A 576716-nucleotide genomic window follows, 5' to 3' on the forward strand; every position below is an offset into this window, starting at 1 on the left:
CTTCACTTGAGGCGCACCACCTAGAGTTGAGTCTAGACTCTGGAGTTCTGTGTGTGTGTGTGTGTGTGTGTGTGTGTGTGTGTGTGTGTGTGTGTCTGTCTGTCTGTCTCCCCCCTCCCCGCCCGCCCCGGGACACGTGGCTTAAGTTGTCCTCGAACTCCTGATCATTCTGCCGCTACTCTATGATACATGTCATTATAGATCAGTCTGGAGGCACAGAGTGTACCACAGCAAGGTTGAGCCTCCGTGCACACTATGGTCTTTGTGGGTGACAAAGACGTGCCTTGTGTCTGAGTAAGTTTATCGGCTGTAACGAGTGTACTGTATGGGGGATGGTGGGAAGGAGGGAAACTGAGGGTGTGGGAATCCAGGAGAGCATCTGTACACTTCCACTTAGGACTCGAGATTGGCCGGGAGGTAGAACATTTCGCCAGCATGGGTGAGGCGTGTCTCTGGCAGAGTAAAAAACAAATACATAAATAAGTGAATATAGTCTCCTCGTATTCCAGCTAATTGAGGGTTAGGAGAAGGCCACCATCCCTAGAAGTCCAGAAAGAAAATGTGTTTATGGAGTCCCATACCCGATCATTTGTAGAGAGGTAATTTAGCCAAGTAGTGGGGGAGCTGGCTCTGAAGTCAGAGGCTGTAATTTGAAGCACTTAACTGTGGGGCCTACCCCGTGACCACTGCTCCAAAGCTGGAAAGAGCAGAGTAACAAAAGTCGTTGTGTGCACCTATAACACACATCTAAGGCTCTGTCGGTGCGCATGCGTAATTTCACACGGAGGGCAGATTCTGGAATGTCACAGAAAGATACCGGAACCCGTAGGAGAGGGCTGCGTGGGATGAACAGGCCTTTACTGGCAGTCTCCTGCTCTCTTACTGAGAACTTGTGAGAGTTCCCAACGTGCAGCATGCTAGAAAAAGAAAGGGAGAGAGGGGTCAGCGGAGGCAGAAATGCCGGCGCCGTTGCTTTGCCTCTGCAGTTGTGACTGTTGCCGCCTGAGAACAGTATTTCTGGTTTTATGCAGATAAGAACAAAATTCAGTATTAAGAAATTGAGGTCATATCCACATGTTAAAAGCACTGTTGCTGGGCAAGCCGTTAAACAAGTGGATGCTTGGATAGCTGAAAATTGAAACGGGGTGATAGTATTCGGAACTCTGAGTTGTCCTAAGTGTTAGGGCTCACTTTGAGTAGAAGACATTGGCCTTCAGGAAGGAGGAATAATTTGGAGGCCCCTCCCTGACAGCAGCTTGGCTCTTGGGGTTAGTCTAGTATTTCCAGACCTTTAGTTTGAGGATCCCTAAAAATTTCCCTGTGTCTCCTATGCAATTGGAGCTGGGAGATCCACACCCTCTTAGGGGTGCATACTTATGCTCACATATAGCAAACAATATTTCTAACTACTATGTGCCAAGGACCACACCAAATGATCCCTTGGAGATACCAAAGAAAGAAAGACATGCATGGTTACTGTCAGGAACTGTTGTAGAGCTTTTCGTATATATGTTTGCCATTTTAAATGAACAAAATATATGCTTTGTCCTCCAATAAGATAGAAGGTTGTTTGTAGAAGGCTGTCCTTGAATTCACATCCATTTGTTGCCATTTTGATCAGAGCAGCACACAAGCAACCCTCAGATGGGGCCTCTTGGCATTTCCCCAGAAAGAGGGGTGGGGTGGGTCACTGGACTCTGACCTGAGCTTCTGGGCACTCATGCCTACACTCCCCTCCCCCATGTAACTCTGCCACGGCTGCACATGATCTCAGGAACCACATATAGGAAGTAGACAATGAACACACGGGCAGAAGGGCTCCATCAATGCAGCTGTGGAGAAGTTGTCATACATCCTGGAGGAAGGTTTTCTCTTGATACAGCTGCTTGGGAACACTCGTAAGTCACTCTATGCCCATGCTCCTGCAAGTAAGTATGATAAACTGATTGGCTCTCTAAGCTACACTTGGGTAGAATCGTTCCTATGGTCCGTCTCTGATGTCTTATCTAAGCAGAGTAGATGTCTGTTCTTGTCTCCCCAGGAAAAGTTAATGCAACAAAGACCTACCCAGTTCACCGCAAATTAAAGCAAAAGTTAGGAAGTTCTGCCATAAAGATACAGTCAGAGACAAGGATGGTGGGCTCATTCAGCGGAGGAGAAATTGTTTTTATTGACTGGATATCCCTGCATAAAAGAATAAATTTGACCCCTACCTCATATCGTCTAACTCAACATGGATTATAGAGTTTTGTGTAAGATGCCCAGTACCAGGCACGATTTCCCTCTTTTTGAGAGGGCTTTAAGTCCCCAGAACTGTTGATTACCATGAAGGCATGTGTGCTATTATTGGAGATTTATGGTTATTGTGCCTTGCTGGTCATTATTGTAGGTCATTGGTGTCACACTGGTAGGACTCCTGGTCACTTTCCTTCTTTGGAAGCTTGCATAGTGCCTTTTGGTACCATGGGAATTAGTCCTCAGGTCCTCAGGGAGGAGCTTTTCAGGTCAGATCCTGCTCTGCCCTGTGCGCTCTTGGATTTTGGAGAACTGTCTTAGGGTTTCTATGGCAGCAGCAAAAACAAAACGCCATTGACCAGAAAGCAAGTTGGGGAGGAGGCTTCCATCACTGGAGGAAGTCAGAACAGGAACTCAAGCAGGAATGGAACCTGGAGGCAGGAGGAGAGCTGCCTACTGGCTTGTTTCCCCTAGCTTGCGCAGTCCACCCTTTCATAAAACACAGGACCAGCAGCCCAGGGATGGCACCACTGATCATTAAATGGCCCCCACTCATCATTAATGGGAGAACACCTTACAGCTGGGTCTCACTGATGCGTTTTCTCGACTGACGCTCCTACCTCGGATGACTCAATCTTAGTTCATGTTAAGACACAAAACCAGCCAGTACCACTGACCCCTTCTCACCTTGACACATAAGTGCATTACTATGAAGTCACAACCCTTCCTTTCTCATTCATCCCCCAAGATCTCATATGAAGATTGTAAATAATTTTAAAAGTCCCGCAGTGTTTACAAATTCAAACACTTTGAAATCTGAGTCTCTTTAAAATATCCAGTCTCCTTTAAAAGTTCAAGTGGGCTCCTTTAAAAATCAAAATTAAGTTAAACGCCTCCTTAAGATGGAAGAGCCAGGGCACTGTCACGATCTGAACCAAGCAGAAACAAACTCCAACAGCGTAAATAACTCAGTGTCCAGTGGTCTGGGATTCACTCACGATCTCCCTGCAAAGGTCTTGGGTCACTTCTCCAGCTCTGCCCTCTGTAGCACACACAGCTTGTCTTCTAAGCTCCAGCCAGCTCTACTCCACTGCTGATGCTGTCCTTGGTAGTCTTCCCATGGTACTGGCAACTCCAAAATTCTGGAGTCCCTTGCTGCAGCTGGGTTGCACCTTGCCCAATAGCCTCGCATAGGCTCTCTTCATGGTGATAAGCCTCGACTTCTTTGCCTGATCCTTTCAGTCCTGGGCCTTCAACTGACACTGGGTCTGCACCTTTGCCAATGGTCTCTGCTGGCTTCTCCCAGTGCCAAGCCTTAGCTGCTTTCCATGCCCCCTTCATGTCTTCAAAACCAGAACCACTTTTATATTACCAAGTCCTGCTGCCGACATGAGGTATAACATGGCTGCCTCTGGAACACAGCTTCTCTGTGCCCTCAGGAAACACTTCCCAGATTTCACCTCAGTGATGCTGGTCTCTTTTTAATCACCTTCATTTCTTAGCTCCAGCCGACCAGCACCAATTGTCCCAGTGACATAAAGGTTTCACTTCAGTAGTTCTGGGATCTTGTTAATCACTGCTGATTCTTCAGGCCCAGATAACCAGAACCACAAAATAGAGTCTTTAAGCTTCCCTCTGAAATTTCACAAGCCAGACCTCCGTCTTCTGCCTGCCTCTCAACATTCTTATCTTCCAAGCTCCCACAGAACATCCCACTGAGGTCTCAAGCCTCAATGGCTTTTCTTGCCCAAAGTTCCAAAGTCCTTCCATAGTACTCCCAAATATATGGTCAGGTCTGTCACAGCAATAGCTCACTATGCTGGTACCAACCTGTCTTTGCTAGGATTTCTGTTGACCACAGTGACTCTTATAAAGAAAAACATTTCATTGAGGTGGCAACTTATAGTTTCAGAGGTTTGGTCCATTATCATCATGGTGGAACATGGTGACTTGCAGGCAGACGTGGTACTGGAGAGGTAGCTGAGAGTTTTACATCTTTCAGGTAACAGGAAGTTGTGACACTGGAAGCAGCTTGAGCATAGGAAACCTCCAACCCCACGCCCACCAAAGCCCATGCCCACAGTGGCACACTTCCTCCAACAAGACCACACCCACTCCATCAAAGCCACGCCTCCTAATAGTGCCACTCCCTTTGGGGGGCATTTTCTATTAAACCCACCATAAGAACCTACAAGACTAAATTTTACTAACTTTACTAAACCAGCACAATCCCTAACTACATCCTAAATATTTATCATTGTGCGCACAGATAAGGGTAGTTCTCTATGGCACATGGTACCCGTCTGCACTCTATGCGCTACCACACAGTTCGTGAACCGGGCAAGGGGCTGGAGATTGAAACACGCAAAGACTCACAGAGACAGAGAGACAGAGAGACCGGTCATCCTTGAAACAAGAACGTCCCCTTTATTGTGTCCAGTGGCAGCTTATATAGGGATAGCCATGCCCCAGCCAAACGCACCAGAAACCACTCTCCTGCCATCAGGAACTCCTGAAGGTCTCATGCTCAGAGCAGCTGTGGGCACTCAGATCAGGGGAAACCAAGTTGTTTACAAGAAATTCAGGATCTGGGAGTTCACTGCTCCCAACAGTTCTCACCTCTCATCAAGGAAACTTCTCTTTGCGATAGATGGAGACCATTACAGAAAATCTCAACTGATTAAAATGCAGAACTGTAGAATCCCATCCCAAATGATACATGCATGATACAACTCTTGCACCTAAGACTCGGGGATCATTGTGGAAATGGGGACGGAAAGATTGTGATAGCCCGAGGAGTTTGCTGTGAGACTGTGCCTCCTAGGAATACCGGAAGTTACACCCATAAAACCTCACCAGTGTGAATGTCTAGACATGAACAAGGACGGCACAAGGGGATATGTTGTGGACAGGGGATGCTCACAAGGCCTCAAGTCAAGACAATGAACTACAGGCAACTGAGGAACAGTGAGATTGGAAGAGAAGCACACCAGCTGGTTAACCAATACCACAAGGTCAGCCCCAAAACACATACAAATATGCAAACTGAGTAGGGTGTCTTTATGTGTTTAGGAATGTGTGTGAGTGTGTGTGTGTGTGTGTGTGTGTGTGTGTGTGTAACAATAACAAAAGAAACCATGAATCTGAAAGATAGCAAGGGGGTAAACTTGGGAAAGTTTGGGGGGAGAAAAGTAAAAGGGCAAATGATGTAATTATATTAAAATCTCAAAAATAAAGCTAAGTTATTTTTTTTAAAAAAAACTACATGCAAAAACTAGAATTTTAAAACATGTCCAAGAAAACATAATATTGCTGGACCCGGTAAAATATACCTTTAATTCCAACACTTGGAGGCAGAGGCGGGGAGATCTTTATGACTTAGAGATTAACTTAGTCTACACAGCAAGTTCCATGCAAGTTAGGGCTATATAGGGAGATCTTGTCTCAAAAAAGAAAAATAAAAGATAGAAAAAATAAAATGCAGTATGCAATATCCATGACCTTAGGTTTGGAGAGATTGCTTGGTGGTTAAGAACATTTGATGTTGGGCAGTGGTGGCGCACGCCTTTAATCCCAGCACTCGGGAGGCAGAGGCAGGCGGATCTCTGGGAGTTCGAGGCCAGCCTGGTCTACAAGAGCTAGTTCCAGGACAGGCACCAAAGCTACAGAGAAACCCTGTCTCGAAACCCCCCTCCCCCCCCAAAAAAAGAACATTTGATGTTCTTGCAGAGGACCTGGGTTCAATTCTTAGCACCCACAGGGAGGCTTACAACTGTCTATAATTCCAGCTCCAGGGGTTCTGATAACCTCTTCTTTGAGTACCAGGTATTCATGTGTTACACAAATATACGTGCAGGCAAAACACCCACACACATAAAATAAAAACAAATTTTTAAAAATGAAGTCCTTTTTTTTTCTTCTAGGGGCTGTGCCTGGAAGTGCTTCGAACGGCTCATCATTTGATGTGCTGTTGTGGGCTTTCCAGCACATGACCTCTAGTGTAAACAGAACCTCTGGTAATAGGATTGTTTTCCTTTATACCAGGAGGGTTGGGAAATCACCCAAATCCCCATGTGGTATGTGCCCAGGCTGACTTTGAGGGGTTCTTTCTATGAGATCCAAAAATCCTTATGAGAGTTTCAAAGCTGTGAATATGAGAACAAATCTCACATTAGCCTGGTCTGTTGGGCTGCATACGCACTGAATGTGTGGTGACAGCATCAAGCATGCTTTCCCTACTGAAGAGCAGGAGACTGGGAACGTGTGGAAGGCATGAGCCCAGGGTCAGGAAGCTTCATAACATTATGAAGTTAGGATTTTGTTTGGTTTGTAGTCCCAGCACTCAGGGCAGAGGCAAGAGGATGGCAAGTTCAAGGCCAGCCAGGGATATATAGCAAGGCACGATTAAAAGAGGAAAGAAGAACAAGAAAGGGGAGGAGAGGGAGGGAGAGAGACAGAGAGAGAGAGAGACAGAGAAGAAGGGAGAGAAAGACAGACGAGCAAGTGAGAAAGCACAAACAGATGCTTACTTTAATGTGTTTATTTACATGTAAATAAAAAATTATATGACATACTTCTACTACTGCTAATTTATTTCTAAAAATCCTCATGTAAATGGATGATACGCTGTCCCACACATGCCTGGGACCTGTAAAATGACATATCCGGTTTGGAGAAGAGTTTGACAGTTCCTCAAAAAGTTAAACTTAGAGCTAACACTCAACATAGCAATTATCACTTTCAGTGACTATCTGAGAGATACAGTCGATTGTAATTATAGCCCATCACAATCTTGTACATAAATGCCCTTAGTGGCTTTTTCTTAATACCTTAAAAGTAGGTAAAACTAAACACTCATCAGTTGGTGAGTAGATAACCAAAATGTGGCACATAGAGAATTATTCGGCCATAAGAAAAATTGAAGAATGGATACATACATGTTACCTCATATATGAGCCTGGGAGACATTATACTAAGTTAAAGAGGCCGGAGACAAAGATTTTTACACGTGATCCTATTTACATTACATGCCCAGAATAGGTGGTCTACAGAGACAAAATACAGCTTAGTGGTTACCAGGGGCAGGCAGGAGTGGAGATGTGTTGGTTACTGTGATGAGGGACAAGAAGCAATGTAAAAGAAGTCCTATTCTGGCTCATGATTTTAGGGTCCATTCCAAGGTGGAAGCTCACGGTAGAGGAAGCAGGGAGCCGGGACTCTCCCATCTCCACAGACTGTTCAGGAGAGAGCAGAGATTCTCACACTCACTCGGCTGGCTCTTCCCTTCCTGCCAGAGTGTGTTGTCCACATCCTAAGTGGATTTTCCTTCCGCAGTTATACTTCTCTGAAAATGCCTGTGCAGACATGACCGATGTGCCTCTAAGTCCAGTCAGGTTGACAGTGAGCAGACTCAGCGTGGGGAGTGTTAACGTGAGGCATGAATGTTAAATGTCCCTATAGGCTTATGCGTCTAAACACCTGGTTACCAGGTCACGACGGCACTGTCAGGGGAGGTGTTGGAGCCCTTGAGACATAGCTCTGGTGATGTGGGTCACTAGGGGAAAACCCTGAAAGTCATAATGACCCCACTTCTAGTAAGCTGTCTGTTTCTGGCCCACCAAGATATTTTATTTCTAAAATAGATTAATTTTATGGTATGTTAAATATACTGAAAGACAAATTTCTTGGCATATAAATTGTATATTTCAATAAAGCTGTTTAAAATAAGAGATAACCACCCTACCACAAAAGGAAAGAAAACAGAGACAAAAAAAATCAAGTAGGAATTACAAACAATAGCATTTCAATTATATGAAAGAAAACCAAAAGTGTGGTCAACTACCTACCTGTGATGGCCGTCTTGGTTGTCAGTTACATCTGGAATGAACTAAAACCCAAAAGGCTGGGTATACCTGTGAGGGATATCTTCTCTTCATTAAATCATTTGAAGTGGGAAGACCCACTTGTACTCAGGTCTCTTGAGGTGGGAAGATCCACCTTCTGCTGGCAGCCTATAGAAAGGACATGGAACAAAAAATGAAGCTTGCTCTTCTCACTCTCACAGGTAAGCCCTTGTACATTTGATAAAACAAAACAAAAAAAAAACTAAGTTTGGAAGAGAGAGTCCAGCGTGGCTCCCTGGTGCAGTTTCCTGGGCAGGTTCAGCAGACAGCCTGCCTGTGGGCTGGAGCCAGGCACCAATGCCAGGCACCAGCACCATCCACAAATGAGCACACTGGAGGCTGGCATAGCATTTGAGATTTGTCTCACGTGATCAGGGACCACTGCAGATGCTTAGATTAAGACACAGAAAACCTCTAAAAGGTACAATATGCTTAAGCATGTGCTTAGATGCTGAAAAAAGAAAAAAAATGGGAATAGACAGTCAAAGAAAAAATAAATAGTTTAAAAATAATAAAGTTCACCTGGTCTTGACTTGATTTTGGTATTTGGTAACTATCCAGAAAACTGTTCATTTTCTTTACATTTTCCAATTTTGTGGAGTACAGATTTTTGTAGTATGACCCAATGATTCTCTGGATTTCCTCAGTTTCTGTTGTTATATCCCCCCTTATCGTTTCTGATTTTGCTAATTTGAATGTTCTCTCCCTGCCTTTTGATTAGTTTGGATAGGGGTTTGTCTATCTTGTTGATTTTCTCAAGGAACCAGCTCTTTGTTTCATTAATTCTTTGTTTCTGTTTTATTGATTTCAGTCCTCAATTTGATTATTTCCTATTGTAGCTGTAAAGCAAAGGATAAGGAGCCTATAGTACATGATCCTAGAAAAGCTAAGTAACAAGGTGGAACCCTAAGAAAAACATACATAGATCCACCTGGAAGGGGAAATAGACAAGATCGCCTGACAAAATTGGGAGCTTGGGGGTGTGGGGAGAAGGGGGGTAGAAGGAGAAGAGGAGGGGAGAAGGGGAGGGGGAGGAGAACTTGAAAGAATAGGATGATCAAGATGGAGGAAGGACAGAGATGAGAGCAAGGAAAAAGATATTTTGATTGAGGGAGCCATTCTGGGATTATCAAGAAACCTAGCTCTAGAGAAATTCCCAGGAATCCACAAGGATGACCCCAAATAAGACCCTAAGCAATAGAGGAGAGGGGGCCTGAACTGACCTTGCCCTGTAGTCAGATTGATGAATATCTTAAGTGTCACCATAGACCCTTCGTCTAGCAACTGATGGAAACAGAGGCAGAGACCCACAGCAATCACTAGGGAGTGGCACCATTGGAAAGGATTGGGATGTAAGCCCTTGTTGGAATAGGTGTGGCTTTGTTGGAGGAAGTGTATTACTGGGGGTGGGCTTCGAGGTTTCAAGAAGCCCATTCTAAGCCCACTCTCTCTTTCTTCCTATGTCTGCAGGTCCTGATAGAGAATTCTCAGCTACTTTTTCCAGCACTACATCTGCCTGTGTGTTACCATGCACCAACCATGATAACAGACTGAAACTCTGAAACTGTAAGCAAGCCCCAATTAAATGCTTTCTTTTATAAGAGTTGCTGAGATCATGGTGTGTGATCACAGCAATAGAACAGTGACTAAGACATCATAATAGGGAGCATGTTAGCAGGCTGACAGGCATAGTACTAGAACAGTAGCTGAGAGCTCACATCTCAATCCACAAGCACTTGGAAGAGAGAGAAAGAGAAAGAGAAAGAGAGAGAGAGAGAGAGAGAGAGAGAGAGAGAGAGAACATGAGTCTATGGGAGCCATTCTCATTCAAACCATCACAGGGAGGAACTGTTCATTTTAGCTTATGGTTTCAGAGAATCTCAATCTACCATAGTCAAAGGCTATTCACATGATGGCAGGAGAGAAAGACTCGGGGTCAGGAGCCAGGTATTACAGGCCCATTGTAATGATTTAAGTGGCAGAAGGTACCTTGGCAGGTTGGAGCCAAGGGGCACCACAAACCCACACCAGGCAAAAGATCTGAGGGTGGGGTCAGAGGCTGCTTCTGAGCAAGGGTGGGAGGGGAAAAGGAACAGGGAGAAAAGGAACTGGCTTTTTATGAGGGGATTTAGCACATGCAGGTAGAGAGAATGCGTGACTCATAGAGACAGTAGGAATGTGTCGTATCTTGGGGGCTGAAGACGCTCACCCCTGAGGGCAGGCCGGTGGAGTGCCTGATTGCTAACACCCTTGCTTACCGACATATTAGCCAGGCCACCTCCAAAACTCTACTTATGCTTAGTTGGCCCAATGCTTTCTTGGTGGGCAGGAAGCCCTGAGTTTGATTCCTAGAACGACAGAAACTAGGCATGGTAGTATGGTAGTACATGAAAAGTTTCTGCACCCCAATAAACCTCTTCGCCGATGCGATGCAATAATCCAAATCAGACCAAATGAAACCGAATTAGAAAAAGCCCAGACTTAATGGATACGATTGCTCCTGGATAGCTTTCCAATCCCCCAAAGAAGAGACAGAATTGGGTGGGAATGGGGGGGGGGGGCGCCAAGGAAGACCTGAATACCATGTTTTGTTCTCTGGAGGGCAATTTAAATACCCTGTGGGAGTGGTCTTGAGCATCTCTGGGGAGGGGTCATCATTTGGCAGGCTTTCTCAGGGTTGGAGTCTGGACTGAGGCTCCATGGAAAGGAGCTTGGGGTGGAACTTCTACTTGAACATTCCAGACTCTTTGGATAGATGGATGCCAGGGTGAGGCTTCCATCCGAACAGTGCATACCTGAAATCCCAGCATTTAGGAGGATCAGAAGTTTAAGGTCATCCTAAGCTACACATCCAATTCAGGGCCAACGTGGGATATGTGAGACCCTGACTCAAAAATATAAATAAACAGTAATTAAAAAAGCAAAACCAGACATACACACACTGAGGAGTGGGGGAGGCAGTAGCAATACAGTAAACCGAGATAGCTCTCGTTTCTGTTAGCCTAGAACACCGCATTTCACTTCTGGGTATTTTCCCACAGCAGATTAATGCAAAACACTCCCCGCTTCTTATGCCTCCCTCCATATTAACTTTCCAAAGTTCTTTTCCATACCTTCCATCAAGATATGGTTTCCACAAAGTTGAGCAAGTCTGCTTTGGCCATTAGAATACCGCAGAAACGGTGATACAAGAGTTCAAGCCAGACCTTACGAGGCCTTGCTTGCTTCAACTTGTCCTCTTGGAAGCTCTTTGCCAAGGTGAGTCTATTGGTAAATTAGACACTGTAGGAAGAAAAGACTCCCTGTCACAGTAGAGGCATCAAGACCAGCCCACAGCCAGTTGACTCTCAAGCATGACAGACAACACAGGACAACATCAGTGGAAATGTTTCTAGGGCCAACAAAGGACCACAGACACCTGAGAGACACAGCTCAGGTTACAGCTAAACCAGCTGGCCAGCTAACTCACAGGCAGCAAGAGGAGCTGCGTTTTGCGTCCTTGAGGTTTTGTGGTTGTTTGTTACGCAGACTTGACTGTGTTTGGATTCTCCGGGAACTAATCAACTAATCGGTTGTTTGAGCAGGAGAGCAACGGGGTTGGTAGAGAAGAAAGGCTGCAATAAGGAACAAAGGAGCATTCTCATCACTCTGTCTACCTGACAGGGCCTCCGCTAGTCCAGCTGGAAGGTCTAGAACAGACAGCCACACTCCTCTCTAAGCACACAAAGCCAGGACCTTGAGTATCTGCTTGGCTCTGCTGGCTGAGTTGTCCCAACGCCTGAGGCACTCACAGCTTCAGGCTGAAGGCCTCCAGCACCCTGTGTGCCTGTGAAAATGGCATTTCTTTTCAAGTCAATGTCCTCATTTTGTTTTGTTGAGATAAGGTTTTATCATGAAGCTCAGGCTGGCCTTTAACTTGCTATATAGCCTATGCTAGAAACAACACATTTCACTGGGCTTAGTGGCACACTCCTTTAGTCCCAGCACTCAGGGGGCAGAGGCAGGTGGGTCTCTGAATTCTAAGATAACCTGATCTACAGAGGGAGTTCCAGGACAGCCAGGGCTATGCAGAGAAACCCTCTGGGAAACAAACAAACAAACTCATGGTTCTCAGACTCCAGTGTGCAGGGAATACAGGCAGATGCTTCCATGCATAGCTCCATTTTTATTTGCCTTTTGACACTAAGTATTGAATCCAGGACCTCATGTGTGCTAGGCTCCACCCCAGAACAATGCATTTTTACTTAAGGAATTTCACATGTAATTCTCTCTATGGCCCACCAAGGTCATTTTAGTTCATCTAAAACTCGAGACACGATTTGTCTTAACGATTGCCCTTTTCAAATGAAGGAACCCTAGATTCACAGTTGTTCACAGCCTTACATAGTATATGATAACACCCGGATAATGAAGATGATCATCCATAAATCAAGAAAGTTCTGGAGTCAGCCTACTTCAGTTCCCAAAATACAAACTGCCTGGTCATTAGCAACCCAGAAGGGATGCAATGCAAATTAGCTAGACAAAGCCGATTTGTGAGGCTCTACACATCTAGGCATGGACTATGAAAACCTGAAATACAACTCCAATCTTGTACTGGATGAAATAGCTAGTAGAAAATCATACATGGCGTCCACTGTGTTTGTACTGGAGTGCCCAGTCAGGCAACGGGCAGAAAACCAGTGGTGGTTTTGCTATAACTTGGCTCTTTTGAAAAGTCTTGCTGTGTAACCTGGGATGACCTTGAACTCTTGGTAATCTCCCTGCCTCAACCTTGCAAGAGCTGGAGTCACAGGTGTGTGCCATTATGCCTGCCTTCTGTAGCCATTCAATAAAGGATTCATAAAATGTTCCCAATAGGCTAATCACTAGAAAGGTAGGCAGAAACCTAGTGGGTATTTTTTTTTTCATGGTGATGTCCATAACAATTGACCAAGCAAGTCCTTTCCTGAGGGGACAGCTGAATGGCACAGTTGTCTGTCAAGCCATTTATTGTACGAGGCAAATCCATTTTCCGACGTGACTAGGGGACATGACTTAGAGTGTGCTTTCTCCTTTCTTCACCCTCAATTCCTTTGTCCTCAGCTCTCTCATCCGCTAGTCATAGCAGCTTACCAGGGTGTGACTCATTCATAACTGGGTTTTCATAGCCTTGTGGACACATCCTTCTTGGGCTGAGTTGCTTTGCTTGCCTCTTCATAGTTACAACTCATCAAAGGAAAGCAGGGAAACAAGAAGCCCTGGATGGATCTTCTCAAGTTCTAGTCTTAATCTTCCCAGGAACATTGTGTCAAAGCAGCCTCACTTCTCACTGACGACTGCCCTAAGAACATAACTCTGCTCACCTGCTGCTCCCTGACTACAAGAATTCAAATGACCAGGTGGCAGATTAGTTTTAATTTGGCTGAACCCTTTTGTATCCATTGATGAGAATATACACTTCTGTTGACCAAAGAATCTCTAACTGTATGTGGGCCACAAAACTAAAAGTCCCACTGGAAGTGTTTCCTCCCCTCCTTCACCCCAAGAACCATGCATACTTCTGATTGATGATACCGAGCCATCTGAACGTCTCTGCGTTCCAGAAGAATGAGCCTCATCATCTCTGTGTATTACCTCTGACTTCGCACTTCAGCTGTGTTGTATATGTGCGCCTCTTCTGTATGTATATACACACATGCATATCACAAATATATACATATGTGTGTATATATACACACACGCATATCACAAATATATACATATGTGTATATATACATGCATACACACATATACATGTGTGTATATGTATATATGACACTAGATGTGTAATAGAAAACTTTTAAAGGACAAGTGTTAGCTCCTCCATCAGAAGCAAATCTATAGAGCACATGAGCATAAAATCCAAACCTTGCAGAATGAAACTCATGGAACAAGTGATCATTCCTAGGCCTTCTCTTCAAATAAAAATGAGGCTTATCTTAAAAAACCAAGACCAGGGCTCTTAGGAACTGTAGCTTTAGGTTTAAAATATAACAAAATTTCTTTGAGTGTCAAAAATGGAGGAGCTTTCCTGAGAGAAGGTCATTTTTATTCAAAACCTTCATATGTCTGAAAATGAAAATGTTCCCCTCCTTCGTTCCTTCAGTTGTCTCCAATCTCTTTCTCCTTACTTTTCCTCATTATGCTGGCTTTCCTAACTACTGCACTTCCAGCTTTGCTATCTGTAAAATGGGAGGACATCCAAAGTCTCACGAGGAGATGCTGAGATGAAAAGGAGTGAATGTGTTGTGGGAGATTGCCATGGTTGCTAGCCCTATTGCACCCTTAGTGACTTGCACAACAGAAATTTACGGCCTCACAAAGTGTGAAGGCTGGGCGTCTGAGATAATGACAGAGGGAAGGTTGGCCGCCTCAGAAAGCTCCAGGGTTTTCTCATAGTTCCTTGACTACAAACTAGATTTGGCCTGTTCCCTCTGTGAGTGTCTCTATGACCAGATGTCTCTTTTCTGAAAGACACCAGCCATATTGAATTAGGAGCCCACCCTACTCCAGAATACCCTCATATAGAAACTCTAATCCCAAAGTCACACTGTATGGTACTAAGATGCTAACAGGAATTTTAAGGAGCCTCAACTCAACATATTCCATATGTAAAACGCCCAGAACAACTCTTGGCATAGAGGAGGCACTCTGCACATCTCTATTCTTTATTGAGTATGTACTGCTATAGTTTGGATCGTCTATATACCGGAAGTCTCTTGGTCCCTGGATTGTCATGCTGTGTAGGTGGGGCTTACTGGAGATTAGGTCATGTGGGGTGTACCACTAAGGGCATCCTGGGTCTCCAGCCACTCCTGCTCTCTTTCTCATTTTACTCTCTGGCCACCTTAAGATGGGTATCTCTCTCACACATTCCTACCAGGATGTGCTGTGCCATCATAGGCCCATGGCAAGAAAACCAGCTGATTAGAAACTGAAACGTCCGAGACTTTGGACTAAAACAAAACCCTCATCTTATATTTATTTTCTAGAATATTTGTAGCAGTGAACCAGACATGGGTCTATTCTCCATTAAGTCATGATAATAGAGGATGATCAAAGGTCCCACCTTTCTCGGGACTAGTAATGTGTGGGGATAAGAGATGTTGGGATACGGGATTTTCAGTAACCACAGAGAAGACCCAGTAAAATAGGACTAGTCCTTTTCCCTCAAGATGAACAAGATTGAACAAAAAGGTCCTAAGGAAACACCAGGGAAGCAATGTAGCAAAGACTGCTATATCTTCCTGTGCCTGTTTTCTCCTCTTTGCTTATTGTTCATGAATAATCAGGCATGATGGTACATGTCTCTCATCTCAGCCCTTAGCAGGCTGACTCAGAAGGATTACAAGTTTACAGTAGGGTATATAATAAGAACCTGATGTAAATAAATAAACAAAATTTCCAGCACCCTATGATATCACCTATAGCCACATGACTACGCTCTGGCCAATAGGAAATGGCGCAAGATTTTAGAGAATCATTTAGAAAAATCAAATGGAAGAAACATACTCCCACTCATCCATTTCCTCCCTTGACTCGTACTTGTATGTAATGAAGTCAGAGTTTGAGGAATTAAAAGAAGCCTGGACCCTTCATCATCATGAGGAAGAAGCAGAGATCTCACCCTTCTACACAGCATTGCTTTTTGTAAGAAGAAACTTCTACTTTTGCAAATCAAACTAAAACATTACGGTTTACCTTAAAGGGTCAAGATAGGTGTTACGTGGGAAAGGAAAATTCTGAACAACAACAACAACAAAAATGGTACACGATACTGCTTCGACTTCTTTTGAGGCATAGCTTCTGATTTCAGTAGAGTAGATAAATTATTATAAAAGATCCCTAATAAGTTAAAGGAATTCTCCAACGGGTAGAAATGAATAAGGAACTACAACCAGAGTGTAAAAATAGTTGACACACAATGCTGCCGCTGCAAATGTTTTACACAGCTCACAATCGGTGTACGGGATAGATACTCTCTGTCCCTTCAGTTTACAGGAAGGCAAACTGACTCAAAGACTGCAGAAGATAAAAATGACAACATAGAATGGATAGCCAGCCAGAATTCTAGACGGGACAAGAGAAAAAGGTTAAGGCAAAGAGGCCCATGAGAAGATAAGTGTGATGGTAAAGCATTTGCTTAGAGTGCATGAAGGCCCGGGGGTTTATCCCCAGCAGAGAGAGAGGACAATGGTGGGAAATTACCTAAGATAATACAAATCATGGACTTTCAGATTAGTGAGGTAACAAATATCAATTTGATTTCTAAAATACTGATACAAAATAGTAGTTAAACATACATAAGAGTTGGCACTGTCCTAAGTACATTCTATAAATTATATTTTGAATCTCTGTCTCTGTCTCTGTCTCTGTCTCTGTCTCTCTCTCTCTCTCTCTCTCTCTCTCTCTCTCTCTGTGTGTTTGTGTGTGTGTGTGTACATAGAGGTCAGAGGACAACTCCTAAGAATCCATTCTCTCCTTCCACCTTATGGGTCCTGGTGCTCTAACTCAGGTGGACTTGATGATAGGTGCCTTTACCTGCTGAGCTAAATCACTGGTCCCAGATTATTCATCCTTTTCACTTTTCAGCAACTCTAAGGAACACTGCCCTGCCTCTGCTCCCACTTTGTAATAGATAAGGAGACAGAAGAGTCCAATGACCATCCTCAGGTCACACATAAGCAGTGAATCCAGGGTTTAAAGACAGACATTTGATTTAAAAAGTTGTACTACTTTCCAATCACTTCTTTGAAAACTCTTTGGTGCAAAGCCATGAGCTAAGGATATTTGGGTAGGAATGGCAGTTGAAGACACAGGCCTCCTCATGATCCAACAGAGCTTTCTGTGGTGATGGCGCTGTTGTTCTGTGTCTACACTGTCTGGCAGTCACAGGACACACGCGTGAAATGTGACTAACGCAACTGAAGAACTAAACTTCACACTTTATCTACTTCTAATAAATTTGAACTTAAATTTAAGTTCCTACAAGTGATTGATGGCTACCGTACCATATAGCATGAGTTCAATGAATACAAGTGAACTCCCCTGTCCTCACGCCTTTACACGGAGATAGCTGGGAGACTCCCAGTTTTAAATAAGGAAAACCAGTAAAGTGAAGCTGCTTCTTAAGCCCGGCATAATCAAAATGGCCACTAATTAGCTTTTAAATGCCAATAAAGAGCTGTATATACTTCTTATTTAAACTATTATGCAGGATAATATGTGTGCAATGAATATAGGGATGTCTAGAGTTAAGAAACAGGAAAAGGAACTACAAAGTTCTGAGAAGATGGAAGTGAACCGAGCAAGGCAGATGTCCATCCTGCCTCTCGAGGAGCGCGTTACAATGGTCCTGTCAGATGCTGCCCACAGTCTTCTGAAAGGAATGACCGAAGGAAAGGGATTGCCTACGTTATTTAAATGTTATTTCCTCCTGGACACTTAGTGGAAAACAGCTTAATTAAATGCATATTCTAAATATAGGTGTTTATACAAAAATTTGTAAACTTTCTGGCAGTATAAAATTATAATAGTTTTTAAAGATATATTTTTAAAAATATTTTGTATTATATTAATTTTAAATATGTCTAAAATGAATATTTATATATTAAATTTTTCTTTGTCTTTGTTTTTTAAGACAGGTTTCTTTGTGTAGCACTGTGTGGTAGTTTCAATGTAATTGCCTCTTATAAGTTCATGGGGTGTGGCACCATTGGGAGGTGTGGCTTGTTGGAGTAGATATGGCCTTGCTGGAGGAAGTGTGTCACTAATGGAGGTGGGCTTTGAGGTGTCATATATACCTGAACCATGCCCAGTGTCTCAGACCACTTCCTATTGCTTGTGAGTCAAGATGTGGGACTCCCAGCTACTTCTCTAGCAATATGTCTGCCTGCACATCACCATGACACACCATGATGATCACGGACTATACCTCTGAGAACATAAGCCAGCCAATGGAAAGCTTTTTCTTTATGAGAGTTGCCGTGGTTGTGGTGTCTCTTTGCAGCTATAGAAACCCTAACTAAGACGCTCTGACTGTCCTGGAACTAGCCCTGTAGTCCAGGCTGGCCTTGAACTCACAGAGATCCGTCTGCCTCTGAGAGTACTGAGATTAAAGGCATGTACCACCACTGCCTGGATTGAAAATTTTTAACTATGTGTCTCTGTGTGGCTATGTGCAGGTGTGTGCAGGTGGCTGCAAAGGCCAAAGGTGTCAGATCCTCTTGGAGTTGGAGCTACAGGTGGTTGTGAGCTGCCTGATGTGGGGGGAGGAACTGAATTTGAGTCTATTGCAAGAGCAGCATGCATTCATAACTGTTGAATCATCTCTGCAACTCTTATACTAGTTTTCTATTGTGCATAACGAATTACTATAAACCTAGCAAATTAAACAACAGCCATTAGCTCATAATTCTCTATGTAAAAGCCCAGGCTACAAGTTCCAGTCCAGCCAGAACTGCAGATCAATTCTGAATTTTTGTTTTTAAAAGGCCCTTCTGAATTAACTATTTACAAGGCTGATATTCAAGTGTTGCCAAGCCAGGCTCTCTGGAGAGGAGCCTGTTTGCACTGGTACCAGAATCTGTTTCTTTGAAGTTGTAGGGCTGGAGCTGACATTTTCCTTGTCATTCTGTCAGCTCCTAAAAGCTGTTCCATGGTCCTTTCCACCTGCTCCCTTCTGTTTATTCTTCAAGCCAGTACTGAAATCTGGAAGCCTTCTTGGGCTTTGAGTCTCTGGCTTTTTTTTTGCAAACAGCCAGAGAAAACTCTGCTCTTAGATGCTTCGTGCCATGGCTGCCACTATGTTAGGTCCAGGCAGAATAACCTTCACCTAACAGCGATCACAGCAATGGGATTCATTACACTCACAGACTTCATCCATACTGAGAAGGGTGAGGGTCACGGCATAATTCAGAATTCTGTCTACTGTGGACATCATTTCATCTCCCTTCAAAGTGGCAGAAGAGAAGAATGCTCATTGGTTGAAAAAGTTACTCAAGCTAAAAACTTTTGCCAATAGAGTGAGTGCTTTATAAACCAGCAATGTCTTGAAAGTCAGTAAAATAAGATTGTGCAAAATTTGTATTTAAAATTCAGCCAGGGCTGGGGCTATCACTTGCTGGAACGCGTGTTTATTGTATTAGACACAAGACCCTTAGTTCAATCCCCAATGCCAAACACTCCTCTAGTTCACCTAAATCTCGAAAAACTTGGGTTACAGAGTGCAGTTACAAGTGCATCACCAGGTCTTGTGATCCAGCTACTAGGGAGGTTGATGCAGAAAGATTGTCTGAGGCCAGAGTTCAGGGCCAGGTAGGGAAAGAGTGAGACTCAATTTCAAAAACAAATTTGCAAAGATTTGGCCCACATGTGTTGAGCGTTTGTCATGGAACAGACACCATCTAACCTGCAGCCAAGGCTCCTCCCTACTCTCTTTTCTCTCTCTTTGCCTTTGGTTTCTACTTCAATCAGACTACAGCCTACATGACTTCCAAGACTTGGGAGACAAAACGGAGAGTAGCAGTTAGCAGTCAGCTATCAAAGGCAGCAGCCACTCCGAGGTGCTTTCACAGGGACTCCAGTGACTGAAGGGAACCAAGAGAGAACCCAACCAAAGTTAACCAAAAGTACTCACAGGGCCAGTGAAAAGAACTCTGTTAACAAATATCTTGTTAAAAGCAAAAGTCCAGAAAAGTCAGGCTAGAGAAAGACAGAAAAACAGCAAATTGGTAAGAAGTTGGGAAATAATAGGATCGGTGAATAGTTGGAGGAGCTGAAACACAGAGAGCCCTGGACTGGTCACAGAGCTCTTAGCCAGAAGCCACGGTACGGTCTGCACGCTGTGTATTCACAGGAAATCAGTGTAAGTCAGACAAACAGCGGACACACACACACACACACACACACACACACACACACACACGGTGGTGGTGGTGGGGTTGGTCCATTCTTAGGAATGCTGGGGCTGTTCTTGCTAGGGGGCTCTTTCATCAGACAATGTTTTCCCATAAACCTCCTCTCCAGTGTTGCTTTTCCTGCTTCCCAGGAGAGCAGTTCAACAGAGCCATTCATTGGTCTCTGGATGGACCTGCATTGACCTATGAAAGGCCATTACCCATGCTAGTCAGCAGTACTATTCTGCCTCACTCCAAGAAGAGATACCTTCCATGATCCCTGCCTTCCGTAGAGAGATTTTCTTGAACTTCTTAACACAAGCCTAGGTGCTGTTTCCTTCTATTTAGTTCCATTGCCGACTTTTACTTCTCCTTGTGGGAATTAACATTTATCATTAGAACTGTGTGTAAAGGCATCTCATTCATCCTTGTATTGTTCCAATCAAAAAAGGCTTGATCTTATTTTGCATCTTGCATTAAATACTATATCTTAAAACCTCTCTCTCTCTCTCTCCCTCCCTCCCTCCCTCCAAAATCCAGCATCTTAATATTGTGCCGTATTGTCTTCGCTTCAGAGTGGTCCATGGGCCAAGAGGATCAGCATCCAGTGAGAGCAAATATGGCAATTTATTAAAAACAGGACATCAGTTCCACCATGGATTATGGAATCAGATTATGGAATTTAATAAGAACCCCGCATGATTCACATGCAGAGGAAAGTTTGAGAGGCCCTGTTGCATGTGCTCACCCTGTGAGGACCTCTTGAAATATGTTAATAGAAATACCTTATTTCAGCTGGGAGGTGGTGGCATGTGCCTTTAATCTCAGCACTTGGGAGGCAGAAGTAGGTGATCTCCATGAATTCAAGGCCAGCTTGGTCTACAAAGCGAGTTCCAGAACAGCCAGGGCTGTTACACAAAAAAACCCTGTCTTGATAAACAAAACAAAACAAAAATCTAATTTTCATCCTTTGATGTAATTGTAGTTTGCCTGTAGTTTTGTGATATTATTAGTTGGACTGTAAAGTATATTGCGACTACATTGTTAATTATATTCTTAGTGTCTGACACCAATTTGGGCATGTATTATGTCATCAGTAAAAACTGGTAAAACGTGTAAATAAATATTGGCAGAAAGCATTTAGGTTTTCATTAAGGGAACAAGAAATGGAGTATTGAAATGACCTCTTTAGGGTTGCAACTGTAACATTTTTAAGCATATCAGATTAGCTGGGTATTGGTAATTTTTCTCCAATTGCGCTTAATTAAAACTGAATGCTGATGCTTTTTTCCTGTTGTATTAAAATCAATGCTAAATGTATTTTTAAAAAGAACTAGGCAGAGAGTTAGAGGCCACCTTGGGCTATATAGTGAAATCACATCTCAAAAAATGAAATTAAAATCTAAGCAGAAATTAATCCTGCACTCCCACCCTAGAATAGCACACAACTTCTAGCTCCATTAAATTCAGAGTACGTGATACTTTCAAAGGCATAATAAGACCAAAGATGAAATTTATATTTATTTTTATTTATCCAAGACAGAGAAGGCTTAGGATGGAGAAAAGAAAATTGCCACGTAGAAACAGTCCAACCTTCCCAGAGAGATGGACTTTCAGGACTTGGTTGCGGCTGGGGAGATGGCTCAGTAGGTGGAGTGTCTGCGCACAAGCCTGAAGGTCCAGGTTCACATCCCCAGGGCTGGGAGGATGGAGATGGGTAGAGCTCTGGATCTTGCTGGCCAGCCAGCTTGGCTGAATGGGTGATCTCCGTGTTTAGTGTGAGAGAGAGAGATGCTGTTTCAGAAAACACAATGTAGAATGATTGAAGAGGCCACATGATTGATGTTCATCTCTTACCTCCACATGCACACACAACACAAACACAAACACAGAGGTTTTGACTCTTGGTTCTTTTTTTTTTTTTTGGTTTTTTTCGAGACAGGGTTTCTCTGTGGCTTTGGAGCCTATCCTGGAACTTGCTCTGTAGACCAGGCTGGTCTGGAACTCACAGAGATCCACCTGCCTCTGCCTCCCGAGTGCTGGGATTAAAGGCGTGCGCCACCATCACCTGTGACTCTTGTTTGTTGAGGTAGGGTCTCACGTAGCCCGGGCTGGCCTTGAACTCGTTAGGTAGCTGAGGAAGTCTTAGAACTCCTGATCTGCCTGCCCTTACTTCCCAAGCGCTAGTTAGGAGCATATGACACCTTGCCTAGCTTTTCTGTCAACTTCAGTTTTATTTCCTGAAGTCTCAATTTGAATTGGTGTTTATCCAAAGAACTTGCCAATTAAGAAGTCTTGAGTTACTGCACCTCTTCCTAGTTTTGCATACGGGAAACAGACGCTTTTGCTTATTTTTTTGCTTCGTAGTCTCTCTCCATAGCGGTTGCCAGAACCCACCACACTGACCTTAGCAAGACCAACAATGTCTCACACAGAGCAAGCCTTATTCCAGTCGCTCCAAGGAGAATGTTCAGCTTCAGCAGTTCTTGGGGTTTAAATACCACAGGCAGAGCAGGACAAGCGACACATTTTACCAACGTCAGTACTTGGAGTCCTTAGACAGTTTGGCTGTCACCAGCGTCCGCTGCCTCCTGCTCCCCTCTCCTGCACTCCAGGCATGCTCAAGTTGTCATTGTCCCCCCAAACACCCTTCTCCTTAATGTCTTTGCCTGGGAACATGGTGCTGTCTCTGCCTGGATCACAGGACCAACAGCAGTGAAAGAGAAGATGGGTTTGGAGGAAATCAGATTTCCTCATCCTGTGATTTTTTTTTCTAGCATACAAATTCATTTTCTGTTGATTGATTAGAAAATTAAGAGCAATTGGTAGCATTTAAAGTTGTTGGACAACTTAAGGAAAATTATAATAACAAACATTTGACAAACACTTATAACGTTTCATACCTATACTGAGGAGCTTATGTGATGACTTGATTCTTTTTTTCAACAAACACCTACCCTTCTAGTAACCCTTTATGAAAGGATAGAGTTGGGGGTTAGCTTTGAGACAGGGTCTCACTATGTAGCTGCCCTGGCTCTGACCTTGTTGGATACTTGAGGATGACCTTGAACTCCTGACCATTCCATCTTCACCTCTCAAATGTTGGGATCACAGCCATGTGACACCACAGTGAGGAAAAAAAATACATCGCTGTCTTATACACTAAATTGTTAGCTTCTTCAAAAGGAATCATAATGTTACTGAACCAGGCCTGTAAAGGAAGCGCCCAATGCATGAATACTTCACCGATTGACACTGTAATGGCGGTATGTGCTTTGGACAACATCTGCACTGTCACCTTGCCTCCCAAATCTCAGGGGTTCATCTAGTACAAATACTTACCAGGAAGAATTATTGTGAAGATCAGATAATAATGTTCCATCCAGAGACACAGAGTCAATGCAATGCACACTGCTTAGTTAAAGAAGTCAGTATGGACAGGAACATACGATAGGATTCAATTATATGATACTAAAAAATGCAAATCATGGAGACTATAAAAAGATCAGTTTTTATCCAAGATCTATACCTGAAGGAATCTAAATTAGAATGTCTTAGAGCTGTTTACACGTCCATATTTATTGCTGAACCACTCACAATGGCCAAGATAGTGAGGAAGTTAGATGCCTGTCGACAGACAGTAGATAAAGAAACACACACACACTGGAGTTTTTCAAAGTCTTTAAATTGTTGTTGTTGTTATTATTATTATTGCATGTGTAGATGGTATATGTTTGGGGCACATGTGTCATGGTGTGTGTGTCAATGTCAGAGGACAACTTTGGGCCATCTGTTCTCACCTTCTACCTTTACGTGAGTTCTGAGGGTTGAACTCAGGTCACACTAGGCTTATGTATCATGCACTTTACCCACAGAGCCACAAACAGTGGAGTCTGATTCAGCAGTAAGAAGCATGAAACTATTTTATTTGAGGCAACACGGATGGAACTTGGGATTGATATAGTTGGTGAAATAAACCAGGTTCAGAAAGACACATTCTCCCATCTTGCCTTGTGTGTGGAATAGGTACATAAAAACAGAAGGGGGAATATTTGGGGGACAGAAAGGGACCAGTGAAAAGGGGGGAAGATGGGTGAGGGAGGGCAGAGGGAGAGAGACTCTCAGCAAAGTGCAATGATACAGATGTACGAGAATGCCATAGACACACTTTGTGTCCACGAGAAATTAGTTTAGAAATCAGTGTTTTGCAGGGATTACCGGTATGGGGAGGGAATGCAGGAAGACGAGCAAGTGGAGTCCAGGGATTTTAGGGCAATAAACATGTTCTGCACCATACACATGTAACGTCAAAATCCAGAGGATGCAGAGCACACAGAGGGATCCCTAAAGTGAAGAGAGACTTAATACTGGCACAGGAGCGCCAGCTTTGTCAAAAGCAATCCCCTCAATAATGCAAACTATTAGTAGTGGGGGAAGCTGGGAGTGAGGAGAAGGTGTATACCGAAACTCCCTGCTTAACTGTTCTGTAATGTAAAATTGCTCCTTTGTGAATAAAAATGTTTGGGTATATGTGTGTTATGTGTGTGTCTGAGTGAGGATTTGTACACATGAACGGTGCCCAATGAGGGCAGAAGTGTGTGACCCCCCCCTGGAATTTCAGTTACAAGCTGTTGTGAGCCATCCCATGTGAGTGCTGGGAATTAAACCTCAAGGGCCAGCCGGTTCATGCTCCTAACTGCTCAGCCATTTCTCCAGCTCCTAAAAATGCTGTTAAAAAATAAAATCCATTGATTATTTTTTTCCCTTAAAATTTCAGTAGTGCCTCCAGTTGGGTATAAGGCCTACAGCATATGAGCCTTTGGAGGCTATTCCCAGTCTAAAGTAAAAGCTGTCACAAGATGCATTGTCTCAGTTGAGGCAAAGGCAACAAGAGTACAGGCTGGAGTCTAGCCTGGGCAATTTAGTGAGATTGTTTTAAAAAAAATCAGTGGTAGATTCCATAATGTAAGACCCGAGTCATTCTACAACAAAACAAAACAAATAATAATAATTTTTTAAAAATGGAAAGAGAGATCTAAATTATCATAAGCTATTATAAAAATTCAACAGCAAACACAAACCTGGCCGTGTATGGAAAAACCAGGAAGGCACTTTCCAACAGGATCACAAAACCTAGGCTGACTCTGAGCTTCTCTGAGCTCGAACCGCTTCTGGGCAAATCAGCTGATGTGGTGACCGGGAAGAACTGAGACGCAGAAAGGGCGACAGGAAGGGAGCTTGGGATGTCTGCAAGACTATGGGGTGGAAGCCCCGGAAGCCCATGAGAAGGCAGAGAGAGGATACGAAGTACATCAGCTTCCACTAGGCTTCTCTGACCGCTCCACGGCCAGACTTTAAACACTAGGTATGCAGCGCTTGGCATCTTAGTGATTACCCACCTTGGCGCATCCTTTCTCTTGCGTCACACTTCTCTTGGAACCTACTGCTCCCTGCACCCAGACACAGCTAGAACACTGCTAGCCCGAGAATCCACTTCACCAGCTCGATCTTTTTTTCCTCCCTGTAATTCATACCTTCTGCTTTGGTTTCCCTATTTTAAGTATTTGCGTTTTTTGTCTTCCTTCTGGCTGTATGGTTTGGCTGGGTCTAGAGTTCTAGACTGGAAATTATTTCCTTCAGAAAATTGGAGTCCACACTTCTCTCTCTCTCTCTCTCTCTCTCTCTCTCTCTCTCTCTCTCTCATACACACACACACACACACACACACACACACACACTTTGGGTTGTTTTCAAAATGTCTGATGCCATTCTGATCGTTACCCTTAGTGTGTGCCTTTTCCTTCTGGAAGTTTTAAGGGCACTCTTTAAAATATCGCGGTAATACGTAGTAAGCAGGTCTCTGCGTTCGCTGACTGCATAGTTGGCAGCCAATCTGGCCAGCTATAGCCTTCCATCAACGTCCATACTAGAGAATTTCCTCTGCCCTTCGCTAACCCTACCTGTCTGCTCACATTTAAGAATCACCTAATGAAAAGCAGAGTGGAGGGAGACAGGTTGACAATGAACGTCACTGTGAGGTGACAGGCAGCCTTTCCCATTTCACCACGCTGTCACTGTGTGTCACAGGGATGTGCCCCCCTCTTTGTCTGCTTGTGTCCCTTGGAGAAGTCTCTCCCAGTCTTCTGCTTGAAGGGTCAGGCTTTACTTCCAGTCTTTGGGGAAATGGCAGGAGTTAGAGTGCCTACATCGTTAATGCCAGTTCTCTCTTTAGAAGTCGTGGGCCCCTCTCCATCTTCCCGTCATATCGAGAAGATGTGACACCGTTATTAACTGAACACTTGCTTTTTTTCAGACAGGTAAGGTCCTTCATCATATTCTCAAGCCTCCATGGAGGTTTCGATCGTTGCCCCCCCCCCCCCCAGCCCTTCCTAAAGTTTTAGTGGTATTCTACAGGGAGCCAAATTAGGTGCATTTGTTCAATCCATCATCTCTACCTGGAATCAACTGTCAAACTTTCTTAAGATCCCGAGGCTCATTTATCTGATAAATACTGAGTGTCTGTGATGTTTCTGGCACTTTGATGAATGCTAGAGATGTACTATGATTTGTCTTCCATAGCGATGACCCACACTCTTGAGGTAGTCTTCGCAAAGAAAAAATGTCCTTAACCTACCACAGCTTTGAAGTCAGAATTTTATTTTGTGGTGGTTCTTACATGCTAGGGTCGCCAGGGGCAAGGGCAGCTTCGTAATGATGCTGACTTGGAGCCACATCTAAAAGGGCTGAATCATTTATGATGCTGCCCTCCTGTTCTGATGGAGGAAGGTCATTGGCTAATAAAGGCACTGCCCTGGCCCGTTTAATTGGTTAGAGGATAGGTGGGAGGAGAAAACAGGACAGAACGCTGGGAGGAAGAGGAAGTGAGGTCAGAGACTTGACAGCTCTCCTCTAGGGAGCAGACGCCTGAGAGAGACGCCATGCCCCGCTCCCGGCATGAAGCTCCGACCCAGGATGGACTAGGCTAGAATCTTCGCGGTAAGACCGGTTCTCACAGATTATTAGAGATGGGTTGATTGGGATGTGAGAATTAGCCTGTAAGTGCTAGAGCTAAAGGGCCAAGCAGTGCTTAAAAGAATACAGTGTCTGTGTAATTATTTTGGGGCATAAGCTAGCCATGTGGGCGGCCGGGTGTGGGGGACGCAGCCCTGCCACCCCATATTACTACATTTGGCGCCCAGACGTGTGAACAACTAAACCCACTTAAAAAAACCTGAGAAGGCTTAAAAATAAGGGAGAGAGAGTTTAACACAGATTTTTGCTGTTTGTTGGTGGCGTGCTGTTGAGAGATTTCCTGATTCGGCAACAGTAGCAGAAAAAACACTGTGTCATTTTAAAGCGCGACTTCCTGGGGCTGTGCCGCCATTGCGATCTCTGTCTGGCTCCTGCGGGAGACAGAGCTTTTGAATAGAGCATTTGGAGTAAAGTGCTACGATTTGTTTGATGGCAACTAGACTCGCTGTGTTCTCGGGTCTACTCTGCTTGCCAGAGGCAAGCAAGCGCCTCATCTAAGAGAGGCTTCCCGACTCAGCTTTAGCTGCAAAGTCTGCAGCTCATTAAGAGGTCCTGCCACGAAACACTTAAACGGTGTTGATGAAAAGCTGAACGCATGCTTTTCGGTTTTCAGCCGTAGCAGGAAAAAAGCTGCACCGTTTAAAAATGCCGGCTTTCTGGGCCATCCTGCCAGGGCAAACTCTGACTGTTTGAGGCAGGAGGGCCGGCTACCAAGAGAGGACGGGAGTGTTGTCTGTTGTAGCTCACTTGCTGGCAGGGACCTTGAAATGCCATACAGTTGTTGCAGTAAACATGGCTACAGCCTGTATATCCGCCATGAGGCTGGAAAGCTAAGGAATGGACTGGATCTAGCTGGCAAAGCCACGCCTTTAGTCCTACTGATATTGCTTGGTAAATTAAAGACTCATGTGGTCAGAAAAAGAGAGATATACAGTAAAGAGAGATTCAGAGACAAAGAAAATTTTTAAATGGTTTACAGTGTGTTAAAAATATATGCAGACTAAAAGTTGAAGTTCTTAAAGTAAAAAACATAAAAAAAGGAAGAGAGTTGTTGTGTGTGGTAGCACACGCCTTTAATCCCAGTGCCTAGAAGGCAGAGGCAAACAGATCTCTGTGAGTTCAAGGTGTACTAGTTTACACCTTTAATCCCAATGCCTGGGAGGCAGAGACAGGCGGATCTCTGAGAGTTCAAAGACAGCCTGGTCTACAGAGTTACTTCAGATCAAAGATACAGAGAACCTGTCTCAAAAAGCAAAGAGTTAAAAGTAAAAATAAACAAAATAGAGGTTAAAACAAAGCTGCACAAAGATGGAAAATACACAGAGAATCTTGATACTGTATGCTATTATGCTCTCTTTAAATTATTTAAACGCTGAGGAAGGAGCAACAGATGCTAAAAGATATTTATTTATAAATGCTGCTGAACTAATCCAACATAGATATTTTGAAAATGCCTTGAATTTGAAATTTGGATCTAAGGACATGATGCTTTGGAAAGGAGTTTCTTATTTTGTTTTCACAGAGGATGAGACGCTGTTCATTTCTTCTATTCCGATTTGGTATGATGGACCACGCCCTCCTGAAGGGTTGGTGTAAACATCTTCAGAAAATTGCTTCGCTCAACTGCCAACTGAGAAGAAACTAGCACATAGGTTATACCATGAAAGACCTAATTAACGACGCCCCCATTCAGCAGGAAGCAGTTTGGAGAGAAGAAACTGTGCCCATGTTCCCAAATATGGTTTATAAACGTTCTTTTACATTTAAAGGGGGATATGATATAGATATGAATAATTTACATTAGTATAGATTTTGCTTTATTGATAGAGATTTAAGGTCAATTTTGTTATATGTATAAGTGTTTCTGATTTTGATTAAGGTATTGTGATTGTGTAGTTCATTTAAATATGTACTGTATAATTAAGAAATATAGGTTGTTAATGGATAATCATCGATAATAGTAAAGCTTGTAGTCATGTTAGTTAGATTTTCTAGATATATAGAGATATATTTTAGATAGACATTCTTCATGTCTTTCAAAGATTACAGAATAGGACATTTGATGTTTTAATAACTGAGGACTTTTCATGACAATGAGACACTCTGCTCCTGGCAGCACCAATCTACTTCAAGAGGAAGATGGGCATCAAAGAGGCACCTGATGGAGTTTGATAGCCATTTGGGCAAGAAACTGCTCTTGCCTGGACTATTGCATAAACTGGACACAGAGAACCCGCAGAGAGAGGACTACTGAACTAGCCTAAGGTGAGATGATCTTTCGGGGTTCCTGATTCATGAAAGAGTCTGCGAGACATTCTGCAGGACACAACAGATAGTGACTGAACTGACTTTGAATTTTCCTGCTTTATGGAAATGTCTGCTGGATACCATGGGCCTGAAGGCTGAAGATGGATGCCCCAACGGTACAAAAGAACTTTGGGTGACTGTCCAGGCAGCGAGATGTCTCTGTCATTTCTAGAGTTTTAAAAGTTGCTTTTTTCTTGTTTGCTTAGGTAGTATTGTATCTTTCTGGAGTCTTTGATGGAGTTAAGAATAGTTAGTTATAGTTTTCCTTAGTTATGACAAAGATTATTGTAACTTTTACTTGATAACTGTTTTGTTATATGTAATTTTGCTATGTTAAAGCTTTTTTTTTTTTGTTTAAACCGAAAAAGGGGAAATGATGGAGGAAGGTCATTGGCTAATAAAGGCACTGCCCTGGCCTGTTTAATTGGTTAGAGGATAGGTGGGAGGAGAAAACAGGACAGAACGCTGGGAGGAAGAGGAAGTGAGGTCAGAGACTTGACAGCTCTCCTCTAGGGAGCAGACGCCTGAGAGAGACGCCATGCCCCGCTCCCGGCATGAAGCTCCGACCCAGGATGGACTAGGCTAGAATCTTCGCGGTAAGACCGGTTCTCACAGATTATTAGAGATGGGTTGATTGGGATGTGAGAATTAGCCTGTAAGTGCTAGAGCTAAAGGGCCAAGCAGTGCTTAAAAGAATACAGTGTCTGTGTAATTATTTTGGGGCATAAGCTAGCCATGTGGGCGGCCGGGTGTGGGGGACGCAGCCCTGCCACCCCATATTACTACACTGTTCCTTTAGACTGGTTGTCTTTCTGAGTATTTGTAGGTTGACTGGCTTGATACTGAATTCTAAGTCTGTGTTCTGTCAGTACTGATACGTGTTTATGCAAGGGGTAAATTTTAAGATCCTACAGGAGATACCTAAAACCATGAACAGTAACAAATCCTGTGTTTTCTTTTACACATACATAACTGTGATCAAGTCTAATTTCTGTATCGGGCACAATAAGGGAGTAACAACAACAATAAAACTAAACAATTATAATAGACCGTAATAGATATTATCTGGATATGATCTCTCTGTAAAGGCATCTTGATGCACTGTATCACCCTTTTTGGGACAATGTGGTGTGATATAGTGCCGAAGGGATGAGATGAAGTGGGGTGGATGACATAGGTACCGTGTTGGTGTACTACTTATGAGTTACCTGAACACAGGAGCTGTGATGCTGCTATAATTGATCTGATAACTGAAATGACCATTGAGTAGCAGCTGGGTAGTGTGTCCAGTAGAGACACCGTGGACAAAGAAGTGGTTCATGCTCCAGGCGGGACATGGCAGGACAGCTCAAGATTTCATCACGATACTCAGAATACCGTGAAACCAACCAACCACAACCAACACACGAAACAAAGAGCAAACGAAATATTTATTGTCTGAAATTTTCTATTTCTTATTTTTGGATCAAAAGTTTTAATAGTGAACTGGAACCGCAGAGACGAGGGGGCACTATTGTGTGTGTAAGTACAGATCACTTGCACTGGCGGCTAGGTGGGTGTGCAATACTTTCAACAAACCCCTTGCATACCCCTACTGTCTCTAAATCTCATGATATTTTATTCTAGATCTTATCCCCTCTCATTTTTTTTTTTCGATTCTGAGACAGGGTCTCGTATAGCTGAAGCTGAGCTGAAATTTGCTGTGCAGCCCAAGCTGGCCCTGAACTTGGGATCCTGCTCCCTCTGCCTCCCAGGTGCAAGGATTATAGATATGTCCTATCATGCCTAGTTATTCTAGGTCTTGACTTTCAGGTTTAGCAGCCTTGACGATAACCATGATAGAAGATGTGTATGCTATCTAACTGCTTACTGTGAGCTAGGCAACAGCCTTGGTACTTATCACTTAGTAACTCGTTTCGCTTAATTTTATTCCATAATAAACTCGTAAGCACAGAAAAAACTCTCCTGGAACAAAGCACCTGCTTCAAGCACTCCTCCCCCTTTCCAGTCTTCTCACACAGAGTTCGTACTCTTGGTCTGTAACTCTGTATTCTGTTTTATAAAATTCCATTAAACTGTGCATGTTTACATAGATCTCACATGTATGAAAGTGTGCTCTCAGGGTATGTTGATAACCTGACTCCACTTTGCAGCTTCCTTTCCCAGAACCGCAGAAGCTAGCTGCAGAATTCCAGTTGCCTTGACAGCCGATTTGGGGGTATCTGTACAACAGAAACGGGCGAGGCAGGCTCTAGTCAGACTCTCCCAGGAGCTCCATAGATAGCTGCCAATTTTTTCCAGTTGTAGCACAAGTGTTCACTGACCATAAGATTTTACTTTGAGAAACTGTTTTTCGACTCCCAAACTTACAGGTTTTAAAAGGGTTAGTTTATTTTTTTTGTGTGTGTGTGTATGAATGTTTGCCTGCATGTATGTATGTGCACCATATGTAAGTCTGATGCCCAGGGAGATCAGAAGAGGATGTTGGATCCCCAGAGCTAGAGTTATAAACAGTTGTGAGTCACTGTATGAGTGTTGGGAATGCAACCTGGTTTCTCTGTAAGAACAACAAGTATTCCTAACCATTGAGCTCTCTCGCCAGCCCTGGCTTCCAAACTTTTAACTGACTTTGGAAAAACATATAACCTTGTTTGACTATTCTGTTTCATTTTCAATTTCTGATCCTCACTGTTGAACAGAGTCTGTGATGGGAAAGATAAGATTGTCTCTGCTTGCTGTAAATGACCTTGAATTGGCAAGGAACTGAAAAGCTGTTGGAGTCTTTGTCTCCTACTGACTCAAAGTGGGGGAGAACACTTGTTTGGGACAGCAATAATGGATAATGTTAAAACGTTTTTTTTTTTCATAGCACTCAGAAGTTATAAAACATTGTCAAACCTTATTAATTCTCCCTCCCCCACCAGACAGTGTTTCTCTGTGTAAACCAGGCTGCCCTCGAGGTCACAGAGATCTGCCTGTCTCTGCCTCATGAGTGCTGGGATTAGAGGTTAATCATCTGGAACTAGGCCATTTGATGAATAACTGTGTGATTCAAAGACTATGCCATAAATCTATTTGTGATAAATATTTGTCAACTGGCAATTTTCCAATATCCATTTTAAAATATGGTTTATATTGAAAAATTCTACTCCAATAATAGCACATGAAATAAAAACAACAGGAGAACAAATAACTATGGCAAATAAAGTGTTTGTCCCTTGGTATATTGAATCATAGTGAGTTAACAAATACTGAGGGCCCAACAAATACTGAGCTACCTACATTTCTTTCCACATTCAAACATCCTCCTTCAGGAAGATTTGAATCGTCAGAGGGCAGCTTACAGCAGGGGGAATAGTGGGCAGTGGATAAGGAATTAGAGGAGAAGATGGGAAGTAGGAGCTGCTTAGGGGAAGAGAAAGAGGAGTTTATTTACCCAATAGTCTTTGATCTTTCCTCATCAGGGACCAAGCACAGATGGTTATGGGGATATACAAGACCACACAAGACCCTGCTTTCTGGGAGCTTATAGCCTAGCGTAGAAAGGAATTCTCACGTTATTCACCAGGGCATGCTAGTTGGTCACTTTGTGAGTCTTGAGAAGTGTATTCATAAAAGCAGTTGAGATGAATCTGCATACCGGTACTTCGAAGGAAGCATACAGCTCACAGGCAAAGAGTACAGCTTGTTTAGAGCAGAATTAGATCCTTAGTTTAGACGGTTGACAGGATCGTCATAGACAAAATATGTAAGGAGTTTTTGATTCCTGATCTTACTCCAAGGAGAGACCCCAAGATAGGTAGGTTGCTGAGGATCCCCAGTTGTGGGACAGCCTCACACCAGGGTGGCCCACACCTGGACTGCCCACCACTGTGGCTGTTGAGAGGGACAGGTAGCAACACTCTCAGTGATGACCTTCTGTGTGGTCATAGCTGCTGCAGATGCATCCTGTGAAGTATTCCTGGACACCCAGTAGACTTAACTACTCTCTCCACTCTCCCCGCCTTAACTGAGGGCATATCACTCTTAGAACCTAACTATACCACATAGTATTTTGTGTGTGTGTGTGTGTGTGTGTGTGTGTGTGTGTGTATAGTGCTAGGAGTTGAATTCAAGTCGCTGGCATGCTAAGCACATGCCCTACCACAGAACTAAACCCCAGTCCTTCTATGATACTTCTTGTGGTTGGTTCACTTACCTGTCCCTATCACATAGGATGGCAAAGGGAAGGTCTTGACATTTTTGTGTTCTCAGTGCCTCTGTACAGTGTCTGATGCTCCACAGACCCAAGTCCACACTTAAGTGACAGAAGGAGTGAATGGATGCATGGATAAATGGGTTGAAAAATTGAAAGGGCAAAAATTAAAATGAGGTCAACACTATACCTGGGGAATCATGGCAAAAATAAGTTGTCTAACACATTTTTTTTTTGGAATGAGCTGATTGAAAATGGTTTAATAACAGAGCTAGGCCAGTGTTTCTTGTAGCACATGCCCCCAGACTATAGTGTCTCTTAGTGGATGTGATGTGGATGTGAAGAAGAGATGTGTTCCCTCTACCATTAGGGAGCACACACTGAGAAAGAAAGCTGTGCTGTAGCACAGATGGTGGTAAGGCCAGACAGATGGACACCTCCATGGAGTCCTGAAGTGAACAGGCAGGTGCATGAGTACAAGATTAAATGAGTCACTTCTGGTGGGGACAACATAAATCGTTGAAGGGTAGACCTTCAGGCAGAGGGCAGGACACTAGTGAGGGAGGAGAAGCAGAGCTGCATAACCCAAGTAGGAGGCAGAGAATATTTCCCCATGGCTCGAGAAAACCAGGAGGCAGAGGGAGAGGCAGCATAGAGTTAAGGCCAGGCTAGGCCAGACCGTGCAGGGTGTTTCTCAGGTAAGGGTGGTTACATTCCATTCAGGAGGAGTTTGGAACGTGTGGAGACCTGCGACGTACTTGGGTAGGGCTAATTGCTGTGGGCTCTGAGCACTGTCAGCCAAAGCCCTGGATAAAAAAGGCAAGGTAAACACTTTTGACAGGCTTACCTTAGCTTTTGACATTTCTTTTGGTCTATAATTAAGAGTCAAATGCTGAGATCATTTCTGAGGTTTTCACATAGGAACTGGTTCTTCTCACTCTGCCTTTCATGGCCCTACATGCTGTTATTATGTTGCGTAGCGTGATGCTAAGGCAGACCTCAACTGAGACAGATAACCATAGCCTGGGAGTCCTGTGGAGTCTCCCCCCCAGTCATGGCATCCTTGATCATGGACTCGCAAACCCTCCGGCTAGGGATTGCGGGCGTCTTTGGATTGAGTTAGCAGTACCTGGCAAATACTAAACTTCATTTGCTATCAGCATGTGTATAGTCATATTCAACTGCGAGGAAATGATTTCATCTTGGAACAGGTCCCAGGCGTGTTTCTCAGAATTCCATTGGTTCTAAGTGGCACCCCAAACCACCTTATTAGATTTACTAAGCAGAAACGAAAGCCACTCACAGAACAGAACTAAGAATGGTTCTGAGCATCTAGGGATTAACCCGGTCTTGAAGCTGCCCAGACTTTCCCTTCACCCTCCCATCTATCCCCCTTGCTGGTGGGAACATCATTCCTGACAGTTTCAAACTCACAATGTTTCTGCGTTGTGACTTAAGAAAACAAGAATGGGCCTCTTCTCTTTAGTAGACAATTTTGGAAAAAGCCTTTCTGCAACTTGGTTTGACTTTCATGGGTGCATCCCGAGCCTCACGTGGGAATGGGTGGCTGATGGGGATGGGGACTGAGCACCATGATGGGGCATGGTCAGTGTCAGGAGGTCAGGGGACCCTTGCCGGAAGGAGTGGACTAGAGAGGAAAGAGCAGATAAAGATAGCAGCTATGACTGGAGAGCAAATATTCCATGAAGATTCTCTGCTGACTTTGGCTAGGGCTCGCAGAGTTTTCTGATTCAAGCTCCAAAGTCTTTCTTTCATTTGTGATTGGGTTCCAGTCTACTGGGTCTGAATTTACTCTGTTCCTACACTCCAGTGTACCTTAATTATGTCTTAATTACTTCTGGGTCACTGACACATGGTTTAAGTTCTTCAGAGGATTTCATTCAAAAGGTGTTCCTTTTTTTTTTTTATCTCCAATCTCTGTTTAAAGGAGACATTTGTCTTTTAACTTCCTCAGCTCAGAAAAGGAGTTCTCAGCATTAGGAAGTCACAGCTTTTATGAGTTTTTCTCTGCTCCTGGGGACCTGGGGGTGACTTGGTCATGGCTTACCATCTGCTGGCCTGTAGTAATCTCTCCAGTGTCTGGACCTGGATTTGGAGCGTTGCTGTCAGCCCCTCTGGGTCAGGGTAGAAGGCAAAAGGGAGGAGAGGCCTCTAGCAAGATAGTCAAGGTGAGGCTCATTTCTTGGCGTGTATATATGTATGTACGCGGTGCTTAGGATGGAGCCCAGGGCTCCATACATGCTAGGCAAGTGCTCTACCCGAGTTAAGCAAATGCAGGCAATGTTCAGTTTTTTTTTTTTATTTTAAACATTCTTATCATTTAGGTGTGGTGCACATGCCATGGTGCATGAGTTGAGGTCAGGACTCCTTGGCTGGGACTCTGAACACGTCTCTGCTTTTTTCGGTGGGGGTTGCGTGTCTTTAATCCTTTGCTAGCTTTGTGTTCCAGCTACGTGGTCTTGACATCTTTACTCCCCTGTGCCCAGTCCATGCTTCTACCCTTCCTGGGTTCACTGGAATCTATTCTAGATCTTCTCCAATGGTCAGCTCAAGAAATAACTCAACCCAGATCATCCCCTAATGGATTAAAATTGAACTCCTCCGAAGTTATGCTGTTCTTGATGTGGATGGGGTCTGGAGTGCCTTGGCTTGAGCAGCCCTGCTGCCTGAACTTCCCGAGTACTGGGACTACAGATAAGTGCAACTACACCAAACTTCCAGGGTCTAAATGCACTTCCGGGAAGCATTTTAAGGAAGGGCTCCTTTAAAGAGCAGTAATAGGGTAGTATTTCAAGCTTGCCTTGGGCAAGAGTAAACCCTGAGTGAGAGGGACTTTCATGCCTCAGCTATGATGCAACAAAACTCTGGAGCCACCAAAGAAATCCTGCTGGGCTTTCCAACAACTTTTTAATTTACTTTTTATTGTAGTGTGTGTGTTCACATGTATGTACATGTGTGCACACATGTAGATGAGAGGTTGATGACGGTCATACTCTGTCTTATATACCAAGGCAGGGTTTCTCACTTGAAACCAGACTTCCCTGATTCGACCAGTCTCTCTAGCAGCTTGCACTGAGGACCCCGTGTCTCTACCTCCTAGGCACGGAGATTACAGATGGGCTTTCATGCTCACTCAACATTATGCACTGAGGCTCTGGACTCCGTTCTCATGCACAGCAAGGACTTTGTCCACTGAGAATTTCCCCAGCTGTGATAATTTCTTTCTTCACCTGGCTTTGGTTCTCTCAGTATAGTAGAAAGAAAACAAGAAACTAAAATGTAGAATTTATGGTTAAAAAAGAAAAAAAAAAGCCCAAACCAACAAAAGTCCTGGGTTCCATGGGGAGATGGTTGTGACTGCAGGACTTGGTAGAAGAGCCCCTTTCTGTAACCAGAGCTGGAGTTTCTGTCCTGATCATCCAGTCCTAAATAACAGACTCAGAGGCTGGATAGGAATTATAAACTCTAGGCCAATTGCTCAGGCTTTTTACTAGCTAACTCTTACATTTAAATTAACCTATACTTTTACCTCTGCTTTGCAATATGGCCTGGTACCTTTTCTCAGTATGGTGTGCCCATCTTGCTCTCTCTGCCTCTGCCAGCGACTCTCAACTCTGCCCTTCTCCTTCCCAGCATCTCAGTCTGTCTCCCCTGCCTAACCTTGTTCTGTTCAGCTATTGGCCAGTCAGCTTGCTTATTAGACCAGTCACAGCGACAAATCTTCATAGTGTACAAAGGGATTATTCCACAGCACCTTTCTTCTTAACTTTTCTTACCTCTAAAACAGGATTAATGATTTTTATTTTAAAAGGTTGTTATAAGGGCTAACTAAATAAACAGGATAGTAACACTTGCTCAAATTTACTGAAAGCCACCAATTATGTACCACACTTTTGTCTTGTCTTATTTTTTTTTTTGTTTTTTTGTTTTTTGAGACAGGGCTTCTCTGTGCAGCCTTGACTGTCCTGGAAATCACTCTGTAGACCAGGCTGGCCTTGAACTCACAGAGTTCTGCCTGCCTCTGCCTCCTGAGTACTGGGATTAAAGGCATGTGCTACCACTGCTTGGCTTCATCTTGCAATATTTTTAAGTACTTAGCACTGAATCTGTGACGCTAGCAAGGCAAGTAGGAGAGGCAACAGCTCTTGGGAGCCCTTGTCTTCCTTATACAAATGTCTTAAGCAAAAGCTTAGTATATCAATGTTACTTGATTAAGAAGGACAAATTACAACAAAGGTTTATTCAGTACTAAAATACTCTGCTTATGCTGTATGTACTTCACATTTCTTGCAATGAACTAACTCTCACTTGGGAATGTTTGTTTCTAGTGAATTCTTCACTGATAGTACTTTTTAGTGCATTGTGACCATGCCAATATTTAAAGACTTTATATTAAAATAATTCACTCAAAATTACTTTGTATCATTGAGTGCCAACAAGGGACTATTTCTGCCTCCATAGGACATTTGACAATGTCTAGAGACATTTTCAATCATCATGACAGGACAGCCCCTTGTAACAAAGAGTTGCCCAGTCCAAAATATTGAGAATACTGGGGTTAAGGTACCCTGGACATGATGACATGCTTTCTTACATATAAGGGGCATGCAAAAATACAATCATCATACATGCAAAGTGGAAGTGAACATACAGCAGAAAGGGACTTTCCCCAGGAAAGTGCTGATGGGAACTGGAGGAAGGGCGTGAACTGTGTCTGGGAAGAGTCTGTGTATAAGGCTGGAGACGGTCAGGATATCAGGTTTCTGACTAAGTCAGCCAACTTTCCGATCCATTTGCCAGAGAGCAGCCCAGTTCTGCCTGAGCCAAGTGGCCCATCTGTGAGCTGTGGCGACGGGAGACAAAAGTCCTGCTATCTCTTGCTAGAACTGCGCACCACTGCAGGGTGAGGCACACTGGCGTGCTTGTTCGGAGCTGGCAAACCCACAGTGAGCGCAATTGTTTGAGAAGTGTGCAAGTGCACTTTTGCTTCATGTTGTTAAAGTCTGCAGTGTGCCCCGAATGAAAGGGTGGCTGGGGGAAGGGAGGCGCATACATTTTAATTATGCAAATACATGCAGAATTTTGTAGCCTGAAAGCCTATTTCGAAGGCTCCTTCCTGCATCGACACAATGTGTTAGATACTACTTGGGTTCTTGGGATAACTCTTTTGGTTTGAGGTGTGAATTTTTAAAAAGGCTCATCAGTTCTTTGGGGCTACCAGGTGATCATTTGGCCAATCCTATTACAGGGAGGAAAAAGAAAAGAAGAACGATCAGAAAAGACACAAACTTGAATGGCAAAGGTTCTCTCTCTCTCTCTCTCTCTCTCTCTCTCTCTCTCTCTCTCTCTCTTCTTTCCATTGCTGCAGCTGTGAGACACTCTTGCATTCTAAGTCCAACATTTTAATGCGATGCTGTTATTGCTGCTTTTTCTCTTCATTTTTCTTTTTTTTTGGGGGGGGGGAGGAGGTAGGCAAGATATTCAAGGTTCTGATACCAAAAGACACTCAGTGACAAATTAAATTCTTATACTTCCTAATGGAAATACTAACTAGAGGTTCTGAGAGGCAGCTCAGCGGTAGAATACATGCTTAGTACACACGAGGTGCCGGGTTTAATCTCCAGCACACAAAATAGATATTACCGAGGCCAGGACCCCAAAGCACCATTTTGTTCTGAGCTTACAGGTCAAGGATTTGGAGTGGAAAGTAGAATGCTACACAGTTTTATGTGTTCCAGCCACCCAATAGTTAAGGAGTAATCGACTCATGGCCACTTCCGTTAGACACTACGAGATCTGTAAACGTGCACACAGAGAGGAATCGTGCCGGATGCCTTTGCTTTGGTGGATTACAGGCAGCATCTGTGGTGGAGGAGTGTTGTGGCCAGGACCAAATCAACTGTCTCCAGGCAGTTGGTTATAAGAGCTTCAGATGTCAACAATATCATAATTTGGTTAGGGAGACAAATTACATTGATAATAGAGAATTAATGGGGTCAGGTGGTTTGGTCTTAATTAGGAGTATGATGTGAGCTGCTAAAAGGAAAACCAGATTGAATTTAATGACTGGTTTACTTTGTGAAGTATTCAGAAATAAGATGGCATAAATAATTTATATTATGAAGACCTAGCCAAGCTAAGAAAAGTCAAACTGAACACGTGTGTGCATACATACACGTGTGTGTGCTCTCTCTCTCTCACACACACATGCTCTCACATACATGTGCACATGTACACATGCACACACATTCTATCTCTCTCTCTCACACACAGATACACACATATGCACAGGCGTGTTCTCTCTCTCACACACGTACAGATGTGCACATGTGTGTTCTATCTCTCACACACACATAAATGTGTACACATGTGTATGTCCTCTCTCTCACACACACATACACACGTGCACATGCGTGTTCTCTCTCTTGCATACACACATAAATGTGCACACATGTGTGCACTCTCTCACACACACACATACACACACACAAGTAACTCCTTTGAGCAGGGACTGATGATCAACCAAATGCGGTAATATGTGGTGCACACTGGCATGTGCTGGGAACATCACGACGACCTGTATACGGCTCTTGTTCCTTCAGAGCTCACCGGGAGGCATTTCATCAGGTTAGCTACAGTGCACAGGTGAGACAGGATAGGTAGTGTTTGGTACTAAAGAAACTGGTTATGAGGGTGGGCAGGGAGATGATGAGGCCTGTGCTTCTGAGGGGCTTGTCATACCAGGACTCATGAGACTGACAGATACTGAAACGGTTGGAGACCAAGAAAAGGAGAAAGAAAGGGAAGCAACAACGAGGGCAGGACATGGATTGGTTTTAACCCCGAAGGACAGTCGATTGACAGTGCAAAGATTGTGGAATTGGAGAAGATACGGAACACGAGCTTGTGGCAAGACATGCACACCGAAGTAAATATTAGAAAGATGGAACCGTGGAGCTTATTCAAGATACATGAAAATGGACGAATTCCTCAGGCATTGCTAAAGACTGAAGCCAGAGCCTTAGGGGAGGGATTCTCAGAGTCAGGAGCCGGAAGAAGAGAAGAAGGGGTCCAGAGCAGCCCACAGGGCCAGGAAGAAGTGGGGAAATGCATTGCCGCTGAGACTAAGGAGGAAGGAATTCCCAGCAGTGGGTTGTCAGGGTGGTTAAATGCCATGGAGAGGCTGGGGCAAAGGGAAACCACGATAAAGCTGCTCATTGTATAAAGTTATACTCATTGGAGCCGGCTGTGGGTGTCTTGTTTTAAAACTAAATGAAAAGTATAAGTTATTAATAAGCCTTGGAATAAAGCTTCTAGACAAGCGAACATCAGAGATACCGTGGCTCCCTGGTAGAGATAACCACAGCGTACAGTCACATGCAGTGTTTCTGTTTTCAAAGAAACTCAGGGGACATTATTCAAACTCATCTTTGTAACAGTCATGGGAAGATTACAGCCTAAAAAGCGCCAGAAAAACCTGTTTCCATTGCTCTCTTGCTTTGTATAACCACTGATACTAACGGTAGATGATTTCCCAGGAACTTTGCGAAAGATGATGATAATGATGACGAGGACACCCTTAGGAAAATCCAACGCTGCTCTAGCGTGAAATGATTTCATGTGAGTTATTTAATTTTACCTTCCACAACTCTGTGAAATATCTTATCTCCATTTTATGTATGTGGGCAGCTTATAAGAATCCCGGTTATAAATAGACACACCGTACAGGACTGAAATAGTCCCAATTAGCAGGACTTTGCGTCTGATTTTCTTGAGCTCTGCCTAGAATGATAGAGGAAATTTTTATCATGGAACAAAAGCAAAGAGAATATCAGGATATCAATCCTCTTTGGTGTGTAGACCCAGCTGGAAGGCATATAAACTTTGTGTTGCAAATGACAAAGTCCATATCAAACTCACTTAGAAAAAGAAATGGTAAAGGGGGGATAGTTGACTTGAGAATGGCAAAGTCTGAGGGTAGATGTTTAGTCTGAAGGCTCAGCCCTGACTGAATCCAAGGGCAACAAAAGCAAAGTTGTACCTCGGATGCACTGTGCGTGTATACGGGCAGGGGTGGGCACGCTTGTACTGAGCCAGGGTAGGGAAGCAAGGATGAGGCTCACGTATCTCAGGTGAAGGACTCAGGTAGGGAACCAGCAGTTTCACATGGAAAAATCAGTTGCTTTTTAGAAGAAAGGATGGTTAGCAGGCGGCAAACCAGCAGATCTCTAACACCAGTCCTGCCTTAGAGAAGCGCTTCACCAACTTCCCAGAAATTCTTACTCTTAGAACTATTTCTTTCATACGTGAACCTCAGAGATTTCCTTCAGTGCCACAGATCCTCTGAGGCAGTGGTGGCATAGCAGAGTCATGTGGGTACCCAGCAAATTCTTTTGAGAATGTGGATGTCCCATCTTACCACCCTATATGAAGCCCAATGGGCTGGCAATATAGCATCAATAGTACAGCCTTTGCCTAACTTTCATGAGCTCATGGGTCCATATCCAGTACTGAAAAAGCAAGCAAGCAAACACAGACCCATCAGGTGGAGTCCAGACAGTGTCCCCACTGCAGGAGTTTGAAGGAACAACGCACTGTGCAGTTACTAGCAGACTTCCCATGCCTTCCTTCTCCTCCCCCTCTCCCTTCTTGCTGTCTGCTTCTGTGGCTATATAGTAGCTGCCTCAGGAACACTGACAGAACTGTTTATAACTGCTTGGAGAGAATATATTGCACTATATACTACCTTGTTCCCGAATTTTGTATGCTAGATTTTTTACTGCTTGTTTGGGACTCCAAGGTACGAAAAATGATGGATAAAGTGAGGGAACCTTCCAGCCCTGTGAGGGGGCATTACTGCTTAGAGTTGGGGAAGCACGTGGAAGGCAACCAAACCCACTGGAATCCCAAGAACTCCAAGTCTTAAGGGCTCTTGTTTAGCGTGCAGAAACTCCCATCAGGAAGAACAAACTCTGCTTGTTTGAGTACTTGCTTCATTATGGCTAACGCGAAGGACCCAAGGAAGGGCAGAGCGAGGGCAGAAACTGCAGCTGGATAGGTGTTTGTTTGTTGTTTGTTCGAGTTAAACTGTCAAGACACTAAAGCAGTGTTTTTTTTCTCCCCAGGGAAAATATCACATAGTCTATCATTTTGAGCTTGTACATTTTCAATTTGTGAGTTGAAGAAAACAGTCACTGTTTTAAATAGGATTTTAAAATCAGCCAGGAAAGCGGCTTCTCCGAGGGCTCGGGGCTGCAGTACCATCCACGGCCACAGGGATGCAGTGCAGCTCAGCGGACAATAGGAACCGTGTTGAGAGGCGGGCTCCAGAGAAACCCTTCCCAAGCAATGAAAACTGATCTCCGGGAAGCAGGGGGAAGGTATCCATCTCGCCCCCCAGCTCTACTGTAATTTCCGTGGAGCGCCACCTGTTTATTAAATGACAGTTTCTACAGGCTTATTACACGTTCTCAACTCCAGTAAGTGATCTTGCCTTATTTAAAAAAAAAAAAAATTGAAATAATGGAAATGTCTAATGACAAAAGACTGGCAAAATGACTTGTTAAATGCTCATACAAAGAAACACGGTGCAGCTACGCATGAGTGTTCCAGACATTACTTAAAGGAAGAGAAAATGATAAAAAAGAATAAGTTAAGTGAAGAAAGCAAACCTGGTGTGGCGGCACGTTTGTAACCCCTTACTCGGGGGACTAAGACAGGAGGATTGCAAGACAGGGGCTAACTTGCAATAAGAATGTGTGTGTGTGTGTGTGTGTGTGTGTGTGTGCGCGCGCGCGCGCGCGCGCGTGCCTGGGAGTTGGAAAGATGTCTTAAGTGCTTGCTGCAAGGATGGGGACCAAGGTTTTGACCCCTAGCACCTAGGTAAAAAGTAGAATGCTGAGATCCCAGACCTGCAGAGGCAGACAGCGGGATCCCAGGACACTGTGATCCCAGAGATGCAGGACAGACAGCGGGATCCCAGGACACCGTGATCCCAGACCTGCAGAGGCAGACAGCGGGGGTCCCAGGACACCGTGATCCCAGACCTGCAGAGGCAGACAGCGGGGGTCCCAGGACACGGTGATCCCAGACCTGCAGAGGCAGACAGCGGGGGTCCCAGGACACCGTGATCCCAGACCTGCAGAGGCAGACAGCGGGATCCCAGGACACGGTGATCCCAGACCTGCAGGGGCAAACAGTGGGATCCCTGCTATTTGTTGCTCAGCAATCTAGGTCAACTCTAACTTCAGCAAGACTGTCTCAAAAACTAAGGTGTCAGGCAACTGAGGAAAGACATTTCCTGTAGACCTCCAACTTCATGCATACGCACTGTGTGAACACAAATACCAACCCCTCCATCAAACTGCGACAACAAAAGCAAAACCCAGTTACCCAAACGATTTGAGATTCTAGTGTTATTGAAGTGTTTAGATGGCACATACTCACATACAATAAAATCTCTAAGTGATAGACTCGTTTTCTTCTTTATAGTGCTTTATAATTTTATAAAATAGGGAACAGAAATGCTTTTATATTTAGGAGAAAAGTAATGAAGGGAATGCTCAAACAGGTGACGATCCAGTCTATCACACGAAGAAGACAGGTCTCAGTGGAAGCTGTTCATGCTTACGGGACTGTTCCATGTTTGCTTATTGCTAGGTGTTGTGGAATATTTGTTTCACTATGCAAAGATGTGTTGCATTTGCTTAACTATGTAAAGATGGGTTGCTGTTTTGTCTTGCCTGCCAAAGGCACCTGATTGGTTTAATAAAAAGCTGAATGGCCAATAATAGTGAGGGAGATGATGTTGGCAGGACTCCTGGGCAGGGAGAGTAAGTAGGAGGAGGAAGTTAGGCTTGAAAAAAAGAAAGAAAAAGAGATGCCAGGGAGACACTAGGGGCTGGCCAGATGCAGGGGAAGCTGGAAGGTAGGACATACAGAATGAAAGGCAAAAAAACCCTGAGGCAAAATGCAGATGAATAGAAACAAACTAAATTAGGTTAAAAAAAAAAAAACTAGTGGGACAAGCCTAAGCTAAGGCTGAGCATTCATAATTCGTAAGTTTCCATGCCTTTATTTGGGAGCTAGTTGGTGACCCAAAGAAAATGCCAAATACAGATAGGTTCTTCCCCTAATATTGACCAGGGATTGAGAAGCCAACTCACAAGACCTTGAATGACCACTTCAACAAATCAGTAATTAGTTATAATTATATATCGTCATTAATTTTCTTCTGTATTTTTAATTTTTTAATGTAGGAAGCACACACAATTTATTTAAAATACTTAAGAATAGAGGTGTTTACATCAATATTGGCTATTGAATTGTCATTTATATTTTTTCTTTAGCCTAGAGTAGTCTTTGAATTTTTCTTTTTCTTTTCTTTCCTTATTATTATTATTATTATTTTGGTCTTTTGAGACTGTGTTTCTCTGCAGCTTTGGAACCTGTCCCGGAACTTGCTCTTGTAGACACATTCTTTATCCTCAGCGTTGCCTCTATGAAGAGATCATGTGAGACATCTTAGGGTGCCCTGCCCTCTAAATTTGCCTGATTATTTCTTGAGGTGCCCTTAAATCTGTTCTACACCAGAGGCATTTCCTGGAAACAGGAAGTCAATCCTTAGGCAGGTACAAATTCAGTTCACAGGCTTTTTTTGGCAGCCGTGAGTGCTGGGAAATGCTGCAGACATCACATTTGTGCTATCAGGAGGCACATCAGGTTGCCTCCAGTTCAGGGTCAGTCCAGGGTCACTTGGCCCCATGCCAGAAGACACTCGTCACCTCCTGGTGGACAGTAAGCAGAAAGACAGACACATTTTAAAAATTACTTTTTTTTAATTTTTGAGATTATAATTTATCATTTCCCCTTCCCTTTTCTTTCCTCTAAACCCTCCCGTATATCCCTCCTTGCTCTTTTTCAAATCCATGGCCCCTTTTTTCTGTATTTTTGCTCTATGCATATATGAGTACACACCTGTATTCCTAAACACCACCCCGTTCAGTCTGTATAATGGTACCTGTATGTGTGTTGCCATTTGGTGTAGGAGAAGCAATTGATGTGCTCTTCCCCAGGGAAGCCTCATCTCTCCCACACTCAGCATCCTTGGTTGCCTACAGTTCTCTGTGTAGGGCTGAGGCCTGATGGTCTTTCTCTTGTCTGTGGTCCTTGTTCAGCTCACATTTGGGCAGCCATGTTGGTGAGGTTTTATGGGCGTAAAATGTGACATCACTAAGAGACACAAGCTCAGGGAATCCTTGACCCTCTGGCTCTTACAATCTGAAATGTATTCCCCACAGCTGGCATCTTGAGTCCTAATTGTTAATAAGAGGCGGGATACTTGTTATGTTGGTGAATCGATGTTGAGATATGATTACTAAAGGCCCGGTTTCCTTGGGGCTCCCTCTTTGTGTGGTACACTCTGTGAGTTTTGACAAATGGTGTAACCGCGTGTTCCTACCGTTATAGTATCTTACTAACAAATGGTCAGATAGATCTGATTTATCAAACAATCTGTAGTATTGATTTTTGTATATTGATCTTACATCCGAAAACCCCGTTAAACCCATTTGTTAATTCTAGTGGCTTTCTTACGAACTCTACTCCGTTTTCTGCAGAGATGAGCACACTGTCTGCAGGTTTCCTCCGTTTCCGAATCTTCTAGCACGGCGGTTCTCAGCCTTCCTAATGCTGCGACCCTTCAACATAGTTCCTCAGGCTGTGGTGCCCCCCAACCATAAAATTATTTTGCTGATGTAATTTCATTATGGTAACTCAATAACTGTAACCTTGATAGTTCTGTAAATGTCTGATGTGTAAAATGGTAACTCATAACTGTAACCTTGATAGTTCAAGTAAATGTCTGATGTGTAAAATGTCTGGTATGTGACCCTTCAAAGGGGTCATGACCTACAGGTTGAGAACCACTGATCCAGTATCATGTTAAAAGAAATGTTGGCATTAATGCTTTGTTTATGATTTTTAGAGGGATACATTCACTATTTCATATTTTTAAATGTGTTTTGAAACAGGGTCTTACTATGTAGCTCAGGTTAGCCTTCAGCTTGTGACCCTGTCTCTGTGTCCTGAGTGCTAAGATTATAGGTCTTCACATACACACCCAGTTTAGTGATTTATAGTTAACTGTGTTAGGTGCGGATAAGCATAGATGACCTTTACTACTTGGAGGAAGTTCCTTAGTTTTTAAAATGATGTTGTTGAATTTTGTCAATTACCTTTTGTCAAGATGGTGAACTATATTGACTGATTTGCTCATATGACACTGGAGCTGGATTCCTGAAGCTAACTCTGCTTGGCCATGATGTATTATCGTTTCTGAACTTCAGTCTTTTGGTAAATGAAGGGGTACATTCCAAGGCCCCCAAAGATGCCCGAAACCACGCATACCACTAAACACTACTGGCTTGGTCCCTGTGTGGATAATCCTGGCTGTCCATTTGGTTAACTGAAGGAGGAACGTCTTTCCTAGGGTTGAAAGCATCTTTGGCCTTTGCCTGCCTTTGCTGCTTGTTGATGATCATATATAATATGTAACCTGCTGCTGCTTTGTCTTTCCTTGGCATCAGAACTCAGTTTCTCTGTCATCCAATGTGGAGTAAAGGCTAGTGGTTCAACACAGACTGAAGATCAGCAACTCTCCAGAAATCCTCAAGCCTTTAGTGCCAGATGGGGTTCCAAACTCTTCAGTGTGCATTGTTGGACTGCCCAAGCTATATCGTATAAGACGATCTAATAAATTAATATATACATACATCCATATAAGTGTAACCTGTATATAAATACATACTTATATATAGATATATAAATCCATATATATTCATTCTAGCCATTTATTCCTCTAGGAGACTCTGATGAATATTGATTGTGGTGCTTTCTGCACTCAAGCACCTACGGATTCATGAGGTGTGATCTGTGATCACATGACTGCTTTAATGCTGGTTCTGTACTGAAGCACCACCCAGAGCTGGACAGCCACAACATCCCAGCTTCTTTCTGGGACCACCCTGAAGACAGCAGTGAAGGGAAGCCTTCACAGTGGGCAGAGAGTCCTGTATTGCTCACAGCTGTGGCTTTGCTTAGAAGGAAAAACGGACAGATTTGACTCCGTTCTAATTCCTGGGCTGTAGTCAGTTTGGCTGGATGGTTGGCAGATTGGAAGAAGCGTGATTGTGAAATTGCTGAACAAGGTATCTGGGGAAGGGATATGTGAAAAAATTTCCTCCCAGTGGAGGTGAGATGGGTGTGTCTGGATTGCAGGAGGTATTTTAGGGCATTTGTTGGTCCTACTATGTCCTGTGGTTGAAGTCAATGTAACACTATAATAACTCAATCCAGGTAGGATGATAAATAGCCCTGACTCTTCTAACATAAGTATATGAATAATCCCTCCAGATAGAAAGAACTTGCTGATGGCAGAGGGAATATGGAATGAGCAGGAGGTTGCAGTGCTCCATTTTGTTAAGGAAATGTTTATCTATGCTTTTTCTAGCAATATTTGTTTGTTTGTATAGCTCTGGCTAGCCTGAAACTTCTGTGTGACCACGTTGGGCCTCAGACTTGCAATACTTTTCCTGTCTCTGCCTTCCCAGCCCTGGGATTATGTGTGAGTGCCACCACGTCTGGTTTCAAAAGTTATTAATACATATTTGGCAGATGCTATACATTGAAGAGCAATAGATTCAGGAAGACGATGGTTCTGAAATTATTGATAAGTCCTCACTACCCAGCTTGACAAAACACTAATTTGTAAAACTCTGTGCAATTGTCAAGTATTCCTGTTGCTCTCTGTGTTGTGCCTTAGGTTTACGCTGCATTCTGTCACACGAGATTTACAGGAGACACAGTAATTAGACTGGAAGAGATGACATTATAAAATGCGTAATTTTTGTGGCTTGATGAGTTATTCTTAACAAGATAAATTTTTTTAGTGTAATGATGAGTCACATGAATATCCAGGATGAGAGTTTTTAAACTTTCACAATAAGATTATTTCCAAAAATTTATTCTGAAGAAAACTCTCTTCTAAAGTCTTGACTTTATCTAAGACTTCAGAAAATGCTTAAATAAAAGAAAAGCTAACAAAATTTTTTGTCAGTTAGTGAACATTTAGAGCCAAATTTTAAAAAGCAGCAAATGGAAAACCATCTCTTCCCTTGGTTCAGAGGGAATATGCTCTAATGCACTCTGCAGTCTATCAAACTCAATTACCTTGCAAATGATAAAATAATTATGTTTTCAAAAATGATGACAGAAATTGCAGTAGGTGCTTCTGGAACACTAAACTCTGTTCTGTTTTTTTTTAACACAGGTAAAAACTTAGTGAATGTTTTATCAAGTTATTTCTTAATTTTTTTCCCATCTAGGATGAATAGTTTATTTTATTTGTTCTTTTCGTTTGGTGCTGGGTGCTAAACCACGGTCACGTGCATCTGAACACTCTGCCACTGCTGAGCTACTCTCCAAGCCCCAGTGATGGATTTGTTTAAAAAATGCATTGTATGAACGGGAACAAGAATAGACATCAGACAGTGGGAAGACAGAGAAAGGCTGCCTGGACGAAGAACATCCCTCTCCAGAGACATGCATTTCCTTATGCTGCCACGGTGGGGCAGTATAACGACAAAGCCACCCCGCAGTCATAAAGAAACAACACCCAACTCTTCAAACACCAGGTAATGATCCCTAAGCCTCGAGAGGTAAATGAAAAACTGTTCCTGGGAGAAGTCTGTTCTCTTAACGGTGAACGGGGAAATGAAACTGACCCTCGGATAAGAGCAGGTGCAATTCATAGATTAGAAAGCAAGTCGTCATAAACAAATCCCTTCAAGCGCGGAGCACCTCAGATCCTGAATCAAACCCTGCTCTGTATTTTGAGTCATCCTGTTTTGATTTCTGCAGTTACCGCAGCCCATCAAACACAGGGACCGCGAGCAGGATGAATTGGACACCTGGCAGCTTTCTAGTTAGGCAGGTTTTACAGCCACCTTTACGGAAACTATCAGGACATTTCTACTTAAAAGAACGACTTCAAGGTTGAAATTTCCCATAAGGAAAAATAATTACTTACTACTGTATCAATTTAGAGATATGCCTGGGTTTAACGAAAACAAGCAAGGTCTGCTTCCCTCATGGGAAATGCATTATGCCACACAGAGTCCAAACCAGCCTTCTACTCCTTTCAAATAAATACATCCAAACACAGCCATGAGTACGCTGGGCACAGCTAATTGCCTTCTTGGAGGGAAACTTTCATACACTTCGTTCACAAAACAATCTCAAAAGCTTTGATATGTGCTACAACACAGATGAAACGTGGGGACATTCTGCTAAGTGAAATAAACCAGTCACACAAGGATAAATATTATGCGGTTGAATCTACACTGGAGTCTTAGAGTAGTTACATTCATAGAGACAGGGTAGCATGGTGACAGCCAAGATCTGAGGGGAGGAGGAGATGAAGGGTTAGTGATCCAGAGATACAGAATTTCAACTGAGGAAAAAGGAAAAGGTCTAGATTTGTAGGTGGTAACATTGTTAACAAAGCTCACAGAATGGTATACAGAAAGCTTAAATGAGGGGCAGGAAGATGATTCAGTGAGCAACATATTGTCCCTAAAGTGTGAGAACCCGGGTTCACATCCACAGAATGAACTTATGAGCCAAGCACGGAGATAATATCTGTTATCTCCGTGTTCCCATGGGAAGATGGGAAGTAGAGACAGAAGAATCTAGAAGCTCCTGAACCAATGAGTCCTGTGTTTGCAGCAGCAAACAGTGTGGGAGGCCTTCATGAGACGAGGTTGTCCTCTAATGTCCACATGAGCACCATGACATACGTACACACTTGTGCACGCGTGTACATACACATATACACACACACCACATACATAAAAGATCAAAAGAAGATTAATTGGTTAATTTTTTGTTATATATACTTAACCACATTAAAAGCAGACAAAAAAATCATAGTGGCTACTATTCCCTTTTTTCGTTATAAAATCAATATATATTTTCATTGTAAAATGTATAATGGAAAAGGAACTGGAAGTACCATAGAGATTGCTGCTGCAGTTTTTATTCATTTTGTCATATGTAGTCTGGGAGAGAGACAATTTAGTTTACACCATGGCCTCTGAGACGAGGGAACTCCGTGCGAGTGAGAATATTGCTGATTAGTTTGACATTTCTCACGCCGCATTTCACCAGAGGACAAGCTAGCTGTCTCCAGGAAGGAAAGATAGTTCAGTTTCAAAGAATATAAGTGTGTAGTGAGAAAGTTATAGCTATTTTTTCCCACTTGACCCAAGTGGACAATGGTAACCAAATGATCTGATGAGAACCAAGAGCTTGACTTAAAAACTTCAGAACGTTGGACATGGGAATAGGACAGTAGGTAGAAGCATACACACAAACCAAATATAGTTTCTAAAGAAAAACATCTATCGTTCTGAGACTGTCACGTTAACCTTGTACTTGCCATGTCGCTGAGGCTGACTCTGAGGTTTTAATCCTCCAGCCTCCTCTTCTCAGGTGCTAGGATTAGAGGTTATGGGCCACACGCCCGGTTTACAAAGTGCTGGGATTGAACCCCAATCCTTGTGCATGCCAGGCAAGCGCTTGACCAACCAAACTGCACCCTGTGTTTTCAGCCACTACCTGGTAAGCAGAAACAGCAATGTGAGTGGTTGATTTACCTACTAGAATTCCTTTAATTCAGAAGAAATGTTCTGGATACGGGAGAATATTGAAATAAGTGTTAAATATTTACAATTCCTATCAATAAGAATAGACCAAAAGGTATAATGTCAAGTGAGCTACAGATTTTAACAATGTTTGCTTGACAAAATACTTACACGGTCCAAGTCCAGGCCTACTGCTCCTCCTCCTTCTAGAGGCAGTGTGATGGTCAGTTTTCACCGTCATCTCCGTGGGATGTAGAATCGCCATGGAAACACACATCTTGATGTCAGTATGAGGAGGTTTCCAGAAATGTTTAACAGAGGATGGAAGACCAGCTCACAATGTAGGCAACACCATTCTATGGGCTGAGACAGAATACAAAGAGAACCATTTGCCTCTCTCTGCTTGTCTGCAGAAGCAGTGTGGCTGGCTGCCTGACACTACCAAAGCCGTGCCTTCCCCACCATGATGGACTGTGTCCTCTCAAACCGTGAGCCAAACCAAATCTTTCCTTAAGATGCTTTTGCCAGATATTTGGTCTACTGAAATGAGAAAAGTAGCTAATACAGTCAGTCTCTTTGATGTCCATGAGTTTGCTGTGTGTCCTTTCAACAATTATTTCTGATATCTAACCTGGAGATAATTTTGTCACGGGGGGGGGGGTGCTATTCATGTCTATTGGGTAGAAGTCAAGAATGCTGCTAAACATCCCACAAAGAGCCCCATACCAAAGAGTTATCTAAAAATCATCTGACCTCAGATGTCAATAGCACCAAGGTTCAAAATCTCTGATCATAACTAGTGACTCTTCAATGATCATGACCACCAGCTGCACTGAGTTTTTAAGTTTTGGTTGCAAAATTGTGTCAATACATAGGATTATTAAAAGACTAAGATTGGACTTTAATCCCAGCATTTGGGAGGCAGGGGCAGGTGTATTTTTATGAGTTCAAGGCCAGCCTAAGCTAGATAGGGAGACCCTGTCTCAAAAAAAAAAAAAGTCTAAGGTAGTCTGAGAAAGTTTAGGCTTTGGACCTACGGCTCTTCATATTTACCCTTGAAGTTCTGACAATACAGGTGTAGCTTGTTGACATTTTAACATATTTATATTTAATATTAGAATAAAAACACATAATCTTTGTTGAGTTGCTCAAGAGGAACAAAGGGAAGGTGTTCAAGGGGGAAAGGGAGAGAAAGGAACTTAAGACCCCCGGTAGAGAGCTCACATACGGACCCCCCCCCCCCAATGTGGCCACCCATTAAAGGTAAGCAAGAAGAAAAGACAGACAAGGGAATGGATGATTTGAGACAGTGTAGGCCTTTATAGGGTGGTGGTAGGGCCCTGCAGAGGAGGTCTACAAAAACAGAAGCCCTGATTTTAAGTTTTGGTTGCTACATTGTATTTATTTTGGTTTTAGTTTTGTTTGTTTGTTTTTGGAGGCTGAAGCTAATGGGCCAAGCAGTGTTTAAAAGAATACAGTTTCCATGTAATTATTTTGGGTAAAGCTAGCCGCTGGTGGCGGGGAGCTGGGGGTCAGGACTCAGCCTGCCACTGCCGCTGCTCCTTCCACAATCAACAAGAACATCAACAGATGAAGGCGGCCTGCCGCTTTAATCAACTACTGCTTTCTGAATCCTTAATTTCTAAACCACGGCACCTGAGAAGTAGGCTCAGCAGAGTGTTAAGAGACACTGACAATCGCAATGTCTGCTGTCCTGCACTGGTCAGTAAGAAGGGCCCAGTTCTTCTCGACGACAGTGAATAACAATGCTTCAAACGTTGGATGGATTGTGCCCCCCCCCCCACATCCTCCTGACCTTCTAAGTGATGAATACATGCTCCAGTATCTCAACAACTTTTTGCAGGGACCATGCTTCCAGAACCATCAGGATGCAGACTTTTCTAGAGTTCACTGAATCCTGAAGCACAGATTTTTTTTTTTTTTTACTCTACAGGATAAATTTAATTATCTGTCAAAAATGTGTTGGTTTTAATGGCTCTCTTTTTGATTAATAAGTGTGTTTGAGGTAAGTTAAAATGATTTAAAATCCATGCTCAAAAAATTCAATTCCTTTCCACCAGCCTAATATATTTATTATAATTTATCATTCTATTATAAGGAGGAGTTCCATTTATTTTTTATGTATATGAACTCATGCATTTCTGGTTTTTATCTCCCCTCTCCTTTTTTGGAGGCAGGGTCTTGTTATATTGTCCAGGGTCTTGAGAGCCAGGGCTTTAATGATACCTCTGCCCCATTATATACATGCACTACAGTGCCTAGATTTTTATTCTGCTGTTATAAAAACATTTTTTAATGTTCAAGTTTATCCAGTGGTTAACCCTTTCAAGGTGGCTTCTGTTTCTTCTCGGTAGGCGTCTCAGTTTCTTTTCCTGTTGCTATGATAAAAAAATACCCTGAAAAGAAGCAACTGAAGGGAGAAAAGGTTCATTTTAGTTTGTGGTGTGGGATGGTAGGGAAGTGAAGGCATCAGCAGCTAGTCATATGATATCCACTGTCAGAGGAAGACAGCAGTCAATGCAGGCACGCTACTGCCAAGCTTGCTTTCCCCATTCGCATACAGTCCAGAATCTTCTGCCCATAAAACATCTTAGAATAGCAGACCTTTCTACCTCAACTAGTGTAATCCAAACAATCTTCTGCAGGCATGCTCAGTGAGCTATCTCCTGGATGGTTATAGCCTTTGTCAAGGTGATAATCAACTCATATAAACAATCTTCCACAGGCATGCTCTGTGAGCTATCTCCTGGATGGCTCTGGATTTTGTCAAGGTGATAATCAACTCTGACCATCACGGCACATTTCTATTATTTTGAATATTTCCTAAATTTTTGGATTGGAGGTATTTGGATCGAGTAGTCCAGGTTTATTTTGGACCTTCCAAATGCCAGTCCAAACGCATTCATTTCCCTAGCAAACTCTAAGTTCTTTTAAGTGGTGGGCATTACTTAGAACCCAAGATCGTGAGACCTGGGTTCCTCATTGTCACTGTGTATGAGAGAAGACCATTATATTATGTTTCTAGTTTCCTTAATGGATAGTAGTGAATGCATATGTGCATGTATGTTCATGTCTGTAACTATCTTTCAAATATGTTTACACATGTATAAAAACATGAGTTGATATCTCATTCCTACAACTCTTAATACCTTGGGCTACTTTCTGGTGTTTGCTCCTTCCATTTTGGTTGATGCTTTCTCCAATGTCTTTGTTTATTCTTTCATTGTTTTGCTTATTGGTTCAATGTACCCAATCCTTAGCACACAGTGTATGCCCTGTGCCTTACCAGATCCATTTGCTGCAACAACCTTGTCTTGCATTCTTGTTGATATGACTTTGCATGGCTCTTCTTCCTCTTTACGTCGTGGTGTCCTCACGTTTATGGATGATGCTTCTGAACGGGGGAGCTGTTGGTATTTCAGATAGTTCCATTTTCTGTTATATAGAAATCTGCTGTACACTGCAGGAGATTTCACACCCCTGTTCCCCACCACTAGTTGCCAAGACTGTTCCCAGTCACGGTGACAATTAAAATTACTCCTACCCATTTCTGAATTCTACCTTAGTATTGAAAATGGACCAGCAGCTTCAGTGACATCTGGGAACTTGTTAGACATTTGAAGGGTAGGCTCCCCCCAAACTTAGAGAACCAGAAACTACGTTTTAACAAGATCTCAGGCATTTTATGAATACACTAACGTTTGAGACACAAGGATGGGCTCTCTGTTGAAAATCATTTCCCAGGAGAAACCTTTCATTTCTGGAGGCATGTACAAAAATGTTCATGTTGGAGACCTTGATCTTTGCAATGCAGATCCTCTTGTGATTGAAAATCATTAACTTTGAGCATTGAAGCAAAATGAAGCTGGCAGCCACCGTACACAGCCAATTGAGAGAGAACAAGTCAAGAAGATCACTTGGATCCCTCAAGGCATTCTTGCCTGTGGCCAGTTACATATACGGGTGTCAATAAGTTTGCCTTTTTTTTATTTGTTTGTTTAAACAGGTTTGTGTAGCATATCACTTGTATGTAATCCAAAGAACCTGAGAAGGCAGAGTTGGCCTGGACTAGTTTTACAAATGAGGCTGAAGAACGTGAACAGATATGACCAAGTCGAGGTCTGTGAATGGATGGCCCATCTTCCAGGAGGATGACACTTTTAACCTTTTTTGACAAGTTTATGGAGTTAGAGAAGGTCAGAGACTCCAGTTTTTCACCTTTAGTATTGAATAACTTTGCCTATTTTCCTAATGTGCTAGCGGTAACATTCTAGATGAGAAAAAAAGGGAATTACTGCTGTCAGCAAAGGGAAAATTTTGACACACATACACATGTATATATGTATATGTTTGCTTATACAGTATATGTATATATGTGTGTATGTTTGTTCACATAATATATGTGACTTTTAGATTGAAGCAAAGCAGACAGACTTGCCACCATAATGATTTTCTTCCTTTTAGATTTATAATCCAGGTCCCTTGTAAACCAGGCTGGTCTCAAACTTGCTATGCAGCTGAAAATGACCTTGATCTTCCTGATCTTGCTTCCCTTCTTGGGGAGGACTCAGTCCATTGTGGGTGGCGCCATCTGGTCCTGGGTTCTATAAGAAAGCAGGCTGAAGAAGCCATGGGGAGCAAGTCAGTAAGCAGGGTCCCCCCACGTCCTCTGTATCAGCTCCTGACTCCAGGTTCGTGTCCTGTTTGAGTTCCTGTCATGACTCCCTTCGATGATGAACAGTGCTGTGGAAGTGTAGCCCAAATAAACCCTTTCCTCCCCAGCCTGCTTTCTGATCATATTCATTTCGTCAGAGCAATAATAAAACCCTAACTCAGCGGCTCTTGCCACACTGCCTCCTTTGCTATCATGGACTGTATCTCTTCTTAAAGTAGGAGTCCCACCACCCCCTCCACCAAATCCTTTCTTCCTGGAGTTGTTCTGCTTGGCACTTTGTCATGGCAGTGGGAAGTTTCTACTGCAAGAAGAAAGGTTTGGTTTTGATGATGCTTTTAGGGATACCACCTAACTTGATGATGGAAACATGAAGCTGTAGGTTACACTGTATCTACGTCCAGGAAGCAGAGAAATGGAAGCTGTTGCTGATGGAAATGGTGGGTTATACTGCATCTATGCCCAGGAATCAGAGAAACGAATGCTGTTGCTCAGCTTGCTTTAGCCTCTTTTCCTCTCCATCCAGTCCCGGACCATGGCCCATGGGATAGTGATGCCCATATTCATGGTGGGTCTTTCCTCTTTAGCTAAGCCTTCCTGGAAACCTCTTCAAAGTCTTAGATGATTCCGAATGCAGTTAGGTTGCCATCACAGCTCTCTTACCTCCTCATCTTCCATCATGGGATACCGCAGGAAGAAGACGAGAGAAGATGCTGGGTTTGGGACTCGGATTTCCTTGCCTCCAAGATCTTGAGTAAAATAAATATCTGTTCCTTTTAAGTTACTCAACTCAAGAGCTCTGTTTTAGCAGCACAAAATAAGAATAGGACTGGTGATGATATTTTTTAAAAAATCTAAATACCTCTCGTGTTTTTTCTACAGTGACAATATCATTATATATGTAATGGATTCTTCAGTTTTTTTCTACTTTCTTACTAGCCTTTGTTATTTTCTGGGATCTTTTTTGTCCTAGTGAGTGAGATGTGATATCTCATTACTGTTCTGATTTGGATTTTTCTTACTGATAATATAATAATAATTTTATATCTTTGGAGAATTAAATACTTTGTCAATGTCATAATATTGCTGCTGAGTTATAGCAACTTTAAATTTTCTACCTTGTTAAAAAAGTAGCACATCATTTTTATCTGCAGAAAGTTTTTATTGTGTGCATTAGGCCCCCATGTTATACAATAATACTTTCAACCATGTGTTATTTTTCACTCTGTTAAATGTATTTTGTGGTAAAAGGTTTTAATTTTGATGTAGCCCAATTTGTTTATATTAACGTGTTGGAGGTGTGTGTGGAGGTTTGAAAGAAAATGGCCCCCAAAGGGAGTGGCACTATTAAGAGGTGAGGCTTTGTTGGAGTGGGTGTGGTCTTGTTGGAGGAAGTGTGTCACTGTGGGGTGGGCTTTGAGGTTCCAAATATGCTCAAGATACCCATCCAGTGTCTCAGACCACTACCTGTTGCCTGTGGGATAAGATGTAGGACTCTCAGCTCCTACATCTTGGATCCTAGTCCCAAGTTATATTTATATATAATATTTTAAACATACACACATACCCCAAACATGAAATACTAGAAAATACTTTGGATCCCAGGCACTTTTGACAATGGATACACAATTTGTGTTATCATCTGTGGTGGCCCCAAAGGGAGTGGCACTATTAGGAGGCGTGGCTTTGTTGGAGTGGGTGTGGCCTTGGTAGATGAAGTGTGTCACTGTGGGGGCGGGCTGTGAGGATTCCTATGCTCAGGATGCTACCCAGTGTCTCAGTTGTCTTTCTGTTGCCTGCAAGATGTAGGACTCTCAATTACTCCTGCCATGCCTCTGCCATGACGATAGCGGACTGAACCTCTGAAGCTTTAAGGGAACCCCCTCAATTAAGTTTTTTTTTTTTTTTAAAACAAGAGTTGCCATGGTCATGGTGTCTCTTCACAGCCATAAAGCCCCTAACTTGTGGGTATTTGTACATTGTGTGAAGATGTTTGTCTATGACTGGTGTAATAAAGAACTGAAGGGTCAATAGCTAGGCAGGAAGGATAGGTGGGATTTCCAGGGAGAGAGAGGAAGAGGAGGAGGAATCTAGGCATGCTGACTATGCCAGCCAGATGCCAGGGAGACTTTGAAGAGGTCAGACATACGGTACAGAGTCAAGGTTGAAGCGTGATCCTAGTTAGTCCTAACAATATAAACCCGGAGTCAGATATTAGGGGGTGAAAGCTAAATCTCACACTGAACGAGGGCAATCCTGTCTCTATGAATCCTCAGACTGAATGGGCCCAGATCCTATCTCTAAATCCTCAGGCAGAATGGGTGCCAGATCCTGTCTTCACCTGCCTTATATTCCTGTCTCTGCCTCTGTAGTGCTGGGATTAAAGGTGTGAGCCTCCCATGTTCTGGTATTAAAGACATGATCCTCCCAAGTACTGGGATTAAAGGTGTGAGCCTGCACTGCCTGACTCTGTTTCTCTTTTAGGTTGGTTCAATCTTGTATAGCCCAGGGTGGCCTTGAACTCCTGATCTTTCTGCTTCTTCCTCCCAAGTGCTGGGATTAAAGATGTGTGTTACCACCGCCTGGCTTTTATGGTTAACTAGTGACTAGCTCCACCCTCTGATCTCCAGGCAAGCTTTATTTGCCAGAATACAAACAAAATATCATACAAGAGGTAACTGAGACACATGGAAGAACATAGATTAATAAAAGCAAGTTAATTTAAATCATAAGAGCTAGTGGGATAAGCCTAAGCAAATAGCCAAGCTTTCATAATTAATAATGAGTCTCACTGCTGGCTGGCGGTCCCAACAAAAACGTACTGCTACACTAAGACATCATCTTTAGTTTTGAAGCCAGGTTTTCTCAGGTATCTTTTGTTATTTCTTATTGATTTTTTCATCACCTCCTAAAACCCAATTGTTATTTGATAGATGATTGCTTGTTTCATGCATATTTCTTTTAGAAGAGGTTTAAGCTTCATATTTGCTTTTATTTTCAACCGAGTGAGAAGTCCCCACTGAATGATTGCCAGTGTGGTTCTATAGATTTGTTTTAATATGAATCGCCATCACCCTTCATATGGGTGCAACTGATCGACATTCCTCTCTAAACTGCAACAGCGACTTTCTGAGTAGTGTCGCCGTTCCAAGTGTTGGCTGAGACTATGAGTTATGGAATTGGGAATGGCTGAGGAAGTAAAGCCCATGACATAGAAGGAAGTCAGTTTTATTAGGATAACCCATGGATTTGAACTATCCATGCCATCTTATCGTATGAGTAATCAAGAATTCACTGTGGCTAATTTTTTTTTTGTTGAAATTTCTCCTTCAAAAGTTTTTACACAGCTGCTTAATTTTAATCTCTCACTGTCTTCTTAGTAGAACCTCTTGAAACTAGCTGTAGGTTTCCTAGGTATCTGAGTTGAAAGTTTGGCAGTGTGGCAGGATACAAGATTAGCCAGTGTGGCAGTGTAGCAGGATACAAGATTAGCCAGTGTGTCCGTGTGTGTGTCAGGATACAAGATTAGCCAGTGTGGCAGTGTGTCAGGATACGAGATTAGCCAGTGTGGATGTGTGTTAGGAGAGACAAAGAAGACTCAGTCTGTGAGAACTTCAAAGACTCCTGGTAAGCCTTCTTAGGACTCTGACAGGAGATAAAGCAAGACATCAAAGGAGGGGTCGATTAATGGTTTATCACTAACCATTACAATGGCACCACCTGTGAAGAGAGAAGGCAAACCAAACCAAAGAGCTAGGCGTGGCTGCATGTGCCAATCACACTATCTATTCATGGGCTGAGGCAGGAGGATTCCTTGAGACCAAGATACCTGCCTGGACAACATAGCAAGATTTTGCCTGAAGAGGAAAACAATCTCAGATACTATAACATCCTGAAAGAAAATGTTTAAATAAACAATTGAAAAACAGAGCAGCTCCTATAGGAGGAGCTAAGAGAGAGCTGGGAACCTAGACGTTTGCGTCCACGGAGCAGAACAACCAAGAATGCCGTGGCACAGGAATAAAGCGGACCAGGAAAGTGTAAGTGCAGACCCTTTTGTGACGGAGGGGGAAATAATCTGCCTTGGTATTTTACGGTAATAGGTTCATCTTGAAAGCTTAGGAAGATAATTTAATTAGCCCCAGCCATTATTCAATCACTAGGAAATGTGCAAGTCTGCTTAGCTTTCTAAAGAGAAAATTGAGTCGGACTAACTTAAACCTTTTCCTTGATAATAGCAGGATGATTAGGGGAAAGAAATATCTACACGTTCATTTAAGGCACTGGGTTTCTTCTTTTTTTCTGTGGAGATTACATCCTTTAGTTGACTGAAGAAAGGGTCTTGAAGACATCATCTGGGATAATGAATCAAATATTCATAAGGCTGTACTGCAAGTGAGAAAGAGGACCCGGGGCTTAGCAATTGTCATGCTACTAAGCTTGACACCACTGTTGATAGTATCTTTTCACAGGATATGCTTTCTTTTTTAAGATTTAAAAACTATTTATTATTATTACTGTTAGTGTGTGTGTGTATATGTGTGTGCGTGTGTGTGTGCGCACGCACACACGCGCGTGCATGTGTTTAAGAGATGGAAGTCAGGTCACCAGGTTTGCAAGGTTGGTGCTTGTACCTTCTGAGTTATCTTGCCTGTTCTTTATTAATCTTGATCTGTTAAAAAGCTCCTTAAATTGGGCAGGGTTGTGAATGCCAGCACTTGGGAGACAGAGGTAGGAGAATCTCTGATTTTGAGGTCAGCCTAGTCTACATATCGAGTTCCAGGATAGCTAGGGCTACATAGAGAGACCCTGTTTCAAACCCAAACACAACCAAACAAACAAACAAACACATCAAGAACCAAAACAACAATAGCTAAAATTAATCCATCAAAATCTTGTTTAAATAACATTCTATTAGATCTTCCTGGGTTTATCCCTGGCTAACTTTACTTCCCCTTTAAAAATTCCTTATAACTCAAATTTATTTCACTTTTTTTTTGTATAAAGTGATTAAATAAAGACAGACATTTTATTTTCCTTACTGGATTATGTTGGTGAAGATAGTTTTATGTTCATTTTATGGCTTTCTATAGGCCTAATTCAATGTTTAGGACTTGGTTGCTTCTTGACACGTATATAAAATATCAGAACACAGAAAGAAAGGAAACAATAAAGAAAGAAGGAAGAGAACAGATGCACGCATGTGCACATACACAGGCAAACTCCGATTCTTTAGGCATGGATGTATTTATATGAGTGTACATACATGGAAGTTTTTATGCATTGAAGTAGACTGAGACAGTGAGCTAAGAACAACTTCCTTTCCGAAACCAACAATGGTGGGCATTCAAAGAAGAACATTTCCATAACATCTGGAATTAGATACGTGGTGGAGAGGAGGTGTGAGAAGAGAGCTCAGAGAGAAGAAGGCTTTGCTTCATTTTAGATGCTGGCAAGGGAAAATCATGATCAATATAATCCTTCACCTGAAGAATAAAAATAAAATATATGTTTCAAACAAAGAGAAGAAAATTTGATCTGTCAAACATCAGGAAACAAAGAAAATATAGCAAAAATAAAATTTGAAAATGATGGCACGGATACCTCAATACAGCAAAAGTTATAGTATATATAAATAGATTAAATTTATAAATCACAAGAATGAGAATCTCAGGCTGTATTTTTAAAAATTAAATCGAGCAACATATTATTTGCACAAAAGGAATAAAATATAAAGAAATAGAAAAGTAGAAAATGCTGACCTGGAACTTATTGTAAAGGCTTGTAACCTCAATAGTTGGGAAGCTGAGGTTGGGTCATAAATTCAAGGACTGCCTGGACTACAAAGTGAGTTCAAAACCAGTCTGGGCAACTCAGTGAAATCTGTCTCAGAATAAACATCAAAAAGAGGCTTAGGAATATAGCTTGGTATGGTAGAATGCTTGCCTAGCATGAGAGGGGTCTGGGCTCAAAGTCTAGTAACACACACACACACACACACACACGAGTTAAAATGGCAAGATATAAAGATGAAGTAATTCATTTTAAGAATCAACTTGGAGTGTGTTCTAGTTTCATTTATGTTGCCATGATAAAAATACCCTGAGAGAAGCAATACAGAGGAGAAAGGGCTTACCTGGTTCACAGGTCTAGGTTCCAGATCACCATGGGACTGGAAATCACGGTGGCAGGAACTTGAAGCAGCTAGTCACATCCACAGTCAAGAGCAGAGCTCAGTGCCTCTCCATACGTACAGAGGCCAGGACCAAAACCTGAGAATAGTTCTGCCTATGAGTGGGTCCTTCAATGAACAAGACCAAGACAATCTCCCACAGACATGGCCACAGGTCAACGCGATCAAGGCAATTCCTCATTGAAATTCTCTTCTGAGGTTATTCTAGACTACATCAAGTTGACAAGTAAAACTAACCACTGTAGGGTGTATATATTGGATGAGATTAAAACTGAAATTAGCAAGGTCCAGGTGGAGAAGATGACCCTAATGTAGGCAGGCATCTTCTAATCAAGTCCTGTAAAAATCAAAAAGACCAGATTCTGCAGGACTGTCTCAACATCAGTTCCTCTAGGTATTTGGCCCTGTGGTCTGATACCAATTATTCAGATTTGACATATCTCATAATATGGTTCTGTTTCCCTATAAAGGACGTATGAAGTAGACGACGTCATAATAGTAAAGAACAATAGTTGATGTGTAGAACCGACCTAGGCCCTCTGCATGGGTGTGACAGTTGTGTAGCTTGGTCTGTTTGTAAGGCTCCTGGCAGTGAGGTCAGGATCTGTCCCTGGTGCTTAGCTGGCTTTTAGAACCCTGTTGCCCATGCTGGGCTACCTTGCCTAGCCTTAGTGCAGGGGGGCAGGGGGAGGAGCTTGGTCCTACCTGGACTTGAAGGGCCCTGCTTTGTTCAAGCCCTTGGGAGGCCTGCCTCTTTCTGGATGGAGCTGGAGGGGAAGTGAACAGGGAAGGGGGTAGATCAGAATAGGTGGGGGAGAAAATGGGAAGAGAGGAGGGAGGGGAAACTGTGGTCGGTATGTAAAATAAATGAAAAATGTTAATTAAATAACATAATTTTTTTTTTTTTAAAAAAGAACAATAGACGAGCTGGATGTGGGTGCTCATGCCTTTAATCCTAGCATTGAGGAGACTGAGTGGCAGCTCTGGTTGAGGCCAGCCTGGCCTACAGATCAAGTTACGCCAGAGCTATATAATAGAGAGAAAAGAACAATAGATGAAAATATATATTTTATTTTAAAGATTTATTTATTATGTATACAACATTCTGCCTCCATGTATGCCTGCACACCAGAACAGGGCAACAGATCTCATTACAGATGGTTGTGAGCCACCATGTGGTTGCTGGGAATTGAACTCAGGACCTCTGGAAGAGCAGCCAGTGCTCTTAACCACTGAGCCATCTCTCCAGGCCCCCCCACCCCAATATATTTTAAGCATATATGTTTTGGTGGTTTGAATATGAATGCATCCCATAGGCTCATATGGGTATGGCTTTGCTAGAGTAGATATGATATTGTTAGACGAAGTGCATCGCTGGGGGTGGGCGTTGAGGTTTCAAAAGACCATGCCAGCCCAGTCTCTCTCTCCCTCTGCCTTCAGATCAGGATGTAGCTCTCAGCTATTCTTCCAGCACCTGCCTGCCTGCTGCCATGCTCCCTGCCGTGATGACAATGGACTAAACCTCTGAAACTGTAAGCAAGACCCCAATTAAATGCTTTCTTTTATAATAGCTGCCTTGGTCATGGTGTCTCGTCACAGCAATGTCTAAGGCGTATGTTACCAGGAAATGAAGAGGTATGACTTAAACAATACACATTCAAAATAGGGACTACATCAGTATGTACAGTAAGTAATGGGTTTAAAGGTTAAAAAAATCAAGAAAACAGTAAATCTAATATGATATCTTTACAAATGTTTATTAAGGCAGATAAGAAATAAGTAAGCAAAAGTAGTCGAAGATTAATGAACTTTGCCTACTGTCTTTCAAAATACCTAACTTTGCCTAGAAAACAATTACCACTCGATAGAGTACTCAGGGAACATTTGCATCATTTATGTGGTGGGTCACAAAAGACACCTCAAAAAATTTCAAACATTGAACTGGAGAGATGGCTCAGTGGCTAAGAGGATTGGTTGCTCTTCCAGAGGACCAGAGTCCAATTTCCAGCACCCACATGGCAGCTCACAGATGTCTGTAACTCCAGTTCCAGGAAAACCAACAGCTTCACACAGACATACATGCAGGCAAAACACCAATGCATATAAAATAAAAATAAACAAAATTGAAAAAAAATTCGAAAATTAGGATTACTCAGATTATATTCTTTGGGAAAAGCACCAATTAACAATAAAGGTAAAATTTAAAATATCTATCAATAAAAAAATCACTAAAGTACCTAGGATTGAAAAGAAATCAAAAGAGAAGTTACGATAATTTTCTTTGATTATGTCTCTGTGGCAATTCCATAAAACTTGGGTTAAAGGTGTTTTCTTTAAGTTAGTTCTGGCTGGGAACCCAGAAGCAAAAATCAACCCAGGCCTTCTATAATCTAGTATTTATGGTATTTTTGGACCACACAGTGTCAATCTTGGCTTGAAGTCAAGTGTGGAGTCAGGGGATTTATTTACTTATTTATTTAACATTTTAATCCTTCTACCTAGAGCCATGGTTCAGTTCAAAAAGGCGCTTACTTTCAATGCCATTCTACCGTGGCTTGGATAAAATCATGTGTTAGAGACTGGTCTTCGGTGGGAGAGTATCAGAACCATTTAGACCTGGACAGTAGTGGGAGGAAATTAGATCACAGGGGCACTGACCTTTGAAGGAAGTACTGTGGGTTTGTTGGGTAAATTCTTTCAAGAATGCTTTGTTACTGGTTGAGAAGCCAGCTGAGTCGGTAAAGCGCTTGCTGCATCAGAACCAGGACTTGAATGCAGACATCCAGAGTCCACTTAAAAAGCTTGGTGTGGCTGTGATGCACCGCTGCAGGCAACCTCTTTACAACTAGGAAGGACAGCTGAAGACTGATTGGGTGCAAAAAGCAAAAAAAATATATCTACTAATATTTAAAACAGAGAAGGGAAGGGATCAGTCGATGCTTTCAAAAGCTAACTAACAATTATAATTTTAAAAAGAGTTCACCCGGACATTCAGATAACTTATCAGCATAAATAAGTTGTATTTCTCTATATTAGAAAATGGTTGGGCATGGTGGCCCACACTTTTAATTCTTGGAGGCAAAGGCAGGGGATTCTCTCTGTGAGTTCCATTCCAGGCCAGCCAAAGCTACATAGCAAGACCTTATCTAAAAGAGAAAGGTGTGTGTGTGTGTGGGGGGGGGGGAGCACAAAACTGGAAAATGGGGTTTTAATGTCAAGAAAAAAAATCATACAATATCCAGAAATTTAGTAAAGAATTAAGAAGTAGGGAGTTGGTGATCCAGCTCAGGGCTAGTGTGTTGGCAGAGGAGGCCCAGGACCTAGGGTTTCATTTCCAGTACTCCCACACCCACCAAGGTGTGTTTCTATTAAAGGACATTAAAAAACAGCCAAAAAATTAAGGCAAAAATACCACCACACTAACAGATGGGATGATTTAGATTTAAAATATTTAAATCCTATAAAATTAATTTACAGATCCAGTATAAGTCAAATAAAAAATTTGAGAGATTTTTGGAGCGAAACCAATGGAATGAACCTGAATTGTATCTGGCAAATATTTCAGGGTAATTTTAGACAACAAAACAAAGCAATTGAAGTTTTTAAGCAAAGGAACAAAGTACAGAGCTAAACAGACCTGTGAATCCACGGGACTTCGTTATTAGAGGCAGGATGCCACAAATCAGTGAAGGAACAATGAATTATTTAGAACTTGATATTAGAAATAAGGAGAAAGATACAGCAGATTCCTTTGTCTTCTTATATAAGATAGGCTCTGAATATATTAAATATAAATGTCAAATATACAAGAAAAGAAGAAAATACAGGACACCAGGAATTTTTTTTTTTTCAAATAAATGTTGTAGTCTGGGTTTTCGGGAAGACAAACTCAAAGACAGAGATTCACATCAGGATGGAACTTAACAGATCCTGGAATACAGACATATGGAGGTTAAAGGAAGTAAGATTGGTGGTAGAGTCTTCACAGAGGATTCAGTCGATCCCCCAAAGGGATCTGGAGCTGGGACAGCCCTAGCAGTGGGTGGGCAGGACTTTTATTACTGACATTGACCTGTGTTTGGAAGCAAGCTACCCAGAGGAAGAGGCCCAGCAGATCAGGTGCAATGCTGGAACTGCTAGCTTTATCCTGTTGATAATTACGAATATGCGTTATGGATCTGGGAGTACTTATATCTCTATGAGACGCTATTTTTAAACCTTTGGATACACACCCAGAATGAGATTATTGGATCATATAGTACTCTATTTTTAATATTGCGAAGAACTGCTACATGGTTTTACGCAGAGCAATACTGTCTTACACGCTCACTAACACTGATGGTTATGAGGGAATATCTCAGTGTTGTTATTCCTTTAACTTATTTCAAAAGTAAAATTAATGACAGGCATGGTGGCCCACACCTTTGAACCCGGCCCTTAGGAGGTGAGTTCAAGGGCAGCATGACCTATATAGTAGAGTTCAGTCAGAGAGAGAGGGACTTTGACCAGAATAAAACTGATTATCTTATTATAAAAGCAATACACATTCATTATAGAAGGCGAGGAAAGAAAGAAGAGTGTAACGAAGGAAACAAATATCTCTTGCACTCCCGCTATTTTCAAGATGACTGCGGTTCACATTTCAGCTTGGAGCTCTTCAGAGTTTTTTTCTGACCATATACACCCAAGGCTAATGATACAATTTGACAAAAGGTCCCCTATTTCTTTATGAATATACCATGTACTGGGTTCCACCTGCCCCTGAGGGAAGGCACTTTGAACAACTTACATAACTATATTGCATTCTAAATGTACTTAAACATCATAAACCTGAGAGCATACTATTTGTTTAGAACAAAACTTACTTAGTTCCTATTGGATAGTTGTTTATACAGTTTTTATATGATCAAAGCCTGCTAATAACAATTTACCTAAAATTTCCTGTGTATTTACCACGATTCCTTTTGATAAATTTCTAGAAATTGCCTTGGAAATGAAATGTTTAATGACTGCTTATTATACAGTCTGAACTGTGTTTAGAAATGAAATACGCAGTCACGATGCAGGGAAAACTTGAATAGACAGCCTGGGCTATGGGGAATCACTTTCAAGCACAGGACAGGCGGATGAAGAAGAGTCTGAGAATAAATCTACCTTGCACCACCGGTGACAGGGAGCATGACCACTTGATCGTTTCCGTAGGAGATAAAGTCATTCCAAAGCAACCTTCCTTGAGTCAGAAAGCAATTTCTTGACAGGACGATGACTATTCTAATAGGATATAGAGCATTTGCGACTGAGCTCAATTCTAGAAGATAATTTAAATGTACATTTAATGGGTGATAATGTTTTCATGTCACGTTTGGTTCAATTTCAAGGCACCCAAGGCCACGCTTCTCTGTGCCACATTTTAGATGCCTTACACAGACAGAGGCGATGACCTTTGTTACCTCTTCTTATGGACGTTTAGGTCTATAATGCAATGAGCACTTTGAATAAGAATGTATGAAAGTGTGTGTTAGTGGAGGAATGTTACTTCTCTATTTTTACATTTAATTCGAGATTTCTAGTATTTAAAATAGAACAAATTTAGAAACACACGATACAACTTTAAGCACATTTACAAATGGGAGTAAAAGCAGAGAGTGAGGAATGATGCCTGACTTCTTCATTAAAGAAGTTTAATTTCAGTGTCTTAAGCACAATATGTAATACAGCCGAAGAGAGTATACAGGAATAAAACTGGGAAAGGAGAAATCCACTTTAAAAGGCTGACATTGTACTAATTGTGTTACTTGGTCTTTTATTACTGTAACAAAATGCCTAGCTAGATCAACTTAAAAAGAGTGAAGGGTTTATTTTGGCGCACAGTTGGTTACCAAATTGTTGTTGTGGCCCTGTGGCCGCATAGCACCCCGTCATGGACACTACCACATGTGAGAAATTGCTTACTTCATGATTTCTGAGACTGTAATGCTTTTGTTCCCCAACCCCTCAGAGAGTGCTTGGAATGCAAAAATTATCCGATAGTTATTCGTTGAGTAAAGGAATGATCTGTACACATTCCAAGGGCAGAGCAGGCCTGTGACCTGCTGTGCAGAAAATCCTGGTCTCTGCTTTTAATTTCTATTCTACTACCTTGGCCTTCCTCAGCTTATATTTACAAGCTTCTTCTATATTCTTCCTCTTCCTCTTCTCCACCTTCTCATGCCTCCTTTCTTTGCCTTCCTCATTTTATACTGAAGAGCCTCTTCTTTCTCCTCCTCCTTTTTTTATTTTGTTTTGTTTTTGAGACAGAGTTTCTCTGTGTAGCTCTGGCTGTCCTGGAACTTGCTTTGTAGACCAGGCTAGCCTTGAACTCAAAGATCTGCCTGTCTCTGCCTCTAGAGTCCTAGAATTAAAGGCATAATGGTGTGGGTGTTCTTCTTTATATGTATTGTTTTTATTGGTTGATAAATAAAACTTTTTCAGCCAATGGCTTAGCAGAGTAAAACCAGGCAGGAAATTCTAACATCTATCTATCTATCTATCTATCTATCTATCTATCTATCTATCTATCTAGAGAGGAGGCACAGTCAGGGAGATGCCATCTAGCCGCCTAAGAAGTAAGAGGTAACAAACCACGAACCTCATGATAAAATACAAAATAATAGAAATGGGTTAGTTGACGATATAAGAGTTAGTTAGAAACAATGCCTGAGCTGTTGGCCAGAGCAGCTTTATTCAGTAACCCAGAAAAGCAACACATATACAGAAGGACATCCTGCATCAGCATCGACCCCACCGCCCAGCGAGGAGCCACTTATTAACCACAGGTGACAGAAAGTAGAAGCTGGTGATTTGGGCACAGTGGCGGTGGTGGCGAACAGGTAGGAGAGTGAGCATTAAGTTTACATTATCCAGTTGCTATGGGTGAAAGGAAATCTTGAAAATCCAATCTATCCGATTTTGGTTATCTCCGGATGCCATTCACTTAGAACAAAGGAAGACACTTCCTCGGAATCGGGATTTGGTGAGGCGCCAGGAGGATGCTGCGGTGGAACACCTCCACATCCGTTTTTGCTGACTGTGGTGTAGCCCCATCCGCTGGCAGGAAGGCTCACTTCAAGTTTCAGCCACACTGACCACAGGGCAATGCAATTGTCAGGTTGCTGCTAACCAAGATCCAGATTCCTCCTCTGGGATTTAAAGTCCAGAAAGCAGAGCCCGGACTAGCCAGCCAGTCCAAGCACGCAGGGGCGTGGGGACTGAAGGGGAGAGCTGGCGTGGCGTGCTGCGCCCGGTCCTTAGGCAAAGGTCGCCCCGGGTCGAGGGCTGGGCCCTGGCAGAGCATAAGGTACCACGCAGTGCCAAAGGGCCACCGCCTCCCTTCTGCTCTCCATTCCTCTGGGGAGTTCTGAGTTGCCAACTTGCATCCTTGCCACAAGACTGTCCACATTAAACAGTCCTCTTTGTTTTTTCTTTCTTTGGCTGGAAGTGGGGTGGCAATGGGGACAGTTGGTAGTGAATGAGCGATACACACCTGTGCAATACTCTCCAGGTCCCTATGGCTAAAATTACGCGTAAAGAAACTTAACTGCTAGTTCCAGGACAGGCTCCAAAACCACAGAGAAACCTTGTCTCGAAAAACCAAAAAAAAAAAAAAAAAAAAAAAAAGAAACTTAACTGCAAAAACCCAGCTACTCCTGCCCCCTTGCTGGGACCAAACGGCTTCCTGCTCATGCCAGCGGGTTTTCCAGTTGACTAACAGGCGACCATGTTCATCTTTCGACTCAGCTCTCCTGGGACTGTCATGCTAAGGTTCAAATATCTAAGGAAAAAGGAGAACAAACGAAGGCAATCCGGGTGGGGCAGGCGCGCCCGGATCCGCACTCTGAAAGTGGGAAATCCACGACGACCGCGCGTCGCGGTCTGCGGTTTCCTTTCGTTACGAAACCCTAGACATCCGACGTGGGTGCCTGCCTGCTAGTCAGGCGTGGCGTGGGTGGGGAGCCGAGCCGCCAAGGGCGAGGTGTCCTCCGCTGCGTCCCAGTTCAAGTTTCGGTGGAAACTTTCTCTCGGCGGCTCCGCCTCCTTCACCTAGGAAACCCGTGCGCACCGTGGGCCCCGCAACCCGAGTCCCGGGAGCACCTGGCAGGGGCGGGGCGGGACTGAGGGGGCGTGGCCTGCTGGGGGCGTGACAGAGCGGTAGAGGCCTTGGGGGCGGGGCCTGCTGCTGCTCCCCGGAGTCGCCGGGCAGGTTGTGCTCGGCCCCTGCCAGCGCGCCCCGCCCAGGCTCCTCGGAGGGTGCGGGTTGTGGGGCGGGATCGAGCCCGAGACCTGGCCGGCTTCGCCAAGGGCTGACGCGCCGGAGAAAAGTTGTGCCTTGACCTTCTCTCGCCTGGTGATTTGTCCCCCGGTCCCCAGGCTGAGTGGAAGCCAGGACTGGAGGTCACCGCGTCCAGACGCCTGAGGGCAACTGCCCGGGCGTCCGGAGTTGGGTGTTGGGCCCGGTTGAAGCCGACTCTGCCCCCGCGGTTAGTGCCCTGAGCCCTGGCAGCTCGGTTGTCCCCGGGATCTCCGCACAAACTTTCTGACTGTCGAGGGGACACGGCGTGGAGGGAGGATTCGTGGCCGCCCATAGGTAAGAGATCTGCGCTTGAAATATTGCTTTTATTTTATTTTAGGATGTTGGAAAGGCGTCCTGAGAGCCTCCTTCCTGCATCCTGCTGGGCGACAGGAGCAGGTTTTTTTTTTGGGGGGGGGGGCAGGAAGGCTGGGACCTTCCCAGCTCAAAGCCCTGTTACTGCTTGGGACGCTGCCTCTTGCACGCAACGTAACTCATGACTGACCTGGGCAGAGAGGGCCAGCTTGTTTTGACGGAGGAAGATGTCATCAGGTTTTTCTCACTCCCTCGGGCCGCAGTGCCTGGGTCTCCCAGGAGTAACTGGCAAAGGCGATGAGATCTGGATCTGTCTTCCTCGCCAAACCTCCTGGCGTTCACGAAATCGGAGGCGGTGCTTGCAGCGCTTTCCTGGTGTGAACCATTTACTGTTGGGTGACTGTTGCTTAATTTCATAAATTCTCTGGTGAAACTGGACTCGAGCTGTGGTTCTCAGTGATTGTGTGGGTTCCCTGGCTTCAACAAAGCTCTCTTGTTAATAACACTCCTATGAGGTAGTAGACTAGCTATTGTTTTATTTCAAGCTTGGGTAGATGAGGTATTGGTGGCGACAGCTGCTATGTTTGCTTGGAACTTTGGGAACCACGTGTGTGGGTCTGGAGAATTAAGTCTAGGTTGGCTTTAGCCTCCTGTGCTTGACTGATCAGCTGGCAACCATTCCACAGGTGCTGCAGCCCTAGCCATCCAGGTGCAGGGAATACCACCCTCTCCTGGAGGGAAAGAACCCCAAACTGAAGAAAAACAGCTCTCAGGAGGAGGAAGGGTGGGAAATACGGCAGACCAATTGCGCTTCCTTTACATTGGACCAATTACTCTGTTGGCTGCTCTGGGAGGGTCCTGCTGTCAAGTTCATCTCATTAAGAAGTCAGCTGCTTTCAGCTAATAGCCATAGCAACTCTGGTGAAATTATATAGGCCATTGGAAAATAATTCCTGCTTAATCACCTTTATCCTGTCGATTAACAAGGGGGAAAAATATCCCCTCCTTAATGTACATGCCTGACCTGCAGTTCAGTTGTACACCTGGCACTAGATAGGATACCTCTGAAGCTATCTGGAGCCTATGGACCCCAGCCAGTGTCCCCATCTGGGAAACGTCAGTGGTCTTCTTGGGACAGAAACTGAGTGAGAGGTTCAGTCCAATATAGCCGACAGGTTGGCTTAACTTTTCAGATACTTAAAGACTGATCTTTTTGAGCACCAATGAATTCTTTCTCATGGCACTGCTAACAATTTTATACTGTGGTCCCACTTATCATTTGTCTTATAGGGATATGATTAAATTATCTGGGAAGAAGGGCAAGAGGACTAGGCATTGCTGACGTGGATTTAGAATAGTGAGAGCAGTTTAATAATTCAGGCTCGACTATCCAGCTAGTTTTTTCTTGCTTCCAACAAGAGGCACTATGGGGCATCCTACTTTAGATGTAGGCCTTTTGAGACTAGAAATGACAAGGGTGTACTGTTTTGTTTTGTTTTTTTTTTCTGTCAGAGTAATACAGCGCTGGACAGTTCTTAACCTCCCAGGTTTAGTTCAGAACTTTTCCTGCAAACTTCTTTGTGTAGCAGGACGCTAATAGACAATGGCTGTAGCAAACAGATGTATGGAGATATGTGGCAAGGTGGGGTTACATAGAAGATGCTGGGGAGTAAAACTGAGCCTGTGTTACTTTTTTCTTTCAGTACCACGGGTTGAAATCAATGCCTCAGGCACGCTAGCTAGGCAAACACTTTACTATGGTCTGACATCCTCAGTCCTCTTGGTTACTTTAAAAAGGAGAATCTGGTGAAAATATTACAGAATGGCCATCTCTGATCTCCGCTTAAGGAACTCGATCTCCATTCTGTGTGCAGTTGTCTGTGGTAGCTCACAGGCCTATTCAAAAGGGGGACCCTTGGACTCCGGCTTTGAAGCACAGTTTGTAGCGACTTCATCTTCAATTCCCTGACTTCCAAGCACTAGTGAACCACCTATATGGAGAACAGTGCTCAAGAGTGACCAGAACCCCAAGGATTCTGTTTATGGATCTCCTGGATAAAACAGTAACAGAAACAAACCTTTCTACAGCGCTGTGATTGACAAGTGCTTTCAGGTGTGCCAGATTAAGGCCGTGTGCTTAGACCATACAGGAGGAGGACAGATGACGTTCAGGGCTGCAAAGAGACTTGTTTAGGACATACCCAGCTTCTGGGAGTAGTGGACTCAGACTTCAATATAAGATTGTTGACTCATGGGCCATACTTTTAATTTTTCCCATTACAATTCATGAAGTTTTTGGATGTAAAATGGGGTTTTTGTTTTTATTTAAAAGTCTCCCCCCCCCCACCGCCGTCCCTCTCTACCCCTCTCCCTCTCTCTCCCTCCTCCTTCCCTCCCTCCCCCCTCCATGTGTGTGCACATGTTTTGGAAGCCAGAAGTCAATGTTGATGTTTTTCTCAATATCTCTCCACTTTACCTTTTGAGACAGGATCTTACTGAACCAGTAGTCCTGAGGGGTTTTGCTGTCTCCACCTCTGGCCACCCCCGTCCTGGGATTGCGAAGCTTAACTTTGCAGCTTCCTTTTATTCTGGGACGCTGTTACTGGAACAGACACCAGAGAGGCTTCTGAGTTAAGTTCTAAGAGCAAGGATGCCACTGCCTTCTGAAAGAGAAGTTGAGCTATTTTTGATGAATTGTAAAGATTTTTCTTCTCTTTATAAATAAGATTTTTACCTGCTTCTGATTATATCACTAACATAAAATGATTATATTCATGATCATGTATGCTATATATCATTCAAAATAAAAAACTAGGCATTAATGAAGTATAATGTCGAAAAAAATACGCCATATTTTGAAAAATATATATTTTGAAAAGCCTGATGTAAGTACATGTATTTTTTTCTGTTAAACTTTTCCTTGTAAATATGACAGCTGATACTGAAACTCTAGATCAAAAAATTATTTTCCTTATGTAAAGTGTATATTTACTGTTGTTAGTAACAACTGGAGTTATACTATACAACTTTCAAGTTGTCTTACTCAGTCATTCGTTTATTTTGCTGAGTTGAGAATGCCACCCCGAGCCTCAGGCGTGGCAGGTAGATGTTCCTTCCCCTCCGCTACCATCCTAGCTGTTGCTTTTTATTTTTAACGTGACGGTGTATCTTGAAAGGGTTTCCGTGATCGTGCACGCAGATGATCCTTGTGTCTTTTTAAGTTGCTGTACAGTATTGTATTGAGCAGCTGTCTCATGGCCTCTAGAAATCACCCTTGGAATTTTTTAAGGCACACGCATGTGCTTTCTGCAGGACAGGCTTGTGGAAGAGGTACCGATAGGAAAACGTCAACTTTCTCTGATTTGTGTTTCCTCTAATAGTGTCCTTTCAGTGTTAGAAGACAGTAACACTTTCTTTCTGGGTGTATAAGGTTGAGGACAGGTGACTGGGGAGGCCACCGCAATGCAAAGCTCTAAGGTGGGGTTCACCTCATTTCCTTACATTTCAGGTTCTTTTTGGTTTTAGTGTTTTCCCCAAAGAGGAGGAAGTAATTGATAACAGTTATAAAATTACTCTGCCGTTGTTGGACGATTTGCTAATTAGATTTGTAAAGCATAGTTTTTTCTTTTAACATTTTCTTCAGAACATTATTTTAGTACATGCTGTTAAGGAGTTCAGAAAATCCAGAGTAGCCAGGAACGTATTTTGGCTCCTCTCTTTGTGTTGTTAGAGTTTGCCTCTTTGTCATGGATCAATTATAGGGTCTTTGGTCTTGTGGAAAGTTTCAGGAATCGATCATCCTTTTGATGTGTGTGCATGCTTGTCTGTAGAGCTCAGAGGACAACCTTGGATGCCATCCTTAGTGATGTCTACTCCTCCTTCAAGACGGGGTGTGTCGTTGGCCTGCAGCTCACAGGCCAACCAGTGAGCCTCATGTGTCTTCCTGTCTCTGCCTCCCAGGTGCTGGGATCAGATGTGTGTGCTAACATGTGCGGCTCTTTTCTGTGTGTTTTGAGGATCCCACCCATGTCCTCCTGCTTTCAGGGAAGCGCTTAGCCTACTGAGCCTGGTGTTCCTAGCCCCTGATTTTCTACGTGAAAAAATTTCATACTAAAATAAGAATTTCTTAGACGTGGACTTCATTTGTATATCTTGTTTTGATTTATTTTTGTTGGGGGAAAATACACATCTAATAAGTTATTTTTGATTATTGTCTATAACACTAGCATTTTTTGAGATGTTGAATATTTGAAATTATATATATATATATATATATATATCACAAGGTATTTGCATTTTTGTCAGATTTTAAAGCCATGATGTATTAGTTTAAATGCTTATGAGAACTCAAACAATAGGGTTTTTATTAACCTTTATTTGCCTGAGGAAACATGAAAGTATTTGATGTTTACCTATCGATCGTAATAAAAAACCTCAGCCAGCTGTGGCAGCCATATCTATAATCCCTCACAGGAGCATTTATAGAAAGATAATTGCTGCAAGTTTGATATCAGCCTGGGCTACATAGTGAGCTAGCCTGGGCTACATAGTGAGCTAACCTGGGCCATAATGGGAGACACCCCCCCCCCATCTCCTTCCCACCTCAAGCCAAAACACCTGAAATCAAAACCCAAACTTAACAGCTAATGCTTATTTCCTGTCAGCTTGATGAGTTTTCCTCCAAAGTTCCTCCTTGTGCTCCTTTGACGTTTGACTGCTTAGGACTTGGTGTGTCGTTTTGAAAAGTTGTTATGGACAGTAAAACTCAGCTTGTAACAGCTGAGAAATGGTTGGCCCATCCCCTTTTTGTTCAATGCAGTCCTCCCTCTTGACTATGTTTTAGGATTGGGTTGTCACCAAGGAGTGGTCATTCCTTCACAGTGAATCATAAGATGATTAGGGTTGGCAGTGTTTGCTGCCTGAGTTTGCTGACTCAGCCTGACTGACTTCCTCTAGGTTCTGTCATGCCAGGAGTCAGCCCTCTACTAGTTAATTCCTAAATTTACATCTTTATTGCTGACCTTTGGAACCCTCGACTTTCATTTCCAGTTTCTTCCTTATAGGTCTACAGGTAGATCCTGATAACAAGCAAGTTAAACTACGGAAAACCTGAAGGTGTTAATGTATACCTGTAATCCTGGTATTTTAAGATTGAGGCAGGAGGATTCACAGTTCAAGGCCAGATTGGCTGCACAAGAAGACCCTATCTCAAAATATATGTTATACAATGTAATACATGTCAATATAATATAATTCAATACTGTACAGTATACCATGCAATGTAACACAGCATGAATAATAACCCACACCTTAATCTCCTATCAGAGTTACTTATATTGAGGGGAATCACGTGCTATTGATTGTCTCTTTTTGCACAGATAATTATACTTTTCATCTTGCTTCTGCTTTGCTTTTCTTCTCCTCTTTGACCATTTCCACGTCAAGGTCATTTTAATTGCTATTGTCTCTCTTTGCTCATGTTTCACGGCCCTTATTGCCTGCTGGGAAGTGACTCAACCCAAGGTGTAAAGGTTTGTTTGATGGGTCAACTTTGTTAGGCAACAGCAAGGTGTTGGTACTCATCCTGGGTGTGCCTGTCAGAGTGTTTCTGGATGGGATTCAACTTGGAGTTTGTAGATTTAGTAATGCAGATTGCTCTCCTCAATGTGGGCAGGGCTTATCCACTTGATTGAAAGTCTCAGAAGAACAAAAAGGTTGATGCAGCATGGGCTTGTTCCCTCTTACTGTGGGGTCTGGTGATTACTAGGTTCTTCTTCCCTGCCTAATCGAGTTAGGGTTTTGGTCTTTGCTTGAAGGTTTGGACCCAAATGGAAACATTGCTTCTTGGATTTCAACTTTCCAACAGCAGACCTTGGAATTTCTTAGCATATATAATCACATGTATTAATTCCTTATAATAATTCTGTTTATAAGGACTGATCTCTCTCCCTCCCTCCTTGTCTGCCTCCCTCCTCTTTCCTTCCCCCTCTCTCCCACCCCCTCCCCTGTCCTTTCCCCTATCCATCATCTCCATCATCTCCATTTCCCAGCTCTATCATCTTTATCTCCCATATATCTCCCAACTCCCTTCTATCTCCTGTCATCTCCATCATCTCTTCTCCTGGCTGTGTTACTCTGAATAACCCTGACTCACAGGGGCCTCTGTGACCTGACGCTCTGGGCAGATGCTCTGTTTGGAGGCTGAGCTTGCCCTGTTCCTCATTCCTGAACTCACCCTACCTCTTCCTTCCTCCTCCCAACTCTTCTGTTTCAGGAATGCACATTATCGAAACCTAGTTCAGCACCCTTGCTCTGCATTCGTTCCTCCTTGGCTGTCTTTCCCGAAACGATGTCTCGACATCTCATTTCTCTCTGCACTGCCATTTTAGGAGCTTGGCCTTTTGATGGCCTCTAATGTTATCTTTGAAATGTTTGTCCTTTTCTCCAGTGTTGCTATAAACTGGTTAGGATATACTTACAGATCCTCCACCATTATGGGCCTGCCTTTATTTATTTATTTAGTAGATGAACAGTGTGTATTTACTTACTATTATTATTTTAAAAGTACTAAGCTCTACTGAGGGAAGAAAAACCAAATGAAGACCTTTGCCCTCCCAATCTTGAGAAAATGGCAGAAATGTCTAATTCATTCTTAGAGGGACCCAACCCTTTCCATGTTTTGTGTCTGCCTGTAGACGGAAGTTTCTGTCGTGCTGAGTCCCACAGCCATTCTGTCCCCCCAAAAACACACACAGAGGCTTCTATTAATTATAAACTGTTTGGCCTATTGCTCAGGCTTATTACTGACTACCTCTTACAACTTAAATTAACCCATGAATCTTATTATGTATAGCCATGTGGCTTGTTACCTTTTCTTATCTTACTTCCTCTGCATCTGGCTGGTGACTGTGTCTCTGCCTTTCCTCTTCCCATAATTCTTAGTCTGGTCACCCCATCTATACTTCCTGCCTAGCTACTGCCCAATCAGCGTTTTATCAAACTAATACTAGGGACCGATCTTTGCAGTGTGCAAGAGCATTGTCCCACAGCACTTGCCAGTTCTTTGAAGTTGTTTCAAGAAAGGGAATGTACATATTATTCTTAACTTGGAGTCAACCTTTATTAAAGAAAAAAACTGACTAGTGTTTAAAGTCTGGTTGAATGGTCTATGAGATGGCTCAGCAGAGGACACAGGTTCAGTTCTCAGTGCCCATGGAATTGAAACTCTAGGGGGATCTAACACCTCTGGCCTCCACGGGCACTGGCACTCATGTGTACACTCCCTTCCCACGTATACATAACTAAAAATGCAGTAAATCTTTGAAGTTCTGTTGAGCCTGTCTTCCCCAAGGTATTGGTTTGAAGCTATTTGGTGCCATCTGGTCCTCTGGATTCTCTTATAATTACCTTTGCTCTGCTTCTCCCCAAGTCGTTCTCCATTTTCCTAAATTTGCTAGATAACACTTGAGGCAAGTAACTTTGAACACATGTAAAGAAGAAATATGGAAAGTGAGCTGTGAGCTCCTAGGAACTTTGTGTATGTCTAATTTTATGCCAATTTCATCCCAGCACAGTGTGACATTCATTAGTTTTCCTGCAGTGGGATTTAGTTTTAGAGAGTCACCATTGGAAATTGGATCTCATTCTTATCCTTGGCTGATATTTAAATTTAAAACATCGCTCAGCCTCTGTGCTTTTCATCTCCATTGCTCTGTTCTCTTGTGCTCGCTTTAAACCTAGCACAGTTTACTTAGTTATGTCTTTTGTTTACCAGTTCTCTCCAAATAAGAATGTAAATCTCTGTCCTCTATGAAGGGCAGCTATCACTCTCTATTAGCTTTGGCTGACTTGGCTTTATATCTCATGTCATAGACCAGTGGCCCAGCACTCTGGAAATGTTTATTATTTGAAAGAAGGGGATGTGCTAACACATCCTTTCTATCTAGACTTAACCTCTGTGCATCTCTGTGTCTTAAGCTTCCTGTTGCATCCTCTGGAATGTCTTTCCTTTTTTTCCTTCTTTGCTCAAGGCTGCTTATTATGGTTTGAATGTGAAATATCTGAACAGATGAATACATTGATATGTTGGCACCATCTCAGGCCTCTGTTTTGGGAGGTGGTGGAAACTTTAGGACATAAGGAAGCAGGTCATTAGGGGTGACTTTGAAAAGGTATACCTGGTCCTTGGCTCCTTCCTCATCTCCTCTTCCTAATTACCACAAGGGGAAGAAGTTCCTCTGTCATGAGCTTCTGCTACCATTATGTTGTGACCAAACTCATGGGCCAAGTCACCATGAACACAAACATTTGTAGCAATGGGCCAACTCAAATCCTCCCTTGAGATGTTTATGTTAGGTAATTAATCATAGGGACCAGTAAAGCCAGCTAACACATCCTTTCTATCTAGACTTATGTTGTGTGTGACACACATGTACGCACACACATGCTCACATGCTTCTCCTGCTATTGTAGTAATAGCCACGCTGAGAACCAAGTTAGTTTACGTTTTTCTGGAAATTCCTGGCTCGTCTTTGCACATATCATCTTACCTGAGATATTATTGCAACAGTGATGATGATCTTTATGCCTATCATCAAAGTCTCCAGGGTAGCAGATGCTTGCCATCAGGAGATTCCTTCACCTGTACCATGTAGGGGTTCTGCTGTAACATAGTTCATGCAGGAGTATGCCATTCTCTGGCCTTCAAGGAGCAGGCAGCATACTCCTTGGAAGAGTTTAGCATATAAGTAGGAAGGTCCTTAAGTAAAATGAGAAAGAAGGGAAAAAGTATCCGACCACGGACAGACACTTATGGGATATTTCTTATGGACGTCCCTTGACTTGATGCTGTAGAAGGTCAGCATCAGGACATTTGGTTACCATGAACCTCCCCCTGGCCTACTGAGCTACGAGCAGAACTCCAAGAAGGGATCCGAAGAGACCATGCTGAAGGACAGGACTGAATGGGGCTGAGAGCTCGTGACTTTCAGGTTCTTTGTCAGTAAATGACCATTCCTGACTTTCTTGCCCTTCTTGGTAAGCTCCGAAGAGGAACCTATTTTCTCTTCCTAAAGGCTTCCTCTTCTTGCCTCCAAGCCAAGGGAGTGCTCAGCAACGATTAGCGTGTAATGATGGCACAGGGATATTCCTCTGAGCAACTGGAGAGCTGTAGGCGTGTCACACACTGACAGGTGCAACAAATCTCTCTTTGCTGTTTTGAAATATCACTGCCAGGGGAGTTGTATACAACTTGTTCTGACAGAGTGGTCTTAAATATTCATTCCTTTTACCCATTGCTTTAAGAGAAGCGCCAGCATTCAGTCTTCAGTTTGCCAGCAGCAATTTTGAAGAAATTGTATTATAACTTTTTCAAGAGACCTATTTTCACATAGCTTATTTATTTAGGTATTAAATAAATAATATTAATTTTTTAATAATATTTTTAGTGATATAAGAAGATATACTTTGGGGTCAGTGGAAATCATCATGCTAGGTGGTTATCTTTGACCAGTTATACCTTCTGGTAAGTTAATAAACAATATTTAGTATTGTGTGAGGCTGTGAGGGTGTAATGGAAAGGATGCTGTTTAAATGTGAATATGGTTCAAATCCTTGATATATTTATAAACTAGTAAATGCATGGTATATTAATTGGTAAACGACCAAGTTGCTTTTCTTTGATGACTCTTTGCTTATTCATCTATAGAATGGAGAGTCATCTATACGATGTAATGGCATACACCTTTAAGCCTAGCTATTAACAGGCTGAGGCGGGAAGATCATGAGTGGAATGCTTGCCTGACATGGGCCAGGCACTGAGTTTGAACCCTAGTACCACAGGAAGGGGATAGGAGAAAGAGGAGGTAATAATGGCCCTCTCAGGAAGTTTCTATGAGGTTTGAATAACATAGCATATATATGTAAATTGCTTAATATTAAGTAATGATTGGTATGTTCTGTTGTTACTTACGTGCTAGAGATCTAGGTCGCACCCTTCCAAGGGCTCTAAAGGTGGTTCAACAGATGAATTAGCAATGTCTGAAGAACAGCCGAAGATGGTGACAAGTACATATCTAAGACATAGAAAATCAGACAAAAGGCAGCGAAGTATTATGTATACAGACGGGAAGTTCAAGAAAGCAGAAAAATGGTCACAGTCTTCAAGATTCATTGTGGGAGCTGTAATAGGGCTCCTTTCATCTCATATTGTAGAAGTGGGAGGGGCTAACTGGTTACCTGGCCAAAGTGTGGGAGAGGTGAGATGGGTCTCAGGGAAGCCCAAACTGGACAGTATAGTGTGAATTCTAATTGGTCTTAAAAATAAAAACCTGGAGTCAGATATTTGGGGTGAAAGCTGAAAGATCAGAGAAGCAGCGTAGCAGCCACTAGCTCTTCCCTCTATGAAATCCTCAGATCAAATCAGGTATCCTGTCTCTACAAGTCCTCAAGACTGAATGTCATGCATTCCTATCTTCTCCTGCCTCATATTCCTCTCTCCATCCAGCTGTATCCCTTCCTGTCTTTTGTGCTGGGATTAAAGACATGTGACTCCCAAGGACTGGGATTAAAGGTGTGAGTCATCATTGCCTGGCTCTGTTTCTCTTTTAGACTGGATCAATCTCGTTTAGCCCAGGGTGGCTTTGAACTCACAGAGATCCATCTGCTTTTGCCTCCCTAGGGCTGGGATTAAAGGTGTGTACCACAACTGCCTGGCCCCTATGGCTAACTAGTGGCTTAGCTCTGCACTCGGATCTTCAGGCGAGCTTTGTTTGTGAGACCACAAACACAATCTCTCCACAGGACAGTTTGTACTGCCTCTACTCTGTCTCATATCTGCCTCTCTTAACACCCGTTTTCTTCACCTGGCTCAGGGCGTGGTTGTAGCAAACCAAAGAGAACTCAGGAAGAGGATCTGCCCTTCCCAGTTCTCAGTCATCTCAGGAATGGTTCTGGTCAGTGTTAATTAGTGTTAATGCTTTTCCTTGTGCTCGGGGCCAGAGATTATCAGACTTCTTTGGAATTCTCCTGGATTAGGGAAGAGGAACCATTTTTAAAGAAGGGTTGTACAATCTTAGGAGAAAAGAGGGATGCTGGACAGCAAGAGCCAGAGGTGTGTTTACTCCTAAGGGGGACATGGAGCTTGAGCGGGTAGATATGTAGGATGTTGAGCCAAGGGCATGGGTGCAGAAGAAAAAGGTGACTTGTGTTAGTCAAACAGGATGGAGCAGGCAGAGGGTGGATGATTTCAAGTGGTTGGTTGAACAGTTCCCCCAACTTGATACCTGTCATATTGGATCCTGGCTTTTGTTGTTTAATATGGGTTTCATTTTGTAGGCCAACTACTTGATTTAGTAACTAGAGGATTATTTCAAAAGTGTGTTGAGAAATTGTGCTCACTTACTGTAGATAAAGTAGTCTTTTTAAAGGGAGATACACATCCTGGTAATGTCTTAGATGCTAAATACTGTGAGGATGTAAGCTTGGTGCCATCTTCCCTTCCCTGTAAAGAAGCAAACAGAGAACACAAAATAACAGAAACCCCACCTGGATATGACAGCTCACTTGGGAAGCGGAGGCAGGAGGATTGCCAAAAGTTTTAGGCCAGCCTGGGCTACAGAATGAGACCTTGCCCCAATCTAACACACAGACACACACACACACACACACACACACACACACACACACACTTAAACCCCCTAAACAAAAGAAAAACCCAATACTGTATTTCCCAGTAACTAGAAAGATGAGTCAGATACAATCTTGTTTTGAGAGGAATTCTAACCAATAAGATCTGTAAAAGGTTAGGACTTTGTTACCCCTGAAGAAAGAGCAGATGTGGGGATGGCTACTAGTAACTGCTAAAATCATAAATCCCACAATCCAGTCCCCTTTTTCCTCCCACGGCAAGGGAAGCAACTAGGCCACTGGCTCATGGGGAGCTTTGAAGTGTTAAGTCAGTCAAAAACCTTGGGTTCACTGATCAATCTTATAATCCCCAAAAGAGAAAAAAGTGAATGTTATATGTTTCCTGATTTAATAGGAAATAGAGGTATCTATAAAGTTTCTTGCCAAAGCACCTAATATGATTCTGATCAAGATTTTTAGATTTAACTACTTTTTATTTATTTATTTTTTTTCTTTTTTTTGATGGGTATTTTATTAAATTAGATTCTAAATAAATGTGTGTGTGGTAAGGGTCTTGTAGGAAGATCCTTGGTGGTAAGAAGCAGTATTCTTTTCTCGTGGCGCCTTTAAGGATCACATTTAGAGTGAGATGCTGCAGGGCTTCCCTCCTATTCTGTCCCAGCAGATTCTGCAGAATCCACATTGTCAACAGTAGTTAAATAAATTACCACACCCTGTTTTACACTGACCACTGACTTTTTCTACTAGACCAGTAAACCCAACAAATAAGAAGACAGAGAATTCACAATGGCTTCTTAAAATGCTGCTGTAGAACCGAACCACTGAGTGGTACCATTTGTCTAAGTTCATTGTCTTCTTGTAGAATTTACCTGGAAGTTATCTCTGATGTCTCATCCTAACTCTCCCATATCACCCACTAGTGAGCATTCACGAATGAAGACCAGTCTTAAGACTTACATCTTGGGGTCCCGGGAATGGGAGTGAGATTTGAAGACTGGACCTCCACTGTGGTTGCTTCTGTTCCTCCACACTCCAATCTTCATGCATTCTTGTCAGATTTAGAATGCACAGCTAAAAATCTCGAGACAGGGTATTATGTTGCCCAGGGTGTCTTCACACTCGCTCCATAGGTAAAAATGGCTCTAAGTTCCTCTGCCTCCTGCCTTTACTTTGCAAGAGGTGGGGGTTAAAGGCATGCCACCACACCTGACTTAAGTCAATTGTTGATCGTTTAGCACGTTAATTGTTTCTTCTCACACAGTTGCCATGACCGCTATGCTATGTGATGCTCTGTCTGCAGGGTTCTGAATTTCTGTTAATATATTTCTATGAAAATTCCAGAGAGAGAGGGGGAGGGGAAGGAGAAAGGGAGGGAGGGAGGGAGGGAGAGAGAGAGAGAGAGAGAGTGAGAGAGAGAGAGAGAGAGAGATTTTTATTTATTTTTTAAGAACAGGAAAAATCTTAAACAAACTTAAGATTTACATTTTTAATCTTTAAAAACTCTTTATATGTTTGAGCGCTTTGCCTACATGTATGTCTGTAGCATGTGTGTACTCGGTGCCTGCAGGGGACAGGAGAGGGTGACGGATCCCCTAGAACTGGTTACAGATGGTCTATCATGAGCCGTTTTGTGGATGCTGGAAATTGAGCCCAATCCTCTGGAAGAGGAACCAGTGCTCCTAACCATCTCTCCAGCCCAAGTGAAGATTTAATTAGTTCAACCAGAATGTGGAAGTCTCCAATGGACACATTCCTCAGTTCGTTTTAGTGGAGGAAGAGAGAAGAGACCAGAGATGGATAGGAGACACAGCAACTACGTTTGGCTCTTGGTTTGAAGAGAGTAACTATGAAGTCATTAAAAATAATATTATAAGGCAATTTGGAAAATTCAGGCTCTGACTAGATAGCGGATAAGTTAATGAACTATATTTTATTCAGGGAATTATAACAATATTATGAAATGGAGGTACAGAAAGTTGTGTAAGGGTAAGGAGTGGGGATGGAAGATTACTGTGGGCTGACCAAGGCTAGGCAGCACGCTGTTAACTCTGGGAGCTGGGTGGTGGTCTTCCTGGTGTTATTTTCTATAGCTGGTATATGCTTGATTTTTCCTATTTATAAAAAGCAGGGATGAGAATTCTAGAGTCTTTGTTAACCCTCCAAGTTCTTGGCAGTGTTTTGGAAATCGTGTGTGTGTGTGTGTGTGTGTGTGTGTGTGTGTGTGAAAATCAAAACTGCTGAGAGTTTTGCAATTTTGTTTTCTCACCCCTGTTGATTTCAAGATTTCAAGGTACAATTTGAATATAATCACACTGCATAGACTGCCTCCAAGAGGGATTGTGGCAGATCAGAATTTATTATTTTTTGAAGTAGCACTGTATGCTTAAATGCAGGCTTAAACATACATGTTATTATCATGATAATGGACCAAATGGTGTGGCTAAACACTGACTTATTTCACACATGCTTCAGTAGTTTTGAGAAGGGAAAGAAACCAGAAATTCATATATAGAATTTCTTTAAATAATGCCTAGATCGTGACTTAGATTACTAAAAGTAGCCTATTTAAAAGTGCATGTTGCCTTTAGAAGTTATACTATTGACTTGCTATGGTCTTATATGCTTTTCTTGATAATTTTCATATTGAATTTCTTTCAAATAAAAGAACCCTACATTTTGGGGGTATCATAAACCATAGTTGGAAAATCTCAAAATCACACTATCCTTTTTGTTATTCCCAGAATTAGAACATAGATGGTCTGTTTGCTGTTTTATGAGAGCAGCAAAGCTCCAGTCTCCCTTCTTCACGCCGAGCCGCTGCACAGATTGCCTTGTATAAGTTTATGCCATCTAAGAGAATCATTCTGAGATATCCCACATTTAATTATAAGATCTAAAGCATGAGAGGAGACAGGATAGGGAACTGAGTCAGCTAATATTGTGGGGGCCGTTCTTGGATATATGCTGAAACCCTCCTGTAAATACCAACAGTCAACCCTGCATCTTGTTACATCTAAACTATCCATACTATTGACCTCAGCCAGTCTAGAGGTACCAGGACTACTTAAGCATTGTCATCAAGCCCCACCCCCACCGTCTTCGACTCACGTTACCCTGACTTTCCTATGTGTAGCCGGTGTACATTCAATGTTGTATATGTTTTCCCTTTTCAGATTCTGATTATAAAACTACTGTTTGCTTTTAGATATGTTGCACTTGTTTCCAGTTGCTATCTAATCTATTTTTCTCCCCCTGAGACAGGGTTTCTTTATGCTGTCCAGGAACTTAGGCTGTAGATTGCATAGAGATTTACCTGCCTCTGCCTCCTGAGTGCTGGGATTAAAGGTGTGGGCCACCCCTGACTGACTTAATGTGTGGCAGCCTTCTATGTATGTATGTATGTATTTATTTTTAGATTTATGTGTATGAGTATTTTGCATGCATGTACCATATGGGTGCAGTACCACTGGAGGCCAGAAGAGGGTGTTTTATACCCCGGAACTAGAGTTATAGACAGTATTGAGCTACCATGTAGGTGCTGGGATTCAAACCTGGGTCTTCTGCAAGAGCAGCCAGTGCTGTTAACCACTGGGCCATCTCTCCAGCTCTGCTATCTAGTCTTGCTCCTGTTTTCTCAATAAACTCCTTTGTCAGGAGTCTTGGTTTAAATTGTATGGTTGATTACATTTTGAATTTAGTGTATTCTGTCAAAGGATAAAATTGTAGTAATTTCAGTTAATGATCTTAATTGGTTGGATTTGTTTTCATCTAATTAATTAGCGAATTAATTAGAGACAGGGGCTTGGTATGTAGCCCAGGCTAGACTCTAACTCAAAATCTTTCTACCTCAGCTTTCCAAGTTCTGGGAATAGATGAATATATACAGTGTGAACCAATCATATCAAGGTATTTAGCATTTTCATCTCAAACATTTCTCAATCATGTTTTTGTGTAAAGGAGTGTTTGAACTTTTTTCTAGTTCTTTATAAAAGATATAATGAGCCGTTTAGACTCTAATCACCACCCTGCATTGCTGTAGAAGCCTACTTATTCCTCTTAGTTAACTGTATTTTGGTACCAAATATTTGTCTCTGTCCATGTTGTCCTGCCCTTCCGAGCCTCTGGTAATCACAGTTCTGCTGTCTTCTGTGAGACCAACCTTTAATTAATTTATTTTTGCCTTCCCATATGAATGACAATGTGATATTCATCATCCTTAAATCAGCTTTATTTTCAGTTCCAAATTTGGGCAGCTCATCATTCTTCATTCTATAAAATAGAATGTGTTTGATATTCTAAGGAAGGGAGATTGGTTTTAGAGACAGAAAAGAATTTACTAAAGGAGAAACAATGAAGAAGTGAACTGTTCATGTCAAGGTTTGTCTTGTTTTGTTTTGTTTTACCTAATGCAGAGGCAAAGCAGAGAACTGGTCAGCTCACATCAGGTTATTTCGGGTTACTTCTTTTGCATAAGGATTAAAACGGAAGGAAATTGATTATCATGCCATTTGAAACTGGTCCATTTGGGAAATTTGGCTCTTAATCTCCAGTCCTGTTTGGCTGAAAGGTTAGCCAAACTGCTTTAGCTAGGCTTGGTGGTGGGACCTGCGATGTAAGTGACTCCATTTTGCTTTTTGGCTTAGTCTGTTCAAGAGCTTAATTCGAAATAATGACTTCCTGTAGTTTTTATTTAACAATTGCTGCTGACATTGTAACATCGTGATCCAGAGTTACAGTGAAGCCAGATTTATGGAAAGGCTGTATTTTCTGAGGGTATGAACTGAAGATGACGTATCAAAGGAATATAGATGTAAAAATGATTTTCTGTATAGTCGCAGGCTTTGTGGGTATTGTAGTTGCTTACTAGATGGTTTATCGTGAAACTGCGCGGTGATTATTAGATTTCTACTAGCCCATCCTTTTCAGAATTATAAAATCATCCAGCAAAACAAGAGAAATGAAATATGTAAATAGAGTGGTTCTGTTTTACTTGAGGAATAGTATCATGGTAATTTGTTTTGCACTTTTAATAAATGCTTTTGAGCAAGGGAGAAATATACATTCCGTAGTGTTTCTGAAGGCATGCATTGTTTCATTACCAAAGTGTAGCCCAACTTCTCAGGATTAGTGTTTACATAAAATGAGATGCTGAGTTTTGTTTATTCCTTTTCTGATTTTTCCTTGTTATCTAAAATACGCTACAGAAATACCATAAATATGATGCAGAAAGTTGATTGAAAAAAATTACCTTAAAATTTGTATGATTTTATTTTTTGGTTTTTAATTAAGACGTTGTTAGAACACTCATGATGTTCTCCCTTCCCAAACTCTTTTTTTCCATTGGAGTCTGTTTGGAGATTCTCATTGCTTAGTGTTTGCAAGCCTCTGGTGCTTATCTTTCAAGGCTTGTCTCATACTTCTGTGTCAGTAACTCAGTACTCAGGATCTCCATCTCTCTTCCAGCCCTTTTGAGATGTCGTACTGAACGTTGGTGCACGCTGATCATGTTTTCCTCCGCCCCGATTAGCACACACCTCATTTTAGTTCTGTGTGTCTCGTTAACTACAATTTAGCATCTGCTCAACTTTATTTCCTTACACTATAATAATGGGATCTTACAGCTATATTGAATTTACTGGTTATAATTTATATTTTTGTGTAAATCGTTTTTTTTTGTTTTTTTTTTTTTTTTTACCTGACTAGAAATTTCATGACAACAGATGGTGGACCTGTGTTTGCTCACTATTATTTTATCTATAGCACTTGCCACATATTAAGTGTATATTATAGTAAATCCTCGCCTCATGAATGTATGACATGAAAGAATGAGTAGGACTGGCTGACGTCTAGTTGGTTAAGAGCCCACATGTTGTCAGTACAAAGGTGTTATAAAAAGAGAAGTGTAGGCTTTCAAGGAAATCATGAGATTGTCTCCTCATTCCATATCTGCAGTTCCTAGGAGTTTTGGAATATTTATGGAGAATTAAATTACAGTCATTCTTCAGTTCCAGAACCCCTTAAAGATGCCCAGGTCTGGAGCTGCTCCATCTCCTATATGAAATGGTATAGGATTTGCATATAATACTGCACATATTCTGCACATGCTCCTACATATGCTAACTTGCTTCTGGATTATTCATAATAGCAAATCCAATGTACACTAGATAAGTAGTTGAGCTGTTTCTGGGGAGGGAAATCTGTACTTGTTCTGAATATTTTTTTCCTTAAATGCTTTGACTATGTGGTTATTTTGTCCAAAACCTAAAGACACAGAGAACCAGCTGTGGTTTATAAGCTACTTTAAAAAGCAATATACTTTTTATAAAAAAATAATAACCAGCTAGGAGATTCTCCTTATTTCTAAAAGTATGTCTAGCCTACAGATATCAAACTCCACATTCAAAGGACCAAATTTGCCGCAGTTGAGAATTTAAAAGAATGTTTTAAGCATGAAGGCAGTCCTAGAAGAGTTGCTTCTAAAATGTTTCGAGCACTGGCAGGTATTTTTGTAATAAGAATGTAGCCTTTGAAGAGAATAATTCTCTTATGGATGTGTGATTTATTTATTTATATTTATTCACTTTTCTGTTTCTGTTAAAATTACAGAGTCGTTCTTCATGCTGAAGGAAATTTCAGTTTTGCTGCTGGCCATGAGGTGGAGGGAGGGTTGTGTCTTATTTAAGTTATTCACTTCATCCTGGTACTTTTTGTTCTTCATGGGGAAAATCTTGCAGACTGTGTTTTTTTTTTTTTTTTTTTTTTAACTAGAAAGGCATGCAATAGGGGATTACGTTAATTATAAAGAACTTTAAACCTCACAGATGTTGAAGCCTATGTTCAGGACAGTTCCCTCTTAGTGTGAACTATTATAGAACACGTGGCACATTCTTTAGTTGAAAAGAACAGGGGTTCCTTGCCAAGTTATATTACTCAGGGTTATTGATTCAGCTCTTCTGTTGACTTAGCTATGAGAGCTTTGCCTTATTTGTGCAAGGCACTGCTCCTCTACCAGCTGATTTTGGGGAGAAAATTACTATGCATGCTTCTTTCCTCCAGGAGCTCAAACCAGTGCTGTTTTTAAGGAGGGATAGCTGTGTGTATCTTAAATAACACATACTTATGTTTTCAGTTTTGTCCTTGGGAACCTGTAAAGATAGCTATTGGAGATTATCTTCAAGTGGTACTCCCATCAGCACAGTTTAGATGCTGTCAACAGGAGTGCACAGCTGCCTAAGCTGCCATTTGGGTGGGAAGCCTTAGTTCCCTGTTCAGGAACAAGTGTTCTTTTGACCTTTCCTTCTGGTGTCCTTATTTGCACCTGAGCCGCAGAGACTCAGTGTGCATTTGCTCTTTGTTTCCTTTCCGATTCGCCAATAAAAGCTTACATCTTCCTGCTGCTTTGGTTTTGACATGATTTCCTTCTGCAAATATATTCTTTGTACCTAGCAATAATGCCGAGATTTGCGAGAGGGTTTCTGCTCTTTTGAATTTGGTCTGTTGAAGAATGGTTCTTTGCTAGAAACCAGTTTGAGCAGGCTCTTATGCTTTGGTCAATAAGACTGGCGGGAAACACCCTTGACGTGTTGAGAGGACTTGCTTTGTTCTTTGCCTACCTGTGTGGATTTCAGCAAGCCCTTCAGTGGTTGAGTTGCTACCTCCTAGTACCTGGCTGACCTTCATCTGTGTGAGCCCTGGCCAGATACTCCCTGCCCCCAGATGGAATTGTCCCTGGGGGAATTTAAATGATGTCACATGTGTTTTGAAGGGAATGCACCAAACATTTTCATTTAGTACCTTATTATTGTTTCTTTAATCTTCCATTGGTAAGCTGTGCTCATGTTATTACGTGATGTATTTGACAGGCACAGGTCATGTGCTCATGTGCATATCGCTTACCTGAGTGCCCTGCTATTTCCTGTGCGGGGCATTTACTCTTTCTTGGTGACATAGTGCCATCTAGGGAAATTATTTTGTGTTGGCTCCAGGAAGTCTCAAGATGGCAGTAACATGCTGAAGTCGCTGTGCCTACTAGATGCATACCGAAGTGCTATGAGGTCATGAAAAGTTAATGGCGAATTAATGCTTTGTAAACATAATTCCCTACCGCTTCGAATAATGACCTACTCAAGTTCAGACAATGTATTTTATAATCATTCTGACGCGAGCTGAACAATTTAAAACGGGTAAGGAAGGGGCAGGAAAGGATTCGGGTCTGTGTGAAGCCAGTCAGCTGCCTTGCACGACAGCTCTACTCATCTTTGAGGGAGGGAGAAGAGGTGGAAAGACTTTAAGGTGATGCCGGTGACAGAGCTGGTGCCTGAACCCAGATCTCTGACGCCACAGCTTGTGAGCCTGATTGCTCTTCATGGTCACCTTTCCTTGGGCCGGGAGATGTTATAAGAAATAAGACAGAATCCTGGTCTGGCCATGTAGCCCAGCAGAGAGTTAGCTTTTCATTCTCAGCAACTACAACACAAAACCAGAATCTCTACTGAAAGGAGCAGATAAATGCAGAGTTAGAAGATAAATTAGTAAAGCGCTTGAGCTTTGGTTGAGCCAATATGATCGTAAAACAGTGATTCTGTTGTTGAGGAAATAAGAAAATGGTTTATTCTGACTCAAGACACGAGTGACAAGGGTTCAGGAACACAGACGCAAGTTCCTATGAACTCGTGTTCCACTGAGGAAGAGATTACATGAGCTTCTGTAGCCACAGAACAAAAGAAAGCTGTAAGTCAATGCAGTCACCCGTGGGAGCATCTGTAGGTGGGATGTAGCACAGCAGGGCACCTTCTACAGGCTTCAGATGTTCTCCTAATCCCGCAGGGCTCTCAGCTTAGGCTGGTGCACCTAGCGGCATGCCAGGTAAGTGATCTATTCTGAAGGTTGCCTATTAGCCACTAGAATGTCAGGCTAGACATAATGATTAAGGTAACTGGCCTGTGAAAGGCTGAATCAAGTCAGGTCTAGTGGTATGGACGGTAACCCTACTGTTCTTGGGGCAGGAGAATTACAAGTTCAAGGCCTGCTTGGGCTGTAGAGTGAGTCTAACACCTATTTCAGCAGTACAGTAAAATCTCCATCTCAAGATAAAAAGTAAGAAGAGGACTGGGGTTATGGTTCAAAGGTAGAACACTAGCCTGTCCCTGAGTTTGATATCCATCACTGGGGGTGGAGCAGGTGTTATTAAAAAATGTTCAAGAGAATTTTGGCTCTTGACCCACAATATTTTGTCTGCCCATGTCCCATATCATAGTCAGCCACGATCAAGTACCCCACAGCATCCTTCATATAGATGCACATTCAGAGAACTGCCTATCCGCATTCTGGTCTTATAGAGATTTATTGAAGGCTTAGTATGTGCCAAGCACTGTGTGAGATGCTAGCGATGATGCCAAGACTATCAGCTGTCAGGACTTATGAGGTCTATAAAAATAACTTCTATAGGAGGGAGGATTCATTCACTCTGGTGGACATTTATGTCATGCCTGTGCGTGCCAGGAATGGATTAGACACCATTCATTAATTCGTCCTGAACCTTTGATCGTCTGCTAGGTGCCAGATGATGTTCTAGGTGCCAAGGTTGTAACTGAACAAAGCTGGCACAGCCTGTGCACTCATTGTGTAAGTATATCTGTATGAAGGAGAGAAACAGTAAATAGATAAGCAAGAGAAGACCCGTACAAGGAAGCTAGGTGGGCTGTGAACTGTGACTAGGTGGTAATGTTAGATGACAAAGATATTTAATGTTTTTGTCCTGGCCCTGGAGGAGGCAGATGTGTGGACTGCAAACTACTGTATGATTCTCACATTCAGAAAGACTGAAGTGTGAACTTTGTGCTGTGGGGAAAGTCTACTGTGGAAAGCCTGGCTATCCTCACGAAGATACTGAGGATGAGTGTGTTGACAGGACTGGATGCCTGTGGGGTAGTAACCGAGAGGCAGTCTGAAAACTGGGCTATCCAGGACAGAGACAGAAAGATATGATGTTTACACTCTGGAGGGAGAACACTGGTCCAGGGGAGGGGGGCTGGAGAAAAGAAGTAATTATTTCTTCACAGGAGAGAACCAAGGGATTCTTGTTAGGTCTGGTGCATTTAAACTTGTCCGTTAAGTTGCAGAGACGGAAGTGGGGCAGAGATCCCGCAGAGGTATTACCACGAGCAAAAGCAAATAGAAAGAGACAGCTTATTTTGAGAGAAGCGGACTTACTGACAGGAGATGGCTCAGGTTGAGAGAAGGATAAAAACAACTGGGGTGGGGTGGGGGTGTTGGCCTCAAATAGCAGCTTGCTTCGGGAGTGCAGAAGGAGCTCCAGTATACATTAGGGGAGGCTGAGATAGTCATAGCTTTAGGAATTTACTCTGGTAGCATCTTGGAGATATATTGGAATAGAAGACAGAAGTGGCCAAGGGAAATTGTGGAGGCTTTTGTCATGATCCTGAGGGGCCGGAGCTCTGCTCTGGGATACGGAGGATGATGACCTTGGATAAAGATGGACTACAGTAGGGTTGTTGAGGAAGTAGAAGTAAAGCAGTGTTCTGCTCAGGCTTGGAAAGAAAGGAGAGGAAGGAAGAGGAGACAAGGCCTCCTCACCTCCCCAGACAGTACATGAAACAGCTTTGTGCCCCTGTTTACTTGTCCAGATGCCATTGGAAGCTTTCAGTTTCATCTTCTGGTGTCACCTCCTAGAACAGCTTGCTCACAGTAAGCATCCCTTGAAGGGTACAAACGCTTGTTCCTGATGGAGCATCATAAGTCATTGTGTTTACATTTTCCTCCTGGCTTCCTAGGAAGCATAGGTCCAAATCCTTTCTTGCGCTGTAATTATGTGGGTGCAGAACCTTATGGTCTCTATATTTGAATTCTATTCCAATTTTTCATATTCTGCCAGAGTCTCCTTTCTACTCTAATCGATACTCTCCTTGATCACAGATTTTAATTTTCTTCTGAATACACACGTTTCTCGTAAGCTGCCTCAAGTCCGTTGTAGAATAGTGGGGGCTAAATAAATACGATGCTTTCTATGAGATGCTCTGAGAATGTTACTATGGTGGTTTGAACGAGGACTGTCCCCTGTAGTCTTGGGCGTTTGAAAACTTGGTCCCCAGTTGGTGGTGCTGTTTGGGGAGGTTTATGAAATGTAACCTTCTGGGAGAGGAAGGATGTCACTGGGGGTGGGCTTTGTGATGAAAAGGTTAAAGCTACTTCCAGTTTTCTTGCTCTGTGCTCTGTTTATGGTTAAAGATGTGAGCTCTCAGCTTCCTGCTCTTTGCTGCCATACTTCCCCACCGTGATGGACACTCACCCCTCTGGAACCATACACATAGATAAACTCTCTTCCTTACAGTGCTTTGAGCATGGTGTTTTGTCATGGATCAGTATGTAAACACAGGACTCATAGTTAAATTGTGTGTCTTCCTCCCTCCCTCCCTTCCTCCCTCCCTCCCTCCTTCCCTCCCTCCCTCTCCTCCCTCCCTCCCTCTTTCTTTCTCTCTCTTTCTCTCCTCTCTCCTCTCTCCTCTCTCCTCTCTCCTCTCTCTCTCTCTCTCTCTCTCTCTCTCTCTCTCTTTCTTTCTGTAACAATTCTGGTTGTCCTGGAATTCACTTTGGAGACCAGGCTGGCCTCAAACTCACAGAGATCCTCCTGTCTCTACCTTCCAAGTGCTAGGATTAAAGGTGTGTATAGCCAGGTGGTGGTGGAACCTGCCTTTAATCTAAGCACCCGGAAGTCAGAAGCAGGTGAATCTCTTGTGAGTTTGAGGTCAGCCTGTTCTACAAGTGCTACTTCCAGGACAGGCTCCAAAGCTACAGAGAAACCCTGTCTCAAAAAAGCAAACAAACAAACAAAAAGGTATGTGTCACCACCACCTGGTTTCATTGGTTATTTTCATGGATAGTTTTTTTTGAGAAAGCAGTATATATAACACCAGACTGTAAAACTAAATAAAAGATGATACAACTTGATGGCCAAGTTCATGGGTATATATTTGCACACTGACCCAATCTACTCTCTCTCTTGGTCACTCAGTCCTAGGTATGATTCTTGTAATAAGAACTGAAAGAAAAAGAGAAGATGAAGGAAAACAAAGGCCGTTCACTCACAAGTGTTAGTAATGCCTCCATTTGGAAACTTAAAGTTCGTGTCATTAATGGTCTGGAGTGAATCCTTAGAGTTGAGTTAACTCAATTTGATATTACTTTTATTTCTAATCAACTTATGCTGTGTAGCATGTTGGGATTGATTATTCCTGGGTGTTTAGTAGCTGCTGAATAGGTAAAGAAAGCCATTTTTTTGCTCTCCAGATTCTGTTGTATAAAGGGAGATCTGTTTTTGCTTTGTGAAGGCCAAACACTTTTTTCCTCAGTGGTCAGATGCCATTTTGATAACACTATTTTTAATTAAGATAGACAAGTAGGTATACAGTTAAATACTTAAACATATTAAATACTTAATATCCAAATGAATAGTTGTGATGGCTAGATTTATTCTGTTTAGTCTCCTATAATTTCTTTATTACCTCAAGCCCATCTTTCAGTTTCTTCATTTTTGTTTTGTTCTGAAGCAGGGTTTCTCTGTGTAGTCTTGACTGTCTGGCACTTGCTCTGTAGACCAAGTTGGTCTCAAACTTTGAGATCTACCTGCCTCTGCCTCTCAAGTGCTGGAATTAAAGATGTGCACCACCACCCCACCACCCCCCAGCTCTTCCGTTTCTATAAAGTGGATGAACCTGGATTGTAGAGATGGCTCAGCAGTTATGAGCACCGATTGCTCTTCCAGAGGGTCCAGATTCAATTCACAGTACCCACATGGCAGCTTACCATTTATTTTATGAAAATAAAAATTCCTCAAGAATGCACTTTGATTTAGACTGGTGACTTATTTTCTGTTTCTATGCCAGGTCACGATGTGTTTGTGATTTAATTTATGCGAGAAGGAAATGAGTCCCGCTCAACAACACGGTGGCGTTTTCAGACGCTGGCTGAGTTTGGTTGCAGCTGGAGAGATGCAGTTGTTTGAGAGGAGTCAGCAGTGCTGCAGTGGCTTTTTCACGGATGGCCCAGGCGGGGAGCTGAATGTTCTTCTGATTGTGTGCACCTTAAATGACCTGTTGTTTTTTAATTTATTTTTTTTTTAAAAGTACCGGAACTGTTCATCTCCATGAAAACTGATCACTGTTTATTGTGGAAAACGTATCTGTAGGATTTTTATTACATTAAACAGAATCTTCTACTAAGAAGCCCAGATAAATTTCTTTCTGATCTCGTTATCAAAAATAGTTGCTCTTTCCTTAGGCCAACCGGTTTATTTTTACCCTGTGGACACGGAATATTCTTAGAGCAGATCACATTTCTGTTTTCATGCAGACGGCAGCAAAGCCCGGAGATCCTCCCCTTTGTGCTTCATTCCTACCGCGGTTTGTGGTGGTGTTTCTTCCTGGCTCTCACTTCTCCTGGTTGCAGTTAGTGTTGCACCTGCTTCCCCTCCGTCGTTAAAGTCTGCCTGCAGACAGTGCTTCCACCATTGCTGTTCTTTGAAATGCTTTGCGTGTATTTGACACCTTGGCTGAATGAGCATCAGTAACTTAAGAACAGTTCCTTGGCTGGGGATTTAGCAACACTGCCCAAAAAGTTTCTCCCAGTGAAGCTTTTGAATATGCCGAGGGCCACGGATTTATGTTGGTGAGAACACGGTGCAGGGCTGGGGATGTAGCCAGTTGGTAGAGTGCTCGTGTCGCATGTATGAAGAAGCCCTGGGTCTGGTCCCTAGCACTGCAGAAGCTAGTGTGAGGCTCACGCTTGTGGTCTCGGCATGTGGACGGTAGAAGCAGGGGGATCAGAAGTTCCTTGTCATCCTCAGCCTCATAAGGAGTTAGAAGCTAGTGTGGGCTACAGACCTTGGCTCATACCACGCTTGTCTCCCCCCCCCCCCCCCCCAGTAATAAACATCTCCAAAACACAGAAACAAAACAACACTGTTAAAAGTGTTGACTACAACAGCTAAATTCAAGCACTGACAATGGAGTTGGCCTTGGGTGGGGGGTGATTGTAGGGATGATTTGGGTAGCTACATGATTCCAGCTGCAGACACAGTTGCTAGGACTTTCTTATACATGATAGAGCTGTCTGTGATCGCGCTATACAAGATGGAGCTGTCTTCTCTGTTAGAACCTCAAGAGCTATAACAGAGAGGCAACTGGAATCTATTCCAAATTACCAGAACTTATTAATAAACTCTTCCTGTATCATAGTAATTCCACTGGAGATTCTGTGTGGCTTCCACGTTCAAGCTCTACAGCCAGTGTTCATGTGGTGGAAGCTTCCAGAGCCTTTCAGCTGTGTCTCACATCAGCCCCTCATGCTGGGGTCCTGCCCAGGCCAGGGCCTCCTCATGGTTCCTTGATCCTACTTCTCTCTCATTCACTGTGCCGTGGTTCTATCCTCTACCTCAGACCCATCCTTCTCACTTAACGAAGCAAAATTTTCATGCCTCACCTGCCTGAAGCCTTCAGGTCCTGCCTGTACTTCCAAACGCTCCATGATTCTTGACTGTCTCATTATTTGTAATATTATTATATCATGAATCATAGCTGAGATGAAACCCGATAAATTGTGCCACAAAACTGACCTGATGCAAGTGTCTTTCTACTGTGTCGGAAAGTTTCAAGAGGCTTAGAAAATTCCGAGATCAAGTCCTTCCAACTTCTGGGAGCTATTAAAATATCCTCTTAAACATAATTGTTAAACGATCTAACAGTAGTAATGGCTTCAAATGAGTCATCTCTGCTTGGAAAGATAGGGGATGGGCTACTCAGCTGATGAAGTATATACATACATTTCAGGGTCCCTCTCCCCCCAGCCTCCCAGCTTGGCATCAGCAGCTTTCTTTATCAGCTTGGCACACTTGGGAAGAGGAACCTCACCTGAAGAATCGCCTCTGTCGGATTAGCCTGTCTGTGAGATATTTCTTAATTTCTAAGTGGTGTAGGAAGGCCCAGTCCGCTGTGGGCAGGTCCATCCTTGGACAAGTGGCCCAAGTTGTGTAAGAGAGGTAGCTGAAAAACCCCGGAGAAGCAAGCCTACAGTCAGGCTTCCTCCTTTGGTTTCTGTTTCAAGCTCCTACCCTGAGCTTCCTGTCTTGGCTTCCCTCCATAATGAAGCCAGTAAGGCACAGAAACCCTTCTTCCCTTTCCCAAGTCGCTCTTGGTGGTCGTCTTATCACAGCATCAGGGAAGCAGACTAGCTCACCCACCAGTCTCTGTATATTTAAAGCAATTCCCTGCTCTGTGAGGCCAGAGACCGAGAGTCCTGATGGCAGCCAGTCCCAGGAGCATACACTTCCATGTCTTTCAGGGTCTACTAGATATTGACTCAAGATTCTTGGGCTATGGTTTGAATGTGCTTACCCAGAAGGAGATGAATGAATGTAACCTTTCCCGTATGCAAAAGAGTCACCTTCCAGGTATGCAAAAGAGTTCCTTCCCTTTCCTGAACTTCAAAGAATATATTTTTTCCCTTGTTCAGTGCAGATTAATCTAGACAGTGGCATCCTGTGCCCTTTATAAGTAAATCAGATTTATGCAGGTCACCAGGAGAGAAATTTGCACAGCTTTCTTACTTCTCAGCTGATTAAAGAACTCTGGGCAAACAGAGGACACTAATTTACTCTTTCTCTTTCTAAAGCCCAAGTTATTTGTTCTCCTGCTCCCTATTGTAAGGCAGGTTAACATTCTCCTTTTTCTAATTGTTCCACAATTTCACGTTCTCATTGAACAGTTCATCAAACTCTCTGCATATTTACTGCTGGATTTTGACATGCTAATTATTAGGAGTGTTTGATCACATAATTCTAATGATGTTCACCACCACCACACAGCTCACGTTTGTACAAAACGCTGTCAGAGTGACAGGCAGCAGGAGCCAAGACGGTGCACTCTCTGCACAGCTGCTGAGTGGAGGCTTTCCAGGAGGTGTGTGATGGTTGTGTGTTGTGGAGTTACCTGTGCCACTGGTGAGGGTCGTTCTTTTTTTCCTTCTCCCTGTTATAGGTTTCTATTGGTCGCCATTCATAATTAAACCTGAAGCATTAGGGCTGGGGTGTGTGTGGCGCAATCAGTATAATGCGTGTTGTGCAAACAGAAGGACTTGGGTTTGAGTCTCAGCCCTCATGTGAAAAGCCAGGCATGTGTGCTCACTTGTAATCCCAGCTCCAGGAGACAGAGATGGCTGGCTTCCTAGGAAGATGCATTATCAAAGTTGATTTCTGACTCTCTCTCTCTCTCTCTCTCTCTCTCTCTCTCTCTCTCTCACACACACACACACACACACACACACACACACCCCACACACACTCTTCCTCTACTTTACCTTCTTTTTCTTGTTTTTCCTCCTGCTGTACCCTGTAAGTTATAGGGATTGAACTCAGCCTCAGTAGCAAGTACCTTTACCCACAGAACCACCTTGCCAGCCCCATTTTAGTTTTTAAACTGAGAATCACACATATAAATACACACAAATATGTTGGTGTATGCCTACTATCCTGGCACCCGGGAGGCAGAGGCAGAGGCAGAGGGATTGCTGTGAGTTCAAGGACAGCAGGGATATAGTGAACCCTGCTGCAAAAGATCCCTAGACCAACCAAAGCACCATCAAACCCTACAAATAAAGGTACATGTCTAACTTAGAGAAAATTAGTAAAATGAACACAGCCCCTATCCATACAACCTAGGAAATGGAGCTGTGTATTATCCAGGCGTTCTTGTGTTTCCTCTCATGGTTATCTGTCACTTATCTGTGTACCTCTGTGATTGCGATCATCCTTTTAAAGTCATTCTCGGGACGAAGATGGATTTGCCTCTTGTGTGTTCGCTTCCAGACACATAATGTTTACTTCTAGCTGCTTTTTCTCTCTTTACAAATGGTCTCACATAGCACAGTCCACTTCTCGACTATGCTGTTTTGCTTAAGGTTATATTTTTGAAGTTCATCCATTTATTCATGAAGCTGTGTTTTATCTACTTTTGCTACTGTTTACTATTGCACTGTAAGCAGTTACCTGTGCTGCAAGTTTTTAAAATTTATTTTTTTGAGAATTTCATATATGAGTGTTGTTTATACATCGTTCTCCACTTCCCATTCCTCCTTCATCCCTCCCGTTTCTTTTCAAATCCATGGCTTCTTATTCTTCAATTATAATTGTTACAGATATGTATATAATTTTATAAATGAAACCTGCTGAGATCATTTAGCATTGGTCTTTTGTGTTCAGGGCTGACCTCTTGGGACTGGCTAACCTATCAGGGAGCTCATCCCTTGAGAGGACTCAGTTCTAGCAACCAAATAAAGATGCTGACAGATAAGATTGCATGTGTCTATGAGCTAAGGAGATGCCTCATTTGGTAAAATGCTTGCTGTACACATGTGAGGACCTGAGTTTGATCCCTAGAACCTGTATAAAAATATGCTGTCTATTGTGGCAGGTAGACCTATGAATTCCAGCTCTCGGGAGGAAGGAACAGGCAGATCCCTGAAGCCCCTTAGGCAGCCAGAGGCTCTGTCTCTCCCCTCCCCCAAATGTGGTGGAGACAGTGTCTGAGGGATGATTCCTGAGGCTGCCTCTGGTTTCCACACACATGCACACCTATCATAAACATACACCTGCATGAACATATAACATGTGTGAAAGCTTGTATGTATTTATATGTACAGCTTGATGTTTTGAAGTTCATGCATAGTGTAGTTTGGATGAATCTTGATGGTTTTCATGGGCATTACCTCAAATACATGTCTATGAGGATGGCCTCTCCTAGTGTGTTCCCTTTCATTTCTCCTCTTGCAGTGCTGGGTGAGGAACCAGTGCTATTACCTATTGTCACCATATTATACAATAGAGCTCCCGAACTTAGCCATTGCCATTGAAAATTTTATCCTTTGACCAAAATCTTCTCAGTGATTTTTTAAAAAGAGGATGAATTTCCTCCCATAGGTACACCAAATGATGCAACCGAGTTCTTTAGTTCTGGGTATATGCCCTATAGTGTAACACAGTTGCAGGCCACACGGGTTGATGGCTCAGTCTCACACGATGCTGTCCACTTCAAACGCTAGTTGTGAGTAGTGGGCCCCCAGGTTACCGACAACTTCTGTCCAAGCTGGCTATAATCAGGGTTCCACGAACACCTCCCGGGGTTCCCAGGGAAAGTGGACAGTTGCTAACTTTTTACAAGTCGTGTGTAAAGTGCACACACCATATCCAGGTGACGCAGGTGCAGTCCGGAGGGGTCTGAGCTTGGGGGCCACCTCCCTATGCTGGGAGAGGTCAGGCTTCCCCCTATTCTCCAGCGTTTCTGAGCTTGGGGCCACCTCCCTGTGCTGGGAGAGTTCAGGCTTCTCCCTATTCTCCAGCATTTCTAAGCTTGGGGGCCACCTCCCTATGCTGGGAGAGTTCAGGTTTCTCCCTATTCCCCAGCATTTGGATCTGTTCTTGTTCACTTGAGAGGAAACTACAATGGACTGTGCCTCCCTACATCAGTTAGGAACCAAGAAAATGAGGCAGGAAAGATGGTTCAGAGGTTAAGAGCACTGACTGCTCTTCCAGAGGACCAGGGTTCAATTCCCAGCACCCACATGGCAGCTCATAACTATGTATGGCTGTAGTTATAGAGGATCTGATGTTCCCTTCTGGCTTCTGTGCACGCAAGTCACACATGTGGTGCCCAGACGTACATCTAGGCAAAGCACCTATCCGTATATCCCCATGGGCTATCTGATGGTGGAAATTCTTCACCTGGTTTTCTCTCTTCCTGGTTGTGTCCAGGTGACTGCAAAACTAACCAGGATACTTGTGAGTATAAAATAATTCTTTAGTGCATGTTTTTGAATTTGAGATATAATTTTTCTGTAGTAAAATCTACTCTTTGTCACTTTAATTTTCATTTTCCTACTTGTTAAAGGTTCAGAATATGCTTGCATGTAACTCTTAACATTTCTTCTTTTTCTTTCTTGAAATTTTGCCATGTATTCCCATTTGGCTTTCCATACACATTCTTAGTGTTATAGATTTTAGTTTGGGTATGCAAGATCCATTGCATCAGGGGGAAAAGTAGTGCTTATATCCAATAGTTGGCTTTCTGCAAATGTGAACATGGCACCCTTCTGTTTCTTTTTTTCTGGTGGTTAATCTTAGAAAATAAGTTTTGGCAATGTTAAAACTGAAATCTTTTTTTCTCTTACTCCCTTCCCCCTGCCTCCAGTCTTCTATTCCCTGTGTGAAGCAATTCTAGATGAGAAAGTGTCTTTGATATTTAGTAACTCATGTCTTCTTTCTTGGCATGTGTATCTTGGGAGTGTGGTACAGATTTATTTTTATTATTTTTAAGTTTCTGTGTAGGCCAGAGGTGTCAGATCTCCCAGAGCTGGAGTTACACATGGCTGTGAGCCACCTTACTTGGGTGCTGGGAACTGAACTTGGGTTCTCTGGAGGAGTAGTATGTACTCTTAATCTCCAAGTCACTCTCATGACTATATTTCAAAGAAGGTTCCTCGGGTACAGGCGTGAGGTTTGGGCAGATGAAGTCACTTGCTTGGGTTTAAGTAAGTTAATTAATAATGGTGGTGACAGCTTAAAATAGATTTATTTTTATTGTGTGTGTGTGTAAGCATGTGTATTAGTTATTTTCATATATTTCTTGGCTAATTGGATATTATATTTGTAGCACTTGCCCACTTTCCTTTGCTGTTTCTTATTGTTATTGACTTGTAAGTGCTCTTTTAATTTGTTTTTATTTTGGGGGTGCCCAAGGCCTTTCATGTACTAGGCCAATGCTCTCCTTCCCTGACTCTGTTAGCTGTCTTTCCTCCAACCCCTGAGACAGGGTTTCTCTGTGTAGCTTTGGAGCCTGTCCTGGAACTCACTCTGTAGACCAGAGCTAGCCTCGAACTCACAGAGGAGATCCCCCTGCCTCTGCCTGCCAAGTGCTGGGATTAAAAGCGTGCTCCACCACCATCCAGCCCCATATCATGATTTTTTTTTTAAAAGAAACAAGCCAGATTCTCTTTCAGTTTTATTTTTGCTTTAACTTTTAAAAATACGTATGTGTTCACGTATGTGTGCACATGTCTATGCAGATGCACATGTGTACGTGTAAGCACATGCCTAGTGAGGTCAGAAGGCAATCTCATGTTGTTGTCTATCAGAGGCTTTCTGCCTTTCGTGGGAGACCGTCTCTCGTTGGATAAGCCCAGCTGACCTTCAGGCTCCTGGGAACGGTGGCTGTCACTGAGATTACACTGTGAGGTGTGCACGGGTGTGCACACGGACCTGGCTTGTATGTGGGACTCTGGGGACACAAACTGGGGCTCTTAGACAAATGCATTTCTGGATGGATCCACTCCCCGGCCCCTCACTTTTGTGCAGTGAGATGCAGCAATCTTTTATCTCACGGACCTGGGGATTTCAGCTCACCTGTGTTTCTCCTAGTGTTCTTATGACGCTTTCCTAACATTTGAATTTGAGTAGCGAGGAAAATTCATAAGAAATGCTTGGACATTTGAATTATAATTTTAAATAGGAGGTTGAAGCTAATGAAGCCACTGTTCTTTCTGGCTTTTTGGTCTTTGCTACAATAGTCTCCTTTTCGAGAATGTTGTACTTCCCTGCAGTTTTGCAGAAAGGACACATGAAGATGATGGAGCCAAGTGGGTAGCTTCTTCCTGCTGATGGGCTGACCGACATCTAAGCAGTAGCTTCTTCCTGCTGATGGGCTGACCGTCCTCCATCGCTGGCTGGTCATTTTTTTTCTTCTGATGTTATCAGGGCAGCATATGTATTTAAAACTTTAATTTCAGTAAGCCTCAAGTACATTAGATGACATTTTTCTAATAAAGTCATTTTCTTTCCAGTGAGATGCCTTTTCAAGTCAAACCTCACAGGGGTTCTTTCATTACTGAGCTTTGTGGAAATCAGTGTATGGATCTGGTTAACAGAATTCTTCAGGGAGATTTTATTAAATGTGAAACTTGAAGATGTTGCCTTATGTCAACGCTCATTTGAGCAACGTCTCAGTTTTCAGTGCGGATGCTGCCAGACCAGCATGTATGAGTCTGCAAAGTACGAGCATATTAATGAGAGGAGATATGGGCACATGACTTGCGGGACTTAAACAAGCTTTTCAGTTTTCAAACACATTTTTTTCCTGGTTATAAAAGTCATATATACATTCAAGAGCATCTTGAATATTTAGGAAGTGTAAAAAAACACCACTATACTTTTATCAACTAGAGAAAGTACTGTACATTTCTTTGTAGTGTTTATTTTTCTTCTGTGCCTGCAGGCAGACACCAGAACACATAGATGCACACGGGTATGCATTGCTATTTTATAAAATCTGGATGTAATTGGAAGTTTTCATCTGCTGTTATGGTATCAGCATTTTTCCATGCCACTAAATATTGTTATACATAAATCTACAACGTAGCTGTGCAACTTCTGAGACTCACTCAACCTCCCGGTGCCTTACCGCAGCCATTTGTAGCCAGGACAGTAATACTAATGATGCCTACCTTAGATATTTGTGACCATGAAATTAATGTAATGCGTACAATGCATTTGTTAATGTCTTTAAAATAGTCAGTACAGTCTTGACATATTTTGAGTGCTGAGGATCCTCCCTTCTTTCCTTTCTTTGGTCTGTGGTAAGGCCTTGGCTATGCAGCCCACGTTGGTCTAACAATCCTGCTGGTGTTACAGGTGTGTGTGTCACCATGGCCAGCAGTTAGCGTTGTCCTTATTTAATAACATGGTGTATAATTGTTCTATAGTATTTGATCATGTGACTCCACGGTATTATACTTAGCATCTTATTTATTGGACACCCTTTAAAGTCTTATGTTCACTGTTACATCCAGAGCTGAGGCGAGATGCTTTGTAGTAAATCTAGAAATGCATTTCTAGAGAATGATGAACTGGGATCCTCGCTCTCGGGCATAATGGAGTTCCCTTTTGATTTTGTTGTGGGAGGGTGATAAAATTTGGGTTTTTAATTGTTACTAGTCAAGCTGGCAGTTCCCAGAGGGTTTACTGTGGCATTAGGTTGCCCCTTGATTCAGGCGTAAGGCTCTTCAGGAGTTACTGGAATTACGGATAGAGAAGACTGCCATTTCCCGCCTCCTCTCTGCTCAGGACTTTGTGGTGACAGTGGGCCTGCGGGTGTCCTGCAGGACCCAGAAGGTGGGAACGTGGGTCCTGCAGACTGCAGCAGCTTCTCTGAGATGGAGGAGGCTGGCTGATTGCCTTTCTTCCCCGTGTTACATTGCTGTGTGTTTGTGACTGTGTTTGTTTTAAACATTCATGGACTTGAAAATTACAGTCTAGGGAAGGAAACAAAACAATATTTAGGCAAATCAGGTCTCAGGAATCTGAAGCAGAGTTTATAGTCAAACACAAAGAAATCTGTGAGGCACACAGGTGCTCCCCTGAGGACATTTTTGAAATCACAAGAGATTGACCTTGACGTTGCATGACAAGTGTTTGAAGTTGAATTAGGAATACTTATGAATATACCTCAGCTTTTTAGCTTGTAGTGAACATGAAAAGACTACATGGGTTTTTATTTCTTTTTCTCACTTGTATGATTTACCCTCACCCGAACACTAATTCTTCAGGCTGAAACTGGCAAACCACAAATCTTCCTTTTCTGTGCTTTGGAACAGAAAAAGTTGCTGAGTGTCACTGGGAGGTCAAATCCCAGTCACCCCCGACTCCTCCCACCAGGCACTCCAAACACCAAATTGTACAGATGACAATCTGACTTTTAAGCCATTGCGTTTCCTAATTAGAAGTTCACCGTGTTAAGAAAACAACAGCAGTAGCATCACAGGATCTAGTAAAATTAATTTAACACACACAACTCATATTTTCCTTTATGTAATTTGTATGCCAACTGGTTTGAGGTTTCACAGAAATATAATTAGAGCTATTGAAGCCAAAGATGTTTCCCCTGTTATTAGCCAGTCTTCAGCATCATTGTGATAATAACATCTTGTCTGAGAGGATTGGAAGCCCTGCCATGCTTCATGGGTGCCAGGAACTGAGACAGCTACCACTGTCATTAAAGGAGGACAGGTGCAGGTCGTCCCACGGCAGGGTTAGCCACTCCAGCCCTGCGGTGTTGGCTGGCTTCACTCTCTCTGGAACAGTAAAACTAGGTGTTCCAGTTTCATTTCTGTTACTGTGATAAAGTATCCTGACCCCCCCCCCCCCAAAAAAAATCAACCAAGGGGAGAAAGGTTTCTTTTATTTAGCTCATAATTTCTGTTTATGGTCTACCATTGTGGGGAAGTCACCCAGAAGGTGCTTGAGACAGCTGGTTACCTTGTGTCCACAGTCAGAGGTGAAGGGGGATGAATGCATGAAAGCCCACTCAGCCTGCTTGCTTGTGCTAAATCCGACTTTTCTACTCTTTAAACTTCAGGGCGCCCCTGCCTAGGGAATGGTCCCACCTGCAGTGGACTGGTTCTTTCCACATCAGTTAAATCAGTCCTTCAGGGCTGGAGAGATGGCTCAGAGGATAAGAGCACTGGCTGCTCTTCCAGAGATTCCAAGTTCAATTCCTAGAACCCACATGGTGGCTCACATCCATCTATAATGAGGTTTGGTGCCCTCTTATGACTTGTAGGTATATATGCTAGAATACTGTATATATAATAAATAAATAAATCTTCAAAAAAAATCAGTCCTTCAGAGACATGCCTATCGGCCAACCCAACATAGATAATCCTTCACACTAGGTTGTGTCAATCAAAGCTAGCCATCACACAGACATTGCTTGTCTGTACCAGGAACAATGGAGGGAGCACATGGATTACGTCATTGTCATAACATGCCACGCTCCCAGATCCATGAGTCTTCATAGAGCTAGTCAAGAAGGAAGTGTGTTCTCTTCCCAGGCTATCGTGTGTTCTGTGGGACACATCCATGCGCCTGACTTTACTCAGGGGGACACATTGCAACTTTGTTATTGTATAGAATATAGCATTGCTTCTAAAAGCAGAGCAACAGAGGGCTGAGCTGACTGTACTGTTCACTAATTTACTGGTGAGTTGTTTTGTTTATGTTTAACAAATAGACATCTCGGTTCTACTGTGTGTTGAAAGCTAAGTTCTGTGGAGATGGGTTAAACAAACAGAAAGCAATTCCTGTTGAAAGCAGCCTGCAAGTCTAGACAGAAGCGTTAGGCACTGATGGCCCACCTGACCACTGTCTGACACGAAGCTTGGTTTTGGGGAATGTAGGAACTGTCTTGGTCATGAAACCCCTCAGAAGAGGAAGCAGGGCAAGCAGAGAAAGATTACCAGATAGACAGCTACTTTTAGCTCATGTATTTTCAGCTCCTTTCTTCTTAATGGACACCCGGGAAATGTGCCCTGGTTCTGTACATCATTGTTTATAATGCACCAATAAACATTTCTCATCTCATGAAGAAGTTACTACTTCCATAGAGCAAAGGACACAAAAGAAAGCCGGGCCCAGTGCTGCAGGCCTATACTCCAACAACAGGGGAAGCTGAGACTGGAGGATCGCAAGTCTAAACCCTTTCTCTGATTACTGGGCAACATAATGTCACCGTTGTCAATATTAAAAAGTAAAATTGCAAAAGAGGACTGAGGTTGGAGTTCAGAGGTGGAGTGTTTGAGGCTTTAGGTCTAATCCCAGTACTGCCCAAATCAATAGATTAATAAGTAAACCACTTTTAGCTTGGCTACGAAATAACCAACATTTTGCCCTTTCTGATTTTTAGAATTTGAAAGTGAATGGCTTGTTTATATATTTTTTACTATGATGCTGGGGTGGGAAGCCAGGGACTTGTGGTGGTCGGGCTGGCAGTTTATCACCGAGTTTCACCTCCAGCACTAGATAATTCCACTTTAAAGAGATTGAGTCCAGGGCTCAGGAGATGGTTCTTGCCACACAAACTTGAGTTTGGATCCCTAGAATCCACAGAAAAGTTGGTCCTGGTCGTGTTGGCTTCCATAATCCTCGTGTACCCCTACCAGAAGATGGGATGTAGAAAAAGGAAAATGGGAAGCAGAAATAGAAAGGAAGGACAAACACTTAAGGTTATCCTCCGATCTCCATACATGTGCTACACACACACACACACACACGCACACACGCGCACACACGCACACACACACGCACACATGCACACACACACATGCACGCACACACACACACACACATACACACACGCACACACCCACACGTATGCACGCATGCACGCACACATGTACGCACGCACACCCACACAGAGAAGAGGGGGGAGGGAATGCTTATAATGAATAGACTTTTGAGACATGATAGAAGAGATGGAGAAAAATTTCCTCCCTTTTTGGTTTTCTTTGTGATTGTCTCACTATTTATATTTCAGGCTGCCTTTGTCTCCCAAGTGCTGGGATTATAGGTGTACACCGTCATTTCTGATATAAAATAGAGATTTTGCTCTAATAAAGGAAGTTAATCATGTGGATAAATGTCTGCAATAGGAAAGTATCTTGATAGGTTTGCCAAACATGTAACTTTTGTGTGCTTTTGGATCCTTTTTAAGAAATGACAAATATTAAGATACATTTATATATGTTCTTTTCTTTTGTTTGTTTATTGAGACAGTGTTTTTCTGTGTAGCCCTGGTTGTCCTGGAACCTGTTCCATAGATCAGGCTGGCCTCAGACTCAGGGATCTGCCTGTCTCTGCCTCCTGAGCGATTGGATTAAAGGAGTGCGCCCCCCAGAGAAGGAGACATCTTGGAACACTCAGTCCTAGATGGGATGTTTCCATCTATAGATCTATATCTTTATACACCCTATAGGCCCTTTGCAATGTCATGGCTTCCATTTTAGGTTTTTTTTTTTTTTATTAGACTTCTGAGTGTGGGAATGAGTGGGTTTCTGTGCCTGTATCTGTTTCTTGTGCCTTTTCTTGGGCTCTTTTCCTTTTGCTTGCTTGTCTTTTCTATTCTGATGTATTAGTTTTTGTTTTATTTTTATTTATGTGTTGTTTATTTATTAAGACAGGGTTTCTCTGTGTAACAGCTCTGGCTGTCCTGGAACTTGTTCTATAGACCAGGCTGGGCTTGGAACTCATAGAAATCCTTCTGCTTCTGCCTCCTGAGTGCTGAGTGCTGGGATTAAAGATGTGCACCACCACAGCCCGACTTTTTTGTTTCATCTTATTGCATCTTGTTTTATTATTATCCCTTAGAAGCCTGTTTTCTAATGAGAGACAGAAAAGAGGTAGATACTGATGGGAGGGGAGGTGGGGGCTGGGAGGAGTAGAAAAGAGAAAACTATAATCAAGATATAGTACATGAGAATAAAAATTATTTTTAATAAAAGGAAAAATGTGAACATGGTATAAACATTTAAAGAAATTAAAAAAAATATTAAAAAGAAGAAACGTGCCCTTTCTTACTTGTTTTGTTTCTTCACCATTAATGGAAATCTGTACAGGCTAAATTAGTAAGAATAGACATATATTAAGTACCAGGAAACTTAGCTTCCCGGCACAGGCAAAGCTATTGAGTTTAACCCCTTGACCGTCTGCAGGTGTGCTGAACAGGGCGTTCCCTGTGCAGCGGGTGGAAAATGAGAGGCAGAGGTGGGAAAATTGTTGGGCAGCCAGCCGGGTAGAAAGACCAATGAATCATCTCAACCGTCTGTGTTGGGGAAGAAACAGTATCCCGACCAGGTCTGATGGGGAGGTCAAGTTCTGGAAAGTTCTTCAGCAGCGGCTTTGGGAGGCAATTTCCTTGGTAGGTGGGGAGGAAAGAAGCAATAGTTCATGCACCAGGGAGAAGAGGTGTGTGGGTGTGAGCAGCGCAAAGGAGTGGAAAACTCAGACCAAATTGGTTTTGAAGCAGTTTAGACTGTTGCTTTTGGCAGATGCGAACAAGGTTTCTCTTGGTCCCTTAACTGAGGATGAGGGACTACCTAGAGCTGGAGAATAACGATCTAAACTGTGTGTGGGCTCTGAGAGTTAATACAGGGCTTCCTGTTACAGTAAACTTTAAAACTAAATGAAGCTTTAGTCTGGTGCAGGGCCTGACTTTTGTCTGGTCCGTCTCCTTGGCACCCACACCACGCAGCCAAGTCACCTTTCTGGGGCATAGTGGATCTCTATCAGGAGCTGGCATTTCCCATGCAATTCAGGAGTGAGAGCCCAGGAAGAACGTTTCCTCTCCAACCTTCAGTTGTTGGACTCGGCAGCACCTTTGAAACTTTCTGCTGTTAATGTCGCACCTTTAACAAATCCGTGGCTGGCTGACTTGGGTATTGAAGGTCTCAAAGCCTCTCTGTCCCAGGGACGTCAACACGAGGAAATGGAGAGAAAAGTCAGACTGCTGCCCACAGCTGCATGGGAACAAGAACCCTGCTAGGAGACAGCCGCCTCTGTGAGAGCCCGCTTCACAAACCTTACAGAGTTTAAAAAGAACAAGTTGTCCACAAACACATATACACACACGCGCACACACACAGACACACACCTCTTTCTTGACTTAAAAAGAAGAGTGATTCACTCCAAAAGCATATGAGAAAGTAAAACTGATGGACTTTGCTTTCTACTCTCCACAGGCTTTAACATAAGCAAGGAGAAGGGAGGGAAAAACTTGGTGGCAAGAAATCTAATACTGCTAGAAGGAACTGCTGAGGGTGGGGACAGACATAGAAAATGAGCGGCTCCAGGAAAGCCCTTCTGTTGATTGTTTTATTGGTTTGACCGATCACTTTCTTAGAAGCCACAAGACGAACTGGTCCAGTTTGTTTTCAGAGCTGAAAGTAAATGCTTCTGTAGCCAGCTCCCGGCTCGGCAGCGTTTCCACCTGGAATATCGTTTAAGAATTTGGCTAAATCTCAGTGATTTATGTTTAGCAAATAAGATTATCTTCAGCTTCCTATTGTGAGGGAGCAAATGGTTTGGGGTTTAGTTGCTGCTTTTCAGCCTTTTTTAATTGCTTCTTCGAGGTAGCACTGTGTTAATCTCCCTGATTTATCTCCAGTGTCGACTTGCAGCCGTGGTTTCTAATGCACCAAGTAGAACAACGTTGAAGCAGGATGGCTTACAGTATTAATACCTTTGTTGTGGAGTGATCCCAAGCTACAGCTGTGCACTAATGCTGCTGGGGAGGAGTGAGGAAGATTTTTCATACACTTGGAGTTAGCATCTTACATCTTTTGCATATTGAGTCGGCTTCTTATTTATTTTATGGATACTGTGAAATAAAGGGAATCTTAAGATAGCTATTTTAAACTCATAATTTTCATATTTTAAGAATTTAATTTTCTTTCAATATAGGGGAATATTTATTTTTGAAATTATATCTACCAAAAATACATTTCTTTTGAAAGTTGAGGGTATATTATTATGGCAATATGATTACTGACATTATTGAAATGTAGGTACATTTGAAAATATGTTCTACACTTGTATAGTTTGTAGAGGTCCTAGGGTAAAGATCTTTTTAGGTTTAAGTTTGTGAGAAATAAACATGTTAGCAAAGAAAGGGTTATTCTCCAAAGTTGAAAAAAAAATTTTCGAAACATACAATGTAGGAATACTGTATATCATATATTTGGTAATCTGGGAGATAAAATAGTTACTCACATTTAGTTAGTAAATCTTTGCTCCACTACCAACCATGGCCACCTCTTACTACATGTTGTTGGCAACCTCTTCCTAAACTAGCACAGATTTTACATTACACACCTATTGCACACCTGGTGTACAGTATCTGCCAAACAAAAGATAAAGTATCGAGGTCATTCTGTCAGCTCTAGCCGCTATTTTGAATGCAGTTGAATCTCAAACTGCTGATGATACCCTGGCAGCCAGCCATACAGTTGTCATCTTGTCTTATTAGTTAATCTCGTCCTGTCAAGATCAGGTTTTCTAGTCCTTTTTTAATTGCCTGCTCAACAGTTTCAGAATCTGCTGAAGAACTTAAGATGGTGATAGGTGTGGACCAAGGACACGTGCAGTAAAAGTTGTGAAGAGCTAGGCACTCACTGAGGGAACAAATGAAGAGATGATGATTCCAAGGCCGTGGGGAGGAATGGAAGAGTTCTGAAGCATTTGTAGCCAAGCAAACGGGACAGTGCTTAGACCGTATAGTTAAATGAGAATATGTTGAAGGTTATGTGACTGGCATAAGCATTTTTCTTTGTGTGTTTTTGTATTTAAACATGCTGTATCTTCCAGGAAATAGAGGCCAAGTCTTAGAATGCTGGAAGGCTGAATAAAACCAGATGGAGGTGGGATATGGGGAAAGACACAAAGTAGGGTACTCACTTAACTGAAAATGATGGTGACATGGTGACGGACAGACAGTGTTTGTAGGTTAGGGCACCTTCATGAGTAGATAATTCCAATGTACCAGGAAAATAAGTAAGTCCTCCTAGAAGGTCCCACCCCTTCCTTTGCCCACCACAGATGGTTTTGAGGGCTAGCATTATGGGTGACTTATATATTCAATCTCTTAATATGCCCATCTGCCTCCCGATTCCTCCTCATTTTTCCTTCCAACTGTGATGGTGTTGTGGGTCAAAGTAATGATTCTGGTGCTTTATATTCTCTGTAGCCAGTAGTTCACAAGTGCATGCTATAAAGCAAAGGTTTAGCTGGGCCGTGAGTGACATTATTAGCATCAGTTGATGACAGTAAGCACCAGTATGTGGCATCTTCTTTTGGACACAGTATCACATGAAATTGCGAAGACCTTGGTTTCTAAAGGGATCTGTACTACTGGACAAGATTAAGTAAAGTTAATTACCCCTGCAGCAGGTCTGTTCTTAAAATACCCTTACAGAGGGACTCAGTGGCTGCCTTTGGTGGATTTGGAAGTTCCTGGGAATGAGGTCTAGACACTAACATGATTTAACTGGTTGTCACTCATGTTCATGCTTTCTGTATCTCTCTGGGAGCCTCCTGGGCTAGTTTGTAATTTTTTTTTTGTAATGGCTTATCAAATCTTTGTTTGTTGGGTTCATTTTCTATTTCTGCTAGAATTCTTGAGGAATTTCAACTTAGAGGAGGGAACATTTAGTTTTGCTCCTAGTTTCAGAGATTCCAGTCATTAGTTTCTTAGATGTATTTTTTTTAGTAGTGGCAGTGAGGTGTCATGGTGGGGAAGGGTATGGTGGAGCAAAGTTGCTTTGCCTCATGGAAGCCAGGGAGGAGAAAGGGTCAGGACAAGATATAATCCCCAGTGAAATGCCCCACAGTAACCCCTTTCCTTTAGGGTTCTGCTGCCCAAATTTTTATCACCTCCCAATCTATCACTAAGTTAGGAACATATCTGTGGATTCAGATATGTGCAACCTGAAGCCCATCAGTTGCATGCGGCAAAGGATGGATGTAGACCTTAATGTAAAATCGTAAACTTACTTATAGCATTATGAAATTTTTGTATGTGTGTTTTTTTTTTAAAGAAAAAAACTCGACGGTGTGTTTTTCAACCATGAGCTTGATGGATGATAATACCTTGTCACAGTGTCAAGAAGATGTGGTAAGAGCCCTCGTGATCCAGGGATTTCTACAAAGTTCTCTACTTATGATCATTGTTGGGTTATTGAACAACCTTCCAACATACAAGTCTTTGGGGGGCACATTTCAAATCTAAACCATACTAGCTGCCGTATAGTAGAATCAGAAATAGAAGGGTCCGGGTATAATTAAATTCAGTGGTTGGTTAAAAACCTCTTATTATTCCTACAAAAGAATGGCAGTATTATCAGTAAAAATGTAAATAATTTATGCCAGTATGTTAGCTGGAGAAAAGCTGGACTTCTGGTTCAGAGAGGAGCAGAGATGAAAAGTTAAAGCCGCCATCATTTCTTTACTTCCCTCCTACCCACAACCCTTGAGGTATCTGGCATTCTGTGGAGCTCAATTTGCAAACCACAGCTCATGCAGCCAGGAAAGGGATTTCTAAGTGGTTGAGTAAATCCTCAGAACATCAATTTGCTGAATATTGTTTCCTGGGGGTGAAAATTTATACAAAACCACTCCAATTCCTTCCTCTGTATCTGTCCGTGGTGAGTTTCCAACAGCTATTGCCAGTTATCAGGAAACTCACTGTGTGCCTTGAATATTAAGGCATAGCATGTACAGTGGGCGCCACCAGTGAGGGACTGGTTTGGATGACAGAATGGTACCGCCCGCCTTTTAAGTTTGCTTTGGTCTCTGGATGGGGGTGTGAAAGCGCTTAAGAGGTTGAGATATTCTAAGTGAGTCGAACTCCAATTATATAGGTTGGTGTAATGGCTAAAGTTAATTGTCAGCTTCTCAGGATCTGGTTCTGGCTGTTGTGGGATATTAGTTAAAGATGTGTTACATTCTTTTAAGCTGTGGGATATTTGTTTACTGATACAAAGATGTGTTTGTATTCTTTTATGTTGCATTTGGTTAACTCTGTTGTGAGGCTATGTTACCTTGCCTTCCTAAAGCACCTGATTGGTATAATAAAGAGCTGAATGGCCAATAACTAGTCGGGAGAGGGATAGGTTGGGCTTCCAGGTAGAGAATAAACAGAATGAAAAAAAGAGAAAAAAGAGCAAGAAAAGGAGGAGAAAGACTCTAGGGGCCAGCCACCCCGCAACACAAGCAGCCGCCGAATAAGAAGTAAAAAATGAAATATAGAACAGAGAAAGGTAAAAGCCTAGAGGCAAAAGGTAGATAGAATAATTTAGGAAGAGCTGGTTAGAAATAAGCCAAGCTAAGTCCTGGCATTTATAAGTAGTAATAAGTCTCTGTGTGATTATTTGGGGGCTGGATGGGGGGCCCTCAAAGAGTAGAGTAAAAAACAAACAAAGTTGCCGCGGGCCTCTGGTCATGCCTTTGGGGATTGTCTAGAAAGGTCTGGTCTTGATTGGGTTGATGACTTGGGAGGATGCCTCTTAACCATGGATGGGCCCACTTCCTTAGAGGGAATTTAGGACTATATAGAGTGGAGAAGTTCCCTTGTGCCCTGGGATTTATCTTTCTATGCTCTCTGACTATGGATTTGATGTCACCATCTGCCTCAGGCTCCCTCTGTCTTGAATCCCTGCCATGATAAACTTTACCTTGAACTGTGAGCTGAAATAAACCCTTCTATGAGTTGCATTTGTTGGGATTCTTTACTGCAGCAACAAAAACAAAGGCATGGAAAAGGAAAAGAAAGCATGACCTTTGGTGACTCTCAGAGTTGGATCTGGGAATACAAACCTGTCACAGTCCATGTTCCCAGAACTGCTGAATCAGAGTCTTCTTGGGTAGAGCCAAAGCCTAGAAATTCACATTTAATAAACTGGGTGTTTCTGTTGCAAAAGCTTGAGAAGATATAGTTTCAGTGAGTGATGCTGCTAAGGGCTGGCCTGGGTGCCTCATCCTGTTTCTCTTCCTTTGACATGCTTCTTGGGTTTCTGTGGAAATTCAGTATTTAAAAAGTTATGTTCAGGATCAAGCAACTCTATATTCAGTACACATCCTCTAGCCCAGGCCTCTGGCTTAATGGTTAGCTGCACCCTGTTCTGAAGAGAATCTGAAACAGGCTACTGGTTGTGTATAAACATATGTTCCTAGATGATGCTTTAATTGGGGAGCCTGCTTTTCAAAGAAAGCGACTTTTCTGATATATGAAGACCTGATTTGTTTGAAAACTGCCTAGAATCCCTAGGATTTTCAACTTTGTTTCTCTAGCAGGGTCTGATGGGGGGTTTTCTCAGCACAGAACCTGTGAGACCTCAATCATCTTAGCCAGGACACTTTTTTTATAAGCCTATTCTTTTGTATTCTGTGTTTATGGTTACTTAGATAGCCACTCAGTAGGCTGTAACTGAGAATTCCTAGCTTGTGGTCACAAGGCCCACCCCTGATAACAGAAAAATAAGCTTTAGGGCTGGGGGTGTAGCTCAGTGGTGGAGCATATCGTATCTGGGATGTATTTGATCCTCATCACCATACAAACAGAAAAGCTTGAGCATATGGGTGCATGTGTGTGTGCGTGTGTGCATGCCTGTGTATGTGCGTACCTGTGTGTATGTGTGCATGCCTGTGTATGTGCACATCTGTGTGTGTGTGTATGTGTGCATGCCTGTGTATGTGCGCACCTGTGTGTGTATGTGTGCATGCCTGTGTATGTGCACACCTGCATGTGTATGTGTGCATGCCTGTGTATGTGCACACCTGTGTGTGTGTGTGTGTGCATGCCTGTGTATGTGCGTACCTGTGTGTATGTGTGCATGCCTATGTATGTGCACATCTGTGTGTGTGTATGTGTGCATGCCTGTGTATGTGCGCACCTGTGTGTGTATGTGTGCATGCCTGTGTATGTGCACACCTGCATGTGTATGTGTGCATGCCTGTGTATGTGCACACCTGTGTGTGTGTGTGTGCATGCCTGTGTATGTGTGCACCTGTGTGTGTGTGTGCATGCCTGTGTATGTGCACACCTGCATGTGTGTGTGTGTGCATGCCTGTGTATGTTCACATCTGTGTGTGTGTGTGCATGCCTGTGTATGTGCGTACCTGTGTGTATGTGTGCATGCCTATGTATGTGCACATCTGTGTGTGTGTGTATGTGTGCATGCCTGTGTATGTGCGCACCTGTGTGTGTATGTGTGCATGCCTGTGTATGTGCACACCTGCATGTGTATGTGTGCATGCCTGTGTATGTGCACACCTGTGTGTGTGTGTGTGTGCATGCCTGTGTATGTGTGCACCTGTGTGTGTGTGTGCATGCCTGTGTATGTGCGCACCTGTGTGTGTATGTCTGCATGCCTGTGTATGTGTGCACCTGTGTGTGTATGTGTGCCTGCCTGTATATGTGCACACCTGCATGTATGTGTGTGCATGCCTGTGTATGTTCACATCTGTGTGTGTATGTGTGCATGCCTGTGTATGTGCGTACCTGTGTGTGTGTGTGCATGCCTTTGTATGTGCGCACCTGTGTGTGTGTGCATGCCTGTGCATGTGCACACCTGCAGGTATGTGTGTGCATGCCTGTGTATGTTCACATCTGTGTGTGTGTGTATGTGTGCATGCCTGTGTATGTGCGCACCTGTGTGTGTGTGTGCATGCCTGTGCATGTGCACACCTGCATGTATGTGTGTGCATGCCTGTGTATGTTCACATCTGTGTGTGTGTGCATGCCTGTGTATGTGCGCACCTGTGTGTGTGCATGCCTGTGCATGTGCGCACCTGTGTGTGTGCATGCCTGTGCATGTGCACACCTACATGTATGTGTGTGCATGCCTATGTATGTGCACACCTGAGTGTGTGTATGTGTGCATGCCTGTGTATGTGCACACCTGAGTGTGTGTATGTGTGCATGCCTGTGTATGTGCACACCTGAGTGTGTTTATGTGTGCACCTGTGTATGTGTGCCCGTGCATGTAAAATGGTCTAGAATTTTCAGCAGGTTCTGGAAAGGATCTACTCTCTGCACTCACTACATCACTTCCCCCACCCAAAAAAGCAGATTAACTATTTTTATAGGATCAAGTTTTCCAAGCCCCTTGGTGCAGAGGCGGCAGCCCTGTTTCTGTCCTAGCTGTATACATGAAGTTGAGCAATACTGTCTCAGCACTGGTGCGATCTCGCTTTTGTGCTGTTGAATTTGGGAAGAGCGCACAGGTGTTGCTGTCGTCTTCAGTAATGCACATGTAGTCATTTATGCTAAGGTTTTAGAACATTTTGGAATTTCATAGATGAATGTGTTTACATCATTCCTATACCGTCCTCTTCTCCCTCCAACTTCTCCTCTGTCCTGCCTCGCTCCCTCTGGAGTTCATGACTTCTATAATTGTTGTTACTCATATGTAAAACCTACTGAGATCATTTAGTGTTTTCCACTTGTACTTGTGTTTTAGGTTAACAGTCTGGGATTTGATAACCTATCTGGAACTTGTTCCCGAAGAATGTGAGTTCGCCTTCTCTTAACAGCCACTGACAATCTGTAACTCTTCATCAAGAAATGGAGCCTTTTGGAATTTCCCCCATCCAATGGACATGGCCATTTTGCAGGTCCTGTTTAGGCGGCCATGTTGTTGAGGTTTAATGGCTGTAGCATCCCTGTCGTGTCTAGGAGGTACTATAGGAGTCCTGTTCCTGTAGCTCTTACGGTCTTTCCATTTCTCTTGCATGATGTTCCCTGAGCCTTACCTGTAGGGGTGGTATTGTAGATGCGCCAGCTGGGAGTGGGTGCTCCATGCTTGTTTATTCTCTGTGTTTGACCAGATGTAGATCTCTGTAGTAACCTCCATGTATTGTAAAAACAAGCTTTTCTGATGAGGTCTGAGAGCTACTTATCTGTGGGTATAAGGGTAAGTACTTAGTATACACCTGGAACAGTGGGTAGTGGACTAGGTTTAGAAAAAGTGGTTTTTCTTGTTTTCAGACAGGCTCTCTCTGTATCTCTGGCTGTCATGGAACTCATTATCACTATGTAGACCAGGCTATCCTGGAACTCAGAGACCCATCTGCTTTTGCCTCCCAAGCAATTGGGATTAAAGGCCTGGGTCACCGCATTGGCCTAAAGTTTATTTTTATGGTTTATTTTATGTGTATGGGTGTTTTGCCTGCATGCATGTATGTGAACCACGTGTGTACCTGGTGTCTGCAGAGGCACCCCTAGAAATTGAGTTTCACAGGTGTTTGTGAGCTGCTGTGTGGGTGCCGGGAATCAAACCTGGTCCTCTGGAATAGCAGCAAGGGCTCTTAATCTCTACTCCTTCTATCCAGTCCCCAGAGTTTATTTTTAAAGTTCAGTCTTGTGAGGTATACAGAGCAGACAAGATCACTCCTATTTATAGTGGTGCTCTGAGGCCAGTAGTGAGAGGGAAACAGCGTGACTACGTTTGCTTACTGTGTAAAAGCTTGGATGAGCCCACTGGGCTCGTGCTCTAGTTTCTAACTGGTCTAAGCTGACGGGGGTGGGGGAGGGGAGCTCAGCCTTAGAGCATGGCATACGCAAGGTCCTGTGCTCCACAGCTGGTACAGGAGCAGAAGGAAAGGGTAGAAGAAAGAGAAGTCTCCAAATTCACTGTCCCTGAGCCTGCTTGTCAGCATGGCTATGATCTAGCTCTATAGCGGTTCTCAACCTGTGAGGCATGACCCTTTGTGGGGTCGGTAGACCCTGTCATAGAGTCACCTGAGACCCTTGGAGAACACAGATATTTACATTGCAATTCACAGTAATAGCAAAATTACAGTCATGAAGTAGCAACAAAATAATTTTATAGGTAGGGTCACAACAACGTGTGGAACTGTATTAAAAGGTAGCAGAATTAGGAATCATGTTAAAATGTGCATTTCTTTCTGCTATTTCTTATTTAATGTTTCTTGAGAGAGCAAAATTCTATAGATTTAATTTCCTTGTTCTAAGTCTAGTAAAAGCTGGCCCCAGCCCCTCTTTTTCTGTTCTCTAACAAAATCCCGCCGACCTGTTTTTCAGCATGTTAGGTCAGGAGAGGGCAAACCCCTGGCAGCTGGTAGCATCACCTCATCCTCACTGTTCTTCGGGTTTCAGAGACCAGTGCTCTCGTGATGTACATTACCTAGCTTTAAAATTGCACATAAAAGTTTGCCATGGAAGAGCAGCGAATGTAAGATAAATTGGGAAGGTTAAGGGGGAAATGTTCTGAGAGCATCTCATAAATGAATTCTCATCATAAAAGCGCAGTGCTTTCTCCGAGTGACAAATTAACTGGAGTCTTGTGCTCTGCAATTCTAAATAATGTTCAGCAGGGTAATTCCATCTGTGCTCAAGCCAGAGGTCAAAGCCTCTGCTTCTTCCGCTTGTGCATTTTGCTTAACAGTGTAGGAAATGGGGCTCTTGGTAGGTAGGCATTTCATGTGCTCTGATTTTGTGAATTTGGGCTGGTGTCTGTGATGAGGCTTGGGCTAGTGCATTTTCCAGCAGAATACTGTACTTAGTTGTCTTGGCAAGAGTCTCCTCTGGCTTGAATTAGCTTTAGTTCCCCGTTAGCTGGTGGGTAGGAAATGCATTTGTGGGTGGTGGTCTCTCGCAAGCTGTTAAGGGGTTTGATAACTCTGAGGTAGATAGCTTTATCAAGAATGTGCATATTAATGTCATGTGGGCATTTTTTTTCTGTAGCTGGATATAGAATATCTATTAGTTTTAGGGTTTTCACTGTGGTTTGTGGTACGTATTGCAGGTGAGAAGGGTTTCCTGCCCTGCCTTCTCGCGGTCCTCTAGTCCCAACCAGGTGGTCCGTGTGAGAGCTGTGTTTGTCTGGTCACTGGTGTTCGTGTTATGAATTTAGGCTGGGGAATTGATGGTAATATCTCTGCTCTTTGCATTCCTCTAAGGTTTTGCTTTCCTTCGTTTGGCCTGTGGCCACACTGTGTTTCTGCTCCATGAGTTTACTCTACGGCAAAGAGACAGTGGGCATGATGTTAGTCCATGGCCCGAGCAGACTTGGCCTTTCTGAGTTGGCGCATGATGACAAAGATCACAGTTGCACTTGAATGAGGCTCTTTTGTTTTTGTCTGGGAGGGTAGGGGTGTAGTGTGTGGGGATCTGAGAGTGAATATACAGAAAGGTCACTGAGGAAGGGCGAGGCTTGAGGTCAGGGCTAGAGAGCTTGATGCTAGCCAATCTCCCAGCCTGTGGTGGGAATCTTTGTTTCTAGGGAGCAGGATCTGATAATCAGAGATTATTTTAGGAGGGAGCCTGAAGTAAAACTGGCTCTGGATTTCCCTCAAGTTTTCTTTTCTGAACTGGGATTCACTTATGTATCCCAGGTTAGCTTCAAAAGGCAGCCAAACTCAGCAATTCTCCTGCCTCTACTTCCCAATTTATGGGATTACAGTTGTGAGTTACTCTGACAACCTCTGAAGTTCCTATAACTCTGGATTTTTTCTGGTGACCACCATTTTTTTTTCTTTAAAATTTTTAATTTAATTTTTTTCCCAATAAGAAAACAAAACCAAAACAGCCCCCTAAATCTCTGCTTTTGGTAGTGGAAGCTGGCATGACAGAATGAATTTGCATCTAAATAGAACAGGTAAATCCAATTACTCAAGAGCTTATGATGGGAGGAGCTAGGCCTGGTTGTTTTTTATCAGCTGACATAAACTAGAGTCATCTGAGAGGAGGAAACAGCAACTGAGAAAATTTTCCTATCAGACTGGTCTGTGGTCAGATCTGTGGGGCGTTTTCTTGATTCATAATGAAGATGGGAAGGCCCAGCCCTGCTGTGGACAATGCCAGCCCTGGGTGGGTGGTCCTGGGTTGTGTAAGAAAGGCAAGAGCAAGCCAGGAGGAGCAATCTGCCACGACCCCTGCTTCAGTTCCTTCCTTTAGTTTCCTGCCTTGAGCTGCTGTTCTGATGTCTCTGACTGTCACAGAGGAAACAGACCTCTCCTCCCCAAGTGTTTTGGTCATGGCATTCATCACAGCAACAGAAAGCAAACCAAGACAATCTGGGCTTTTCTTTAGATTTATTTATTCACGTGTATATGTGTCCATATGAGTACATGTCATATGTAGGCTACAAGAGGGTGTCAGATCTCCTGAAGTGGGAGTTACAGTCAGTTGTAAGCTAAGTCCTCTAGAAGAGCAGGGAGTTGTTAACCACGGAACCATCTTTCCAACATCTGGTTTGTGTTTTTGATCTTTCATTTGTTGTGATAATTTCATACATGAATTCTGTATTTATACCACTTCCATTCCTCCCTCTCCCCCTTTCAGCTCTTTGGGACTCCCTTCCTTTATACCCTCTCATGTTCATGACCTGTTTCTGTTTTGTTTTGCAGTGCCTTGTTTTCTCATTTCAATGTTTGTGTGTGTGTGTGTGTGTGTGTGTGTGTGTGTGTTAGAGATTGCATAGAAAAGTTGGGACGTTGTCAGCCACTTACAGCTGTGAACATTTCCTGCTTCCATGATTGAAAAGCACCAGTGGATGTGGTGATGTTGTTAGTGTGTTTGTTGGGACGACAGAACAGCACATTCATAGGTTGACATGAATAAGCCACTTTTGAAAGTTGGAGTGATTCTGCCAAGCCTATTCTTCCTGCGAGTCTGTGTATATGTTGGGGACTGTGGAGCCCCAGACCCTGAATTTCCTGTAAACAACTTGTTTTCTATGCTTGCAGCTGCTCTGAGCAAAACAGCTTGTTTTTCTGTATTTGCAGCTGCTCTGAGCACAAGGCAGGGGAGTGAGTGGTTTCTGGTGGGTTTTCAACTGAAAATCCTGAGTGCTAGGGTGTGGCCATTGGTCAGGGAAGGCACTATATAAGTTTTCCTGGAGCACAATAAAAGTTGGCATTCTTGGGGAATTCAAGGATGATCTGTCTATCTCTCTGTTGGTGTATTTCAGTCTCCAGCCCCTTACCCGGCTCAGGAACCGTTCCCGTAGTGCAAGCCGGTGCTGCAAGGCCTACTACCATAGCAGAGTGCAGAACAGGCATAGTGCACTACATGTACAGGCGGACTTTTCTTTCCCACCTGCCAGTTCCCCAATAACTGACACAGAGACTTAATATTAACTATAAATGCTTGGCTAATAGCTCAGATTTATTACTAAGTAACTCTTACAACTTAAGTTAACCCATTTCTATTAATCCACATTCTACCACATGGCATTACCTCTCTTTCATCTTGCATCTCCTATTTTCTGTCTGTGTCTGGCTGATGACTCCCCTAATTCTGCCCTTCTTCCCAGTGTCTGGTTCTCCCTCCTAACCTTATCCTGTCCAGTTACTGACCAGTCAACTTCTTTATTAAACCAATCCCAGCAACATATATTTACACAGTAAAGAAATATTCCACATCTGTGCATGCGTGACCATAGCACAATAACTCCAAGTATGTTCAATTGCATGTGCTTCCATTCTTATATGATTTACCTCTTTCCCCTCCAAAGAGCCCAAGCCAAAGAAAAAGTACACTTCCTATTTCCTTTTCTTAGAAGTTTCTTGAAACAGAGATCCCCTCTGTTTTTCTCATTGCTAAAACCTCTTCCCTATTTGTAAATGATAATAATGGTCCTTTTTCCTCTGATAATCATAAACAAGAGATGAACTGGATGATATTTATAATCTCTAGAACCCTTAGATAAAGGGCAAAATGATAGTATTAATCAAGATGGATAAACTACTTTGCTGCATTAAGTTCTGTCTTTTCCCCTTCCGTCTCTCTCCCCTCCCCTACTTATCCCTCCCATATCCTAATCTCTCTTCAAGGTCTCATGTAGCCTAGGCTGCCACTGAACCCTGCGTAGAGCTGAAGATGACTGTGAGCTCCTGATTCTCCTGCCTCTTTATCTTCTGAGTGTTGGGATTACATGTGTGTACTTCTATGTCTGGTATATGTGGGTCTGGGGATCAAACTTAGGGCTGTAATACAAGCTAGGCAAGTGCTCTACCATCTGACCTACACTGCCAGAGTCATAAGCTGTGTTTCTTGAAGGTGAGTTTTTCTCAATTGCTTACTTTTTTTTTTAAATTTAAGACTAGACTTTATTTAAAAAAATAGCAAATGCTGTTTAGATTCACTGCTTCCCAATTCTAAGGCATTTCTGAATTGGCGTAATTGTCATAGCCCCTAACTTAATGAAGTATGACATTTTTTAAAATATTACTTTAAAAGTTCTTTGGCCCATTATGTGTGAAAAATGACTTTAGTTCACTTCAATAACCTATTAAAATTTTTGAAACATTTGAGTCAAGTGCTAGACTATGGTTTTCACAGTGAAATTTAAAACCTTAGTTTTCTGTTGTCACTCTGTATGCAGACTTAAGGACAAGCACACCTGGTGGCACTTCACAGTTACACAGAAAGACCCGGCACTTCACAGTTACACAGAAAGACCCCTTTCTTCCTCGTCACCTCGATGGCTGAGAAAGCCAACGAGTCAGTCCACAGAGTGGCATGAGAGGCTGGAGAGTTGCTGGAAGCCCTGAAATCTGCTCCTCCCCATCTATGGCTCACAGGATGTAAAAGGCTAAGGGGCAGGGGTCTATTCCGCCTTTGACCAAGGTGAGAGTTTGAGGTGGAAACATCAAGCTGTGCAAAGGCAGTGTTTTGTCATGTAACTGGGCCTCAGTTTTGCTACCTGTCATTGGAGTTGAAGATTAACTGAAGGTCATGTAATCTCACAGCTCATAACGCAGCTCTGAAACGGGTTTTCTTTTGGTTGATGCATTTTAAGTAATTGCATATATTTCCCATTAGTTTTACTACTTTCCATTTACCTTTGAATAGATGCCAGTAAGGAGAAACTATTAGGAAAGTCTTTTTGTGGCTTTTCTCAAGTAAGTGCTAGCAGAAAACTACTATAATTTGATAGTGAAATGTTGGACAATGATTTATTTACTGTTTAGAAATACCACAAGTGAGCTATGCCTCTTCAATCCAGACGTTCAGACATTCAGCTGTGTCTCGCTGGCTCACTCTGTGCCCATTCTGTTTTATTTACATTGATGGAATTAAAAGTGACATGTTGCCATATTGCATCAACCCTGAAGTTCCTTAAATATGAGGTTTGATTAAACTCTGAAAACAAATTAAAGATGCTACTCAATATCATGAATGGATATTTGTGTAGTTTTAGCCTAACGTTACTTTGAGGAAAGAAACGTAAGAAAAACAAGACAAGCAAACCTGTGAGTAGTACCTAACTCTGACTTGACTGTTGAAACCAAAACAGATTCAACTTTGATGAAAGTTAGTAGCCTTCCTTGTCATCATTGGCAATAACGTAGCTAGATAAGTCTCCTGGGAGGTAGACTTTCTAGTACGCATTTCACCAAAATGCTGGTCACCTGGTCCTAAAATATCGAGTTTTATCTCTTGGCTCTTTAAGGACATGCACAGATACTCTGAGCATTATGCTATGCTGCTTGCTCAGAGGATCATGGGTGCTGGGAAGAGAGCTAACTTAGCACGGTGCCTGTAATTTCCAAGAGGTCTTTGGGCAACATCTACAGATGCTTTTCCCTCACTCATACGTAATCTGTGCCCGGCTTCGCACCGACTGTTGGTGACGCTTTAGTAGTTCTAAGATTGTGTGGCCGTTTTCTGTGACCTAAAACCACGCGTCATTTGTTTTAATGGTTAAAGAAATGGAAAGTTAGATTAAAGCCGCAGTTGCAGCTTTGCCGCTGTGGGATTTTACTTAGCAGGTTCTCTAAGCTTCAGGATTTTCATTTGTTCTTTTCCATTGGCACATGTAATGAATACTAAGATGTTTGAAAGTGTTGGGCCTGTTCTTCAAGCTGGGAAGCTAGAGCAAGGAGCAGAGCGAGTAAAATGTGTCTGTTCTTGGGCCGTCTTCCTGCTGGGCACACCGTCTTCTGGCAATATATATAGTCCACCTGGTAGAAGGTGACGTGGCTGGAGACAAAAATAAACCAGTCAGGGCAGAACGTACCTCGACCCGAAGGCATTTATGTGGGGCAGGCAGGAAAGGCCTAGGTGATGAGGTCACATATGAACAGAAAAACGAAGAGGAATGGTGTCGGGACATCTGGGGACAGACAGTCAGGCAACAGTATGTATGGCTGGTGCGGCTTATTCTCTGAGCCAAGAACAACCTTGGCACACGAGGAGGCCAGTATGGCTGGCGTAGAGTGACTGGGGGCAGGGCATGCAGGGTGAGAGGACCCGGTCTAGAGGGCTGCTTAGAAAACTGGGTGAAGTAACACTTTAAGCATGTACTTTGTATGCTTAAAAGGAATAAAACACCATAGCAAATGAGGTCTAAGAATGTAAGAGTAATACCATAAAATTTATTAATGACATTATCTTATTTATTATAAATAGAAAACTGATTATTTTTTACAGTAGAGGCATTTGATAAAGTTCAATATTTATTACTGATTTTGTTTTTAAAATAACCTAAAAACATAATAAGAAACTAATCAGTAATGTAAGTTATGTTCATTTTAACCCCTAAACCTTTTCAAACTCATAAAGAAGTTTGAAAACATTGCTATTAAGTTCAGGACCATATAAGGATAATCCAGTATCTTTACCATTTGCTAGTAGTATTTTAGAATCACAAGCCAATTCTTCTGGACAAGGAAAAAAACAGAAAGGCATACAAACCAGAAAAAGATTAATAATTGCTGTTGGCAAATAATGGGATATAAAATCCTAACAGAATCAAGTGAAAAAACTAATTATAAAGAATAAGAGCTTCAACTTCAGGAAAACACCAAATGGCCAATGATGTCAGTACAGGGGAGTGCCCAGAAGACTGGGGGGCCCAGGATTGGGAGGCTGCAGCTGCTTCAGCAGAGATTGGGCAGTGGTTTTAGGGGCCACAGTTTTGGTCCAGACCACAGGACTCAGGTAGGTAAAGTCAAAGACAGGAGTGGATCCCTGTCACCAAGCCTGGCCACCTGGTTAAGGACATGAAGGTCAAGTCCCTGGAGGAGATCTGCCTGTTCTCTCTGCCATCAAGGAATCTGACATTATCGACTTTTTCCTAAAGGATGAGATTCTAAAGATCCTGCCAGTGCAGAAGCAGACTCAGGCTGGCCAGAGGTTCCAGGTTCAAGGCTTTTGTTGCTGTTGGGGACTACAATGGTCATGTTAGTTTGGGTGTTAAGTGCCCCAAGGAAGTAGCCACTGCCACCTGAGAGACCATCATCTTGGCCAAGTTTTCCATTGTCCCTGTGTGGAGAGGCTACTAGGAAAGCAAGATTGGCGAGCCCCACACTGCTCCAAGCAAAGTGACAGGCCATTGTGGCTCTGTGTTGGTCTCATCCCTGCCCCCAGAGGCACTGGCATAGTCTGTGCTCCTGCTGCTGATGGCCGGTATTGGTGACTGCTACACATCAGCCAGGGGCTGCACTGCCAGCCTGGGCAACTTTGCAAAGGTCACATTTGATGCCATCTCCAAGAGCAACAGCAGTTGCCTGACCCCTGGCCTCTGGAAAGAAGCTGTGTTCACCAGGTCTCTTCATCAGGAATTCACTGGCCATCTGTGAAAACCTGCACCAGACTCTCTGTTCACAGGACCCAGACTCCAGCTGTGGTCACCACATAAGGGTTTTTATGCAAGAAAAATAAAGTGAATTAAATCTGAAAAAAAAGTAAGATAATAAAAGTACCCTGCTGGCAAATGTGTCAACACTCATAACTTCTAAATATACTAACAACAGTCAGTTAGAAGATTGAAGAAAGACAGTCCATTATCATTAAAAGGAATAAAATGCTCAAGATTAAATTTAAGGGGACCATTGAGATGGCCCACCAGGTTAGGGTGCTTGCCCTGGAAACCTGTCCACCTGAGTTCCATATCTGGGACCCACATAAGGAAGGAGAAAGTCGACTCCACAAAGTTGCCTTCTGACCTCCACATATATGTTGTGGTATGTGCAGTCATACAGACACATACACACCCATTAAAAATTAAAGAATAAGCAAGCAATATGTACGCTTACATGAAGGTGTTAGTAATGTACCTGAGAGGTGAAAAGTTAGGAAAGTTGTCATATTCTTGGTTATGGAGATGTCAGTTTTCCTTAAGAAGCTATGTGTTTCGTGTTAGTTTAATAAAAACAAAACAAAAAACCAAAATTAACCAAACAAAAAACAGCAAGAAGGTTTATTTGGGGTGACCGACATCTGATTCTATGTTCACTTGGGAAGATAAGCACAAATAGCTAGAACAGTCTGAGCAATTAGAATCTAGGTTTCGGGTTATAATAATAGAAACGCCGATATCACCACATGCTTTATCTGACATCACGCCTTTAGGTGGCGTGACACATTTTTGAGAGAATGATGTTTTGGTGAATAAATTGAAGGAGGATTATCATGCTACTGTCTGGGGGAAAATTCGTGTTTGGAGCAGTAACCTCAAACATGAAGCCCAAATCAATCTATATTCAATAGAAAATTGAAAAATTAACTAGGATTGAGAAGAAGATTGGGAAATTATTTTATAACCTTAGCGTATATATGGTATTTTCATAAAAATGAGACATGGAAGAGGTTTGTAACTTTGATTATTGTTATAAAAACCCACCACAATAAACCCTGAACCAGTTCTGCAGTTTCTATCAGGAATAAGAAAGCTAGAGATAATATTTGCTTTTCACTTCTTATCTGAAGGAACCAGTTTTAGTAATAAGAGCTCCTACAGGTGTATAAGAAAAGTACAAAAGTCTGGTGGGAGAATGGCCAGAGGACAGAAAAGTCGTCTACAGGAAGGGAAACCAGTTTCAAACACATGGAGGGATGAATAACTTTACTCATTCTAGGAGATGTGCATGTCATGATTTTATGGAGGAACTACTCATTGGAGTTAGATGAACAGTCATTAAAGTTTTGTAATATTTTCAGAGAGAATGAAAATGCAAACCGGTAACATCTTTTTAGTGGTCAAATTTTACAATATGAAAAGAACCATACTTATTTGACCAGGGGCTTCCATTTTAGAAATTCATTTTTGATACAAATTGTCCTAGATATGCCTACATTAATATAGTCTGTCAAAAATCATTCACATATTTCCATATTACATGCATGAGAAAATGATTTATTTAAGAAAATACACATTATAGTAGTGTTGACAGTCGCTAAAGATTGAAAAGAACTCAAGTGTTCAACTGTGGGATACTCAACAAATTCTTTATATTATGGATGAACATTAGAAAATGCAGAATCATAAAATACCACTGAACATCTTTAGCTAGTAACTTGTAAGCACTGCTAATACATGCTGTTTGGTGAAAATGTGAGGTATGTGTATAGTATTTTTATTTGTGTAAAAATATAAGATTTGTTTGACAAATATGGATAATTATTAACCTGTAATTCTTAATAACCTATATAGTTTAGAGACTAAAGTTTCACATTATAAAAATAGGTGATCTGTAACAGATATACAGTATAAGGACAATGACCTCAAAATTGTGACAATGTGCAAAAATGTCTTAATCAAAGGTAGAAATGTGTAGTACAATATGGCAAAAATATCCTTAATTTACATCAATATGCAAAATATCCTAAGCAGAAGTAGGACTGTACATACAGAATGACAAAAGTAATCTAAGAATGTACAAACATATTTTAAACAGGGATTGCTGGTCATGGGAGGAGGGAAAGGAACTCGACAGGTACATGGCAGAGGAATCCTAACCTTGTCAGTGTGGGAGGTCAAAGATCCCAACCTGTCTTTGTCATTCCCCATCCGCTTACATCTGAATGTTTGAACAGGCCACTTAGCCGCCCCGGCTTCAGCTTTATCACGGGTAAATTCAGGGACTGCATTTTGGAGACCACTGTGGACTCTATTTAAGACTTGAGGGTATCATTGGGGCGTGGAAGATTGTCTGTGTAGGTTTCTGCCCATGAATATCATCTATCGCCTGCCCCAGTGCAGCCATTCTGGGGAAAGAAATTATTCAATAATTAGCTCATAGTCAGCTTCAGGTAATGGGAACTTGTTGAATTTTTTTTTTTTTTGACCATTTTCTCTGTGTTGGTTGGTTTCTTAATCACCCTTTGGGGAAGCACGTGTTTCTGTAGCAGGTCTCTTGAGACAGTGCTGCAGATGAACCCACGTCTCCTGAGTAAACACCCTGTCCAGTTTCTCTCGTAAAGTGTGATGTGGGTTAACCAGCACTGGTGTTCACTTGACGATTTTCTTGTCTTTTTGTGAATCCTGCCTATCAGCAGAATCCTAAACAGCACGGTTGAGGTCTCAATTCACGGGATTTACGCCATCTGGAAATGAGCTTTAAATTTTGTTCCTGTGTTGAAATTAGGGGTGTGACACAGCCATTACAAGGGACGCTGTGAGCCTGAATTTGATTCTGTTATGTGGATGCAGGATGCTTTGTTAGAGGGAAAGTGCTTGCCTGGGGAGAGATCTGAGTGGGACTGAACTGCTAACTGCCCTCTTCCTCCCTTTCCGAGCAGGAGACATATTTTGTTTTTCAATGAGATGACAAGTGAGAGAATTATCAAGACTCGGTGAATTTTAAGAGTCTCCTTTCAATTTCCTCAAGTCCCATTTAACCTCGCTTCCCGATATCATCCTGTGCATTACCGTCAAAAGACCAGCTGCCTTTGAAGTCGGGAAGCCCCGCTACTGGCAGAGTCACGATGGTAAAATATAAGCAGTCTCTCAATAGAGTCCTTGCTGATACACAGCAACGCCTTATTATGTATGTAAAAGCAACATGCATAGGGCGGATATATGATAATGGACACCGAGAGGAAGAATTGGTCTCATGAATTAGGGATGCCCTTTCATAATTCATGAGCCGCAGGCCGAGGAAAGACTTGAAATCACCTGGAAAGCATCTGGAAGCAGTCTGTAATTTAAGAGGCAGCCAAAGAGCCTGTGTTTCTCCAGTCCGTGATGATAAAATTGCTTGTGTGGGATTGTGGAGGGAGTTACTTGTTACTAGCAAAACTTCTCACCATTGAATGCTCCAAAATTGGATCATGAGGTGTTGCTGTCCTGGGTACTTAGTAAGAGATTGGTTGATTTAAGTGAAGAAGGTGGGTTAGGGTTTATTTCTTTGCCCGTGAAACATCTGTTCACTCCAGTCTTCACACAGGAGTGTTACTGGTTACTACCAGAGTGTGTCCAGATTTGAAGACTAAAGCTTCTTTCTCTATAGTATGGATGACATTTACTCATCTTATTATAAACTCGGGAGAGTACTAATAGCTGACAGAATGATGTGAAATGAATTATTGTAGTAGCAAATTTAGTTGACTATCACTAAGCATTTAAATGTGTTCCATTATTAAAAGTACTTCCTATTTTCTTGATTTTTTCCCTTGTACATTTTCTCCAGCTTTTCATCCATTGTGATGTTGAGTAACAGTTTGTGATTTTGCCTGGTATTTACACTGGCCTTTGCCTTTCATGCCTCTAAGCACTGGGGGTTCGTCATTTTCGATATTCTTATTTCTGTCTGTAGATCTCCATCTTGTTGTGTTGTACAGTAGGGGTAGTCATGTGTCTGTTGTAAAACTCACCTTTCTGTTAGGCCCAATGATAGTAAACACATGTCTAAGAACAAGGTAGACTTTGGGCAGGGGAGAGCAAAAAATAAGCTTTTTGTTTTTCATGTCTAAATAAGTACTAGGGGATGTTTATTAGGGTTGCTTCCTTGAGTGTGGCCCTGTCATGTTTAGGAGACAGCATTTTACAGCGCTTCTCTACATCCTCAGGTACTCACAGTCTCTTTGCATCCTCTTCCAAGATGTTCCCCGAGGCTCGGATGGGGGTGAAACACATATCTCGTTTAGGGTGAAGCACTCAACAGTTAATCTCAGCTGTTTTGCAGTTATGAGTCTCTGCATTAGCCATCGACCACTACAAAAATAAGCTGCTCTGACCTACAGATATTGTAATGGTTAATCTTAGTTATCAACTTGCTCTAGAAACATCTGAGAGATACCTCTGTGGGCGTTATTTTGACAGGGTTAATTGAACTGGAAGGCCCACCCACTGTGGATAGCATCATTACTTGGGCTGGAGATTCTATTGCGATTCTAGAGTCTCTGAAGAGAGCCAGCTGAGCTGAAGTAATCATTGCTTTCTGCTGCTCAGCTATGGATGCAGTGTGACTAGTTGGCCCCTTGGTGCTGCTCTGTTTCTTCCTTGCCATGATAGACTGGGTCCTGGAACACTGAGCCAAAATAAACTCTTCTTCCCTATGTTACTTTTGTCAGGGTGTATTATCATAGCAACAAGGAAAGTAAGAAAGACAGGTATAAACATACACATTTGAAGATCATTGACAACGTGTCTATTTAGTAAAACAACAATAGTATGTTCCCCTACTAAACTTATTACCTCCCCAGTCATGGGCTTTTGGCTGGGTTTACAGTACCAGGCATCATCTTCCTACTATAGAGTGGGCCTCTAATCCAATTAGAAAGCAGATGGCTAACCTCAGACTATCACAGCACTATTGTACTGCTGGGCACATCTTATTGGCAGGTCAGTATTGTAGTGCCTAGGATCTTCCACAGGGTAAGACTACCAGTTTTACCTCGGTGGTCTACACAGCATCTCCTGGTTCTATAAAAGCCAACAGGGGCTTGCTGCTTAGTTCCAGCTTAATTTCCTCATGCCCCACAATCAAAGTGCATGGTGTCTTCAGTAATAGGGTCTTCCCATCTAGTTCAGGTGGGCCACCAAGAATAATGGCAATGCCTCTGAGACTTGCCCATATTTTTTATAATAAAGACAAATGTGGTCTGAGGATAATTCACCCAGTATATAAAGGGGAGGAACGTAGGTTGGGATTTGTAGTTTATTAGTGCTGCTGAGGGATTGTTCATTTCTTTTTACAGATTTTGAGTCTTTTGGGGATTTTCTGTCAGAGCCAAATGTTAGAGACATCCTTTGCATTCCTCTGGAAGGTGAAGTGAGTACACACAACCCAAGAGTGTGCAGTGAAGACAACATTCACACAGGTGATGTCCTCACTGCGCTTGTTAGTTTGTGTCAGTCGGGAATCACCTGGGAGAAGGGCGCCTCAACCGAGGAATTGCTTTAATAAAACCAGACTGTTAATGCTTGATGTGACAAGGTCCAGCCTACTGTGGGTGGTGCCATCCCTCATAGGTGATCTCCCATTGTATATATGTATCTACATGTATACATACATACATACATACATACATACATACATAAAAAACAAGCCAGGCAATAGACCATTAGGTAATGTTTTCTGTGGTTTTTGCCTGAGCTTTCCTCAGTTGATGGATTATAAAGTATGAGATGAAATAAAACCTCTCCTCCCCATGTGACTTTTTGGTCATGGTTTTTATCATAACAGCAGAAAGCAAACTATGATATTCATGTATTGCTATTGGTATATATCCAGTAATATTTAACAAACCATTTTTAAAATCAAGTCTACTTGAACATCTGCATATCTAGCTGAACATTTTCTTGTTCAAAACAGAGTTTTGGAGAATTTATATTCAATTTTCTACTCAAAAGTATTTACAAAATATTCTTTTTGGAATTGTCTCCCAGACCCCTCAGTGGCATTGGTTTAAGTATCTTGTTTTCTGCAGGGGGCACCTGTCAGCACTGTGACATTGTATTTGAGAGAGTAGGATGGTAAGAGGAAACACTTCCTTTGACTGAAACCAAAAAGAAGAAATAATATATTGTAGCTATCTTTCCTTTTTGTTGTCTCTGTGTGTGTGGTTGACTCCTAAGAAGGGAGTGTGTCTTTAAACAAGATGGTATTGTTAAAGTCAGTGGTTAGACTTTGTAGTTTATAGAGAAACATTATTTATTTGGCTTATAAATATTGTTGTTCCTTCTTATTAAGATCAATCAATCTGTCATGATTCTAGGAATGCTCCTGTACTAATCAGGTTAAACAGTGATACCCAAACTCTCTTGCACTGTGTGCCTCTTAGGCTTCTTAATTTGCCTCTTATAAATGACTCCCTGCAGGTGTTTTGGAATGTTTCTCCAAGTGTTATCAGAGTGCTTGTTAAAATACACATTAAAAGTTTCAAATTACAGGGCTGAGGTGCCGCGGAGAACATGCTTAGCATGAACTAGGCCCCGGTTCAATCCTTCACACACTCAACAATTCAGATTACTAGCTTCCTGTCATGCCAGTATCAGAATGGTACAGGACAGGGCTGGGAGTCTGCCTTTTGTGAGTGTCACCAAAGATCGACACCCTTTGAAGAATAAAACCAAACTTCAACTCAACATTTGTATGTATGTCTGCATATGTATGTGAGTATATATACATGTATGTACACCCCCGCATGCATATACCCACACATGTCTGTAGTTATTTACTTGCTTTTTGTTTGGAATGCAGTACTTTCTTGTACTATTTTGACAAAGAATTGTATTTCCAAGTAGCTTATAAGATCAAATTGAAACTATAATAGGATAAAATTAAATAAAATATTTAGATTTTATAGCTACATTTGTTTTTCTTCAGATGTGAATGGTTAAATCTAGTTTTCCTCATCTAGATGACACACAATAAGTTGTATTCGCATCTGCTTTTCAAATGTCCCAGTAAATCAAGGGCAAAGAATAACAGGGAGCCAGTAGAGGCACCTGGAATCACGCTGCCCACCCGGCACTGAGCATCCGGTGCAGGCTTTCTCAGGAAGCATCCTGCGGAGGGTTGTGCTATGCTTATTTCTTTCTGTTGTCCTGAGATCTTGGGGATTCTTCAAGCCCTGCAAATGAAAGTAACCACCAGCATGAAATGAAGCTGCCGCTTTGGTGGGTGGCTATTGTCGTTACACTCCTGTAACCTAGGTTCCATTGTCCTCTGATATTTTAGGAAGCACTAGTCCAGGGCCAACGTGGATTCAGCATTGTCGTGGTAAAAGATGGCCACTAAGGAATCCTGCCAAAGCTCTGTGGCTGTTCACCTATATGGAAGCTGTTTGACTGGTTCTCGCCTCTTAGCATCAGTGGGTAGTGTTTGTTGAGAGAATAATTGAATAATTCTTAACAGTGTTTTTGTTTTGTTTTTTAACAGTCACACCCTAAATATTGTACTATTTAAAATGAAGTGTTTTGTTTGTTTGTGTTTTGTTTATTTTGTTTTTGTGTCAAGGGCAGGAGGGAGGGGCAAGGAGAAATGAGATCAAATATTATACCAAATATACATACATAAGGCTAAGTAAGGTCTGAGTAGGGAGACTAAAGTCAGAGGGAGCAGGGTGTGGGATAGGAGTGACTTGGGTGATGAGGAAGGAAAAGATAACAGACACTGAAGGGGCACAGCAGGAGCCACAAGTGGTAAATGGGTTTGAAAATGGACTTTAAAGCCTCTGAGGCAGTGTGGCACAGAGCACACATGATCGTCCCAAGGAGATGCTGTTGGCGGAATTCATCTGTTATGAATTCTGGGTGTTCTCGGAACAGTAAGACAAATAGCAAGCAGACAGAGGCAATTACAGATATTCCGAGCCGTTGAGAGAGAACCATATATTTGAATATACTGTTTCAGGGTTAAGAGCTGTCGACATGAGATGGTAGTGGTTACAGTAGCATCAGAGTGCAGCCTTGGTAACGGGATGCTGGGAATGAGAGGCACGCAGAGCGGCCTGGTGATGAAGATTCCTCTGCAGCCTTGCAGTCACCGCAGGCCCTGTGTGGAACCAGTGGGAGGCCCTTTTAAAAGATGGTTTTGAACACAAATATGTCCTCGAGAGTTGTTTGGGACAAGGTTTTCTAAGTGAATGACACTAAAGGGGTCTTCTCAAATAGCTACATAAATACTGAAAGTTAAAAGTTTCTAATTTTTTATTTGTATATACCTTTTCATAATCTCGCAGTTTTCAATCTACAGCTGCTTTCTCTTGTGTCTGTAGTGTTTTTTTTTTTTTTGCCACTTTTGTCTCTTCACATAGTTCATGGCTTTTATAATTTCATTCCATTGTTGTTCGGTTTGTTTCCAGCTTTTTATGTCTCCTCTAATAGACTTGAATGGCTTAGGATATTTATGTTTGATCACATGTCCTGTTACTTTTCTGATCTATGTTTGTTTGAGACACTGTCTTACTCAGTAGGTCAGGGAAGCCTTGAACTCATGGAAGTCCTCTTGTGTCAGCCTCCCGGGTACTGGGATTGCAGGTGTGAGCTACCGTGCATGGTGTTTGAAATACTTTATCTTTTTTTTGTGTTTAAGTGGTCAGGGCACACTCAGAAAATGACGCTAACAAACAACTCCACTCAAGGAGTTCTTTCAGTGTGGGCCTCAGACCAGCTCTGTCAGTCACCCTTACCTGGAATTTGTTAAAAACGCGTGCGTTCAGTTTAAATCAGAACCCAGAAGTTTGTGTTTAAGAAGCTGCCCTGTAAATTTCCAGGCCAGTTGTAGCCTGACAACTCCTCCAGATGGTTATGGCTACTGTTGAATCCACTCTTGCTCCATTGCCCATGGTACCCTGAGCAGGTAGATTAGGTGTTCTTACCCTTTCTGAACTTGTTTGCAAACTTAACGAAATCACCCCTCTAACAGAAGCAAAACATCAAAACCAGCAAACAAAACAAAAACAGGAACTTGCCCTCACACAGCCTCAAGGGTCAATAACCTCTGACCACAGGCTCTGCCAGTGGTTTGGCTGGTTTTAGATGACCCAGTTATCTGCAGTTCGGTCAGCTCTCCAAAATAGTTCTCATAGCTGTGGTCCAAAGGAGATGAATATCTACCCTTCTTCTCCAGCTCCAAAGCCACAGTGGTTTAAATGGCTTCTTTGGGCTTGGTAACCAAAACCCTGAGGCCAGAGCTTTCTTTGCAAACTGTAATTTGGATTATTTTTCATGAAAGCCAAATGTGTTCCGATTTCTACCCTTGAAAAGTCTGGATTTGATTTTTTTCCTTATCTATCTTACTCTGTTTTTCTCTGAGACTCATCCTCTGTGGTAAGACAGATCACTACAAAAAGAACCTTTTAACTCTCATAAACTTAGAGTTTCCTGAGCAGTTGTGGGTAGTTCATACAAAGACTGGATTTAAACAATGCTTCTAGGGAAGGCCGCTCCTCACCACCCCAGCTCTCTGTGTGGAGTTTCTACAACAGTTTCCCATGATTGATACTTCATCCCAATATTATTCACCTAATATTTCTTTAGTTTTACAGTACACCTTTAGGATCAATGTTTTCTTGTCCTTCTCTTGACTTCTCAGTTCTTTCCTGCAGTCCATCCCTTGACTAGAGGGATTTTCCTAGTTCTCTCTCTCTCTCTCTCTCTCTCTCTCTCTCTCTCTCTCTTTTTATTTGAGTCAGGGTTTCTCTGTGTAGCCCTGTCTGTTCTGGAACTAGCTCTGTAGACTAGGCCGGCCTTGAACTGGGTCCTCCTCACGTCAGTCATTAATAAAGAAAATGCCCTACAGGCTTGTCTGCAGCCCAATCTTATGAAGGCATTTGGGTTTTTTGTTTTTTTGTTTTTTAAATCTCAGTTGAAGTTTCCGCCTCCCAGCTGACTATAGCTTGTGTCAAGGTGACATAAAACTAGCACAGGTGACAAGGCCAGCATCCAGGATTACTCTTTACCCTTCTCATTCCTGTTTGTCTGGTTGAGCCATTTGACTTCACCATCTCAGCATTCGCCATCTCTGCATTCCATTGTGAGGATTCTAGATTGGGTATCTATTATCTCTCCTCTTAGTACTATAATTAATGGCTCTTCACATTCATACCCCACCCTCTTTTTAAATAGTCAGAATGTTGTTCTTTCTAGTACTAAATGTGATCTGAACATTTTTTTTTTTTAAAAACCAGCCCAGATCTTATAAATCAATTACTCATCAGGTAACCCTTTTCAGAGTCTACCTCATGGTTGAGAAAGCCCTACCAATTCTGGGGACTAGTATGCTTCAGACAGTTAAGAACCACACCATAAGGCAGAAAGCTGCAAGAGAGTCAGTCACACCTTAGTGATACCTGATACTTTGAGAAGTAGAGAATTAAAAAGAAATGATGAGTTTTGATTAGTCTTTGCCTATTTTAATCCTCAATTTCTTATTATAGTGAAGTCATAATAAAGAGATTTATTATCTAGTCTAGCTGAGAAAATATAGTTTATACTTTTTGTGGGTCCCCAGAAAAGGATGCTCCATTTCACTCCCCTGTGATGCTGTGTTTCTTTGCCTTCCTGAAGTACATCACCCTCCCTTTCCTCCCTCTGAAGCTTTGCGTGTATATTTTCGTTTTGTGGATGCTCCTCTGTCAGGAGACTGCTACACAACACTGTCTTATTGCTCAGGTTCCAAATTAAATCTCCCATCACTTGGGAAGGCTTCTCAGACCCTGTTGACTTCTTCACATTTGGGTGAGCCTTTCTTTTCTGACACGCTGCCAGAGGACCCCATTCCTTCCCTGTTCCTAGGGCTTGTTCAACTTTGCTTTGTTGTCTACTTGTCTCTTTTGGACTTGGTGCTGGCCTTATTTATTTCTGTGTTTCTGTCACCCAGTACAGGTATTGATTGTATGGAAGAGTCAGGGAGTATTTAAATGAGCTAAATAGTGACTTTCACTTACATATGCTTTTATCTTACTAAAATACCTGGTAGGTGATATGTAGAATAGGATTAGGTTCGTCTTTAAGTAACTGTCAGAATCAATGACCAAACAAATTAAGGGACTGTTTTTCTTCTAAGTAAAATAAATATGGACCCAGACTCTCCATGGAGCCAAGCACCATGACTATCGGGCTCCACTGCCTCCAGCCCTCTGCTTTACTGTGCTTGGATGTGATTCTTGTCCTCATACTGTGTTCTGGAGAGAGAGCAGAACTCTGGCTGGCTGTAGACCCCCCTTCTAGTAAAAAAGGGAAAGGCCAAAATGCTAGGTTGCCAGACTTCTGTCTTGGGACATTCCTCAAAGGCCTTTCAGAAGACCTGTCATGGTATCACTTGTAACTGCCAGAGGGACCAGGAGACCGAGATTTTGCCTGACCTTTTCTGCTTGTGATTTGATTGGTATTGTGTTAATAGGGTTGAAAAGACTTGTTATATAGGTTAATATGAGTTCCTCTTACATGATCATAGGCAGCTTTAGTGAGTAATGTGTAGAGCTCACCTCCCCCCCCTTTTCCACCTGCTCCTCCCCTTTTCCTTTCCTCCCCTGTATATGGAAGTTTCTGTCCTACCCAGCCCTGCAGCCATTCAGTCTCAGAGAGGCTTATATTAATTATAAACTGTTTGGCCCATTGTTAGGGCTAATTACTAACTAGTTTTTATAACTTAAATTAACCCATAATTCTTATCTATGTTTAACCACGTGGTTTGGTACCTTTTCTCAGTAAGGCATTCTCATCTTGCTTCCTCTGTGTCTGGCTTGTGGCTGTCTCTGCCTTTCCTCTTCCCAGAATTCTCCTAGACTGGTTGCCCTACTGGCCAATCAGCATTCCTCCCCCCACCCTCTAGACAAGTTTCTATGTAGCTTTGGAGCGTGTCCTGGGACTAGCTCTAGTAGACCAGGCTGGCCTTGAACTCACAGAGATTCAGGTACCTCTGCCTCCTGAGTGCTGGGATTAAAGGCCTGCACCACCACTGCCCAGCCCATCAGCATTTTATTAATCCAATATAAAGGTGCAAGAGCTTTGTCCCACAGCATCCACCCCTTTCTTCCCCTTCCCTCAGGTCTACCCCCTCCCTTTCTTCCCTTCCTTTTGTAATACAGGGGATTGAACAGGCCTTTTTCTTGGCGGGCAAGCATTCTCCCACAGAGCCACACCTCTTTCTTCTTTCAATGCCTACACCCTTTTTGTAATGATCAGCCTTGGTAATTGGTATATCTATCATCTCAGACATTGTAATGGCTGTTCTTGATTGTCAGCTTGACTACATCTGGAATTAACTAAAGCCCAAGTGGCTGGGTATACCTGTGAAAGTTTTTTTTTTTTCAGCTAAATAATTTGAAGTGGAAGACCCACTTTTAATTTGGGTCTTTTTGAGGTAGTTAGACACACCTTTAATCCAGATCTTTAGAGGTGTGAAGATCCATCTTTAGCCTGGGCCACTCTTGCTGTCAGCCTACATAAAAGACATGGAAAAGGGAATTCTTTCTTTGCCTGCTTGCCCCTCCTCTGGCTGGCAAGTCCCCTCCTTTACTATCATTAGCGCCTACTCCAGGATTCTGTCAGATACTGAAGACCAGAGGAGACATCCAGCCCTGTGAACTGAACAGCTACTGGATTCTCAGACCTTTCCTTGGTAGACAGCCATTGCTGGAATAGCTGGACTCAAGCCTTTAAGCCGTTCTACTTTTAAAATCCTTTTAGATGTATTTTTATTATCTTATGTGTAGGAGCGTTTTGCTGCATGTATATCTGTGTACTGCATTCACGCTTGGTGCCTGAGGAGGTGGGTGCTGGGAATTGAACCCAGGTCCTCTGCAGCAACAAGAAGTATTGTTAACCACTGAGCCAACTCTCAGCCCCTATAAACCATTCTAATATATCCCCCCCTCTTCATTTTATAGGCTCTGCTCCTCTAGAGAACCCTGACTAATACAGACTTGTATCATTTTATTAGGTTGAGAAAAAAACCTCTCGGCTAGCTAGAAATAATTCAGCGAGTTGTTTGTCAGCCACAGTAATCCCACTGTGCTTCATCCAGAACACATCCTCCCTCCTCTCCAGTGCCCAGGTGCCTCCTCTCTCCACCCCTTTCTTCATACACTTTCAGTGTCTGGTAAATAATATTCTATTCTCTACTTCTCTGAGGTCACCTTTTAGTTTGGTCTTTAACCTCTTTATATAAAATTAAGTATAAGCACATACAAAATCTAAATGATAAAATCACTCTTATCAATGTTCCCCCCCCCCCCCCAGGATTTTCCACTTGTTGGTTTCATCACATGCCTTCTCAAGATTTTGTTGAAATGTTCCCTAAACCACTCTGGTAGAAGGATATTGATAAGACACTAGCAAGAAGATTAGACAATAGATATTAAGAAATAAGCCATCTATAGCCTCTCCCATTTATTCTTTTTATCTACAAAACCATCATGAGAAGTCAGAAACCCAAGGAAAATTATAGTCATTTCTTGAAGTGTATTCTGGTAGTCACAAACTGGAGCAAACTCACAGTTCAATAGTGAGAGGAGGGACCGTGGAGGAGAAACACTAAAAGCTGATTATCTTTTGTTGGGGGTACCGCTTAATGACTTAGAATAATGCATAGGATATAGTATTGGTTGGAATATATAAGAATCAAAATGGAGTGGGTATACAAACATATGTTATGCACCTGATTTAAAAACTGGTGCACTTATTAGAAAGCACACTAGGGACTGCAGAGAATTATCGTAACCTTAAACTGGAAAGAAGTATGAAACTTTAAAAGCAGTTAGTCTTTTGTGGTGATGGGTGGTTTTTATTATGTTATATACTCTCTCTGCTTTCTTCTGCTGTGGCTACTGTTGATCACTTTAAAATTAATTCAGGTAAAATAATGTTTACTATTTTGCTGATCAGCCGCTGCTTTCTTTTTTATGTGAAAGTTTTTGTTTGTTTTTGAGACAGAACTGTCTTCTGTCACTCAGGCTAATGAAAAGCTCATCATCTAGCTCAGGGTTACAGTGTGCATCTTGCCTCAGCCTGCCTAATACTTGGAACTGCAGGTAGGAGCTCTTAGGTGGGTGCACACAGCTTTAATCCTGGCAGTTGGGAGGGAGAGGAAAGTGGATCTCTCTGAGTCTGAGACTGGTCTGCTCTACAGAGGTCTAGGCCAACCAGGCCTACATAGTGAGATATATATATTCTTCCTCTCTTTCTCTCTCTGTCTCTCTCTCATACACACAGAAAGAGAGGGAGTGATGTGTAGAGAGGGGGAGAAGGGGGAGAGGTAGAGATTGAGAGATAGAGAGAGGGGGAGACAGAGGGGAAGAGGTAGAGATTGAGAGATGGAGGGAAGGGGAGAGAGAATGAGATTGAGGATCCAGCTCTTGTGTTGCTCAGTCTTGAACTGAAGTATTCTTGTCTTCCTGCCTCAGCCTCCTGAGTAATTGGGACTACAGACATGAGACTTTGTATTGAAATATTATATTGATATTTTAATCAAAGAAGAGTCCATGCATGGCAGAAAGGTCTGTATGGTTTGTGATTTATATATTAGACATCCCCTCCCCACACACACCTGTATTTTCAAAGAGACCTTTTTCTCTTAGTCATTTAGATGTCCCCTTATGGAACCCAGTAACTTGAAATAAAAAAAATGTCTAGTACCTTTTTTACTTTGTTGTTGAGGTATTTCTTGAAGCTGTTGGACATAAATACACTGTGAAGTTTAAAATTTCACATTCAGTAGTGGTGTTTTGTGTGTCCTTTACCAGGCTTACCATGTCATAATTTCTAGGATAATCCTATTAGTATATGAATTTATAATTGCCTTAGAGGCAAAGCTGAGGGGCCATGGTATGTGGTTAGCTGCGTGTGAGAGACTGTGAAAGAAGATACGGTGTCCCAGTGACCCACTTCATCTGTCTGTTGCCAGAAATAGAGAAATTTTAGAGATATATTACAGAACGTGAGATAAGGAAAGAGCATAAAAATTCTAAATATAACCCCAAATACTGTCAGTTAGTAATAGACCAGATTCCATGCCAACGAGATTTATCTGGGAATTTAGGGAACTAGAAATAAGAACACAAGGTTTGGGATATATCCAGGGGAAGAGGGAGGTTTGTGGGAATTCTTTAGAATCCTTTCCCACAGGCTGTCTGAGAAAAGGATGCTATTGTGTTGAATTATTGCCCAGAAGCCTAATCTGGCCGGACATCTATCTTAGTTTTCAATGACATAGCAACTGAGAAGGCCAAGGCATGGAAAATGCAAACTGCAGAAACAGGTATTTCCTGCCTTTCTGTGTATGGAGAAAGTCTGTCAACTCCGACCGAAAGCAGCCGGCGTCTTCTGTGGGAGACTGTGCATCTAGAGGATATTTGGCAATGTGTTCACATGTGTTCCGTTGTCATGTGTATGAGTGTGTGTGTGTCTACATGTGTGCCAGTGAAAGAGGCTGCTGTACCATGAACAAAATGACCTCCCACAGCCAAGAGTGATTTGATCTAAACTGTTGACAGAGATGCTCTCCTTGACTGCAGTCAGGCTCCTGAGCCCTTTGCTTGTCATGCCCTAGTGGCTAATAATCTCTCTTATCTTAGCTTTCACCCAGCCAAGTTAGCAAGAATCTTGCTGAGTCAGATTAGTGAACTCCTTCTCCCCCTTGATGCTTGATCACATTTCTCAGTTTTTACCCTCGATATCTGACCACTCTGGCCTGTTTTCAATCAAAGTCCTGTTTGTTTCATCGGGAGCTCCCTACCCTCCATGTCTTCTCTTAGTCCTTTTCCATCCACTGACCCCTCATTCTCTCTTTCTCTCGTTCTCTCTCCCTCTCTTCTCCCTCTTCTTTCATCCTTTCTCCCCCTTCCTCTCCTCTCTTCTTTGCTGCCATAAATAACTTTGACACCTATTTTGTTTGTCCCAGGAAAAAAATTTCCTTACCCTGTAAGAATACATTTTCTTGCTAGACATAGTTGTCCATGTTTGTACTTCTGGTACGTGGAGGTTGAGGCAGAATATTTGTCAGTTCAAGGTCAGCCCAGGCTATGTGGTGAGATTTTGGCCTGTCTAGCCTACATAGTAAGACTCTATTTAAAAAAAAAAAACCAAAAGAAAGGAAGAAAGAAAGAAAAGAAGGAAAGAAAGAAAGAGAAAGTTTCCCCTCTTCTCAGTACCAATAGTCCAGACTGAATGTGCTCGGTGCCAGTGTCGCCACTGGACACTGCAGCTCCTGACTTCTGCATCTGTACTTTTTCGTCAGCATCCTAATTTTGACTTCATGAAGTAAGAACGGTTTTCGATGGCTGGTGTCCTGTGCATGCTACGTAGAATGTCACTCTGCATTCCCTTCCATTCCCCAGAGAATTTCATTTTCTTCATTTTGATTGATTGGAAATCATTAGAGCAGCCCCTGCTGCTGTTTATAGACTTTCAGCTATTTCAGGTGGCAGAAGGACTTGATGGTCACTATGAGGCCATGATGAGAGGCAGTTTTGATGACTTGTAATTGCCAGTGTAGAAAATGGCCAGAGGACACGGAAAAATGTAAAAATTTATACCGAGAGAGGAAAGGGCCACATAGAAAATTTTAATCGGCAACAATGGGAACCTGGTGGCCAGGTTTTATTTTTATTTTTCTGGGCCTCCAAAGGTCCAGTTTGACATGACAGTAACTAAATAAAACAGCTGCTAAGTAACAGGTAGAGCCTACTAATTTCTATTTGTTATTAGCTTAATAGACATACAAAATTATAGTTTCCTCTAGAACTGAATTAAGGTTAACCATTTTACTCAAGCAACAAAAACTGAAGTGTTTAGGTACCCTTAGGAGATGGCCTGCTGTGTTTAAGTTCTGGTTTCTTCCTTTGTCATTTGGAGCAAGTTCCCTTAACTATAACGTGGGAATAATGGTATCCCCATCTCACAGGTATAGTTTACCTGGAGAGTCTTTAGCTTGTTGTCACTGCTGCTAGAGCCTCGGCTATCATTCCTGATTTTATTTCTCATTGTGGCCCTGGAGTTAAGGACCCAATCTTGCTTGTGGCATTACCAAGGTATTCAAGGCACTATGTTCACCCTGATTCCGTGAAGTTGGTCACAAGGTGTCTGAGACTGGAGGTGGCGCTACGTACTTTTCAGTAGCTTGCCCACCGTGGGTACACCGCTGTGTGCCTTGCATCAAAAGCCCTCTTAGCTGACAGATTGTCATGGCACTGGGAAGTACTGCCGCCTCTGCCCCAAGTATCTCAGGGATGTGGGTTGCAATGACTGTCAGTTAAAGTAAAGTTTTCACGATGCAAATATGGATTTGTAATGATGAAGAGCATCGGAGTGAAGCTCCCTGTGGGGTTAGTTTTAGCATGGGTAGCAAAAGACACAGAATTTAAATGTCAGTGATCTCAGCAGTAATAAAGGCAATGCAAACATCCAAATTCAAGTTATTTTATAGAGTAAACTGCCCAGTTAAGGGAGCGAGACTTTCTTAATTTAGGTTGGTAGAACCTGAGTTTAGAAACTTAAAACATTTATAAGAAGTATATCTTTGCTGTGTTGATGTATAAAACATTTCCAAATGGCATGTGCTTACTTAAAACACCAAAGGCAGTTCCTAAAGCTTTATCTTCGAATTAGCCTGTATATGTTGCATGTGTCTTGTAGTCAAATGCATCTGAGTTAATGTGCACATGCATAAAACAAGATAATAATGCTAAAACCAAACTGTGGAGAGAGGCTACGGATTTGTTTTTTCTTAATACTTCTTTATTTTTATTTTATGTGTATGAATGTTTCCTGCATGTGTGTCTGCACCACATGTATGTCTAGTGCCCATGGAGGCCAGAAGAGGACATCAGATCTCCAGAAACTGGAATTACACATTGTTGTGAATAGCCATGTGGGTTCTCACCCACTGAGCCATCTTTCCAGCCCTGAATTTCCTTTTATCAAATAAAAAATGAAATTCCTTTCTTTGGAAGTGGTTTTTAAACATCTCCAAAACTGTGAGCTGCGTTGTTTCAGCTGACGGTCTGTTTTATTTTCAGTGTTTGGTGCTGGCCTCAGACACGCTGGGCAAACGCTCCATCACTGGGCTCTACCTCCAGCCTGGACCAGTCGATTTTTCAGAGGGGAGAAACAAATACTCCATTAATCTTTAATGCTGTCATTTGTGTGGCTGGTTTTCTACACCAGCAGAAAAAAATAGATCAATTGCTATTAACTGTGATGAATCCCATGGGTAATGAAAATTTTTTGGTCTATTTTCTCCTCTTTATTCAAACAAATTGATAAAACAGTTTTCCAGAATCTGTAGAAAATAAATACGTGTTTGTAAAACCACGGGGCCACAGTTCTGTCTGTTGCTTACCTGGGATCTAGAGATGCAGGGTCCTGTGCTATTGTCAGGGTCTGAATCCTGAAGTCCATTTTCCTGTGAGCGTGTAGTAGGCTCTTGTACTTCACTGAGGTGTTTGCGTAGGCTCAGACCTGCAGTCTGTCACCATTAACACCCAGGTGAGTATGGCCTCAAAACTGGGGTCACATCCTCTGTGCCTTAGGCCTTGGAGTAGTTGTGCCTGCAGCTGTGTTACAGCTCACTCCACACACTGCTGTCTGCATGGCTGGGTTCTGTTTACTAATATTTTCTTGACGATTTTTGCATTTGTGTTCATAAAAAGACACTTGTATGTAGTTTTCCTGTCTTTGTTTGATAAGGTAACACTGACCCCATAGAAGATCAGATGTGTTCTCTCTTCTGATTCCTGGAAGAGAGTATAGAGAAGTGGTGTGGCTTATTCCTTCATTGTGTGGTAAGATTCACCAGTGGATCTATATGTAAACGGTCCTTTCTGGTGTGTAAGGTTGGTGGGCACAGCATTTCTACTGTATACAGCTGGGCACAGCATTTCTACTGTATACAGCTGGGCACAGCATTTCTACTGTATACAGCTGGGCACAGCATTTCTACTGTATACAGCTGGGCACAGCATTTCTACTGTATACAGCTGGGCACAGCATTTCTACTGTATACAGCTGGGCACAGCATTTCTACTGTATACAGGGTGGGCACAGCATTTCTACTGTATACAGCTGGGCACAGCATTTCTAATGTATACAGGGTGGGCACAGCATTTCTACTGTATACAGGCTGGGCACAGCATTTCTACTGTACACAGGCTGGGCACAGCATTTGTACTGTACACAGGGTGGGCACAGCATTTCTACTGTACACAGCTGGGCACAGCATTTCTACTGTACACAGGCTGGGCACAGCATTTCTACTGTATACAGCTGGGCACAGCATTTCTTTTTTTTTATTTTAAATTTTTTGTTTATTGAGAAAAGAAGAAAAAAAACATAAACAAAAACAAGTTTCCACCTCCTCCCAGCCTCCCATTTCCCTCCCCCTCCTCCCACCCTTCTCCCCCTCCTCCCACCCTTCTCCCCCTCCTCCCACCCTTCTCCCCCTCCCCCCACTCCTCTCCCCCTCCCTCTCCAGTCCACAGAGCAGTTCGGGTTCCCTGCCCTGTGGTAAGTCCTAGGTCCTCCCCGCTCCGTCCATATCTAGGAAGGTGAACATCCAAACTGGCTAGGCTCCCACAAAGCCAGAACATTAAGTAGGATCAAAACCCCATGGGCACAGCATTTCTACTGTACACAGGCTGGGCACAGCATTTGTACTGTATACAGGGTGGGCACAGCATTTCTACTGTACACAGGCTGGGCACAGCATTTGTACTGCATACAGGCTGGGCACAGCATTTCTACTGTATACAGGGTGGGCACAGCATTTGTACTGTATACAGGCTGGGCACTGCATTTCTACTGTACACAGGCTGGGCACAGCATTTCTACTGTATACAGCTGGGCACAGCATTTCTACTGTACACAGGCTGGGCACTGCATTTCTACTGTACACAGGCTGGGCACAGCATTTGTACTGCATACAGGCTGGGCACAGCATTTCTACTGTATACAGGCTGGGCACAACATTTGTACTGTACACAGGCTGGGCACAGCATTTGTACTGTACACAGGCTGGGCACAGCATTTGTACTGTACACAGGCTGGGCACTGCATTTCTACTGTACACAGGCTGGGCACAGCATTTGTACTGTACACAGGCTGGGCACAGCATTTGTACTGTATACAGGCTGGGCACAGCATTTGTACTGTACACAGCTGGGCACTGCATTTGTACTGTACACAGGCTGGGCACAGCATTTCTTCTGTATACAGGCTGGGCACAGCATTTCTTCCGTACACAGGCTGGGCACAGCATTTCTACTGTATACAGGCTGGGCACTGCATTTGTACCGTATACAGGCTGGGCACAGCATTTGTACCGTATACAGGCTGGGCACAGCATTTGTACCGTACACAGGCTGGGCACTGCATTTCTACTGTACACAGGCTGGGCACAGCATTTGTACTGTATACAGGCTGGGCACTGCATTTCTACTGTATACAGCTGGGCACTGCATTTGTACTGTATACAGGCTGGGCACAGCATTTGTACTGTATACAGCTGGGCACTGCATTTGTACTGTATATAGGCTGGGCACAGCATTTGGCTGGGCACAGCATTTGTACTGTACACAGGCTGGGCACAGCATTTGTACTGTACACAGGCTGGGCACAGCATTTCTTCTGTACACAGGGTGGGCACAGCATTTGTACTGTACACAGGCTGGGCACTGCATTTCTACTGTACACAGCTGGGCACAGCATTTGTACCGTATACAGGCTGGGCACAGCATTTGTACTGTACACAGTGTGGGCACAGCGTTTGTACTGTACACAGGGTGGGCACTGCATTTCTTCTGTACACAGCTGGGTACAGCAATTCTTCTGTATACAGGCTGGGCACAGCATTTTATTGCATACAGGCCCACTCAGACCATCTTTCTTCTTCATGTGAGTTTTAGTAGAATTCCCAACAAGGACTTAGTTCATTTCAAGCAGTCTATTAAATCGACAGAGTTGTTCACAGCGTCCCTTTATTATTTTCTCCGGATTTGAGGGTCAGCAGTGATGGCCCAATCTTCATGTTATTGATAATTTGTGGGCTTATCTTTTTTCTTTTTTGTCTAATGGGACTGAGCTAAGGATTATAAATTTTATTGATTATGCCAAAAAAGCAGCTGCTGTCTTAGTTGACTTTATTGCTTTCCAATGTACAGCTTTATTGATTTCTGTTGAGTTTTTATTGTTTCTCCTCCCCTGCTTACTTAGCCTCTCAGTTTTAGGCATTTCTTCTGCACGGATGTGATGCCCTTTCAATGCCATCAGTGCTATAGTTCCCTCCTAAGTGCTGCTTCTGCATCTCATAGATTTTGTATTTTTTTCATTTAGTTCAAAATATTTTTATTTATTTATTTATTTTTATTGAAAAAAAATTCCTCCTCCTCCCAGCATCCCATTTCCCTCCCCCTCCTCCCATTTCCTTCCTCCTCCTCCCACTCCTCTCCCCCTCCCTCTCCAGTCCGAAGAGCAGTCAGGGTTCCCTGCCCTGTGGATTTTTAAAAAATTCTCTTGAGGTTTTTTTTCTTTGACCTATGTGGTTTTAGAACTATCTCATCTGAACTTGTCATATGCTCTTGTGCATCAACAGACATGCATTTTCCCAAAGTGCAATGAAAGAATTGTTCCTCCTGATAAACAAAATTGTATGTGTTGAGCCTTTAATGGCGAGGGAGGCTGGAAAATGAGAAAGGAAGCAAAAGTTATTGAGTCATTTTTAAAGTCTGGTCAACTGTGCTAGTTTATAGAGTGAACGTATGCCAACATTAAAACATCCATATAATTGAACCACTATAGAAATGATAAAATTAGTGATGGATTGGAGAGAATAACTACATTAGAGGCAACTCTGATGAGCAATATTAGCTTTCTATGGTTTAAGAGGGACAGGAGAGTTCACTCAGTGGTTGCAAACATTTGTTCTCCCAGCTGAAGAGAACAGTGATCGAGTATTGCTCAGTCTCCACTACTGTGTCTGTAACACTCTTGCACTGAAGGCTCAGGGAGGTCGTGGAAGAGGGGTTGAACATTGTAAAAGCCAGAGGACCAGGAAGTCAGTTGTGAGATTGTGTCTCCTAGAAATGCCTGGGAAGCGGTACTCATGAAGTGTCAATAACACGAGAGCCTAAACAAGATCTGAGCAAGGAAGGACTTGATAGCAGTAGACATACTAACATGGACAGGGAAGCTCTTCCCCAGGACCAACCCTAGAGAAAGAACTACAGGCCACCAAGAATTGCTGATAGTAGGAGAAATAGTCTTCCTTAGGGAAAAACCCCTGTCAGTTATCCAATACCACATGATCAGTCACACATGTGTAGGACTAAATGGATATTTATATATTTAGGAATATATGTGCATGTGTATACACACGCACACACACATTCATATCATTTATAAACACAGCCTGCTGCATTCATTTTGTGTTGCTCATTTGTATAGGATTGGCCACTTAAGACTGGATCACTTCTCAGGGGCTCATCCCTAGGGAAGACTGATTCTTCCTCCTCATCAATCTTTCATTGCCGATAGCACTCATCTAGGGACGGGGCCTTGTGGGATTTCCCCATCCACATTGATGTGTCGGTTGGTGTTACCATCTTACAAGTCTTGTTTAGGCAGCTGTAACATTGAGATTTCATGGGTGCTGTTTCCCTCTCATGTAGACAACACTATTCTTGGAGTAAACACCATGGTCCTTTGGCTCTTACAGTCTTTCCACATGATCAACAATGTTCTTTAGGTTTAGAGATTGTACTACAGATTAATCAGCTAGTGTTAGACAGCCTGTGGTCAGTTGTCCTCTGCATCTTGTCCAGCTGTGTCTTTCTGTAATGGTCTCCGCCTGCTGTAAAAGGAAGTTTCTTTGTTGAGGGATGAGGACTCCATTCACCCAGCAAAGGCAGCATGGGAACTGAGTAATCAGCTTTCACAATCAACGCAGCTCTGTTTCCTTAAGAAGGTTGCCCACAGCGTGCTGTGATATTAGCAACCTGGCTGAGTAAGCAGACCTTTCTAGAGCTCATCTAGTCAGGCCTTGTATTCACCAGCAGTCAGCTCTGTGTGTATCTATGCGAACTTTGCTTAATAGTGTAAGTTAATTTGGCTAAATATTATATGAACCAATATAAAATACAAGAGCAAAATGATGTTTCTCAGAAAATGAACTTTAACACTTTAGAAAAACTTCTTGAGAATGTGCCAACAAAAATTGCTTTTAAGTGTATGTGGATGATACAACCATAAGTCGCTGTAAAACTTGTAGAAACTTCATAAGGATTCTGCACTCATATTAAGGTAGCTATAATCTACATTAAAGTTATCAGTCTATTAAACTATGAAAGTATGTTTTACGATAGAAAGATGGTATCAGTACCAATTATCAAAACAACTCCTACATAAAATCAGCAGCTGTGAATATGTGTCGATATGCTGAAATGAAAATAACCTTCATAGAATTTTTATAGCACCACGGAGGAATCAACTTTTTAAATTCATGATCAACTGTCCAATGTGATCATTCTGGCTAAGTATCTTTGCCATGTCTGTCATTACAAAGTCCGAGCACTCCACCCCTGTTCATTAACTTAAAGGGCGTTATGACTTGTAACAGATTTTTCTCTGCTAGATTTTAGGAATGACTGACTTTAGTCATAAGGAATTACCCTCTTCTTCCTTTGTCTTCCATACATTTTTCTTAGGCTGGCCCCTGGCAGAATTGCAAAAATGGCTTCATTATGTCTAGGAGTAGACCAAATCCTGTCCATTCTTTGGAACCGGAACGCTTCTCCAGAACCCCCTCTGTGGATACCACATGTTTCACTGTCTGAAGTGGGTCATGCTTAACCTGTCCCTATTCAGAGCCCATTGGTCTTTAACCCTGCAGGTAGAGTCAGAGCTGGGTCATTTGAGGCAGGGACAAGTCCCTTCATGAAGCCTGGCCTGGTTGGATTGTTGTCAACTTGACACATACTGAGTCACAGGGCAAGAGGAACCTCAACTGAGAAAATCCCTGTAGGCCAATCTTTGTGGTATTTTCTTGATTGATGCTTGACGTGGGAGGGTCCAGGCCCCTGTCAACCCAGAGCAGGTGTTCCTGGGAGATATAAGAAAGACAGTTGACCAATGTCTGGAGGATAAACCAGTTAACTGTATTCCTCCATGGCCTCTGCTTTAGTTCTTGCCGTCAGGTTCCTGCCCTGCTTGAGTTCCTGCCTTGACTTTCCTCAGTGATGGACTGGGATCAGAACATAGGCACCCTTTTCTCTCCGCGTTGATTTTGGTCATGTCTTTATCACAGATAGTAAGCAAGCTAGGGCAAAACTGCTAGCAATAAGTCATGGGCAAGCTTGCTGGTGACATGGCAGTCATTCTTAAAGTGACAGGAGATATTTCATGCAATGCACTGCCCTTTAAGCTTTTGATAAGGGTATACTTGTGAGTATTCCCCATGCATCCATAGGGTGTTGTTGTCCAGGAATGTGTTCATTTACTTCACAATGGACACTCACTGTGAGGGGCAGGTTGTCTTGCCCTTCTGAAAAACTGTAGGAAGTCTAGCAGTCTTCCCACCTCTGCATGGACAGGTCAGCAGCAATCTGGGGTAGCTGATGATTGTGGTGGTCCAGATTCTCATCATTATTTAGTCCCCTTTTCATGTGACTTTGGAGAAAATAAAATAATAGTGCTAATCTATAACCTATTTTTTCCCTCTTGGTCCTAGCCATGAGATTAGGCGTGTAGTTTAAGCGCAGCTAGTCAGGCTCCCTGTTTCCAAGTTTGCAGCAATGTCTTCAGGGAAGGCATGAGGTGCGTGTAGACTCATGAGAGCCATTCTCGGGGTTTTTGTGAGACAGAGTTCGAAACATTTATTGTTTTAGCATGGAAATGAAAGGTAAATGGTAACTTACTTCTGAGATTGCAGAGGGCATCGTGGAGAAGAGAAGAAAGCCTATAGGCAGAGACATGATGGGTAGAAGGTGCAGCACAATCCCAGTTCCAGATTTCTTCTGTACAGCTAGCCACCTCAATGTCCGTGCAGCTAGATGAGCTAAAATACTTCCTGCTTTGTTTGTGCGAGTGTGAGTTGGGTTCCCGCCACCTGTAGTTCTGTATCTGAGAAGATATCTGAGGATGGTTCTGTGATATTCATGATATTCGTTAGAAGGTTCACTTCCATACTTAATGTGCTCAATGAACCCCCATGGTCCACGGTGATGGGCCCGCTCATGTTCATGGGTTTAACTCATGACCATAGGAAAAATAACCTCAATCTGGAAATGGTCAGCGGCCAGTTTAAGTACGGTAGCTTCCAACAAGTGTTTCTGGGAAGTGAGTTGAGAGACTTTTCTTTTTTCCTGAGAGATGTATACGAAGGCATTTATTTTGATAATACCTAAGAACACTTACTAGATTGAATGGAGTAGTTTTTAAATAGCTGAACTTGAGTTACTGTTGGTGAAGCTGATCTGGTATCAGTAGTTGCCTGTCTGGATTACCCATAGTTGATGAAATATAACCATAAGAAAGCTGGGTGATGGTGGTGTACACCTTTAATCCCAGCACTTGGAAGGGAGAGGCAGGTGGTTCTCTGAGTTTGAGGTCAGCCGGGTCTCAGAGTGAACTGAGTTCCAGGACAGCCGTGGCTACATAGAGAAACCCTGTCTCATAAATAAATAAATAATAAATAAATAAATACGTAAATAAAAATTTAAAAAAGTGCTGCACTCTTATCTTAGGCCCTTTAAGTGTGAGATTCACACACTCAGGGGACCTTCCTGTTTTATGCTTAAAGTGTATCTGAGTAGAATTCTAGTTAATAATTCTGTGTCTGGCATTGCCATAATAAAGTAGTTAGAACTTTGAACCTTACTATATCCAGGAACATTGGGGTTGGTGGAGCACCGACTAAATGGAACCTGAATTGGATAAGTGTGCCAGAAACCACCGTTTCTTCCACTTTCTAAGATGTTAGTAAAGTTACAACTTTTCCTGGTTTCTTCAAAGACAAATAAGGGACAAACGCAGAGCGACAGAATGGGCCTGATACAGTTTTAGGACGAGAATGTGGAGTTAATGTAGTAAAACAAATGTCTCAGGGTAGCAGCCCTTTAGTTCTTTAACTGTATTGAAAGTGTGCGCCGACACCAACCGTGTAATGGCTGTCTTGAGACAGGGAAATGACCCTGCTCCAGTATGCCCTGGTGTGCACCCAATGGAGTGTGTTCCTTGTCTCAGCGTGCTGTGGGCCGACAACAAAATTGTCTGTTGTTCAAGGGCATTGATAATAAAAACGGAGTGGACACAAATAAAACTTTCATACTTTGTGACTAGCACTGAATAATTTGGGGTTTCTAAAAATGGGAAGGCATTTGATAATCTTCCAAGCTGTGGACCATCTGCAAACCAATTCCGTCTGCTTGGAGTCAGATACGGGAAGAATCAGGAGTCAGACTTAAAAGGGCTCTTTTGACAAAGCAGGACAGATGATGCTGCACCCAGGAGAATGACAGGCTGCCAAGACTTGGTCAGCGACTTTACTTTAAGGATGTTTTGCCATATGGTTTTCTCGGAAGGCTAAGAATCAGGTCTCAACGTCTAGCACATACACATTAATAAATCATGTTCTTGAACCCAAGGGCAAGCTCTCTCTGCATCTGGGAAGTAGAATTCAAGTGGAGCTGAGGGAAGGAAGGAAGGGAACTGACCTGGGCTGTGAGTAGTTGGGGAAAGGTGTGTGTTTTGGGAAGGATAGTTGATACAGTATTTTCTAGGGTTGCAAGGCTCTAGTGAGTTTTCTATGACCTCTATCAGGGAAGTATTTCCACCAAATAAAAAAAGACATCCCTATAGGAGTGATGAATTTCAGAGTTAAAGACAATTAAATCAGTTGGGGAGAGATTTGGAAGTGTGGCAATCATTTCTTTACAAACTGACTTTGCTGCTAGGAAAGAAGGCACATCGTCCCATTTTTCCCATGTTATGACATTCCATTAGCATTTAAAGCGAAATGAAGACTTCCAGTGGTGAGCAAGAGCTGGAAGATTCTAGCAAGGGTCTACCCAGAGTAACAGTGCCAGCAGCTCTTCCTTTATCCTGGAATAGCCACATCTGAGTTTTCAAGAGACAATACCCTATGAGAAAGAGACTAGATACTTTAGAAGGAACTTTAAAAAGTTAGTAACCCCATTTAATATCTTAATATTTATCTAATTGTATATGCTATATATTAAATATCTTAATATTTATTTAATTATATACACGACATACCAATAATATAATTAATATTATTGAAATAAATATTTAGATATTTATCATATCCTTCCATCCAATATGCATTGATTAGTATTTGATATTACTGGCCTTGGATACTGAATTCAATCATCCCTCCTGGGCCAGCTTCTTGAGTATCTGAGACCACATGCATGTGGCACTGTGTTCAGCTTTTAAATAAGTCCAGGGTATTAAATAAACAAAAGGGCACCTATGATTATTAATTAACCAATTAATTTTGGAGCCAGAAGAGAAACCAAGAACTTGGAACATACTAGGCAGATGTTGTGCTGCTGAGCTGCCCCACCAGTCCTGGCATTTGCCCTGAAGGTTCCAGTGGAAAGCACCACTGCTCCTTGCTGAGTTTGAGAACACTTTGAGAACCAGTTCTGCCTCAGAGAAAAAGAGGCATTCACAGAGCTAGAGGGCATGTGGCCCCGAAAAGCATGGTACAGGCTAGTATTCTTCAGAGAGATCATGTCATATATTATTTAAGAAGAAGATAACTGTTGCAGATCTTGGACACAGGTGTAGTATTGAGCTCTTTGTTTCCTGAGATATTTTGAGCCTGAAAGATTCAAAGGACAGCAGAATCTAGAAGCAAAGCCTAAAAGGACTGTTTGAGGCAAAGGCTGGAGGAGGTGGCGTAGGAGGACCAAGCATTCAGGAAACTCTCACCCAGGCAGGTGCTCAGAAGGCAGAGATGGAGCTGGGGTGAGAAAGCAGGGGCCGTGTAACAAACTGCATGTCCTGATTTATGTGGGCCTTTGCTTCTGAGAACTCAGTTTTAATTGAATGGTTGACTTTCTCAGAGACACAGCCCTTACTAATGAAAAACAACCTCTGGGGAACTTTATGTGTAGGAAAGACAAAGCAGGTGCAGTACCTATGGGGGCCCTGCCTCCCTGCAGTCTAGTCTGGTGTGACGTGCACCTCTGGGGCCCTGCCTGCATGCAGTCTGGTGCTGATGTGCACCTCTGGGGCCCTGCCTCCATGCAGTCTGGTGTGATGTGCACCGGGGTCTGACCATTGGCCACTGTTATCTCATTTTGTGGCTTTGGAGTCCTTAACCTTTTGCCAGGCTGGCAATCTAGAGGTTCCTCGTCAGAGCATTAGAACTGAAGGCTAATTGCTATTGCTGTGGCCCCAGGCTGGAGCTCGGGTGCAGGGGTGGGAAAGGACACACTGCCTTGTATGTACTGTCTTGGTGATCAGCAGCACACCGTTAATCCAGAACCTTTACTGAACCAGAAATTCAACAGTGGACTTGGTAGAGAGGCTCTCAGGCTCAGTGTTTGATGTTTGTACCCTTGAAAGGCTTAGATTCATAGGCTAACCCCAAATTAATAATTTGGTATCAGAGCCCACAGAGTCCTATAACAAAGTAAGGGCTGACTCCCCGGGTTGGCCTGAGCAGCTCAAACGCTGGAAAAGTCTGTTTCTCCACTATTCTGCTCTTATAACCCCCCTGCCTCCCCAGTGAGCTCTCCCTAGAAGTTATGCATGCGTTTGGAGAAACAGCCCTGAAACATCTGCCCCCCACTCCAGGAAAATGTAGGCAACCCTTACCGCGGTTTCTCCTCTGGAGTTTTTGGGAAGTCTTCCTGAGGTATATATTTAATATTATTTGGGAACAATATAAACAGCATTAGCATAGGGCTAACCTTGTACAAATTAATACTTAATAAATTTTACTTGAGGAAAGTAAATGAGCTGGGAAGAAAGCTGACTTGCCGGAAGCATTTATTAAACTCTTTACCTTCATGGGGCACTGAGCTAGGGATGGTACAAAATACGTTAGCAGATGTGACTTGTGCCCTTGAGACCCAGGGCAGCATTTGCAAGTGCATTCTTGTGTGAAGTGTGAAATTTACCTCTGTTGTCATTCTCAGGCTGACAAACAAGTAAATAGTGGTTGGGGCAAGAGTAATGGTGGCCATCAGAAGGCTAGCATGCAGGGTGTGCCATTATCACTCCATGCTCCTGGAATCACTTTCCAATACTGTATTGTGGTGTAGTATACACCTAGGTGTAGTGTAATTAGCATAGCATAGCATAGTTATTCTTCTAAGGCGCTTGTGTTTATAGGTATAAATACATTTTTAAAAGATTTATTTTTGGTACATTCTTTGTCTCTGCCAGGCATGTTAAGGTCTGGGTTGGAAATATTATTTTGGCTGAAGAATGTTTTTTTTGCAGGGCAGGGGGCTTTGGGGGAGGTCCAAGATTTTCATTACAATGGGAAGGATTGTTGAAGCCTGTCTGGTCCCTGACAAAGTTGGGAACTGGAAGCTGAGATCTGGTCTTTCTTGGGCCTCTGCTTTTTTGTGTTCCTAAATCTGCCAGCTTCCTTTAGTTTCCTCTTTTCATATGTGGCCTGGGGTCCTGCCTGTCATCGCTGACAGAAACACTTTTATTTTGAGATAATTTTAGATTTGCAGAGAAGTTGCTAAAGTAGTATGGAGGATTCCCTTGCGCACTCTAAACTGGTTTCACTGTTACCCTCTTTTGTCCTAGGGGCTTTGCTCTTCACAGGCGATGGGTCTGGGGGCTGGAGGGAGGGAATGGGGTATGGACAATAACCTCCCTCTAACTTCCAAGGTATTTCTAAATGTGGAGTAGATATTAGTGACCTAATGTTTTTGTTTTTCAATTGGAAATTTTAAAACGTTCTTCAGGTAATGGCAGCAGCGGGCTCAAAGGTGTTGGGCGCTAGTGGTTGTGTTCCTGCCATGGCAGAATTGAGTGCAGGGAGGATTTTGATGTGAGAGTCCTTGCTGGGGATCTTGAAATACTGTTTCTTGATTTTTTTATTTACTTAGCATTTACTGATTGTTCCATAAGTGTAGTCCACGATACTCTCTGGCGATACCAAGTTGAGCTTTACATAGGGGTCTTTGACCAACAGTGTACAAAGCTGTGGAGGAGGCCCATAGCGTGTGCTGTGGAGGAGGCCCATAGCGTGTGCTGTGGAGGAGGCCCATACCATGTGCTGTGGAGGAGGCCCATACCGTGTGCTGTGGAGGAGGCCCATAGCGTGTGCTGTGGAGGAGGCCCATACCGTGTGCTGTGGAGGAGGCCCATAGCGTGTGCTGTGGAGGAGGCCCATACCGTGTGCTGTGGAGGAGGCCCATAGCGTGTGCTGTGGAGGAGGCCCATAGCGTGTGCTGTGGAGGAGGCCCATAGCGTGTGCTGTGGAGGAGGCCCATACCGTGTGCTGTGGAGAGCGGGGAAGGAGCCCTTGCTGCCCTCCCTGATGGCGCAGTCTTCATTAGGCTGCAGCACCTGCAAGGAACACTCGTGGCAGATGGAAGCAATCTGTCTGTTTAGTCCAAACTTATAATTACAGCAGCCTAGGTAAATCTAGGGGCGAGTCGCTGCTTTGTCACTTCACCAACAGGCAGGTACGTTGTTCCCCGTGAGTGGAGCTAAAACAGTCATTAAATGCGGCGATGGCTGTGTTTGTCTTCCCAGGGCCACCCGCTGCTCTCCTTTACCTGCTTGTTGTTACAGTGCATAAATTCCTTACTTAGAACAATAAAGTATATGTATTTATAATGCAATTTCAAATTCAGACCCGTATAAACAAAGGCCAGGGCATATACCTATTCTGAGAACTACACATACAGTGTATACTCAAGCATATCACATTTTACAGCCTTCTTATTTAATTAGACTTCAGTCATAACAAGGCAATGAAGTAAGTATTTCACTGTTGTCTTTTACATTTTATATAAAAATTAGAGTAGATATCCACACTTTCTAGAAAATATATATAGAACCTCTCAAAATATGTACCCCACTATTTTATTTAAGTGATGTTGCTTAGGAAAAAAATATACATTTACACTGTAAAGGTGCCAATCTACAACTGTGCTTTGGAGTAGAGTATGGGTTATTGCCGTTGATATTTTTGTTTCTGCATTCTTACACTGAGTGCACAGAGAGACTACTTTGTTACTTGGTGCTCCATTGGTTCATCACCTAACCTGCTCTGCCTTTCTCTATGGTTCTTGGAAGATGCTCTGGAAATGGGGACATGGCATCATAGTAGATTGGAAACTCCAAGTCCATACCAACAGTTTCTGTAGAAACATTTCTTGTCACTAGGCCCTTCTGCCATGCATGTATCTGTTAGGGAACACAGACTGTGTTTAACCAGTTCATTTAAAGTTCCTTCTGCAAACCCAGGCATTTATCTCCCTGTGTTAAGTATTAGTTGACTGAGAGCAAGTTCCCATAAGCACAACTCACAACAGAGCAATGAAGACAATCAAAATAGCAGATGGACAGATTTGGAGAATGTGAGGACTCCACGCCATCCTAACAGCAGTAGGTGACACCACTGTCTCCAGCTTACAATGTGCTAGTATCTGAGTCTCATTTCCTGTTAGAGATCCAGGAGGAGACATAGAAAGTGACGTACCAGATACAAATCTATGATCCAAACACTTGTGACATATTAAATTGCACATCAGTTTGACCCAGCAGCAGGCTTGCCAGTTAAGATACCATGTAGTTATCAGTGTGGAGAAATCCATTCTGACGAGCTGAAAACTTTGACTGATTCTTCTTCAATGAAATTAAAACTTCATCTTTTTTTTTTTAAATTTCAGAGCAGTGGTGGCAGAAGTTGGTTTAGTGACTCCCATTGCATATTCAGTTTGTTGAATTCTGCTGTGAGGGCTTCAAGCAGTGATGTCACCAAACCAGTTGTGAAACAGGTAAGAACCGGGTATCATTCTTTATCCATTCCTCTGTTGTGGGGCACCTGTGCTGGCTCTAATTAACACCCGTGTGTGAGGGTCTCTGTTGTAGGTTGGCTCAAACTCCTCTGGGCAAATTCCTAGGGCTGGTAGAGCTGGATCATATGGTAGATCTATTTTTAGTTTATTTTTGGGAAATCTCCACACTGATTTCCATAGTGACTGAACTAATTTACCTCCTCATCAGCAACATATAAAGGTCCCTTTGCATCCCCGTCAGCATTTGTCACTGTTGTCTTAATGACTGCCATTCTGACTGGGGTGAGAGAGAATCTCAATGCAATTTTACTTTGTGTTTCTCTGATGGTTAGTAAGCTTGAACATTTTTTCATGTTTATTGCCCATTTATACGTCTTCTTTTGAGAACTGTCTTCAGCTCATTTCTTTTGTCTATGTTATTTGACTTCTTTAGTTCTTTGGAGCTCCTCATTTGTTGTAGATATCAATCAATCTTCTGTCCGCTAGTAATGTTTTCCTCCTGTTCCGTGAACCGTCTCGTGTCCTGACTAGCTGTTTCCACTACGCGGGAGCGTTTTAATTCCATGAGATGTCTTTTGCCCATGGTTGGCCTTATTTCCTGAGCAGTAGAATTCCTGTTTAGAAAGCCGTGTCCACCTGTACTTTCAACCCCTCGTCTACATTCTGGCTTCACCATTTTCTAAAGAAAGTTGTCAGCGCGCATCTGCATGTTGGCGTCACACGAGCTATCGCCTCCTCTGTAACCTGGGAAACCTTTGCCTCTCATCATTTTTCCTTCATTTTCCACCAACAGCTTTATGGTTCCATCACTTATATTCTCATTTATATTATCTCTCCGTTTTATATTAGCTTTTTCAAATGAGGTAGGGTCGTAGTCAAGGTTTCTAGTTATTCCAGTGTCTTTATTTTTACCTGTTGGATTATGCTAGTGACTTTGAGACAATCATGATTTTGTAGGAGGAGGTTTATTTTGGGGGCACTCTGTTCTGTTCCATATTTGTTCTTTGATAGTCTTGTACCATTTATAAATATATTTTTTTCCGTATATGTTTGTGTGTATAATGTATGTGTGTGAGTATGGGAATGTGTGTGGAGGTCAGAGTACAACTTCCAGGACTTGGTTCTCTCCTTCCATTGTGGTTCTGAGGACCACACTCAGGTCCTTAAGTTTACACAGTGAGTGTTTGTATATCCACTGAGCCACCTCTCTGGCTTGCACCATTTTTAATAGTTGTTATCATACAGGTGGCTGTTCCATAAGTCACATGAAATCTATGGACAGTTTTGAAATATATATATATATATATATATATATATATATATATGCTATTAAAAGTAGTAAGTATGTGTGTTTAGCTATTGATATCTGAAAAGAAAAATTTATATACAAAATCCAAGGAAAACATTTAAGTGCAATGTTGCACTTAGCTCTATGCAGTACAGCCTCATCTTTATTTCTGCAGCAAATGAGAGTGCCTGCTCTTTACAAGAAAGGAGAAGGAATGCTGTGATCAGAGCCCATGACGCTCTTGCCGTCTGGGAGAGGACAGTTTACTTTGCTCCTGGCTAGTCAGCTTTCTGTCTCTGTAATGAAATAAATGAGAAATGTAACTTATGTAGAGAAAAACATTTATTAAAGTGTTGTTTTGATTTCTGCTTTCAGGAATTCCAATCCAAGGTTGGGTAGGTCCATTGCTTTGGGCATCTGGTAGAAGTGCTGGGTGGCAAAAATGGGGGCCATCTCATCACTAGTGTTGATTGCTTGCATCAGGAACCAGGAATCCAAGATAGGGAGGGAAATAGACCAGGCACGTCTCTGCAAGGGCATGCCCCCAATGACCTATGGCCCTTTCAGAAGACCCTGCCTCTTAAAGGTCTTATCATCTTCCCATAGCACTCTCTTGGGTCCCAAGCCTTTAACACACGGGCCATTAGGGGACAACCTTTTTAAGCCATAGCAGCCTTTATATGCCATTTTTATAATGTTTCTTTTATGTAACAACCAAAGTTGTTAGAGAATTATAAAGCCCAAAACCCTCAGAGGAAGGACTTTCCTGAAGCTTACTATTCTCCATGGGTCTCATAATATTTCATAAATATACACGCATTTGCATGCATGTCTGCTGACTGAGAATAAGAGGTGAATATTTGACCCATTGTCTAAAGGCATTCACTCAATTATAGAAACCGAACAGCGGCCATAATTCACCCTGTGTGTGTTGTCAGATATGAAAAGTTATCTGTCTTAAGCTTTTTTATATGCTAACCAGAAAGGCATTTAGCTGCATACATGATCCCCAAGGTAGATGCTTTTATTTTTTGTGGGTATATATATATATAAAATTATAGTGCTGTGTGAAGTGTTTGTAAATGTTTGGCTGCTTTATGTGAGCATTTATCCACTTAGAGGAGACATTTGCCACAGAAAGGCCATCCTGGATCTCATTTTAAGTATCGTGATGTTTTTCTATGGGGAATATAGGTTTTGAGAGAGAAACCATTATTTTTGGTAAATATTTAATATTTTCCACATATTTTTCTGTATGAATAGTAAAATAATTATATGCCGAGGTTTTAAAATGTGATTTCTTATGTTTACCATAATAAAATTATTACCTGTGGTAGAAGGACTACCAGTCTGGAAACTACAGTTTTAATGAATCATTTAGTCATCCCTACAGTCTACTCAAAGTCTACTACTTAGACAACGTGTGCTAAGCTAGGCATAGGCACACAGGATGCAGAGGCAGCATCTTGGACAGCACCCAGGGAGCTGTGTAAGAATCCCTTCTGTAGACTTTACATATGCCTTTAATTGATAACTGGCTTAGAGATTCACTTTCTGAGCATGTCAGTTATTCTTAACCAAGTAAAAACTATTTTTTGGATGAGATATTTATTTGATTATTATCTATTACCAATAAACAGAGTCTTCTGGAGGACTACCCCCATTTCTTCTTCTCTTTTCTATGACTGGCGTGAAGTAAACCAGTAGCGTGAATGGAGGAGCCGCATTCTGTTCCCAGTGCTCACTCCATCTGTCGATGCTGACACGGTGTCTGGATCCCCGTGGGTAGGAGGCATGAGGACAGCCCTAACCTGGACCCAGCTCAGATTAATTCATGAGATAGTTTAAGATAGAACAGGTAGTTTTTGTGGTATTGGTCTTAACATTTTGAGGTATGTTCCAGTGTGATCGGACACTCTGGGTTCAAACTAATCTCTCTTTGGTTCTTATGATATAAACGTTTTTCCTTTATCAAGGCAACAGTGGGAACCTCTCTGAGATTCTCTTTAGAGCTCTCCCAGGGGAAGTCAGTTGAGATGTGAACAGGTAGAAAGAGGGATAATCACAGCTGCCTGTTGATTGCCGTGTGTTCCCTCAATCAGCACGTCTCCTGTTTTCATGATGAGAAATAATCCACAAAACAGGCCAGAATCAAAACCAAATCCAAAGTATAGAAGATTAATTTAAAATGGGTTTCATCCTTTGGCTCTCTGTCTCGTATAATCATCCTATTTTCAGTAACTTTGATAAAAGGTCTATGTACGGTTAATGTGTTTTTCCTCCCTGAGCCCCTGTGTCCCTCCCTCCTTAAACAAGAGCTGGGAGCTCGCAAGATCATGCCATTCTTTTTTTTTTTTTTTTTTTTTTTTTTTTTTTTTTTTAAGATTTATTTATTTATGTATACAGTACCCTGCCTGCAGGCCAGAAGGGGGCACCAGATCTCATTACAGATGGTTGTGAGCCACCATGTGGTTGCTGGGAATTGAACTCAGGACCTCTGGAAGAACAGTCAGTGCTCTTAACCGCTGAGCCATCTCTCCAACCCAAGATCATGCCATTCTTAAGCAGAAGCTCAAAACTAAGAAGGGTTTCTCCTCCATCCCTTTATACTGTGTATAAGAATATGTTTGTTTTATGGTCAGTTTGCTGTTTGATGCTTGGGATTTCTCTCAGGTCTGACTCTTGTGCTAACGAACATGTTCATTTATACCGTGTAATATAGGCATGTTAAATAATTGATGGGACCATGGCAGGTGGAGGGTAGCAGATGTAGTCCCTTTGTTGCTATGGTGACACGTTTGGTTGAGGGCTCCTGTCCATCATTTGGACCACATGGGTATGACACATGTGATGTGATTGTGGTTGCTGTGGTTGGAGGAGAAAGTCAACTTAGGAAGAGGCAGCATTTGAAGCAAATGGATATAAGTTTCAGAAGGTGCTGGAGCAAACTTGCCGAATGACTTACGTCCCTCTGTTAACAGGCTCACTTCCAGCCGATGCATCAGCATGGGGAAGTGACAGATTTGTTTACTTGCTGTTGCAGCAGCATTTGATCATTTATTGCCTAACATGGTTATTGTGTGAGGTTTACATTCCTCCCCGTCATCTTTAGGAGGGCTCCCCGTAAGTGGAACTGGTGCTGTCTTTAGTGGAGAAGCTGAAGGGAAGGACATTTTCTTTATTCTCTGCTAAAAGCAAAATCCCCAAGCCGTTACCAAAAGCCATTTTGTTTTTGTTCTGTTCCAGCAAATATTCATTGAGCAAAAGCTGGAGGCCCCCAAAAGCTGGGAGACAAGCGCACAGAAGATATGGTCCTGCCCCCATGTGTTGGTCGCTAGTTGTTAGTGTGGATCTTGGGGACTGAATCTGGTCCTCGTGCTTGTAAGGTTCAACATGCTACCAGCCGAGCAGTCGCCTTAGCCTCCTCCTAACAGTTACAACAAGCAACACAAAAATAAATACAAACATGGCGCTCTTGATCTTCACCTTTCTTGTCAATGGGCTGGCTAAGTCAAGAGCTATCTTTTTGGGGTATTTTACTCAAATAGTTTCCCATACATTTTTCCTATGTTATTTCTTAAACACTATTAATTAATCTATGCCTGTTTTTATTATTTCTAGTAGGAGTGTTGGGGAAGGAAAAGAATTGTTTGTAGAGAGGCCCTGGAGGAGCCTCTTTTATAGAGGAAGGACTCTGAAATTCAGACCCAGTGAGAACTCAGAGCAGACTGACCGTGGCAGCTCCTTGCCTGGCAGGCCACATTGCTAAGCCAACCTTCTCTAAGCTTCTCCTGGGTTTATGTTATAGTTATTGAAGCAAGGAGAGGCAGTTTCTGATCTGACTCAAATTTCTGGGTGAGGAATTTGATTAGCTTAGCTTCTTTGTGGTCTGGTGGGCAAAGGTGAGAAGCAGTCCAGGCGGGCTACTAGCGTGCCCGGGTGGCTGCCGGCTTCCATCCCTGAACTGAGGCATTGTTGGGCAAAGAAGATCAGCAACCAGGGCAGATGCTTCTAACACATTAGAACTCCCACCCAGAGATGCATAGGTTCCTTAAAGAGCGTTTGTCATTTGTTGAATTAGGGTTTGAAATCTCCCTGTGACATCAGGAATTAAATGTGTCAGAGAAAAGCAATCTGAATGTATCATCATCTGGTAGAAGCCTCTGTGATTCTCAGTTCTAGGAGAATGAGCTGTGGCTGCTGCTGGTGCTGCAGTTCTTCAGTAACACAAGTGTTGTGGATTTAAAAGGTCTGTAATGCCCTAACCATTAGAACGTGGAATTTTAAGTTAAAGAGACATTTTGTCCATCATAAGCCATATTTCTTCTTATTGCATTTATCCATTACCAGAGGAGTTCAGAAACAACCTTGAGATACAGATTCTGAAGGATTACTAGTTTTAAAAATTATTTTATTTGTTGGCTGGGAAACAAGCAAAAAAGCACTTCTTGAAGCGCGTGGTGGTTCACTGCTTACCACCTTGGGCTCTTGCCATTCCATGTCAGGAAGGCTTTGAATGTTGTACATGAGGAAAAAAAGAATAAACACTGTGTGGCCGCAAGCAGCAATCTGAGCACCATTTGCCAGGCATTTCTCATAGCATGCTGAATAGCAGATCCAGGCCAGTGGCTTTCGGGGTGAGTTTTTCTGCCCAGCCTGAGCCCAGTGAGCGAGATCCTAGGCAAAGACGGCAAATACCCTGTTAGTTAACACAGCCACTGCTTTTGAACCTGCTCCTTTTGGTGGCCTAAGGAAAAGCTAATGGGACCGACTGACCTCAGGCCTGGCTGAGTAGTGGTCTGACAAAAAAATAAATCGAGATAAATTATGCTCTGGCCTGGCAGAGCACCCCGTCTCTGTCTCCAGGCTTGATTTATGCAGGAGTGCTTGCTGCTGCCTTTGAACATACAGCAAACAAATTTCCTCTGTTGTATGCAGATTTGAGGGAGGTACCGAAGCAAGTCGCTATTGCATACACATCCAGGGTGCCCAGGGAAACCCATCACCCATTCTGCTGCGATACAGAACTCACATACTTAAACCAAAAGGCGTGAAATGGAACAAATTGGGCCATAAGCCAGGCATGAAATGAATACTAAATGGGAAGGAACCCCCGAAAGTGCTGTAGGAAATCTCCAGTGCTGCTAAAGACCAGAGTAGGAGGTGGGCACTGTGGCATGTGTCCAGCCTGGGGAGCTTGCCGCTTTGACTGTGGTTTTCTAAATTATTTGGGCGTGGGGAGATAGAGGGAAGTGTTGCTTTTATGTTTGGTTGTTTGAGGGGTTGCTGTAAGAATGTTGGGCAGTGTTTATTTTCCCATTCCTTAATCAAAATCTATCACAAAGATTAAAACCAGCAAAATATGGCTTTGTTTCTATCTCGAGAAATATTTTCCACTCAAAGGAATTTTTTCCACTCAAGGGAAGCTGGAAATCATGGTAAAAGTACAAACACTCCTGAACTTTGGTATTAGTATGTTGTGGAACTTCTTTTTTTTGCAATCTTTTTTTTTTCTTTTACCTTTTGGACATAGTCTCAAGCAGTTCAGTCTGGCCCCTAGCTGTGTCGCTGAGGATGACCTTGAACTCAGATCCTCCTGCCTTGACTGGGAGTGGAGGTTTACAACACCACCTAGTTTACGGGGCTCTCGGGATCAAACTAAAAGCTGTGCCTATTAGACAAACTCTCTACCAGACATATCTGCCGCCCTTCACGGAACTTCTTAAGAGGTGGTTTGTGCCCTCCCCCACACCAGGTGTTTCTTGTGGCAGCATGTGTCTGTGGGAGGCAGCTTTAGCCTTTTTCAGTTGAGGGATTCAGTCTTTCCCTCCCCACCCACTCAGTGAAGTTTAACAAAGAATTGCAGAGAATGCTCCCCTGCCCCCTTGTGGCCTCTTTCTCAGGTGGGTGTAGGCTTCCCACCCATCTAGTCTCTGGTCACAGAGAACAGAGAGAGCCTTCTGTGACCCAGATAGCAGGAAGCTTATTGTAAGATCTTAGGCAAAGTCAGCAGCAGGCTTCAGGAAGGGAAAGAGCTGAGAGGGACCTGGACGTCCTCAGGCTGGAATCAAAGGCTGTCGGATGGCTACAAAGTTCTCCAGGCCCAGCTGTCTGTCATTGCTCATTGTATCCAGCTACTCTCTCAGCTACTGGTCTGTCTCAGGCTCATTTGCTTCACTGCCTTCTACCAGGCCGTTTTACCACTCAGAGTTGAACTCAGAATGTGACTAGCCAAATTAATGGATCATCATCTCTGATATTCAGCTGCTTTGGAGCAGGTTCACACCCTGGCTTTACTGTTTCTGTTCCATTTGCCTAGCAGGTTGTCGTCGTCGTCGTTGGTGGTGGTGGTGGTGGTGTGTGTGTGTGATCGTGTACTGTGTTAAGGCAGAAAAGCATTGTCTGAGGCTGCCCTCCAGCAGTGGCTAGTAATGTTAGTAGTGTCCCTCAGAAGGGCCCTGACAGGACATAGCCCAGCCCCGTGAAGAGCGTACTGTCATGCCCACAAGGTGTCAGTAAGGAAGAGGCTCTTATCTCCACTTTGAAACAGCAGAAATTGGGGCCACATAAGGTTAAGTACTTTGCCTAAAGCTATGGACTTAGCAGGGTGCAGAACTGGAATTTAAGGCCAGATTTATTTGACTTCACTAGATTCTGTTTTTAAACACTGGAAAAGCAGCGCTGGGTTGAAGCATGATAACACTGGGCCTTTCTGCTTTGGGCTGACTGGACCTTACCATTTCAGAGCTCTTCTCGGTATCTGACCACCAGGATGGTGCTTTACTTTCTCATCTCCAGGGAGAGGCCTTCTCGGAAAGTTCCAGGTGCTCTGTCATTGAGAAGAAATAGTTAAAACTCAGTGCTTTGGAGTGGGTTTGTTCTCACTATATCACAACAGGATTAGCATCCGGAGCAGGCTTCTGCAGCTGGGAAGTCTCCGTCTGCAGGCAGGTGTTCTGGTACCTGCAGGCCTCTGCCACAGGTGTCTTCCTCACTAGGGGTCTACGGTACTTTGCAGCACTTTGGCTTGGAGGCCAGGGCAGCATTTGGGCTTTGAGACAGAGCAGGCACGTGGTACATGTTTGAATAACTCGATGGAAGTATATGTTCCGTGCTTCCCCCAAGATCACGCCTCAGTCTTGCTTGCTGTTCTTTGTTCAGGTTTTCACAGTCCCGTGTGAGAAACTTTCTATCTGATGCCTGTTTGGATTTCACTTATGGGTCAGCACTCATCTTGGGTGGTTTCTGCTTTTAATTTTGCATATTACGCTCCGGGAAGGTGTCTGCAATGGACAGTCTTTTCTCCATCCTGCCCCCATACCCTCTTTTAACAGAAGCCATTTGGTGGTACTGCATTGAATAAAGGTATAGGTTTCAGAGCCAGACGGACCTGGGGTATCCTCCACCCTGTCAAGCTCGAGCTGGGTAACCTCTTGTAAGTTACTGCGTCAGAGCGTGAAGTGTGTAAGACACCACTTAGTGCCATGTGTGGCTCAAGGAAACTCAAGAGGTTGCCAGTATTCCTGCAACAATCTCCATGGTGATTACTGTACTTCTTTCCCTGGCCTGTTGCTACTCCTTCTTCCCAAGTGGGGGAGCTCTTAACTTTGATCCACAGCCATACGGTATCCATGGACTGCCTTTTGTTTATACCCTGTTGTCACCCTAGGATCTGAAGCATTTCAAGTGTGATAAAGCAAATTTTGTATGAAGATAATTGCCGTGCTGCTAATGTAGAGGGGAGCCAAGGTGGTTTTAATTAATGATGTGCCAGACACCCTTTCAAATAGGGTGAAGTATAATCTCTAAGGCCTTCATCTACTTGGTCATAATTAGGGACATTCGGGGCGTTCCAGCGTGACGTCTGCTGATTTGCACACTTTCATTAAGCAATCAGGACTGACTGACCCAGTGGCCAGACTTGCATGGGATTAGGCTCAGCTTTTGGGGCGGAAGAGCCTGCTATGCTTCCTGTCCTCCCAGGCCTGGTTTTTCATAACCTTTATCCATGTTCCTTGTTCCTCAGAAATAACACTGCATGTTTTTCCTTTTGAGGCCTTGATTTTTATAGAATCCTGCATTCCCTCTTCCTTTTTACATTCTGAACCAGCTTGACCATGTCCGCCTGTTAGACATGAGATTATCTAAGCTCAATGTGAAGCGCATGCCTGGGTTCTATGCACCAGAGGCTGGAGCAGGAGAATTGTGAGTTTGACACCAGCCTGGGTTATACAGCGAGACCCTGCCTACAAAAAAATAAAATTAAGGGATGGAATATTTTATATGATGTATTAGTTTTCCTAGTTGTGACAATAACTTAAGGGAGGGGGCTTGTAGGCTACAGGCTGCTGTGGGGGTAAGAGGCGGTGGCGGAGTACAAGACCCTCCTCACATCTCCTGCAGTCAGGAAGCAAAGAGAGATGAATGATGGCACTCAGCTCACTTTCTGCCTTTTATTCGGTCTGAAAGCTCAGTCCACGGGTGGGTGCCGTTCCCTTCACAGTCAAACCTCTTTGGAAACATCCTCATACATACACCCAGAGGTGGCATTTCCATGGTGATTTCAGTTATGGTGACAACGATTAACCATCACATATGGCAATGGTTATTTTGTGGGTGTAAGAAGTAGTTAGTAATGGAAATAAAAAATGTGAAGTTAGAGACATAAAAGTGAGAAGAAAGAAGTGAGTTAAAAACTTGGGAACCGGAATGGACTTTTGATATCATATCTAACTGTTTATTATAGGCTGAGCCCAATAAGAACAGGGACAGTGTTTGGCTTCTTCAGTATCATGTTCCTTGCACTGATCACTGTACCTAAATTGATGGGTGATTGGAGGCCTACTGATCCCTCTATAAGTTACTTTGGTAACTACAGGGATGGAACCTGGATTTCCTGGGCCTGGTGAAAGATATATTAAGAAGGAAGATAAAGAACGCATGAGTTTGGAAGAATAAGCGTCAGCATACTTAAGGGATGCGTAGGGAAGTTGCACATGAGATGATGCGAACTTTGCTCACTAATAATTCATGTGGAAGAGGAGAAGAATGTGGGCATGTGGCGTCGCAGAGGTCGGTGCGTCTGATTGCTTTGGAGAGGCCTTTCAGGGCTGAGGCAGCTCAGCGAGTAAGAGTGTGCATTGCAAAGCCTGGTGACCCAAGTTCTGTCCCTGGAACCCACAAAAAGGTGTCCTGACACCTCAGCGTTGTCCTCCGGCATCACGTGTGCACCATGGCAACCTAGGCCCCAATAACAAATGAGGATTTCTTTAAATATCTGTCTTACAGGTTTCCCTGCTGGATCTATGTATTTTTTTTCTTAGCTTTGTCACTTTACTTAAACCAGGGCAGCTTTTTAAGCTCAGAATCTTCATTAATTTTCTCCTTTTCCACCTTAGGTTTATAGTTCCTGTCCTGAATTCCATTAGGCCTTTTCCTTGCTGTTAGTGTAGATTATGCATTTTAAAATTAATTTCCATTCTTCAGATTCTTGCTACACCATGTGAATTGAAATGTATATCTTAGGTATCTTCTGTTCATCAATTTTGATCTCCTCCTTCTCCTTTGTCTCCTGTCTTTTTAGTGGAGGTCCCACAGCCCAGGTGGACAGGTCCTTTCTACAGTCAAAAAGGGGTGCCCTCACCCTGGCATTTAGTTCATGACTGCCAAATAGGGATGGGGAGAATGAGCAGAGCCACTTGCTAAAGGGCTGGACCATTTACATGAGAGAACCAGCTTCAGGTCTGTTTAGGGGTCTATGGGATTCTTTTCCTTTATCTTGCTGGAATATAGATTATGACTTCCAATTATGTGGGTGTCTAGAAAAATTAGTTTTGAAAACCCTTAAAGTATGCCTGTAGACCTATTTACCAATCTACTGTAATTATTTATTGATCATATGTCATGTGACCAGGTCTGGCCAGACCCTGCTCAGATAGAATAGTAAAATTTGGCCTAAGGTTTTCTGCCTGTCATTCTGTTTGTGATTTAGGTTATTAGAGAAAGCCCATTTGTGCTGAAATCAAGACAGATCGCCTATGGGGGTTCTGAGTGGAAATTCATCTGTTCTCGCTGTCACTTGAGAGACCGTGCAGCGCTGGTACCTTCGGTAGTGGATTATGCACAATCAACAGTGATGAACATATGAGCGCTTTTAATTAGTCTTCATGCCCTCTGTCTAATGCAATCAGAAGCCCTGCACCCGAGTAGAGACTTACAATCAATCGTTCATCATCTTCTGAGGTGGAGATAAACCCATTTGCCGTTAGCCTGTGACTTAAAATATCTGCTTTCTGTAACCAGACAGGCATCTACAAACCGAGTATATTTTGAGCATGTAGACTTAAATCTCAAATTGCAGATTGCTTTGATTAAGTGTAATTGTGAGAATTAAGGTGTCTCTGGCTTCCAGTCAGCACATGGAAAGCCTCTCAGCTGAAAAGACGACAGCTCGAGGCTGGCGGGGAGGCACTCTGGGCCAGCTCTGCAAACCTTGTCCTACTCATCCTGAAATGGAAAGGAATGCTGGAATACTTGCTGTGGACATCCTCCTCATATTATACTGAAGGTGTGTTAGGTATCACAGCTGTATGTTAGGCGCGCTGATGGTAAGGCACTCCCCCAGGCCTCACGGGGGCACAAAGCCCACCCTGTCTCATTTAGGCCCCTGCTCCCATACAAGGGGCTACTGTGAAAAGGCATGGCCATGTCAGTTCTTGCTGGGGAGGCTGATCTCTACAGGCTGAGGATTTAGAGACATAAATCCAAAGATTTGCTGAATTGGGTGCAAAGTGCTACAGAGGTGATGGGGGAGGACACATACCCGAGTAAATCTGACAGAATTCTGCAATTTAAATAAAATTGACAGATTTTCTAATTTAATGGATAAAAGCGTGTATTTTGATCTTCTGTTAGGAACAACTTCCCCCTCCAAAGTGACTTGTAGAAGATGCAGGGGCACGTTAATCCTCGGTTAATTAGTAGCATGGGTGGGCACCGCAGAATGCATCACTGGCTGCTGGAATATCCGTGCAGCCCTGGATCCCAGAAGCATTCGCATACGTTCGTCTTTTGATCCGAAATGTGTACTTCTGGGATTTTTTTCTTTAAGTGAGGACAAAATCACAACTCTGCTTACATATTTACTCAGAAGAATATTTTTGGCATGCTGATTTTGACACTGAAAACCTGGAAGCAAACTATATACCCAGTCGTTATCAGACTTGTTGAGCGAATGTATTTAATGTTATTATGATTGTGCCATTAAGGTGGGGTATATTAATAAGAGAGAAAAGTACTCCTTCCTGGCCAGCCTTTCCCTTTTCCACTAAATAAAAACATGCAATACCAGGGGCATGTGTAGAAACAATACACAGATAAGCAAAACTAATACAATTAGAAGAACACACACATATAATCTCCCTTTCCAGAAGTATACATGGTTAACATTTTGGGTTATATCTTATAGAATTTAGAGTCTGCGCACTGCATATGAGTGTGTGTGTGTGTGTGTGTGTGTGTGTGTGTGTGTGTGTTGGGTATGTATTTTTGTATCTGCACATGTATTTGTATATTTGTAATTAGCCACAGGTATGTAGATGTTGCCTTCTCGTTTGGTTTATTTCTGCCGTTAGAAGACATTTGGCTAGACTGCACACTCTCATGGGCACAGAAACCTGACTGTATTTGACATCTTAAAGATCTAATGAGAAAAGCAGGCATGCTGGCTCACGCCTTCCCAGGACTTGGGAAGCAGAGGCCAACCTGGTCTACATAGTAAGTTTCAGGCCAACCAGGGCTATACAGTGAAACACTGTTTTCAAAAACAAAATCCTAGTGTGAGAACATTGCTAGCATACAGTAGGAATTTACTAAGCTCTTGTGGAGTAGCTGAGTGTATCCAGACCATCATTCCAGGTCAGCTGTTTGCCTCCTTGGTTATTTTGATGACTGACGAGTGCCTGGCAGTGTGAATGGGCCTCTTCTCATTATTTTTCTTGTCTGCAACTATGACGACCACTGCTAAAATAAATGGTCTTGTCATATTGATAGATTATTAATTATAATTACTAGATACAATTACAATTCATAATTTTTAGGATTAAAAGTAGTACAGTTGGCAAATGTTTTTATATGTGCAATACACAGACATACACACGTACACACACAGACATACACACATACACACACATATACACACACAAATACACACACATACACACACAGACACACACATACACACATATGCACACACACATGCATACACATACACACACATACACACACATTCACACACACACACGCACACACACACACACATATATATACACACACACATACACAGAGTTTACTTTTGATAGCATTGCTAAATACCCCTGGTAACGGTGCACTGTGTTCCCAGTGTGAAGCATGTGGTGTCTGACATTAATTACCTAATACCTTGAAAGCCTGCCTTTTCTCTCTCTGCTGGGGTTTTTATTGAGGCAATCACAGGTCCCCATGTAAGGACTAATGCAAGGAGGGGCCTCATACTCCTTATTCAGTTTTCTCCAATGGATACATTTAGCATGGTGAGTTTTGAGGATTCTTTAATGTGGAGCCGCACAGCAAGGTGACTCTCACCTCCTTGTGAGTTGATTATTTGTGGTGGTTTGTTACAGTAGCAGAAGGTTGAACTGCACATCGGGAATTTTATTCTTACACCATATTTTGTCTTTTTATATGTCTGTTTTCCCTTCCCCTTGACTCCCCGTCTCTCCTTCCCTCTTTTCCTTTTTTCTTTTTGAGGCAGGGTCCTGCTGTGTAGTCCAGGCTGATCTCGGATTTACTGTGTAGACTACAATGACCACAAATGTGTGTTACTCCTGCCTTAGCCTCCAAGATACTGGGATTTAAGGTATGTGCCACCATGCTTGCCTGACACTTTTTATCTTCTTTGTGTAAGCTCTTGCAGAGGAAGTTTTTAAAATTGTGATGAGGTCAGCTTATCAGTTTCTCCTTTAATGGGCCAAGCTTTTCCTGTCAAGACGCAGGCCCCCTGCCTAGCTGGCATGCCTTTGGCTTCCCAAGAGACTCTTATTTTGATCCTAATTTTGTAGCATTAGATAACTGTATAGGAAATGGTTTGAGATTGCCTTCATCTAATCAACAATCGTTATCTGTTCCTCTCTTATATCTTGAGTTGGTGGAATGGGAAGGACCTTTCTATTTCGTTCTGTCAGTGTATATAAAATATCCACTCATGCTTCAGAATGGGGCTGCAAGTCTAGGCATTATCCTCATTCTTTTTCAGTTTCTCCACCTGTGAATTGTACTCTTCACCTTACCACGGAGGTGGCAGTGACTATGACAGTTGAGTACTTGGGTGCAGGGTTTTATCTGAGTCAGGAACACAAACTCAAACACGCCTGAGCAGAGCACAGGGACATGATGGGGTGTGAACTATGGAGACGGCCTGGCTTCTCATCCTGCTTCCTCCCTTTCCTTACTCTACATTCATAGTCATCTTTCTTGATCCTTCCCTTCAATTGCCTCATAATAATGTTAATTCCCACCTCATAGGATTAAGTCACTTTGTGAAAAGTATTTGAATGAAGGCCTGGTATCCGCTCACCTTGAAAGCTTGTTGAACGCAGATTCCTGGGCCTCCCTCCCCACACTTACAGAATCAGAACCTGAAGGGATTGGCTCCCAAGGATGTATGTCTCAGCAAGACTACCATATTGTTCTTAGGAATGCTAAGATTATTTATTTATTTATTTGTGTGTGTGTGTGTGTGTGTGTGTGTGTGTGTAGGCCCAAGGGTCATGGCATGCACGTAGGGTGGTTAACACCCTCATCATCTGAGCCATCTCATGGCCCTAAAGTTTTTTTAATAGCCACCCTTGGCCTTTTAAGTCATATCTGTCTCTCCAAGGCAGATGAACTTTGGTCTTTCTATAGTGTTGAGGTGGCTACTTCTGTTAAGGTGAATACCTTCTTTATAAGAATACTTCTAGTGTTGCAAGATTATCTAGATTTTATATAAAATGAAGCTATTGTGGTATTGTATATGCGGCCAGTTCAGTGACATGGCCCTAGGTCAGGAGACATAGGGATGATGGGGTCGGTAAGAAACAGAGGCATAGTTACCGTAACCAAACGTCTCCAGATGCAAACGATAGTAACACAAAATAAGTCTGTAGGCTGGACTTAGTCTTCTGCTACTATTTTTAGTATTCTTAAGAATGTTCAGCACAGACTCAGGAGGAAGAATGCGTTTGCAAATCTCTCTGGCAATTTTCTTGTAAGTGGGTCCTTCTAGGCTACTAATTTTTCTACCAGCCTATCTGTTAGGAATTATCTCCCAGTGTAAATACTATGAATTAAGATCTCAGGGTGATTTTAGCTATATAGAAAAGTACATAGTTTCTTCCTTAGAAGAACTCCATGACACCTCTCCCTTGAGGAGGGTGGCAGGAAGACAGAAGTTCCTTTCCTGAGAGGCTTGTCTCCCATTTCCTCTAAAGAAGAAACACAACCGGCTTCTCTGTATACTACCGTGGAGATTTTCTTAGCCCACGGGGGAATCCCTGGATCACCCCCTCTGGAAACACCTCCTCTTCCAAAGTCGCACTCCCTGCTGAGGGAGCTGCCTGGATGGCTGTTTGCCATGACCTCTCAAAGCTCTGATCACTGTGAAGTGCTGCATTAATTACACGTTCACTCCATACCTCACAAACGGATTCAGTGTGAGTGTGGAAAGGGGGTTATTTCCGTGAAGTGGTGTTCTCTTAGAGGCAAGTTGCTACGTGCCATTGCAGCTATGGCCTTGGATATAGCAAAAAGACAACTCTAAATGATTGGGAAAGATGCTTAGACTATGGAAGAGGGGGATCAGGGGTAGAGGGCAAGGCTTTGATTTCAATCACCAGCACCACAATAACAGGTGAGCAAACAAAACACAGAAAGATTTTACACCGAGATTGATTCTTACTGAGTTTTTCTCAGTCTCAGGCAGTCCACGTAGGGCATTATTGATATACCATTTATTGTTGCGGGAGCTCCTTCTGCTCCTTCAGCCAATAGTTTCGCTTTTCAGCCAAGAGTATCGCTTATGCAAGAAAGACAAGTGAATGACAATCAGTCATCATGTATGTGAGAACCTTGAAAAATATATTTGATTTTTTTATTTTTCATGATCAAACATTTAAGCTACACATATGTGTATTATTATTTATGATTTTTGTGCCTTAAATAAAACAGTTTATTAACTTACTGGCTGTCATGTCATTGCAGTAAGATTTCTGTAAAGTTTCTGTCTCATAGAGTTGTATGCTAAAAAACTGAACAGTCAACCAAAAGCAGTGTCTATAAATGTGTTAAGGAAATTCTCACTGAAATTTTGTTTGACCGTTTCATTTTGTTTCATAGTTCTATCTGTAGTATAAGATGAATAGTTTTAATATTTTAAGTACTCAAATATGAGTAATTATGCACTCACTAACATGGAAATTTTATTTCATTTTGTACCATTTTACATCTATAAAATAAAATGAATAGTTATTTTTAAAATACTTAAATATAATTAATTATACATTTAGTAAAATAGAAAACTCGATGTTTTATTTTCCCATGAAAAATTTCTCATATAAATGATGCCTACTGTTTAATATTGGGTGATACAGAAGGATTCATGTTTTAAGTTCAAGGATTTTCAAGATATTCTATAGGCATAAACTTGAAACAAACTGGTATTACTTCAAACATGAACTGACAGTTTTATAAAATATATTGGTGGTGAGAATAGAACTTAGTTAAGTAAGCAATAGTCCTGGTACACTTGCTCGGCTGCCTCTGTTCTACACTGCTCTGTTCTTTGCCTGCATCTTGAGAGACAGATCTGACCCATCAGGGTGTTCTGCTCCCACTGCACCCCGACCCTGCCTCAATCCAAGGCTTTAAGAGCCTGGCTCCCTGGGTCTCTCTGGCCATGGTTCCCTCTAGGCAGTAATGTTGCAATCAAAGCAGGCAAGATAATTTGAATAAACAACCATATGAGATTTTCTTCATACCATATTGACTTTGGCCTGAATCCATGAAAGAGATGCAGATGAAAAATATCCTCCTTGAAAGAGAATATCTGCTTTTGACTGTGTATTCACCCCCTAAAAGTGTCCAGTCAGTTGGTTGCCTTTTGTGGTCAGCAGGCTATTAGATGGAGATTTATGTCCCTTTTTTTTTTTGCTCTGAATTCTTTCCCCATTAAGGCTCTCCCGCATACTAACGGGCTTTAAGACTGCCTCTTGTACCAATAACAAAAGATTAGATAATCCTTTATTACCTGAGCATAGTAAATGCCCAGGAATATTTGTGGACTGAACGAAGCACCTTGCTGGTCTCCACAGACTTGTGTTTGCTAATAACCCTGACTGAAGAGAGGTGCTGTCAGTTATGTTAATAAAGCATGAAGTGCGGGGTGGGGATGCTAATGCAGGCATAATGTAGTGAAATTGCCAGCCTGAGCCGGTAATGGGACCTTAGCCACTGCACAGACATTTACAGCCCTTTATGCTTCCTCATTTCCACCACCAGAGCACATTCTTTTGAGGTGTCTGTGTCATCACCATCCAATAATATACATTAAGTACCTCCATGCTGGGGACCGTCAGGTTCCATCCCTTTTAATGAGTGTGAGGTTGAAGGATAGGCTTTTATGTAACATTGCTTTGTCCTGGAAGGAGGCATCATCTTGGAGGGACCGTGATTTTGGCCCATTGTTTTCCTCAGCTCAGGGCACTAATTATATCAATCACCTATTTCTGTTGGGAAACTAAGACTGTGTCTTTAAAACAAGAGGGAAGTCAGCTGGTCTTGATGCTGGGAGAGGTTCAAAGACAGGCTCTCTGTCAGTATTAGCCATTAGTCAGTTTTTATTCCGACTTTGTAAAGTATTTTCATCTGCTCGTCCCTTCTGTCACTCACGGATGTTCACGTCTTCACACACCAGGCTTTGCTTGAATGGAACATTGGGTTGAATGGTGCTTTGTTTTGGTTTACTGTTAATTTTCAATGAAACATTTTTAAATCAAGTAATTGCATAAAACATTGGACAAAATGCATAGAAATCAAAACAGAAGGAAGCCTTTCTTATTTTGCCTGCAGTGCACTGTGAGATGTGACTGGTCTTCCCCTCCTTCCACTCCCAATCTTGGGTGTTTGTAACTTCTCTTAGTGTCCCCTTCAGAATGCTTTTTCATTTGCCTAGTTCTGTGTTCTCACCTAACCCCATCTCTTGTCAGCACAAATGATTTTTATGATATGTTCTCATTTTCTTCTTCTGTCCCTCTGGTGTTAGTTAGGTTTCTGTTGCTGTGATAAGCATGATGACCAAAAGTCACTTGGGGAGTAAAGGGTTTATCTGACGTACAGGATAAAGTCCATCATTAGGGAAAGACATGGTAGGAACCTGGAGGCAGGAACTGAAGTGGAGATCATGGAGGAACACTGATCATTGGCTTCCTCCTCTTGGCTTCTTCAGTTGACTTTCTTACGCACCCCAGAACTACCCCAGAACTACTTATTCAGGGACAGCACTGCCCACAGCGGGCTGGGCCCTCCACATCAGTTGTCACTTAAGAAAATGTCCCTCAGATTTGTCTAATAGGCCAATATGATGGAGGCATTTACTCAATTGAATTCCCTTTTTCCAAGTGGTCCTTATTTGTGTTAAATTGGCAAAGCCTAAGCAGAACCCTTGTCCTCTTTCTTTTCCGATGCTTTTCTGTGTTGGGCTAATTTCTTTCTATTCCCCCTTTGTTCTATAACTTGTCTGCTCAGAGTTCTCATGGGTTTGCAATCAGCTAATGCACTAGATATCAACTCTCCTGGCCTGAGTCACGCTTCCTGCCCATAGTCCTATTGTACCTGTCAAGAGCAAGTCCTACGTGCAGATGAGGCCATTTCCTGCTCCCTGAAGGATGACACCATGGTGGAGCCTGGGCATTGGAGGAAGGTTTGCCTGGGATCAGATGTTAGTTGATCCCCTTTGCTCTCAGTGACTGTACTTGCTCCTCTATAAATTGAGGGTGATAGTCTTTCTGCCGAGTCCTGCGTTGTGTATGACACAAAGGGGGAAATGCTGTGCTGACTAAGTAAATGCTCTTAGTGACTGTTAGTCGTGGTGCCTAGTACTTCTCCCTAGGCAGGAACTGTCCTGCAAGCCTCGTGTGAATTTATCCAAGCCTTTCTGTGAGGGAAGAATCGGTAACATCTCCATTTTATACTTGCGAATTTGAGTAAGCCATATTTTCCTGTCTTAGTTTCTTAGTTTCCTGTTATTTTCATAAAACATCTCAATAAAAACAACTTAAGGGGGAAACGGTTTGTTTCAGTTCACAGTCCCAGGTTACAGTTAATCTATCATTACAGGGAAGGAACCTGAGACATTACAGCAGGAGCATCCGTAGACAAGGCGCAGGGAGAGATGAATGCTTGTGTGCAGCCTCCTCTCTAGCTTCTCACTGAATCCAGGACCCAGCCCGTGGAATGGTGCTGCCCACAGTTAAGATGCTCCTCCTCTATCAATTGATGCAATTAAGATAGTCTTCCACGGGTATGCCACAGGTCAGTCTTCCAAGGAAATCTAGATTGTGTCAAATAGATCATCAACAAACTGTCACAATACATAGGCAGCTAGAATTTGGACCTAGGGGTAGATTTCCTAGGTGCAAATCTGTGCTCTTATGTGGTAGCTATATATCCAAATTCTATTTACGTGGTAAAGTCCCTGATAAATGGTGTGTGTGTGTGTGTATGTAGACCATAGACCACAGTCAAGTGTCATGCCCCCCCTTCCACTTTGTTTGAGACAGAGAGTCTCTTAATGTTCCCTACTCCACACAGTTGCCTGGCTGGCCTAGGAACTTCCTCTGCCTGTTATTGCCCATATTCTCAAAAGAGCATTGGACTACAGACACATTGCTACCATCCGTGTCCAGCTTTTATGTATGTTCTAAGGGTCTGAACTCAGATGATCAGGCTTGTGTGACAAGTGCGTATCCATGGAGCCAGCTCTGCAGTGCTAGGAAAAAAAGAAAACCTCTTCTTGGACTCTCCTTGGCCCCCCCAGCCCACAGTGACATTTCTCTGTCTGAATTCCTAATGCATCTAGTAGACAGAATAAGTTAGTAATTGCTAAAGACCAGCCTCTATTATACCGACTTGCTTGATTATAATTATTGCATGTTATTGTAGAGAATTTGGAATATGGAAACACCAAAGAAGAAAATAAATGCATTTTTAGATAACTGCTACTCACACATTATATGCTTTTTAACTCTTATTTTATAATACCATGCCTATATGCACAATGCATAATTATGTGAGATTTGCCTTTATCACTTAATATCATTCTAAATCATAACGGAATGTGAGCACTTTAATTGTGTAATTGGTCTATAAACAACATATTGCTTTCTCCCAATTTTCCAATGACTCTAATTTTTTTTTTCAAGACAGGGTTTCTCGGTGTAGCTTTGGAGCCTATTCAGGTGCTTGCTCTGTAGCCCAGGTTGGCCTTGAACTCACAGAGGTCCGCCTGCCTCTGTCTCTTGAGTGCTGGGATTAAAAGCATGCGCCACCACCGCCGGCTTACTATAAATATTTTTGTAGTGAAATATTTCCAAGGTTGTCATCTTAAAGAGACTTCTGATAAACATGTAAAATTACCTTTTAAATAGTTTAATCAGTTCACCCCATCTCTATAGTAGGAAGACTCCAGTGTATTTTCAACTCTTATCGACTGCTAAATTTTTATTTTTTATAAATCTTTGCTAATGCAAGGCAAGGCCCATATTTTGAATGGCAATGAATCGGAATTACCCTGTGTAATAAGATGTGGTTTTCTTTGAGTATGGTGTGGTTGACTTTTTTTTCTTTATGTTTTGTCCATGAGCCTATTGGGGGCCAGGGAGAAGAATGTGGTGGTTTAAATGAGAAATGTCCTCCACAGGTTCAGGGATTTGGATTCTTGGTTCCTAACTGGTGGTATTCTTTGGGGAGGTTATGGAAACTTTAAGATCTGGGGCCTTACTGGAGGAGGTAGATCCCTGAAGATGTGTTTTGAGAGAGTATAGTATCACCCCACTTCTGGTTCATTCTCCCTTCTTCATGGTTGAAGATGTGATCTTTCAGTTTGCCACTCCAGCTTCCTGCTGCTACGCCTCCCTTGCCATTCTCCCTTTGGAACCATAACCTGAAATAAACTCTTTCTTCCACAAGTTGTTCTGGTCATGCTATTTTATCACGGCCACGAAGAGGGAATAAGGCAGAAATCAAGCAGGATGGAGATTGGTACCAGGGGTCACCGCAGAGAACCAACCATATTGTCTCCTGCAGGCAGGAGCTGTAATTTTTTTCTTTTTCAGGGTTGGAATCTCTGACCTCACACATTTTAGGTAAGCGTTCCACCCTTGAGTTCTATCCCAGTCCCCAGCTCTGCATTTTGAAGTTAAGAAACACACAGAGAAAAAAAAATAAAAAAAAAGAAAGAAAGAATAAGTTGGTAACTGACAAAAAAAAAAAAGAAACACACAGAGAGGTTTAGTGACTTGGAAACAATGCTATGTAGGAAAAACTAAGTGAATTTGAAAACTGAAAACCAAATACTTGTTCTACCCATAAGTTTTCAAGGTTGCTAAATTTTTACTATGTCACATTGTTTAATATATTCACATAAACTGGCTTCACATAAAATAAAAGAAGTACAGCTAATGACGGTAGAACAAAATTGTTGGTGCTTTCTTTGAACTCGTCAGTTCTAAGATAAAGGGATTCAGACTAAGTTACTCTGATACCCCAACTTTGTCATTGTTTAGATCCTATTTTCCCTACATAGGACGTATCATGTGTCAGTGTTCAACAGACCATGGGGCAAGAGTGTGGGACCTGAAATGTGGCTGCCCCTCAGACAGAGGCTTTGGTATCCCTTAGAATGTTCACTGCTTTCTCTTCCCAGGTTTCTTTGTGGATGGGAACTTAGGGGTGATAGTTACAGTAGGTGGCTGTGTGACTTTCCCCTTCTTATGCTATTATATTGAGAAAGGTATGGAACTAAACATTGGAAACGGACTCAGCTTGGCTTTTTTTTTTTTTTTTTTTTTTTTTTTTTTGCCTTAGAACCGATTCTCTAAGCCAGCCCCTTGCACAGCCCTGCTCTGTAGACTCAGAAGGGTGGTGCTTGCTAGGAAGGTCTGCACAGTATGGATCAACATTTTTCTTAGTAACATCGGATTAAAAGTAAATGCAACAACTTAGCGGTTCAATCTTTCTGTGGTATTATGATGATTTGAAGCTATTAAGAAGATAGTAGTCTCAAGGCTGGAAACATGTTAAATTCATATCTCACCTTTATTACCAATAAAATTGACGAAAATTATGGAGGCGAAATATTTCCTTAGTCTTTTCAGTCTCTGATTAGAGTGGATTATTTCTATTCAGGAACCAGGAAAGACTAGTGGGGCTTTCTTTTGTAAGTGGGGCCATTGGTTAGCTCTCCGTTGTCTTCTGAAGAGTTGTCATCAAGAACAGTAGGCCTTGGTTGCATTCTGGAGAAGTGACAGGATATCCGCAGGGGTAACCCTTCTCTATCATTTAACTATACTTGCAGCCCCTGGAAAGAGGTCTTATTTTCTGAAAGAAAAAAGCAAGTGCCTGCTTAGTTTTTTATTCTTCTTCTTGATGCTGTTGCTATTTATGTATTTATAAATTAGCCAAACTACTTTTAAGCCTAATATGAAGGATAAATGCCTTCTAAATGGCAATATAAATTTGCAGGGCTTTCGGTTACACAAAAGCCGTGTTACTTCCTAAGGTAGTCTGCTGATCAATTGGGACTATAAAGGACTGTGGTTGGAATTATCAAGTGAGTGTATTGAAGCAGGTTTGACTATTTGTCAGTTTTCTTAGAGGTGGAGATGGCTCCATGTCCGAAGACTTATACCATTTAAAATAATACTTTAAACCTTTTCCTTCCTAACTACCTTTAGAAACCTCAGGTGTATTGTTTCTTAGGTAGCTGACGGTGGCTGTGCTTGCTACATACCTTCAGGTGCAGACTCTGAGGTGGATATTTATAGTTAGGATCTGTGCTCTGAATCTCTCCCTGACCTGCAGAAGGCATTTAACAACAGCCATGAAGTTCCAAGGCCTGGGTTGACTCTCCAGAAGAGTTGTTTCAGATACAGGATTATCATGCTTTCTTAGTCGTGAGTATGAACTGCCTTCAAGTAGAAGACGGCATTCTCGGGCAAAGCTTCTATTTTCAACAGAGATCAGTTTCTAGAAAAGGGCTGACAGCAGCAATGCTCCTCCCAACTGAGAGAATAAATCTTTCAGTCCCAAGGAGACAAGGCCTTGCACATCCATTTCAATGTTATTGACCCTGGACATTCAGTAAACGGGGAGGGGAGGCGAACCCCTGTGTGTTCACCAACACATTTCTCACCAGCTCGCTTGAGGTGTTTCCTGTATCTCTCAGCTACGTGTCAACACACATGTAGTACTAAGTGAGGAGTTACTTTTGGTGAAGCCATTGCAAGTACTCTCTGCAGATTGATTCTTGATTTCTCCTTTGCTATCCTCCCGGCACTGATCCTGCATCCTGCCAGCAATGTGACTTCTCCAAGCTTTGGTTCCTTCTTCTGTAAGATGGGAAAGGTAGTCCGTGCAGCTCATCAGCCTCTCATTGGGTGACTGTAAAGATGAATAGACAAAGTAGGGTGGTATCAGGCATTGAACACATGCTCAGCAGATAGCAGCCTTTCTCCCTGCTGGATGTTGATACCATTTGCTGGAGCAAACATTTCTCCAATGTCTTAGTTACTATTAGTTATTGTTCTATTGCTGTGAGAGACACCATGATCAAAGCAAGGAATCAACTCATGTGCAGTAAAAGATAAGCTCCCCACCTTCCGGAAGACCTGAGTCTAGTTTTGAAAGAACTGTACCAGGGCCTGTATTATCACAGGGAGACACAGTTAAAAATAAGAGGTTTAGAGAGGAAAGATGTTAGTAGGCAAGCTTAAAAAGATGCCATGTGGTAGACACATGTGTAGTAGACACTGCGTTGTTCAGCTTGGCCAACAGACAGATAGTTTGCTGAAATTATAATGGACTATACTCTGTTTTGGATTTTACCCTTTCTCACCCTGTCTGTCTCTATGTGTGTATGTGTAACTCTCTGTGTGGTTTGTGCATATGTGCATGTGTGCATAGATACATACATATATGTATATGCACACACTCATGCACGCATGTGTAGGGGCCAGAAGTTGATGTCTGATATCTTTCTTTATTGCTCTCCACCTTACCTTTTGAGCCAAAATCTTTCACTGGATCTGGAGTTTCCATTTTCATCAAGTCTGTTTGGTCAGTGAGCCCCTAGGGTCCACCTTTATGTAGCTCCTCAACACCAATGTTACAGGCTCAAGCCACTACGTCTAGCTCTTCCCTAGGGATCTGAAATCCATTCTCATGCTGGGCAGCAGGCACTTCATCCAGTGGATCATCTCTCAAGTCCTCCTACTTGAACTTTTAATAACAACTCATTCTTGGAACTATACGTGGGGCAGGAATGAATGTAACAATCGATCTCCTTTAGTTCAAACAGGTGGAATTAGATTTTACAGTGTCTTTAAATGTGTCCAGTTCCTTCTGATAAGTGTGCAACCATTTCCTGAGTGTGTTATCATTGTGGTAGGTGGATGGTAATTGTCTATACCTTTTCATAGTGCTGTAATGAGTTTGAACAGTTTTGCTTTCTTTAAACCTTCACTATATAGTTACCCTTATTAAATGACTTTGAAAAGATTTTCTCCAGAAAATGGGCCAAACTATAATTAATTATTTTTAATTACATTTTTTTTGGATAGCATGTTCTGCTTTCTGGTTCTCTCTACAATTGTATAAGCTATATTGAGGAGAGGAGTCACAGGGGATCTGCTAAGACACTTGTTTGAAGCCCCCAGAGGTACTGGCTCTTTGATCTCCTTGTGGAGTGCCTCTGATCTTTTATTCTGTAAGGTGTTTGTGTGTCTGCGTGATGGATGTTTCACAAACCCTGGTAAATGGGAGAAAATCTTTCCCAGTCCTTAAATGTATTGCTTTCCTTGTTCTTTCCAAAACACATTCTTCTTGGGTAAGAACATTTTAGAGACATTTGGCACTAAATCAACAGGATTGTGGCCTTTGATGGAATTTGAGGTTCTGAGAGGTGGTTTGATTGGTAGGAACCCAGCTTTGTTTCCTTCTCCTTGATTTCATCCTCCTCATCCGATAACAAAAACAACCTCTTTCTTACTCCCTGTCCTTTCATTTTTCTCTTCTGAAACGAGAGTGTCAGATTTCATTGACTTTTGTACCTTGACATCTGTTATCAGTTTTCCTTCTCACCTTGAAGGAAGAAAAAGCTCATAGGTATACAAAACAAATTAAGAAAATAGTCTGTGAGTTAAACAAGACCAAACAAGGTTTTGGAACAGAACTGGAAGGATTGCCACGATGTTGTAGAGCGTCTAATCCATGATTCAGAAAGTGTTAGTCATGTTGACAGACCACTGATTTGACTAATTATTCCATAGACTGGATGGCTGATTCAATTGCTCCAGTCACCTAGTAATTTTGATCAAATCAACGAGTAATTATGTTTTTTTTGCAGGCAATAAATATAGAATACTGATTATACTAGATGGAAGATGTTAACTGTGACAGACTCGTGTAAAATATTTAATTCTTATGGATGAAATCCTCAAAATAGACAATAGAAAAGGTTGCGTAATCTTTGAAGACAATCCCTTTATTCTTTCAATAAGCAACATATTGGTATGCAATATTCTCTGATACTAACTAAATACTCAGACTTTACATGTCTGTAGTATCATAAATACTACATAGCTTTGGAAACCTGAAGAACTAAACATGGCCAGATTTAAAAGAAAAATTCTCTTTATAGATTTCACAAAAAGAAGCTATAGGTTAGCTGGAATTTATCACCACCAATTTCCCAGCTAAATGTATTAAATATTAATACTGAAACCTAGTTGCTTTTATTTGTTTTGTTTCTGTGCTGTGATCATCCTTTCCCTTCCTTTTGAGAAATGTTTCAATGGAGCACCCTGTTTATTACTAAACTTCTAACTGGCAGTGTTTTTAATACTATATTTGTGGGAGTAAGTTTAAAATATTTTCGAAACAGAGACATGTTTACCTAATGGAAAAGTCTGTCTTTAATTTTATCTGAGCTGTCTCTTGGATCACTTGCCTGATTTAGAGTCCGTGCGTATGAAAACAGGAAATATGTGCATATGTAATGTACAAGGAACTTGGTGCAGATTCTAGTGTACAGAATTCCTGTTTGTGAAACTTCTCCAGGGTCGCTGTTGTGAAAACATGTAGTGAAGTTGCTTCATCCATTGTGTGTGTCCTTGTCTCCCTGATTTCTTCCCCTTAAAAGCAAAAAGCCAAATGAAATCTCCAGAGGTGGAGGAGGGAGAGAGGGCGGTGAGTGCTGAAGCTCAGGCCATGTTGAGTGTGTTCTTGAGGGACTGTGAGTGCCCACTAGTGTTCTTGCCTGGGTGCAGCTTCTGTCTGCCCTCTCACTGTGCTGAAAGTAATTCTTGCAGTGCAATGACATGCGCTATTTTTATACATTCTGACTCACACACCTACTGCTTTGTTGGGTTTTTAGCTATTTATCCAACTTAATGAGAAGTATGTTGGCGTATTGAAAATGCCTGGCTAAGGAATACATGGTCATAATTGTGAGCATCTTCATGCCTTGTTTTATGTGCTGTGATAAACTAATCCCCAGAGAACTTTCAGGTGTACACTCTAACAGTATAGGATCTAATCGTCAACATTTGGTAGCTCTCTAGGGCAGAGGAGAGAGTGAATCGTCACAGAGGTATAGGCTAATATGATACAAAATTATTTTTGCAAAAGAAAAAATAAATACTAGGTTTTCTTTTTTCTCATGTTCCCCTTACAATGCCTTTGTTTTATGGTGCCAGGAGTCAAACCTAGAGTCTACACGTGTTAGGCCAGAGTCCTGTGTCTGAGCTACATTCCTGGTCTCCTTTGCTTTTGAAAGTTAATTGAGTCTAAAGTGCAGATGGCTTTGTAGTGGAAATAGAAACCCTCGCCTGCTCGTACACGCAGTTCCCACCTGAAGCTCCGACTTTAGGAGAAGTAGGCACTGGTGTGAAACACTGCTTAATTTAGAATACAGACTTTGATTTTTCTTTTCTCATTCCTCCCTCCTAATAAAGACATTGCCACTCATGTATTAATTTAGTGAACTCTAATGGAAGAAATGTAGGAAACCATCTAGTCCTTGCCAGTTGCTCCAGAGGCAAGTGTGCACAAACTGAGGCAAATGTGGGAGAGATGCCACCTCTGCTTGCTTCGGGGGTCTGTCTCCTCATGAGGCCAGCCTCTTTGCTGGTCTGCTTGGCAGGTGGCAGTGGCAGCCAGCCAGCCAGCCAGCCAGCCAGCCAGCCAGCCTTACTGTGATAGAGGGATTTCTTAATATAAGTCATTTTAGCTTTTGCTCTTACTTCTCGCAATAGCAGAAGTAGGAAGCCTCAGTTCTGGACTGTGAAGCAGAAATTGGAGCCTCTATTACTGTTTTCAGCAAATCACACAAGGGCTTGTCTGTCGTCAGGTCTCTGAGAGGTCAGCCACTGAAGGCTGGTCCTCCTCTGCGTGCTGAGCCAGATGTTCATGCAGGCACGAGGCACACAGGTCTCTGTGCTCCACTCCAGCATAACCTGAAGGGGTAACCACCTCTCTTTCAACTCAGTTCTGCCTTTAGAATTCCCAAAGTGCTGCTTGGCAAAAGGAGACAACCCTCAAAGCATCCAGCGCTGTTCTTAATTACTGAATGTTTCGAAAAGAGAATGTTTAAGAAACAGTGAAGTCCTGGAGAGATGGCTCAGTGGGTCCTCTTACAGAGGATCCCGGCTTGGTTCTCAGCTTACGTGGTGGCTCACAACTCCGTGCCCTCTCTTAGCCTCTGTGGGCACCAGGCATTCAAGTGAAACACAGACACTTATGCAGGCAAAGCCACCCATACACATTAAAGAAAAGAAAAGAGAAACTTATTTATAGGTGATGTGGGATGTCCTTCTGTATATGTGTTGCTTTTATTGGCTAATGAATAATGCTGTTCCAGCCAATGACTTAGCAGAACAAAGCCAGGTGGGAAATCCAACAGAGAGATATAAAGAGAGTAGGCAGAGTCAGGGAGGTGCCATGTAACTGCTGAAGGAGGAAGACACCATGTAGCTGCCAAGGAAGAAAGACACTCAGGACTTTACCCGGTAAGTCATAGCCTTGTAGTGATATACAGATTAATAGAAATGAGTTAATTTAAGATATAAGACCTAGCGAGAAATACGTGTGAGCCATTGGCCAAACAGTGTTGTAATTAATATAATTCCTGTGTGATTATTCGGGTCTGGGCAGCTGGGAAATGAAAAAGCAGTCTCCGTTTACATATAGGTAATGATTTTGATTTTTCAGACCAGATTTTAGTCTTTGTAACAAAAAGCCAGATTTTATAGAAGTTTTACAAGATCCCTTAAGAAAGTCTGAAGTAGAAGGGTGGGGGATTTAAGCCACTGTCGTGTGGCTGTGGGGAGCTGTCGTGCAGGAGTCTTGTCTGTGTTGGGGGAATCTTTGTAGTGGGCTATATTTATATCCACTCACTCCCGTTTCCCTTTTCTTCTCCATTCCTTTTTATTTAAAACAAATTGAGGACAGTACCTCACTATGTAGCCCAAGCTGCTCTGGAACTCATGATCCTCTTGCCTCTGCTTTCTTAGTGCTGGGATTATAGGCGTGCCTCACCACACACAGGTTTATTGTAATTGCTCTTAAAAAGAGGTCCTTGAGAAAATTTAGCAAGAGTCTCTGGCAGTCATCTGGGGAGCTCTGGTACTGTATTTGGAGATCCACTGATCTGTTTGACAGAAAGCTTGACAAAACATTAACTTCATGATTCCTGGAGCTGTGGATGCCCCAGATTGAAAATAAGCTGCATACAATTAATTCTGCTGGTAATATTGCACTGCAATATTTAAATAGCCTTTAAAACCAGTGCTCTGTAACAATGAGATCGCCACTCTTCTGAAGCCCTTGCCCTTTTCCAACATGTGAGTTTCATCCATATTTATTTCCCTGGACTTTGACTGCCCCACGGCTACAGATGCACAGCTGGCTCTTTCTCTCTTAGCATGTCCACACCCACAAATTCGGCCAACATCAGACGGAAAATATTCAAGAATAAAAATGTCGCTTCTGCGTTGAACACGTGCAGGTTTTTGTCCTTGTCTTTGTTCCCTTGACAATACAGTATAACAACTATTCACATAGCGTTTACATTTTAAGTACTCTAGAAGTGATCTTCTGTACGGCAGGAGGATGTGACTTGAACATCTACTGCAGATTTTGGTATTTCAGAGGTCCTGGAACCAATCCCCTGAGCATGCTGAGGGACAACAGAAGCTGGTTTTCCTTTGTAGGTGTTTGTCAGCAAGCATATTATATTAAGCTGCTCATTCTCCAGCAGACGGTTGTCCTTGTTGCAGGTATTTGGTTTTCTCCAAGGACTCAGAAGAGACTGAAGGATGTTGTTGTTGCTGTATTTCAGTTGGACTCGGGAAATTTTTCTTTCGCTTAGGATGTTTTTTTTTTTTTTTGTGCTAATTTTGTTTGAGTGATAAATTAGGAATGTTGGATGGTGGCATGGCTCGATGGGTAAGATTGTGAGCTCACTTGCAGGTGGAAGGAGAGAACCATCTCTATGTAGCTGTCCTCTGACCATCATACGTGTGCCATGGCACACGCCCCTCTAACTGGATATGAGTGCGTACACACACACACTGATTAATTAAATGCCATCTGCCGAGTGGAAGTTCTTTTTCTCACTGTTGTGATAGAATGCCAGAGAGAAACAACTTGAGGGGAAAGGGTTTATTCTAGCACTTTATTCAGGGGATGCAGCCATCATGTCAGGGAGGGATGGCAGCAAGTGGCTTGTGACTGGGGGGGGGGGGGCAGAAGCAGGAGCACTGGTTACATTGCAACAGCAGTTGGATGGAGGTAGAGAATGGTTGGAACATGAAATCTGTGTCCCACTTCCAGTGACCCTCTTCTTCCGTCTCAGCCTCACCTCTTAAGGTTCTACAACTTCCCCAAACAGTGCCCCCCCTTGCAGAGGACCCAACGGTTCAAACCCACGAGTCTGTCAAAGACATTTCACGTTCAACCACAACAGTTTGCCACTGATCTCCCTAGGCCTATGACAATATACTTAGTGTCTTAAATAGCCTTAAAAGTCCCAAACCAAATTTCAGGTATGAATTTACATATTCATTTTGGTTTTTTTCTTCTTTGATTCTGCTTATCATTCAGTTGTAGGGAACTTCAATTTGACCTAGTTGGGAGGAAGCCCATTCTTGAGAAATTAATGTTTAAAACTTGGTGGGATTATTCCTTGGTATATTAACAGTGCTCTGCAATCTCATTAACTGATTTGAAGCTAGAATTTATCACAGCTTGAAGCCATTTGGAATGTGTTCATTGCAAGAATTTTTCTGTGCATATTCTCTGTGTTAACCGTGACCTGCAAGTTGGCCAAATAAAACAGGTTACTTCTTTACTGAAGTCATGGACACTGAGTAACGGATGGGGCAGAGTCAGACTCTGCAAGTTGAGGGAAGTACAGGGGAAGCAGGGGCTTATTTCTCTCAGTCTATCATTACCATACAATACTATGAGAGAGACAGGGAATGGGGGTGGGGGAGACGGTGGGCTGGGCCAGAGGATTAGAGCATGGGGAGGGTTTCAGTTCAATCAGGTTTTGTTAGGCTCTAAGAAGAGATTGTTTGAGGTAGTTGGGCCCCGAATGACCCCCCTCTGCTATTAGTTATAATTGAGGGCAACCAATCCACCTCTCTTCAGGTGTTCTCAATATTTGAAGAGTCATCACCCTGAGATGGAATTTTATGTGGTAAGCACATTTACAGTAATGGACTTTTTATGTATTTCGTAGCAGCCAATTTAGGGCAATCCAAATGTGCATTCTAAGACAATCAGATTTTATGGTGACAGTTGCTCAGAAAAAGGCAACGACAAAGATTACCAATCGCAGAGTCACCTTTGAGTGGTTGAGTTTTTAGGCTAGGAAATGAACTTGACTAATAAAAACAATACAGATACAAACCCACTCACAACGAGATGGTTATGAAGATAGTCGTCCCAGGGCATTTATATTTCTTTGGTGGCTATCTGATTCTAACAGTTGTGATAAAGTACACAAGACTTCCAGTACTTGTGCTGGAAGAGACGTAAGATGGATCCCTAACCACTTACCTAAGAGACTTTTAAATGAAAAATTCCTTCCTTTGCTCCTCATGGTCTCACAGCTCCCAGAAGCAAAACTCCTCTCAGAGCCCTGCGTCCTGTCTGCCACCTCCAGGGCCAAGTTCTGAAGTCAAGACATAATGCTTGAGTCCCCAGGCTTAGAAAACAGCTCTGAACTCTTAGCTCTTATCCTTCCTGAGAATCAACAGGACTCTCAGGAGGAGCCTGCACTCCTCTCCCAGTTCCAGGTACCGCTCTGCCCTGATAATCCAACACGGGAGGATGCAGCTTTGCGTGTCCGTCCTCTCTGGGTCTCCACCTTCCCTGACCTCACCTTTCTTCTGCTGCTTTTGGTTCACTGAAATCCTTTGTCTTATATTTCCAATTTCCCATGTTCATTGGATCCTTCTAAGTAGGCTTGCAAATACGGGTAAGTTTCTCTTTAATAAAAACTTACTTTGGTTCTGTTCTCCTTAAGGGTAATCATTTCTTTGCTTCACCTTAACTTTTTTTTTTTTTGATAGCTCATTGTGAGAGAACCACAAGCCTCATGGTAATACATGGATTAGTGTAAATGGGTTAATTCAAGACGTAAGAGTTAGCTAGAAATATGCATGAGCTAATTGGCCAAGCAGTCTTGCAATTAGTATGGTTTCAGTGTGATTATTTCAGGTTTGGGAGGCCAGGAAATGAACAGGCAGCTTCATCTACAGCTGTTCTGGAATTCACTCTGTAGATGAGGCTGGCCTTGAACTCACAGAGATCTCTTTGCCTCTGCTTCCTGAGTGCCGGGATTAAAGATGTGGGCCATCACTGTCAGGCTTTAATTCTCTAGTAATGGACAAGAGATGGGGAATAGAAGCATCTGGCTTCTTGACTTCTGGGTGTGTTCCATAGTCTGTGGATCTTCTGGCATAGATTTCCCTGTTTTGTCTCCAACTTAGCTTTTCTGACTTACTTCATTTCTTCCTTCTCTCAGGTTTTCTTTATGTTGTTTCTGATTCATGATACAGGCGCCTGTCTTAAAAAGTGTGATTGGAAAAGCAGAAACCAAAAGAGAGGCATTTTTCCCATAGAAGATAGATTCCTTGAAGGAGTGGAACCAGAGACTGTATTGTAGCCAGAAAGAAGAGTATAACTTCTTAGAAAGTGCTCTGAGCTTGGAAACTAGCGACATAATGTTTTGTTTCTATCAAAACTGACTTGTAAGTTCAGAGCGTTGGTGAAGGCGTTTTTCGTCTAAACTGCATTCTTCCCTCTTAAGAAGTTCTCTTTCAGAACCAAATTAAGGCTTCTTAGAAAACAGCTTTCTTCCCTCCCCCCTTTTTCTTTATTTGGAGGCAGTTCTCCTTCTTAGGTTTGAAGAAGAGTTTTTAAATCCTGGAATTGGAAAGCATCTTAAGTGTTACAGTTTTTCAATCTCTGGGATAAAGTAGATGCTTTGATTTTCTTCATTATCACTATCTCCTCTGCATAAAAGCATCGGCAGTTTCTTGGACATACAATGGCTCAGAACAATGAGGAAGCTGACTCACAATCTGGTTTTATTGCTCAGCACAAAGCTGCAAACTTAAATGTTGATAAGCGTTAGCCAAGATCGAGGCAAATAAGGAGACCAAGAGTTGGGGTCATAGGGAATATCAGAGCCGTGGAAACAGGTGAATCCATGCTCTACAAATATGGGCTTGCCACCCCCATCAAACATCAGCTGTATCCAGTAAAGTACAGCTACGTGTGGCAAACAGCCATTTGTGTTACCAGGAAGTACAGGTTGGGTAACTCATACATTTACAGTAAATGTGGCTATTTCCTCAAGCATGTGAAAGTGTAGTCCTTACAGGGCTTCCTGCCTAGAAACCTCAGTACTTACTCTTCCATTTGTCTTTAGAAGCATACTCAGAATTATTTATTCTCACAATTTTCCATCTTATGACTAACCCTTCCTGAAAATCTTTTCATTTGGATTGTCCTCCCAACTACAGAAGTACTTGTTTTTGAATGTTTCAGATTTTCTGGAGTTTAATTCTACACCAACAAAGAACTTTACCCATAAATCCAACTTGAATCAGCATGGGCTCTGTCCTCACATTCCCCAGCCCTGCCCCCAAGACAGGGTTTCTCTGTGTAACAGCCACGGCTAGCTTGGAACTTGCTTTGTAGACCAGGCTGCCCTTGAAGTCATGGAGATCCGCCTGCCTCTGCCTCCTGGGTGCTGGGATTGAAAGTGTGTGCCACTATCTCCTGTTTGTCCTAACATTTTGTGGTTGGTGGAAAAGATCAATTGATCATTGTTCCCTTTGTGACATTCTTTTTTCTAAGATTTATTTATTTATTATATATAGTGTTATGTCTGCATATATGCCTACTCACCAGAAGAGGGCACCAGACCTCATTACAGATGGTTGTGAGTTACCATGTGGTTGCTGGGAACTCAGGACCTCTGGAAGAGCAGCCAGAAGCCAGTGCTCTTAACCTCTGAGCCATCTCTCCAGCCCGACATTCTTTATATAAGTAAAAAATAGCCAGTGCCCCAAACCTGTACAAGTCTGCAGTTATTTTTCTATCATCTATCCATATCTATCTCTTCACCTACCTATCATCTGTCTAACCTATATCTATCTTATCTATCTAATCTATTATTCATCTATCTAATCTATTTTATCGGTCTAATCTATCATCTATCTATGTATCTATCTAATCTATCATTTATCAATCTATCTAATCTATCATTTATTTATCAATCTATCTAATCTATCATCTATTATCTACTATCTATCTATCTATCTATCTATCTATCTATCTAATCTATGTGTATGCACACACACTCACACATATGCATGCCGTGGCCCGTGTGAAGAGGTCAGAGGATCCTTACAGGATTGTTTATCTCCCTCAACTAATTGGGTTCTGAGTATTGAACTCAGGTTGTCTGGATTGCAGCAAGTGCCTTTCCTGATGACCTATCACACCATGCAGGTCCACGTCTGCAGACTCTTATCATGGGCTGTTTCCCGGTGCTCTGATAATTGTAATTGCTTTCTTCTGAACTCTCTCCAATCTGTACACTAAAAGAAATAATATTCTGAACTCTACCCAGTCCTTTTCTGGGCTGATTGAGCTGGTTAGATAATACTACCATCTTATTGCTTTTTTCAGAGATTCCACATATTCAAGGTACAGTCTGTGACCTTAATATTTTTTTCCAGCAATGGTAGTGTTGTAGCTAGGATTTCTTCATATCTTATCCACACAATTCATTTTGCATTTCTAAGTTTGCCACTCTTTACTCGCAGCTAATAAGACTCTATCTTGGTTTCGGTGGGCTGTTCCTAACTGGCTTGTCAAGTTACTTGGAACATTATTGTATTTCAGAAAAACTAGAAAACTTCACCTATTTTATAGCCACAAGATGATTGATTTAGAACCTTCCTTCCTTCCTTCCTTCCTTCCTTCCTTCCCTCCCTCCCTCTTTTTGTGATGTAGTGTATCATGTAGCTGAATATTTTCAATTTCACTGTAAAGTTATTGAAAAACAATAAAACAGCAAACCTCAACTGTTTTGAGCCAAGACGTCTGGATGATGGTACGTGTGCTCATGCATGTGATGTACATTCATGTTCATGTGTGTGGTGCACATGTGTGCTGACACATGTGCCGATGTGTGCTGGTGCACGTGGAAGTGAGAGGTTGATGCCAGGTGTCTTCCTTGATTTGATCCCTGTCCACTTTGTTGACTGAGTTGGGGGCCTGCAACTGAAGCCAGAAATCACTATTTGTCTCATCCATCTCGCCAGCTTGCACGGGGTCTCCCTCTTTGCTTCCTGGGTCTTGGGAGCAGTGAGACCCCAGATCCTGAATTTCTTGTAATCCTCTGATCTGAGTGCCTACAGCTGCTCTGAGCACGAGACCTTCAGGAGTTCCTGACGGCAGGAGAGTGGTTTCTGGTGGGTTTGGCTAGGGCATGGCTATCCCTATATAATCTGCCCCTGAACACAATAAAGGGGGCATTCTTGGGGAATTCAAGGATGACCCATGTCGCTGTCTCTCTGTGTGTGTCTGTGTATTTTAACCTCCAGGCCCCTTGCTCAAAGCTCGCAAACTGGGTGCCAGCGCACAGAGCGCAGACACGGGGGTGTGGTACACGGCCCTGGGCGCTGGGATAGGCAGGACCAAAGCACCCACCAAGCTCTTATGTAGGCTTGGGATGTGAGCTCAGTCTTCACATTTGCACAGCAAAGACTTCATGCACTTCCAGCTCCTGCAGCTCACCCAAGGTTTATTAAGCCTGTGTGTGTGTGTGTGTGTGTGTGTGTGTGTGTGTGTGTGTAATGACTATTGATTCACAGTTTTCCTGTTACTAGGCGTTTCTTAAAATTCTGTGAAAGTTGGTAGCACAGTTTCTTGTTTAGTTGTAGAAACTAAACTTGAGTGATTTGGTACAAAAACTCGTGGGTGGTGGTTGCTTCTAGCGGAGAGAAGACATTACACATGTTTAATACATGTCTATAGTTCAGCAACACCATAGTTTACATTTTTTAGTAAGAGGGTGAGAGAATAGGAGAAACTTAAGATCAAATATAAAGGATATGTTGTGACTATCATACAGCTCCTGCTTGTACAGGACTTTGAGGCTGTCTACCCTTTTATTTAAACTCAGTAGTCGGTGTCCTGTTTAATATGTGAGCATAAGATGCATGTTTTTCTGTTATTGTCATTACAGGTTTTGGGAAGTGACCATGAAGACTGAAGAAGTTACATTTTTCACATGATAATTGAAGTTAATGACTACTTACAATATTTTCATGAAAATTAAGTATGACTTAGAAGTGTCAAAGGTTTATGATGTCATCAGTTTCGACAGAAAGCAAACTTCAGCAGGCTGTCAGCCTGAAGGGAGTTGACCCAGAAACATGCATGATCGTGTTTAAGAACCACTGGGCACAGGTAATAAATGACCTCCATCTCCTCTGCTGGTCTCCTCTGCTGAGCCTCCCCCCCACCCCCAGTTTCTGCCACACTGAGCCAAGATTTCCTACTTGGTGACAGTCAGCTGACTTTCTAGAAAATGCTTTGAAGGACAGGCTCTTTCAGTCAAGAGAAAAGCAGATTTTCCTTCCTGATTTCCCATAGTATGTATCAGATTAAAACATTGTTTCCACAAATGGCTGGCTTTTGAAGCATTTACTAAGTACTGTGTTGAGAACTTCAAATATTCTGTAATTAATATAATTTATATTAAATCTATCATTTAATCTTCTCCAGAAACTAATAAAGCAGTTAGTAGAGAATGGAGAATTATGCAGGTTAAATGGCTGTCTGGAGGTTCTGCTGTCAGTGAATTACCAAGCCAGACCTTGGTACTCAGATCTCAGTGCCTTGAATGCAAAACCCACGGGTCTGACTGTCAGACCCCATACGATGTAGGGGGATCTGTCTGGCTATGTCTGAGTCCTCATCTTCTCTACTGAGCACATTAGTGTTTATGGATAATTCATTTTGACTTCTTGGGGCTTTCCTCTGATCTGCTGGTGTGGATAATTAAGGGTTGAATGCTTAGAAAATTTACCAGTCTGCCCCTTTCCTCGGGGAGCTTGCAGGTAGTAAAATAAAAAAAAAAAAATGGTATTCTTTACTACTTGTCCAGCGTTATACTCCCCAGGTGAGCTGGTAAGTGGCTATTTATGTGACGGTTTTTTAATGACTACCAGGTTCCTTCCTGTGTCTGGAAAGAACACATGGGTTAAAGCCCGGAGCCTGTAAATCACAGCAATTATGGAGGACACAGTTTAGATCAAAAGGGGCAAAATCAATTCTGCTTCTGGATTGTTCACACCTTGTAGTTGCTTTTCACCTTCTAGTGTAAAGCTTCTATGATTTTCTTCTGCTTTCCCATTACTCTGAGTTATTGTTCAGATTTAATGGATTTACTGTGGGCATTGAGGACACCTCTACTATAGTGAAGGAAAGAAATTTGGAGCTATTCTTGATAATTAGATAACTGCCTTTGGTTTTACACGCTTTAAAGCATTTTAAAGCAATGGCTTCAGAGTCAGCTAGTGGACTCTTGAGAGTTGTGACCAGCAGTCCTCAGAAGGCCTGCTTCTATCTTTACCTGTTTGGACCATATATCATTTTGTGCTTATCCCATGTACAATGTATCTATGTATTACCACATGCTTTTCTATTTTATTTACTTAATTATTTATGTCCATTCTCTTGAGTGGATTACCACACGGATGGCATTTCCAGCTTACCATTCATTTGGCCGATGGAGTTTCCCTTTGAAATATGGAATCTCTGCTCTGAGGCCCACTGTGTGTGTGTACTACGTTTGATCACGAGCATTCCTTCTGGTTCCTGTAATGGGATCCATTTGGCTTTCTGAGCTGCTCTGAGAATCACAGATACACCACTGACCTCGTGACTCTGTGTCGGTAGATCATCTATCCTGCTCAATCTGGTTTCTTTCTCCGAAGAGCAGCCGGACTGCTGCTAGAATGTCCTGTGTGAGGAATGTGTCCATCTTCTTTTCACGTTGTTGAGAATAAATATTAGCCCCAGAATCCTATTAGTTCCATGTCTGCTATGAATGACTTCAGCATTATCAGATACTGGGGGTTATCGGAGGCACCATGCAGGTGCTTAGCACCCTCCTCTTGAAATATATTGAGGTGAAGATGAGACTATCTTGTCAGAGGAAATGATGTTAGTCATTAAACAATTCCCTTTATAAAGTGAGCATGTCTTATGATTGTTCAGCCATTTCCTTAACTTTAGTTGGGTTTCTTTTTAAGAATGAAATAAAAGACCTTTTTTATTAATCTCTTTAGACTTAGCTTTTCCTTCTAAATACATCTAGAAAATGCCCTTAGTCTCTATCTGCAGAGACTCTGTGGGCCTTCCTATCAACTGTAAGAATGATAATATTGGTTGAGAAATAGATGCACGTGCGTATCTAAGTAGCTATTTTCCCTTAGAGGTTGAGTTAGGGAACAGTTCTAGGGCATCCCTAGAGCATCCTCGGGGGGACAGCTACAGGAATTAAGTCAAGAAAAGGGAGTGTTATGAGTGTGAGTGGTGAAGAAAGTTGTAGTTTGGACAGTTTGGCTGTGGAAAAGTTTTTATGTCAGAGGAAGGGAACATTTTAAGAGGGATATTGGTGATAAATGCTCAGTTTTGACCTTTATGTTGGTGAGAAAGAAGGTGGGGGAGGCAAAAACTAAGGGCAAGGCAGAGATGTCAGCTGCGAATCCCTCAGCTGTCAGGACTGGGTTGTGCATCCGTCTCTGGACTTGGCTCTTCACCGTGACTTCTGCTGGGGTGGCTAACGGCACACTCAGGGGAAACAGTCTCATCTGTGACATGTGTACCTCTGTGCCTACTGTGACTACAGCCACCAACTCCCCCGAGGCAACCAAGGCAACCTGAGAGGTCTCTAGCAAATGTGGCAGTCAGGACTGAACGACCACATGGTATTGAAAGGAGTGTGCCATTCACAGCTCAGTACAATACTTTTGTATACCATAAATTAGGAAAAATGAAGGCAGTGAAAGTCTGTGCTATCTAGAATTTGTCTTTGTTAGGCTACTTCAGTATAAATTCAACATCACTGACATGCATTTGACAGCCTCTGGTATACTATTTATGAGTCACTTCTATGCCAGAACTTGAGTTACAGAGCTAACATGGATGGAGAGAGAAGGGTTGCTGCTTTCTATCTTGTCCTCTACTGTCCAGGGCAGCTAGCTCTATAACTAACTTGGGTCATATATAAGGCAGTCCATCATTCCATGGGTGAGACCTTAAGTGACCTGGTAGTACACTTGAATTTCCAACCCCCTCCCCCCGTCCATGATGTCATGATAGAAGGGTGCTCTGTAGATACCCAGGAGTAAACTTCCTAATAGTGACTTTGGAGAATGTAGGTTTAGGAAGCTGGCCTGGTCCATGCTTCCTCTCACCTTCTTGAATGGTCATCTTGTATCTTAAATCACCAGAATAATAGACCTAAGATCCAGATTTATCTGTTATAGATGTATCTAGTTGGACGTCCCAATGGCATAAGCCCACCCACAGGCCAGGAGGGCACAGACAGTTCCTTAGAACCTAGCTTCCGAGACTGCTTTGCATGCGTGTCCACCATCATCCCTAGCAATTGTCCAGTCGTTCCATGCCTCTGTGTGTGAAGTGCTTGCTGCTCCTTCTGCTTGAGTGCTCCTCCGTCTGGTGAAATGCTGCTCCTACAGGACACATTAGGGATGTCATTTCCTGCAGACACTCTCTCTTCTCTCTCACCTTTTCTCTCTGTGCTCACCACTGCCACACGCTCTCTTCTGTTCCATCAGACTCCTTATCTTACAACGGTATATGTAGCTTCCCTCCAACATCATCGAGAAGCTCCTGAATATCAGAGGCTTTCAGCGATGTATTTGTGTTTCTGGTGCCCATAACAGAGTATGGCATAATGTAATATGACATCAGTCAACAAACTGCTGAACAGCAAGGAGGAACACTTGAAGACCCAGGCAATTTGGGAAGCCACTTTAAAATGCACTAACTTTATTTTTTTAATATTTATTTATTTATTTATTATGTATACCAATATTCTGTCTGTGTGTAAGCCTGTAGGCCAGAAGAGGGCACCAGACCCCATTACAGATGGTTGTGAGCCACCATGGTGGTTGCTGGGAATTGAATTCAGGACCTTTGGAAGAGCAGGCAATGCTCTTGACCTCTGAGCCATCTCTCCAGCCCCAAATGCACTAACTTTAAACCACTGTATAATATGCTTCCAAGAAGGTCTTTGAACTTGCCTTTAGGGGTAAGGATGAATATATACCTGCGATAGATTTCTATAGTCATTTTGTTTTTGTTTATAATTTGGCAGGTTATTGCTTTTTATCTCCTCACTGCCTTCGCATTTTCAGAGCGGAAGAGGGTTCAAATGGAAGGGATCCATGGCTTATCGGACAATAAATTGTTCAAGTAGACTGGCTGGTGAATTATACCACCTACCTATTGGTTACTTTCCTTGACATGCTTATACTTTGTGACTACGTGGACCTTGTAATAGTCACTGTGTCCTTACTTCTTTTAGGCAGGAGAACAGAGAATTGGAAGAAGTTAGGCAAGGAGGTTTATGTCTATATGTCTGTATTTCTAGTACTTTTGGCCTCAAAAGCAGGAAGATCAAGAGTTCAGAGTCAGACTAGGCTATTTAGTGAGTTCCAGGCTAGATTGGTCTACATAGCAAGGCCCTGTCTCAAAAAATAAACAACAAAACAAAAAAAAAAAATTTATATCCATCTAAAAAATAACGTAGGTCTCCTTTTTACCAAAAATTTTATATTCCAAAAAAGCTGTTTTTCGAGATTATTTTGTTTATTTCATAGCATTTATTTATACTTTGTGACTATATGGACCTTTCTCTATTTATTTTTTAAAAATTAGAGAAAAGCAGCCGGGCAGTGGTGGCACGAATCCCAGCATTTGGGAAACAGACACAGGCGGATCTCTGTGAGTTCAAGGCCAGCCTAGTCTATAAGATCTAGTATAGGACATCTAGAGCTGTTACGCAGAGAAACCCTGTCTCAACAAAAACAAAACCAAATAAAACAAACAAACAAAAAAAGAAAGAACAGTGGCTTTTCTGTCTCAGGATGGCATGGCAGTGAGAAATGGAGGCCTGTAGATTGTTTGTGTTAAACACCTATCCGCAGCAGTGAAAACTAGAGGCTGGGTCTTAGGGCGAGTACAGTGTAGCACTCTGATACCCCGAATCCGTTAAGAGAATATAGGACACGATGCATGGATCTGGCATGCGTATTTGCATTTTTATTTCCTTGCTCTGTTTAGCTTGCTTTTGGTTTGCGTCTTGTTGCAGACTAAATGACAGAGAACACGGAACGCCTTGGGGATGTGGAAAGCTTCGAAAGCTTTGATTAATCTTCTGAATATCTTAGAAAATTGATGTCCGCCAACATTTTAAACACTTATGTCTCTTTCCAGCTTTATGAGTGGCCTTAAATGTGACAGCTGAAAGTGGATGAAATCCACGGTTCTTACGAGAGTGCCATCAGCTGGTGCTCCTGGGAGACCCTACAGAGGATGAGCCTGCTACAATGTCGGCCGCTCTCCCGATGTGTATTCTCTAAAGAGTCTGATCTGTGATAGACTAACGCTCTGTTCAGCATTTTCACTTGGGTCCTCCTTCCTATGTTCTTTTCATAGCTCCTATTTATCTTTGAAAAAGGGGGCTTTGTTATAAAGAGTCCTGGCTGGGTTATTATGATCTTGACAACAAGTTAGAGATATTGGGAAGAAGGCCTTGCGATTAAGAAAATACCTCTGTGAGACTTGTGTGTGGGCAACCCTACTGTCTTTTCTAATTAATGATTGATGTAGGAAGGTTCACTCATTATGGGCCATACCACTCTTGGTCCTAGTCCTAGGTTGTATAAGAAAGCAGGCTGAACAAGCCATGTGGAGCAAGCCAGTAAGCTGTGTTCCCGCATGGCTCTGCATCAGCTCCCGCCTTCAGGTTCCTGCCTTGACTTCCTTCCCTGACTTTGGATGATGTACCACACACTGTAAAATGAAAGAACCCTTTTCCTCCCCATATTGCTTATTGTCATGGTAGTTGTTGTTGTTGTTTTCTTTGTGTTTTTACTGTAACAGACACGTGTATTAATTATACATAGTAATGAGTTCCATTATATTTTCATATATGTAATATGTTTTTAATCATATTCACCTCTCACTGCCCTGTTTTGTTCTCGTCCCACTCCTACTGACCCCTGTAGAAAAACTGGCAGTGGCATAAATAATTAGAAAGCATTGGCAGGCACTTTATATCCGCTTAGCAACACAGCAGCAACAGTTTCCCCGAACTTTTTGTTTTTTGAGCAAGGTCTCATAGAGCTCACATTGGCTTTGATCTCTTGGTCCTTCTGCCTCTAATAAAGTGTTGGATTATAGGTGTTACTACCACACCCTGTCTTTATCATGTTTTAAAAACCTAGATTCAGACAAGTCTGTGCAGCTTCTGACTAGAATTGATTTTATGCAAGTGGATTAAGTAAGCACATTTTACAAGGGGATTATAGTTTTAATATTAGAAAAATTAAAGTCAAGCATGATAGCACATGCTTGTAATTCCAACTATTCAAGAAGACTGCAAATTCAAGATAAGCTTGGGCTATGTAGCAAGTTCAAGGCCAGCCCAGGCAACTTAGATTCTGTCTTAAAAGCCAAAGCAAACAAATAGCAGCGACAATTAAACAAAAGATTGAGGTTAGAGCTTTAGTGGTAGAGCGCTTACTTGTCCAGTGCAAGGCAGGGCTTGAGTTTAATAATCTCTAGTTCTGAAAAGAAGGGAAGGCAGACAGACAGGAGAGAGAGAGGGGAGCAAAGGAGGGAGGAAAGAAGGAAGGGGGGAGAGAGGGAGGAAAGGAGGGAGAGAGGAAGGAAGGAAAGAAGGAAGGAAGAAGGAAGGAAGGAAGGAAAGAAATGAAAGAAGGAAGGAGAGCACAAGGGAGGGAGGGAGGAAGAAAGGAAAGAAAGAAAGAAAAGGAGGAAGGAAAGGAAGAAAGAAATGAAAGAAGAAAGGAGGGCGGGAGGGCGGGAGGAAAGAAGGGAGGGAGGGAGGGAGGGAGGGAGGGAGGGAAGAAAGAAAGAAATCAAGCAGGCAGGCAGGCAGGCAGCATGAGGGTAAACAGGCAGGCTGGAAGGAGGGCAGGTGTTTATGTGGTCAGCTGGCTTGCGGCCCTGGTAAGACCCGTAGAGACAGGTACTCAAGGAATATTCCAAGTGGAAAGGCTCAGCCATTAAGGAATGACGGGGAGACAGTGGAAACTTAACTCTGTTGTCATTATTTGGCACACACAGTAAAACTTGGCCCATGCCAATTAAATTCTCCCTCCCTTTCTGTGCAATGGAAAATGTCGCTTAGTAACTTAAGCTTTTCCACAACCATCACTTTAGATTAGCATTCCAAAGGGTTCGGAACTGGGGGTCTTCCTCATGTGGCTTTCTAGAAATAGGCAAGTCTAGCCAAAGTTGCGTGATTCCCCGTGTCAGAGGCAGAGAGCAATGGAAGGTTGGGCTGAAGCAGATCTCCTGACAGAGAAACACTTGTGTTAGCACGAGGTGGAATTATGTGATTAATGTGTACCTTTTCCATTGTTTCCTTTTAGAATTTATCACTTTAACATTCAGGCCCCTTATCACGGACAGATGGAGTCGTATTAGAGACCAAGGGTAGGGACACCTGATATTCCTTCTGAAATAAATAGGCTATTTTAAAATTTTATCCTTAGTAGCACTCCTATCTAAAGGTCAAATGGCTTTGAAATTAGGTTGGATTTAACTGTTTTGATCTGATGGTAATTTGAAAGCCACTATTCATACTGCTCATTTTGTATTTACTTTTAAATTATATTAATTTATATATTGAACTAAATATGATCCAAGCTCGTATTCCACTCCCACATTCCCTCTAGCGATGAAAAACATGTCTAGTTATGATCAGTACATTTATTATTATTAACTGAGCTGGTTTACTTCATGAATGTGGGCTTTTTACCATGTGCTAGTTTATTAAATATGATTTTCAGCTTAATATGGTGGACTTGTTTTGTAAATGAAATGTTTACAAAGTATACTTTGTTTGCTTTTAGCCTCTCTCCTGCTATGGCTCCTCCAGCCTTATTAGCTGAGTTTTCCCTTCCCCAGGACTGACGGCCAACGCCTGGGAAGAGGCTTGGCTGGGTAACATAGCAGACAGTCACAGCAAGGGCTGAGTCTGCAGGAGGCACTGGATGCAGCCTCGCCACCCACCAGTCTAGAAGGTTAGAGTTGGAACAGTGGGTAAAACTAGGCAGCAAGCAGAGAAACTGGAAGCAAGAATGTGAGGGTTTGGTAGCCGTGGTGTGAGAGAAAGGCACACAAGGGAAAGATGAGGAGAGTCCAGGTCACACCAGGGGTCACTGAGAGGACAGGAGCTCTCTGGCACCTCAGTGCACCTGAGTTCCTGCTGTGGTCAGAGCCAGTCCCAGGTGTGGCCTAGGAACCAACCTGAAACGCCAGTTACAGCTTTGTCTGCTGGCAGGGAAGGGAAGGAGAGGGAGCCTAGGAAATGCCTCCTGAGAAGCAAGGCTCAGCTTTTGTAAATCATGGGCACAAAGGCAGCCAGCACTTGCTAAGCTTGGGCACCCTGTGACTCACGGCCTTGGTTATAACATGCCCATTTCCCTGTGCAGTGAGACTACAGGCAAGAGGTACAGGCGAGGAAAGGGGGTCCAGGGTGTCTTTCTCTTCCTGGTCAGCAAACCTTTCATTTCTGGGGATTATTAAAATTCTGCTCTCTGGTTTCTCTGCCCACTTACCCAGAAGGCTGTAGAAAGGGTCTGCACTAAGGAGAGCTGACTTACTTAATTTTAAAATCTGCTGAATGGGCTGGCGATGGCTTCATGTTTAAGAGCACACACTGCTTTTGCAGAGGACCAGAATTCAGTTGTGAGTACCCACATCAGGTAGTTCACAAGTGCCTGTAACTTTGGCTCTAGGGGATGTGACACCTTCTGACCACCACAGGTACCGGCTTGCACATTCACACACCTGCACACACACACACTTTAAAACATAAATTATAGCACAGAGGCGCCGCGGCGGCGGCGCCAGACCCAAGCAGCTGGGACAGGCGTGCAATAAGGAGAGCAGATCGCCCTACTACAATTGAATCAAAGAGGTAGGCCTTTGGTTGGCCAGGTCACTGGCACAAGGGGAGCCTGGTCCTGTCCTGAAGATCCTTCGGAGGGGTGAGAGGGTTCTTGGCCTGCAGCAGGAACCACGAAAGAGAGTGAGGGCATTTTGTAAGCGGAGCCCTTGGCCAGTAGGGAAACCTGATCTGGTTTCTAAAGGATCCATTGGATAGGATCAATAGGAGGAGATGGGCAGGCGCCAAGGCAAGAACTCACCCAATAATCCGAAAAACAACATGAAAGCATCAGAACCCAATGATCTTACAACAGAAGTATTTGAACAACCTAACACAGAAGAAGTGGAAAAAATCGACTTTATGAAGATAATAGAGTCCCTTAAACAACATGTAAAAAATGCCCTTATAGAAATGGATGAGAAGTATAACAAAAAGTTTGAAGAAATGAGTAAATACGTACATGATACCCTGGGAAACCAAGAAAAAAACCATCAAACAGGTAATGGAAACAGTTCAAGAATTGAAAACTGAAATGAAGGCAAAGAAGAAAATACAAACTGAGGACCAGCTGGATATGGAAAATCTAGGCCAACGAGCAGAGTCTACAGAAACAAGCATAATCAATAGAATACAAGAGCTAGAAGAAAGACTCTCAGATGCTGAGGACACCATAGAGAAAATAAACAAACAGATCAAAGAAAACAGCAAAGCCAACAAATTCTCAACACAAAACATGCAGGAACTATGGGACACAATAAAAAAACCAAACCTAAGAATAATAGGAATAGAAGAAGGAGAAGAGTCACAGCTCAAAGGCTCAGAAAATATTTTCAACAAAATTATGGAAGAAAACTTTCCCAACTTAAAGAAAGATATTCATTTAAATATTCAAGAAGCATACAGAACACCAAACAGACTGGATCAAAGAAAAACATCTCCTCGCCATATAATAATCAAAACACAAAATATACAGGTTAAAGAAAGAATATTAAGAGCTGCAAAAGAAAAAGGGCAAGTAACTTATAAAGGTAAACCGATCAGACTTACACCTGACTTCTCGATGGAAACTATGAAAGCCAGAAGGTCCTGGATAGAGGTTCTGCAGAAGCTAAGAGACCATGGATGCAAACCCAAACTACTATACCCAGCCAAGCTATCGTTTACTATCAACGGAGAAAACAAGACATTCCAGGATAAGAACAAATTTAAACAATACGTAGCCACAAATCCAGCCCTACAGAAAGTAATAGAAGGAAAATCGCAACCCAAGGAATCCAACACTGCCAACACTGCCTACAATAACCCAGGCATCTAATGACCCTTCACGAGCACATCTCAAAGAAAGGAGACACACAATCTCTACTACCAAAAGCAATAAGAATAACCGGAGTAAACAACCACTGGTCATTAATATCACTTAATATTAATGGGCTCAATTCACCTATAAAAAGGCACAGGCTAAAAGATTGGATACGAAAACAGGATCCAACATTCTGCTGTTTGCAAGAAACACATCTCAACCACAAAGACAGGCACCTACTCAGAGTAAAGGGTTGGGAAAAGGTGTTTCAAGCAAATGGTCCTAAGAAAAAAGCAGGTGTGGCCATACTAATTTCTAACAAAACTGACTTCAAACTAAAATCAATCAGAAGAGACCGAGACGGTCACTTTATACTCATAACAGGAACAATTCATCAGGAGGACGTCTCAATCCTGAATATATACGCCCCCAATCTAAAAGCACCTACTTACGTAAAAGAAATATTACTAGAACTCAAGGCAGGCATCAAACCAAACACACTAGTAGTAGGAGACTTCAACACACCTCTCTCTCCAAGGGACAGGTCAATCAGACAGAAACCTAATAGAGAATTAAGAGAATTATTGGAGGTAATGAAGCAAATGGACTTAACAGACATCTATAGAACATTCCACCCAAATAGGAAAGAATATACCTTCTTCTCTGCAGCTCATGGAACCTTCTCAAAAATTGACCACATACTCGGAAACAAAGGAAACCTCCACAGATACAAAAAAATATCAGTGTCCACCTGTGTCTTATCAGATCATCACGGATTAAAGTTAGAAGGCAACAACCACGCTGCCCCCAAAAAACCAACAAACTCATGGAAACTGAACAGTCAACTACTGAACCACACCTGGGTCAAGGAAGAAATCAAGAAAGAAATTAAAGTCTTCCTTGAATTTAATGAAAATAAAGGGACAACATACTCAAACCTATGGGACACAATGAAAGCAGTGCTAAGAGGAAAGTTCATAGCACTAAGTGCCCACTTAAAGAAAACGGAGAATGCATACATTGGGGACTTAACAACACACCTGAAAGCTCTAGAAAAAAAAGAAGCAGACGCGCCCAGGAGAAGTAGAAGACTGGAAATAATAAAACTGAGGGCTGAAATCAACAAAATAGAAACACAGAAAACAGTCCAAAGAATCAATGAAACAAAAAGCTGGTTCTTGGAGAAAATCAACAAGATCGACAAACCCCTATCCAAACTAATTAAACGACAGAGAGAGAACACGCAAATAAATAAGATCAGAAATGAAAAGGGGGACATAACCACAGACACAGAGGAAATTCAGAGAATCATTAGATCTTACTACAAAAGCCTGTATGCCACAAAACTGGAAAATACAAAAGAAATGGACATTTTTTTAAATAAGTATCATATACCAAAGCTAAACCAAGACCAGGTGAATGATCTAAATAGACCGGTTTCTCGCGAAGAATTAGAAATGGTTATCAAAAATCTCCCTTCGAAAAAAAGCCCAGGACCAGATGGTTTCAATGCGGAATTCTACCAGAACTTCCAAGAAGACCTAATACCTATACTCCTTAAGGTATTTCACAATATAGAATCAGAAGAGTCATTGCCAAATTCCTTTTATGAAGCTACAGTTACCCTGATACCAAAACCACAAAAAGACCCAACCAAGAAAGAGGATTACAGACCGATCTCACTCATGAACATCGACGCAAAAATCTTCAATAAAATACTGGCAAACCGAATCCAAGAACACATAAGAAAAATTATCCATTATGATCAAGTAGGCTTCATCCCAGAGATGCAGGGCTGGTTCAACATACGCAAATCTATCAATGTAATCCACCATATAAATAAACTGAAAGAAAAAAACCATATGATCATTTCACTAGATGCGGAAAAAGCATTCGACAAAATTCAACACCCCTTTATGATAAAGGTCTTGCAGAGAATAGGGATACAAGGGTCCTACCTAAATATAATAAAAGCTATTTACAGCAAGCCAACAGCTAACATTAAATTAAACGGAGAAAAACTCAAAGCCATCCCACTAAAATCAGGAACACGACAAGGATGTCCACTCTCGCCATACCTCTTCAATATAGTGCTTGAAATTCTAGCAATAGCAATAAGACAACATAAGGAGATCAAGGGGATTCGTATTGGAAAGGAAGAAGTTAAGCTTTCGTTATTTGCAGATGATATGATAGTGTACATAAGCGACCCCAAAAATTCTATCAAAGAACTCCTACAGCTGATAAACAGCTTTAGTAACGTGGCAGGATACAAGATCAACTCCAAAAAATCAGTTGCCTTCCTATACACTAAGGATAAGGAAGCAGAGAGGGAAATCAGAGAAGCATCACCTTTCACGATAGCCACAAATAGCATAAAATACCTTGGGGTAACCCTGACCAAGGAAGTGAAAGATCTACTTGACAAGAACTATAAGTCTTTGAAGAAAGAAATTGAAGAAGACACCAGAAAATGGAAAGACCTCCCTTGCTCTTGGATTGGGAGGACCAACATAGTAAAAATGGCAATTCTACCAAAAGCAATCTATAGATTCAATGCAATCCCCATCAAAATCCCATCAAAATTCTTCACAGATCTGGAGAAGACAATAATCAACTTTATATGGAAAAACAAAAAACCCAGGATAGCCAAAACAATCTTATACAATAAAGGTTTGTCTGGAGGCATTACCATCCCTGACTTCAAACTCTATTACAGAGCTACAGTATTGAAAACAGCTTGGTATTGGCATAAAAACAGAGAAGTCGACCAATGGAATCGAATAGAAGACCCTGACATTAACCCACAAACCTATGAACACCTGATCTTCGATAAAGGAGCTAAAAGTATACAATGGAAAAAAGAGAGCATCTTCAACAAATGGTGCTGGCAAAACTGGATGTCAATCTGTAGAAGAATGAAAATAGATCCATATCTATCACCATGCACAAAACTCAAATCCAAATGGATTAAAGACCTCAATATCAGTCCGAACACACTGAACCTGATAGAAGAGAAAGTGGGAAGTACTCTACAGCACATGGGCACAGGAGACCACTTCCTATGTATAACCCCAGCAGCACAGACACTAAGGGCATCATTGAATAAATGGGACTTCCTGAGGCTGAGAAGCTTCTGTAAAGCAAAGGACACTGTCACTAAGACAAAAAGACAACCCACTGACTGGGAGAAGATCTTCACCAACCCTGCAACTGACAAAGGTTTGATCTCCAAAATATATAAAGAACTCAAGAAACTAGACCGTAAAAGGCTAATCAACCCAATTATAAAATGGGGCACTGATCTGAACAGAGAATTCTCAACAGAAGAACTTCAAATGGCCAAAAGACACTTAAGGTCATGCTCAACTTCCTTAGCGATCAGGGAAATGCAAATCAAGACAACTTTAAGATACCACCTTACACCTGTCAGAATGGCTAAAATAAAAAACACCAATGATAGCCTTTGCTGGAGAGGTTGTGGAGAAAGGGGTACACTCACCCATTGCTGGTGGGAATGCAAACTTGTGCAACCACTCTGGAAAGCAGTGTTTCGGTTTCTCAGGAAATTCGGGATCAACCTACCCCTGGATCCAGCAATACCACTCTTGGGAATATACCCAAGAGAGGCCCTATCATACAACAAAAGTATATGCTCAACTATGTTCATGGCAGCATTGTTTGTAATAGCCAGAACCTGGAAACAACCTAGATGCCCTTCAACGGAAGAATGGATGAAGAAAGTATGGAATATATACATATTAGAGTATTACTCAGCAGTAAAAAACAAGGACTTCTTGAATTTTGCATACAAATGGATGGAAATAGAAAACACTATCCTGAGTGAGGTAAGTCAGACCCAAAAAGAGGAACATGGGATGTACTCACTCATATTTGGTTCTAGCCATAAATAAAGGACATTGAGCCTATAATTCATGTCCCTAGAGAAGCTAAATAAGGTGAATCCAAAGACAAACACATAGGCATCCTCAGGAATATTAACCTTCATTAGGCGACGAAAGGAGACAGAGACAGAGACCCACATGGGAGCACCGGACAGAAATCTCAAGGTCCAAATCAGGAGCAGAAGGAGACGGAGCACGAGCAAGGAACTCAGGACCACGAGGGGTGCACCCACACACTAAGACAATGGGGATGTTCTATTGGGATCTCACCAAGGCCAGCTGGCCTAGGTCTGAAAAAGCATGGGATAAATCCGGACTAGCTGAACATAGCGGACAATGAGGAATACTGAGAATTCAAGAACAATTGCAGTGGGTTTTTGATCCTACTGCACGTACTGGCTTTGTGGGAGCCTAGGCAGTTTGAATGCTCACCTTACGAGACCTGGATAGAGGTGGGCAGTCCTTGGGCTTCCCACAGGTCAGGGAACCCTGATTGCTCTTCGAGCAGATGGGGGGGGGACTTGATCGGGGGAGGGGGAGGGAAATGGGAAGCGATTGTGGGGACGAGGCAGAAATCCTTAATAAATAAATAAATTAAAAAAAAATAAACATGAATGTACAAGAAAAAAAAACATAAATTATAGAACTAAAAGCGGCTACACAGGGTTCATTCTGTCATACAGCTCTCGGTTCTCTCCCTCCCTCCCTCCCTCCCTCCCTCCCTCCCTCCCTCCCAACCTCCCATAGGTCTGGGAATGAAGCTTAGTAATAGAATTCTTGGAATCAATAATACATATAAATACAAGTTAATGAATGAGAAGAACATGATTTGTGGCCATATGAATTGTTTTGCTGAATATTACATGTATATATATTAGATACACAGTAAGTATTTGATTAAATATGTATAGCATAAGCGTATATCTATAAATTTATATCGCTTAGGCATTCTAGAGAATTGGGTTTTTAATAACTTGAGTTACAGGGGGCTTTGAACTGCTATGTGAATTTACGGAACTGAACTGGATCCTTTTTTTAAATTTTTTATTTCTTTATAAATAATACCATTTAAAATTCCCACTTCCTCCTCTCCTCCCATTTCCCTCCCGCTCCCCCACTTACCCTCTCCCCTCCCCTTCCAGTCCTAAGAGAGGGCAGGGTTCCCTGCCCTGTGGGAAGTCCAAGGTCCTCCCCCCTCCATCCCTGAACTGGATCCTTTGCAAGAACAGCCAGTACTCTAATCTGATGAGCCATCTCTCTAGCCCCTGTGTTTCCTTTTAGCAAATTATTTACATATATACTTGTATATACATATGTATATATATATATGTATATACAGATATATGTTTATACATATATGTAAATAATTAGTGTGTGATAATATGATTCACTTGAATAACAGTAGTTATATTGTATGGTGGTATGTTTTGGTTATAATTCTCTTATTCTTGACCGTCCGGGTCAATAGTGTTTCTATTTCTCATTATTGGAAAAGAATGTTGACACAAACATTTTAGGCAGTTCCCCTCAACTCAGATTAGTCTGAGATCAGGAACAATTTCATAACTGTTGTTACACATTGCTGGATTATTTTTAAGGAAGGCTGAGGTGATTTGGCATGCCGCTACCTGTCTATACAGCAGTCTCAGTCTTAGGCAGTTTGCACAGTCTGAACGGAGTGAGAAATGTAACCACATTTTACCTGGAGGCCTAGCTGTAAATAAGTCCTCACAGGTAGACTCAGTGCATGGACTTTTGAAATTAGCACTGACAAAGCACAAGTCAGTTCGTTCTTGAGAAGGCAAAACCTTCAGGCTAGGAACTTTAGGGGCTGGAGAAAGTATGGTGTTGGGGTGAGAGCCCCTTCAGGACCAGTGCGTTACTGTGTTCCTCTCTGCAGATGTCCTCATGTGAGCTCAGTGGGCCTGCAGGAAATTCTGCAGCACCCGAGAATGTGTAGGACACCAAGTGCTCTCAGGAGGTTTGTGGCAGAGGATATCCAGTGGCCGCCTTGTGGTCACCAATCCATGGACCTTATATCATTTGGGTAGCTGTTGAAGAAATGCTTTTCCTCATGAAAAAATGTCAGCTCAAGTGTTGGGGTCACTTTTCCCTCTGTGAAACAGTATTATCAACTTTGTGATGAAAATTGATAGAGATCACAGATAGTGTGGAAATGCATCCTTTCTGTCAAGATATCCTCACCTGGTCCACAAAGATTCCTTTCTCACAATTTTGACAGATGAGAAATGAAGACGTTTTCTTGAGAAATAATTTCCCCGATTGCTCATGCATGCTGACATGACATTGTATATTTGCCAGCTTCCCCAACAACTCAAAAAAAAAAAAAACCCTGTTACCTAAATACATAACATGTAGCAACGCATCATAGAACTGGGCCAGGAGGGAACCGCCGAAGGCAAATATTGCGTTAGATGCTGTTCAGAAAGGCAAACAGAAGCAAAGACAGAGTTGCTAATAAAATGTCGGGTGGTTTAAAAATACCAAGTGCAGTGTTTTAAAGGGAGGAAAGTGAATGGGTTATCATAGACGCCCATGTCACTGAGGTAAATGGAAATTAAGATATAAAATGGCTCAAGTTTCCAGGCGCCCAAGTAGAAGTATCAGTGGGCAGAGTAAGGTCAGAAATTGGGAGGAAAGGGAGACAAACCAGGATGTGGCGTGACCTATCCGGATACTGAACAAAATGTATCTACCTTAGCCATGTGTTGGGTGGTGCCTAATTTTGTTTCATTGACTATTTTTACCACAATATCCAAAACTTTCATATCACTCCAAACTTAAGAAATTTTTTTTGTAATTGATTACCCAAGGAAGGCATTTATTTTTTTGCTTGTTTATTTATTTTGGCTTAAAGAACAAGATGTTCATACTCCAGATTTTGGTTCTTGTGTCTGTGCCTCTGTTAGAATTGATTCTACTTGTGCTGGCCTACAGTTTCTCACTTTCCTCTCAATGCTCCTATTGCTGTGCCCCTCCAAGTGGAGAAGGGAGGCATAGTGTTTGTCAAGAGCACATAAGGACTTCCGTTGCTCTGCAGAAGTCTTCAAAACAATGGTTTTAGGGAAGAATATGGGTATCCAGGTTTCTTTTTACTTGTTTAATGCATTTGAAACTTAAAAGGCAGTGTTGTGTTATAGATGGTTTAAATGAAAAGTAACTTTTTTTTTCTCGTTGAACACAAAAGCACTTACCATTTTTGCATTTTTTGTTTTTTTTTAACTTTTGTACTTTTAGCATATTTGATAGCTATAGGTATTTTGCATCCAATGGCTCCTGTGTTTTTGTGCCAATCTGGTTAAAAACAGTGTGTTTTGGGGAACTATGGTGAGCGGCAGCGGATGACAGGTGGTTGATATGTTGCAGGTTGTGAAGATCTTAGAGAAGCATGACCCCTTGAAGAACACCCAGGCAAAGTATGGATCGATCCCTCCAGACGAGGCCAGCGCTGTGCAGAACTATGTGGAACACATGCTGTTCCTGCTCATTGAAGAACAAGCCAAGGATGCTGCCATGGGGCCAATTTTGGAGTTTGTGGTCTGTGAGAACATCATGGAAAAGCTTTTCCTCTGGAGCCTGAGGCGGGAATTCACCGACGAAACCAAACTGGAGCAGCTGAAGATGTATGAGATGCTGGTTACACAGTCGTACCAGCCCCTGCTGCACCATAAGCCCATCCTGAAGCCCCTGATGATGCTGCTGAGCTCCTGTTCGGGGACAACCACCCCAGTCGTGGAGGCAAAGCTGGTCGTCCTGCTCAACCAGCTTTGCTCCATCCTTGCCAAAGACCCATCCATTCTAGAACTCTTCTTCCACACCAGTGAGGACCAAGGGGCCGCTAACTTCCTCATCTTTTCTCTTCTGATACCCTTCATTCATCGGGAGGGCACAGTAGGCCAGCAAGCTCGGGATGCTTTGCTGTTTATCATGTCTCTCTCCGCGGAGAACAGCATGGTGGCCAATCACATTGTGGAGAACACCTACTTCTGTCCAGTAAGTCCCCTCCCTTGCTGTGCTTTCCTTCCAGCTCACTTCTTTCCGCTCATGTGCCAATAGCAAATCCTTTTTTTCCATTTATTTGAAGTTGTACCTTCCATGGAAAGACGTTCAGAGGAACTTGCTTGGCGGCAGCAGAGGTATCTAAGTTTCAGTGCTAAAATTTGGCTGAGCAGTAGCAGCTCAAAAGTTACTTCTAGACTTGTGACCATTTCTTAATTCATTTTTATTGTGTTGGGAACACTTTTTATTTCTTTGTAGGATATATGCATAGAGATTGGTAAAGCCTGCACTTTTAAAATTCATAGCCTTTCAGGTTGACTTTGCTCCACTGAGTCAAGGCATGTGGTAAGACCCCTCACAGCTACTTTCATAAATTAATTTGTTTCTCAGCAAGATAACGACTCTAAGTTGTTGGTCTGTAGCACTGATTTTATTGGAAAATGAATATGTATTTGCAGTAACAAAAAATTCTCTACTTTGAAAAGTTCCTTAATCCATGGCGTGAAACCAAAATGGTATGTATTGGAGTAGCCAATGCTCAGCACCAGGAAAAGATGGGAACAGTATGTAATTTTCAGGGCTTCGTAGGTCTCTGAGTGATCTGGGTGTTATGTTGGTTGGGCAATAGCTATCAATGCTTCCTAAGCTCAGTGAACATTGGTATTTTCTGTTTTGCTATCAGTCTTTATAAAGCATGTAGCCTTACGTACATGGAATAGCTAGGAGAGCCCTGGTGAGTTTTGTTGGACAAGACAAGGCAGGTTGCTATGGGTAGATGAGATTTTTTGTTATTGCTAGTAAACATCGTATGGGTGATTTTAGACCAGGAGAAACATAATCCCTAGAGGACATTTAGAAATATATGTGGTGGGTGGGTGTGTCTGCTTAGAATGGGGAGATGATGCTCATGAAGAGGGGTTCACTTGACGCCAGTGTTCACAGACCATACCGACAACACCAAATGCAGGCAAGGATGTGGAATTCATTTTAATTACTGGTGGGGATGCAATTTGGTGCAGCTGCTTTGGAGACAGATTGATAGTTTTCTTTTTAAAGTGGTTTATTTATTTATTCATTTTCATATATATGAGTATTTTGCCTGCATGTGTGTCTGTGCTTGCATGTAGTGCCTCTGAAGGTTAGAAGACAGCATTCAGTCCTCTAGAGCTGAAGTTACAGGGGTCGTGAATCACCCTGTTGGTTCTGGGAATCTAACTCAGGTCCTCTGGAAGAACATTCAATGTTCTTAAACACTGGGCTATCTTTCCAGTCCTGACAGTTTCTTATCAAACATGCTTTTATCATATGCTTTCCTTGGTATTACGCCAAGGAGTTAAAACTTACATTCACACTAAAACCTGAACATGGGTCTTTCTAGTGGCTTTATTCATAGTATTAATTGTAGAAGAAACCAAGATAGCACCCTTACTAGGTGAATAAAAACTGATCCATCCAATGTTGAAATGACCTAACAAGACATGAAAAGACCATGGGAACTTTAAGACATACAACCATGTTGAAAGAAGACAATCTGAAAAGGATGCGTGTTGTCTGAATACACTAGATGACATGTTAGAGAGAAAACCTCTATGATATCAGTAGAAAGAGAAGCATCTCCCAAAGTAGGCAGGAATAACATTAGTGTGGATGCATGCCCCTGTATATTTGCTCAAAGCCACAGAATGTACAGCAAAAGTGAATTCTTATTTGGACTGTGGAATTTGAGTAACTGTAATGTGCCCAAGTGTTTCAAGATACAGAAAAGACAAGAACTTCTGAGAAATAAGTTGATATATGTTTAGGAAAGCAATATAATTATGGTCACTAACATCAAATTTTTGCATACTGTGTGACCCTGAAGCTTTACTTACAAATATTGTCACAGGTATGTTCAGTTGAACAGTGATTTAATGAAAATAAAAGTCAAAATGTATGAAACGAAAGATTATTAGACCGTGATAATGTCTATTAGTATGTAGCTACATCTACATGTATGAAGGCCAACAAATCTAAAAGCATGATGCATAATGAATAAATAGCAAAGTGCTACCTACCAGTTTAACATTTACTTAAATTTACATAAGGCTTTAGAATGGTACTTTTTTTTTTTTTGGACACACACATAGTTTAAGGAAAAAACAAATCAAGCAAACAAACAAAAACTGACCAAACAAAGACAAAACCAAGAACAAGAATAATAAATATTAACTTCAGGACTCGGGTCAGCCTTGAGGAGGCAGAAAGGAAGAGGATGGCCATGGGAATGGAGCAGGGTTTGTTCTGTTTGTTGGCACCGTGGATTGGTTGAACCCAGATCCTCATGCACGCACTCTGTCACTCAGCCCCACGCCCCACCTGCTGCTGTACCAGTTTTTGAAAAGCATGCAAAATACTCTGAAGAAACTGTAGCAAAATGATAACATCTGATAAATATTGTGGTGGTTCTCAAGTCTATCATTTTCTACTTATCTGTAATATTTCATAATCTAAAAATTCAACTGTACTGGGAGAAGAATGTGATGTAGTTTTAATGTTTAGATTTCCATTATCTGTGTTTGAGCTGATTTCACTAATTGTTGCCTTTATAAAAATGCATTTTAAAATGTTATACAGTTCGTTAAAAGTGGAGGGAAAACAACATTGTCAGCTGACCTCATTTGCTAAAATGGAAGACAAGTTTCTCGGGTTAGGTTGCCCCTCAGGATAGAGCCCATAATCTCATTTATACCCAGTTTTCCATAATTACATCTGACAACATAATTAAAATAAAAAACCCTTTATGTTGCAGATAAAAGCATACTCTATTAGCCAACCAGCTAAGGCAACAATTGACAAAGAACTTTCTCTAATTAGTATGATTGTCAAAGTGTGTTAACATCAGGCTGCTGGAAGACCAATGACTCTCTTAGCAAACTGGATCCCTTTTGGAAACTTTTGTCTTCAGAGTTGTTAGGAAGAGCTGACTGGTTCTGCTCTCTCATTTCTTGGTTGTCAAGAAAAGAAGGAGAATAGAGATGCCCTGAGAACAATCTGGTACCAACAAATGGCTGGGCACTAAATGATCACCTCTCTCTCTCTCTCTCTCTCTCTCTCTCTCTCTCTCTCTCTCTCACCAAATGTAGATGGTTATACTTACTAAATGATCACCTCTCTCTCTCTCTCTCTCTCTCTCTCGCTCTCTCGCTCTCTTTCTCACCAAATGTAGATGGTTATATTTAGACCATTTGTCACATGTTGGCAAGGAGCGCACAGCCTTGCAGACATGAATCAAACCATGTAAATCAGAGCAGGTGACCTTTAGGTACAGAGCCACAGGTAGGGAGTTCTTTATCACATATCCAGAATTTATGAGGCCCTTTATTTTGGCAAGCTGTATCAAATGGTCTCTACCAGGTGTTTTGCTGCTAGCTTCCCACCAAAGCCATCTGCTAAAAATCGTCGTAGCTGCTAAAATGAACCGAGAACTGCGGGATGTTTAAGGATTGACTTTAGCTTGCTCGGTGCTGTGTGCATGGCTTGTCCTTCCTCCATCACCACGTGCAAACCATTGCACTAATCTTGCATGGGCTGACAACTTCCAGTTAATGGCAGAGTCTGGCTCAAAACCACATTTGTCTGATACTAAAGCTGCTGTTGCAGCATAGCCACACAAGACTGTCAAGAAGTTACTGCTTTTCACTGTTGCTATCGATATTGCCCTATATGGCAATCCTTCCTTCATACACACACGCACACACACACACACACACACACCACATGCATGCACACGCGCACACACATACTTGATATCAGCTTTCTTCCCTGATCACTCTACCTCATCCACTGAGACAGAGTCTTTGAACTGAAGTTTATTATTCCCATTTTGGCTAGTCTAGCTGTCCAGTTTGCTCTGGGGATGACCTGACTCCACTCTCTGAGCTCTGGAGTTGCAGCCACCACACCTCGTTGGCTTTTATGTGGGTGCTAGAGATCAGAGAATAGGAAGTTCATGCTTGTGGAGCGAGAACTTTACCTGCCCGGTCATCTCTTAGCCCATGATAACATCACTCAATGTGTACTTTAGGGAGATGTTGAGTGGCAAGTACTTGGTTAATATTTGATGTACTGAGAATAAACACAATGTTTTACAATTTTGTGGTCTGAATCAATAAAAGGATAAGAGAGTAGATGAGCCTCTTATTTTTAATTAGCCATTGAATACAGATAAATGCACCTTTTTATAATTTAGTTTTCAAGTTACACAGTGAAATTTACAAGTAAATCTCTTTTGATGTTAGTTCTTGAACCAGAAACAAAACAAAACTGAAACAAGAACCCACCTCCTCTTGCCACTTCTTTCCTCTGGTCCTGCTCCCTCGGCACCTCTGTATTCTCGAGGGTCCTGTTTGTGATCGTAAGCCGGCCTCGCCGTCTCTCCTGGCCTGGCTTGTTCCCTGCCTATGCATGGCCCACAGCCCATGTTCTAGAACCGTGTGTAATCTACATAAATGAATCTGAACTCAGAGTCTTGGAAGGGAATGCAGTTGCTAACAGAGGTGAACATTCGCACTCCTATATAAAGAATGCGTAGTGCCTTTTATTTTGCCAAATATTTTTTCCTTTTTTTTTTTCTTTCCACTCTGAGGAAAATAGCTAGGCTATTTCCTTGCCCTGCCTTATAGTGTCAGGGACGTGGTGGGGACACCCTGCACTACCAGATGTCACGTCTGCATGGGATGTGTCTTTCTGTCTGGGCAGGCTTCCTACTGTTCACATCCCAGCCGTGCCCTTTTGGAAAACTCACTTAAAAAGTGAGTATTAGGTGTGTGTTATTTTTAATTACTGCCACTGATGTATGTAATTTGAAAATTAATGTTGCTGTAATTATATTGATATACAGAATAGCTATTCCCAGCTTTTTAGTCAGACAAATTAAGCTTGTCTTTATGAATTCATCTTCAGAGTCTCAAAGTGGTTTAGAAACCAGGAGGACACAGAATTAGAGTCTTTGTTTTGTGGTTAATTTAGCATGAGTTAGCAAACGCAATTGACTTTTAAAACGTAGCATCAAGATTAGACTTCTCTTCTTAGGAGGACTTTGGGCTCCAGATGCTTTTGCCAGAGGTTTCTAATTTATAACAGACAACTCATTTGGGTTGCACGCAAAACTAGTATTAAAGTGATTTGTATGGTTATGCTGACAAGGAATTAAGTACTTTAAATAGAGGGCATTTTCCTTGGGGACCACAGATGCCCCGATTTTTAAAGAGATAAAAGATCAATCTTGCTTACTGTTTTGTTTCCTATACTTAGCACCAGACCTGAAATTAAGTAGTCAGGGTTTTTCTTATTAATGAGTGAGTTAATGTATGAGTGGCTAAAAGTTATTAGGAAATAGAACAAAGAAATATATCTGTGTATATATAGTGTTGATATGGTCCATCTGTTCCTCCCATTGTCCTTTATTCTATGTTCTCATCTCTTAGCTTCTCCTAAGGCTTCCTCGGGTTCCCTTGTGCTAAGGCCTCTTCGACTTGCACTCCCTTATCATAGAGTTCATTGTGTTACTCTTGGAAGGTCACAAACGAGACTCAACACACCTGATTGTATCAATCATCCTTATCTCCGGTGTAGATTGATGTGACCAGGTCAAATCAGGAGAGACAGAGAAGACAGAGCATAAGCTAGTGTATGCCAGAGAGGTGACTGTCTCCAAGTTAAAGGAGAGGTAACTGTAGGTCTATGGACATTTCCCCCAGGACTTTAACATTTCTGGCTACAAGGCTTCTCTGTTTTTTGTTACCCATGCCAGGCTTTGCATTTTGTTTGTTTGTTTTTTTAACTTGTCTTACTTTTCATGGTCTTCCTCTCCTATTCCTCTTTGGTTTTATGCTTGAGTGACCCCTTCACACAATGGCTCTAGCAGGCTGCCTCTAGCCCAGAGCATTCTCACAGGCATCAGACCCACACAGCTGTCCATAGGGCTCTCTACACAGGAGTCTCACGAGCCTTTTGTGCAGCGAGGTAGAACCCTGCAGGATGTGGCTCATATTCACTTTTGTGTGGCCAGCCCTCTCTGCTCTGACAGCGCTGGGCTTCTTGGCCCTGACATTATCTTCTCTTCTTTCTCCATTCAGCTCTTGTACAGGCCTTTCCTCTGCCTGAAACATTTTTCCTTCCACGGCTCATTTTCAGGCTTGCTCCTCTTTACTCTCCAGAGGTCTAGACAGCACTTCTGAGACCAATTGCCATTTTCATCTCCTACCTTCAGGTCAGAGTGAAGAGCTTTTGTATATCAGCAGCATCCTAAATGTCCTATTGTGTGTTTTCAGTGTTTCTAACAGTATTGTAATTCCTTGTTTGTCTATCTATGGCTGGGAGATCAATGAGGTACGCCACTACTTCTGACTCAGAATACTTTCTTGAATGTTTCCATCCATTTGAATCCCTTCAGGACCTATGCTAGAATGGTGTCTTTTGTAATCAACTTGTGTTTTTTTTTTCTTTCAATTTTTAACTACATATTTATTTATTTATATCATGTGTGCCTGTTAACGTATGTGTGTGGGCATGTCCATGCCATGGTGTGCCGTGTGTGGAGGTGAGAGAACAGCTTCCAGGAGTCAGTTTTCTCCTTCCCTCATTTGGGGCCAGGGATAAAGTTCAGGTGGTCAGACATCAGGCGTCCTTAGTGCTGAGCCATCTCTCCAGCCCTAGAGTTGACTTCTTGTGTGCAGTTTTTCTGCACACTGGCTAGGTCGGGCTCTCTGAGACCCTGCACAGTTAGCGGAAGCCACTGGCCCTGTGAGATCCACAGCCTCCCCACCCTTCTATCCTGTAAGCGCTTGGCATGAAGTGATCCCTTTCTACACTTCTCTTTAAAAGCCGTTTCTTAATCATCAAGTCTGAGAACTTGACAGTTTAAAGTCCTTAATCTAACTTGCCAGGCCCAAATACTGTCAGCATAGTTTTAAGAATTGGATGCAAAGGGAAAAAGTAAATCCCAGTTTTGACTTAAAACCGAAGGTCTTGGTTAGATAATCCTCATCCATTTTGCATGAGATTCCACTGATACTTCGGTGTGGACTCACATTAGCTCTGTTTGAACTTCTGTCATTAAATCTCAGTGTCCTGCCATTCTTCCCGCCCACTTCTTTCTTCCTGTTACATTGTTTGTGATGGTTGGAGGAACTAATACATATGGAAGTGTTTCCTACCAGGTAAACTTGCTAGTAAGTGTCAGTCATGATCCTTGACAAACAAGCAGTCTTTCTCACAAAACTACTCGGAGCCTTCTGTCCTGGCCCCGCTCTACCCAAGGCTGCCTCCTCTAGCCTGGAGTAATCTCACGGACACACTTCTCTATTGGCTGTCTCCAAGTTGTGCTCTACCGTGCTTCTTGTGAGCTTATCCCTTCCCCTGAACTTCTTGGGTATGAGACTCATATTTTGTTCATCTTTGTGTCTTGCCTTCTCACTTGCTTCTCTCCTGGCTTCTCATGGTGCCTGACATAAAAGATGCGTCACCCTCATCAACCTCTTGACTAGTAGCTAAGTAGCTCTACTTTTGCCTAGTCTGCTGGGGAATGGCCTTCTTATTCTATCCATAGAACAGGATTAAACCACCCTAGCTAGTTGCTACCTTCTTCTATTGCTACTCTGCATTTGGTCTTTGGACCAGTATCACAGGCATCCTTGTGAGCTGTTTGGTATAGATCAGGGACTTTGGACAAGACTGTTTATAGACTTTTTTTTTCTCTGAATGCAGGTACTTGCAACTGGACTCAGTGGCCTGTACTCGTCCCTGCCCACGAAGCTGGAAGAAAAGGGTGAGGAGTGGCATTGCCTTCTGAAGGACGACTGGCTCCTGCTGCCCCCCCTTGTGCAGTTCATGAACTCTCTGGAGTTCTGTAACGCCGTCATTCAGGTACTGCATGGCGGCAGCACAAGCCCTGGTGGGCCGGAGTCTGCTGAGAGCCCCAGCCTTGCTGGGGATCCGCGTGCGTGAGCACCCCTCCTCATTCAGATTTCTCCTAAATGAACCCTTCTTCGATTTTGAGACGTGCTCGTGGAATCATGAAGCTTTGCTTGAATCCCACTGAATATCCTGAAATGAGTGAAACCGTTTGGTAGACTTCTGAAAATTTCAATTGAGAACAAATGAAAGATTTTATTTTCTCTATAAAAAGTGTTATTCTGTTTTGATTATCCACTTACCCATCAAAAATAAGTTCACAGGCTGGCTCATTAAATAGATATTTTTAGGCTGCTTATGTACTCCAAATTATAACCCTTTTACTTCAAGGTCTTCCTGGGCACTTACAAGGAAAACACTTTATTTTGCTTAATGGTGCACACTACATAAAGAATATCGTCGTCCCAATCGAATTTGGAAGAAGTTAACAATCTTCTTAGCTACACAAATTAAATTTGCTTTGAAATTGGCTCGCTTTAGGGGGAAAAACAGCCACTGAATTCTTGTGTATTTGGCTTTTTGATTAGATTTTTACTGTCGGATTTCTTGTTACTGTTTTCAATAAAAATCCAATTTTATATATGTTTAAGGGCGTACTAAGTTTTCATCAAAATTTCTTCTATGTAGCATAAATATTACCTTAATATTGGATGTATTAAGAAATCAGGTTTGTTTTATGGTGATTTTTTTTGGGGGGGTGAGAAATGTCAGTTATAATCTGTTTATCTACCAAATAAAGAAACAGCTTCTGGAGGAAAGTGAAAGTGAATTACTTTAGTTCCCATCTCATTTTTATTGCTAAGTCAAAGGAAGTTTTATTTGTATTTAAGATAAATGGATTACACTTTAAATTATTTTTCCTTTAATATTATAGTCTATCAACATTTTCTTGCAGAAATGTATGGGAATAAAAATGATAGAACTACTATTAGCTCTTCTTGGGATGTACAGAGAGATTGTCAGTAATTTAAACAGCTAGGCTTACTTTCCTAGAAACCGCTTTTTATGTTGTTGTTTGACTGAATCTCTCTCCCTCTCCCTTTCCCTCTCTCAGTAAAGCTGATGGGCATGGTGAGGAGTGGGGAAATTATGTCTTTATTTCAAACTAAAGGCAAACATTATTTTAAAAGATTTAAATAGTGATTTGGGGCTAGGGAACCCCTGAAAGGATTACTTATTAAAAATATTAGTAAAGGTTTGCCCATGCTATCATGTATTTTGAAAGTCAAATTTGGGAAGTTCAGTACCACCAATAATGTTTTCTGCTTTTGAAGACTGTCCATTTTTTATAGGCTCTTTTCTCCCTAATATAAATACCAGGAAATATATCTTCAAAGTTCTCTGTTAGCAAAATAAGCACATTTAATTATCATTTTCTATAGCTACGCTCTTAAAAACGTAGCACGAGTGGATATGGAGCCCCAAGGGAGTTATGGGGCAAGAATTATACTTTCTAATTTATTCATTTGGACTTATTAATATTTATACATAGTCAGTCTATTCATTGTCTTTTTCAAATCAACGTTAAAATTGACTTTTTTTCCATATTTGGAAGTATAACTTTAGCTGTTTATACTGTAATAGAGATTTGAAAAAAAGTCATGTCATCGTGGGGTCTGAAGTATTACTTAAGAAATGAAAACATGGCCCAGAGTTGGGTTTCCATCTTGGATGTAAGATTTGCACAGAACTGCTTGGCTTTAAGGAACTGCAGACACTGAGCCCTGTGTCCTTCTGTCGCAGGTGGCCCACCCCTTGATCCGCTCTCAGCTCGTCAGCTACATCTACAATGGCTTCTTGGTACCAGTGTTGGCTCCCGCCCTCCATAAGGTCAGTGACGGGCTGAGGCCGCCTTCTGTCTGTTAATACAACAACGGGAGGGAAACTGAGGAAAGCAAGCGCGGGGTAACGACTCAGCCGTGTATGTAGCATTAGTTGGTCTTCTCGTTCCATCCCAAGTTCTCAGTATATCAAATGCGGGTCTTAAAGTAGCCGTGCTGTAAGCTGTGTGGGGAAGAATGCTTCTTTTTAGTGGAAAGCAGTGATACTACTGACAGTCTTTGTAGTAATTATATCCTCCCTCACATTGTCTTTCTTCCTCTTTCATTCCCAAGTGTTTCCTCCCTGACCGACTGACACTAATGCTATTGATATCTGTTGTAATAATGATAGCTATTACTACTATTTTCCACACTATTTGTTATTAAACTTTAATCTTATAAACATTAATGAAAATTCTTTTTGTGTATTAACAGGATATCAAGTGATATGTTGATACATATACAGACGTAACGTTGAAGTCAAGCTAAACACAGCTGTCCTCCCATTTATCATTTCCTTGTGGTGAAAACCAACCTTATAATTGTTCACTAGTGAGCACACCACTGTAGTCTGCAGATACCCTACGGTGTACCAGCACAGCAGAGTGTCTTGCTGTGATCTCAGGGTGGCTTAGAGCAGCGAGTGTCTCTGACTCACAGAGCTGTTGTGGAGACCTTCCTGCCCCTCTTCCTCACAGTGCTTAGGAGTGAGTGAGGACCGGGCATGAGCCCTGACTCACCTCTGACTCCACAGAGGTGAGCGCACTTCCTGAGGGTCAGGCTCCCGTCTATTGTGTTCTCTGGGATATGTCACTGCTGAGTGTGGACTTGAGAAGTCTGGAAAACCAAACCAAACTAAAAACCAGCACACAAACCAATGTTCATTAAAGTGTTGGCAGAACGCTGGCAGTTGGTGGCTTCCCAGAAAGTGCTTTATAAGAGAATGACTGCAGACAGCCCCGTGTACACATTCCCTGGCTTTCGTTTATACAGTTATGTCCGTAATTTAAAATTGGAGATTTTTTAAAACAGTGAAGTTACAGATGCTTTTTTATACGTCACTATAGAATTCAGGAGATGAAAAGTGAACGCTACTGCATGAGATTTGAATTTGTAACTCTCTAATAAGATTCCTTAATTTTTATCCATTATTGGCAATTCCTGGGATATTTTTGTTTAGTATCCAGGGAGAGCAAAGACTTACCATTCTCTTTTTTGATTATTTTTTCTTCCTATTCTCCATTTAGGAGGGGGGTGTTTGTGTTTTTACCGTTTAGAATCGAAAGGATTAGAAAGGCAGGGACAGCCTCTCCTGCACCCCTGACTCTCTCAGTGACAGCTGATCAGAATGTGTTCTAGATCAGCAGCCCAGGGACAGACAAGCAGAGAAGGTCAGGGATGAGCGTATCTCGAGAAGCTCCCACTGGGAGCAGTATCCTGTCTCTTGCTTCTTCTCCTTGGGCTCTGAAAAGGTTACTTCATGTCTGGGCTCAGGTCTGCTGGAGGAATTCCCATTGTGTTTTACAAACTTGAGGTCTGCTGCCCTGACAAAAGGGCCTCAGTCAGTCTTCCAAATAAAATTCCTTTGTGCACTCTCTCACCTAAACCATGCATAAATTTTTAGTTACCTGACATCTGTGTAGGCAGCTTATAAAGGTGAACTTATTCTCTATGCCTCATAAATCATACAAATAAATCCATACTTAATATTTCCTTCACAGTACAGACAGAATTTTTCCACAGCAATTCTTAACCAAAGATTAAGCATTACAGAACCTTGTGGAAGCACTGGGGAGACGGCTCAGTCCCTGAAGTGCCTGCTACACAAGCATGAGGAGTTGGGTCCCTAAAAGTGCACATGAAAAAGCCAGACTTGGTGTCTTATATCTTGTGTCCCCATGGTAGGGGACAAGGTGGAGATTTGGGGCGGGGGATCCTGGAACTTCTTCAGCCAGCTAGCTGTCCTATCTGAATGGATGAGCATTCAGGTTAATGACGAAGTCTGTCTCAAGAAGTAAAGGTGGAGAATGAGAAAAGACATTTGACATTGACCTCTGGCTTATACACACGGATGTACACACCTCCACCTACCCTAGCAAGTACATAAAAGGTGCACAGCACATACCATACATATGCACAAATACAACCTAGAGGGTAGGAACGATGAGGAAGGACACATAGGCTGAGTGCAGGTCTTGTGTGAGGTTCCTCCTCACTGTTGTGTGTGCGCGTGGGACTACACTCCAAAGTTGTTCTCTGTGTGCTTTTTTTCATCCTACACTGAGACCTAACTATTTGTTCCTCTGGGTTAGTGCCAAAGCTTACGTGGATTATTTTTTTAAAGGGCTCCATGGCTTTCTCTTGCAGTCATGTAGAAGTTGAGCATAGCAAGCTCTGGGGCTGGGAGTAGAGTTTGCTGAACACGTGCGAGGCCTTGGGTTTAGTCTCTAGCATGAGGAAAAAAGGTGACTCACGAAGCCCTGAACACAGAATGTTTTCATCAATTCATTTTGGCATAACACCTAACCTAACCTTGCTAAGTGCATTGGGTGTCTGGTCTTCCTGAATCATCTCAAATTTGTTGATTTTAACCTACTTGTGTTAACATTTATATGTTCTTTGGAGAAAATATTAATACACCTGATTTATTTTGCTAACCTAGACCTTCTGAGGATTTTATGTAAAACATTTCAGACAAATACATCATTCTTCTAAAGTTTTGAATTACCAAATACATATGGCCTCCAGAGTTTAGAATAAGACATGGGAAGCCTACTTTGGACATTTTGGGAAAGGATAATTTTTTAAATAATTTATCTATTTATTTTACATCCTGACCTCAGTTTCCCCTCCCTCCTCTCTTCCCATTCCCTTCCCCTACTTCCACCCAGTCTCCTTCTGTGTCTCTTTGGAAAGGGGCAGGACTCCCATGGGTGTCAACAAAGCATAGCATATCAAGTTGCAGTAAGACTAAGCACCTCCCCTTGTATTAAGGCTGGGCAAGACAATCCACTATGGGGAATAGATTCCCAAGAGCCAGCCAAAGTGTTAGGAGCAGCCCTTGAACCCATTGTTGGGAGTCCCACAAGTAGACCAAACTACACAGCTGTCACATATATGTAGAGATCTTAGGTCAGTCCTGTGCGGGCTCCCTGGTTGTTGGTTCAGACTCTGTGAGTTCCTGTGAGCCAGATAGTTGTTTCTGTGAGTTTTCTTGTGATGTCCTTGGCCCCTCTGGCTCCTACAATCCCTCCTTCCTCCCTTTAGCAGGGTTCCCCGAGTTCAGCCTAATGTTTGACTGAGGGTCTCTGCATCTGTTTGTATCAGTTACTGGATGGAGGCTCTCTGATGACAATTGGAGTAGCCACTAATCTGATCACAGGAGATGACAAGTTCAGGCTATGCATCCACTATTGCTAGGAGCACGGTAAATGGAAATAAACACTATTCAGCCATTTGTAAAGAAAGGACATTCTGACATACTATTACATCAATGGGCACTGCAGGACACATACATGGTCTCACGCACATAATATACCTAGTGTCACGTTCCCAGACACAGAAGACAGAAAGGGGCTTCTGAGGAGCAAAAGAAATGGGAGAAGGGGGGTTTCATTGTTTCCTACGTACAGGTGTCCAGTTTCGTGAGATGGAAAGTTCTGGAGATTGGTTGTGCAACAATGTGAACACCTCTCAGCAGCGTGCTTAAAACTGGTGAGGATGATGCTGTTTATGTTATGTGTATTGTGCTACAATTTTAACAGATGGAATAGTGTTTACATTTCCAAGTTATTTTTTAAATGCTAAAATATATAGGTCATACTGTGCTCTCCAAACCCTAAAATGTTCTGGTGCTAGAGGTATAACTTAGTGGTACATTGTTTGCCTGGGATATGTGAAGCCTTGGCTTCTTCACGCCTGGTGGTAGTGGTGGTGGTGGTGGTGGTAGTGGTAGCATAAAAGAGATTTAACTCTGGATCTTTGTAGGAAAGTTTTCCCACCCCTGCTGTGGGGGCAGTATGGTGTCCTATACATTTGGGTGAGTAGCCATTGTTTGGAGGTGTCAACAGTAGAAAACATCCCCATGTAGCAGTAGGAGGCATTGAGAACGGGTTAGCAATGCTTTTTCTCTGAACACAGTGATCAGGACCAGGAGCAGGAGCAGGAGACCCAAGTAGCCTGAGTAGCTGGCAGCAGCCTGGACTCTCTGCCCAGGTGTGCTTTGGGGTCTTATATTAGGAGAGCGGTAGGTAGGCAGTCAGCCATAGAAGATAAAGCCGACATTGGCACCTGTCCTGGTCTCTAGCAGGATTACAGAAAGAGTTGGTTCGGAGTATGGGTGAGAAAGGACTGCGTGACCAACACCCTGGCACACTTGCAGGATTTCCAGAAGCGACCTTGGGGTGCTCTTTGGGGGATTCTTTGAGCCTATCCCTCACAGGGTTTTAGGAAATGGGGGAAGACACTTGGACCTGTCTCTGTCAGATGGAGCTGTAGACCTTGAGGGGTGTATGCTAAGGCAGGCAGTGATGGGAGGGGGATCAGTCACACAAGTCCTTTTCTGAATGCAGCTCACAGATATGAGCCATGGAAACTCTGACCTCAAAGCCTGTACCTTTGGTTTTGCCTAAGAACAGCCAGCTACGTTTCACTTTCTGTAACTGTGCTTGGAGAAGAGAAGCAAGAAATCTACAAGGAAAAAAAAAAGATTTTTTTTCCCCCACCATCTTCTGTGTGCTGAAACTGTGCTTGAATGATATACATGGGTAAAATGATTTCAGACAGTCCCTTAAGGGCATGTGTGTTGGCTGCCTATAAACCACCGTGGAGCCCATTTGCTTTGCAATCTTGCCTTCCACACACACAAGCACACACATACATATTCATGATCTGCATCCTACAAGCTCAATAATTCATGGCTTATTGACTTAAGTTGATGGATGGAAGTTTTGGGTAATTGGAAAGAAAAGACGAGAATTCCGAGAGACTGGGTGGGCATGGCCATGCAGGAGTTGCTCACTTACCAATAATGTGCTCTTTGGGTAGGGCGGGACAAGGACTCCAGTATGGCACAGTTTGGCTCTCCTGGCACAGCGTTCTCTGGACTTTTATGCCCAGTGAAAGTCATGACTGCAGATTTTTTAAAACAATTAAATAGCATCTTCAAGTTATCATCACTATAAAATATTAGTGGGTCACAGATGAGTGCCTAGCTTACAGGAGGAGCAGAATGATGGGTACCTAAGGAGGGATCAGAGAGGCGAGAGGTCTCAGGAGTGGAAGGAGGGTCAGCAGGTCCCTTGCTTGCTCTTCTGGAACACTTGCTTCTTTGTTTTTGGAAGTGTAGCATCATGTTTGTGTTCTTTGTCCTTCTGCTGTCATCTCTGCCACTTCTTGAGTATCTGGTTTCCAGTGATGCTGTGGAATTTCACTGGAAACAAATTCAGTACAAAAGGGAAAGAAAGGAATGGAAACATGGAATTAGAGGTAGCTGTGCTCCCCCCTGCACCACCAATGCAGTCACAGCATGGGATTAGAGGTAGCTATGCTCCCCCTGCATCACCAATGCACCGGATCATGGAATTAGAGGTAGCTGTGCTCCCCCCTGCACCACCAATGCAGTCACAGCATGGAATTAGAGGTAGCTATGCTCCCCCTGCATCACCAATGCAGTCACAGTATGGGATTAGAGGTAGCTGTGCTCCCCCTGCATCACCAATGCACCGGATCATGGAATTAGAGGTAGCTGTGCTCCCCCCTGCACCACCAATGCAGTCACAGCATGGGATTAGGAGTAGCTGTGCTCACCCCTGCATCACCAATGCACTCACAGCATGGGATTAGAGGTAGCTGTGCTCACCCCTGCATCACCAATGCAGTCACAGTATGGGATTAGAGGTAGCTGTGCTCCCCCCTGCACCACCAATGCAGTCACAGCATGGGATTAGGAGTAGCTATGCTCACCCCTGCATCACCAATCCCCTCACAGCATTTGTTGGTAGCAGTGAGACCCCAGATCCTGAATTTCTTGTCAACAACTTGTTTTCCCCTGATCTGAGTGCCTATAGCTGCTCTGAGCACGAGACCTTCAGGAGTTCCTGATGGCAGGAGAGTGGTTTCTGGTGGGTTTGGCTGGGGCATGGCTATCTCTATATAATCTGCCGCTGAACACAATAAAGGGGCATTCTTGGGGAATTCAAGGATGACCCGTGTCGCTGTCTCTCTGTCTGTTTGTGTCTGTGTATTTTAACCTCCAGCCCCCTTGCCCGAAGCTCGCCAACTGGGTGCCAGCGCAGAGAGCGCAGACACGGGGGCGCGCGGCAGCATTGAATTAGGGGTAGCTATGCTCTCACCCCTGCACCACCAATGCACTCACAGCACGGATTAGCAGAACCTGTTGACTGAGGAAGCCTGGGGTTTTTCTTTTAAACTTTAGGGGTTCTCTGCTATGCCCTTTGTTTCCTTCACTTATTTGGGGACCAAGTGAGCCCCTGGCCCTGCAGTGAACCACCCCGAAAGTTCTGTCATGTTATGGTTTTACATACACATCTCAGTAATGTGCTTTTTAAAGCCAATTGCTGACCAAGGCTTTTAATTACTACCGGCTCTTGAATGTCGTCTTGTTTTTGCTAGGCACTCACTTATTTTCCTGTGATAATGTTGGGGTTTAATTTTTTGTGATTTCCTCCTCCCTTTTACTCTACCCACAGTGAAGATTGTGTCCTGAGAGTGCACTGGCAGCTCCCATCGACCCATAGACGTTAGTGTGGTGTGAGGAAAGCCAGTCCCAGAGGTCACCTGAAGACGCAAACTCATTCATTCTTTTTAGGAGTTGCTGCTATTGTCTCCAGCCTCAGGGGCCAGCTCTGGGTAGCTTCAGGGCAGGCAGCTGTCCCCTGTCTTGTCATCAACTGGGAAAACTAAGTTGTGGGTGCCTGAGTGTGACAGGAAAGCCGGAAGTATCTGTTGCCATGGCCCAGGGAGGTTGTATCATGATGTCAGCCCTGTGCAGGCCGCAGGTGAGGGGGCTGGTCAACTGCTGTCTTGGTTTCGCTTTCTCTTGCTGTGGTAAAATACTCTGAAATAAACAGCTTGCACAGGGAGGGCTCATTTTGGCTTACACTTCCAGGGTGTCGCGTGTCACCGTGGGGAAGTCACCGAGGCAAGAGCTTGAGGACACTTGTACATTGCGTCCACCCACAGTCAAAAAGCAGAGCTTTTATGCACACGAGCATTCAGCGACTTCTTCTCCATTCCATACAACCCTGAGTGCAGTGGTGCCTGCGCTAATCCAAAATGGTTCTTCCCACATAAATTAGCATATCCGAGATAATCCCTTGCAGGCCTGCCCAGAGGCTCATCTCCTTAGTGATTATAGATTCTGCCAAGTTGACAATTAAGGCTGTCGTGACAGTTGCAGTGTGGCAGGAGGGGACCAAGTGGTTGTCCTAAACAGTCTTGTGACAGCAGATAGGCCAGTTGTAGAGATGACCAAGGCTGGTCAGTGATTGCAGTGATTAAAGGGCCCAGTCCCGTGGGAGGCCTCAAGCTATAGACCATGGAACAGTAGTGGCACCTTTAGACTTGGCCTGAGAAACGCACGTTCAGAGAGGCAGCTAGGGACAGGCTAAATAATGGCCTCGTCCAGCTGTCTGAACGGACCTAAGAGTTTACTGATAAATATAAGGGGCTTTGTCTTGGAAATACTTGATTTATTAATTGAACACCATGAATATATATTATCTAATGCATTCATTCAGGTAGTAAGAGTTTGTGAAAGCAATGCAAATTCATGTAAAAAGCGTACCTCAAAAGTGGGCTTTGGGATCAGCCAGACCTTGGTTTACAGTCTGGTCCCTGGCTACTTTAATCAGCTTTGTGACCAGGGCAGTGTTCTCTGTGCATGAAAACAAAACACCTGCCTCCTTGGGATTTGTGAATAACGAATAGATATTGTATTGAAGTGGTTATTACTGTCACTGATACTAGCACTAAATACATATTGCCTGCCATTGTTGAGGAAGGTTTCCAACAGTTGGCTCCATATAGGTGTTTCTTCTCTGATGTGTGCATCATGTTGGGTTGCAGTCCTTCTCCTGCTTACTGTGTGAAGTCAGCTCCGCTCTGGCACTGTGGCCGGTGTTATCAGTACTGTACCCTTCCCTCAGATGGAGAGGGTATCCACCAAGGATGACAGTGGTGGCTACTCGCTGATGTCACATGTATCACAGAACGTAAGGTCTGAACCATCCCACCAGACTGCTGTGGGAAGAGGGAGATGTGTTCCTCCTTTAGTGTGGCTTTATAAGAAAAGGAGGCTGGAGGGTTATGTTGTCACTGGCGCTGCTTTTTCCCCCTCTGGTTTTCCTGCTTTTTCCCCCTCTGGTTTTCCTGCTTTTTCCCTCTCTGGTGTTCCTGCTTTTCCCCCCTCTGGTGTTCCTGCTTTTTCCCCCTCTGGTTTTCCTGCTTTTTCCCCCTCTGGTGTTCCTGCTTTTCCCCCCTCTGGTGTTCCTGCTTTTTCCCCCTCTGGTGTTCCTGCTTTTTCCACCCCTGGTGTTCCTGCTTTTCCCCCCTCTGGTGCTCCAAGTTGTTGCGTGGAAAGATGATGCATACAGACGTCCAGACCCACCTACAAGCCTACACTTCCCTTCATCAATAGATAGAAACCTGTAACAGTCCATTCTGGAGCCTCGATTAACACTCGTGGGTCAACTGTGGAACATAGAGAAATGATTAATGTTTATTGGGGAAAGCCTCTGGGAATATTAAGTGATGGTAATAGAAGCTATTGGAACATTTGCTTCTTTCTTCAAAAAAGAAAATCTTGTAATTAATATCCAAGGTCTTGTTGCCGAGTTTCCAGAACTAATTAAGTACCACATTGTTGAGCATTTTAGTCAAGGCACCTAGAGCCCATGGCAATTCTTATCTGAGACTAGGTGTATTTTTCAGAGACTGAAGCCTAAAGCTTTCTATTCATCTCTCAATTTTAGCAGTTTGTGACCATAGGATCAAAGTTGGTCCCTGACCAACTTTACGGTGTCTTGGAAGCATCCTTCTCCCTATAATGCTTTGTCTAACGATGCGCTTAACAATGATAAATAAAACTGGTCAGAATGAATAGAATTAAACCGGAGAGTGAAGAGGCAGGCAAATTTAGTTATACAGGTAACTGGAACTCAAAGTGAAATACATTTAATTGTGCAAATCCAAAGGGAAACCTAAGATTTAAGAGAGGTATTGCTTTAAAAACATAAGGGAAGATACAAACTTCTAGAAAGGAGGAAAAAGACTAATTACGATATTACTGAAGAAGCATTGGTGGCTGAAGAATCACGCTTGCAGCATGCTCTCTGCATGTGGAAATGAAACCGTTCAAGACGGACTTCACTGCCCTGGGCTTGGAGCGCCTTTAAGTTAATTGGCAGCGGTCATTGCCACGGTTGTTCGTCAAGATACCAACTTTCTAAACAAGCCCAGTGATACTTACACTTATATGCTTTTATAACATAGATAGGTTATCTCTAATCCAGAAGCCCCAAATGCTCCTAAACCGCAGGTTTCATTTTGGATGAGTGGCGCTCAGTGTACAGTAGGTTTAGCTGTCCAGGTTATTTCTGTGTCTAAGAATCTAGGCATTTGGAACTTCCTCGAGGAGCAGCATGGAGCAACAGGAGGAGCTCATGTGTGTCCCCTGTCGTCATCTGGCTCTGTGTTTGCCCAGTACTTGGTGCCTAGGCATTCAGGAATATTTTTCAGCCAATGAATTACCAAGATCTCAGTTTTTAAGCTTTGCACAGAGTGCTGGGTCCTATGCCCCAAGCCTGTACTCCCAGAAACTTGAGAGATTGTTGAGGTAGAAAGATTGCAAGTCCAAGACTAGCCTGGACCACAGAGTGAGTTCAAAGCCAGCATGGACCAAATAGTAAAGCCCTGTCTCAAAGCGGTAACTATCAGTAGACTGGGGATATAAGTCAGTGATAGAGTTTGCTGAGCATGCGTGATTCCTGGGCTCAGTCCTCAGGACTACAAAACAAAGCTATATACGTTGGTATGTGAACTTTGTGAATCATCCTTCGTGTTTAAAGTTCTTATCAAATCTGAATAGACTTAGAAATAGAAACATGGTATGTTATGAACACTTATGGAATTCGGGTAGTGGATGTAATTCTAGAGATTAAGTATTCCTTAGTTTTCAGTCAAAGGCATTAAAGACCAGAGAGGTGGGTTGACTTGGGCATGCTCCCCCAGACATTAATGACCAATCTTGTACCAAACCCAACTCCCCAGTGCTATCTGTCTTCTTACATTTTTTTTTTTTTAAAGTAAATCTTAGGTTCATGGATCCTTCCATATGTTTAACTTCTGAGTCCCCAAAGCAGAGTTTAGAGAAAACTCTCTTTCTTTTTGTTAAACACGAGATAGATTTCCTTGAAGAACAGATCCATTTCTTGTCCAGGCTCTGGCCCAATGCAGGAAGTTGCTTGGCTGCACCAATTTTTAATGTCCTTTTCTCTAAAAGGAGAGTTTGCGCCACCTAGTGGATCGAAGAAGAGGCTCTTGGGGTGAAGGCTTTCTGTGGCCCTCCCCTTAAGAGGAGAAAGGAACACAGTTGTAGCTCATGAATCTCCACTCACTCCCATGGAAACTTTTATTTGTGTCCTGGAAGTGGTGTCCATAGCCCAGGATACACATCAGGTCACTTTGTCCCCCACCGTGCTAAAGTAAGCTACACTATTGCCCATGCTGCTCTGTGGTAGGGGAAGAAGGTGCGGCAGTGGGAACCTCATCAGCCCTGTTCGTCCTCCCAGCTCTCTCGGGTCTGAACCTTATATTGGGCCTTCCCAACATTGTTGGCAATCAATTAAGTCCTGTTCTTCCCAGGAATTCCCCTATGGTTCTTCTGGACAATTATTCAGGGTTGTACAGTATTCTAGTTTTTAGAAGTTTCCAAATTGCTTCTTTGCTGCCCTTCAGTAGAGATATTCAGTCTTTTCACACACTCTGGAGAAGGTTTGTTTTAAGTGGCAGGCAGTATCCAACTGCAGAGCAACTTGAAAACTGAACGGACAGGACAGGCCCAGGTTTCTCAGCCCAGACTTTCCTGGTGACTGGAGGTGTCTCTCAGCCTCTGACATTGGATTTTTCTTTGAAGAGTGCTTGGTCATTTTATAGTTAAGAGTACAGCTCACCAAAAGCATTTCTAAAGCTCTCTGTTCATCTACCAGTATTGTCACTGGGATGGCAGTGTCTGGAAGGTACGGGGGACTTATGGTCAGAAGGTCCATGTGGTTTATAGTGGTACAGGTGACGATCAGAATCGAAAGAGAAACTAGCCCAGCAGGGAGGTGAGCCTTGCAGAAAGGCTGAGTTAACTGGCTCAGGATGGGTCATAAGCAAGGGTGTCTTTTGGGAGATTTCAAGATGGAATTGAGACTGAGAATAGCCACCAAGTTGTTACCCAAGTATTTAGGTGAAAGCCTGGGCTCTGGTAACTCCAAGTGAGGCCCAGTCACCTGACCCCAGTATGTTAATTAAGGAGAATAATTTTGAAAAGCAGAGAAAGGAGGTTTATTCTGCATGCTACATTAGGGAGTAAAACAAATAAAGATGCAGCGACTCCAAGTTAAGATGTGGATATGAGGTTTTGAGAGAGGACAAGAGGCTGACAGAATGGAGTACGATTGGTGGAGGTATGGTCCCCTGTATTTGGTCTCAGCTCCCTGTCTGTTTGTCCTAGCATTCTATAGTACATGTTAGATTGCTAACCTGTTAATGCTGAGGGTACAGTCTGGCCTCCTCTGGGAGAGTGAATTGTTCCTGGAAGCTTTTGACTTCCTGGGATTTAAAGTAACTCAAGAGGAAAGGTTGAGAACAGTTGCTCATCTCTGTGATGTCGGCCAATGCACAGACACAAATTGAAGGCAGAGATGCCAGGCTCTCATCCCGTCTTCAGTTACCCTGTGAGCCAAAATGAGGAACCAGTGTTTGTTAGGAAAATCGGCTTCCAAGTGCCCATTTCAGTAGGGTGGCCTTAAGAAAGGGCTGTGAAACATTGGGCCCCCAATACGTCTGGTGAGCTCTTAGGGCTTTTAAATTGTGTGCACATTGGAGATCCCTCTCGGAGGACTGGAGGCAGGGCTGTACTGCCCCACTGTTAGCTTGCGAGAGGAGTCCAAGTCTACCTCTATGAGAGATACTTACGGAGCAGGTTCTGAGGCAGACCTAGCTCTGAGGGATGAGTGTGAGAGTCAAAAATGTCCCTCCGTGAGTGGCAGCTGAGCAGATTGTTAAAGTTGTCCTCATTTGATGCTGTTGGCGCCTTCCCAGTGGCTGTGGGAATGTGGGTGTCTCACAAGGAGCATTTGTTCTTTCTGTTGGTTTAATATTGAATTTCACCTTTACAAAGGTAGAGTGTGCCCAACCAGTTGATGGAAGAAGCCTCTGGAATAAGCCTGGTATGACACTTGGAGCTGTTTTCTTTGACTTAAGAACTTTGCTGATTTGACTTGTCTTGGTGGTAGTGGGGCATGTGGAATGGTGAGAGAGCAGGGGTGGCCCAATCCTCTTGTGTGTGGTAACTTGTGTCTTTATGTGGAAGACCTTGTCCACCTACCTGGCCCAAGCAGGTGATGCTAAGGTTCAGGCCCGAAGGATTTCTGCTGTTTTCAGAAGAATGGCTGGAATGTTGTCATGACATCTTCTCAGGTGATATAACTAACGACCATAAAACACTGCTTTGGTTCTGGTCTCTTCCACTCCTTGTGTATTTGGGGGCAAAATTATGAGTCTCAGTTTTCCTACTAACTACCTTAAAGGTCCAAGGAGAATTACCCCTGATAATGTGTGTCAAATACCTAACACATAGTTGACAAAGAAGTAGGATTCTGTGAACAGAAGGCATTCGGGGAGCTATCACAAAACGTGTATAATGAATTAAGATGATAATTAACAACATGCCCTTCTTCTTTTGGAGATAGCAGCTTCATGGCCCATGTGCAGCTTGTTGTCTAGGGGAGGTGACAGAGATGTTTAGAGCAGCTTCTCCAGGAGAGGCATGCTACTGTCATTTGCCATGACTTAATAGTCTATGGATACTATACTTAGTATATGGTAAAACAGTACCACTTCTCTGATGCCCTCAGCCTGGCCATAAAAAGCATCTATGTGAATCAGTGCAAACTGAGTTTGCAGCCAAAGGAACCTGAAATAAAGTTCTAGAAACATCAGTGTGATCTGAGTTCTGAGTCTTCCCTGCCGGTGTGTAGAGAGCTGTGTAGAGCTGCACCTGATGGTGCTAGCTTCCACCCTCCGCAATCCCGAAAGCGAGTGCTCTCTGTGATAATCAACTCCTAATATGGCTAAGGCCTGACTCATCCTATTATCACGCAATGATCGTCAGCTGCTTGCATATGCATGAACCTATGGGCAGTGCCCACGTGGCAATCCGGGGTTGGTGGCCCGTGCATTTTTAAAGGCTGGGAGAGGTTTGCCCGGGGAGAGAGAGAAAGAGAAAGAGAAGGAGAAAGATTGCTGTGAACAAGGTCCTGAATAAACTGGTTGCAAGAAGAGCTCCGGTGTTGCGTCTTCCTTGGTGGTCGAGGCGGGCACAACACCGGTCTTCTGAGAAAATGGGGAATAGGAAAAGTCAGCCGGGCAGGGATCACTAGACATCTTCATTACTTGGGAAATTCATGCTGAAGAATAGAGATTATTCTTGTAGATATTACTTCTTAATATTGAACCCCAGCATTAGGTAAGCCATGGAAGCCAGGGCAGGAGGACCACAGAAGAATGTGTGCTTTCTGCCAGAGCCTGGCTTTCAGAGAAAGGGGAAGGGATGGACTCCGTCTCTTGTCATTCCTGGGGAGAAAGGCTGAAGGATTTCAAGTGTTAGAGAAACCTAAGGACTTCACTCTCCTCTACCCAGTGTTCAAAAGTCTAACCTTCCTTAGTTTTAGCAAGTATATAAGTACTTACACACACTTTTTATAAAAAAAATGGCTGCTATTTGTTCCCCCATTCCAAAGAACACATGGTGGGCCCTGTTACCCACAGCAGGCTGTTTGGACTACTTTTCCTGATCTTGCAAACTGCATCTAACCTGGCACCATCCAGCTTGCAGCTCTGTGATTTCCAAATGCAAATCACCATTGTCACCCTCTGCAGAGTCTGTTCTTGCCTCCCGTGTCCCTGATGCACTGTCCCTTCTGCTTCCCGCCTGTCTACCCAGAGTGCATTCATTCAAGTCCCAGTACAAGCTTCACACTGAGACAAGCTTCGCACTTGAGTGCACATCGATTTCTCTCCTCTCTAAACCAGCTCTGAGCAGTCATGTGAGATCAAGAGCTTGGGCTTAGCTCTCCTGTCATGTATGAGCTTTGTCAGCCAGGGAGTGAGCACCTCAGGGACAGACACTTTCTGTTCTTCTATGTGTTGTGTATCTGTGGTTTGCTCAATAAATTCACAATTGGCTAGATAAATGTATCAAAAGAAGTGGTGGGCATCCTTGTCATCACACTGACTGTGTGTTCTTAATGGAGTAAGACACTAAGATATAGAATTTCATTAGCTCAAGTTTCAAGCCCCTGACACAGAGTTGGAGAATCTCAGGATTTCAGAACCGAGACCGTGGTCCTCTAGGTCAACACCATTCTTTCACAGCTGAGCATGGTTGTGACAGGAACGAGGCACCTCTCTTACTGACTGTAAACCGTCTGTCAGTCTTTGGCTTTAGGTTAGCCATCAAAGGGTTAGCTGGCAGCTTTATGTTTCACATAGATGGGCCTGTGAGTGTTCCGAAGTGTGTTTCTCTTATCTTAGAAAACCTCACTGTTTATCTTTTTGCCAAGTTCTGTGGAGGGAGGTCCTATATGGATATTGCTGCTGTATCTCACTGCTGCATCCCTCGTGTGTGTGTGTGTGTGTGTGTGTGTGTGTGTGTGTGTGAATTCACTGAGGAGGAATCTAGAGTGTGTAAGCTTGTTCTACACCTGTAGCCACCAAGACAATAAAAAGTTCGTTGTGGCCCCAGACACGAAGCATAAAATGCAGATATCTTCTGTTCTCACTGAAGATCATTTTATGCTACCCCATGATGCTCTAGGTATCTTAAATTGTTAGCCACAGTCCCCCAGAGACTCTCAGCTGAGAAAGAAAGCTCATTTGCATTCTCCAATCAGCAAAGATCAAGGGCAGTTACCACAGTGCTTAGTCACTAGGACAGGCCATTACAAACCATGCTCCCGAGGACAGCAGCGTTGATGGGTGCTGGGAGAGGAAGCAGCTCTTTGCCAGTGTGGACCAACACCAGGAGCTGGGATAGAATGAAGGACAGCTGGCCAGCGCTGGCCTTGCTGGATAGCTCCCAGTCCCTCTGCTGGGGGAAGGCATCTTTACTTGTGTAGTATTACTGTCCTGTATGGTGTCATGTAGTGTAGAATTGTGTAGTGTAGCATTGTGTTGTGTGTTTTAATATCCTCAGTAATTATGCTTTTCTTTTATAGAGAAATTCCCGTCCCAACTAATAATCATGCAGTTTTGATTATTTGTGCCACTGTTTCTTTTCATTCACTTTAAAACTTTTTAGAATTATAAGAAATTAAATGTTAGTGTTGAATTTTATTTGTTAGCAAAAAGTCAGTAGAGAAGGTTATATAGATGTGTATGTTTTGAATAGTTTATAAACACTGAGTCATCGTGCTAATGAATTATAAAGTCACCTGGGGTCAAGACTAGATTTAAAATGGAACCAAATAATAAATATCAGAATGCACACTGTAGTCAGCCCTGGTGATTGCTGTGTGTTGTTCAAGATGCGTTTTATGATGCGTCATGGTGTAATCAGTCTTGGAAACCCTGCTGTCATGCATTGGAGGCTGGGTCACTGCAGTCACTCTCTCTGCTTTATTATCTGTCAGTGTTGGCTGTTCTTCGCTCTTCTCATATTATGAAACATTCATTTGTTAATTGTTTCAACACATTTATTTTGAGCACCCAGTATATTCCAGGCACTGCTCTAGATGCTGGGGAGTAACTCTCTGTTAAAACTCACAAGGCAACCATCTAACTTTTGGAGAACCCCTGTGTTGGTTTGCATAGATTCAACTGTGATCACAGAAATCTCCCTGCTAAGATCCTTTCCCATGCCTCACATGGCTTTTGCTTATATTTTCCTGATCAGGACACAGCTAGACACATAGAAAACATATTTTCTGTTTTTAAACTATAAAGTAAGGGTTTCCCCCCAAAGAAGTCAGAATGATCGTGGGGAAGACATTTCATACTGCTTCCCACCAACACAGAACTTCTTAGATATAACAAACTGTGTTTCTCTTGATGGGAAGCAGGGGGTTTCTGTGATCGTCATTACGGGGGAGACCCGGGCTCTGCAGAGTCATGGCATAGAGCCGTGCAGGTCGTCCACTGCACAAGAGCAGTCTGCTGCACTGCAGGTGCAGATGAGGTCACTAGATCTCTAGACTTAATGCCTCGGCAAGGGGCTGGGTCCACAGACAGCAGAGGGGAATCTTCCAGGGGTAAAAATCACCCTCTGCTCTGGCCAGATCATCAGCTAAGTAAACCCCAGGGCAGGGAGAACTATCTATATCCAAGGACACCTTTTCACTAAGTGCCGAAATGCCCTGTGCAGGCTGCCGTAGGCTCAGAGGTGGGCCTCAGGAAGCAAGTGCCCATAAGTGTACATGATTCTGTCCCGTCGGCTACAGCTCTTCTTGCCTTTTTTAAAAATTACTTTTAGAGTTACAGAAGGTAGGTGACACAAGTGTATCTACCATCCTACCGCACAGGTGAGCAGAGAGTTCGCTTTTAGAGGCTGAAGCGGATACTGTAGAATCTCATTGGCTGACCTCTGTTATGCCTCAGTTCGCCTCTTTCCCATTGTAGGAGAGGAAATTAGGATGATAAATGAAGCTTCCGGTTACTTCTGATGGGAAATGGGAAATGAGACTTCTCTCTTTAATTTCAACCAGTGCATAGTAGCGATAATGCCACACCAAAGGATGTGGTTCTTGGGCCTCGAAATTAGGAGACGATAGAACAGGCCCCACCCTCCCTCACACAGACGGCACAAAACATAGCTCACACAAAACCTCACCTTATCTGTGGAAGCCAGGTGGTGTTCTCCTCAGAAACAAGAGCAGATGCAAGAGGGGAAAATCTGGTCTGCAGTTTGGTGTGAATCACTTATTCTTCCCCATGCACCATCCTAAGAGAACATTCAAAATTGATCAGCAGCAAATGCCTTGTGAGTTTATCTTCAGGCAGGTTGTAAGGAAAGCAGAAGGTCAGCTTGGGGACCCAGCAGAGGCTGTTGGCCTGCTTGTTACCATCCTGCTATGGCTGTCTCTTGCCCCACACTGACTTTCCACAGGCAAGGTGGCCCCTCATTTCTGAGATGCTCTGCTGTGAGTCTCCAGTGCCAGGCGACGAGCAGATTTGGGGAAAACAGGAAAACGACCACGGCTAGAATTATTGAATTTGTTCTGGCAGACACCTGTGCCATTTCTGTCTCCCCATTGTGTGGAGATTTTTTTGTCGCTCGTAGAAAATAAGCCAGGAGTGAAATCTGTCCTTTGTCATCAGAGCTTGTTTTTGCACCTGGGAAAATCGTTCTAAATATAAAATTTTACCCCAAAATGATGCACTTAGCCCAGCAGGCAGATGGAGTCTGAAGGGCAATTGCAGGCATGAGATGTGATCCAGCCTTTCCGTAGTTAGCGGCTGGTTGAGATTCTAGCCCATACATTTCCCCTCCGCTCAGGGGGGTTGGACATCAGCCTTACCAGCATGAATGGGACTGTTGTGTTAATCTGGAGGAGAAATGGAGGGACAACCCACAGAAGCATTTCTTCTCTGCAGTGGATCACTTTTTGAAGTTGCTCTCATTCAGAGCACGGCCCGAGCTGGGCTCTGTGTTTTCAGTGAAGTGTTATTCACTCTAAGTGGAAATGTTCCCGTTACTCAGGTATCAGCAGATGAACCTAACTACCTTGGCAACAAGGCATCCCCAACGTAGGCTGTATGCTGTGTTTTTCTTCTTTAGTAGCAGAGCTCCCAGTGTCCATCTCAGTCGGTTTGTTGATTGTGCATTGAGCACTTGACAGTGCACTGTGTCCTTAGAGAACCGGCTCAGTAGGTCAGATGTACATGTTTCTGCAGAAAGTTGGCAGTCATAAAGGATGGAGAAATACATGAAGAAAACTGAGAAATGGCACTGACCTGACCAGAAAAATAGAAGTGGAGATTAATATGGAGGGAAAGTTGCATTTGGGCAATACTTGTCCACCATGGGTTCTTAAACTAAGGGCAGGACAGGGAACACTGGAATGACCCACAGGGGTTCTCAAGACTTGTTGTATGGCCAAAGACAGGAGTCTAGACTCCGAGTTTAGAGGCGGCTGTAGCAGGATCTGTGACTCAACGGCCTAACCTCAGACCTCCTCCTTCTCTGTCTTCCTTAGGGTTTCTGTTGCTCTGAAGAGACACCATGGTCACGGCAACTCTTACTAAGGAAAACATTTGATTGGGGTAGCTTATAGTTTCAGAGGTTTAGTCTACTGTTACCGTGGCAGGACATGACAGCCGCAGACAGAGGTGGTGCAGGAGAAGGAGGTGGGCACTCTATAGCTTGATCCACAAGCAATGAGAAGTGAACTGAGTCACTGGGTGCAGCTTGAGCATAGGAGACCTCGAAGCCCACCCCCACAGCGACACACGACTTCCAACAAGGACACACCTCCTACTAGTACCACGCCCTATGGCGGCCATTTCCTTTCAAACCACCAGGTTCTCTAACCCTGTCCCTAGAGGGACTGTCTTTCCGGGAGGAACCTTTTCCCCTCTAGGTCTTTGAAGTCAGTTCTCAAAAGGTTGCATGAATGCCCTGGGCTGAAATAGTGTGCTTAAAGGTCTTTAAATGCTCAGGAGATACTCAACAACTGAGACAATGCTGTTGGAAGAGCATTTTTCAAACAATTAGTAAATAAGAAAGAGACACATGAAATTTTCCTTGAAACATTTCTCCCATCTTTGCTTTTGAGTTACCCCTACCTATCCCAGTTTCCTCACTAATTCTGGCCTCAGAGTTAGACTGTGAAATCCACTCTTATATACTATTTGGGATACACCCTTCCTCCCTTAATCCTTACTCCTCTTCCTGTTTAGTATGTACAGGGTGGCCTAAAGTCCTATGTAGCCCAGGCTAGCCTTCTTGAACTCAAGTTCTTATGCCTCGGCTTCCCACATGCTAAGGTTGTGACACATATTACCATTCTTGGCTTGGACTATTTCCATAACTGAACTCTATTAGATGAAGCTTAATTATATTGGGTCATATATTAAATTATTGTCTGGGAAATTACATTATGAAGCTAGAGGGTACAAATAATATGCATATAATACAGGACAAGAAGCTTTAGAAGTAGCCCTTTGCTAACCCCTCCAGAGAGGTGGGGGTGGGGGGTGGTTTGTGGTTTGTGAAGGGCAAGAGAAAAACATCTTGATGTTGTAAGAAAAATGACTTTAACTTGCTCATTCCTTGCAGAGGTCTCTTGGACATGGCCGGGTTTTGTTGGCAGTGACACTCTTATTTCTTCCCTAAACTTTTGGTCAACCGGTCCTTTGGGATTAGAATGAGGTTTAAGTGGGTGAACACAGCAAACAGAAAACGTTTGAGAAAATCCAGTGACCCTGGTAAATCCATCCTGCCCTAGGACACCCTTATTCTTTGGAGTCTCCTGGGCAGATCTGTTGTCGTGCACAACCCCTCCTAGTTCTACAAACGCTGACAAGGAGAAATAGAAAGGCGCTCTCTCTGGAGGAGCTGCTGTACTGTCCCGCTACTTTCCAAAGTGCATTTAGACAAGCATTGTAGGGATATTTCATTTATATTTTAATAAGTAAAGCTTGCCTGAAGATTAGAGAGTAAAACAGCCTCACTGGTCAGCCTTACAGATCAGGCAGTGGTGATCCCTTAATACCAGTAGCCACACCAGTTTGCCATAGAAACCAGGGAGTGGTACACGCCTTTAATCCCTGCCCTAGAGAGGAATAGAAAATGGGAGGAGACAGCTCTCAGATGCAGTCTCATTCTGAGATTACTGGAGGCATTGAATTGCCATTTCAGACAGAGGTAGAGGTAAGAGCCAGTGATTGGCTGTTTTGCTTTTCTGACCTTCAGGTTGAACCCCAATTTCTGTCTTTGGGATTTTATTAATCGTGCTACAAATGCACATTTTGTTCTGTCTGTTACCCCTGCTCACCGCACCCTGATTTAGCTTATTCTTAAATTGATGCCCCAAATCAGAAAATAATGATCATTTTTCCTTTTAGTCCCATCTGTGCCTTTAGATGTCTAGGCATTGTCTTTAATTCTCAAATACTTCTAGATATTGTGGTTACCCCATTTTAAAGAGGAGGAAGCAGCTTAGAGAGATTAAATGGCACAGTGCAGTCCGTACACTATTAAATCCGGACCTGCATCTGCCCACCTAAAAATCCTGTGTTCTTTCTAAAATCCACTGTCTGTTCAGGTCTGGCAACCATGCTCTGAGTCTAGCGTGACTCCCTAACTCCTAGTATAGACCTAAGTCAGGCCTTATAATCCCCAGTGCTTCTACCCTTGTGTATAACAACAAACAGAATAGTGTTCCAGCAGCCTTCCCATCCCAGTCACTAAAAGCTGAGTTTTCAATGTGTTCAGCAAATGTTTGGTGAAGAGGACCATTCCTGGAATGTGATCAGGTTAGAAACCCCAGAAGGTGCAGTCTCCACGGTGGTCAGCAGCATGCAGGACTGACCGGCCATCTCTATCTGCACTGGAAACAGAAAGGGGTACAGAGAAAGGGCTGAGACTGGCTTTTATCTTAAAAGTGTTTTCCACAGAAAATGTTGCAGATACCCTCCTTGTAGCCATCACCTTCCATCTCCCTCTTTTTAAAATCTCTTGGGAATAAGTAGCTCAGCTTAGTAACTTTTGAATGTCACCTCCATCTTCTCAGCCTGCCTCTGGCAGTGGCATCGGTACACTGTGTGGTCTTAAAGTGGCGGGGCAGAAGGAGACAGGAGGGGGGCTGATTCATCTGCTACAAACTATTTCCAGACTTTGAATAATTGAATGTTTTCTGTCCTGAATATTTGGCTGACGTGTAGGGTGGGCCCCTCTCTGTGAACCAGAGTGTCTGTCTTCCCTTTTGCACTTGACCATGCCTCTGGGTGATCTGTGTCCTGGGAAGGAAGAGGTGGCTGTGAAGAGCCCATCCAGCTGCTGCCCTTGGCTGCCCACAGTGGACCAGCTTCCCGTCCATTGGCTTGTCTCTCTGGCAGCAGCTGGTGGGCTCCAGCAGGGGTTCAGTAAAGACTTTCTCAACTCTGTTTCCTGTGGTGTAACAAGTCCAGTCCCCCTTCTCCCTCTGCTGGTCCTACTGTTTCTCCACACTGGTGGGGACCATGAGGTGGGAGAACTCACCATTGACCCATGGAACCAGCTACTTAGTTTTCTCCTTGGGCATCAGAGAAAAAGCCAAAGAAGGTGGCTTCTGTCTTATAGAGGATGTCACAGTCACCTGACCTCCACTGCCTGCCACCTACCTGAGTGACAGAAGGTAGGGTCCATCTGTTTGCTCCAGTGTGACTGGATCACAAAGAAACAGTTAGCAGATGGGAAATTTATTTTTCAAGACACATATAACAACCATCACTGAGAGGACACTAGTGCTAATTTAGATGCAAATGGAATCGCCCAACTAGAGCTGATTACAGAAGGGTCAGGGTTCCTGTATGCTCAATTTCACTCCTACATATCGAGTTAATGTGCTTCTGCAGTGTGGACACGATGGCTGGGCTTATTTTCTTCTTCTTCTTTTTTTTTTTGTGTAGAGTTTTGACTTTGTAGAAGTAGAATGCAGCATCTACCTCCCTTTTAAAAGAAAACAAGCTGTCCATTTGGTCCGTTTCTGAAAAGCTTGAAATTCTGATTTAAAAAAGGGGAGGGAATCATTCTAGAGCTTGTGGGCTAAGATAAAAAGAAATAGAATGACTGAATTCAGTTGCCATCCTGCTCACAAAGCCAGGGTCAATTCTGTGCACTCTGCTGAGTTGTAGCCAGGGATGGATAACTGGTGGGCAATGGGCTGGTACAAGCAATTTGAAGCTGTGTTACTGCACTGTTTGTTGTATGGCTGCTTCTCACAGTCAGGTTTTTGCACACTGGGTATACCAGTGAAGCACCTGCACATAATGTGATTTGTATGTATTTCCGACAAAATATACACGCCTAAGTTCCACAGAATAGTACTTGCTCTTACTACACACAGGGCACACTAACATTTTCTATTTGAAAATGGTCTAAACCATTAGTGAACCAGCAAATTGAATTCACTCACCCGGTCTCAAGCTACATTCTTTAGAAAACACAACTTTAAGGGGCTGGTAAAGGCGGTTGGCATGAAGAAAGAACCAAGCAAGGGCTAAAGGAAGATGGGGAAAGGGAATAAAGAAAGATTTGCTTCAAAGAATGGACTAAATTGGACCGACAGAAATAAAACTACGTGCCCAAGGAAGGCCTCTGTCCTAGCACTTGTACTGGGGAGGAAGCGGGGACAGTGCCTAGGGGCTTATAGCTGTCTTTATCTTATCAAGGGTAAGTTTGGAAGTAGGTGGATTTTGAGTTTTCGCTGTTCTGCTTCAGTCATTAGGGTCCACCCTTAATTTGAAATAACATTCTAAAGCTGCTACAATGTGTAGACATTGTTAATTTGAGTGACAAGTTAATTTGTATAGCTGGCTATTTTCGTGTAAGCTGGTAGCTGCCTGCCATTCTTTATAGAACAAGGTAGGTACTGGCAACCTTATGAGACAAAGGTCCTCATGTTGCAGTTCATTGTCCTCCATCATTGAATAGTTACTTTGTAGCTTCTGTGTTTGCTGCTCTGGGCGCTGGCAGAAGGCTCCACTTTGCATTCCTCAGACTGAGCGTCTCTCCTCTGTGGTTATCGTTAGCTTTCAAGTGATCACACTTCGGCTCTTCGTCTTATCCTCATTAAGGACGTTGCCTACTTGGGAGGATTAGAAGAAGTTTCTGAAAGTACGATAATGGGGCAGGAAAAGATTTTCTGGGATAAAAGGCTCTGAAAGATATGGTGGGGAGAAGAGGTGGAAGGAGAAGCAACTGGGTTTCCCTGGTCAGGGTATTGGTTTAAGGTAAGTGTGACCTCAATCTGTAAAGAGTTTTCAACTTGGTATTTAATGGGATTGGATTTTGAATATTTATAGCATGTTATGTAAATGCTACCCCCCAAGTGCTTCCTTAAATCCTCTTAGCTTACTAATGACAGCTTTGATTTCTAAAAAGAAATAAAATCTTTTCATTTATCCAGCCTAAGAGTAGTAAACAATAGCTGCTCAATGTCCCCCTTTCATGTTGGCCCCCGAGGACAGACTTGGATTCTAGCAAGTTGATTGCTGGGCTTTTGAGCTTATGAAGGTCACGTGTAACCCAGTGGGGCAAGCTGATGTTGCTCTACCAGCTGCAAAGCAGCTTCTGGGAGTCTCATGTCATGTCAGTTCAGCAGTGCCGGGTAAAGTTAGAGACTTAGCGTCAAGGAATCTAACTTTCAGCCCATCTGGAATGATCCCATTCTTTACTGTTTTCTATTTACATTTCTATTTCTTGCCTTGATCATTTTGGTCGAGATTTCCACCAAGTGATCCCAATGTTGCAGTCAATTTTGAGCACCATTTCCTGTTTAGCTGCGTCTAGTGGTGTTAATTATTTTTGAGCTCTTCTCTAAAAATGTACCTACACCCAGGTGTGGTAGCTCTGAAGACTGAGGCAGAAGGATTATTAGTTAAGAGTTTAGCCTGGTCTACACAGGGAGGGCTGTGTCAGAATCTAAGGGACAAAAGTGTAGCCCAGTGGATGATGCTAGCATGGGGAGGCTTGAGTAAAAATTTATTGACAGAAGTACACACATGAGAGAGAGGGAGAGAGAGAGAGAGAGAGAGAGAGAGAGAGAGAGAACGGACAAAGAGGAAGGAAGAGCTTCCAGGGCACAGGTAGAGCAAGGCTTCTTAGGTTTTTTCCTAGTTGGAAGTCCTTTTGCCTGAGACGTTTACCTGATCCTGGCTATACTTGGCTAGAGCAGCTGGCTGCAGAAGCAGGTGGCTTGGGAGATGCACTTTCCCCTGTGTCTCTTATTTCCCCAATGTTGATGATTTCCTGCTCCCGCTTCCTTGACTATATCTGGGCTACAGAGAGCCCTTTAAAGTAGACAGATGACTTCAAGCAGTCTGAACGCTTGCATGCTCACACTGTGGCTGCCGAGCTAGGGGAGGGTGTTTGCACTGCAGCAATGTCCCCTGTCACTCAGCACACCATGTGGGGGTTTCAGTGGATTCTGAAAGAGTGAATTCAAATGGACTTTATGGTAATAAAGTCCATTATTTATTAGAATAAGAAAGGAGACAGCTGATTTTGTGATATTTTACCCACCTGGACTCATCTATCCAGAGCACAGCTGAGCATCAAGAACTTATAAAAAGTAATTCAAACCACCAAAATAGACAGCGTGAAGGCTTTATTCGCAGATGCAGCCATTCATGGCCTGTCTACACTCGTCTCGAAGCTCTGGACATCTGGTTCCTAAACTGATCTGTGGGTTTTTAAGCTGAAAATTCAAAGAAGAGGAGGAATGACGTATAAAAAGAATGGCCTTGGTAATGGTATGATTAACGTGACAGCGAGCACTTTTAAATTGAGGGAGAAAATAAGGCAGAAATGGAAAAGAGGAGACACTTTCATTCAGAAAGCACCGCTGTCTGCTTCATTTAGAATGAAGAGCGTTGAGCAGGGTGAGGTGTTAGAACTCCACAGCTTGGACTGTGCATTTGGTGACTTCTGTGCACCCAAGCGTGGACGCTTCTGTGCCCAGCCTGGTGATAGCCTCTAGAAAGATCAGCTGCTGCCTTCTGCTTTTAGGAGAAGGGGGAGTGTCTCTGTCAATTCTGGAGTTCTGGAAGTTGCTTACAGTGCACTTCCTGTTAACTGAGTTAATATTGTATCCTTCTGGGGTCTTTGATGGAGTCGAAGAACAGATAGTTATAGTTATACATTTCCTTAGTTATGATAAAAGATAAATTAGATATAAAACTTGAGGCTCACAAATATAGGGTAGATGATAGAGTATTTTCCTTAATTTGCCAAATGTAAATGGACTAAATACTGTAACTATAATTCTTGTTTGACAACTGCTTTGTTGTATGTAATCTTGCCATTTAAAGTTAAAACCTTCCTTTTTATTTGGATGGAAAAGGGGAGGTGACGTGGGCTTTCCCTCTGTATGCTGTGAATATGTCTTATTACCATTGGTTAATAAAGAAGCTACTTTGGGCCTGTGGCAGGGCAGAATAGAGCAAGGCAGGTATTCCAAGAAGAGATAGAGGAGAAAAAGAAGGTGGGGTCAGGGAGATGCCTTGTAGCTGCCCAAGGAGACAGATGCCCCAGAACCTTACTGGTAAACCACAAGCCTCATGGTAAAATATAAAATAATAGGAATGTGTTAATTTAAGATGTGAGAGTTAGTTAATAAGAAGCCTAAGCTAATAGGCCAAGCAGTGTTGCAATTAATATAGTTTCTGTGAATTATTTGGGCCTGGGCGGCTGGGAACGAGCAAGCAGCCTCCACCTACAAGGGAGTGAAGGCGTAAGTTACAAACAATGTCACACCAGTTTGGAATTATGATTAATAGGGTGGTATTTATTTAAAGGGGAAAAAACTTACAGATCACTGTCCCAGGCAACAGCCCTCTACGCAACCAGGAAGGGAGTCTAGTCACTGGTGGAGCAGGAAGTGAAGAGAGAGAGGAGAGGGAAGTGGCCGCTTTTTTTAAAGGGAGAGAGACCACGCCCCAGTGGGCTGGTATCTCAGCGGCTATAGGCTGGAGGAGTGGGAGGACCTCCCGCAACAAGGGAGCATATAGTAGCTCTTTTTTTTTTTTTCGAGACAGGGTTTCTCTGTGGCTTTGGAGCCTGTCCTGGAACTCTGTAGACCAGGCTGGTCTCGAACTCACAGAGATCCGCCTGCCTCTGCCTCCCGAGTGCTGGGATTAAAGGCGTGCGCCACCATCGCCCGGCTTATAGTAGCTCTTTGTATTAATATGTCTAAGGCTGAGGGGCTGAGGACATGCCTCAGTCAGTGAAGTGCTGCGTGCAAGTGTGAGGACACAGGTTCAGATCCCGGCCATGCATGTAGCAACACTAGGTAGCAGTGTGCTTCTGAAACCCACGGCGAGGGTAGCAGACACGGGCAGATCCCTGAGGGGCCATTGGCCATCCTGGTGGAATGAGTGAGCCCCAGGCTTAGTAAGGTATCCCACAAGGGTTAGCGTGATGAAGGGTTAAGCCTGACACCGACTTCTGGCCTTCACTTTAAGCCTCTGCCACTGCTCTGTGAAAGATGTCACTCAATTCTGATTCACCAAAAGACTGACATTGTTTTCCTGAATAGGAAAAGCACATAGGTAGAGAATCTCAATTTGTGTTATATAAAAAAAGTTGCCATTACTTTATTAGCACTAAGTTTTTGTAGCACTTTATAAATAATGTTTTATGTCTGGTACTCATTTATAAAAATATTGGCTTGCTGCTCTCCAGAAACACATCTGAGTGCGCATCTGCAGTGCTCCATGTCTGCACCTCTCCTTTGCAATTTATGACATTATCATTTAATTTTCTAGAGCTCAATTTGCCGAACATAAAGCCTGTTGTTATGTTTACAGCTCCTTGGACATAGAGGTTCCCAGTAAAGGTTTATTGGGTGATTAATAATGAGACAAATTATACCAAACTTTCTAATTACTCCTTTATTAACCATATAAATACTTTTCACAGTCTTTCTCCCCGTTTTCGAGTACACGTACTAAAACTTTTATAGGGTTTAAATCGCATTTGACTGGAACCATCAGAGCATATGATGCCTTCCTCGGCTTTGCCGTTCTGGCCTGAGCTTCAGGGCAGGTGCTGTGTCCCATGGTCATGTTGTTGGCTTCAGCTAAACTCTCAGGGTTGGGTGAGTCTCCGGCACTCTGTCAGAGTTCTCACTCTGTCGTTGGATCCAGGTGACGGTGGAAGAGGTCATGACCACAACTGCATACCTGGACCTTTTCCTGCGCAGCATCTCTGAGCCAGCGCTCCTGGAGATCTTCCTCCGTTTCATCCTATTGCACCAGCATGAAAACGTCCACATCCTGGACACACTCACCAGCCGAATCAACACCCCTTTTCGGGTAAGGAGAGCTTCCGGGGAAGTATGGCTTTAACTCAGATTCCAAAAGGGAACTGTTCGGGGAAGGAAATTGTGAATATTTCCTCCCTCCCTTCCCACTTTGTCCTGCAGCTGTTATTCTCTGTCTATTTGAGTAGAGATAATTTGATAACGTTTTTCCCTATCAGGTGTCCCTTTGTTAGGGAGGGGGCACTATGTCACCCCCCACCCCCAATTTTCTCAATTTGTCTATGTTGATGCTTTCATCTGTGAAACTGGCAGAATGTACTTCTGAAGGAACAAGATTCTGAGAATGTGAAGACTTAGGTGCAGGGAAAGCCAGGGCCCTGGAGGACCAGGGCCAGAGGTAGCAAATCTCTCTCTGTGGTGTTTTGAAGTGAAAGTCTGGGAAATTGTGGAGTTAGGTTTTCATTCTAACATTTAGAGCCCACTCAGCTTCAAAGATCCAACACTAAGAGTAGCACTCTCCCCCCCCCCCCCCCCGCAGCCCTTCTTCAAAGACTGTCTTGTTTTAATTGCCACCATTGTTTTAAAAGTAAAAGATAAAAATCTAATAACAATCTATCTTTGAGTTTATAGTGTATGTGTGTTACATGTTTAAAAATAATATCAGAGAGAGGGAGAAGGGAAAATAGAACCCCATAGGATACTATTCCTGTAGTTTGTTTGAATTAACTTAGTTTGAGTCTGGAATGGAATCTGATAATTTTACTGGAAAAACAATAGCCAGGAGGCAGGCACTGTAGTACAGGTCTGTAATGTAGTACTTCAGAGACTGAGCCAGACAGTTTGCAAACCTGGGGGCTAGCTTGGGCTACATAGCGGGGCCTTATCCCAATTGAATAAAAAAAAAACTGTGAAAAAAATTAAGGAAATTAAAGTATTGAACTAGAAAAAAAATCTCATTCAATGAGTCACCTGATAGCACCAGGTTCCACATTCAGCCTTCTCTCAGGCAGACCACAAGCCAAACCAAACAACGCTTAGTGAATTTAAAAGGATTGAAACCATGCGATGTGTATTGTCTGATTACAGCAAGTTTAAATTAAAAACATCGACAGAAACTTGAGAAATCCACAAATAGGTAGATGTATTATACATAGTTCAAACAACATACTCATAAATATCTGGAAGATCAAGAGATTACAAGCGAAAGGATACTTTGTTTTGAGATGCTACACTATGGCTGAACCTTGGAGATATTACAGTAAGGAGCAAAAAGATATTACAGCCAGTAACAAAAACATAAACTCCTTGATTGTATTTTTGGTAGATAGATAGAAACAGTCAAGCTTATAAAAACAGAGAGGAGAATGATAGTTCTCAGACACAGCGAACCAGGAATAGTGGGACTTCCTGAAGCTGAGCTAGGTTATCTGTGAACTCTGAACTAAAATGTAACAGTGTTACATAGTGAAACTGTTATGTAACAGTGAAAATGTTCCTTGAAGAAAAGGAGTAAGGTAAGAGTGTGCCTGCTAAATATTTAAGAAGAATGCCTCCATTTATATAATTAAGCAAATAATGACCCAGATAATTATAAAGCTGCTTGCTTTTTAGATAGCACGATCTTATATGCAAATCAAACAAACAAACAAAAAAACCATCAACAAAAAAAATCTAAGGGATATGCTGAAAAGAACTATTAGAACCCATAACGAGGTTGGCAAGGCTGCAAAAATATAATTTCATGTAAAAAATCTGCTTTATTTTTATACAATAGCAAGTGTTTTAATACCTCATTTCCTGTTGCTGTGATGAAATTTTCTGACAAAGACAGCTAATTACAGGAGGCAAGGGTTGCTGTAGCTTACATATTAGACTAGAGTCCTTCCTGGTAGGGATCTCAGGCAGCAGCAACTGAAGCAGCTAGTCACATCATAGTCAGGGACACAGAGGGATGGCTGGCTGGACGTTGGGGCCCACTATTAAAATGGGTGTTCCAACATCAGCCAAGGTTGTTAAGATAACCCCCACAGGAATGCCCAGAGGTCTACCTCCCAGGTGATTTTAGATTCTGTCACATTGGCAATCAACATTAACCTTCTCAGTGTGCAATCTAAAAATCAAATTAAGATATCAGTCACATTTGCAATAGTATCAGAAATAACACACATACACATATGTATGGAAGACATTTATACACTCATAGACTGGAAGACTTATTCCTACCTCACGTGATAAACATTAACCCAAAATGAATCAAAGACTTGAAGTTGAGAGAAAATCGTTGTAGTCTTGGCAATGGTTTCTAAGACATGCTGCAAAAAACATGAGCAACCAAAGAAACATTAGACAAACTGGGCACATTCAAGATGGAGATCTTTAGTGTTCTGAGGATCTAAGAACTGAAAACCAAGTACACTGGGTAGTGTAAGCCTGTGTCCTAGCATTGTAGAAACTGAAGGAGGCGTCTCACAAGTTTGAATCTAGCCTGGGTTACATAGCAAGACCCTATTTCAAAGATGCATCTAAATTCATCGGTGGGTAGAGGCTCTCTGGGCAAAGCTGGTGACCTGTGTTCAATCCACAGAATACACATAAAGAGACTCTACCAAGCTGTCCGGTGACCTCCACATGTGCACAGTGGTATATGTGCACACACACATCATGCACACGTACATGATAATAATAGTTTCAAAGAACAAAGAAGTAGCACAATTTTTTGGTTATTTATTTTTTATTTATTTTTTTGAGACAGATTTCTCTGTGTAGTCCCGGTTGTCCCAAAACTCACTCTGTAGACCAGGCTGGCCTCGAACTCAGAGATCCTTCTGCCTCTGTCTCGTGAGTGCTGGGACTAAAGGTGTATGACACAAAAATTGAAAGGACAATCCACAGAATGGTTGGAGACGTGTCGATCATATAAAATACTTGTGCATAGAATAAAGGACTCCTGCAACTCAGTTATTGAAAGTAACATGCTCTGCCAAGTGCCTTGACAGAGAGTGACAGGGGCTACTATGGCAATAGATAAGCAGGATACCTATTTGAGAAAAGGAAGAGTCGGGTGCTGTATTGTGAGGGAGAACAGAAAGGTTTCCCAGGGAGAGGTGATGCCAGGCTAAATCTCAGAGGAGGCAGGCAAAGGCGTTCTAGTTAAGGGTGTAGCACGTGCCTTGACTTGGAAGGGAACAGACTGTGTTGCTTCTGACTAACTACAGGTCTTTCACCATCCTAAACAAAGGGGGTGTTTGCAGCCAGTCACATACAGCTATTTCTTTACACATCTTTTGTTGGCTTTAAGTTCACTCTGTCTAGAAGACAAACTAGCATTTACTTTCCTCTACAAAGAATAGGAGTCTCAATTACTTAAATGGCCTTGGAGATTGATAACAGCTTGGGACACAGAAGCTGCAGTGATTTTTATAATTGAGTGTCTCCCCTATTTGGTAGTTCATCATTCCTTTTAGAAATTAGAGGTTGAAAGAATTCATGTGTTTGTAAAAAAAATTAATTATTTTTTTGGGTGAACTCCTTAAAGAAATAAATTTTCACACTCGGAGCACTATAGAAAATAGAACCAAAGAGAAAAATTTGCTTCAACACCAAGAAAGATACGGAGTCCTAAACTCCAAACTCTGAAGAGAGCTGGTCAGGTGTTAGGCCCTTTCCTACGAGCCTTCTTTTGTAAATAACCAGTGTTATATTTGAAGACAACTTAGAAAGACAAATTGTCTGAAGGGGAATTAGGGAAGATGGTGTGTATCAGATGTCAGGAGTTGAAGGGGCGCATTTGTAGTATCTGGATCTGTGATTCACAATATGAACACCGGTTTCTAACCCGCGCCTCCCTGGGGGAGTTGATATTCTCAATGCATCTTTCCTGGTGGTGAAGTGCAGTTTATGGGAACTGTTGGGGTAGAGAGGCCATTTTGTCCTGAGGTTCTGATGTGTCACCTGTCGGGGGCGGAGTCATCAGTCTGACATCTGAGACTCACTGTGTCCATTGCTCCCCAGCTTTGTGTGGTGTCCCTGGCCTTGTTCCGAACTCTCATTGGTTTGCACTGTGAAGATGTGATGTTGCAGCTGGTTTTAAGGTGAGTGTCCATCGATTGTTCTCGCTAAAGACATTCCCTCTGTAGTGTTACTGTTTTGTTTCTCTTTGATAATGTAAATGAAGTAAGGACCATGCCTCTAAAGAAGAAAATTATTAAGAAAGCCAATTTAATTTTTTTGGTGTTATCACCCAGAGTTAATTTTGTTTTATTATGAAAATTTTTTAGTAGGGGCATTTGTATTGTGTTATGAATGTGTTCCTGGAAACAATAATAAGAATGTTGGAAAATTTTGCTAGTATTAAAACTCTTTGGGGTCACGGTTGGACTTTGTTCTCCTGGGCTACTCTTTGTTGTTTGCGCTCTTAAGGGACCCTTGTTATTAAAAAACAACTTTCTTTCAAATATACAACACTTGGATATAGTTTTCAGCCTTTTCTTTAGTAACATACAATGTGACTGTCCAGTCTGTGAGCATGGAACAGATAGTCAGGGCTCAGGACTCAATGGCAAAGTCACACCCCAGTACCGTGGGGGAGGATGGGCATCGCAGTGCTGCTCAGATGCTCTGAGTGTGGTGATTAGCTTCAGCAGCCCGAAGCCCTGCCTTATCCCCTCTCCATCTGCCCTTGGGACCCTGCTTCCATGCAGGAAAGTGACTGTGTTCCTTGGTAACATATGGCTTGGTCCTGAATCCTCAATGCAGTATTCCAGAAGCACCAGGCTAGTCACTGGTCATTGTTTTTTTCTCCTTTTTTCTGAACCCAAACCCTAAATCCTGTAATTACTCCTCCAGTGAGACCCACCCTAACACGAGCTGCAGGGTGTGTAAAGGGGGCCACAGAACAGAGATCCCTGCAGGGATGGGTAAGGCAGGGATAGGCCAAAACTGCAAAGAAATCAACTTCCGGTAGAGCTGTATTTGTTCTACCATCTTTTCTTAAGTGGGCTGGAAGGAGAGAGGGAGGGAGGGAGGGAGGGAGGGAGGGAGGGAGGGAGAAGAGGGCTGTGGAGGGGCCCGGTGTACCACCCGAGTTGGACCGTCACTGGCTGGAGAGATGGTTGTTGTGAGTATAGCATCCTACAAAAGGGGAATTAAAACTGAGTCTTGAAAAACTAGGTGGCACCCTCTGGAGGGCCTGACAGATTGTTGCTTTATGGGAGACTATCATTTATAAGATTTTAAAGTAAAACAGTGTTTTTGAACTTTTAGGGTTTAAATCAGGTCATCAGTAACTAATCTTAAGGCATTAGCAGAGAACAAATCCAATCATAAGGACACAGCTGGTAGTCTGTTTTAAAAGGATTACTTCAGCTCCCAGCAAGTCTCTACCATCAGACAGAATGCATTAGCAGGGCCTGAATGAAATCCAGCAGAACAACTTGGCAAAGCATTTTTTTTTCTTTATTGCTCAGAACTCAAGGTGGGCAAAGCCTTGATTGCATTTGAATGTTAAATTCCTAAATGCTGCTTCGTTGATGGCAGGGAAAACAGCTGTGTTTGCCATGTCCCTGAAATGGCAGTGTCCCTGGCCAGGTCTGGGTTCCATCGCTTCCCCTCTGTGGGTCACCAAGGTCTGCCCAGGCTGGAGTGACAGGTTGGCTTGCTGGTGACCTTTACAAGAGGAGCCCTGACCACATCTGCTTACAGTATTCAAATCTGTACTCAGCAATGGTGTTACACATGGTTGTATCTGAGAGCCGGACCTGGACCTTATGACGAGAGGAATGAGCTTGTGTTTGAATGTACACATGTCCAAGTCAGGTCTAGTCATTTCTGTGACGTCCCAGAAGGTGCCTGCAGGACATGATGCTGTTACTAGTTCTGAATGGAAGAAGGGAGAGATGCCAGGCTTGAGGTTAGAGACAACTTGACCACCTGGCCTTAGGTTCTCTGGCTGGCTATTTTTTCCATGGGGATGGTGGTGCTAACGCAGTAATACAATTGCTCTTTTCTAAGCACCTCCTCCATTCCCAGCTCGACTTCCTGGAATAACAGAGGACCTGAGGGGCCTGTGCAGGAGACCCCTGGCTCCCCCACTCCCCCTGAGCCTGCAGGTTTACTTGCCCCAATTCTGGAACATGATGCCTCCTAGGATTTTTGACAGGACACATTGTGGAGACACCCATGAAAGCATTTCGAAAGAATGCAGGGTCTTGTCTACACCTAACAGAGGGTGACTTTCTAGAAAATATATGTTAAACTCATAAAAATAATGTCTTTCTGATTTAGAATCTGTCCCTGAAGCAAGGAAACAAAAACCTTATTTGTCTAGTCATTTAAACTTTGAGAGGATGTAAAAATAGATTGTAATCTCCACTTTCACTTTTGCCTGCTGTGCAGTTGTTTGTGCATGATAAGCTGGGAGGCCTGAGAGTCCATGCGGCCGCGCAGGCTGTGAGGACCTCCTGAAGACATTGTTATATGGAAATAAATCGGCGTATCTCTATCTGTTGTAACTGGAGTGCTCTTAAATATTGATTCTTCAAAGCAGTATTCTGTTCTTAACCATTTCTCCTTTGGCAAAGTGTCAGAAGGGTAAATTGAGATGAGAGATTCCCAGAGAGAGGATAGTTCAGTGAGCAGAAAACCCAGGACAAATTGTCCACTTCCTGTGTGTGCAACTGTGGAGTCCAAGGGCAGACAGGAAGTACTAACAGGTAGTGGCTCAACAGAACCCTGTGCTCCGGGAACTTCCCAGTTCTGTGAAAATCAACGCTTATACCTTGGTTTGAACATTTCTGAATGTTCCTATTAGGGTATTTTTGTTTTGTTTTTAGTCAGGTTTGTGAACCCCATTGCCTGGTGTGTCCAAATAAGAGCAGTTTTAGTTGAAGATAGTCTGTGCACATTTCAGGAACACTTCGATCTTGCAGAGGAGTTGGGGGTCAGTGCAGAGCTGGGTAGCCAGAGCAGGGAGAGGTGGGGAGGAAAAACATGGCCAGACTTTGGTGAGCAGTTAGGCTCTTTTGAGGCTCACTGATCACCATTGTAATTCATTGTCTATGGGAACCTGCTGCAGCTCATCGTCTTGGCTTCTCATAGGCAGCAGAGCAGTGTGTGTCTTCGTCACCACTGCTTAGTCACTGACTGCTTTGGCTAGTGGTTTACGTCTTAAATATGTGTCCATTGAGAATATCGTATGTGTACATAATGTATTTTGATCCTATCTCCCCCTGACGCCTCCTTCCACTCCACTTACCTTTAATTCAAAGGTAAGAAGACTCCCGTGTCTTCCAGACTTTAGGTCACTGTTTTTGGTGAAAGGTTGTAGAGGGTTGAGGAAGTAATGAAAACGTGTGTGTAAATGTAATATAGACAGCATTTTCCATTCCTGGTATATTGGGAAATGACATAATCTGAACATTTAAAGACAGGATTTCTTAACCTGTGAGCTGCGTGTAGTGGTGTAGACCTGCCTGCAATCCCAGGACTCAGGAAGCTGGGGGGAAGATGAATTTGAGGCCATCCTGAGAAACATAGCATTTCAGTTAGTCAATTAACACACACACACACACACACACACACACACACACAAATCTGTAATTATCACTTTCTGAATTTAAATAAAATCTCCAAACAAAATTACATACCATATAGTCAAAAGATGGTTTAATAAAAAATTCCTATACTGAATGCTTACTTGATTTTTCTGTTAGCAACAACCACATGATCTTGCTACTTATCATTTGAGAAGCTTTTAGCATATATTCTGATCCCAATCATTGTCTCAAAAAGATGGAAGGTCCCCAGTCGTCCCATCCTTGATTGCCCTGAGGAGCTGGGGCAGCTGTATTACCTGTGTCTCCTTACCCTCAATTTAAAAATTTGTCAGAACAACAGTGCTGGGAACCCTTGAAGGGTTGTTCATTGGGGTGTCTGTCCCTGTTTCTACTCCTCTGCTTTACCCAATGGGGACCTCCCTCCACTGGATTCATTCAAGAGGACATTCTCAGCTTCTGCTGAGAACAGGTCTTTTTTAAAGTTGTACATTGTCAACTCTTCTAAAAGAATTTCGAGGTATTCGCTGGGTGGTATTTGATAAATAGCCGTGTTAGCTTTGATCCACTGTTCCATTTTTTAAAAAAATACTTCAAACAAAGAGCAGAAGCATGTTTATTAGTTTAAGTCATGAAATATGACTGGTCTGAGCTGCAAACAGGCATTGAGTTCGTGCAGTCTGTGAAAACACTGTTGATTCTATGAATAATTAATGAACCAAGTGCACATACAGTAAGTCCCCTGTAAGCTGCATTGCTGTAGACCTTTCCGACCTGGAGAAGAAGAGTTCACATCAGCGCTGTGGGATACTTTTTCCTGCCCCCATCCATCCTTGCACTTCATATCAGGCCTTGGCCCTCTGGGAAACAGCAACCATTACCTCGTCAAGCGAGAGCTCTTATGAGCATTCACGGACATGTCTTTCTCCCGCCGTTATCACGTGGTGTCTGCTATGGTAGCTTCCCCTGCTCTAACCCTTTTTCTGGGTGCTCCCTTAGTTCCCTTATATCCCAGCCCCTGGCTGTCTGTGCCTACCTTCCCCTGCTCTCCTCCTCACCCAGCTGCCCCCAGTCGTCCCATCCTCAATTGCCCTGAGGAGCTGGGGCAGCCGGATTACCTGTGATGCTCTCTGAGTTCCAGCTGGGCTATGTTCAGACAGAGGGGAGAAATCTCTCTCGTCACCCCCATTACTAAGACATATCAGTTCACAGAGCCCCTTTGAGAAAGGATGTTTGTATTTTCCACCTGCACCACCCATCCTTCCTCCTGTAAGGTCTCCAAGGAGTATGAACGAATCCATCTTCTTTCCGGTACTTCCTTCCCACCCTGCTCCTCTTTCTCCTTGTTGCTTTTAAGAAACGGCTTAGGAAAGGCAGATGCTGCCACACCAGAGGTCTGGCTCTTAGAAACAGCAGTGTGTGTTCCCATGAGGGTGGAGGGAGCGAGGAAAGAGATGAGACTCTCTTACCGAGCTACACTAGGAATTTAAAGTACTCAAGAAATGGTTTGATTCGGGGAGAACGGCAAGTGTGTGTTTCAGACTCGGAGAGTGCTCTTGAAGTGACCACTTAAAGTGGATCGAGGGGATTGAATGTTTCTCTTCTCGACTCGGGCTCCGTGCAGCAGATGGGCCATTAGAACAAACAGGGTTCTCCATTGGGATCAGCAGGAGATGTGGGAGCCAGTCCATGATTATAGGTCCCTCGCTACACCCTGTGGGTTGTGCGTCTCATCTTTTCTGCGGGACCCTTAGTCACAGCTTGTTTTCCTCTGTCCTGCCTCTTTCTCAGGAGCGAAGTGGGAAGTCGAAAACCTTCTGGTTTACTGAAAGGTTGTGTCTGCTCAGATGGGGGCTTATGTCGGGGAATATTATTTTTAAGTGTGTTGCTTTTGTTTATGCTGTGTTTGTTTGACTCTGTGAAGCTGTGACTCTTTGCCTGTCTAAAACACCTAGTGGTCAAATAAAGAGCTGAATGGCCGATAGCGAGGCAGGAGCAAGGAGGGGTGGGGCTGCCAGACAGAGGATAAACAGAAGGAGAAACAAGGAAAAGAAGACCAACGAGAGAACAGGGAAGGAGGATATCAGAGACCAGCCACCCAGCCACTCAGCCAGCCACAGAGTAAGATGTACAGAAGTAAAGAAAGGAAAGAGTTGGGATAATTAGTTAAGAAAAGCTGGCAAGAAACAAGCCAAACTGAGGCCAGGTGTTTGTAACTAAGAACGCGCCTCCGCGTGTCATTTATTTTGGAGCTGAGTGGTGGGCCACCCAAAAGCCAAGAGTAAAACATCGTACAACAGACTCAGGCTACTGTAAAATTGTCTCTGTCTTCAGGTCCTTCAACCCACTTGGTCCATCCTTGCTGAAATGACTGGTGTGGCGTTTCCCCATTAGAACGGGCAGCCACTGAAGCCACCCCTTCTGTCCACAGAGCTTAGTCACATGGCAGGTGCATCTGACAGATGATCGGATCTTCTCCGAGCTCATGTGCATACTAAGATGCTTTCAGCCGCCAACCAACCTTTGCACGGGGAACCAGGGCTCCCCAATGAGCTCTGAGCACCACTCCCCTCCTGTCAGGGAGAGGGAGCAGAACCTGTGGTGGGGTTTGCCGCCTTCCCTTGGTGCCTGCTATGAGTCAGAGTTTTAAGAATCAAAAGACAAACTGTTGAAGCAGTCCTTGCTCTGGTAGCACACATTTGAGGAGGTAGATTAGAGATATTTGTGATGCAAAACTAATAATGCTCCCATGTTCACACGATGGAGGGAGAGAAGGGCTCTCCCTTGGAGTAAGGAACCGGGAAGCCTCCCCAGAGAATATGGTGCTTCCCTGACAAGGAGCTGTCGCAGAGAAGAGGGAAAGAGGGAAGCCTCATTCCAGATGGAGGTAGCCGTGGGTTTAAAGGCATAGGGATAAAGAGGGAGATGAGTTGGTATTGGAGAGTTCTGTCAGACAGCCTTGTCAGAAGGAAGAACCCCTTGGCAGGCTTTTGAGTGAATGACCAGTGTCTATTATGCCCGGCGGCCTGAGGGTGGGAGAGGAATCTGCCCTGCTCATGACTAGTTCCAACTGTGTTTCATGGTGTCATTTGTGTCATGGTTTTATGGCATTGCAGAGACACTGAATGCCGGATCTTTGTCATTTCAGGTATCTGATCCCGTGCAATCACATGATGCTGAGCCAAAGGTGGGCTGTGAAGGAAAGAGACTGTTACTCCATGTCCGCGGCCAAGCTGCTTGCCTTGACCCCTGTCTGCTGTGCCAGCGGCATCACCCTGACACTTGGGAACCAAGAAAGGGATTATATTCTCTGGTCAAAGTGCATGCATGACGGCGCAGGTGGGAACGTGTTGGGAATGATCTTTAAACGTGATGCCACATGCCTCTCTCTTGGCATGATGGTATGATGTGTCTCTTTGGGTAGGCCAAGTAATTGGAGAGTCAAGGAGTAGCTGGAGTCTTTTCCTGCTTCATACGGAGTAATGGATTCTGTGTTAGTGTTCACCAGAGCTCCTGCCTTCACCTCGTCATTTTCACAGGTTTTTATTTCACACGTTCCTTTTAGCGGTACCTTGAGTACAAATGTGAAAATATGTCTTAGCGTGTCTTCTGAAGCAAAATGAGTTACAGGGGTTGAGTCTATAATCAAGACACACCTGCCTTTTAATTTCCAAAATTCAAAATTCAGATTAAGGATGACTTTCCAAAAAGTCATTTTCTCTGGCAGCCACGTTTAAGGATGCAAAGGAAGTAGGGCTGTCGTTTGCGGTGAAGAAACAGACTCAGGGAGAGAGGGACTGACTTGTCCCGGCTTATGTAACAGGCAACTTCTCTGATGCCCGTGCTCCATGTCTGCTCCATACCCTGCTTCTGAAGTTACCACAGACACATGTCCTAGTGGGGAGGTTACATACCACCTGGGAGAGTTCCTGCGCAGAGGTAACAGCTATGATTCTGAGCTTGGCTTTCCCACCTTTTAGGGAAAATTTCGCAGTCATCCCAAACCTCCCCACAAAGACTGCTGCTCCCAGGGTAGGCGAGTTCAGGCACACAGAGTTCGTAGGAAGCTTGCCTGGCACATAGCCACTGCTCAGGGAATATTTCTAGGAGTATCTTGATGTCTTTTTATTTAAAGCCTATCAGGGAAGCAACACTAACCTTCTGGCAGTAGAACGGTGGGCAGAGAGGTGCCTGTCTGTTTCACGGCACTGCGTACACACTCCTAAAGACTCAAGCCTGATCCAGTCTGGTAGAGATTCCATTACGAGGGCACAGGGCTCACAAAGATGTGGCACCAGGATGTGGAGAGGGTCCGTGGCTCTGCCACAGCAAGTGGAGAACACTAATCCATCATATACGATCATTGGCGTCCATGCCAGTGAAAGCACTTACAGTATCTAGATGTTTAAGGCATGGTGCACGGCATATTTCCCTCCATGTCAGAGTCTTTTCTAGACATTCTGTTTGTGGGGAAGTCACAAATGTAAATGCAGGTGTTTTCACAACTATTTCAGGGCTGATGTTGGAACTTGTAGCGTGAAGTCAGCTGCTTTTAAACATACGAGGCCTCAGGTTGAAATGACTGTTGTGATTGGCTGTCAGTTGGCTTCATGAGACCGTCGGGTATGCACCAGCATCCTGATTGTTGCCAATGAGGTGCAGCGGGTTCACTGCCTTTCCTAGAAACCTAGGATTTTCCTCCCAGAAAACCTGGTTCTCAAACTCACAAGCCATCAGCCTTTCACTCTGTTATCAAAATCAGAACACTTTAAAATTATCGTACCCTGTGGCCGGCACCTGTCATCCCCTGGTCCACGAAAGGGGCCCTCATCAGCTCCTGTTTCTCTGATGTCTGACATTGTCACCAGGGAAGTCAGTATTCCCTCCTTTCAAGTTCCTAGTTTTGTCAATACATGAATTTAGAAATGGATCAAAGGGAACTCAAAGACAATTTTATTAGCATTTGAGAGAGAAGCACCAGGACAGGCAAGCTGTGAGTCTTGGCAGATGCTGGGAGGAGGAAGAGAGAGGCCAAACCTTGTGTCCTCCACATTAGGGTTCTGCAGTAGATGAGGACAGGCAGTGGCTGGCACCGGGGTGGCTGGAGGTGGGGTCTCTAGAGGAAGAGAGAGGGAGCCTAGAGAGCCAGGGAAAGTGGGCCTAGGAAGAAGGAATAGTTCTGAGTAATTCAGAAAAGCTGGTAGGCCCATAGCAGAGGCTCTGTAAGAGGCTGCACGAGGGAGGGGCTTTGGGGAGGGGTGAGTGCACTATCTCTTTTAGAGAATAATTATTCTTCCCATCCTCTTAGCACATCTTCAGGTGAATCAGCTTTCCTACAGGACAGACTCTAGCCCAGGTGATTGACAGGCCCGGTGATGGACAGGCCCAGCTAGGTTAACTCTTAAGGGAGGAAACAATAGTATGTAAAGCTCTGATGTCTGGAGCAGATCAGAATTTTATGTCTCCACGGGATCAGAGGCACTTGAATTTTTGGCTAGGAGACCTGAGGAGTGAACAAGCTGGTGCCTACCTCTCTAGTGTTGTCAGGAAACGGGAGATGGGATCCAAGCTCACCATGAGGGAGGGGTCATCCGCATGGGCCTCTCAGGCTGTCTAGTTACCTCACAGAATTAACTAACCATTTTCTGTTGGCTGCAGCCTGCACCTGGCCATTTTGGTTTTATGTCTTCTGGGAGAGTGGAGTGCCTGTCGCTGTCTCTCCCTCTTAATTCAGTTTCTATTATCAGAAATAATTGAACCAGTCAATGCTAGACTTAAATTGGTACCAAGTCCCCAACTCATCCCCATCTCCCTTCCTGATGGCTGTTTGATCCTACACAGGGCCCGAGGAACAGTTGCTGCCAGAAGCACCCTGCCCACCTTCTCCAACCACCCCACTTTCCCCTCCTGCCCCAGCAGCCTGCATTGTGGAGTATGGGAAGACCCTGGACATCAGCTACCTGCAGTACCTGTGGGAGGCCCACACCAACATCCTCCACTGTATGAGGGACTGCAGGGTGTGGTCAGCCCTCTATGATGGAGACTCGCCTGACCCTGAGACATTTCTGCAGAGTCTGCCAGAGGAGAGCCGAGAAGGCTCAGCCCACCCAGAGGCCAGACTCCCTCAGCAGCACACCAGGACAGCAGGGCAGGTGAAGGACAAGAACCAGTCAGAGCTGGAATGGGACGACAGCTATGACACCGGTATCTCATCTGGGGCAGACGTGGGGTCTCCTGGGCCTTATGACGAGGTGGAGACTCCAGCCCCACCAGCACCCATGGAGCCCCCGAAACACATCCAAGAGATGAAGAAGAACGCCATCCTCCTCTTCAAAGGGTCCTACATAGAAGAGTCAGACTTCCAGGATGATGTGATGGTGTATAGGCTGTGCGCAGAGAAGGACTCCGAGGACACCAGCGAGCCACAGGGGGTCATGGCCGACCCACCAGCCGAGGCCCAGCCCAAAGAAGACCAGAGTCCCCCCGTGAGCAATGGACCTCTCTTTAGCCCCGATCCTGAGGCAGAGCCACAACCCAGCCTGGAGAGTTCAGACCTATGTCAGAGCGTGTTTTCCGAAGCCACGCAAGAGCATGACGCTGATGCAGGCTTGGACTCAAACTCAGAATCAATAGTCCCTGCATCTGAGGCAGAAGTCCAGTCAGACCTGCCGGCCGCCAACACAGACAGTGATGCCTTGGACTCAAATTCGGAATCGATAGTCCCCGCATCTGAAGCAGAAGTCCAGTCAGACCTGCCGGCCGCCAACACAGACAGTGATCTCATTGCACAGTACGACAAGATCATCCAAGAACTGGATTCTGGCCCCGAGGGCTTGATGGGCCAGACCATCGCCATGTCTGACCCCCTGATTCTTACAAACCAGGACGAGAGGCGAGAGGAAGGCGGAGAAGAGGAAGAGGACGACTTTGACTCCCTCATGGCAGCAAGTCCTGCTGTGGAGACTGTGCCTTCCCCATTTGGCATCAGAGAGGACACGGCCTTGCCCAGTCGCCATCCCGTGAGGACTCAAAGCGCCCCATTCACAGGTGACAGCCTTAAGTTGCTTTGTGGTTTCAGCTTGTGTTGTGGCAGAAGAAAGTGAGGATGGTGAGGGTAAGGTGTGTCTGTCTGTCTGTCCCGCGGGAGTGAAGTATCTTTGCAGGGAGTGGTGGGGCAGTCTTGTTTGACCATTCCTATTGGGATGGATTTGTTTGTTTAGCACGTCAAGGCTTTAGACTGTGTTCTGTATAAACGTCTCCCGATGTTCATGATAAAGTAATAGGTCTGCCTGGGCCATATAAGAATCTTTATCCAAAGCTGCACTTCCTTGAATCTAATTTGTTTTTTTTTTCCTTAGCACATACTTGTATGTTCATTGTTAAAAACATATATCTTGCTATTAGAGGGCATGCTCCATGATGGTGACATGTTTGTTCTGTGCTCTGTCCCCAGTGGCCAAGAAGTGACATCATACTTGAAACACTTGTGGGATGGCAGTTGTGTGAGAAGAAGGCCATTGCCGTTAGTTGGGCTTTTGCCCTAAAGGAAAGATTTAACACATGAGAATAAGATCCACACATGCATTAACCACTTTCCCAAATTCACGTGTTCCGGGGAGAACACTGCCAGCAAGAGGGAGAGTCTGTGTTAGAGGGAAAGGCTAGGAGAGTGTCTAAGATGAGCTGATCAGCCGAGGAAGCATGATAGAAAACATTATTAACTGTTAAACAGAAATGTCTGAATCTACCCATAGTAGCACAGAGGGAATTCCCAACATAAGGACTCAGTGTTCCCAGGAAGGTTGGAGTGAGTGGGCGGTGTGGGAACCAGCAGTCCTGGAAGAAGCTAGTGACGCCACAGAGGGACAGGCAATGGCCTCAGAGTCACATTCTGGGTGTCCTGACTCTTAATACTTACCACATGCCCCCACAGCCCCTGTGAGGACAGACAGAGGTAGGAAGGGCACTACTGTTATTCTAACTAGCGGCCCTCTCAGAATCTGTTGAGAATTGTCCTTCCTGGGGAGTGGGGAGTAGATTGAGGAGGAAGGAATTGTCCCCACCTTCCAGGATCCCCATAGACAAATACAAAATAGATTGCCTTCCAGCCCAGTCACAGAGATCTGTGACTTCAAGGGGGCTCCCTACTCTTCTCCCCCAATATTTATTCATTTACTTACTGATGCCTGAAGATGTATTTAAATAGAGAGAAAGCTTTTAATTCCAAAATTATCAGGCTTGAGCTTCTAGCTAACATTTCAGTATGAAAAAGTTTTAATTAAAATTCACCCAGTCAGTCAATCATAAGTTAAAAGGATTAGATCATCTTGGGTTTCCCAGTTGATGGGGAGGGGACAGAGTTGGGGGAGCTAAGTCAGGGAAAGGGGCCAAAGTAAGCTGCCTGTCCTCTTGACATACCCAGCAGGAAGAAGCCCAACTGTGCCCTAAAACCTTTGTGTGGGACATCAGGATGAAGTCTGGCTAAAGAAGGCTGCCATTTAGAGTGCTGGAGTGGCCCCATCCCTGGGAGGTCCATAAATCAGGGGAAGGAATACAGCTTAGGGAATGCATAGAAAACAACACCTTATCACCAATACCCTTTGTGTGTGTCTTTACCTGTGTCCTTGGCACACACTGCTCACTATAACGAAGGTCTTGCCTTTTCCCTTCCTCATTTTGTAACTTGTATACAGTGTCAGGAAACATCTTTTTATGTGTGAGTTCTGTTGTTTCTAAACTTCCAAGTGTGGGCTGAGGTGTTAGATCACCTTCCCTTCTCCACAGGGATCAGCAGCAGAAATTAGTTCTGTTGAGGTGAATTTACTTTCTAGAAAAATCATAGTATTCCACTTTTTAAATTTCATTTATTCATTAATACACATTTTATTGATCCTGTAGTATTTGGTGAGCTCTATGCATTGGACCTAAAGAAAAAAATTAAAAGAATACACAATTGTTCATAAAGGCACCAGCAAAGAACTTTGTTTTCGGTGAGGAGTGGGTATCAGTCATCGTGTTCCAGATCAGAAGAAGCCCAGCGGAGGGGGAGGCAGTTGTCACAGAACATGGGTTCTGGGGGTGAGTGGGAGAGGGAAGCAGGGTTGTAAGACTTTTCCTGGGGACACAAGATCAAATATCTGTTTACCCTAGACAGGGCACTAAGGACAGACAAAAGAAACAAATGTATCAAAGTAGAGTATTGAACAATGGGGTTGCTGGGGCTCCTTACATGAGCATGTATGAAGGGTTACTTATAAAAGCAATGGGTGACTGAGGAAGCTGCACCATTGAAAATCCCATCGCAGCATGGGTGGTGACTCATATAAGCCGCATCCCTGGAGGTCCCAGCACAATTTGCAGCAGCTATACCAGAGTCTCCTCTCCCCCAGCACTCAGGCTCATGGGTTTTCTGAGCCCTGTAACTTCTGTTAAAGCTTCTAAGCCTTCGGAGCATCCATCCCAGAAGGAAATGGCTGGCAGTGAGCTGTTAAAGCTTCTAAGCCTTCGGAGCATTCATCCCAGATGGAAATGGCTGGCAGTGAGCTGGTGCTGCAAACAGAGGTGAAGAGTATGGGTCTCATAGGGCAAGGCGGGAGAGGAAGCCCAGGAGCCGCTGGTCCCTGCTGGGAGAGAGATGAAGAAGGGGGGCCTTGTGCTCCTGGCCAAAGCATTAAAGCTGGACTGTGGCCTGACTGGATCCGAAGGAGCCTTAATAGTGGTGTGGAGAGTAGGGTGGGGACGAGTTGTGGCAGGAGGAACATGGGAAATATGTTGTTGATTAGAATTTAGACTGTGTCCTGCTGTTTCTAGAGCCATTTCCACAACCGTATTCATCCTTCTGTGCCACACATCCATCCATGTATATACACATACATGTATGTACATATACATGTATACATATATATGTGTGCAAATACCTGGGAATCAAGATGATATGCTGACTAGCAGCCCTGGAAACAGATGGTACAAATCAACACCCTAACGCCTTTATTTCCGAGTTGTGTATATTTAGCATTCTGTCTTTCTTTAAGTGGGATACATAATTAACATACTTACTTAGGGTGATTTTACCAAGTGAAGCAGGTACAGGAAAAGTACATGGAACTCTGGTGTCTGTATAGGATGTGCTTAATAAATATTTTCAACAATATCACTTTATCATATACATATAACATTTCTGTAATATACTAGAGTCTCTAACAAGGGTTTCTTCTAGTAGGTGACCTGTTTTTCACTTTGCAGCTTTATACTGTTTTAAAGATGTATGTGTGTCATTTTAATCTCTTAAGACAGAAAGATTGTTGCTAGAGTCCAGACAGGATGTGCAAGAACTGTGCCTAAGGCAGAGATATGGAGGTGGAAATGTAAATGCAGACACCATGTGCACATACACGTACACACTACATACACACACCCACCACGCACATATGCACACACATACCACATACATATGTATACACATACCACATACCACATACATATGTATACACATACCACATACACACATGCACACACATGCCACATACATACATACACACATATATATATATATATGCACACACCACATACACACACACACCACACACACCACATACACACACCCACCATGCACATACACACACACATACCACATACATACATACCACATACATATGTATATATACACACACCACATACACACACACCACACACACCACACATACCACATACACACACACACACCACATACATACATACCACATACATATGCACACATACACACACCACATGCACACATACCCATCACACACACACCCATCACACACATGCACATTCAGACGTTTCTCAGGTTGGATTTGTGAACAGAGCTGAGTCACAGAATCAGTGACAAGTTGTGTTCAGAATTGAGAAATGCGAGAACAGACTCGCTATGGGCAAAGGACTGAGCATTTGAAGGGAAAGACATGAATGCTAGAAAGGGCAGTGAGGTCCCAGCCTTTCTGAAAATTTAGCTGTTCTCTGGGTGTTCTGTCCGTCACCTTTGTGGGGCTGTGATAAAATGTCCAAGGTTGCCAACTTTATTTCAGCTCGCTGTTTCAGGGGACTCAGTCCATTCACTCAGCCCCATTGCCTTTGGTCCGATAATAAGACTGTACAGCATGGTATGTTGTATGTGGCCCAGGAGCTTCCCATCTCATGGTATCATGGGACCAGAAAAGAATAAGATCAGGTACCCAGAATCCTCCACAAGGGTGGACCCCTGGTGACCCAATTTCCTTCTACTAGGCTCCACTTCCTAATGTTCCACCCTCTTATAGTCATGAGGGGGACCAAGCCCTCAATAATACATGGGCCTTTGGGGGACATTCATGATCCAAACCAGCAGGTGAGGAGCTCACTGTCCTCCCAGGGATAGAGGGAAAAGTATTTGCTCTCCACTTCCCCTGTTTCCTGTGGCTTCCTGAGAGTACTGCAGTCTTCTCATTTGCAGATGCTTATGGTTCCCCTGGCAACTGCTTTTTGCTAAGCAGCTTTCTTTGATGTGCTAGAAACCAGCTCAGAATAAGGTCAGCATTTGGAGTTTAATGTAGATATTTTATTGCTCATGCCTAAGGACGTACAGTTAGCATCACTGATGGATCTCAGTGGCGGTCTGCTGGCCTTGACTGCATGCACTGTCACTCAGGTGGGACACCAATAGCACAACCTTATTTTCCACCGTGCATGGGATTTGAGCTCTCTCAGTCCCCCTTGTAGTGATGGGTTTGTACATGTCTACCCTCGTCACTGATGGCCAGCAGTATTCATGTCTGTAGGTGGGATGGCTAGATGTAGACAAGAATATTCTGGGGTCAGTGAAAGTAAGACAGCCACATGAGAAACATGTTTTGTTGAAGGTTCAACCTATTTATGTCTTTACTAAACAGATTTCCTTAAGGAACCAGAGATGTCAGCAGCTGGGGATAGAGTTGAGGGTATGACAGACAGACAGACAGACAGACATACAAAACTGGTCCAGAGGAGAAGAGAGGGTAAGGAAAGCAATTCAGAAAGACAGATGGGTGCTGTGGTGACTCAGGAACTCTAGTGACATCTCTGGGGTTCTTAAAGGGACAATCTTTAGTTGCTTTCAAACTGAGATTCCAGTCTGTGGGGTTTCTGGGTACGTTTGGTAGAGCCCTCTCATGTTTGTTTGGCAAGATTCTCCAAGGCTCATCACTCCCCTTAGGGTTCATCACCCACTCAGCACAGAAAGTGGTGAAGAGTTCTGCTAACCCTTCCCAGGGACGGTGTGGCATGTGAAGGGATGGCCCCTCCCAGGGCCTCTTCCAGACCCTGACGCAGGGTCACTGCCTTGTCCCATGGCTCACTGCTGTCAGCGCTGAGCTGTTTGCTCTCACTTCCTAGAGAGCCCGAGTCCTTATATGGGATTTTGCCCCTAGCTGCTGGCAGACTTCTGCATGAAGTGTCTGGAAGTGTGTTTGTGTTAGACGCACTAATGTTGGTGAAGTCTTCATAAGGCATGTTTATCTATCAAGGGTTATGTGTGCATCTTATAAATATGCCTGGGCTTAGTGGCATCATCAACAGCTCCACTGGGGGAAATACAGAAGATCTCTTCGATCTTGCTTAATGGAACACATTTATGGTAAAAATTTAACACATCTTCAAGTAATTTTATTAATTTCAGATTTATTATGTTTTTCTTGCCCTCAGTAAAGCAAAACATAAACCACATTAACTTGCTATCAACGTGAGGCAAAAACAGCTTCCGTTTGCTAATAGATATATTTTATGAACTGCTTTTGTAATCCTACGGCTCTGACTTTGAGCCCTCTGTGTTACACCAGGGCCACATTTCCTGAGACAGATCCCTTCTCTCTCTCTGGTCTGAAATAGGAAATGCAGATACTGGGTTGTCAGAATAGTCAGGCCTCCACCCAGGGCCTCTGCGCTCACTACCGTCTCCCCTTCCCACTCTTCCGTGCTCTGACACCGAAGCACAGTCTCTCTCAGGTGTGTGGATAGGATAGACAGTCCTAGGTCACACCTTGATATTTGGTAAACACTGTTTGGTACTCTCCACTAACACGGAGACTTGTGGCTACAACACTTTCAGTGGCCTCTTACATCTGCATGCAGTCCATAGCACCCAGAGATAGTGAATTTCACATTTTGAACATTAACGGAACAAAAAGTCAGTGTAGAAAGGCATTTTTAATCTTTAAATATTATTTGTTGTCTGAGCATTTTAAAGTTTTTTTTTTTTTTGTTTTTTTTGTTTTTCGAGACAGGGTTTCTCTGTGGTTTTGGAGCCTGTCCTGGAACTAGCTCTTGTAAAGTTTTTTTTTTTCTTTTTTTTTTTTTATTGCGAAAAGAAGAAAAAAAACATAAACAAAAAACAAGTTTCCACCTCCTCCCAGCCTCCCATTTCCCTTCCCCTCCTCCCAGAATTCTCCCCCTCCTCCCACCCTTCTCCCCCTCCTCCCACCCTTCTCCCCCTCCCCCCACTCCTCTCCCCCTCCCTCTCCAGTCCACAGAGCAGTCCGGGTTCCCTGCCCTGTGTTAAGTCCTAGGTCCTCCCCCCTCCGTCCATATCTAGGAAGGTGAACATCCAAACTGGCTAGGCTCCCACAAAGCCAGCACATTAAGTAGGATCAAAACCCCGTGCCATTGTCCTTGGTGTCTCATCAGCCCACATTGTTCGCCATGTTCAGAGAGTCCGGTTTTATCCCATGCTTTTTCGGTCACAGTCCATGGCTTTCAAAGTATGAAGGTGGCTGTAGAGTCAGGAGGTCAGCTGTCATTCACAGGGAGAAGCAGATGGGTGTCTTCTGTGTTGGTGGTTTGTGACTGTGGCCCCGGTGATTCTGCGGCTTTAAGACTTGTCCCACATCCCCAGCCAGCCCTGACGACACTGTCCTCTCTGCAGGTCCATTCATCAGTGTGGTCCTGTCGAAGCTGGAGAATATGCTGGAGAACTCTCTGCATGTCAACTTGCTGCTGATTGGCATCATCACCCAGCTGGCCAGCTACCCGCAGCCACTCCTGCGCTCCTTCCTCCTCAACACCAACATGGTCTTCCAGCCTAGCGTCCGCTCTCTCTACCAGGTATGCTATAGACACACCTGCGCCTTTTCTCTTTTCTTTACACTCATGATTTTGTTAGTTTTCATAATTCCCACATCCCAATTAATTTGCTTTCCTTCCCTGTCCTATTAAGCTGATTGTGTCGGTTATTCTAGACAAACTGCAAAGCTTCATTTAGTTTGATGTTTTGAGGGTATCTTACCAAGACCATACATGCAGTTAAAAACAAGAAAGCAAGCTTCTGATACTGTAACAATCCTTGTAACGAGGGCTGGATCCAAAAGATACATGGATAACAGAGTGGGATTACGCTGTGGAGCAATAGCATCATTCATGTGGTTCTTGACAGGTCCTTGCTTCTGTGAAAAACAAGATCGAGCAGTTTGCTTCCATGGAGAGAGACTTCCCAGGGCTCCTCCTCCAAGCCCAGCAGTACCTGCTTTTCCGGGTGGACATGTCTGATGTGACCCCTGCAGCATTCACCAAAGGTCAGGCAGCTTTCTCCACCTTCTCCATCCTAGCCTGCTCCCACTCCCCCACATTCTGGGTTGTGTTTGTTGGTGTTGCTTGCTTGGCATCTGAGCCCTACAAGCATCAAAGAATGTTTTTATTTGTGTCCATCTTAGAACAAACTTCTCAGATCTGAAGGGCGTCCTGGCTCGCACTGGCCCATACCCTCCCTCGAGGATCTGGCTGGCCATTCATTTTCCTTGTTGAGGTGGTTTGGGGAAGGCGCTGGTGTGTGAGGTGTTGTTAAACTCCAGTAAATCACAGTACCTGTGGAGCACAGAGAGGCATTATGTGGACTCCTTGGAACCATCTTTTGGCCATTCCTGCCCTGCGGATGCCATCTGTTCTCTTTATTGTATTTTCAGAGCATCTTACACCAAAAAATAAATGTGCTTTAGGACTCTAGGAGGTGGACGCTGTCCCCAGCCTGATTTCTGACAGGTGTTAGGTGGATCATGGCAGGACAGAGAGAAGGTGGGTGGCGGGGAGGTGTGGGGGAGGAGAGCTGAGAATAGCTCCGCTGGCCCCTAGGCCTGGCTAGCACTGCTGCTGTTTGGCTTTGTTTCTGTTCTGGTTAGACAAATCTGATGGCCATTGTCTTCTGGGCTGTGACACAGGCCCTGGTGAGCAGACGAGCACATGTCCAATATGGCTCTGGCTGTACCACAGCTGTCCAGGTTGGAACCAGGCTTCCACGGGGCAGGTGAGCAATGAGGAGACTTGGTGAGAGGCAGAAACATAACTCTGGGGGAAAGTTACACCATTAAAACAAGCTGAAAAGAACCAGAACTGTGCAGCTATTGGATCGGGTCTCTGTGTGTTTGCTGTTTGATCTTGGTCATTTTGCTTCACTGGGTCTTAATGTTTAGCTAATTTTAGAGGTGGGGCTCTGGATGGAACCAACGGCTCCCAGCATATTCAGCACACAGTCTGCCGCTCAGCAGCATCTCCTGCTCTTCCCTTGACTCTTAAAGGGTTTGTTCATCTCTTTCTGGCCACAGCAATATCTCTGCTTGTGGTGAACTACAGGGGTATGACAGCAGATTTCAAAAGGCCACTGGTAAAGCAACGGGTCAGTGTTTAGGTTGTTAGACTTTGGAAGGGGAAGGCAAGGCTGAGGGAGGGCAGGATGTCTGCATGGGGGAGGATGGAATCCAGGCCCCGAGGGAGCTTGGTCTGTTGTTCACCTGGTGGAAGAATGAGCCTCGTTTGCCCTTGTGTTTGACAGGTCACTGTCAGAGCTTAGTGGCTTCAATCATGGCTGTCACTGACTGTGTATAACTGCATGTACATGTGGACTTGGGGTGTGTGGATGTACCCTGAACCTAGCCCACTCATGTGCACCTGTGCACCACCAGCAGGGTGTCTCAGACGGCCCCACACATCTGCCTGTTGAGTGGGGTGATAGCATGTTTCTCAGTACTCAGCACCTTAGCAGCAGCAACATACGTGACCAAGGAGCTCCAGGACTGAGAGTGGGGACATAGCAAATCCCTGAGGCGGAGAGCTCACTCAAGGCCAAGCCTGCTGCTTTGGGTTAGCTAAAGCGAGCCTCTGGGTTCTCAGGAAGAGCTGTAAGGAATGGTGGTCTATGCTGCTTTGGTTGGCTAAAGCAAGCCTCTGGGTTCTCAGGGAAGAGCTGTAAGGAATGGTGGTCTATGCTGCTTTGGTTGGCTAAAGCCAGCCTCTGGGTGCTTAGGAAGAGTGGTAAGGAATGGTGGTCTATGCTGCTTTGGTTGGCTAAAGCAAGCCTCTGGGTTCTCAGGGAAGAGCTGTAAGGAATGGTGGTCTATGCTGCTTTGGTTGGCTAAAGCCAGCCTCTGGGTTCTCAGGAAGAGCTGTAAGGAATGGTGGTCTAGCAGTTTACTGGACAGAAGTGGCTCCGACTTCTGGCTTCAGGTCCATCTTCACTTGTATAGTTTGTAAGGTACTTTCCTAGACAGTCACGTTCTACTGCTAAACAGCACTGTAATGTGGACAGGGATTACAGTGGCTCCATCTTGGCACATGAAATGGCAGTCAGAGGTCTGAGGCTCAAGTATCTGAGAGTATCCCGCCTCATTCACAGAGACAAGGGGGTACATGTAAACACACACACACACACACACACACACACACACACACACGTAACTACAGGAGACACTACAATGAACTGCAGCCAGCATATGTGGAGTGGGCAGGGCTGATGTCACTTGAACCAGGGCTTGGTCCTGGATCACCTTGATTGGCAGCTGTGGTTAGGGAATATGTGCCGGTGAACTTTACCATAGAAGGTTATCACATTGGTTAGCGGGCATCAATGTTATTAAGATCCCAACAATCGGGGGATTGATTTGTGGGAAGCTTCTCTTGAGAAGAAAACTTTCCTCTTTTAATTGGGTTTGTCTTAGTTTGCCTTCTGTTGCTGTGATGAAACACCAGGACCAAAAGCAATCTGGGGCAGAAAGAGTTTATTCCAATCACACTTCCAGATCACAGTTCATCTTCAAAGGAAGCCAGGGCAGGGAGCTGGAGGTAAGAAGTGATGCAGATGCCATGGAGGGCTGCTGCTTACTGCCTTGCTCCTCATGGCTTACACTCAGGACCACCAGCCCAGGGATGGCCCTCTCCACAGTGAACTGGGCCCTCCCACATCAAGCATCAATCGAGAGAATGCACCACAGGCAAACAGGGTAGGGCATTTTCTCAGTCGAGGTTCCCTATTCCAAGGCGACATAAAAGCAGTCAGCAGAGCGGCTCATATTTACTTTGTAACGGCTCTTAGGTTAGTCAGGTCACCCTCTCCACCACAACAGAAATCCAAATCACAGATAGCTTCCCGTTACCAAGAGCAGAGAGCTGGCTTCTGATGTCGTTGTGATCTAATTGCCATACATGGGTCTTGTTCTCACAGGACAAGTTTACAGTGAGAATCAAGGTAAAGGGCCACATATTTGGGTCTCTAGCTCTGCGTGCTGTGCCCTCTGCCCAGTCCTGCTGCCGGATGAACGGACAGCATTTTCCCTCCTCTGAGTCAGCCTCGAACACCTTCCATAGCAGTTTTTCAGATCTCAGACACCATTTCAGAGCCCAGCCCTGGTCCTGATGTTGATCTGCACTTCTTCTCCCTGCCTCTCCCTTTGGGTGTGTGCACGCAGTTGGGCCCTTTTATAACACAGCAGCCAGAGCGGTTCCACTGTTCAGCTTCTGCATTCCCTTCCCTTCCTGGTGTCCCCTCAGGAAACCAGGCTCCTCATCGATGTTCCCAACAGCAGCAGTAAAGAGGACACAGCACAGAGAACTCCCTGTGCTGGCTACACAGACCAAATCCCTGGCTATTGAGGTTTAGCTACTGTTTCAGGTTTAAAAAGGAAGGAAGGAAGGAAGGAAGGAAGGAAGGAAGGAAGAGAGAGAGAGGGGGAGGGAAGGAAGGAAGTAGGGAAGAGGGAAGGAGGGAAGGGGAAGGAAGGGCTATTCAACTACTTTAAAATTACACAACAGTAGTGCTGGGTTCTGCCTTACATTCAGAACCTTTAACTGAGCTCACTAGATGTTAGCCCATTCTACAGAGAAGGAAATGGACCTGGTGATCACTCAAGTCTGCTTACTGTGACGCACTGAAAGGCCATTTCCCCGGTGGCAGGTCAGCTTGGGTCCACCCCAGTGGCTGCTGAAACTGCCTGACGGAGTCCCCACAAGTTCCTAGACTCCTCTGCTACTCTTCTGCTTCATGAGGAAAGATTCTTGGATTCAAGCCGGCAGATAAACCTTAGCAGGGGCACTTCTAATTCACAAACCATGCTAGGTAAACACCCATAGAAAGCCTGGCTTAGAGGAGGGGCAAGTCTGAGGGAGAGAGAGCTGGCAATGAGGAAAGCCAGGCTCTCTGGAGGAGTGTGAAGGAATGTGGGTCATTCCCTTCATCACTCATGGTGCACAGCATTGCTGGTCTCCAGGAATAGACTGGCCTAGGAGGGCTTGACGCTGGGAGACACTGAGGCACAGCACAAGTAAAGGAGCAGTGTATGGCTGAAAAGCTGAGCCGGCCTCCAGCACGTGGGCCTCCGGCACGTGGGGCAGGAACCCAAGCAGGGGGCCTTGAGGGATTGTGGGGCAGCAATGGCACGGGCTGTGGGGAGTTGGTGGCAGCTGGAGTCCTCCATATGCAGGCCAGTGGCCCCTGTACTGGACACGCAGTGGCTCACCCGATCCTCAGAGGCATTCCATGAGCTTCTGAAAGTGCAGAGAGGTGGAGCCACTTGCCGGGGTAACCTGCCAAGGCTGCCCTTTGGACTGACATTGCTCACACTCTGGTTTAGGCTCCTGCCACGGCATGTGAGGGTTTTCTGGTAAGAGGTAGTGGGGGGGGGGGAGATTCTCAACGTTCCCAGTTCTCTGTGACACGAACTGTGATAAGCTTTAATCCAAAAGAATATTTAAAGCAGCAAAGTGGAGGATTTTTTTTTAACACTAAAGACTATAGTAGTGAGATGTGGAAAGTCCTATAAATGTCAAGAATTTTTTAGTGCTGTCGTTAAGCAACACTCTGAGAAGTGTTGAAAAATGGGGCTGAATTCTAAAAAGCAGCCAAAATAATGAAGAGCTTCAATACAGAGATTTAGAAAGAATAATGAGATCATTTGGGTAGGGGGCAGAAGGTGGCATAAATAATTCCTATAAATACATGAGGGCTGGAGAGCTCAGGAATTAAGTCAGAGATATCGGGCCATTTTAATTACCAGGACTGATTTGGTATGAAAATGCAAATCAGTTGGATACGTTAGAACTTGGGCTCTGTCATTGCTCTGTAAATGCTGGTCCCCAGTCCTTTGTTGCCCTAGATCCTGATGGCCACACGAGATTCTTAGGCTGAACCTCACATCATTTCTTTAGTTCTGGTCTGGAGGAATCGCTCACCCTCCTGTGTGAGGAGGACCCAGCAAGAAGGAGCTGAGGTTTCTGGGAAGCCCTTGAGGTCACAGCAGCAGCTGAAGAATACAAGAGCTTAAGGAGTGACCTGGTGACCAGGACTCCCCTGCACTAGGGTGTTAGCTGAGCAGAAGGGCCATAGGGGTCCTTGGTAAATTCCCCATGAGTCCATTCTCCACTCAGCTGACACCAGTGGTAGCAGGTACTGTTGGAAGTCAGCCTCTGTCTGTCTATCTATCTCTCATCTGTCATCTATTGATCTGTCCGTCTGTCTATTCGTCTGTCCATCCATCCAATCAGGGTTTTGCTCTGTTGCTCAGGCTGATCACATGATCCTTAATCTTTGGCCTCACAGATAGCCAAGTCTTCAGGGAGCCAGCACAGTGTCTGGCTGGGAGTTTGTCAGTCCTGTGTTCTTGCACAGCTGTGCCTGAGGCTCCCTGTACAGGATTTTAGGTAAACAGTCCTGTATGACAAGCTGAGAGCTAGCTGTTATCTGCTGGACAAACTTGCCATGGAGCACGTGGGGGCTGCCCTCAGACCTGGGCAGCTGAGGAACTGCATCCAGGACCCTTCTCCCCCCCTCACACGTTACGCAACAGTTCCTAAACTCCTCCTTTCTGCTTTCAGATCCCACTCAGGAGGTCTCCAGGACAGAAAGTGACAAGACCCTAACGGATGGCCCTCCACGTGTGTTTCAGCCCTTCCTGGGCAACAGAACCAAGGTGGCAGGGGCACCCCCAAACCTGCCTCTGCCAGTGAAGAACACCATGTTGGCTGCCGCTCTCTTCCCAGAGTTCCTGAAGGAGCTGGCAGCCTTGGCCCAAGAACACTCAATTCTGTGTTACAAGATCCTGGGGGACTTCGAGGACTCCTGCTGTTAGCTTTTTATATTACTATTTTAATAGATACTTGGTTTTATAAGGTTATAGCATCAACTGAATGTTAAATGCAAAGCTGCTTATCAAAAACTGTCCACTTTGATACTTCCTGACAATACTTGATTTGTAGCCGGGTCTCCCTTTGTTATACAGAATGTAAGTCTCTGAGCTGGCTGTCCCCATGGTGGGTCTTTCTGCTGAGTTTTTCCTCTTTACAAGGTTTATAGTTGTTCTTCCATCCCTGGAGCTTGAAGCTCACACAGCGCAGAGGTTCTGTGATCTCTGGACGCCGTGACGGGGGTCAGCTTTTCAGCAGCCTCAAGGAAGCTCCTCCACAGGGGCATGCCCTCTCTACCCTCTGAAAAATGCAAGAGGAGCATGGAGCTCCGCCTGCCACACAGGTACACCTCATCTGCTGCTTCCAATTTTACTTCTAGGACTTGCAGTCTCTCCACACGTATTGCCTTATATTGTGGGAAAATCCCCCAGCTCCAGCTGTCTACCCAAAAAGAATTTGGAATGTGGGGAGTTTTTATCTTGTTGCTTGAGAGCTTGCTCTATCAAGACCAAAACACAAGACAGCCTTAATTTAGTACGATTTGCACAAAATGAAGCGTACCTATGCAAACTCTGGATCTCAGGCATGTGATCAGGTGAACAGAGTGTGGTATCATATACTAAAAACCCAACCCTTATTATTTGTTTTATGAAAAGAAACATTAACTTGTGAAGCTATAGAGGACTTGGCGGGGGGGGGGGGCAGAGTTTGAAATGCAAAAGATAAAATTATACTAATTGAAACCTGTAGAAACACTGGTAGTTATTTCATTTTGCTAACGGGAGGCACGGATGGAAATGCATACGGATCCCAGGGAGCTGGTGAAGCTAGGTGCCTGCTGGGGACCTACAGCTTCGGAATGCCCAGATCTGCCCTGGGCCGGGTGAGTATGCCACAGGCTAAACAGGAGCCCCATACCCGTCCATGGAACATTGCTGACTTAAGAGCGGTTTGCCGAGTCATGGTGCAGCGGCCATCGTGTGGGAGGCACAGTAAACCGGCCTGCTCCTGCCCTCCTGATGCGTGCTCACAGGTCTCCCAGAGGACCTGCTACCCCTTCACACACCACTTTGTCCGGTTATTTGAGCTTGCCATGCCACTGAATGCTGAAGCCATATCTGCAAATGGGAGTTCTTTAACCTTGTGGTTTTATGACTATAAGTATCAGTATTCATGTCCACATTTCTTTTTATTCCTTAAAAAAATAAAACTCTAGGCAAGCATGCTGCTACTTAGCTATACTCTATACCTTTCTACATATTTATTAATTATACACCCCCTGTGGCAGGTGCCTGTGGGAAAGTGACTTTGGGTGTCATCCCCCTCACTACCCCGAGGTACTGATGCACACTTATGGTAAAAGGGGGGGCAGAGATGACTGCCCTGAGTATCAGGTGAAAGGGCAGGAAATCAGATTACCTGGTGTAGGATGTTGATAGCAAACTCACTTGACAACTCTAACTCCATCTGTTTGAGTCCTTACAGACTTCCCTAAGAGGACTGTGCTCAGTCTGACAAAATGGGAATGGAGCACTGAGAACCTCAAAGCCCGTGCAGTTGAGCTAAGTAGCCAGGGATGGTGTGGACGCAAGAGCAAATGTCATGACGATTTGAGTGAACGCCACTCTCGGCAGGCAGGTGATGACAGAAGCCCTCTCTTTGTGGGAAGGAGCAGCCGTGAGGTAGGTTATTTTAGTCCCAAAGTTCACAAGCTGAACCTTTTTATTCTCTTTTTTGGTAATACATTTTGGGAGAATTTTTAAAGCTATCTGACGTGTTTAAAATATGGTCCGGGGACTATGTCCTTGTCCCTGTGACAAGTGTCATCAGCTGCCATGCTTGAGGGGCAACAGACCCTGGACTGGCGTCACCGTGTCTAGCCTGACAGACCACAACAGGGACAGGGAGCAGAGGGTTCCTGGAACATCACACCATTAACCTAGATCTATAATTCAGAGTCTGATTTAAGGTCTACACTGAAGGAATTTATGGTTCAAAATACACGAACACACAGGGATAGTTAAAATTGATTTTGAAAATCATCAGGTAAATGTAAAAATTCAAACAAAGAAAATCCAGTGTAGTTTCAGTTTAAAACATATTTTCATGGGACGAATTACAATCTCCCAGATATGACATGCAGTTGCACGAAGAATTAATTAAAGGTGGTTTTATTACTGAATGCTTCCTTTCTGAGGCAGAGCCACTGTGGGGTTGGCCCCGTTTGGTTTAGTATCATTGTGGAAGGTGCTGAGACTTGCTGAGAGTGACATCGATGTCTGCTGTGTGACGTGGTCCTCAGTGACATGAACAGGTCCTGAGCCAGTGGCCTTTATTTGGGTTAGATGTGGTGCTTGGTTTTCAGCCCATCAAGATGTCCTGAGGCGGGGTGTTGTCAGCCTGTGAACAGAATCTAGAAACGGGAGCTGTGAATGGTTTGGGTTGCTCCAGTTTGGGCAGCGAGCATCTGCATCCAGGCTGTCACGTGCGTTTGCTTGGAGCTCCATTTAGAGGTCTAAAGTTGTGATGTGGCTATCCAGACGGGATTAGCGTATGCCCGGTGGCTCTCAGTAGGGAAGTCTGGCCAGAGTGGTGGGGCATGTCACAGCATGATGTGAACTATGACCATGCTCCAGTTCTCACTTAAGGGTAGTCTAGTTCAGCTGTGTGTTTGCAGACATGGCTGTCAAACCTGCCATCTTTATAAAATGCAGGGCAGCTATTACGGCACACACCACTTCAAGTCACTGGCCCAGGACAGCCTAATGTACAGTCTGCTGTAAACTTCAAGTCAGTTCTGCAGTTGGCTTTTCCTGAGGCCACAACAGCTTTAAACCGTTAGGGGGATATATTAGCCCCTATTTCAGCTACCAGTCTGTGAGTCACTAATCTCCATCACGCACCCGTGTGAGCTTGGAACAACTTGTCAAGGGTGTGTACTCTACCCTTACGTCTGTCAGGGAAAGAGACATTTGAAGAGAATGGAATTGGCTGTTTCTTTTTTTTTTTTTTTGGAATGACCATCATAAACCTAATGCTTCACAAAAAGCTCTTGGAGGACTCAGAATAGCTTCTGGGATAATTCTGCCTCAGCAAATCTCCTTACATCCAGGCATTTACTAGTCCATTACTTGTTTTGGAGGACAGATTATCTCGGCAGCTAATTGCCTAGATGCAGAGGGCTTCATCAAGAGATTTTCTGTAAGCTTATTTAGGGGGAAAGCACTGTGGGCGAGGGAGAGGAAGGCAGGGCGAGTCGGTGTCTGTGATTCCTCTGCAGAGTCCGCCTGCTGATGCGGATGCTCTTGTCTTTGAAGATGTGAGTTAACCCTGGCCACAGGATTTTGTCCCCATATTCATTTCAGGGTTCTTTTATGGCGTTTTTAGATGAGCTGTGTCACTTCAGAACCTGAAAGGTGATGGAAATGCTCAGGGAAGGTTATTAATTTCACTGAGCCGAGGCCACACAAGTCTGTCCCTAGTACATTTTACTGGGACAAATCTATAAAAGGACCACCGAAAGCTAGGCCTCTTTTGCCCCTGTGGACATTTTACATGGGATCTGGTGCTGATGAACTTTTTAAAGACTCCTGTTCAACCATGACCTGGGCAGTCAGTGAGAGAGGACTTCAGGCAGTGCCTTCTGCTTCCTCACCTATGGGAAAGCAGCTCCCAGGTACATCTGTCTAGAACCTGCCAAAGCAGCCCAGTGGCCACATCCACACTGTGTCTGGCAATGGGAAAATTACATGACCTTCTAGATTGACTGTTTTCCTTTCGTTATGACTAAATTCAACCTAACTGAAAGATACAATATAAACGGGTGGACCGTGCCACGGCTGCAGTACCGGAATGACTGACTGGAAGAGGCATACGCTCAAACCTTTCCTGGCTATTTCCAGATGATCAATAGTTAAGAGGGGCATGGACGGTACTCACCTCAGTAGAATACTGGTGGTTTTTCTATCTGTGCCTTGAGAGAAATGAACAAAAGCTCTACTCATCTACAGACCTAGCAAGTGCAGAAGGCTGGTGTTGGACAGAGATGACCCAGAATGTAACTAGTAGCCCATCTTACAAAGGGAGGGGTGCAGGAAGCTGCCTCTGTGATAAACGTACATTCTGTTAGCGTCCCATGGAAACCATCCGCAAGCCATGGTTTGGGCCTAGAGCAGGCAGAGGCGGCTGGGGAGGAGGCTGAGAAATCATCAGTTCCCACCACTTTCCCCTACCGATCATGGCTTCCGAGTCACACATCCAGCTACAGGTGTGTGGGTTCCACTGACAGATAGCAGTAGCCTCGTCTATGGTGCCAATTCATATATTTTAATGAGATTTCCCCTAACTGGTCCAGACTACATTCACGCCTATGCAAGAAAGGAAAGTCCTCGTCAGGTTCCAGGCAGAGCTGGCCTTGGCTTTTCCTTGGTAGCTGTGCTGTGCATGACCTCTTAAAGCCTGGTTTGGGGTTTAAAGACAACAAGGGGATGTGGCATTTGTCAGAGCTAGATGGTGTCTCCTCTGGGAATACTCCATGCACTTTTCAGTTGACAAAATCGTTTTTGGAAACTACTTCTACCTTCCACCCATCGAAGTGAGCCCAGGACATCAGCTTCATCATTGTTTCCTGCAAGGGTTGATGACCAAGACAGAACCTTTGGTAAAAATGGAAGTTGTAAAACTGAACCTTATGTTCTTTATGAAATAAAGGTCCGGCCGGATTCGAATCTGAGCGTTCTGGCCACAGGAACTCAGGCTTAGAGAGCGATAGGGGTCCTATTTCTCTCTCGTAGGGAGGTTAGCAGAAAGCACTTTAACAGCCAGCATCAGGGCAACACAACGTGGGGCCCATGGCTTCCTGGGTGAGTAACATTCTAAACTTCATCTCCTGCTTGTCAGAAACAAGCCACAGAATTGGTGTCCGCTCCATCTCAGCTTTTGGCTGAGCAAGGGGTCACTTTCCTTCACTCCTCTGTCGTGAAGCCATCACTCTGGTGACGGAGGTGGGGTGTCCACTCTCCCCTGTTCCTCAGCTGCCCTTGGAATGATGGCCCCAGCAATGATCTTACCAAGCTGGAGAATGCCAAAGTTCCCCTGCCCCACCACTTTGCTGTCAGTTTGACAAGTAGTTCTAAAAACATTCGAAAAACTAGTCATCTTCAGAAGGGGGGTGGAGTTCTGAGGGTACCGGGCATGTAAGAAACTTGGGGTACCCAGACTCCAGAGTGTGGTGTTCTGAGGTACCAGACATGTAAGAAACAGGGCACCCAGACTCCAGAGAGGGAGGGATAGGGTCAAGGCAATGGGCCTTCATCACCACTGTCAGCTGTACTTCGAGTTAAAGGTCAAGATTATGATTTATTAGTTTATAATCTTATTCTTTCTAGGTAAAAAATTTAATGTTTCAGATCTCTCTTCTGATCTTTTTTTTGGGCCTAAAGCATTGCGTTGTAAACTATACAGTCTCTGGAGTGGAAGTTAATTTTTATGTGCTATTTCAGCATATATTTTGTTCATTAAATTTATCTGAAGACGTCCGTGTCACTTCAGTTCACTGGGAGCTGACAGTGCAACAGGACCTGCTCTCACTCAGGTGAGCGGGCACCAACACCTTTCTTCCAGCCTCGTGCCTGAGCAGTGTGTTACGTGGCGTCTGTTCTGCTGTGGTTTCCTCTCCACAAGCCCACTTTCAGGTCTGCACACACTGTGTCCACCCAGCTGTCTCAGTCTGCCGCCTTCAGTGCTTGACTCCTGGGAAGCCTTCACTGGCCTCTGCGGTGAGACAGCTTTATTCTTAGATCTGCTTCACCTTTAGTCACGGCTGCCACCATCACAGAACCACTGGGCCTCAGAGGACACACACAAGTACCCACACGAACAGCGGCTTTCACGGGCTCCACACTGTCCTCCCTCGGGCTGAGGGACCTCACCACATCTCACAATGACAGCTTCTTCTCCAGTATCTCCTTTATCAGCGCTGGGTCTGCTCGACTGAGACTTGCTTTGCGGACCAACCCAATCAGCTTATTTATAGCTTTGGGGTTCCTTTTCTTCACATCCATCACCTGTGAAAACAGAAGGTAGGAGGTGAAAATAAAGACACTCAACCAAGAATCTGCAAGGTTGCCACTGATTGCAAATTAAATTCATGTTCTTTCTTCCCTTCATGTAAGATGTAAAATGAGGAGGGGATTACATTCTGAGATCTTTCTATGCTCCTGTCAGAAAGGACCTGGTTCCTCTGCTTCTGCTTAGAGCGAACAAGGGAGCCATGGTCACAATCTCCTCTGGGGTGGGCGTGGCTGAGCCGGGCATTTGTGGTGAGCATTGGGTCTAATCAGGCAGGGAGCCTCTCAAGTTTTCCAGTGCCACTGGGCAGGCGCCCCGGCTCCTTGCCAACAAGAACTGCTCCTTAGAAAACAAACCTTTGGGAAGGCAGCTCACTCAGAGAGGGCTGTAGCAGGTAGGGGGTGGTAAGGGCAGGAGGGGCTGAGCGACATCAAATAACAGTGGTGCTGGCCTCCCTCCGCAAGGGTCCTGATTGGCAGGGAGTGTGCCTGAGTGCCGCAGGGCGAGTCTGAAACCAAGTGTGTCCTTATCAGCCGCTGCAGATGGGGCAGGAAGATGGGGACTGCTGGGAGCGTGTGGGCTCATCTTCCTTATCAAGGGCTCTTTACCAAGCCGTCAGTGTCCCTGCACGCTGACAGGTGGTGTGCATTATTCTGAAAGAGATACTAGTAATTTTTCCCCACTGAAAAATCTCTCTCCAGACAATATGATTAGACCTGGGGTGGGCTGGGAGGAGGGAGACCTGCAACTTGGCACGGTTTTCCTATCTTATGCGAAGAACACAAAATGACTTGGTTTTCAGCCATGTTTCTGTCAAAGGATCTCTCTGCATCTTCCCTCCTTCACAGGCTGTAGCCCTGAAGCATTTCCTAGCCTTCCCTCACTGCAGCAGGTCCTCTTGAGGAAGTGCAAGTGGCCACACGAATCGTAAATAACAGCTCTGGGAGGGTGACAGACCCCTTGAGTTAAGACTCGGACTTGCTAGTGTGTCTGTCTAGAGTAGCGCCATAGAGCGCAAACACCAGTGAGGAACTTTCCTCACAGGAACAAGAGTCTGGGCTTTCATCTGGTTTTGTCTCTTTGGACTTCTAAGTGCTGACACAAAAGGAGGGACTGACAGGGCTGGGGCTGCACCCCTGAGGAAGGGCTGTGGCTGCAGCAGGAACTGTGCACAGATCGCTGCACAGGAAGACCTTGCTCCCAGGGGAGATAGTCACCGTTTGGGGGTGTCCATCTATGGTGGCCTGGCAGAGCTGTTCCAGGGCCTCGCGGTCCTGCATCAGTTCCAGCTGTTGCTCTGACACGATCTGTGCTGCTGTCTTCCCCTGGCCCTTCCACAGCTCCTCAAACACCTGCAGGTGGAGAAGACAGGAGAGGTGAGGACCTGCACTTCTGTCACCTCCAGGTGCCTCTGGTGCTGCAGCACCAGGAAGGGAGTGGCAGAGTCAATTAGCACCTTGCCAAGTGGTCTGGCCCAGGGAGAAGCCACCATTCCTCCCATAACCTTCCCCGAGGTCTGGGAGCTTCTCCTTCAGCAAACCAAGTCTCTCCTGGGGTTGGCCGCTCCTCCTGGGGAGGATGAGGACTCAGGCTGGCCAGGTGTGTCCATTTGATGACTCAAGCCAGGCGGCAACCTTCCTCCTAGAGGGCTGGTGATGGATCTGTCTTGAGGTGACGTTTCCTAAGGGATAGGCCATACAAGCAGCAGGAGGAGCCGCCCCTGCACAGTCCAGAGCAGCCTGCTAGGAAGCAGGGCTGCGAGAGGCAGGAAAGTGACCTCTGAATGAAGACAGAAAACTACAAACAAATCACAGCTCACAGGCTCCGGCCTTCCCTTCCTTGTGTCCTGTGGGAGAGCAGAGCAGAGCCCAGTCTGACTGGGACAACTAATGTCAGTGCTTTGCTTATTTTTCTACTTAAATAACAACAGACCCCCAAAGGAATGAAACTTGGGGAAAAGGCAAAAATTGTGGAAGGCATTTGCTGCTCGGGTTGTTTTTTACGTCTAAGAGAGGATGCAGCGCTGTCTTAATTTGACTCCTGCCCTCAGCCTGCAACCATAAGACACGGGGACACTCCCTGTCTCCATGGTGCTACTGTGCAGCCGCTCCCTCCAGGAAAGACCATTCCTCAGTAACCAGCACACTCGACAGAGCAAAGAGGAGGAAGTGCCCTGAGCGTCAGCAGGACTGCCGTCCCCAGTGAGAACAGAGAACAGCCGGGATCTGTACTGTGACGGAGGAGGCCCCATACCTCTGGTCAGCTGGCCAGACTCCTGTACTGGTGGGAAAAGGATGCCTGTAGGGTAAAGTCCCACTGTGAGTGTATGTGGGCACCTCTCTGGGCACCTCCACCTAGTCCTAGTGACCCAGGAAAAATAAGAAATGTGAACCACAGGCCTTCAAATGACATAAGATATTCAGTGAAAACATGGAACACAAATCTCCAAATTTAATTCCTAAGGAAATAACCCTGACCAAGAGAGAGCTATGAGAGGTTTGAGTGTCTGCTTTTTCATGTGGTTTACCTGGGCGTGAGGCTGCTCAGAGCAAGTCTGGGCGCTATCCTGCCCCATCCCCGATACATTTTTGCTTACTTAAGGCAACAGGAGCTGGGAGAATGGCTCAGTGGGTACAGAACTTTCTGTGTAAGTGTGGGGACCTAAGACTGGTCCCAGCTCTGGGCAGGTGGAGACAGGAGGCTCTCTGAAGCTTGCCGGCCAGCCAGAAAGCTGCAGGTTCTGTGGGGTCTTTGTCTCAAGAACTAAGGCAGAGGAAATAGAGGAATGTGTGTCCAGCCCTTCTATCACAGAAGTACTTATATTAACAAAAGCTAATGTCGACCAGCTATATTTTTACCATGAGTTGGTGAAATTAACCCCCATCCTTCAGGTCATCTGCACAGACTTCTCAAGTCCCTCGCTCAGGCATCCACAATCAGAAGAGAAGGCGAACCTCAAGCCAGCTCAGCCCCACCCAAGGCTGTGCACAGAGAGCCGGGGCAGCTATTTCCTGGTAAGTAGGCAGAACTGCTTAGCAGACAGAACCCACTGCTGTCCACTTCAAAATTAGTGGCACTGGGCCCGATTCAGCAGGCTCCAGTGTCTAACTTTTGCTCCTTCCTATTTAGGCTCCTGGATGAGCCCTCAGGAAGGAAAGCAGAGGGGCCTACTAGCCCTGCTGTCCCGACCACCTGGCTTCGATGGCCCAGGCTCCTGTTGCAGCATAACCCTCAGCTACTGTCTGCTCACACTCTGAGAAGTGTTACCTCAGGTAGTAAGAAGTCACCGACAGTACGGGAACACAAGCTGGAAAGCTCCACACACAGACACGAGCCAGGAGCCACAACAGGGGCAGAAACAGCACATGTTCTGGGGACTGAAGCCATACTCTTAACCCAGCCACAGGCTGGTTGCACCCAGGCCCCTCACCTGCCACTGACTGTCCTAGGCTTTTGAGTCAGTATAGAGAGGAAAGGCCTACTTAGGAGAAATGTCAGGGAAGGAGTCATGTCCCCACAGAGAAGGGAACTGTTGTGAAGGCCATTCTTGCAGGAAGTGACGAATCCAGCAGAAGCCTCCGAGGAGGCAGGGCAGGGGAGATGTACAGAGAACGGAAGCACCGAGAGACTTCAGTCACATGACAGTGTCAGAAGCACCGAGAGACTTCAGTCACGTGACAGTGTCAGTGCAGGTACAATGTAACATTTCCCACATCTGAAGAGCTCTGGTGCCTTCTCTCTAAAGCCCACTCCAGCCCACACAAAGGAGGTTGGTTGAATGGCACTCTGAGTGTGCTGGACCTCTCATCTGGGTGGTGCTACCAGCAGCTTTATCTGGACAGCACTCAGGAGACAAGACTCCATCTATAACGAAGCTGCAAACATCTGCCATCGTTCGGAGCTGTGGCTTGGCCAGCAGTTGGGACACAGCCTGGGCCTCCTTGGACTATATGCAAGTTAGCTGTAATGCTGATATTTCTGGAGTCTGATGTGTCCCAGTTGGCCCTGTCCTTAGTGAGGAGAAGAGGTCATGGGACTGCCACCTGCCACTTCAATACACAGACCTGGCTCCTGAAAGAGGACCGCAGGGTGCTTTTGTCTACAGTGGCCGGGAGGTTGTGCATTATGGCATACAATCTTCAGGCTTCTATTTCTGAAAAAATAGGGCTGCTTCCCAGTGGACACCTCTTCCGGCCCTGGCCCCAGAATGCCGAGGCACGAAGGCTGTAAGCCTCAGAAGTCCCACTGGAGCACCCGGGAGGTGGATGCCATGACACAGGAAAAAGACCGAACTAATTGGCGACAATGTCAGCAAGAGGCAGGCGGAGACAGAGGGATTAATAACAAATTCCAACACAAAGGAGGACGGGATGAGTCTTCGTGCGCATCTTTGATCACCAGTTAGCCATGCCGTTAATCTGATACATTCAGCCTCTTCCGGTACAAGCAATAAGATCAGAGAGTTTGTGTTCTGCCACACAGTTTCTAAAGCCTAAAGTACACTTTGTTGAACTTTTCTGCTAATGCATTAAAATGAATTACAACACAATTTTTCTTTTTATCTATTTAAAAAACATCATAAAATAAGATGCAAAAAGATGTCTAACATAATTAGTCATTAGAGAAATCCATCTCTAGTGAGATACACTCCACATTCAGAAATGTGACTTGTGAGGATCACGTTAAAGGTGGTGCCTTTAACTCTAGCATTCAGGGCGGAGGCAGGGGAGCTCTGTGAGCTGGAGGACTGTAGCGTCTGTACAGTGAGTTACAATCACACAGGAGCACCTACTGCAGTTCCTAACTGCATCCTACAAACTTGCTCTCAACTCTCAAGGATGCTTCTTTTTGTAGCAGACAGAGACCACTGCAGAAAACCACCTCTGGTCAAGATACGAACCTAGCTGACTTCGGGGTGTTCAGCCCCTACCGACACATCTACAACACAACCCTCATACCAACGGCACAGGGACCAAAATGTCTGCTGTGACAGGGGAACCCTGCCCATGGAACCCCAACAGTGTGGCCGTGTAAACAAGACCATAACAACAACACCAATACACATGCTATAGCGGAAGGGGGAACCACACAGGTCCCTACCCTTAGACAGGAGCTACAGACAACTAGACTTCAGCTGTCACAGGGATGGGCCCCTAACTGGTTAGCCAATACCAAGTCAGCCCTGAAAACATAACACAAGCAGCTACTTTAAGGGACTCATCAGGGCTTGGTTGGTTTACTTTTTGGTATGTGTTCACACACACATACACTTTCAGGCTTACATCACCATGAATGGCTACTTAAATCCTTTATAATCAATAAACACAATATTCATTATTTCTGCCGAGAAAAATCAATGGTCTTCTTACAAATGGAAAGCACAGAGCAGAAAATACAAGATAAATTCCCCAAGGCCCTGATCCGTGAGGGCGATTCCCCCAGCGGCACAAACTAAACACTGCGGATCAGGTTTTATTTTCATTCCACGGTCTCACAGAAGTCGGGCTCACCCACTCCTTTAGACATGCTGGAAGTTGATAAAACGCAAACATGTCTCTATCTGTGGCTAAAGCCAGCTGTCAGCATCTTCCCGTCCTTTCTGTTTCTCTCCACCAGAACTATCCCACTTGAGGTTTTTTCTTCTTCATTTCAAACACTACGATTCGTCTCTTATGTGTACACATATTCTTTGCCCCGAGCCATCTACTCTTCCCACAACTGCTGAGCCCTGTCATAAACATTTGTAGTCCTCTGACATCTACGAAAGGCAAAGCCATTCCTGGGTGTCGGGTCCCCGTAGCTGACAGCCTCACGTGAGGCGGCTCACAGAACCTCCTCCAGTTCCTGTCCCCAGTTTCACAGCAGAGAGCTTGGGGGATGTTCAGTGGTGCCTCATAATTAACCAAAAGCAGCCGCTTCCCCAAGCCTCACTTTGTAACCTGCCACTACTGTCAGACTGTATAAATACTAAATGCAAAGGCACCATTAAAATAACATTAGGGTCTGGCTGAAGCACTGACAGCTGCGCGCCTCTGAAGTCGAGATGAGGCGGCCCTGGGTGTTCTTTATCTTTCTGGGTACTATTTGTAGACTTCTGAATTCGAGGAATCACACACCCACCTAGCCTTGTTAGTGGAGGTGGTCAAGGAGGCGGCCCCTTTACACGATGCTCTTTTTCCCCATATCTCCACACTGAGGTGCACACGTAAAATAGCATCTCCCAAGCATGTAGCTCCTGACTGAGGACCAACTAACTCTAGAAGGGCAGGTCTGTGACAGAAACAGACGCAGCCTTGGAACTGCTGTGAAGACGGGAGAGGAGCAGGTGGACTGCTGGGGCTGCCTGGCCATGACATTGGGGAGGCTATATGGTCAGCCAATATTTGGGGTAAACACTCAGGGAAAAGACAGACAATAGCTAGTTCTCCCAATAAGCCAAAAACAAAAGCAAAACCCCTCTGCTGACTCTCTATGCTGCACTGTGCTGGCTTCCTCCCTGTGCCAAATGAAATCTTCCCGTATTCAAACTCGTGGGCACTTATACTTCAGTCATGAGATTCACTTAGTGATGCCATTTGAGTTTTACAGAAAATATTAGCTGGGATTGTGGAGCGATGGGAGTCTTCCGGGAATGTGCACATACCTGTTTAGCTGCTGCTGAGGAAATTGCTTTACTGTCCAGCAGGTCCAGGAGTTCGGCCAGTGCACCAGGTGTGACAGGACTAGCGGCCCCAAGGAGAGAAGAAAAGTCAATGTCTTACATCAGCAGCACCCGCTGGCACCCAGAATTCAAACTCTCACTCTGTGTGTTCAATCAACCATACCCAAGGATGAAAGTAATAGGCTAACTGGCTCTATTATTCTGTATTTCAGAAGCATGAGCTTTTATACTGCATGCTTTCTAAAATCCTTTATTTTACCACCCAACAATAACAGCCATTTGATGGCAGTTATAGCAAAAGACAACTGCTCAATGTGATTAGTTCAAAACGGAGGTGGCTACGAAATTCACGAACCATAAAGAAAAGTGGCAAAAAAAAATCCAGTAATATTTTTGACTGAAAGATCAAGTTGAAAATAACTTTAAATAAAAGAGCTAACAAAACCACTTTCCTGAGTGTTTTTACGCAAATATAAATTCCTCTTCACTGTAAGGGAAATGTGGTGTCTATAACATGGGATGTCTACACGCATTGCCCTGTGTCTGCAGATTCTTAAGGTGTTCTTGACACAGATGGGTTGGAAATGCACAGTTTCTCCCCTTACATCAGGTGACGACTGCAAGATGCTAGGTGTTGCTAACTCGCACTCAGAAGACTGAGGGTACACACTCAGACTGCTGAGAAGATGGGGTCAGGACCACCTCTTTACAACAACAGTAACTAGGATATGAAATGACTGTCTGGGGTCATCATGGGGCGAGTTAAGATAGGATTGTAAACACACATAAGTGTGTCTGTCAGTGTAAAAGGACCCTGAAGCACTAGAGCACTAGAAACACCTCTGCAGAAGTTGTGGTTCCTGTCACTCACTATTCATTTTTTTAAAAAACTTTCACGTAACACAGGGAACTAAAGTTTATCCCCAGTGCCAATTCCCATGACCTCCAAACCAGTAGTGATCAAGATCACCACCTTCTAACTGAAGGCCCTTACTTAGCGTTGTTTGTTCAGTCTTGGGAGGCCCATCTTCCTTAAACTACGATTTATCCCTAAGTACGCAGGGTTCTCTGGCAGACAGGGTGGGGGCAGGGGCTGAGTGGAATGGTGACTGTCAATGACCCAGACTGCCCCGCCCCCAGTCACCAGGGTGAAACACACACACCCAATCAGGAGTCATCAGGCTCAGATGGGGTGGGAAGCCTGGGATGGGTTGAGGCGGAACAACTCTCACTCTGTGTGTTCAATCAACCATACCCAAGGATGAAAGTAATAGGCTAACTGGCTCTATTATTCTGTATTTCAGAAGCATGAGCTTTTATACTGCATGCTTTCTAAAATATATATATATATATATATATATAAATAATAATATTCTGCCATGTTAGCGGTGGCTGGGCAGAGGGGGCCTAGGTGGGGTAGCCAGAGACAGGTCTCCAAACTCGATCTAGGCTCAGGAAGTTACAATAGGCCTCACCAAACTCAAGTTAGGTTTAGAAAGTTACACTGGGCCTCACGAGGCCCAACAAAAGTATGGACAAAAGATAATTCCAAGTGGAAGCCGGGTTTGGAGACTATCTGGTGGTACTAAATTCACACTCAGAAGTCCAAGAACTGTCTTGACTGAAGCCTAAGAGGCAGAAGCAGAAGACTGCAAAGTAAACAACAGCCTTTTCTGACCTCCCTTCTTTACTGGCAAGTACTGGCAAGAAATAATCAGTTTGTTTTCAAAATGTAGGTTGCTTGGATGTCCTACAATCCATAAAATACAATCCCCATTTATCTTAGAGTGTAGACCATGTACAGAGTCCAAAATAAGCACTAAGATTGTGCTAAGTTTTTAGACCATGAAAAGAGGTCACCATTCATAAGTTGATGGCTCACAGTCCATCTGACCTGCTGCTCCAGAATGCATAGGAGAGCTGCTGATAGGGACGGAATGCATAGGAGAGCTGCTGATAGGGACGGAATGCACAGGAGAGAGGCTGATAGGGACGGAATGCATAGGAGAGCTGCTGATAGGGACAGAATGCATAGGAGAGAGACTGATAGGGACGGAATGCACAGGAGAGAGGCTGATAGGGACGGAATGCATAGGAGAGAGGCTGATAGGGACGGAATGCACAGGAGAGCTGCTGATAGGGACGGAATGCATAGGAGAGCTGCTGATAGGGACGGAATGCATAGGAGAGAGGCTGATAGGGACGGAATGCATAGGAGAGAGGCTGATAGGGACGGAATGCATAGGAGAGAGGCTGATAGGGACGGAATGCATAGGAGAGAGGCTGATAGGGACGGAATGCATAGGAGAGAGGCTGATAGGGACGGAATGCATAGGAGAGCTGCTGATAGGGACGGAATGCATAGGAGAGCTGCTGATAGGGACGGAATGCACAGGAGAGCTGCTGATAGGGACGGAATGCATAGGAGAGAGGCTGATAGGGACGGAATGCACAGGAGAGCTGCTGATAGAGACGGAATGCATAGGAGAGAGGCTGATAGGGACGGAATGCATAGGGAGAGCTGCTGATAGGGACGGAATGCATAGGAGAGCTGCTGATAGGGACGGAATGCATAGGAGAGCTGCTGATAGGGACGGAATGCATAGGAGAGCTGCTGATAGGGACGGAATGCACAGGAGAGCTGCTGATAGGGACGGAATGCATAGGGAGAGCTGCTGATAGGGACGGAATGCACAGGAGAGCTGCTGATAGGGACGGAATGCACAGGAGAGAGGCTGATAGGGACGGAATGCATAGGAGAGCTGCTGATAGGGACGGAATGCATAGGAGAGAGGCTGATAGGGACGGAATGCATAGGAGAGAGGCTGATAGGGACGGAATGCACAGGAGAGAGGCTGATAGGGATGGAATGCATAGGAAATTGGGGATCAAAGTGCCACAGAGCCTATATTTAGTGCTATATTTAGTGAGTTCCTGCCTTGCTGTTCCTGGTACCTTTTTGCTGTGTCCTCACAAGAATTAAAGGGTAAGTAAGTCCTCTAAGTTATTTCTAAGACATTAGTGCTAGAAAAGCACTAATCTTTTTTCCCTCTTTTTTCTTTTAAAAAATGTTTTATTTAAAAGTTTTTTTTTTTTTCATTTTACATACCAACCAGAGTTCCCCCTCCCTCCTCTCCTTCCACTTCCCCCACCTTCCCACATCCACTCCTCAGGAAAGGTAAGGCTCCTATGGGGAGTCAACAAAGTCTGGTATATCAAGTTTAGGCAGGACCAAACCCCTCCTTCCTTGTACCTAGGCTGAGCAAGGAATCCCCCCATAGGGAATGGGCTCCAAAAAGCCAGTTCATACACTAGGGATAAATCCTGGTCCACTGTCAGTGGCCCCCACAGACTGCCCCAGCCACAGAACTGTCTTCGACATTCAGGACGCCTAGTTCAGTCCTATGCAGGTTCCCCAGCTGTCAGTCCAGGGTCAGTGAGCTCCCACTAGCCCAGTGTCTGTCTCTGTGGGTTTCCCCATCATAATCTTGACCCCTTTGCTTATATAATCCCTCTTCTCTCTCTTCAGCTGGACCCTGGAAGCTTGGCCCAGGAAAAGCACTAAACTTATTCCTCAAAGTTCAACACCCAAGACTCCATTTCCTATGATTATAATATACGACTTTGGAGCACACAAAAATTCATACCATGATGCTATAAAAGATGTGGGGTAGAAAGTGACAGAGAAAGTGCATTAGATCACATAAGAAGGATGTATTTTGCCTTACAGAAATTCATCACATGACCTTAATTGATTAGTTTGGTTAGAAATTTCCTCTATAGATTTCTTGACTGACTTAACAGCAAATGAATTTCTCGGTTACATTGCTGTTCTCACAATGCATTGATACAGTAGACCAGTAATTCCTGTATCCTGAAACTGCCCACAACTCCGCCAACTGGCACACTGCACATACAGCTGCTCTTCAACACACTATCCCACGGATACTAAAGTCATGTCCTTTGTACATGGCGATACAATCATCTAGAACCTGTGTACACCTTCCCCATACCTCAGGTAATTTCTTGATTACCTACTTAATATGATATGGCCGGAATGCAAACAGTTGTAAACTGTGTTGTTTAGGAAACTGATGAGCATGAGTCTGTACATGCTCATTGCTGCTGTAATTTCTCAGAGGTGTTTCCGGTCTGTAGTTGGCTGAACCCCAGATATGGAAAAGCTGACTGCAAATCGCAGCTATGCCAGGGCTGAACTTGTGAGACCACGACAAAGCTCAGTACCTGTCACGCTGGTCCTGAGAGACGCTCTCGTCAGTTAAATACATAAACCACCAGGATTCAGGCTCAGGATTCAGGCTCAGGGGTGGCAGCCGCACAGCCTGCTAATTTGCTGCTCTCAGGTCATCCTGGATTCCAGACAGCGAATGTGTCTCCATGAAAGGAGACTTCCTGTATCTACTCTCAGCAGTTCTTAGGGAACCTGGGAAGGAGTGGAATGGGATCTGCAAGTCTTGCAATCTCTTTCAGTCCCTTGCAGCTCTTTTAGGATCACAGCTCCATTTCCAGCTCCAAGAGCAGACACCCTGACACTATGCTCTGCCCCACAAAATGGCAGCCCATCCAGTCTTACACTTACCTTAACCCCCATGTCCCTCTTCTCCTCAGCTAAAGCAAGATCAAAAGGACCCTGGACGATGCAGAGGCCTGGACCTCCAGGTGGCCCATGACGTTCATTGATTCCTTTGCTTTCTTGTTTTCTGGGCCCTATGTGTGGTGTCCCCGCTCCTCGCTACTCTCCAGGGTCTCAGTCTCAGGACAAGTCCTTAGCGATTTCCTAGGAACCTCAGCTGTGAGGTGCAGTGTTTCCCGGGTGCTCTCCTCCTCTTCCCACTGCATCTAACCACTCCCCGCCAGCCCTGCAAACAGCACTTTCCCCAAATCTTCCAGGGATTCTCAGCTTCCTTGTCAGGCAGCTTTAATTTTGTCCCTTGTACCTGCTCAAACCTTCCCTACTGGGAAACATCCCAAGTGACCCTGCAGCTACTTGTCCTGATTGGCTTGGTAACTTTTGCAAGTGAATAACTGGTTGAATGAATAAATCTGTTTGCTACCACTGGCCCTGTGAGCATATGTATTGGATCACAAATGTAATTACATGATGGTACTAGGATGGTGGAAACTTCGGGGAGTGCCTGGGGTTGATGAAGTCACGAGGGTGGGGACCACAGTGGGATTAGAAATCTTCTCTTCTTTCCCCAACACCCCACCATGTGAGGATACAGCAGACTGATGGCCGCCTGAGGTCCAGCAAGGGAACAAATCAGCTGGAACCTGGCTTTGCTTATTTTTCTCGAGTGCAGAATTGTGAGTAATCAATGTCTATTTAAGGGGCTCATCAGTTACTTTGCCAAAACTGCCCAAGCTATTAACACGCACCATGTTCCTCCAGTATGAAGTAGCCCCGAGACCCCCAATTTGGCCTGGAATCCTTCGGGTGGCTCCTGCTCATGTCTCCAGTCTGTCACCTATCTTTCCAGCCTGCCTACCTCAGCACCCTGGAGCCTCTGGGTTTCCTGAGCTCCCGTGGCTGGCTGCTTGTCTGATCACAGAACTTCTAGATGTTTGAACTCCACACCCTCACCCACTCAGCAAACCCAAAGTTCTTCAGGGCTTGGCTCTGAGGATTTCCCTGCACCCCACATAGGCTCCAGTTCTGTGCTTCCCAGGCCACACGCATGCCTCTGGCATACAGGATCAGACTGTGAGGAGGTGGGTGCTTTCTTGTGGGCCTGTATGGGCCACAAGGGAGTCCATTCCTTGTCTTGTTCTTCCTCTAGCTGCTAAGCCCAGCACCGTACCACAGACTGTGCACTTCCAGAGATTTGAGCACAGGATGAATTTTCAGATGGGCTGGAGAATATTTTTAGAATGTGGAACACAAAGGGGCTGTTTGTTGCCTTGTTAGGGGACCGTAAAGGAGAACAGGCAGAGTAAAGAATTCACCCTGCCCTATTTCAACTGCCTCTGGACACAGAGTTCATGATGCAGAAAGAAAGAAATTCCCAGATCTCACTCACCTCTCACTGACTGCAAGATTCTGTTGCTTTAAATAGTACAGGAAAGTGTTCAGGACCCAGTTAGTCACCTTTTTTGGCTCTGCCCTAGTTTCTTTTATCACATTTTGGAAGAACTCCAGGAGGCCAACTTCATTCTGTTAAAAAAAAAAATACACATATATACGTGTGTGTGCATAAGTAATACATACATATAGAGATAGATGCGTACATCTCCTCCCCAAACTGAAGGAAGGCAGTTGGAAACCACTGCCTCTACTACCACTCTGAATCTATACAGTATTTTCCCCAAAGGGATATATATATTCCTAGTACTATACAAACTAGTACCTACATGGATCTGAGGACCGTGAAATCCACGGTCCTCCTCCACACTTGCCTCTGCCTGACTCTGGTGCCCTTTCTCTCCTGTCCTGTCCCCTCCTAGATGTCCTGGTGTCCACTGGCACTCCACAGCGGGCAGAGGAAGCCTCTGGCTTCCAGGCCTCCTGTGCCAAGCTGGTACGGTGGTCTTACCTCTCCCCATGCTCCAGGAGATATTTAGCTAGGTTGGCTCAATGAGAAGACTTGTTTCATAGGCTTCACTGTTTGCCCCCATCCCCCGGACAGCAGCATAAGTTAGGGCCACACTGATCCTGTTCGTTCTGTTAAGTACAGCCAAAACCATGTTGTTCAAGTCAAGGAAGTCTTGGTAAGAGTCAGTGGACGGCACCAGGGTCTCTTGCCAGCAGGTGTCTACTATAAACCACATGTGAACATTCATTCTTTTTCCTGCCACATTCGCCTTTAAGTATTAGGGACCGCCAGAATTATGAGAGCGAGTAGTCAGGACACTTTCTACTACTCATCAACTCAGAGTGACAGGGCTAGCCCTAGCGTTTCTATAAGAAAAATAAAAACATGTTCTATTTTTAGTAAAGGCTTAAATCTCCAAATGCAGATGGCATATTTTAAAGGTTTATTTTAAGATATGTATATGTGCGTGTGTATATATTGTGTGTGTGTATGCAAGGAAGTCAGAGGTGATGTATTCCCTGGAGCCGGGGTTATATATGGTTGTTGCAAACTGAGTTGTGGGAAGTGACCTCAGGTTTTCTGCAAGAGCAGAATGCACTTTTAACCACTGAGCCATCTCTCTGGTCCCCAGACAGTATATTTTTGAGCAGCATATTTTCATTACCCACTAAATCCAAATTAGACATTATCCTCAAAATATTCTTCATATGTTCACTCTGCAGCTAAACCTCCAACCTTTCCACCTTTCTTTGAATTCTTCATTAAGCAAAAGAACATTCTAGAAAAATAAGCTACTAAGAAGAAACAAGACATACTAACAAAAATACACTCAAACGTCAGCTACTGTACAAGTTTTAGTATGTACATGGGCACACTGCTACTAAAGTAGAAATTCCATAATAAGACATACCTACATGGCTTTTCAGATAAATTCTCTGGTGACAAGCCTACTGAATAATCCCACAATCATTGCTTATATCTCCTTGTGAGCTATTATTCTGCTCATGCTAGACTCGGGTGAAGGCCACCTCAACAGCCCAAACTTGCCTACAGATAAATTTAAAGAGGAAGTGTTGCTTAACTTCTGGAAAGTCTTCAAACTTCTCCATTGGTTCACGAGTCACTGGGGAAGGAAAAAAGGGCGATGCAGCCCACACTGGCAAGGCATGATTCCTTTTGTTCTCATGCAGACAGGCTGGCCCGCCAGGAATCAGCTGCCAGGAGGAGACCTTTCTGCCTTGTGAGGAAAGCTCTACAAAACCCACCTAGGAAATAAAGCATGCAGGCTTGCAGGCTTGGTGGAGTGACTGGGTGTGGTGAACACCCTCCACCCTTCGGTGGTTCTATTGGCTTGGTGGAGTGACTGGGTGTGGTGAACACCCTCCACCCTTCGGTGTTCTATTGGCTTGGTGGACTGACTGGGTGTGGTGAACACCCTCCACCCTTCGGTGGTTCTACACTGGACGGATAACACTGTGAGCCAGTTTTTCGTTTGTCTTCTCCTGCCAGTGTCAGGAAGCCTCTCTGCACTGGACCTCTACCGCACAGGGGACACAGGGCTTCACTGCACAACTTAAAGAGGATGTGAAACCTGCGGTGCATCAGAGTTAGCTACAAAGAGTGCGGCAGCAGGAGGCGGTGGCGGCGGCTGCTGCTGCTGCTGCCTGGAGAATGACTGATCACTTAGCACTACCTGCCCTGCTCCTTAAAACAGCAGTCCACTTCCAACACACACACACACACACACACACACACACACACACACACACACCCTGCTGCTTTTCAGTTTTCTTAGTTCCACAAGATTGGCAAATGCTAATAAGCTTGGCACAAATCTCTGAAGTCTCTGATGAACATGGCAGCTCAGCCATCTGGTTTTGTCAGGAAAACAGTGGACTGGTAATTCTCTTACACAAAAATCATATTGAGAGCAGTATAACAAGGTTACTGCATTAGGCCTTTAATATCTTCCCCAAACAACATAGTCTCCTGGTGGATGTGACACCAACTGTTCCTTCAGAGATGGCTGAAGCAGCAAGGAACATAGATCCTGCCTTATGTCTAACACCAGGCAGCCATGCAGTTCCTTGACTACAAAACATCTTTGCCACTTTTTAATTTCATTTCACAAAGCCTTCAATTACACACAGAGTCAATGTCAAGTCAGCTGCTTAGGCACTAACAGGAACCCTCAATTACTGATGAATTAACCAATGCTGATGAGTGGGAAAGCAGAGGGTAACCCTGCCCTCACTGCTGCTCTGGGAAGGAGCCTCAGGCTACCCTTGCACTGGGCTCTGCAAGCTCCTACACCATCTCTTACAGCCATGACAAAACACTACAAGACCATCCATGTAAAACAGGGTGGGACTAATCTCTCAATTCCACGTCTTCCTCTAAGTCACATATCCAGTGACCCTGATTCTGGTCCAGAAATGAGGCTAGGCTGTATTTATAGTAGAATGAAACCCGATACAGACAGCTGCCCAGTGGTACTCAGGAAAAGAAGCCCAGGAGACACTAGCTGAGGAGCAGCTGTTTACGTGACAGAGAGTGTCCTTGGCTGCCTTTTGGGACCTCGGATTAGCAATTCAAGGCTGGTCAAAGGCTCTCAAGAGTATTTACTAAATATGGGATTTGTGCTTCAGTTCACCAAGACCACGGGGGATACTGAGACCTCAGGCAGTGCTAACCCCTATGGTTTTTCTTAAACACACATACCCACGATGCTTAACTTAAATAGGATGCAGCAAGCAACTAACAACAAACAGAACAGCCAGCCATAACATACTGTGACAGAAGTCTTTTTTAACTGTTTTTATTTCTATGATTTCCCACTTGCCATATATGTTTGGAGCAGAGCTGACTGTCACTCAAACCTTGAGAACATGGATTAGGCGGGACACAGATAACTGCATATGGCTGCTACTGCTAAGGACAGTAATGCACGTGCCCTCAGGTTCATCTTCCTGCTGTGGGATGTTTGTACACTGTGTGAAAAAGGACTGCTGTGACTGGTGTAATAGAAGGCTGAACGGCCAAGAACTAGGCAGGAGAGGACAGGCAGGACTTCTGGGCAGAGACATCACTCTGGGAAGGAAATGGGCAGAATGTAGATTAATGTATAAGAGGTAGCTGAGTCAAGCCTAAACAAAAGACCAAACTTTAACAATTAATAGTAAGTCTCCCTGTCATTACTTGCGGGCTGGCGCTCCTGGTGAAAAGGTACCACTACACTTCCAACAGGCCCATGCCCGTGGGCACAGGACCGGGGCCTTGCAGATGGAGGCGCTGAGGCACTTCTGAGCATGAGGTCACCCAGCCAGACAGCAGCAGAGTGCTGCGGGTGGGAGTGCAGGGTGGGCACCCCAGCTCTGGAGCATGGAGACATGCCTGCTGCCTTTCTGGGGATTGAAAATGAACACCTATCCATGCACGCACAATGGAAGCCTCATCAAAGCCTCATTGAAGAACAGATGTTCCCAGAATTTCTATTATTTTATGCCCGCCCGCTGCTCAGCGGTTCCCGACATTAAAAATGTCACAGATGCCCCAAAGTAGAAGAAGGAAGCAGCGAGTTTACTATCTGCCTAGCAAAGGTATGCCCAAGATGCAGGGCACGACACACCGATCCCCAGATCAGGAAGGAAGACAGTGGCACACACACCATCCATCCCACCCTGGACCCCAGAGGAACGCAGAAATCCCATTAGTTCTCTTCTGCAGCACCTCCCTCCCCTCAACTATAGAAGTGATGAGGCGCTCACCAAGGCCCTGACCTACACTGTTTTTAAGTACTCCATTTTCTTTCATCAGTTTGGACACTAAGCACACTCAACCACTGCACTCAATCCCCTACCACAGGGAAGTCAAGGGGTGGGTTTGCAGGGCCCAGCTGATAGCAGCCAGTCGGCTACCCGGAAGGCCCTGCCAGTACTACATGAGCAACAAAGTTTCTTCCACTGTGCACTGTGTGGAGCTCAAAGCAGACTTTGACCCCTGGTGACAAGGGTGTGAGGAGCAGAGCTCTGAACATCTGTGCAGATGTTTAAGGGGCATATCACCTGCAATTCTGAGACTCTGTAATTTATACTAGTGGCTCTGGTCATTCTTACAAAGTGAGAAAAACAAAACTCAAATCCAACAACTCTGTAAATCATGGTGCTATGAGAACAACATCAAATGCTAGTGTTCGGGGTGGAGAGGAAGTAAAATGGGTCATGATAGCAATACTTTTAGGCTAGAAAGTAGAAACTGCATGGTAAGATGAGGGACTGGCACGCTCAGGGGGTAGAGGCTCAGGTCTGTGATGTGAACACGCTTGTCTGTGGGCGACAATTGTCGGTGAAAGTTCCTGTGAGTACAAATTACACACGAGGCTTCTCCAGGGGAGAATAGGCGACCTGGCAGTGTGAGGCTGGCCTGGGAAAGACGGACAGAAGCCATGAGCCCCGGGTGTTCCATCAGCTCTTCTGAGGCCGACCAGTAACTGCAGCTCTGTCTTCTCTTCTGGTCCTCACAAGTCCTACCCAGGGCTGCTCCTAAAACCTGAGCGAAACTCTCTACCACGGCACCTGTGCTGTGCTCCCAGCAAAGTCCAGACACATATATCCTAAGCAGAACCCAGCAGCAGCTCTGCGCAGAGGGCCTTTAACTAACTTTAACGTAAAACTCACTGTGGCTCTTGGAGATGAATTCACTCTAAGACAGAATTTGTGGGAAATCAGTTTGGGAACGCATATCTCCCTTGAATAATCAAAATAGAAACAATGAAGGTCTTAAGAGTCGACAGTGAGTGGCAGCAGGTACTGCATCACTGCATCTGCAGGAGCCGGCCCACAAAGCCAGTCCTGCTGCAGGCGCATTCCAGCTCGTCCAATGCAGAGAACCTGCGTTGCTCAGGAGAAGCTCTGTCCTGGGGGTAAGGCAACATGGAGCAGTACAGATACACATTACCTCCAAGCTGTGCTTGCCTGAAGCCTGAAATAAAATCTTTTATTTGTCCCTCAAAGTATATTATGCCACCATCAGGAAATAAAGGATCATGGTTGAGTCCTAGTCCTCTGAGGGCCCCCAAATCAGGAGTAGGACACCCTCCTTCCTGCACCCTTTTCTTAGCAGACAAAGGTCAAATGCCTTGGAGCCCAGAACACCCCTCCTCGAAGCCCCTTTGCCACGTGTGTCGGAAAGGAATGAAGCTGTGCTTTTGCAGAAGATCTCTCTACTCTAAATTACCAGAAGAAAAGTTTGGTGATTTTTTTTTTCCTCCAGAGCATGGAGTAATTGTAAAGTACCCTTAAGCTGGCAAGTCAGGATGCAATTTAGAAAATGAAGAATAAAATCAATTTTAAAAACTGTGTAGAACTGAAATATGGTGTGCTACTAAGCTGACCAAATGGGTTTTCTTCAGCAGTAGTTAAAAGATGACGACTGCACCATGAGAGCCTGGACAGTCGAAAGCCAGCACTGTGGTTCCAGACACGATTTCAAACTATTAGCTTTAAAGCAGTACTACATATGGGACGTACAGAAATTTGTCACGGGGGCAGTTTTATGGGCAATTCATCCAGAAAGCAAACCAGGCCCTTTTTAGCTTACAAAACACCTAAAGAAAAAGCTTCAAAAACAGTTCATTTACCAATTAACTGATACTTTGTTTCTCTGTCCTTGGGAGACACCTTAACCTTTTCTATGAAGTCAGAATCAAAGTATTATTACTTTCGATAGAGAAGAACCAGCTAGAGAAAGGAAGCTGTCCAGTAAGATACAAGTCTTGAGAGGCTGGATACAAAGCCGGACACACACACCAATGGCAGCACCGGTTACTGACTGGGTAGGTGGGGGTGACGTCATATTTGTCTACAGAGTCATGGAGGCCAGACTGGACTTTTATAAACTCCTGCTCTGCATGGTTCCCACTGCACCATGTTTGCATGCTGCCTGATACCAACACTCTTTTCCCCGGAAGCATACTCTGAAGTTCCCTTGACTCTTTAGAATTTTTGGATTCGGTGAGATTATGCTATGCCATCTCCTCCTCTGGGGGGAGTTCTGACTGCCTGCGTTGGATGTGGATGGGACCTCTCAAGTGTGGAGTCTGTACAAAGGGACAGGACACCAGCAGGGGCTGCAGCCCTCCCAAGACCCTGGTCCAGGGCTGCGGCACCTGCTGCTCCTCTACTGCAGCTCTGTGTGGTGAGTCATCTCTCTGTCTGTTCACATGCACAGCCAGCTGCATGAGAGTTCGCAGCATGTCCTGACCGGGTGCCTGGAGTGAACCAGGCTCCATAACACAGGGCCTTGGGGAAACACCCCCACAGTCCCTACAAACTGCCCCCAATGACTCAGACCAAAGGACCCGTGCATCTCCAGCAGAAAGTTTAAGATACAACATAAACAAAGATGCAGAAGACAGCTCATGTTACCTCTCTGACCTAATTTTTCTAAAATTAGTATGACTGATGCTGTTTATTTTCCATTGCAGCTGACTGATTTTCACAAAATTTAGTAGACAACATTTATGTTTATTTCTGGCATCTTTAAAACCAACAAGATTGGCTTAAAGCTTTCAATGAACATGTACTCTCTGATTGAACTTCATAAAAACAACTCTGGGACTGTATTAAGCATCAAGTTTTAGCGAAAGTAAAAACTGAATTTCTTCCATTAATAAAACAAAGGCAATCAAAACCAATCATCACCTAAAACATTATTTCCACTTGGCATGGCAGTACACCGTGCGTGAGTGCAGGCAGCAGAGCTTAGAAACATAAGCCTGGTCCAGCACGAGTGTAAAAGTTCCTTTCCCCGCATGACAGACAGCAGCTACCCCTGCCGTGGGGGCTGTCTGAGCAGAGGCAGTCAAGGAAGAGCATGCAGTAAGCAAGCTGCCTTTAAACTAGAGATATGGCTGCCATCCTTTGTGTCCCCAGAATGAGACAAGACTCTCGGGCTAGGAAGTGATGTTCCCATGAAAATCAGCCCAGAACATTTTAGGGGAAAAAATAGAACATGCGTATAATTCTAGTAGATCTACTAGAATTATACTAATTCTACTAGAATTCTACTAATTCTAGTGGGTCTTCAGGATCTCTGGTTTCCATAACCCTAATCCCTGGGTCTCAGCTCCACATTTCTACATTAATCTTGACAAATGAGATTAGAAAGTAAGTCAATTTGACTAGGATAGGGAAGAAGGTCAGCTAAGTAACTTGAAGTCTTCAGTGGGTCAAGATTCGGATGTGGGTAGAGAAAATCAGCACACAGGTTTCCTTTTGAGAAGGGATGCTCAGGACAGTCTAGGAGAGAAAACCCAGACTCAGGATAATCTAGTGAAACAAAGCTGGAACTACGCGTCTCAGGACAGTCTAGGAGAGAAAACCCAGACTCAGGATAATCTAGTGAAGCAAAGCTGGAACTACGCGTCTCAGGACAGTCTAGGAGAGAAAACCCAGACTCAGGATAATCTAGTGAAGCAAAGCTGGAACTACGCGTCTCAGGACAGTCTAGGAGAGAAAACCCAGACTCAGGATAATCTAGTGAAGCAAAGCTGGAACTACGCGTCTCAGGACAGTCTAGGAGAGAAAACCCAGACTCAGGATAATCTAGTGAAGCAAAGCTGGAACTACGCGTCTCAGGACAGTCTAGGAGAGAAAACCCAGACTCAGGATAATCTAGTGAAGCAAAGCTGGAACTACGCGTCTGAGACGTGACATGGCCAAAGCCATCACTTGTGTCTTCTCGCCAGAGATGTAGTGACACACACAGTCCACGGTTTTGCTGGGCTGTCAGAGGGAACTGCCAGGAACACTACTTCTCTAGGGATTTCACATGCAATACAATCCCATTCATTCAACCATCTGTCTGTCCAGGCAACGAGGCATACTATGTGCTTGGTAAGACAGCAGATGCTAAGGTATATTAGCAAAAGTTCTGTAAATGTCAGAGATGATACTAACAAAACACAATTCAGTGTTTGCTGCACAGGAAAACAGCACGATGAATTAGAAGCGAGTTAGATTTTGAAGGTTTTACTTGTGGGGAGTGTGTGTGGGTGGTGTGTGCATGCACTAATAATTAAATAAGAAGCCCAACGGCGCTGAGCTGGCGTGGAAGGCCCGAGAGCACCTCTACCGCTGCCATTTATTTAATGAATACTCCTGGGCACTCTTTAAATTGAAAGATGGTTCATTAGATTTGTGCATCTGCCCTCCTCAGCAATCTGTTGTGTTTCTGATGAAGGCAGAAAAATATGAACATATCATTTTCGGGAATGTTATGAGTGACTCAGCTTCCTGCGATTATGGAGTCATAAAGGGCTCAGGCTGCCTAATTTCGGGAAACAATTTGTCGGAATCATTCTCTGTTCCAATCTCGGATTCTTATTCATTCTGGAAATCTCAAGGACAGGCCCTTTCCTCTTTTTGTTTTATAAGTCACCTAATGCATTATCTTCCATCTACAAATATTCTGCCTTAAAGGTACTAAGAAAGTTCCAACATCTTGTTCACCGTCTCCTGTGGCTCCTACGCTCTGCTCATCTACTGCAGTCTCCCAGGGAGCTGGCAGCCATGATGTCAGGAATAAATGTACACACTCTGAAGGGGTGAAAGGGTGAACGATTTTGTCCCCCACCCAATGCCTGCTATCCTGGAGAGTTAGTTTTCCCTAAACAGGTTCATGAACCATTCAAACAGATCCACCCACCTGCTACTGTCCTTAACAACACTCACTCTGGCCTGCTGGGTTTTGGCCTGGGGAAGACTAAGGCACACAGAGCTTATTTCAGCAAAGTGAGGCAGACACATTTCAGTGGCCAACTGGGACAACTCAGCCAGGAGTAGATTGCCTAGTGTACTATAAACCACTATACTGTGGTTATTAAATATATAAATATACATCACATATATATTCTAATGTATATATGTATTCCGATATCCCATATACTTATTACTGGATCATTTAAAAAGCAAGAATCCAGTTTCTACAGGTTTTGTTGCTCTGGAAGATGACAGGAGGTCAAGGCCATCTAGATAGATTCCATGATGCCCTGTCTCAACACCAACAAAGCGGCTTCCCGGTTTCTCCTGCTGACAAGACAGCCGTGACAGAACGCCACCCCCGCTGAGGCTGTGTCACCTTGCTGTTGCTATGACAAAGACATCCACAGAGTCTCAAGAGTCCTGAAAGGATGGAAAACCCCTAGGCTACCTCACAGGTATCAGATTCTCAGATGGCCAGGCATCCCCTAGCTTCCCAGGACAGAGATGTTCACTGGTTTGCAACATTTCGTGCAGGATAAATGTTTTCTGGCTCTTGGGAACCTAACATCCTGTTATGGATCAACACTACTAAGACATCTAGAGACCTTGAACACTGATTTTTTTCATCCTGCAGACACACTCATCCCCACACTTGAGCCAGCTTCCGAGTCTCCAGGCTCCTGTGGGCAGCAGGTGAGGGGCTGTGTGGAGGACCTTCCCAGTCTGCGGCGCAGGGTCGATGTCAAACCCAATGGACACTTACCAGCAATGTGAAGCTGTGCTCTGGCAGCATCCCATACTGCTGGACAAGCCTCTCTCTGGTTGCACTGGGGAGCTCCGGGAGCATGTTCCGAAGCTGGTCGATATTGATCACCTGCTGAGAGTCTGCATCTGAAGGCAGCGATGTGGCATCGTAGAGCACTAAGGGGGGCAGGTTAGGCTCTGGCATAAACCTAACAAGGAGAACAGATGGATCTGATTCTGGACGACTGGATTGATGAGAACCACAAATCCAGCAACGATGGGAGTGCTTCTGTGCCTAGGTACAAAGTCAGAACACTTGCAAAGGTCTCCGAACGTCCCAGTGAAAACTGCACAGCAAACCCACCCTCCACCATGATGGCAAAAAGACAGGTGAAAGGGTGACCTGGAACCAAGCCACATTCTGGCTTATCCTAGTGAGGAAAGTGTCGGCCTGGAAACTGAAGGACAAATGAGAGCAATTCCTTGTGAGGAAGACACATGACTTCCCTACTTTAAATTTTCTATTTTTAGCAGTACTTATACAACGAATTAAAAGCTAAAGAGGAATAGAGGGCTCTTCCCCTCTTGAGAAGTAGGAGAACAGAATGGATGTTGCCTAAGTGAACTGTGGAAGCCAGTGGGGAGGGAAGAGGGTGAAGAGAGAAATCCTGGGAGTCTATCAGAGGAGGGAACCTGTGCAATGGTGAGTTTATGCCATAGACAAATGCCAGACCCACAGAACGGACAGCTGAGAGTGAATGAGGCCCAGTGTAAACTATGACTCCGGTGACTAATAAGCAGCAATACTGGTTCACTGATGCAGCAAACCACACTGAGTGACCGGAGACTGGGGAGAAATACATGAGAATGTCACTTCCCATTCATCGCTGCCCTAAAAGACAGGTTAATAATCAGATGGACGACAGTACTGCGTTCATCTTACAAAAGGAAAATCCTCCTTCATTCTGCTCCAGCACTGCTTTCTCTCTGTCCAGAGCCAAAGCACTTATGAAAGGCGGGGCAGGGTTTCATAAATGCAGGGAGGATTAGAGGCGCAGGTAATTCCTCAATGCAGTACCAAGCCTTAGCTATGGGCTAGTCAGTCCTCTGAAAGCCAGGACAAACTCAAGAGGGAAGCTTCTGGAGACTTGCTGCTGTCTAACTAACTTGGGGGCTCTAGTAGAAGCCATTGGCTGAGTTAAAAGGGAGCAGTAACAGGGAGAGTAAAGAAAGTACTGTGGGAAAGTGTGGACCTAGGAGATCACCATAGGAAAATGGCAGGCAATGATAGTGTGGCAGTGACGGTATACCAGGCTTCACAAAGGAACAACAGCTTTGTAATCTGCTAAACTATGAGAAAGAGCAAAAGGTTCCATCTATCTTAAGTCTATGGTTATTGATTTAAGTGAAAGCCTTCTGTTATATAACAGTCCCTCGGGTTTAAGAATGGAACCCAGAACCTCTTACATGATAGGTGAGTATTCTACGGATGAACTAGTGGCCCCTAATTTGCTTATCTTGGCAATGAAATAGAATCATCTGAGGTTTGAGGGAACCCTCCACTGACAGGCCGATCTCTTTTTCATATGCTTCTAAAGCATTTCAGTAGATTCCAGAATTACTAACAAATGAAAGCCTAGACCCTCCCTCACCTGCAACCTCTTAGTTAAACAACAGTATCGTTGTTACAGAAGTCTGTGAGCAGATCTCTCCCAGCAATTAAACAAGGAACTCTGCACCTACCAAGTCAAGAAAATATCACTTCTCCTAGTTTACATATCACATCGAATAAGAAATTTTGTCTCTATCATATAAAACAAGTATGTAACATTGAATAAGAAATCTTGTCTCTATCATATAAACACAAGTATGTAACATTGAATAAGAAATCTTGATCTCTATCATATAAAAACAAGTATATCACATTGAATAAGAAATCTTGTCTCTATCATATAAACACAAGTAGTTCCCACATTCTCCAGCATCATCATGCTGACCTTCCAATGGATTTCAAATGCACTCCCAAATATCTGTCGTATTGTGCATGAGGAATAATCACCTGTAGTCTTGTTTGCCTTCTTTGTCTCTCATTGGCACGGTGCACCTGCAACAGTCAGAAAGGCAGCACTAAGCCAACCCTGCATGCAACACTGGCTACAAGATGCTCTATGGGCTGGAGGGCAAGCATTCACCACAAAGCCTGGGGTTAAAGGCCTGGTCCTATTAAGAAGAGGTAGAAACCTTAGAAGTGTCAGAAAGAGATGGCCCAATGGAAGGCCTTTGGGCCATTAGAATATGCCCTCAGAGGAGACAGAACGCTGGTCCCTCCTGATTTTGTTTCCTAGTGTGCTTACCTTCTTCATGCTTACCAAATACTTGGTAGAAACAACTCAGAAGGGAAAACACGTACTTATTTAGTTTTTAGTTTCAAAAGTATTAGTCCATCATGGTGGAAAGGTATGGCAAAGCAAACAAAAAATGGAAATACAAGAACAGACAGAGTAAGATATATACCCAAGCCCATGCGCCCAGAGACCTAGTCCTCCTACCAGGCCCAACCTCCTAATAATGCCATCATACGACTCCATGAGGGGATTCATCATTCATCAGGCTAGGGTCTAAGGGTCTAATGGTCCCTGGAAACACATTAGACACACCCAATGCTTCACTAATCTGGTCAGGCTAGCAATTGAGACTGGCCAGCACACTGGCAATGAGGTAAGGAGTTTAGCCCAACCATGTGCTTGGGACATGATGTGCCACCACAGGCCAAATCAATCAGTCTGAAACCTCTGAAGTCATGAGCAAAACTCACATTCGTTATAGTAACAGCTGCCTGGCATAGGGTTTCCTCAGTTAATCACAGGCAAATTCAAGCTCTTCAGTTTTCCATGGGATTCTATGGAATGGGCCTTCTAATTCCTAGGGCTCTCCCATTTTACACAGATAAAGAAAAATGCTTAGAAAAATCAATATATTGTGTCTGTGTAGACAGGGACTGAGCACACACACTCTATTGCGAACCCATCCTCAGCCAGCTTCCACACAACCTCTATCGACTTTCGAGCATTCTGTGGTATTTTACTTAAAGTACAAAATTTTAAAATTCAGACTGAGAAAAATTAGGGCGCAAGTTATCTAAACAACCATGGAAAGAGTATATGTGTTGGTTTGAATGAAAAATGTCCCCAGGGGCTCTGGAACTTGAACACTTGGTCCCCAGCTGGCAGTGCTGGTTCGGGGGTCATGCAGTCTTGCTGAAGGAAGCCTGTCCTTGTGGTTCACAGCTCTGCCCCACTTCCAATTTACTCTCTTCGGTTCGTGTTTGTGGTTGAAGGTTTGATCTCATGGTTTCCTGCTCCAGTCACTTACGGTTCTGCCTCCCTTGCCGATATGGGTACTGCCTTTGGAACCACAAGCCAAAGTAAACTCTTTCTTCCACAGGCTGCTTTTGATCACAGTGCTTTACCATGGGAACAGAAGTATAACTGATCAAGCGTCCCTACAACCATCTCTTAGCTGTTTTCTACATCAAGCTTAGGCTATGAGAAGTCTCACAGATGCAAAGGGAAGCCTGGGGCCTAAGTCTAAGCACTTCTGTGTAAGCTTGGGTCAGCTGAACTCTATGGTCCCAGAAGACCAGGTTTCATCCTACAGGGTGCAGTGGTCTCCTCTCTTATGGCTACAGAGAAGCTAGACCTTTCTTACACGACCAGTTCCTAGTCCATGGCTGAGCCCCAGTCCCCAAGCTGTGGCAAGAGGTTTATCAATACAGACTCACCCCAGATTATAATCAAAGGAACGAGTTTCATTTAGAACTTGTCAATACAAACTCACCCCAGCTTATAATCAAAGGAACGAGTTTCATTTAGAACTTCACCTCCATTCTCAAGTTCAGTGATTTGTCTCTGAATTTCATAGTCTATTAAAAAAAAAAAAACCCAGCAAGTTAGTATAATTGTGAATCCCCTTTATCCATTCAAGTAATACATAGAAACCATCCTCAAGCCTTAAGTTAAAGGGGAAAAAGTCAAGGAGATTGCTTATGATGATCCTTCCCTTGTGGGCTGTATTTTCTTCTCACAACTAGGAAGGGCCTTAGAAGGTCATCTCTTCCCTCCTCTCTCTTTTTCAGACACTTCAGCTCAGAGAGATTAACAACCTAGCACAGCTACAGCCCTTGGTAGAAGGGTGGGGACTGCAGTGTAGGTCTCGTGACTGCTGCTCCGGGACAGCGACCTATTAGAATTCCTTATCCTGGGACTAGCAGATGGGTCACAAGGAACTCTGATAACCTTCAAAATTTATACACAGAATATGGATTGAAATGTATGTGTATTTTTGGAAAGAGAATAATTTTCATTTTATTTTCAGAATATCTGTGACCACTGCTCCGTAACACATGCCCTCACTACCCAACAGACTAAACAGACTGTGCCAATCAACACAGTTCAACAGGACTGAGACACAGTCTAGCTGCTAGGCTCCTTTGCAAAAGTAAGCCCTCCCAACCTCCCAACCCCGTGTTCCCTGCTTAAATCCACACTTCATTTTTATTCCACCTCTCTTACCCAGATGTTCTCCTTGATTGACATGAAATGATGGCTAAAAGGACCACCATGATTTGAAAAAACCTGGTGGGAAAACTGTAGGCTCGAAGAATTAGGCCCATCGTGGAAAGCTTTGGTTCTGCTAGGCTTTGTTTGAACACAGGTAGAATTCTGACTATTGCTCCCGAGGGCACTTCATATAACAAAAAAAGTTAGGGATAGCTAAAAAATACCAAGGGCTCCTGTGTGTGCGGTTCTGGCCTTGGGTTGGTCACTCACCACCTTGTACATCAGTGCAGCCCTCAACACGCATGCCCAGGCTAAAGGCAAACTTCACCCTACTTGCTCCCAGCTCCTTCAGACACAGGCTGCAAGCACAAGCCTCTCCCCTTACTTCTTTGGTGGCTTCAGAGAGTGGACTATGTCATTCCTTACCCTTATCCTGCTGTTCCATGAGTAATCTTTGAACCATTTGAATACCTTCTCTCTAAAAATATGTCCCTTCAAGTGTCTTCATTAAGGCTAGCTAATCATTTCAGGTTTGGGACACAAGATTTAGACAGGTGAGAATAACCTCTTCTGAACACATCAATGCTGTGCCCCAGAGACCAGTGTCCACTGAGCACCTTGGTTTCAGCAGTGTGAAGGCGACACCTTCAGCAGGCTTGTTGCCTGTATACTCCAGACAGGGTTGGCTTTTAAGTTACCCCTCCCTCCTCTAGGGATATCTCTGGCTTTAAAATCTACTCTGAGTCTCCTGAGTTGTCCTCCTCTCGGACTGTCTCTAGCTTCTGTGGGACTGACCATAGAGCTAGCCTGCTCTACATTAGCTACTACCGTACATTCGTCATCAATGAAATGCTCACTGTATGCCCCGCGAAACCCAACCTTGACTGTACAGGCACATGCAATCTATTAGCCGAAAATGGTAAAAAGTAGAAACATATTAACTAAATAGACTATATTCAATCTAAAGAATGAACCTGACATCATAAAGCACATGATACGTGGTAGAACACAATTACCATATTTTATAAATCCTCTCAAAGCAGGTGGAATCTATTTCCTTTCCTTGGGTCTGGCTTGAATTCAAGATGCTTTGAAAGAAATGTGTCGGAAGTGACACTGTGAGTTGGGTTCCAGAACTGAGGACTCACGTGAACTTTGAGGCTTAGGCCTCCACCCTTCTGGGACCCTCCACTGGCAAACACAAAAGCCTGGGCTAGACAAGGGAAGGACAAAAGACCACGTGGGCTGGAGAAGCCCAAGTCACAGGGGACGTCACAGGGCCCACGTGACTGAGGCCGTCTCAGATCTTTGCTCCTGCTAACCTGACAGTTTCTGGAGCTGCAGGCATGTGCAGAGGCAGGTCTGGCTGGACCACGACCTGGAACAGAGCTATGAGAACTAGCATCGCTGCAGCAGCCTCAGGTGTCCACTACAGCACGGTGACCGATACACACAGGGACACAGCAGAGTCAGAGTTGACATTCACCTATGGCTTTGGCCAAGAATCTGAGGCTGTTGAGATTCTTCACTTCTGTCCGGACACCCAGAGGTTCCCCGGGATGATGTACGGATATATTGGCGTCTACTCTCAGCTGACCCTCTAGAAAGAAAAAAAACAAAACCTGTAGAAATTATTTGAAGCAATATGGTTTGTAGGGCCTGGAGATATCAAGGTACGTAGTCTCTCCCTTGATTTTCTGTCTGGTTAGAACAACCTATGTAGAGAGCATAATTGGTTCTGAAACACAAGGCCGCTTCCACTGCCACTCACGGCCAGCCAGAGTCCTGAGGAGTGTGTAAATATGCTTCTTCTTGTGCACACACAGACATTTGCGACGCTCAAGCTGGAAGGATCTATCTAGTGCCTGTGTGCTAGTTGAGAACAAGGTTATTAAAATAGAGGTTCGTTCTTCAGTTTCACTCTATGGTTATTTCTAAAGCATCTGAGCTGAGTTTGGGGGAAGCCTCAAGAATGATTATGTGAAGCCCTCCAGTGCTCTCCGTGTGTTTTCAGGAGATTTATAAGACAGTCCTTGAGAATTTACAGCTCAAGGGCTGGAGCTGAAACCTGAGCTGCCCCCTCCTTTCTCAGGCACTGTAATGATTTTCCTTCTATAAACAGGAATCTGAAGCCTCCCTGGTTGCCATGAGGATTTGCTGAAGCAGACAGACTGTGGTGGATGGGTGGAGGGGTGAGAGGAGAGTTGGCCACATCCTCATGGGGCCTCCTCTGCCCTGGAAAGCCCCATGGCTCAGGAGACACGACCCTAAAGGAGCAGGTGATTTGTGGGGAGAGAGAGAGAGGCACATCCCAAAACAGATACAAAGACTCTGAAGACAGAAATAATCACATTTTCTATCTTACAAGGCAAAGCTCAAGTTCTATTCTCCAATTTTATGTGCAATACTTACAAGATGGGAAGACACGTGTTGCTCTTATTTATCTTTTGAGACAGAGTCTCACTATGGAGCCCTGGCAAGCCTTGAATTCACCATCTTCCTACAACAACCTCCTATGTAGCTAGGACTAGAGGTGTGTGTCACTGGTCCTAGCTCTTACGTAAGGTTTTGAAGATATTAATCCTTTAAACCTGATGATGGGCTAGATAAATTTATTTCCCAAATATTCCACAACAAAAACATATTAAAACAATTAAAAGCATCAATAAATCCCACATCCCCTGGAAGTGTGCACTTCTGACTACTGCCAAAGTGTCCTCTGCTTACCTTTCTGGCTGTCATCTGCAGTCTGTCACCTTGTAACCTCAGGGGTACTTTCTGAGCTCCTCTTTCTGCCAGGCTCTTTGCCTAAGCTGTTTCTAGAATGCTCACCACCACCAGTTCTAGGCTGCATAGGCCTTGAGTTGTTCTTTATTTCTTAACTAAACATCAGCTCCACTGAGTGGCCTTTAGAAGCAATATTGTCACTTTTCAAGTTGTTCTGGCACTGAGCTTCATTTACAGCCTTAAAATAACTATAATAACTATCTTTGTTTTGCTTGTTAATGTAATTCCTCCTTACTCCTCCCAAGGGTCACATCCTCAAGGCAGGGACAAGAACTTTTTCAGAATTTAGGGCTGGGTCTGACCCACTGTTACTGTCCAATGAATTAAACCCCACTGAATGATGAATTCCAACACACTGGTATTTTCCTGAGCAATAAGCAAACGGATTGGTTTCTGTGTCACGCTGGTTCCTGGTAAATCTACAAGCCTGTCTGACTGGAACTAATATAATATACATTTGGAACCACGCAAAAGACCCATTAAGCTCAAAGGAAAACTGCCCAAGTAGCCGAACTCTGCACGACCAAACCGCTTCTGCACTAGGGGACCTTGAATTACTACTCACTTTTAAAGATGATACTCTCTTTCATGATTTAGAATTCTAATTTGGAAGAGGAATAAAGGCATGAATTTTCGTCTCTCCCAGAGAATACCACACTACATAAATGTCTGAGGAGAATCACTTAGTATCCTGCCGTGTTGAAAGAGAGTTCACTAGTCTGGATTCAGGTATAGTATCAGACCTTAACAAAAGACACTCTGCCTCGTGAAGACAAAATGCCTTTTAAACAAATTAAGTTAAATTACCCCAAGTGCATGAAAGCCTTAGCAGTCAGGTTTGGCTCTGCATTCTGTCCCACTGAGGGGCCTCCATTCCCACATAAGGATGTCATCACGCTCAATCTCTGTCTTCTTGGAGTAGACAGCTGTAACAGCTAAACTACAAACTGGACCACTGAGCACAGTGACAGAGCAGTTACGTCTTCCTTTGAAATACATCTGAACAAGAGCAAAACACTGCGATACAAAACTCTTTCCACAAACAATGGGGATCTGAGGCCTGAAGAGGGAGGTCTGTGAGGACGGCCAGTCTTTCTGGCTGCTGAGCAATCCCAGAACTGAGAAGAGAATGCAGGCAGGGCTGATTTAAAACCCGTCTGCAGTGCTGGAATAGGTCTCACACATGCTAAACAGGTATCTTACCACTGACTGCATCCCTGGCCAAATGGGATCAAATTTTATTGCCAATAACTCACAGAACACATCCATCCAGGTGAGTGCAAACTCTGTAAAAGCAGCCTACTTACTGCTGTTGAAGGTGCGGCCCCCACACAGCGGCTTTTGTCACAGCTGTCGTTACACCCACCCTCTGTAACAGAGTGGCAATGACAAGGACATTCCCTGGGTCCTTTCAGATCACGGCCCCACCAGAGCCCAGACCTGCTCCTACGAAGTCACTCCTCCCCACCACCCAAGACTCCGGCTTGCTTTTCTCTTCTGTTTCTCTCTTTCCATACAACTATTTGAGAATGACTTTTAAAGGTGTAGAAAGTAAGACTCAAAGAAATGAAGTAATATGTCCAGGTTTCTATTGCGAGAAGCCATAGGTTTGGATTCTAACTCAGATCCAGGCTCTCTGTCCACATCCATGCAGGGATCCGGCAGCATGATGCTGTACGGCCACACTGGGAAAGCACCATGGATAAACAAAGGAGACGCACTTGGGCTCTAATGAGTCCTGGACTAACAGCCTGTCCACAGTCTCCTTACCTGTACACAGCCATACCACCACCCCCCAGGAATACCACAGTGTTTAAGTTACAGGATAAACTGTTTTAATAAATAAGCACATACTAAACTTATCAACTGGTAGATAGAATCACTGTCCAACTACTTAGTAGGTCTACTTCTCTTCCCATTCAGATCAGCGCGTAGCTTTGGAGATCTCTTTTGACAGTAGCAACACGCTGAACATGAGAAGGCAATGGCTCAGACACTGGGCTACGGTGGTGCATGCTTACTAGCGAAACTACCAGGAACTCACTAAATGGAGCCCAGAACACTACATGCTTCAGTATAAGTACCACGTCTACAGGTCTCCAGTGGCACCTCTTCAAGACAGCCTTCAGACCCAAGTGCAGCCTCCAGTGCTGCAGCCCCCAGTGCTGCAGCCTCCAGGGCTGCAGCTTCCAGAGCTGGCATGACCATCTCACAGTGGCGGCATGAAAAAATGAGCAAAGACACTTGGGCTGAAAATGCTAATGGCCGAGAATTTAGACTCCTGAACCCTCCAGGCAGCCCTCAGTGCTCTTCAGAACAACTCGAGCTTCTTGGCTGCTGTGCTGGAAGCAAAGCTGCTGGATTTATGTCAAAAAGAAACAGAAAGTGCACAACAAAAGAGATTCAGTGACCCTGCTCCACTACCACTGACTCAAGGGCTCTTGCTGGTGTAGTTGTCCTCCTGTGATGACTCAGAGGGGACTCTTCCCCCAGCTAACAGGTAGCCTATTCCTTACTCCATAGGTCTGCAGGAGGCAGTGATTTTGAGACTATCTAGAAACTTTAAAAACATGATACAGAATGAACGCTTAGCACATTGATGGCTAACCATCCAACCTGCCCATATTTCATTTATGTACTGTTGGGATAAGCAGCATGAGTGATGAATGGAAAACAGACAGTCCCCTTATTCCAACATGTCTTGTTCTATAAAAGACACATGCAGGCAGCTAACCTTTCTGCCACTCTACTCCAGCCTTTAAGGACGAGAGCAAATAAGCAAGCTTGGTCACCAGGTCTCACTCGCTGCAAGACTCTTGGGTTACAATTCACCATTTGTAAGATGTCCTATTTGACAAGCATGGCATTAAGAACTGAGAAGCCCTCTGTAACATGCAAACACGTTGTGTGATGTGATAATGGTGTGCAGCGTATTACAGTCCAACAGGAGATGAGCGTCAGCACGAAAGGTGCTCACTAGGTGCACACTGCAGCCGCTTTAATGTGCATGCTACGGAAACAAGACTAAACGCAGAGTACACTCTGTCCGGGAGGGCGCCAAGGGCGGGGGCGTCTTTACACAGCCTCTGGAAAGGGGAAACTGGATGTGGTTCACTCTCGGGGACTTGAGGGCTTTAAACATCCAGGTAACCACTCTCTGAGCTGCATCTCTAGGCTGGGATCATCACAATATTCATTTACAGGAAAAAAAAAAGGCTTTACCTGCACACACATAAAAATCTTTACTCCGTTTTAAAAATTATTGGGTTATTATTGTTGTTTCTTGAGACAGGGTCTCACTGTTTGGCCCTGACTGGCCTCAGACTCTCTTTGTAGATCAGAGGTCTAACTGCCTGCCTCTGCCTCCTGGGTGCCAGGACTAAAGATATTTTAATTGTACAAATGAAGGGGAAACAGTTTGATATTTCACTATCAGCATCCACATACATAGGCATAGTGGGTAATAATCAAATCAGGGGAGTTCACCGTCCAAGATGGATGATAATTTCGTAAAAACTAGATCTTCCCAGAATAACAACTGCCTATGCACAGAACTCACAAAATAGGAATTATTATTCATGAGCAATGCTCTCTTCTGAAAGGTCTGAACTGAACACACCTCATGAACCCCACAGCTCTCATCTAACAAACTGGCAGGAGGTCAATCTTGCCTCCTGACTCCCTCTCTCCCATTCTCTGGCTCAAAGTGAATGCAGTGCTGTTTGTGTTGAGCTTTGACTGGGGCTCACAGAAGGAGCGCAGGGGAAATTTTAAGGGTGAAAAGAAGTGAGGTACAAAAGGCTAAATACAGAATGTGCCAGAAGCAGAGGGAGGGATGATGCCGAGCAGGGCTACTGTCCACCCAAGCTCTACCTGCCATGTTTGCCTGGCTGGTCCCCAGGGCTTGAAGGATCAGCTGCAGTTCCCTGACAGCCACGGCTGCCTCTTCCCCACAGCACAGGTCAGGCTCCAGGACCACTTCGAGCAGGCCAACTCCTACCAAAGAGAGGCGAGTCACAAACTCATCAGCTAAGGAAAACGTGGCGTTAATGCACAACCCTCAAAGCAAACCCGTGCCCCCTTCCCGCACTTCTGTCAATTTGTAACCCTGGTTCATTTCTTCCAATGTCTACTTGAGGATATCCAGCTGTGGGCCGTGACAAGGCAGATGGGTCTGTCTGAGGTCAGGGGTGTGTAATTGGCAAGCCTAGCAGCGAGCACGGTTCAGGCTGTGCTAGCTCATTAGCTCTGCCAATACCAACATGGATATTTTGATCTGTTAGTCAGTTCCTGTGCCTGCTTTCTCAATTAGTTTGAGAGAAAAGTCTAGAAGGGAAGAGAAGTACCCAAGACCCCAGAGCAGAGAGGGCCAGAAGAAGTAAGCTAGACCCAACCTACCGGCTCGATTCAAATCAATGAGAGTCTGGGACCTCAGGTCATCGTGGAGGCTTTTGCCACTGTCCTGCTCCAGCTGGATCTGTTTGATCCTCACTGTCTTGGTGGTCACCTGACTCTGTTTCTTCCTTATGTAGATGTTGTACGTCAAGTGTCCGTTGGTAGCAATAGGGAGCCTCTGCTGGGTGATCTGGTAACCTGCCTGCTCACAAGCGTACACAGGTTAGTTACGAGTCCAGAACTGAAAGCTGGGATTCACTTAACTTTTAGTTTCAAGTCATAAAGGTTTACTTGAAACAAACACAAAGAACAGGAGAAACAAGGAAACAACAATAAAACCTAGTTTATACACTGCTGCCTTAATTTAGCCTTTCTTCTTTTGGCTTTTTCTATTACCCCATTCCCCACCCCAAGTCTCTCACCCTCAATAAAGATGCAATTAGCAAGAGGAATCCTATCTTCCTTGCTGGAGTGCCATTTTTGAGAGTAACAATAATCTCATTGTCGGAGGCCCCTAAGAGAAGAATTTATTGTTTTCATTTAGCTCATTAGCCTAGATTCTGCATTGCATTACCAGGCTCCTGCTGAGCCCCTTATTAGGGAATGCCAGCTAAGCAGCTAGTCATCCACTTGCAGCATGGCTACAGCAACGGCCGTTGCATACCAGCTTGTTCAGGGTCTGCTCTCTCGGGTAAGCAGTCATGTCAGCTGCTCTTCCCTTATCCCTCTAGCCAGAAAGTGCTGCAATGTGCTCCCAATCTGCGAACAGACAGCACACAGTGCAACAAACTGACGGATGTTGTGAGGATGCCTGTCCCTTCTAAACGGAGAATTACCTTCTAACACATGCATGACGATGGAAGACTGGAGGTAAACAGTGATGGCTACAGCATCCGCAGTACTTGCTGGACACCGTCGTCCTCATTCAATCCCCGGAGCCTATGCAGTACAGGCAAGAGGGGGCCAAGGGTCTTATCCAAGGCCATACATAGAACCAGGTGATCACCAGGTCACACTGGTCCAAGTTGGTACCTCTCCTTACTAGGCCAGTGAAAGACTTTTAAAACTTTTACTGCCTTAGTAATACAAGTGGACATGTCAAGTCATAGCATGTTTAATGCAAGCTTCAAGGTTTCTGATGCAGGAGGCCTGGGGTAGGGCTCTGGGAGATGCTGACACTGGGGAACCGTGCAGAAGGCTAGCTCCTTATCTATACTCGGATAGCAAGTCTCCACCTATAGCCCTGAATTCTGGTTTGGGTTGCTGGACAAAGCACCAGGCACTTGCTAAGTCTGAGCTTCAGATACACAGCAAATGAGCTGTGTCATATGCAGGCCCTGTGCGACATGGTGACCACCTGTTCTGGACATGCTGAACTGCCCAGGCCAGGAGGACCAGGCTACACTCCAAACATTTCCAGGGTTTCATGTCAGTCAGTGGTACACAACTCACCTAGCATATGCAAGTCCCTACATTCCATCCCCAGTACTGAAAAATTAAACATTTCTTTTCAATTTATATAGCCGAACTTGTAGAAATGGGGGCTGTGGGGGGAGCTACAGGTCCTCTTTACCTTGCTTTTTATTTATGTCTGTTTATGCCCACTAAACCCCAACTCTTCCAAATCTTCAGTTCCAGGAGAATGATGCATGGCAATGTTTATTGCTACTGTTTTTCAAAATCATACTTACCTATCAGAACATCTGATTAAATGACACATTATTTTCAGGAACCCATTCAACATTTCAGTTTTGTTCCAGAGTGAACACGCACCATGAAAAATGGTCTCTCATTTACACTGGCACCACTTTAAAAAAGAAACTTTCTAAATTTAGTGCAAAAGCAAGTAAATATTGAGTTTGATGCTCAGCTAATTACTGCTGCTTGTGCTCACACTGGCTCACAATCTTGCCTACTACTGTCTGTCCAGTTACTCGCTCCTTGGGAGATGGCAGAATGTGTCAAAGGAGCTAGCCTCCTTATTAGGAAATTCTACATAAAAGAGACACATTCTCACAATGTCTGAAGCGACAGTGGTACTAACAGCTGCACCAAGCACAGGGTTAGCCTTTGTCCTAACAGGCAATTAGCACCAAACACCATGGCTGGGAGGACCTGACAGCACTGGCCTCTCCTGGTCCCTGTTCAATTACGAGTGAACCAACAGAAGCATGAGACTAAGCAAGGAGTCAGCGGTCAGGACAATCACATCCAATCTAGTGAACACCGGGGGGCCTCTGCCTTCATTAGGGCTGGACAGAGCCTCCTGCTGCGGTGGACAGAGGGCGGACAGAAAACACGAGTGGCGCATCCCCGAGGCAGGCCTGGCCAGTGCTGAGAGCGTGTGAAGGCAGATCACACAGCATACTTACAGGAAGGTCTGCGTAGAAGTAGTGCTTCCTGTCAAACAGGGACTTCCTGTTGATGTGGCAGTTCAGTGCCAAGCCGGTCATCACCGCAGCTTCCACACACCTCCTGTTGAGAACCTTTACAAACACCAGACAAGCTTCTTTAGAACCACAGGCCACACAGCTGCTTCTCTCCACTCCCAAAATCTTTCCTGAATAGTTAAAACTGTTATCTCTGGTTCTCTGTGGTCAGCTCTGCTTGCCAAGCTGACTGCAAATCAGAAAAACATTACAACATCAACAAAACACGTATGTACCCTTCCCCAGCACACATCAGACAAAGGAGATTCACAATGCTCAGTAGAGCATTGCCACATGGACTAATCCCTTGTCCCTCTCTGCAAACAGAATCTGTGTGAGGCAGTGACGGGGAGAACATCTATGTCCCAAAGACAAGGGCACCTTCATATGGAAAACAAACAAAACAAACAGCAAAACCCCCCAGAACACTACTAAAGCTTAAATCACACATTAAACTCCACACACTAATAGTGGGAGACTTCAACACCCCACGCTCACCACTGGACAGGTCTGCCTGACAGAAAATTAATAGAGAAATAAGGGAACTAACAGATGTTATGAATCAAATGGACTTAACAGACATTATAGAACATTTCATTCAAAGACAAAAGAATATACGTTCTTCTCAGCACCTCCTGGAAACTTCTCAAAAATTGACCACATACTAGGTAACAAAGCAAACCTCCACAGGTACAAAGAAATTGGAATAACCCATATATCTTATCGGATCACCATGGCTTAAAATTAGAATTCAACAGCAACACTAATTGCAGAAAGCCCACAAACACCTGGAAATTAAACAATGCTCACCTGAATCACCAATAGGTCAAGGAAGAAATAAAGGAAGAAATCAAAGACTTCCTAAAATTCACTGAAAATGACCACACAACATACTCAAGTTTATGACACACTGAAAGCAGTGTTAAGAGGAAAGTTCAATGTCTTTAATCCTAGCATTTGGGAGGCAGAGGCAGGTGGATCTTTGAGAGTTCGAAGCCAGCCTCGTCTACAAGAGCTAATGCCAGGACAGGCCCCAAAGCTACAGAGAAATTCCCAACACCCTGCCCCCCCAAAACAAGGAAAGTTCATAGTACTAAATGCCTACATAAAGAACTTGGAAAAAAATCCTACACTATTGAGTTAACAGAACACCTGAAAATTCTAGAACAAGAAGCAAACTCACTCAGAAGGACTAGATGACAAGAAATAAATTGAAAGCTGAAATCAACAAAACAGAAACAAAGAAAACAATGCAAAGAATCAATGAGACAAAGAGTTGTTTCTTCAAGAAAATCAACAAAATAGACAAACCTTTATCCAAACTAACCAAAAACCAGAGAGAGAATTTCCAACAGGGACATAACAATATGGAAGAAATCCAGAGAATCATCAGATCATACTTTGAAAACCTGTACTCCACAAAATTGGAAAACAAAGGAAATGGATAAATTTCTGGATAAATATCACTTACCAAAATTAAATAAAGACCAAATAAGCAAATTAAATAGATCTATAACTGCTAAGGAAACAGAAACAGTCATCAAAATCACCCAACCTAAAAAAAACAAAAAGAAAAAGGAAAAAATAAAAGCCCAAGACCAGATGGTTTCAGTGTGGAATTCTACAAAGAACTAATACCAATACTCCTCAAATTGTTCCACACAATAGAAACAAAAGGAACATTGCCATACTCTTTTTATGAGGCTACAGTTAGCCTGATACCACAAAAAGACATTACTAAGAAAGAGAATTACAGTCCACTCTTCCTCATGAACATTGATGCAAAAATTCTCAGTAAAATACTGGCAAACTGAATCCAAGAACACATCAGAAAAATCATCCACCATGACCAAGTAGGCCTCATCCCACAGATGCAGGGAGGGTTCAACATATGAAAATCTGTCAATGTCACTATATAAACAAGCTGGAAAAAAATCACATGATCACCTCATTAGGTGGCTGAAAAAGCTTTTGACAAAATACAACATCCCTTTATGATAAACATCCTGGAGAGAGCAGAGATACAAGGAACATACCGAAACATAATAAAGGCAATATATAGCAAGCTAACATCAAACTAATTCGAGAGAAACTCAAAGTGATCCCACTGAAATCAGGAAGAAGACAAGGTTGTCCTCTCTCTCCATATCTATTCACTATAATTGAGGTCCTAGCTAGAACAGTAAGACAGCAAAAGAAGATCAAGGGGATACAAATCAGAAAAGAAGAAGTCAAACTCGCAGTATTTGCTGATATGATAGTTTACATAAGTGACCCCAAAAAGTCTACCAAAGGAACTTCTACAACTCTCAAACACCTTCAGTAATATAGCAGGATACAAGATTAAACTCAAAAAGTCAGTAGCCCTCCTTTATATAGATGATAAATGGGCTGAAAAGTAAATATCTCAGAGTAACTCTAATGAAACATGTGGAAGATCTATATAACAAGAACTTTAAATCTCTGAAGAAAGAAATCGAAGAAGTCACCAAAAAAACGGAAAGATCTCCCATGCTCTTGGGTAGGTAGAATTAACAGACTAAAAATGGCAGTCTTACCAAAAGCAATCTACAGATTCAATGCAATACCCATCAAAACCCCAGCAAAATTCTTCATAGACCTCGAAAGAACAATATTCAACCTCACATAGAAAAGCAAAAAGTCCAGGATAGCCAAAACAATCCTGTACAATAAAAGAACTTGTGGAGGCATCACAATCCCTGACTTCAAACTCTACTGCCGAGCTACAGTACTATATTTTGGGAAAGTTTGTAGGATTGCTGAACTCGAGGATGACATTAAGTTCCACATTCTAATGGTGGACCTGTGGTATTCTCTGGTATAGATGGCGTTTCTCTGTAATATTATATTTAGCATATGACAGTATTTATATCAGCTAGGTTAGTGTAGGCAATGCTGTCCAGTGAGAATTTTCACCTTAACTATTTCAGTTCAGGGTTACAGCAGCCCTATAGAGAAGGAAATTAGAACTATCCCAGTATTTCAGTAAAGAAAAACTAAGTCCCTCCAAAGATCCCTGGCTAAGGAGCCCAAGTGACAGATGAAACCAGCTCTGTAGCCCTTGCCCGGATGGCAAGCTGAAATCCTGAGACTCAGGGCCTCGCTTTCTCAACTGAGATGAGAACTGATAGGTCAAATAGACTAGAAAGCAAGTTGTATAACAAAACACAGATTGATCTCTAATGACAGCAATATACAAACCCCCAAAGGAAACTCAAACAATTTCCCTCTAGAGACCATACCACACCCCTCTTGGAAACTAAGAAAGTCTCCAATGGAGCCATCTCCCAGCAAGTTCCAAGTTCGTCATTCTGGGTCTCATGATATTGTCAGCCCTGCAAGAATAATGGAAGATGTGCTTGGGGACCAAGATGATCTAATAATTATGTGCTTTTACTGGCCAGTGTCTGACATCTCATGGAACTGCAGTCAACGCCATACTAACAGAGCTGCTGGATAGCTCTGTGCAGTCTGCGCCTGCTGATAGGGGCAGCACACACAGGCTGTAGTGCCAGAGCTCCAGCACTGAGATGAGCTCTTCTTGGGGCGGGGAGAGAGTGTGGCTGTGTACACTCTTTACCTCTCTGCCTACATCTGATTTGCTGGTTGCTTCCTACTGATTTCCAGCGTCTGCCTCTCTCACACTGTGGTCCAGCTAGGTACGGAGAGAACCCAGGTCATTCTGCTCTCAGCATGCACAGTAAGTTGCCTGATTCTGTCACCAGGAGAGAGTCTGGAGTGTTGGGTGACCACAGACTCTCACTGTGTACTTATCAAGTACACCGGCACTGCATAAGTCATCAATTTTCAAAGAATAAGAATGCAGTAAAACACACAAACATCAGACTGATGTTGAATAGATTTTAATCTTTTTCTGATGATTTAGAAGCCTTGAAGTACTTCAGGGTCAGAGTTATAAGCATCAATCATCACCACACTACAGTTGCACAGAGGGGCTAGTAAACAGAGTGCCAGCTAAAAGAACGCCAAGAAAAGAATTTATTATGATCTTAGTCAAGCTGCTTGTGACAGATGGAAGGCCAGGTCAGCATGTTCTGAGGATGGAATGAAAAAAGAAAAAAATTCAACTTCATTTGGAATGAAGCTATCTTCATTCCAAAATATTTTCTGAATGTTTAAAATGTACCAAACATCAGTGACACGAAGATAAACAGGACTTTGTTCCTGTTCCAGCCCTTGGTCAACCTGTGAGGATGAGACAAACCTGCCTTTTTCAAGCTTATACTCCACATCAGGGTAGGCTGTTAAAAATGCATCTTGTGGCATTTTGTGAACCCAAATGTCTTAATGGTGCAAATATCCCCAAAATAAAAGGCCAAGCTCTGGCATGTTTTAGCTCCTTCCTACATCTAAAACGCCTTGTCTTACTATGCCCTCACTGGTGGATCAGTTCTCCTATACAAACCTACAGGTCCTGACTCACTCTGCTCTGCAGACTCTTAGAGATGTGGCCACTTCTGTAAAGCCAGCTACTATTCTTCCTAGCAGCAACCTTACCTTCTCTCTGCACCCAACCTGTGCTTGCATCACAATGGACTGGATCTGTTCCATGTAGTTATATATATAAAATCACAAATCTCGTGAGAATGGAACTCTGCCAGAATCTGAAGAGAGACGTGTGGAAAGTGAACTCAAATGAGGAGGAAGGTAACGGGAAAGTTTCACAGAGGCAGTGACGACCTGCCACCTCTGGCCCCCTCCCTGCAGCCCTCGCTGCCTCCCTGTGCCCTCTTGGACATTTGCACCCTTCTGTCATCTGTGCAATGGAGTCTTTGTTCTATTTTACTGCTAAGAGTATTTTCCTTTTCCCCACCAATACATTTCTAGAAAAAACTTTGCTTTTATCTTGTAGCTATCATTGTTGGTATGTTGATAAAGAGGATGTTAAATTATTCATTATCTTAGCTAATGTTTAATCAGTTTGGTATTCTATTTAGGAGATAGGTCAAAAGAAGAACCAAGCAGAATGATTTGATTGTCCCCTGGGAACTTAGCCTGGCAAGGGGGTGGCGCTTCCCTGAGGGCAGTGAGTGCTTTGTGTTACAGTAGAGATGGGTAAGACCTCACACACTGAGGGGCCTGTAGGAGCTGCAGTTTGTACGGAGGAGCACATTTGTGGAGCCAAGAGAAGAGGGCTGGGTTGGTGTAGTGGACAAGAGAACCAGAGGGTAGTTCAGCTGGATCCTTGTAGTGATAGGGAGCAGTGAAGCAGAACAAGCAGAGAAGTTATCTGAATACACTGATTCTAATAAAGGCTTCCTTCCTCTTAGCTGCCATCTTTCAGCGCAGTACCCTGTTGGCCAGACCCAGCTAAGAGCCAGCTGCTACGCTACGGTCCCTAACTCTGTACAGCAAGGGCAGGGAAATGGGAGGCATGGATCTGAGAACCCACAGGCTTCGACTGTAACAGCAAGTACATACATTTCTCTGTCTATTTCTATGACCCTTTCTTCTGGAAAATAAATAATAAAATGTGCACTTTCCTGTGGGCTCCTTTCTCACACACCAGAGGCAGGAATGAAGGAATGTTACTCATTTAAGAGGAACCTGAACTGCGAGCTCTGAGTCTGCACCTAGGACTCGGAAAGGAGCTGCAGGCAAGTTAGAGGAGGAAAGGGTCACAGCCTCCTCAAGTTAACTACCCAGGATTTGAGCATTTATGGGAAATTACATTAATTATAAATATAGTTCTTAAAACCTTCTCTAGGAACTACCCTGGAAATATCTGGGGTGTATTTCAAAGGAAAGAGTATTTTTCAAACTAGCGTGCACCTCACACCATTCCTCGGTCGGCCCTGCTCTGTCTTTCCTGGTGAGCCCAGCGAGTGCCAGCAGTGACTTTGAAAGTTGAGGCACTACAGAAAGCCTGTGTCTCCACTGAAAACCCAGCTACCGCAGCATTAAAACAAGACTATAACACCATGTCTCCCCAAAAGCCCAGACGGCATTATTGTGAGAAATCTGTGCTATATGTGACACATCTGACAATTAGGATATAGAATGGTAAATGTTCTAATTTATGAAGAAAAAGTAATTAAAATTTATTAAGTAAAAATAAGGCAGTAAAATGGGCCTTTATCTTCCTGCTAACCATAAATTTGTTTCAAAGCATGAACTCCCAATTCATATTCAAAGCAAGCTGCCACATGATATGTTTTATTACCATAGAGGAAACGGTTTTCCACTTCCTCACCCCTTGCCTCACCACAGAGCCCTTCCACCAACCCCAGACAATTACCAAAGCTCTCTGCTACCATAAATAGACTTGCTAAACTCGCCAGTCAGTGAAGATAATTTTTATTTAGAATTTTACCACGGAAAGCACTGGTTGGCATACAGTCACTAGATATGTGCATGTGGATCCCGCAGAGCTTACACATGTTCTTCATGTTTAGCACAGGTCTTCACCAGTTACTAACTGGTACTACCCAGACTTTAACAAATCCTTGAAACAGGGAAAACTGAGTCAGACAGACCTGAATCTGAATCTCTTTTGTTCAGGATAGGGTTTCTCTGTGTAGCCCTTGTTGTCCTGGAACTCACTCTGATGATTAGGCTGGCCTTGAACTCACAGAGAAACTAAAGGCACGCACCACTGACTGGCCGGAATCTGGTTCTTACTATCAGTTGCAATTGCCGTATTATCTTCACCTGTTACCTGCCCTCTCCACATCACAGTTCCCTCTTCCACTGGGGAAGAATCGTTACTTTCAAGGTTGTCCCATACATCAAAATGAAGGACATATGACAACTGGAAACCCTGCTTTCAGGAAGGCGGCCCTAATAAAGGCCAAGTGTGCATCAGGTGGACCTTCCTTTGCACGCTGTCCACGGATACCCAGGGAACTGAACTGGAAAAGGTTCAGACAGCTCCAGGTCATTAGCCTGGATTCAGAACCCATGGCAAGGTGTCACGACTCTGTATTACTATTGTATATACAACATACTATTTCCCCTGAAAGGATAACGGGCACCTAACCTAGCTGCCTCCAGCAGAAGAGACCGTATTTCCTAGTGCACTAGGAAGCTGCCTTGCTTCATTTTCTGTCTTTAGAGTGTGTTGGGGAGGCTGCTTGTTGGTTTTCCGGCCGCCCAGACTCCCGAAATAATCACACAGAAATCTGTATTAATCGCAATACTGTTTGGCCAATAGCTTAAGCATATTTCTGACTAACTCTTATAGCTTGAATTAACCCATTGCTATTAATCTGTGTATTGCCACATGGCTGTGCTTGCCGGCAAGGTTCCTGGTGAGTCTGTCTCCTGTGGGTGACTACAGGGTTTCTCCTTGACTCTGCCTTCTTTCTCCTCCATTTGCCTGGAATTCCTGCCCTGCTCTACTCTGTTAAGCCATTGGCTGAAAGCAGCTTCTTTACTGACCAACAAAAGCAATAAAAGCAACACATATACAGAAGGACTTCCCACACCAAGAGTGAAGCAACCTGTTCTCGAATAACACTGTATGTCCACCTGAGGCAGGAAAAGTTTCCATCCTCAAGGAAAAGAAATGAATTTCTAACAGCTGGACCTGTATTCCCGCCTTCCCCCACACTGTCCACTGTGGCCACATGGCTGTGACTTTCTCTTCTAAGGTAGTGGGGAGCTGCTTTTGAAAAGCAATGAGTTCATGGAGAAAAGGCACAGAGAAGGCATTGAGAATCAAGGGGAAAGACAAAACCAAATAAAAATAAATTGTTCTTTTTGACCGATTTTGAGATGGGGCTGAGAGTTTTAATGCAGAACTACTTCCTATTTAGTTTATGAATATTTGTCTTTCCCATTTTATTAACTTGAAAATTTAAAGATCATTTCTGTGGAGACAGGCCCCACACAGAATGCTAACCTTGCTGACTCGCCTGCATTTACAAATGAGACTCTCCACCCACGAGGACTGCATGGCCAAGCTGCGAGGCATCACTGAAATCTCAGCACCAGAGGGTGATAAGAAACAGACGTGAGGAGCGGCGTGCCCTGAAAACCCAAGTTGAGATTTGCTTTCTGCCATGTATGGATTAGCTCAGTATTAAGTTGAAAGATTTGATTATGGCTGAGAAAGAAACAACTGGCTTGAACCAGCCAAACTCTAAGTACTTGCTATCATTCTGAGTAAGAAACTGGGAGGACAAGAGTCTGTGAATATGAGGAGTCTTCCTATGAAAACCTGCGCCTGAGCTGTCAGCAGCCCAGGGTGTCCTGAGAAGGGAGGCTTTGAAGAGTCTAACGTTTCCAGATGCTTCCAGATGTGTCTGTGGGAGACACAAAAGTCAAGGAGATTCAAAGGGAAGCAGAAGTGCATACGTGTGAACATGCCCAGCTTCCGGGGGCAGTAAGCTGTGCTAAGGATGAATGCTTCAATAGCATACAATAAGACAGAATCACTAACCTAGGCATTCTTAAAAAGTATCAATTTGTGACGGAAGAAATGAAAGAAGGAGTGAGAGGAGGAGAGAGAAAGGAAAGAAAAAAACAAGAATACAGAACTATGACAGCCAACTGCAATGTACAATCTCTGACAGATTCGGGAAAGGAAAGAGACGGACACACTTGAATATGAATCGACAAATAATGACACTGTGTGTGGGTTTGTTTTCCTGAGTGAGACACCAACAGGAATTCATACATGAGAAATGTGCTTTGTCCTCGGATGACAGATGCTGAAATATTTAGAAATAAAGTGCTGTGTCATCTGTAACTTAACTCTCCAATGGCTCATCTAAGTGGGGGGCAATGGAGGTGCAAGGAGAATATTCCTTGCACTATCCTTTCAAATTTCCTATAAATGTGAATGGCTTCTGAATAAAAATGTAAGGGAAGGTGTAGGAGTAGATCCTACCTGGGAGGACAGTGAGATGTGGTAAGATGGCATCCTATACACTAACTGTATCCATCGAAACTGTCCTATGTCATAGATTCAATAAAGTTATAGGCCCCATTATAGATACTGAGGTGTAGTACAACTCTCAGTAAAATGGAACAAAAAATATTAGTGAACAGAATTCTACAATGTCTACACAGAACCTAAAAATCCTACATATAAGAAGGCATGTATATTTTTATGAATATAAAAATTCATTCTTCTAAAAACACATTTTATTTAAAGTTCATACTTGCATACATATTTGGATTAAATCCACCCCGTTACTTCCTCTCATCCCCTCCCCTAACAATTATTATTTTACCAGTTATAGCTTTTCTTACATTTATCAGTGTGCACTGCTCTTACAGAGGACCTGAGTTCTGTTCTTACCGACTCACAAGCATGTGTAACCCCAGCTTTAAGGGGGTCTGATGCCTCTGACCTCACAGGGCCCCGACACTCTTGTGCACACACTCATACAGATAAAAAATGCACATATAAATAACTAAAACAAAACGAAGTTTTAAAAAGAAAGAATATATTCAGCTTCCCCCAAAGTTATAGGCAAGCATATTTCTACTAATACTTCACTCTGTTGCCTCACTATGTAAATATGTATGTACATTTTCCAATTTGTGCTTTTCTGAAAGAGAAAGGTCAAGGTTTCTGTTATTGAAACTTTAGTATTAACCATTTATTACTCAGATTATTGTGCTGTCTAAGTTATTCAGGAGACTGGTAGGTATCTACCACCACCATCCTATTTGCCATGATCAAATGGGAGAGTTTATATTTTAATGATGAAAAGTCAAGAATTGAATATATAACCATGCCAAATAAAGTCTATGCCACTTGAGAGTCTAGGAGGTGTGTTCACAGACATGAATTTCTCTGCATAGATGTAACAATGGAAGGGAACGAGCACTAGGGTAAATAAGTCAGCAGCTGGCTGTGAGGGATAAACAGAGGTGCTGATGAATGGCTACAGGATTCTAAAGGTTTACAAACGCTGTAAGGAAACAATCCCATTATATTTTGATGAAAACAAACAATACTGCAGAAAGCAACACAGTCTGCTTTGCACTAAGACTGGCAGCAGGGTGATTTCTCACCCATATTTTAGGTAGGTTGCGGGCCTCCCTATGTCACTGGGTACATCAAGTCCTCAGCCGCCTCACCTACCAAGTGGGGCTGGTGCTCACTGGTGTGGGTCTTGTAAGGAGGCTGCAGAGCACGCATGACAAGGACCCTTACATTCTTGCTTCTACACCTATGAAAGGAGATTTGGATGGAGTATTTTAGGGCTCCCGGAAACACACTAGTGTGTTTTCACTTCTACCTACTGTCCTGCCAGCTCTAGTCTTTGCTTTAAGGATGTGGCTGGATGTGGAAGGCTGAGAGGCACCAGGCTCACTAGGCAAGGACGCTCTGCCATGAGGAACAGAATGCTCTTTGAGGAGCACAGTCTAGTTACCTAACTCTGCCAGAATTATCCAACCCACGTTTGCCATCTCTGGATGCCAAGGCAAAATGACTTCTTAGCTTTGCCAAGATTGTAAAAAGAGATGAGGGAAAACATTCCCCAAGATGTCATAGTATAGAAGGCAGCCAGATTTTCCCCAGCTCGCCAATGCTACACATGGAGCTAAAGACACAAAATTGTGTCCAACTTAGGAAGGCTCGGGCAAACAGACAGACAGACAACAACTATATACTCGTAGTGTGAACAAAGAGTTCCACAGGACCCACCCCAAATGTCTTACATCCCCTTCCAGATATGACACAGGTGATACAAATAGCTGGATGATCACTTTCTTCAAGAGTTCAGGCAATCTCCATTCCCTTGTCCCCATATCGTAGGCCTTTCTATGCTATGCCCTTCTTGAAAGAATGAGCTGGTCACCTGTGGATGGGCTGTGAAGAAACAGCATTTCCACCACGGGCTCCTTGTCTAACTCCTCAGAACAAAGCTGGAAGGAGCTCCTTTGGAAGAGTGGCACACACAGCCACTCCAGTCACGTGACTATCTGTTGGCAGAGGCATGCCCACAGTTTGAGAAACTTGAGCAGAAAGCATTCCCCTCCACCTGCTGGACTGCAGTTCTCACTGGACAGAGGGAGTGCGATTTTTAGTACCCCCTAAAACCATCTAGAACCTGCCAGCCCCCAGCATCACTAGGACACCCTGAGGTGAGGAGCATGACTGGGTCACCAAGGCCAGCATGCACTGGGACAGAAGTGCTTTCCCAGGTCTGCTGCAAGGTTTTAGTCCCAGACTGTCCATGGGAAAATGGATGGTGCCCAGCAGCGTGACTTCAGGCTGCATGTTATTACAGGCTTCTGTATAAATCACCGGAACAAAGCCTGTGTGAGCTGCCTGGGTGTCAGACAGAAATAGTGTCACAGAACACGGTTACGTGGGGTTTTTTTTAACTACTACATATTTATATCACCAAAAAAAACCCTAAGCTTTGTACTCCTGGAATCTTTGGTAATGTGCTCATATTTTATTTTCTATACACCCTCATCTCCTTTTCTAGTATTACAGACTTTTTGTGCTGTGTAGACACAGTTCATGTGAAAGAGTTCAGAGTTCTAAGGTGTGGCACTGGCCCCTCTAACAAGGGCTCTTGAACACCTACCTTATTGGAGGACCAATACTAAGAGAAAAATAAACCAATGGGGGACTATGAAAATGTGACTAATGCCCTTCCTAGACAAAAATACCCATGGTTTCATGTTTAAAACGAACCCTGGAGAATGGAGCCTGCTGCCCAGGAACAAGGCATTGTGGGAAAAGTTTGGACAAGGCTGACAAGGTCCCTCCAGGTCCCCAGGGTGAGAACAGAGAAGAAAATGGACTCCAAGTCTTCATTGCTATTCTCGCCAGAGCAGCTACTCCACTCAGGTCTACCATACTGTCTTCTGTGGCTCCTTCAGAAGGATGAATGACATCATTACCACACAGAGGTTAAGGGACTGATTCCTTAAGGATGAGATAAGAAAGGCCACTGCTGTGGTTCACATCTAAAATGCCCCCCAAGGTTCATGTGCAGTTTCCACCTTAGTGAAGTGTGTTAGCTCAGGTTCTGTGCGCACGGGAGCCAGCCCTAAGGATGGATAGGCTGCTCTCCGATGGCTCAGGCCAAAATTCCTAATGCTGCCATGCTCCAGCTCCCTCAAACTAAAAGATAAACGACATACACCTCAGGCGGGAGCACTGGACTATAGCCAATAAAGCAGGTCTCTGGAAAGACTCACCGACAGATCCTTATCATCAACTTCTCATCAGCCAGACCACAGGACACATAAGGCAATCACTGAACCCCGGTCAGAATCAGTGGGAGAAAAGCCGAGTAAGACAGGAAGATCACCTGGGTGCTTTTAGGTAGAACCACTAAACACAGACCACAAAATAAGCAGATTTAAAGTTATTGAAGAAACAAACAGTCTAACCTTTTTTAAAAAAAAAAAGACATTATTTTTAGAAAAACAAGATATTTGAAAGAGAAAACAGAATTTCCATAAATGAGACATTCGCAGTAAAATTAAAAACAAAAATCCACACACGTTATAGAAGAGACACAATAAAGAGAAAATCAGCAAGTTGGAAAAGAGTATAGAGAAAATTAGCCAAAATGGAACACAAAAAGTCTAAGATAAAGTTTTGTTATTGTCATGACTTGAATGGTGAATCCTGGCAAGCTGTCTGAAGCCACAGCTGTCTTCAATGCACAGGCCTCGATTTGTAGTTAGTTAGGTTAGATCTCCTTTCTTTTAAGCACACTTCTTTTCTCTTTCTCCAGGTTTAATCAAGGTCATCATATGTGTGTGTGTGTGTGTGTGTGTGTGTGTGTGTGTGTATTATATATATGTATGTAGAGGCAGTCAACACCCTGCATGTGTGTATATGTGTGTAGAGAGGAGTACATCTATAAGCATAATATATATGTTTATATTATAGATATATCTGCTAATGGTATTCATGTTTGAGATGGTTTAATATATATTCATGGCATATATATATATATATATATATATATATCTGTTAATGGAATTCATGTTTGAGATGTATATTTACAAGTTCATAGATTATCTATCTATGAAATAATAGCCACCTACATAAAGCTCTTGTAACTCCTTTATAGAAGACCATACTTTGGAACTGGGGTGACTGATCTTGGTTGTCAACATGATTGGAACTATGATCAACTAAATGAGCTCTTCTGGGTGAGTCTGTGAGGGTATTTCCTGAGCACTGACCAGGGCAGGGCGTCCCCCACAGTGAGCAGCACCATCCACAGCAGCCCACTTTCAAGAAGGTCTGAGACAAAGTGACGCTGCTCTTGCTTGCCCACCTTCACTCCTTGCTGGTGCTGCGTGCATCTACCCTGCTGCTGAGACTGCTGCCATTCCTTACTGACATCACAACACAGCTTCTTTCATCTTCCAGCATGGACTGAAGATCAAGGCTCTGCAGGAGCTTTCAGTGCCAGACTGTGAGTGCTGGGGCATCCAGCCTTGTAGACTGGGCAGTCTCTGGGTTCTCAGCCTTTCACTATATAGACAGTCACAGTCGGACTACCCAGCCCCAACTGTACAAGCATCTAATACATCTCCTTCATAATAAATCTTCACTCCATGAAAATTCTGCTCCTCTAGTGAATCCTGACTAATACAGAAGCTGGTTCTGAGAGGTGACTGCGTGACTCCAGCTGGGCCAGTCACAACTGCACGCACTTCATCTGTACGGAGAAGGCCTAGACCAAGTGACGTAAGCACTGGTGTCATGATACCTGCCGCTTCAAGAATGGTTCCTGCATGGTCTGTGTACTTTACTTGTAGGACGGGGCTCTATGCTGAGCTGTGCTTTCATTTACTCTAACAAGCCTGGAGATCAGAAATAAGAATTCAGAAGTGGAAAACAAGCAAGAAATGACTTCTAGAGTCAAATATGGTGACGGTAGCTCTAAAAGAAGCAGCAGCAGGAGGAGGACGAAAAAGGAGGAAGAGGAGGAGGAGGAGGAGGAGGAGGAGGAGGAGGAGGAGGAGGAGGAGGTGGAGGAGGAGGAGGAGGAGGAGGAGGAGGTGGAGGAGGAGGAGGAGGAGGAGGTGGAGGAGGAGGAGGAGGAGGAGAAAGAAGGAGGAGGAGAGGAGGAGAAGAGTGGGAGGTAACGGCTGTGAACACAAGGAGAAACACTGTACTGTGAAATAAAAGAATAGGCTATTGCTAGCATTTACTGTATGATCAGATAGCTTTGCACACTTCAATAGCTCTTCAAGGCACCATTATATTACAACTCCAGCAGTAACTGATGTTGCTGATAACTAAGCAATCAAGCAAAGATTACCTTATGTTCAAGATACTCTATTTAAAAGTTGGGACAGCACATAATACACTTTAGAAAGAGACCCATAAAAAAGTTTTAGATGCTTGGAAAATTCTTTCATAACTTCTCTTCATGTATATGTATGTGTGTGCTCATGCATATGCACACGAGCAAATGTATATATTTATTTTAATGTCCATGTTCGAAGCAAGATTCTATCAAGTTGCCCCCAAAGACCCACAACTGCTTTTTCAGAAGAGTAAACAGAAATCCCTCTAAACAACACACGAAAGGATGATCAGTCAACTGTATGGAACCAATACACGGACAGAAGTAAAACTGGCGTAACTGGAGTTAGAGCACATGCAGCACATATTGTATGAAAACTGGCTGAGGGGCGGGCTGAGAAAGTGCTTGGGAGCGAAGGCTTCCAAGAACCCACTGAGACAGGGGGAAAGCCCAGAACAAGGAGGAAGTCAAATGTTCCTCCATGAACAGAGGGGAGGTCACCCAGTCCATCATCATCATGAGACAGCCAGGTATACCACTGGGAAAGTGTGGACCACTGGAACGGGTTAAGAGCTGAAGAGAACCCCCCTATGCCCACACACACCTGCTTGAGAGGGGAAGGGGTACAAGCAAACTCCCCATCCCTGAACACCACACTCTACAAAGCAAGAATACAACCGTCAGAGGGACTCAGAGTGTCTGGCAACACCATGTAATTATAACTTCCACAGATTTCCTTAAAGCAAATGCTGACAGAATTTTGTCTTCCACTCGCCAGATAGACATCACCTCATGATGTAACAACACCACTCAATGAACGGATACAGAATTAAACACGGATTACACGGTGTGCCCATGGACACATTTCCCAACGTTTTCCTGACTCGCTGTTTTGTTCTAAGTTTTAAGTTAAAAACAACTTTGTGAATACGTTCAAAATCAAGGGTCAGGAAGGTCTCTCAGCTGACCCTCTCTAGATCTAGTGTAGTGAAGTATTTCTAAATTGATTAGGCCTTCAAAACAGATATTATTGGTAATATCTGCTATGTTTAGAGAGCAGGATATTGCTGATTTACCCAACTTTAAATAAATGTCATATGGATTTCAAAAATAAATTAAGCCCAAAGTACTTAAAAAAGTATTAGCATCATCATTTTCAGAGAGGCAAGACTTCTTTTGGTGCAATCTGCAGGCTTAGATTCAAGAATGCATATCCAGCTCACTGTGTGCTGTGTACACTGTTATCAGATTCCTATGGGGTGGGCATCCCAACATGTCTACCCTCTGTTACATGTACCTTGTTAATAGTACATATTCTTATGAATAAAAGTTCTATAAAATTCTATAAATTGTCAGGACCAATTCTAAACACCTCTGGTATGGAAAGCCCCAAATGCGTTTTAGACTGTTTGATAGTGAGAGGAGAGGAGAGTGCTTTTGCATAAACATATGAAAAAATGGCTTTTAATGTCTTTGCCCAGTTTTGGAAAAAAGGGGCCTTGTGTTTGCTAGGGAGTTCTGTGTTGCATACAGATAAAAGCTTCCAGATAACAAAACAAGAGCAGATCGCAGGTTCCCAATTAATTTCATTAATGGTACAACCCGATTATCAGAGGAACATATCTGCTGAGCTGCACTGAGCTTCCCTACCTGCGGGGGCAGCAGGTGTAAGTGTCCTCTCTCCTTTCTCCTACTCAGAGAATGAACTAGGAGGGCTCAGGCAGTTGAAATCACAAGAAGTGTGCATGTGTGTTCGAGCACGCAGGCTTGCACAGGCATGGCTCAGGCAGTTGAAATCACAAGTGTGCATGTGTGTTCGAGCACGCAGGCTTGCACAGGCACGTATTTCAAACACACTTGATGCCTGCTGACATCTCACCATTCCTGGAAACATCTGGACAATTATGTAATGAATAAACTTGTAAATCCTATGATATTTTAGCAAATAAATATATTTTGTTTCCAATTTTTTATCCTATTTCACATCCAGAGTATTTCAACAAGAGAAATTAGAATGATATTGATAAACAGGAAATAATCAACTCTAAGCAAACAATCTAGGATCCTGTTTATAGTTCTGTAGACAAATAATTAGTTAACTTGCTCAAAATAATGAATGAGGTTGCTAATAAAAACAAAGAAAGTTGTCCTTGGTTTGGCTGTAATCCCACCAACAAGCAGCAAAATGGGCTGACTGACCTTTTCAGTCTGAAGATTCATGATGAAATTCCATAAAATTCTAAAACTAAGGTAAAGTAAGAAGATAAAATGTGCTCCTAAAAACCATTCAGAAAGGTCACTAATTCAGAACCAGGAAGGAATGTTTATCAGAGGTCAGGATGGCAGCCTAGACAGAAGCAGACATGGTACAGAAACTCAGAGAACAGGGGGTATTCGTCCTATTCATACATACGTACATTTGTTACACACTGATGTTCATAAATGCACACATGCATGAGCAGACACCCAACAAACAACAGTCAAGCTCAATGCAAAAAAGAGAATCACCTGGGGCCAAAGCTGTGCGTGCTATGAAGTTAAGGTCACATAGTGACCAGGGGCAGCCACAAACATCAGGGCAGTGTTGGGACAAGGGCGTGAGCTCTGAGGCCACACTACTGGGTTTTAACCCTGGCTTCTCCACTTACCTTCTAATTGCAGTAACCATAGTAACTGCCTCACTGGATTGTTAGGAGGTTACAATAAGCTAATCTGCCACAGAACAAGCACTGTTAGCAGATCATTATTGTGAATGCAGCTGAAAACTCCAGCTGTGGGTAACTGAAAACACCCACGAAGGCAGAGATCGTAAGTGGCTCCCTGGAGAAAGCTTTCAGCCAAAACTCCCAGTCCAGGCAGAACATCTGCCACCACCTGGAAGTAGACCTGGAGGAGGTCACCCACCTCTGGTCACGGGTGAAAGACAACTTAGAGAAGGAAGACCCCCGACCTTGGATCTGGCTCCAGTGCGTAGCGAGACTTTGGCATGGAACTGTACTGTGTTAAGAAATAATGCAAGAACTGCTCATCCAATGAAGACCAATGGGCACTGGTGGAGGCCGTCATGAATTTATTCTGGAGACAACTTTATGGTACAGGTACAGTCAAGTTGAAAACCACACTGTGCACAGAGGAGAACACCTGGAACTATCCTGGCTAACACTTTCAGAGAGAACAAATTACCCACAGAGACACAGCCTCCTCATCAGCAGTAACAGATGCCCGAGGACAGTGGAATCGCATCTTCCAAGTGCTGAGGGGAAATAAATGTCAACACGGAATTCTACGCTATCATTCAAGACTGAGAAGCACAAATAGCTTGAAGTACACAAGAACTGAGAGCTCATCACCCACAGACCCAGAATGCAGCAGACAGTAACAAGAGGAGCATGAGGGACAAGAAATGATGAGGGCTCCCTCAGCTTCGTGTGCTTAAACCTACGAAATGTATCTGTGCCTACACGGGGAGAGCCACATCTTCCCCTCGGGCTACAGTGAGGAGCGAGTGGTCCCTCCCCCTGTTCTCTGAAAATGTCTGCTTTTGAAAGAAGCTTGTGTAGGAGTTGCCTTTATTCACTTAGCTTTTGACACTTTTAACTGATAATGAAAGGCAGTGGGTCCTACCCCAGCCCAGACACCCAATCGTGTTCCTGGCAGCAACCACCTTCAGATCTTTGGGCAGTCTCCTCTGGTATTTATTTTTCTATTTTTAAATAGTACTCAGTGCCAGGAGACCTTTGGAGAAATCCATCACCTGCTGGTGAAGGCTAAGACTGCTTGGCCATTTGCCATGTGACAAGCCTTCCTAAAACTGGCAAAGGACAGGCTTGGTAAGCTGTTACAATGGGTGACACGGCGCCCTTGTTTTAGAACTTGGATGTGGCTCACTTCACTTCCAGAATTTACTGCTGGGAGTTTCAAGGCAAGGGAATAACAACGGGAAACCTTCCCCACCACTTTTATATAACTATTTCAGAAGGACTTGCTCTTGCTTTATTACTTTATATCTGTTTTTTTAAAAATAGAATATGCTCACCCCGAGAGCTTGCCCTTCCTGATAAGCTGGGTGATATGAAAGGCTATGAAGCCAGGCTGCTAGGATGGCTGGGAGCTCGAGCACATGCAGGAACCTGAGTACAGGTGAGTATTGTAAGGATGGGGGAAGAAAGGGTCCTCATTGTTTGGTCTTTGAGAACAAAAAGGGAAGAAATATCACCAACAGAACCTGGAAAGCAATGTAGGGAATGTTACTTAATTTTATCTTGTGAATAAAAGAAAAAGAAACCTTGGTGAAAAAAGTCCCCATGACCAAAAACCTGTCTCTTCAGAGCTCTAAATCATTTACTATTGCCCAATTTAAAATGTAAACAAAAATAAGGTAAACACCCTCCTCTAAAATAAACAAAAAACAAAGCCAAGCTACTAACTAGAGGTCTACAATGAAGAGAACTAATAAGTGCCCAGAACTGTTCGTGAAGAATCTCAATCTCTCTCTCTCTCTCTCTCTCTCTCTCTCTCTCTCTCTCTCTCTAGTTTAGAATGTGACTTTCACTTATGGTAAAGATGAGTTTAGTTTTGCTACTTCTCCCTAATATCTGAATCATGTCATATATTTTTGTTTCATCAGAATCCAATGCTTCTATTTTTTCTTAAACATGCTTTCTACTGAGGGATTTTTCTGTGATGTTATTTGCTTTCTAGAACATCCTGTATTGGCATTCTTTTCATTTGCTTCTTTGTACACACTTGGTGCTCATTCTCCTTAGAGAGCCCAGTTTATAGGCACCTGCTGTTCGCACCGCCCTGTCTTCCCTAGTCCTCCTCCCTCTGCTAGCTGTAGGGGCTGCTGCACAGCTGGCTACCTGAACTCTTCATTACTCCAGACCCGGATAATGGAAGCTGCCCATTTATTCTGCAAGCACACTTGACTGATTAGTACTGGGGCAGAATTCTAGCTGGAATGGTTTGTTGTCTGTTAAGAATATTTAAGACTTTGTTCCCTCTCCTCCAGATGGGAGTGCTGCTGCTGAGAAGTCAGTGTCTCTCTGATCCCAATCACCCTTTTATTTTCCTCTCTCTCTCAGCTCTTCAGTTCCGATGTTCACGAACTGCATGGCATACCTACATTAGAGGCTGATTTTATCCTTCATGCTGGGTGGTGGGCAGGCCCTTTTCATTCAGAGATACAAGTACTTCAGTTCTAGGAAACAAATCTGCATTGCCTTGTGAAAGCATCCTAACATCTATATTCTATTTATCAGATACTCAGCTGCCTGGGCTGAGTCTCTAACTTTCTTCTAATATTCAACTTAAGTTATCTGTTTTGTCTTTGGGAAGATTTTGTTGACTTTCTCTTCTCTTTTGGAGTTTTTGTTGCTGTTGTTGTTAGTGGTGGTGGTAGTGGTGTGTGTGTGAGAGAGAGAGGGGTCGGGGACAGAGGCACCATAATTTTAAATTTGAGAGCTCATTTTTACTCTTATAGCTTAGATACTATTTACTAAAAGTTTTTGAGGATATTTTCAATCTTTCTATTTTTTCTCATTATCTACTCCCTCCTAGATTGTTTAACTTCATTTCCACTAAGACCTCTGTCCATGATGCTGTCTGGTGGTTTGTGGCTGTCGAGCTACACTTTGAAGTGAGTTAGTCACGTGCTCATTCTCTGTGACTCTCCAGGGCCGGCAGACTTGTGGCCTCTTTTTACTGGGAGACAGACCTGCACTCCTCTGCAACATCAGCAACCTGAAAGTCCTTTCTCTGGCACACACTCTCTATAGCCATCATCACAGATTCTTGTCTGGGGAAGGAAGGCAAGAGGAAAGATGGACAAACCAGGTCACTTGAACTTCTGAAATAAAAGGGCAAACATGAGGTATCAATGAGCACTAGAGGTCAGAGGACAGACATCAGTGCTACTCACTGCTGGTGGCACATGGAACATGTCCTGATCCCTAGTGCTAGTCATACCCCGTTTTCTTCTGGCCTCCAGTTTTAGTTAGTGTTACTATTTTTGTGCTAAAACACTAAGACCAAAAGCAACTCGGAGAGGAAAAGGTTTATCTGACTTACATATCCTCAACTCATTGAGGGATGCCAAGGCAGGAACTCAAACGGAGCGGGAACCTGGAGGCAGGAGCTGATACCACGGAGGAGTGCTCCTTAAAGGCTTGCTCCTCAGTCTGTTTTCTTCAAGAACCCAGGGCCACCAGTCCAATACCACCAGATAAGGGATGGGCCCTACTCCATCAACACTAACTAAGAAAATGTTCTACAGGCTTGTGCACAGTTCAGCCTTAAGGAGGTCTCTTCTTAGCTGAGATTCCCACTTCTCAGCTGATCTAGAACTAGCCAGCACACATCCGTACATTGCATTTACTTTTTCCTTAGTTTTACAAACTCCTTATACTATGGCTGCCCATCCTATGTTTTCCTCAAGCACACTCCATCTCCACTAGTTACACGTGTACTAGCAGGCACTATCACAGTGCTGGCTTGCTCTATGAGGGCAAGGTGACTGCTTCACAGCTGTCTCTAGAGCTAGTACAGGGCTGGCATTTGGTAGAGAGGAAAAGAACTTCAGCTGAATGAAAGAATGAAGGCAACCAAAGGGAAGAGCGCATTACAATTTAAGAAGTCTTGTCTGCACAAAATCAGGAGAATGCCATGCACTCTGAATACACTCAGTGTTTGCTGACTGCTCCCCAAATATTTTAAAGCACTACGTCTCTTATAGCCACTTGTGGGTTCTGTAATCATAGGCATCTCTTTTAAGAGGTCAGCAGGCAAAATAAATCACACACAGACCAAATGAGTTCTCCAGAAAAAGACTTTAGTCTCTCTGAAATGACCCATCACTGCTTTCTGGACAAAGCAATCTCTTATTTATAATGACACATTAAAATAAAACATAGCAACCTTCTTTTTGCAAATGAAGTATTTTTTGAGAAATGACTTTATCCACTATACTATTATAGCTTCCACAATTTTCAGTGTATCTGTGGTGATGGGGCCCTGGATTATTTTCGTGGTTTAGAACATTGAACTGATAAAATGCAAATAAGATAGCAACTGTTGTCTGTAGCCGTTACTTTTGCTGTCACTGGCAACAAAATTGTGCTTAATAACTCAAGGGACTCTTTGTAAAGACGCAAGTCACCAGTCACTACGTAACACTAATGGGTTAGATTTATGAAACACTTATTACTGCAGTGACTAAGCATCTTAAAAGAGTTTATTAATTTAATTCTCATAAAAATCCAATGAGTCTATTATCCTCACTTTGCAAGTAAGAAACTGAGGCAAAAGATATTAAGTGACCTATCTACAAATATATTCTGCTTATCTCAATGAAATTTTTACCTTTAGCGGTTTTCTATGTCACTAAAACATTTTCATAAACATTATTAGTGGCTTCATAATACTCCACTATATACATGTATCACAATTTACTCAACCATTCCCCCACCACAGGGGAAATTCTGGGTGCTTCCAAATTCACATTATTACAAACAGTCCTGCTGTAGACATCTCTGAGGATGAGTCTTTACTCACTTTCCAAAAAACTGTTTTCCTAAGACAGACTCCTAAAAGAGCCAGTGGGTCAATAAATACTTGTTAGATAACTAAAATACAAAGCAATATAATTTTGTCTTATGAGGTCTTCTTCTTACTCTTATGCTTATAAAATATCTTCCTATCCAAATAACAAGTGAGTATTTGCCTATATTTTGTTTGTGATTTAATTTTACATTTAACCTGTAAATATATTGATATATCTTATATCATATCATATATACATTTACAAGCTAAGCATAGTATATAATGTTATATATGTTGTATATATATCACATATATAAATACATATATACAGCCGGGCGGTGGTGGCGCACGCCTTTAATCCCAGCACTCGTGAGGCAGAGGCAGGCGGATCTCTGTGAGTTCGGGATCAGCCTGGTCTACAAGAGCTAGTTCCAGGACAGGCTCCAAAACCACAGAGAAACCCTGTCTCGAAAAAAGCAAAAAAACAAACAAACAAAAAAAAAAAAAATACATATATACAAATTTTGTTTTATGCACAGGAGCTACATATATATTCTCTAAATAGTGAACCAATTTTTCCAAAACCATCAATAAGAAAATCATTCTTTTCCCAATGACTTTTGTTCTTTCTTGTCTGTCTGTATGTATGTGTCTGTGTGTACGTGGCATACATACACCCTCATGTACACATTCTTCTCTTTAACATCCATTTCTGAGATGCTTTCCCCTGCTGACCTGCTGACTGATTTATTCTTTATGGGGGAAGAGTAACAAGAGCAACAAAATACATGCTATATTTTAATATGTTGATGAATCATTTATGTAGATGTAGAGTAAAAACATCAGAATATAACAGTGTCCATGGGGCTCAAAGAAGTGTTCTAGGACATTTTAAATTGAATGACGGGCAAAGAAGAGAGGAATGATATGTTCTACTTGGTATCTCAGGCCACATTCCTTGGCTTACAGACTAAAACGGGTCCTTTAAAAAGGACATTTCAGAAGAGGAGGCAGATCAGCCCTGCCGAAAAGAGCATCCCTGGAGACCACTGGGCCACAAATGCTGCTGGCTCTGATGAAGAGAAACAAACCCTGGCTTATGCAAACTGTAACTGTCGCCTTTTTCTCAAGCTCAGTTCACATGTTCTCAATGCACTCACTGTTTTATTGACCCGTTCATCACAGAGCCAAGAACTTTCTAGCGTACATAACAACAAGGCTTTCCAAATATGCTCACTTGCTATTTTGATCTGTCTCTAATATTTGACTATATTCTGGTACAGCTGATGACTCTGTTGTCTCTTTACAGAAAATGTGCCTAACTCCAAACATATGTCTCTAAATAGATATCACATTCCCAAATGAGGAAAAAGAAGAAACTTGACAAAACTCAAAAGTTTACATCTAGACTCTTGACGGTCAACTACCACATAAGGAAAATAGGCTTTCACCTCAGAAGGGAAAAGGCAAGCATGCTTCGAAGGTGTCTCTTCTCAGGCAAATAAGAACTCTTCCCTGAGATACAGGCACTGTAAGAGAACCGGAGAGGAGGAGAGTACAGGCACACAATACAAGTCTGTGTCTGGTTTCCTTCAGAGGGACCCAACAGCAAATGAGGAGTGGCCAGGGGCATGGTTTGGATGGATGGGACTCCTCATGACGAAAAGCACAAAGAAGAACAAAGTTCTAGAACTGAGATACTGCCTTCATCCAATCAAAGCTCTGAGTAAAGCAGACAGACACAGACACGTGCAAGACACTGCCAACAGCCTGCGTAGTTCAATCTGCCCTCACTTGTGCTTGATGACTGAGAGTACAGAACACACTCGTCACCACCTTGTCTACACATCCCTTCTCACTTGACAGAGAAGTTCCTGAACAGAATGTGCGCCACACGTTAGTTTAAATATTTACACCGCTCCTTCCATCTTATTCTTCAAAATGCAACTCATTACACAAAAATACCACACTAAAAGTCTTTCTGAGAAGTCACTCCTTGGGATCAAATGAAAATGAGCTCCCTTTACATTGTGGTTGTCTCTTTACTCCATTACTGACTGCTTCTTAGCTCTTAATAACCATTATTGCTATTGATCTTCCACTGTGAAAACATAATACATGTTGGCTTTTTTTGAGTCCTCTCCACTCCTCCATGTATATATAGATCTACTCCTATTTGACTTCTCAAATACCTTAAACACAACTACCCTTCCTTAACAAAATCTACCACTATAATTTCTCACAATAGTCTTTCCACTTGCTCACTTACTGTCCCTCCTGTAGGTCCCCAAACCATCCTCTTGCCTTTGCAAGAGTAATCATATTATACTCTACTTGTTTGTAAGACATATCTATTCATCTTTGAACTCCTGCTAAAGCAAGGATCTTTGCTCATGTTTATCAGACAGTTCTGATAGGTATCTGGTGTTTGATGGGCACTTACAAATGCATATAAAATGAGTGAGTTGATGCTACAAATACATTCAGATTTGGAATCAGAATTACAGAGACAGGTCTATCAATTAATGCATCATGTTTAATCCAAAATTCCCTAAGCAAGTATTCCCTTAGAGTGAGTCCAAATATTACGATAAGGACTTTATTTATATATTTATTTATTTATCTTTTCCGAGACAGGGTTTCACTGTAGCTTTGGAGCCTGTCCTGGAACTAGCTCTTGTAAACCAGGCTGGCCTTGAACTCACAGAGATCCGCCTGCCTCTACCTCCCGAGTGCTGGGATTAAAGGTGTGTGCCACCACTGCCCAGCTATGATAAGGACATCTTTGTTAATATTCACTACGACATAAACATTTTCTAATAAAAAAAGATGATATAAAGTACCTTACCGGCAAAGTTCCAGGCAGAGATGCATCAAAAAAAGAAACCAAAGAATTCGGGGGTGCTGCAAAGCACACCTGCGCTCCAGAGAAGAGTTTAGAGTTGGAGCAAATCTGAGCATGAATTTCCAGTCCTACCACAGCTGCCCATTTGTGTTCACTGAAGAGAAGGAAAATGATTAAAAGTTAATTTGTCACCATATGTAAACTTTTATAAACCTAGATTTCAAATAATAATGTCCTAGTTGTGCTTTTAAAATAAAATTTTATGTGCTGACATTTTAAAATGTGTCATTTTATTGGTAAATACTTTATTAGTTAATAAACAGTCAGTAAATGATAAAGGTTTATCTCCCCTATCATATTTAAGTTTAACACAAATGCCAGGATTCTACAAATAGAGAAAAAAAATGGATAAAGAATAAATTATCAAGCACATTTTGAATATACTATAGTTTTTTTAGCTACAAGGAGCAGGGTCACACATAGACCACCACGACATAGTATTCCTGAAAACTTGTAAAACAAACAGTAAACCATGAGAGGAAACCTTTTTTCACCCTCCAAGTCGCATTCAGTTCTTGAGATGTAATTTTAAATTCATTTGTTCACACCTGATTGCTACCAAATCTTGGTAAATGCTATAAATGGCTCTTATCTGATCATTTCTACTCTGGTGAGCCAGTACTCAGTTCTCTTTGGGGAATTAAAATTCCCTACTCCAACAGGAAATCTATGTATGTCCCTTATTCTGCACTTCTCCTAAGCAATTTTCTATACTAAACAGAGTCTTATTCACATGCATTCCGTTCTGTTTTAAGCAATACATGAAGTTCTACATTGAATGAGAAAAGACAAACTCCTTAAATTTTGGAAAAAAATTCCTACAAGTGAGAGAAAATAAACTAAGAAATTCAAAAATTCTTCATGCTCTAATTACCAATCAAAATATTTCTGCTGTTTCGTTGCCTGTAAAGGAAATAGTCTAATTTATGAAAAGAACAGAAATGAGATAGATGCTTTTGAACATTTTTCCTCTTTTCTTCACTGAAATACTAAAAGAATGCCAACATCAACAAAATATTAGAAATTTGCCTGATGTTTCTGTATTTTAAAGGCAGCTTTAAGTCATCCGACAAAAAGACCAAAGCAGCCGACAGCTGTTCAGGATAAGCGAATCTTTCCATAATCAGTGTGAAGACTTTGTCAACTACATTCTCCTGGTTTAGACGAACACGCTCCTCACAAAATTACAGCTAGTGTTTTCTAATAAAATTTCCAGTGGCTTTGTACAAACGCTTTTTCTGTCTTTAGATTATTGCTAGCCCGTAGTAACGCTAAATGATTGCTACATACAAGCCGAGTCTAGTGCCGCAGACCCCCACCCACCCCGTTAGTAAGACGACTGAGAAAACGCCACTTTACACTCGCACGTTGTCCAAACACGTCTACTTTCGGACAGAGGTTTAAGGGTGAGAGCGGAGGTGACAGGCCTGGTTTTGTGTTTTCATTTAGGCTTCGGTTGCCCATGTTACACAGGTGAACACCCTCCCTACCACGAAAATCCTCAGGCTGCGCTACAGAGCCATCACTTTCGTTCCACACTTCCATTCGACAGGCAAAGGTAGGAAGATTATATACCCTTTCCTCGGCTTCTGAGCCGTGCGGAGGGAAAGCTGAGCCACTGAACTATGTCCCCTAGCCCGGTTGGACGTGGGCCCAGGCTGAGTCCCACTTCGGCGGCGGGAACCGCCGTCAATCCACGCTAAAGCCCAGCGTCTTCCAGGAATGCCCAGACGCAGCACGGAGGCCGCCATTGCATCTCCGGATCCCGAGTCAGGTGATCTCGCCTCGGCCGCGAGGCTGCCTGGGAAGCATAGTTTTGGCAAAGCTCCACAACGCTGTACACTTGGACCGGAAGACTACTATTCCCGGCAACCCAAATCAACGGCTGCCGGAAATTTGTTGGGGAGGGGCGGGGACGAGAACCAGAGAAGTGGGAGGGTTTCTGGGTTCTGTGTGACTCCTCCTAGCGGGGAATTGGAGAGGTTTGCGGCTGTAGAACATGTGTTTGGAGTTTGTTCACGCACGTGTGTGCGTTGTTCACACAGCTTGCTCAGGGAGAGCCAAGGCCAGGAAGCCTCACCAAGGCTTTTGTAGCCCGCTTAAGCCTGTGAGTTGAAACAAATGACCCTGATATCACCACGAAGACTTCCTGGATTCCTAAACACATTTATTTTCCCTGTCTGCCAGCACACACGCTTCAAACACCTATTTGTCCATCAACCCATACCTATTTTGCATGCCTGCTACTGACCTAGTCCAATTCTTAGGCATCAGGGATGTAGTAGAAAACAAGACTATGGCTGTTATTTACAAAATTGAAATTTTAGGGAGAGAAACATGCAGAAAATAAGTTTGTTTGTTTTAAATAAGATGTTTTCACGTAGGCATAAAAGCACAATATTTAAACAGAGGTACTCGGAGGCAAACCTAGATTAAACTTTTCTGTGCTTTTTGACTTACTATTGTTTTTTCCCCCCGCGGCCAGCCTCTAAAACAATTACGTTTAGAAACCTTGATAGAAAGAACATCACCTCAATGGATTTCTTTTGTTGTCTGACTTCAGAACTCATCCTTGGTTAGGGATATTGCTCGGTGGTACAGCGTTTGCCTACCATGTAGAAGGTGGTGGGTTCCATCCTCAGCAAGGCAAAACCAAGCAAAATCCTTCCTATCCCTTGTTGAAATTACGGGTGATTTTGTTGTTGTTGTTGTTGTTTTTGTTTTATTTGAAAACTTGGTCTAGAATACTCCTCACTTTTATCATCCAATTTTAAGTTTCCACATAGTACCTAATCGCTATCTACTGTTCATCTTTGATTCCAACAGATCCTTGTCTGCATTCACCACAGCATTTTCCTAATAAAAATATTTGAAGTAGTGCAGTGTGGAGAATGTATCTGACAAAAGACAGCGGGTGCTGTTTAAGAGGGTACATTCTTAGAAAATAGATGATGTATTGAGGTAGGGATGAAGGGCAAAGCAAAAAAATCTATTTCCAGCAGATGTGCAAGGGAAGACTGAGGGACGAAAAGTAGGGGAGTAGGAGGCATAACTTCTGTGTTTCTGACTTAAGTATCTGAGTGTCCAGTGTAAAGTAAGGAAGCCAGAAAAGGAGTCCATTTTCTGTGCAAACTCCGGTCCTTGATTGCCTCAGAGATTTCCAAGAGGAGCAATCCAGCAGAAGTCATTGGTGTCTGAGTATAGAGAAAGAAAAGATACATGCTCTGCATATTTCACACTGATTGGTTCAGTTATTGATCACTGACCTACAAATTATACAGCTACGATTTATGATCTGTTTCCATAAATATTCACAAGACATTGTGGTATTACGTCATATAGTCCCTCCATTTGGAAAAATAAAGTTTAAACTGGGCAAAGAGATAATTCAGTAGTTAAGAACAATTTCTGATCTTCCAGAGGACCTGGGTTTGTTTCCAGCACTCATGTCCAGTGAGTCACAACTGTATGTAACTCCAACTCCAGAGGCTCTGACATGCTTCTCTGATTTCTGCAGACTCGTACACACAGTTCTCCCCAATTTGTGTCTCTCTCAAACATACATATAAAAGCAATTTTTTTAAAAAAGATTGTCACTTAATTTTTCTATATTTTCTACTTTTTCATCTACTTCCATGAATAATCTGAATTGCTACAGCAGAAATATTTTCACAGAACTCATGATGAAAATAGAAGGAAAATGAAAGGGACTTGAACACAAAGGTAGAGAATTGTTTCAAAATTTATCTCTGATTAGTTCCTTTTATAGCACATTCCTATCACTTTTTAGGTCCTTGGTCTCTTTCTGAGTTCCCATGTTTTCTACCTTTGCTGTATATGGCTTTGCTTTTCCTTCTCATCTCACTCACTCCTTGGGTGGTTTTTCTGGTCAGTAGGATGGCTGTGAATGCCATTTGCTGTCACCTTTAATAGGACTGTAGAGGGGAACCTTCCTACCTCACCCTTAGACCACGGAATTGGGAGACGGTCCCATAGAGTATTAGGCCAGTTTCTGAAATCGATATTGAGAATGTGAGGCCATGTAAAGACCAGCCCACATTCTGTACAGCGTGCACTCCGGTGGAAACTCATCCTGATGTATAAATCAGTATTACGCAATGACATGCTGTAGCTTCAAAGGCCTCCACCCCGCCACTAGAGGGAGAGAAAATCCTATGCATGCAAGTGTGTTTGTTTCCTATGACAAATGGGGACCTTTCAGTTCCGCGCACTTTATATCTAGTCATGGCCTTTCAAAGGCCCACAGGAGCTAATGGTGGAAACAGGGATCTCTCATCCACTTTCCTGGCTTCATTCTCTCTCAAAATTCTCATTTCCAGAAATGTCTTTGGACTCTTGGTGGTGTCTAGGAGGGGTATTGTTTTCCAAACATCCCTTGCTCCTCAGGAGGGACAGTTCTACCGAACCTTCTTTTCTGAGACCATTTCTTGACTTCTTTCTGAATGCCAAGTATGTATCTGTCAGAACGCTCACTGACAGGCAGCTCTCTGGCTGAGAGAGCTATTTTGGGTCCACAACAAGGTGGCTGTCATTTGGAAGACACAGAGACTTTCATTTTCAGGCACTCAGGAGGTAGCCAGGCAGTTTCTAGCAGCGTTTTTATCAAGGCAGGGTCTCAGCTCCCCGCTCCTTCACATTATTCACACAATGCAAGCAGATTTAGAATGTGTTTTTAAAAAGATGTTTGAGTCAGAGCTAATTTCCGGTTGTTAAAGGAGACTTGTTAGGGAGCCTGTCTTAATAACGTGCTTAGTTTGGGTTAGTCCTTTCCTGCATCTTGAATGGTCAGAGTTGGAATGGCCTGATTCACCTCTCTATTTGACTCAACATCTTTATGTATCTATATAAAGGCATTGATTTGTGAACTTAAAAATATTCCCCCAAATCAAGTCTGTGTTTAATTGTGGCCCTTCCCATTTTCCACCATCTTACTACTGTGCCGTGGAGGAAGTGATATGGAGAAGGCATTTATTTGTGTGCTAAGATTTGCAACTTCTTCAGCACCATGTGTTACCATGTGAGGGGAGTAATACAAGCGACACCCAGTTTCTGCTTTTTGAGATGAAGCAAACTGTTTTAATTGCAACATTATAATTTCAAGTATAACTAAAAGATAGTGTCTGCTATCGTGGTGATGTATCTTGAAATCTAGTTGAATGTATCTGCAAATCTTAAGATTGGGTAAACTAATCTTTCCTGTAGCTACTTTTGTCCTGTAGAAACAAAAGCAATGCTTTAAAAAATGCTTAGCAGATGAATACATAGAATACCCTTGGAGTCTAACAGTGGGGTGTGGACTGTTGTCACGGTGTTGCTTAACACAAGAAGAGCTTGCTCTCTCTACTGGCTGCTATTTTCTATTTGATTTTTGACTATGGAAAGAAGCCCAGTATCAAAATTTCAGTCACATGGATAGAAAGGTTTGCTTGTAAGGTCAATACAAATTCCCTATAAGAAAGGAAAACAACAAAAAAAATTCATTTAAGATGATGGGCATGTGACAAAAATTGACATGATTATTTGCATGTAGGAAACACATGGAACCAAAGATAGGTTGTGTTTTTGAAAGAACGTTCTTTAAACACCAAGTTTCTTCTTAGAAAACTCCACATTTTAAGATCCAGAGACATGCCATTGGGGGAAAACATGCCTGCTGAGCAGTTGGGAGAACAGGATTCATTTCCTTTTATTTTTCCATTAAAGTCTTGCTTCTGATAAAATACTGATGTGAAGGGAACAATTGCTTTCTCTAGAAGATTGCTTTGGGGCAAAGAAATCTATAACCCTTTCTTCATTTCCAATGCAAGGAAATGGAACGCCCGATTCAGGGCCTTGGTGGAGATGGAATGCCAGCTGGGGAAGATGAGGCCAGCACATCATTATTAGGCCTGGCCAAGGAACTATAGTCTTTTTGTGGTCTTCTATCTGATTTCAAGGAAGAGCTTGCTGTTCTAAAAATATGACTAAGCCTTGGGAAGAAATAGGAATTATGTATCAGCAAAAGCTCTACCTGCATGTATCCCCTTGACTCATCACTTGCTTAAAGGAAGGTAATCTTGAGTTGTAGGTACTAAGAGCTAGAAAACATTAAATTCCATGTTTCTGCAAGATGTGGTTTGCATGTGATCAGAGCCCTGCAAGACACTAAAAGAGCTCTCCATTTTGTGATTTGGAATTGAGAATTCTAGCCATCAAGGCTAGAGCATATATGTGCATGCATGTGCACACACACACACACACACACACACACACACACCTAAGCACAACCCTCATTCAAAAAATAGTGCAAAATGATAACCAGTGGCTATTCAGTTTCAACACAGATATTTTTGTATGTCAGATGGTTCTCTTGTTTTGAAGCCAGAGGATGGTGAAGAATAAATGTATATCGTTAAAGAACTACTCAACAAGGAAGTCTGGGGAGATGGCACAGTTGGTAAAGTGCTGTCTGCCCAAACTTGAAGATCTGAGTTTGGAACCCGAGCCCCCATATGAACAGTGAGGTGCTGTGTTGTGCACCTATAACCCAGCACTAAGGAGGCGTCTCTGCGTATACAGTTCCAGTGAGAGAACATGCCTCAGAAGTCAAGGTGGAGAGTCACTGAGAAGAGACTCAACATAGATCTCTGTCCATAACATCAACAACATGCACATGTGTGCAGGTGCACACACACACACACACACACACACACACGGACACATGAACTTTGATGAGACCTTTCTCACTAGAAACCTTGATCACTGAGGGGAAAGATCCATCACACGCCACTGGATGGTGTTACAGGGGAGAACAGACAGCTTATCTTAGACAACCTATCAGATAATTGGTGTCACTACTTGTGCATATCTGAACTGTATCTCTATTTAGGCTGATGTCGAATCAAGAACAAATGAGCTACAAAGAGCATTAAGGGCTGAAATGTTGGTGGCTGAGCCTTTAGGCCCACCACAGTTTAATGTATGGCTACTGAGAGGCAACATCGCACTCTATGAAGAGGTGCGGTATTGGATTAAAACCAAGCAGCAATCAAATGATACAACTGCTGAGATAAATGCAGAGAGAAGGGAGAGAGGGGGAAGTTCTCGGCAATTCATGAATACTAATTAGGAAGGGAAAGAGCAATGCAGACATTCTTCGGATCTCCTTGGAACCTGACTCTAGAGTCTAATTCAACAATAAGTTTGGATAATGGCCCAACAGTGATTTCAAATTGATGTTGTTTAAACATTTAGATCAGCTTTGCTATAAAAAGGTACTTTCACTCCTCTCCACATATAGTAAAAATGAAAAGATATGGTGTTAAGAATGGGACCAAAGACTCCGCATTTCAAAAGGCAAACAGAAGTAAGATTATATAAAATGTCACTCCAGCTAACAGCAGTCACATTTTAGTCTAATATTTATTTGCATTCATTCTGTAGAGTTGTTTTCTTTTCTATGGTTGTTGTCAACCATGGGTATAGTACCTCTGAAGAATATTTTACAGTGATGCAGAGCCCATGATTTTTAAAAGTTTTTACAGATTTATTAAAATAACTTTATTATCTTTTACCACAGTGGAACTAGTGCAATTTCAAGCAATGTTATCATAATTTATGGGGTCCAGTTTGACATTTCATAATCTCTCAGAGTTGAGTGACCCTCACAGATGTCAAAATGAAGAGTGTGGAGTTTAGAAAAGAAAATCTTTGTCTTGCTTAGTTTTCAAGACGAAGCATCATTTTAGATGCTGTGGCCTTTCTCCTGGGACCTACAAGAGGAGGTAACTGCTATGTAATGACCTCCCTATGACACCTATAGTGCCTAGAACAGTGGTTCTCTGTTGTTAGCATTCAGGCATCTGCACTGGCCTGCCCTTGGGCTCCTGACAGGATGTGTCCTCAGCTGCAGCCACTAAGACACCTGCTCTGCACTCACTATGTTCTCTTCTAAAAGGAAGGCCTTGTCCACCTTCCATCTTTTTCTTTTTCTTTCTCTGTTCATCTGTTCCTCTCTCTCCTTCTCTGTCTGTCTCTCTGTCTCCCCCTTCTTTTTGCCTCTCTCTACTCTTCTGCTGCTCTTGTCCCCAGAGGCCAGTTTCCCCCACTCCCCTTCTCTCTTTATACATTCCCTTTCCCCTAATAAGAATGCTCTACATGAGCTCTGTCATATGACATCTTTCTCTCACATGTCGCTTTTTAAATCACAACACCCATGATACTTGTAGTTCTTAGAATAGTGGTTCCCCCATGGAACCTGTAGTGCCTAGAACAGCGGTTCCCCATGGCACTTGTAGTGCCTAGAACAGCGGATCCCCATGACACTTGTAGTGCCTAGAACAGTGGTTCCCCATGGCACTTGTATTGCCTAGAACAGCGGATCCCCATGGCACTTGTAGTGCCTAGAACAGTGATTCCCCATGGCCATTGTAGTGCCTAGAACAGTGGTTCCCCATGGCACTCGTAGTACCTAGAACAGTGGTTCCCATGGCACTTGTAGTACCTAGAACAGCGGATCCCCATGGCACTTGTAGTGCCTAGAACAGTGGTTCCCATGGCACTTGTAGTGCCTAGAACAGTGGTTCCCATGGCACTTGTAGTGCCTAGAACAGTGGTTCCCCATGATACTTGTAGTACCTAGAACAGTGGTTCCCCATGGCACTTGCAGTACCTAGAACAGTGGTTCCCCATGACACTAGTAGTCAAAATAGTGGTTCCCCGTGGCACTTGTAGTGCCTAGAACAGTGGTTCCTCATGGCACTTGTAGTACCTAAAACAGTGGTTTCCTATGGCAGTTGTAGTGTCTATAGCTGTGGCTCTCTTCTTCAAGGATGGGTTAAGTATTCTTTTTTTGTTGATATATGTTTCCTTTCTTTAAATCTCCTTCTAAAATCTTCTGCTATACTTCTCCAACACAGATATGAAGTGTTGTTTGTTTCAGAATGATACACCCCTTTGCATTGACTTGGGCATACAGTGGATCAAATGCATTGTGCTCTGTAAGTTAACAGAAGTTCTTCTTGAGATGAAAAAGAAGTTGGAGTACATGTTTTTGTTGGATTTGTATGGCACCATAGAATCAAATGCTGTGTTTCCTTTTTCTTCTTTGAAAAAAAATATTGTTACTCATTTTCAATTGTCAAGAAACAGCAAGCTTGGAAGTGGTAATTTTCACTCTGTCTGAAATATAATTTGGCAAGACAGGCCAAATTACAGAAAATCAATTAGTTTCTGTTACAAGAGTTGAGTATCTGTCTGAGGGCTGTTCTGCCGCTGGTTACTGCAGCGATGTCTGTTTCACTGCACAGGATTTCTTCCAAGTAAACTACTCAGAGAGTTTTTTTCTTTCTAGGGCAAAACCCTGATTGTATCTGGGCATTTAATCCTTGTCAATTAAGACGGAGGCAGAAATAAATTTCTTCCTTGAATTGCTTTCTCCCTTCCTGCAGTTTTAAGCCACATGCTGTTAAAAAAGAGCAGTGAACATTTACTTGCTGAAGCATGGGATTTCAAAATATGAAAATTCTCAGTCTTCTCATCTGTGCCTTCTTATATACGGTGATGACTGCAATGGGTCCAAGCATGGGCTTTCTCAGCAGCCTGATCTGCACAACCCTTCTCTTTTGATACAAAGATTGGCCTTCAATTTGGCCAGATTCATCTAGGCCCAGTTTTCAGTGTTTCTAACATCACTTTTTATATATTTTTATTTATATTTGAACATGCCTCTCTGGAAAGAGGAAGGTTGCTCCCTTCCCCAAATTCCTTTTGCCCTTTTCTTTATTTGAGTATCTTTGTCACAAATATTTAATTTTATTACTAGATAAATTCTGGTGTTACACCTTGGGAAGCCCAAGAGATTTAAAAGTAGTTTCTCTCTCTCTCTCTCTCTCTCTCTCTCTCTCTCTCTCTCTCTCTCTCGATAAATGATGTTAACCACTGATTTAAGATTACTCCATTTTCTTACTTTAGACCAGAGCAGCCATAATCAGTAAAATCCTTAATTAACCTTGACTTGCACTTGAAATTAGGTGTGGATATAAAAGAATTATTTTAAAGGGTTGTGAAGCAACGCAAAACTTGTAGTAATCCAAGTTATAACTCCTGTGTTATGTGGGGTCCATAATTAGCTTCTTAAAAATCAAAACACTTCTTTAAAAATAGTCTCATATGTTGAATTCCAAGCATGGCACTGCTTTTTGTAGAGGAATTTCTGTAAAATGCAAGTTTATTTATAGATTACAAGTGACTCAAAGATGTTCCAATAAAAAAGAAAATGATACTCTAGAGTCTTTGTTCAGGCTGTTTGGGGGCTGTCTTGGAATGCTCAGATTACTCCAAGGGATTGCTTTTAATCTTCCGCAGGAAAAGGAATTTCATAAATTGAAATTGTTGGCCAGATGGAATTTCCTGATTAATTTTTTAGTGTTTGGTATTAAACATAATAATGAAAAAGGGAGTTCTAAGAGTAAACCCGATTAACATTTCATAAAATTTATTGCTCTAAATATGGCTTACCCTTCATTTTACAGTTGCTACCGGCTGACTTTTCGGAGAACCTCATTGTACTTTGAAAAATCGAACATGGTCAACCTGCCTGCTTCCTTCCTCCCAGTTTTCCCTTTCTTTCTGCTCAGCTTCTTTTCCTAATGCATAGAAGTGTGTGGAATCCCTAAGAGGCACTCAGCAGCTCTTTAGGGCTTACTCTGTCCCCTTCATTACAGACCTTGTTAGAACATCTTTGACAGTTTAGAGTGTGAACCCTGGACTCAAATGGAACCACTTTTGTTGTCAAACCCTGTAGTCATACATGAGCACGTATGTTTATAACATTCCTCTCTGTGGATATTTTTCTTTCTCTATTTACCATTTTCCTATGGCATTTAGAGGTTTCCATTCTTTCCAAAGCTCAATATTCACTTGATTTTCCAGGGATTGGAAAATGGAAATTTTGAAAAGAAAGTCTGTCCTTCTAGACTGTGAGATTATTGGAGGATAGTAACTGGTTTCTGTTTCTGTGGCCTTACTGTTTTGTACAATTTGTTACAGGTTGCAATCTATCCACTGCTCTTGGGAACTATTTCCCCATCCCCAGTCCCCACCCCCATGTTACAGATTGCTGAACTGAACCACTACTAAATTCCAAGGCTAGCTACATAATTTCATGGGGTCCAATGCAAAATTAAATTGCAAACTTCAGAATGTTGTGTCAACAGCAGCAGCACAGCGTGAAGCCAAACATGGACCCCTTCCAAACATAGGTGCCCATACACAAACGCCCACAAGGAGCAAAGTCCAGCTTTAGCCCCGCTTCTCCTCAGCTGTGGTTTATTGAGTGCTGTGGGTAGGGACTCTCAGACCCAGGCGAGACCAATCAGCCTTCTTCTCTCATTGATTTGTACCAAAACAAAGAAAAACAAAACAAAACAAAAAAACCCTTGATCCAATCATGTAAAACTGGGGACCCAGTGTGAAGAAAGCCATTGATGTACAGAGCACACATCTTTCTGATGAAGACAGAAGAAACTAGTCAGGTCATTTATGGGCAGGGGCCTCAAAGATGAAGCGTTCAGATCTTGTCCTTGACAACCGGTTCTGTCTTTGGTGCAGAGGTCAGAAATATCCAAGCATTTAGGGCTCTAGTTCCTGCTCTGGTTGCTTGCCTTTATCTTTTCTTCTCCTTTTGTACAGCAGCTTTGGTAAGAGTACCTGCCTGGAAGCTGAGTATGCTCAGATACTTCATTGGCTCTGGAAGGTGTGCCCCAAACTCCAGTGTAGACAAGGGATAGAGCGATGTATAAACACCGCTGGGTGGGGCAACTAGCCTGAGCAGTTCAGCCTGCTCCCATGCTTCAGCCCTGTGAAGCCTTATTAACTCTTAGAGTGGCACCCTCAAGGATGCCTCTTTCTTGGGGTCCACTCCTGCTATACAAGAACTCTGCTCACCTCCTTTTCCCTACATTTTCACCTATAATAAAACTCTTTTCTGAACCTCAACCTTCCACTGTTTTGTGGGATAAATGACTCAGAAGCCCCTGGCCTGGCGTGCCTTTGGTGACCATTATTGGCATCATAGCCCTCCAAGTTATTGATTCCCTGAGGGGAGAACGCCTCTGTCACAGCTGAGAACTCCCTGCTCACTTTCCACAGGCATCATTCCCTTCCTAAGACTTGTGTAGGAATTCTATAGTCACAACATACTGTCTAAGACCCCAAGAGCCCCCTTCTCTTTCTGCTGACTCACCCCTTAATGTCCATGAACTTTAAGGCTCTGGGGAGTGGGAACACTCTCTAGGTCTAAGTTGATAACCAGACTCCCTAAGATAGACCAACTGTAACCATAAATGTTTAGATTGCAGAAGAGTGCTAATAGCTCCTATTTCTCAAATTAATACATCAGTCATTTGCTTGTGCACTTAATGGTATAATGACAAATGATATAGGAAAACAAAGCCTGTGTTCATTTAAGGCTGACCACATTTTTTTCTTTGCCTCTCAGCTACACAATGATTTTGAGCTCTTCTCCAGGGGAAAGCGTATTGAGGCCAAAGTCAAGGCCTCATGCCCCTGGGGGCCCCTGTCTCCACATAGTCTCTTTCTCCTTTTCCAAACAGTATGAATCTCAAGAATGTTTTGAAAGGGGTGTCCAGAGATACTGATAAGTAAATAAAGATTGGCTCCTGGGAGACCACTTGACAGGCATTCTTCTGGGAGCTCATTGTGAAAGTCAATCTTAGGGGCATAGACTATTTCCAGGGACTAGAGTCTGGACTTTGATATTTCATGAATTTTCTAATGACCCTATTAGGTTCAATTGCATACACACACACACACACACACACACACACACACACACACACACCAGGTACCCAGTAAAGAAAGGTTTTAAAGAAGTTTAAAATATATAATGGGTGATTACTTTCTGACTCAATACCTAGACGCTAAAGGGAAACGTAGGCTTCTCTGCGCTACCCAAGTATTTTCTCTTGTTAATTAATTAGACAATCTGCTTTTTAAAAATGATCTATTTTTAATTATGTATATTCATGTGTGTCCGCGTGTGGGTATGCTCATGTGAGTATAGATGTTCAAAGAAGGCGACGAGAGGGTGATGGATCCCATGAGGCTACAGTTACAGGTAGTTGAGAGCTGTCTGCATGGGTTCTCTATGAGAGTATCAGTTTTCTTAGCTGCCGAACCATGTCCCCAGCCTTAACTGTCAGCTGTTTTGAGACAGGGGCTTACTATGCAGCTCAGGCTGACCTTGAACTCATGATCCTCTTTTCTCCACCTCCCGAGTTCTGAGATTACAGGTATGCACCACTGTACCCGACTTTTATGTTTATTATTATTTTAAGAAGATTTTGCTATGCTTCCCAGCTTGATCTCAAACCTGTGGTCTTAGGGGGTCCTTCTGCCTCAAGTATTTAAAGAAGATATACATAGTGTCTTAGTTACTATTCTATGGCTATGAAGTGATACCATGACCGAGACAGCTTATGAAAGAAAACATTTAATTGGAGGCTTACTTAATGGCTTCAGAGGTAACCCTGGAAACCATGCTGGGAGCGTGGTGGCAGGCAGGCATGGTGCTGTAGCTAAGAGCTTACATCTGATTTCCAAGATGGAGACAGAGAGACCGGGCTCCTGAAACCTCCAGCGACATACCTCCTCCAACAAGGCCACTGCTCCTAATCCCCCCTAAACAGTCCTCCAAATGAAAGCCAAACATTCAAATACATGAATCTTTGGGGGGCATCCTCATTTAACCCACCACACATAGATTGAAATCTGTTCTAGTGAAAAATGAATAATTCCTCCAATCTGCTTAAAACTCAGGATCATGGATACAGAGCGGTTTGCTGCAGGATATTTAAGCAACTTACCATTCCTTGGAAGATGTTTTGTAAAATAATCACTTTTCTGTCAACTTATAGCCAAAGATACTGGGCTCCTACGTGGTAAAAAGCTCCTCTTTTCACAGCATGCGTCCAGACCCCTCCAGACCTCCTTTTCTCCACTCCCAGCTGGGTTAATATCCAGAGATCTGCCTTTGTGCACTGCTCAAGAGGTGAGAAATTGATACGTGTCATAATGATGGCTTGGCCTCACATTAATATTTTCCATGCTTTCACCTGGATACACTTAAGCCTTTTATCGCCTGAGTGAAAACAGGATGAAACAAGGGTGAGAAGCATTGGCCCGGAAGTGAGAGCCAACCTGCAGACAGTCGCTAAGGGATGGCTCCTTCTGCACAAGTCCAGAAGCTCATGTCCATATGCCTTTCTGGAACTTTCCCAAGACAGTCAGAGGATCAAAATGATCTTTTCATGGCCATTATGCAGCGTCACATCTTACAGAGCCAAAGGAATAAATTCCAGACATGCAGAACACACATCCCTTCAGCCCCTCTCAGGCAGGCTGTCAACGCTGCAGTATTAATGTGCACATCTAAAAGGGCAGCCAGAGCCTTAAGACTTTCTGCTTCATCATCCCTTACTGCCTAGCCTCCTAGCACAGTGGGATGAGAAAACCACCGCTGGGCCTTGGCCTCCTCTCAGCCTTACCTATAGAGGTACTAGAAAACGAAATAGAGGCAAGGGAAGACATGTAGCTGGACAAAGAGGGAAAAAGAAGCCACACTTCCAGGAACTACCTAGAAAAGACCGGCAAAAAGATCTGACTTGCTGTTGCCTGGCCTGACTGGTCAAATGCACACTCCTGTTCGTTACCCCTCTCAACTTCCCCCTCTCTCTCTCTGCCTCCCTGATGGTTTGTCCTCCACAGCTGAACGGTTCCGAGTTCTTTCCCTCTTAGAAACACCATGATTCCTGTCAAACCACAGTTTAGACTTTTCAGAAAGGCTCTGGAGCTGTCATCTCTGTAACTAAGATCAACAATCTGTCATATATGGCGGATTTTCCAGCTGTCCGCTGGAGCCCTCCACCCGGATATCCTGCAAACACTTTGAAACCTTCACAGCCTCAGCATCTTCTCTCTGGCATGCAGTGTGCCTTCCCTGGACTTTCGTTCTTTGTTTTTCTGATGAGCCATTTTCAATCATTCCAGTTATAAAGATCAAAACTTTGGAATTTCATCATGATGTCTCCATACGTGGGTATTTTTACATATGCCAAGTTTGATATTGCACTGACCAGTTCAATCTGAAAATTTGCTATTTAGTTCTGAATTACATTTTTTGTTTCGGTAGTTCTTTCTGTGTATTTCCTTCCTGGAGGTCCTAGTGTGTAGAAATTGAGCCCTTTTACATAACTTGACTCTGAATATTGTTACTGCATTTTCTTTTAACACTGTTCCAGGAAGTTGCAGGGGCAAATAAGTGAGTTCAGACCTCTGTGTTTAGTTGTGATCCTCGCTTCTCTTTTCAGACATCTCTATTTCAGAGTCTCCCACCTATCACGTTTTCGTCAGGATGTTTACAGAAAGTAAAACAAAGACAAGTAAACGAGAGCAGAGCAGGACCAGGTGCAGGCCCTTTGGGCATCTTATTTACCCTCTGTTTATTGTGAGGTTGATGCATTTCAGAAGACAGCGGCAATGATGCCCACTTCCTATAGCCCAAAGTTGTTGCAGCGAACAGATGATTCTATGCAAATGAAAGATGCAAGGTGGCGTAAGAGTGTGAAAAATTAAAATTCTCAGAGAGGGACATAGACCCTCCCGATGAATGCTTAATGGAAACTCCTTCTTTCTGCTTTTGATCAAAGGAAACAAAATAAAGCAAGAACCAGGTGAGATGAAGACGTGCAGAGAAAAGGAAGGTCCCATAAGCAGCCTAGACAGTGAGGTGGAGCAGACGTCTTTCTGACAAGTGATGGCTGACAGACAGGATGGGCACCCTGATACTGGGACTTACTGGGCCAATTATAAATGTCCTTGTCTGCAAAGTGAGGAGGTAACACCTATTTTCAGTGTTTATAGAAGAAATAGAGCTATAGGTGCTGAGGAAATGGCTCAGTAGGCAAAATGTTTGCCAAGCATGCAAAAAATCCTGGGCTCAAACTGACAGTGCCTAGGAAAAAGCTAGATGTGGTGGTATATGTTTATAATCCCAACACTGGGGTGGTAGAGGTATGGGGATCCCTGGGATTGCAGCTATCAAGTCTAGCCAAACCAATGAGCACCAGGTTCAGTGAGAGACCCTGTCTCAGAAAACAAGGGGAAGTACAATTAAGGAAGGTACAATGTTGATTTCTCACCTCCCCCTGCACACAGATGGACACACACACACACACACACACACACACACACACACCAAATCTAAAAATAAAATAAAAGAAATAGACTTACAGCACTAAAAAATAAGTCACTGGCACCCATTAGGCATTCAACAAATAGCAGCAATGATGAAGGGCTAGGGCTTATGTCTCAAAAGCTGGCTTCCTGGGTCCTGCTTCATCCTATCATTTATGAGTCTTGTGATTCAAAGCCAGATCACTCAAACCTCGGGATTGCCTCCTCTTCTGTAAGATGATATAGTAACAATAACCACCTCTGAGTATAGCTATGGATATTAAATATGCCAGCCAATAGAAGATGTAGAGTGGAGACCAGGTGCATAATGACTGCCCAGTAAACATCCATTTATTGTGGCTAGCTACTAAACTACAAGGCAACTATTTCAACCATGCACCAAGTCTTCAATTGGGTCTCCAATGCAAACCAGGTTTTACCTTCACATCTTCACGCAGTGACCTCTCCGGACCTCCACTCAGGGACTCCCCTACCATACACTTGGTCTCAGAAACTTTCTTTAACCTTAGAGAGAACCTCCACAATTCCTTTCCTGTATCCTTCTTAGTTCTAATTCAGAACCACATGGCTATAGCTGCCAAGTTCTTCTGTTTGCTGTTGCTGAAACTTGTCTCCTCCTTATATAAAGCTTTCTATCATTGTTTAGTCTCAGGAAATCCTCAGCCTTTTCCTTTCCCTGGTTGAGGGATTAGTTGGGCAGGGTCTCACCCTGAGGATACCACTCTCTTTATTCCACTTAGCACCAGCCTTTTCTAGAACCTCACCACCCTGAACACAAGACTTGGCTCAAACATTACATATCTAGCATTCCTTTTCTCCTCAAACTGTATATTCTGTATTTCTCTTTGCCCCACTTACTCCTTGTCATTCCAGATCTGTCTAAGAGTGATCACTGATAACCATGTGACACAGACCATTCTAGGTTGTCTTGAAATCTCCTCTGCCAATGCCATTCATTTAAAAAAAAACTCTTTAATTTAGCTTTAGGCTGATTTTTATGTTAAGGCAAAAAGCAGCCACATTTTCCCCCCAAAATATCATAAGGAGTGGTCTCCGGCTACTTGTTAATATTCTTCCTTTCTGAAACGTCTTGATCCAGGCCTGCATCGTCCAGATCTCCCTCAGCACCACTATCTTCCATGGTCCTACTACTATGGTGACCCACTAAGTCCCACTTAAAACTTGCAACCAGTTTTCTAATCCCAAGTCTCAAAGTCTTCCATATTTCACCAACAGGCAGCATGATCAGGTCTTTAATAGTAATACCCCAGTCCTGGTACCAATTTCTGTCTTAGTGTTCTGTCTCTGTGAAGAGAAACCATGACCAAGGCAATGTATTAAAAAAAAATCACTTAATTGGGGCTTGCTTACAGATTCAGAGGGTCAGTCCATCATCATCACGGTGGGGAGTGTGGTGACAGACAGGCATTGTGCTGGAGAAGCAGCTGAGAGCTCATATCCTGAGCTACAGGCAGCAGGCAGTGGGGTGTGTGGCAGGGATGATATGGGCTTTTTAAATTGACATATATCCTCCAACAAGACCACACCTCCTAATCCTTTCCAAACAATTCCACCAACTGTGGACCAAGCATGTAAATATGAGCCTATGGAGCCCACTCATTCAAACCACCACAGCTTCAGAGACCATAACCTTACCATTACACCTGCTACAAAAATGAGCATGTACAATGTGTATTGAACTTGAAGTCACCCTGACTTCAAATAACCCCAAATCAGCTGCCAACTTCTACCCAATGCTCGGGTTAACTAGCAATGCCTGCTAAGCTCTTGGCATCCTGGACTCTCTGTCATCTTATCATTAGCACTGAGCTGCCTGGACTGACAGCTCCCTATCCTAGCACGGTTCTCACCGACTGAGAGAGCAGCAGTGACTCACTCTGTGACTGTTGGAAGAATAGCTTACTAATCACGGCGGGAGGGGTAGAGTAGTGAACATGCCTGTGTACATGCGGAATCATACATCACATAATATAAATGGACCGTCTAGTTCTGCAACATTTCTTCCCCTCACCCTCCCACTGTAATGGTCTAGTGCTTATTCCTGTTATAACTGAGAGCTTCTCAGAGGTGTGAGCTGATTTCTGTTGTTGGTTGTGTCTGAAGAGAGGATGAATGAACATGGATCACCCATTCATTAGATAATTGCTGAGCTGCAAGAAATAACGTGGTTTGTAATGCCACAGAACATCCGTTTCTTAAGAGTGAGACTACACACAGACGAGCAGCGGAACAAGGTGATTCCAGAGGGTGATAAACCTCACAGTCTAACGATGATGCAAATGTCCTTGGCGCTTTCCCCATAAAGAAGAGTACTATGTGTTTTGGCCCCACTTCTATCTCTGTGCAGCAGTCCCTGACAGAGGGCAGAAGGGTGGACCTAGACCACTAACCCAAAATGGTCCAGCCCTCCAACACAAGAAGAGCAGCTGCGTGGCTTACCTGCTTTAGCTTGTCCTGCAGTTTGCTGGCCAGTGTCTGGAGGTGACACACTAGACTCCCCAGGCTTTTTAACTGATAGGCTTACAGAAGGTTCACAGCTGATCTATGCCCTGTAATTACAAGTTTAAAGGTAGGGGTCTCAGATCATTTGAATTAAGAAAATCTCTATAGCCAGGCGGTGGTGGCGCACGCCTTTAATCCCAGCACTAGGGAGGCAGAGGCAGGCGGATCTCTGTGAGTTCGAGGCCAGGCTGGTCTACAAGAGCTAGTTCCAGGACAGGAACCAAAAGCTACGGAGAAACCCTGTCTCGAAAAATCAAAAAAAAAAAAAAAAAAAAAGAAAGAAAATCTCTATACTCCTTCTACTCCCTTTTCTTTCTCCTTTTCCATTGAATAGGAAAGCACCTCTTCTAAAACTGACCATCAATAAGTCCACCTCTCCCTGTGAGGAAGAAATAAAACCACCGCCAACTGAGTTCCAACAGTAGGAGCCCATTGACGACACTTGTAAAATATGTGTGTGTGCAGGAAAATTCTTTTTGAATAATTCATGTATTTTGACTATTTTACATGCCTTATTAATAAAAGAAAAACAAATTTAATTGGCCTAAACCAAATTTTCCCTTAAACATGTAGGTAACTCCCACTGAGGTTACTACACAAAAATGAAGGCGATATTTGGAGCTCAGCCAAATGCACACTATCCAAAGGTAGAACTTGATCATTAGCGCACAGGCATGTGTTCTGCATCCATATATCAGGTCTGTGTGTGTGCCTGGGATTCTGTGTTTCTACTCAGAGCCTGGGATAGAGAGGGCTGTTGAGAACTCTGCTGACTGACAGAAGCTAAGTGGACTGAGGAGAAGGCTAAGTGCATTGGTTTTCTCCCTCAGTAAAAAGTCTTCACACAGACTTTTGAAAAAACTTAATTTTAGGACTTTCCATGGTGGTGGTGACTTCTGGTCTTCTATGTAGGCCAGAAAAGGGACAGAGAGCAAATGCCATTTGCTTGTCTGCACTGGTATTTCTCATTTGTGAGCCTTGTCCTGTAGACAACTGAGCTAAAATGGGGCAGAAACGTGTGATAACAACTTTCTTATTGGTGTGACCAAATACCTGCCATAAAGGAAGAAGGGTTTTCCTTGGTGTTAACTGTCACAGTCCTCCATGGTGGAAAGGGTATGGTAAAGCATATATACAATTGAGGGAATTTACAGAGAGAGGGGGGAGAGAGAGAGAGAGATCAGAAGGGACCTTCAAAATCACCCCACCCCAGTCACCTACTTCTTCAAGGCGCTTGTGGAAGACATGATCAAACCATAGCAGCATCTTCCTCATCTTTAAAGCTAAGCTTCAGAATCCTAGAGTGGGAAGCAGAGGCTGTGGAGGTTGATGTCCCTTCAAATCTGTATTAAGTCAGATTTTATGAAGTGAAATGATCAAAACAAATTACGTATTTATTCTAGGCACCCATGAAAATTGTGAGGGTAAATTATTCCAAAGCAATTACTCTTCAGAAAAGAGTTATTATTCAATTCCTACCCTTGCTCCTAATGTTTCACTTATATTTATATTCATAATGCTATCAGAACACATTAATCCAGGCAAGACACCAGCCAAGAACCTTAGCTATTATTTATTCCCTGGATGTCTTTCTACATGCATTTGCAAGGCTGATGGAAGCACATACATGCACACAGACAGACCCGCAAACACATGCTTGCCCACAGTGGAGTCATTTGTGACAGGCTAGTTCCTAGCAGGTACTCAGGCAATTGGTTTTGTGGCTTAGCTATTCATTGTCAGACGGGGAGTCTGTGTTCCCCCCATGCACTTCCAGCTTACAGACTGGTGCCAGACTGGCATCTTGTCTTGTGACTTGATAACAGATTCCATTAATAGTGCATCCAGTGGCACTGACATCCAGTCCCACTCAGCTGGGGGCATCTGGCAGTCAGTGCCAGCCTGGCGAACGGCAAGGGCTGTGGAGCCAGTGCCAGGTCATACATAGAGGCTGGCTGTGATTCACACCCTCTGTATGCACAAGGAATTGCAGAAAGGGAGCTTTGAGATGGAAAAAAAAAGATGAGGGAAGATAATGGGTCCAGACCTTCTTGATATTCGCCATCCCTGCTTTGTGAACTCAGGGGTAAAACAAAACCACCCTTGTTCCTCGGGGTTGGGCTGAAGCCTAGTTCAGTGCTCTATTTATTCCGCAGCGCATTGCTGGGGCTCAGTGATTGTCATTATCATTATTAATGATGGCAATAATTGACAACATGGTAAATAACTTGAAAAGATCTAGCTTCCTGAAGGAAAAGAAATGTAAGCTGCTGTAAGAATGATTCTTTTACATGGGAATAAATAGCACATTTGTGTTCGGGTATTTTAAATGATGTCTCTGCTTGCTGAGGCTGGAGGGCACAGGGCTCAGTTTTAAACTCCAATAAATGAACAAATGGATTAGCATTAGGCAAAGGGCACATGTTGATCAAAACCAGCCATTTGGACTTTGGGTCCGTAATTACCCACAGCCTTTCTGCTTCCCTTCTTTTTGCCCATCATCACTCATTTTGGGGTCTGCAGAGGTGGCCTTCCCCGGAAGAGAAGGAGAGCATCACTGCTGCTACTGAGATTGTAGGTTATGCAACTGAAATAGCTCTTTCTGCATAGAATGCCCTTCACTAAAGCTGAACCTGTAAGCACAGGTGGAGTGGATCTGGACCTGGAAACCCTTGGGAAACCCTGAGCCCTTCCCAGCAGTATGAAAGGCAGGCCTGCACCATCATCCTCTGAAACCTGAGTTAATTGCTTTTTCCACAACACTTGCCAAAATCACTGCTCCGTAGTATCACTGAGTCCCTTCGACCTGCATCAGAAAACGTTTCCTCACATGGTAAACATGTTTACCTTGGCAAATAATTTCAATTAAACTGGAACCACGTTATAAAAAAAAAAGTTGTCAACAATGGAAAACAATTGCTCAAGCTTTTTCACGTCCTCTCCTTCTGTGTCTTACAGTGATGTCTAATACTGGAATAAAAACTCAAACATGATCTATGGCGCTTGACGCATATTGCTTTTTGAAATAGTTTGACATGGATGTATTTGTGCGATGGAACTCATTTGTTTTAAGAGATGGCAGAGTAGATTTTACCTAAAAAAATCCTTTAGAGTTCTAAGTATGCATCCTCCGGCTCTACATTTGTTTTTGGAATCTGGCAGAAAAAAATATGAATCCATTTCAGCTCAGAAAGCCCTCCTTGAAAAATCAGCTCAGCTGATAGCGTCAGCGTGGTGAAAGTAACAATAACCGAGATGACCCTCTCTCCTGGGAAAGCAGAGTGAACTTCGAGTCCTGACTGTGTAGAGCACCAGCAGCTGCACCCCATCTTCATGCACTGCTCCCCCATGCCTCAGTCTCTGAGGTTTCTTTTCTTGATGTCCTAAAAGCAACTTGCATACACTTGGAGATCATCACACCCTGTTTGCACACTCTGTCAATAATTCTTCATCTTAGATAGCTATGCCACTGGCAGACTTCCTCCCCTGTACTTTGAGATTGAGTTTCATCTTTGTTTACCGCGTGTCCGGCTCCTTCTGGAGCTCTCTAAGCATAGTTTTTGACTACAGTGTGGAAGGGTCATTTTTCTGAGGACCCACTGTGCTTTGGCCAAGCTTGCTGCTTTGATCAGTTTCCACCCCCTACTTCTGTAGCACACAGGAGCACACCCCCAAACACTGCACAGAGAAAGAGCATGTCTAAGCAAGGAGCTTTCCCTTTGTGATGAGAGCACGCTGTTGAAGCCCCTCCCACACAGTGTTTGGTAGTTTCTGTGAGTTACCACTTCAACAATGTGACTGTCTTAGCTCCTCTTCTGTTGCCGTCACACAACGCCATGACCAAGGGAGCTTGTAAAGAAAGAATTTATCGGAAGCTTGCTTACAGTTCTTGAGGGTTAGAGTACGCCACCATCCATACTGGTTGGATTGGAGAAGCCTGGCAACAAACAGACAGGCCTAACACCACAGAGGTTTCTGTGTACTGTTCAAAGCTGAGGTGAGTGCTCTCTCTCTCTCTCTCTCTCTCTCTCTCTCTCTCTCTCTCTCTCTCACAATCATTTTTGCAGACAAGACCCTAAGACTAGTAACCCCCAAAAGCCATTGGCTAAAGGGTTCAAAATTCCACAATACTAAGCAGTAGCTGAGAGCTTAGGTATCTGCAAACACCAGGCAAAGAGGGGAGTGGGGAGATAACCGTGAATGGTGTAGACTTTTAAAACCTCAACGTTTAAAAAAAAACAGTGACACACCTCCTCCAATAAGGTCATGCCTCTAAATCTGTCCCGAACAGTTCTATCAACAGCAGGCCAGGCATTAAAAATTATGGCCGGGTGGTGGTGGTACACACATTTAATCCCAGCACTCAGGAGGCAGAGGCAGGTGGAGCTGTGTGAGTCCGAGGCCAGCCTGGTCTACAGAGCAAGTTCCTGAACAGGCTCCATGACTACTGGGAAACCTTGTCTTGGAAAACTAAAAAAAAAAAAAAAATTATGAGCCTATGAGGCCATTTTTATTCAAGCTATCACAATGACATAACAGAGTGGTAAAAAAAAATAACAGTAGATTCTTCCCTTGGAGATCCTAAGGGAAACTCTTTGCAAGTCTCTTTCCTGTGTTCTGGTGGTGGCCAATCATCTTTGGCATTCATTTCTTAAGGAAACGTGGGTCATCTGACCATCTAATGATGCTATTTTAAGATGTCTAAGATACACAACTTACAAAGAGAAAGGCTTGTGTTGGCAGGTAGTACTGGGGTTTCTGTCCATGGCCAGCTAGCCTCATTGCTTTGGGGCCTGTGCTGAGGCAACATGTCATGGCAGGAACAAGGGGTGTAGTGAGCTTATACTAGCAGAGAAGCAAAAAGAAAATGAAGAGGAGGGGCTTGAGGCCTAAGGTCTCTTTTGAGGGCAAATCCCCAGTGACTTAATTTCTTCCTGTGACAGCCCAATAATAGCACATACTGGGGACCACGCCTGTGTTAAACACAAGGCTTTGGGGGACATTCATGAGCTAAACTATTGTACTATGTAACTCTAATCTCTGTCATTTCTGTACATAGGAGGCATTGTCTCCTGTGTCTGTCTGCGTCCTCTACCTCTTATCAGGACAGCAGTCATAGTGGATTAAACTCCTCTCAAAACAGTATGACATCATTTAAACAGATTTATTTGCAAAGACCCTACTTCCAACAAAGGCACCTTCTCAGCTATGGGGCACCAGTGCTTTAGTGAGTGTGTATGTGTGTGTGTGTGTGAGTGTGTGTGTGTGATTTTGTTGGGAGCACACAATTCAAATCACTATAAGTCTTGCTTACACTGTCACTTTTTTCCTACTTCACTGTGCACTCTCTGACTCTAGTTCTCCCTCTATCTCTATCCCAATGTTGGGAACATTACAGTGCTCAGCACATGACCGACTAAGGAGTAAATAAACTCTACATGTTTTATCCCAATGTTGGGAACATTACAGTGCTCAGCACATGACCGACTAAGGAGTAAATAAACTCTACATGTTTTATCCCAATGTTGGGAACATTACAGTGCTCAGCACATGACCGACTAAGGAGTAAATAAACTCTACATGTTCACTAGGTTACCAAATAGGAAAGCGCCTAATTCAGTTGTCTCGCGGAATTATCAGATGGAATGGGTAGGAATAATACCCTTTGTAAAACTAGTTTCTCCATTTCAATAAGCCTGGCAGAAATGGTAGGGAATGGCCAAGGGAAGGTTTCACAGGCTAAAAAATAACATTGCATTCCTTTGCACTCAATTCAGGATTCATAGTTAAGTGCTTGAGAGAAGCTCAGCAAAACTCAGAGCCTCCATGTGCGGCAATGCAGGGTCAACGTGAAGGAGCCAAGTCCTTGGCTGGGTGGTGTCTTCTGGAGTTCTGAGCAGACGGGGACACATTCTCTCTGAGTGTTACCATCACTATCCTCATCATTAACCTCAACTGTAGCTGCAGTGTCTTCTCTGGTGCCCGCTGGTCCTCTGCATCCTCCTTTCTGCCCCTTCTCCCCTCCTCGCTCTTCTCATCTTTTGTTTAATAGCTCCATCCCCCTGCACCATGCACTAAAGGGGTCTCGAGCTTCCCTGGCTTTTTGTCATAGGAGGAAAGAAGTAGCTTCCTACATCAGAACGCCACCATTACTGGCCCTTAATAAAGTGGATATTAGAGTAATTTGTAAAATCCTCTCAGTGAAAATGCCTGACTTGTAAAACTATTGTTTTACTGCATAATCCTATTTGGCACATCGGACCCTGGTGCCAGCCCCCTGCTTCTTCTAGTTACATCTGCAATTTCAACTTTTAATCTCCTCCTAAGCAGATGGATACCTTGGGCCTATTCGTATAAAAACAAACAGGAAAAGCTGATTAAGTGTTGGGGGGAGGCTTCCAATTTGCTAAGTAATTACAAGTTGCTCAGTGACAGGTGCCAGAGAGGGAATTGACTGGGTGAGAAGATAGCAAGAGTAATTTCATGGCCGATTTCCAGAGCAATTCCCAGCCCACCAACCGACCCAGAGGCGGGGAAAGACTTAGGTAAGTGCTCCAAAGAACCATAGTTGCCATCGTCAAGGCATGGCTAGGTTGTATTACGATTTAATGGTAACCACTTCACTTTACCCTGAAAATTTTCTCACTTTTTTTTTCAGATTAACAAGCCTTCTTTAAGCGATTTAGTGTAGGGTAAGCCTTGTAACACTCCCAGAAATGTTTATCTCGTAATTTTGCTTTCTATGTTTGGAAGACCCATCATTTCCACTGTAGAATCTGGAAGACGGAGCACGAAGAACTAGAATATTTTGCAAGGCTTCAGTAAGGCTTGGGATGTGATCCCCTGCAATTCATTTTTACTTGTGTGTGTGTGTGTGTGTCTATGTGATTTTTACTTTGTGTGTGTGTGTGTATGTGTGTGTGTGTGCGTGTGTGTATGTGTGCTATATATGTATTGGTAATCATGGGGGTCAGAAGAGTGTCAGATCCTCTGGAGCTGGAGTTGTTACAGCAATGTGTCCCCAGCAATGTGAGTGCTGGGAATTGAACTCAGGTCCTCTGGAAGAGCAGCAACCACTCTTAACCACTGAGCCATCTCCCTGCCGTATAATCCCCCAAAGACCAGCACATTGGTATGCAGAGTGTTCTGTATATCAGAATAGAAGAGGCTCAGTGGATCTTAGGAACAAACCTATTTTGTGGATCCCTGCCCTTTTGTGTCTAGTCCTTTCTCCCCACTAAGTGGGTTGTAGAAGCTAGAATTCCTCTCCCCAAAGCAAGTCATAAAACCTGGAAAGGTTACTCTCTGACTGCTGTCACCCCAGAGGCCCTGAGGTGTCCTACCTCACACACAGGCTGAAGGACTGTCTTACAGAGACCCAGAGAAGGATCTGAATAGTCAGCTCTTCCTTGCAGACTCGCCAGTCCCCAGCTTATCACCCACAGGGCAGATCTGTGTGCAGTCAGATTTCTCCAAGACTGTCCAAGTGTTTCATCGGACTTAGTGTAAGAATACAGTTCTCTCTGGGTACTTCAGTCTAAATATTTGGAGGCTCTCGGATCACACAGAACTTCAGGAGCAGTTGCTCAGCTTTTCTGTTGTTAATCTGTCTTGTTAAGACAGATGCCAGCTTTGACCTTTGCAGGAATGGGGAAGGAATCATCGCTTTTCTCCTCAGCACTCTGACAGTCTTGTCCTTGCCTGCACATCAGACTCACCTAGACATGTAAGAGTATGAGCGAGAACTCATTGTGATTTAAACCCTGGCTTCTGGGCTAGCATTGGGGCACTGAATTCTCGGAAGATTTCCTTAGGATCTCTATAGTCATATTGGCTCTTGCTGCCTGTGTTCTCAGTTTTGGTGCCAACTTGTTTGTTTGTTTGTTTGTCTGTTTATACTCTTTGTCCTCTGCACCTCTCCTCTTAGCCTTGGTATCAGTCCATTGATCGGCCTGAACTGTGCCACAGTCTCAGACAGATGAGGACATCTACGTCATTGTGAGACCTGTAGTGCTATCCTATCCAGTGTCCCCTTCCGGAGCAAGCATGGGTATTTCACCCAGGTCATGGCAGAGATGACTTGTGACTTGTTACAGCAGTAGTGCCCAGCTGAAGGCCTGAGCTAGAATGCTTCTCTTTGTAGGGTGTACATACTAAATGTGAATGTCTACTCTCTCTGTAGTATTTGCTCACCAAATGTTGCTGTTTTCATTTTACCCAGAAGTGAGGGCATTAATAATAAAATTATTATTTCTTGAAATCCTATAATTCCTTGTCCAGATTCCTCAGTATTTGTGGAACAGGTCTGCTCGGGTGCATTTGGTTGGTGTGGGGCCCAAGAGATCCTGAAGTCATGGCAACTGAGATGTAAGATTATTGATGTGTGAATCCAGTAGGAGCCTAGGGGAAGAGATTACCTGGCAGAGGGATCCAGAGACTAAAGAATGGTTAGATATCCAGAAGCATTGACCAGTTCCTTATTCCCTTCTTTTGTTTACTGGTTCAGGAAACATTGATTGTATAACACTGCGTTGGAGGGCTGTGTGTACCTGGCTCACTGTGGGCATAGGCCTACTTCGAATATTTGCAGAATGAGCTTATCATTAATTGCTTTGACTGACTTGTTCTTTTCTTTACTTTTTGAGACAGAGTTTCTCTGTTAGACAGTCCTGGCTATCCTGGAACTCACTCTGTAGACCAGGCTGGCCTTGAACTCATAAAGATCCACCTGCCTCTGCTTCCCAAGTGCTGGGATTAAAGGTGTGCACACCACCACCCAGCCTTGACTTGTTATTTCTTTCTTCTTTTCCCCAATGCAAACACATTTGGGGTTTATTGATTACAAGTTAGCTAACTCGGACCGCAATCTAAAACACGGCTACAGCGGGTGGGGTAGAACAGCTGACACACTCGTACTTTCTTACACTTTGTCATTTCTATGGGGATCGTGGATCAGGACTCCTGAGCTCACCTCTCCCCAGGTTCACCGTTTCCTTCAGGATATACTGGAGTGATACCATTTCCGTCTCATCCCTATGTCCTCTACTCTATCACCCTGTGGCTTTTTAGTCATAATATTCAAAAGTATAAATAATTTTACAGTTTCTTGTTTCCGAGGGAAAATTGTGGTTCACTTTAAAGTTGTTTATAAATGATTTGTACTATTTATTTTTGTCTTATTTTTCTGTTCATGTTTCTATAGCTTTTTGCTTTCTTTCTGCTCTTCCTCCATTTCCTCCAGTTATTTTCTTCAGGGTTAAGGATGAGGCATAGTAAAATAACAACAAACTTTTTCTTTTAGAAAAGAACTTACATAAGAAAGACTATACTATACATAGTAAGTATACTCTTTTCGTGTGTGTGTGTGTGTGTGTGTGTGTGTGTGTGTGTAGTGTTGGAAGTCAACATTGGTACCGTTCTCTATCCTTCTCCACCCTGTCTTCTGACACAGGACAAGGTCTCTCACTGGCCCAGAGCTCACCTCTTGTCTAGGCTGATGGCCAGTGAGCTTCAGTGAGCCATCTTTTGCTGGGCCCCGAAGCACTGGAGTTACGGGTGTGTGGTGCAGTGCCCAGCCTTTATGTGGGTGATGGGAATGGGCACTGAGGTGCTCATGCTTGGGTGCCCGGCACTTCACCATCTGTGCCAATCCCTTCCCGGTTTATTATGACACATGGCGTGAATTTCCTGAGCTGGTAAAAAGAACGGCTGAAGGAGCGCTGCTGTTTGTAGGGTGTGGCTTAACCCTGTGGTCCCAATCTCACTGCTGGACAGTAAACTCATCATAAATGTTTACTTTAATAACTAGAAACAAAACAAAGAAGCTCAAAGACTCAAACCGTTTAGGGCAGGTTGGTGGTAGAGTGTTTGCTGAGCTTGTGCAAGGTCTGGGTTCAACTCTAGCATGGAAGAAAAATGGAAACAAAGAAATAATTGAGACAGAAATCAAGTTTTAGGGTCTCTGTGGGTTGTTTCTCATTTCTATCAGCACCGGCAATTGCAAATTGACTGCACTTAATTTTAAATTTACTAATTAACAAGTAATTTATTTTTCATGGAAAAAATCATTGTTTGACTACTTATCAAATTGATTTCTTCAATTAATTTTAAACTTTTGACTTGTTTTTATCTTACAAGCTTGGTCTAGACTTTATAATAATTCGAATAAATTACCCATATAAAATTACTGGAAAGTTAAGTAGTTAAGCTTAATCTAACAACAGCAGCAGCAAAATCTGAACTTGGGCAACCCCATTTCCCAGAGGAGGGGGCTTTCTAAAATGAGAGTGATGTCCCCTTGTCCTACTTAGGGTTATTGTTGACTTGCTTTACACTTCCACATCACTGTTGGCCGTCAAAAGAAGTCAGGACAGAAACTCAAGCAGGACTGGAACCTGGACGTAGGAGCTGATGCAGAGGCCATGGAAGAGGGTTGCTTACTGGCTTGCTCAGTCTGCTTCCTTATAGAACCCAGAATCACAATGGGCTGGGCTCTCCCCCATCAATCACTAATTATAAAAATGGCAAATAGGCTTCCTACACCTTGATATTTTATTATTATTATTATTATTAATTAACTACATCCTGTCTGCAGCTTTCCCTCCCTCCTCTCATCACAGCCCCTTCCCCACCCTCTTCTGTCCTAACCCCCCCAATCCACTCCTCCTCCATTTCTTTCAGTCAGTTTGATCTTATGGAAATTTTTCTTAATGTCCATATTTTCTTTAACTTTATCTGTGTCAAGCTGACTAGGAGTCAGTTGGGCTGGCTAGTTTTGGGTCAACTTGACACAAAAACACATCATTTTTCAAGTAGCACCTTTCCTTTCTCATTTATTCCCCAAGATAGCATCACATTATAAAACATAAACACCTTTAAAAGCGCCACAGTCTTTACAAGTCCAAACACATTGAAAGTTCAGTCCCTAAACTTCCAAGAACTCTTCTAAAGTTTCAAAGACTCTCAATCGTAGGCCCCTGTAAAATCAAAATTAAGCTAAATACTTCCTGGTTACCAGATGAAAGAACCAGGGCACAGTCACAGTTGGATCAAAGCAAACCCCAGTTCCAACAGTATAAATCACTCAATGTCCAGTATCTGGGGTTCACTCAATGTTTGGGTTCCTCCTAAGGCCTGGGTCACTTCTCTGGCTCTACCCTCTGGAGGACACACGGCTTGTCACCAAAGCTCGGGCGGGCTCCACTCCCCCAGTGCCGTTCTTCATGGTCATCCCACAGTACCGGCACCTTCAAAATGCCAGGGTCTTCTGCTGCAACTGGGCTGTAAACCAACTTTCTGGACTCTCTTTATTGTACCAAGTGTCAACTTTCTCCACGACCTCTTCAATCCTGGGACTTCTGCTGCTATTCCAGCCACACCTTCAGCAATGGTCTCTCCTGGTCTCTCACAGTGACAGGCCTCAGCTGCTCTCCATGGCTTCTTCATGCCTTCAAAGCCAGTGCCACCTGGTGACTTGTATACTGTCAAGTTTAGGTGATAGCACAGGTAAAACCTTGGCCATATCCAAACACAGCTTCCACGTGCTGATTCTGAGGAAACACTTCCCAGAAGATTTTGCCTCAATGAAGCTGGTTTTTTTTTTGTTTGTTTGTTTTCTCTCTTAATTATCACTGATTTCTTAGCTCCAGCTAACCATTGTCAACCGTTCCAGTAAAGCAAGTTTCACTTCAGTAGTTCTGATAACTTGTTGATCATAGCTGATTTTTCAGCCTCGGCTAACTAGAATCACAGATTCTTAACTTTAATTAGCAAATTGCTCTGGTAGAGTCATCAAGGGACTCCCTGCTTCCCCTGAAGCTCCACCAGCCAGGCCTCCATTTCCTGCACTGCTCTCTATCTTCCAAGCTTACCAAGCTTTGAACACTCACTTGATTTTTCTCACCCCAAATTCCTAAGTCTCCAAATCAATCAAACAAACAAGCAAACAACCATGGTCAGATCTGTCAGCACTACCCTACTCCTGGTACCAATTTCTGTCCTACACATGGCTACTATTGTGATGCTTAAACACTATGCCCAAAGAAACTTGGGGAGGAGAGGATTTATTTAGCTTGTACTTCTACATCACTTTTCATCATTGAAGAAAGTCAGGAAGGAACGAAACAGGTTGAGAATCTGGAGGCAGGAGCTGATGCAGAGGCCATGGAAGTGTTCTGTTTACTGGCTTGGTACCCATGACTTGCTCAGCCTGCTTTCTTTTAGACCATCAGACCAAGGATGGCACCACCTACCATGGGCTGGGCCTTTCCCCGTCAATCACTAATTAAGAAAATGGTTAACAGGCTTGTCTACAGCCTGATCTTAGGGAAACATTTTCTTAAGTAACCCCTCCCCTGAGATAACGTTACCTCGTCTCAAGTTGATGTAAAACCAGCCAGCACCCCCGTATGCTCATGATGTATTGGGCAGGTCTCTTCCATGCACTGTCCTTTGAAGGCTGGTTGGTGGCCCTGTTCTTGGCTGCGATTTCTGTTCCCCACTCTTGTCCGTGGTTCTTTTGCTCTTACACCAACAGATGGGTGTCAGTCACTGGAAGTGCACTGTTGTGCCCGTCCCCCACCGCCAACCATCTTCTCCTTTCTCACATCCAAGGACTTCCCTGGGTTTCCATGGGAAGATGAGCCTGACTTTTAGACTTTCCTTTCTCTCTTTGCTAGATATTTGTTGATGTATTTGTTGATCAAAATTTATTACCCAGCCAAAATGTCAGCACCTGCAGGCATCTTCGCAGCCCTTACCACATTTCCTGAGAACAGCCGTGACTTCCGTGCTTACAGAATGTCATTTTCAGCGCAAGTTCCCTGACCTTCACCTGTTCCATGAAAATGAAATTTTGTTTCACAGTCTCTCTGCTTTCTGCTGGCTTTTGAATCCAGAATGTACATATTTGAAAGCTATGCTTCCCAGTTTTTTTTTCCTTTCCTGACTCATATTGATAATTTTTACATAAAGACCACTGTTTTTAGCATGAAAGTGTAATCATTTGGCTAAGAGATGCTAAGTTATAGATTTTCAACTATATAAGCAATAAGTTACGTGCAGATTGCACGTCCTGATGGGATACATGACTCTTTCTGCTCAGAAGTCTGGGATGGGGGTGGGTGGGGTTATTTACAGACAGCTGAAAAGGATCCGAGGGGGCGGGAAAACAGTCAGGTGCACAGGTTGAAAGCAACACGGGAGGCTTCTAGTTCCTCAAAATGAGAGAACCATGACAGGTCTTAGAGCACATGCAGTCTCTTCTGTGAGGCATTTAGTAATAACTGAGCCGTGTGTTAGCCAGGTTTTTCTGGTTTGAGCATCTCTTTCCCTTGCAGCCCACAGTCAGAGGACTCAACAATTAAGTACATCTGGCTTTCTTGATCACTTACTGAGACCGAAGCCATCACGTCCCCACTCTCAGGCCTCACAATCTTTTAAACAAAAATGCAGTTGAGAATGGGCATCTGTGTTGACTGAAAAGCAGAAAATAAATAAGGGCCCATCTGTCACCAAGGACATTGGCCTGCGGCACCGTCATCCACCACGGCGGCCCCTGGCTAGTCCTGTCCACTTCACTGCCCACGTGGAATGTTGGCCACAGGCTCTAACTGGCCTGATTTGCTGCAGTGTCCGCTCAGAGATCTGAATCAAGTGAGAGTCTTCACACTAAGCTTTTGCTCCAAAAGTGAAGTTCCTTCACAGAGGCCGGATCGAACCTCCTCAAATCACTACAGCTTTCGCTGATGACTCTCGTTAGGAGTGTGTCTTAATTAAAAGATGGTGTCACACTGGTGAATACCAGCCTTTAGGGTTGACCTAGGAACTGCCACCCAGGTCTAGATCCCTAGGGATGACTGAGCACCTGTTTTAAAGCTAACCAGCATCTCTCCTTACCTTCCTCAGTGCCTCAGGTTTAATGGATTTTCAACACCAAGGCAAAGCAAAAGACATACGGATATGTTTATCTGGAAGCTGTCTTTTCTTTGGGGGCCAATGATCAACTTCCAGGCCTTGCACACACTAGGCAAATGTTCGACCACTGAGCTACACTCCCAGCCCAGAAACTTGCTTTTTTATAGGGTAAAATAGGCCCTTTAGATTATATTACAAGGAAGTTATAAGCACCCCCAGAGAGAAGGGGAAATAAATAGGTCGGTGTTGGTAGGGGCGGTGGGACAGAGGGGTCCCTTTTCCAGCCAGGATAGACAGACATACCACAGATGGGACGTTCTGGGGAGACTTGATGCTGGGCAAATAAGGACACAGAACTTTCTGGAGTCACAGCCAGAGAGGGCCACGGGTTTGCATTTTAGATAAGATCCCGCACTTGTGACACTGCCACTTTATGGGAAGAGCCATTTTGTCGCGTTTCTTCTATTGAACTTTCTGGAGTGGTTTATGATAATTCAGAGACCGCACGTCTGGGATCGTGTTTTGTCGCAGAGGAAAGATGACGGCGAAAAAGTAGCGTGTCCACATCTGTTGACAATTAAAGGTTGCTGGAAAACGCTTTCCATAAATTATTAATGAGGAATTCACAAAACTGTGCCTTCAAACCCCCTCTTCCCTCCCTCCTTTTAGAAACGAGAAACAGAGTATCACGGCTGTGGAGGCGGCTGAAAGCACAGCGCTGCTGCGCATGCTCAAGGCCCTGGGTCCCAACCCCAGCAAAGCTGCAGGAATCTCAAACGAATGCATCACGTGCATAGATGAAAGGAGCAGACGCCATTTAACACAGTGATGATCTGAAAGTGGGAGGCTCCGTATACGCAGAGCTTTCTACACGGGGCATATAATACAATTATGAAAAATTAAACATCCAGATTTGCCTTTTAACACTGCATCTGGTTTTGAGATCATCCTGCCGAACGAGACAAAACTTGCCAGAAACCCAGGAAATGAGATGGAAATCGAAAGCCTGGGTCAGGTGGTAGTCTCTAGCAGAGCGGTTGTCCCAAGTGTCCCCAGAGCAAAGAATGGCCGTGACAGCTAGCCCCGGTTCAGATAACAAACCTCAGAGAAAGAGAGAGCCTTTTATTTGAATTGTCAGCCTTAGCCTTGAGATACAGTGCAAATGGTTTTAAAAGCCAGATCACATCTTTGTGAACAATGCCACAAAGATAGAAAAGGAGCGTTATATTTTTTTATCTCCAGATGTCCTGAATAGAATACACTTGGTTCCAATTTCATCTTGATAGCACATCACAGATCAGGGTGACAGCCTTCCCAGAAGCCCTGATACTAGGATAAGTTCAGTTTTTTTCCATCTGGGTGGAGAAGCTCTGTGTGTCTTCCTTACCACATACGCAATGCTGACCCATACCGTGACTCCTCACTCCCAGAGTCTTCTTGGCCTTGACGGATTCTCAGGTATCAACATTCTGGCCTCCAGAGAATGCAGATGGGACGTGAGTGTCTGCAAGGATCCCACCTAACTCAACACACCGTGATATCACCTACCCTCGGCTACTACATACGCTTAAAAGACACGATTTACAAACTCAGGTCTCCTGGCACACATGTTCTCCCGTGTAAGTTATTCTCTGGATAGAAAGATACTAGGAAGCAAAAACAGTGATGGCCTTGAAGAGGTTTCTGGTGTGGGAGGACCTCACTCATTGAAAACTCTTGCTTAGCTGTAACCCTGTGTCTCAGATAAAGACCCATGCAAGCTTGGGCTGTTCCTTTTGGCTTGGGGGTTCACTTTACCTAGGACCCACAGGACAAACATAAGAAAGTCAGAGGTTAGGGACAATGTCCATAAATGGGCATCAGTCCACAGATAAGACAAAAACCTCAAAAATCCAAGCACGGAAGACAAAAACCTCAAAAATCCAAGCACGGTCTTTGCAAAGTTACTGTTCTCAGGAATATGAGTCAGCAGGTTGTGAAGGCTGAGCAGTCCAAGCAGAGAGAGAGGTGGAAGAAGAGGAGGAGCAAGAGGAGGAGAGAGGAGAGGGTCGATTCATAAGCTTTTCCATGTAGTTCAGAATTGTTAAGCACAGAAACAGTACTGTTTCCGATGCTTAGGGCTCCTAGAATGGTCACAAGTGGGTCAGGAAAAAGTCCAACCAGAGGAGGGGCAGGGTGATATCCCTCCCCTGTCATAGACCAGTAAACACATTACACCTTCCAGTCACTTCGGAGCCGTTTAGCTCCATCATGAGTTCCTGGTCTTTCCTTCAATATCATCAGTGATGAGGGATTTTGGTGGGCGAGTGGCACAGCTGCCCTGGACCTAGCTGGGAGAGGACCACACATAGTTAAAGCAGCCATCTGATTCTTTGGAATCAGACGAGGACCAATCTTGCTATTCCCATCCTATTTTAGTTCTCTTAAATTGTACCTGTAATCCAGCTGTGTCATTAGAGCCAAATGACTGGTCTATGAATGAGTGGTAGACATCTTCCTCAGACAACAACGCCTTCCAAGAGGTCTCCGTGCCCTTATTTATGTAGCCCCTCCCCATCCTCCTCTACTCATTCCTGAGAGAGCCAGGGTGATGCTTTGCAAACACTTGTCATTTGCCCTCACCACTCTGTCCCATGGTTCTCACTTCAGCAAGGCAGAGTCACTGTAGGACACAGCTCCGATCCCCAGGCCCTACAGACCGACCTCATCCACTTCTCTCCTCTTGCCTTGTGCTCCAACACCTCAGGATCTTTGCACTCACGGTTTTCATGCTCGGAATGTTATTTTAGGTATTGCCACCCATGGAGCCCTGCGGGAGTCTCTTTCCCACTGAGTTCTAGCCCAATTCTCTCCAAAACTGCATCCCCATTCTGCCATTCCCGGCCCTCCCCTGCTTGATAGTTCTCTACCATACATAACAGCTACTATCTAAAGAATACATATGCCTTTTTTTGATATTGTCCATGCTGCTGTCCATACACAGCATAGAAGCTTCACAGAGGTAAGTGATGTTTAGTCTATTTTGTTTACAAAATGCAATTATGCCTTAGAGAATGATGTCCTGTATAATATAATGTGCTCAAAAACTATTTGTGAGTTGAACTGCTAAATTTTATAGCAGTCTTGTGGGCAATTTTCTTATATACAGTTTTATATATTTGAAAGGTCACATCTGATTGGAACAAGAGAAACCTCCGTAAAATTGTACACACATCCTCTGGAGGCTGTAAGGCAGCCTAAGCATGGAAAAGGCTGTCAGTGGCAGCCAAGGGGCCTATGGATAGACGTTTACAAGAGAAGCTGTAATTTACTGGTTGAGGAAAGCATGTGTCCTATTATCTAGGATGTGCCGGGTGCAAGGAAAGGGGTCGCTTCCTCATAAATATTTCTAGTGTATCATTTTTGAATACTCTTTTTAAAATTCAGGTTTTGGAGATGGGGGCTTACTATGTTGCTTAGGCTAGACTTGAACTGCTGGACTGTGGTGGTTTGAAGAAAAATGGCCACCATAGGTTTATTATATTTGAATGTCTGGCCACCAGAGGATAGCACTATTTGAAAGGTTTAGAAGGAGATGCGGCCTTGTTGGAGTAGATGTGCCCTTGTTGGAGGAAGCGTGTCAGGTTTCAGAAGCCCATGGCGGGTCCAGTCTTTCCTTCAGCCTTTAGATCAGGATGCAACTCTCCCCTACTGCTACAGTGCATGTACGCTGCCATGCTTTCTGTCCTGCTATTAATGGACTAAACCTCTGAAACTGTAAGCAAGCCCACAATTAAATGCTTTCTTTTATAAGTTGCCTTGGTCATGGTGTCTCTTCACAGAAACGGAACAGTGACTAAGACACGAACTCAAATGATTCCTGTATCAGACTCCCCCGGGGCTGGGACTACACATGAGTGCCAGCATGCTCAGCCCTGTTTTATTGTTTTATTAATGGTATGTGTGTGTGTGTGTGTGCGTGCGCGCGCATGTCCACATGTGTATAGGGCCATGTTTGTGGTGGAGCCTGAAGATGACATTAACGTATGCATATGTTATGTGTGTGTGCGCGCGCATGTTCACATGTGTGTAGGGGCACGTTTGTGGTGGAACCTGAAGATGACATCAGGTGTCTTTGTTGGTGGCTCCCCCTTCAGTCATCAAGGCAAAGTCTCTCAGTTGAGTAAAGAGATCACCACATGGTCTAGCAGAGCTGACTAGCTTGTTCTGGTCGTTCTTTTCTAATCACTGACATGGGTTCCTGGCCTTTGTAACGACTGAGCCAACTCCCCAGTCTACAAGGTATGCACAGTTCTGTGTGCCATGGTCCAATTTAAGAGGAGACTAAGGTATGAGGATCAAGTTCAGAGTTTTATGAGGATCTTTCAAATTCAGGATTTCAGGACCAACCTGGGGAACATAATGAGATCTCATCTTTACAAGTCATATCTGACAGATTGTCATTGACCTAAGTCTAGCTGAACACAGTCCCCCGTCCCAATGTGTTTTGTTTCATTAGAAGCATGGACATAAATAATGAAAGCCCATGGATTGCTATGGGTGTGTAATTGAAATAGCTGCAACAGGACAATAACTTCCGAGGCCTCTCAGAGGTATTATCCAAGGCTTTCTCTCACCGTATTTCCATGCACCAGCCCCATTGGCTAAAAATCCATTACTCTCTTGACTTTTCATTTGAATTGGTACTGCTACTGAAAATCATATCCCAAAGATGGAGCAAGGTAATACTCATTTTTCACAAAGCCATCCTACTGTGTTTACCTTGATGTTAACAGTGCATTTCTGACTTATCTGAGAAGTATTATTGTCTCGCAGAATATTATGTCATATGTAATGATTATAATTTAGAAATGGAAACCACTGGGTGCCTTTTTTTTCTCCCTTTGGTGTTGCTGGCTCTGTGATTTTTCTCTTTGTCTGTAAACATATATAAAATGAGTAGCGGTAAATGAGTTACACAGGTATAATCCCATTGAAGGTCCTGGGAATGGCGTTTAGCCTCCAGATCCAAGCTCTTATGGTCTCTATCAGATCAGAAGCGCATGATAGAATCATAGCTCCATTATTCGAGGTTGGCTTGTTGCTAATTTTATGGGGAATATAAAAGCTAATGTAAAACATCTGTCAACATCCTTGACCCTCCTTTAAGAAACCTGTATCCATGGTAGCTAATAGCAGGGAGGAGGAGGAGACCCCAGATCTACACAAAGCAGCTCTGGAAAACAAGTACTTATCTCTCAAGTATCTCTTTGGTGCTGCGTGGACGCACCAATGAAGTTAGGGTAAGTTTCTGTCTACCCGATCAATACACATTCATTTTGGGCTCATACCCTCTTCTTGGTGCTAAAGTACAGGAGTAAACAAATCACACAAGAATCCTCCTGCTCCGCCTCACCTGGAACTCACTCTTCCTATGACTAAACAAGTCAGCCTGAAATATGTTACATGGAATAGTGTGCTTCACATGAAATTGGTGAAGGCAAGAATTTAGGGACCCAATCTTTCAATGCTGGAGCTGGGCTTCTCTTTTGAATAGACTGAAGCCTCAAGGGCTCTCTGACAAAATGATAGTTAGCAGAGATCAGAAGGAGGGATAGCCCCAGTATGGAGTTCCTGGCGTAGGGACTCCCAAGCCCAGAGGAACAGCCACAACCTGTGCAAAGGCCCTGAGGCTGAAGCTTGGCACAGGGAGTAGCGATGCTCACGTCTCTACAGTGAAGTGGGTAAAAAGGAAATGAGACAGACAGGGATGTGAGAAGATCTAAAAACCCGTGCATGATAGAGCTTTCTGGGTCCAAAACAGGCCCTGAGGTCCTCTGGGAGGAACGGGGACTCACTGAAGAATTTCAGACAGAGAAGTGATTCCATTTTGAAAGGATTGTAATGCAGCTTTATAAGAAAGAGGCATCTGGGCTTTCAACGGGAAGCAAGTTAGGAGGCTGCAGTAAAACCTAACAGGAGACGGTGGAGGAAGGCTTGGAGGAAGGTGGCAGGTGGGACCAAGATGATCTACTTAGGTTGTCTGTTGAAGGCAACGCCATTTCAATTTACTGACAGGTTGAACTTGGGATTCCTTGAGGGTCCCATTCTCTGACATTGTTACTTATGGTGTGTGGTTGTATGAGGAGCTCTGAGAGGCCTCTTCCCTGGTCACACATCACTGGCCATCTTTGGACCTTGCTTCTTCCTTCACTGTGTTTTGTATTGAGTGCATCTACAGCATCTGCACAACTGCAGGAATATCCTTTCTCTGCCTTTCTGTTTTTGAGCTGCACATTCTTGCTGCCTTTGCAAAGCAGCCTTTCAACAGCTCCGCAGTCCTCTTGGGGCCAAGAACAACAAACATATCCATCCTTCTGCACACCACCGCCTCTGTGCATCAATTATGCCTCCACCGTGATCTCCAATGTTCTTTCCTTCAGACTCCGCTCCAAGCTGTAACTGATTCATGTTCAGCCTGATGCAATAATCTTCACACTGACTCCTCTGGTTCCCTGCTTCCAGAAAACGAGCAAGGAGCAGCCAAAATCATCCTTGGCCAGATTCATTTCCGTCCACTCACTGCCCCTTTGAGAGTCCTGTCTCAGTTTCCTATGGAGTCTGTCTCTCTCTCTCTCTCTCTCTCTCTCTCTCTCTCTCCCTCCCTCCCCAATGCCCCCTCTCTCCCTCCAAATTTAAATAGTTTAGCATACTCTTGGTACACATTCTCACCCCATCCTTTCCTCTTCTGCACACATCTATGTAATTTTGGATCCTCTCTGGCAAGCCATCCTGAGAACTGAGTACATCAAGCAAACATGGTACAAATCAGAAACATCCCCACCCCATTTTCTGGTTCTTCCTGCTTAGAACATGAGAATGGAACACAAATAGCAAACAGAAACAGAGTATAATTCTATACTCCGAGAATCTGCATTTTTCTTCTTAGTGCAAAATAAGCAGCTGACCTGATAATTTGTGGTCATGTATGTTTGTTCAATATTTCTCTGACCCTGTGACTTTAGATACACATGTGAAAATTGTGTTTTCTAACCCCTTTTTGGTTAGATGAAGCTATGTGGCTAACTCTGACTAATAACCCGAGAGGGTTGGTACCATTTATGGTGATTTCCCTCATCTCTTGGGGATGAGGAATTACTGATGGTAACCTGGGTCACTGGCAGTGTCCTGAGCTACTGATTGGCTCTAAGATACAGCCCTCTAGGCAACCTGGCAGATGCACAGCGTGGATGATAAACCCTCATATGACTACTGGAATTTTCGGATTATTACTGCGGCATAAGCTGTTGTTTATCTATCCCCCGCCCCCTGGTGTTGGGAATCAAACCCAGGGACTCATATATGCTGCAAGGTGTGTGCTTTGTCACAGAGCTAAGTCCTGTCCCATCCTAGCTGAAGCTGGGCTTGATTTATTCAGGTCAGGTGAAAGGGTCCTTGAGGATGGAATCTTAAAGCAAAGGAGAGCTGGAATGAATGATAAGGACTTGCCTACATTAGATACCAGACGAACCTAACCATAGGGTCCCTAAGAACTAGGGCAGTAAAAGGACGGTCTGCATTAACTTTAGAGAAGGGGAGAGGGAGAAAGGGCTGATGGCAAGATGCAGACAATATAGGGGCTGTCTAGGTTTGGAACTGCGCCTTCTCCGTGGTATCAGAAAAGAGCTTCAGTGATTGCTACCAAAGGCTTTGCCTCTGCCAAGCAGCCACGCAGCTGGGGTCCTGTCTGGTCAGGAAGGAATTTCCATTACACTTGGTGACAAGAAGCCAAGGCAGGAAGGGCTCTTGCCTCTGCTTCATGACCTCCTCAGAGGGGAGTTGGCATGACCCGTGTGCCTGAGCCTGTGCTGGCGACACAAACAAGCAATTGTGGACAATGTCTGTGCACAGCTCAAGCCAAGTCAGGAGAAGTAAATATGCCCAGTGCCCCCTAGGTACCATAGAGCGTCCCAGGAATGATTTCTGGCTTCCTGTGGAGAACATTAACTGAATTGCAATATCTCCTTCTTGTACCGCCTTTGCCAGGCTCGAACTTGCTCACTTTGAACTTGGGGAAGTAGGCACTTTCTACCTCCCTCCCCTTTCCTAGGAAGCCCGCTGTGTAGGGAGATGCCTTGTTTTAAATTGGCGGGGAAGGCTAGTGAGAGCGTCTAGCTTTCTGCTTGTGTTTTGATTTCGTGACAGTGTGAAGTCTGTCTTCCTGCAGTCATAGCTCTCCAGGGCTGTCAGTAACTCGGAGGCTGCAACTCGAATTGAAATTCACGACTAGAAAAAAAAAATTACCATAGTTCAGTGGCAGACGTGAAGAAACAGCCATGATGATACTGGTAAGTGTGCCAAAGGGGCCTCTTCAGCACCCAGGACTTTTTTCAGGGTCCCCGCTGAGAACTGTTATCTTGGCAGTGAATGTGAGGCAGGGTGTGTTTGGCCTGCCTCAGACACTCTCTTTACAGAGGAAGACGGAGCAGGTATATTCCCCTGCAGTGGTTTCTCTACTAGAGTCCTGTTGTTAGAACGGACGCTACTGGCCTGTGTGGGTAAGGTGCCAGCAGAGAACGAAGTTCAAAGTTCCAGTCCAATAAGTACAGTTAATTGTCTGGACCCCTCTGACCACGTCCAAAAAAGCCTCTGACCTCAGGGTCTTTGGAAACACTATGTAGCACTCTGTCAGCAAGCTGTCCTTCTGTCCTCAGGCCACAACAGGCTGCTTCCTGCTACTCTACCTCCAAACACTTCTCATCTTTCTAGGTGGCACCAGGTCCTTGTTAGCTTCCTTTGAGCTCAGCTGTTAACTCTGATGACGTCTGGGGTATTTTGGCTGCATCTGAACCTTGGACCGTTTAGCTGGAAGCTCGGGTGTTAAGACTTAGGATTTAGGGGACACAGGGAAAGACTGGGGTTGGGGAGGTGAGTCTGTCAGGAGAGCTCTTTAGATCATACTGGGCAGGGGGTATATTCTTTTGCCTAAATGGCGCAGGGAAATACAGTCTCCTGTTTGTATTGTGGGGCTGCAGGTCTCTCTACTTCTTCACAATCAGACAGGACACCACACACACTACACACATACTACACACACACACACACACACACACACACACACACACCATTTGGTAATGGTAAGTTATTTTATATCAAGACCAAGAGTGTAGGATATGTGAAAGTAAGTATTTGGAGGGACATGAAATAAATTAAGTCTAAAAATATATCAAGAATGTTGAATATCTTAGACTTAGCAATTCTACATCTAGGAATTTATCTCTAATTATGACATGTTCAGAAAGAATTATGTAAGGACAGATGAGGAAATTAATTAGAGTACCTTTCAATAACAAAACACTAATAATTATTCACACTTAACATTTGAATATTAGTAAGAGGTATATTCATATAACATTGCTGGGTTAAATACATATTACATTTTTATATTTGTTTTATTTTATGTGCATGAGTGTTTTTGCCTGCATGAATGTACATGCACCATGAGTGTGTGGTACCCACAGAAGTCAGAAGAGGGCACCAGATCTTCTAGAATTGCAGTTGTAAGGCTGTGAGCCATCATGTGGGCACTGGGAGCAGAACCCAGGTCCCCTACAGGATCAGCAAGAGTTCTTAATTGCTGAGCTACCTCTACAGCCCCAACATACATATATTTTTTTTTAAAAAAAAATGACTAAAAGGATGTATTTAAAATACAAGTGACAGGGTACAGACCATTGTCCCACAGCACTGGTCACTGGGAGTTTGACCATGCTATAGTGAATATATGCACAACACAAATTGGACTTGTTGCCTTTGGTGGGGGGAGGCACAAGGGAGGCAGACATGGGAGGAATGGGAAACAAGCATGAGGGTGGCAGTGTATGAAACTCCCAAATAATTAATAAAAATATTATGTTGGGGAAGCCATATTTATTAAGATTTTGAAGGAAGAGGTGGGGCCAGTTTTCAGTGACCATGCCTCAGGGATTTAGCTATTGCTATATTTTAGACAAAGTGTGCTAGTTTGCCCAGTACCAAAGAGTCACTGAGTTGAGATGACACAGAACCAGAGTACAACTTATCTGAATTCTCATCAAGTCAAAAGGATGGGTGTTTCTTTTGCCTTATAGCATGATAGTAGAAAAGGTGTTTTGTACAACTGGACAGTTCATCTCTCTCTAAGAAATAATCACAAGGTTATAAAAAGGTTTACCAAGGCCTGGCAAATGACACATTTTCTCTGTTTTTACTTTTTCTTTTTTAAAAAAGTCCCTAGATTACCTTGATGATGATGCTCTATGTTCCGAGGCTGGAGTGTAGATTAGTGGGCTAGTTTGCTTCTGCATTTGCCTTGCTGGGAGTGTGCCTTCCTAAACTACTCAGTCTGTCCAGCACAGGGTGCCCCTAGTGGCAATGAAGAAGAATGCGTATGCTGGACCCATGCATACCTGAAAATGCTATCTTGGATTCTTTTAATCTTTAAATTTTATGGTAACATCTCTCTGTCCCACAATATATTGATTATTGTTTAAAAGAAAACATAATCACTTATATTTCTCTTCATTTAACCTATGGATACCCAAGGCTACTGTCCTCCCCACATTTCCTGGGGACATCTTTAAAACACTCAACAATGGCAACCATTTCTATATTTTATTTTATTTTATTGTTATTTGGAATTGGAAGTTGTCTTAGTTAAGGTTTCTATTGCTGTGAAGAGACACCATGAGCATGGCAGCCCATATACAGGAAGGCATTTAGTTGGGTGACTTACATCACAGAGGTCTAGTCATTGTCATCATGGTGGGAAGCATGGTGCCACGCAGGCAGACATGGGTCTAGAGAGGAAGCTGAGACTTCTCCATCTTTATCCACAGGTAACAGGAAGTGAACTGTCTATCACCTCCAGAATAGCTTGAGCATAGGAGACCCCAAATCTTACTCCTACAGTGACACACTTCTCCCTACAAGGCCACACCTACTCCAACAAAGCCACACTTCCTAGTAGTGCCATTCGCTTTGGGGGCTTTTTGTTCAAACCAACACAGAGTCCTTTCCCTTTGGCCATGATTAGGAAGACTTACCTTCCTACTTACATATTTTGCAATAAGTTCTAAATTTTCTTTCCAAGTCTGTCCCTCCCTGTACATTCTCCTTCAGGTATGGGATATGATTACACTCTTATCATTGATTATTAATTCATGTTAAACCCCTCCTACTTTGACTGTGTAAAGGAGTTCTCTAGCCATCTTGCATGCTTTCCTTCTGACTGCTTGTTAACCTCTCAGGTAACGGCTCCCATGCCCTGTGTCCTTTAAACAGCTATATATCCCAAGCTCTTGCTTCCAGCCCCTTCACATTATTCCTAGATTATTCTACCCATGAATTCTGCCACCATCTACAATCTATTATTCCTGAGTCTTCCTCTATAAAGAGCACAACCACTTTATTGAAGGCCAGAATCCTATTTTTATCAGCTGCCTGGATACATTTGAACAAATGCCCCGTGGTACCTCAAATTTAAATGCACCAAGCTCATGACATCCTCCACAAAATCTGTTTCTCCTCCTGTGTTCCCAATCTTAGCACCACCGTCTTCTCCATAATGTAAGTTAGGGACTTTGAAGTCATATATGACACCTCCTCCTCAATCCCTAAGTCTAGTTGCCCAAATCTGGGCAAATGTAGCTGTAACACACACACAAAATCTCTTTGCTCTAGCTCACAACGACAGCATCTCTTGCTTAGCTTTTGGTGAGAAACCCTGACATACAGACAGCTGCTTTCTTACGGTGCCCTTGGATGAAAGAGATAGGAAGCTATGATGTCCTTTCCTCTTTTTCTAAGGACATTCATTCCACCAGGAAGTCTCCAGACTCTTTGACTCCATTAAAACCTAATTATCTTCCAAATACCCTTTTTTTCTAATGTTAACACATTGTAGGGTTTAGGCTTCAACGTGTAGGTTTGGGGCAGACACAAACCTCTGGTCCCCAGAAGGCTTTTACACTCACGTCCTCATTGGTCCTCTTACTTTCAGTCTTTTCGCCCCTTCCTCCATATCTTTCAGATTTGTCCTTCTGAAATACACAGATGATACATGGTTGTTTTGGACAAAACCTTTCAATACCAGTTTTCTGCATTACCTAATGGCACCTGTGGCAGTATTGCATCCCGGCTCTGCCTGTCTGTCTCAACTGCTCCTTCAAAGATGCTGTCCTAATTCCCACCCTCTCTTCCTCTTCCCCTTGCTTGGGCATTTTCCCCATTCAGCTGGCTCATTTGTTCTGGCCCTCTTCAAATGGCACAGCTTTTGTAAATCCTCCTCCCCAGATAGCATTCATCATGGACTTGTCTGTGACTTATATGTCAGTGTTTTTTTAAATCTAATTGCATATTAGAAACGCTTAGGGTATTGTTAGAATTTTCCAGAGAAACAGCACCTATAGCACACACACACACACACACACACACACACATAAATAGGATTGTAAGATGGATATATAGAATTATAGAGTATATATAAGGAGACTTATATATGGATTTATTATAAGAATCATGAGAACCCATTGGTTTTCTTTCAGTCCTTAGAATTGTGGAACACCAAATTTCTGGTAAGCCAAGAGCATTTGTTACCTTATTATGAGATCCCCAGGAAACCAACAAAATAACCAGTTAGAGAGGGGCACTAAGAGAAAGGGGTGGGGAGATGCAGCCTCTTATGGGAAGGCAGAGTGGGAAAAGCAAAAATTAGTTATTCATTCTACATGGGTTGAGAGAGAATGTCCTCAGGTTCCCTCCCTCGCTCCCTCCCTCATTCCCCAACCCTTTAGCTTGGGATCTTCCATATCTAATACCCTGTAATGCATAACCAAGTCCATGTAGTTAAACAACCCTTCGGAAGACAGACCCTAAACTGACAGCTGGTGTCATTTCCCAAGCTGTTCACAGATCATTTAGAACAACAAGCAGGTACTTGGTATATCAATATATTCTTTCTTTCCCGAAGAGCCTCGCCTCAGCAGAGACCACCCTCGGAGGACACTTTCAGGCTCCTACACCCGAAACTGTGGCAGTAGGCTCTAACAAGGTCAACGAGAGGCGCTGCCTGCTCAGCCATCTGCCCCTCGCTCCTTGACGTCTTTTTAAATTAAACCCCACACCCTGTGGTAAAATTGCTCTCACTCTATAAATAGCAGGCTTGGCTTGGATTGCCCTGCAAACACTGCAGAGGAGGAAGGGTGTCAAGAGAAAAGAGAAGGGAAGGCCACAAGCTCAAGGGCACATTTCTTGGTCAGATGATTACAGTCTCTGAGGAATCCCAAGAATTCTTTGTATGAAGCCTCCCTGTGCCCCTTCTCCAATGAGGTGACTTCCTTGTCTAAGATCTCTTCCACTCAAGAGGAAGATTCACTGTCCCCTTCCTCAATATTTTCCTGATTGTGTTTATCCTGGATCCGGAAATTGCTTCAGGTATATACTGTGGGTATACCAGCTCCTTTCTGTAGACCCGGTACCCACTTCTAATTTCAATCCTATCATTACTGCATTAAAAGGGGAGCTTTCTACAGGCACGCATGGCTTCCTACAGCTTCCTGATGCTTCCTAGAGCCACACTGTTATAATATCATCACAGTTTTACGACCCACCGCCAAGCAATTTTATAGGCTGTCACAGCCTCACATCTGTTGGCTGGGAGGGACCCTGGTAGTTTCCTGAGGTTCCTTGCATGATTGATTATCTTTAAACTCTCACTCAACCTGACTGAGAGCTCTTCCCTTTGGCTGCCACATTTGGGTCACCTCCTCGCAGCTGTCAGCACTCCAGAGTCAGGAAATCCCTGCCAAAACTTCCTGGGCTATCTTTCAAGTGTTTTGACGCTATTCTAGTCCCTGCTGCCCCCACAGCTCACATTCTTCCTTTTCTATCCTATGCCCCATCCTTGACCAAGCTGCGGTCTTGCAATGCAGACCCTGCATTGTGCCCCGCAGTGTGGCCATAGGGAGGTGAGCTTTGTCTAGGGACCGGGGCTCTGGCTCCATCACAGGGACTCATATCCTGACCTCTAATTCTTCAATTCCAGCTTATGATGGTGGCCTGGCTCTCCCAGGTAACTTCTCACAAAGGCTGGTGGAGAATGCAGAGGGGCTGGACATGTCCCTGGACTTTGCCTGTCTCAGAGGAGGGTTCCCTGTCTGCTCCTCCCACCAGCTTCCAGGTCTGAATGACTTTGAGGCTAATTCCACCTTCCTAACATGCATTCCCTGCTCCCTGCTCACCTGGAATTGGGAGAGCAGAGCTGAGGCGCAGGCAAGGTGACTCAGTGAGTTAGGCCAATTTCTGTCAAGCCGGATGATCTCATTTTGATCCCTGGAGCCCACATGGTAGAAGGAAGGAGCCAGTTCCCCCAAGTTGTTCTATGATCCCCACATGTGTGCTGTAGCATATGTGTGCACCCCACACCCCTGCCCGCCAGAATGAGTGCAAAAAGAAAAAAGGAAAGTGAGGTCAGTCTATTGGGATGGCCCAGACATTCTGGGTAGTTCTCTAAGGCATCTAAAGGGGGCTGTTGGTAGAGCTTTGGTGCCGAAGAGTTTGGCTGGGTAGAAAAGGCTGCTATCCTCACCAAGAAACTTGTGACGAATCTCAGGCTCCTTGATCTACTGAGTCAGAATCTTGTTTTAACATCATCTCCAGGTTCTTAGGCACATATCTCAGAGTGCAGAGTGGATGTCCGTCCATAGGACTGCCTTGGAACTGAATGGTGTTTTGTGTGTATGTGTGTGTGCCTGCGCACAACCATCTGGGGTAGTAGAAACCTGAACAGAATCCCTGGTGCAGCTGTCGAAGACACCTTTAAGAATGTGAACAGGCTAAGAGCATTTGGAGGTTATCAATGTGTCAGCAAAGCAACCTCTTTATGGGGATCATTTAATTAATGTTAATTGCTCTTGGCCTATTGTGTGACTCTGGGAGGATTTACGGAAAATCACCATTATCTACAACCCCATAAAAGACTCCTTGCTTTTAGAGGCCTTGTAACTCATGCCTGGAGACACCTCCTGATACTTGATGTATTACCCAGATGTATAAATACTGCTAGTGTTTGCACACTTCTCAAAGGTGTCCAGGACCTTCGTGGGGGCTGGGCAGGTGTGCCCAGGTGAAGACCCCAGCTCTTCCTATGTTCCAAGCTAAGTAGCAGTTGGGGGGAGAATTTGCTTTAGAAAGATAAATTTTTTATCCAGTTCTCTTACCCAGTCCAGTGTTTCCGTGGATTACATAAACTGTGTTGCTGTTGCCTTCAGCCCAGTGGATGCTGAGCACGGTTTCCACACTGCTGCCGCATCCCAAACCTTCTCTGAGTGTCTCCTGGGTCAGAGAGAGGGAGAAGGAGGCTGGAAATAGAAGTAGTGACAGATGATGGCTCTTGAGGAGCTGCAGCTTGATCGTAGGAAACCCGTGCCCCTCTTGGGCTGGCATCTGTATAGCTGCTGCAGGGGATTGGGGATAGCCTGTCTCCCCTATGTATGTAGTCACGATCCTCAGAGAATGAACACGTCTGTCTTTTAATCTTGGTCTTGCCCCCTCCCCGCCCCGCTTACTGTTTCTATTTGTTTCGTCTAAGAGGGACAGAGTTGTGCTTTGCATTCATTCACACTCTGTTTCAATTACCTTCAAGAATAACTTATTTCTCATATTTATTACCCTCCCGAGAGGACTTGGGCCTCGGAAACTTTCATTCCTCATGCTTTGGGAAAGCACTCTCACGGTTATTTTTCCTAGTGGGGAGGTTATCTTACATTTGTGGCAGGAGAGGCGAGGCAGTAAGATAGAAGCCTGTTAGCCAGACTGCAAACTTCTCCGCACTAAGGCAGGTTCGTAATAGAGCATGCGCAGAAAAGGAACTTCCGGTATGAAGGCCTCTATCCACTTAGCGCAGGCGCAATGGAGTGCCTAAACTTCTCCAGATCTCCAGGGCATGGCCTTGCTGAGAAGCGCTGTTTTCTTAATAAACGGCCTCTGTTTCTACCATTGGTCAATGGCCCTCCTCAAATTCCTTCTTTGGATGACAGAACCTTAAACTCCTTCTGGACGCTAATGTCCACCTATAACACTTCTAATTTTGGAAACAATCTCTTTACCCTAATGTTTTCCATCTCTTCCCGAAGCTCAGAGCGTCATTGGCTTTCTCAAGACCAACTCTGGCACACCTTACCTGAGTTGGGCTTAGTTTGGATAAGAGTGGTCAGTTTCTCATTTACCTTTTACACGTATTATTTTTTTTTCAATTCTCATATAAAATTCTGTGAATGAAATGTGTCTGATATCTTTAAATTTTTTATTATACTATTTATTGAGTGTCTCTCTGTGTGTGTGTGTGACAGAGAGAGAGAGAGAGAGAGAGAGAGAGAGAGAGAGAGAGAGAGGCTGTCTGCTGGTGTATGATAGATATTATTGGGACAACTTCAAGCAAGCACGGCTCTTTCCACCATGTGGGGGTCCCAGGAAGCAAACTCAGGTCATCAGGCTTGGTGTCAATTCCCTTTACCTATGGAGCCATCTCCCCTAGCCTGATCTAGAATTTTAACACCCATTTCACAGATGAAGAAACCGAGGTGGGGAAGCAGACCTGGGTCTGGGCGAACAGAGCAGGTGTTGCCACTCAATATAACCCAGCATGGTGGACCTGGGCTCTAGTTCTGAGGTCCCAGGAAGGCAATGGGTTTGTGTTCCCATAATTATGGCTAAGCCCATCCGCTGTGCAATGCTACCTTCGTTCTAGCCAGGGAGGCGAAGGTCAGGCCCTCATCGTGCATGGCATTCCCTCTTTGTTTGGTTTGCTGTCCTGGCAGGGTGGGGATATCTACCAATCCGTCTGGAGCCTATCCTACCTCGCCTGCTGCAGGGGCTCCGCTCCCCCACGTCTTTCAGGCTGCATGGCGATTTGGGTGGATGGCCCACTTTTCTACCCTCGGAGGCATGCGCCATCTGTGAACTCTCGCCCCAGTGATTCACGGTCTCCGAGGCCCAGTTTCGCTGTCACTTGGCATTTGCTCTGCGTCCCGGCTTTGCATCATCTGATAATCGGGAGGTCTGAATGTCTGTCACCTCACTCCTTCCGATTCGTAGGTGAAATGACAGGGATCCGGTGATTCCGGGAAAGGAGGGACAGAAATGCCTCTACGCTCACCCACTCGTTGATACTGAATACTTACTTTACCCAGGGCTCCGTTCAGAACACAGGGGCATAAAGCCAGCCACGGCTGATGGCTTCATCTTCCAGGAACCAATACACTAGCCGCCCATCCCCCCCAGCGGAGCTAAGCAAAGTGGGCAAGAGGGGTCATGCTAAATATTAAATTCCTTCCACATCTCATTAGAACTGAGCTCCGTGGCAGGGCTGGAGTCGGTCTCCTTTGCTAAAAACCCACAGCTCCTCTATGGACTGGACCTGTGGATGCTTAAGAAGGACTGAATCTATTTCAGTTTGTATTATTAAGCCTGATTCTCTCTGAGTCACATGTTTGGTAATGACTAGGAAACACCTTCCTCCTTGAGTTGTGTTTCCCTTTGGGCTGTACCATCCGACTTGCTTCACTCAGTGGGGTACAGGAGAAGCGGCAGTGGGTGAGTTCCGAGTCTACCCCTAAAGGCTCTTAAACATCTCTGTAGTAATTAGGGGTGGCGGGGCTGCGTTCCCAGCACCCCAGCTGCCTGCCCGGCTAGCTTATGCCCCGAAATAATTACACGGACACTGTATTCTTTTAAACACTGCTTGGCCCATTCTCTTCTAGGCTAATTCTCACATATTAATTTAGCCCATTTCTAATCATCTGTGTGTAGCACCCCAAGGTGCGCTTACCGGGAAGATTCTAGCCTATGTCCATCCTGGGTCGGAGCTTCATCCCGGGAGCGGGGCATGGCGTCTCTCTCAGGCGTCTGCTCCCGAGAGGAGAGCTGTCCAGTCTGACCTCACTTCCTCTTCCTCCCAGAGTTCTGTTCTGTTTACTCCTCCCACCTATCCTCTAACCAATAAAATGGGCCAAGGCAGTTCCTTTATTAGCCAATGACCTTCCTCCATCACATCTCCACTCTTTTGGCCTCAACTTCTGTCAAGAGAAGAACATGTCTTGGCTAGCCCACTGAGCCAAGGAAGGCACTGGGTGGTAAAGAACCAGACTCAAGACCTATACTGTAGAGCTGTCTTTCCCGGGATAGCTCAGCTCGTCTTCACTGACTCTGTCAACCCACAGAGAACAAGCAATCAGCCAAGATCAGCATCACCACTCCAGCTGAGCCTAGCTCTCCTACAGATGTGGAAAATACGGTGGCGTTATTTTAAGACACAGACAATTGAAATGGTTTGTTATGCAGCGTTACTGTGAAGATTGGTAACACTTCCTCAGTGTGTTGCCTGTTTTTCTTCAGGACCTGAACTTTTTTACAATATTACTCTCATGATTGTTATAAAATGAGGCATTGGGTGAATTTGTAGAGGATTGAATAAAAAACGTTCCAGGCTTGTTGGACCCTTGTGTGGTTGATTGCCTTCCATCCTTAGCTCCTCTTTCCTTTATACTTCCTTTCCCTCTCCTTCCCTTCCACCCTTTCCCTCCCCTCTACTCTCTCCTTCCATCTCAACCTGGGCTGTGCTTGGATTCAGTCGTTGAGTACTAGTTGGTCAACCCTGTTCTAAACTACTAGAAAGACTCGTCTTCGTCGTGAAAGGTCTTCATGCAGGTTTCTGGCCCAAAGCAGAGTTCTTTCCATTCGCCAAGGGCCAGGGCTCTTTTGCTACACCCAGACACGATGTCTCATTTTGTTTTTCAAGGATCAAAACAACAGTGACAGACAAACTTAAACTTCTGCAGACTCAAGGCTTTTCCCCTCACCCCTGTCTCCCCATTCCCATCAAACCATGAACAGCCTGCATTTCAGTACCCCCAGGTCCCCAGTTATCAGATGAGATTGACCCTGGAAATGAGGTGTAACATGGAGGTCTGTTGTATTTCTCTTTATGACACAGGGCTTGTCACATTGTAACTTTAAAGTGAGCACTCAGGAGGATTCTCCCAGCACCTGGTGTCAAAGGCCCAACAATGTATCTTCCTGGAGCACTGCTTTTAAAGAAAGATTTTTGGTTAAAACCGAAATACCTCCGTGATTACAAATGATTATAAATGCTTAAGATAAAACAGTGAACAGCGCAGGTAGCAATCATGAGGTTCTAAAGTAGCCCAAGTTTTAAAGATATTTTTATCTTTATACCCATGCTCAAGCCTCTCCCACCTTTTTTGTTGTAAGAGGATTTTGTTAGAAAGGTTGGAGAAATATCCTTCCTTCTCCTCTGCCATAATTTTATCTTAAATGTCCCCCAAAGATGCATATGCTAAAGGTTTGGTCCCCAGGGTGTGTGTGTGTGTGGGGGGGGGTATTGGCAAGTCATGTGACTTTTAGGAGGTGCCTAATGGGAGGAAGTTAAGTCAATGGGAGGTTTATCTTTGAAGGAAATTTTGGGACTACAGCCCTCATCTTTCTCTCTCTTTGTTTCTTGGCCACTATGAAGCGATACTATGTCTTCTATGTAGTTTTGTAGCCTGGAACTAGCTCTTGTAGACCAGGTTGGCTTCCATCTCACAGAGATCCGCCTACCTTCCCCCCCCCCCCCCCCAGTGCTGGGATTAAAGGTGTGTGCCACCATTGATTGCCTGGCTAGATCTTTCCTTTCTAAAATTCTTAGGTCATGAGTAGATTTAAGATGCTCATCCGAATGAACAATCTCTTCTGCACTTAAAAGATTTCTTGTCTTGGAAATGCTACGTGTTGTTCCCATATATGACCACATTTCTCTTTCTCATTCAGGATATCACTGTATTTTTAGTGCAAACACCTTTCGCCAGCTAGAGACTATCTTATGGGGGCACTGCCTGATCTGGGATTGCAGGCCTCTTTCTTATTTATTTATTTTTGTGATTTAGGGATCAAACTCGTGCATGAGGGTCTCAAGCTGTCCCACTGAGCTCCTTCAAAGCCTTGACGTGTCTGTCTTTTTCTTTCTTTCTTTCTTTCTTTCTTTTTTGAATGTAGAGGAGACTTAAGTTCTGGCTTTAGCTTTAGTTATTCCTTTCAGCATTAAAAAAGTTAAGTTAAGTACTTAAAAATAGATCAATTTAAGTAATGCAAAAGTCAAAAGGTACAAAATGGGATATAGTAAAAGTTAGGATGCTTGTCCACCTTGCCCTCTTTTGTCCTCTCAATTCCTCTCCATATCTGACATATCCCTCATGATATCTTTGCACATAGACCTATAGACCTTTATTTATTTTATCTACAAACAAGGGCCCACCACACACATATATCTTGACAGCATCAGCCTTAGAACACACACAGCTTTATCTTCCCTTTCTCCTTCTCTCGTCCCTTCCCCTCTTCTCCTTCTCTTTTGTTATTTTTTTTTTTTTGCTCATGTTTTCTGAACACGGTCATGCTGTGTGGCTTCTGACTCAACTATGTAGAGCAGGCTAGCCTTGAACTTTGAATCTTTCCTACTTCCTCAGCCTCCAGAGTCCCATAGTCTTCTTTTTGAGGAGTGAATGGACTTCACGAGGGTGTTTGAATTGAAACCCATCTCTGATTTACCTGAAGTAGAGTCAGCAGTCTGTGGCCACTGGTGAAATCTGGCCTGCCACCTTTTTTGATGTAGCTTATGAATTATGGTGCTTATATACTGATTTTAAAATTCAAAGAAGAGTATTTTGTGTTCCTTAAATTGTCTTTTTGTATTCAATCACTTGTTCCCCCTCCCTACCCCTTCCCTTCTTCTCCCTTCTTCTCTCCTCTCCCTTCTTCCCTCCATTCCTTCCTCTTTCTTTCTTTCTTTCTTTCTTTCTTTCTTTCTTTCTTTCGCTCTCCCCCTGCAGCTCTGCTTTTTCTTAAAGGTGAGGAAGCAACCCTGGGCCTGGGACCTGCTAGACAAGCACTCTGCCACTGAACATCATCCCCAGTTCTATCTCTACCTTTAACAACTGTAGCGTTGAGAGCATGGAAGATCTCTTTTGAACATTTCTATATGGCTCTTTGTAGAAAAAACTTGCTGATCTTTGACCTAATCACAAATATACTTCACCACTTTGATCATTTAAACATTGGCAATGGGAGTATATGGTCAGCAGGTCTCTTTCTTAGGAGAATTAAGGAACTCCCAAAAGTATTTGCCTCATTTGGGAGAATTTTTGACTGGGCTAATTCCAAATAAAAAAGAAAACTAATTCTTTCTTCTTATTTGAAATCCAATAGCCAAGATGCTCTAATTATCAGAAGTTATTTAAAAGTCCAATCAGAAACGGGCTCACTAATGGATTGGCGTGAATAACTTTCTGACCTTTCTTTTGAGAAAATTCTTAATTTAGAATTTAGCTTTACATTAGCAACTAAAATATTAAAGAGAATTTTCACTAAAAGGAACTGACTTTTGGTCCCTTTCATTCTCAGAGACAAACCAGACAAATGGTCTTTCTTTTAGTCGGGAGCTGAGCAAAAGTTTCAGAGGCTGTGAGCCCTTATTCATGTTATTTAGGGATGGATCACAGCTAACTGGTCTCTTTTTTCTCCTTTAAATATTTGAAAAATGAAAGCATGACACATGTAAGAAAGATTCTCCCCCCCCCCCCTTTTTTTGCCACAGAGATAATGATATTATAGCATTGTCTCCCTGTTTCCATAGGCTTGGTACCAGGAACCATGTGGACACTAAAGTCCCTTAAATAAAATGGCCGAGAATTTACATATAGTCCCATATCCTAACTTAAATAACTTCTCCTTTACTTATAATGCCTAATATAATGTAAATGTTATGTAAATTGTGGTCCCATAAATATCTGTGTTGTTTAGAGAATAATGATAAGAAAAAACTTAGTACATGTTTAGTACAGATGAAAGTTTTTCCCCCAAGTATTTTGCCATCTGCCTCTACTTGAACCCATAGACACAGGCCCTGCAACTGTGGAGGGCTGACTGTGTGTACTCAGATCTGTGGAGGGCTGACTGTGTGTACTCAGATCTGTGGAGGGCTGACTGTGTGTACTCAGATCTGTGCAGGGCTGACTGTGTGTACCCAGATCTTTGGAGGGCTGACTGTGTGTACCCAGATCTGTGGAGGGCTGACTGTGTGTACCCAGATCTGTGGAGGGCTGACTGTGTGTACCCAGATCTGTGGAGGGCTGACTGTGTGTACTCAGATCTGTGCAGGGCTGACTGTGTGTACTCAGATCTGTGCAGGGCTGACTGTGTATACTCAGATCTGTGCAGGGCTGACTGTGTGTACCCAGATCTGTGCAGGGCTGACTGTGTGTACCCAGATCTGTGGAGGGCTGACTGTGTGTACCCAGATCTATGGAGGGCTGACTGTGTGTACCCAGATCTGTGGAGGGCTGACTGTGTGTACTCAGATCTGTGCAGGGCTGACTGTGTGTACTCAGATCTGTGCAGGGCTGACTGTGTGTACCCAGATCTGTGCAGGGCTGACTGTGTGTACCCAGATCTGTTTGCATCCAAGGATCTCAAAGTACTCAGTATAAATAATATCAAGATTTCTAGACAGTCACCAGAAGAGCAAGAAGCTCTTGGGCCGTGGGGAGATCACGATTTCAGACCACACATCTAGCCTCACGGCAATGGGAAGTAGTAAAGAGGAAGAGGGAAACCAGGCGAGAATACAAGCGGTTCCATCCAGCCTCACCTGCCTTTGGCTGGCCCTTGAGACCTGCAGGTCAGACTGGCAGGTGGAAACCAGAAACAATAGGGGTGTACAAAGGTAGGGGACAAAAGGCGTGGGCATGGTCTGCAAAGCTGTCCATCCATGTCATCTCCGGACTGTCTTGTCAAGCCTGAGACCATCAGTATCTGATGTGTCAGGAAGTTCAGGGAATGTTGAGGCTGTGTCCCTGTTCTTATTCCTCGAACGCATCACTTCTCAACCTGTGGGTCGTGACTCCTTATGGGATAGCATATCAGACATCCTGCATATTGGATGTTTGTATTACGATTCCTAATAGTAACAAGGTTGCAGTTGTGGCATGGAAATGAAAACCACTTTATGGCTGGCAGTCACCACAGCATAAGGGACCGTGTTAAAGAGTCACAGCTTTAGGAAGGTTGAGATCCACAGCTCTAGAGGAAAGGGAATTGAGGATCAGCAGATGATTTTACCCAAGTTAGTGCTCGATGCTGAAGCCTTTACTGGACATTCCAAAAACAGCGAACAGCAATTCAGCTTTCTTCTTCAATCATGAGTTGAGAGTCTGTTTTGTTCAACAGGCCAGAGAGAGAGAAAGAGAGAGAGAGAGAGAGAGAGAGAGAGAGAGAGAAGAAACTGGGATTGGGGGAGAGAAAGAAGGAAAGTAAAACCAAGCCATGGCTTATGGGAAGCCCACAATTTTGTGGTGATGTAGAATTCAAGTCAGCCAGTCACAGCATTGCCCATGGTGCTGCTGAGGGACCTTAGGATAGATTTGCAGAAGTTAGGCACATAAGACTATTTGGTATCCCTTTTTCAGAAAATAAAAGGAGAGTTTTAAGTAGGAGACAGATACAAAATTAAGAGTGGGGCAAGCAGATATGATTCTAGTTACTAGGGTGTTAGGCCTTTCCCTTGGCTTATAAAAGAGAAGATGCCTTAAGAAAACTCACTAAGCATCTGTCAACATTAGCAACCTGCAGAGTAAATCGGAAGGATGAATTGATGGACACAATGGGGTGGGCTATCAATGTCTCACAGGCTTATATTTCAATTTAGTCTTTAAACTATTAATGTATTAGGGATTTAGTGGGGGCATTTGTACACTCTGCAAGGCAACTCCACCATTGCACTTTATCCAGCCCTTTTTTTCTTATTTATTTTGAGGCAGGGCCTCACCGTGTTGCCCAGACTGGTCTTGAACTCTTCCTACAAACTTGACAGGCCTTGAACTTCATGTTTTCCTGCTTCAAGCTTCCAGGCAGCTAGAGCTACAGGCCCGCCCTACCAGGCCCAGTCAAAAACCTCTATTAGGTCTGCCATCCAGCTGGAACTTGCTTTGGTGAATTGTGGAATATTTTTTCTCTCCTAAATAACAAATGGTCTCTGCACCATTTGCTGAATAATGGATTATTCCTTTCTCCCATGAATTCGTAAAAATAGTCAAATCACCATTTCCTGAATGCCTGTCATGTGTCAGGTGCTTTGCGAGATTACATAATGGTCTTGTACATTTCTTAGGTGACCCAGAGTCAGAAATTCCATCTTTAACTTGGTCAGTTCTCCATCTCCTGCATCTTGCTGGGTGGAGGAGAATTTCACACAAAATACCAACAGCTTGTTTTCGCAGCCTTTTCTCCGCTTAAAAGCAACTGAGCACTGAATCCCCTGTGGATTTTACCTACTGGATCTTTTGCTACACACTCGAAAGACCATGCCAAGAGATGGTGGCAGTGCCCCTTGCCAGGAGCAAGTATGGCAAGCTGCCTGTGGCATCCGGTGTCCAGGGTAGAGGCGGGTCCTCATACACACATGTTGCAGCATGGAGTCCTGTGGCCCTTTCTTCTCCCCTTACCCGGGGTTTGATTCTCCACCCTTCCCCCGAGGTAACCAAGTGCCTTGAAGACTCCTTCTGTTTCAGTTTGCTAGAGCACATCTCTGAGGCTTATAATTCAAAACCTTGGTTGCTATGCATAAGATGTCTTTAATTTGCAAATTCTCATTCCTTAAAGATAACATGTCATCATCCTTGTTAGATTTCAGTCAGTCACAGCCAGGAAACGATAGAATGGAATTCAAATCCAGTTCTAAGGTTCTTATTCTTACTCTGTTAAGAATGCCCACATTATTATAAAACACATCATACATATACATATACATATATGAGTCATACATGTACTCATGCACGTACAAGCACATAGTGCTCCCCTCACCTCAGCAGAAATATCCGTAAGTTTTTAGTCTGTACTTTTATCATACTCCATTGGACACCAGGCTGTTTTATTCATTGCTACTTTGTAATAAGTCTTTAAAAAACATAATAAATTCTCCATTGTTTTACGTTTTTTTCTAGACCTTTTATTTTTCTAGAAAAGCAAAAGGCCTACTTTGTAACATTTCCTCCTAACTGTGTGATGTGGGATTCCCTTCTGTATGCTGTGAATACTATTAGTTAATAAAGAAACTGGCTTGTCCTGATAGGGTAGAACTTAGGTATGTGGGAAAAACTAAACTGAATGCTGGGAGAAAGGAGGCAGAGTCAGAAGGAGAAGCCATGGTGCTGCGGCCAGAGACAGACACGCCAGAACCTTAGAACCTTGCAGGTAAACCACGAGCCTCGTGGTAAAATATAAGATAATGGATATGGGTTAAATTAAGATGTAAGAGTTAGCCAATAAGAAGTTAGAGCTAATAGGCCAAGCAGTGATTTAATTAACACAGTTTCTGTGTGGTTATTTCGGGGCTGAGCAGCCGGGAACAAACAAACGGCTCCTTATAACAATTGTGGAAGAATGCATTAGCAGTAACTCGGTAGTTAGTAATTCAGGGGGAGCCCACCTTAATGCTATCCCTTTTTAGCAGGGTTCCGAGGCACTCAGCTTCCACGTGTGAACGCGGGTGCACTTCCCCAGGGTCATTCACTCACGGGAATGCACATATGTTTCATCTCATGTGACTCAGAGAAGGACTTGTTCACATCAGAGGGTTTCAGAATCCCCTGAAGGCAGCGACAGGAGCGAAATGGGCCGGAGAAGTGTTCTCACGTGGAGGCTGAAGAACAACCTAGAAGAAGATGCCAAGATGAGCTGCAGAAGCTGCTTGGTTTATAAGAGGTTTTCATGTCCATTGCTTTGTTCTTGGAAATACAACCCCCCCCCCCCAAAAAACAGCGAGCCTGAGTCTGAGGCTTCAGATATAGCGGCTGTTGGGAAGGGTGTGAGAGAGGTGATGGGGGGTGTCTTTCCAGGCAAAACTCAGAAGATGATTCCCAAGGGAATACTGGATTCATGCCTGCACTTCATTTTCCTAGTGTACATCCTAAGAAATAGGAGAGGTAGCTAATATTCACGGTCTTGGAAGGCTTTCTTCAATTATGGGGTTGTTGAGCCTCTGTTAAGGACTGCTGAGACTCACAGGCCCTGCCTAGCCCAGTAAACCAAGAGAGTCGTTCCCACCTCTGTAAGCGGATGTGGATTTGATACACATATATTTCTCACAAGTTAATGAAAAGCTTGAGGTTTTGATCCAGAAGGATGCCGAGCGCTTTCTTCTCTCTTGCAGAAAAAAACTTTCCAGTACAAACATCCTCATGAGAATCCCCAGAGGAGACGCCACACATCTGCTCAGATTAAGAAGGCACCAGCTTATTTATTTCCTCTAATGGAGAGGGACTTCTCTGAGCACAGAGTTCTCTCCTGAAAGGCCATTGGCTTGGTTCTGGGAATTGAGAGTTGCTGGTGGCCTAGAGTGATGCTCTATAGTAGATTCTGAGGATGTACAAGCACAGATAACCACACGTAAGCTGTGCCATGGAATCCAGCTGCCTTTGTTGCCAGCACAGACTTCCACAGTGCCAGGGAAATTCTCAGACTCTGCACTTTTATTCTGGATTCGGGGCCATTCTCTGGTAACACAATGCGCACGGGTATTTCCAGCCCTGTCTCAGAGAGAATGGCAGATAACATCAGATGTGGAGGGTAGCTGGTAGCAAGCCACAGAGTTAACTTCTCCTCCTAAAATTAAATTAAGGTTAGCCTCGGTACCTCCCGTCTCCGAGAGCCGTGGTGCATAATAAGGCGGAACTGAATGCCGCTCCCGGGAAATTTATACCATATTTGCAGGGAGAGTTCCGATGAAAAGGAAAGGGGTGGACGAACAGAGAGCTAATCATGTTGTAACTGCGTATAATCTTATGAACCACTCTCCACTGGAGTCCATAATTAACTGTTGGTGAGCTACTTGGGAACATTTCCTGGCTTTCCTTCAGCAAGAACCTGGCAACCAAGCCCGGTGGCTTCTGAGGAGACTGTTAAGAGATTAGATTTGTCCATCAGAAGCCTGCAGTTGTGTTTGTCCCAGAATAGAGCTTATTTTGCTAGTTGGATTGACAATGACTTGAAATGAATGCTCTTTTTAAAATGAATTCTTAAAGGGCAGTCTGGGCACCCATAAAGAACAGAGCTCGTGAGCTGGGAAGGTGGACGCTAGAGTTTGAGCCTGTGCCCCAGCATTGGGAAAGCGGAGGCCCGTGGAACCTGTGAGCTCACTGGCCAGTAACGAGCATGCGCAGCGAAAGAACTTGTCTCAGAAATTCAGGTAGAGAGTGGCAGGATGTCACTGGGTACCCTCCTCTGACTTCCACACGGTCACAAAGTTCAGCGTGCACACATACACATATACACCATACAAACACATATACATTCACACACACCACACATACCACAGACAAAGCATACACCATACATATACACAAAACACATACATATACACATACATATACATGCACACACATATACATGCACACACACCTCATACACCATACATATACACACAAACACATACATGCACACACACCACACACACATATACACGTACACACACCACAGAAACCACATGTACCACATGCACAAATAGAAAGGAGAAAGTCTTGTAAGGTGACCCTGAAGGACAAGGGACAGTTACTCTCATGTCACAGGCCTTGAGCCATATTCTGTAAGTCTCTAGGATTAGGAAAACAGTGGCCCATCTCACACCATCGCAATTAAGAGAGGACTTACTTTGTCATCAGAGGAATTTGGCGTTCCTACTAATTAAAAGCACACAGCTGATCTTTTCTCAGCTTTTTGAAGTTTCAAGCACTGGGTGTTTTGCAACCAGGACCCATATGATTTTTGTGAGTTTTCATGAGTTCCGGTGTTAATGTGTATACAAAATGCCTCAAGAATCATTCCATGGTGCTATCTGCTGTTGTGTGCAGAATGAATGAATGAATGAATGAGTGAGTGAATGAATGAATGAGTGAATGAGTGAATGAATGAATGAAATGACTGTTAAAAGAACAGCTATAAAGAAGGGAAGTCTTAGTTCTTAATGATGTCACTTTGCCAGGTAAAGTGACAAAAAATAATTCTTCCACTTAATGTTTCTAGAACCCAATGCAAAAGTGTCACCTTGCTTTCCTGGCCCTTCAGGTAAAAAAAAAAAATTAATGGTTTCTTAAAGAGTAATAGAACAGCCTATAATCTTAATTGAATAAAACCCATTTCTTTCTTTTTAAATTGAAATCCAAAATTCAAATTGAAATCCAAAATTAAAACAGGTTGACATTCAGAACTGCCTAAAATATTGTTCAGTAGCTAGGATGAAGTCCAAGTAACCATGAGTTATTTATTTCATAAGTAAAAAAAATAAATTGGTGGCCTCACAGTTTTGTGGGCACCAACTATCCTGTAAAATGGTTGTTGTTCTAGTTGTATTCTGGGGGATTCCTAGGGAGAGAAGGCAACAGTGGCTGGGTGTGGTGATACATGCGCACCTGTGATGCTGAGAATGGGAAACTGAGGCAGAAGGATAGTGAGCTTGGGCCGCTAAGTCTCTGGAAAGAGGGAGGAGGAGGTGACAAGGAACATTACATCATGTGTGTGCTATCTTGAGAATTATCCTGTGTTTAAAAAAAAAGTTCAGCAAACATCAAGGTGGCGATGGTTTACTAAACCAGTGCCAGCTGGTCAGGGCATGCCTGCTAGTATATGCAAAGTGCAGGTGAAGACACCACAGCACACGCAGAACCTGACTGCAGCAGACGGTAGGGGCTGAAGGATGCTCCTTTCCAGCCCTTACGGGGTTGAACTCAAACACCCACAAAAGGGGATGGAGAGCCAATGTACCACACCCTTTGTATGGGCACAGAAGGCCCTGGAACACATTCATTAAACTAGATGTTAAAGTAGCACACACCCTTAATCCCAGCACTCAGGAGGCAGAGACAGGAGGATCTCAGTGAGTTTGAGGCCAGCCTGTTCTACAAAATGAGTTCCAGGACAGCCAAGGCTATGCAGAGAAACCCTTTTGAAAAACAAAAACAAAACAAACAAAAAGAAACTAGGTGCTGAGTAATGACAACAGCTATTGAGAACTCTATTAAAACTTGCTATTTACTTGATTTTCTAATGTATGGTGCTCCTTAAACCAAAACAGTAGCCATTAACAATAGCAAAATGTTCTTCTGTGTTTTTCTTTTTTGAGACAGGGTCTTTCTAAGGAGCCCTGGTTGTCCTAGAATGTTCAGTGTATTGCAGTGAGTTAGCCGGTCTTCAAGTCACAGCAATCTCCCTGCTTCTGCTGGGACTAAAGGCCTGCACCACCATGCACAGCTTTATCAATATGCTCTTAAATTTGCTGATTACCATTGTGCAGTTTTTAAAGACCAGCTCCTCCCTCGCTCCATCTCAGGTGCTCGATCTCCACATTTGATTGCGGGCTACCGTACGGGACTGCACGGGCGTTCAAACATTTTCAACCCTGCAGGGAGCTGTGCTGGACAGCGCTGCCCTTTGTGGAGAAGAAAAGAAACACTTAACTTAGGAATTGTGTGTGATAGGTGTCATAGTTGGCGCCTATCTTTGTTTCTCGATTCACAGTGAAGAAACTTAGGAAGCTTAAGTCATTTGTCCAAGTCATGTAACTGATAGAGGGTGAAGTTAGGACTTCACGCAGTCTCTCCTGGCTCCAAGGCCTCTGCCGCTTCTCATGCACAGTCAAGCGTTGATTCATTCTCTCATCCATCTCAACGATAAGATTGACAGCGTATTTCAATAATTATGCTGGAAAAGCAGGTAGAAACAGTAACGGAACAAACTAGTTCCTCTGTGTACTGAGCCCTGATTAGCGACGAGGGCCGTAAGGGTCAGAGCGGTGAGTCTGGTTCTCGATTTCATGGTAGTTAATAGCCCAGTAGGGGCATCCAAGATTAAATATACAACCACAAAATTAATTATCAGCTGCAATTGTGATAAGCATCTAAGAAGAAAACCCATCTGTTTTGAAAGAGACATTCAAGACTCATTACATAACAATAATACCAATAATTAATAATAAAGCCTTGGCTTCCGTGCCCTATGAAATTCGAATTAGAAAGGAAAACCTATGCCACTGGCTTCCTGATTGATAAGGGCACTGTAATCTTTATGCCTTGTAAACAGGGAGATCTGTTTCATCCAAGGTCATCCTGGGTTGACATGACCAACTTCAATTTCATCTGGCTCTCCTTGGTAGAAGTGTTTAGAAGTGGGTTTTTTCCCCCTTTGAGATAGAGAGCTGTGATCAGCTAATTTGTCAGCATTACAAAGCAGTAGCCCGATCCTTATAGCTCTTCTCTCTCATTGAACCTTCGCAGCAGCCGCCGCTGACATATGAACTTGGCGGATGAAGATGCCACACTGTGGCTATTTCTCCACTGCTCTGCGGAGGGTAAGATAGAGGAATAATGCTTCTTCTCGGCCATTTTCTTTGTCATCTCTAACAGGGTCAAACTCAAATACACATAAAAGGAGATGGAGAACCAATATGCCACACTATCAAATTTGAAAGGCTAGGGGGGGGGAAAAAGTCCAAACCATAAACTGTTATCACGTCCTGTCCTTTCAATGCTCGCCTATTAGCTCCAATAAAAGAACAACAGACTGTCCATCACTCTGTAACACGGCACGCCTGTTATGTCAATACGATTAGTGTTTGTCATGTGCTCGTGGACGGGTTACAGTTTATAGAAAAAAAATTGATTTCACAGAATCAGAGACATTAGAATTGGAAATATTCTATTAGATCACGAGACACATCCCTGGAGGCTGTGTAGATTGGTCCCTGCTTCCCAGTGTATTTTCTGGTGTGTTTTTTCTATCAGGTTTTGATGGGCTTATATATTTATGATAGGCTGGGGCTATGTTCCACTAAAAATTATACCAATCCATCTGAGAAATAAAATTCTCGAAAAAATAAGCATTTGCCGAGTGCTAATTTTACTTTGGTGGATACGTTTTTAATATAGAAGTGTTACAGCCTCTCCTCTTATGAGAGGCAGGGTAGCAGCGGTGGATCACGGGTTGGCGTTATAATCAAGTAGTAAATTTACATATCTTAAGATGAGAAAATTTCCCCAGACCAAATTTCCCATCAGATTTACACAAAAATATGATATGAAATTTTGATTCCCAACAATGGCTTATTTTCTGTGTGGGAAAATGAACCCTGTGCCTCCTGTAAGTGCCCGTAATCACACACCTGAAGGGAATGGTATTTTGGACTTTTTGGACAGTGTGCATTCAGGTGGGAGAGACATTTGCAAGATAGTCACAAATAAGCCCTGATCCTGGGGGCTGGTGAGGGCTGAGGCACGGGACTCATCTAGCTTTGCTACAATGTCACACCTCTGCCCTGCATTCCCTTCCTCGCCCTGATTTCTGGAAGTGGCTGAGAGAGGAAATGAGGTAAGGCTGGGCCTGGACTAGGAGATGTGAGCCCTGAGTTCAGTGCCATGTTCTTCCCTTGCATATAAGTAAATTCAGTGGCTTTTCCAGGTGAAATTTATACACAATAGTCAACAAACAAGCAATCTAGCAACTCTGGGATCTCCCAGGACAGGCGAGGTGATGCTTCCCTCTTCTTCAATGCTCTGCATAGCATCCTCACCCGGTTTCATCCCCTAGCAATGCTGGAGAAAGGACCACGATACGATTTCCCTCAGTCCTTCCCAGCTTTCCTTTATCCCCTTTTCTTCTTCATGGAGAGAAAGAGCAGAGAGTTGGATGTAGTCTATACTGGTGGGTGGGAGGAGGGAATCAGGCCAGGTGTGGGAAAAGGCAAGGAGGAAGCAGAGATGTGTCATGTTCTGCCAGACAATGCCTGACCCTGCCTGTCTCCATTCTCACATCCCTGTCTGGATGCCCAGATGCAGTTCTTGTTCCGGGATGCAGCTGATGAGGATTATGTCTGGAGAGCATCCCAGTGAAGACCTTCTACATCTTTTCTACACCTGCGAGCTAAATGAGCAAGAACGCCCAGGTGCTGAGTCAGATGTATGGATTTGCCGCACTTTATGCAAACAAGTCACTTTGCCTGTCCAGAAATGAGAGCTCTCCATAGTGCTGTTTTCCTGAACTCTCCATCATTCGAGAGAACGCAAACCGAAAGCTGGTCCAGCAGTGCGCAGAGCCAATTGCTCGGCACAGGGTATTATTGTAATGGGTGCCAGCCGCAGGAAAGGACCTACTCGCCCGAGCAGAATCTGGGAAAACCGCTGCAGGTTAACAAAGTCAGGGGCGTCTGCTATGTTAATCTGCTCAGCTCTTGTATGGCAGCGGTAAAGGTGGGTATGGACAGGATGCGAGGAGGTAGCAAAATAAAGATGGTGAGACAGTTGTGTGAAGTTGTGGTGGCTGAGTTCTTAGGAACAGTGGTCAAGAACTGGTCTGTGGACCAGCAGGTCAGTGTGACCTGTGAACCTTCCGTACCACCCAATCCCCAGCCGTTCCCCAAACCTACTGGATCTAAGGGTATATCATTTTTAATTCCTGGTGATTTGTTTGGTTTGCACATGAAAGTTTAAGTAGCTCTTGTACAGCCCAGTAATTCCCTGTTGGTAGCAGCCCAGATGTTTAAAGTAAGGACCAGATTTCCTAGCCCCCTGGGAATCTGCTCTCAGCTTCCTTTCATCAAGAGCCCATGAATGGGCATGTTTCTCTCCTCAAGTGTACAACACTCTGCCTTTTTCTTTTTCTAAGCTACTCCCACTTTTTTATGGTTTTACGAAATGCATTTCATTGTGCCAGAGCTGCCATCCATGAAGGTGAGCACCTGATTGAGACTGGATAGGGACAGTCTTTTCCCCCTGAGGATTGATCGTTTCTTCTGAGATCATTAGGAACAAGGAGAACACAGATGTGGGACCAGTAGACATTTCCTCCTAGCACAGATGTGGGGACCCGTGCGACAGCAGTGTCAGGCAGCCCCTTCCTAGCGTATGTGGAGGGGAAGATGTGTGAGAGCCTAGCCAGAGGAGTTAGAACTGAAAGACAGAGACAGAAAAATCATTTAAACACCTCAGCACAACTGAACCAGAAGTCACCCTTGGACTTCAGCTTGAGTGAGCCCATAAACCCACAGCTTATCTTAAAGTGGGTTTTCTGTTATTGGCAGCTAAAAGAGCGGTCTAGACAATACAGTCTTGAAATTAGATTATCAGCTCTTCTATGCTGGGAGCGTTTGCACCTGGACACGTGAGAATAAGTGAGAGGACTATATTCATTGTGAGGCTCATAACCTAGAATTTGACCAGTGTGTGAATGAATTTATAAGATGTGTGTGTGTACACTTTTAACCTGAGCCTAATTAAATGTAGGCGGTTTAAAATGTCCAGGTACTCCCGAGCCCTAAATACCGGTTATCTGTATTGCAACACAGCAACGGGCTGTATTTATTTTCTGGATTTAGAGGCAGCGTGTACTGAAATTAATATTTAAATTTATGCCAACTAATATGCAAATGTGCATGGCTTTGGTGCTTGGAAACCCGGGGAGGACAGGATTGCAGCGCTGACACTTCAGCAAGACAAAGGGGACTGAAATGCTATGTTGTGGATCCCTGGCCAGAGCCAGGGCAGGTGGGGAATTTATAGCCCTGTAAAGTGTCCTAAAACAGAAGACAGTGCCTCAACTTAAAATAATGGTTTAGCCATTCATTAATTTGTTCAACGCAAACACCACTACTTTCCAGAAATGATGGTGCCAGCAAATACAATCTACAACCCACGCATTTAAAAAAAAAAAAATGTATTTTTGACGGGGAGCTCGGGGGTTTCTTGGCCCCCTGTCCTGCTTGGGCTCTCTGCTGCCTCTTTCTTCCTGGCCCACCCAGCTTCCGTCCAGAGCCCACCCCACTTCGCCCCCACTGCCCTCTTTTGGCGCGTGGCATCGCCCAGCGCAGCCTATCTGGGCGCTGGGTCCGAGTACCCGGGGCTCCCGGGCGGGCAGCAGTTCCTTTGTTTCTGTGGCCTGCCTGCACCAAGCGGGGTAGGCGCTTTGTCTGCGAGCTGCCCAACCAGCACGGAGGCCTGATCTTTCGGCGCCAGGAGACCCAGCATTGGGTTCCTTTGTTTCTGTGGCCTGCCTGCACCAAGCGGGGTAGGCGCTTTGTCTGCGAGCTGCCCAACCAGCACGGAGGCCTGATCTTGCGGCGCCAGGAGACCCAGCATTGGGGTGAGTTTCTGGCCCACGGCGCCAGCCTGGGACGGGGAGCTCGGGGGTTTCTTGGCCCCCTGTCCTGCTTGGGCTCTCTGCTGCCTCTTTCTTCCTGGCCCACCCAGCTTCCGTCCAGAGCCCACCCCACTTCGCCCCCACTGCCCTCTTTTGGCGCGTGGCATCGCCCAGCGCAGCCTATCTGGGCGCTGGGTCCGAGTACCCGGGGCTCCCGGGCGGGCAGCAGTTCCTTTGTTTCTGTGGCCTGCCTGCACCAAGCGGGGTAGGCGCTTTGTCTGCGAGCTGCCCAACCAGCACGGAGGCCTGATCTTTCGGCGCCAGGAGACCCAGCATTGGGGTGAGTTTCTGGCCCACGGCGCCAGCCTGGGACAGGGAGCTCGGGGGTTTCTTGGCCCCCTGTCCTGCTTGGGCTCTCTGCAGGGCCTCTACTCCCCGGGTGCTGCCTCTTTCTTCCTGGCCCACCCAGCTTCCGTCCAGAGCCCTCCCCACTTCGCCCCCACTGCCCTCTTTTGGCGCGTGGCATCACCCAGCCCAGCCTATCTGGGCGCTGGGTCCGAGTACTCGGGGCTCCCGGGGGGGCAGCAGTTCCTTTGTTTCTGTGGCCTGCCTGCACCAAGCGGGGTAGGCGCTTTGTCTGCGAGCTGCCCAACCAGCACGGAGGCCTGATCTTTCGGCGCCAGGAGACCCAGCATTGGGGTGAGTTTCTGGCCCACGGCGCCAGCCTGGGACGGGGAGCTCGGGGGTTTCTTGGCCCCCTGTCCTGCTTGGGCTCTCTGCTGCCTCTTTCTTCCTGGCCCACCCAGCTTCCATCCAGAGCCCTCCCCACTTCGCCCCCACTGCCCTCTTTTGGCGCGTGGCATCGCCCAGCGCAGCCTATCTGGGCGCTGGGTCCGAGTACCCGGGGCTCCCGGGCGGGCAGCAGTTCCTTTGTTTCTGTGGCCTGCCTGCACCAAGCGGGGTAGGCGCTTTGTCTGCGAGCTGTCCAACCAGCACGGAGGCCTGATCTTTCGGCGCCAGGAGACCCAGCATTGGGGTGAGTTTCTGGCCCACGGCGCCAGCCTGGGACGGGGAGCTCGGGGGTTTCTTGGCCCCCTGTCCTGCTTGGGCTCTCTGCTGCCTCTTTCTTCCTGGCCCACCCAGCTTCCGTCCAGAGCCCTCCCCACTTCGCCCGCACTGCCCTCTTTTGGCGCGTGGCATCGCCCAGCGCAGCCTATCTGGGCGCTGGGTCCGAGTACCCGGGGCTCCCGGGCGGGCAGCAGTTCCTTTGTTTCTGTGGCCTGCCTGCACCAAGCGGGGTAGGCGCTTTGTCTGCGAGCTGCCCAACCAGCACGGAGGCCTGATCTTTCGGCGCCAGGAGACCCAGCATTGGGGTGAGTTTCTGGCCCACGGCGCCAGCCTGGGACGGGGAGCTCGGGGGTTTCTTGGCCCCCTGTCCTGCTTGGGCTCTCTGCAGGGCCTCTACTCCCCGGGTGCTGCCTCTTTCTTCCTGGCCCACCCAGCTTCCGTCCAGAGCCCTCCCCACTTCGCCCCCACTGCCCTCTTTTGGCGCGTGGCATCGCCCAGCCCAGCCTATCTGGGCGCTGAGTCCGAGTACCCGGGGCTCCCGGGGGGCAGCAGTTCCTTTGTTTCTGTGGCCTGCCTGCACCAAGCGGGGTAGGCGCTTTGTCTGCGAGCTGCCCAACCAGCACGGAGGCCTGATCTTTCGGCGTCAGGAGACCCAGCATTGGGAGAGCCAACATTGGGGAGAGACAGCGTTTGGTAGGCAAGGAGACCTAATCCGGTAAAAGAAGATCCATAGGGAGCATTTGGAAGAAGAGATGGGCCGATGTCAAGGCAAGAATTCGCCCAACAAGCTGAAAAGCAACATGAAGCTACCAGAAACAAGCGACCTCACAACGGGAGGACAAGAACCCCTTAATCACGAGGAAGGAGAAAAGATTGACTTCATGAAAGTGATTGACACCCTTAAACAGCATGTAAAAAACGCCCTTATAGAAATGGATGAGAAATATAACAGAAAGTTTGAAGAATTGAATAAATCAGTGAATGATACCCTAGAAAACCAAGGAAAAACAATCAAACAGATAATGGAAACAGTTCAAGACCTGAAAACTGAAATGGAGGCAAAGAAGAAAACACAAACAGAGGGCCGTCTGGACATGGAAAATCTAGGTAAACGAATAGAGACTACAGAAACAAGCATAACCAGCAGAATACAAGAGATAGAAGAAAGACTCTCGGATTCTGAAGATACCATAGAGAAAATAAACACACTGATCAAAGAAAACAGCAAGTCCAACAAACTCTCATCACAAAACATTCAGGAAATATGGGACACAATAAAAAGACCAAACCTAAGAATAATAGGAGTAGAAGAAGGAGAAGAAGGGCAGCTCAATGGTCCAGAAAATCTATTTAATAAAATTATAGAAGAAAACTTTCCCAACCTAAGGAAAGATTTTCCTATGAAGGTGCAAGAAGCATACAGAACACCGAATAGGCTGAATCAAAAAAAAACATCCCCTCGCCATATAATTATCAAAACACAAAGCATACAGAATAAGGAAAGAATATTAAGAGCTGCAAAGGAAAAAGGCCAAATTACTTATAAAGGTAAACCTATCAGACTTACACCTGACTTCTCCATGGAAACCATGAAGGCCAGAAGGTCCTGGATAGATGTACTGCAGAAACTGAGAGACCATGGGTGCAAGCCCAGATTACTATACCCAGCCAAGCTTTCATTCACTATAAATGGAGAAAATAAAATTTTCCAGGATAAAAACAAATTTAAACAATACGCAGCCACAAATCCAGCCCTACAGAAAGTAATTGAAGGAAAATCACTAACCAAGGAGTCCAACAATGACCACAATAACTCAGACATCTAGAGACCCTTCACCAACACAAAACAAAGAAGGGAAACACACAAACTCTACGACTAAAAAAAAATGACCGGAGTTAACAACCACTGGTCATTAATATCACTTAATGTCAATGGACTCAACTCACCTATAAAAAGGCACAGGCTAAGAGATTGGATAAGAAAACAGGATCCAACATTCTGCTGTTTACAAGAAACACACCTCAACCACAAAGACAGGCACCTACTCAGAGTAAAGGGCTGGGAAAAGGCCTATCAAGCAAATGGACCTAAGAAACAGGCAGGTGTGGCCATACTAATCTCTAACAAAGTTGACTTTAAACTTAAATCAATCAGAAGAGATGGAGAGGGGCATTTTATACTCATAACAGGAACAGTTCATCAGGATGAAGTCTCAATCCTGAACATCTATGCCCCTAATATAAAAGCACCCACGTACATAAAAGAAACATTGCTAAAATTCAAGGCAGCCATCAAACCGCACACACTAATAGTAGGAGACTTCAACACTCCTCTCTCACCAATGGACAGGTCAATCAGACAGGAACCTAACAGAGAAATAAGAGAATTAGTGGAGGTAATGAATCAAATGGACTTAACAGACATCTATAGAACATTCCATCCAAATAGGAAAGAATATACCTTCTTCTCTGCAGCTCATGGAACCTTCTCGAAAATCGACCACATAGTCGGTAACAAAGCAAACATCCACAGTTACAAAAAAATATTAGTAACCACCTGTGTCTTATCAGATCACCATGGATTAAAGTTAGAATTCAACAATAATGCTACCCCCAGAAAGCATACAAAGTCATGGAAACTGAACAGTCAACTATTGAACCATAGCTGGATTAAGGAAGAAATAAAGAAAGAAATTAAAGTCTTCCTGGAATTCAATGAAAATAAAGAAACAACATACTCAAACTTATGGGACACTATGAAAGCAGTCCTAAGAGGAAAGTTCATAGCACTAAGTGCCCACTTAAAGAAAACAGAGAAAGCTCACATTGGAGACTTAACAGCCCACCTGAAAGCTCTAGAAAAAAAAGAAGCAGACTCACCTAGGAGGAGTAGAAGACTGGAAATAATCAAAATGAGGGCTGAAATCAACAAAATAGAAACACAGAAAACAATACAAAAAATCAATGAAACAAAAAGCTGGTTCCTGGAGAAAATCAACAAGATTGACAAACCACTATCCAAGCTAATCAAACGGCAGAGAGAGAATTTGCAAATTAATAAGATCAGAAATGAAAAGGGGGACATAACCACAGACACAGAGGAAATTCAGAGAATCATTAGATCTTACTACAAAAGCCTATATGCCACAAAATTGGAAAATGTAAAGGAAATGGATACTTTTTTAGATAAATATCATATACCAAAGTTAAATCAGGACCTGGTGAACAATCTAAATAGACCTGTTAGTCGCGAAGAATTAGAAGAGGTTATCAAAAACCTCCCTACCAAAAAAAGCCCAGGACCAGATGGTTTCAATGCGGAATTCTACCAGATCTTCCAAGAAGATCTAATACCTATACTCCTTAATGTATTCCACAAGATAGAAACAGAAGGGTCATTACCAAACTCCTTTTATGAAGCCACAATTACTCTGATACCAAAACCACTCAAAGACTCAACCAGGAAAGAGAACTACAGGCCAATCTCACTCATGAATATCGACGCAAAAATCCTCAACAAAATACTGGCAAATCGAATCCAAGAACACATCCGAAAAATTATCCATTATGATCAAGTAGGCTTCATTCCTGAGATGCAGGGCTGGTTCAACATACGAAAATCTATCAATGTAATCCAGCATATAAATAAACTGAAAGAAAAAAACCATATGATCATTTCATTAGATGCTGAAAAAGCATTTGACAAAATTCAACATCCATTTATGTTAAAAGTCTTGGAGAGATTAGGGATACAAGGGTCATACCTAAATATAATAAAAGCTATATACAGCAAGCCGACAGCTAACATCAAATTAAACGGAGAGAAACTCAAAGCCATCCCACTTAACTCAGGAACACGACAAGGCTGTCCACTCTCCCCATACCTCTTCAATATAGTGCTTGAAGTTCTAGCAATAGCAATAAGACAACATGATGGAATCGAGGGGATTCGAATTGGAAAGGAAGAAGTTAAACTTTCGTTATTTGCAGATGATATGATAGTGTACATAAGCGACCCCAAAAACTCCACCAAAGAACTCCTACAGCTGATAAACAGCTTTAGTAATGTGGCAGGATACAAGATCAACTCCAAAAAATCAGTCGCCCTCTTATACACAAAGGATATGGAAGCAGAGAGGGAAATCAGAGAAGCTTCACCATTCACAATAGCCAAAAACAGCATAAAATATCTTGGGGTACATCTAACCAAGGAAGTGAAAGATCTATTTGACAAGAACTTTAAGGCATTGAAGAAAGAAATTGAAGAGGATACCAAAAAATGGATGGACCTCCCTTGCTCTTGGATTGGGAGGATCAACATAGTAAAAATGGCAATTCTACCAAAGGCTATTTATAGATTCAATGCAATCCCCATCAAGATCCCATCAAAATTCTTCACAGATCTGGAGAGGACAATAATCAACTTTATATGGAAAAACAAAAAACCCAGGATAGCCAAAACAATCCTATACAATAAAGGATCTTCTGGAGGCATTACCATCCCTGACTTCAAACTCTATTACAGAGCTACAGTAATGAAAACAGTGTGGTACTGGCATAAAAACAGAGAAGTCGACCAATGGAATCGTATAGAAGACCCGGATTTTATCCCACAAACCTATGAACACCTGATTTTCGATAAAGGAGCTAAAAGTATAAAATGGAAGAAAGAAAGCATCTTCAACAAATGGTGCTGGCACAACTGGATGTCATCTTGTAGAAGAATGAAAATAGACCCTTATCTATCACCATGCACAAAACTCAAGTCCAAATGGATTAAAGACCTCAATATCAGCCCGAACACACTGAACCTGATAGAAGAGAAAGTGGGAAATACCCTACAGGAGCTGGGCACAGGAGATCGCTTCCTATGTATAACCCCAGAAGCACAGACATTAAGGGCAACATTGAATAAATGGGACCTACTTAAACTGAGAAGCTTCTGTAAAGCAAAGGACATAGTCAATAAGACACAAAGGCAACCTACTGATTGGGAGAAGATCTTCACCAACCCCACAACAGACAAAGGTCTGATCTCCAAAATATATAGAGAACTCAAGAAACTAGACTTTAAAATGCTAATTAACCCAATTAAAAAATGGGGCACTGAACTGAACAGAGAATTCTCAGCAGAGGAAGTTCAAATGGCCAAAAGACACTTAAAGTCGTGCTCAACTTCCTTAGCAATCAGGGAAATGCAAATCAAAACAACTTTGAGATATCATCTTACACCTGTCAGAATGGCTAAAGTCAAAAACACCAAGGATAACCTTTGCTGGAGAGGTTGTGGAGGAACGGGTACCCTCATCCATTGCTGGTGGGAATGCCATCTTGTGCAACCACTGTGGAAGTCAGTGTTTCGGTTTCTCAGGAAATTCGGGATCAACCTACCCCTGGACCCAGCAATACCACTCCTGGGAATATACCCAAGAGATGCTCTATCATATGACAAAAGCATTTGTTCAACTATGTTCATAGCAGTATTATTTGTAATAGCCAGAACCTGGAAACAACCTAGATGCCCTTCAATGGAAGAATGGATGAAGAAAGTATGGAATATATACACGCTAGAGTACTACGCTGCGGTAAAAAACAATGACTTCTCGAATTTTGCAGGCAAATGGATGGAAATAGAAAACACTATCCTGAGTGAGGTGTCCCAGACCCAAAAAGATGAACATGGGATGTACTCGCTCATAATTGGTTTCTAGCCATAAATTAGGGCCACGGAGTCTACAATAGGTGAACCTAAAGAAGCTAAGTAAGAAGGTGAACCCAAGGAAAAACATATAGTTATCCTCTTGGCTAAGGGAAGTAGACCCAATTGCCGGGGAGAAAATTAGGATCTTGGGGGTGGGTGGGATGGGGGTAAGGGGAGATGGGGAGAGAAAAGGTAGAAGGGAAGGAGGGGGGACTTGGGGAATCAGGAGAATTGGGATAAAGGAAAGGTGGATAGGGGAGCACGGAACCACAATTCTTAGTTAAGGGAACCACTTTAGGGTGAGCAAGAGATTTGACCCTAGAGGGGCTCCCTAGTGCCCAAGATGAGGTTCCCAGTTAGTTCCTTGGGTAGCTGAGGATTGGGAACCTGAAATGACCCTATCCGAGAGCAATACTGACGAATATCTTGCATATCATCATAGAACCTTCATCTGGTGATGGATGGAGACAGAAACAGAGACCCACACTGGAGCACTGGACTGAGCTCCCAAGGTCCCAATGAGGAGCAGAAGGAGGGAGAACATGAGCAAAGAAGTCGGGACCACGAGGCGTGCACCCACCCACTGAGACAGTGGAGCTGATCTACTGGGAGCTCACCAAGGCCAGCTGGACTGTGACCGAAAAAGCATGGGATAAAACCGGACTCTCTGAACATGGCGAACAATGAGGGCTGATGAGACGCCAAGAACAATGGCACGGGGTTTTGATCCTACTTAATGTGCTGGCTTTGTGGAAGCCTAGCCAGTTTGGACGTTCACCTTCCTAGATATGGACGGAGGGGGGAGGACCTAGGACTTACCACAGGGCAGGGAACCTGGACTGCTCTTTGGACTGGAGAGGGAGGGGGAGAGGAGTGTGGGGAGGGGTAGAAGGGTGGGAGGAGGGGGAGAAGGGTGGGAGGAGGGGGAGGGAAATGGGAGGCTGGGAGGAGGTGGAAACTTGTTTTTTGTTTATGTTTTTTTTTCTTCTTTTCTTAATAAAAAAAAATTATTAAAAAAAAAATTTAAAGGAAAAAAAAATGTATTTTTATTTCTGCTTAACAAACAATTTCTAAACCTACAATTGTTTACTCTGTTGTTCTTTTCAGTGGACAGCTGTTATTCATCATTGGTCATATATTTCATTAGTATATACCTGCTTTAATATGTGTGTGCATATTTTTAATTAATCAGCTAAGTTATGCATGGTAGAAACTTGACAGGCAGTAACTTCAATGAGGTAGAAATTTTTAAAGTGTCTGAGGTAGGGCGTCTAGGCGTTTAATGAGGACAGACATGTCTAGTTTTCCAAACATAAAGCCTAGGATGTGATGCTCATCCTCTAGGTGGCTTCTGGGTCTCTCTGGCCGTAGCAACCAACTTCTCCAAAGCAGGTGGAAGGATAAAGGTTTGCCTCCTCTCTTTAAATGGAGCTCCCTAAGCCAGCCTTCCGTACAATGTACCTTTCATTCTAATGGCCAGCACTTAGTCCTGGGCTGTACCTGGCTGTGATAAAGGCTGTAAAATAGAGCCTTTAGCTCAGAAGCCCTGTGTCCGGACAAAAGCAATGATTTTGTTAGAGAAGCAGAAAATGAATGTGCTTAAGTTTGCATCTTAAATGTCCCCCATGCGTTAAAAGTGCAGTCCCCAGCTTGGTGCCATCAGAGATGCTGGATGCTTTCAGAGGCGGGTCTAGTGGGAGGTTTAAGGTCATTTGTGGGTATGTCCTTAAAAGGAATAGTAGGATCCTGGCCCCTTCTTCCTCTCTTTCACTTCCTGACCTTGGAGTGAGCATCTTTGTTCTGCTTCTTCCCATTGTCACTGGCACAGGCTTGGACAGAATGGGACCAGACCATCATGGACTAAAACCTTTGAAACCACGAGCCAAGAAAACACTCCCTGTAAGCTGATTATCTTAGCCTTTGTGATAATGACATAAAGCTGATTACAAGATACTTGAAAGGCATTGGCCAGACTGTACTCTAGATAATAAATATGTATTTGTTCATTCACTAGCAACCAGTTTTTTATGGGCAAGAGCTTGCGTTGATGAAAATAAATGGTTATTATATCTTTAATTCTATTTTATATTTATCTTGTGTGTTTTTTTTATCTTACTGGTTACTATTTTTTGTATGCATCCTTGTCTTTGTTGGGAGTCTGTACACATGAGAGTACCTATGCACAGGGGCAGAAGTTGGCGTCAAATCTCCTGGAGTTGGAGTTACAGGTGGTTATGAGTCACCCAGAGTGGGTCCTTGGAATTGGCCTGATGTGGTTTTTAGCTGCTGAGCCGTCTCTCCAGACCCCTTGCTTGATTTTCTTCCACGAGCTTATCAGCAATGATAGATTTAAGTCTAGGTTGAAAAGAATGCATGAACTACACCAAACTAGATGTGATAAGAGAAAATTAGGAGCAATTCGTAATGCCTGTGGTAGCCAGTGCATATATGTTGGGTTTTACTTGAAGTGTCAACTAATAAGTTTATAGACATATGGCTCCTGTGAAGCCAGTTTCAATCTCCACCAAAATACCTTATTTAAGTGTATTGTTTGGAATGTTTTACTCTGGGGAAAGATGGTATTCTCGGCAAGTTGGGACTCTTTCAGGTGGTTATAAATTTTTTGAAGGTTTCCAGAGTATTGCTAAAGGAATTACATTCAAATTTCAAGTTACACTTAGCTGGCAAATTCTCAGTTGAAAACCTGCTCGGAAAGAGGACTTTTGTTATTCTTTAAAGGACAAAATAGAAAAACAGGTCATGAGTTTTATGCTGTCAGAATGGAGATGCGATTCTATGACACGTTCATCTCTTCCTTCCCTTAGAAAGCAGAGGGGCTGCGAGCCGTGATAAGGACTTTCCAAGTTCAAAACAGGTGCTAGCAAGACAATTTCAGGCCTTCTCTTTATTTAGCTCCAATGAGCCAAGCATGGGGACAAGCAGGCCAGAGTTAAATTAAACCACAATCAAAAATAACCAAGGCCATGGAGCGAGGTACTGAATTGCATCTAAAAAAATATGTCTTTAAAAAGCTGTGATGGCAACAACCTTCTTTTCCTGTCCCGCACTGCCCACCACATTTCATCAGTATTGGTGACAAGACACTGGACCGAAGAGGTTGTGATCCTTCTAGAGGGGTGGGATTGTGCAATCCCCTATACAGATGCAGAAGACTTCTGGGGTGGTGTGAACAGGCCCCCACAAGGCTCTTCGCTTGCTTGTTGCCTGACCTTCCCACTTGTGAGTGAAGGGTTGTTCTTTTATTGAAGCAACTTGCGTGGCTATTGGCTTTTTAAACCTTGCTTATCTACAGCTGTGGAGAATGGCCTATTTGTAAATAAAACCTGTTAATCCTGGCTCTTAGCTTGAACTCTTTCAAGAGCAGAGTCTGAGAGGCCTGGGAGCAGGTTATTTATTTGGGAAGTGATCTCATAAAGCAGGAAGGAGAAACCAGATGGAGACAGAGAGGGAGGAAAATCGTCTAATACACGAGACTGTTACTGAGAACACACCATGAGTTAGCAGGCTTGATTCTATCAAGACGTCCAGAAATGTGTACAGCTGTGCCCCAGGGTCTTCTGTAGACATAATGGGAGACTGGAACACATAGTCCTGGCTTCCATCTCTGTTGCTTCTAAGTTTCCCCAGGACATGATCAAATAGCACGCTCTCCTGACTTCTGGGTTGGGTCTTGATCTTGGTCCCTCACGCCATCGAAAGCCCTGTCTACCATGGCCCCACAGAAGGGCCCCAGGGACCTCGTCTTGAGGTGGACTGTGTCAGAGCAAGGTAAAGCTGAGACAAAGTAGGCTGTTTACTATTCATTTCAGTCGGGGAGGCTGAGGAAGACTGGGAGGGTTGGGGATGGGGCCACAGGGGTGTCTGCTAGAGTTCCTGACTGTCATTAGGGATTCAGCTCTGCTCAGCTGGTTTACTTAGATCCCGCGGTAACAATCAATGTACTTGATGCTCTTCTGAGTGGAGGGTACAGTTTTAAATCACCGTCTAAGGAGCCTTGCAACGTGAAGACTAACATCCCCACAGTCGCTCACTTATATCGAGATGCAATTTAAACCCTTGCTTCTCTCTCCTCCCATATCCCTCAGGTCCCATGATGCAACTTCCATATTTCCCTTCTTCATGCTGCTGTCTCCACCCCAGGGTAGCGATAGAGGCAACGCGGTAACCTTTCAAACATGTCTCTTGCTAGATACTACTCTACTACCGTTCCTCATAGAGTCTGAGGAGGAGACTCTTGGCTAAGATGAGCTCTGGGGAGCCACGTGACTTTGACTTCACACAGTTTAACCTCCACCATCAACTGGAGTGTGAATCGCTGGTAGAGAACTTGCCATGGAAGAACACAGTATCAGTTACTGCCCAGCCTGCGTTTCCTGAGTGCGGCAGGCAAATGATACCTTGGCAGACAGGTCCAGAGTCGGCTGCAAAGGCTTGGCCTTCTGCTGTGAGTCTGCACTGCCCAGGCTAAGACATGGGGCAGGATTAAGAAATCTCACTAGGCCTCCTTTCCTGTCGGCGTAAGAGATGGGCAATAATAACATCCTTGTTGGGTTGTTGTAAGGATTAAGCATTATGTAATGTACAAAGCATACCCAAACTCCACTCAACTTTGTATTCTATGTGTACACGTGTGTGTACATGTATGTGTGTGGGTGCTCTCAGGGGCCAGAAGAGGGTGTCAGATTCTCCAAAGCTGGAGTTACAGATGGATGTTGGGAACTCTGGTCTTAGGCAAGGCTCTTAAGCACTGAGCTGTTGCTGGAGTCCCCAAACTGTGCTGTTGCAACCCAACGAGGAAACAAGTAAATAACCTTATTTCTATTTTGCATCCCATTTTTACTTAGTTCCTGTGTAAAACTTAGATTTACTGAAACACTCATCCAGAGTAAGCCAGTTGACATTGAGCTGAAGGCCCAGAGTGGCAGGAGGTGGGCATGTTTCCCGGTTCAGGCCTCCAGACAGATGGGGCCACCTTTCAGCACCAAACAGCCTCTTCCAAACCAGAAGCACTCAGCAGCGAGAGGTCCCACAGTCCACACACCCCTATGGCCATGTCTCATTTTCTAGACACGATGAGACAAAAGGAGGGTCCCAAGTGGGACAGATGAGGTTCGCTCTCATGAGACCTTCACTGTTGCCTACCTATCTGGATCCTTCCCACAAGATTTTGGTTCAGTCTGCAACCCAAGATGACTACCTGTACGAACATAGGTCTTCAAATCTTGGGTGTAGTTTAGTAGTTAAGCAATTGCCTAGAATCCACAAGATCCTGGGTTCCATCTCAAGCAGGAAAAAAAAATCAAGACAAAAAGGATGAAATTAAATGCAACACCACCTGGGACACCTGATGGCTTTCCAAGAGGCACGAAGGCATGATTATATTGGAGGGAATTCATTTCCAGATACTCAGTTTTCGTATGCACCCTTTAGAAGCTGAGCAGAGGTAATTTGAAAACAAGGCTGTTTCTTCCATGTTCCTTTCATCCTCTCCTTTCTCCTACTTGCTGCTTAGAGCCCATGCATCTTTCATCTGTCCCACCTCTGCTGCGCTCCACCTAGCATGCACAAAACTGAAACCAGGCAACGGGAGACATGAAAAGACACTAGTCTTAAAAAGAACCTTGTGTTTTCCTCTTTCAGATCCTGCTGAGGGCTCCTGTCAGTTGCTGTAGGATAATGAAGGTACGTCTGGTTGGTTGGCTGCTTTGGGACTGGGACTCTGACAGGCATTGGCCATTAATGGATGAACTAACTGTGATCCCCAAAGTTTCATTACAATATTCAAAGCATCGGATACTATTGAAGCATTGACTAAGAAATATATATTGAAAAGGGTTTGTGAAATAAACAATACCTTAATTTTATAATTCTGCATGTAATTAATGTATTAAAGTGGTGCCCTGGAATGAATGAAATATAAATGACAGTTATTTGTTATGTATATATATATATACATGTGTGTGTGTGTGTATCTGTGTGTGTGTGTGTGTGTGTGTGTGTGTGTGTGTGTGTGTGTGTAAAATGCTGGGGATCAGACTCAGGGTCCTGTTTTTACTTAATGAGTGTTGTACCACTGAGCTACATCTTCCAGACTTATAATTTGTTAAGTCTTAACAGAGGCACACTAGCAAAGAAGTGATCTAATGGAATCACACATCCATTTGGAGGTTGGGCGAGTTTAGACACATTGCTTTTTTAAAAAAAAATGGAGGATGTAATAGGGTTATCAGATCTGAGACAATAAGAATAACTCGTGATGATGGACCACCTTGCTGTTTGGGTATAAAGAACAGAACGGTCTCTCTAATACAGCATATGCCTTCCGAATGTACCTACGTGTTTTCATGGGAGCGGGTCATCTCGGCCATTAGATCTTCAACACAGGAAGTGGAGTGGTCGATTCTGAAGTCACCTCACACTAGCAAATGCTAATGTCAACCCAGAAAGGAAACTTCATCCTTTCTCACTGGAAATGGGTAATGTTTCATTGCTATGAACTTTAAATCAGTTTTAAACTCTGTGGGTGGGATAAAAGCAGTAGAACTGAAGTTCAGACTAAGAGGCTGTACCTACACTGGACAGTCCAGTCCGCAAAAGCTGGCTGACCGACCAGCACTTCAGTGATTGTGGAGGCGCTGGAATATTTCAGAGCCATAGTCATGTTATCTTGAGTAGCCATTTATGCTCATTTCTGTCTGCAGCCTAACATTATTGTGAGTCTTAGGTAAGTCCTTTTGGAGAGTATGGTCAGACCCCCACGTTTCCACCAAAAAAAAAAAAAAATCACAAAACACGTCAGGCCTATATCAGAGAATTCCATGCTTTGCTGTGACCCACTCCGCTGATGCTTCCGCCAATGTGTTTTTAAAGTGTCCTTATTTGTTCTGCTACTAAGAATATTTCATGAAACTGTTACCACGTGGGAACACAGAATTTGGGACAACCTAAATCTTTGTTCTGACACCTTGGTCACTCGTATTTGGTGCGAATAGAATAAACTATCACTTGTCCCCTGTGAGGTGAAATGTGTTTATAATAATGTTAGTTACGGAACTTACAACTGTGGAGGAAGACCCCACCCATATTTCTTTAGGTGATAGAGCCCACTCTAGTAGCTTATTGGGTTCAACTAGATAAAGATAAGGAATATGATAACTTAAAGGTTAACATTTACAATATGCTAAAATTATATAGTTTACAAATGCTTAAACTTGTAATGAAAACTTTAAAGAATAACATTTGTAGGGCAAAACAGTTTTTCAAAATTCTTCTAGAATTTCTGGACCTGATTAGGTCCCAGTCCTTTGAAATGATGTGTCTCTTCTCAGGAGGCCATGGGAGAGGCAGGCTCAGGGTGACTGTTGGGTGAATGGGCCCCTGAGGTTTTGATATGAAGCCTTGTTTCTTTGGGTGTGACTTCAGATTCTGGATTGGCTGTGGAGCCAGCCTTCTGTCTTACCCAGAAATAGGCTTTCTCTGCTATTTTAGAGCCTCTGTAGTTCAGATTTGAACCTCCTTAAATATGCTTTCTTCTTTGAGAGCATCCCTGACATGTGGGATGTTCATGTGAGTCCCTATCGCTGTGACTTGAATCACGATTCTGTCAAAGCAAGTGCGTGTTCATTGCTTCATGCAGAATATATATATATATATATATATGCCAGGCACTGTTCAAGGGCCTGAATTTACCTCTGTGAAGAAAACAGGCGAGGTTAGAGCTTCATGGAAAATATACCTCAATGGGGTTAGGAAAAAAATCAGCACAAAAGAGAAGCATTGCATAGCTATGTGACTAGAGACAGTAAATGCTGCATATGAATAGAACATTGTCAGTGGTAAGAACGGGGGTTCTTAATTTGATGCATCTAGGTAGGATAATATAAACTGAACTCAAGTGTGAGAAGGAATTGGGAACTAAAATGCTGAAATCATTTCAATAGATAGAATAGACTAGAAACAACACATGGCCCTGGCACTAAGCCATCTCTGGCTTTCTGGGGACAATGAAAGAAAGACTGTTTCTCGAGCATTGAGCAAGGGTTGAGTGGAGACACTAGAGACACAGGAGGAGGTTAGAAAAAAAAGCAAAAGCTCAAGCAGGAACCATGTTAGTGAGTCCAGATTTCAGCACGGAAATACAGAAGGTTTCTGGCAAATTTGATTTATTTTTGAGAGAACCCTGTTGCCCCTTTGAAGATTAGGTTGGGGGTAGGGCAAGGTAGAGAGAAGGAGCCAATTTTGGAATGGTGTCAACAATCCTGGGTCTCTGCAGCTTATGGTAACATAGTTTCCATTCCCCTTGTGGTTTCTATCCACTGCAAGTCAGTTGGGCATTCTGCTCCGCCTCCCTTCAAAGCAGGACCTAGGCTGGTGGATCAGGCGTCCTCATGAACAGAGGCCATCAGCATGGTAGGCAACGGGATGTAGTTATGCATTGACTCTTAGGACCTCTGTCTGGCAGCAACACATGACTTCTGTACATCTGTTATTACAGATTGAACTATGGCCAATTCTGAGGTCGGCAGCAATGGAAAGACGCTCCCTTTCTGGCAGGGACTCTGAAGAGAAAGAACGTGGAATTGAGGGTACCGTTATGTAACGTCCTCCAGGAGGCCGCTGTTGGGGTACGTGAGTGATGTCAGTGAGAAGTGGGCGATGGAAGATCTGAGGCTCACTTTGGAGTTACTTTGGGGGGATGGATGATACGAGGGCTCTTGCCAAGATGTCCTTATTAGACTGGGAACTGCATAAAACAACCTATTGTGTTCCTGTTCACATCTCCAGGGCCACACAGTTTCCCCAAATGAATGAGTGGGGTCCCAGGAACCTAACATAGGTTCCCTGAGCACAACATGGCTTGGATTTCCCTCACCCCGCAGAAGGGCTGAGCCTGTTATATAAAGAGAGTGAAGATTCTTTCTGCACGCCCAGAGTAGATCCTCACTCTGGTTCTCTGCAGGGCTGAGAGGAAAATTGATTTCAGTAACCCTCCTCTCTGCCATGGACCTGCTCCAGGCCTGCCCTATACCATCCGGCTCCCTTCTCTCTTAGGTTTTAAATTTCCTCCATTTCAGATCTCTTCACACTCCGGGGTAGAACAGAAGAGAAGATGTCTGGAACAGTGCCTTTGGAGAAAATAGAGCCGAGATCTAGCCAATAAATCCCGCGCAGCACATAACTCTAACAAAGAGAGTGCCAGGGAGAGGGGCAAAGTCTGCAGAAAACAAACCTCCAGAAATGCTCCCAGGAATCCTGCTCTCTGGCCCTGCTCTCAGCAGGAGGGCACCCACTGCCCCTCTGCTCAGCAGCTCTCCAGCTCCAGCCCCTGGGGAATGCTGGGTAAGGAAACTCACCTCCTGTGCCCATAACAGGTGCACAGTGCACACAGGGTGGGTGACTCAGCTTCTCCAGAGCAAGTGAGATGCTTGTGTATGTGGAGTAAACAGTGGGCTCTGAAAGGGTCCCCAGGGCTTCTCCACCTCCCTCCAGGGTCAATGTTGTCTGCAGTCTGAATAAATCATCCAGAGGGCTCTGTGGTGGGAGAGGTGTGGGTGGAGGGAGTGGGAGGGAGGACCAGGTTCCTCTTTTGCACCTGCTCAGGGGATTCCCCATTGGAGGTGTCTCTGGTTATCTACTTAATTTAACACCTGGGCATGGGGCAGTGGGGGATGGGTGCTGTTCACAGACCATCACCATGGAGTCACAGGTACTCTTACCTTTCTTTGCTGCCAGGGTCTCCCTGCGCCCAGCACAGGGCCTCTGGGAAACTGGTAGCCTATTCCCCTCAGAGGCATGGTCAAGAAGGATGTCTGGTGATTCAGGCAAAGGTCCTCAAAGCTCTTCTGTGATCCTTGTAGCTCAGGTCTGGAACTGAGCCCTGGCTTCCCCCTCAGAGGAAGTGTCATAGATAGGGGTGGGTGAGACCAGGTCCCTCCTCTCTTCATGTCTTTTAATGTAAATCTGGGACTGAGGAGATGGATCAGTGGGTAAAGCATCTGCCATGTGTCTTAGTTACTTTTCTATTGCTGTGAAGAGACACCATGACCAAGGCAACTTATAAAAGGAAGCATTTAATCTAGGGCTCGTGTTTCCAAAAAGAGCCCATGATCACCATGGTGGAGCACATGACAACAGGCAGACAGGCATGGTGCTGGAACAGCCGCTGAGAGCTCACGCCTGAACCTCAAGCGGGAGGCAGAGGTGGGGGATTTTGGACCCTCGGTGGCACATTTTCTTCAACAAGGCCACAAACCCTAATTCTTCCAAAAATAGCCGCACTGTCTGGGGAACCAAGTATCCAAATATATGACCCTGTGGGGGTCGTTCTCACTAAAGCTGCCTCAGCCTGCCAATGTGAAGATCCTCAACCCTCAGGTAAAAGCTGGACTTCTGCCCACAGTCCCAGTGCTCAGAAGATGACTGGCAATGTCCCTGGGTGAAGCTGGCTGTTTAGACACGCTGGAGACCCTGAACTTTGGGTTCCTCAAGAGACCTTCCCTCAGTAAATGAAACAAAGAGGGATTGAGGAAGAAAACCAACAACCCCTGACTTCCACTTGAGTAAACACACACAGGAACACAGACACACAGACACACACCCCGTTCCCTGCATACACATGTCCATACATGCTAAGATGTAGCCATACATTTACATGTACCACACACCTACTCATCCAGAAAAGAACATGTAAATCTGTTATTAAGAGAAAGAAAATAATAAATCCTTCATCTTCATCTACTCCACAGCCAGCAATGCTTGACTAGCCCCCGACCCCTGGGTTTTATGGACAACTCCCCTGGCTGAATCTACCTCATATTAAAGACTTTTCTCTGAAGAATGTTCTCTCCGGCCATCTACAGGGAAAGTTATTTTCTCTAAACAGTACCACAACCCCTCCTCAGAGAAGAGTGAGCCTTTGCATTCTTCCCCTGGCATCTTCCTTAGCTGCAGAATTAGCTACTCCCACCAAAGGAAAGAAAACAGTCTGGCTATTAAGACTTTCTAAGTAGTGACTTCACAAACCACACAACACTCAACATCCATATATCCATAGTCCACAGGACCGCCTGAGGTTTCGAACTGCCTTGGAGCTGATCTCCAACTATCTGATAGACTTCTCCATAGCTCTCCAGACAAGCCTTGTGCCTGCAACACCTAAGGTGGCGTTTGTGGGTGGGAGACATTTTTGTTACTGTCACAAAATACCTGGCAGGACAGGAGGAGGAGAAGAAAAGGCTTACAGATCTCACAGATTCAGCCCATGGCAGTCCCCACTGGGTGGGGTGAAATGGGTCAATACAATGTGGCCAGGAAACCAAGAAAGGGAACACAGGAAGGGGTCAGGACAAGACGTAGCTCCTCAGGGTATCCCTGCATGGCTTACTTTCTCCACCCAGGCCCCACCTCCTCTTTTTGTCACCTCCCAATAATTCCACCACACTATGAATTTATCAGGGGATTAATCCATTGGCTAAGTCAGCAATCCTTAGGACCTGATTACCCATCAGCTAGTAACCAAGTGCCCATTTACCACATGAGCCTGTGGAGGACACTTGCTGTTCTAACTACAACTGCTGGTGATAGCCTCCATCTTAGTTTTACTAGTCATCTGTCTGGTTTTTCTGAGACAGGATTTCACTGTATAGCCCTGGCCACACTGGAACTCACTCTGTAGACCAGGTTAGCCTTGAACTCACGGATCCACCTGCCCCTGCCTCTCTAGGAGTGCTGGAATTAAAGGCGTGTGTCACGGCCACCTGGTTACTATATTAGTCTCTAAAGGAACTTGTTCCGCAGTCACTAGTGCCTCTTTGAGGACCAACCACAGTGTGGGCTTGGGACCAAATGCCTGACAGACGCAAGTTATGGGAAGAGAGAGACGCTTCTCTTGGCTCATGGTTCAGGAACACAGTCCGTAATTGTGGGGAAGACACAGTGGTTGAGGTGTGTCTGCCTTGTCGGCGGTGTGGGGCAGTGCAGTGGCAGCAACAGGAAGGGCGGCGGGGGGGGGGGGGGGGGGGGGGGGGCGGCGGCGTTGCAGGAGTTTTTCCTCACGTGACGTGTGTCATGAGACAGATAACATGCTGCACCATGGGAGACTGATGGGAGACAGCTCATATTTGAACCATAAAAGCATTCACTCCTCCCATCAGGATAATTCCAGGATCTGAGGGAGGTTGGAGTTGAGCCTTTAGGCAGCTGGAGCTGGAGAACTAACCAAGTCCCGCGGTGGGGCTTTTCACCAGGGTACCCAAAGCTGCTGCTTCTGCCTGAGGAGGGGTCACAGGAAAGAGCATTGAAATTTCTTAGGAAACACATTGGCAAGTTTGGATAGTCGTCACTGTGAAGATTTCCCCCACACCGCTCGTGAAGATTTCCCCCACACCACTCAGTCCCTGAGCTAATAGGGCCCTTCTACTGTCTCCCAGGAATTGAATCAATTACATTGTTTGCGCATGCGCATGCATGAGAGCTTGCGCACGTGCCTGTGTGCATGCGTGCGTGCGTGCAAGCTCGGGTGCGTGTGGAAAGCGTGTCAGAAGAAAGCTTGCAGGAGTTTGTTCTCCTTTTCTACCATGTAGGCGTCGAACCTAGACCATTAAGCTTGCGTACTCAGCCATTCACTGACCCTAGGAATTGAATCTAACAGAAAGTGCTGATATTTTCAAGAGCAGGAAAAGTCGTGGTAAGGTAAGGTGATAGCCAGGGCCCCAAGCTTTGGGCCCTGGAAGGTGACCCTCCTGTACAGCACTCATCCCCAAATGTGTACCAGGTCCCTATTTGCCGGCAATCATCCAGTTCGGAGAACTCAGAGGGCCTGGTGCCCCCAGGAAGTCAGCCTGCCTTGGTCGCCATCTGTTTGTCAGAACTAGCAGATCTCACAAGCAGATTGTTGTCTGAATGTGGCCGAAGCTCGTGCCTGGTTCTCCCGTTGTGACCCTGGAGAGGGGCAGGGAGCACTAGCACTGGCCCTGGATCACGTTCTGGGGCTGCGGATGCGATCTGATCCTTCTAGGAAGGGTGCAGACGATGCTGTTGGGCGGGCAGGGCTCTGCTACTTCCAGTTTGGCCTGGGCTTAATCTCAAACCTGGTAGCTGGTGTTCGAATCCCACAGCGATACCCGGTGCTTGGGTGGAGACAATTATAGGGTAATGTGTTTTACTTTCAGATGGCAAGTTAACAATACGAGTTCTGATTTTAAGAAGCAAAACACAAAACCCGGCTCCAAAATAATCCTTTGCCTCTTGCTGTTAGCTTTGTGCCTTCAGGTGATGCTAAAAATGGGGCTCAACAGACATGCCAATCAGCAGCTCCTTCCATTATTGCCAGACCTAGGGGAAAAGCAGATCCCACTTCTTGTGCTAGCTACACAGCTACGCAGTGGCGGCACATGCCAGTGAGTAAAAACAGGGCAGCGTCCTCCTCCTACATCCCTTTCCTAGCAATGTTCAGTGCATAGCAAGTACTGAACTAATGAGTTCATCGAGGGGTCAGCTCTGAACTGGGCTGACATCTCAGCTCCCAGGCACAGGAGAGCCGGAGAGACTTGTTCATGCACTGACCTCAGATGAAAATTTGATAAACTGTTGATTCCTTTGCTTATTTATGAGTTATTACACGCATATAAATGAACATATTTTACTAGCTGTACAAATTATATTTTATCAGTATGAAACATGCATTTCATTGCACAGGCAGCTGACCTGGCTCAAGATGAAGTTCTCAAACACTATCAGAATTTGTGTTCGTGAGTGCGTATTTGACCCCCAAAGGGTACTTATAAGAATCCTAGGATCTACCATTGCAGAGTGAACCAAACCACCTTTGTTCAGTTAAGGGAGAAGAGACAGAAGTCTATGGCAGCCAAGCCAGCAAAAACCCTTCCCTCATTACTGGGCATGAGATGGTAGAAGTAGCATTAGGATCCAGGGTGGATGTCCCTTGAGCCAGTTTATCCCCTACTTCTGGTTCCTCAGGAGCAGAGTTTTTAAGAACAGCCCAAGCATCTCCACATGAAGACGGATGCTTAAAAGAAATCCCACACTAGCTCAAAATTGAGTATAATAGAGGGTTATTTATTTAGGGGTAGACTCACAGATTAGAGTCCTCTGCACGAATGGGGAACAGCAATGGAATCCCGCAGCTGGAAGAGAGGCCGGACATGCGCTTTACCTAAGCGGGAGGGTAACTAACTAAAGGCTTCTACTGGCAGTAGGAATCGCTACAGCACCTCCCCCTTTTGTTTAAATAGAAAATTTCTAAGCCTAATACAAAATTATACACAATAAGAACAAATATCAGGTATAAAAATTAGAATTACAACCATCGTAAACAATATCAAGCAAGACACATGTGATAAATTATCCTATCCTAATAATAATAATTATCCTATCCTAATGAGTTTAAGTCTTGTATAATAAATAACTTGGCCAAGTCATGAGAGGAAAGTAACTACAACTATCTAGTCTTCAACTCCATCGAAGACAGAAGAAGGGAAATAATATTATTTGAGTAAGCAGGAAGTGCAGTCAAGCAACTTCTAAAATGTGCAACAAATGACAGATAACTGGCTACTTGGACAGTCACCCAAAGTCTCATTTGCAACATTGGAGCAACCAACTTTGGCTAAAGTCTGAAGTAACTGACAGACCATTTTCAGAGGCAGGAAAGTTTTCAAAACAGTCTTACCCTGTGTTGGCAAGATTTGACAGTCTTTTCCTCTTGTACCCTGCTTGTCTTGTACAGACATTGTGCCCTTTGTCAGTGGTCGATGCATGGGCAGTTCCTTGCCCAAAGGTCAGTTTTGCCAAGAAGAAAACAAGTTTCAAGTGGAGTGTCTTTGGCGCTCAACATTCTCTCGGGAATAGACTGGTGCTGCCAGGAGCAATCATGTTTCATGTCAATAGAACCCTAAGTTATTTAAATGCCATATTCTAGAACTCTTTGAAGTGGTTGAAGATTACCTATCTATGCAAAATACAGTATCTGTGTATCTAAAGAACCAGATTAACAATAATTATGACAAACATGGATGGCTATTTACCTATAATTCTTAAAACCTATATAACTTAAAGACTAAGACTTCATATTGTAATATTAAACAATCTTTAAACAACTGTGCAACAAATGAGGACAATGATCTCAAAACATAAAAAACAGTATATAAGTATCTTGATCAGAGGTTGAAATGTATATTGCAATATGATAAATATATCCTAATAAAATTGTATCTTTAAACAAAACGTCTTAGGCAGAGGGAGAAGCATGCATGCACACAATATGACAAAATAACTTTGCCTAGGTATACAAATATTGCAGACAAAAATAGGATGTAGAAAAAATGTATTCAATATAATTTAAGTTTGTATCAATATATAAGAATCGATATCAATATAAATAGCCTATAAATAATAGCTCACAAGTATTCACTCCATCACTCACTATTATTATTAGTGTGAGATTACTCACACTAATCTATTATCCCATCCAATTTCCTTTTTTAAAAAGAGATCCCTGAGCTTACATAATTTTCACCTCAACCCCCAACCCTATAACAATTATAATCAACCCCTAAATGATGTCCCTAACCCTGAGGACAAACTTTATTGAGAGAGGAGATATTGTCTTCTAGAATTACTTCCAGCTGTCATGGGGTGATGTTCTTTCTATGGGATCCTGTGAAAGTAAAATGATGATTAAGCTCCAAGATTACTGTCTGGTATAATTGCAGATAGTCTCTGAGTGTTTGGAAGGGTTTTAATGAGGTTCCTATTTGTAGTTCTGGCCAGAATGTTGTAAAAAGTGCATCATTTCAGCTAACCAAGTTGGAACCATCTTGAGCATCAGGTACCCCAAAACAGGTCATGCGCTATCAGCATCATGATGTCATATCAATCAGGTGGAGCTGTTGTTGTGGGGCCCCATCTTCTTCCTGGAAACCTCAAAGATATAGAGAGAGGAAGCACAAGAAGAAAACTGTATGATTACAGGAAAGAGGAACCACAGAGAAGGCAGAGCAAATGTTAATTAGATGATAGCTAAGTGTCTCAACGACAATTCAGTGCGAGGACATCGGATGTTCTTGATGTGACCTTGGCAAGAGAAAGTAGAAAAATATTAGAAAACATCCTACCAGAAAGTTTTCTGAAATGGTTGAAGAACTGATTTATTGCTTTAAAAGATCACACTGTAGATGTGACTTTGTCAGCTCCCAAAGCCCGAGAACAGTAGATCAGTGTCTAACACAGAAAAAAAGCAGCGTGGCCTACAATATATCCCTCTAGTCAGATTTCCACTCCAGCATAAAGGTAGCAAGGAGAGAATTTGCAAACAAAGCAAAACTATGCAGAATAGCATCCGTTAACCTTCCAGCAGGGAGTCTTTAAGATACACTCAGAAGCAGACTGCCTGGGTCTGGGTTCTGTTTTTACCCCTTACTAGGCTCTAATTTAGCATTTGGCATTTCTTTTTACTTCTGTTGCTGTATCTGTTAAACGGGGACTTGGGTTATTTTTAGAGATTCGGTGACGCCTGTCTGTCTGTCTGTCTTCTATCTACCCCTAGCTCAATTGTGGACTCTGTAGCTATAGCTACAGCGCTTACAACATTATCAGGCTTGTAGCAAGTGCCTTATGAACGGGTTTGTTCCATCCAATATTGTATATCATGGTGTGAACTCTCTCCCACCCAGACCTAACTGAAAAATGATAGAAATCACCTCAGGAAAGTATTGAAGTAATAAAGAGCTAAGAAGATCAAAAGCAACAACAGAGAAATGTGCTCACTGAGCACAAGGTGAGAACACACGTCTCGACCAAGCAAATGAACGGAACGCCCAGCCAATCAGGAAGTGCTGTGAGCAAGGCGTGGGAAACTGTATACATGCAGACACTTCATCTTTTTAGAAAAACCTTTCCGTTCATATTGTCTAAAATAAAAACAATTAGGAAACAGCCTCTTTTTAATGGTGCCCATTGCTCTAATGATTTTATTTTTCTATCTGTAGAGGCATCTTTGATGATTCAAATTCTAGGAGGTTTAGAATTTTTTTTAACTTCAGCTTCTCTTGTTTACTATGGAGTTATGTACAGCTATATTTCTAGTTCTTATTTTGTAAGAATGCCACAGCATCTAATTGTGATACAATTGATTGTGCTTCTTGATTCATTCCTCCACCCCTTATAGAGCCGTATACCTACAGGAGTTATTGGCTTTGGCGAGCCCAGCTCTGATCTTTTCATATGTACCTTGAGTCTTTATAATATGTATGCAGAAAACCTGGGAAGTCATCATTTAAAAACAAACCAATTAAACAAGTGTCTAGATTTACAAACCACTTCACAACTCTGTAAGGAATGACTCACACCTGCTCAAATATATTTTGATCTTGAAAGAAGAGATGGTGTGTGTAATCAAAATCAACCTTTTCGTATTTTGTCAACGATTTTCCACTCTATTACTTAAGCATTAGGGAACAGTTCTGTCTTGTCAACACCCAGTTGGAAATAACAGCTTACGTGTGTTGGAAAATCGTGGTGGAGGGTTTGGGACTGACTCACAGGAACACAATTTCCCATGTCAGGGGGAAATGGTCTCCACCAAGAAGCCTGTAATTTTCCACAATCATGAGCAAGGAGGTAGAGTTTCCAAAGCAACAATCAACAGTTTCTCGCCTTGCCTTCCCGTACCACTGTGGTCATGATGTTCTGTCTTGGATAAGATAACCCAGCTGAGTTGCTATGGAACCTGAGCCTGGAGTGCTGGGTTCAGCAGTTGGTCCCTGAGCATCCTTCTCTGTGTTCTCCTGCATCCTGGCGACTCCTTGCTTATGCTTTCTTGTGATGCTGGCATCCTCTCGCTAGTCCACGAGCATCCTGAGGATGAAGCCAGGCTTTGCTCATCCATCCTTCCTGGACCTGCAGAGAGCCTGCCTTAGAAAGCTGCTCATTCTGCTCTTCCTGCATGGCTGAGTGGCCCTGTTGAGTAGCCTGGAAAAACCAAAGCAAAGAAAAGCAGCCCATAAATCAAAATCTCAGGGAACCTCGACAACAATGGGGACCCTAAGAGAGAGATACATGCATTTAATCTACATGGGAAGTAGAAAAAGACAGGATCTCCTGAGTAAATTGGGAGCATAGAGACCATAGGAGAGGGTTGAAGGGAAGGAGAGAGAAAACAGACATTTTTTAAAAATTTTATTGTCTGTTTTCTCTTTAGACCAGGAAAGACTGAAAAATGTGAACATAACCAGCCATGTGACCAAACACACTACTAGAAATAAGGCTGGTTTCTCTGTTATCTAGGAGGCCTAGTTTTTGTTTCTTTGCTGTCTTTTTTTTATTTTTAGAGGCAACAAAGAATCAAAGAAGAGTTGATTTAGTGGTTCTGCTGTCATCCCTGACAAGACCTTAAGAACCAGCAAGGCAAGGTACTTGGTACTTCTTATGCTGTTCCTCATCTGAGCAGCCCCAGGAAGGTCTTGATTTTTCCTCACAGTGTTGTGTGTACTTAGCCGGCCATTATGAATCACTTAAAGGTTAATTATTTGCAGAGCTCCTTTGGCAGATAGCCACAGACTTCATGGGAAAATAAAAATGTATTTATGGTACTTCATCCATGTTAACTGCAGAGGTGGTGCTTTCAAAGAACAAGACCCTTGGTTCACGCTCATTTGATCTCTAAGATCATCCTGCATTGACTGGTCAGATCCGTTTAACAAAGGCAAATAGATCTGGAGAAGCTGTTTGTCCCACGTAGGTAGGAAGAGAAGATCAGAGAATGGGAATCAAGGCCAAGGAGGTGCTTGAATATGAGGTCCACATCAGACCGGCATTGTCTTCCTGTATTTATTTATTGATATGCAATTAATTGATTCATTAATTTTTGTGCTAGTGATAGAACGCTGGCATGCTAGGTGAGTGATCAACTTCTAAACCACACCCTTAGCCAATTGCTTTCTAATGGATTAGAATACAGACAACACTTTGTTGTCTCGGAATTTAAATAACCGTAAGAAAGAAGGAAAAAAATGGAAGCTCCGCATGTTACTAGAATTGTGTTTCTTGGCTAGTATGCAAATTGGAGCTGGAAGTCATCTGTCCCTTTTGCCTTTGTCTATAGAGGGATGATCAGGTTGCACACTGTGACCTGCTGGTGGGAAGAGTCATTTAGAGAGGCATTGTCTTAGCTTGGCCTTCAATGGTGTTTCTCTTACTGGTAAGAATTTACTGATGGAGTGTAGGCCCAGAAGGTGCTTGGACAGTTGGACAATACAGGCATATCTTGGGTTTGCTCCTGTTTAGAGATTTTTCTAGGCAGGAGAGCATCTTTTAGTGTGTGTGTGTGTGTGTGTGTGTGTGTGTGTGTATGTGTGTGTGTAAATGCACATGTATAAAGATGTGTATGTGTGTATGTGAGTGTATGTGGTATAGTTGTGTGAGTGTGTATGTGTTTGTGATTGTGTGAATGTGTGTGTGTATGTTAGGGTGTAAATGTGTGTTAGTATGTGCACTTGTGTCTCTTTGAGTGTTTATGTGTATGATTGTGTATGTGAATGTGTGTGTTGTGTGTACATGTATGTGAGTGTGTGAGAGTTTGTGTGTGTGGTGTGTGTGTGTAGTAAGGAGGCCGCTAGATTGTTCCCAGCTTAGCCATGAAATAATCACATTGAAACTCACTGCTTGGCCCATTAGCTCTAGCTTCTTATTGGCTGACTCTTACATATTAATTGAACCCATTTCTATTAATCTGTGTATCACACGTGGCTGTGGCTTATTGGGTAAAGTTCCATTCAGTTTTGGCGGGGCTGTATGGCTTCTCTCTGACTCCACCTTTCTTCTACCTTGCTCTAGGCCAAGCCAGTTTCTTTATTCATTAACCAATAAAAGCAGCACATAGTCAGAAGGACCTCCCACATCATGTGTGAGTATGCATGTATGTGAGTGTGTATCACTGGATGTGTTTATGGAGTGTGTATTGTGGGAGTACGTGTGGTATGAACGTTGTAATTAGAGAGAGAGAGAGAGAGAGAGAGAGAGAGAGAGAAAGAGAGAGAGAGAGAGAGAAAGGTGGCAGAGGGACACCTTGGAGAAGATTCACCCTACTCCCAGCATCCAGGGTGTAGAGCGAAGGGTCCTCCTCCAGTTGTGGGAAATAAGAGACTCTTCTTCAGCTAAGAGCAGCACCCTCCTTCCCTCTTGGACTCACCCATAGAAAAACAAGTATTCAAGGCATGTAAATGCCTTGCAGGTCCACCAGGAGTCCTGCCACTTTCAGATCTGGGCTGAAGTCTGGAAATTTGCAGTTTTACAGGTTCCACAGTCTTCAGAGCAGTAAGCTCTGTGGTCACAGAAACTTATCCGTAGAGCAAGGACTGCTTCCCTAAAGCTATTGGGAGGGCACCTTGAGAAACACAGAAGCAGAAGTGCCTTGGGCATCCTGATCTGCTGTGCTATTCACTGACAGCAGCTTGGGTGTGATTTACCTGAGATGTGACTATGTGCTGGGACCATGCCCAGGCTTCCTTGTGGCTTCTCATTTAATCCTTGCACAAATCCCACAGAGCATGATTCCTATTTTGTACACCAGGAACAGAAGTGCAGAGGAATTAAGAAATGTCTGTAGGCTTTACAGGCCCTGAGGGTTCATTCAGAATATAGCCCAGGTGAACATAACCTCAGAACATAGCTTAGTTCACTCTACTGAACTGGAACAGGAATAGCCAAGTCAGCAAAAAAAACATGACCATACAAAGTCCTGTTTTTCTTTTGCCTGTGTTAAGGTTCCCCAGTATCTCTCAGGACCAATGGTATTGATTCTAATAGTGCTTTGTTCTATTCCCCCAGGAGTGGATGCCACAGGGAGACTTACCTTGGTGTTCATTAGACTATTTATAATGGCATTATAAAGCTTCTATTGATGTCAAGGGAGAAAAACCTCAGCCCTGGGGAGGGGGTACCCATCTGAAAAGAGATATAACCACTTTTGGAGACCTAGAGGGTCTTTTTGCATTAGCTACTTCTGTCTGTCTCTGAGAACTTTTAAGTTACAGTGATCTAAGACAGTGATACAGTCCCGGTCCTGGCACAAGCCTCAGAAGCCGAGTCACCAAGGAAGCATCACTGGAGATGCAGAGTAAGGATGCAGGCAGTGTCTTTAATTATATTGCAGGAAGTCAGTAGGTGAAATGAGGGGCCGGGAAATAGTTGTGCACTTTCAGCTCGGGAAAGTGGTATCATCTTTATTCCCTCCAGAAGAAGAGAATTGGAGAAGGAGAAGGAAGAGTCAGGGAGCCCAGCCGAGGACAGTGGGATGTCTGGAGGCTAGAGTCCGATAAGATTTAGCTAATGTGGGGCTGAATGGGGCCAAGGAAAGACCAGGATTCTAGAGCCCAGAAAGGACATGTATCAAGTAGCAGTTCAGGGTGGGACCAGCAGAGACTTTTGCAAGTGGGCTGTAAACAGCTACTGTAGAGGGAAAAGGATCAGTTAATAAACACACACACACACACACACACACACACACACACATACACACACACACATATATACATATATATGTAGATGTATATATTTCATTTCCAAAGATCAGATCAGTATCCTCTGACCTTCACACGTTCACTGAGGCACGAAAATGCCCCACCCCTACATGTTATATATTCTTAAAACTGTCTGTGGTTGTTTGAATAAGAATGGCCCCCATAGGCTCATCTATTTGGATGCTTAGTTATCAGGGATGGCACTACTTGAGAAGGATTAGGAGGTGTGGCTTTGTTGGAGTAGGTGTGGGCTTGTTGGAAGAAGTATGTCACTAGTGGTGGCCTTTGAGATTTCGAAAGTTCAAGCCAGGTCCAGTGACTCTCTCTTTCTGTGAAGGCAGATGTAGAACTCTCAGCAACTTTTCCCACACCATGTCAGCCTGTCTGCTGTCATGCTCCCCACGGTGATGACAATGGACTCACCCTCTGAAACTGTAAGCCCCCCTCACTTCTGCTCTTCCCCTTTCATCTCTGCGGACAGGTCTGTGTGGCCCATGTCTGGCTCCTAGAAAGCAATCGTACATCTAACAAACAGAACCCCTAGCCAGCTCTACCTCCATTCTATGATTTGTTTATCAACAACTGCCTACCCCAGTTTTTGTTCTTGAATTTCCTCAGTTTGGGGGAGAGATACAGGTAAGTTGCCCTTTAACTATAAGGGAAAAACAGATCATATTCTCAGGGTGGTCCCACCACAAGCTCACCATAAATTTTAACATGTCAGGCCAGTATATCCTGTCCTCATTCCAAGCACACTATTAAGTCCTAACACACCTTTCGTATTCTATGAAAATGTTCTCCTACCTCCATCCTCTCTTTTCTTGACTCTAGTTTCTTATATAGGTACTAGCAGGTGGTCAGATTATGATTGTAATTAGTTTTCAGCCCTTCCATTCTTTTAATAAAACTTTATTTTCACATAATTATAGATGCATAGGTATTTGAGGAGACCTGTACAGGGAAATCTCATGAAATTTTTGCCTCCCATGTCATTAGCTTGCAAAACTGTAGAGCAATATCAAGACTGGGAACTTGGCATTGACTATCGGGGGGGGGGGGCTTATTCCCATTTTACCAGCTGTACACACAGTCAATTGTATGAGTGCTTGCAACTTCATATAACTTGATCATGTGTTTTGGTTCACGTAAGAACCATTGAGATCAAGACACACAACGATGCCCTCAACCTGAAGCTCTGTTGTACCACCCTCTGCAGCACACTCCACTCTTCTCCGTCCCGACCTGGCAACCACTGGCTGCTCTGCATCTCCATCACTTTCTCTGTCTGAGGAGCTACGCAGTGTGCATCTTTTTTTATGCTGTCAGCCTTACCCTTTTTGCCCATACTGTAGACACCAACGGTCTACTTTCGTCCCTCTGGGTTGTGCGGACTTGACTCCTGCAATCCTATATTTTTATTTAAAGATTTCAGAAGCTTGGCTAGTCTGAACAGGAGGGAGAACCAGCTGGTGGTCTCTCCGCCCCTCTGCAGGCTAGAGCGAGGCTGACATTGGCTCCTGCCTGTCCCCTAGCTCTGCAGCTGTTGCAACAACTGGTCTCATCATAGTTGATGGCTCTACAGTTCTACCCATAAATTCATCCGAAATTCTTTGGTGGATCGCATCCTGTCTAGATGATTTATTGATATCTATTTTGTCAGACCAGAACCTTCACTGCATTTACCACAGTTTTATTGAATGCTCCAACCTGTCCATTTCAAGGGCACACATCTTCCTTGGAAAAGGGCAAAATATTCAAACAATCTCTCTCTGATTTCTTTCTTCATTCAACAGATGCCTTCATTTTTTGGGTTTTTATTTTTTGACATTTCGGAGAGTTTCTTTCAAGGAGCTCTTTAATGGATCACAGAATTCCATAAGAAGAAAAAACAATAACAGAAAGTTGTGGTCCAGACAACAATCTGAAGATGAAAAAGTGTCAAACTGATGCAACCTGATCAGATCCATTTTCTTTCCTGGTTATATCTTCTTTTTCCTCTCTTCCTCCTCCTCCTCCTCCTCCTCCTCCTCTTCCTCCTCCTCCTCCTCCTCTTCTTCTTCTTTCTTCTTCTCTCCCGCCTCCCTGTCTCTCTCCCTCCCTCCCTGTCTCTCTCCCTCCCTGTTTATACACATTTGAAATTTGGAACAACCTAGGCCTTAGAATGCTAACGGTCTCTAATCCTCCATGGTACTTGCCCAGCTGGCCTCTGTTAATTTTGTCTTCACACTCAGGACTCAGAGGAGCCCCCTGGACATGTGGAGGAGGGGGAGTGCTGCTCAGTTTCCCATTGCTGTGACAAACACCTGGAGTTAGCTAGCTTTAACAGAAGGAAATGTTTCAGCCTCAGGTTGCTTGGTCCAGTTGTTTTGGTCTTGGGATGGCATAGTATGTGATGGTGTGGCTGGTGAAGGTCTGTTAACCTCGCGCTGGCCAGGAAATTAAAAAGAAGACAGAGGGAGGAGAGGGACTTGAAAGGGGGAAATAACTTCCTCCCATGAGGTCCCACCGCCTAGAAGTCCCCTATCTCTCATAACAACACAGGCTGGTTTTTCAAGCCTTTTTAGTGTATTAGCCTTGGGGGAACACCTAAGACCCGAATCACAGTGAAGCCTAAGCCTGCTCAGACCAGGCATCTCTGGCCTGCAGCATCCGTCTAACACCCTCCAACAGAGAACAAGCCCTGGCTACAGCAGGCTCCTTTTATAAAGAGGTCTTTTCAACATGCTGCCTTCTCAAAGCTCTCATTCTGCCACCCCTGTGGGGAGATCTGGGAGGAGCCGTGACAAACACAGAGCTGGAATGGAAGGGCATGGGGTGGGATGGGAAGCCCTTTTCAAGCTCTCTGGAGGCTGTGAAGCCAGCCAACTGCTCGTGGCTCACCATGCCGTAACAAGGCGTGTGTTTTCCTCCCTCCCCTCAGCCTACTTCCTGGAAGCAACACACACAGATGTCATCAGGCATTTTTATGTTCACATCTCGACCACGTGGTCATTTCCACTCTCAAGATGTCCATAGAGACCTTTGACTGTTCTTCAACCCCGGAGCAAGACCTTCCGTCTTCTTTTCTGTTTTCTGCCTATCTGTGCTTGTGGGAATCCTCTGGGAATGTACATGGAATGTGCTCTCCCTTCTTCTCAAGGCTTGGTGCCTGGACGGTAGTTTCCTGCAGGGTTCTTTAAGATGGGCAACACCTTTGGCTCCTCTTAGTTTCTTTAATTCCTGGGCCCTTAGCAAGGCCTCATACGCTAGTTGATCATTGGCTGTATTCTTGCAGGGTCTCTCTGCTGCTACCCTGAACTCCTAAGCTGGGTCTACTGTTCACACAATTGCCAGGTAGAATATGGGAAAAACTGTATCTAGTCCTGACCCTCCTTGGCCCACTTCCTTGTCCCATTTACGGTGGCTCTCCCATCACAGACTGTCCTGTCCTCGTTTCTGCAATCCTAATACCCTGCCACAGCTTCTTGGCCACACGGTCGTGCTTTCTGCCTCTTGACCTTGACGGCTGTGCTTTGGCCGCAGGATGGGAGTGGTCCTGACTTCTGTAGAAGACTGGCAGGTGCCTGTGCCATTGGGTTTGCTCTCCTTCCTTGCTGCGACTGCAAACTGCTGCTGCTGCGATCTGCAGCTCAGGCCATGAAGGGCAGCTGCCCTTATTCATGCACCACCGGGCAGTGAGAAATAACAGGCTTCTTGGTGAGCATTACTGAATATCTGTGGTTGCCATGCAGCAGCTGATGACTGGCACGGAATCCAAAGTGCTCACCGGGGCTCACCTCATGGTGTCCTCTCTAATGGCTTTTTTGGACGTTCTTGGCCTTACTGATTGCATTATAACAGCTGTTCCTGCCTTGGGGCTTGGTGTCGGCTGTGTCCTCCACCGTATTTTCTTCTACTGGGTCACCGCTGGTGATAAGTTGGGTGAAACAAGCTAAGGGGACAGTGAGTCCTGGAAAACTCAGAAGGCAACTGTTAGGTGAGGTGATCTGAAGGGGTGGCGCTGCGGACGACCGGAGGAGGTGAGACAATAACTCCCCTGAAGGGCGCTACAGGCAAGCCGTATCTGATGCGGACTCTCTGTTTCCTCCTGAACCAGTGGCTTTAAATATTCTCATCTCTCATCCGAAAAGTCCCTTCTTCCCGCCTGCTCCCTCGTCTTCTTAATTGGGGTCAATCTTTCCAAGTCTCTCAGCTCATGGGAGGAGGATAGTTGTCTGCTGTAGCAGATGGCCCTATATTCTGGTGACAACCTAGCTTTCCAGGTATTTCTTAGAAACCATCTTGAGCTTATAGCTACCTGATAACATGAAAAGTGAGACTTGGGGAAAATATGTAGAGGAAATTAAATAAATATATTTACTCTGTTATTTATGTAACTATTCTTAAACTTTAACATAGTAGTAATAATAATGATGATGATGATGATAATACTAATAAAAAACTGAAAATTTGCTGATGTAACCAGTTGGCAGAGAGCTGACTGTGTGAGTGTCCTGTTAACCATGGGGTAATTGCTAGGGTGTAATTGCCCTTTCTGAGATACAGCTCAGTAAAGAGTGAGGTAGGCTAGACCCTTCCTATACGCACATGGGCTGAGGGGAAGCCTAACAATGGCTTCTACATCACACAGAACTAATTAGGCTTTGGGTACTCAGGCTTCACCACAGACCTCACAGTCACATTCCCGGGGACCGGTGTGCAGTCAGTTCCGGAAGAGCCAATCAGGTCCTTGTAGGTGCCATCACTCAGGACTCTCTTTATGAGGATGTCACGGGTAAGTTCCCGTGGCCAGGGCCAAGACAAATGGCTTTCAGCATTTTATTTGCTTTGTTGCTCTGATAACAGGGAGGATGCAGCACACTTCCTTTCCTCTGGTCAGCTTCTAAACCTTTGCCTTATTCCTGACACTGCCTAGCATAGCATCTCATACACAGGAAAAGAAAGATATTTAAGACATTAATGAATGAATCTAGTCCCTGTTTTATTTGAAATGAAAGTATCTGGGCAACCTGAAATTGACTGCTGTGCTCTGTGTTGTTGTTGGAGGTGGACTCAGGGACTTTGTGCATGGTGGGCAGGTGTTCCATCGCTGAGATGCACCCCAGAGCTAGAATACTTGCTGCAGACATGTATTGTATAAACGATATGCTGCCGTTAGGGTAGCAGACATTTTTGGGGAATGGTGTTTGTTGCCAGAAGGCCTAGGAGTGTGGAATCCTGGCTTACAATGGGTATTTAGAGGAGGAGAGATGGCTTCAGGTCTCAAGGACTGAGGACATGCCCCTAGTTCTCAGTGACCGCCTTTTGTACCCCCAGAAACTTTGCACACTACTCACTGCCCCCTGTCCTGTGAACTGCCCCTTGTGCCGTTTGTTCCTCTTTGTGGTCCACTCAAGGATGGATCCTCAAAGCCAAGCACGGTGAGAGGTCAAATGGACCTGGCTGGTCCTGCGGGGGGAGGGGAAGGACGAGGGGGAGGGAAGTGTGGCAATGGCTTCCTTTCTTCTCATCACTTTCCAGGGGGAGAACATTCTAGATCCAATCTCTCCTCTTCAACCACGGCCTCTTGTAGAGCCATGCCTCTTCACTGTGTGTGGTTGGTTGTGGGAGAAGGAAGTTACTGAGCTGTCTGAGGCCCAAGGCCATGTTAGCTCTTGGTACCGTGAGGCAAGAGAAGCAGGGCAGAACATCCCCCACCCCTTACCCTGCCCTGTTCCAAGGTCACAGCATCCCCCACCCTCTCAACCCCGCCCTGTCTCAAGGTCAGAGCATCCCCAATCCCCTCATCCCTACCCTGTTCCAAGGTCAGAGCATCCCCTACCCCCTCATCCCTACCCTGTCTCAAGGTCAGAGCATTCCTCACTCCCTGACTCCTGCCCTGTCTCAAGGTCAAAGCATCCCCCACCATCTTACCCCTGCCCTGTCTCAAGGTCAGAGCATCCCCAATCTCCTCATCCCTAGCCTTCCAAGGTCAGGACATCCCCCATCCCCTCACCCCTGCCCTGTCTCAAGGTCAGAGCATCCCCAGCCCCATCCTGTCTCAAGGTCAGAGCACCCCCCACTGCCTTTCCCCTACACTTTCAAGGTCAGAACGTCCCTCATCCCCTCACCCCTGCCCTGTTGCAAGGTCAGAGCATCCCCTACTCACTCGCCCCTGCCCTGTTCCAAGGTATTGGCACATCTCTGAGAAGCCTGGGAGACTTAGGAATAAACTGCCTTCTATGCCTTTCCTCAGAGACTTGGAGGTGAGGGTCCAGTGCAGAAGTGTGATTGTCAGTCTCCTCTTGCCCTATAAGACTGCTCCCTCTAAAACGTCAGTGCATTTGCTTACATAGGTATATGACAGATGGAGACTCAGCCACAGGAGTCCCAATTACACACACACACACACACACACACACACACACACACACATTCATGCTTACTTGTATGTGTATAAGCGTGGTGTACGTGAATATGTATCACATGTGCACATATGTATGTGTGTGAGTATAGGTGGAAATATGCCCCCCATCCTGGAAACTAAAATGTTTTCATAGCATATGCATAGAAGACACCATAAGACAGCCTTTCAATCATTTTCCTGTAAGAAAGTGGGGACTAGACTGAAGTCAAGGCTGCTGTAGCTCAGAAGTCAGCTCTTTGTCAAAACGTGACCCTAGGAGTTAGACGGCAGATGGAGATGATGCGTCTTGGTATCAAAGGTTTCAAGGGTTTAATATCAGGGCTATCAAAGAACAAACAGACGCATGCTTCTAATTACCCCCACTGTGTCCTTTCTGACTCACAGGGGACCCTCCAAATCTGGAGGCCGTTCCTTGCTGTCTCCCCATCCCTCAGAGCAGAAAGTGGTACTGTGGAGTCTGTCATATGCTTCTTCTTGAGCCACTGATGGGGTCCGTGTGGAGTGAGATCTGATTTGCCTTGTGGAGCGGTGGTATTCTGGGATGTTTCTTAGCTGCTCTGCCCACTTCATCCATTCTGAGATATTCCCTGATCTCCATCCTCCGAGGCGGGAGTCAATTTAGAGTGCACAGATGCTCCCTCCCACTTCAGGTTACTTTTGCCAACACATATTACCTTATGTTTATTTGAGCTAAGTTTCGTCTGCCTGCAGGCTGCACAATTCCCCAAAGTGTTCAGATGCACCTGGAAGGTCTTGTGAATCTCTTTGGTTTTTATTCGCCGCAACAGTTTGGAGCTAGCTGAAACCTCTGGGAAGAGATTAGACGATTACTGCCAGTTGCTCATGTAACGTCTGACCGGGTAACCGAGGCAGGACTTGCTTGGGGTTGCAGGAAAGCATTTCTTTCAGCTGGTCTGTCTTTTGAAGTCTAGGTTCTGAACAGGTGCCAGGGAGCCCATCCTTGGGGTGTACATGTACATAGGGACATGGAGCTGTCTGTGATTCACAGGCCTTAGGAAACACTCGGGGAGCCAAGGAGAAATGTGTTCCTTAAGGCCCATTCCATCTGGATCTCTTGGATAGTGCAGGAAGAAGGGATAGAGGAGGAAGCACGTTGGTGTGGGTAGGGAAACTTGCCCTGCAGTGAGCTATACCAGGGCCTGGAAAGTCACATGTGATTGAGTAGTCCTGGGGAGGAGGAAGGACAGAAGGACAGAGGCTCTTAGGATGCCTCTGGAGATGCTGAGAAATCACCTTGGCCATATCCCAAAAGCTGGGAGTGGGCACTAGGCAAAGCTGGAAGCCGCTGTCCTCAGGCCCAGGTAAGACAGCAAGGACCAGCTCCAAGTGTCAAGATGGGGGAGACGAAGTGAGCTGCTGCTCACGGCAAACAGTCTCTGTATGCATGGCTGGTGTGTGGGCAGCAGCTTAGGCTGAACGGATCCCAGAGTGTTCCAGAAAGCTAATCTTGTCAGCCTCAAGCTGTTCCACAGACAGTGGGTGTGAATCCAAAGCCATCTTAGATGTTCAGCTCTGTAATGTTTCTTTTAAGAAAATAAAAAAGATACCGATGGTACAGCAGACCCAAATGATTCTGTTATCCTGGGGTCAGTTACCCGGGAAGGTTGGACTTATGAGTTGTGCGGTGCAAGTAAGGGGATGTTAAAGAAGATGGGGTGTGGTGTGTGTGTGTGTGTGTGTGTGTGTGTGTGTGTATTGGCGATGGATGTCTCTTCCCTCTCAGCCACATTCCTGGACAAGAGCCTTTCTCTTTCTGCCTTAAGGATACTGTCTGTTTCTGTTGCGTGTTTAGAAGCAGAGGTCAGTGGCATCCAGCCTCCAGTCCTGGACAGCTCTTCTCTCTTGTTGTCTCTGCTGCCATAGTGGGTTGACTGTGTCTTCCTAGGCAGCTCACACATAGAAACCAAAGCTTGAGGAAGGAGGACCTGGAAGAGAAGAGTGCAGTTCAGGCTCCATCTCCTGACTTCTAATTAATTCCCACTCGGCCAGAAATCTGCTGCCCCTCTGTCCTTTTTCGTCTTCTTGTGGCTGCAGAAAGACCTGATATTGAAGATGAGAAATGAAAACCACCATCCAAGGGAATCACACGGAACTCTAGTCTCATTGGCCTTGGTTCTGGGTCGACCAGAAGGAGATCCAGAAGGAAATGTCAAGCCATACTTGAAAAGGGGAGTCAGGTCACACTGATTCATGGCAGCATGCCCCACCCCTTTTACGTAGTGAGTGACTGCTTCAGTTTACTAGGGTGCAGTTTACAAAGCATCCCAGAAGGTGTGGTCTGAACCTTAGGGATTTACTCACAGTCGGGAAGACTCAAAGTGGCAGGGTCACTGTCTCCTGAGGGCTATAACAGAAGCATCTGTTTTAGGCCTCTCTTCTTGGTTTGTAAGTGGCTGTCATCTCAAGTCTTTACAAGGTCTGTACATGTCTGGGTCCAAATTTCTTCTTGATATAAGAACATCATTTATTTATGATTAGGCATCACTCTAAGGGCCCCATGCTAGTGTGTGTGTGTGTGTGTGTGTGTGTGTGTGTGTGTGTGTGTAATTCAGAGCAAACCAACTTCTGGTTGGTTCTTCCATTGTCAGTCTCTGCAGGCATTTCAGAGTGTACTTGCAGGTAGCTACAGTAGACCTCTTCCTCTCCCTCCCTGTGTCTTCTGCAATCATTCTTTATGTTGTTGTGTGCATGCATGTTTATGTGTGTGAATATAGGTGCATACATATGTGTGTGTGTGTGTGTGTGTGTGTGTGTGTGTCACAGCACATGTGTGGAAGTCAGGGGAGAACCTCCACTCACACCTTGTCTAAGACAGGGTTCCTTCTTGTTTGCCACTGAGTTTGCTCGGCTAGCTATCTAGCTTTCCTGTTGCTCCTGAGATTCTTCTATTTCTGCTGCCTATCTTTCCAGAGGAATGTTGAGATTACAGACATGCACCTATGTGTTTACCTTTATGTGGGTTTTGGGGAGCCAAACTGAGGCCCTTACATATGCAGGGAAGACTTAAAATATTAAGACATCTTCAGTATTTGTTTTTTTTTTATTTTTAAGAATAAGGCAGATATACATGTACTGGCATTAAAAGTTCTCTATGGAAAAGAACAAGCCACTGGATAATATATTCAGTATAGAAGGAGCGCACTAATATAGCACATGTTCACATGCAAATCGCACACACACGTGTGTGAGAGAGAATGCACGTAAAAATAAAATTTTTAAAAAGGAATAATTATGAATAAGGAAGGGGTGAGATTTTTTTCAGATAGGGTCTTAAACTATAGCCCAGGTTAGCCTAGAACTTACAGTGCATGGGGTCCAAACCCAGTCTTCTTGCCTCCTGCTTCCAAGCACACTGGTACTCAGATGCGAGTCGCCGCTCCCGCCTTGCAATCATTCTCACTACTGGGTCTCTCCCTGGACGTCCAGGGTGGAGTTTTGCCAGTGTAAAGCTCATTCTTCCAGTCAGTGGTTGCACAGGGCCATTACATTGATCAGATTGCTGGGAAGGAAAGGGAAGTGATTTCCCCTTAGGGATAGCTGTTTGGTCCCACTGGGGCCTGGAGAGATGTATGTTCTGTTATCTAGGGAGGAGCTTAGGGAGAAAGAGCAAGGGGGTTCTGACCCAGGCATTATACCATCCCCAAGGAGGAGCAGAAGCAGCTGCCTAGAGACTGGTGAGGATACCATCGTAGGAGGAGACTGGGAACCAAAACTCAGTTTTGGCAGCAAAAGTAACAGACTATACTAGAGGCCTGTGTAGTGGTTTGAATGAGAACACCTCCAGAGGTTTCCGTATTGGAGGGCTTGATCTTAAGGGGTGGAGTAGTGTGGAAAGGGTTAGGAGGTGTGGCCCTGTTGGAGTCAGTGTGCCACTGCTGGTGGCCTTTGAGATTTCAAAGACTGAGCCCACTCCAAGTTGGCTTGTGCTGCCCTCTCTCTCTCTCTCTCTCTCTCTCTGCCTTCTGCTTGTGGATCAGTTGTGAACTCTCAGCTACTGCTTTAGTGCCTGCCTGCCGCCATGCTCCCTGCCGTGATGGTCATGGATTCTAACCGTCTTGAACCATGAGCCCCCAACTAAACGGTTCCTTTTATAAATTGTCTTGGTCATGGTGTTTCGCCATGGCGATAGAAAAGTAACTAAGACAGATTGCCAACCAGAATCTTCCCCTGCCCCCGAGGCAGGGGAGAAGCAGACACACTCGAGCTAAAATTGGCACTTCAGTGTATTTGACTGAACCAGCACAGCATTTTCATGAGCAAAAGTACTCTGTCTGTGATCACCTTCCTCCTGGCTCCTTAGGCAAACTGTCTTCAAGCAAGCTCATTAGTCAGGTAACTATGCATGTGTGTGTTTATCCCAGGTGCCACAGTGAGATGTGCAAAATATTTTCTTTTCTTGATGCTTGAGGTGAATTTTATTAGGCGGTTCAATTGGAGTCTGGCATTCCAGTCAGATACAGCACAAGCAAGCTCTCTGTGCTCAGCCGGAATTTCCCATTCAGGTTCAGAGGGCAGAGGTCATTTTCAGGATATATGAGGTCTGTAGGTTACAAACAAATACTAAGCTAGCTAGAGCCATAGGTCCACCTTTGTGCCCACTTTCATAGGGACACTAACTTGGGGCACGGTCTGCCGTGCCACGGTTCCATACTGCTGTTCCTGAACTGCCATCTTTAACTATTCAGCCACTGGGGGACTTATGTAGTCATTTGTCTTGAGTGGAAGCATCTTTCCTTTCTTTTTGCTAAAAAAAAAAGGAAAACAAAACAAAATGAAACAAAACACATTTTCCTTGTGAATCCAAGGAAAAACAGTACAGAAATCTACAGAATGAATATGAAAATTCCCTTAAATTTCTTATTTTGTAATGCCACCCCTCCATTTTTCCATGATTATTTCTTTTTAAAAATTTTATTTTTAATTTTATATGTGTTCCTGTGCATGCGTGTGTGTGTGTCTGTGTGTGTGTGTGCGCGTGTATGATGTGCATGTATATGTGAACATTTGCTGCATTAGTGAGCTCCTTCTATCCTGGATATATTATCCAGCGGCTTACTACTTTCCATAGAGAACTTTTTACATGTACATATAGATCTGCCTTATTCTTTTAATCAATGCATACTATTTAATTTCTCTCTTAATATGGACATTTAGATTACAGGAGTGCCGTACAAATAGTTCATTTTCCTTTATCCTTGTATTGATCCCAACCATTGAACATATTTAAAGGGGCCAAGACACGTTACTGTCATGGCAATGTGCAGTGAAAGGGACTGCCCCAAAGCCTGGACGTTCCAACCTTCCTGTCTCTGCCCCTGCCAGCCTGTTCTCTGTTGCTATAGCTTGAATCTGGAAGGACCCATGAGCTAAAGTCTTGGCTTTCAGACTGTGCTGCTCTTGGGATGGGTGGAGCCTTTAAGAGATAGGACCTAGTTATATTAGTGGGGACATGTCATTGAAGGGGGTCATGTTTCCATCATGACGTGTTGGGTCATCATAGGTCCCAAAGTGCCAAGTGACCAGAGGCTGAAACCCTCCAAACTGTGAACCCAAATAAACATACCTTACATTTATTACCCCAGGTGCTTTTGTCTCAGGATAGCTGACTGACAATGTTTACCAATAGTGCCTGCCTCTAAAATGTAGAGAAATTGAAGTAGCGGGGATGGGGATTGATCTTAATAATAGTCCCTGGTCGCAGAGGCAAGAGAACTTTGTAATGGAGGGACAACTTTATGTAAGTTATTACATCCCTTCCTGCCTTCTTTCTCCTCCTGCTTCTCCTCCTCTTCCTCCAGTCCTGAGGATGGAACCCAGAGTCTCAGATCTGCTGAACACTCTGCCACTGAGCCCCTTCACAGCAGCGCTTTCTGGTCTGTCGCTCTGCAAATCATTGTCCCCTGAGACACTAGGCCACTGTGTACCTCACCTTCATGTGGACATGTGCTTCTATTGTTTTTCAGGTGGTTGTAGTGACTGGGAGGATGGTGTGTTTGTTTGGGTTAAAGAGGCAGTGAAAGGCAGTGGGAAGGGAGGAGGGGGAGGGGACAAAGGGGATGCTGACAGCTCATATCATGTAACTCACAATGTTGCCTAGGGCTGACCCTGCCATCAGCCAGCATGCCTGCCTGCTGACTGGGCTTGAAAGTTAAAATTGGTTTCTTGTGGACGCTGGCCAATGACTTCTTTGCCATGGGAGTGATTGCTTTTCTGCTGTGTTTGCAAGATGTGAATTCATTCTTTTTTAATATCGGTAGTATACAGTAAAGAGCTTAATCTAATTTACAAAGAAATAAGATCACACAAGCCTTGGAAATACAATGTGTCTTTATGGCTCCGAGACCGCATCATTGAAGAGAGAGTGTCACAGCTATGTAGGAAGTCTCTCTCTCTCTCTTTCATCATCACCCTTTCTCCTCAGGACCAGGCACAGAAGTGACAAACTGTGAAAAACTTGGGATTTTAGAAGCTAGCCTTTGAAGTTCTCATTTATGGAAAAACGTCGGAGCTCCCTTACCCAACAAGGTACCATATTGATGTGCTATTATTATTCATGTATGAAAATGAATCTCCCAACCCCATTTGGGAGATAACTTATTTTGCATTTGTTTTTCATGTAGGAAGCATGCTTACCCATCAGCTCTGCCTTCATAGTCCCCATGAGTGGTGATGCTCATCTTCTGGGTATGCAATCTGGGTTAGAGGGAGTCATCTGCTCTGGCTTGTGAGGATGTGGTTCAAGGTCTGTCTGGGCTTGGTTTGAGCCCGGGAACCGGTGAGGAGGAGGAAATCCTGGGAGCTAAGAGGACAGCTTGTTTGTTTAGCTGCTGTGGTGAAAGTCCTCTGGTCCACCGTTCCTTCTGCAGTCACACAGCCTCAGCTCTGCTCTGACACCAGGGCATGATGTAATGGGGTAATGGTGCTACATCTCCAGAAAGCGATACAGATCAGTAGGAAGGAGAGTGGCCCTCTGCCTGGTGAAGATCCCACCAAGCTTTGCAATGTGATCTGCACGTCTTCTGGACCACTAGTTCTGTGTCAGGTAGTGATCCACTTGGCAAGGAGTCAAACCGGGTCCTATCCTTGAGGAGTTTGGAACTTTATCCTGATCTGCTAAGATTCCTATGAGGGCATTGGATGGGGGTCGGGGAGGCTCCGCCAGAGGTGAAAACGGAAGAAAGGCTCCCTAGAGGAGGTGTCATCTGAATTGAAGTGCAGAAGATGAGTTAAATGGAGTTATAGCCTTTAGAGAGCGTGGAGGCCATTATAGGCAGGGAAGAGCAAGAACATTAAAGACAATTCTCAGAAGCAGTGACTTGCGAGATATGAGACCAGCGAAGTGGGCAGAATCTAGGTCACGGAAAGGGAAAAGATGATGTCCTTCTGTGAAGTCAGGACCAGAATAGTTACATAATGGGGCCTCTTTAAAGGTGGCTTAACTTTGGCATTGCTGTAATTGGGATCCTGGGTGCCCCACCCAGGTGAAGCCCCAAGCATTGAAGGCTGAGAGCCCTCTTGGGTGGCGACAGGAGACCTGTTAGGTCACACTGGGCCAGAAAGCAAGAGTGTGTCTAGAGGAGAGGGCAATTCTTAAAGCCAGAGACTCATCAGGAGTGTGAGATGATGAGCCAAGGGAAACCCAAGGTGGTCCAGAACATCCGTGGAATCTTACTAGAGGAGAACAATATAGATCAGATACTGGAGAGATTGGAGAGACTGGAGAGCCTGGGAAGAGAACGTGGCCAGTTGGGTTGTAAGGGGCTTCATCTAAATACACAGAGCCTCCAAGAATGGATCTTACAGGTAGCTTTCTCTTAGGAGGGTCTGGGTACCAGTCTCTTGTGCTATCGGGAGATGATGGAGTCTTTTGAAAGTGCAGCCTAGTGAAATGAAATCAGTCACAGGGCTGTGCCCTGCAAGTGGGTATTGGAATCGCCCTTCCTGTCTCTCTTGTTGCTTCCTGGCCACCGTAAAACAGCTTAATTCTACCACATGCTTCCTACCCTGATGTCCTCCCCCACCCCCACAGTTCAAAAGTAGCCATGGAAACCTCTGAAACCATGAGCTGTATGTTTTCCTCGGGTATTTGTTACGGTGACAGAATGCTCAGTCAGCAATACTCAGGTTTCCTCATTTTATCCAAGTCAGTGCCTGCTCCGGAGTGAACACCATTATGTATGACATTCTTGCTCAGGCTCTTCTGGAGTTCAGTGACCTCTTTGTTCTTGGGTACCAACTTTCACAAGAAGCACCAGGGAGCTCTTCCTGGATCCAGACTCAGGCTCCACCATTTAGATTGGGGTCTCCAGAGAATTCCTCATTTAAGGGATGCTTAAGGTAATTTGAGAAGGGCCTGGGAAGTCCCCACCTTAGCATACCAGAGGGGACAGATGCCAGTGGGTTCTGGATAGCTTCCAGTATGATAGTGACCAAACTGGGCCAATGTCAAGAACTGAGAGGAGCAACGGAAATTCTGCTAACTATTCTTTTGGGTGTAATTATTTCCTTGAGGGAAATTTCACGGTTATTTAATTAAAGTGTTTTGCTTTGATCTAGGGTGTTGCTTTGACTCCTTGAGTATGAAATACAGGAGTTATAAGAACCAAACAACTTGTTAAATTCAAACTGTTTACCGAGGGCCACAAATAAGACAAAATATAATAAGCAATGAATGTTAGAAATCAAGTGTAAATGTTTTGGGGAACTAATTATCCTTCTTGTTACAAACATTACCATCACCATTAGCCACTTCTTACTGCATTAAAGAGAAGTACAGGGGTGTGTGTCCATTAGCGCATGCTGAGAGCTGCACTTCGTTGGCTTCTCTCCACTGGGGCATCAGATGCCTCAAGTCTTCATCTGTTTACGATGAAGGGAACCAAGCACTGCCTTATGAGAGAGTAACATGTTTCACTTTTATAACAGAACTAGGGCGCTCAGACAGCTTATTGACATACACATGCAGCCTAGAAATTTCCTTCCGGAAAAACGAATGTAGGAAGAGAAGCAGAGAGTCCAAGTTGTACCACTATCCTGCTCTCAGATTGGTCATTAGGGATGATCGAATGTAGGTGGGAATTCCATAAGCCCCAAGAGAGATGAGACTTGAATACTCTGTCCTCATTATATCCACATTCTTTTCCCTTCTGTTGGCGTTTATGAACATCGGTTGTAAGATGGGCATTTGACATCAATCAGTGATTCCCCAAAGACCCCCAATCTTAGGGAGCTTTCATTTGCATGGAGGGATACAGATTGCACATCACAAACAATAAATAAGCAAATCACAAAGTCCAGAGTGAAATGAAAAGCTAGGCTGGGCAAGAGAAACTGGCTGTAGGCAGAATGGTAGAGAAGTTCAGGGAGGTTAGCAAAAGTGAGAGTTAGTTACAGAATTGTGGGAGGAGGCAGGGAGTGTTCTCAGAATGCTGCCTGGGGGCTACTGAGAAACCAGGAGAGGAGGAAGCAGCAGAGACAAAGATTAAGCAAACCGTGGCCTTATACCAGTGGCTTTGCTGCAACTCTTAGTAAGTAGAAGGGCGGTGCTGTAGGTGACTGTATCCCCTGGAGCACAGGTCCTGAGTAATCAGTACACGACAGGAAATGCAAGGAGCTAGGAAAGGAGTTTTCGTGGATGGAGGACTGATAACAGTAAGAGGGGCTTGTTGGAAAACAAAACTCCTGTCATGTTTTGTCTCTTTCATCCTGCCTGCTTCCCCTTCCACTTCCTCTTGACTTGAAATGACTCAGATTCCACACTGGCCAGCCTCAAGGACAGGGACCTGGTCCTGTCGCTTGTACTACGGTGGGCTGGTGGGCTCACAGAATGCTGTCAGGAGTCTTAACAGGAGATAGGAAAACTGGTGTGTCTGGTATGAGTGACCAAAGAAAGGAAGCTTTCTACAGATGACTTTAGTGATGGGTCTGGTGGAGCACAGAAGGGAATTAGCTTAATTCTACCTCTAGCTTTGTATAACAAAATGCCTTTGTTTCTTCATCTCCCAATGGAGGACTGGGTGGCTGTGCCTCCCTTTGCCTTAAGGATCTCTGGAATAATTAGGTAAGGAGACAGAAAAGCAGCAGGTGTTCCTTCATGGCAGTTTGGCCAAGACATTTGGAATCCAACAGACAATGCTGATCAATTTAGTGGAAGAAGACGCTATTTGCACCCAGCTACAGAGTTACTGTAGAGAAAGCAAGCTGCTGTTTTTATTGTGTGATATCTGGACCTGTGATGTTCTTCCTGTTGGGAAGAGCCTGGGTGGTTGGGAATTACTTTGTCAAGCTGGCTATTGGGGGCTGGGAGAGAAAACAGCTCCAAGCTTTCTCCTCTGTGACTAACCATAAAATCTACCTTGAAAAGCCATGCAGAGTTACAACAGAGATACAGTGCTTGGGAATTGGCTCCAGCTTGCTCAAAAGAAAAGGAAGGAGGAAGAGAAGGCTATAGGAAGAGAGGACTACTATCCTGGGATGCAGAAGAAAGCAAGCATCATTAAGGAGATGATATTTCCTGTATATTCCACCCCAGGAGAGGCAGCAGCTTGGAAGGCACCCAGAGAGGGTGGGTGATGTGTAGCCCCTACGAAGATGGCTTTCTGTCATGGCTAGTCAAGAGGGCAGTGATGAAAAGGTGCTTTGAGAGCACACTGCAATCCTGGATGCTGGACAACGACGTCATAAAGCTAGGGGCTATGATGAGACTGGTTATGTCAAAGAGGCAAGAAGCACGTTCTCTGGATTCACGCCGAGTTTAATGTATAGGGGAAGAATTTGACAAGCATCATGGATATCTTCAGACTTTGGAAACACAGTTCTAGCAAAGAGAGGACAGAGAAGAAACCAGGGGCCTCTGAAGAGCTCTACCCTTAGACACAACTTGTAGTCAAGTCAGGCCTGAAACTAGAGATCTTCCTGCCTCTGTCTCCTGAGTTCTGGGATTATAAACAGGGCTACTATGCCTGGATTCCATTGTTTTATTGACCTAAGGAAAGGACTGGCTAGGTCTTCTTATTTAGAAAATGGAGCTAACAATAGATTGTCTCAGGGAAGAGGAGGAGGGTGGCCCAGGCAGAATGAATGTCAGAATAACTAGATGTCCGGAGGGCTTGGACACCCTGGGCCAGTTCCCTGGAGTGGGACACCCTGCATGTTCTGTGAATGTGCTTAATGCTATCAGTTCAACGGAGCTCAAATGGACCAGGAACCACTTACAGGAGAGATGCTGTCTTGGAAGAGGTTTTTCCTTCTGTCTTTTGTTACTCATTTCTCAAGCATCTGTGCCCCTAACAGTTTGCACACTTCCGAGGGCCAGACATAATATAGGAACAGGCTAGTCTAGGCTGCCGAGTGCCAACCAGAGAGGTACTGGGTGCTATCTGTCAGCTGTCCAGGATTTCTCAGGAACATTTAGAATGTTTAGAAGCCTGGGTTCTCAATAGGCAAAGACCAGAGTTACTAAAAGTTCTTTTTTACTTGAAACAGCACAGAAAAAATTCAATAAAGTTGTGACTAGCTCTTAAAGAAAAGGCTGGTAAAATTGACAAAGAGAGAGAGAGAGAGAGAAGTTTATAGTGGCTCTCAAAAGACCAGAGCTTCTCTTTCCCCCTTTTAAAGGCAGAATTAATTAATCCATGTAAGCTTGCACTGTGAATGCAATGTTAGTTCTGACTCCAGGGGTATGGTTAAGTCCTCTGGACCCTGGGTAAGCTTTCATTGAAGCAACACTATTTAAAACTGTTCATTTAGATTCTTCCTCAGACAGGATATGGCACCAGGAACAGGGAAGAAAAGCTAAGTGCTAAACTGCCCAAGGCAGGGGCTCTTGGTAGCAGAGATGCCATTTTTCTCCTGCCTCTGTGATGAGGATGTAGAAGCCACTAGGATGTACCAAGGATCTGCTTCCTTCTGCCTGAGGTCAGTCCAAGGCTGCTTACTCCCCAGAAGGCAGTGGGGTACCACAGAGGGTTTTCCAACTGGTCCATGCCCTTCACATCCTGGCATGGACCACTTCAGAAGCTCGCAGTTTCTATGTCTTCTAGAACTGAATGTCCGAGACATTCCTCGTGTGGCTTCATTTTCTTCCCTTGGGGCTGGATTTGCCTGCCATGCAAGGCTCCTATCCAATCTGACAGATTTCCTGGAAGGAAGTCACAGGTTTCTGAACACTTGACTGAAATCTGAGTTGTTTGTTGCCATGCCCATCTCTTCTTGGAATGCACAGGAGAACTCGGTGTGCTGTCTTGGCCAGCAGTGACCCTTTCTGGCCTCATTGGAGGTGACCTCTGGCCCCTCTTGGTTTCCCCCTACTTTGCTTGCCCAGCCCTGTCTCTCTCTTTCTTATCCTGCTCAACCTGGGACCTGGAGCAATGCAGAGAGTCCTGGGAACCGGTGGACAGACGAGAACTCGTACTTTGAAAGCATCTGGGGGATCATATGCCCTGTACATGTCAGTCTACACCTCAGACGTGGGGAAGTTTAGGCTTGAACTCATTCACTAATTCATTGATCCATTTAAAATCTTTCAAGGGTTGGGTATATACAAGCACTGTTACATGTGATAGACTTGAAGCACTAAACATAACAATACTTCATTTTATGGAGGTAGTAATGGAGCATAGAATATAGACTTGCCTGGCATGCACAAAGCCCAAGTTTGAGCCCCTGTATTTCTAAAAGTTAAAAAAAAATCCCCAAACAATAAAATGATTGCATGAGAAGAATAAGAATTTCACAGAAAGAGAGCAAGAAGGAGGAGAGTCAAGATGGGGTGATCATTGTGACTTTTAGAGTAAGTGAAGAGGGCATTACCAAGAAGGTGATAGCAAATTCCCAGGAGATGTTAGGGAATAAATCTACTTATCTATGGATCCACTAAACAGTGTTGAAGTATAAAATTATCCAGTACAAAGACCCTGGGGTAGTTGGACGTCTCTTGTGTGCCAGATGGCCAACATGAAGAATGAAGGAAATAAGGGGGTTGGTTAGGAAGAAGGCAACTCAAACTCAGTCTGTGGGAGGTCACAGACCCCTGCAGTGGAGAGGAAATGAAGTGGACATGTCTCTATCTCCTCGGGCTGCCAACAAAATGCCATAGGTAGGGAAGGGTTGGTGTGGATGGCAAACACTCACTTATCCGGGTTGTAAAGGCTAAAGTCCATGATCCAGATCCTGGAATGGTCTGGTCCTGTTGGTCCTTCTCCTGACCGAAGGCCATCTTCTACTTGGGTCATTTCCTCTTCTTATGAGGATGCTGGCCTCATCCCGAGAGCCCCACTTGGGACGTCTCTAACTCTGATCCCTCCCAGAGACCTCATTTCTTAACCCCCTTTGTACTGGGGGCTTCAACTTCTTAATGTTAGAATTCAAACATTCAGTCTGCAGCAGGAAGCTACCAAAGGGGTTTAAAAACAGAAAACCAAAGCATTTTACTTTTCATTAAGTCAGGGATGACCCACCTCATCTCTGTGTTTCCAGATGCTACCCTGAACTCTTTCTTGAGGGCTTTTGAGGGAATCAAAGTGGGTATTACTTGAGAAAACTTGGAGGAAAGGGAGCAGGAAAGAGGACTCAGTGAAGTGCTTGTGTGTAAGAATGCAGACCTGAGTTCAATCCTCAGAACCTGTGCAAAAGTGAGGTGTGGTGGCATACACCTGTAATTGTAGCACCAGGAAGGTGAGATAGGTGGATTCTTGGGCTTGCTGGCTAGCCAGCTGGGTTTAAATGGTGAGCCCTAGGCCAGTAAGGGACCCTGTCTCAAAAGACCAAGTGAACAACCGAGTAACAATATCTAAGATTGTCCTTTGGCTTCCACACATGTGTGCACACATGAACTCTTACATACATGATGATGCGGCACACATACACACACATATACACATAAACACACACACATACACACATACACACACATACACACATATACACATAAACACACACACATGCACTCACAATATACCACACACACACACACACACACACACACACACTTAGAAAAAAAAACAACAAACTTGGCTTACCATCCTTGTGCTGCTTGGTGGTTTATGGAAATTTTTATTTCTCCACCAGTAGAGAGGGCGATTTTCTGCTTCTGAAGTTCCCTGACGGCTGCTTTGAAGTTCTCCTTCGGCTGTGCTTAGCGATCTTAAGAAGCAGAGTGGAAAGCTGCCTAGCTACTGTTCTGACTGTAGATTAGGCCAAAAGACTACAGCTTCAGACACGCTAATCACAAGCTAGGCCTGTCTTGATGAGGAGCCTGGCTTCAGAGATCAAGGATAAGCCCTGCTTCCGCCCCGACCTTTGCTACAGCCGGGCAGGGAAAATGTCCTCAAAGTTCAGCTACGACAACAAACACTACCTCACATCATAAACCACACAGCCATTTTCAACTCTTGTTTTCTGAGTTCAGTAATGAGAGCATCCTCGGCTTGGGCTGTGCCTCAGTGGGTAGAGTATTTGTTTAACATGAACGGAACCCTGGGTTTGATCCCTGTGGTGGTTTGAAAGAAAATTGCCCCCAAAGGGAGTCGCACTAATGGGAGGTGTGGCCTTGTTGGAGGAAGTGCATCACTGTGGGCATAGGCTTTGAGGTCGTCTATGCTCAAGCTTCATGCAGCGAGACAGAACACTTCCTGTTGCCTGCAAGTCAAGATGTAGGACTCTCAGCTCCAGTATCATGTCTGTCTGCATACCGCCCTGTCCTGCCATGATAATAATGGGCTAAACCTCTGAACTCTAAGTCACCACCTCTTCATTGCAGTAGAACACCAACTAAGACAATCACCAACAATGCAGAAGCCAACTGGGCTGGCACATGCGTATAATTCCAGTGCTTGGTACATAGAGGCAGGAGGATGGGAAGTTCAAGGCCATCTTTCTTTACACGGAGAGTCTGAGGCCAGTCGGAGACATAGGAGAACTGTCTCAAAACAAAACAAAAACAAACCCAACAGCAACAGAAAACCCAGCTGTTCTGTTAGAACCTTTACCAGGAGCTGGATTAGTCTTACTTTTTCAAAAAAAAAAAAAAAAAGGACTGTTTTTTAGAGCAAGAAACTACCCCCATGGTTTGGATGAATACTGAAGAGGCAGGCAGTAATCACACAGCAGTGTAAACCCTGATGTGAAGGGCACGGGTCATCTGCACTCCACCCCAGACCACTCCTTGCAAACACTGAGAATGACAAGCTCATGGTTTCTGGGCCAGCCTTTGGTGCACGCGCTCCCAGGGACTCATTACCAGGTCCGAGCTTGCTTGAGCTCACCTGTCTGGCCAGTAGTGATCTGCAGGGGGCACAGAGAACAGGATGATGCAAGACCACAGGCTGCTGCAGGATCTGTGTGGCAAAGACTGCAGCTTACTGTCCACACTCACCGAGACAACCCCAGTCACACCCCAGGAAGTGATAAGCCCAGCTAGAACTACATTGCCTGGCAGGTTTCGGTCAGTGAATGGAGGCCTGCTGGGAGCTTCTAGGAAGAGTTTTGTTTACTGTTACCGACAAAAATCTTTTTTCTTTTTCACCCCTTCACCCCTTCTTATGTTTCCAACTTTGTATGAAATAGCTGGAGCTCTAGTGATTGTTTTGTAAGAATAGTCTATGTTTTCATAACTTAACAGGCCCATCTTGGTCTTATGAGTCTCAAACCTGAGACTGATATATCTTCATCTAGCAGATATTTATCAAGATTTTGTGTCTGTGTACTGGGTATGTGTGTGTGTGTGTGTATGTGTATATATATAATTTAACAAAATTTCTGACATGCTGGAGCATACATTCTATAGGTTTAACTGTCAACACACAAACTTTGACCCTGGAGTCTCCAGGGCTGCTATGGATGAGAGAGGAGGGCAGACGATCCATTCACACCTGCCTCCTGAGATGAGCTGAACTTGGCTAGGCTCTGAGCAGTGATGGGCCAATCAGGTCTGGGCTGTGCCAAAGTCCTTATGTGGTCTCTGAATGGATCTGTCCTCCGTGATGGCCTGTCTGCCAGAGGCTGTAGACAATCCCAAAGAAACATCTGGACACGTCAGGGCAGTTGCACACATGAACTCTGAGTGATCATGGAGACGGGAGCTGGGCACACAATGCCACCCCTAGTTGTGGAACAATTGGCTTCTGGGGAAGGGAGGGTCGGTGTTCTCTAAGGATGTAGTGTCTGGTAATCAGCCATGATTCAGCAGAAGACCACACATTGAAAAATAGTTTGAAAGGCACAAATTGGTCTTGAAGGGTTTTGAACAAAGAGGACACAACATTGGGTAGATACAGGAAGGGGTGGGGATGACTTTGGGAAAGGGATGGGGTGGGTTTGGACTAAGACAGTCTCTCCTCACTGCTGTCAGTGACTTTAGGTCCTTCTGCCTTGCTGGCCTGTCATTTCCAGCCCAGCCCTCAGCTTCAGGAAATGCTATAATGACCAGTGTCCTCCTCACCTTGACACCCACTGCCACATTTGGCTGCTGTAGAGTTTTAACTCTAAGATGCCTAAAGTCCTTTCAAAAAAGGCATGTGGAAGCCTACTACTGACAAAGTTCTTATAATCACACACACACACATACATACTTATAATACACACATACACACAGACACACATATACACATGTACACACCTCACACACATGTACACACCACACACACACACCTGAGGGGAGGGAGGGAAAGAGGGGAGAGAGGAAGAAGAGCTAGAGGCAGAAAGAGAGGATTAAGAGAAAATGTGTGTGTTAAAATGAAGTTACCCTTTAACAAGGCAACAAAGTTTCTACTAGACCCTAGAGGCTAACAAATAACAGCCCCAGTTGTTAAAAGTGCCAGTGATGGGTTTCTTTTGGAGTTGCTGGACAATGGGAAATAATGGTCAAGAAAAAGACCTAGGGAGGAAGGGTCTAGTATAAATCTAATGGTCTAGCGGATTTGGATGTGACTGGCCCTGCAGATAGCACAGGTCACCAGGCATTAACAACATCCACTCCCAGCCTTCTGGCTGGAAACAGGTATACATTACTTCTGTTGAAGAGACATAACACTCCTGGTTTCCATAGAGCTTAACCTGTGGGTACAAGGACCCCATGCCCTCTATACCAAGCTAGTGGGTTACTGGAAAGTGTGGCAGAATCTTGCAAAGAGCCCATGTCAAGACAACTTGTTGTCTATTTATACACACAGTTAACTTTTCTCTTCTGGAAGAAGCAAGAGATTTCACTAGAGGTACAGTGTACCTTCGTCTTTCTTGTTTTTGTACCTTGTATGAAATAGCTAGAATTCTAGCAACTGTTCTGTGAGAAGAAGAAGGACATCCTCCTACACTAAAGATGGCAGACAAGATAAAAGGACCTGGAGTCACTGACAGCCGTGTGGAGCCGCTGTAATAGTTCCTTACTTCGCACGACCCCCCACTCATGACACTCTTCTCCTTGACGGCATGGTGAGGGAGAAGTTTCTTTCCTTCTCTCCCTTGTTCCTATCCTAACACCTAAGAGTAAGGTGAAATGAGAAAATTGATACCCTACCCTGCTACCTGATGAACCCCAAACCAGTCAAGTGAGCCTATGCATGGGATCAGGTTCGAGCCCGTTCTCAGAAACCAGAAGCTATCACTCGGATCACCTGAAGCAGCTGTCAGCTTTTGGCATTGCATTGACATACTGTTGGGAGAGCCACTCCCCAGAAGGGGAAGGGGCTTAGACTTAACAGAGCTGGGGACAGTTTAAGCAAACGAGTGTGCATTAGCCCTGTCCTGCAAAGAGCGAAGACATCTCAGTCAGCTGAGAACAGGCATCTGCTTACTCTGGAGCTCCTTGACGCACGCCACATTTCTGAGAACTGACAAATGCCCAGGAGGCAAAGCAGAGTGCACAGCAGCTTACTGTTTGGAGAAGACGCTTAGGCAAACAAGAATTTTGCCTTGCATTAGTATGAGGAACTCCTGGAAGCACCCTGGGATTATTCAGAGGGAGTGAGAGCCCAAATCCCTAGAATAGTCTTCTGTAGATTTGCCTCTCAAACACGTGAACGTATCACCTACTGAATATGCTAAACTCAGGTGTTAATGTCACAGAGCATTGAGTTTTCTTACAGAAAAGACATTTAGGTCACCGGATGCCTAAATTAACAGACTCCCCTAAAACTCTCCTTCCCATGAAGTGCCAATAATGACATCAAGGACTCAGTGTGTTTCCACAGCAAAGGCAGTACCGGCATGTGTGTGATGTTGACTGCCCCCCCCCCCCCCCCATTGGCAACTAGCAAGTGAGAAAATAAAGACATCTATGAATTTGTTGCATTCTTTAGACCAGTGTGTCTCATTTCATTAGGCAACCTTGTTTCACAAGACCTGGAGGTTTCCCTGAGCTGGGGCTTAGTGGTAACATCAGGACCAAATCAGCTTTGGCTAGGGGAGGGTGGTGCCAGTTTGCGATGCTATTTGGAAGAAGCTACGATTCACGTTATATGTTACTATCTACAATTTATGACTATAGCGTATATCACTATGTAGCATCATTAGCATAATACATTAATGGATTCATATATGCAAATACATTGTCATACAATGTATCAATGTAAGCGTTAAAATATCACCAATATATTGATCTATTAAACTAGCAAAAATAATAGTTTAGTAATATGTATTTTATATTGATATATGTAATACATATTACATTAACCAATAATGTGATAGATTATGTATGCATATTTGAAATATATAATGCCTTTCCCACAGAACTCTAACCTGGGAAAGCCAACAGTTCTGTTTCTTAAGGCCAGTGTTCACAAACCATGGCATGTGGGTCAAATCTGGGCAGCTGCCTACTTTTTCTTTTTGTGGTCAGTAAGCTAAAAATGGTTTTTGTATTTGTCACAGTTACATTTTAAACAGTTAAGTAAATACCTACAGGATATCTTGGCTCTTGGTCTCAAAGTCTAAAATATTTGATATTTGTGTCTGTTACAAAACTCTTGCCCGCTCTTGGTTTCTGACTTTTTGAGATAGGTTTTTGCCACATTCTGCTCTAAAGTGTGTAATTAAAATGGAGGCCAGCCTCTCTTCTGATGGGTGTAACATTAGGGGACACACATACCTCCACCTACACCCCCACACACTCATACACATTTTTTTTATTAGTCTGGGCTGAATTTTTCTGTTGTGATAGCCCCCCCTTCCAATTAGGTACCCAAGGCCCTGAGGCAACAAGACCCACCTGGGTCTGGTTCCAGTCTCCAGACACAGATCGGGCCTTTCCTGGATTGCTCACTATATCACCAGCTCATAAATGTGGCTCTTAACTACAGAAAAGATGACAGCTTCAGCTATGGCAGTGGGGTTCTGTGACTTGAAAGAGACATCGGCATTGTATGTTCATCTGAGTAATTGGAAGCTGGCCCCGTCACATCTCTTTTAGCATTGACACTGGAACAGCGTGGACCTATCCATCATCATGTCCTCCTTATGAAAATGGCTTCCAGTGGTCAGCTTGTCATAACTAATTAGTCTTCCAATGCATGAACAGTCAGAAGCAAGCGACTTTGAGGGCTTAGACACCCTTAGCAGCGAAGTCCAGAGCTATCTGATCTTCTCTGCCTTTTAATTAGAGCCCTTTTCATCTGTGCCCAGAGTGTCCTTATGGTGAGAGGCACAGCTGGCTGGTTCTGCCCTCCTTTCTCAGTACTGGAGACAGCTCAGCAGCTGCAGAGAAGCAGGTGAATCTGAGGCCTCAACATGAGAAAGCTTGGAAGTTCTAGAACTCGATATGGTTGCCTGGTGGTTCCTCAAAGGCAGGCATTGTAGGCGGCTCAGTGGTACGCTGGGTGCGTGTGGATTAGACAGAGTCAGTGGGCGAAAAATTCAAACTAATGTTCAGTTTCATAGCTCAAGAGTCTGAGGATTCTCACTGGAGTTTGGGCTCAGCTCTCTCTTGGGCTTCTTCAGCACTATGTCTGAATGTTGAGTCTGTGATTGTGTTGGTCTTTCCCAGGCTGCTCCTGTGTCTCAGGTCTTGGTAGGGACAAAAGACTAGGCACCTCTGCTCTGTGGGGTTTCTGTCCTCAGCAGGCTAGCCCAGGTAGCCCAGGATATGCACATGGCAGAGACAGGGGTCTCTAAGATAAAATAGTTATATATTCTCTCTCTCTCTCTCTCTCTCTCTCTTACATGTTTTTGCTCCTTTACCTTTGTTCTTTCTATTCATACTCTTGTTCTGGTCATCAATAAATACTGGCCAAGTTTTATTTTTATATGACTGTAGATATCAGAGAAAATGAGATAACCTGGGAAAACCCAAGCTGGGAGATCTTCCAGTCTCTGGGGAAAGCAACGCCTGTTTTTTTTTTTTTTTTTTTTCTTCACCCACGCTTCTCCGTTGGACCAAGAGCAACTAAAACAACCAGCCCTTCTCCTGCCCTGTGAATGAAGCATTTCAAGGACAGCTGGAGTTCTGAATAGAAAGAGTCTGGGTGGAATGAGAGCCCATTCATAACCATCTGCACGAATGGAGCCTGGGCCTGCCTGCCGCTCCACACTCCCCGTTCACAGCATCAGTACCACTAAATGCTCGGACATGGAGCCCATCTACCAAATGTCGGCGATATATAACTCACAGGCACATTATCAGAAATGGGAAAACGGCATCCTGAAAATTGTCTAACTCGTTGCAAATGGGAAGGAAGACCCTTGCTCATCAGAGAGCTTCCCTCGGTCACGTCTCCCCTTAAAGCTGTTTGCTACTTGAGCCTGCTCATCTCCCCTCTGAGAAGTCATATTGCAATCACATTCTGCTTAGCCATCCACGATCAGGTTCTTAAATGCAGATAAATTAGAGACGGGCAGTAAACCGGCCAGCCGCATCAGCCTGGTTCTTGCAGTAGCATGGATGGATCATAACCGGGCTTTCTGCACTCTCGCGGAGGCAGCTTCCTCAGGAGCCCCCTCCGCGGAGTTAAATAAAGTGGAAATGAAGCGCAGAAGCTCACCCAATCAGACAGAGAACAGACATTTGGCATTTTAAAAATGCCTTTTAAATGTCTAGATAGATGGTATATTACCCCGTAGCCTTTTCAAAATCCGTGAGACATGCCATGAATGCTACTGTCTAAAAAGAGTCAGCCCTGGGAAACCTTTGGATATGCCCTGGTAAGAGGCAGCAGCCCTGCCGACTCAGGAAGGAAAGCATTGTCACTAGCTTCGGGAAACAGCTTTGCATATGACCTCAGGATGAGGTGGAGTTTGCAGCTGCTTTGCTTAAGATTTTCATCCCCTCAGTCAGGCGTGTATGCATGCATGTACAAGTCAGTCAGATATGTATGCAGCCAGCTCACACACTCACAATATGCAAAGGAAGAGACTCGCTGCTTCCGGGGAAGCTGACAGGACAAAGGGTCTTTAGGAAAGCACCAGAAACCTGTGCTGCCTGGATGCAATGGCCAGGATCATAAGTTCAGTGGATACTTTTATCTAGTGCCCACTGGCCAGAGGCCAGCACCTGGGTCTAGGCTCACTGCCACGTAAACGAAACCGTGACATACCTGGATGTATTCATTTGTGTATTTGTTACTTTCCTCGTGACAGAGGCACTTCGTTAAAATAAGTTTTTATTTTAGCCCGTGGCTTCAATCCATCATGGCAGGGAAGCCTGGATGGAGCTCATGGGCGTGGGGGAGAGCAGCTGTGGCTCTTCACAATGTGATTCCAAACAGAAGCAAATTATAATAATACTATAGTTATTATATAATAACAACATGCCTGAGACAGGGTGACATTATAAAGAAAAGAGGTTTATTTAGCTCATAAGCACAGAGGCCGAGAACCCAAGCGGCATAGTGTATAGGCTCTGGCGAGGCCCCCTCCGTTTCGGCTGTTTCTCCTTATGAATAATGCCACTAGTAGAAGTCTAATTGGGACAAAGGGTACTAGAAAGCCAGGTAGCAACTCAAAGGTCAGGTGTAAGCTTTAATAACAATCCTCTTGAAGTCATCAAGGATTTTTAGGGGAAAAAAAAAAACATTAATACCTTTCAAGGCCATCTCACCTCTTTGATCTAGAACCTCTCTTTGCTCCTGCCTCTTCAGACTTTATTATTTCCCAACACCATCACCTTAGGGACAAAACTCCAAATATTGACCCTATGTAGGTATGGAGGGGGAGGGGTCAATCAGAGCTTCAAAAGCCCAAGCCAAACAAGAGTAGTCTGGTATGAGTTATGAGCACAGACCCTAACTAAGATAACTAAGATAGATGAACTCAGGGAATGCCATGCCTAGACCTGTGGTCTTTCCTTTGCGTTTCCTTCTCGAAGTTCACACCCAAATGGTGCTTGTTGCCACAGTCCTATAGAAAAGGGGGCAATCTAGACCCCATAAACGTTAGCCAGGATCAGAACAAAAGAGAACGCACCCCAGTAATTTGAGTGAAGACGTTCCCTGGAGTGGCAGACACTCAAATCTTCTGCAGTAGCCCTTGCTACGCCTCATCACCAGCTGGGAGAAGAAAGCCAAGACACAGTGGACTCTGTGTTCATCAGCATCACGGCCTTGGGCAGAGATGAGAAGCCGAGGAGAAGCTCACCAAGAAGACACGTCCATTAAGTTCCGTCTCCATGACGAATGTGTTGGGAATGCTCTGCCTCCTCCCCCATTCAGCTCTCGAGAGTTTCTTGCCTTGTTGACCTTGAGAAAGTTCCAGGCCTCCTCTTGCCCTCTATACCGAAGGTCGTTCCTCAACTCCCAGGTGTTTCCTTATACCTCCACGCCTCATCTCAGGTTGCCCTAGGAACACAGACCTGACACTTCCTGTTCGTCTAGGACACTCATCTCTAATACTCTGATGTCCATCAGTGTCCAGTCATAGGCACCTACCCACCTACATCGAAGCAGTGCTTTCCAGAACTTGATTCTTCACCCAAGCCAGACTGGTCCATGGGGCAACTCGGGAGAGACCAAGTGCATCCTTCTTGTCTTGGGCTTTCTTCAGCTTCTCAGAGGTGTTTTTAGAAACAAGCTCTGACCTCCTCTTCAACAATTCAGTAGTTAGATGGCCACCTCAAGATGAAAAGGCAAGGCCATGGTTCTTTCTACTTACGCAGAGTGCTGTAGTTCTAGAAACATTTTTTATCTAGTCATCCAGACTGAATCACTTGTGGTATTCGGTAAAGGTCAGGTGGGAGGAATCATGAAGCTCTGTGGTTATAATTGCAGATGTCAAGCTAAGAGCTGTCTTATTTTGGTCCAACTAACACTTGATGTCCCTCTTAATGTTATAAATATGATGTCAGTGCATCCTTTTGTCCGCATAACTGAACTCATCCATTTGCTCCTGTGAGCTCCCTGCTTTTGGTTAAGCTTCAACAATCCCTATTCCAAACTGCTTGACTTGATTTGTCCTCAAATGAAACCCGATTGGGGCTTTTGCTTCAGTTTCTGCTTTATCCCCCCTTCCTCCCCTCCCCTCCCCTCCCCTCCCCTCCCCTCCCCTCCCCTCCCCGGCTTTCCTTCTCTCCCTTTCCCGTTTGTCTTTTTCACTGTGTTGGATATTGTTTCTCGTCTGTCGCTTTCATTTCCCATCACATTCTCCCTTCTATCTCAGGGCCTAGAAGCCTGGAAACCAGAGTTCTGGACACCTTTGTTTGTTAGCGGGTCTGGAAGGCAGAGGAAGAGGAGCCACTTTCTGATGGATAGACAGGCTGCAATCCATGCGGGCTTTGGAGCACATTCTCATATCCCTGCCACTCCTAAGCTCGGGGCTGAGAGGCAGCTGCTAAGGCAGCAGATGTTTCCTGCGGTTTCCTAACCTCGGGGTATTAGTTGCAACTTTATGATCTCCGTCTGCATCGTGGCCTTAGAACCAGAAAGCCACACCCCAGAGTTACCTTCCTTTCATATATCCAGTGATTGGGTTTACAGCCCTATTCCTGCTCTGCTTAAAAGGAAACCTCTTTCTGCTGGAAATACCTAGAGCAGAGAATCTTCAGAGGCATGCTGCACCAGGAATATCACCAGCACTAGAGTACACACCGCAAAGGCAGATTCTCAGGCCCCACCTCAAACCCTGGAAGTGTCTCCAGGAGATGCTGAGGATGGTGGACCTGTCACAACCCACCACCAGCAGACACAGATCCTCAAGGCTACATCCTTTTATAACTAGAAAATACCACATTTAACTTGGAAAACCTGGAGAGGTACCAAACATAACTCCATTTAACTCCCAGTGCTAAGAGTTAATGATCTTTAACCCTTTGATTTATTTTCTTCTGGCTTCTCTACGCATATAAGGTTATACATGCAATTATACAACTCTCATAATTTCATATCAATTTTTAAATAGTAAAAGCATTTCTTTTGCACGATTAAATAAACATATTCAATACTTACCCAGAATACCATGTCTAGAAGTGTTATAATTAGTCCTTCTTCTACTGAGGAATGTTTATGTTGCTTCTGGGGTGTGATATTATAAATTAATATTGAGCTGGGCATTGGTGGTGGGTTGAATGGCATTTCGCCCATATTCTTGGGTTTCCAGTTGAGAACACTTTTCGGCAAGGTTAGGAGGTGTGGACTTGGTGGAGGAAGTATGTCCTTGGGGATAGCCTTTGAGGTTTCAAAAGCCACGTACAATTTCCAGTACATTCTTCCTGTTTCCTCTTTGCTGGAGTCTCCACATCTGTGGAATCATAAGCCCCAAACAAACCATCCCTTCCTTCTATAACTTGCATTGGTCCTGGGGCCAATATTTCTGCAGTAGAAATGTAACTAAGAGTGTCCCTGTATACAATCTCACTAACTCCTGATAGTCCCATTGGAGAAAGAGTAGGTTAAGACAACTAGGCAGGGTAGTGCCGAGTTCTCTCAGAGCAAAGATTCCATGTGGTAACAGAGACTGGTCAGCGGGCAGTCAAGGGGAGGGAGGGGACTTCCAGGACATTGTTTCTTTCATCTCCAGACCACCAAACTTGCTGCTGTTAAGGGGATTGAAACCAAGGGTGTCAGAAAAAAAAAAATCCTGCACTCTGTTCTGCTTCAGTCTCTTTCTGAAAGGTCTCTGCTCCCTCAACTTTGGCATATGCTCAGAAGCCGCAAGCAACTTTCTTAACATGAGACTTAGCTCAGACTGCTCCCTGCCTTACTCAGAACACATCCTCGCTGTGTCTCATGGTCTTGCAGACATTTCCATCTGGGCAGGAGTGGCCAAGTCTCGCAGAACTGGATTGACTCTTGAGAGAAGAGCACGGCTTATTAAAAAGCAAGTTCCACTTAAGAGGTTTGCTTTAGGCTCTGCTCTCTTGCCTGTGACCACACATGCCCACTTACCTGCTGTGTTGCAACGGAGCCTGGAGGCCTTTGCTACATTCTAGTGGCATGCTGTTTGGACTTTCCAACGACTGAAATTGTGGAGTAAACAAATCTCTTCCGTACAAAGGGCCTCCTTTCATCCAAGACACTATGTACTCAGTACAATCAAGAGCATCACAACCAATAGTACTCAGCTGTGTTGGCTGAGGTTCCTCCGTGCTAATTTTGGCTAAGGGCTTGCTTTCGACAGTGACAGAGAATTTCAGTTTCAGATAGAGGTAGAAGTAGTGAATGATTATTATCCTTTGATTCATCTGCTCCAAGAATCTAGAGGTGTATGGTCTGAGGATTAACTTATGGTTGATGATATAATGTCTCCATCAGATGCAAGACATTAGCTGGAGACTGCCCAATGATACCTTCACAAGTCCAGTAACAAGTGTGATTGTGTGTCTGCCTACCATAGTCTGATCCATGATCGTGTCTGGTCCTGTCTAGGTCCATCTGATGAACGGGATGTAACCTTCTGCAACTGTACAAACCTTAGGAAATGAAGCCTTATTAATGATTATTAAATGATTACTCCAAAATGCCCAAAATACAGAATGAGTCTCTAGTGGGTGTTCGGCTGTAGACAGGCTGTAGGGTCAGAAAGGATTAAAGAGACCATTTAACTATTTAATTTCTCAATCTCCAAAGTTCGGGGACTCTTACAAACTATATGGATTTGAGAAGGCCTCTTTCTACCCTAAGCATCAGCTTCTCTATTTATTTTTATTTTAAAAATCAACATTATAATCTCTGTTTTTTCCGGCTTTGCAGCAATTTTCTGCAGATCCATTAAGACAGTCCACAAGTGAGCACTTATCTGTACAAGAGCAAGTCTTTGTCCTTTGTTTGCTGGCAATGTGGATGAGCTTTTCCCTTCTCTCTTCCATCCTCCTTTTCTAAGAGTGGCTACCGAGGCACCAATGAGAGCAGTTAAATTTCTAGCCGGCATACTTCTCTTGGTGAAATGATTTAGAGCTGAATGTAACTAGTACATAAATTTATTATGACTTGGGTCTAAACTAGGAATGTGTTTACACACACACACACACACACACACACACACACACACATACACACACACACACACCACCTTGTCATCTCACAGTGAGAAATACTATAGCCCCATAAAAACCAAAGCCACCTCTTTCCACCTCTCAACAGCTCAGATGCCCTTAAAATAAAGGGAAGGGGGCACTTCACAGCCTGTGCAATGGAGTGTTTATAAATCAGACAAACCTGAGTCCCTCAGATACCATCAGACCTGAGAATGATGCTCCAAGTCCCTGGTGTAGGAATCCTGCCTACTCCTGCTGGTGCACCCGGGTGGCTGTCCCAGAGCAGGGGTGTGGAACCTTTATTTATTTACCTCACAAGACAGGAAGTTGACTTTGGGACCAAGTTAATAAAAAAGTTTTTAATAGAGTACTTGAGGGAGCACAGGCAAGTGCCTGAAGTCATAAATAGGGGCACAAATCATTCCTGAGTCTTGTTATAGAATACAGAATGTGCTGTGCCTGGGAGATTATTTCCTGCCTAATTAATCTGCAGGTTGCTGCCCTGGAATACTCATTTGGGGCATGTAACCCATCTGTGGGACCAGTTGTTAGAATCGATGGGTATAGACATTTTTTTCTTATTTATTTTTGGAGAAAGAAGGTGAGAGAGGGTATGGGGAGATATAGTTATATTTCAAGTTGAAACAAATCAAATACTCCTGTAGGTCTTCAATGTTTGAAATAAATAGGTCTATTTTAGAGAGCCTGGAACTTTCAAATTTAAGACAGAAATGTAGTCTCTTTGTGTGTGTGTATACACATATGTATGCGTGCTTTTTTTCTTTTTAGGGATGTGTTTACACACACACACACACACACACACACACACACCCCACCTTGTCATCTCACAGTGAGATGTAGCAACATCCACTCAGGCATAGTCGATGAGGTTTGGGACTCCCCAACTGTGGAGTAAGATGTGAGGCACTAAGTCACCAGCTGACAATGGCCGGGCTGTGATGCACTGGCCCAGAGGGTGTCTTTGTGAGGACTGGAGGACAGTGTCCCTCGCTCGAGGCAGTTTTCATCTCTGCTTGCTGTAAAACTGTCCCAGCACACTGAACATGCTACAGCGAGACTTGTCACTGGCACCCATCGGAAAACTGTCACTGTGAATACTCCAGTCTAGAGCAACTTCTGTGTGGAGACCAGTCTCTAGCTGAGTCTTTCACAACTACAGAGAGACTCCTTGAAGAATAATACTGTCTGTTTGGGAATAAGCTAGGGATAGCATCGTTTGGAATACACTTGCCATCGGAACTGTATTCAGAAGTTAAAGCAAAGACAGTTGATCTGTACTCACAATTCTATACCAAATGAGCCAAACAATTGTGTGCTTCCATACCACCAGTGATGGCACATCTGGCAGAACTGGAAAAACCGGCGAGCTCAAGCTGCGAGGACAGACATTAATCAGAATAATCATCTAAATGCATATACAATGGCAAAATGGATAAGCGCTTTGAAGCAAAATGATGAGGTGTTTGGGGGTTTCTGGAGCAAGATGATAAATGCATATTTAACATTTAAAATAATTCCTTTCAACACTCAATACCCAACCGATGTCTGAAGGACAGAGATTTCACAGATGACTGCTGTCTTCAGGCTGAAAGTGTGTGATAGAAGAGATGTCCTTGGAGAATTGATTGCAATGTTTGGTTCTGAGACCCACTTGCCCAAAGACCAGCCGGTATGAAGACATCTGGGTAGATCTGTTTAATCTAGTGACCAGTTTAGTCCTGTCCCGTCTTCTTCAAAGCTCTTCTAGGTCTATGGTCAGTCTCTGGGGGGACAACTACTGTCCTCTTTAGGGCTGGGTGTCTCAGTAGTCCTTTGAAGTTCACCTTGTCTTACCCCCCACCTCTAGACAGCTGTTCAATCTGGGGTTCAATGCATTCTTCCTGCTCTCTGCTCTCCTTTAGGTTTTACAATAGGATTATCAAGTGTACCCCAACACCCAATGTCTAAGGGCTCAGTTTCTAACCAGTGGCATTACTGGGAGGAAATGGACTTCAATAGATGTCTCCTAGATGGGCAAGCTCTTGAAGGATGTGGGATCCTAGTCCTTCCCTATTTTGTTCTTACCCTGTCCATGCGGTGAAGGGTTTTGCTACAGCAAAGCCCCAGACATGATACACAAGGCCTCATCCCCACAAACAGCCTAAAAGCAACAGCTCTTCCCAACTATGGAAAGAGACCTCCAAAACTATGAACCGTAATCTTTTCTCTTCATAAACAGACTGACTTAGGTGTTTGCTACAGTATGGGAGGCAGACTAACATAGTGTGTTCTTTTTAGACTCCAGAAGGCTCATTTATCCCTCTGTACTACTTGAGGTGTGGGCTGTTACCAAGTGCAGCGAACCACTGTGCCTCCAGCTTATGCCCGGCCTGGGGCAGGACACAACTGCCCGTCTTTCTCAGTAGGCAGATGGCAAGGTAGGAACCCTTTCCTGATGACCAGAGGACACATGAAGCAATGGTTATAGAGATTTGCATCACTCTCCGGTCTGGTTGGAGAAGTGTCTTGTTGCAGTAAGATCATGCAGTGGTTGACACAGAGACTCCAAGAATCAAGTGCCAAGAATCAGGAAGTCTGAGTGCTCAGCTGCGGATGGGAACCAACCATCCAGGGTCCAGGGGGGACCATGGAAGAGTGGGCAGAAAGAGTGTAAGAGCTGGTGGATGAGGAGGAGAGCCGTGGATGTGATAGGGAGAGAGCTGGTAAACCCGGTTAGGAAAAGAGACAAAGACAGCTGAGCTACTCTTGTGCAGCGTTGCTGCTGCTCGCCAGAGGATGAGCTACGTGTTCTCAAAGTTGCAACAACCAAACTGGAGTCACTTGTATCAACTCCCAACAGCAATTCCACCAGAAAATAAGTTAGCACAGCATAAAGGTCACAGAGGAAGGGACCTTGTGCACTTAGGCCCCACAAGAATGACTATAAAAGACTTTACTGGAGGACTGGGGAAGTGGCTCACTGGGTAGGGTTCTTGATGCATAAATGTGAGAACCAGAATTTGGATCCTCAGAATTTAGCTATAATCTCAGCAACTGGGAGGTAGAGATAAAAGATCCCCAAGCAAGCTGTCTAGCAGATCAGTGAGCTCCAGATTCAGTAGGAAACCCTGCCTCAATGGATAGGCTAAGAGTGGTTAAGAAAAACACCCCTCATAAATTTCCAGCATCTGCGCGCACGCGCGCGCGCACACACACACACACACACACACACATACACACACACATATTTAATATTCCGAGGATGATACCACTCCTCTTATTGAGCCTATAACTGAGTATCATTTCAATAGACCTTATGTTACCCTCCTCATTTTATCATGTGATGCTTCCCATGAACCAGCCTCCTTGCATTGCTCCTGATTCCTAAGACATGTCTCCTCTGCATTGCAGCCGTGCCTGTTTATTTCCAAATATACACCATTTGTCCTTAGGGAATCTCTCTGCTTGTTATTTAAAGGTTGACAGCATGCATATGCAAGCTATAAAATACAAATTGTGTGGTGTCAGTACTTCTGCATACGAGTTAAATGCTTTTAAATTCTGCATTTAAAAATGATGTTGTTGTGGCAATATAAAGCAGAATGGTAAAATCGGGGCTAATTTCAAAGTTTAATTTTTCTTTATTTAGAACAACATTAAATAGCTGTTTTAGTTACTTTCCTCATGGCCGTGACAAAACACTGACAAAGGCAAATTAATGAAGGGTTTATCTGAGCCCTCGGTTGGCGGGTACAGTTTGTCATGGCAGGGGCAGGATTCACGTTATATCACCGTCAGGAAGCGGAGACAGATGATAACTGTTGCCCAGCCGACTTCCTCTGTTTTTATTCTTTTAGGACGGGAGCCCATGGAATGGTGCAGCCCACATTTAGACTGGGTCTTGCCACCTCATTAGCCCAACCCTGAAGCTCCTTCAGACCTTCCCAGAAGGTCGCCCCCCACTAGGTGATTCAAGATCCCCCTCGAGTTGACCTCCAATATTAACCATCACGAGAGCAAATGCTCCATGATAAGAGACCAAAGAAAGACTTCATGTTTTTTTCTCTCTTCTTTTACTTTGCCTTTCGAGCATGGGCCTTAACATTTGCATTTGTCAAGGGGGCCTTGCTGGTGATGGGGCCAGCCTTGCCCATACTACAAGTCTGTGCGTGGGAGATTCTTATAAATCCTTTCCTGCCTCCTCACTGTAATGCTTAATGACTTCCCGATTCCTTTTTGTGGCCCCTCCAATGGAGGATGGCACTTCTTAGCTGTCTTCACACTTCCGGACCTATAGCTGGGAAGACAGTGGCACCTTGGATGGGAACTCAGAGTCCAGCCCTTGTGTTTAGGGTTAACCTGTCTGCACAGCCGTTATTCAGCCAAGAAAGAGCAAGAACCCTGAGGTGATGCTAGGTGGAGGGTGTACCACACTTGTACAGAAGAGCCCGCAGCAGCGTCTGCACACAGGGCCGGCTCCTCTGTGGGTAGGAGAGGGGAAGGAACATCACTGGCAACAGCCTCTAGGTGGGAAGAGAAACATCCCCTGGGTGAACAGCATTGCTAAGCCAGGATCCCCTCATCCTGGCTTTCCTGGTCTCTACCCCACGCAAATGGGCTTTGGGATTCTGAGAATTATTCATTACCATTGCACTTTTTAATTTTAGGCAATCAGCCCATGTTTTAGTCATTAAAAAGATAAAATATCCTTGTGAGTGGAGATCCCAGAGGACACAGTGCCTAGGGGGGCTAATGGGTTTCTTTATACGGCAGTTTTATACGTGAGGCAACAAATGTGTTTATGTTTAGGAGGGGCTTTTCTTTGATGGTGGAGTCTCAGAGTTGGGGTGCACTAGAATCTGTACTCAGCCCTTCCTGTGTACTAGGGCTCCTGTTGAGGTTTCCTTCTGAGTGCCCACCATGCCTAAGAGGCCAGCAGCAACAGGCTGGGTAGCTCTTGAGACTTTGCCTGTCATACTACTGAGGAAAGTTCCTGCAGGTTACCAAAGGATTGAACAGTACCCAGTGAGCAAGTGCCAGCTCCTGAGTTAAAAATACCCACTGCTAGTGTTCTGAACCTGGCTGAAGCAGGGATGGAGAAGTCTACGAGGGGCCAACTCCCTTTTCTCAAATCACATTTATTGAGCAGTGTGGGAGGAGAAAACCTGTTATCCTGAGATAGGGTGGAGCAGGGATTTCTGGGGCTGAAACTCTTCTCCAAGGCTCCTAGGAAAGCCTGGGTAACCAGAAAGATGAAGCAGCAGCCGTATTTGTGACTACCATAGGCTTCCCAGTAGCCTGTGGCATTGGAGAAAAGAAAAAACATGAGATCATAAATATTGTGTCTAAACAGAAGTCCGAAACCTTTCTTGGGATGGATGAGACCCACACTGAAGGTCTCCCACAATGGGTGGGCCAGTGTGAGGTCTGCAGGTAAGGCTGAGGCCCCTGGGCTCTGGAGAGCACAGCTCCACCTTTGGCCCTTGCTTCCTTCCTTCTCAGTCTTCCCACTCTGTTTTCATCTACCCTCCTTGCTTCTGTTTCCCAACCCCTATGGTTTGGAGAGGGTGGGCATAGGAGAACACAGACAGGAGGCCTCGGGTGATTGGATGCCCTGCTGAAGAGTTAGAGGTCAAAGTTCTTCGAGGGCAGTTTTTCTGGTGTGAAGAGTTGCATCTCTGCAAGAGGTAGGAAGACAATCATTTTCTTTTTCTTTTTTTCCTTCCAAAGCTTTGATCTGATTGAAAAAAAAAAACAAAAAAACAAAAAACAAATGCACTAACTCCCAGGCAAGGGAACAATTTCACCTTCTGGAGTTTTGTTTGTTCTTTATATACATTACCCCCTCCTATTCTCTGCCTCCTTTCTTAGAGTATATGAGCTGTGAGGGAGCAGTGGAGACTAGGTGTGTGCTAAGTCACATAAAAAAGGACAGAATATTGAATGAAGAAGATCTATGAAGACAGTGGAAGAAACCTAGGGTATCAATAATGATTGTTATCGACTCAGAATCCAGTAGAGCTAGGTGGCTTCTATACTTCGTCTCACCTAATCCTCCCAGTACCTGCATCTCAGCCCCAATAGACATCAAGAAGTCAGGTTCCTAAGCAGAGGATGCTAAGGAGAAACTAGGAATAAAAGGACTAAGTGCAGCAAACCGAAAAATAAAAAGTCACTTCTCCCCTTTGCACCCCTACGACAGGCATCTTAATCAATCCCTGCATCCTTGATGCAACCTGAATTTTCTTCCCAGCACAGTACTCTAGGAAGCTGCAGTTGATTCAGTGAACTCAGTTTAAAATCATCTGCACTACCTACCATTCACGCTGTAAGAAAATCAGGGATGATCTGAAAGGGCGGAAGGGCCAAGAGATGCAGGGGCTGAGGAAACAGTATGAAGGGTTGGCCCTGCTGGAATCTGTCAGGATTTTGGTTGAGTGGTCGTGGAGTCTACATCTAAGAGGTCAGGAGGGTGAGGAAAGAGGAAGGCACAGAGGGTGTCGGCACCCACGCTTCGAATTTGGCACCAGTTAGATTCGAGGGCTGCTCTGACAAGTATGTATGGACCAGCAATGAGAGGAGCCATACTAGATGGCTTCTGCATAGAGACACAGGTTGAAAAAAATTTGAGACTACACAAAGCAAATGCTTGGGAAGATATGGAGTACTTTACAAACACGTAGAGAAGAACAAAAAAGAAAAAAGAAACCATTTGCCTCTCACGGTTCCAAATTAAATATAATAGACAAATTAACCATCTTCTCCAAATGCCACACACAGCAGACAATTAGCCCCCGCTGAAGGCTGTGATGGGCAGCACTAGCAGGGGACTCTCTGAGGAGGTTCGGCACGTGTTCCGAACGCCTGCTTCTCATCTTCTCAGTTGTCATCTCGGTATTTTAAGAACAGGTCTTGCTGAGAGTAATTGGAAAATATGGGCTTGCTTCTCACTGCAGTCTATCACGGTCCTCTCAACCGTGAAGTCCACACAGATGCTGCTCTCTCTGGCTCCTGCAAGAGCTCAGACTCAGGGGCTCCCAATGGCTGTGGCCACCTCGTCACTGCCCTGCCACCAACAGGTGACATCACGCTCAACCAGAGCAGTTCTCAATGACGATCACCCCTTATAAAATGTCTTCACTGAAGGCTCACAGCACAAGTGCACCCAATGTTAACTTCAGGCACCCAGACTTGGAGTTCACTCCTAGCACCACCACCACCCACTGATGGCCACTCTTAGCTACGGTCATTTCTAATGCTGTGCTTGTAGCTGGGTGGGCTTCAGCATCAATGGCTGAAACAAGACAAGGGAGGGGAGATGAGCTGTAAGGTCCAATCAAAGTCCAGCACTTCTTTGAGTAGTATCTTCCAGGAGTTACCATGATATCCTTTATTCCAGCACCTGTGTTGAGTAACACCAACTGTATTTCAACACTTTGTGCCAAGTGCATTATCCAAGGGATTTCTAATCCTTCTAGCATTTGGTAGGGTAGCCTCTTATAGTAGCTGTAGAAACACATTGCTAGGACTTTTCCTTCAGCTGTCTGCTCCCACAGGTACCCTCAGCAGCAGAGAGCTGTCTCACTAGATCTTTCTTCCATCTGCACCCAGTGACTGAAGGATGTGGGCAAGTGATAGGAACATTCCATCAGGGGACACGCTCCAGAGCCCCAGGATTTCATCAGTGTTCAGAAGAGTGTATCTTCTCCTCTTCTTCAACTCTGTCACAGGGGTTTATCCCCAATAATCACTGTGTGTCCTGTGATGGTTTGAATGAGAATGATTTTCATGGGCTCATGTATTTGAGTGCTTGGTCCTCTGTTGCAAGATATTTGATTGCATTGTGTAAAGATATGTCAGTCTGATTGGTTTAATTAAAAGCTAAGTGGCCAATAGCTAGGCTGGAGGTATAAATAGGACTTCCGAATAGAGAGAGCTCTGAAAAGAAGAAAGGGAGGGAGGGGGTCACTAGCCAGACGGAGGGGAAGCAGGATGGGCGGTACAGAATTAAAGTGACTGAGCCATGTAAAAGAATGTAGATGAAAAGATATGGATTAATTTAAGTTATAAGAACTAGTTAGGAGCAAGCCTAAACTAAGACCACGCTTTCATAATTGATAAAAGTCTCCAAGTCATTTTTGTGAACTGGCAGTCCAAAGAAAGACTTGTTACAGTCCCTAGTTGCTAGAATTGTCTGGGAAAGATTAGGAGTGTGACCTTGTTGGAAGAGGTGTGTCACTGGGCCGGGCTTTGAGGTTTCAAAAACCCACCAGCCTTCCTAGTTAGCACTGTCTGTCTTGTGTCTCAAGATGTAAGCTCTCAGCAACCACCCCCGCCATGCCTAATTGCCTGTTGTCATGTTCCCCACCATGGCAGTCAGGGACTCATCCTCTGGATCTATAAACCCTGAATTAAACACTTTATTTTACAAGTTGCCTTAGTTGTGGTGTTTGATCACAGCAGTAGGAAAGTAGCTAAGACATGGCCAGCCCCAAACACATCTCAGCATTTGCTTGTTTCCTGGTCTTTACAATGGAAGCTGTCCGTCCCTCCTACAGCTATAATACATAGTTCACGAGAAAATGTGTGTGGGAGTGTTTTTCACAGTGCTTGTCTACAGAGTGCGCTCAGTAAGTATTAGTCATTGTGTTACAGCCCAGAGCCACAGAGCCTGAAGTGTTGGACCCAGGACTCTAATCTAGCTGGCCAACTCTAGGCCTTGGCCATGGAGTCAACTTGGCACTGTCTCCAGAACAAGTTCCGTCATGCAAACCTGCAAATGTCTTTGTTAGTGGAAAGTCACACGGGCATCCCATAAAACAAGTAAGCTTTGGAGAGCCATGCGTGTTTACATGCTGCTGTGTCGTCTGTGCCCTCTGGATTAGGCTGAGCCTCAGAACAGGAGTTATGCAGCATTCGCCTTCAACCTCAAAGTCCTGGCAGGGGCCTGATGCATAGGGCCAAGGTATAGTGCTGTTTACTGACCAGATGGTTGTATAACTAGCTAAATCTTCAATTCTTTTAGATTTCCCACTGAATTCGAGGAACATTCCTATCACTTATAAGATTCTTAGATTTTTATGTATAGTGTCTGGGGTTCACACTCATCTCAACAAGCACATTTATAGGCATCTGTAATAAACCCAAACAGGTCATGGAAGTGACCATGGTAGCCCAGGTAGAGCTTTTGAGTGAGAGATAAGGGCCAAAAGACCACCATTGAGTCACTGAGGTTCAGCCCCCACCTCCAGGGCACGGGGGCGGGGCTAGCCTGGCCTTATCTCTGGCCTCAGAAAAGGAACCTTGTTTTGAATTTAGGGACAGGTAAACAAGCCTGCTATACTGGCAATTTTTGTCTGTCTCAAGAGAGGCTTCCTGGTGGCTCTTCTCATTCATGTTCATGAGTCAAGTCCTTGGACATAAGACTGTTGGGTGCTGCCCAAATTCTGAACAACTGGATGTGCGATTTCTGTAGAACAGACTGGGCAGACGGAAAGGTCTTTGTTAGTGGAAATTCACAGATAGACCATGGGTCAAATATCTTAGTAGAATCAGCTTTGTCTCCAACCTTCCCAAGAGTTCACCCTTCCAGAGGTGGGATTTGGCTGTCAGGTAGTCCCAGTACAAATTCTGAGAGACTGGATCTGTCTTCATTTACTGCCTCCCTGTTTATGAGGGGGTCTAAGTAGTGCTGCCCAATGTTTCTTCCAGTAGAATCAAATCCTCAAAAAAGAACCCAAAGAGGGACAATGGTTGAGCAGAAGGGTCAACATCGTGGAGTTTTAGACACAGGGGCACCTTCGCATCCCGGCAACTGGCTGACTGGTGCGCTAAGGACAGACCTGTCTCCCGAGTCCTCTGCCCCGCTACCCCTCCAGAGTGTAAGACGCTGTGCATTTGGTGAAGGCTTTGTTATGAGTGTATCATCATATGACTCAAGGATCTGACTGCTGAAAGCAGAGTAGGGAGAAATTAAAGCATAATGCTGCTGAGGAAAGGAGAAAGTTTACTTGTTTTTCAGTTGAGAATTAAAGAATTGACGGAGCTAATGAGGCAGGAAGGATTTGGGGCTGCCGAGACCTCGCTGGCTAGTTAGAGGACCAGCTCAGGGAGGTGTTGGAACAAGGCACAAATGTGGGGTGTCTCTGGATTTCAGAGCTTTTAAATTTTGCTTTAAAATGTATTTTCCTATTCTAATTATAAAACAGTGTATCTGTACTGGCTGGTTTTGTGTGTCAGCTTGACACAAGCTAGAGTCATCAGAGGGAGGAGCCTCAGCTGAGGAACCGCCTCCACGAGACCCAACAGTAAGGCATCTTCTCAATTAGTGATCAGTACGGGAGGGCCCAGCTCTTGGTGAGTGGCGGCGTCTCTGGGCTGCTGGTCCTGAGTTCTATAAGAAGATGGGCTGAGAAAGACATGGGAAACAAGCCAGTACGCAGCTACCCCCATGGCCTCTGCCTCAGGTCCTGTCTCCGGGATCCTGCCCTGTTTGAGTTCCTGTCCTGACTTCCTTCAGTGATGAACAACCATGCTGAAGTGTAAGTCCCTTCAGTCAGCCATTTTGAGTTTGCAAATGTTCCCTAATGGCTCTTATATACACAGATGCTGCTTTATTTTGCTATAAAGGCTTTGGTTTGAGAGGATGTCTGTGCTCCTGTGCAAATAGCAATAAATATACTTTTTGATTTATAGACCTAGTCTAACAATGCCGCATGATTTACCCTCTAGACATGATAATGTAAATGATGCCACATTCATCGGCACGACACACTTAGCATAGCTGCTGAAATCACTAATAATTTTGATACTTTATATGAAAAATTTATTGGATTTTCTACGTCAAAAACTTACATTATTTGTAAGTAATGATGATGTTGCTTCGTTTTTATTCCATTAACCTTGGCTTCCTTTTTACTGTCTTGCTCTGCGGGAGAAGGCTTTCTGTAGAACAAACATTAATAGACTTTGCATCAAAGAACAAGATCTGTTAGGAAGCTTCTCACACTCCTAAAATATGAAATTAAAGACTCATTTATAATACAGGCTGCTTAACAACTTGGAAAAGGAAGAGACGTAGAAATCAAAAGGCAGTGGGTAGGATATTAATATTACACATTAATTGTGCATATTGCTAAATCAGAATCTTCCTGGAAAAAAAAACAGCACGTGTTTTCTTTTTATTTATAAAGGCTGTTAGGGAACATTCTAAACATTAAGGATGGTTGGCTCAAGATAATAACATTTATATCAGGAAGGCAGATTTTAAGACAAAACCTTCTGTAAAGATTAAAACAAGAAGAAATTTCACAAGGAAGACGGAAATATTTTAAAACAATCTGATGGTACCTGTCTTCTCTTTCTACAGCCAGTGCTTCTTTATATCGCAATTACAATTTCCCATTTCTCAGTAATACTTTGTGTTCTACTTCTATAGTCTTCCTTCAAATTACGTCCAGTTAATTAACTCTTCTGCTGCTCTTTCCGCAAGGTATGGTGAGGGAGAAACTCAACATGGTTTGCTCTATTTTACTTCACTCTTGGGTAACAGGTTTTTTTTTTTTTTTTAGATACCTGGTTCTTTTTGTAAAATTATATTTCCTGGCTACACCAGTGATATCAGTTACCTGTATTTGGGATTTATTTTTTATATCTGTCTGTCTGTTGTTTCCTTTCTAATTTCTTAAATCAGACTGAATTTACATTTCATTATTGCTCTGTATTTTTCTAAATAATTTCCTCATATTTGTTTTCTACTTGAGTAATTCTCTCTTCAGCTGATTCTAATCTCGTGTTTTATTAGGTATTTACTTTTAAGGTTATGTTTTTAATATCTAAGTCTTTTAGTATATATCTTTTATTTTATAAAATAACTTAAAATTTAATAATAATAGTTAAATAACCCTTTAAAACTATTTGTTTCAGTTTTTTTTTCAATTGGGTACTAATTCTTCTGAATATTGCTTCCCCTTCAAATTATATTTGTCTTTTTTTTGTGTCAGATTCCCCACTTCCCCACCCAGGTTTTAGAAATTCACCCACCTGAGACTTATTTTTCACTTGTCTCTTAGCCTGAATCTTCATTCAAAGAATAACATACATTTGGGCTCTTATAAGTGATACATTTATTAGATGTGTTGGATGGTTGGGAGTTCTTTCTTCCTCTTATGGAAAGAGCCAAGTTTTATTGGTGCTCTCTGGGTCACATTTTCACAGGATGGAAGGGGTTCGGTTTCACACATGAACTTCAGTTACTTTTCTGCCTTGTCTGGTCTCAGTATGTCAGCATCTGTCCCAGTGCAGACACACCAGTACTAGGGCTTAGCTGAGGTTCTCTTGGGCTTCCGTGACAGGTACTCAAGGCACTGTTTTTGCTTTTCAATTCCTATTTTTTTCTATCAACCGTGAGTCTCCTTTCGCTGGCCCTCTTCTGCATTTCCCTTTCTCTTTTGTTCCTCTGCTGTCAGTTCAAATGTATTCCGAAGATTTTAATCCAACATTTCTATTTTTGTAGTGAAAAAGACTGTGTTAGCCTAGCTCATTTTCTTGTCAAAAAATACATATTAAATCTTGCCTGCTGTTTTTTAAAAGCTACTATTATAAACAAATTAAAAATTCCATTTTATTGCAAACTCTTTATAAACATAATTTTAACTGAAATATGTTTAATTTTATGAATGCATCTAATTGAACATTTGTATTTCTTATTTTTAAAATGAACAATTAATGCTAAAATTAACATAGTAAATATGAATGTTTTCCATAAATTGGATCCTTTTTGTATTTATTACTGCCTTGTTTCTTTCAAATAAAAATTTATACACAATATAAAAACTTAATTGAGTTAAAAGAAGAGAAAATTATTGTTAGGAAAAGAGTAAAATTTTTATTTAAAATTTCACTTGGAAGCTGATTATTAGCTGAGAGTTTACCTAAGTGCTGGTATTGTAGGGAATAAAACTGGGGATGCCCACAAGCAGACATGTTCTAGAGTGTATGTGAGATTTGAGGCTGTAGCAAGGACCAGCCCAAGCATGCAGTTTGTGCTGGGTGGTAAGAGAACACTAAGAACATACATATGCAACACTGCATTCCAGAGACAGAGTGGTGACTCAGCAAAGCACAGAGGAACCTGATCGAAGAACACACTGTCTCTTTCACTGGCTCTACTTCAGAGGATCCTTTTTGGGGATGGAATCTAGACCGGCAGGATAGTGCTTTGTATGAACACTGGGTCTGCGTCAGTGTGTGGATATGCCCATGTTGAATTCTTTTTTGTAGTAGAAGCCTGCTTGTTTGTTCCTGGCTGCTCAGTCCTGAAATAACCACACAGAAACTGTATTAATTAAATCACTGCTTAGCCTATTAGCTCTAGCTTTTTATTGGCTAGCTCTTACATCTTAATTTAACCCATTTCTATTAATCTCTGTATTGTCGTGTGGCTGTGGCTTATTGGCAAGGTTCTGTCCTGTGTCTGTCTCCCTTGGGGGCTACATGGCTTCTTCTGACTCCACCTTCTTTCTTCCAGCATTCAGTTAAGTCTTCCCTGCCTAGTTCTATTCTACCCTATCACAGGCCAAGGTAGATTCTTTACATTAACCCAATAAAAGCCACACATGTACAGAAGGACTTCTCACACCACTTTTCCCTTTTCCGTGTATGTGTGTTAACATGTGCTTGGTGTGCATGCATGTGTGTGTGAATGCACATGCTGTTATGCATGTGTGCATGTGGAGGACTGAGGTTGATTTCAGGAATCGTTCTTGATTGCTCTTCCACCTTCCTCTTTGAAGCAGGATCTTTCAATCAAATCCAAAGCTTCCATTATGGCTTGTCACTGGCCACCATCCTATGGATATTCCTTTTCTCTTCCTTCCCCATCCATCCAGTACTTAGGTAGGTTCTGGGGACCCAGACTCCAGCCCTCACTGTCCACCAGCTACAGCTTTAATGAGCTGAGCTGCCTTCCTAACCTCTTGTGCTGAAATTCTTATGAAATGGTTTTATTTCTTTCTTTCATCTTTGATGTTCAGGGTCTCTAGTCAGAAACTGGTGTAAGCACAGAAACACTAATCCCATCTTTTCTTCAAATTGAGCCATAAGCTTATGTTGCTGAAGGGTCCGAGAGGACAGGAAAATATGGTGAAAAGATGTGCTTCTTTTTATCCATAAAATAAAATTCAGTAAGCTGCTTTGGGGATGTCAGTCTGCTTTTTGTTTGTTCCTACTAAGAAGTTACGGCTGAAGAAGAGAACCTTAGTGTAACACTGACAGTTCAGTAACACTAATTCTAAGAACCAAACAACTGTTTTGGACTGGGATGCAGCTCAGTGGTTCAGTTCTTACCTACTATGTGCAAACTTCTGGGCTCTGTCCCTGTTCTCCTGTCTCTGTCTCTCTGTCTCTCTGTCTCTCTCTCTCTCTCTTTCACACAAACACACTCACACAGATACACAGACACACAGACATACACACCACACGAGAGAGAGAGAGAGAGAGAGAGAGAGAGAGAGAGAGAGAGAGATTCAGACATATAACTTCTTGAAAATCTGGCTTTGTCTTTGTTGACATTTAGAATATCTCCATAGAGTGTTGTTAATCTGGAGAATGTAATACCTCTGAAATTGTCTGCCAGTTCTGTGTGTTGCATCTTGGAGGCAAAGAGACTTGAGGCTGTAGATTTGGCCCAAGTTCCCTTGGAGGTGTGGGAAGTCCTTCTGTATATGTGTTGCTTTTATTGGTTAAAGAATGGTTATTGGAACTCATTTGGTCTGCAGCAGGGCAGAATAGGGTAAGGCAGGAATTCCAAGCAGTAGAGATCCCTCTTTCCAGATCTCAAGCACAAAGCCACAGTCACACTGGAAGCCCTCTCATCCATAGACTTCACAGGAGACTGATGCTCAGGTGGCAGAATACAGCTGACAGAAAGAAGCAGATTACAGCGGCATCCTTCTCTACCGACTTTGTCATGTCTGGAAGCGACTTTACCCATGGGCTTAAACTATTTTCAAGTTTTTAAGGTATTTTAAAGTCGAGTTTAAGCCAGATTGAGCTATCATTTTGTTTACTTGGATCAGAAAGTGTTCTAACAGATAAATTGGTAGATAGATGACAGATATGTAGCTTTCAACAATGACTCTTTCAACCAAAGAGACATAGGGATTGATTCACTACAAACATGAGTTATTGTCTTGCCAACATCATGTACCTAATGTGTTCTAGGCTCTGGGTTCTGCCCTTAGTGTACTGGGAGAATTTATTTGAGTATCAGAAGAACTCGTCAGTAAGACCGACATCATCATCATCATCATCATCATCACCCCGCCCCCACGTTTTAGATTAGAAACAGCATCACAAAGAATAAGTCACTTGGATAAGATCATTTAGTTGTTGTATCAGTTATTTTCCTATGCCTGTGATAAAACAAATGGCCAGGACAACTTAGAGAAAAAAGAGTTTATTTGGCCTTTATGGTTCCAGGGGGTTAGAGTCCATGACAGAGACAGATGGCAAAAGAAACTTACATCTTGAACCACAAGAAGAAGAAGAAGAAGAAGAAGAAGAAGAAGAAGAAGAAGAAGAAGAAGAGGAAGAGGAGGAAGAAGAGGAAGAAGAAGAAGAAGAAGAAGAAGAAGAAGAAGAAGAAGAAGAAAGAGAGAGAGAGAGGAGAGAGAGAGCTCAAAATGCTATATACATTTAAACTTTGAAAACCACCTCCTCCAGTGACACACTTCCTCCAACAAAGCCACACCTCCTAAGCCTCCAGCAACAGCTTTACCAACTAGGGTCCAAGCATTCAAAAGCCACTAATGTTACATGCATGTCAATACCACAATTAAAAAATAAGGAAACTATAAAAGCACTTATCAGCTAGTGATAGGGAAAAGTATTGAACATTTCTATAGGAAACATTCTCATTCAAACCCACTATAGTTTCAGAGGCCAAGCTGGCTGCTTCATTACTGAGCTACCTCTGGAGAAAGTGCCCACACCGTCAACAGGGACGTGTTTCTCCCAGGCTTGAGTTTTGAGTGTAGATCGGATAATGAGGATGGTTTTAACCCTCAGCAAGGATCTAGAGGACATCTCTGTGACACGGAGAGGCTGGCAGATGGATAGCGTTTCTTTGGCAGAGCTGGAGGAATGGCATAACAGCAAGGTATTTGGATGACCTTAGTGAATTCCTGGCTTGCTGCTGCCTGATTGCGTGGTACCACCTGTGGGAGCCTTGCTTTCTTAAGTAGGAGGTGAAGGAAAGGAATGGTTGGCTTGCAGGTTTCCCATGCACTCAGCAAATAGTGTGCAGACAGTAGGTCTTCCAATGGGAAGACCACTGGCTGTAATGGATGATCACAGGCCTCTTGCATAAGATTTGAGAGGTCTGTAGTCAAGGGGCTGAAGAGATGGAGTATGACATCTTATTAAGACAGTAGAATAAATACTGGGCATTTTATTTATATGCAGTAGCTTAAATAGGTCAAACTCCAAGACACAGAAACTGGGATAGAGGATACCAGGAGTTACCCAGGGGAAAGGAGCGTGGGGAGTAATTGTTACAAGGGTATCACACCTTTGTTTGAGATGAAATCTCTGGAAATAGATAGTGGTCACACATACTATGTAATTACCAAACGTCACTAGATTGTACACTTAAAAGTAGTTAAACTGGTAAGTTTAATGTTACGTGTGTCTTAATACCACAATTTAAAACGTAAAAATATAAAGCACTGATCAGTTTAGTGACAGTAAGAAATGATGATAACTGGTTATAAATGCCATGAACATGAAATTTAAAATACATAAAATAATAAGATTATATTTTAGAATACCTCTTATATGTTGTATCATAATTATTAGTTGTATAATAAAAATGTCGAAGGAAACACAAGATATAAAGCAAATCAAAAGGTCATTCTTTGAGTGCCTTGACATGCGAAAAACATACATCTCTACTCCTAGTGTGGGCTTGTTCTGTGGTGGGAGGTTGTGACCTCACACGTCACCCAGAGGCTCATGGTTCATGGTGTTGAGGTCCTGGCAAAACTCCATCGAGGTCCTGCTCAGTTCCCATCATCCTCATTGCTCAACTGTATGTGTTATTAAGTAAATCTCAGCCTTAAAACCGAGAAGTATCTAATAAAAAAAAGTACATGACCTTCTGTGACTAAAAGAAGAAAAAAACCTAGCTGTAAACTTTTAAAGGAAAGAGCATCTTTATAATAACAATAAAACCTTCCCAATCAAGCCTTTAAGAGGCAGGCTGCATTCCTATCTTTGCCTGGGGCCCATAACTATCCTCAGCTAATCTTTCTCTGACAGATAAAGAGCTGCTATATCCATTCTTATAGCTCAATTTTAAAACTTCATTCTGAGAAGTAGGGAGAGGGAGCCCTGGATGGGAATAAAGAATGAGCATTTGAGGGTAGGTAAGGGGAAGAGGGACACTGGACTAATTGGAAGCTTGGCTCACATATTTGCAGAATAGAAGGTTTTAGAACAACAAATCTAAGATTCAAGACTTCAGATAAATTTGTGAGACTCAGGTTCACACTTGGTGTAATTTGTCTGTAGGATTGCACACCCACTCCGGCCCAGCTCCCCAACAGGTAAACCATTGCAGGACAAATGAGCAGCTGATATAAGCTGTGGAGGGCATGGGGGGATAAACAACTTGAAAGTGTTTGTGAGTCCCTGCAAGAGTCCTCAGGAAATCAATGAAACCTTCTGCTCTAGAAATGTTTAAAGATAAGAAAGATATTTATCAGCTGGGGATGGCTTCTGGTTAGCTTCTAGTTAGCTCTGAAGTAGAGGGTGAAAAGAGCCATTGGGCCATGGAGTGCTGTGTCTTCATGAACTTGATTGAACTGTACTCAGTCTGAGCTGTGTTAGAACACCCCTGGGGTGGGAGATGCTGCCTGGCTCACATGAATGCTTCTCAGTGACTTGTTCTAGTTAGTATGTGTGGACAGGTGAGGCACTCCTTCCTCACCAGAACTAGTTAAATTCTCATACCACCCCCAGGAATCTAGGGTGGGCACATACCTATTTGGATTTGCACAGTTTGTTTGTGGGAAGGTATATAAATTCAGAAGCTGGAGACAGCCATCCTTGGTCATTTGTGTAGGAAAAGAAATTGTCTGCTTGGGGATAAAGAGCTAAGAACATTTGATTAGTTCCTGTCATCTTTCTAGTCCTTATTTCTCATCCTTTTTTAAATTTATGGCTACACTTGACTTCTGTGATCAACATCATCATCCTTCCCCCAAAACGTTTTTATGTTTTAAACCAGCAGGGATTCCTTCTGTTACATACAACATTTCAACTTAAATCTGGCACATGAGAGAGGTATCTGTAGGGAAAACTATTAGGCTCACAGTTGTGGCAGTTGTTACCTCAGAGAATGAGAGGTTCCTATGTCAGAGATGCCAAGGTCTCCTCAGATACCTAAGAGGATCTGGAGAAATCACTGAAGGATCTTATCCATTGCTTTGACTTCTCTTCCCTGAACCCTTCTCCCAGACATCCAGTTTCCAAAAATGGGTCTCCAACTCCCTGTAACCTGTTATTATGTGCAGAGAGACTACCAGAGTCACCTTTCATCTTGTCACTGTGACCAAAGGACACAAGAATACAGCTTAGGAAGGAAGATAGATTTGGGCTCATGGTTTTAGAGGGCTTAGTTCATGTCTTCAAAGGGTTTAGCTCATGGTTTCAGAAGATTTAAGTCGTGGTTTCTTGCTTTTATGTATGTGGGCAGAACATCACAGCTGTGGAAGCCTGGGATAGAAGACATTCTTATAGACAGGAATCAGAGAAAAGGGGAATATAGGAGAAACTAGGACAAGATATCACCAAGGACATGTCTCTAGTGACCAACTTCCTTCAACTAGGCTCCACCTCCCAAAGTTTCCACCACTCCATAATAAGGCCATCCACTGGAGTGTTTGCAAGATGAGACTGTGGGGGACATTTTGTAATCAGATTATAACACTATCCCAAGCCATCAATGTCTTTGGGTGACTGCACTAGGTTCCTGGGTGGTCTCTTCATGTACTTGCAACCTGTTATTTTTCCATCTGGATCCACGTGGCAGGTGGATTAATCTCATTGACATTTAAACTGCTCCTGATTAAAACATTCTGTATTAGGATGCAGCCTAAGCTACCATAGCAACAACAACAAAAACCGTAAAACCAATGCGATGGCTCAAGCAAAGGGAAATGAGTATTTCATAACAAATTCTATGTTGTCGCTCACCATACCCCAGGGTTGCTTCATGCTGTTGGGGCTTGAGGCTGGCTCTCTAGCTGTATAGTCATCACAGCGAGTGCAATGGGGGGGGGGGGAGCAGAAACAGGGAAACACGTGGCAGATCTTATTAAGAGTAGAACTGGTCTCTTCTGCCTGCAGCTTATTAGTTGACAAGATCTTAGTCACATGACCACACATACATGCCAAGAAGGTTCTAACCGTGTGGGCATGAAACTCAGAAGGCTTTGCTCTAAACTGAGCAGGAGGGTGGCTATATGGAGCAGCCTGCAGCCCCTTCTGCCCTGTCCAGTGGCCACTGAGCTAACAGAATGACAGACCTTTTCCCGTGGCCTCCCACGTCATCTGGCATAACTCTTCTGTTTGCTCCCAAGCCTATGGAAGTGTCTTTGTGCTGACCCACAGCTGTTCTTTGTTGTGTTGACTTTATGTGTATTTGCTTTGAACTTTGCCTCTGGCATTAGTTTGTACGTTTGCTCATTTGTTGATGTAACATCAGGGTCGAGCTTCCCGAGAGCAGGGGCTTTCTGTGGGTGCCTTATCACCACCCCGGTGTGAAGGGTGGAACACGGCACTGACTCAGAAGCTGGCCAAAAGCATAACGGTCAACTTGGGAATGGGTACCTGATCCTAAGGGGAAGCTCTTTTCTCAAGCTGTGAAGATATTTGAACATCCCCACTCTCTGTCTCTGGGATGAGACCAGCTGTGATCTCACCCTGGGACCAGGTTAATGTCACTTGTTCTATAGTCTCACCCATAATACCTATCTGTTTTCCATTGCTAAAATGCACGTAAAGTCTGCCTGCTGCTTATATCCCTGGAGACATAGAGGGTGAGCGTATTGCCCAAAAGGAGAGAATTATTTATTGTGATGTGTTTTATACATGCAGGATGATTCTCAGACCAGCTTCAATGAACAGATCTGTACCTCACACAGCCCCCTACCATGTCCCTGCTGTATGAAGGGATGATGGGTACAGTATTTATAACAAGCAAGTTGGAGCATTAGAATTCCCAGTTACACAGGATGAGAGCCTAGTCTGATAATAATAGTAATAATCCTAAATGTTATTTATATGTCACTTCTCTGCCAAAGTCATCTAGGTAGCTCCCAAAAGAACCATGCAGAAAAATCTCCACCATCAGCGTGTGCCAAACGTCTTAATAAGTGAGGTGGGGAGGGGTGTAATTAAAAAGACCCATTCAGTGGCCTCTCTCTGATTGGAGTGAGTCTGTTCCCAGGACGTGTGCTGCAACAGTCAGCCCGGGATGAACCTGTCATTTGGGGGGCCATTTATCCAAGAAAGGCGGCCTCCTGTGCCAGCTCTGAGACATCTATCTGCCCTAGATGGAATCCTATAACCAAGAGCCGACGTTGCTAAGATGTTGGCAGCCCCTGAGGAGGTTGGGTAGCAAAGGCCCTGAATGTGGTGGCGGAAGTCATCCAAAAATGCTACTTTGCAAATAGTGCTTAATGCAGTATTAGGCAAAGACGATTTATCGAGACCATGAATAAGTATGGCTGTCAGTATAACTGTCATTGCTGAATTAAATAAAAATAGGAACATCAGAAATCACATTTAAAAAACCCAGTAATAATTTTTACCCATTACTTTACAAATACGTATCTACTTATTGGGTCTTAGGGGAATACAAACACCATAAAGAAAAAGGAAATGAAGAAAAATCGGAAAGAAAGAAAAGCCCTTCTTTCAAGCCAAGCTGGATACAGAGTGTGCCAGACACCCAGGAGAGGCATTTGGGTTTCCAGCTCTGTCTTAGGTTTGCAGTCTGCCGGATGGGACCCGGGATTCATCTGCAGAATGTGGCAGGTACTTTTCAGCATGGTCCCTTCTGGGGAGCCAGACCACGGAGCTAGAAGAAGCAGCTCAACTGTACCTGGCAGTTCTGAGCGGGAAACCACTGGCATTTGCAGATTCTGCATGCTAAGCTGTTGACCTGGCGACCTGTGGAGGTTCTGGGGAGTCTGTGTCTGCTAAGAAAAAACACCCGCGGCTAGCAATGGCAGCTAATGGGTTCTTTCTTGGAGGCAAACATTGACTTCATCTTTGAACTCCAAGGAGACTTGGGGAAATTCAGGCTTCTCAGAGCTCGCTGAAGTTTTTTTTTTTTTTCCCCCTCGAAACTGAGGATTGAGACCAGAGGAAGTCAGCAAGGCAGAGAAGCCAAGCTCCTGTGGAGGCTTTCGCAGGTGGTGGGGTCAGCCATCTGCCCTAAGAGCAAGTCAACACTCAAGCCAGCTGCTAACCCTGTTGCATGGAATTTATAGCATTGAGGGTGCCCTGACCTCAAACAGGAATCAGCGCTTGAGTTAAAGGACTCTGTGGCTATCCAGCCTCCTTTGGGGGAGGGGCAGGGGTGCAGAGGACCTGGGAGGTTCCCAAGGCCATTGGGCTCTCAGTCAGTGTGAAGGGTTTTGGGTAAAAAGGCCAAGGACCAGCTTTGATGGGGTGACAGATTCTCTGTGAGAGTGACCAGTAGTGTTGAGGAACAGGAGCCAATGTGGCTGCCCAAGAAGCATGGTAGGAATTCTCTGGAACACCTGCCATGGAATGTGAGGGGCAGCACCTGTCTCCACACTCAAGCTTGCCAGGAGGGAATAGATCATCATGGACTTCTAAGCCTCTCAGGGGAGGCCAAGGGACCCAGAGGAAACTAAATAAATGCCATTTGTAGGTGCAGGCTCTTCCAGGAGGGCAGGACTGCCATTAACCCCGCAGTTGAGGAGAAAATAAAGAGGTAAAGAGGCAGGATAGGGGTACAAAGATCCACCTGTCACTGCTACAGGATCAAAGTCCAGTGGTTCCTAGTGCTTCATTGCTAGGGTTTATAGTGTGTGTGTGTGTGAGAGAGAGGGGGAGGTGAATATCTGCACTGAGCATGCAGTCCCCAGGTATTAATTTTGTTCGAGGCAGCACATGTAAGCAATGAATAACTCAGCTCTAACTTGGAGAACCTAAGCTCCCAGTGTAAAGAACCAGAAGCAGAGTCAGTGCCATATGCAAAGTAGAGGGAGGGCTCCTGAAGTTGCATTGCAAAATTTGAGATCTGCTTTAATGAGAAAGGACACACAGCCTAAGTCTCCCTTTTAGAATTGAAGAATGGAGCTTTCAAGGCTGCAGAAATGGCTTAATTGGTAAAGTACTCACCACAAATGCATGAGGGCCTGAGTTCAGATCCCCAGCAGCCACGATAGAAATCAAGGGAAGTGATGAGTCCCTGTGATGTCAGCACTAGGGAGGCTGAGGAGGGAGGATCCCCAGGGGTATCTGGCCAACCAGTCTAGCTAAGTGAGAGAGTTCCACACACAGTGAGAGACCTTGTCTCAAGCCATAAAATGGATGTAGGAGCCAGAGGGGTCAAGGACATCACAAGAAAACCCACAGAAACAACCAAGGTGGCTCATAGGAACTCACAGAGTCTGAACCAACAACCAGGAAGCCTGCGTGGGACTGACCTAAGCCCTATACATAAATGTGACAGTTGTGTAGCTTGGTCCACTTGTGGGACTCCTAACAATGGGGAGAGGGGCTGTCTAGTGCTTTGGCTGGCTCTTGGGAACCTGTTCCTCACTGGATTGCCTTACCCAGCCTTAATACAAGGAGAGGTGCTTAGTCATGCCAACTTGATATGCCATGCTTTGTTGATACCGGGGGCAGGGAAGTGAGTTCAGGAGGGAGAGGAAACTGAGGTCATGATGAAAAATAAATAAATTTTTAGAAAGGAAATAAGATGGAGAATGATTAAGGGAGAATTTGGTGATGACCTCTGATCTCCACATGTACACATATGCCCATCCACCCATATGTGCATGGAGACAAGCACACGTGCACGCACACACACACACACACACACACACACACACACACAGTCCCCAAATAAAGAATGGAACTTATGGGTCTGCAGTAGGCATTAGCTGAAGCTTCTTTGTCTCCAAAGGAGAGGTGGTAGATGCCTCAGGCCGTGCTGGCCTTGGGCTCTCTGCCCATCTGCTTTTTCCATTGCAGAGGGGCAAGGATACTGTTGCAGAGGATGCTGCAGGCAGCAAACCATCATCTCTGAGTGGGCATGGCTGCTGCTCCTGCTATATTCTAGTTTCAAAAGCCAGATACTGGATGAGACTGAGCTACAGGCCAGAGTCTGTCAGCACTATTTTAGCCCCTTTATGGGCCTGAACACACTCAAGGCTCACAACTGGACTGAGTATCGACAAGGGAGAGTTTAAGTGCCTTTCTCAGAGTAATAGGGACTGAATAGGATCTGAACTCAGATCACCTGCCATCAGGGCCATAGCCTTAGTCACTGTTGTTTTCATCTCCATCACTTCCCCTTCCTTCCGTCCCCCATTGCTTTCTTCCCCTTCCTTCCGTCCCCCATTGCTTTCTTCCCCTTTAGTTCCTTGTCCTGAAATACACTTTCCTCATTCATCTACCCATTCTCTTACTGTCTCTTTCATTTTCTCAGCACAATACCAGGCACTGGAGAAAATGTCAAAAGGAAGAATAGGCACATAGGTACGTGACTGGAGAGATGGCTAGGCTCACAATGAGAAATGCAAGAACAGAAGGATGTTGGCAGGGGTGTGATTGACAGGAGGACTTCCTTTCTGCTCTGAGCCAGGCGGTGGTGGCGGACGCCTTTAATCCCAGCACTTGGGAGGCAGAGGCAGGCAGAACTCTGTGAGTTCCAGACCAGCCTGGTCTACAGAGCTAGTTCCAGGACAGGCTCCAAAGCCACAGAGAAACCCTGTCTCGAAAAAAACAAAACAAAACAAAACAAAAAAACCTTTCTGCTCTGGAGGCTTTGTCCAATGCAGAGAGACTCTATATTATACTCTCTGTTGTCTCGCCCTCCCGAGAAAAGAGGAGGAACATGCTATGGATAGGAAGTCGTGGGGAACTTTACCTCACTAACTGTGTTTCCATGTCTATACCGTCTGCGCTACTACACATACTACAGTACTAAAGCCTGTAGCGCACCACCTACACTATGGACGATTTGCGAGTCTTGGGCAAGGGCCTGAAGATTTAAACACACAAAGACACACAGACAGAGACACAGGTCATCCTTGAAACAAGATTGCCCCCTTTATTGTGGTCAGGGGCAGCTTATATAGGGCTCTGGCCACGCCCTAGCTCTCAGGATCTTTCAGCTGCAGCCACCAGACACCACTCCCTAGTCTCTTGCTCAGAGCAGCTACAAACACAAGAACACAAGCTGTTTTACTCGGAGCAGCTGCAAGCATAGAAAACAAGTTGTTTACAGGAAATTCAGGGTCTGGGGGGTCCACAGTCCCCAACACACTTCTCCTTTACCTCAGGAGATAGTCAACCACAGGAAAAAAAAAATCCTCTTTGTTCCTCTGTGTGGTTGTCAGGGCAGAACCAGTGCTTTGGGAAGGAGAGTTGCCTGTGTCAGGTGAGTTCAGCTACTTCAACGTCAGTGGTGAAAATCCTGCCTTGGTTTCCACACAGCCTAATCTTTATCTTATTTTCCACTAGTTTGTTGAGTATTATTAATTGGGCTTGCTGAATCCTTTAACAAACAATGCAGAAGAACAATGAGGAAAGCCCATGTGGACCCCCGGTACCTTATAAAAAGGACACAATTTCTGGTGCCATAAAGTCTAGAGGAGGGAAAAGAGGTTGGAGTGAACTTAGGGGAGGATACCTTCAGGTTTAAAAAGCTAAGACCTTGATGGACAGTTGTTGCTTGGAATCAGGGCCTTGAGGATCCCACAGTTTGCATGCTTTCTGCATTGCCTTGTGTGGTGGGTGAAGGAGATGGCCCTCAATAGTCATGGGCATTTGGATACCCGGTGGCAAGCTGGTGGCTCTTTGGAGAGCATTGGGAAGTGTGGCATTGCTGGAGGAAATGCATCACTGGGGCTTTAGGGTTTCAAAGGACTCAAACTATTTTGAATTAGGTCTCTCTAGCTCCTGCTTATGACTCAAGATGTAGGCCCTCAGCTCTCTGTCTCCGATCCAGCCACATGTCTCCTGCCTGTTGTCTCTGCTCCACCGTTATGTTTGCATGCACGCAAATGTGCCCCCCCCTCTGTGTGTGTGTGTGTGTGTGTGTGTGTGTGTGTGTGTGTGTGCGTGCATGCCACGGCATTCATGCAGAGGTCAGAAGACAACTTGTAGGGGATGAAGCTTTCCTTCCACCACGTAGGTTCCAGGCATTAAATTCAAGTCATAAAACTTGGCAAAAAGTGACTTTAACCTACGGAATCATCTTGCCAGTCTGCACTTGGAAAGGTTTTGGGTGTGCATAAACATCCGTGAGACTAGCACCACAATCAAGACACCAAACATACCCAGCAGTCCCCGGAACTTCTGCACCTTTGTAATCCCAGATCTGCTTTCCAAAAATGATCCTGTAATGATTTTAGTTAGCATATGAAGTAGTGAGTTCAAGGTGACATTGGCACACATACACGTCACTAGACTTGGTTCTTGTTCACTCCCCCACTCTCCTCCAAGTGGTCCAACAGCTTCCCTGTCATGTGTTTCCCATCATCTTCTCTTGTTGCCCCTCCTCTCACCCTTAAGATCTTTCTCCCTTCTCAGGGTGCCTTTCTGCTTTCAGGTCATATATACGTATTTATTGTCATATACACACACACTATAGTTAGTTTCCAAATAGGAGAGGGAATAAGAGGTATTTGCTCTTTCTGAGTCTGGTTTATTCTGCCTCACAGTGATATCCAGATTCATCCATTTCCTGAAATCATCAGGATCTCATTCTCCTCTATGGCTGAGTGAAATTCCCTTGTAAAATGAACCATGTTTCTGCATTCATCAGTTGATGGGCCTCTCGGCTGACCCTGTATCTTGGCTGTCATGAGTAGAGCAGCAGTGAAATGCTTGGTGGTTTTGGACCAGCAGTTCTCACTTGGTTTTGACACAATCCAGATACTCGCTGAGTCCTCATTCTATCTACCGGCATCCAAGGGGGCCAGTGTCAGACGCTCTCTAGGACCCTGCTCACTGACTTAGCTTCTCCATGGGATTGGCTGAGCCCCAGTCCTGCTCGCTTGATAACAGATATATTTAACTTTTCTTACACGTGATCATTTTTCAGATGGTGCTTCTCTTTGGGTGACTATTGCAAGTTTGCCAATAATAACTTGCATTTTCTAACAGTTGTTATGTACCAGAAGTCTGTCATATGTAAAATATATAATTGCATACTTGTTGTCACACTGATCACATGAAGAAGGGCTTCGTTTCTCCACGTTGCCCTTAAGAAATGGCATGGTGACGGATTTTCTAAAATCAAGATGTACGGTGTCTGTATGTTCCGCTATAGCAGTTTAGCCTTCACAGATACTGTTCTTCTGAAGTTCGCTGTGTCTCTCATCACAGATCCTCCTTGTTCAGTAGACTGTACTTGAGATAAAATAGGGTTCTCCAGATTCAAAGTCCTTCACAACTTGCTATTATTCTCTATTGATCTTGTTTCCAGTAGACAAGTAATTTTAGCTATTTCACAGGCAGTCTGTATTTCAAATAAATACATTGCTTAACTGCTGTAAAAGCCTCCTGATATGGCTGATTTCCAAGCTGATCACAGAGATACCTGTGTTTGCCTTGGCAGGGGATGGGAAGGTGGGATAACTCCTACGGGGGTGATGCTCAGAATCGGTTCTCCCATTCGGAATTTATTTATGTCACACTTGAGTCCGCGGAACATTTGATATGGTTTTAGCATTTTCTTCCTGTGAAAGGTAATTTTCTGGGTAAAAAAAGAATAACTAGAATACTGTAGACTTGAATAGGGTTTTTTTTTTCAATAGAAACAAAAATGTTACCTAAAGTCAAAGTATATTTTAACCCCAAATGTAAAGCGGTGTAGATGAAGCATTAAAGATTTGGGAAAGGCAGTTGACATTGCCATAACATATTCCTTTCAAGATGTGTGAGGCTCCTGTATTCAGAGCAGCGCATGGTAAGACTTTGATGAAAGTGGGTGCGTATTGGCAGAGCCCCTGCACCTGCCTCACCTCTAGGGCGTGACCAACTTGCTTCTAAGTGGTTCTTCCCCACCAGACTCCCGCATCAGCCCTGCCTGAGGCTCTGCCCGTCTTCAAAGAGCTCCTTCCTCTAAGCCAGCAGCTGTAGAGACCATGGATTTGTGTAGCTTTTCCCAGACAAGCTCCTTTTCACACCTATTCATTCCTTCAACAAATGTTTATTGAGTACTTCCTATATTTTAGATGCGTAGGGTACAATAGTAAACTCAATAGAAGAGAACTCATGAAAATTATATTGGAGTGAAGAGGCAGGCAGACAACAAAACGAGTCAATAAATATATATGGTGTCCCATGTGCTGATAAGCAGAGAGGGAAAATAAAGAAGAGATGTGATAGGAAGTGTGTGTGTGTGTGTGTGTGTGTGTGTGTGTATTTTCAGAACACAGTGCTTAAAACTATTGCTGATGGGACTGCAGATGTAGCTCACTTGGTGGACTGGTTGCCTAGCAGTCAGGAGACCCTGCCTTTCAGTTCCTGCACACCTGAACCCTAGTACTTGTGAGGTGGAAGGCAGGAGGATCAGAAGTTCAAGGTCAACCTTGCCTGCATAATGAGTTTGAGGACAAGTTGGGCTACTTGAAACTATCTCTAAAAATTTTTAAAAAATCAAACAAACTAGGCACATGTGCTTTTCTTTTCTCTTTCCAGGATGCAGGGGCAAAGGAGAACCAAAGGAGTCAGACAGGCTGGAGAAGGAGCACCAGGTGTGTCCTCTGATGGCTCCTGCTTGGGAGCCCAAGTGCAAATGACCTCCACACCCCACAGAACTGCTTCCTGATTGGCCACAAGAGCTGAGGTGCTTGGACACTCTATACAAGGGAGAAATATGCAGGTTTCTACACCCCTCAGGGTATTAACTTCAAAACTGTGGGTTGTTCCTGTGTGGGCATCAGGCATATCCTGTGGCCTCCGCTACTTGGCACGTGTAGAGATACCTGAGGTGTGAGGCGGGAGGCATATGGTGTGCCATGTAGGAAGGTTCTGCCAGGTTGTGTCTACAATACCCTGGTGGGAGCTCCCATGGAGCCAATGTTCTGTGGCAACTGGAGCAGAAGGGGAGGCAAGGATTCTGAAAACAGGAGAAACCAGGAAAATTGGGGATGCTACAGATGAAGTATATAATACTGATGCAGAGACAGGAGGGAACCCATCAAAATGATATTTAAACATAGGTCAGAAACAGCGTGATAATCTGAAGGGTGAACGTTTGGGGCAGAAAGAAGAACAAGATCAAACAGGGTCTAATGAAAGGGGTGGAGGCGGGGGATGCTAGGACAGGGGTGGGGTGTGAAGGTGAAGGAGGGTGGAAGGAGACGATGGTAGCCAGCTGCTGGTGGCCAGCCCATGCGGGGTTGCAGGCTGCAGGAGGAAGTGTGGTTGTACTGCAGGTACCGTGAACAGGTGGTAGACAGAGACAGTTCTGGCAGCTGTTTGGTACGACCCAAATGACATTCAGAAGGCTCACTTTGAATTTCTGTATGGAGAAGACGTTAAGGAGTCTAGAACCAAGTGAGGAGATCATAACATGACTTCTTGGTGTTCCAGTGAGAGCCTGGGGACCTGCCTCCAAAGGTGGAGGTGGAGCCTGAGAAATGGCTGACTAATGGATGCTCTCTGCTGGCAGAACACCAAAAGGATCACCATCGTGCCTGGAGAGACAGGGCGTGGGAAGAGACAAGGTCAAAGAGGCTTCCGGAACAACTAGAGGAGAGAACTTGAAGCGAGGAGGACCATGGGAAGAAAGTTTCCAGGCGGATCTGTTGCTGCTCATCCTTGGACACCAACACATGAGGTACCAAGTGGGTTGGGTAGCCGAGACATATGGACTGGAGGCGGAGCTTGGGGGTCATCATCACAATGACCACAGTTGAAGCTACAAGCCCAGATGTGAGGTAGGAAAGCAGAGAGGTGGAAGGTTGGAGTTAGGAGGTTCTCAGAATAGAAAAGATAAAGGGGAATAGCGTTGAAGAACAACTTACCAGACAGATGGGGAGAAGCAAGGGAGGACGGAATCCTAGGTGCAAGTCAGGATGCTTCCCAAGTTTGCTAATCATGAAACAGACATGCTGAAGTTTGAATTGCAAGTGTCTCACCACAGCCTGGAGCTACCGAGAGATGGTAGAAACTTGAAGGGGTGGAGCCTAATGCAAAACTCCTAGATGCCCCACAGGGGATTGCGGCGCTAGGGTCTCTTCCCTTTCCATGTATATTTGTATGTGGGCATGTATGCATGAATGTATGAGTCTTGGTCCTCAGGCAAGTGCTTTTCGAATTTAATTTTGGGACGCTTGTCTGGGATAGGTTCCAGAGTGGATTTGAGCTGATCATCCTCCTGCCTCAACCTCTTGAGTGCTGAGGTTACTGATATGGATACCATAACTGCCTAAACTTTTATTTTTCTTAGTTACCTATGTCAGGGCACCTGTAAAAGTTGGCCCTAGGCTGAGTTTTCTTAACTGCAAAACAGCAGCAATAATGTTTTTCTTTAACAGCAGTTTTTAGGCGATTTCACAAAAAACTTCATAAATAAAGAGTCCTGTGTGTTGTGTCAGCCATGTCTGTGATGGTTCTCTCTCTCTCTCTCTCTCTCTCTCTCTCTCTCTCTCTCTCTCCCTTTTTATTTGCCCTTTCGTTTCTCAGTCTTTTATTGTCCCCTTCCTATCTACCTTTCTTGTTTTTTCTTTCTATGGAGGAAGCAGCTGTTTTATGTCAGCGTTTTGCTTGGGAAAGCCCTGCCTTCTCTGTGTGTAAGGAGATATTAACCGTGGACTTTATTCTTTCTGACTTTTGAGTTTTGGCCACGGACCCAAAGGCAGGGAACAGTGGATTTCAGATCTACCATCAAACATTAACCAAAACACCTGAAGCAAAATTGATGGCCTTTAGCCCTGAGCTCACTTTGAGATATTTAAGAAATTCTGAAAAAACTCACAGGGGCAGAATTTCCTTGGAGAACACTCTCAGACACTGGCACTTTTCTTGCAAAGCCAAGTGAGAATGACTTCAAGGGGACCTCTCAGAGACTGGCCATGAGTCTCCGGGATATTTTGGAGTTTCTGGACGCTGGTTTCTCACACCTGTCCAAAAATCTAATGGCTGGAACTTAGCTGAACAGCTGAGCAGGGTTAGTGTAGGAAAAGGCTTGACAAAAAGCTGAGGAATCAGGACTATGTTCTTCCGAGACCAAAGCATAAGGAATCTGACAGAGCACTGGACAGAGGTTTTACTGGAATGGTAAAGCAGTACCAGCTATGGGTCAGCGGTCACTGGATGCATGGTTGTCATAAGAGCATCATGAGAAGGCATTGCCCAAGTCAGAAACAAGACTCTCCTAGACGGGGACTTCAGAGATAGACATCCTAGATTCAAACCCCCGCTTTGTCATAGCCTAACTGTGGGTCACAAGGTAGGATCTCTGTGTTCTAGTCCTACACTCCCATGTGATGTAAGTCCAGGCATAGGGAATAGATTTACTAGACAAAGCACAGTCGTGCACTTCTCTGCAATGTTTTATTCTCCTCCTTTCTGCCACTGGCTCAAACCTGCAGTAAGCTGGAGGGAATGTTCAGAGGAAGTTGTCTTTCTGCAGAAAAGATGCTCAGGCCCCATCTTCCTCTACACCTGCCCCCAGCTAAGCGTTCACTGCAAGGCAAACTCAAATAAGAGAATGGAGAATTTTTAAACAAATACTCAAGAATTAAATGCAAGGAGGTGGATAAGACCCTGGAACGATCCAGCTTGTAGCTGTCAGTATCTGGTGTGCTGGAACACTCGGGAGAGAGAGACTATAAAAACACTCTGAGATGTCACTGAGGTAGAAAGGACCAAGGCCACTGGAGCTTGAAGGAGCAACTGACCGTGTCCAATAAACTTTGGGAACAAATACAAGCTTAAGGATTGCCTTGGAGCTAGCTTTGTTAGTAATTGCTTCCAGTTCTACCCAGAGGCCTTTGGGAGAGAGGCATTCCCTTTAACCTTTTCACTGCCAAGACTTGAAAAACAATAGTGTTATGTCTGGGGCTAGTCCCTTCTCTTTGATGATGTGAAATGTTGGACTTTTGCTGTTGGGGCCACAAAAGTCCTTACGCCCACAGATCACTATGGAAACCAGGAATTTGAAGCACACAGGGAGGGACCTCTTCGCAATGGAGGGGATAAAATGCTTTCCTGCCCAGGTGGCTGGAAGTGGATTTTGTTAATGATCTGGTAACCATTTTGCTGTCTGTGGAGGCAGACCTCATCCAAATTCTCCAGAATGATTATCCTAGACTCTCCGCTCCCTAGGACATTATCCGACGTTAGGGGACATGTCCCACGCACTGTATGACCCTCTGACCTCTATGCTATTGGTCAGAGACTGCACTAGATTCCAGACAGAACACCCTCAGGGCCACATGTAAGGAGTTCCTTTGTAGTCACACTTTAAGCTTTATTGGACAACTGGAACTGGAATAATTATGGGAATTATTGTTGCCTGGAAAACCTTTTCCAAATTCTGTTGTGTTTCAATGTGCCTACAATAAACCTTCTGGCATTAGACTCCCCAAAGTCTGATCCAGGTTGACGAAGTCAGTCTGAACCAGGTTTTCATTCTCATCTCTTCGTCGGCTCGCTTCCCTGCCTGGATACCTGCAGGGAGCCCCTCATCTTGTTACTTCTCTGTGAGACGCCTGGGTGTGTTCTGAGATGGTGTAGGGTGGGAAGTGTGGACCTTCCTCCGAATCATCCTCAGAGAAACCTTAAGAGCCTTTCTGCCAGTTTTGATTTTTGCGATGTGTAGTTTTTCTTTATTGTGACATCCCCCTGCCCCGAGAGAGTCAACTTAAAAAGAGGGAAGGGCGATGCTGGCTCATAGTTGTGGACGGAGGTTGGCCCACTGTCTGTACTTGGGATGGAGGGAGCACGCAGCAAAGATAGCAGCTCACCATGTGACACCTCAAAACAAAGAGAGAAGGGAGAGGGCCAGAGTCCAAATGCCCCTTCCAGGGTGTGTCCCCTAAAGCCTGACTACCTTCTTCCAGGCCCCATCTCTTAAAGGTTCCACCCTTTCCTCGTTGCCTCGGGCTAGAGACTAGATTTTAACAACATAGGCCACTGGGCAACATTTGCCCTGTAAACTGTAGCAGATTAGAAAAAAAAATATTACTGAGTTATTCTGCCAATTACTGAAATATTTCTCTGTTTTCCTAAGAGTCCTTCTCATTCTTTATTCTTGGGTGATTTTCTAATTTCATTGATTATGAGTTTGGGGTCCCTGTTTCTGCAGGTAAGCCTGCACTGTTTGAAATGTCCAGCGGAAATCTGAAGCTGCCCCTGAACTACGTACAAGCCTCCCTTTGCTGACTGTTCACATATTTCTGTTCAGCAAATAGCAGCTACCAGCTGTGATTAAAATAAGGAGCCAGTGCTTTTGGACCGACAAGGGGGGCAGTCTTCCTGCAGGACAGATGGCACCTTCAGCATGACTCAGACTGGCCATCTAAGCCCGTGTGGCCTTGGATGTGTGCCTAAGGTCAAGGGTCCAGTGTACTTGCAAGCAGGCATAAGGCCAGCACAACAGATGGAGGCGGGTGGGGATAGCCGACCAGCCACATGGGGCCTGAAGAGTCCTCACCTAGGGAGCGATGGCAGCGTTCACTCCCTCCCCCAAAGATGTCCCAGTACTTAGACACAGAGATGATGGCTTGTTACAGAAAGGAGACATTGAAAGGGCACTCTCTGCCTGTCCCCAGTTAGATGCCCTCAGATGGGGTATCAAGTAAGAGATTCTCAGACTTTATCTGGATTGGCCAGAAAGCCTGGGTTGGGTCAGACAATGGAGGCTTTCCTAATTTAAGAGCCTCCCCCTTCTGGCCACATCCTAAGGGTGGAAGGTGGTCTCAGCCATATGCCTTTCTCTTCTATGTAGTCCTTGGTGGTCTGCTGGGAGGAGAACAGTGGGCGTGGCAAGGTAGCCTTCGTCATAAAAGAAATGCATTTTCAGGTCTCCCCCTGCTTCTGTGGCAGCATTTTCTTCCTGTCTCCTTCTCAGCAAGGGTTTGTGCCATAAAGCCCTGTATATTCTATAGCCAGAGTTACCTGAGTGTCAGCTGCCTTGACCAGATATCAATCACCCTATTGTCTGCCAATCAAGTTTCTGTTGCTATATCAGATGCTAAAGTAAATGAACCTAAAATGGAAAAAAGTGTATTTTGGCTCACTTCTTTGGAGGCTTCCATCCATGATGATGCGTCCTCATGCTGGAACATGTGGTCCGACAGCATGTCATGGCTGGAGCATGTGGTGAGCTGCAGCCTGACATCTGGGAAGAAGAGAGGTCAAGGTCAGGGCCCTTCAAAGGCACCTGCAGTGACCTTATTTCCTCCAAGAATGCAGTAGTTCCTCCAGATTCCGTCAACTAATAATGTAATAGGCAGGAGGCTAAGACTTTCAGCACATGGGCCTTTAGGATACCCTTGTCTAGACCTCAGCACGTCGCAGATGGGAAGGACTGAGACACTGTGTGTCTATCTTCAGGTCTAAAGTTATGTTTGTTCAACCAGCAGTGCATTTGTCTGGCCAAGACAGCTGGAAATGATGAACTTCCAGTATGCACGAAGGAGCAATAAGGACATCGGAACCATTCTAGGGAGACTGAGGAGCAATCTTGAGGCTTTGTAGATGGAGAGGGAGGAAAGAGAAAGGGATTGAGCAGACATGATCAAGCAGACTCTGGACGGAAAATATCATGTACCATAACACACACCCATTCTTCCTCACTCCAGGTGACAGCAAAGGAAAACAAGAAAACAGGAGGAGGGAATTGACAGTTGTATTTTTTTCAGATATGCTTCTACTCTGACCTGCGTATCTGAGCTTCAAGGCATGGCCTCCTCCTCAGAGAAGGTGTCTTTCAATGGTATGCACTCTCTGTTAGGATGAGCAAAGAACCTACAGTGGCAAACTGGGCAAGCAGTTGGCTCCCAACCTCCAGGCCTCTTCTAGCTGCAGCTGCATTTATAAAATGCGTGTGGACGGAGAGAGTCTCATGCCCTACTCAGGACTGAGCTCTTGGCCTCCTTCCTCAGTTTAGAAATTACTGAGCAAACCTCATCATTTGCTGGATGTTATGCTTCGCACCTTATAGCTGTGAACTCATTTAGTTCTCATAGCAACCCCTCTGACGTGGGTACCATTATCACCCGCATCCCTCAAGGCCACCACTACTCCAGAGCCCACAACCCTGCCCTGTAGACTGGTCAAGCCATACCTACAAGGCGTTGTTTCTGCTCTGCAGCTACACCCACCCAGCAATTCACATCTCCTTGGCAAGGCTTGGTGAGGGGCTGACGAGGGTAAGGATTTTATGATTCTCTTTCCCTCCCAGGAGGTACCCCAAAGCATGGTACCTACTTTGCACTTAGCGAATGTGTTTTTCAACTACAGCTCCTAGCCTCCGCCAGTTGGACCGCTCTGTTCTCCATGGTATAAGTTGTAGAATAAACAGTTTGGGCTTTTTGTTTTGCATCCCAGCTGCTGCTCAGGCCATTTGCCACACTCCTGGGTCTTGGTACCCTGGTCTCCTCCTGACTGTTTATTATTGCAAGAAGCATCTCTAGAACTGCCAGCTAGGTGTGACCAACCTCTCTTGGGTCTGTTTGTTCCACCACATGTAGCCACCCACTGCAAAAAGTGGTGCCCTTGAAGGTACCTCCTCCCCCAAGACTTCTCTCCTCTGCCCTGGGAAGTTGCCTAGCAACCTCCCTCTTCCTTCTCTCCCCCACAGGCTTGTGCAGCTCCGTTCTCATTTCCATCACTCCAGCACCCACCCCCGGCTTCTCTTCAGTGCCATTAAGCCGCAGGTCTCTGCTTCAGGAGCCCACTATCCAGTTTCCACAGGCTGCACGAGAAAACAAGCCTACGCTGAAGCACCCTTTCTTTCCCTTCCCTCCGACGGTTCTGGGAGACTCTTCACACCACCCTTTCAGTCTGAACCTCCAGAACAAACCACCAAAGAAGGAGGCAGAAGCAAAAGGCAAACCAAGGCGAAGCACAAAGAAACAGAAATCACCAAAAACAAATGAAATTTTCTAAGGTGTTTACCCAGACATCAGATAGCTCTTTTTATCCCCACCCTTAAAGAGTTGGGCCAGGAAGGCGATGGCCTCAGGAGCAGTATAGAGTGTTATTACTTATTCTGGAGCCATGGCAGAGCTTTCTTCTCTTGTCCACTTCACAGTCTGGAAGAAATGGAGTCCCCCTCTTGTCTTGATGGTCATTCAACAAGGTCATGATACTTTAGGGTATGTCTGCCATCATTTGATTGCTATTGACTAACAGACAGCAGGTAGTTCCTTGCTAAGTCCGCCTCTGCCAAGCACCGCACCCCCGTGTCTGCGCTCTGTGCGCTATTACCAAGTTACCGAGCTTCGGGCAAGAGGGCTGGAGGTTAAAATACTCAGACACACACAGACAGAGAGAGACGGTGACACGGGTCATCCTTGAATTCCCCAAGAATGCCCCCTTTATTGTGTTCAGGGACAGATTATATAGAGATAGCCACACCCCAGCCAAACCCACCAGAAACCACTCTCCTGCCATCAGGAACTCCTGAAGGTCTCGTGCTCAGAGCAGCTGTAGGCACTCAGATCAGGGGATTACAAGAAATTCAGGATCTGGGGTCTCACTGCTCCCAACACGCCTCCTCACAGAGAAAGGTGGTCTCTTAGGGAAAACCCTGCTTGACATCAGTCAGGACAGCTATTTGGCTCAGCACTGACTTTTCTACAGCAACATTTCACTTCTCTGCCCTGAATTTAAATCTAATTGTATCTGCTCAACGGGGACTTCATAGACATCTCCCCTTGTGTGGTCCCTTTGTGCCTGAGAAGTTCTTCTATGACTCAGGGTATACATAGCCATAAAATAGGCACATAAATCAGACATTTGCCACAAGTAAGTCACAAAGAAATTTATTTTAGAGTAATTATTTGGGGGTCCTGGAGACAGAACTTTTGGTAAAGTGTCTGCTTTACAAGTCGGAGGACCTGTATTTGATCCCAAGAAGCCATGTAAAGAAGCCTGGACGTGGTGGCACGTGTTTGTAATCATAGCCCTGGGGAGGAAGAGACAGATGCTGGGGGCTCACTAGCCAGCCTGCCTCATGGATTTGATGAGTCCCAGCAGGTCAGCGAGAGACCTTATCTCAAAAAAATAAATGTGGAAAGCACCCGTGGAACCTCAGGTGAGATTGGTCTCTGACTTCTAGATACATGCATGTGTATGTGTGCACACGGGTGAGCACACACATACACAACACAATTTTTTGGTATACACATAACTTAGAGTTTATTGGAGATTGAAGCAAATTTGCATGCTCCAGATATAAATTCATGTGTTTGTTTTTTACATAAGAATTAACCTTGGCTGGATATTGTTACTATGGAGTCTTCAACACTTTTCAAAATCAATCATATTTTGATGTTATGATCAAAAATGCCGATAACAGTGCTTTGCATGAATACATAGTGCAAAATAGTAGGCACATGTTTAGGGCCTTTTCAGAAATTGCTGGGGAAGTCTTCCCAAGCCCAAATGTACTCAATAATTAAACATATTAAACAGAAGGCAGCAACTCAAACAGCAATTTTGAAAATCAAATGTTTGAACCCGATGCAATCCAAAGTTCTACTGATTCGATGCTAATACTTGCATTGTTCTGGAATGTACAGAACATGGTACATACGGTAAACCACTAACTCATGACATACAATGCAGATTTGTAGCACTTTCAGGGCAAAATGTGTGTGTGGTGTGTTGAGAACCAAGGCTGCAGTGAAGTCATACAATGGAGCAAGAGCGAGCTCCTGCCAGAAACATCCCAGACTCAGATCAGGTTTGATTTTAAATTAATTTTTGGTCCCTGTGTCGTCAGAGCCCTTTACTGTTTCAGATTTCTTGTGGCACGCACTTTGAGTTGCACAACCCTGTGTGAGGTCATGACCCACAGTTTAAGAATCTGAGGACCAACGACCTGGCTCAGTGGATGAGGACACTTGCCACCAAGCCTGAGAATTTGGATCCCATCCCTGGGACCCACGTCGTGGGAAGGAGAAGCAACAGTTCCTGCAAGTTGTCCTCTGGCCTTACTTGCACATTGTGCCACATGCACACACAAAACTTAATTAGTCAATATAATAATTTAAAAAAAATAAGCTCATGAATCTAGGCACTAGATTACTGTTTAAGGAAAAAATGGAGTGTCACCATGGCCCCCCTATCAGGAGGATGAGCTGTGCTGGAGACAGACCTGTATTTTACCAAGACACAGTTCATAACCCTCTACCTTCCACAGCCTGTAATCCCCAAGGTGACAAGTGGCAAGTAGGGAAACAGAATTCAAAGGAACAAAATTATCGTCGTTTTCTTCAGTGCAGTGCTCCTCTGCTTTCAGAGTCCCTCTGAGATGCTCAGCCCTGCGTGGCCTCAAGCTAGACTTCCAACTCTCTTCAGAGTCCTTGGAGAGATGAAAGGTGACTGGGGACAGCACAGCTGTGCACTCCTCTGTCTTGTGACAAAGGAGAGGCGATGTTAGCCTCTCTGGGGACCGCTCATGGATGGCTGTTTTGGTGTGCACCACGCAATCTGCACAGCCAAGCTGGAAAAGCTCTGGATCTTTCAAATCTCGGTCGTTTTCACTCACCACTTCATCCTCTTTTCCTGGCTTTGAAAATCTCTACTGGACAAGGGTGTTGCTCAGTTGTAGAATGTGTACTTTCTACACATGGGATGCCAGGTTCCATCACAGATCTTTGGATGAATTTGGAAAATCAAAATCCAAAACAAAACAACAACAACAACAAAAATGTTCTCTCTAAGCTGGGCGGTGACTGCACATGCCTTTAACCCAGCACTTGGGAGACAGAGGTAGGTGATTCTCTGTGAGTTCAAGGCTAGCCAGGACAGCCAGGGCTGTTACAAAGAGAAATCCTGTCTCAAAGAGAAGTCATTAAGGGGATGAGCCATTCAGGCTCGTCTGTCCCTGGCTGTACCCAGACTCTCTGGTCCTCTTCTCCATGGCCCATGTCTTGATCTAGGTTTGACAGCAGAGATGCAGAAGCAGTAGGAGCAGCTGGAACAGGATCCAAAGAGAACCATGCAGCGTAATAACAAGAGTATACTGCTAAATGCCTCTTCTTATTGGACTGCCTATACTGGCTTATCTCCTCAGCTCAGGAGACTGGGATCTGCTAAAATTGCTGCCACAATCCACACCAGGAGAACTGGAGGGCAGAGGTGAGGCTGGCAGCATGATTGTGCACACAAATTTATGCCCCTTGCAGAATTAATTCTCCACTGAGGTTTTGCATTCTTGCAGCATTTCTTTCAAGGTCCAAATGCTGAGTGTAGGAGAAACTACTGCCTGGTCCAAGACTAGAGAGTACTGTCACGTCTCTCAGGGAAAAGTCAGACATAGTATTAATAAATTGTTCTTTATTATTATGTAGGTACTAGATGCCAGACTCCTAGACAAATGCTCTGTGTCTCCCCTCCCTTCACCAGTTTGGTCAGACAGATGAGGAAACAGAGGTTCTTGGAGATGAAGGAACCATGGACCACTGGTGATCTTTCGGGCTTCGGAGACTGAAATCCTTCTTCCAAATGATGTTAGCATTAACTTCCTTCCGAAGGCAGAAAAATTCCATACGCCAGGAATAAAAATCAGAAGCCCTGCTCATTACTGACACAGGCAGCAGCCAAAACAGCAGCAGGGAACCACACCTCCCAGTCCTTCTGAGCTCCCTGGATGCCATATTAGTGTTCTCGCACTCCCGCCTCAGACACCACCTTGGAGAACAAATACCCTGTGAGTCATTTCAAGGATGCTTCCGCGAGCCTGCCTCCTTCCATATCCCTCCCCATTTGCAGTTTTCAGAACAAACAGAGCTACTGGGTGGTCTCCGGATGGAGAGGGAACATTATGGGATGGTCTCGCTGGGTTACCTGCTCTGCTGTACTCAATTTCACAGGTCTGGTAGGTTCCCTGCACACTGGCCTGTGGCTTGTCATCTTTGTGGTTTGTCATGGCCCTGGGGAGAAGTGGGGTCAGCTACATGTTGTGATTAACCACCCCTGGGTTTTCAGAGCTCACAAAGGAATGGGAAACTGGAGAAAAGAGAAGCCCGCTAATCTTTCTGAGTCATCTGGAAGCTATCTTCCATTACAGTAGAGACATAGAACTCTCAAACTCCTATAAGAGAGCAAGCCTTCTGGGCTCAAGACACAACAGTCCTGACCAATCCTATTAACACTGAATTAGACCATACAAGACAATTTGTGCCTCTTCCCCAGGGGTTGCTTCACGGAACTGTGAGATTGGACACTGAACCACCTCAGGAGTACCGCCAGACGGATTGAAGATGTGGGAGATGTATATGTTTATTTATCCGCCAGCATTTTTTTGGCAGAGAACATCCCAGTGTTTTGATGAAGAAATACCTTGTTCTGACTCATGGAAAGGTACCATATGGTCTAGCAGTGACTCTGTTACTCCTCTTGATGGAGAAGGCAGCTGGCCCAGTGGAAACGGAACCCCGAAGTGTGGACATCAGTCGGTGAAACATCTGTCAAGAGAGGGGAAAGAGGACCTGGATTCAAAGCTTGCTTTACCACTTAGGGTTCTACTGACGAATTTGGTGTCTTATCTATCACAAGAATGAGAACAGTGGTACCAGCATCTAAGTGTGTTGTTTAGTGTGTATGTGTGTTTATCTGGTCTTTTGTTAGCCATGATGTCAGAGCAATCATTTCACTATTGATATTATTTTTTTTTATTTTTTTTTGATATTATTAACCTACTCTCACATTGTTATAAACTGAGAGATTCTACATTGTCACCAGGGCTCTTGGCTGGCTATGTGCCGGCACCAATTTTCTCATCTCTTTTGGCCAGCCCCTAAATAAGAAAGTGACTTCCCAGTGCTTAAACTGACCAAAAATTTCAATGTCATATCAAGGGTATCCATGACCAAGACCCAGAATATCTGGTGCCAATACCCGAGGCTTCAGAGTGCTCAGTGTTGACGATGATGAGACTCTATGAAGTCACCAGAAGAAAATGGTTCCATGGTGCTGGGATTCCCAGGCACTTCTTCAGCCTCTGACCAGCTTTGCACTCTGTGGTAAGTGCTGCACTCAGCCAGGATGCAGGAGTGGATGCAGCAATGAAATCAGATGTGCCAAGTTGGCAGAAATAGCCAATTCCCAATATCACATTGTAGACCACCAGGTCTTTCTCAGGGGAGTGCTCTGGGAAAGGACTCAGGTTGAAGGGACAGACAGCCCTCCATGTTCCTCCATCTGTGATTTCTTCATCACCCCCCCCCCAATGTCCTCTCCTCATCCACAACTGCCAGATCAAGAGGGAAAAAAAAGATGAACAGTGTGAGAAAATTCTCAGGATGGACAAGGAGAAGGCCTGATCAGGTGATCTCCATCAGAGACTGCTGAGCCACAAGGCCAAACCACAGTACAAGACAGGCTGTGGAAGCAGTTAGTGTAACTACTGGTGACCTCTCCAGGAGAGTCCCCTGTGGTAGGAGGATGTCATAAGATGACCATTTGTTGGCCATGGAAACAAATGTTAAACAAACAGTAGAAACCAGGGGGCTGGAGGCCGGAGGTAATGTTGGTGCTGGTCAGGGTTAGGGGAAGCCTATGAGAAGAAGCGAAGACAGTGGTTCCACAAAGGGAGCTGGCAGCCACACGCCAATAGGCCTGCCATATCTGTGAACACGATGAGTCAGTGCTGTTGGCCACCCAGGGAAAGTTCCCATCAACAGTTCTAGTTCCTGTCACCACTTTAGACTGGACCAGCCCTTGTCCACAACCTAATCTGGGTCCTTCTGAATACACTTCAGTTGTATCTTCCGTGGGCAAAGGGTATCCGAAGAGAGATGGATGTCACTTGGAGTGACACACTGGTGCTCAGGCCTTTGATGACCCATAACTCAAGCTTGTAAGAAGAACTCTTGACTCATCTGGGTCTGAAATATAACAGTTATGGCTGTCATAACTTGCTATCTGGGGAGGGCATTGTTCCAATATGACCCTAACATTCTCATTCCTTGGTACAAACACCATGACCCTCCTTTTGGGAGTGTTTGGTACATGTTGTCATAATGGACGGTGGCTCCAAGAATTAATTTGTGTTAAAGGGCAAAGCTGTTAAGTTATGGGCTTGGCTCTTAAATGCCCACATGTAAAAGACTTGGTTGCCAGCCTTTGACAGTATTGGGAGGTAACAGAACCCTTGGAAGGTGTGACCTAGAGGAACGAAGAGGGCACTGGGAGTGTGCTCTTGATTAGGGTATTGAGATCATTGGCTCAATTTGATTTGGAATCCTGGTTCATTCCCTTCTTCTGTCTTCTGCTTTCCAGCTGCCATGATAGGAGTGATCTTGATCAGCGGCAGGTTTCCACCATGGTTCTCTCTCTGGCCACAGGCCCAAGGAGATGAGGATCAGAATTGTGAGCTGAAACTTCTGAGACTCTGTGACAAAATCAACCTTTTTCTTTAAGATAGCACCGCGATGGACAGCTGACTGACGGATGCAAGGATAGTCATGCAGTACAGAAAAAAAGACACCATCACCAGCCAGCTGGAGAGAGGTTTCCCTGCTGCCTTAGAAGTAGGCTGCCATGTGGTCAAGTGACTGGGACCCCAGGAGGACATCTGGGAGCTGAGACAGAACCCAGCTGACAATAGCAGGAAGCCTGGCAGTTTAAGCTTTAAGGAACAACTACAAGGAACTGCATTCTGCAGCCACGATGTGAGTTTGGAAAAGAACTCCAAGCCTGACATGAGTCTGCAACTCTTACCAGGACCTTGATTTCAGAGTAGAGGGCTTAGCCAAAGTGTGCCTGGGCTCCTGACCTGTGCACGTGGCATATGCTAAATACGTGCGTGTTGCTTAGTCACCATGTCTGTGGCAATCTGTTACACAGCAATAAAAGCTAATAGAGGGTAATTGGATGCGTCACTTAGCTTTTCTGACATCCCAGTTTTCTTTCTTTTTTTTTTTAAAAAATTCTGAAATAAATATTCCAACTCAATTTAGTGAGATAACCTATCTAAAGGAGTATTATAAATTGTCAACTCATTAACACCAGTGAAAACGGTTTATTAACAATATGCAGTTATACAATAAATTAACATTGAGAAGAAAAACAAGGATCTAAGCTTTTGTCTTTTTTTTAAAAAGCATATCTAATTAGTGTCTATTTTTAGACATCATACTGGTCTTCTCTACTTAATGTTCTATTTTTTTCTCCCCAGTAATCAGAGTTAGCGAAGCCCGCTGGCAGGAGACTCAGGATGGTTCTGGGAATGGCTGTGAGATAGATTGCATTGTGTAGATTAGTCCTATTTAAGACGTGGCTGTGGGAGGACTGTCTACAATTCTGCCTCCAGTTATCTCAAGTTTTAAATCCTCTAGCTGGAGTTGCTGTTGCACTGAAAATAAGAACTGATTTAATTATGTATGGACCCAACAAATGTCAACAGGAATTGTCAGTGTCATAGGGACGCAGTAGTCAAATGGCCTTCTAATTTTTAAGTTTCTTCAAGGGCTTGTCTGTTTGACTAGATATAAATATTGATATAAAATAATATAGAGAATTTGGAGAGAAAGATACAAAGATTATTTTTTCAGATTAGTCATCAGAACTTTAAAAAATTGAATAAATAAAAATCCCATCAGAGTCTTATTAAAAAAATCCAAAAATAACCCCAAATCCTTGGAAAGTACAGCTGATTTAATGATGAGAAAGTTTATGCAAGCTATATTTACAGATCCCAAGATTATATAAGATAGAGGCACTCGGTGGTGGCGCACGCCTTTAATCCCAGCACTCGGGAGGCAGAGGCAGGCGGATCTCTGTGAGTTCGAGACCAGCCTGGTCTACAAGTGCTAGTTCCAGGACAGGCTCCAAAACCACAGAGAAACCTGTCTCAAAAAAAAACCAAAAAAAAAAAAAAAAAAAAAAAAGATAGAGGCACTGTTAATCAAGGCTTGTATTTGCCCGTGTATTTTTCTGTATTCAAATCACTTTAATAAGTACTCCATGTTTATCAGAGTGGCTAAGCCTGACCATGCCAAGTTGTGGAGAAGCTTGAGCCAGAAACCGTGCTCAAAGAATAAACTAGAAAGAAAGGGAGGACACTCTCTGACGCTGCCCTCTAGCTGCTCCTCTTCCCACACATGCAATCACTTTTACATACGCTAACAATGTTTGCTTCTCAGAACAAAATTATAAAGTTATTCAGAAAAATACTGTGGTGGTTGTATATAATCGGCCCCCATAATATGGAGTGGCATTGTTAGGAGGTGTGGCTTTGGTGGAGTAGGTATGGCCTTGTTAAGGAAGTGTGTCGTTGTGGGGGCGGGCTTTGAGGTTTCCTATGCTCAGGATACCTCCCAGTGTCTCAGTCAACTTCCTGTTGACTTCAAGATGTAGGACTCTCAGCTGCTCCTCCAGCACCACGTCTGTCTGTGTGCTACCATGCTCCTCATCCTGATAATAATGGGCTGAACCTCTGAAACTGTAAGCAAGCCCCCCCCCCATATAATGTTTTCCATGTAAGTGTTGCCATGGTCATGGTGTCTCTTACCATGCCATAGAAACCCTAACTAAGACACATATTTAGTCTTTCATATGAGAGAAATTTTAAGCTCCCAGGAAAATCATGAATTTCACAGGGTCATCATCACACTGGTATTTGCTAACATGGTGCAAAGGCACTCACAGGTAAGACTGCCTTACCTGCCACTGTATGGGCAGCCAGTCCTCCTGGGATCATCCTCTCCTTCATTAGAAAGATTCACAGTAAACCAAACACAGAAACACTGGAAAACCAAATCATTTCCACATATAAATGTTCTTGATGAAGCAAAAACAAGTAGCAGTCACTTTACTAATTATTTTTAATATTGCGTGACAAAACATAATACATGATAAAGCCCTGATATCATAGGACACATTGTTGTGGTTGCCTTGGAAAATATCATTTGTGCAATTGTTTGAGTGACAAACTGAACTTGCTACTCCCTCCCACAGAATCATCTTTACTTGAGATAAGTATTTAGAAGTCATTTTTCCATAGTGATAGGCAAAGCCATACCTTCGAAGAAACCAGCTAACAGGGTTTGCTGCTAAAGGCATCTTTTTTAATATCAAGCAGCTATTAGAATTTTTGAATATTTACTGGCTGTTTCTCAGTATGTAAGGCTTTTCTGATAAGCTTGTTATGACACTATTTAGTATGTTTTATTATCTCATGAAATGTGTGAATGTAGGATTGGTCTGCCTTCTAGTGAGCCAATAGTTTCCAAATGACCAGTCTGATGGTATTATAAATCCACATGTCAGGGAAGGCTGTTCAGAACAGACCAATATAATTATCATAACAATAAAGAGTTCCTAGTTGTGACTTCTCACTTATGGTGTACACTGTCACTCTATCAGGGACTTTCCTTATTGTTGTGAGCACACGTACCAACAGACACGGCTTGAGGGAGGAAGGATTTATTTGGGCTCACGGTTTCATAGCACTCAGCCCACCTTTGCAGAATGGCTCTACAGCGTGGGAGTGTGTGTGTGTGAGGCAGCTCCGGTTGCATCCTGTAATGGAAGCAAAGACTGACTCTCCCAAACTGTCCATACCTGAACCTCTAGAAACTGCATAGACATGGTTGAGCTAAAGACCCTTAGAAGAAACAATAACCCTGGATTCATCAGATGGGATCTGTTCCTCACTCATCTTGTTCCTCACAAAGGGACAGAGAGAAACAAGCAAAGCAGAATAAGTAGATGCAAGGCTCAGGACAGAAGCCACAGTGACGTGAGGAATGGACCACAACAAGCAGTACAGGCGGCCTCTGAAAGTTGAACAAAGCAGACAACCAGACTCCTGTTAGTCAACCATGCTGGCACCTTGACCTGAGCCCAGTGGGCCCTATTTTGTATTTCTGGCCACTAAGATATCCAGGTGTCTTGCACTATGACATTTAACTGCACTTAGAGTTATTTGCTTCAGCACAAATGGGACACCAATACAGGCTCTTCAGTACATTCCTAAGACAGTGGAGGTGTACCAGTTCCAAAGAGTTTGAGAATCACAACTTGTAGCCACCCGAGAACAGCTTTGATGGAGTCAGACGTGTTATTAACAAGTTCCCAGCTCGAAACCCGGCCCTCTCAAATCATTATAATGACCCCTTGGAGATGGCCATTGTTAAATACTTGGTTGCCAAAGGCGTCATTGTGTCAAAGTGACCCAGGGTCCTGGTACAGAAGAAGAGCTTTATAAATGAGTATACAGTAAGAGCTTAGCGAGGAAGCAGCCCCCTTGCTCCCTGTTATGTAAACAGTCCACTTACATTGATAATATGATTTATGGGGCCCTGGCTTCATGCTTGGAATGTGTAAATAACTCAGGTCTTACTACCTTTATTTCTTAAGACACTGCAAGTTAAGCCCAGTGTAGTTCAAGACACAGAGCCAACGACTATCAGAGTTGGTCATTAAATCTCCATTGGTCATGGTCTCAGACCTCCATCTTTCCATCATGGCCTCTGTGGATTTGGAAGCATCTGATAGACACCATACCGTCAGGAGGAGCTTTGGGATGGGCCCAGATGGGCACAGGGAGCGAGGAAGGGCGGATGGGACCCACTAAAACCGTCACTTCTCTGTCACCAGGTGTCATGCCTGCTGCACTGGCAAATCTCTTCGGCAATTTATCCCAAAAACCACTTGTTTTCTTCTGGGTGAGTTTATCTCCCTGGGATTTCAAATGAAAGGAATAAATAAGTTTAACGCAAGGGAACAATGGCTGAGTCGCTTAAGCCTCGGTGGCAAGCATTATCTAATACAATTTTCCAGAAATTGTCATCATTATCGCTTGTCTTCTGGAGGCACGAGGCACTCGGAACGGAGTGTTACCATGGCGCCTGTGATCTTCCGCAATTTTTCCTTTTGTTCAGTTTTACTTGGTAAATATTTTTCTTACTTTGTCTTTGAGCTGAAATTGGATGGCAAAGGACCGGCTGGTCCTGAAGTGACCTTTTAGCAATTCCCCCACTGTTGGGTGGTTAATAAGTTAATTAAGCTTTCTGTTAATTGGCTTTATTAGTTAGTTTCGATATGGTCCTACCAAATGGCTACTACCTTGGCCAGGGAGGGCTAGCCAGCCTGCCAATCAGAATGCAGCCTGCCAATCAGAATGCCCGCATACTTTGCCAAGGGTCAACCTGACCCTAGTGGGCAAGAAAGATCGGTATTTTGCCAGCTGCCTTTCTCCAGGCAGAGGAAAGCCCCCAGATTGGGAGAACAGTTTGTATACAACCTCACGGTCCATACTTCTGGCCTTCTTAAGGTATCTCTGTTTCTGTGAGGCACTGGCAGAGTGATTCATCTAGTCTTAATTTAAATCTGATTCCAAAAGACAGAAAGAAGAAGAAAAAAACCAGCAGACAGATTTCAAAGGACCCTGCTCCCGCCCTTTAAAGGAACATTTCTTCTTTTAGAAAAGACTGACTGACCTCCCAACACCATATCCATCTGCCAGCATCATCAGCGCAGCCTGGGCAGGGACGGGAGAGTGTGGTCTCTACGGCCTGCTAATAACGCGAGAACGGCTCGGTGTCGAGGCCGCACACAGAGTGGATAATACTTGTCCGCTAATTTGGCTCTCAATAATCCGAACGTCCTGATGTCTCTGAGATTTTTTTTCCACAGCCAAATTGTCTTGCCTGGTAAATATGCGCTGCATTAAGGAGACTTCATTTTACGTGTTTGGGAAAACGGCCTTGGAATCTTGGCAGCAGCACCCCGTTGAGAGGTCCTGGGCATCTATCTGGACCGGACCCTGCCACAGGGTGTCAGCGCCGGTGCAGGGGAGCCAGACATTCTCTCTGACTCCCTTAGAGGACTTGGTGAGGCTCTCCTCAGTGCTTCAGAAGAGAAAGAGAAATCCGAAAGGCTGGTATTTTTAGTTTCCACTCCCTCCTTGACTGTGAATAGGAACGTGATTGAGATTCCCACCAGTCTTCAAAGCAGGCTCACCTTTAAAGCAAATGCCAAGGGTTTGAAATCTCATTGGGGATGGAAGCATGTGTGCAGGAACAGAGGCAGCTTTTTAAAAAAGGAAGCCAAGCCCCGGGGCTGTCAGCAGAGTTGAGATAAGGTCTCGCTCCCCTCCCCTGCCCCACGCTGCAGGAGCACAGGCAGGAGTATCTTCCACCCTGACATGTCATGTACCCTGTGTGGATGGGGACAGGACTCTCAGCTAGCCCATATGCCTCGGGGCACATGGGGCTCTCCAGGTAATTGGAGTGCTTACAAAACCAGCTCAGTACTCGAGGAAATGACCTACAGGGTATGTTGGGATGGATTCAAACATTTCTTGTCACTTTATGGCACCTGTGACTGGAAGGAGGCAGGGACAGGGAGGGAGGGGTAGGAATGTTGAAATCTAAAATAAAAACCACTATGGAGCTTGGAGCTGGAGGAGGCTGCTAAAAAAAAAAAAAAAAAAAAAAAAAAAAAAAAAAAAAAAAAGTCCCTTTGGCTTTAAGAAGCACAGTCATAGAGTCATAGGACCAGGCACCAACCTAACAGTAGAAGCCAAGTGGCCAAGCCAGGGTGAGTTTTTTTTTTTTTTAAGTGTTCAGCCCATCTGAGGAACCCACCTGGCTGGTCTTAACTGGAAACCTGCTTTGTACTCTTTTGGATAGTGCTGTTTGCAAAGCCATCTGATTTTGGCCACAAAACATCCAGCAGCACCAACATCAGGGATGTTGCTTTTCTTTCTTGGGTCACAGATGGGAGAAATCATACTGTGTAGATTAACTGAAGAATCTGTAACATAGGAGCGGTTTTAAGGAATCAGCTAGAGCCCTCCCTAAATTTTAACACATGGTCTGGAGCTTTCGAATTTTCTGTCCTCAGTTCTGTGACACTCCAGACAGACCTAGCTGATCAAACCTCAAACTGAGAGCAAGCTTGCTGTAAACACGGCTTGCTCCTGTCCACCCTGTAGAAAATGTCAGCACCCGGCAGTGTGGGGCCGCGATATATCTCATCCCCTTGTTCGCTCGAGCCTTATTGGTTTGGTCATCCCATTTCCTAAACTGTGGTCCCCATCTGCTTCCAATCTCCATGGTGATGGAGCGCCCAACAGGTTTTGCAACTCCATCTCCTTCCTCCTCCTCTATTTTTTTCACTGTCTTCTCGGTAGCTGGGTCAGAACCCAAGAGACATCTGTAAACCCCGCCTCTCATCAACATGGACTCTGCAGACTCCCAGTGTCACTAATCTTCCTCTAGCTCTCTGGTCTCTGTCTCTGTAACCACAGTGTGAATTCTGACAGGCATCGTCACCTCTGACAGGAACGCTATAATGGCTTTCACATTGTTATTCCTTCTCCTGTCCCATTAGGCAGTGCTTACTCCTTGGATCTTACCTCATGCTGCTGTTTTCTGCAGAGATGAGCTGCTGCTATTGAAGCAATCCATTAGCATGGTAGCAGCACCCCCTTCTCATCTGTCTTAGCCTTTCCCTCCTGAGTGTTTGCTGCCCCAACCTAGGGATGACAGATTGCACCAGGTGGTAACTCTGGGCCAGTTAAGGGCGGCAGTCAAGACAAATGCTCTCAATGCATTGTGACTACCCCAGGAATACACCTTAAGACCTTTCTTCTGCCAGGCCACTCATCTGTAGGGAGAAAAAAAAAAGACCCTTTGACAGGTGATCATAAAATGGCAAGCCCAGGGACTTTTTGTATGAGTGGGAAGATGCAGAACTCAGTCCAAGAGGGACTGTAGATCAGAATGTAGATGTAGTGTGTGACCAAGGGAATAAGAACCCAAGGTGGACTTAAATTATATTGAATGAGCACATTTAGGCATCTGAGTTTCTTAATAAAGAAAAAATATATAGGGCTTCAAGCTGCATGCTTTATTCCATAAGATACTTGCTGGTTGGTTCTTTTTTTTTTTTTTTCAGGCTAGTTAATTCCCACGTGACAGGAGTGTTACACACCTCACAGATCCGGTTACTTAGCTGGTGTGTATTGGAGTATTTTATGGTGTTTTTGCAAGCGCAGAGATTGCTTTCTGAAGGAGAGAAGCCCACTCCCTTGAGAGTTGCCCTCAGCACTCAGGCTGTTTGCCCTGGGAAGGAATCATCAGGGGCATAACAGAAAGAAGGAAGGGCGCTCTCCAGCTGAAGAGAAGCGAGAAGGGAGGAGTGAGGCATCCCTGCCCCAGGCGACCCACTCTCCTGACCACTGGTGTGGGTCTGCAAGGTGTTCTCATTTCTCATTTGCCAGCACCCCCATCTCTCCAGTGATGGATTCAGCTCTTATCTCTCATATGGACTCTTAGAGTCACCTGGGATCTAGCAAGAAAGATCTAGAAAACGGATTTCTTAGTCTTCAATTCTGTCTCAAGAGGAGATGATCTTTGGGGTTGGCCAGGAGCACTGTTCCCCTTCTCTTTGAAGAATTGGTCCTTTGTTTTATTCCCACTCTGAGCTGTGTGTTCCCCACATAAAGTCGAGTCTCTGCATCTCCCACGATTGCAGTTTGAGTTGATATGCCCCCTACAGGCTCACGTGTCTGAACATTTGGCCCCGGCTGGTAGGGCTGTTTTGGAAAACTGGGCACGCTGAGGAGGTAGAACTTGCTAGAAAAAGTGGATGCTTGGGGAGGTTGTGCATGTGTGGACCATTAGGCTTTGTAGCCCAGTCCCTCTTCCTGCTCTTTCTCTGCTTCTTGACCACGGACCCCGAATCTGACACCACCATCCCTTCGCCAGGATGCACACCCTTCACACTGTGAGACAAATGACATCCTTCCTCTAGGCATTTGTCACAGCAAGACAAAAGTGACCAACACACCCACAAAATTTCTCTGTTGAAACTGACACCCAAGATAATGGCACTAGGAGTGGGACCTTTGGAAAGTGATGAGGTGCGAGTACTATCTTAGTTAAGTTTCTTTTTATTGTGACAAAATGTTCTGCCAAGGGGCTAGAGAGACTGGGACAGTTGTTAAGAGCACTAGCTGCTCTTCCAGAGGACCTGTGTTCAATTCCCAGCATCTACATGGCAGCTCACACCTGTGCACAACTCCAGTTCCAATCAACCCAATGCCCTCTTCTGACTTCTGCAGGCAACAGGCACAGACATATATGTGAACAAACTATTCATAGACATAAAATGAATTAATCTAAATCTAAATAATACTCTGAGAAAAGCTACGTAAGAGAGAAATGGCTCTCCCTACTTCACAGTCCAAGGGTATAACCCACCTTGGTGACAAGATTGGCAGCAGGAACTAGAGGCAGTCGGTCACTTCTGCAGCCTGGGAGCAGAGATGAATGTCTGTGCTCTGTGCACTTTCTCCTTTCCATGCAGTGTAGGATTCCAGCCCAGGGCATCATGCCACCCACAGTGGACAGACCTTCCTGCTTCAGTTAGGATGCCCTCCCACTCACATGCCCAGAGGCCCATCTCTGGATGAGATTCTAGACTTAGTAAATTGACAGTTGAGATCCACTGCTCAAAAGCTTGCTCTGCGAATCTGAATCTCTCTTCAAAGGGCCGCAGGAAATCGCTGCTTATTAAAAACTGACCCCCGTGAAATGCCAACCATTCTGGCACCAAAAGTCTTTGACCATGGACTTCCCAGCCTCCAGAACTGTGAGAAAAACATTCCAGCAGTTTCTGAATCCAAGGAGCTGTCTTCAAAGTCCCCACTGTGTGAGGAATGAGGAGGCACCAGGCGGTTGCAGACACTTTCCTGATGTGTGTCCATCAATCGGGAAATTGATTTCTCAATTGGCAAATGCTGTCTCCTCTGCTTTTTTTTCTACCTTGCTTTGCGTTTGGGCAAAGATGTGCTGAGTACCCAGCTGTGCTCCAGCTACCTCAGGACTTCAGAAAATGGAAAAAAACTTCACACTGAGTGGTGGTTTCTATTCATTTTAAGTTCTTTGCTGCCCCTCCCTTTGCAAGGCAGAGCCTGCCCCTCCCCCTAGATCACCCTTAGCCCATGGTAACTCAACTCTAATACACAGATGGCAGAAAGGTTGCAGTATGACTCTCTAGCCTTGGTCATGAAAGGCATTGTGGCCATTGTGCGCTCTCTCTCTCTCTCTCTCTTCATTTTCTTTGGGGAAAATCAGCTACTCTCTTATGAAACACTCCAACAGCCTTATAGAGAGGCTCATGCAGCAATGCCTGACCTGTGAGCCTTCACCTGTCTGTGACCCTGGATAGCATCTTGCCTGCAACCTTACCAGAGACATCAGACTCTCCCTGTAGGGCTGCTCAGCTCAGCAGCTCCTGGGATCCCTAAACATGGAAACTGGGTAGCCACAGGAAATGCTTGTTGTTGGAATTGCTAAGTTTGGGGGGAGAGTTTTAAAATAGCAATAGATAAAGCATATATACCAAGCTTGAATTGGTCTCAGATTCTCAGTGGGGGCCGAATTGGGCTATGTCGATGTCACTGTTATGTCAGAGTGGCTGAGAGACTGCAGCAACCACCAAGGACAGGGATTAGTTAGGATTTTAGTTTGGGAAGTTGGTCCAGAGGCAGGTAAGACTCACTTACATTTTGTTACTCCTTTTCCTCAGAATGCTCAGCAAAATAAATTCAAGGGAGTCATAAGTGATTAGGAATAGAAAATCAGGAGTAAACAAACAATACCAACACCGGTGCAACTATTGATCTTAATCGTGTCAAGCCTCCTAGTAAGAACGGTGAACGGGAAACCTAGTGACCGCTACACTAAGTCTAATGAATTTTATACATCTTGTCCTCTTATTGGAAGAGAAACAAAGCCTTTTTGAGCATTGGATTTAAGAACAAAAATTCTCTTAACAGATCTTGAGCCAGGTAGAGCATTAGGCTACCAGTCATATTTTTTGAGATACAGTTAGCAAAAGTCATTTAGCTATTGCTGGTATTCTTTTGGAAAGGAGGGAGTGGAGCGAGGGCCAAGTACAGCAGCTGGAATACGGGAAACTGAATGGATTGCTCTGACCTGAGTGTGATGGGACCTTTTGAAGGTGGCTCATAAATGCATGAGGGTAAAATGGTTTTGATCTATGCTCCCCCCTCTCATTGCGCAACACTGTGTGTGTGTGTGTGTGTGTGTGTGTGTGTGAGAGAGAGAGAGAGAGAGAGAGAGAGAGAGAGAGAGGGGGGACAAAAACTCCTCTCTTCTTTCCCCTTCTCTTCTTTCTCTCTCTCTCTCTCTCTCTCTCTCTCTCTCTCTCTCTTTCTCTCTGTGTTTATATATATGTGTGTGTGTTTATATGTGTGTGTGTGTCTGTGTGTGTATGTGTCTCTCTGTGTGTGTACACATACATACAGATCTTGGGCTTGCTAAGCTCTTCTCTGTACTGGACTTGCAAGCTCTTGCTGACCACTCTCGCTGGGTTGACTTTTATTAACTTCTGCTTCCACAACATTGTAGTCCTGGACTTCTCAGCTCTCATCCCAGCGCACCTATGTCTGAATGGTTGCTTAAAGTCAAATTTAAAATTATAGTCATTCCCTCAGGGGTTGACTTCAGGACCTTAGCTGGCTTGGCTACTCACATCCTTTGTGTAAAATGGCATATATTACATATCCTCCATATATCTGAACTACCTTTAGAACACTAATAATTCCCAGTGTAACGTGAGTGCTAGATACATAGTTATTCTGTTGTGTTGTTTGTGGAATGGCGATGAGAAGAAAAATAGTCCATGCATGCTCAACACAATTGTCATTTAAAAAAAAAATTGCCACCCATGTCTGGTTGAATCTATGGATACAGATCCTGTGTAGTTAGAGGCCTAACTGTGTCTTCAGGATTGTTCTGCAGACATACAATGAGTTTCTGGTCACCTTTATATTCTCACTGCTGTACTAGTGTTGAAGGCTCATTAAGGGAACACGCTGTCCTTCTGGCCAAGACCATGGGCTCTTTGGTCCCAGTAGAGACCTAACATCCATTCAGAGATGAGTAGAGTAACTATTCCTTTAATGAGATAATGCCCCTTTTCTTTCCAGAAACCTGGTATCCCTGCCTTTCTGAGCACAGACTCAGATTGGTGTAACTATTTCCTTCTTCTTTTCTGATGCTGGCTTGAACTTGGGCATGTCCCTCTTTAACACGTTGCGTTTTCTTACTCTTTCTCTGAAGCCTTCCTGTTCCACCACGTGGCTGTCTGTCCACCATGTGGCTGCCTCTCCACCATGTGATTGCCTGTCCACCACGTGGCTGCCTCTCCACCATGTGACTGCCTGTCCACCACGTGGCTGCCTCTCCACCATGTGGCTGTCTGTCCACCACGCAGCTGACTCCCACTTCTGAACCCAATGGGTTAGCTCAAATGGCTTGCCTTTCTTCCTTTTCTTCATCTCCTTTTGCCAGGCAGCAGCTTCTATTTCTCGTTTGCCTGAGCAGTTGTTTTTCTTTTAAACTCTAATGAAGCTTTGCGTCTTGGTGAGGTGACCCTGAGGAAGCCCTGGACATTTCATCAACTGGGTGCTGATCTACAGGAACTGGCTGAGCCCTCTTCATGCTGCCCTAGGAGCCATGGTTGGGACACACTGGGTAACCAGAAAGGAAGCTTTCCCGGGTCATCTTTCAGCTTTCATTAGCTCTCTGAGTTCATTTTCTAGGGCTGCTGTGGCAAAATACCACAGGCTTGGGAGGTAGAAGCAACAGAAACTGATTGCTTCATGGTCCTGAAGCTGTGGTTTGGGATCCAGATGTCAGCCAGGATGACTCCTTTTGAGGAGAACTTTGGTTTTAGAGGTGACCTGTCTTTCTATGTCACTACATCTTCCTCACATGCCTGTTTGTATTCAACCTTCTTGTAAGGATGCTGGTCCCTGGCTCAGCGCACCCCATAATGACCTTACTTTATCTGAATTACCTCTTCAAAAGCCCTACCACCAACTACAGACCCATTGTGAGGTCCTGGGGTCCAGGGCTTCAGAAGATGAAACTCAGGAATTCACAGTTCAGGTTGCAGCTGTCTGTCTATTGTCCGTCTAGACCAGTGGTTCTCAGTCTTCCTACCGCTGTGACTCTTTAATATAATTCCTCACATTGTGGCGACCCCTAACTGTAAAATCATTTTCATTGCTACTTCATAACTGTAATTGTACTGTTATGAATCATAATGCAAATATCTGATATGTGACCCCTGTGAAAGGGGCATTCGACCCCAAGCAGGTTGTGACTACAGGTCAAGATCAACTTCTCTAAAGACTAATTCCCTTTCACCACGTGACCTCAAATGAAGTGTCTACGGCTCTCTGTGCCTCTACATCTCATTTGGAAATAAAAGTTCCACCTCACTGAGTAGCAGGTCTGACAACCGAAAGAGTTGGTGCCTAGAAGTACCCGGTGCCATGGTTTGTGGCGAAGATTCAGCAACTGTCGGTGATTATTATTTCTTAGCCCTAAGGAAATTGTTGTGGGCAGTTCAGGTGTAAGAATTAGTCTCTGTCTTCAGTTTATCTTCAATAAGATAAGCCCGATGAATACAAATACTGAGCAATTTTTAACGATTCTCTCTGGACCACCTATGGGGGGGGGCAGGTCAGAACAGAAAGGAGCGCCAGCAAGCAGACTCAAAGGAGCCTGAGTTTCAGAGTTCAGGTTCTCAGTTGGGGTAGCCCTCCTGAAGGTGGCCAGTGTTCGTTATCCTCACAACCACCACCTGTGGCTTCCCACACGTAGCCAGAGCTGTTGAGGGATAAATGACCCTGCTCCAAAGAGTGATCAGGTCTCTCTGCCCTTTTGACAGACACCCAGCCTCACTCTCTGACTACCATCTCCCACTCCATAGTACTTTCCGTGAATTCCCGTTGTCCCAATGCTCAGGGCTGTGGGGAGAAGAAGGGGTATTATGACGTCACCCCTGTCCCTCACTGCCTGCTTTCTCATTTCCTCTGCTCTTCGCTCAGCCACCATCTACTTAGGTGGGCCTTCCTGCCATCACACCACTGGGAGATTAGCTCAGTCCTGACCTCCCTAAGTGTCCAATGTGCTGCCTATTTCCTCTGTTACAGCAATAGTCCTTGGGGGGTAAGGATGCTTGTCAGCTCCAAGATGAGCAGCCAGTACATAAGGCTCATGTGTCTGTTGGTTGAATGAATGAATGTACTTTGATGTTGTGAGTTTGAACACGCAGAACCCATGAGGGTCAGAGACAGTGAGCCTTTTGGCTAGACCCGGGCATTCACAGACCTCTATAGTCAGATGTGAAGGGTATTGCCAAGCACATTGTCAGGCTGGCTCTAGCAGCCCCAAAGTCAGTGGTGTTCCTCCAGGATGGACGATGGTCAATCCTGCGGCAGGATTAATATGCTTATGCCATTTACACTAGGCTGTTTCCAATGACAATAAACTCATTTCTAAAGCCCTTTGGAGGGAGGATGATTTGCAGTCCCTGAACTGCAGGAAGAGGTTAAGTGACCCACACAAATGGACACAGCTAGGAAGTAGCAGATTTAGATGCTGAGTTGAAAAGGCCCTGATGCCCCAGCCCTTGCTCTTTGTGTACTCATCCCTTTCTGGTGCTGTAGGTATTTTAAACTGAGCTTGGGCTTGTTCACCAGATGGCTTTTTAATCTCTCTCCTGTTGCTACATTATTAATCTCTAAATTGTTTGGTGACGAGATGAACTGGTACACGGGCGAGGCTTCCTGGAAGAACAGCTGACATTTTGCAAGGACCTGGGAGGGCGATGAGGCTTTGGGTAGAGGAGGGAGAGACAGCTATGCACTAGGGCTGGGAAATAACGCTGGAGCTCCGCACTATGGCGCCTGCCATTCTGGGAACCAGACAGATACACTCTAGTCTCCTAAAAACAAAGCTGTGCGCCCAAATCAGTCAAACGTTTAGCTGCCGGTGGCTTCTGATATCGCCTGCTCAGAAAGGGAAAAAGAACTCCTTGCAGCTCCAGTTCCTAAGTGTCTATGATCCGATGAGACATTGGATTGTTTTTCACCGTCTCTGCAAAGTGATGGATGCTTCAGGCAGAGTTGCAAGTAGCCAAGTCCCACAGCCTGGAAGCTTTCCCTCGCTCATAGAATGAGTCACGCTGAACCTGCGGAGGGCAGCTGCCGCGTGCGAGCTCGCGCCCTTCAAATAGGCTTTGTGTAGGAGGTCGATGGAGTTTGGTGGGGGCTCTCTGGCGGCGGCGTCTCCACAGGATGGATGGAGGGCATGGCGCCCTCGGATGAGCAAAAGAGAGGGAGGCTGGAAAGCTGAAAAATTAAGCGACTCTGCCGAGTGTGAAGCATTTTGAACTTGCCCCACCCTTCCCACTTTCCATCTGCCTCATTATTCACCACGGCGATATTTGGGCACTCTGTAAAGAACGATATTTTAAAATGAAGCTATTCCGAGGAGAAAGAAAAATATCTTCTTTTGGCATCCACCAGTCATGCAAATTAGCACAAATAAAAATAAGACTGAAGGCAACTTCGAATATTATTGTACTTTTCCAGGCTCCTGCCAGTCTCTGCTGTCAGCTGAGACAGCCCTCCATCCCAGGTGACAGTGTTGTAAGCAGGGCTTATGATCTTGCCCAGGTCGGTGCAAAAGCAGGCACTCAGAAAGCACGGACGCCAAAGATCCTTAACTCAGGTCTTGTTAGGACCTACATGGCGTGCTCACATGATGGGTCTTCATAGAAATGCGTTTCTACAGCATCAATACAGTTGCTCACCAAGGATCCTATAGTCCCCCAGTTGTTTCCGGGAGGGTCTGCTGAGTACATGTGAGAGGGGGCAGGACTGGAAGGGTCAGTGTTTAGGAATTCCACATCCCCTGCTGTGGAGAGGAAGAGGATGGAGTATTTCCAGGACTCCTTGTCCAGGAAGTCTTCAGGGTAGTTCCCCAAATCATGACTTTCATGCTTCTGATGCAATGAAGCCAGGCATTCCCCCCCTCTAGTCTGTCTTTTCTCCCCTTCTCTCTCTTTTCTATTTTTAGTCTCCCTTCTTTGGTCTTCTCTCTTTCCATCCTCTGCAAATGTCCTGCATGTTTTCTCTGGGCACACTTGCTGTGCCATAGAAATGAAGATACATTCCATAGTTATTTAAGACAACGGTTGATGCCCTCTACCGTTAATTTCCTAGAGTTATTATTGAAATGGCATCATTGGGTACAGTCTCAGAATCCCTCCCTCAGCCCATTTGTGGACTGTGCTGGAAATGCACAGCCTTCTATATTTATGTGAACCGCTATTTCAGTGCTGTGTCAAAGCAACTGGGACAACACCCTGGCCTGGCTAGTCACAGTGGAGACAAACACATCCATAGAGATGTTTTGCATCAATATTTCAAGGGTCATTGGATGATGACTGGAGGGACCGCAATGATGGGCTCTACAGCACTCCATGGGATCCACAGTGATGGAGTCCTCAGAGCCCCATAGGATCCACAGTGATGGAGTCCTCAGAGCCCCATAGGATCCACAGTGATGGAGTCCGCAGAGATCCATGGGATCCACAGTGATGGAGTCCTCAGAGCCCCATAGGATCCACACTGATGGAGTCTGCAGAGCCCATGGAATCCACAGTGATGGAGTCCACAGAGCCCATGGGATCCACAGTGATGGAGTCTGCAGAGCCCATGGGATCCACAGTGATGGAGTCCGCAGAGCCCATGGGATCCACAGTCATGGAGTCCACAGAGATCCATGGGATCCACAGTGATGGAGTCCACAGAGCCCATGGGGTCCACAGTGATGGAGTCCACAGAGCCCCATAGGATCCACAGTGATGGAGTCCGCAGAGATCCATGGGATCCACAGTGATGGAGTCCTCAGAGCCCCATAGGATCCACAGTGATGGAGTCCTCAGAGCCCCATAGGATCCACAGTGATGGAGTCCACAGAGCCCATGGGATCCACAGTGATGGAGTCCGCAGAGCCCCATAGGATCCACAGTGATGGAGTCCGCAGAGATCCATGGGATCCACAGTGATGGAGTCCGCAGAGATCCATGGGATCCACAGTGATGGAGTCTACAGAGCCCATGGGATCCACAGTGATGGAGTCCGCAGAGATCCATGGGATCCACAGTGATGGAGTCCTCAGAGCCCCATAGGATCCACAGTGATGGAGTCCGCAGAGATCCATGGGATCCACAGTGATGGAGTCCTCAGAGCCCCATGGGATCCACAGTGATGGAGTCCGCAGAGCCCCATGGGATCCACAGTGATGGAGTCCGCAGAGCCCCATAGGATCCACAGTGATGGAGTCCGCAGAGATCCATGGGATCCACAGTGATGGAGTCCTCAGAGCCCCATAGGATCCACAGTGATGGAGTCTGCAGAGCCCCATAGGATCCACAGTGATGGAGTCCGCATAGATCCATGGGATCCACAGTCATGGAGTCCACAGAGATCCATGGGATCCACAGTGATGGAGTCCACAGAGCCCATGGGGTCCACAGCGATGGAGTCCACAGAGCCCATGGGGTCTACAGTGATGGAGTCCACAGAGCCCATGGGATCCACAGTCATAGAGTCCGCAGAGATCCATGGGATCCACAGTGATGGAGTCCACAGAGCCCATGGGGTCCACAGCGATGGAGTCCACAGAGCCCATGGGGTCTACAGTGATGGAGTCCGCAGAGCCCATGGGATCCACAGTCATAGAGTCCACAGAACCCATGGGGTCTACAGTGATGGAGTCCCAAAGAGCTCTGTGAGATCTATAATCCTTACCAAAAAAACAAAAGCAACAGCAGAAACAAAAAACAAACAAAACAAAATCGAAAATCTCAAAAAACCCAACAAACATAAAACTAACCCACTTCTTTTAGCAAGTTCTCCCCCTTTCCATGTTTTCTTCCTTTCCTCCCCTCCTTCTCTCCCTCAGGTAAGATTCTGAACTTGCCACCTGTTTTACAGCATAGAAATATTTCACCGATGGAACACACAAGAGCTTTCTGGAGAAGAGTGGAGTTGTCCACTCAACAGAGACAGTTTTCCATTAACTGCAGAGACTGCTCAGAGTTCTGAAGGGCAGCATGGACTCTGGACTCTATTCTCCCAGGAGCTACTGTTGCTGTCAAAGCTTCTTTATACCCCTCTCTGAAGACGTTATGGCCTCTGTCATCAGTGATGTTTTTGTCATTCCTCCCAAAGAGCCACATTTTCTCCACATTTTCCTCTGATCCTAATTCTCAATTCTCCCAATAGATCAGACTCCAGACTTCATTCATGTAGCTTCAGTATTATGTGCACTCCTTGATCCAGTAATTCTCCTAGAGCTATTTCTTTATACTGGTGTGTATTCAGGCATAACAGTAACCATCAGAGCCTCAGAGACGAATAAGACATTTGTTGAATAAGTTATAAACACAGCCAAATTGGAATATTATGCAGTCATTTCTAATAACGTGAAAGATTAACAACATGGAAAAACATCTCTGACATTATTTATTTGAGAGAAAAAAAAGATTTCTATAAGCAGGGTTGTTTACTGAGCCTGGTGGCATAGGCCTGTCTGTAAGCCTGGTGCCACTGCAAATTCAAGGCCAACCTGGACAACTTAGTGAAGTCTTCTCTTGATATCAAAAGTGGCAGGAAGTCTGTGGTGATACAGGTTGGTGGTAGAGAGCTTGCAAGCTCAAGCCATGCCCTGAGCTCTAGTGTCTTAAGGAAAAAAATAGACATGTTCTTCCATTTTATTGAACACACACACACACACACACACACCACTATTAGCATATTTTTAAAAGTTAGACAGTACATTTACTTATCCGTAGCTGATAATTTTTCAATGGTTCTGTTAAATGCATTTTTCTGGTATGTAGTATGACTCAGCATTTGTTTTGAGCTTAAACTTTATGCTTGCATTAAAACATGATTTCCCACTTCTTAAATATGTTAGGATTAAACTAAGATGGGCATTCTCAGGTGAGCCGCCAAGGTCATTCATAGGTTCCAAAGGTAAAATGGGAAAACAGCAGTGCAAGATGAAAAGCTTAGGATGGGGTTGGAGAAGGAAGGAGAGGATGAGGGACATCCTTAAGTATACTTGCATGTGGGGCCGCAATCCTCTCGTTGGTTGTAGGAGTCCAGAGTTCTCTGATGGAGGCAGACTTGTGGCAAAATTCCTAGCAGGCCACCTCCAAAACTCCAGGGGAGGCAGGCGAGTGACCCTTAAGATTTCAGGATTATTCTACCAGGTCTGAAGGAGTTTATTAAAGAGCTTCAAATGTAACCTTCAAATGGAATTCAGATTATAGAGATAGTTTGAGAAAATTGCAATGGTTTCTGTAGGCAGACTTTTCTTTCCTTCCCACCAGTTCCCAAATAACCAACATGGAGACTAAATATTAATTATAAATGCTTGGGGGGGCTGGAGAGATGGCTCAGTGGTTAAGAGCATTGCCTGCTCTTCCAAAGGTCCTGAGTTCAATTCCCAGCAACCACATGGTGGCTCACAACCATCTGTAATGAGGTCTGGCGCCCTCTTCTGGCCTTCAGGCATATACAGACACAATATTGTATACATAATAAATAAATAAATTTAAAAAAAATTATAAATGCTTGGCCAATAGATCAGGCTTACTACTAACTAGCTCCTACAACTTAAATTAATCCATTTATATTAATCTATATTCTGTTGTGTGGCATTACCTCTCTTTCATCATGCACGTCTCGCTGGTGACCCCTCTGACTCTGTCCTTTTTCCCAGGGTCTTTAGTCTGGTTCTCCCTCCTAACCTTATCCTGTCCAGCTATTGGCCAGTCAGCTTCTTTATTAAGCCAATCACAGGGACATATATTAACACAATGCAAAGGAATATCCTATAGGTTTCTTCTGTTTTGAAAGATGAAATGGCCTATCCAAGCCCTGCTAGACAGATGAGAGAGTTAGATGATCATTGCAAGAGCAATAAGAAATAGAGTCTGAATACTTAATGCAGTAAAGATAGTCACGTCATTTTGGAAATCTGGGTACGTTCCAGAAAAAGAAGTTAAAATAAAAGCAGTGACAAAAAAAAAAAAGGGTCTTCAATGGAGAAGTAAAATCTCTGTTCCTTGGTATCTAACCCCAATCCTAAATTAACTTCAATGCTTACACTTAGGGGAAAATATAGAACATGTAGCCTTGAAGAGAATTCTTGGCAGAATAAACTGCCAGTGTGATCGGCTATGGCGATTCCAATGTGTTTGTTTATTTGTGTCTTTGGTGCCTTGCAAGTTGGCCCTGTTGCCCACACTTCCAGTTTAGATTGACAGCCCTGAGTGCTGCCCGACTCACAGTCATCAAAGACATATTCCTCCAAGCTCAGCATAATCCTTTCTGAATGGCTGCAACAGCCAATATTATACTTTAGAAAGGGTTTTCAATCATGGAGGAAGAAGATCAAAGGGGTTTTCTGTGATTGTTTTTCTTTTTGGATAAAAATTCACTTGACAAGAAAATTAAATTTACCAGGATGTAATACTTTCTTCTCTTTCTTATTCATTTAGCCAACCAGTCAGTGAATGGCTACTGGGCAGGCTATGTGTCAGATTCTGTGCTGGGGTAAGGGCCAAAGACGAGAGCCCAGTTTCTGCCCTCCTGCCTGTCAGTGACTATAGACATGTGAACCGATATTAAACACAGTAAGAAGCCACTTGGAGCCCATCTTGGCCGTCTTCACTAAGGCAGACTTTTGCTTGTTCCGTGAGGTCTCTCCACTGGAGCCAGGCAGACTGCCTTCTCCTTGACCCTCCTGGCTCACTCTCCACTCTTCTCCACATTGTTCGGCTCGCCTGCCTGACTTTTGGCTTTGGATTGGCTTTAGCCAGCACAAGGTGGTAGGAGATGGGTGAGAGGGTGGGTTTGTGGTGTATATGCCCATGGTTTGAATAAGAATGCCTCCCATTGACTCATATTTGTTTGAATACGAGGTCCCCAGTCAGTGGAACTGTTTGGAAAGGATTGGGGGCGGGGTCTTATTGGAGGAGGTGTGTCTTTGGGGTGGGCTTTGAGGTTTCAGAAGCCCCTGCCAGGCTTAGCCTCCTAACTGCCAACTAGGGTGTAGCTCTCAGCTAATGCTCCAATGCCATGCCTACTGGCTGCCATGCTTGATACCATGATGCTCATGGACGAGCCCTCTGAAACAATAAACAAGTCCCCAATTAGATATAAGTTGCCTTAATCATGATGTTTCATCACAGCAATCTCAGTCCTAACTAAGACATCTCCTTATGAAGACCACGGTGGAAACTGATCTCCACACGATACCCTTTCTGTCCCAGGAGGCAGAGCAGCCCACTAGAGCTCAACCTTGCTAATCCCTTTGGTTTCCTCAATCCTGCCCACACCTTTGTGGGTTTTTGTGGTTGTTGTTTAGTTTTCTTGTTTTTCATGGATTTGGAGATGGAACCCAGGGCCTCATACATGCTAGGAGAGCACTCCCAACCCCACCCCTTTGTAAACGACCCCTCCATAATATTCTCCTCCAGTCATCTAGCTTGGGTGGCTATTTACTCCTCTCTTCCTCACACAGAGGGGCAAAGGCCTTCTTCATTAAAGGAAACAGTGCAGGATGGATTTTTGACTATTTTTGAGACCAGCATTAATGGAAAGCTCAGGAAGCCTTGAAGTAAATCTTCATCGCTCCCCCTTCTGATAGGTACATGATAGGGTTAGCGTGTCACAGGGCTTAAAACCTGCCTATCTGGTTGATTTTACCACCTGGGAAACCATATCCTTTGCCACCTCCACCTCATGGTCCCACTCCCAGCCTTCACACAGCTAGGAACAGTGGCTTCACGACTTTCAGTATGGCCTGGCCTGAGCTCCTAACAGGCCTTGACAGCAAGCTTGAGGGGTTCTTCCTCAAGGCTCACTGGTTTCTAATGGGGCTGCATCTTGTGTTCCTTTCCCTCCTGGAGTGCGTACGTCCCTTCTCTCTGGAGCTGAAAGCCATACACCACCCAAGGATCCTGACGTACATGGGTAGCCGTCCTTAGCTGAGTGCCAGGACAGTGACCTGGCCACTGCCGTCAGCTATGACTCAACCGCTGGTGTTCCTGGAAAAGTGCCTAGCTATATTCTCTGCTTAGCCTTCATTATGGGCCATGTGACCTGTGCACAAGGTGACAGGCCTCATCTGCTAAGGCCAGCTCACTAAGTAGAGTGGCTGCCCATACAGAGCTGTCCCCGGGACTGCTCCAGGTTCTCATGGGGCTGGGGCTGTGTTAATTCAGAAAGCAGAAATACGGGAATGAATTGGGCTCGACAAAAGGAACGAGGGTTGTAACTATGTAACTCTAATTAAGCCTTAGCTTCCACTCACTGCATTCGTCTCTTTCTTGTCTTTGAATACATGCGTACCATGTCCATCCATGTTTAAACACCATGCTCTTTCCCTCCACGGACACTGAGCTGGTGTGCTGGGTAGGTGGTTTTGGTTTCTGTTTGTTTGTTTGTTTGTTTTTGTTTTGTCTACTTGACACAAGCCAGGGTCATCTGGGAAGAGGGACTCTCAATTGAGAAGATGCCTTTATCAGACTGAGGCATTTTCTTGATTAGTGATTGATGTGGGAAGGCAGTGACCCCTCTGGGCAGGTGGTCCTGGGAGGGATAAGAAACAGGCTGAGGAAGTCACGGAGAACAAGTTGGTCAGTAGCATTCCTTCACACACCTTGCTTCAGCTCCTGCCTTGACTTCTTCACTTCACAGTGGGCCACATGCTAGAAGTTGAAATAAACCCTTCCTCCAGCCTTAGTTTGGGTTTTTATTGCTGTGAAGAGACACCATGACCACGGTAACTCCTATAAAGAAAACATTTTATTGTAGTGGCTCACTTACAGTTCAGAGTTTCAGTCCATCATGATGGGGAGCATGGTGGCTTGCAGGCAGGCAAGGTTCTGGGGAAATAGCCGAGTGTCCTAGATCCTGCAGGCAACAGGAAGTCGACTGACTGTCACACTGAGTGACGCTCGAGAAAAAGACCTCAAAACCCGCCCCCACAGTGACACACTTCCAACAGAAGATGTGGCCCAGATTAAAGGTGTGCCCTCCAGCCTCGAGATCTGGTTAAAGGTGTGTGTTATCCAGCCTCCTCCAATAAGGTCACACCTCTTAATAGTGACACTTCCTATTACCTTATGGGATCCAAATACATTCAGACTATCACGCCTCCCCAAGTTGCTTTTGGTCAGTGTTTTACCATAGAAATAGAGCACCAACTAGAACAGATAGGGAAAGCACATATGTCTTCACTAATTATATCCAAGGACCTGATTCTACTACAATTTTAGAATTAACATTTACTTTCAAAGACCGTGGACCTAAAGCCAACAGACTCACTTCCCAGCTCTCACAGCCTGGACTGTGAGATGCACTCAGGATTTTGATCATTGCTGTATAATGAGGATATTTCTATCTTCTCATGAACTATGCAAACCGACCCTGATGTGCTGAGACAGATTTAACAAATTCTCTTGAATAAAATTGCTGATTCCACAACATTAGTGACAATTTGCTGTCCAATTAGCAGATTCTAAAGTTTTGTTTAATAAACCCTTTGGTAAAGTTCTGTGTACTATTTAGGTAATATAATATGGATCATAAATGTTCCCAACAGGCCTGTGGTATAAAAGCTCCGTCTTTGGCCCATGGTGCTATTGGGAAGTACTGGAGTCTTTAGTAGGTCAGCCTTACAGGAGAAAGTTGGGTCATTGTGTACGTGTATGGGATGGGGAGTATTCCCTTCAAAGAAATACAGGGCTGCCCCTCCTGTGTCTCTTTCACTTCCTGGAAGCCGTTACATAAGTAACTTTGTTACCACACCATAAGATCCGCCTTGATACACTACCGCCTTGCCATGGACCCCAAAGCAGCAGGGACCAACCACACATGTATCTCTGAAAACATGATTTAAAACAGGCCCTTTGTGTTTATTTTTCTCCTAGTTTGTTACAGTAACAGAAAGCCAGCCGACACATGGGCGTGCCTTCCCCTCCCTCAGTTCTGTGCTTACTTTATTAGGAAAGCTGAAGACAAAGATGAGCCTTGTAAGGTTGAGGAAGTGGCTCATTTGGTGAAGCTTTGGCCACGCAAGCCTGAGGGTCCAAGTTTGATCCCCAGTGCCCACGTAAAAAGGCCAAGTATGGCTGTGGGAACCTGTAATCCTGGCACTATAGAAGCAGAGACCCGAGGGTTCCTAGGGCTTTCTGGCCAGCCAGTCTGAATCAGTGTGCTCCAGCTTAAATGAGAGACCCTGACAGAAACAAAGAAAAGGGGGGCGTTTGAGGAAGACACCCAACATTGACCTCCACTCTCCACATACACTTGCACGCTGAACCTGCATGCACACGCACACACACATGCGCACACACACGTATACACACATGCGTGTATGCACGCACACAGGGCTTCCTGTCAATCAATTCATAAGCTGAGTAGGGCAACAATGCTAAATGTTAGTCTGAAGAGTTCACAGGCTATTAAAAACATTAACATGGTTTTACGGCGCTCCCCTGAGATAGTAGTAATTGCTTTGTAAGTGGGAAGCTGTCCTTAGAGTGAACATGTCAGAAATATCCAACTGGAAGCAGGAGGAGACAGAAAGAGAAACACGGCTCCTGATGCGGATTCCATTACCTTAATCGCCAAGCAGCACTCGGGTCACACTAAAGAGATATAATGGCGCGTTTGACAGATGCCTTCACATCTAGATCAGATAGGAGCCCTCACAGCCTCTGTTGAGTCTTTCTTCTCTTCTGCTGAGGATGCCACTCAAAATCTCTGCTCTCCTTTCCCCCCCTTCCACTGCTCTGGTGGTTCAGAGTCAGCTCCATCCGGCAGGCACTCTACGCTCTCCTCAGGTGAACCTTGTTCTCCGGAAAACACCTGTGTGAGAATAGCATGGAAATCGTTGAAGTCATGTTCCAAAGGCGCCATAGCCTCGCACGGTTTACAGGAACACTGGGGTAAGCACTTTTGAGCGGCAAAATACCCCCTTTGTAAAGTAAACAATATGAGCCCAGATAAAGCCTCCAATTTACCTAATTTTAGATTTTTGCATATTGGGTTTCATTAAAGCAGAACATATCTGTAAATGAAAATATTTTAAGCCTCAGCCCTTTGCCCATCATAATGGTTTTAAAAATCTCATTACAATAAACCATTAGTGTGAATAATTAAATACCCCCAAAATTGCTTTCCACAATGTATTTAAATATCTGATTTAAAAAGAAAAAAACGAATGCCTTGTTTTCAAGCTTCTATTTCAATCTTGTTCTAAAATTGCAAACAGCATACACATAATGCTGAGAGAGGTAGAGATTGACAAGGGAGGGTACCACTGACTTTTAGGACACTGGAAGCAGAGGAAAAGGGATAGAGCAGGGCTGGGAAGCTCCAGTCTCAAGGGTACACACCCAAGAGCTCAGTGTGTTACCCTTACAACTGTATCATTCTACTCAGGAATGGAAGCCTGAGATGAAAAGAGCCACGCAGGTCACCTGGGTTCCAAGCAGAGGTCAGAATTTGAACTCTCGTCTCTATGAAATTGTTTTTACCCCATCTGCCCACTATTAGCTAGGCCAAATTCTAAATTGTCTCTATTTGAATATTTTTGACCAACAAAGGCAGAATTCTATTTGGTTGGAGGAACATCTCTCAACCACACAGAAATCAAAACAGGAAGAGGGTGGTGGCATTTCAAGGTGACTCGAGCATAGTTCATAGCACCAAGGAGAGCTGTGTCTCCCCTGGTCCTTCACCTTCCCTCACTCTTCCTTCTTATTTCTAAATATATCTGCAGAACTTCATTGGCATTCAGGCATCTTGATGGGTTCCATCTGCTCATTATGTCCTGTGGGAAGTGCTAGAGACACCAACTTAGTTCCTGCCTGGGAGAAGTCTGTAGCCTTGTGGGGTGTGTGTGTGTGTGTGTGTGTGTGTGTGTGTGTGTGTGTGTACACTCTTCAGCAGTTCCTGCAGGCTGATTCTAAGGGACAAATAAAGAATGTATAGAAATGACTAAGCAGAAATTGTCTTCCAGAACAGGCCCTTTGTACAAGCAGGCCCAGTTAGCTTGCTTGAGCACATATTGTCACAGAGATGAGGAGAGGGCAGCTGGCCATGCTGCCTGTCCCCTATTCCTTGTGTCATCTCCAGGACGTCTTGTAGCCCAGGTCTCTTCACTCTAGCGGCTAGAGAGAAACACAAATCAGAAGGCTAGACCCAACATGGCGGCAGGTTGGTCACTCATATCTCATGTGTCCCTCTGAAGACCTGAATTACATAGTGTGGCTGTAGTCATGACCTGTGGGCATTTACTTTCTCATCTAAAACCATAGTCTAGCTTCTGTTCCATATACTGTATTTGATTTTGGCTAAATTTAGTGCTATACTTTGGTTCTAGAATGTCCCTCAAAATCTATGCCTTAAGGACTTGGCCACTTGCTCTTGAGAACTGGTGGGATTTTTTAGAAGATGGGTCTAGAGAAAGAAAGTTAGGCTATTGCATGTAAAACTTTGAAGTGGACAGTGGGGTCTCTCTCTCTCTCCCTCCTCTTTCCCTCACCCACATCTCTTCTACCTGGCCACTGTGAGGAGAACAGTCTCTTATAATATGCACTCCTGTCATGATATTCTATTTCACTACAGCCCACAGAAAAAATGGGGCCAAGCAGCCATGGACTGAATCTTCTGAAACCATCACTCCAAACCTTTCCTCGTTATAAGTTGGTTACCTCAGCTGTTTTGTTATAGTAGCAGAGAGGACACTGATGAGATTTCATTTACCTGATCTATATACTCATGAGCTCATTATGGAAAGTTTGCTAAAGAGAGCTGGTCTCCCTTGTGATGTGGGATTCCCCTCCATAGGCTGTGAATACATTTTATTACCATTGGTTAATAAAGAACCTGCTTTGGGCCTATGGCTTGAAATCCGAACAGAGATATATAGAGAAAGTAGGTGGAGTCAAAGAGACGCCATGTAACTGCCAAAGGAGACAGATGCTAAAACTTTACCTGGTAAGCCACAGAATGATAGAAATTGGTTAAATGAAGATGTAAGAGCTAGCCAATAAGAAGCCAGAGCTAATAGGCCAAGCATTGATGGAATTAATATGGTTTTTGTGTATTATTAGAGTCTGGGTGTCTGGGAAACAAACAAGCAGCCTCCATCTGTACTCTTGGAGCTTCAGAGAAAATCAACAATTATTTTTCTTGTGGACTATTACCTCACAGGCTAGTAGTTGGCACGTCCTGTTCAATGCACATGGCTGCACACATTCCTTGTGGCCGTGAGGCAGTTCCCTTCAGAAGACAATCCTCCCCAATGTTTTAGGTCAGACATTACATTTGTTCAGCTGTTGTATTTAACTCAAGGCAGAAACAAACTTACCATGAATAGTTCGGAAAAGTTTATTTGGATTCGGTGAAGTTTTATCCTTCACTCACGACTGGCCCTTAGTACGAATAAAAAAACCTCTCAGTTATACTGGAAATTAGGGCGGGATGTCATGCAATTGGTAATTGTTAATGACAACTAACGGTTGGTACTTATTAATGACATTTGTGAGAGTAGAATAAAAATAATAATTACAATAATGTGAAGTGTCGTGAGCAAACAGTAATTGCCATGATGATTGCCGTTACAATAATGAGCGCGAAAATGATTGGAGTTATTAAATCAGGAAGGATGGAGGAAGCCTGAACGTGTATATTGCGTACATGACGGTGGAGGATTGATTGCCAGAGGAAAACAAGAGTCCCTCTTAGCTGAGGTCTTACTTTGTGCCTGGCACTATGCCAAAAGCGGACAGCCATCACCCCATTCACCCCACAGCAAGTCTGAGAGTGGATGCGTTTGGTGGCGGTCTCCTTGCTATATTGATGGGGATACAGAGGCTGGACCAGAGTAAGAGAACACCTGGAAAGTAGTACAAAGGGAATCGAGATGATTACGTGGGCTGGCTAACGCGGGAGTCTGCGTAGTTAGGTCACATTCTGTGTGAACTGAATGCCACGGGACGTACCCTGTGATCCCAAACAACAGTGGCATTTGCACAGCTGCCTAGGACCTTGAAGGGAAGGGTCTCCTGGCGGGTCCTCCCAGGCACAAGAGTCCCCGCTTCATCGAAACCTCCCCCAGACCAGTGTGAGGAGGACTCCTGGGGGAGGGCTAGCTTGGGCCGGGTTGGACGGACGTGCAGTGTAGCGATCATGGGCTTCGTATGGTTACTGTGACCTAAGCCTGTAGACAAATGTCAAATCTCACTACTTAGCACTGGCCACATCTTGGTGCTCGGGAAAGGCCACGCATTTGCACATGTCCGTGTGGCCTTAAGACTGGGGGGAACGGCTGCCACGCACTGTGAAAGTTTCTATTTAAAAATCAAAGTTCCAGCTCCTCTGCTGATTTGCTTTCAAGTCACTCCCCTGGGTCCTGTCTCAGAAAGACAGCTGCTGCTTTTTGTTCTGTATTTGACAACGGGGTGATAGAATTGTTGGCCAGTATTTTATCTAACCTGGACCCGTCTGTATATCAAGAGTCATCGATTTTGGAGCAAATTATAAGAGAGCCATATATCTTTAATCCTAAACCTGGTAGTAAGTATTATCTAATGCTTGATGATTCTGCAGGCACTTCAGGATTTCACGGTACCTTGGTGCCATCATTAAGAGCATCACTTGTCACTGAGAAGGAAGAATATGGCCACTTGAGCATCAGACTTAAGCCTGTGGACAAGTAGGGGAACTCACTACTGACTTGGAAAAATGATGAATCGTAGCTGTTAAGAGCACAGGATGGCAGGAAGTTCACTTTAATGCAGATGCAAAACACACAGACCTTTTTACTGAGTGCCCCATGATGTGCCTGCTCCCTCAGAGAACCATCAACTCTGCTTCTCCGCGGATGGACCCGTGCGCTTCACCTTCAGCCCTCTGGATCAGTTCTCAACATTTCCCGCTCTGCTGGAAGTCAGAATTCTTTTGCAGAAGAGTTTATTTCTAAACCAAAACAAGGAGCCTGATCAAAATAATGTCCAGGGCCCAGAGAGATAACTGAGTTGGTAAATTTTGTACCTTACATGAGTGTGGACTTAAGCTTAAGGCCCAGAACCCTGTTAAAATCAAACAAGCTAACTGCATGTGGAGGTGTGTGCTTGTAATCTCAGAAGTAGAGAGACGGAGGCAGACAGATCCCGGAAGTTTGTCAGTCTAACCTGTCTCACAGGTAAGGAACGACTCCCAAGGCTGTTCTCTGGCCTTCACACACGCATGCATACCTGTATGTGCACTTGTATATAAACACACTCTTGTATAGAACACACATACATTGTTTAGCTGATGACCCAGAAGAAAGAAAGATCTCTTTAGGGGTCCCTAATGTATTTCTATGTGGAGTGAGTTGACTCAGGGAGCCAAACAAGAGAAGGTAGCAAAGATAGCGACTCAGAGATGAGCCCTATCAACAAATAGCTCACATAAAAAAAAAAAAAAAAAAAAAAAAAAAACAACTTAACAGTACTGAAGACAGCGGAATGGCCAATACTATGAAATGCATGATGTTCTTCCTTCTTTGCCTCCTGGGCCCGAGTTCCTAAACAATGCTTCCAGGGTGTTGTTTCCATCACTGCTCCCACGAACATTTAGACAAAATCCTGACCAGAGGCTGTCAGCCAGGATCACAGAGACACTTGCCACGAACTTCCCCTAGTAGGTGTTGATAGGAAAACATCTTTTCAAAAATACAATGGTCTCTGTGAGGAATCTTGCTCATTCGTTCTGCATTCGGTCCTCTGAGGCAGACCGGGCAAGGATGGTGTGGGAAAAACAATGGAAACTTAGAGTCTCCTAAACTCAGGAAAGCACAGTCCCACATGTGACAACCTGGTATCCCAGGATGCCATGCTGGAACGTGTGGCAGGCTCAACTGGTGGAAGGCAAAGAGAAGATCTGGAAAAAGTTCTCATTAGCCGTCCCCGTCTGGGACAGCGTCACGTGTGTTCCTGGCCTTCTCTCGCTTATCTCCGCTAGGAACACTTCCATCAAAACTGGGTATTGGTACTGAAGAGTTCTCCTGACACTGCTTCTTCACGCCAAATAGAGCCATAATCCTTAGCACAGAACTCCGAAATCCTTTACACAATAACCAATTGCTTCTCCAAAGAGGATTGCGACTTCAGATGGAGACTAAGCCGCTGTCGGAAATTAACTCTCCAGAAATGAAAGTCCTGTTTTGTGCGCCTGGAGACAAGAAAAGTCGGGAGGCCATCGCACAAATGCCGAAGCGTCTTCTATGCTGCCTGTGGAGCTCCAGGGCCAGGGGCTCCCTCATAATGTTGCTTCCAGCTCAGCTCTCCACAGCAGGAGAAGCTCAGTGGGACACGTTTCCTGAGGTCGCTTGGCCCCTTTCTGCAGATGATTTGGGAAGGCTTTGGATCTCAAGGACTTCTTTAATTCCCAATCTGTAATAGTGCCCAGCCATATTATATCTTTCCCCCTTTGAATTTCTTACACAACAACTAAAAAGAATTTCTAGTTTTTTATTTTCATACTTCAGAAGGAGACAGGGCATCTCAGAAGTAGAAAGAAGCCTGCACATCTCCATTGGTTTGGAGGAAGGAAAACAGCTCTTTGACAAGTGTCCTTACACAGATGATATGTTTGTCCTCTGGAAGTTAACTCATCACCCACTAAAACATACCACAGCAGGCCAATTGAATCCTATACTTTGGTTTTACAGGGTCACCACCAACAGTGGGTGGGCTAAGGCACAGGGGTAAAGAACATGGTGACGGAAGCCACAGTTCTGAGTCCTGGCAACACTCATGAGTAAGATTAAGCAGGTCATGACACCCATCTGGTCTCGGCTTTTTACATGTAGACCATGAGGCATGGGATCGGATTGTTCTTAACTCCTTCAAGGGATATACATGTACTTTGTAAATGGTGCAGTTAAATTCTTGCACAAAGCAAGATACCCAGGTACATGGAGGATTGAGTGTGTTCCACGTGCCAGCTCTGTGGGAATCCTAGGCCAGTGCTCCTACAGGGCACAGTTCGTATACACAGCCTATATCATTTACGTCCACAGTGTCATTTATAGTAGCCATCCGGATGGGACTCACAGCTTCAATCTGAAGGTGAGACACACGAGTAAATGGCTGTGAAAGAATCATCTCAGGAGATGCCCCAGGAGAAAGCAAAGAAACAGGTAAAAACAAAACACATATTACTGAAGTCTGGATGAAGCCCGATATCGTACATGTCCTGGAGTCTGCTAATGTCGCAGCTTCTGAGAAGGCCTGGCATGTGCCTGCTTCGCTGGTCAGTCTTTGGCTTGAACCACACCTACTTGGCCAGACTGAAGGTGGGATGGAAGGTCACCTATCCCCTGGCATTTTCAAATGGTGTGGCTATGCCAGCAAAAGGTGAATTCTCTGAGTGGGCAGGTGAGAGCTGCTACAGCCAGTTGTCAAGGTCACCCTGGAATGTGTGGAGCTGCCCCTCCCCCAGCCACCGAGAGCCGGTACTACTGGAAGGGGAACTCAGCATCATGAGGCTGCTGTAGTTTGTGTCTTAGAACTCTAAGCCCCTTTGCAACAGTGTTGGAAAGTTGGGCACAGGAAGAGGAAAGCAGGCAACACACTCCCCTCTCTCTGAAATGGATTAATGTTTTTTTTTTTTTTCCATGGGAATAAGTTGACATCTTGAGAGCTGGTTTGTTGTAAATGCAAGTCCAGCCCTGCTATGTGTACCTTCTCTGCCTTCCAGCACAGGAGACACCGCCCCAAGGCCCTCACCAGGTATCAATGCCAAGTTCTTGGTCTTCCTGGCCTCTACGAGTCTGAAAAAAATCAACTTCTGTTCTTTATAAGTCCCTCAGTCTCGGGTATTCTGTTATTGTGTTGCTACACAAAACAACTAACAGAGAGCCACACACTTGGCCTCAGTGCCTCTCTCCTGACTGACTTCCCTCATGCTCTCCTTCTCTTGCTATAAGACTCCAAAACGTCTTCCTTCACTTTTCCAGATTAGTTTAGTCCCTCTGGATGCTCCCTTGACCTCCTGTGCTTGTCTTTGAAGACACTCTCCATTATCTCTGCAGTCCCGTGTTCGACATCTGCTTCCTCCACTGCACCACCGGCCCTGCGAAGACAATGTATGTGTCATTCTCTATCTAAAGCCAGGCTACCTCGGAATGCAGGGCCTCATTCATTCACCAGTCCTGTTCCAGACACAAAGCTAAGCCTGGGGTTAGAGACGAGACTTAGACAAAGCCTTAAGAAGATTGAAGTTAGACAGTCTACTGAAGTGAGTACTCTAATGAACATCTCGTTATCTTCTATTCACAAACAAGGATGATAATTCAAGTTCACCAACCATTCTGATTTGTACAGATAGGGATTCTTCATTTAAACTAAAAGCCAGACAACCCAGAGTCCTGGGTCGTACATGCTGTCCCCTGAAGGCTGAGTGGACATTCTCCTAAGGAAAAGTCAACTTGTGAACCTCACTCACCGATATAGCTGCAGGCCCTCATAGCATGGTGTGGCCATTGCAACCGCTCAGTGTATTTATGCATTCTGTCATTTATTTTTAACCAAATTAATCCACCTAAGGTGGAATGTTAGGTTAAAATATTTTTTTCCTCAAGTAAATTATACATTGAAGATAATAGCAATAATTAGAGTGAACTTTTAAATTTTCATCCAAACAGGGATTCCCTTTTAGGGTCAGAGGGCGCTATTAATTACCGTGCCTGGAAACAGATGTGACCTGGGAATGTCCTAAGCAAATGGGGATGTGTGCTCACCCTGCTGATAGCACAGGCACATGCAAAGAGAAAAACACTGCTGCTACATCCAGTCCAGGCAGATGCTTCGGTCTCCTTAAGGCACGGAATTATGGGAATCTTGTTCTCACAATATATTTTTCATATTCAGTATAATGTGACTATATTACTTTCATAATGAAAAAATTCCAAATAAAAACAAATGAAATATTTCTTTAATTCAATTTAATTGAAATCTAGAAATAATTGTTCTCATTAGGTATCTAGACCTTGGAAGTCCTAGGGGTAATTTAGATCAGACTGGAAAAATTCGAAAGGGGTTATTAGTATACACCAGTTTGCCCCAAATAGAAATTGCTCTTCCTAGATGACCGACCACATTTTCTGGGGCACATCTAATTTTGCCCTAGTTCTGGATTTCCTAGAACACCCTCCAGCGTCAGGCCAGAGGAGCTGTCAGAAATGCCTAATGTCAAGACTTATGTATTGCATGCTAAACCTATAAATATGCACGCATGCTCGCATGCATACACACATACACATATATATTCATATAGGGTTCTAATTGTCAAATGGACTTTATGTGATTTTTCTGCCTGTGCAGCTTCTAAGGGTGTGCTAGGGAAAGAAAGAACAGTAAATTATCGTCAATGGTTGGACACACTGCAGTTCATTCTTAGTGTCATCAAACAGAGGCCCAATTTGCATACTATGATGAATATGCTTAATTTAATTAATGTTTTAGAGTAATGAGAAAGGGGGCTGGGTGGGTGGGTAGATGGACCTCCTACAAAATTACCAACCAAGCTGAGTTCCACAGCCGAGTCGAGAAGGTCACGAAGAAAGGAGCAGGGTCCCTGTAGAGCAAATGGACACTCTCAGCCACCAGCTCCCCTCAGCCTCTGCCTCCCCAGCTAGCTAATTGAGCAGTGAGTTTTATTGCTTTGATCATTTATGTCATATATTTTTATCTTTCTCCCATTTAACTCTCCCTGGTCCATGAAGGGCAGTTTTTATATCCAGCCCTGTTGAAATCTGCTGGACTGTCTCCGCAGACCATGGGTCTGAAAGATTTGCCACTGGTGTCTCTCCCTACACTGCTCTGTAGGAAAACAAAAACACGCTATCGCCCTATAGAGAAACCAACCCCACAGCACCCAGCTGCTGCTGGATTGAGAGACAAACGGGCGAGGCAGGGAGGCTTGTAGCACTGACTGCTCAGAAGGGTTTTTTGGGTTTTGTTTTATTTTGTTTTACCTTGAAATCATATCATTGAGGTGATAAGCATTTAAGGATTTTAATTTTGCAAAGCCTACAGAAACACTAATGCTGTGTGTGTGTGTGTGTGTGTGTGTGTGTGATAAATGCTGTCCCCATTCCTGCTCGGAAGAGGGAACACAAGCAGTGTAGAAAGAAGCCACTGTAAACCTCAGTCTTCAGTTCCAATCACAGAACAAACCAGAGCCAGAACAAAATAATACAGAGAATTCAGTTGTTTTGGGAATGCTGAGCTCAGCTTTTCCTCCTGGTGTCACCTGAGCAGGAAGAGTTTCTGGGGAGCCCAGAGGCTTCAAAGACTGACTCAGAATCAAGATACGTCAACAGTGGTTTCTCTTCCCTCAGTGGGGTCATACAAGTACCTCCCGCTTTTCCAAAAATTAGAAGTTCTATTGATTTAGAGCTCATCTCTGGGCAGTGTGATTTATGACCCAGAAAATGTCTGGCAGGATTTTGCGGCCTCTGAAGGGTCCAGGGCAAAACCACAGTGAAGAGCTACAAAAGGGACTTTCCTCATCTGCAGATAAGCCCCCTAGAAAACCTCATCCCTGTCAGTAAGTCCACCTCTGCTTTGCCTGAGGCCTCCTTTAGATAAATCATGAGGCAAATTTAAACTTCAGTCTTGACCACTCGTATTGCAACTATCTGTCTCCTTGGCACTGAGATACCAGAACAGCTGTCTTTCTCTGTTTGCTGGTGGTGGTCTCAACTCTTCCCGAAGACCCATGGGTTTTAGTAGTTGTATTTCTGTGTAATTCAACATTTACTGCACATGTAATCTAGACCAGTGCCATGACAGATATATGAGGTTGACAAAAAATAAGTAATTTTTCCTTTAAAAACCTGGAAGTATGGAGGCATGTCAGAGAAATAAGTAATTGTCCTCAGAATTCATATAGCCTTCCATGGTGTAGGGTGTTACTGGAGTTGTTATGCACCCAGACCATTTTGCCTAACCTTCTTGTACATAGCTGGAACCATGTGGTTAATTTTCCTTAAATTCTAAGGGCAAGCAAAAGCCTTGGATTTCTCCCATCCTACCACCAGGAGCATTGTGGAATTCTTCGCTCTCTTTTCCTCTCCTGTCTGAGTAGAGTGAAGATGAATCCCAAAGCAACACGGGAAAACACATATGGAAAATAACAAGGTTCCCATCAGCCTGGGTTCCTGGATGACTATTGAGAGAAAGGATGCATGCTAACTCATTGCCCTGCACTACAGTTACAGCGAGAAGAAATAAGCTTGAACATTATTGAAGATTAATTAATAAATGGATTAATATTTTAAATTATTTTTAAAATGCAAAAAGCAGTCCTTAAAATCTATTTTCCTCTTACATAAAGAATTTCAATTTTCATGTCTTTATTTTTCAAAGAGAGAAGAAATAAGTTGGTTTTTTGAGACAGTAAACAAATATACTCTTTAGGTTTATTAATTGTAGCAGTTTGAATAACCTAACATGTAGGAAGAAATACGTTGATTCCAGTAAAACAATAAAGTGTTGTGAATCAAAAAGAGGGATGGGGAGAAGCAGGAATGTGGTCAGAAAAACCATATAACTGTGGAGACTTTGGAACAGGCAAAAGAATCCTCTAAAGTTCAAATTTGTGTCTCCTGATATGTTAACAGATATTTGATGTTAAATAATCTGGGATAGAAAACAGAGCTTGGCACCCATTTCCCCAGAAGTTCCCGAGACCATGTATACTCAGATCAAGATATATTTGTTGAGTGACTCCCTTAGGTTCTGGCATTGAAAGGTTTGTCTTCAGGATAATCCTATTTTGGAGGTAGCCAAGTCTTGGAAAAGTGGGGTCTTCTGAGCTGTTTTAGGGCAGTGGGATTATGTTCATAAGGGGATTATGGAGCCCTAGTCCCTTCCCCTCTCTCTTATCTCCTAACCAGTAAGTGATCTTGTTCTATCTACCATATGTTTTCTCTCCATATTGCTGCTTGCCACAGGCCCAAAGCAATTAGACTGACCAATCACGGACTGGACTATCCAAGACTGTGAGCCAAAAGAAACCTTTCTCTTTGTAAGTGAATTATCTTGGGCATTTTGGCACAGTGATGGAAATCTGACTCACACAGACGATTAGAAATAGAAGCCAAATCTCTATCAAGACCTGTGAGAACTCACGTGGTCCAGTCTGTCTTTTCTCTGGCCCTCCAGCCTGCCATGATCCAGAATAATCCAGACATTGGATGGCTCCCTCATCATGATATTGCCAGCACTCCGTGAATAACCTCTTACAGAATTTCTAAAATTTAGTTGACAGAAGAATTCTAATTTGAAGAACAGCCAAGGGATACATTTTAGAAAATCCTACCGGAAAGAAAGCCCTAAAATCTCCCTGTGACTTCATGGGGGTTCAGAGACACAGGGGAATTTAGACCTACGGCCCACATTTTAGTCCACCTAAGACAAGGACGTGCCTTCGGCTGCTGTGTGAAAGGTTTGAGGGCAGGACACATGGACCTTCAGAGAGTGGAGTACAGACTCAGCCATTTTTGGACTGTATTGCTTGTTTCAACTGCAGAAAGATTTGGCGACTGGCTCTTTTGCCAGGTCCAAGAACCGCCAATGGGTTCAGTAGCCAAGTGTCAACAGCACTTAGCTGATTTAATCTCCCAGAATTTATCAAAGATCTGACCTACCATTTGGTTCTGCACCAATTTAGTTATTATCAGTTGCTTTTCTAGGCAAAATAGAGATCAGATTCTGTTAGACTTAGATGAGTCCCATTGTCCTCATTGACTTCCATGGCCTCTTCCAGGACACAAATAGGCAGTGTTAACCATTCGTGCCCGCCGTCCTAGGGGACTTTGGCATCTGCTCAGAGGACAAGTCACTTTCCTCCCCTTTCTCATGACCATCCCCGGTGTCAAGGATCACCTTCCTCTGCCCACCACAGCATGTCCTTCCACAGTAGCCCACTCATGAGGCAGGCACTGCGGTCAAAAAATGAGGGACCAGAGCAGTTAATCATGCACGCTCCCATCTGTTCACAAACGGTGCAAATGGGGCAGAATTCATCACTTGCTTTTGGAGACACAAAGGTTAAGTGCTTTTGTCCCACCTACAAATCAAAGCAATGACAGAGCCTGGGACGGAATCAGGAGAATTGACAGGGGTCTTTTCTTTCTCTCTCCAAAGAAGTGTTAGCTAGTTAAAACACTCCTAGCGTGGAAGTCAGCAAACGTCCATTGAAGGGAAACTTTAAGCACCCAGAGCAGTTGATGGACGGTTGAAGCAAAGCTGCAAGAGTCCAAGAGGAAATGTTCAGTCAACAGATTCCAATCTTCTCCACGGCGAAAGGCAAGTTGGATTTGCTAAATTTCATCCCATCCAGACTATAAAACAAAGGAGGACCATTTAAAGAAAAGGCATCAAAATTCTCCAGTCATCTTGACTCATTTCCTCTCCTACTCCAGGCTTGTTAAATAAGGCAGAATGCCATCTCATTGCATCTAAACGTAGTGTAGGCAAGATCTAAAGGAAAATATTTCCCAGATATGATTTTGCTACATGTTCTTTCACCAAAGTAGCAAGGCACACAGAGAATTAGAATGAAACAAAACCCAAACTCCTAGAGTATATTAGTTGGAGTCAGCATCCTTACCCCCTCTCAGCTTTGGGATGGCAAGTTTTGCATGGCACAGTTTGGGGGTTCTGCTAAGAGTTATGATCTGGGTTCCTGGCCCTCAAGTTCAGGAGCTTCCATCCTCTGAAGTCAGACAGCCCTGGTCTAATTTCCTAGACTGTAGACCTCAAGTTTCTAACTTAGACCAAATGTCTCACTTGACTCCTTTTCCCTTCAAGACTCTTCCTTTTTTTTAGGTGAATCCACAAACCCAAAGATGAGACTGAGCTTCAGACGGGCACATGTGCCCTGGGCAACTCTGGAGCCCCAGTATTTCAGAGGGGAGGGAGGGAGTGTGGATAGAATCAGTAGCAAGCGACAGCTGTGGATTGCACCCTGGGTGTCTTCCAAAGGCCCATGTGGCAAAGGCTTGGTCCCCAGCATGACACTGGTGGGAAGTGGGAGAGCCTTGAGAGAAGGGAAGTCTTAAGATCATTGAATCACCAGTATGGGACACTGCTTTCTTCTCTTCTCTCCTTTCCTCCTTATCTTGTTTTTGATCTGACATGCGTTTTTTTTTATCATGATGTGTTTCCTGGCAACAGCCCCCAAAGCAACGTAGACAATCACTGATTGAAACCAGCTAAACTATGATCTGAAATAAGTCTTTTCTCTTGATAAGTTGATAATTTCTTGTACGTGAAATAGTAACAGAATGCCAACTGACATAGTGCCCTCCCTTCAAGAGCTGGTCTAAATCTCTGTATAGTTGAGAAGCCACGCCACCATTAGACTCTGTCCAGTAACTCTGCCTCATGGTTCATTGCTCTTTCATATTTGTTAATACTCTGCAGTGGCCAGAATGTTCCGTACCCTTTCCTTCCCTTATGGCTTTTTCATAGGACCTTCCAAGTTGCTAAGAAGTCCCAGAGGAAATACAGATGCTCCTTCCTCTGAGAAACACGTGTGAGGTGGCAGTAACGGTTTCTACTTTTGCATGCAGCACCTTGACATACACATTTTATAGAATCACAGTTATGTCTTTCTGTGCTTACGTGTTTCCTTCCCCTATGCTGATTTTGGAGCTTTAGGGGTGAACCCAACTTGACTCAACCAACTTGGCTAAATGAGAGATTCGATGATGAGAAACACAACTGCTAATTTATTTCCTAAGGGTGATGGATTGAAACACCATTCTACCTGTGGGCTTTTGGTGTTCATTCCACATATCCCTCCCTTTTGGATATGATAATGACATCTTAGATTGCATAAAAATAGTCCTATAAATTCTAGAAAGGAAAAGACTGATTTAAAAACAAACAAACAAAAAACTCCTTGGCACCATTGTGGTGATGTATGCCTGTTATCTCAGCTACTTGTGTGTCTGAAGCAGGAAGGTTGAGAGTTCAAGGCCAGCCTTTGCCATATACCAAGACCCATCACAAAGAGAAATACAATTGCTATGGGAAAGTATTTTAAATCACTCCATAGCTGCATGCTTTACAGCACACTGAAAACATCACATGCCATATTAGTGAGGTTGTTTTGTTCCTGTCCATCAAGGAGAAAACGTGGGAGAGAAATTCAAGGACAGAACGGGAAAGTAAGTCGATGCTGGTACATATGATATTTTTTTAAAGCTGCGAATATGGAGGAAAGAATGTTCCTGAATGTGTTAGTCCATGATCTACAATCCTCTCAGTCCTAAGACAAAAATTAAAGTCTAGCAGATGGTTCTCTGAAGCCCTGTAACTATAGTTACATGTTTAAAAATCAGAAACATCTTACAAAATTGTTATTGAATTATAGAGCTTCTCCAAGCTGCGGAAAGACATCTCCACCCAGCAGGGTGGGTGGACGGGCCTCTGCAGGGGTCAGGCTCTACAGCTTGTTTCCTGGCGAGCATTTTCCCAGATTCCCCCGCTTCCCAGCAGCTCTGGTTTCAAAAAGCAAACCATTTAAGTGGCCTCCTTCACACCTGATGGACAAGGCTTTTCTGGAGCCATTGACTTCCCTAGAACTCAAGCTCCATTGAGAGATAAACTTTTGTTGGTTTTGTTCATGAAAATCTCCCAGGTACTGGATTAGTGTGACCCATTCAGGTGTATAATGACTCTTTGTTCATTAGTAAGGAAATGAATAAATGAACAATGAATAGATTTGGATGACCTGGCCTCTTAAGAACATTGACCACAATGCTCATTTTGGCCCCGTGTCTTCCTCCAAGCAATGAAAAGTTCCGGTCATCAGGGACGACATCATGGTCTCCCCGCCCTCATTCTAGACTGCTCCTCTCCCCTACCCATCGCTCAGCCTGATTCTTACCCAGAATCCCCTAATACATTTCCCCTGGGTGCAAAAGGCAACTGATCGGTGGAATCCCTTATTGCATAAAGCCGGACCATGCAGCCCCTGCTTTGTGCATGGTGTGCAATGATTGGCTCTGGCTTTTTCCTCAAGCCCCGCCTCCCTGTCAGTCAACTGCTAACCCTGGGGCCAGCCCTGAGTTGTGATAATACCTTGTGAGAGAAATGATGAGCCCGTTGATATCTTGGCAGTATAGCAAGCAGGGTCACCAGAGACTGACTGATGCATTTATGCCACCGGACATCTAAGTTGTTTCTTTGCATTGATATATTTTTTAACTGATTCCATCCTCCTTGCGTGAGGCATCAAATCCCAAAACCAAAGACTCTGCTTTTTCCTTTCCATGAAGCTTCTCAGACAAGGCCCTTTGGAGATTACCAAGGGTCATTTTAATCAAAATGAAAGACATTCCTTATTAAGATGGCTTTGCTGACAAATAATTAAGATGAATTACTAACACGTACTCATCCCTGCTGCCTCCTTGGTGTCGTTTGGAGTAGGCATGGGAAGCTCACAGTTCCCGCCTCAGCTCTTTAAAAGCAATTTATAACCTAACTCACCATCCTAACTACCCGAGAAGATTTTAATCCTAAACCTGTCACTGCCCATTCTTTTCACGGGGTCCTGACAGTTCTACATTAAAACACTTTATAAGCAAAAGTTAACAAGGCCTAAAGAGAGTGATTTATGTTTCCGTGTGTGGAACTGTCAACATTCTTTCCCTGGCCAAAGATAGCCCAGAGCTCGCTCTCTGGGCTGAAGGAGGAAAATTATCTTAGAAAGATGGATGAGTCACACCTCTGGGCAGGTGGCTGATGTGTGGTCCCGGGCCTGAGGCCTGGCCATCTGGCAGAGCCTGGGACTAGAGGAGGAGAGTGCGGACAGTGCCCCATTCCTCTCCAGAACCCTGTCATCCTGGGTCCAAAGGCTCTGTCTGGAAGGCAGGCCAGCTTTTCGCTGTGTGTTCTATATGATGTTCTTGATTCCTCAGAGGAGCCAAAACATTGTTTCATCTTGGCTGTTGACAAATAGAGAGGACAAGTCCCAGAGAGAAGAGGGGCAGCTTGAGGTTGACCCCAGTTCCATTCTACTCAGAGCCTCCCCGAAATGTCCCCTAACTCTCTCTCTCTCTCTCTCTCTCTCTCTCGCACACACACATGCACACACACACTCACACACACACACACACACAGACACACACGCACACACACGCACACAGCCAAGTGCTTTGTTTCCCTAACCTTGACCCCTTTGCCTAGCAGACTGTTAGATACACCCTCGAGAAGCCACTCCACCCGCACTCGGATGGCATTAGTTTCCTCGGGCTGCTGTAAAAGAACTCTACAGTCGAGGAAGCTTCAACAACAGAAATGTATCTTCTTGTTGTGATGGAGGCTGGAAATCCAAGATCAATGCCTCACCAAGCCTGTCTTCTCCTGAGGACTCCTTGGTTGGCTTGGAAGTGCTGCTTTCTGCTTCCTTCCTGTGTTCCTGTGCTGTCTTCCCTCCGTGCACACATCGCTGGTGTCTCCTCCTGAATCCTGGTCACCCCTTCTTATCTATGGACCCCAGTAAGACGGGAGGATGGCCCACCCCGCTGGTCTCATTTTAGCGTGGTCGGCACCCCAAAGTCTCATCTCCAGCTAGCTTCCGAAGTGCTAAGGTCACTGCTTCCAGATCTAAATTTCAGGACGTAATTTAGTCCACATCCTTATCCAGTTGTGAAAACTTTGCAGCAGAGGTCACCAGCAGCAGCAGCAGAACACGGGTCTTGCTGACTCTTTGTGAGGCCCTGCTTTGAGGCCTATAGGACAAGCCTCCCACACAAAAGGAATAAAAATCACTCCCTTGGAAAGGAAGGTTTGAAAAAAACCAAGCAGGGCGATTGGAAGGTTAGAGCAGGAGGTTGCTCTGAGTAGAAGACTAGCCTGGGCTAAAGACTAGTTCAGGGCTAGCCTTAGCTACAAACAAAGCAAGAACTGAAAAACAGCAGGGAAAGAGAATGCCTTTCAAGGAGAGTTACTTTGTCTTCTTCTTTTGATGCAACTTTCATGAGAGTCTCTCTCTCTCTCTCTCTCTCTCTCTCGTTCATTCTTTATATCCGGCTCCTCCTTTCTCTTTTTATTGAAACATACTATTAATAAGACAGCAAGATGTCTTCCCTTGGCCACAAGTTCATTCCATTTTCTGATACCCAACTTTCCAAACGTGTGCAGGCACTAATTCGGGGTGCTCAGTCAGCAGTGGGTGCGGTAGGTATTTCTTCATCCATTATTTCAAGTTATAATAAGCGAATGTGGTCAGAGCCATTCCCGAGATATGCAGGGCATAATATTTTCATGGTCACCATGATCACAGACTCAGATAAGAGGCCAACATGCTATTTTTACTCCCCACTTTTTTCTGCTCCTGGTGTTAAATCCAAGAAGAACAAGTGGAAAAACAAACTGTCTTGGCCCCCTGCAGCAGAACACGGACCATTCAACCTTCCCCTTTTCACCGGGGCCGCCGCGTACGTCAAAGATGACACAAACACTATTGAGGTGATTCGGAGCTGAGGAGGGTGCCTCTTAATTGAGTTTGCAGCCCAGAGCAGAAAGCATGCCCATCGGAGGTACTTGTTGTATCATTTTTAAATCAAGGCCATCTTTTTCTCAGTGGTAAACGTGAAATGTTTTTAAAGGCCAGACTTAGCATAAAAATCTATTGGTTGCCATGGATACCACTTTACCACACAGGACTGCACTCTGTGTTCAACTGTGTGATTTTCTCTATTCAAAGGTTCAGCATTGTCAAAAAACAAATTACTTTCTCTGTTGTTTATCTCAAAGTTCATTATTGGAAAGGCAATAAATAAGAAGATATCCATGTACAAAGGGGAGCAATGTAGGGCTTCACTTGGGCACTGTGACTTAAAATTTTTTTTGTATTTTACAGTAATTATCGCCAAATTGGCTATTGTTAAGAAATAAAATACATTTTGATCTTTTTTGTGTGTATGTGAATATAAAGTAAAGCAGGTACTTGGAAGTCTGCTTCCAACAAAATTACATGGTAATAAGGCTTTTCACACCTACACAGCACTTAGTAACCCAGTTCCAAAAGAGACCCAAAGCCCTGATTGGCTTGTAACTTGGTACCTGAGGCCCTGGGCCTTCCTCGTTATGAGAGAAAATGTGGGTTCAGGACCTTGTGCTCACTGAATTTTTCATGCTGCCTCTCCATCATGTATCTTTAGGTTGAAACCCGTTAGGCTATTATTAGGTACAAGGGCCCACTGCATCCAACGTAGTTTGCATCTGAGGCAGTTTCAAACCTGCACCTTGTCTTCTGCCAATTAGCAAAAGCCTTTGCAGATGGCAGCTCCTTCCAGTCTCCACCTCTCCTTCCCTCCCTCCACACCTCAAGGAAAACTGGGTGTTATGGAGGTCACTGGGGGGGGGGGGGCTCTCCTCAAGGAATTTACAAATTTACAGAAGTAGCAAGAGGGAGTTTCTCACATTACTGGAGGGCATTCCAAGACTGCCTGGTGTCAGCAAGTTTCCATTGGCTGAAGCCTGTTTTATTTTGTTATATCTTCCAATTAATTAAGGAATGTCCTGGATTTTGACTTGTTACTTATTTAAGATGCTCTCCCATGCACCTCTCAGGCACTTTTTAGATGCCTTGATTCAGGCAATTTGCATTACAATGAGGGAAGGGAGCGACCTTAAAAGGCATCTGGTTTTTGAATGTACGCCTGGTATTGGTTGCCTGTAATAATATCCCAGAGGGGGACAGAATCCTCATTTGGGTTCATCATATGGCTGTACACTGATGACTGCCAATGTGCAGATTCCTGCTTGTCACCACAATTACGCCTATAGCCGGTAAAATTGTGAAGGTCGCCTAGTTACATTCAAATTGTGACCCAGGCATAACCCGCTTGTGAGATGCAATGCTAATTAATTTATATATTGCAGATGTAAACCAAGGCCAGCTCAAAGTGAATGCCCGGGGAAGGATCAAATGGTTACTGCTTACTGGACCTTGCAGGAGCTAGCTGGGCCACCCTGGAGTTTCCAGCTCACATGAAGTCACTGAGAGGAAAGAGTGATGGATGTCAGGAGTTTTGCTGGCTGGAAGTCAAGACAGATATGAAGGGACTGGACAAAGGCAGTACGGTTTTATTTGCTTCCTGGATAGTTGTGGAGCCTAGTGGAAGGAAATGAGGTCATTAGGGGCATGACCTTGAAGGGACCATAGTATCTTCAGCCCCCTCCTCTCTCCTTTTGCTTCCTGGCCTCCACAGAATGAGGATTTTGGCTCCACCACATTCTTCCTTTATCATGGTCACCCAAACAACGGAACTACTACTGGGGAAATTGAGGTTTCCTTTTGGGTTCTTAGTCTCAATAATAAAAGAATTTTCAGATAGACTGGGAAGGAAGGTCAAAGACAATTTTATTTGAGTTTGAAAAAAAAAAGGGCAGGTAAGCTGCCAGGAGGAAAGAAATAAAAAAGAGCAGAAAGCCTGTTCTAGTTAGAGGTCTGTTGCTGTGATGAAATACCATGACCAAAAGCAACTTGAAGAGAAAAGGGTGTATTTGGCTTACACTTCAGCATTGCTGTTCATCACTGAAGGAAGTCAGAACAGGGACTCAAGCAGGTCAGGAACCTGGAGGCAGGAACTGCTGCAGAGGTCATGGAGGGGAGATGTTTACCAACATGTTCTCCATGACTTACTCAGCTTCCTTTCTTAGAGGACACAGGACCACTAGACCAGTGGTTCTGTAAGACCATCCCAGGCTTCGCCTACCAGGATGAGGGTGTCCCACATCAATCTCCCAGGACCTTGAGCCTAGGGATGGCACCACCTACAGTGGGCAGGGCCCTCCCACAACAATCACTAATTAAGAAAAATGTTCTACAGGCTTACCTATAGCCCGATTGTATGGAAACATTTTCTCAGTTGAGGTTTTTATCTCTCAAATGTTTCTAGCCTGTGTCAAGTTGGCATAAAAGTAGCCAGCAAGGGTCAAAGAAAGCACACATGCTTGGCTATAGCAACTGCCTGGTAGAAATGCAGTTGAGGCATAGGATGGGGGTCTCAGAGAAAGAGTAAGAATGACCGGAGCATCTGTATAAGTATGCTTAGTCTTTTGGCCAATTTCTGAAAAAGAAATAGAAGGAAGAAAAAGGAAAAGTTAGGCAAACTAGGGTAGACCCAAACAAGAGAGAGACATTTCTAGACAGAATAAGTATATTATCTCATTAACGGGATAACTATTTCTCCCATCTTTTCAGTGTGTTCTTCCATGAGTTGTATTTCCTGTGAGGTGGTTTCCTGGACAGTGATTGACAGGCCCAACTAAGTCAACTCAACAAAGCCCTGATATCTTCACCCAAAGCTGACTACAAGGGAGTGATCCTTCCTCAATGGCCTCAAAGCCTCGCGATCCCTTTTCCAGAACTAAAATTAAATAAAATTAAATAACCTAGCATGGACTAGGGCAAGCAACAAACAGAGATTCTGACTGGCTTAGGCTAAAAAGGTGCTTATGGTCAGAGATAAAATTGACAAATAGGCAGGAATCAGGGTGGCTCCGGGGTCCAGATGGCAGAAGTCAGAGGAGAGCTTCTTCAGGAGGCCACTACTAGATTATTTCGGCTTTGGTCCTCTTCAGTCTTTGTCATTCTGCTCAAGACCCAAATTTTGAGACAAGCTATTTGAGGGGAAAGACCCTTAGTTTACTTTTCTACTTCCTGATTCGAATATGGCTTCAACACTGGGAACCAGCTATAAACTACAAGTTCCAGTCTCCCTTGCTGCCAAGAGTAGCCATAAAAGGATGTTCTTGCCAACCAGACAGGAGTCCAAGCGATACACAGCCATTTGCCAGCCTACAAAGTAAGCCCTCGTCCATGTCCCCTTCCTCTGGCTGCATAGAAACAGCAGTGCTGGGGCCATTGTAGAAGCCACATGTTCAGGACGGCCGTGCAGACTGCTTGCCCAGATCCCTGGGTGGTTATATGAAACAGAGTCTACCTGTTGGTTCTGGTTCCATTATACGAAAGACAACCTTCTGTCTTGCTCAGACAGCACTGTGAGATATCTTTGCTATGGCTACTGTGCATTCCCTTTGCTCAGAGAAATCTGTGGGCAACTTTCATCAGGAGAATTGGATGCTTGCAAGGAAAGCAAGGGATGTTCGCTACAGTCGCTACTACTGGCAATGGGATCCTTCTGCACCATGTACATTCCAGTGTGAGTGCCTTGTTTTGAAATCCCTCAGCAGTAAACACCTCTTTCATGGCCGCTCAGACCCATGGCTTGCCCCGAGCGTGGCAAGCGTGGACCTGCTCTCCTCCCCTTGCTGAAGCACTAAGCATAGATCCTCACTTAAGGGACAGCTAGGATCATTCACGACCCATTAAAGATGAAGCAAGTTTGGTGTCTGTTGTCTTGTCTCTGTAACTGTCATCCCTTGGTGACATAATCTGTAAAGTTCATTAGCACTTGTCCAGCCTCAGCGAGCACCATTCTGTGCTAACTTCCCCTAGGAAGAAGCCGGGGCCAGGGAAACAAACAGCTCATTAGTCCAGGAGAGAACCGTCAGCAGAGGCACGCATCTCTAATTTGTATTTTCAATTAATCAGAAAATGCTTATTGATCACCTTCTAGATGCCTATCACTGCTTTCATTCTGAGTAGAACAATGTATTATTTTCAACATGGGCATCGCTTAATAAAAAAAAAAAGTTCTTGAGTTTGTTTTCTAGCTAAAGCACACGTGCACGTACCCATTTGCTTGCTTTAATTCTTTGTTAATGGCAACTTAGTAATTCCCCTCTGGAAAGCAAAAGAGGAATGAGATGTATTTGCGATAATTTCTTTCTAGAGTCAACTTTTTCTGGAATGTGCTTACTTTAACTTTGATGATGCTGTGAATGTCCTTTCCTCTTCCTCCAATGCCCCACACTCCACTCCTGGGACAATCTCTGCACACATTCCGGCATCACACCCATGTGCAAGTGTCCCTCATTAGCTGTGTCAGCTGGTCGCTCAAATCTAGAAGCTGTACTTGCTGAACTCTGGCTGCTTCTCTTTCTCAAGGTGCAGATCTTTAGACCTGAGCCCTTGTTCTTGACCCACAAATCTGGTCTCATCAGCCGGTTCTGACCACCAAGGTTAGTATGAAAAACCTTCTGAACTGCACACCAAAATCAAATGATCATGTATACATTAGTATTTTGGCAGAAGGGCACAATTGTGTAGAGTTAGTCCCATGGTATGAAGAAACTATTAAGTGAGTTTTATTTATATAGAAATGAACACAGACCCATCTAGACAGTAGGTTTAGGCAAAAAGAAATTATGAGAACATTTTATATATGGTAGGCTAGAATGAAAATTTCTTATTGGGGAGGGATAGAATCTAGGCCCAGAAGATGATCAGGATAAAAGTCTAGAACAGAACTTTCTATGATGATGGAACCCTGACTTAGTTATGATTTCTATTTCTGTGATAAAGCACTGTGACCAAAAGCAACTTGGGTAAACAAGGGTTTGCATTTCCATCAGTCTTTCACCAAGGGAAGTCAGGACAGCCATTCAGGCAGAGCAGGAACTCAAGTCAGACTGATGTAGAGGCCATGAGAGAGTGCTGCTTACTGGTTTGCTCTTCATGTCTTAGACTGCTTTCTCATAAATGGCAGGACCACCAGTTTAGGGATGGCACTATCTACAATGGGCTGGGCCCTCCCACATCCCTTGCTAATTAAGAAATGCCCTCCAAGCTTGACTACAGCCCAATCTTATGGCGGCATTTGCTTAACTGAGAGCCCCTCTTCCTAAATGATTTTAGCTTATGCAATCAGACATGAAACTAGCCTGGACAAACCTTTCCCTAGCTCCACTGTCCAAGCCAGTGACTTCTACTCACAGTGGCCACTGAGTGTCTTTAAGTTCAAGCATCTTTCCTTGTGTAGTTACTACTGTCTTTGACTCCATAGGTCTACAGGAAGAACCTGTAGACAACTTCAAATTGAAGCCTTAAGATAGGTAAGAAACAAGCAGTAAGGAAGCATCCTGTGCCAAGGTGTCACGCATAGTATGGTGGGCATGAGAAGGTAACAAAAGAAAAAGGTTCATGGGCAGATGCAAGGGTGATGTGGGATTCCCCTCTGTATGCTCTGAATGCCATTGGTGAATAAAGAGGCAGTTTTGAACCTGTGATAGGGTAGAGCAGAGCTAGGCAGGGAAAACTAAACTGAATACTGGGAAAAAGAAAGTGGAGTTGAGAGAAGCCATGGAGCCCCACTGGAGACAGATGCCAGAACTTTACCTGGTAAGCCACAGCCTTGTGGCGATACACAGAATAGTAGAAATGGGTTAAATTAAGATGTAAGAGCTAGCCGTGAAGAAGTTAGAGCTAATAGGCCAAGCAGTAATTTTATTAATACAGTTTCTGTGTGATTATTTTGGGTCTGAGCTGCCGGGAGGCCAGGAAACAAACAAGTAACCTCGTATACAACACAAGAGGAGTAGAGAGATGGGCCAGACATGTGCCCTCTCATCTGACAGCTGGACCTTGTCTCTTTTCATGGAATCCTGATGATTTGCGGTACCTGTGAGCCAGCACTGCCCTCGGTTGGTTGGCAACCATGTGGGAGAAAGGCAGCCAATATTCCACGTAGTCTCCTGTGGACAAACATCAGGGACTGCATGGAGACTGTGAAAGGGAGGCTTAATCTGATGTTTATCCACAGCCCTTGCCCCTTTGATCTCAGCTAGCCCCGTGCTTACGAGATAGCAACATACATTTGCTAAGGAATGCTGGCTCCATTGGTCTCTCTATTCCTTTCTCTTCCTTATTTCCCAAGCAATCACCAACAACAAGACTCTCTGGGTCACTTTCCTGCCCTGTCAGTCCTCAGCAAGCCCAGTTCCCATGTGAACCCCACACTCCAACTTCCACTGGTTCAGAAGAAATAGTGCATCACAGAGGTTGCCCATGTACATGGAACGGGACTCTGAGAATAGTGCATCACAGAGGTTGCCCATGTACATGGAACGGGACTCTGAGAGACAGATTTATCTACAAGTAACGTAGCAGTGTCTCTAACTTTTCTAAATTTTTTGTAACATAAGGGTTGGCCCAGACTGGGGGCAATAGCAGTAAATGGGTGAATCTAGAACTAGAGAATTAAGCAAGTTGTTGTGTGTATTGGAGCGGCCATAATGCAGTTCTTTGCTTTAGGAGTGAGATGAGGGCATGGAGGAGACAGAATTTTTATTTTCTTTTTGTACCATTTGCACAGTTTGAATCTGCACCTTTGAGGAGCGTGGGGAGGAGCCCAACCACATTTGTGCTCTCTAGCTAATGTTGGTGTTTAAGGAGGCAATAGACCATGAGACATTCAGCGGCTGAAGGCTCTTTAAGGAAAAAAAAAATGCATAGATGAAGGTCTAAGATGGCATTTTGTGGGAGGTGCTGGTCTAGGAAGGGAATAAAGTATTCCAATGACTTAAATGGTGGTTTCCAAAGTGTGAGGAGAGACTGGGAAACAGGAATCATAGCCTGGTCCATCTTGAGTCTCGTTTATGATCATTCTGTGGACAAAGTTCCCCAAAGCTTGTTCAGAAGCATATCAGAAGAGGTACAAGAGAAGGACATGAGGTCTTGACTGTAAGGTCCCCTTAGCTTTATCCCTAGGGGTTGAGCAGAGCCAATTGAAACAGAATGGCAGAGTTAGAGCATCCCAGGGAAGGATGCCGAGTGTGTGATCTACGGTTAACTTACCAAAGCCAGATAGGTAACGAGACTGGGCTGGAAGTGATTCTTTGAATGCAGGACCTAAAGCCACATACTGCAGACTGACAGCAGAGCTTTTAGAGATAGGATAGAGAAAGGGAAAACTACCAAAGACCCATGGGCAGCAGCTGCCTTCCTGCCAACTACCAAACCTAGTCTGGGGACCAAAACCCTGAGCAGCAGAAGCTGCAAGCCACCCAAGCAGAGGGTTGGAGGTGGGGGTCTTTTCCTGCAGACTCTGCCAAGCTTTGTTGTCATTTCAGAGGGTCTCTCTTAAGTGTTGCTCCTCTCCCTCCCCCTCCCCTTCTCCTCCTCCCCTACCCCTTTTTCTCCTTTCTATCACACCCTGCATACTTATAGAGAAGAGAAGGGCAGAATCACTTACCTACAGAATGAACTTGGAGCTATAGCGGCGGCCTGATAAATTAGGAGCTGAATCACTCCAAACATACACTGATAAGGTATCAAAGGCCCGAATGCAGCCGAGAGCCCTGAGATCCTCTCAGACGCTCCCCAAGTAGCTAGATAATCAAGACAGACTAAGTGGAAAGCCACAGGCTTTGCTCCTCCTCCCACAGTGGGGAAAGTATCTGATTCTGTTGCTGTGCCGGGACCCAAGTACTACACAGCTTCAGTGGCCCCTGGAGCTGGGTGCTGACAAACACAAGGTCCCACTTCTCTGGTCTGCCTTTCTTGTCTTTTCAAGAACATTATATTGGCTTAATTATCTTAATTGTGGGGGGAGAAGGTAGCTGGTGGTTGCTGCTCTCCCAGCCACCGCCTATAGAGCCATCAGGCTAAAGGAACTGCAGTCAACCTTGGGTGTTTAAACACTTGCTGCCTCAGAGAGGCTCTCACATTTGGGGTTGGGCAGGGAGCTCTCACCCTTCTAGGGAGGGATGGTTAACATAGTTGACGTCCATTCATTCTTTCTGTCTTTCATGGAAAGCCCACCCCATGGCTTTCTAGGATTCAAAAGAGCTCTGGAGTGCACACGATTTTCTGCTGGAGGAAAAGAATGGCTTTTTGCATAATTCCGAGAGCAAGCAACATGGCTCCCCACCACGTCACGGAAAATTCCGAGATATACAGTGCGTAAAATGAATAGCGGCCCCAGCAAGAGAGCGTTGATAAGGAGGTGTGTGGCATTTTGCAGCAGTCTCCTGCCTGGAAGCCACATAAAAGCCCAGTTTGCACTGTGTGGCAGCATTTTTCCCGTCTACAAATGCTAGTCATGTGAAAGTGGTGTGCTCCAGGGGAGCACCGTGTCTGCCAATAACAGAAATCGTGCGAGATTTCTGAGGAATTGGTGAACGGCAGGGGATGGAACAGAGGTGGCTTTGGGAGTTCTTGTCTTGGCTTGAGATTTTGGACAGAGCTCTGCTGCTCTTAATAGCTCAACCCCAGGCAGGGATGAAAGGACATTGATAATCAGGTAGGTAAAGGGCAGGCAGGCTGTTAAATGGTTTACTTTTGTGTTTCTGTGGCCAAAATATCTGAGAGCAACTTAAAGAAAAGAAAATTTTATTTATCTTGCCATATCAAAGGTGCAAGCTCATCATGTCCAAGAAGGCATGGTAAAACACACCAGTTCACACCGTGTCCAGAAAGTGGAGAAGAGCACAGAAGAAACCTAGGCAAGGGAGTTCCCAATGACTTGCCTTCAGGAGAAGTAGGTCACTGGTATGTGACTTAGAGGAAATTTCACGTAGAGAAACACAGAGTCGACAATGGTTGCAAAGGATTCACCTTAGAGTACGAATGGAAATGAAGATGAGGGTGGGTGAGAAAATATGTCCTGGGTGCTGGAGTGATGGTCCAGACCGTAACACATAAGGAGATAGCAGAGTCTCTTCCAACAGTCCCAACTCTTATCTTCCTTCAATTTAAAATACCCAACTCTGGGCATGGCAGCCCATGCCTGTAATCCTAGCATCAAGGAAGTTGAGGCTGGAAGATGACCAGTTTGAGGTCAGTCTGGCTACATGGTAAGATGATTCAGAAAACAAAGCATGCCAAGGTAGCACCTTTGCGGGTGGTAGTCCCAGGGCTCACTTACCACACAGCAGCCAGATTTGCAGGATTTGCCATCAGCATTTGGGCATGTCTCTCTGCCCTTTCTTGCCAGCACCACTTCTTTTGACCACTGCACTTTTGACCACCGATTCTCACTTTGGGCCTCTACCTTGCTTTGCCTTCCAGCGAGTCCATCTGGCTCCTACCTGCCTGCATCTCTGGGCTTCCATCGCCCATTCTCACTCTCATTCTGGCTCACAGAACGGGTTTCAGAAGAGCTTGCTGCTTTGCTGGGTTTCCTATCTGCCTGGTTTCTGACCCCACCCTTGTAGGGATAAGTCCCGCCCCTTAGGGGGCGTGTTCGCCTCGGGCTAATGTCTGCCTATAAATTTGGCAAGCAAGCTCCGAGCGCTTGCTTCTGCTTTCCTGGTCTCCGCGGGAACGGTGGTTCTGTAAGTCTATTTCTACATTAAAGCTATATATATATATATTTACACTCTGTCTGCATTCGTTTACGCCGCTACATTTTGGCGTCCAACGTCGGGCTATTTTGCCCCCGACTCAAGCGGGTAGCCGCTAGCTAACACAGCACCCTCCCGGGTGCTGTTTTTCAGTTCGTGACTCCGGCCCCAGTGCCGAGTCCGAGACACACTCGGCGACACAGGCCCATTCTGCCTGCCTTGGCTAAGTTTTGCAGCGGAACCCCACTGCCTGAATTAGCAGAAGCTCAAGTACTTGCGGTTTTGCAACAAAAGCTGCCACAGTGTCAGATTTGGTCTGTTACAAAGTGACTTGGCCGGTTGTGGTGGCGCACGCGGTAGGATTTGCTGAAGGAGGCAGAGGCAGGAGGATCACAAGTTTGAGGCCGGCCAGGCAGTGGTAGAGCACGCCTTTAATCCCAGCACTTGGGAAGCAGAGGCAGGCAGATCTCTGTGAGTTTGAGGCCTGCCAGGCCTTGGTAGTGCACGCCTTCAATCCCAGCACTTGGGAGGCAGAGACAGGCGGATCTCTGTGAGTTCAAGGCCAGCCTGGTCTACAAGAGCTAGTTCTAGGACAGGCTCCAAAAACACAGAGACCACCACTGTCAGGAACCGATCTTTGCAGGTAAAAAAATTTTCTTTTATAAATAAAATGTCTGAACACATTACTGTTCAAGAATTCAATGATTTTTTTAATTGTACCATGTGGGAGATTTTACAAGAGGTGTCTATCACCCCACATATATGGATCCTTCTGGGAGTCGTAGTTTTCATTGGCACCAAATGGTTTGATAATAGAAATATGATAAAGTCTTTACGAGACGAATCCAGGATTCTTAAGGTAGAGATTGAACGCTTAAAAACAATTGAGAATGACAACAATCTTCTCAAGAATCAGTTTGAAGTTCTCCAGGCTGATAACAATCTTATCAAGAATCAGTTTGAAGTTCTCCAGGCTGATAACAATCTTCTCAAGAATCAGGTTGAAGTTCTTCAGGCTGATGTTAAGGAGAAATTCATTAGTATGGAAGAGGGAACAGCTGATCTGGACCATAAGATTCAGTCCCTTTCTGTTGGAAAGGAAACATTAACTGAGAGAATCAAAACTGCTGAATGTGACAATCGGATTTTGTCTAAAGCTTATGACAGATTGACGGAAAGATTGTCAATACAAGAAGGCACGGTTTATGCCATAAAAATTATGTCCAAAGATGAGATGTTATCTCTAACGGACAAACTTCATACATTAGAATCCTCAATGAAGGCTTTGGAACATAATTCTGGACAGGAGTTTCAGACATTGCAGAAGGCAATGGTGAACAGAATTGAAAAGATTGAGGAATTTCTAAATTCTGATGAAGAAGAGCAAAGGGTAGAAAGGCAAATTTTAACTACATCTGTGGGTAAGTCTCTCCGGGACAATTTCCACAAAGCTCTACCTACAGCTCTACCTGCCTTTCCAGTAATAACAACAGAGAAGGTGATTGGTTCCAAAAACCCTAGGGTCATCAAGGAGGATACATGGGAGCCTGTGCGTATGAATGATCTCAAGGAAATAAAACAGGCTGTCATGACTTTTGGGATGCAAGCCTCTTTTGTTAAAGAGATGCTAAGATCTTGGGCCACGACAAGCAGAGCAACCCCCTCAGACTGGCTCCAGCTGAGCTCTGCGGTACTCGAGAGTGGACCGCAATTGAAATGGAAATGCTTATTCAGGCAAGAGGCTAGACTCTTAGAACAGCAGGAAAAAGCGAAGGGAATTGACATTTCCCTAGATCAAATTCTAGGTGAAGGGCCCTTTTCCGATCCTCAGGAACAAGCTAATTTGGATGAAAACACACTCTCCATGTGTACTACAGCAGCCTTAAGGGCTTGGGACAGGGTACAAGACCCAGGACAGAGAATGGAATCATTTGTCAGAGTTAAACAGGGTCAGAGAGAACCCTTTAGTGACTTTTTACAAAGATTAACTAAGGCTGTACAAATAGGAATATCTGACCCAGAAGCAAGACGTATAATGATTGAGTCTTTGGCTTATGAAAATGCAAATGTGGAATGCAAAAGGATTTTGGGTCCTTTAAAGCTCAGATCAGCGCCGTTGGAAGAATGGGTCTTGCATACACTCAATGTTGATACATTTGATTATGGCACTGAAGCATGGGTAGAAGAAGCAATTTCCAATGGTAAAAGGAGACACCAGAATACCAAATGTTTTAATTGTGGAAAAATGGGTCATATTAAAAGGAATTGTAAACAACGGGTTTTCAGAAATAATAATAATAATAATAATAATAATAATAATAATGCATCTTTCAGAAATAATAATAATAATGCATCTTCTAGAAATAACAGAAATAGGAGGACTCAGCCTTCAGGTTTATGTAGAAGATGTGGAAAGGGCAGACATTGGACGAATGAATGCAGGTCTACAAGAGATAGACAAGGCAACCTGATACAGCCGGGAAACGTGAGAGGGGGGGCCTCACAGGCCCCCATGGCAAACATGGTTCAGTCATATCCAGTTTCTGCAGAGAACGTGCCTCATCAGGACAATTAGGAAGCCCCATGCCTACTGTTACAAGCAATAATGATCAGAAAGATAAGTTACGTGTGTTTTGGCAAACTTCTATAAATGATCAAAGACCTAAACTGAGAGTGTGTGTAAATGGCATTTTTATTACTGGCCTGCTGGACACAGGTGCTGATGTAAGTATCATTACCCCAGAATCTTGGCATCCGTATTGGCCTCTTCAAAATGTAAATGTTCAGCTCCTGGGAATTGGAACCCTATCTCGAGTAAGGCAGAGCACGAGATGGGTTGAATGTATAGGGCCAGAGGGACAAATAGGAAAATTAAAGCCATATGTAGCCAATATCGCAATGAATTTATGGGGTCGTGACCTATTACAACAATGGAATACTGAAATTAACATTCCTGCTAAATCTAGAGCCTATATTTCTGAGAATAATATTAAAAGATATTACAAACTGAGAAAACCGGCCATTCGGGCTGTAAAAGAACAAGCAATTGATGTCCCTTCAGAGATACCAACAGCCTTGCCTCTAAAATGGTTGACTGAGAAACCAATATGGACAAAGCAATGGCCTTTAGCTGAGGAAAAGTTACAGGCTTTAGAACAGCTGGTACAAGAACAATTAGATGCTGGACATATAGAAGAATCTACCAGCCCTTGGAATTCTCCTGTATTTGTGGTTAAGAAAAAATCAGGTAAATGGAGAATGGTGACAGATCTCAGGGCCATCAACAAGGTTATTCAACCTATGGGCCCTCTGCAATCTGGAATTCCTTTGCCCTCTTTATTACCAAAAGGATGGCCTCTCATAGTTATTGATTTAAAGGATTGTTTTTTCACTATACCTTTGCAAAAAGAAGATAGAGAAAAATTTGCCTTCACAGTGCCTAGTTATAACAATTCTCAACCTTCGAGGAGGTACCACTGGACCGTTCTCCCCCAGGGTATGTTAAATAGCCCCTCCCTGTGCCAATATTTTGTGAACCAACCATTGCAAATAATACGCAAGAAATTTCCCAAATCTATAGTATACCATTACATGGACGACATCTTGTTATCCGATTCAAACATGGATACCTTGAACAGACTGTTTGAAGAAATAAAGATACTTTTACCTAAATGGGGATTGCAATTAGCTCCTGAAAAGATTCAGAAGGGAGATTCTGTTAATTATTTAGGTTATAAAATAGGTTTGCAAAAAATTAAGACACAAAAAGCACAAATTAGGAGAGATCGCCTACGGACTCTTAATGACTTTCAAAGACTGTTAGGAGACATTTCCAGTCTACGACCAGCTATTGGAATAACACCTGATTTAATAATTCATTTGAACAAAACCTTGGATGGTGATAAAGATTTAAACAGTCCCAGAGAATTAACAGCTGAAGCAGAAAAGGAACTGACAATGATTGAGGAAAAATTACAACAGGCACATGTGGACAGGGTGAATCCAGAGCTCGATTGTATTCTCGTCATACTACCATCAAAAATTTCTCCTACAGGAATTTTAATGCAGAGAGATGATATTATTTTGGAATGGATCTTTTTACCACATAAACCAAGTAAGAAACTGAAAACTTATGTGGAAAAAGTCTCTGAGTTAATTATAAAAGGCAAGCTGAGACTTCGTCAACTAGCAGGCATAGACCCAGCAGAAATTATAGTGCCTTTCACTGCTGATGAACTAAAGAAATTATGGGAAGATAATGAACCATGGCAAAGAGCTTGTGCTAATTTTTTGGGAGACATTAATAACAACTATCCAAAAAGCAAGCGGCTTAACTTCATAAAGAGAACTTCTTGGATTCTTCCTCGAATCGTCCGTGATGCTCCAATAACTGGAGCCCGTACATTCTATACTGATGCCAATAAATCAGGGAAGGCAGGTTACAAATCAGAAGACTTGGATAAGGTGGAACAAAGTCCGTATAATTCTGTCCAGAAGGCGGAATTATATGCCATTCTTATGGTGCTAAGGGATTTTAAAGAACCTATTAATATAGTTACAGATTCACAATACGCAGAAAGAGTTATTTTACATATTGAAACTGCTGAATTTATACCTGATGATACTGAACTAACCTCATTGTTCCTCCAGGTTCAAGATTTGATCAGGAACAGGCTTTGCCCTATGTACATAACACACATCCGATCCCATACGGGTCTGCCAGGTCCTCTAGCACAAGGTAATGCAGAAATTGATCAATTATTGATTGGTAGTGTGCTACAAGCCTCTGAATTTCATAAAAAACATCATGTTAATAGCAAAGGTTTGAAGAAAGAGTTTTCAATTACATGGCAACAAGCTAAGGAGATTGTAAAGAAATGCCCTACTTGCTCTTTCTATAACCAAACGCCACTGCCTGCAGGGGCTAATCCAAAGGGCACCCAAAGGAATGAAATCTGGCAGATGGATGTGTTCCACTTTGCAGAATTTGGCAAATTAAAATATGTACACCACACCATAGACACGTATTCAGGTTTTCAATGGGCTACTGCCCTGAGCTCAGAAAAGGCTGATTCAGTAATCACACATTTATTGGAAGTTATGGCCATCATGGGTATACCTGCGCAAATAAAGACAGATAATGGTCCAGCGTATGTATCTAAGAAAATGAAATGCTTTTTTGATTATTATAATATAAAACACATTACAGGTATACCAAATAATCCTACAGGTCAGGCAGTTATAGAAAGATCAAATCGTACTATAAAGGATATGCTGAACAAACAGAAAGGGACTGAAAATACCCCCAGAAATAGATTACATAATGCTTTACTAACCTTGAATTTTCTTAACGCTAATGAGAAAGGAACGACAGCAGCAGAAAGACATTGGATAATGGAAAAGTCTGCTGAACTAAATCAACCGATTTATTTCAAAGATGTGCTGACCTCTCAGTGGAAGCCAGGAGATGTGCTACGTTGGGGAAGGGGTTTTGCTCTTGTTTCCACAGGAGAAGAAAAATTGTGGATACCATCAAAATTAATAAAGTTTCGATTTGAAGAGGAGAAACCTCTTGGAAAGGAGAAATGACAACTCATCCACAACGATGATATTCATACAGGTGGTAAGAAAAACATATAGAATGGGGGCAGGGTTCTGTTCTTATCTCCACAGGAAAACACTCATCTTTGAGAAATTCAAGGGACCCTGGATGTTTGGATACTGACAGATGGAAAAATACCTGCCCAATAGGAAATATCAAGACAACTGAATGGGTTGTGTAAGTAATATTAAACCATATTTCTAAATTTATAAAGCTGGTTTTGAAGTTGGACTCTGGCTCAGTCCCTCTCCAATTCCAAGCCTGTTAGTAAGAGAAAAACCCAGAGTTTCTGGAGTTTCTGTCTCATGTCAAGAGCCATGATATGGGACAGAAAGAAATATGAGTTTAGAAAACATCTTTGCTTCTCTTCATATCTATCATACTTTTCATTGAATATATCTATCATGTCTTTCATTGAATATATATATATATGTCTATATGATTAATGTTTAAGTTTTTCATAATGAACAATGAGTTTTTCCTGAAGTGACATTTTAAGTTTCCAGGAAGAAGATGGGGCCCCATAACAACAACTCCACCTGGTTGATATGACGTCATGATACTGATAGCGCTACTACAAGACCTGCTTTTGATACCAGCTGCACAAGACAGTTCCAACTTGGTTAGCTGAAATGGTGCACATCTTATACAACATTTTGGCCAGACCTGCACGAAAATACTCAGAGACTATTTGCAATTTTAAAAGACATTATCTTGAAATTTAACCATCATTTTACTTTCACAGGATCCCCCAGAAAGAACGTCGCCCCTATGACAGCAGGAAGTAATTCTAGAGAACGACGTCCCCTCTCCCAGTAAAGTTTGCCCTTGGGTTTAGGGACATCATTTAGGGGTTGATTATAATTAGTATATGATTGAGGGTTGGGAGAGGAATTTTATAAGCTCAAGGATCATTTTGAAAAAAAAAAAAGAGGGAATGATGGGATAATAGATTTATAATTGTGAGTTACTGCTTTTAGACAAATATATTGGTATCAATTCTTGTATAATGAAACAAAGTTAAATTATATGGACTATTGTACGCATGCATGTTTCTACCTCTGTTTAAAACATTTTTATGTATTGACATATATTGTATTGATATATATATTGTATATATTTACCATATTGCAGTGTACATTTCTACCTCTGATTAAGATACTTATATAATATTTGTGTATTGATATATATTTACCTACTGCAATGTATATTTGTACATTGTTTATATTTGGAGGTCATTGTCCTCATTTGTTTCACAGTTGTTTATTGTCTTATTCTTTAAGTTAGATAGATATTGAGAATTATATAGACTAATTGTCATCTAAGTTTGTCATTTATAATTAGACTAATCAGGTTCTTTAGATATATAGAGATTATACTCAGTATAGATAGATAATCTTCAACCTCTTCAAAGAGCTGTAGAAAATGGCCTTTAATCTAACTCAGAGTTTCGTGATAGTGAGACACAATTGCTCCTGGCAACACCGCTCTATTCCCGAGAGAATGTTGAGCACCAAAAACACTCCATCTGGAGCCTTTCTATTTGGCAGAACTGGCCTTTGGGGAAAGAAATGCCCATACCTCAACCACTGACACAGATACAGAGCGTGCATCAATGGATAAAACAGGACTGTCATATCCTGCCAAGACAGGGTAAGATAGTTTTGAAAAGTTCCTTGCCTTTAATAATGGTATGTCAGTTATGTTAGGCCTTAGCCAAAATTGGTTGACTCAACGTTGCAAACGAGACTTTGGGTGATTGCCCAGGTAGTCAGTTGTCTCTGTCAATTGTTGCACATTTTGGATATATCTCGTTTGTTGAGTAGTGTTTATTCCCTTCTCAGATCTTTGACTGAGTTGAAGATTATATAATTGTAGTTACTCTTTACATTATTTGGACTTCTTGAGATAGAATGTTTAGCAAAGCTTTTGTTCTCAATATTGTTTGTTATATTTATTATTTGTTGTTGTTATTGTATGTAGTTGTATTTGGTTTAGTTCTGTCTTATTTAGACAAAAAGGGGAGATGTAGGGATAAGTCCCGCCCCTTAGGGGGCGTGTTCGCCTCGGGCTAATGTCTGCCTATAAATTTGGCAAGCAAGCTCCGAGCGCTTGCTTCTGCTTTCCTGGTCTCCGCGGGAACGGTGGTTCTGTAAGTCTATTTCTACATTAAAGCTATATATATATATATTTACACTCTGTCTGCATTCGTTTACGCCGCTACACACCCTCAACCCGCTCCCAAAGGAACGCTCTCAGATTCTGGCTTTGCCTCTGTGCTAGATGGCCGTGCTTGCTGGATCACTGCCCATAAAGCTGAGTTTTGTTTGATGAGTGCTGGGCCAGGCAGCGGGTCCTTAGCCAATGATCACTCCACTGAGATGACGAGCCAGATGGGCAAGTAAAACCTGTAAGCCATGAAGAGAGGATGAAGATGCTCCAGGTGCAGGCTATGGGGGAAGAGTGGGAATCCACGCAAAGCTCAACAGTGCAGAAGCCAAGGCAGACGACATCTAATACGTCTGATAGGGTCGGGCAGCTCTCTAAGAGACTGCTCCAACAAGGACCGCCTCCATGAGACACACAGTGAAAGCAGTGTCAAGCGTGTGCTGCGAGTGTTACCTTGCAGGGGGCGTGGGGAGGCTGGGTTCAAATTGACAGGGATGCAGAACTTGGAAAGTAGTTTACAGTTGGTTATGCCCACAGTCCCTTGGGAAGAGCCTAACATACCATTCAAGACCAAGCAGCAGAATGTTGAAGCTGTCCCAAACATAAAGAGGAACCAGCTGTGGGCAAGTGTCTTTAACGGTGGTGGCCAGGAAAGGAATCTTGGGTAGGCAGGGTTAGGAGGGCGGAATTAGGGTGGTTTCAGCAGACCCTGGGGCTTGTACTTGGTTCTGGGGGAGTTGGTGTGAGTGTGTGGGACCTCTGGGGTGCAAGAGCAAGCCGAGGGAGTGGTTTCGTGTAGGCTAAATTTTCTGCTCAAAAAGGAGAATTGACCAGCAGTTCATTTGTGCATCAAAACTGGGTCAAGGGAGCACGTATAATAATAACATGTATAAATTTTATATTACAGCTAGATTGGAAGAGGCTCTGAAAGAAAGTTGTTTTCTGTCTTCAGATTCCAAACAGCATATAAAAATTGAGATTTTCAATGACACAGTGAAAACTGATTTTGAAAGGTGATGATCTAGAATCACGAGTGAAACTCTTAGTAGGTAGACATACAGTTTTCCAAAACTTCGGCTGTCCCGATAGGAAGTAGACATTTATAGATGCTTATGTATAGAGCCAGACTATTACATAGTTTATAGTAAAGATTAAAATAGGATTACCTCCCATGGTATAAATGCCTTTTTGAAAGTTTAATAACATATTATGGGCCTTGTTCCATATCAGCACAAAGCTGTGATAATATTACTCTTTTTAAATGATGATACAGTATTATAGAGTGTACCACAATCAGAATGAATTAGCAATCAT

General features: G+C 44.0%; 2 protein-coding genes and 1 long non-coding RNA gene across 7 annotated transcripts; 2 read left to right on the top strand and 1 right to left on the bottom strand.

Annotated features, from left to right (window-relative positions):
- The first annotated feature begins 70448 nt into the window (after window positions 1-70448).
- Fhip1a (FHF complex subunit HOOK interacting protein 1A) lies at window positions 70449-279891 on the top strand. Of its 3 annotated transcripts, XR_005974937.1 has the most exons (14): window positions 70449-70822; window positions 158455-158562; window positions 194994-195217; window positions 212583-213209; window positions 220962-221120; window positions 222912-222998; window positions 250124-250291; window positions 254251-254330; window positions 260938-261128; window positions 263631-264836; window positions 271702-271880; window positions 272209-272347; window positions 277908-279099; window positions 279702-279891. XR_005974937.1 is itself a non-coding variant. In XM_041659420.1 (13 exons), exons 3-13 carry the CDS (start codon window positions 195113-195115, stop codon window positions 278159-278161), a joined length of 3195 nt encoding a protein of 1064 aa, XP_041515354.1. In that variant the 5' UTR covers window positions 70449-70822; window positions 158455-158562; window positions 194994-195112; the 3' UTR covers window positions 278162-279457. The 3 variants fall into 3 exon arrangements, 2 of the variants coding, with proteins under 2 accessions (XP_041515354.1, XP_041515355.1); XM_041659420.1 differs by lacking the exon at window positions 279702-279891 and having other exon boundaries at window positions 277908-279457; XM_041659421.1 differs by lacking the exons at window positions 70449-70822; window positions 194994-195217; window positions 279702-279891 and having other exon boundaries at window positions 158459-158562; window positions 277908-279457.
- Window positions 279892-280179: 288 nt separating this feature from the next.
- Window positions 280180-347634, bottom strand: Gatb (glutamyl-tRNA amidotransferase subunit B). 3 transcript variants are annotated; one of them, XM_041659422.1, is made up of 14 exons: window positions 347433-347634; window positions 345801-345951; window positions 321120-321233; window positions 318751-318949; window positions 318226-318348; window positions 313052-313165; window positions 310844-310928; window positions 309066-309110; window positions 307026-307215; window positions 296988-297121; window positions 290929-291007; window positions 285503-285637; window positions 284157-284281; window positions 280180-281625 (listed from the first exon to the last, which is right to left on the bottom strand). In XM_041659422.1, the coding sequence occupies exons 1-14, from the start codon at window positions 347606-347608 to the stop codon at window positions 281619-281621; spliced, it is 1677 nt and encodes a 558-aa protein (XP_041515356.1). In that variant the 5' UTR covers window positions 347609-347634; the 3' UTR covers window positions 280180-281618. The 3 variants fall into 3 exon arrangements, with proteins under 3 accessions (XP_041515356.1, XP_041515358.1, XP_041515357.1); XM_041659424.1 differs by lacking the exon at window positions 313052-313165; XM_041659423.1 differs by having other exon boundaries at window positions 280180-284281.
- Window positions 347635-509854: 162220 nt separating this feature from the next.
- LOC121452713 lies at window positions 509855-516573 on the top strand. Its single transcript, XR_005974908.1, has 3 exons — window positions 509855-510509; window positions 514282-514446; window positions 515705-516573. It is a non-coding gene; the product is annotated as an uncharacterized LOC121452713 (long non-coding RNA).
- The last annotated feature ends 60143 nt before the right edge of the window (window positions 516574-576716 follow it).

The sequence above is a fragment of the Microtus oregoni genome, unplaced genomic scaffold, assembly GCF_018167655.1.
Source record: "Microtus oregoni isolate MIOR12 unplaced genomic scaffold, Mior012 000010F_ref0000083, whole genome shotgun sequence".
Lineage (NCBI taxonomy): Eukaryota > Metazoa > Chordata > Mammalia > Rodentia > Cricetidae > Microtus > Microtus oregoni.

Coding starts and splice junctions, on each gene's coding strand:
- Fhip1a (XM_041659420.1), top strand. CDS start 195,113: ATGATGTCATCAGTTTCGACAGAAAGCAAACTTCAGCAGGCTGTCAGC. Junction 195,218..212,582: donor TTAAGAACCACTGGGCACAG/GTAATAAATGAC, acceptor GATATGTTGCAG/GTTGTGAAGATCTTAGAGAA. Junction 221,121..222,911: donor TCTGTAACGCCGTCATTCAG/GTACTGCATGGC, acceptor CTTCTGTCGCAG/GTGGCCCACCCCTTGATCCG.
- Gatb (XM_041659422.1), bottom strand. CDS start 347,608: ATGGCGGCCTCCGTGCTGCGTCTGGGCATTCCTGGAAGACGCTGGGCT. Junction 318,349..318,750: donor CATTGATTTGAATCGAGCCG/GTAGGTTGGGTC, acceptor TCTCTTTGGTAG/GAGTTGGCCTGCTCGAAGTG. Junction 309,111..310,843: donor TCCTTTGATTATAAGCTGGG/GTGAGTTTGTAT, acceptor TGACTGTTGCAG/GTGCACCGTGCCAATGAGAG.